Genomic DNA, 527,525 nt, shown 5'->3' with positions numbered 1-527,525 from the left:
ACCCTGAGTTTCTTATAAGAAGGTATATTTGTGTTGTTTTATCCTACTTCATCAGTGGGGCCAGATGAGGTACTAAGAGGAATTCAAAATCCTGCCAGCTGTTAAGAGCACAACAACAGTATCCTGATCCCAGGGTGAGAAGGCTTTCCATTAAATTCATTTGTTCGACAAATGTTGGTTGGGCACCTATGACGTGCCAGGGACTGAGCTAGGCTCTGGGCATACAGTAAAATGACATTGTTGCTGTCCCCACACTACTTTCCTCCAGCCAGAGCCACATTCAGAGGATAGAACTGGGGATTCAGAGGGGCTTTCTAAAAGGTCTAGCTAACTGTAGGGATTGCTATACCAGAAAGCTAGCTCTCTGCATTCATTCATATATTTATTTCACAAGCATTCAGTGAGAACCTCCTGTGTAACAAGCAGTGGGCCCCACCCCATGAGGAATACGACAAGGTCCCTCCAATGAGTGGCTCAAGTCCTCTTTCCCCAAGATGCTGTGTTGGAAGAAATATGAGGCTAAAGGATACAGAGGACAGGTGGGTAGTGAACCGACTCAACATGACCTGCTCCAAAACAACAAGATCTCCCCAGGGGGCCAGGAGTCCAGACTGTCTGAGCCAAGCGCCCCAGCCCAGGACATGAACTGTTCTGCGCTGAACCAGTCACAGATGGGCGCGTGCAGAACGGCGCCCCCGCTCTCAGGCTCAGGGCTCCCATCCCCCCCCTTCCTGCTAATGCCCCTTCTCTGAGGTCCAGGGGGCCCAAACTCTGCCTCCCCCTTCTAAACACAGACAATTCAGTTCTTTTTTTTTATTATTTTAATAGGGTGACATTGATAAATCAGGGTACATATGTTCAGAGAAAACATCTCCAGGTTATTTTGACATTTGATTATGTTGCATACCCATCATCCAAAAGACAATTCAGTTCTTTATTTGTCCCCCTACCTCCACTCCAGACATCTTTATTGGCCCTACGGTGGATTTGACTTTGTAACAGAAATAGCAAATGCCTTCAGGACTGACCAATAACAGAATTGCCTGGGAGGGATTATGCAAATACAGGAGCTGGCCCCATCTGAAGAGGGCAGCGTGACTCTCTTCAGCAGAGCAGGAAGATGGGCCAGCATTGCCAGACCTCCCTTTTTTTTTTTTTTTAAGAAAAGCCAAATAATAAAAATAATACCATTTCTATTCTGCCCAGCATCAGGCTGGGTACTGTGGCCATGCAGATTCGCACTGAATTCGGGCAGACGGTAAAGGAACAGCGGAGCCAAAGAATGGTGGGCCATTTCGTTTATTAGAGTCTTGCAACAGCAGACAAGCAAGCAGGCAGGGCAAACTGCTTTTCTCTCTCTCAAGACTCACAAGCAAATTGGGGGGGGGGGGCTTCTCCTGCAAATAATGCAAAAAACGGCCCCTGGCAATGGCAGCAGGCAATCCACAATTGACAACCTGCCGCCCTGAGGGCAGGCACCTGCAGCCTCAGTAGACTATACCCGCGTGGTGCTGCCCTGGGCTCGCGCACCAATCAGGCAAAGGGCTAGCGAGCAAGCCTAACACACTTGTTTGCTGGAATGTACCTGGCAAAGTGACAGTAATAAATAGCTTACATGTTGTGAGCTCAGAGTGTCTGTCAGACCTAAACTCTTTACAAGAATCAATTCGTTTAATCTTTGCAACCATCCCAACAGGCAAGTGCTGTAACTGCCCCAGTTTTATAGAGAAACAGAATGGTCTGCATGGAGTCCCACAGCTGGGACAGACAGGACAGGCCTCGATCAGGGCAGTCTAGCCCCCAGCCTGTGCTCTAACCTCTGCTTCGTCCTTCTCCGTTTGGGTGGCTAGCTGGTCAGGCGAAAGCCACAGTCTCTCAGGCTGTCCAGGGTCAAGCGATGGGCTGGGAAGGAAGGAAAGGAGTCCCTGGAGGCCCTGGGATCTGCGACAGTCTCCTCATGGCCACATCCAAGCTGCAAGAAGAGATAGCAGTGCCTGTATTGAGCTCTGTCACCGGGCCTGCTTGGCTAGCCTTCGTGGACACAGACCCGTGAATCACCCCCAGATGGCCTCTTCGACCGTCGACTCAGTTCCAGCCCTGCTTTGGGGAGGTGCCATTCTGAGGGCCAGGAGTTTGATTATGTGTCACTCTGGCTGCTATGGCCCCCTCCCAGGGTCTGGGCATCACAGCCTACCAGCACCGCTGGACTGCAGCCAAGCAGGAACTTCATTCCAGCCTCTGAACAGGGCTGCCAGTCACCTCTCAGGAGCATCATGGAGACTGGAGGATGAACACTTAACTTTCTCAGGGAGCCAGCTGGGTTTTCCCAGCAGATTCCAGAATGATACCTCCAACCACACTCAGCCCAGGAGGCAAACCTCCCCGGGGACAGCCATTGTGTGCTTTGGTGTGGGCCAGACCCCAGCCACATCCTGTCAGGGGCTGATGTTACGTCTCCTTAGCAACAGATACATACTGGAAAGAGGATGGGAGGGGGCGGGGCAAGGAAGCATAGGCTGGTTAGCTCTACAGATAATGCCTGCCCCTCTTGCAGGGCTTATCCTCTTAGCGAACTGCTATTGAACAGCAAAGTGGTCGAAAGAGTAGGCCGTCAGAGAAAAGTGAGAAGCAAGAAGAGAAAAAACAACCCTCGTGAAGGAGAGGAGCTAACACATATGGAACACCTACCATATGCCAAGAACTTTACATATGCATCTTCATTAATCCTCACACTCATCCCAGCAGAGAAATGTTGTTAGTCTATTTTATTACCAAAGAAACTGAGGCTCACAAAGAAAGAGCTGCTAAGGCCCTGGCCGGTTGGCTCAGTGGTAGAGGGTCAGCCTGGCGTGCAGAAGTCCCGGGTTCGATTCCCGGCCAGGGCACACAGGAGAGGCGCCCATCTGCTTCTCCACCCCCTCCCCATCTCCTTCCTCTCTGTCTCTCTCTTCCCCTCCCACAGCCAAGGCTCCATTGGAGCAAAGATGGCCCGGGCGCTGGGGATGGCTCCTTGGCCTCTGCCCCAGGCGCTGGAGTGGCTCTGGTCGCAACAGAGCAATGCCCCGGAGGGGCAGAGCATCGCCCCCTTGTGGGCGTGCCGGGTGGATCCCGGTTGGGCGCATGTGGAAGTCTGACTGTCTCTCCCCGTTTCCAGCTTCAGAAAAATACAAAAAAAAAAAAAAGAAAAGAAAAAAAGAAAGAGCTGCTAAGGTCACAGGACTAGCTAAGTGGCAAAAAACTGTGACTCAAACCCACAATTATCTGGTTCCAAAGTCTGTGTTCTTAAGCCTTACATAACTTCAGGCCATCTTCAGGTAACTGATGCCTTGGCAAATTGTTTAACCAGTTGTCACGTGGCACCCACAAACTGGACACCTACTAAGTGCTGACATAATTCTAGTGGCTTAGGATATATGAATGGATGTCTGTGAGCAGCATGGACAAAGACTCCGAAATGCTCTGGTCACACAGGAGGCACACACAACATAATAGTATGCAGTGTATTAGAGGGTGGTAAGTGCCCATTCAGGTCCCTGGGCTCAAGATTACAGGCCTTGAAGGCAGAGACAGAGAGGAAAGAGAGGAGGAAACAGAGAGGCCTCAAAGCCCCACCCCGATGCGGAAGGTGTCTCTGTGCCCAAATGCCACATTCTTAGAGAGGTGATCAAAAACCAACCCTAATGCCCTCCATCCCTCCCTCCCTCCCGCCTTCCTTCCTTCCTTCTATCCTTTTTTTATTATTATTATTATTATTTTACAGAGACAGAGAGAGGGATAGATAGGGACAGACAGACAGGAACGGAGAGAGATGAGAAGCATCATTAGTTTTTCATTGTGACACCTTAGTTGTTCATTGATTGCTTTCTCATATGTGCCTTGACCAGGGGTCCCCAAACTACGGCCCGCGGGCCGCATGCGGCCCCCTGAGGCCATTTATCCGGCCCCTGCCGCACTTCCGGAAGGGGCACCTCTTTCATTGGTGGTCAGTGAAAGGAGCATAGTTCCCATTGAAATACTGGTCAGTTTGTCGATTTAAATTTACTTGTTCTTTATTTTAAATATTGTATTTGTTCCCATTTTGTTTTTTTTTTTACTTTAAAATAAGATATGTACAGTGTGCATAGGGATTTGTTCATAGGTTTTTTTATAGTCCGGCCCTCCAACGGTCTGAGGGACAGTGAACTGGCCCCCTGTGTAAAAAGTTTGGGGACCCCTGGCCTTGACCATGGGCCTTCAGCAAACCGAGTAACCCCTTGCTCAAGCCAGCGACCTTGGGTCCAAGCTGGTGAGCTTTGCTCAAACCAGATGAGCCCACGCTCAAGCTGGCAACCTCAGGGTCTCGAACCTGGGTCCTCCACCTCCCAGTCTGATGCTCTATCCACTGCACCACCGCCTGGTCAGGCCTTCCATCTATCCTTAAAATTATCTCTTCCCCCGAGACTCTGGGATCAGATGAACTCGGACTTGAGGCCCAGACACAGCACCCACACACCCTGTAAGTGCTTTACATAAGCTGCCTCCCCTTTCTGAGCCTCCGTTTCTCTGTCCACAAAAGAGAGCCGTACCAACCTCACAGAGCTGTTGTGAGCTTCATGGCTACGAAGCATGTCAGGTGCTCAGTCAAGTGCCTGGACTGATAAAATGGAGATAATAGGATAAAATCTGTTCCAGGCCCTTTATCCTCCTGGTTCCGTGTCTAGCAGTTCCTGAGTTTACAGCACTCCGGAAGTCATTAACGGCGGTGATGTTAGACCTATAAGACTCCTTCCCAACAAGACACATTTATCACTTAGAGTTACAAATGCGGGGTTCATTTGGGGGCTGGATTACATAGTATCTTCCCTGTGAAAAGCTCCAGCCCTATGTTTAGATCTGTCCTGGGGAGCACAGGGCCACTCAGCACCTGTCCATTCCTCTGCCTCTCCAGGGTCTGCAAGCATCCATCTCAAGACCTGGTAGCCCTCTTGATCACCTCTGATCCATCGGTCATCTCCCTGTACCCATCTTCTCTGTATTCATCCATCCATCCATCTGTCCGTCTGTCCATCTCTAGGACTCCAGGCCCAGACTTTCCAAGCAAAGCACTCAGCCCCACCAGGATAAGCCCATCTCAAAGTAATGGCACCAGGGAGCACCAGGCGTGGGCTGAGTGGGATGGGATACCCACTTCCTCCCTCCTTTCTCAGGACGGGTGGAGGTCATGAGCAGAGACACCAGATCACATACACAGCAACATCACTGAAAGCAGCTGCCCGGCACAGGGGCTGGCCTGAGGTCACTGACTCTTCCCTTTGAGTTATTTCAGTGACCACTTGCCATTGAATTGTATCATCCACAGACCACTCACCTGTCTGCATCTGCCGATGTTACTCAGTGGCACATTGTCCCGGCGGCCTAAGGATTACACATCTGTACATCCTTATCTCCTCCTGCCAGCCTGTGGCGGGCTGCATTTCCCATTCCCCTGCCAAGGCTGAGGCATGGTGACAGGCACTCACAGCAGGGGCGAGGGCAGTGATGGAAATGAGTGAGACAAGCTCCCCATCCCCCTAGAGCTACCGGGGAACTGGGGACAGAGGGAAGAAGGCCATCACCATGCATGCCATCTTGTAAGCTGTATGGACCGTCTCCCCATTCCGGGGCCTCACTCAGCAGGCTCTCAGGTGGCAGCTGGGCCCCAGACACTTTTCCATTACAGAAATCAATGACTTGAATTACTCCAAAATAACTGGCCCTTCATAGCCCCGCAGAGCTAATTTTTCTGTGTCTGCACGTGCCCAGGCTCTTCTCTTCAGATCTGAAACCTGTCTTCAGCAGTCAATGCAGGTGCTCAGCGAAGTGCCTGGGCAGCGTGAGAGCAGGACTTGGGTCGGACACGTAGGCCCAAGTCTTTGCTCATAGGTGTGGGCACTTGTCAAGCTACCTAACCACATGGACTGTCAGTTTCCTCATCTATAAGGATTCCACTATACCCACCATCAGAGTATTACAGAACTAAGTGGAATGCTAATGGACACAAATGTTCCTGGCATATATAAGGGAATCAGTGAGCCCTTGGATAAATGTCTGTTTATTCTGTGTAAGGATCTGAAATCTGACCATAAATCTATATCATGAGGCCACCGTATAATGAGTTCCCAGTGTAACTTCAGCAATAACAATATCTTACATTGGAGAAACAGGCTACCATTTATAAAGATGCATTGACATAATGCTTTCATTTTACAAATGACTAAGCTGAGACTCAGGATAGTTAAGTGAATTACTGAAGGTCCGCGAATCGGTGCAGCTCCCTGCTTGCCTTCCTGCTCTCGCCTCCTCCATCATCCCTGATTCAAAAGCACAAATCCCAGGGCGGCTCCAGGACGCTACATGCCAAGTGCAGCCATCCAGCAGATGCTGAAAAGGCAGGCCCTTAAAACAACCTCTGAGGGCAAGAGCTGTGAGCTCAGCCGTCTGCCCTGGGCACTGCCGAGGGAGTAAATCCTCCCACAGTCGCCTGAGAAGGGCCATGTGGGAGTCTGGGAAGGCTGGACACTGAAAAGAAGGAAAGAAACTGACATACTGAACACTTATTTCATGCCAGACACATGCTCAGCACGGATTCCTCAAACCCAGTTGTTCTCAACTTTTTGCAGGAAGGGGCGAGAGTCACAGAGCCCTTTGAGAATCTCCCGAAAGCTGTGGATTCTGTACTCCAGATAAGATTACATCACTTTGCATACAAGTGCAGCAGGGCAAGGCTAAGAGCTCCTGGTGTAAACCCGGGCAGTTGGAAGATTTTCTTAGACACTAAGGACCTTCTCTTTTGAACATCTCACCTCTCATCATATCAGATACCTTCCTATATATATCCACAGCTCACATTAAATTATACTCACACAAACACACACAAATACACGAGTCGAATTGAATTGCAGTTGACTGACACAATGCTATATTTTGTAGCTATATAATAAAACATTTTCAATCTTGTTCTTTCTTTTCCTATTTTGGAGCCAATAAACTTTTAAAATTTTATTGAAATGTACCATAGGTTCAGAAAAATCCACAAATCTTAAATGTAAAGCTCAGTGAATTCTCAGGAAGGGAGCACACCGGTTGGACTGGCGCTCTGCTGAGAAACAGAGCACCCTGCCGCCGGAAGCCCACCAGCCCCGCGCCCCGCGCCCCGCGCCCTCCCGCGCCCCGCGCCCTGCCTCCGCCCCCGGGCGGCCACGATCCTGACGCCTAACGCCATAGATTAGTTTCACCTGTATTCAAATTTTTTATAACTAGAATTGTAGAGTTCACACTCATTTTGTGTCTGGCTGCTTTCATGGGACCCATAAACATTTTATGCAGGTGTCAGACATTTTCAGAGGCCTGTGTAAAGCTCGTAGGCTCCAGGTACTGCTCAAACCAGGGGCTCTCGACCTTGCCTTAATTTTTTTTTAAATAATTTTTTATTTTTCAATTTCAGTTGACATACATTAGTTTCAGGTGGATAAAGGGATTGGCCATTATATAACTTACTAATTACCCATCTGACACCATACTTCTCAGTCTTGCCTTTGAAAAACCCGGGTGCCCAGGCTGCACCCCAGAACGATGGGGTCTGGGGACAGAACCAGGCTTCGGCAGTTTGTCTTGCTCCCCAGGTGACGTCAGTTGCAGGCAAGCATAAGAAGCGCTAGGCAAGGCGGTTTTGTAAAGCATTAATTAGTATCCCGGTTTTGCTCCTGGCAAAACCGTGGCTCCCGGAGCCTCCGCCTCGTGCTCCGGTCCTGAGGCCAGCGCCCAATTCAGATCTGATTTGGGGTCGCAGTAGCACTGCCTTCATCCTGGGTGAACAGTAAAGCCCACAGCAGCTGGGGGTGCGCCCTGCAGAGACCGTCATCACTGTAGGGACTGCTGGAGCTAGGCAGGGAGGTGGGGTTTTCCAGGTTGCCGACCACCGCCCCTACACTCACAGACACACCATGCACCACACCTCCAGGAGAAAGGCAGCAAGCATACCAGGGGCTGGCTGTAGGGACAGTCACCAACTGGAATCGGCCTTTGCCTCGCGCCTCTGGAAGCCACGGTAAAGTCCTTGCAGGCGGGAGAAGCTGCTGATTTGGGGGACACTGGGAAGTTCCCCACAGCTGAGGAGCTCTGGCCCCACCACTGATTCCTGGGTGCAGTACATGATTCCGCCACTTGGGGGCACCACAAGCTCCTGTAAACTGTTGTTTTCAACCCCTACCCCACCCCCCACTCTGCCTATGACCAAAGGAAGCTAGAAAGTGGGAGTCCCAGAGGCAATGAGGGGTGGGAGAGGGGAGAAAAAGTCCAGAGCTGCTGGGGTTCCTCTGCTTCCTGGGGCCTGCTGAGGCCTGTCTCTGGCTGGCAGGGAGGACCTAGGACAGAGGTCGCTTCCCCTATCCCTGAGCCAGCAGAGGGAAAGCCGGGCTGAAAGAAGCACACCAGGTGCGGCTTCTCTGCCACTGCCCTTCACCAGGCTGCCCCTGTGGGAGGCCCGTGAGGAGTGCAGTCCACCCACACTCCCTTGATGCCCTGGTCTGGGAGAGACCAGCCCTGCCTCAGAGCCCAGGCACAGCCCCACGCCCTTCCCTGGGAACCTGCCAAATCCTAACCGTAGGACGGCTGAGGACCTCGAGCTGCTGAGGGGTCTCTGGATCTGTCGTCTTCCCCATAGCCTGGAACCGGACTGTCTAGATTCAATGTCAAGTTCTGCCACTTCCTAGCTGTGTAAACTTGGGCGAGTTACTTAACTTCTGTGAACCTCAATCCCCTCATCTGTAAGGTGGGAGTAATAGCCCACAACATAGAGGGTTGTTGTCAGGATTGACTGATGAATTATGTAGCGTCTTAGCCTCGTCCCTAGCACACAATAAGTGCTAAGTAAATGTTAGCTACTACATTATTATTTGTACTGCTGGTGGCCAAGGCCAGGCAGGTCCACATTGGATTTGGGCAGATGGTAGAGAAACTGTGGAGCCAGAAAGCATTGGGCCATTCTGTTTAATAAAGTCTCACAAGGGCAGACAAGCACACAGGCAGGGAAAACCTCTCCAACGGCACACAGACGGCAAAAATGGCGCCTCACAGTGGCCGGCAGGCAACCCACCCACCGCAACTCCCAACCTCTGAGCGCACGCACCCATTGCCTTGTATAGGCCATACACACATGGCGCAGAAACGCATTCATGCTCCAATCAGGCAAAGGGCTTGCAGCTGGTAAACCAGTGAGCAAGCCTAACACAGCTGCCCCACGTTATCACTAATGTAACATGAAGTAATTAGGTGCAAACAGGATAGACGGAATGAACCTACAGGAACAGCATCCACATGACAATCCCCGCACTCCCCAGGTTTGAGCAGCAGCAGCCAGTCCAGCTTGCCCATGGCTCAGGCGAAGGCCCAGCGGCCCTTAGAGCAGTAAGTATAAGCTGGAGAGCTACCCCACCTCTCATTCACTGCCCAGAGGGAACTCCTCCCCATACCTCCGCCCATTCCGTCTAGAGTTGTTCCCAAACTCTGGTGAGTTCCTCTCTTGGCCCAAAGCTTGAGTGTGTGACCCCTGCCTCCCGGCATTCTCAGGTACTTCTGCCTGGGGCCATACCCCCTGGTGTAAGTGTGAGCACTGCATGAGGAGACCTGGGTTCTAAACTTGGCACTATCAGCACCAACTAGCTATGTGACCTGGAGCCAGTCACTCACCCTCTCTGAGCCTTGTTTGGATGATCCTGAAATCCCCTCCCAGCTCTAGCGTATGGTTCTAGCAAAGTGTGTGGCACACAGTCAGTGTTCAATGTTATTTTCTAAGATCCAAGACACAACTCTGCTAGGTTCCAACACCCACATACTTTTCTAGTCTTTAGAACTGAGTAAAAACTGTGATCTAACACCTAACAACCCAACCCAGGGTAAGAGCTCAAGGAATGGGTATTTATTGAATTATTTCTTTACTTACTCTAGACCTGGCTTTCAGTCTAACTTGTTCCCCCCACCCAAGGCCACAGTGCCTAGTGTAAGCTACAGATCAGTGGATCTGGCATGTTGGCCTCCCCATTAGTCTACAAGATCCAAGAAGACATGGTCCATCCTGCAGTGTCAGACCCACAGCCTCTTCAAGAACACACTCAGGGCCCTGGCTGGTTGGCTCAGCGGTAGAGCGTCGGCCTGGCGTGTGGGGGACCTGGGTTCGATTTCCGGCCAAGGCACACAGGAGAGGTGCCCATTTGCTTCTCCACCCCTCCCCCTCTCCTTCCTCTCTGTCTCTCTCTTCCCCTCCCGCAGCCAAGGCTCCATTGGAGCAAAGATGGCCCAGGCGCTGGGGATGGCTCCTTGGCCTCTGCCCCAGGCGCTAGAGTGGCTCTGGTCACGGCAGAGCGACGCCCCGGAGGGGCAGAGAATCGCCCCCTGGTGGGCATGCCGGGTGGATCCCGGTTGGGCGCATGCGGGAGTCTGTCTGACTGTCTCTCCCCGTTTCCAGCTTCAGAAAAATACAAAAAAAAAAAAAAAAAAAAAAAAAGACACACTCAGCCCCACCTCCTCGGCGTGAGGCAGATGGACAGCCTCCCCTTCCCTCCCTGTGATCCCAGGGCATAGACCTGGTCCGCCATCGCCATAGCTATGGAGAGAAACAGCACAGAGCCTCAAGATGAGCAAATCCTTTTATTGGAAAAAGAAATACTAAAAGGCCACCGCATCACCTGTGCCCAGCCATCCCCCTGGAGAGGCACAGGTCAGACACAAGGCCCAGTCACACAGTGGGCCAGGGTGGGCACAGGCCAGGTGTCAGGGGGCTGTGGTGGAGTCCACTGGACTGCAGCACTGGGGTGATTCTTGGGTCAGAACCCACTTGGGCTCAGGGACTGGGACGCCCTCTCCAACTCTGCATGGGCACCTCCTTCCCACGCACTGATCCTGGGTCTTAGCAAAGCAGGTCCCTCTTTGGTTTCAAAAAGCTGCCTGCAGTGGCTGGTCTCTCCCATCCACCTCTAGCACCTCCCGCCGCCTGAGGCCGGCAGCCTCCTCTGTCCGTCCTCAGGGCCCCAGGCCAGGGCAGCTTCCTTCTCACCTGTTCAGGCCTTGGCAGCCAGGGACTCGGGCCGGATGCCCTCTTGCCTTTCGAGGAAGGGGCTTGCCTTTTCCCCTGCAGGCTGCCAGTGCCTTGGAGTGTCCACGAAGCCTCACTGACACAGCCTTAGAGCCCTGGAGCCTGGCGGCCCGAATATGCAGCCTCGGTGGCCCTATTGCCTTGTCGTGGGGGGCTGGGACGGGGGCGTGGAAGGCCCCGGAGGCTGGCTCTGCTCTCCAGAACCCCAGCTTCTCTCCTGATAGAATGTCCACAGTAGAGTCAGGAGGTGGGGAGAACCTTGCAGGTAAGGAAAAGGCCTGGAAGAGCCAAGCTAGCAGCCCTGGGGCACAGGGCACGGGGCATTAGGACATCGAGTTACAGGGAGACAAGCCGGGCCCAGGCGGAGACGCAGACGCAGACCATCACGCAGGAAGATCAGACAGGATGCAGAGAGGGACAGTCATCGGCCCAGCAGCCAGCGGGACCATACACGTGTGCTCTCACACACACATGCACCCACACGCGTGTATACATACACTCGCACAGGTGCGCTCAGTCACACACCCCTACACACATACACGTGCATTCCTGCGCATAGTGCACTCGCCTTTGCGCCTGTGTGTGCGCCGCCCACTCACTCACGCGCAGATTCCAACCTCAGGAAGTTGGCTTCAGTTCTGGAGGCTCAAGCCCCAAGGTTACATCTCTCCACGAAGCACGTCTCCAGACCCCTGTACAACCTCCCGGAGCCCCAGGCTGTGTGTCCCAGGACTAGCGCCTGGTGGCCCACGAAGTCTCAGGAGTTGGATGCTTGGCAAGGCCAAGGTGGCCTCAGGCTTTGGGTGGAGGGCAGGGAAGCCACAGATCCAGAAGAAGTCAGGAGGGGAGGGGACTGAACAGCTAGCTCTCCACCACGGCGCCCATGGTCTGACCAGTCCCGTCTCCCCAGACCTCAAATTAAGCGGAGGCAGGATCATAGACAGAGGCCCGGCGGTGGTATTAGGAGGCACAGACACCGGGAGCCACGCGGAGCAGGGACCCGAGGGGAGAGCGTCCTGGGGAGCATGGGACTGCGGAGAGGAATCATGCAGGATGGGGATTCTCTGTGTGACACCCCTGGGCCCTCTCCAGGGTATTGGGAGACTTGCTGCAGAAGAAAGGAGCATCCAAATTGTGTTGTCCCCACCCCAGCCCCCGTGTGACCCAGGCCAGCCCTAGCGGAAGAGCCAGGTCTGGAAGTGGACCAGTCTTCCTGGGGGTGATGGTAGGGGGCTCGGCCGATGGCCTGCAGGAGACACTGACCAGCCAGCCACCCTCCCTCCGCCCAAGCAGCACGTGGGCCACAGAATGACTCAGAAGCGGGTGCTCTGATAGCGCAGTCGCCGCAGGTCTGCAAGGCCCTCGGTCCTGCCGTACACCTCCCTGCTGGGACTCTCGGCCAGTCACCGGGCCCCCGCCCCGCCCCCACCGCCCCCTCCGCTGCTGCTGCCGCTGCCGCTGCTGCTGCCGCTGCTGGAGCTGCCGCTGCTGCACCGGTCCTCGTAGATGGAGATCTCGATCTGGGGCGGCGTTAAGGAAACTGTCCTGTTCAGCAGGGCAGACGGGAACCTTTGATGGAGCCCCGCTGGGGAGCAGGAGGCAGAGCTGGTCCTGCTTCCCAGACAGTAAGAACCTGGAGGCCTGGGGGAGCTAGACCCCAGCCCCGTCGGGCACACGCAGCTCGGTCACAGGGCCTCGTAGGGCCAGGCACTGTGCCGGTGCACAGCCAGGGTCAGGAGCTCCCATTGTGGCGTCTACCGTATTTCCCCATGAATAAAACACACCTTTTTCCAAAAACTTTGGGGTCTAAAAACTGGGTGCATCGTACACAGTGGTTGTGGCATTTGAAATGCCATAGATGGAACTGAGGACGAGGCAATATATGAAGACAGTGACTCTCATCAAACACAGATGAGGACAAGCTAATGGACGGGAGTTTTGATAGTGATGAGGAGTTGTATGAATGTTATGATGAATAAAACTTGAATTTAATAACTTTATGTAACAGTTTTTTTTTCAAATTTTGGGCCCCAAAATTAAGGTGCATCTTATACATGAGAGTGTCTTATACATGGAGAAATAGGGTAATTACTGAATCCCAGGACATGATGTGTCCAGGATATGGTGTTACTGTACAGGACATGCGAGAACTCTGGTGTCCTCAGTTCAAATTCTACCTCACTCACTCTAGATCTATGTGACCTTAGACCAGGCACTTTGCTGTTACCTGTCAGTGATCACATCAGTAAAATAGGGATAAACAATAGATAGAATCTTTGGATTGTTGTAAGGCTCAAATGAAATAACACATGCCACTATGCAGCACGTCATACCAGCTCAGTTACAAGCGCCTCTCACTGGGCTTTGTGAACGTGAGATTCTGGTATTTGTGGGTTTTTCACTCTTTCCTCTCAATTTTCTAGTAAAAGTTAAATTTATTTATTTATTTTTTGACAGAGAGTCAGAGAGAGGGAAAGATAGGGACAAACAGACAGGAAGGGAGAGAGATGAGAAGCATCAGTTTTTTGTTGCAGCACCTAGTTGTTCATTGATTGCTTTCCCATATGTGCCTTGACCCGGGGGCTACAGCAGAGCAAGTGACCCCTTGCTCAAGCCAGCGACCTCTGGGCTCAAGCCAGTGACCATGGGGGCATGTCACGCTCAAGCCAGTGACCACGCACTCAAGCTGATGAGCCCGCGCTCAAGCTGGCGACCTCGGGGTTTCAAACCTTGGTCCTCCACATCCCAGTCCGATGCTCTGTCCATTGTGCCACCACTTGGTCAGGCTAAAGGTTAGTTTTTAACCACTCTATTCTTGCTGCTGCTAACTGAGAGGGGAACACACACCTGGACCAGGTGGAGTAAGCAGACCTATAACCTACCCCTCGGCCAGCCTCCTACCTCATTTTTCTCATCTGTGGAAGTGGGGCTGGGGGTCCTACTACCTGGGATTCAGTGAGGTTTACATGAGACTGTGGACATGTGAATGTATGTAGACATTCACATATTCCTTGCGGGCAGTACAGCCTCATAGGTAAGAGTGTGCCTAGGCTCAAATCCTTGAGCCAGGGACCTCATTTCAGTGTGCTCATCTATAAAGGAAACATTAACAGTTACCCACATGATAGGGATGCTACAAAAGTTACATGGATCCATAGTTTCAAAGCACTTCACATGAAACCTGGCATGTATTGAGCACTGAACAAATACAGCTCAATAAATAAAAGCAAACCCTGAAATTCACAAACAGCAGCAATAACTTACAGTGGGCGAGGAGGGCTGGTGACCAGACATGGGGAATCTTGGGAAAACCCTGAGCAGAGGCCCCTCGAGGGGTCCCATTTCCTGGCAGCCTCACCACAGACCCCACTGGTTGTCGGCTCTGTGCCCCCCAGAACAGACAGGAAGGATACAACCCTCATCCCACGCTCCACGGGGTCTGTGAGCAGGAGGCCTCGAGGGGCAAAGATCTTCTCATTCTGCTCTTGGATGTAGCGGGAGATCTTCCTCAGCACCTGCAAGGAGAGGGGCCGTCTGAGGAGGCGGGTGCGGCCGGAGCCCCCGGGAGGGCTGTGGGGCCGTCAGGGAGGGCACACCTTCTCGTAGTGGGTCTCCATGCAGAGGAAGATGAAGTAGGCGGTGGCACAGGCCAGGCAGCCTTCCAGGTAGGAGCTGCCTCCGATCTTCTCGGCCTCTGCGTAGAAGCTGTTGAGGGTCTTCACGGTCTCCTCAAAGAGCTGCCGCTCGATCTGCAGGGCAAGAGGGGTGGGGCCAGGCCGGGCCAGCCTCCTTAGAGGGTGAACAGTCGCCAGTTGGGGCAGATGGAGGGAACGGGAGGATGGCACCGGGGGTTGGGGGCAGCACATGGGCAAGACCAGAGAGGCTGCAGATGCCCATAGAGACCTGGGGTTTAGACCTAGCCATCAACTGGCTATATGACTTGGGCTAATGACTTTACTACTCTAGCCACACTTATGAAATGGAAGTTAAGAGTGGCTACCTGACTACCCTTAGAAGCAGGAAACTCCAAGAATATCCTCGATATGAATGCTTTCTGCAGGGGATCAGGCAAGAACCCCAGGGGCTTCGTCACCACCTCCACCTCTGTCTTGATGGCTGTGACAGAGCCTAGGACCTAATTGGCAGGAGCTTTCCAGGTTTGGGTGGGGCTTCAATTGCATGAAATTGATTGGGTGAGACCTCAGAAGTGTCTTTCCAGGAGAGGGCACTTCCTTCTAGACAGGAGTTCACGCAGAACACAGCAGCCCAGTGTGTAACAACTGGGAAGCTATCCTGACTGCATCCACAATCAAAATAGCTAACATTTATTCAGCACTACCTATGTGCCAGGCGTTTTTCATTCTTTCATTGAAGCCTCATAACAATCCCATCAGAGCAGTACAACTATAGTCCCCTTTCACAAAGTGGGGACTGATGGATGCTCTGCTCTATGGTCCAGGCGGCCTTCATCTCTGGTCTCTCAGCTGGCCTCCCTGCCCTGTGCGCGCACACGTGTGCACACGCGTGCACACACACACACACCGCCCAGACACGGGAGCCTGTTAAAGTCGGATCATGTTACAGCTCTGATCAAGAGCTTCCCAAGCCTTCCCATGTATCTCCAAGAGAGACCCAGGAAGGCTTTTCAATGCCTGGCCCTGTGTCCCCACTGAGCCAGCTCCTCCTCTCCTCACTTGGACCCCACTCTAGCCACACTGACCACCCACTGCTGTTTCCTGAAACTGTCACAGGTCCTTTGTGCCTGTGGCCCTCGACTGCAACCCGCTTCCCCCAGACACCCCACTGCCCCCTGCCCCCTGTGCCCTTACTTCCCTCAGGTCTCACCTTATCCAACAGGCCACCCCTGACCATTCCCTATCCCCAGCTCTCTCGGGCCACCTTGACCTCCCCCCTTGTTTTTCTAGTATTTGTCCCCACCTGAGCTACTATATATTTATTTGTTTGGTTTTCTAAAAATTTTTGAACCCTCTAATAAAAAATAAGCTCCATGAGTTTGTTCCTGTGTCCCCAGTGCCTGTTACCTAGTAGCTGCTCCATAACACTTGCTGAATGCTGGGTGGACATGTCCGAGGCTACGCAGCTCTGAGCTGGGCCTGGGCTCTTCCCTACGCTCTTCCCCACGTGGCCCTGAGCCGGGCCTGGGCTCTTCCCCATGCGGCCCTGGGCCAGGCCTGGGCTCTTCCCCACGCAGCTCTGAGCCGGGCCTGGGCTCTTCCCTATGCAGCTCTGAGCCGGGCCTGGGCTCTTCCCCACGCGGCCCTGGGCCGGGCCTGGGCTCTTCCCCACACGGCCCTGAGCCGGGCCTGGGCTCTTCCCCACGCGGCTCTGGGCCGGGCCTGGGCTCTTCCCTACGCAGCCTTACACTGGACAACTTGGATTGAAGGTCATACTCCAAACCCAGCAGATATCAAAGTGACTGTCACTCCATTTTTTATATTCTTCAGAGCACCCTGTGCTCCATTCGCCTCCACAGGACCAGAACTGTCCACCACACAGGTTCGGGACCTCCCATGCCTGCATAGGGCAAAACCTTTCCCCACGAGTAGTCAGAAGCTTTGGGGTTCCCAGCCACTGTCCCCACACAGACCTGGCGTGAACACAGAAAAATCTGCCCATCTGGCTCCTGACCTAAGCCTTGTTGCTTTATCCCAGGGGTCACCCCACTTCAAAGGCACATTAAGATAAGGAGACCCACATGGCTCCCCAAAAGCTGCTTAGGGGGTCAGATCAGCAAAAGCCAGGCCTGTTCCACCTTCCCAAACCATTTAGATCTGCCTGGGCTGCTGAATGAATCTGCAGGGCCTGCCCTCTGCCCTCCCCCAGAACCAGGAGCAAAACTCAGTGGGAAAAACGGATGCCTTGCAAGGGGCCGCGGTCCACGCGGCACTCGACGCTGAGCCTGGAGGGAGGGGTTGTGGGGGAAGCCCTCGGATGACGGCCTGGGCATCAGGGTTTAAGGCTCCCCAGAAAACACTAACATGTGGTTGAAGACTGCTGCTGAGAAGTAGAGATTCCTGAACCCCGCCCAAAAACTGAGCCCGCATCTCTGAGGACACCTGATATCACCCAACAGGACTCAGCAACGCGTGTTTGTTTAACAAGTTCTGGGCTGTGCCACTGAAATCTGAGAGCTGCTGACCAGAAAAAGGTCTGAGCTTTCTTTAATTCTAACTTTCAGTGAGGTGACAGCAGGACCATGTTAAGGATGCTTTTTTATTCTTCCATGTGACATGGCTGAAAAGTCATGAGACATCTATTACTTTATTTCTGGGGGAAAAAGTACATTTGAATAAGCCCCTCAGTTCTATCATGACCTGCGTTCCAAGTTTAGAGAAAGACATCCTTACCCGACTGTCCAGCTCTGGGGGGAATTTGGTCTGGAACTGACAGATGGTCCCATCGCTGTAGTCTCTCTGGATGAAGACCTTGGTGGCCAGGGATGCACTTCGCCGCAGCTCCTGCAGATTGTGCACCTGAGGAGACAGGGAGATGACACGCGATCAGGTGACCATCCTTCCAGGTTTGTCCGAGGCTAGGAGGCTTGGGGGGAGTGTGGGTCTTTCAACGTGAAACTCAGGGAAGTTTCTGGCAAACTGGGATGAGTTGGCCACCCTACATAGGCTCCAGAAAGGTCATAGGGAAGCAGGACTGTAGAGTTTACCCCAGACGATGCCTTGAGCAAACCCGGAAAAATCTCGGAAAAACCTGAAGCAAGGCCAAAACCGAGCCAAAATGAAAGGTTCTGGAACCATCAACAGAGACAGAGACAACTTTTCACTAGAGGAAGTCTTCCTGGTGGCTGGCCCAATCCTTCTCTCTCTCTGTCTCTCTGTCTTCCTATCATGTGCACATGCATGCACGCACATACACACAGATAGGGCCTTCCGTACTTTCATTCACTCAGCAAGTAGCCAATGCTCACACCTTGTCAGGCCTTGGTTTAGGGAACCCAGCCCGGAACAAGACTGAAGCCTCAAGCCCTGAGTGGAGCCTACCGCAGGGCTGGGAGAGGGGACCGTGTGGGACAGACGGACCTGACGCCCCTGCTCGGAGGGACACTCGGGCTCAGGCCAACGTATGGCCCAGCTGGGGGAGCACCGCGAATGAGTATCGCGTCCAGCGTTTCTCACCACAGGAAACAAGAGACCCACAAATACCCAAGGCCCCAAACAAGATTTTGGATAAAGTGGGCTGAAGCCAAAAAATAGAAGAAATTCCCTGTCTTGGTAGGAAGGAATGGGGTGACTTCTGTCTCCTGTCCACATCTGCAGGCTCGACATGGACACAGACCCTAGCATTTGAGGGGAGTGGGCTCAATTCCACAGAAGAACAGCACCTCTTTCTTCCACTTCCAGCCTCACTCATCCACATTCCAGACAAGCAACCCACTGGGTGAAATATGCCAGACATTAGAACCATGTGGAGACCAAGCCCCAAAGGCAGAGTGAACACACAGCCAGTTCATCCTGTGTAATTAAGGGGAATCTATTCAGACACTCAGCTTTCATTTATTGAGTCCCGGCTATTGCCAGGCCCTAGGGATGCTGAGCAGAAGACAGTCTGTGAGCTCCAGGGAGGAAGAGACGTAAATATATAATGAATTCGACTGTGATAAATGCTACAGAGAAGTAACATCTTACCCAGAGCCACTGACTCAGAAAGGCTTCCTGAGGTCTCTGATGAGTCATAAAGGAAGGCCAGGAGTTACAAGTGGCAGGTGGAAGGAGGGAGGTGTGGAAAGTTGGAAATAAGAAGACGAGGCAACCCAGATGGAGGAGGCTTGTGCAAAGCAATGAAGATGGCAGAGAAGGCAGTCTACTCCTATGGCTGGAGGCTGATTTCAGCAAGAGCGGAGTTGGTTTGCAAATTACGTAAGAACCCTGGGAATAGTACAGAGGAGAATTCGATAAATACTGGAGGGGAGGATTTAAGATGGAAAAAAAGTTGCTTAAATGCTGGGGAAAGAATAAGTAATGAGAGAAAGTTGTCAATATGGTAGTAGAAGCAGATATTTGGTAGATCAAGGTTCTGGAAAGGTACGAGTCAGAGACTGACCACTATACAGACTTTACTAAATCCTGGTGAACCTTGCTCTACCTAAGAGACGCAATCTCAAAGTGGTTTTGATTGGATTAAATAATGCAGTAATTTTCAACCTTTTCATCTCATGGCACACAAAAACTAATTACTAGAATTCGGCAGCACCGTCAAAACTATATTTTTTGCTGATCTGACAAAAAAAAATAGGTATAATTTTTATTGATTCATACCAGACCACTATTGTTGTTGGATGTTGACATTTTTTTTATTTGGCAATATAACAGAAAAGAGGTCAGTGCCCCTGACTAAATATTCAGGTATTACATGTTTTAGAAATTCTTGGCCCTGGCCTATTGGCCCAGTGGTAGAGTGTTGACCCAGCATATGGAAGACCCAGGTTCTAGTCTCAGTCAGGGCACATAGGAAAAGCGACCAACTGCTTCTCCTCCCCTCCCCTCTCCCCTCTCCCCTCTCCCCCTCCTCCTTCTCTCTCTCTCTCTCTCTCTCTCTTTCCCTCCTGCAGCCAGCAGGCACTGAGGATGACTCTGAGGAGCCTCTGCCTCAGACACTAAAAATTGCTCGGGTGTGAAGATCAGCCCCAGATGGGGGTCGTTGGGTAGATCTTGGTTGGGACACATGTGGGAATCTGTCTCCATATCTACCTTCCTCTCACTTAAATTAAAAAATAAAAAATAAAAAATCTTGCCTGACCAGGCAGTGGTGCAGTGGATAGAGTGTTGGACTGGGATGCAGAGGACCCAGGTTCAAGACCCCAAGGTTGCCAGCTTGAGCACGGGCTCATCTGGTTTGAGCAAGGCTCACCAGCTTGAGCCCAACGTCGCTGGCTTAAGCAAGGGGTCACTTGGTCTGCTGTAGCCCCCCCCCCCCCGTCAAGGTACATATGAGAAGTCAATCAATGAACAACTAAGGAGCCGCAATGAAGAATTGATGTTTCTCATCTCTCTCCCTTCCTGTCTGTTTGTCCCTATCTGTCCCACTCTCTGACAAAAAAAGAAATCTTGTGGTACACCAATTGAAAATCGCTGAAATAAAGTACAAGTGCTCCTCTAGTCTTTTTTTTTTTTTTTCTTTTACAGAGACAGAGAGAGAATCAGAGAAAGGGATAGACAGGGACAGACAGACAGGAACGGAGAGAGATGAGAAGCATCAATCATTAGTTTTTCATTGCGCATTGCGACACCTTAGTTGTTCATTGATTGCTTTCTCATATGTGCCTTGACCGCGGGGCTTCAGCAGACCAAGTAAAGCTGGTGAGTTTTTGCTCTAACCATATGAGCCTGCACTCAAGCTGGTGACCTCGGGGTCTTGAACCTGGGTCCTCCGCAGTCCGATGCTCCATCCACTGCGTCACCACCTGGTCAGGCCTTAATAGTCTTGATTCCCCTAATCAAGGTTTCAATTGAGAAAGCTCCCTTGACATCTACTAAGATCCTATGATAACATTGAAAAATAAAGAATGCTTTGCTTATGTAAATAAGTTATTCATCATTGTGTCTGCTCTGTCTAGGTCAGGTTTCATACTGTTTTATTTTCAAAAGAAAAGGAGTTGTGGCCTCCTTCTTCTACCTTCTAAAACAACTGACATGAACCAGTCGGTCTTAAGGATGAATTCCCCTTACCCCAGACGGATCATTCTGGCAATTTTGTGAGTGGTGCATGAGAAGTGGGCATGACTAGGGTAGGGGACCAGTTGGAAGAATGACATCCAGGAGAAAACTAAAGTGGGTCTAATTTCAGAAAAATGATGGTGAGGGTGGAAAGAAAAGGAAATAACAGTGCTTTAGCCATTCTGACAGACTCAGCTTCCTCCCCTCCATCCTCTTCCTTGGTCTGAATTCACACATATGCACTGTGAAGGTATGTGTCTCCAATGACTGGCTAGCCGTTGACCACAGCCACCTCTTCTTTGTCCTAGGTACACAGCTAGGTCAATTCCCAGCCTCCCTTGCAGTTAGGTGTGGCCATCCGACAGAATGAAATGTGAGTGGAAGTGATAAATATCATTTATAGGCTTGGCTCATAAAGACCAACCACTTCTCTGTGATCTTTCCCCTCCCACAGAAACAGGAAGACACATGGTGAAGATGGTGGAACCAGAGTCGAAAAGAGCCTGGGTCTCTGAATCACAGCCTGGAGGGGATTCACCCACTCACTGATCAGGAACACCTATCTGCAACTTTACCGAGTGGGAAATAAACTTCTATTATAGTATGCCATTAAGATTTTAGGGTGCTACCAGTCCTATTTACTTTTACCCACGGGTTCTCAAAGTAGCCACAGTGGGAAGGGTCGACACCCCTTCCAACCCTAACAATAGCCTGAGCCTTAAGACACTATCCTGGACATTCTTACATTCTTTCCTCCCTGGAGAGTGTTTGTGGGTTCTTGAGGAGTTGCATCAGATACACTTTATGTGCCAGGGCCTTAGTTCCCAGACCTGCTTTGAGCACACACATCACAGCTCATCTGTAGTTAGTGAAGCGTGGGGTTTAAGGCAAGGCAGGGTCTCCGGCTCTCTCCATCCATGGTGGCTCAGTCATGAGGTACCAAAAAGCTCTGATGGAAAGACCTAGAAGCAGGAAACCTGGTGTGGTGCTAGCCTTGGCAACATGGCCCTACGTCTTCCCTCCTCTGGGCTTCCATTTCTTCAAGGAGAAACTGAAAAGGTTGGAACTATGTCATCACTAAAACCCCTTCCAGCCCTGACATTCTGGAGGCCTCGTCAAGAATTATGAAGCTCTTGGTTCCTGGGATGATTAGCATGAGAGAGCAGAGGGAGCAGAGCAGAGAGCGGAAAGAGGCCATGTGGCCGGGAGAAGCAGCCAAGATGGTGGAGTGCTGAGTGAGATGCCAGTTTGTGTAGAGTTTGTGTAGAGAGAAGGAAGGAGATGGGGAACTGAGGAGAATAAGGCTGGTGAGCTAGAAACCTTTGATTCTAGGAAACTCGGATAAGTCAGTGGCTTTGTGAGCACTGAATGTGAGTGGGTTTTGGAGCCCATGTATATTTTTACTTGCCCGCCGGGTGCAAGCTAGGATTAAAGAAAATGGCCTATCAAAAAAAAAAAAAAAAAAAAAAAAGAACTATGAATGCAAATGCTTACAGGGACTAAGCATGTAAGTGGGCCGGGTGGGGACTGTGGCTAGTTAGAGAACTTATACCCTGTCTCAAGAAAACACCTGATCATTGCCATGTGAGCATGTGTGCAGGGATATGATTCTGATTTTTAAAGAAAAGGCGTAAATCCAGGTTTTCTTAATATTAAATATTCTGAATTTTAAATGTTTCCAGTACATTTTTTACATTTATAAACACTAAGCTGGACAAATAAGGCACACCTGGGAACCAGATTCATTCCTAGAGCTACCAGTTTAGGACCTCTGAAGAAGGAATTCCACGGGAGGGGGCCCTGGGACCAAAGCTAGAGCCAGGTGCCCAGCCACTTGCCAGCTACGTGGCTTTCAGGAAGCTGGCCTTATGCTCTGAAACCCCACATGCGGGTCCTAGAACATGCACACACCTCTCCCGGTGGTCACAGCTTCTGTGTCTCCCCTGGGTGGTCCCTCTACCTGGGGCACTGACCCAGACACCTGAGTTTCTCTTCCACTTCTCACCATCTTCAACCCTCCCATCCCTATCCCCCAGCCTGCTGGCAGCAAAGTAAGAACAGGACCAAGAGGCATTTCATGAGGAAGAAAGAGAAAATCAATGGTGAGATCTGTTGGTCCCTACTTGCAAACTGCAGTGTGACAGAGAGGGAGGGGGAGGTTGCCTGGAGAATGAGTTCCCAGGGCAAACACTGAGAGCTTCTACACCCAACGGAGTCAACCTGGTGGAGGTGGGAGGAGCAAGCACTGGCGTGCATGCAGATGAGGACTCCCAGGCCTGTCTGCCCTAGACACACAGTATAGGCCCCTCTGGCCCACCTCTCCATCCTCATTAAAAACCACTAATTCCAGCCTGACCTGTGGTGGCGCGGTGGATAAAGCATCAACCTGGAATGCTGAGGCCGCCGGTTCGAAACCCTGGGCTTACCTGGTCAAGGCACATATAGGAGTTGATGCTTCCAGCTCCTCCCCCCTTCTCTCTCTCTGTCTCTCTCTCCTCTCTCTCCCTCTCTCTCTGTCTCTCTCTCCTCTCTAAAAAAAAAAAATGAATTAAAAAAATAAAAATTAAAAAAAAACCACTAATTCCAAAGGATGCTTTGGAGACTCAGGAATCAGGAAATGCAGCTGGTGAGCCAACACCATGCTCCATGGCCAAGCTGTGGAGGAGGAGTGAGGACCATGAATCACAGGCAGGCAACTCAGGACTCAAGATGGAAACCCAGGCACAGGGCCTCCCTGTTTCTCAGTGACAACAGAGCCCAAGCCCAACCCATTGTCTGCTGGTTGTTAATTCCGTGCCTCAGAGATCAAACCTCCATTTGGATAGTACTACTTGGATGCATTTTAAAATCTCCTAGGGGCCAAACTCCACCTCCTGGAGAAGCCCCTTCCGGCCAGGCATTTCCTAGCTGTCCTTGGCCATCTGGGAAGAACCTGCTTTCAGTGACACACATTCACAGAGGTTTGTCACTCAGGAAATGGGCTCATTATAGTTTTCCAAATGAGGTCAGCACATCACTCAGGAGGCTTCTCCCTTCTCTGAGTTCCTTACACACAGCCCTCCCCTAACGCTGACTCCTAAACAGAAATTGGGGAGCAGAAAGGATCCAGTTTCCATGCCTTCTACCCAGTAATCCAGGGAATTCCACTCTCTTAATTCTCTGTCTCACTCTCCCTCACTCTCCTCTCCCTGCCTCTCTCTTTTTCTCTCTCCCTTACTCCCCTTTCTTTCCCCTCTCCTCCCCTTGAAGCACCTTCTGCTGGAGCTAAGGACATCGCATTCAGAATCCTAAGGGGACGGCCATAGGAGCTTGGCAATGAGGTTTCCCTTCTCCCAGCAGGTTTTTCCTGGTAATCTGGTAATCATTCCAAACATTAAAAACAGCCTAGGGAGAATGACTCACTCTGCAGCCCAGAATATGCGCTCGTCCTGTGCCTTGGCAGAGCGATGGCTTCCTCCCTCAGCACTGCCATCAGAGCCCACCCAAGGCAAAAGTGGGAAATGGGCCATGTCAGCCATTCCTGAACTCCGCTGTACCCCTCCCCATCAAGGCTTCATGTCAAGACCCCTAGTGTTCTCCTCTCTGTTGGGCACCATGGCTGGCTGATACACCTGGATACAACCAAAATACCACTGGCCAGTGAGGCAGAAGATTTAAGTTCGAGTCCTGGCCCTGCTAATTTTTAGCTATATTTTCTTGGATAAGTCTCAGCACTTCAGTTGCATCATCTGTAAAGTGAGTTAATGATGCCTTCCTTGGCTTTTTCACAGGAATCGGGCAAGCTTCTAAGCCTCGGTGTCTCATCTCTTAATTGGGATAATAACACCATCCTTGCCCACTTCACAGGGTTGCTCTAAGATCTAAAGGAAATCACACACGTGATAGTGCTTTAAACACAGGAAAGTCTAGATTCACAGAACAGTGATGAGCTGAGCCTCTTCCTGGGTAGAGTCATACATGCCTAACAGCAGACTCTCAAAAACACTGCCTCGACCCAGAGATGCTGGTTGGAACTTGGGAACCTTAGGAGACCTGACAGGAAGGCATGCTGAGACAGGTGGGCCTCTTGGAATCTGTCAGATTACATCACAAATGTAGCTGTCTTTTTTTTTTTTTTGGTCACACCACAGGCCCAAATGTGCCCATGTGGCTGAAGTTTCCTTCCTGCCTAATACCAGCAGCTCTGCTGCAGTCTGGCAGCCCTATCTGGAAAGTGACCAGCTCCTTGGCTATTTCTCCTTTGTTCTTCCTGCTCTTCCCAGTGTCTTTGGCACTTTCTGAGCAAACTGCATCTCTCCACCCTAGAAACCAAGCTCCATGGGTCTGCTCAGGGCCTCCCCATCACACAGTCCTTGGGGCAAGCTCTCCTAGCTAACACTGCGCCTTGTCAGCAAGCCAAGGGATGCCAAGCAACTGCACCTTGTCCTGTGGTGGCGACAACAGCAGAATAACAACAATAACGCTTAGTATTGATGTCATGCTATTCACCAGGATGCCCAGAGGCACTGCACAAAATCATTCAAAAGTCTCTGCTGTCCCCATGGCTGTGTTCCAGCTGTGTTGAAAGTGAAGAAACAGCACAAAAGAAGCCAACATCAGAACTTGGGAGACACTAGTGTTCTGGGTCCTACTCCAAAAATTCAAAGGAAGAAACTTTCAGCAACTTGGCTGATGTGCTATGTGAATATCAAGTAGACCTCCCCTGCTTCATGTGTTAGCTTTTACCACTTATTAAGTGGTAACATAAAGAGCTCTATTTCTCTCATGAAATGAGAGGTTAGAGGAGGTAATTCCTGATCTCTTAAGCATTGCTCATAGATTCTGCCCTCAGCCAACAAGTCCTTTGGTTTGGCTTTCAAGTCCCTTGAAGGTGACACACCTATAGGCGCACCTTGCAGAAGGCGGCTCCTCCCATCAGACACAGGAGAAATGCAGACACATGGTACAGGAAACTGGAGTCAGGTGAAAAAGCAAGTAAGGGTGCAAAAGCAGGGCTTGGTGCAGGCAGCTCATTAAAACCAACCATTTGGGGGTTGGTCTGAGGATCCCTCGTCTTCCCCCTGGTCCCCAAAGGGAAGTGCTGATGTGCAGGTAAGTCTATGGTCCCTTAGCCAGGTTTGTGGGCTCAGAACTGGAGAGCTGCACCGCATAGCAACAGCAGCCAGCTGCGTTCCCTCTCCTAGGCTCATTTCCAACCCTCTAGGGAAGCAGCCTCAGAACCTGAAGTCTAGAGGAAGGGGAAACCCCAGCTGAAGCCCTGGAGCAACCCTGGCACTAGTGCCAACAAGTGGCACGGACAGCTTCGGGGCTCAGATGGGGAAGATTGACACACCAGGAGTGAGATGAGCTCTCAAAGAGGAGCCTCTCTCTTCCACCTTGCCACTGCACCACCCACCCCTTCACTCTGGACCTGGCCGGGAACCCACCCCACCCCACCTCACTCCCCACACCCCCACACCCCGTCATCCTTCCCCGCCCAGTCCGCCCCTAGCGGGGATCTGTTCCCGCAGCAGTCTGGCACTGCCTGAGGGCCGAGTGCTCGCCCCCTACCTCGGTGGCCATGTTCCGGGGCGCTGAGAGCTCTGAGCCAGCGGCGGGGCTGGTCACGGGGGGCTGACCGCGGTGCTGACTCGCGGAGCAGGTGGGCTGGCGGCGGCGAAACCTGCGCGCTGTCCGTGGTGCTGATGCTGACGCCGCGGGCCCCGACGCCGGCGGCCGGGTGGCCGGGCGGCCCGGCGGGCTCCTGGGTCCCGGGTACGGCCGCTGTGCTGTCCGCGGTGCTGATGCGGGAGAGGCGAGGCCGCGCCCGAGGCTGTGCACCGCCTGGCTGCCGGCTGCCGCTGCTCCTGCAGGCAACGGCCGGGGTTATGGTTGACAACGGCGACGCGGTGGGGGCGGCGGGGGAGGAGGGGCCAGGCGCCTCCGCGGACCGGGAGGGGAAGCGGCGGCCCCCGGACTCCGGCGCCCGCCCGCCCGAGAGGAGCCCCGCCCGCGGCCCACGACCCGCGGCTCCGCGCCGCCCTCCGAGGCCCCGCCTCTCCCGCCTGCCCTGCCCTTCCCCCCGGTGGGAGCGCCGGGAGCTCTGCGCCCGCTGCCGCGCGTCCAGGGACAGGCAGGCAGGACAGGTCTGGGGCAAGATACTCCAACCTGCGGAGGCTGAGGGTCCTCGACTCGTTCGTCCTGAACTTACGTGTCACCCCTCCCCCTGTAGCCCCTCCCCCACCGTGGCCCAGGCTGCATCTTCAGTATTTATTTCCTTCCTTTCCTGTTTCTTCTCCGTGCCCCCAACCCCAGGCATCCATGGACGTTCCCTCTTCTCCCTTTCACTGCCTTGAACCCTATTAGCTAGAGGAGGATGCTGCAGACCGCAGAGAGAGAATCATTTCTTTTCTTTAAATATGTCTCCGCGTTTCATACCCTGGTCTCCTGGGGTCCTTATTTTTATTTTTTATTTTTTTACAGAGACAGAGAGAGAGTCAGAGAGAGGGATGGATAGGGACCGACAGACAGGAACGGAGAGAGATGAGAAGCATCAATCATCAGTTTTTCATTGCGACACCTTAGTTGTTCATTGATTGCTTTCTCATACGTACCTTGACTGGGGGGCTACAGCCGACCGAGTAACCCCTTGCTCGAGCCAGCAATCTTAGGTCCAAGCTAGTGAGCCTTTTTTTTTTTTTTTTTCCCTCAAGCCGGATGAGCCCGCCCTCAAGCTGGCGACCTCGGGGTCTCGAACCTGGGTCCTCTGCATCCCAGTCCGACGTTCTATCCACTGCGCCACCGCCTGGTCAGGCCTGGGGCCCCTTTTTCTAGGGAGCTCCAGAATTGCAGCCGCTCTTCCTGACCCCCGTCCGCCCCTCTCTCCTCTCTCCTCTGAATTCCCAGAGTTTACACACACACCACAGCCACTCAAAAACCACAAGCTAATGGTGCCAAACTGGTATGCCCACTCTCTAAGGACGATAGGTCTGGCTCTGGTGTTGCCTTCATATTTTCGACATCACACCCTCCAACCAGATGACCTATTTGCTTAATAAATTAAAAAAAAACACCAACACAGGTGTCTTTTTACACACCCATAATAGCCTTTGGTCTCCTTGAGGGAAAGCTGAGCGCGCTCCCCAGCCACTCACGGCTGCCTGAGGGTCTACAGCAGCAGCCCACACAGTGGGAGAGGTGAGCAACCAGGAGAACCAGTCTGACTCTGGCTTCCCAGCTGTATGACCTGAGGCAAATGCTTCACATCTGAGCCTTCTTTCTGTAAAACATGTTGGACTTAACTAGACTATTTCTAGAGTTCTTTTTTTTTTTAATTCTCCTTCAACCTTGTATTTTGAATTTTTTAAACATACCAAAAAGTTGAAAGAATAATACAATAAACTATCCTGTCCACCTAGCTTCAACAACTAATCTTTCACCATATTTGCTTGATAGAGACAGGAACATAGAGAAATATATGAATAGATTGTTAGAAAGTGACAGATATTGTGAGGCTTTGTTCTTCAGGACCGCACCATGCATCTCCAAAGAATAAAGGCACTCTCCTACCTATGTGGTAATAATCATAATAAATATTATTATGATTATTACCACACCTTTAAAGATTTCATCTCATCTCATATTCTAGGATATATTGTTGCCCCTAAGACACATTAATAGCAATGACCCCTCAAAACCTCCCCCAGGCCTGACCTGTGGTGGCACAGTGGATAAACTGTCAACCTGGAAACACTGAGGTTGCCGGTTCAAAACCCTGGGCTTGCCTGGTCAAGGCACATATGGGAGTTGATGCTTTCTGCTCCTCCCCCCTTCTCTCTCTCTCTCTCTCTCCCCTCTCTATAATGAATAAATAAAATCTCTATAAAAAATAAAAAAAAAACCTCCCCCAGAACATTTCATTTTTGATAGCTAACATGTATTGAGCACTTCCTATGTGCCAGGCAGTATGCTATGTATTTTACATGTATTATTATATATAATTCTCACAGTTATTCTTTGAATTAAATACATTATTGAGCCCTGGCCGGTTGGCTCAGCGGTAGAGCGTCGGCCTAGCATGCGGAGGACCCCGGTTCGATTCCCGACCAGGGCACATAGGAGAAGCGCCCATTTGCTTCTCCACCCCTCCGCCGCGCCTTCCTCTCTGTCTCTCTCTTCCCCTCCCGCAGCCAAGGCTCCATTGGAGCAAGGATGGCCCGGGCGCTGGGGATGGCTCCTTGGCCTCTGCCCCAGGCGCTAGAGTGGCTCTGGTCGCAACATGGCGACACCCAGGAGGGTCGCAACATGGCGACGCCCAGGATGGGCAGAGCATCGCCCCCTGGTGGGCAGAGCGTCGCCCCTGGTGGGCATGCCGGGTGGATCCCGGTCGGGCGCATGCGGGAGTCTGTCTGACTGTCTCTCCCTGTTTCCAGCTTCAGAAAAATGCAAAAAAAAAAAAAAAAATACATTATTGAATTATTAATTATTCAATAACTCATTAAATGAGTCATTATTCTTTTATTATTCCCACTTTACAAAGAAGGAAACTGAGTAAAATTTCCTAAGGTCGTGTGGCTTGTAAAGGATGGGGGAGAGATTCAAACACAGGCAGTCAAGCTCCAGGGCCCGTGTGGTTGATCCTCTTGATGGTACTGACACCCTCCAGCATCTCACAGACCAGAAACTAGTAGAACCACATCTCCAACTGCCTGTTTCACAGATGAACCCACTGAGTCCCTGAGGATAAGTGACATGCTAAAGTAGTCAAAGGCAGCTGTGTGTTCTACCTTAGAATTTGACAAGTGATTTAGCATCAAGAAGCAACCTGAAAATAACTAAATCCCATGGTGGTCACTGGTAATAAATAAATGCATAATCTGGCCCTGGCCGGTTGGCTCAGCGGTAGAGCGTCGGCCTGGCGTGCGGGGGACCCGGGTTCGATTCCTGGCCAGGGCACATAGGAGAAGCGCCCATTTGCTTCTCCACCCCCACCCCCTCCTTCCTCTCTGCCTCTCTCTTCCCCTCCCGCAGCCAAGGCTCCATTGGAGCAAAGATGGCCTGGGCGCTGGGGATGGCTCCTTGGCCTCTGCTCCAGGCGCTAGAGTGGCTCTGGTCGCAACAGAGCGACGCCCCGGAGGGGCAGAGCATTGACCCCTGGTGGGCAGAGCGTTGCCCCTGGTGGGCGTGCCGGGTGGATCCCGGTCGGGCGCATGCGGGAGTCTGTCTGACTGTCTCTCCCCGTTTCCAGCTTCAGAAAAATACAAAAAAATAAAAATAAATAAATGCATAATCTGATGATCTTTATGTATAACGCTCCCAGTGTCTCACACCTGATTTTGATCATATTAATTAGACAACCATCTGGTAACCACCCTCTTCACCTGATGACAAGAGTCCTCCGTGAGTTTATTCAACATACCCATTCATTCAGCATATATTTTTTTGAATGCTTACTATGTATCAGGCACTCTTCTGGGAGCTTGGGATACAGCAATGAGTAAATGACTAAATGCACAAAGACTTTGTTCTTATTGAATTTACCTATTAAGGGGGTTAACAATCAATAACAGATTAGCAAATAGTATAAAATATGTCCAGGTATGCTCATTGCTAGGAAGAAAAATAAAGCACAGTAATGAGGAGGGTTTATTTCAGAAAGAATAGTCATAGCTTTTTCGATAAGGTGAAATTTGGACAGAGGCCTGAAGAAAGTGAGAGAATTTAACCTCCAGATACTAAAGGGAAGAGTGATAAGGATTAGAGAGCAGAGTACAAGGGCCCTGAGGCAGGAGGGGGTTTAGCATCTTCAAAGAATAGCAGGGAAAGCAGTAGCTAGACTGGTGTGGGCAAGAGGAAGAGAGATGGGAGCTGAGATCACAGAGGTCGCAAAAGCCAAGTCTTATAGGGCTTGTTGATAAGGACTTATGATTTCATTCAGCAAGTAAGATAGCAAGCCTTAAAAGACTTACAGAACAGGCCTGGCATGACTTAATTGCAGTTTTTTAAAAAGATTACTCTGTATGCTAGTGTTGGGGAAGGCAAGGATAAAAGCAGTGAGACCAATTAGGAGGCTGATAGAATCATCCAGGCAAGATATGGCGGTGGCTTAGACTAGGGTGGAGGTGGTGAAAAGCAACCATACTCTAGATATAATTTGAAGGAAATGCTGACAAGATCTGTAGATAGTTTGGGGGTGTTGTATAAAAGAGAATCAGAGATGATTCCAAGTTTTGAATTCTGAGCCACTGAAAGAAGGAGTTGCTGTTTACTGAGCAGAGAAGACTAAGGGCTGAGTAGAGATGGAGAGTACAGGGTGTTGGATGTGTTAAGGGTAGTCAACCTTTTTATACCTACCGCCCACTTTTGTATCTCTGTTAGTAGTAAAATTTTCTAACCGCCCACCGGTTCCACAGTAATGGTGATTTATAAAGTAAGGAAGTCACTTTACTTTATAAAATTTATAAAGCAGAGTTACAGCAAGTTAAAGCATATAATAATAATTACTTACCAAGTACTTTATGTCGGATTTTTGCTAAGTTTGGCAGAATAAATCTTTATAAAACAACTTACTATATAGTTAAATCTATCTTTTTATTTATACTTTGGTTGCTCCACTACCGCCCACCATGAAAGCTGGAACGCCCACTCGTGGGCGGTAGGGACCAGGTTGACTACCACTGTGTTAAGTTGATTTAGGTTTGAAGTTTGATATGCATGTTATCCATCTAAGTAGAGTCGGCAGTTGAGGTTAAGGGGAGAGAAAGAGGGTTGGAAATATAAATAACTTCAGGAAATATAACCAGTATGTGAGTGATATTTAAAACTATGGGACTCAACAAGGTCCTCTAGTGGGTATAACTTTAAAAAATTGTCCAAGAACTGATTCTGGGCAATTTGTTACTTACTTACAGATTGGGAAGACTAAAGGAGGCTGCGAGGAGTGGCCAGTGAAGTAGGAGGAGACCCAAGAGAGAGCAGTGTCCTGGAGCCAGGCGAGAAACCTGGCGACAGAGCCTTAGCAGCGTGCTGAGTGCTGCTCACGTGTAGAATAAGATTAGGACTGAGAAGTGCCACTGAACTGGGCAGTATCGGCCAAAGAACACCCAGCCTAAGAAAGTCTTATAAGAGTTTATTTGATGGCAATTACAGAGACGCAAAATCTCAACCGACCGAAAACGATGCTCCAGAGAACGGCAGTTTTGCAGCTTATTTTATACATTAGAATCAAGGGAGAAAACCTAAGAGGGATTACATGAAATTCCCTGGCGGCAGACTAAGGAGGCAGGAGAAAGCAAAGTGGAGAAGTCTCGGAGATTGGATGAAAAGCAAAGCGGAGAGACACATGCTTCCTTCACGTTGGGTGCAGGATAATCTACTCGGCACACGGAATGGTAGGTGGGCAACAGAACAACCACGCAGCCTCCTGCTCTGGCACTAGCGGCTGTGCCTTCGAGGCGTCTGAAAAAGATCATTCTGACGTTTCAAAGGTATGTTATCTTAGATGCACAAAGACAACAGACAATTTCGAAAGTGAAGATTGACCTTTGTCAAGGAAGCTACAGGCCTCGGCTGTGACTCCCGCCACGACCCACGTTTAGTTAGGGAGTTTTATGTTCAGACCACCACCCTATGTGGTTCTGTTCTGTCTCTGTGTTTGTGAGCTTGTCAGGTTTAGTGTGCGGCCCCTTTTCTGTTCACAGCAGCAACAGGGTCACTGGTGACCTTAATAAGATCTGGTTTAATGGAGAGTGGGGATGAAATCTTGATTACAGTGGGTTTGAGAGTTAGAATGGAGGAGAGAAAGCAGAGATACTGAGAGTGTAGACAACTCTTTAGACGCATTTTGCTGTAAAAGGAGCAAAGAGTAGCATGGTGACTTGAAGGAGAAGTAGGAGCAGGCAGGCTCTTTTTTTTTTTTTTTTTTTTTTTTTTTGTATTTTTTCCAAAGGGAGAAGTGGTGGAGGGGGAAGACAGACAGACACTCCCACATACACCCAACTGGGATCCACCCGGCATGCCCACCAGGGGGCGATGTTCAGCCCATCTGGGGGTGTTGCTCCGCTTCAACCAGAGCCATTCTAGTGCCTGAGGTGGAGGCCATGGAGTCATCCTTAGTGCAGGGGCCAACTTTGCTCCAAGGAGCCTTAGCTGCGGGAGTGGAAGAGAGAGAGAGAGAGGAAGGGGAAAGGGAAGGGTGGAGAAGCAGATGGGCACTTCTCCTGTGTGCCCTGACCAGGAATCGAACGCAGGACTTCCACACGCTGGGCTGATGCTCTACTGCTGAGCCAACTGGCCAGGACCTAGGCAGATTCTTTTAAGATGGGAGACATCAGAGCTTGTTTGTACCCTGAATAAGCAAGTGTACAGGGAAACCTTGATGGTTCAGAAAAGAGAGGAGCCCTGGCCGGTTGGCTCAGTGGTAGAGCGTCAGTCTGGCATGCAGAAGTCCCGGGTTCGATTCCCAGCCAGGGCACACAGGGGAAGTGCCCATCTGCTTCTCCACCCCTCCCCCTCTCCTTCCTCTCTGTCTCTCTCTTCCCCTCCTGCAGCCGAGGCTCCATTGGAGCAAAGATGGCCCGGGCGCTGGGGATGGCTCCTTGGCCTCTGCCCCAGGTGCTAGAGTGGCTCTGGTTGTGACAGAGCGATGCCCCAGAGGGGCAGAGCATCGCCCCCTGGTGGGCAGAGCGTCGCCCCCTGGTGGGCGTGCCGGGTGGATCCCGGTCGGGCGCATGCGGGAGTCTGACTGTCTATCCCCGTTTCCAGCTTCAGAAAAATACAGAAAAGAGAGGATTCATTGCATAAGCAAGGTCTTAATAGGTCAGCAGAGGATGGGACTCAGGGAAAACATGGAAGGGATGGCTTTGTATACCATGCACACCATAGAAGAAGCAGAATAAACAGCCAGAGATGTGAGTTAGGAAGTTCTGTAGTATAAGTAAAGACCTGAGCTCTACTCTCTACTCCACTTCCACTAGCCAGACTTCATACATCATGACCTTCTTTGACAAGCAAGTTCAACATTATGTATGGAAAACTTGCTATGTGCCAAGCATGGTGCTGGCACTTCCCTATGTAGTCTAAAGAGAGTTCTCCTGCTTGTAATTGATTTAAAAGACTAAGACTCTAGAGAGAACACTGAGATCATCCACACAAGGGTGAATGATCTCTCTCAATATTCAGCTCCTCTGACTGAAAAGAGACTTTAACAGCCTTAGCTTTTATTACCACATTGCCTCCAGGGCTGTTATAACAATCTCAGCAGACCTCAAGGCCTGGAGGCATTAAAGTGGAGGTCAGGCAAAAAGGTCCAAATTTGGGGGTCGGGATAGTTTCATACTGAGCTGACTCAGGCTGTGATGGGATGTGACAGAACGGAATGTTCCCACACTCCCGTCATTGGGACTTTAACTTTTTAAGCAGGAGGAGATGTTGAGATTTAATCTGACTAATCATTATTACCCAGCTGCCTTGAGACCAACCAGTTCTATGCAAGAGCCTAGCTCTTTGATGTTTTTGTCATAAATTGATGAGTTTGCCCACAAAATAACATCAAAGGAGATTCACTAATGAATTCACTGTTATCATTCTCTAATCTATGGCTCCAAGCTATTGGAAAGTCTTCCCTCCCCCCCCCCCCCAAAAAAAGGACCATAGCCAGAGAAAGAAACCACCTGAAAGATTTGGAAAGCATGATACCTGGAAAGAGATGAGAGAAAAACGAACTCCTGTAAACTGCAGCAGAGCCAGGGAAAGAGCTAGCAAATCTCAGGGAAGCGGAGAAAACGCAGGGGAGCCAGGGACATTCTCAGCACCTGGGTCAAGGAGGAAAACAATTGCTTGAATTTTTTTTATTTTTTTTTTGTATTTTTCTGAAGCTGGAAACGGGGAGAGACAGTCAGACAGACTCCCGCATGCGCCCGACCGGGATCCACCCGGCACGCCCACCAGGGGCGATGCTCTGCCCACCAGGGGGCGATGCTCTGCCCATCCGGGGCGTCGCTCTGCCACGACCATAGCCACTCTAGCACCTGGGGCAGAGGCCAAGGAGCCATCCCCAGCGCCCGGGCCATCTTTGCTCCAATGGAGCCTTGGCTGCGGGAGGGGAAGAGAGAGACAGAGAGGAAGGAGGGGGGGTGGAGAAGCAAATGGGCACTTCTCCTATGTGCCCTGGCCGGGAATCGAACCCGGGTTCCCCGCACGCCAGGCTGACGCTCTACCGCTGAGCCAACCGGCCAGGGCCAATTGCTTGAATGTTTGAGGGGGAGATTGTGGTCTGGAAAGTTAAATGGTGCCATCTCAGAGCACGCTGCAGAGACTCGGAGGAAGTGCGTGGTAGGAAACAGGGTCCCTGGAGTCAGACAACAGGGTTTCAACCACTTGCTCTGCTATTTACTGTGTGAATACAAGTCTCAATCCCTCTGAGCCTCAGTTTCTCTGATCTGTACAATGGTGGTAATAATTTTCCCTCCCCAGATAGGATCCCTCCAAGCATGCAGAGCTTTCTCTGGATGTTACCTGACTTTTTCAAATCTGGTCTTTCAAGAGGAAAACAGGAAAAGATTTGTGGAGAAGCCTTGCTGGAGATCTTCTCACAGTGAGGTTTCTTTCAGGCTCAGCAAGATTTCCTAAAGCACAGAAAAGATTAACAAACACGCTTCATTTAGCTAAGTGAGCAGTTATTGAACACCTACTGTATGCCATACAGAAAGATGACCATGGGATGTTTCCACCCCTCCCCCTAAAGGATACCAAAATACAATCAAGCAATGACCAGGCTCTGTGATAAGTGCTAAGGTGGAAATAGTTGCCTCAGAGTCGGGATCCAGAAAAGGTTTTACAACTGCATGACATTTGAGTTTGGGCTTCAAGGACTAGTGTCATATGCCCAGACAAATAAAGAGACAGGCACGCCAAGCCAAGAAGGCCTGAAAGTTGCCTGGAAATGCAGAATCTCTGGAACCTCAAACCCATGAAAGCAGCTGCTGGGCAACAATAGGGATGATGGCAAAGGCCCTAGAAACATGAATGGAGGGGACCCACCCTAGCAATAGTATCAAACACATATCTGGAGGTAGAGTCACTAGGAAATGAATAAGCTTGTGGGGGACTGCCTCCCTTTCTTAGTTTCATTCATAGTCAGTTTTCATATCTATCTACCTATCTATCTATCTATCTATCTATCTATCTATCTATCTTCTAGAGCAGAGGCCCCCAAACTTTTTACACAGGGGGCCAGTTCACTGTCCCTCAGACCGTTGGAGGGCCGGACTATTAAAAAAACTATGAACAAATCCCTATGCACACTGCACATATCTTATTTTAAAGTAAAAAAAAAAAAAAAAAAAAGGAACAAATACAATATTTAAAATAAAGAACAGGTAAATTTAAATCAACAAACTGACCAGTATTTCAATGGGAACTATGGGCCTGCTTTTGGCTAATAAGATGGTCAATGTCCGGCTCCATATTTGTCACTGCTAGCCGTAACAAGTGATATGACGCGCTTCTGGAGCCGTGATGCATGCGTCCTGCGTCACTGGAAGTAGTAATGTACGTGAGCGATGCCGCCACATACAGGACTCCAGGAGCAGAGGATGCAGATGACCACTAGTGAAAGAGGTGTCCCTTCCGGTAGTGCAGCAGGGGCCGGATAAATGGCCTCAGGGGGCCGCATGCGGCCCGCGGGCCATAGTTTGGGGACCCCTGTTCTAGAGGAAGAGAGATGTGAGGCAAGTTTCCATCAGGATTCACAGCTACCCCAGGAGAAACTGGGATGACATTGGGGGACACTCAGCTAAAGTGCTACCTGTCATTACAAGAGTCACTGTGCTGGAGGGCAGGGATACTACCCAAAGATATATGCCCCTGTTCTTACAGTGGCTCCAGAGACACAGGAATAACAATCATCAAATGATTGACCACAAGTCTCACTTCCATACCAAACAAACTGCACAAACACACCAGTCACTTCAAACCATACCCAGCTGGGGAAGTCTGCAAGGCTGCTAGTTCAATGATGAAAATTCTTTGAGGAAGTATATAGGCAGGGGCATAACGGGTAATAGGTGCTTATAAAGCATCATTAATTATGAGAGTCAAAAGGGTTCATGGAGTTCAAACCGATTTCACCTACGGAGCCTTTTTGTTCAGACAAAATCTTGCACAAAAGCAGATATATAAAACAAATAAAAGACAGCGGACTTGGATAAAGGAAGGCAGAACTTACCTGCTCTACCACCCCTCACACCCTACAAAAGTCCCCAAGACACTGCCATGACCTGCCCAAGAGCTTAGCAGAATGTGTTTTTTTAGTCATCAAAGTAACACATGCTTATGATTTTGAAAAATCCCAACATACTAAAAGGCTTATAATAACGGCAAGAGTGCCCTGCCTGCTCTACCCTATGCCTTCCTACCTTTAGCCGTTCTCCCCCACCCCGAGAAGGAATACCTTTTCACTCTTTTGGCTCTTTCCGCTTTAAATTCTTCTGATAGTTTTTTATTTTTTTACATTACTAAATGATATGCCTTCTATTTCTTGATTTATTAACTTTAGAAACCTCGTCCTGTTTTCTGCACTGACAGAAGAGAGAGCTCAGCTCACCCTGCCACCTTCACCTCCCAATAGAGTTACAGCACTGTTTGAATTTAATTGTTATCAAAGTAATACATGAAATTAGTTTTTAAAATTCCAACCAGGAACAAGGGCTTATAAAGAAAAACAGCAGGGTTTCCTCTCTCTTCCTTCCCTCGCAAGCTCTCCACCCTCATTCCCACGAGGGTAGGCTGGCTCGTGGGAATAGAGAACTTCTCTATTTACTTCACCTTCTTGTTCTTTTTCTGTAGCAATCATCCCATTGTCTGGCCAACAATATCACCTACTATGTCTTCTGCTTGTCTTGCCTCTAAATTGTAAGCTTGGTCAGGGATCTTTGTTATGTTCACTGATGTATCCCAAATGCCTAGAATAATATCTGGCTCAATAAATATTTGTTGAATTAAAGCCAAATCTCTGGAACAGAGAGAGAAAGCGGAATTCCTTTGAGACAGTGTTTGAACCAACCATTTTATATCTGATTTGTTCTAGGGGAAGGAATGAATATAAATGAAAATTTTATTTTGTAAATGATAGAAAATTCTTCTGGGCGGCCGGGGTGGGGTGTGGGTGCTATAGTAGATAAAGACCTCAGTTCAGGCTCACTTATTGGCTTTGCATGTTTGGACAAGTTTGTCCAATGGCCTTGAAAAGAAAGTCGCTATTTGCTTAGGTTGGTGCAGGCTGGGTAGGAAATGAATGTTGAGGAAGTGGCCTTCGTTAACCCTACTCTCCCAAGGACAGCTCCTGCTGTGGAGGGAGAGGCAGAGATGTCTCCTCCCAAAGTGACAGCCACCATGAGAGCCAGAGCCAGAGGCTACTAGCCAGGAGCTGGGTACTGGGCGCTGATGGGAAGGAGGAAATGCTGTCCTGAGCCCTTGAGCACTATGAGTCCCATCTTCCAGGCCTCGGGACCTTTTCGGAACCATCCCGCTCCGGACACTAGGTTTTATAGGCACCTTGTTCCTGGCTTTTCTCTTACCGTGCTTTGTGGGTGGCCAACTCCTTGCAGTGCTTCTGGAACTCCCGCCCACCAGCAAGGTCATAAGGCGGGTTCCAGTGATTGGAACGTTTCCATAGTGCCAGAGTTCTATGAGCTACTTTACCACTCCCTGCCTCCGTGTCATCTACTCCTGCTTCTGGGCCCCCTGAGCATGCCCTGTGTCTACAGCTTCCTCAGCGAAAAATCACCCTCTGTCCACCGAGCCCACAACACCCTGGGCTCCTACCATTCCTGGACCCAGCCCGTCTGGCTCTGCCTATCACTCCCAAGCCCTCTCCCCCCTCTCTCCCTCTTCCCCTCCACGCCAGCCACGGCCACGTGCACTTGGGTTCCAGTCCCTCGAATGCACCAGGCTCTGTACCTCTCTTCAGCCTTCCTTCATCTGTGCTCTGCCTGGAGTGTTCTTTCCTTCCTCTTTGCCGGGATACATCCCCTCAGGTCCCTATCTAAAGCTGACTTCCCTGGGGAAGTACAGTTTCCCCCATCCTACATTTTGTTTATTCTAATTTATTAAGATGTTATTTTTTGCTGAAACTAACAGTAGAAATTGAAACTTTTAAAACATAAAATAGAGGCCCTGGCCGGTTGGCTCAGCGGTACAGCGTCGGCCTGGTGTGCGGGGGACCCGGGTTCGATTCCCGGCCAGGGCACATAGGAGAAGTACCCATTTGCTTCTCCACCCCTCCCCCTCTTCTTCCTCTCTGTCTCTCTCTTCCCCTCCCACAGCCAAGGCTCCATTGGAGCAAAGATGGCCCCGGGCACTGGGGATGGCTCCTTGGCCTCTGCCCCAGGCGCTAGAGTGGCTCTGGTCGAGGCAGAGCATCGCCCCCTGGTGGGCAGAGCGTCGCCCCCTGGTGGGCGTGCCGGGTGGATCCCGGTTGGGCACATGCGGGAGTCTGTCTGACTGTCTCTCCCCGTTTCCAGCTTCAGAAAAATACAAAAAAATAAAAAATAAAACATAAAATAGAAAATAAAATGTACTTCCTTGCGGAAGCCTTCCCTGGCATGCTAGCTGTGGTTAGGCGCCCCTATGACAAGCATCCTATACTTCCCCTACAAAATAATCATACCTTCTAAAATTTATTTGTCGGTCTTCCCTTATTAAACCATTAGCCCCTTGATGGCAAGAACTCTGTCTCCTTGGCTGCATCCCAGTGCTCGGAATAGTTCCTGGAGCATAGTAGGTGCTCAGTTAGTATCTGTATAGGAAGGTGGGGTGACTTATAGGAAAGGGAATGACCATTCAGTTCTCCAACCTTGAGCCTCAGGCAGGGAGAGGCATGGTCCCAATCCTAAATGACTTTACAGTCTTGTTTGGGAAAGCCAAGTTAGACACCATGACACGATGAACAACTGACAGGTGCCCCAGTGACCCACTGGGAGATAATGAGAGTTGTGGGAAAGCTGAGGAGGGAGAGGCCCCCGTGGTCTGGTGACTGGAGTCTTCCCCTGGCTCGAGGGCCCAGAGGATGTTTCTGAATGATGAGGTGTTTGGTACTTAGAGGAGGACAGGCAGGGCTGGACCAATGAGCAGCTGCAAGTTAAGGAAGGGGAAGATCCATCTGAAACAGCAGACCCTGCTGGCTGATTTGAACTACTCCATAGAGAAGCCAGGCCGGAACCAGATAATGAAAAGTCATTGAAGTAAGGCAATGAGGGCCTGCGAGGGAGCCGAAACAGTGAGGGCAAAGGGAAAGCAATGTGCTGGAACAGGTCACCTGGGAGCACCTCAGGGATGGAGTAGAGGGAGGGGGTGAAGCAGGAAGAACAGGAAGAAAGCTATTGTGCTAAAAACCAGGTGGTGGGGGTGGGAGGCACACAGGTCACTGCCTAGGAATGAGGGCGAAGGGACAGAATCAAGAAACATTTTAAATGGAGTTGCCACAGGCTGCTGCTTTCAACTGAGCACATGAGATGAAGAAGGGAGGGGTAGACAAAAAGGATGCAGGATTATCCATCCATCTCCTTGGCTGGGAGAGGCCATGGACAGAAATCACAAGGGCAGACTAGGTAACTCTGTATTTGCTAGGTGTAAAGAAAAGGAGGAGCTTCAGTGATTTCTTTTTTAGGACTAAGGGGACAGTGTAAGACTATAAGTTAAGACTTGGGAGGTCTCTCTAGATAAGTAATAGTTGCTACCATAAGAAATAAGAATGGGTCACTTGACCTTAGGAACCCTCTCTCAAGAGAGCTATGAGAGTGGCCCTGGCCGGTTGGCTCAGTGGTAGAGCATCGGCCTGGTGTGCAGGAGTCCCGGGTTCAATTCCCAGCCAGGGCACACAGGAGAAGCGCCCATCTGCTTCTCCACCCCTCCCTCTCTCCTTCCTCTCTGTCTCTCTCTTCCCCTCCCACATCCAAGGCTCCATTGGAGCAAAGTTGGCCCGGGTGCTGAGGATGGCTCTGTGGCCTCTGCCTCAGGCGCTAGAATGGCTCTGGTTGCAACAGAGTGACGCCCCAATGGGCAGAGCATCGCCCCCTGGTGGGCGTGCCGGGTGGATCCCGGTCAGGTGCATGCAGGAGTCTGTCTGACTGCCTCCCCGTTTCCATCTTCAGAAAAATACAAAAAAAAAAAAAAAAGAGAGAGAGAGAGAGAGAGCTATGAGAGCCCTGGCCAGTTAGCTCAACATTAGAGCATCAGCCCCGGGTTTGATTCGTGGTCAGGGCACATAGGAGAAGCAACCATCTGCTTCACCATCCCTCCCCTGCCCCCCCCATATATTCCTCTCCCACAGCCATGGCTCGAATAGTTTGAGCAAGTTGGGCCCAGGCGCTGAGGATGGCTCCATGGCCTCGTCTCAGGTACTAAAAATAGCCTGGTTGCCAAGCAACAGAGCAGCAACCCTAGATGGAGAGAGCATCACCTGGTAGGAGGCTTGCCAGATGTATCCTGGTCAGTGTACATGTGGGAGTCTGTCTCTCTCTCTCTCCCATTCACTTAATAAAAATAAAGAGAAAGCTATGAGAAAGGGACCAACACTACCTAGACTTGGGCAAAATGATGCAATTGAAGCCAAAGATACATACCTCAGATCAAATCCCAGCCGTGTCACTTACTAACCAAAGACCCTTGGGCAAGTTAATTAACCTTGTAGAGCCTACATTCTGCATCTGTAAAGTAGGGATAATAATACCTAAATTGAAGGATTTTTTTTATAAGGAGTAAATAAAATGACCTTTGGAAACATTCAAGTTCAACTCCTACTCTGTAGCAGGCGTTCAGCAAGGGCAGCTCATGGTGCGAAGAAGTCAGTGCAAGAACAAGAGAAGATGGCATTCATCACAAAAACCCAAGGAGGCCAAGTCCTCAGGAAGGAGGGATGAACAGTGTCAAGTATTAAGAAAATTGGGGAGCAACTGGAGTGGCAGGGATTACATGACCAAATCTTTACAGAGTGCAATTTGGAGGAGTACAAAAGGAGCTAGAGAACAGAATACCAGAAAAAAGCAAGAGAGAAGGATCCACACAACACGCCTATCAGTAAGGATGTTAGGTTGTAAAAAGATTATCCTAACAGAGTTTGAGCAGTAAAGGCATTTAATGAACATAACAAGAAGGAACAGCTCAGTGGCTCAGAAATGTCCTCAAGAACCCAGGCTTTTCCATGCTTTCTCTACAACATCCTAAGTACATTGTTTTCTCATCTGCAGATTTATTGCCTTATAGTTGCAAGATGGCTGCTGCAGCTCCAAACATCCATGTCAGGACAGGACGAAAAGGGGAGAGCCTCGTTCCTTTACTCAGGAGATAAAACTTCAAGAAAATTTCCCAGAAGCCTCCTGGCAGACTTCCTCTTATATCTCTCAAACCAGGTCCTTTTCTCTCTCCTTTATGATTCAAACTCCTTCCCTGCCTTCTTATTATCTTCAGCGTCGCTCTGATTATGATTACCAGATTTCAGAAATCAGTTGGTCACATACCCACTCTCTGGCTGTTTTCAACCTCTTATTCTTTGCCTCCCTCTGCCTATAGAGTCTGAAAATGTTATATGCTTTCCTGGCTTCCCTTGCAGCTAGAAGAGGCAGTGTGACCCAGTTCTAGGCAATGAGCAATGAGCTCTGCCTCTTTGGGGGGATAGGTCCTCCCTGAACCTCCAGCATGGTGGCTCATGCCATCCTCCCCAGAAATTCAAGGCATTGCAACCATCCTGCAGCTGACCTCACAAGCATCCTGCGAGCTCAAGACCAGGGGCCAATGCTTCTTCACCTGCATTTCTTAACAATCAGTTTTGCAGCCAGGTAGGCCTCAGGTTCAAATTCTTCAGACACTATATTGGGTTATCCTAGGGTAGTTTAAACATCTCCAGTGCAATTTTATTCTAAATCACATTACTTTCAAACATTTCACTTATGTGCATATACCGCTGACCTGGGATAGATATTGTATTTCCCCATCTATAAGATGCACCACAATTTTGGGGCCCGAAGTTTAAAAAAAAGTATTACATAAAGTTATTAAACTCAAGTTTTATTCATCATAAAACTCATACAACTCCTCATCACTGTCAAACTCCCATCCATTAGCTTGTCCTCATCTGTGTCTGATGATAAATCGCTGTCTTCAACAATGAGCGCAAGAACAAGCGTGAAAAAGCAAGAAATGCAAGTAAAAAGTCTACAACCACTATATAAGACACACCCAGTTTTTAGACCCCAAATTTTTGGGGAAAAGGTGCATCTTATACTTGGGGAAATACAGTATATGCAAAATCTTGGGCTGATATCACATTAGCGGAAGGGGAGGTGCACTTTAGAATCAGCCAGACTCAAGCTCAAATCCTACTCTGCCTCTCCCCAGCTGTGAGGCTGTGAGCACATTATTTCACCTGGGCATTGCTATGGTCATCTATAACCCAGGGCAAAGGACCTCTGTTTCTTCAGTGGCCTCCAAGGACACTATGTGGTGGCTGCCAAATCAACAGATTAAGCTTCATATTCCTGGTCTGCTGGGGTGGTTTGAGCTGTTGTTACCTTATCAGTAGTTGCCAAGTGCCTGAAGGCTCCCTGGGGTTGCACATTTAGGGGAGGGGAAACTGGGCTAGCTCTGCCCCAGCCCTCTGATGTCAGCACCACAGAAGTACAGAACTGAGGCCAACATGGGGCCATGGCGCCCAGACTCGTAGCCCACCCCTGGAGGGTCCCACTCAGTAGCTTGGGGAAACTTAGGGATCTGTATTATTGCCAAACTCCTTCAGGGATTCTGAAGCCCCGCCCCATTGGGAACTGCTGAACTATAGCCCCTCACCCAGTGGGGATCCCCTTCCTCCTCACCTTATAGAACAGCTTTCATTCAGGGACAGGGAGCTCAATACCTCACAAGTTACACATGCCCTAGCCATAAGGGCACAGGACAGGCCAAGCTGAAATCAGCTTCCCAGGTCCCAGTAGGCTTCCGTGGTAACATGGTCAAATGTCTCTGCTCTCTCGGGACAACAATCAGACCCTCTCCAAGCATCACCCTTTAGACATCTGGCCCTGACCAATGAGAGATTCTCTAGCACACGGGGCTCCAGATGTGACTCATTGTTCCTCCTCCTGTTCCCCAACACACACGCATATGGTGATCTGGGAATGTCTAGGCACTCAGCTACACTTACAGTGTGCCATGTCAGAAATGGGACTATAGAACAGGCCCTCAGCACTTACTCATTTTACCCAGTGGGGAAGGATCTCATCCTGGGTCACCCAGCAACTTTAGCTCAGACTGGCTCGATGCACCCCCACAGGCAGCGATGCAGACAACGTTGTAGCCATAGCTGTATTGGAGAGGAGGCCCCCTCCCGGCTCCAGAATCGCTGCAATACCAGTTACCAGAAGTTGGTGACCCTCCCAGCATCCCTGGCTCTGGCTCCCAACCAGAGTGAGCTAGTTCTCTCCGCCACAGCGTCCAGGAAGCCCTGGGGCCTTTAGTGCCTGCCACCTGCTCACAGCGCGTGGGGGATCCAGGGTGGGACAGCCAATGTCCCTCCTCCAGGTTATTTATAGTGTTTTGGGATGAGTCAGGTGCAGAGCTGCCCAGTACCAGAAGAGAGAGAGAGTGTGTGTGTTCCCTCGAAAATGCTATAAATGATCCCAGGCTCTGGAATCCCACCCCAGCCCTCAACAGCTCCTGGTGTAAAGATGAGGCAGGGAGCTGGGCCCAGCAGGAGTCTGCGGGGCTGTCCTGATGCCCCGACTAAGGGTCTGAGCCCAGCCAGGATCTTGAGCCCAGGCAGCGAGTCTTGTGAGGGGACAGGTGAGAGAACCCCAGGCCAGGAAAGGAGGACCTGGCCAGGTACCTTCTGGACCACATGCCCCTTGCCAGGCAGTGCTACTACTCCCCTGCACCTTCCCAAACCAGACTGACAGACAGACAAGCCCAAGAGGATGGCTCCCACCCCCGCACCCAGGCACTGGCTGCTCCCACCTCTATTCCTGTGTGTGCTGCTCCGCCTCCGCCAACAGACCGGCTATTTATAGCTCTCTGGAAAGGGAGCCCGTGCCTCCAAGCCTCTCCCTGCTTCCTGCTCCTGGCGGCACTCTAATTACTTCCTCAGCTGGGTGCCGCCTGCCACAGGCACCCTGGCTGGGGCCACAGAAATAGCTGCCCCTGCGCTCACACCCAGCTTCCCACGGAGGCGGAGGCGGAGGCGGAGGCGGAGGCTGTGGCAGGCCCAGATGCCCCGCGGGGAGCGTGACCAGCCAGGGGGCGAGCTCCCCCAACCCCCAACACAGAGAAGATGCACATCAGCGGTGAACCTGAACTGAGGGCGCGTGGGGGTCTTTGGAACCCACCCTGTTCTCTGCAGCCCCAGCCGGAGGAGCCACCTGTGTACCTGGCACACAATAGGCAGGAGTAGGGAGGGCCACGGAAGAGGAAGCCGCTGTCTGCCCTCTAGGGAAACAAACACATAAACAACTCATTATGCAACCAGGAGAGTGAAGTAAGTGCTAAATTAAGATACAAGCTGTGGGCTGGGCCTTCTGGACCTCAATTCTTCTTCCTCATTTTATTTCTCTTATTATAAAAGCAATTCAGATTCATTTTATAAGAAAATAGAAATGCAGATAACAGAAGAAAAACTACAATACATTTATTTATCCAGCCACCCACGGGCGGCTTGTCCACATCTGAAGCCCAGATTTTTTTCAAACAGTGCAAAGTCCAGCCTCAGATCTGAGGGTCCTGAGGCTCTTAGTGACCGCTCCAGGACAGTCACTGGAACAATCTAAAGTGGCAAGAAAATGGATAGAAAGATTACAAAGCAAAATAATACGGATAGTATGACATGTATATATAAAAGAAAATTCAAAAACTATATAAATGCATAGAAAAATGTTTGAAAGGATATAGACCAAAGAATTAACACTGGTCGGTCACAGGAAAAGGAGTAGGATGAAACAGATAAAAGACTTTTTTCTTCTAGAAATCTCTTTAGTTGAATTGTGACAATAAACATATATATGATTTTATAATATTAAAAATTACTTTAGGCCCTGGCCGGTTGGCTCAGCGGTAGAGCATCGGCCTGGCGTGCGGGGGACCCGGGTTCAATTCCCGGCCAGGGCACATAGGAGAAGCGCCCATTTGCTTCTCCACCCCCACCACCCTCCTTCCTCTCTGTCTCTCTCTTCCCCTCCCACAGCCAAGGCTCCATTGGAGCAAAGATGGCCCGGGTGCTGGGGATGGCTCCTTGGCCTCTGCCCCAGGCGCTAGAGTGGCTCTGGTCGCAGCAAAGCAACGCCCGGGAGGGGCAGAGCATCGCCCCCTGGTGGGCAGAGCGTTGCCCCTGGTGGGTGAGCCGGGTGGATCCCGGCCGGGTGCATGCGGGAGTCTGTCTGACTGTCTCTCCCCATCTCCAGCTTCAGAAAAAAAAAAAATTACTTTAAAACAAAAATGCTCAATAAATCATCTTTGCACTTAGAATAAAGTCATCTTAAAACTAAAGGGAGGGATAGCGGCTGTAGAAACAGTTTGGCAGTTTCTCCGAAGTTAAACATAAAATTACCATATGACCCAGCAATTAATTCCACTCCTAGGTGTATGCCCGAAAGAATTGGAAACAGGTGCTCAAGCAGACGCTTGTTCGCCAACGGTCACAACAGTACTATCCACAACTACCTGAAAGGTGTAAACAACCCACCTGTCCTTCAATGAATGAATGGATAAACAAAATGCAGTATGTTCATACAATAAAACATTACTCAGCCACTAAAATGAATTAAGTACTGGTTCATGCTACAACTTGGATAAACCTCAAAAAACATGTTAAATGAAAGCAGCCAGTCACAAAAGTCCTATATTGTATGATCCCTCCTGTATGAAATGACTAGAATAGGCAAATGTAGGGAGAGAGAGAGAAAGCAGATCAGCGGTTGCCAGGGGGCGGGGCGGGGAGGAGAGGAAAGTGATGACTCAATAGATACAGGTGTTCTTCTGGGGTGATGAAAAAGTTTTGAAACTAGAGAAGGGTGGTGTGACACAACATTGTGAATGCAGTAAATGCTACTGAATTGTATGTTTTCAAATGGTCGACTGTGTTATGTGAATTTCACCTAGATTAAATAAATACAGGGGGTCCTCTGGACAGTCTCGACATACAATGTTTTGAGTTTGCGACATTGACTCCCAGAAAGAAACTTTTTAAAAAATTGAGATGTGAGCCTGACCTGTGGTGGCGCAGTGGATAAAGCATCGACCTGGAAATGCTGAGGTCGCCGGTTCGAAACCCTGGGCTTGCCTGGTCAAGGCACATATGGGAGTTGATGCTTCCAGCTCCTCCCCCTTCTCTCTCTCTGTCTCCCCTCTCTCTCTCTCTCTCTCCTCTCTAAAATGAATAAATAAAAAAAAAAAACAAACAAAAAAACAACAACAAAAAAACAAACAAAAAAAAACAAAATAAAAAAAAAAATTGAGATGTGAGTGTTTCAGCTTATGCCATTAACGTCGTACTTCGGAACTATGTGGGCGAACTAGTTTGGCTGAGCCCGGCAGAGAAGAAGGCGCAGTAACACGGCCTAGAGCGAGAGGACTGGCGCCCCCACTGCTCTCACCTACGCCATTTTGGACTGTTAAAGCGCAAGTGTTCCGTTTGTGTTGCGTTTTTTGGTGACTTTTTGGCCCTTATCATGGCTCCTCAAAGAAAGAGTCTTCAGATGGTAGTGCTTCGAAGAAGAGAAAAGCCATGAGCTACTGGCATCCCATGGAGAGGAGCTGTCTGCTGAGCACCTCATTCAGCTGAAGAAGCAGCTGATTGAAGAGGAAGAGACGGAAACCCCAGAACCCAAGAGATTTACTACCAGGGGTTTGGCAGAAGGTTTTTCTATGGTGAGGATGGCTTGGCAAAGTTTCAGGCTGAGGACCCCAGCGATGACAGATTCAATAAGGTCTACAGAGCTCTTATGGATGCCTTGCAATGCTATAGGCAGATTTTGGAAGAGAAGAAGTCATCAACCTTCCAGACTAGCCTGGAACAATTCTTTAAGAAGGTGGAGAGGCCTGCAACAGATCCTGTACCCTCTACATCAGCTGCTTCTCAAGCTGAAACACCTGTAGTACAGGTAGAATCGTCTTCAGTGTCTCCTGTATGTTCCTTAGGCAATCCTGATTCACCTGACCCAGTGTCTCCAGCTCCTTCTGCAGGTCCTCCTGCCTCTCCAGCTTCCTCCTCCCAGTAGGTCACTCTCTCCCACCTTGCAACGCCCCTTCCGGTGTGGGAGCCAACCACAGGAATAAAGGCAAGGAATTTTTTTATACTCATTTTTTGTCACTTTTCTGTTACTATAGTACAGTATACAGGACAGTATATTTATGTTCTTTTTCTGTGGCTTAGTTGTGTTTTTATGTTTTAGATTATGATTTTACAACTGTTAGGATAGGTAAGTGACAGGCTTGGTGTATTTCGACTTCCACCAAAATTCCGGTTACGTCACTATCGAAGAAACAGAACTGTGTTGTAACCTGAGAACCCCCGTATAACAAGCCAGTGAAACACTAACAAACTCAGGCTCATGGGGCGCTCATGCTTTCTCCACCCGGTCCTTCCTCTTGTCACCAGCACCACCTTTGAGGGTCATGAAAAAAAATCCTTCCATCTGCCCCATGGCAGGGCAGAGCCTGGGTTCCAAGGGCCATGAGGAGCAGAGGAGGGTCTGAAGGGAGAAAAGAGATCACTGAGAGGGGACAGCATGGTCAGGCAAGGGAAGGGGAGAGAGAAGAGACAGGAGCAACTCCATGTCACGTGTCAGCATTTTATTAAAACTCTCACAGAACCTCGGGACAACCACCAGAGGCCATTACTATTATCCCATTCTTCAGACAAGAAAACTGAGGTTCTATGTGACTGGGAGGCACAGCCCCCGAGGGGCTCATCTGCTGGCCCCTGCTAGGTAAGGACCATGGGGCTGGGGAAGGAGGTGGATGGGGGTGGTACAGGATGTCCCGCCTGTAGTGGAAGGTGGAGAGGCTTGTCCTACCCCACATCCCACCGCTTCCCTCCTATGGAATTCAGCGTAACCCCTGCTGGCTGAGACCTTCCCTGCACCTCACCTCTCCATGAGGGTCGTGTTTAAGGCTTGGGCTCTGCTCTAGTCTTCATAGGTCTAACCTCTGACTTGTTGGGTTAATGGCTGTGTCATGTGGGGCTTCCATTTCCTTCAATGTTAAGTAGAGATGATGACATGAGTCCTGACCAGGTAAGACTGATATATGAGAAGAACATCAAAAAGGGGTTAGCACTGTCACTGTTGTCCTGTTCTTTTCAGCCAAGCAGCTGCTGGGATTCCAGAGCTCCTGCAGCTGAGGAGAGCCCACGTGCCCACAGATCCCAGCACACGTGCCAGGCTGAGTGCCGGTCCAGGCACACGTGCAGGGGCCCCAGCTGCTCTGGCCAGCCCCTGGGTGGTGGGTCCTTTTCCTCTTGAGAATCAAATAGTTCAAACCCAGCTGCCTGGCTCTTTATACGGACTCGGATAGTCCAATTTCTAATAATTAAAGCCTAATGACACCTGGTTCCGGTTTTACAGTCTATAAAGCACTTTTCCAGATATTATCTCACTTGGTTCTTACCAAACTCCAATGAGGCAAAGATCACTGCTTCCTAAATTATAGCTAGAGATTAGATATAGATATATCGATAGAGATCACCCAGGTAATGTGCTTTGTTCTGAAATCTACTTTGTCCAATATTAAGGCAGCCATGCCGGCTTTGAGTGGTGTTAGCGTGGTATATCTTTTTTCATCCTTTTACTTTTTACGTCTTTGCATCTTTATATATAAAGTGTGTTTCTTGGAAACAACAAAATGGAAAGACAACCTATGGAAGGAGAGAAAATATTTATATTTACAAACCAGGTATCTGATAAGAGGTTAATATCCAAAAATACATGACAATCTCTAAATGATGTTTAGGCCACTTATGTTTTTTGGGGGGGTTTTTTGGGGGTTTTGTTTTTTTTATTTTTGGTATTTTTCTGAAGCTGGAAACAGGGAGAGACAGTCAGACAGACTCCCGCATGTGCCCGACTGGGATCCACCCGGCACGCCCACCAGGGGCGATGCTCTGCCCACCAGGGGGCGATGCTCTGCCCCTCCGGGGCGTCGCTCTGTTGCGACCAGAGCCACTCCAGCACCTGGGGCAGAGGCCAAGGAGCCATCCCCAGCGCCCGGGCCATCTTTGCTGCAATGGAGCCTTGGCTGCGGGAGGGGAAGAGAGAGACAGAGAGGAAGGGGGGGGGGTGGAGAAGCAAATGGGCGCTTCTCCTATGTGCCCTGGCCGGGAATCGAACCCGGGTCCCCCGCACGCCAGGCCGACGCTCTACCGCTGAGCCAACCAGCCAGGGCCTAGACCACTTATGTTTAATGTGATTATTGATATGATGAGGCTTGAGTCTCTCATCTTCCTATTTGTTTTTTATTTGTTCCCATCTGGTTTTTGTTCCCTTTTCTCGCCTAGTTTTGGATTGAGTGTTTATGCTGATTCCATTTTATCTCCTTCATTGGCTCTAACCCGTTACTATTTGAGTGGTTGCTTTAGCATTTATAACATACACCCTGAACTTAACACTGTCTACCTTCAAGTGATATCGTACCACTTCACATCAAACATGAGAACCTTACAATCGTATACTTCCATTTCTCCCCTCTGACCTTAGTCCTCTCTCCCTGGGCCATGACCCAGAAACTCTCACGAGGCAATAAGCAGAGATAATTAATGATCTGGGGTCGCTCAACCTTGTGGCCTGATGACCCGTGTTTTGAAAACAATTCTTTCATGTATTTGGTCTGTTTGTTTGTTCATTATTTCAGGTGGAAGAGTAAACCCAGTCCCTGTTACTCCATTCCGAGTGGAAGCTGAAGTCCCCAGTGTTTATGAGCACACCAGGACAAAGGGGCTAAGCCCCCTGCCCAAGGCGAGGAAGCCTGTGAGTGGCCAAACAGGACTCCAGGCAGGCAGCTCTCCCCACACTGGACCTGCGTTCCCTCCCTACCCGCTGCTCCTGCATGAACCGCCCTAAGAAAGCAGAAGGAGCTGGTGGCAGGATGCAGGGAACTTTTCCACCCCTGCAAAAAGCTGCTCACAGCATTGTCACTGGTTTGGGAAGCCAGTGTGATCGTTCTTTTGCATAAAGTTGCCTATTAAATAGCAACTCTCAGCATCTTCTAAGCCTCACCTCGAATGCTTCCTCCATTATCTTCAGAAGCTTTTGTGGCTAAATACCTGGGGTGTTTTCAGGAGGCTGGGACCGGCTCCCCACACAATTACTCAGTAACCCGAAGTATGATGTTACTGACTGAACAGTCTCCTATTTACCCCTCCATGAGTATATTCTGATTGAATCCAATGACCTAATTGGCAGAATTGCTGCAACTCTGGTATGCACACGTGCGCATGAGCGCGCGCGCGTGTGTGTATGTGTGTGTGTGTGTTGTTTTAGAAGTGAGGGGTCCCCTTGTTTTATCACACTATTCAACTTGCTTTAGGTCCAGGGACCTCTGTAGTTTAAAGGAGAGGGACAGAAAGTGGCACTTTCTTTAAAATCACTTGGGAGGGCCCTGGCCGGTTGGCTCAGCGGTAGAGCGTCAGCCTAGCGTGCGGAGGACCCAGGTTCGATTCCCGGCCAGGGCACACAGGAGAAGCGCCCATTTGCTTCTCCACCCCTCCGCCGCGCCTTCCTCTCTGTCTCTCTCTTCCCCTCCCGCAGCCAAGGCTCCATTGGAGCAAAGATGGCCCGGGCGCTGGGGATGGCTCCTTGGCCTCTGCCCCAGGCGCTAGAGTGGCTCTGGTAGCAACATGGCGACGCCCAGGATGGGCAGAGCATCGCCCCTGGTGGGCGTGCCAGGTGGATCCCGGTCGGGCGCATGCAGGAGTCTGTCTGACTGTCTATCCCTGTTTCCAGCTTCAGAAAAAAAAAAAAATCACTTGGGGCCACTGGTTCAGACCGGATTCCAACCGGAATCTGATGGGAGAGGAGAAACTAGAACAGCCTTTCCTCCTACCCTCCTCTGTCCTGAGCCCGAAGACGAGCTGGGGGCTTGACTCTTTGCAGAACCCTGTCCTCCACCAGCTGACCCCAGAAAGGCTCTGTTTGAAAATCTAGCCTGTAAACAACAGTGCTGACTCAATCCTGCCTCCACTCGTCACATGTCAATTCATCTATGGCTCTGCCACCCCCAGCTGCTCCACCTGGACGACACGGTCAGCGTGGCCGAGATTCACGCTCCTCACCTGCACCCCGAGTCTGGGAACACCCACTTCCCGGGCTTGGCTATTAAATAACAAGACCAGATGCATCTGGCGCAGCCTGGGGACTGGATTGTAGACTTGTCCCCACTCTCCTGCGCCGTCCACTGCGGGCTATGTGTTGGTATTGCCTGTGCAAGTCTGTGTTGTGCTTGGTGGTCTGAAAACCAACGAAAGGAAAACCGGTCGACGCACCTGCCCTGCGCAGTCTAGAGCACAGGTTCTCCCACTTTGCTGCTCGCTAGAATCCCCCGGGGAGGGCCTGACCTGTGGTGGCGCAGTGGAAAAAGCGTCGACCTGGAAATGCTGAGGTCGCCGGTTCGAAACCCTGGGCTTGCCTGGTCAAGGCACATATGGGAGTTGATGCTTCCTGCTCCTCCCTCCTTCTCTCTCTCTGTCTCTCTCTCTCTCTCCCTCTCTCTCTCCTCTCTAAAAATGAATAAATAAAATAATTAAAAAAAAAAAAAAGAATCCCCCAGGGAGCTTTGAAAAAGCCCATGGCAGGCTGCACCCCACCAACTACATCAGAGCCTCTGGGGCTGGGGCCCAGACGGCAGGACTCGGTAAAGCTTCCAGGGGCTTCCAATGTACAGCCAAGGCTAGAAGCAGTGGTCTTGTCCCAGAGCCAAGAATGCTCTCGACTGCCCGCCTCCCTCCTCTGCCTGCAATCCTGCATGTCTCACAGACTCCCTGAGGCACAGTGACCGGGTGCAGCACAGGGACTAGGAGAAGGAAGTGAGATGACATTTAAGGAGGCCTTTATTTATCTTAGGTTCTTGCCGGCGCACACGAGGTCTCACGTTGCTCCCTGGCACCCCCCTCAGCAGGCGCTCGTGCCCCGGGTCACTCCCCTTTGCTTGCAGGGCCCCAAGAACGAGTGCCTCCCGACCCGCTCCGCAGCCCCTGCTACCCTGGCCGGCCCAGCACACCCCACACGGTGCTGGAAGGCTCCAAAGGGAAAAGCGTGCAGCAGCCTTGCCAGGCCCCATCCCCGGAACAGCTGTCCCCATCCTCCTCCTTCCCTGCACGGGGCCCTGGTTCCGGCCCCCTGGCCAGAGCCCAGAAACTGTCAGGTCACCTGGCTGAGAAGATGGCCCGTACCTGCCTGCCAGCCGGCCAGCCACTGCCCCACGCCCTGGAGCTGGCCCCCTGCCCAGAGGACAGTTCAAAGATTCGGGGAAATGACAAGGCTTGGCAAAGGCAAGCATGACCTTTCCTCCAGGTGCAGGGGCGAGGCGGGGAGGGTGGAGAAGATGTGTCCCGTGCCCTACGTGCTGTGAGGGCCTCAGCTGGGCCCAGAAGGGGGCGTTCACACGTCTCCATAGGCACGCTACAAGATGGAGTGGGGTCCCCAGCCTGGCCCCAGAACCATGGCGTGTGTCTGCCCTCACTGCCCTTTAAACCAGCCTCTTCTTCGTGGTCCTCACGTTTGAGTGACCCCAGCAGTTATTAGTTCCCCCCGAGCCCACTGCCTGGTCTGCTCTGTGAGCCAGCACCCCCGGGTGGTTCCGATCCCGTGGCCCATGCTTTGAGAACCACTTCCATGGGCCCCGGCGGGCGTGTCAGCTCGGCATCTCCTCTCCCACCCCGCCCCCACCCCCAGCCCCCCCAGCACGCACCGTACACCCTCTCAGGAAAGGGCCTGAGGGACTTCTCCGCCTGAGGAGGGGGAAACTGAGAAGACTTGGAGGGGAACACGCTGTCACAGGAGATCAAGGCCAGTGCCCTCGTCCATGAAGCCTGCATCCTTCCTCCCGTCCAAACTAGCTTCAATGTCTAAGAGGGCCAGGCGGAGATGCACTGAGCAGAAGAACGGGAAGCGGTGGGGGCCACAGCGAGCTGGGTCGGCTGTGCCCACGGGGGAGGACAGAGAAGGGAGCGGCGACATTTCGGTCCTACCAGCTGCCGCTGATCTATCAAGAGAAGCCAGAAATCCAAATTTTTATGGTCAGTTTCCAACTTTTAAACTGGGGGTGGGGGGAGTGCAAATCAAGCACCTCTGAGGGCCAAATCTGGGTACAAGTGGGCCATCCGTGTGCAGCCTGCTCTAGACAGTGAGTCCCTTGCGTTCAGAGACCTTGTGTTCATGTTGACACCCTTGGTGCCACACAGTGCCTGGCACACCCAGGGGGTTTCCAGTAAGTGTTATGTGAGCGAATAAGTGAAGACAATGGAACGGCGGGCAAGCGGCAGGGGACTTCCTCCCCTACCACACCTCGGTTCGAATAAGTGAAGACATGGAACGGCAGGCAAGCGACAGGGGACTTCCTCCCCTACCACTCCTCGGTTCAGCCTTGTCAGTCGGCAGTTGTCGGGCGCTGAGGCCCCAACCCCCTCACCCGCTCCGAGGAGGCCCGAGCTCATGATTCACTCACCCACACCTAGTAACGGCTGCTTCCAGCAGCCCCGGACGTTCTGTGAGCATCCCTAACAGTGCACACCTGCCTTGGGTCTCCAGCTTTACCTCTTCCCCTCTAAATCCTCTCCGCCTGTCTCCCACCGAGACCCGGACCCAGCCCCCCAGGCCCTATTTCATAGAGCCCCTCAGCTTCCCTCACTTTAGGCCACTTTTCAGAAATCTTTGCTCAGGGCACCCAGGCCCAGGCCCAGGTGGTTGGAGCTGCAGGGGCAAAAGCCACCAAAGCCCTGCAGCCGCCTGGGGAGCAGGAAGAGGGAGGAATTGCCCATCCGGGGGCCATGGGAGGAGTACCCATCTGTCCCGGGCACCCCCTGCTAAAGGAGGCATATCTGACGCTTCTGCCCAGCTCAAGGGACAAAAGCAGACAGTCATAAGCAATGTACCAGAAGGAGGAAGCTCTGCCCATCAGAAGGAGTGACTGATAGGCTGTCTAAAATTGTTTGGAAGAAGAAAATAGAAGTGAAAGTGTTGAGGGTGTACTGCCGGTGGCCGAGGCCAGGCAGGTCCACGTTGGATTCGGGCAGACGGTAGAGGAACTGCGGAGCCAGAAAGCTTTGGGCCATTTTTTTAATAGAGTCTTTCAACGGTGGACAAGCAAACAGGTAGGGGAAACCTCTTCTCACTCAGCAGGCGAAGGAACAGCACACCGGCCCCTCACAGTGGAGGGCAAGCAATCTGCCCAAAGCTACCCTGAGGACAAGCACCCATAGCCGTATGCAGGCTACGCACACGTGGCTCTGCAGCGTGCTCAAGCCCTGATCATGCAAAGCGCAAGCGAGCAAGCCTAACACAGCTGTTTTCCCGACAAAGGGGACAATGTGAGGTTCAGGGTATATAATACCACTTCATATAAAGTTCAAGGACAGTTTTTGAGTGATATGAGGACAAGCTGGGTCATTGGGGTGGGGACAGGCAGAAGGACTGAGGGGGTAGAGGGGATGAATAAGCCTCTGGAGTGATGGAAAGGTTTCATATCTTAATCTGGATGGTACTTACCCAGGTGTGTACATATGGGAAAATATATATACTACACAGTACATATAAAAATCTGTGGACTTAAAAACATAAATAAGTAAAAATTTGTGAACTTCGCTGTATATAAATTTTACCTCAACAATAAAATTTTAAAAATAGTAATGGAAGAAAAGAGGGGGGAGGCCTCTCACAGACACCCACAAATCAAGAAGCTGGACACCTATTACCAGCTCTTTGGAAAAAAGCTTAGAAAGAGGCAAAAGGCCAATGAGGTATACTCCCAAATGAGCCATGGAACTGCTCTCTAACAAAGTTGGTCAGCAGGTGGCCAAGTTCAAAGGCAAATGCAGAATTGGAAATGTGCTCATGAAAGAAGCGTTGCAGGCAGGGAGTAGCTGCGGCAGCTGTGGAGACCTCACACTGCCTGCTCTCAAGTCCTTTGGCCTCCTCACCCCGGTTCACCCTCACAGCAACCCCAGGGGGTGGCTGGTATGTCTCCGATTTAGAAGGGATAAGCAGAGACCCAGAGAAGTTCAAGGACATACCTGAGGTCACACTGGCCATGCCGGGACTCAAATCTCAGCGTCCATCTACAGAAGAAACCACACCCCTCCTAGGAGAGCAATGCCAGCATGTGGAATTCTTTGTCTATAACAAACAGCCAATTTTAGGGACAGTTGTTTTACCCAAATTTGACTTGGGGAATAATTTGGTATGGGAACTAATGGTCAGTCTTTTTTTTCCTGAAAAATCAAGAGTTGGCATTCTTTTCAGATGTGTCGAGGTGAGAGCTGTCTCTATCTCATCTGTACCCCTCAGACCAGGCAGGATCTGATAGAGTGCAACTCTATGAGACTTGTTGAAAGAGGACATCTCTTCCACTTGACAGATTTTATAACAAAACTCAAAAAGGACATTAACAGCTACAAAAGAGGATATGGCCTTGTGGGTGTCCCACCCCTTTGCCAGAACCTCAGGCCTCCTCTAACAGGCATGGAGTGGACCTTGTTGACATTTTTGAGCTGTTCATTACCTCTGGATCAGACCTCTTACTGAGATGATTCAGTATCATTATGGTTTAAGCCACCTGTCTATTGGAGTTTTCTGTTATGTATATCCCATCTGACACAAAGGACAGAGGCAGATAGACACAGGTTGCAGGATTAAAGTCACATGAATGAGCCTAGATGAGAAGCAGGAACAGGCTAGTCAAAGTTCTGGAGGGCTGTAGGAGGCATCATCTGGCTAAGGGATGATTTCTTGGCATTTCCTAGGCTCTCTGACCTACCCACAGAAGCCAGAACCTTCTACACCCACCACTTTGATACTATTCCAGGTGTCTTTCATTGATGATTATCCAAAGCTGGCTCAAAAAGAACTGTTGTCCTTTACAGCCACAAGTTAGGGAATCTGAGAATCTGACATATTGTAAACTTCGACAGAGGAGAGACGCTAACCCACTGGGCAATGAGATCCCCTTTTCTATTCAGCCCAAGACAAAAAAATAGCTAGACTCATTGCAAATGTAACTCACACCTGAATCAATAGGGCACCTATGGAAGTTCTTTGTATTCTTTCTTGATGGTAAGTTAGCATAAACTTTTCATATTATGATTACCTGTTAAAGTCCGGAAGTCAGCCCTGCCAGAAAGCTCGGTTGGTTAGAGTGTCATCTGGAAGCACAGACGCTGCCAGTTCAGTCCCTGGTCGGGACACATACAAGAGCAGATCTATGTTCCTGTCTCCATATCTCTCTCTCTCTCTCTCTCTCTCTCTCTCTCTCTCTCTTTCTCTCTCTCGCTAAATCAATAAATAAACTTTTTTTTCATCAAAAAGGTTTCACTAAATCTAAAAAACTGTGGTTACTTCCCAGTTCTTGGCCAATACTGACAAAAAATCTATGGCAACCAATTTCAAGCCACCCGAATAAGGATGTCCCCAAAGACATCCTACAATGGATCTTCTCACTTTCCCAAACTGCATTTTCCTCCCCAGAATTGCACTATGAAACAGACCCACACCACAGGTACAACACAAAAAACCTACACGAAAATTTAGGACTCAAAATTTAAAAGGTTGGAAACATTTTTGCCTCAACAGCCTTTATTTTCTCCAATTATTTTCCTAAATGTAACTGAGTCCATCAGAGCACTATTTGCTTCTCCTCAGAACAGCATGATAGCCAACAATTATATATTTACTTCAAGGCAAAAGGACATGTATTTAATAAAATTAGAAAAATTTCTTCAGAACTAAATATAAAGAGCCTAGTGAGGATCTCTAAAATGCCCGTTTCGCCTGACCTGTGTTGGCGCAGTGGATAAAGCGTTGACCTGGAAATGCTGAGGTCGCCGGTTCAAAACCCTGGGCTTGTACGGTCAAGGCACATATGGGAGTTGAAGCTTCCTGCTCCTCCCCCCCTTCTGTCTGTCTGTCTCTCTCTCTCTCAATCTCTCTCTCTCTCCTCTAAAATGAATAAATAAATAATAAAAAAAAAATGTAAAATGCCCGTTTCACCCTCAATTCCAGACTTGACTAATCCTTTGACTAAATGATAAGTGGCTTCACAATAACAATTTAAAAAAAGCAACATGCGCCTGACCTGTGGTTGCGCAGTGGATGAGGCATTGACCTGGGACGCTGAGGTGCCCAGTTCGGAACCCTGGGCTTGCCTGGTTAAGGCACATATGGGAGTTGTTTCTTCCTGCTCCTTCTCACCTTCTCTCTCTCTCTCTCTCTCCTCTCTGAAAAAAAAAAGAATAAAAAAATGTTTAAAAAAGTAACATGCCTGACCAGGCGGTGGCGCAGTGGATAGAGCGTCAGACTGGGATGCATCGGACCAGGTTCGAGACCCCGAGGTCACCGGTTTGAGCACGGGCTCATCTGGTTTGAGCAAAGTTCACCAGCTTGAATCCAAGGTCGTTGGCTTGAACAAGGGGTCACTCGGTCTGCTGTAGTCCCCGGTCAAGGTACATATGAGAAAGCAATCAATGAACAACTAAGGTGTCGCAACGAAAAACTGATGATTAATGCTTCTCATCTCTCTCCCTTCCTGTCTGTCTGTCCCTATCTATCCCTCTCTCTAACTCTCTCTGTCTCTGTAAAAAAAATAAATTAAATAAATAAATAATTTTTTTCTTTTTTTTTTTCTTTTTTGTATTTTTCTGAAGCTGGAAACGGGGAAGCAGTCAGACAGACTCCTGCATGCACCCGACCGGGATCCAACCGGCACGCCCACCAGGGGGCGATGCTCTGCCCACCAGGGGGCGATGTTCTGCCCATCCGGGGCGTTGCTCTGTCGCGACCAGAGCCAGTCTAACGCCTGGGGCAGAGGCCAAGGAGCCATCCCCAGCGCCTGGGCCATCTTTTGCTCCAATGGAGCCTTGGCTGCGGGAGGGGAAGAGAGAGACAGAGAGGAAGGAGAGGGGGAGGGGTGGAGAGGCAGATGGACGCTTCTCCTGTGTGCCCTGGCCGGGAATCGAACCCGGGACTTCCGCACGCCAGGCCGACGCTCTACCACTGAGCCAACCGGCCAGGGCCAAAAAAAATTTTTTAAGCAACATAATAATAGGCCATCCAAATGAGCCAGTACTGCCGCCAACTGAAACTTAAAGGGGAAAGGGTTTCTTTATAATGGTTAAAATTTAGAGCTTGGAGGGATAAGAACCAAAACATTTTAGCAGCATCGGTAAGAGGCCATCAGAGAGCAAACATCATTATTTATTTAGGAGACTCCTAGAAACGGACACCACAGCCAACAAAGATACGGCAGCACAGAATCCGGAAAAGTGAGAGGAAATGGAGTCGGAGCAACTGGATGAAATACGCAGACAGCAATGTCCTTTCTGGGGCAGCAATTTCGGGCTCAAGCCAGGCCAACAGTGACAGAAAATCATCATTACTGAAGAGCCAGTTCTTTAGCTGTGTCTGTTTATAGAGATGTAAGAAAGGTACTCAGGGCTTAGACTGGTTAGATCATGTTTTTATCCCAGTTATCAGATGCTAATTGGTTAACCAGAACCGCCAGGACCAGCTTCGCTCCTTCTCACTTCAATTACCTACTAGACTGACGGTTGGAAAACAAACCAGAATAAACCATCTTAAACATTTTTTTTTAAGTCAGATACAAAATCCACATAAATTAAAGACCTGACAGGAGGCTTCGGGTGCATTCTCACTGCGGCGGTCTCCCAACATTCACACTCCTAAAGGAAGCTCAGCGCAGCCTTGAGCACATTTATCAACAGGGAAGTTTTACCCTCAGAGCATCCACCGGGGCAGGTCAGGATGGGTACCTCCAGATCTGTAAGACAAGGGAATCCAAATTCATGGCCAGAAACAAGCCAGGCAACTGGGGACTAGTTCAGGATCTATATAAAGGGGGAGAGCTGAGCCTTGAGATCCAGAACCTCGTAGAACAAGGCCACAGCACAAGCAAGAAGAAACAGAAGCATCCCGGGGAAAAGATCTGCTTTTCCAGTGAATGTCTTCATCACACCTGCAGCAGCTGAGCGCGACCCTGCGGAGAGAGAAAACGCGCTAGCTGGCTCAGGACAGGCGGCCGGAATGTGGCTATAGCCAGGGTTCTCGGAGACTTGTGCCTTGGGAATAACCATCCCAAAGGCTTTTTTTTTGTTTTTGTTTTTGTTTTGTTTCTTTGTATTTTTCTGAAGCTGGAAATGGGGAGAGACAGTCAGACAGACTCCCGCATGCGCCCGACCGGGATCCACCCGGCACGCCCACCAGGGGTGAAGCTCTGCCCACCAGGGGGCGATGCTCTGCCCCTCCGGCGTCGCTCTGCCGCAACCAGAGCCACTCTAGCGCCTGGGGCAGAGGCCAAGGAGCCATCCCCAGCGCCCGGGCCATCTTTGCTCCAATGGAGCCTTGGCTGCGGGAGGGGAAGAGAGAGACAGAGAGGAAGGAGGGGGGTGGGGGTGGAGAAGCAAATGGGCGCTTCTCCTATGTGCCCTGGCCGGGAATCGAACCCGGGTCCCCCGCACGCCAGGCCAATGCTCTACCACTGAGCCAACCGGCCAGGGCAAGGCTTTTTCTTAAAGCTTGCCATGTGCTACACACCATGCTAAATGTCTGTTGAAATTTTAACAAAGCCCCATGATGTAGGCCTTACTATTATCCCCACTTAACAGATAAGAAACTGAGGTTAAGTCAGTTTCCCCAAGTCTCAGTGCTAGCAAGTGGTCAAGGCAAGTTCTAAAGCTGAAGCTCTGAGTCACTTCTGTAATTCAAGTCTGCCCACCCACTCTTCGCCTCCCCTCCTTCTCCACGAATTCTTCCCGCACTCAGCAGCTCCCTCTGAGTCAAGCCTGCTCTCCCAGCTCGTGGAGCCTCTAACAGTGGGGTTGGTGCTGAGTTATTAACTGGGGCCATGTGGTGACTTAATGAGACCTGATGTGTTCCTTGTCACCCGAGCAGCACTGTGAGCTCTTTAGGGACCATAATCAGGAATGCTATTAGCTTCAAGTAACAAAGTCCCAACTCAAAGCAGCTTCAGTAATAAGGACACATTACAGTCATGCACTGCATAATGACGTTTCGATCAACAATGGACCTCATATATAAGAGTGTTACGAGATTATAATGGAGCTGAAAAATTGCTATCACCTAGTAGTGATGTAGCTGTCATAGTCACCATGTCGTTAGTGCAACGCATTACTCACCTATTTGTGATGATGTTGGCCTTGCTGTCTCCTACCTTCATGTAATCTTCCTTACATTGCCCCCGCAATTCCTAATGTATAAAGGAAACTGTTAAACTATCATTCTTGGGAGAATTTGAGATCTTGCTTTCCTGGCAATGCCATCAGTTTGCCTCTGATAAACTTATAAATATCCTCTACAGGTTTGGACATTTCTTACATGGACATTTTTATCATTATTTTAGAGTATACTCTTTCTACGTATTAAAAAGAAAAGGCTGGCCCTGGCCGGTTGGCTCAGCGGTAGAGCGTCGGCCTGGCGTGCAGGGGACCCGGGTTCGATTCCTAGCCAGGGCACATAGGAGAAGCGCCCATTTGCTTCTCCACCCCCCTCTCCTTCCTCTCTGTCTCTTTCTTCCCCTCCCGCAGCCGAGGCTCCATTGGAGCAAAGATGGCCCAGGCGCTGGGGATGGCTCCTTGGCCTCTGCCCCAGGCGCTAGAGTGGCTCTGGTCGCGGCAGAGCGACAACCCGGAGGGGCAGAGCATCGCCCCCTGGTGGGCAGAGCGTCGCCCCTGGTGGGCATGCCGGGTGGATCCTGGTTGGGCACATGCGGGAGTCTGTCTGACTGTCTCTCCCCGTTTCCAGCTTCGGAAAAATACAAAAAAAAAAAAAAAAAAAAAAAAGAAAGAAAAGGCTGCTGTCAAACAGTAAGCCATGATACCCAGGCAGCAGCTTCATACGGTTAACGGTACCAGATATTAGACCTTGGTGCTTGATTTTGGCTAGGAAATAATTCAGAGCCAAAACTCAAATACAAGCAAAAATGTATTTGGAAAGTTACAGGGGTAGAAGAAGTGAGCCAGCTGAGCTGTACGGGCTCAGGAAGCAAGTACAGAGCCAAAAGAAGGATCCTTGGAGCGTAGGAGAAAGGAAGGAGAACACACCTGGGAGGAGGTGAGGCGGAAAGGCACGGGTGTGCTCCAGAGAGGGAGGACCCACGCACACTGGGTCCTTCATCTTTTGTTTTGTTTTGTTTCCTGAAGCTGGAAACGGGGAGAGACAGTCAGACAGACTCCCGCATGCGCCCGACCGGGATCCACCCGGCACGCCCACCAGGGGCGATGCTCTGCCCCTCCGGGGGGTCGCTCTGCCGCGACCAGAGCCACTCTAGCGCCTGGGGCAGAGGCCAAGGAGCCATCCCAGCGCCCGGGCCATCTTTGCTCCAATGGAGCCTCGGCTGCAGGAGGGGAAGAGAGAGACAGAGAGGAAGGAGAGGGGGGGTGGAGAAGCAAATGGGCGCTTCTCCTATGTGCCCTGGCCGGGAATCGAACCCGGGTCCCCCGCACGCCAGGCCGACGCTCTACCGCTGAGCCAACCGGCCAGGGCCTGGGTCCTTCATCTTAAGGGGTTTTATCTGTTCTGTAAAGGTGGGGATTTTAGGGGAGGTCTCAGGAGAAGATCTCAATAGACTACTCATAGCTTTCCAGATGTGTTCTTTCAGGGTCATGGTCTCCACTGATTGGTCAGCACCAGGGCAGGAAGTCATTAGTCATCACAGCTGGTCCTGATGTCATCCATAGCACTGTCCTGCCTGGCCTTACTGGTTTTCTGGGCCGGGAGCTGAAACACAACTGAGGCCTAGATGTCATCTCTAGTTTGACCTCAACTGTGTTCCTAAGATTATTTGATGTGGGTCAGAACCTCATTGTCCAGAGGGCTTAATTGTTAAGGGGGTGGTCATGCAAGGGCTTGTATGGGAGTTCTAGTAGGCTATTCTCCGGCCCCCTGGTTTCTCTCCAGGGGTCTACCACATGACTGCCATACGCCGGGGGAGGAAAGGTCACCCTGGGGGAGAGGTCCCACCCTACAGTACTTGTGTTCTTGTAGCTAGGCACCCGGGGCTTTCCACCCTGGTGACTGATAGATACGTGAATTCCAAACTGCCCTCTTGATGTTCCGCTTATCTGTCAGACCTCACCCTTACTGGACTATTGACCCGAGACAGAGGAATTCCAAAAAGCTGAGAAGCCACCCCAAGGAGGGGCTCCAGACATACCAGGATTTTTTATTCAACACCCACATGCTCGAAGTCCCCCAAGGAGGAGCATTCCGGACATATCAGGACTTTTGCCTCAGTATCCCCTCAGGTTCTCCTAAACACTATATAACTCTCCCCTAGTCTGTAACCGGCACTCTTCTCCCCCTGAGAAGTGCCTGGCAGGGTTCCTTTCTTTCTTTCAATAAAGCCTGTTACTCTGGTCTTTCGGACTCCCATGGATTCTAACAGTGACATCCTGCACCTGGCCTATCTTTCCTGCCCCGCTCATGTCTGTCTATCAATACATGCCGTGTTTACCGAGTCTCTCGATGGCATCACTTTCTCTTTTGCTTGATTTACACTCATGTTTTGTTCATCACTGCCCCTAAGCATTTTCACAACTCCGAAATCACCTAACAATGCATTTATCAGAATGTATCTCCATTAAATATCTCAGAGGACAAGAAGCCTAGAGGCAGAGGCCTTCCAGATTATGTTAATTTAATGGCTCAAAAAGTCAGGGGATTGAGTTAGCTTCCTTTAGCATCCTTTTGGCTTTACCAGTGTAGTCACTGGAGGCCTAGAACAGAGACAGACAGACAGTCCAGGCTCGACAATAACATCCAAAGACAGGCTCAGAGCTATTGAAACCTTCCCAGGTTCCCCTGTGATATTGTGATGTAGAGTAAGAAATATATATTTGGTCTTTGTCTCTACTCCTGGCAGAGAGCGGATAAAACCCTTGGAATTTCCTAAGTGATAAGAGCCATAAAGGTAAAAGGAGACTCTTTTGTTGATTATAACAAGATCCTTTCAACCACACCTGAATTTATGTTCATAAGGTGGTTTTGGAAATCCCCGAGACAACCAGCCACAAAATGGGAGCTTGTTGCCAGAGGAAGCAACCAGGTGACACTCAACCCCACCACTCAACCTCCTGGGAAGAGAGAGGGGCTGGAAATGGAGTTGAATCACCAATGCCCAATGATTCCATCAACTATGCCTGTTATATGAAGCCTCCATTTAAAAACAAAAACAAGAAAGCCCTAACGGAAGGGATCCAGAGAGCGTCCAGGCTGGTAAGTGTGCAGAGATGACAGGTATGCGGCACGCCCCCGGGGCCCTTCCCCCTCCCTCGCCCTCTGCGTCTCCTCCACCTGGCCTTTCCTGAGTTGTATCCTTTCATAACAAACTGGTAACCTAGTCAATAGACTTTTCCTGAGTTCTATGAGCCATTCTATCAAATTCATCGAGCTCACTGAGGTTGTGAGAACCTCCACTCTAGAGCCAGTAGGTTAGAAGCACAGATAACAACTTGAACTTGCAATTCGTGTTTAAAGTAGGGTGAGGGACAGTTTCATAGGACTTAGCCCTTTACCTGTGGAATCTGATGCTGACTCCAGGTAGACAGCGCCAGAGCTGAATTGAGTTGTAATAACGTTGGAGGGGGTGTGAGAATTATATGCATTAAAGTCAAAGTTAAATCAGGGGCCTGCTATGTGCTGCCTGACACGGAACTCGGCTGACCAGAGGTGCAAACAGACCAGGATGAGCCTCCGGACAAAGAAAATCCCTGTGAAGATTCATAGCTACTCACCCAAACCTTGTCGTTCACCCCATAGCATAAAGGGAAAACAGACCACAACATAGACTTTATGAAGGTTAAAGCTAATCCCAATGTTTGTTTTCCACTCTCTCTTTCCCTATACCAGCAATTTCCATAGAAACTACAAACAGATACAAGCTCAGCCTCTAGAGATGGTTGGGGGGTCTCTCTTCCTTCTCTTGTGAGGCGAGTCCGTCAGGCTGTCTGTGGAGTGACTTTTTATGCTTATCCTCTGCTCAATACACTTGCTTCTGCTTTAACCTCTTGTCTGGCTCACGTCTTGAATTCTTTCCAGCAGGAAGCCAAGAACCCTCTTGGCTCCAGGTCTGAGTTTCTCAAGGACTTGCCCCTCAGGCACTAATCGGACAGAATCGCTTGGTGAGGGAAAAACCACCACAAGAAGTGTTGGGAGTGAAGCACTTAGAAGAGAGTAGAAACCAAAGCTTTCCTTTACATCCCTCTGTACACACTTTTCTGGTGTCTTATTGGCCAGCGTTGCATCACACGCCAGACATAAGGCTAGTGAGCAAGAGGGATGGAATTATCATAATTAGCTTAGACCTGCCCTGAGTGCACATTAGAATCACCTGCTGGCCCTGGCCAGTGGCTCAGTGGATAGAGCGTCAGCCTGGCATATGGATGACCTGGATTCGATTCCCAATTACCAGTCAGGGCACACAGGAGAAGCGACCATCTGCTTCTCTCCCTTCCTTCTCCCCTTCTCTCCCTCTTCTCCTCCCACAGCCAGTGGCTTGATTGTTTTGAGTGTGACCCCAGGCACTGAGGATAGCTCGGTTGGTTTGAGCATCAGCTCCAGACGGGGTTGCCAGGTAGATACTGGTCAGGATGCATGCAGGAGTCTGCCTCACTATCTCCCCTCCTCTCACCTTAAAAAAAAACAACCTGCTTCCCCCCTACACACACACCTTCAGAGTGTCTGATTTCATTGGCCTGCCGCACCTCTCCTCATGTCCTAGTTTGAAAACCTTCCTGCGGGATGCTAATGTGCAATCAGGGGTGAGAGGTTTAGGATCATTAACATTTAGCCTTTGTTAATGGGGTAGGGGTCATGAAGCACATGGCCGCCCAATACCCAAACAAAATTTGAGCCAGTGTGTAAGCAAGGGGTTTGGCTATGAGTGGCCAGCCATTGCCTCTGACACAGGGACCCTCTTCTTCTGAGTATGTGCTAAGTTTTCAGTAAGCACTGGTGGTGTTGAATGGCACTAGCCATTCCCAAGGATGGTTTGAAACCTCCTCCCCTCCCCCCAACAACAGCAATTTCAGTGATCTTACAGTATTTCAAGTTTGCAAATGCATTCCCTTTGATATAATATGTGTATATTTGTCCATAATATATATGTATCTATCTATCTATCTATCTATATATATATATATATATATATATATTTTTTTTTTTTTTTTTTTTTTTTTTTTTCTGAAGCTGGAAACAGGGAGAGACAGACTCCCGCATGCACCCGACCGGGATCCACCCGGCACACCCACCAGGGGGCGACGCTCTGCCCACCAGGGGGTGATGCTCTGCCCCTCTGTGGCGTTGCTCTGCCATGACCAGAGCCACTCTAGCGCCTGGGGCAGGGGCCAAGGAGCCATCCCCAGTGCCCGGGCCATCTTTGCTCCAATGGAGCCTTGGCTGCGGGAGGGGAAGAGAGAGACAGAGAGGAAGGAGGGGGAGGGGTGAAGAGGCAGATGGGCGCCTCTCCTGTGTGCCCTGGCTGGGAATCGAACCCAGGACCTCTGCACAGCAGGCCGACGCTCTATCACTGAGCCAACCGGCCAGGGCCTGTGTCTATATATTTTTTATATTAGATAGGAACAGTGTCAAGTTCTAGAATAATATCAATAATAATATTGGCCAATGTTTCTCTGGCTGCTATGTGCCTGCCAGTCCCTGTGTTAAGCAGCAGAGTTCTGATACAGGCCTGATTATTACATGAGAAAGCAGTACTTGGCATAATGATTAAGAATACAGGTCCTGCCTGACCAGGTGGTGGCGCAGTGAATAGAGCATCGGACTGGGATGCCGAGGACCCAGGTTCGAGACCCCGAGGTCGCCAGCTTGAGCGCGGGCTCATCTGGTTTGAGCAAAGCTCACCAACTTGTACCCAAGGTCGCTCACTCGAGCAAGGGGTTAGTTACTCGGTCTGCTGAAGGCCCACGGTCAAGGCACATATGAGAAAGCAATCAACGAACAACTAAGATGTTGCAATGCGCAATGAAAAACTAATGATTGATGCTTCTCATCTCTGCATTCCTGTCTGTCTGTCCCTGTCTATCCCTCTCTCTGACTCTGTCTCTGTAAAAAAAAAAAAAAAATTAAAGAATACAGGCCCTGAGGTTATATCCCAGCTCTCCCGCTTGATGCTGTGTGATTTAAGTAGGCCCTTAACTTCTCTAAGCCTCAGTTTCTCCATCTGTAAAATGAGGATAATAACACAGTTCTGGCTTTGGTGTTCTAGCTAAACTTGATTTCAAATCCAAGCTCTGGCACAAAGTAGTTGTAACATTAGGAAAGTCTCTTTACCTCTTTGGACCTGTATTTTCTCATCTGTGAAATGGAGATGATAAAGGCAGCCTTATCAGAACAGTGGGAGGATTCAGGGAAAGTTAACACATAGAAAGTTCATAGCACAGAGTCGGCATTCAGAAGAGCACACAGGACAGAAAAGTGAATGGAAATCATAACAGATAAAGACTAGTCAAAAAAATTTAAGGATCTTGATATGACAGCAGCCTTCAGATGCCTGAAGGACTGCCCAGGTTGAGGAGAGTCATTGGGCTTGCTCCGTGTGACTCCAGAAGGCAGAACCAGAGCCATGGGGTGTAAATCCCAGGCAAGAAGATGTAGCTTTGGCCCTGACCGGTTGGCTCAGCGGTAGAGCGTCGGCCTGGCGTGTGGGGGACCCGGGTTCGATTCCCAGCCAGGGCACATAGGAGAAGCGCCCATTTGCTTCTCCACCCCCACCCCCCTCCTTCCTCTCTGTCTCTCTCTTCCCCTCCCGCAGCCAAGGCTCCATTGCAGCAAAGATGGCCCGGGCGCTGGGGATGGCTCCTTGGCCTCTGCCCCAGGCGCTAGAGTGGCTCTGGTCGCGGCAGAGCAATGCCCCGGAGGGGCAGAGCATCGCCCCCTGGTGGGCAGAGCATCGCCCCTGGTGGGCGTGCCAGGTGGATCCCGGTCAGGCGCATGTGGGAGTCTGTCTGACTGTCTCTCTCCGTTTCCAGCTTCAGGAAATTAAAAAAAAAAAATGTAGCTTTAAGTTAGACAGTTTCACCCTTTCTACATGGAACAACAACCTCCTGATGGTGACTCTGGAGGCTGAGACACCAGCAGGCAGAGGCCAGAGCCAAGGTTCTATCATATCTGGGTGCTAAATGCATAAAATCTAATCAAGGAAAGCTCCCCTCAGCTCCCCCAAAATGTTAAGAGCTTGTCTTTTACAGAGTCGTACTCAAACTTGCAAATGTATAAGGACTACTGGGGAGGGGGCATATCCTAAAAGCTGGCTCCGTGCCCCACTCTTGAAGATTCAAATTCAGCAGATCTGAGGTGGGGTCTGCATTTATTTTCAACAGGGTGATGCAAGCTCACATGGTCCAAGGACCAACCTTGAAGGGAACCTGGTCAGAGTCCCACCTGCTGCTGTTTCAGAGCCCCCAGGGTTGGGACTGAGCCCACAGTTAGAAACACTGTATACAGAGAACCACTTAGAGCTGAAAAGACCAGCCAGAGGAAATCGTCCTGGCCCTTGAAGATGCCCAGAGGGAGAAAGGGTGCTAATGAATTCTGGTCCTAAATCAGTAGGTGCTGCACGCAGGCACCCAGGAAGGGGAGAAGTTATTCAGTGAGATCACTAGAAAGGTTGGGGATGAGACAGCACATCAGGGCACCCTCCATTAGGCACCCACATAGCCAGCCCTTGAACGGAGACTTTGGCTGGACCATAAACCAATGGAAGAGAGGCAGGGAACAGCTGGAGAGGGCGCCACTCACCGTGAAACCTTTGTAAATGTCTCCCCCTACCCTGCTCACTACTGGGGTCCCTGAAAGCGAGGCCATAAATGAAGTCCAAACTTCTTTGCACAGCATTCAAATCCCTCAGTGGCCCGAGCCTACTCACAGATGCCTTTTTCCCTGAGTGACCCCTCCTGGAGCTGATTTATTTGTAAGAAACCAGGGCATCTGTTCCCCTACCCTGCCCCGGTGTGCCTTGGCAAATTCTACTCAGCATTCAAAACCCCAGCAAATCTCCTCGTGTGAAGCCTTTCCCAGTGCCCTGGACACCCACATGCACAGCACCTGGTCCTTCTACCTCTGGGCCTCCCAGCAGTGTGCTGTATTCCAGAGCAGAACTTAACATGCTCCCATGAAGCTTCATGAGGGCAGGGGTTCTTTGTTGCTTTGCTCAGTGGTATGTCCCAAGTGCCTAGGACAGTGCCCAGTGCATGAGATGCTGTATAAGCATCTGATGAGTGAATAAATGAACTTTGCAAAACAGAAGCTGCTGGCCACTTCCACCAGGTGAACCAACAAATCATGTGAGTCCAGTGTTCTCAGTGGGGGAGAAGAGGAAGACTCCCACGAACCCCTCTTGGTTATGCAAAGGTGAGGCAAGTAGACATCCATTGCCCAGGACTTCCTATGCCTCAGAAAGCCCATCACTCCTGATCTACCTTGGTATGCAGAAGGGATTACAGATATTGATCGACTTACGACCTATGCAACTTACGACCATTCAACTTTACGACCACAATCGCTAGCCACGACTGCTCTGCGCCTGGCAGTGCAAGCATTGCCCAGCTGAGCGTTCAACAGTGAGGACCAGCTTCCGGCAGCACTACCATCTCTGCGTGCACCATTTCAACTGTTATTCCAGGCTCAGTACAACAATTTGTGTTTTGTGTCTTGGATATTTTTCATCAAACCCCTCCCAAGGTGTCTACCAAGAGGAAATTGTCTTTATCTACGCCTCAGCCTGCCAAGAAAGAAAGAAAGGCCATTGATCTCGACACAAAAATGAGCGCAGGCTCATCCGACTTGAGCACAGGCTCATCAGCTTGAGTGCAGGGTCACTGGCTTGAGCATGGGGTCATAGACATGACCCCATGGTCGCTGGTTTGAGCCCAAAGTCACTGGCTTGAGCAAGGGGCCACTTGCTCTGCTGTAACCCCCTGGTCAAGGCGCATATGAGACAGCAATCAACAAACAAGTACAAAGGAGGAAAGAAAGTGAATGCGATCGCACATGTTTATGAAAAAAACAACTCCAGTAACCCCAACTGCTGCCTCAGATGACACGACATCAACGATCCGCAGCCAAGCACCAGCGGCCAATAAAATGTTTCATACATGTTTATATATTTTGATATGTTTTGCAATTGGGAAAATGTTTCCTATGGTATTTTTTACACCTGTATTTTGTAATTTTGTTTTTTTTTTTTTTTTTTTTTTTTTTTAATTTTTATTTATTTATTTATTTATTTATTTTTACAGAGGCAGAGATAGACAGGGACAGACAGACAGGAACGGAGAGAGATGAGAAGCATCAATCATCAGTTTCTCGTTGCGCGTTGCGACTTCTTAGTTGTTCATTGATTGCTTTCTCACATGTGCCTTGACCGCGGGCCTTCAGCAGACCGAGTAACCCCCTGCTGGAGCCAGGGACCTTGGGTCCAAGCTGGTGAGCTCTTTGCTCAAGCCATATGAGCCCGCGCTCAAGCTGGCCACCTCGGGGTCTCGAACCTGGGTCCTTCCGCATCCCAGTCCGACGCTCTATCCACTGCGCCACCACCTGGTCAGGCTGTATTTTGTAATTTTGTATGTTTTGCAAATATTAAACCAGTTGTGCTGATAATGTAGTGTTTTACTTAAACCTGCTGAATGTAAAAATAAGAAACAAAATGGTATAGAGATGATACAAATGGCATAAAATGAACAAAGAAAATTATGATATATAACAATAATAAAAGAAAACTATGATAAAATATGACTTAAAGATTTTTATAACTTCATTTCACAGTACTGTACATATAGCCTACTCAACTTACGACCAAATCGTGTTACCACCAGTCTGTTGGAACCAGTCGTGGTCGTAAGTCAAGCACTAGCTGTACTGAGGAGCAGGGGGGTAAATCTGCAAAGGATCCAAAGAGTCTCCTGCGCAAGCCCTGCACCCTCCAAGGGGGGTGTGGAGAGTTCTCCGGGGAAGACGTTTGATACTGGCCAGGATCAGCTTGCTATAGAAATCATACCACATGCACCAAAAACAGTGGACAGGTGCAAGCCTCCAGTCTACTCCGAAAGCCAGGGCCACTGAGTGGACGGGCCACCGAGTGGACAAGCCACCCTCTCCAGACACCTTCCCACTCAGTACTTCAAAGCGCGACCAAGCCTGTTGGACCGAATCAGTGCCATGGATTCTTGGATAATTGAGGAGTAGAGAAGAAGCCTCACTAGGGAGATTCTAGCAAATGAATTTTTTTTTCTGCCTGATTAATTGGAAAAATAAGAGCCGTGATTGCACTTTGGCAAGCTGATAATTTGGCACCCATTCAAATCATTGCTTTAAACTATTTATCAAACACATATTTAGGTAAGTTGAGGAGAAACTGATTTTCCCTTGTAAAATTTGGATACCTTTCCTTAGGTTCAAAATAATAGATTTATTGCATGCATTTATTATGGGCAATTTTCTTAACCAAACAGCTTCCCGGGAAGCATAGATACCATTTAAAATTTAGATGCTGAAATAAATCACTTGATCCTGGTAAACAGCACCACATTGGCATTAATTAGAGTCACGGTCTGAACTACCTGGGGCCGTAACCTCAGTGACCTGCAGAGGGCTCAGCTGGGTGGGATGGTTGCTGTATGGTATAACCAGCACATACTCCTGGCGGGGGGGGGGGACATAGAAGTCCATCAGCCGTGGTGAGGAAGGAGGGTTTTAGTTTTTGTTTTATTTTGTTTATTTCCACTTGAGCACACTTCTTCAGTTTGAGCCAAACCAATTAATTTAGGCCGGGGGTCAGCAAACCTTTTCTGTAAAGGGCTAGATAGTAAATATTTTAGGTTTTGCCGGCCAAGAGGAAAAGTTGAACAACTGTTCTAGCTAAAGGGCTACATGGTCTTTTTTTTCACATTTACATTTAAAACTGTGAAAACTGTTCTCAAGCTCTCGGGCTGTACAAGAGCAGGTGGTGGGCTGGATTTGGACTTGGGCCACCGTCTGCCAACTTCTGATTTAAATCAGGCAGTTCCTGGAGGAATGCAGAAACCTGTATTCCCAGGCCCCAGACGTATGAGTTCTGGAAGTGATGTGTTGGTCCCTTTATTAGGGTAATTTCATAGCTGATAACTCCTTAAAACAATTCTGAATAAAATAATGATATTACCCGCTGTTTGCTGAGCATTTTACAACTTCTTTCCCATCTTAATAAATGCCGACGCCACCAAGCAAAGAAACCCCGGAGTCATTCTCAATTCTAGTCCTGCCTCTCCTTCCTATTCCTGCAAGTTCGGCTGGCCCAGAACACCGCACAGCAACCGCTGGACTCAAACAGACACTTGCACACCCATGTGCATAGCAACATTTGTCACAATAGCCACAAGGGGGAAACAACGCAAATGTCCATGGGCAGAGGAATGAATGCACAGATGTGGTCCTGCCACAAGAGGAAATATTATTCGGCCTTAAAAAGGAATGAAGTTCTGGCTCTGGCCGGTTGGCTCAGCGGTAGAGCGTCGGCCTGGCGCGCGGGGGACCCGGGTTCGATTCCCGGCCAGGGTACATAGGAGAAGCGCTCATTTGCTTCTCCACCCCTACCCCCTCCTTCCTCTCTGTCTCTCTCTTCCCCTCCCGCAGCCAAGGCTCCATTGGAGCAAAGATGGCCCGGGCGCTGGGGATGGCTCCTTGGCCTCTGCCCCAGGCGCTGGAGTGGCTCTGGTCGTGGCAGAGCGACGCCCCGGAGGGGCAGAGCATCGCCCCCTGGTGGGCAGAGCGTCGCCCCTGGTGGGCGTGCCGGGTGGATCCTGGTCGGGCGCATGCGGGAGTCTGTCTGACTGTCTCTCCCCGTTTCCAGCTTCAGAAAAATACAAAAAAAAAAAAAAAAAAAAACCCACCACCTGAACCCGAGCGGCCATGATATCTGAGCTCTTAACTAGCTCCCCAGTGTCCCTTCTAGTACCCTGCACTGCATTCATTCATCACAAAACCATAGAAATTAGGTAACTACATTTTTTTTCTTTTATTGATTTTTAGAGAGAGAGAAACATTGATCCATTGCTCCACTTATCCACGCATTCAGTGGCTGATTCTTGTACATGCCCTGACTGAGGATTCAACCCCAGCCTTGGAATATAAGGACGGCGTGCTAACAGTTAACCAAGTGAACTACCTGGGCAGGGCCAGTAACTACTTTCTTACTTAAAACTCCCCAGTGATGTCTACCTGTGTTCCTCAAACGGTGGGCAACAGAGCATCCACATCAGTCAGCATCTCCGGATAGCTTGTCTGAGATGCAGTCTCAGGCCCCACCCGGAAGATCCCAAGCCTGTGAGCGGCTGACAAGCACTGGTGCTGCACACACTGGCTGGGCACCCACACCCCGCCTCCAGCCCGGCTCTCCTTCCTGCTTCCCCTCTTGGGGCCAGAGAAGAATATTCTTTTTTTCTTTTCTTTTTTTTTTTTTTTTTTTTAGCGAGAGAGAGAGAGAGAGAGAAAGACAGGGACAGACAGACAGGCAGGGAGAGAGATAAGAAGCATCACCTCATAGTTGCAGTACCTTAGTTGTTTATTGGTTGCTTTGTCATACGTGCTTTGACTGGGGGGCTCCAGCCGAGCCAGTGACCCCTTGCTCAAGCCAGCAACCTTGGGCTCAAGCCAGTGACCTCTGTGCTTAAGCCAGTAACCATGGGATCATGTCTATGATTCCACGCTCAAGCTGGCGACCTCAGTGTTTCGAACCTGGGTCCTCAGCATCCCAGGCCAATGCACGATCTACTGCACCACCACCTGGTCAAGCCAAAGAAGAATATTCTTAGAATTGACTTCATTTTCCAGCCTCCTTTACAGCTAAGAGCAGTTCTGATTACTGAGAAGTGAGCAGAATCTGCCTCGTACATAGATGTGACACCGGGAGCAACCACAGCCACTTACAACAAGCCAGGACAGGAGAGTGGTAGGATGTCAATCCTAACATTGTCAGCCATTGAACTGGTATCAACAGCCGTCTGGCTGCAGGCTTCTTTATAACTAAGAAACACAGATTTCTATTTGTTTAAGCCATTGTTGGTCTAGTTTTCCACAACACATGTGTTTCTAAATGATGCAATTAGATTCTCACTGCCCTGAGAATAAAATCCAGACCGCCTACCAGTATCCACAGACTCTCAAGGCCAGCTCTGCCTGACTCTGTCTCCCTCTCGCACTGTGGTCCCCTCCACTCTGTCCCCAGCCACAGGCCAGCCCTTCCCTGCTCTCCCTTTACGGCTAACATTCTTTGCATGGCTGACTCTGAGTCAGTGGGCTCCAACTCCAAGTGACGCCTACTACAAGATGGCCCTTCTTCCCAACCCAGAAGTAGGGTGAGTCCTGCCACTTGTCCTAGTTTATACAGAGGACTGAGCACCATCAGAAATCAACACCCTTGTTCATTCACTGACTAGTGTGTTGTATGTCTCCCTATCCCACCCCCATGAGGGGGAACCAAGGCAGCACCTCGCCTGCTTTGTTCACTGTTGTATCTCTGGTCCCTAGAAAAGCAACCAGCAAAAGATAGGGGGTTGAAAAATCATCATTGACCGAATAATGGATGAATTTACAAATACTTGTCTGAACTTACAAATACTTGTCACATCCCTATTCAATTAGTTTTAACCACTACCCTGTAATACAATCAGAGTAAAAGTTTTTTAAATCATTTTGCCACTGCCCTGGCCGGTTGGCTCAGCGGTAGAGCGTCGGCCTGGCGTGTGGGGGACCCAGGTTCGATTCCCGGCCAGGGCACATAGGAGAAGCGCCCATTTGCTTCTCCACCCCCCCCCTTCCTTTCTGTCTCTCTCTTCCCCTCCCGCAGCCAAAGCTCCATTGGAGCAAAGATGGCCCGGGCGCTGGGGATGGCTCCTTGGCCTCTGCCCCAGGCGCTAGAGTGGCTCTGGTCACAGCAGAGTGACGCCCCTGAGGGGCAGAGCATCGCCCCCTGGTGGGCAGAGCGTCGTCCCTGGTGGGCATGCCAGGTGGATCCCGGTTGGGCGCATGTGGGAGTCTGTCTGACTGTCTCTCCCCGTTTCCAGCTTCGGAAAAATACAAAATAAAATAAAATAAAAAATAAAATAAAATCATTTTGCCACTGAGCAAAAGGAAGCACAGGAAGGCAAAGTGGTTCACATCTCATAAGTGGTATGGATGTCCAGCCTGTGGCCCGCAGAGCGGACGCAGAGGAATTAGTCCCAGCCTCTCCCCTTTACCTGCTGTGTGACCTGGAACAAGCCAGTAAGCCCTCACAGCGCCGTTTCCTCTTTGAAAACAGGACTGGCGGTACTTTCCTCATAAGACTAGAAGAATTAAAGGAGGGAGTTCATAGATAGCACTTGGCGTAATGCCCAGCACATAGTAAGCACTAAGAATAGATAGTTATTCTCATTGTTAGTTCATATTCATTATTCATTGACATCTGTAATGATAGTGCCATAATTATTGTTAGTTTAAATGTCACACTCAATGATAATGAATCCAAGAACCGGGACTGGTGCTCAGGTCTCTGACCTCAGACCCAAAGCGTCTGCCACAGACCCTGCTGCTGCCCCCAGCCTCTGCCCATACCATGCTCTCCCTCTCTACACCCAGCAACAGTGAGCCAAGGGCAGGCAGAAGCAGGTGCCATGAAGGCAACTGAGAGATGCCCCAATCGAGAGCCTCCACACTGTGAGCATCCTTCCCCCGACAACATCTGAGTCGGGTCTGAGCTGCCGGCTAACTCAAGAGAGCTCGTTCATGGGCCCCTTGGGATCTCCCTGCCTATGGCTTGGCAGCTCCAATAGCCTTTTACTGGGCTCCTGGCAGCTGCAGGTAACACTGTAATGCTGCTGTGAGCCCCCTGTGTCTGTCTGCACAGGAGTACGTGGCATAGGGGGGCACTAATTCCCTGACCTACGAAGGGCATGGCTGAGGGCAGCTGGGTGCTCAGGTGCCCACTTTGAGCAGTGCCCAGATTGGCTCTGCTTGCTAAGTGGCCTCCACTGGTCCCCTCCCTACTCCCTCCCAGAACACCTCCCTCCGGCAAGGAGTGGTGGAGAGTACAAGCTTCGGTGAACTGTGGAACTTTCAGGCAATGGCTTAAACTCTGGAAGCCACACAATAGGCATGAGAGTCACGTGACCAGGAACAGAGAGAGGTGGCACTCCACCCAGAAGGACAAGGACTGCCGCTTCCTGAGTGCCCACTGCCTGCCAGGCACTATTCCCGTGCTCTGCTCACGCTGAACAACTGTGTAAGATGTGTACTATTGTTGTCCCCATTGTGCAGACAAGGGAACAAACCAGAAAGGCCTTGTCCAACGTCACATGATCAAATAAGTGTGGGAACTGGGTTTGAATCCAGGCAGCCTGACTCTCGAGCCCCACACGTCCTCCCCCTGCCTCCCTCCTCACCCACTGCAGTAAGCGCACTGTGACCCACCTGCCACCCCGGCAGGGACTAGGGGCAGGAAGGGACTGAGCCCTGGGGTCTTTCATCAGCCCTGCCAGATGTAGCATCTGCTGCCCCAAAGGTCAGACAGGCCCCACTTATGAGGTCCTGCCAATGGACATGGGAGCCGCTAATGAGGCCATCATGACAGATGAAGGCTAGCATGCCAAGTTCTCGAAGATGGCTCTCCCTCCATCTCTAATGACAGAGCAAGGGCAGAGGGCTTTGAGAAGGGCCAGAGGGACCCTATGGGGACTAGATATTCTGGGTTTCTGCCTACCTTACCTCTCCTTTCTTGGAAAGTTCTGTCCTGGCTCCTTCCTTCTGTCTGTCATTTCTCCTTTTCTGACCACCCGGAGGCCAATGACCTTGACTGTAACTGCATAATGATTCCTTTCTCCCCACAAAGCTAGGAAAGACTAAAGATGGAGACATTTGCATTCCTGTCTTCTCCCCTCTGCTTCCCATTCGACAGATGGAGTTACTGAGACCCAAGCATTATAGAATCACAGGTTCTCAAAGAACGCCATTCTTAGAAGGACTTCAGATTCATCCCATCTAGGGATTCTCAACAGGGAGTCAGCCGTATTGTCCCTGGAGCAGTTAGAAAAGAGTGGGGCTGCTCTGGTGGTCCCTATGCCTAGGGCACTACTGAGAGCAAACAGACACGACCCATGGATGTTTAATGCCCCACATTGCATCCGAGAAGTTCTGTGCGGGAAATAACTGTACCACCCAAGATGCCAATAGTGCCACCACTGCCACCATCAATTTCTATAGAAGAGGAAACGAAAGTTCAATAAGGAAAAGTGCTCCAGTCCAAGTCACTGAAGTCACTGTGGCAAGAAACTGTCAGTTGCCTATCCACCCCCCTCTTCCTTGTCCTCCTTAGAGAAAGAACCCTACAAATAGCCGGGTGCCACCAGGCTCGGAGATCCTGCTTCCCCACTCTCCCTGTAGCTCTAGTGTGAGCCATACGGAAGCTCTGGTCCACGACGTTAACAGGTGTATCGTGCAGGACTGCCAAGGGGTCTCCTGGAATGGGAGGGGTGCCCCTCTCCTGCTTTTCCTCCTCCTGCTGCCTGAAACACAGTGGAAGCCTGAGCAGCCTCTTAGGCCAAGAGGCAAAGCACGAAAGAGGGAGGAACTGCAATATGGAAAGCACCCAAGGCCCTGACGAATGTGGAGTCGCTGCCCTAGCCTTGGACCGCCTGCCTCCAGACGTCTGTACACGAGAGAGAGAGAGATACTCTTTTTAAAAACTATTGTTATTTGGGAGATATTTCTAGTTTATGAAACTAAATTGATATAGTCATGTACCTGGTTTAGATTAATAGTCATCAAACATTTTTGAGCATCTAAATGTGGCAAGCAGCATGTTGAGTATTTTGACAGGCATTATCTCTGCTTTTTTTTTTTTTTTTACAGGGACAGAGAGAGTCAGATAGAGGTATAGATAGGGACAGACAGACAGGAACAGAGAGAGATGAGAAGCATCAATCATCAGTTTTTCCTTGAGACACTGTAGTTGTTCATTGATTGCTTTCTCACATGTGCCATGACCGCGGGCCTTCAGCAGACCGAGTAACCCCTTGCTCGAGCCAGTGGCCTTGGGTCCAAGCTGGTGAGCTTTTTGCTCAAGCCAGATGAGCCCACGCTCAAGCTGGCAACCCCAGGGTCTCGAACCTGGGTCCTTCCGCATCCCAGTCCGACACTCTATTCACTGCGCCACCGCCTGGTCAGGCCTATCTCTGCTTTTTAAGCTTATGTTGCAGAGATACTATTTAAAAAGCAAAGGGGAAGTGACTTCCTTACCCATGATAGGGAATGAGCTGGTGCCAAAGCCAGGACGGAAATCTCCTGGCCTCTTGACTATTGCTGCTTATGCTTGTGGCAAGAGAAAAATTGGGGCCAAGAGAGTAGCTATGTGAGGCTGGCACTGCTCATCCTGCATGACTAAGACAGATGTGTTCTTGGCCGATGTCGGTCTCTTTGTGATTAAATAAGCTGAGGAAGGCAGCAAAGCCTCTTCTAGAGAACAAGGCCAGGGTTGCTGTTTTTCAAGTACTAAGGTCACAGTTACTCATTCATCGTGTGAACTCCTGGTCACAGTAAACAAGGTAATTCAGAGACCAGATCACCACAGAGGACAATGAAAGGAAATTGGGCCAAAAATTAGAAAAACATCTTCTTGAAAATATCAACATTACAGACTCCTGAAGAATTACTTGGCTAAAACCTGGGAGAAGACAAAAATTCAGTGCTATAAGCCCAGCCTACAAAGCTGCTCTTGTCTGAGAACATTTTCTTGTGCAGAAGAAACAGGTACTAAAAGCAGGAGTTGGGCTTTGAGTATTCTCAGGGCTGGAAGGAAAGAAGTGAAAATTCATAGCTTGTCATTTGTGGAGTCCAGAAGTGGAATTATATACTTTGGATGGGGTACAGAGGTGGCAGGGAATGAACTTGGTATAAACCAGTCCTTGCTTGTACCCTGGTATCTTACCAGGAAATAGCAAGTCTTGAAATTGAATTGTGGTGGTCCCAGAATTGTAACATCCCCAAGCATTTGGCTGAAGCAAAAAAAATATATTTTTTCTGGATTTTCAATCCAAGGCTTCAAGATATTATTCCAATATTCACAAGAAGAACCAAGGAAGCAGCAGACAATAAAAATAGAACCAAAAGTAGATAAAGTATTGGTATTATCAGTGTAAACTAAAAATAACTGTGCTGACCATATTCAAAGTAATAAAAGGCCAACCATGAAAAATCTGTCAGGAAACAAGAAACAATAAAAAGTGATGTAACAAGCCCTGGCCGGTTGGCTCAGTGGTAGAGTGTCGGCCTGGCGTGCAGAAGTCCCAGGTTCAATTCCCGGCCAGGGCACACAGGAGAAGCTCCCATCTGCTTCTCCACCCCCCCCCTTCCTCTCTGTCTCTCTCTTCCCCTCCCTCAGCAGAGGCTCCACTGGAGCAAAGATGGCCCGGGTGCTGGGGATGGCTCCTTGGCCTCTGCCCCAGGCGCTAGAGTGGCTCTGGTCGCAACAGAGCGACGCCCCGGAGGGGCAGAGCATCGCCCCCTGGTGGGCAGAGCGTTGCCCCCTGGTGAGCGTGCCAAGTGGATCCCGGTCGGGCGCATGCGGGAGTCTGTCTGTCTCTCCCCGTTTCCGGCTTCAGAAAAATACAGAAAAAAAAAAAAGTGATGTAACAAATTTGAAAAGAGCCAAATAGAAATTCTAGCTCTAGAAAGAAAAATGAAATTGGGATTTCAAAGGATGGGATTAACAGCTGATTAGACACAAATGTAAAGAGAATTAGTGAACTAGAAGTTAGGTCTAAAGAACCTATCCAGAATGCAGCAGAGAGAGATTAAAGATGGAAAAAACAGAAGCAAGAGAAAGAGACACAAAAGATAGAGTAAGAAGGCCTATCACATTTTTAATAGAAGTTCCAAAAGGAAAGGATAAAAAGCATGTAGCAAAGCATTCCTCATGTGAATCTACCCTGTGGGTTTGTGGAGTTTTGCTTTGTTTTCTGTACAGCAATAAGATGTGTTGCCCTTAAGTAAGCAACTGTTCACAGCCCTGGTAGAGAAAGTCTAAACATTTCCTCCTCGTCAAAGCCCTCCCTTAATTTTCAACCAGCAAATATCTGGGCAGAGGAAGATCCCATTAACATCTGGCTGAACCCGAAAAGGGCAGAGTTTGGCAAGAAACTAGAAAGGGTATATAGGTTTGGGACTCTGGTGCCTGGAGAGGTGGGGAAATGTATCCACAGAAAGAAGGTGGAGACCCCAGAGAGGGAGGAGCCTGACAAAGCTGGAAAGCAGGGTTAAGAGCTGAGAAAAGTCCAGAACCCCTCTGAAGACCTAGACAGCACTTAACGACCTCTCTCCCCTAAGCACCTGTTTCCAGTAGCCCAGCCATACTGATCGTGGGTTGGGGTCCCATCACCCACGGCTGTCCTCTCCAGCCAAATCTAAAGCAGCTCTAGGCCACCTCTCCCTCCTCACACACCATCCTCTACGGGTCCACAGGGAACATGCACACATCTATCTGTAAAATGGAACTGGCTCCCAAAGGAGGTTTGGGTTTTGTTTTGGGTTTTTGTTTTTTTAAAATTCTTACCCTTTTGCCTTCTCAAGTTTAAAGCCACAGCCCCCTACCTTTAGACTCCTTGGATTTATATCAGACATGCTTCCTTGGCCCCCCAAACTCCAGGAGATACATACCAGGTTCTCCAGTGGGTCTCCTTGAAGCTCATCCTACCAGGCTTGAGATGAGGGAAACTCCTCTCTTTGGGTTGGGGACCTCAGCTGCCCAAGGGGTTGGGAATTCAAAGCACAACTTTCTACAGACATCCTCTCAAAATTCCCCCAAAACTCCCGTTCTTTGTCCTCTTTTGCCCTCGATACAGATGAGCCCACCTCACTGGTTCTCAACCGTAATGTCTGCCCGGCAACTCCGTCCACATGTGGTGACTCTGTCTTCATGCCTCAGACACAACTGGAAAAGGAAGTCCCAAATTACTGTCTCGTTACGTGTGTCACTACCACTAACAAGAAAATTCTGGAAGGAAATACCATACAATGCTAACAGTAGTAATCACCTGAAGTTGGGATGGTGGTTGAATTTTGTTTTATTTTATTTTATTTTTATGCAAATTTGCTAAAGTGAATTGTTTTATAGAGAAATATCTCATTTGTTTAAAAAAAGATGCGGCCCCTGGAGCAGCACGGTTGGTCACCCACACAGCAGTCATTTCACCACTCCAACCTCATTCAATGACTCTTCAGGAATTTGTCCTGTATTAGGCAGCTTGAGCTGCAGAGAAGGCTGGACTCTCCCCTGCCCCAGGACTGACACCTGTCAGTCCCTTAGTCACATGTGGGAATCCCTTTCCCCTTGCCTGTGACTGGCTTAGGAAGGGACATGTGAGATGAGAGAATGAATACGCTGTGGCATATCCATGCAATGGAATACTATTGAGCAAGAAAAAGTGAGACTTCAAGCCATGAAGAGACATAGAAAAAACTTAAATGCATATTACTATGTAAAAGAAACCAATCTGAAAAGGCTATGTACTGTATGATTCCAACTACATGGCATTCTGGGAAAGCAAAATTATGGAGACAATAAAAAGAACAATGGTTGTCAGGGGTTATGGAGGAGGGAGGGATGAATAGTCAGAGCACAGGTCTGAGGGGCAGTGAAACTATTCTGCATAATACTGTAATGTATTATGCTAATGTATAATGTATTATAAACTTTTTGGACAAAATTATACATTTGTCCAAACCCATAGAATGTACAACACCAAGAGTGAACCCTAATGCAAACTATGGACTCTGGATAATAATGATGTGCTAATGTAGATTCACTGATTGTAATAAATGCACTGCTATGGTGCAGAATGTCAATGGGGAGGGGGGAGGAAGGCTGTGCATGAGTAGGGAGAGGGGGTATTTGAGAACTCTATGTATTTTCTGCTCAGTTTTGCTGTGAACCTAAGAATGCACTTAAAAAAATAGTCTATTGAAAACAAAAAGTTTTGGCCCTGGCTGGTGGCTCAGTGGATAGAGTGCCAGCCCAGCATATGGATGTCCCGGGTTTGATTCCCAGTGAGGGCACACAGGAGGAGCAACTATCTGTTTCTTTCCCTCTTCCCCTTCCACAGCCAGCTCAATTGGTTCAAGCATGACCCCAGGCTCTGAAGATAGCTCGATTCCAAGCGAGTCAGTCACAGGTGCTAAAAATAGCTTGGTATTTGAGCATTGGCCCCATATGGGGCACATGCAGGAGCCCACCTCACTATCTCCCCTCCTCTCACCTAAAATAATAAAAAGAAAAAGAAAAAAGAAAACAAGGTCCTGGATGATTGGTTCAGTGGTAAAGCATCAGCCCAGCATGTGGAAGTCCTGGGTTTGATTCCCAGCCAGGGCACACAAGAGAAGTGCCCATCTGCTTCTCCACCCTTCCCCCTCTCCTTTTTCTCTATCTCTCTCTTCCCCTCCTGCAGCCAAGGCACTATTGTAGCAAAGTGGCCCGCGTGCTGAAGATGGTTCCATGACCTCCGCCTCAGGTGCTAGAATGGCTCTGGTTGCAAAGGAGCAATGCCCTGGATGGGCAGAGCATCACCCCCTGATGGGCATGCCAGGTGGATCCCAGTTGGATGCATGCGTGAGTCTGTCTTTCTGCCTCCCCGCTTCTTGCTTCAGAAACATACAAAAAAAGAAAAAAAAATTTATTAAAGGACATGGGAAAAGAATAGTTCCTTTTCTTTTCTGCCTGTTAATAGGCCATGTGACATGTTCCTGAATAGGGACATGCTGTTGGAAAATGGAGAATGGATGCTTCTCATCAACCCCAGGCTTGTTGGCTGTGGTAAACTAAGCGCAGGCAGTGCAGGGTCCACCTCTGTGCAGCCTATACAGGGGTGTAATTTCAGATAGTTTCAAATCATTAGTAAAATAAACCAAAAGTTGGTCTCCATTTAATTATCACCACGCAGCAATTTTCTTTTTACCAAGCAGTAACTTTTTAAAATTTTTATTGATTGATTTTGAGAGAGAGTGAGGAAGGGAGAGAAAGAGAAACATTAATTTGTTCCTGTATGTGCCCCAACCGGGATGGAACCCACAGCCTTTGCATAACAGGATGATGCTCCAACCAACTGAGCTACCCGGACAGCGCGCAGCAACTTTAAACTCTATCATTTTAAACTATATCAGATAAAATACCCTTTCTCTAAAAAAAGAATCTTTTGCTGATCTAAGTTCTAAACAAAAACAACGGTTACTGTTGCTCTTTAATGTGTGTTAACTTCCAATTAGCAAATTTTTGTTACTTATCCTTTAATACGGGTCACATTGTGCGTGACTGTAATTCGAAAAGCTCCGGGTTATTTGGGCAGCCTGTGACACACAGACGTAGTTACACATGTGGGTTCCTTTTTTATTTTAGCTAACAGACTATTTTTTGGAGCGGTTTTAGGTTTACAGAAAAATTTTGTGCACACAGTTTCCACTATTATTAACATCTTCCATTAGTGTGGTACATTTGCTACAATTGATGAACCAATATTGATACATTATTATTAACTTTACATAAGAGTTCACTTTTTGTATTAGATGTTCTATGAATTTTACAAATATACAATGTTCCCACCATTCTCCTATCATATAATAGTTTCACTGCCTTGCAATAAGTTCTACCTATTCATCCCTCCCTGAGCCCCTGGCAACCACTAATTTTTTTACTGTCTCAACATTTCTTTTTTTGTGTGACAGAGACAGAGAGAGGGGCAGATAGGGACAGACAGACAGGAAGGGAGAGAGATGAGAAGCATCAATTCATTACAGCACCTTAGTTGTTCATTGATTGCTTTCTTATATGTACCCTGACTTGGGGAGGAGGGGGATTACAGCAGAGCAAGTAACCACTTGTTCAAGCCAGTGACCTTGGGCTTCAAGCCAGCGACCATGGGGTCATGTCTATGATACCATACTCAAGCCAACGACTCCACACTCAAGCTAGTAAGCCTCCACTCAAGCCAGATGAGCCTGCGCTCAAGTTGGCAACCTTGGAGTTTCAAACCTGGTCCTCTGAGTCCCAGTCTGATGCTCTGTCCACTGTGCCACCGCCTGGTCATGTTGTCTCAACATTTTTTACTTTTTCAGAACGTCATCTAGTTGGAATCCTACGGTTTTCAGATTGGCTTCTTCCCTTTAGCAATATGCATTGAAGGTGCCTCCATCTTTTCATGGCTTGATAGCTGATTTCTTCTTCTTGTGAAATAATATTCCATTGTCTAGATGTACCACTGTCCTTTCACCTGCAGAAGGACATCTTGCTCACTTCCCACCTGTGTGTTTCTAGAATAAGTTCCTAACAGTTCCAAATCATTCAAGCTCACTTCATGAGCAGCTTGTGTCCCCAAACCCTATGGTATTGCACATTTCTGCACTTAAATAGTAAATTTAAATTTAAAAATTAGAGCTTACTGAGTGTGAAAACAAACAAACAAACAAAAACTAGGACTTGAGTTCCTTCAATTCTGTCATTCTCTAGGGCCATATGGAGATTTGTCTTGTGCTTAAAATCGAAAACCATGATGTAGACTGTGAGCAAAGAACTGGAACATTTTTGTTTGGTAAGCACAATTTGGTGAAATATTTAACTGAATTTGAACAATATCTTTAAATTTTACATTTTTTCTGTGTTTATTTTTCAAGACTAAAGAACAAATTAAAATAATTATTACTGATTTTTACATGATTATTACTTTAAAATATTTTTGTCATGTTGATAATTCTAAGATGGCCTCCAATATTCCTGCCCCTTGGTGTACATGGTGTGAATAAATGCCCTCCCTTTGTGAGGGGGTGGTACCAGCAAATATAATAGAATATTTCATCAGTTGACTTTGAGTTAACCTAAAGGGAAATTATCGTGGGTGGGCCAGGCCTAATCAGCTGAACCCTTTTCAAGAAGGTGGCATCGCAGAGAGATCTCTCCTTCTGGCTTTGAAGATGCAGCCTCCGTGAGTTCCATAGCTGCCCAAAGTCCCAGAGTTTGGAAGAGGGCCACAGCCTCAATGACCCTAACTTCCAGCTGATACCTTGATTGCAGCTTTGGTCCCCTGAGCAAAGGACTCAGCTAACTTGTGCCTGGACTCCTGACCCACAGAGCTGTCACATAATCAGTGTGTCTTGTTTTAAGCTGCTAAGTTTGTGGAAATGTGTTATAGCAACAATAGAAAACTAATATGCATGCCTGAGGCCTCACAGCTGGCCAGAGGAAGAGCTGGGATGAACATACCCCAGAGCTCATGCTATGTAGGAATTCTTACCACTGCTTTGCAGGCGCCGAAACAGAGACATTAGGTACCTTAGGCAAGGTAGAAAAGCTGGTAAGTGACCAAGCCAAACTAGACACCAGGCCTGTCTGACTCCAGGCCTCAGGGGGTTTGCTCCGTAGATGACCCTGCAGGAGGCTAGTGGACAACACGCCCTCCCTGCTGCCGTTGCCAGGTCCTTAGGGCGACTTGTGGTCATTTCTGGTGGTGTTAGGAGCCCACGACTCAGAAGGGCATTGCGGAGGAGGCAGTTCCAATTCAGACTCACAGACTGGCTCCACCCCAACCCCACCTGGTCATCTAGGTAAGTGAGGGGAGGCATAGACTAAAGTCACCGCCTGTCCCAGTCCTGTCTTTATTTCCTGATGTCATATTTGCAATCCCTCCATTTGTACATCTTGGTTTGTCCCAGCCCCTTCCCCCAAATGTCAGCCCTTTGAGAGTCCACATCTGACACGAGCGCCCAGTGCCTACCAGGATCCAGGCACATGACAGGTACTTGATGACATTTGCTGAACAGATTACAGAGTGAAAAACAATGGCTTCAGTTCTTCCCCTGGATCCCAAGGGAGGCAGGGCTGAGATCTGACATCTCAGGCCCAGGAAACACCATCCTTTCTTCTTCCTTTTCCACGGCCCCATCTCCGGGCTTTAGGGCTCCACAAAGAGTACTCTCTTTGCAGGGGCAAAGCCCCCAATCTAGCCAGCTTTGCTCCAAATCAGCCCGCTAGACCTCAGCCAGGAGCCCCCCCCCCCCCCCCCCAGGCCTCCTGGAGCTTCCTAGGTTCCCAGACACAGCACTTCCTCCCTCTGCTGGTAGAAGTGGGCAAGTGCATGGAGAACCCTCCAGGCTGGGGACCCTGGAAACGCGAGGAAGGCAGGAGGGAGAGGTTCAGAGGAGCTCGCAGCCAGAATCCCTGGCCTGTCTTCCGCAGCGAGGGGTCCCCTGCCCTGAGGCTTGCACACCCTGGCCTCAGCCCCTACTCACGGGGCTGGCACAGCAACAACATGCCTCAGATACTGTCTTTGCCAAGCAAGGCCTGATAAAGACTCCAGACCAGGAAAGAGGGTGTTGCTTCTACCCGGAGAGCACAGCACTCAGAGGGAAGGCAGCCCTTTAGCAACTGGGCCCTGAGAGCTACCTGGTCCCGTCCCATGATAATAACAGTTAGCACCGCACACCTGGTATGTACATACCTCTTCCATCCTTGCAGCGGTCATGAGGATGGAAACAATCTCTTCCACCACACAGATGAGGAAACTGAGGCATGAAGTGGTGTAGTTGGAATTCAAACGCAGGTTAGTGTGGCTCTAAAAATCCCTGCCTTTTGTGCTCGCTTCGGCAGCACATATACTAAAAATCCCTGCCTTTCCCATACCCTGCAACTATGTGCCTCATAAATTACTTCTAAAGAGGCTTCATTTCCCTAGATCAGGGGTCTCAAACTTGCGGCCCACGGGCCGCATGCGGCCCGCCGAACAATTTTGTGCGGCCGCAGACTAATCCACGAAGTTCAAAATATTTTGGATAAAATTAAGTAAGCCTAGGGGCCTACTTGTATTTTTCATTTCTCTAGCATCCTAGCTAGATATTAGCTTAGTTAACAGCAGTTGTGATGCAAACTACAGTTTCTGGTCGTTTTGTGACACTGAGTAAACTGCATGTACGATTGTGCTTGTTGTACTGATTTTTGTTTTCAACTGCAGTGAGAAAAGTGTTGCGTAACAGTTGCCTTTTGTAGACCTAGTGCGGCCCGCCGAACGGCTGTGATCTTGCTCTGCGGCCCACATGCTGAGTTGAGTTTGAGACCCCTGCTCTAGATGGTCACATGTGGTTTCCAAGTCAAGGCTAGCTTGTGTGTGGCCGAAGCCAGTGGTGCCTGACATGGGGAAGGAACTGGCCTCAGGAGCAGACAGCTCTATGGGCACCTCCTGGATGGGTGTTTTTGGGCAAATCACTTTATCAAGATGAACCACTCTATTTTCAACCATAAAAGAAACATAATTCCTGTCTGACCTGTGGTTGTGCAGTAGATAGAGCATCAACCTGGAACACTGAAGTCACCAGTTCGAAACCCTGGGTTTGTCAGGTCAAGGTACATACAAGAAACAATAAGCAACTCAAGTGAAGGAACTCTGAGTTGATGTGTGTGTGTGTGTGGAGATATATATATATATATATCCATCTCTCTCTAAAAATCAATAAATAAAATATTTTAAAAGATAAAAATATTGGCCCTGGCTGGTTGGATCAGCAGTAGAGTGTCGACCCAGTGTGTGGAAGTCCCAGGTTTGATTCCCAATCGGGGCACACAGGAGAGGCGACTGTCTGCTTCTCTCCCCTCCCCCTGCTTGCTCTCTCGCTCTCTCTCTCTTTCTCTCTTCCCCTCCCACAGCCATGGCTTGATTGGTTCGAGCATGTAGGCCTTGGGCGCTGAGTATGGCTCCCTTGAGCCTCTACCTCAGGCACTAAAAATAGCTCAGTTGTGAGCATGGCCCCAGATGGGCAGAGCATCGGCCCCAGATAGGGGTTGTTAGATGGATCCCGGTCAGGAGCACATGCAGGAGTCTGTCTCTGTATCTCCCCTACTCTCACTTTTAAAATAAAAAAAAGTTAAAATAAAAACATTAAAATATGATCACAAAATAAGAGCTTTAAAAAAATTTCTTTTCCACAGAATTTAGGTAGTTTCTTGTGACAATAGAAGTAGTTTTAGAAAGTAGTTGTGGGGATCTAAAAAGTAGCTGTGGGAATTAGCCATCATGTGGTCAAGTTCCCAGCACAGAGCACCTAGGCGCAGAATAGCTATTATTGTTTGTGGTCATTGCCATGTTACTGCATGTGTCTGTCTCTGACATTCCTCCCGTCCCTTGAGTGTGGGCTGGCCTCAGCAACCTCCTTCCAATGACTAGAATAAAGTGGAAGTGATGGTGTATGACTTCAGAGAACAGGCAATGAAAAGTGCTGCACCTTCCATTGCCTTCCTCCGGGGCCACTCCTAAATCACTCACTCTGGGGAAGCCGGCTATCATGTCATCAGGACACTCAAGGTGCCCACGTGACCTCCGGCCAGCAGCCACATGAGTGACCTGGGAGCAAGTCCTCCAGCCCCAGACAAGCCTTCTGATAACAGCAGCCCCCGTCAACAGGCCACAGGCCAACATCTCCACTACAGCCTCCTGAAAGACCCGGAGTCAGAATTACCCATCCAAGCCACACCTGAATTCCTGACCCACAGAAACTGTGGACATAATAAATGTTTGAGGCCGGGTAGTAAAAAGCTAGGAAAGTTCCTTGACAAGTGGAATGGGGAAACTGAGACAGATAGCTGAACAAACTGACTGAGCAATGTACAGATGCACCAGATGTACAATGACCAGATGCAGAGGGTCACCTCCCTAGAGATAACATCCAGGCTTCGGTTGTATTTCAGCTCCAGGCCCAGAACAGCAGCAAAACCAGGCAGGTGAAACCAGGACCAGCTGTGATGCCTAATCACCCCCGGCCCTGGCACCTGTACAATCAGTGGAGCCCACAACCCTGAAAGGACACACCTGGAAAAGCTGATGTATACAGTATTCTATTGAGATCTTCCCCTAAGACCTCCCCCAAACTCCCAGCCTTTAAAACCCTCAAAACAAAGGCCCCAGCAAGCGTTTTCCCTCCCTGGAGCATGTCTGCTCCTTCCCTTCCCCCCCTTTTTTTTCCCCACAGGTGTGTATCTCCCAAACTCTCAGGGACCCCAGGAGACTTGTAAACAGAGGAGCAATGGGTAGCAGCAGATCGTCCCGGGCTAACCGCCTGCACCTGTCTGCAAGGCCCCCCTTTCTCTGATCAAGTCAAAGCCGCCCCGCCGAGGCTCTCCTGTTGCCACTTCTATCCTAAGCCCTTCGTTTCACTGTCCTCACTCAACCTTAATAAACAAGCTCTCAGAATTACCTGGACTCATGTTGTGAAATCTTTCCTGCAAGAAGTCAAGAGCACACACACTACCAGCCGGCCTGGTTCCGGTAACAAGTTTGGTGTTTTAAATTTGTGGTTTATTAGTTGTAAAAATACCTTTATTGTCAGCATCCTTAGACCAGCAATTCCTTTGGGGTCCAGCTGCCCCAACTGCCTCCATATCTGTTGTCACAGAGACTCTGCATTGAAGGGGCCCAGTCCTGGTTGCTACCTGTGTAATAAAGGAATAATGGCTAACAGTTGCTGAGCACCTGACATTTATTTCCCTAACAAAATCCCAAGAGGGAAATACTATAATCCTCACTGTACAGATAGGGAAACTGAGGTGCCAAAAGGTTGAGTAATTCAGCCTGACCAGGCAGTGGCACAGTGGATAGAGCGTCGGACTGGGACGTGGAGGACCCAGGTTCGAAACTCTGAGGTTGCCAGCTTGAGCACAGGGGCTCAGCAGCTTGAGCGCGGGGTCGCTGACTTGAGCGTGGGATCATAGACATGACCCCTGGCTTGAGCAAGGGGTCAATCGCTCTGCTGCAGCCCCCAGTCAGGGTATATATGAGAAAGCAATCACTGAACAACTAAGGAGCTGCAACGAAGAATTGATGCTTCTCATCTCTCTCCCTTCCTGTCTGTCCCTATCTGTCTCTCTAACTCTCTCTCTGTCTCTGTCACACACACAGAAAATAAATAAATAAAAGGTTGAGAAACCCACCTATGATTACACAGGGTGATAGCAGACCAGACCTGGGATTTGACTCGTTCTCCACAATTACAGCACCCCAGTGCTTAACCAGTGTACTGCATGGCCCCCTGCCGGACACAGTGGCTCAACAGGTCCATTCCTCCCTCCTGTCTCACCCTAGCGCCCACCACGACCTCCGCCCACTTGCTCTCCTGTGAGGGTGTCTAACAGGTTCTGGGACAAACCCACCCAGCCTGTCGTCCTTAGAGAAGACAGTGCCTCTGCTCTCTCCCTGCTGTCAAGTGATCCCGCCCTCACCTGCCCCAGTGACTGGTCACTCAGCATGGACACGGCAGAAGGGTCCTCCAGGTCCCCTAGCCCAGGCGCCCCTCCCACTCGTTCAGACATGCCCAGGAGGTACAGGGGCTCATCCCAGGGCACAGACGCAGCGGAGGGAGCACCGAAGCCCAGGAGGCACAGGGGCTCATCCCAGGACACAGACGCAGCGGAGGGAGCACCGAGGCCCAGGGGGCACAGGGGCTCATCCCAGGACACAGACGCAGCGGAGGGAGCGCCGAGGCCCAGGGGGCACAGGGGCTCATCCCAGGACACAGACGCAGCGGAGGGAGCACCGAGGCCCAGGAGGCACAGGGGATCATCCCAGGACACAGACGCAGCGGAGGGAGCGCCGAGGCCCAGGAGGCACAGGGGCTCATCCCAGGACACAGACGCAGCGGAGGGAGCGCCGAGGCCCAGGCGGTACAGGGGCTCATCCCAGGACACAGACGCAGCGGAGGGAGCGCCGAGGCCCAGGGGGCACAGGGGCTCATCTCAGGGCACAGACGCAGCGGAGGGAGCACCGAGGCCCAGGCGGTACAGGGGCTCATCCCAGGACACAGACGCAGCGGAGGGAGCGCCGAGGCCCAGGCGGTACAGGGGCTCATCCCAGGACACAGACGCAGCGGAGGGAGCGCCGAGGCCCAGGGGGCACAGGGGCTCATCCCAGGACACAGACGCAGCGGAGGGAGCACCGAGGCCCAGGGGGCACAGGGGCTCATCCCAGGACACAGACGCAGCGGAGGGAGCACTGCGGCTGGAGCCCAGCTTTCCCGGCTCCTCTGTCTGGCCTCACACAGGGGCTGCCCTTCCCAGCGTTGCTGCCCCAGTGTCCACTGGAGGCTCCACTGCCCCACACACACCACCACCCCAGATACTTGGGATTGGAACCTGAAGACAAACTTCCCAGCATCCTTCACTGCCCAGCCTCAAGGGATCCAGGAGGAGGGACTTATCTCCACCTGGGAGGTGGTGTTGTCTCACCCCACCCCCAGCCTCCCGGCCAGGCAGCCTTGATTAATGGGCTGGTGCTATCTTATCTCCCAGCTGCAGCGGTTAGGGATTAATGGGTGGTGGCAGGGCCCTGGGAGGACACATGCTGCCCCCCAGACCAACCTGAGAGCGCCACAGGAGGGTGGGAGCAGGCGGAGAGGGGACCGAAAGGGTCTGTTCTCCAGCTGCCATCTTGGTCTCCCATGTGAACCGAACTGACTCAGTCACCATAGAATGTGTACAGCACCAGGACGGTGCCTGGCACTGAATAGGGCTCAACAGATGGCTGCCCTTGTGAAGTTCTGCTGTTGTTAGCACTTGGAGTCCGGGCCTGTGCCTGTCTTGGGGCTGAGCTGCCCCCCTTTGCTGACCAGTCTCCACCACCAGAATGCCCATGGGCTAACTAGAATGTCCTCTCCCCACTCCAGCCTCCGGTGCTCCGTCTGTAAAACGGACACAGGTTTGGGGTTTGGAAACAGGGTTACAGGTCTGACGTTACTTAAGGGATGTGTGAATGGCTCTAGGAACTTAATTATCCAGCTGTAAGGATTCAGTCAACAGCCTCAATTTCTGCATCCGTAAAAAGGGTACGACAGTCTGTGCTTTGCCCTCCACACAGCATTGCTAGGATGAAACAACTTCTGGAAAGCTCCACTAGGTCTCTCCCGTGTCATGCTGGGCTGTGGACTTTGGGATCCCAGAGGGGGTCAGACCTCAAACTCCAACCAACGCGTTCGTGTTGATGGGTGTTGCTGCTCCCAGAACCAACCCCAAATGCAGGCTCAGCTCTGGGAGAGAGGCTGCCTCAGATACAGGGTCACAGGCTAGGCTGAGGAAGGGGTACCAGATGTTCTGTCCTCCCGCAGGGACAGAGAAAACCCACCTGATTTTGAGCACGTGTGGCCAGCAGGTCTGAAGTCAGGCAAGGACTCCGCCAGGGCCCAGATCAGAACCCATGGAGGGCTCCGCCCATCTCAGAGGACTCCCACCAATCCCTTCCCTAGCTTTCTCAAGAAACACACTGTCACTATATCGGAAGAAAAGATATCAAGATGAGTGAGGCCTGACCTGTGGTGGCGCAGTGGATAAAAGCGTCGACCTGGAATACTAAGGTCGCCAGTTCAAAACCCTGGGCTTGCCCAGTCAAGGCACATATGGGAGTTGAAGCTTCCTGCTCCTCCCCCCTACTCTCTCTTTCTCTCTCTCTTTCTCTCTCCTCTAAAATGAATAAACAAATAAAAATAATTTAAAAAAAAAAGATGAGTGAGGGATTGAGAAGGAGAGAGGCAAGGAGGTGGGGTGGACTTCTTCCATATGAGTAGATAGAACAAGGGAAGAATGGATGCATGAAATTGAGAGAGGAGTAAAGAAAAACAGGTGGATATAGGGAGGAGTGGAGGAATGGAAGAAAGGTAGGATGCTAAAAGGGAGGGGGGAAGAGACAGATGGACAGGAGAGAGATGAAGAGAGGTGAATGTCAGTCTCGCTGGCCCCCATCCCTGTGGCAGAGCACAGCAAGCAGGGAGCCCAGCCGAGGAGTCCATTTCTAGGACACACAGACTGACTCTTTGGGGTCCCAGTAAGCCAGTCCTCCCTCCCCCACTCTGAGGACATTCCTAGGACCACTCCTTCCCTCTGCCTTTCCCACTGCTCCTTCCCGAAGGGCAAAGGGCAGCCCCGCCAAGGAACGCTATCTGCTATCAGCCCATTTATCCCAGCCTGTTTACTCTGGGTCTGCAATTAACTGAGCTCCTTCCCAGATCAATTAATAGTGGGGGCCCAGAGAGGGCCCCGGGAGCCCCGACAGGCCAGGTTACTCATTAATAAACGATGGGGAATTGATGGAGGCTAGCTACTCCCTAATCCTGTTCCAAGGTGTCTCATCAACCACCCTTTCCTGACTCCCAAAGAGGCACCCAGGTTCCAGCTGGTTCTTAGCTCAGAAAGGCTGACACAGGGCGGCACCAGAACCCCTGCCATATAGGGTGCTGGTCTGAGTGGGTGCAGCTGGGGCCTGGATGTGCCTTCATCTTGGCAGGTCCTGGGTGAGTCTAAAAAGACTGTGTAACCTAGTGGTGAAGCTATCAAGAAAAGGGCAAGACCCACGTTCATAGATCCATCCCTTCCCATTTACCAGCTGTGTGACCTTGAGCGAGTGACTTGACCACTCTGAGCCTTAGTCTTCCCCTCTGGAAAATAGGGAGGATGGTAGGACAGACCTACATTAGGGCTGCTGCAAGGATGGATGGAGTTGGCATACGTAACACAGTAGCGTGGCAGTCACTGGCCACAGCTGCAGGCTTCCTCTCAGCCTTCTCACCCTCCAGCCCTCTTCTCTCCCATCGGGCAGGCACCCTCAGCTACCAGCAGGCCCTCGCAGCTTCTTCTGTTTCCTCCCTTGCCTGTTGCTTGTCCGGGACACTAGCCACCAGGCAGGTGAGGCTACTTAAATTTAAATTAAGTCGTGCTCACTTCAGCAGCACATATACTAAATCTAAAGTCACTAAAATGAATAATACTCAGCCATTGGAAAGGAATACAGTACTGATCCACACTATAAAATGGGTGGACCTCGAAAGCATTCTGTTAAGTGAAAGAAGCCAGACACAAAAGATTACATACCATGTGATTGCATTCATATGAAATGTCCAGAAGAGGAAAATCCAGAGACAGAAAGTAGCTTGGTGGTTTCCAGGGACTGGGGGAATGGGAGAAACTGGGAAGAGCTTCCTATGGGGTGCAGGACAAAAATGTTTTGTAACCAGATAGAAGTGATGGTTGCATAACATTGTGAATGCACTAAATGACACTGAATTGCTCACTTTAAAATGGTTAAATTATGTTATGTGAATTTCAGCTCACAAAAGAACAACCTAAGTTAGATTAAAAAATCAGTTCCAGCCCAGGCCAGATAGCTTGGTTGATTAAAGCATTGTCCCGAAGCTCATAGATTATTGGCTCAATCCCCGGTCAAGGCACATACAGGAACAGTTCGATGTTCCTGTTCCTCTCTCTCTCTCTCCCTTCCTCTTTTGCTAAAATCAATACATTTTTTAAAAATATTTTTTTTTTGTATTTTTCTGAAGCTGGAAACGGGGAGAGACAGTCAGACAGACTCCCGCATGCGCCCGACCGGGATCCACCCGGCACGCCCACCAGGGGTGACGCTCTGCCCACCAGGGGGCGATGCTCTGCCCCTCCAGGGCATCGCTCTGCCACGACCAGAGCCACTCTAGCGCCTGGGGCAGAGGCCAAGGAGCCATCCCCAGCGCCCAGGCCATCTTTGCTCCAATGGAGCCTTGGCTGCGGGAGGGGAAGAGAGAGACAGAGAGGAAGGAGGGAAGGGGGGGTGGAGAAGCACATGGGCGCTTCTCCTATGTGCCCTGGCCAGGAATCGAACCTGGGTCCCCCGCACGCCAGGCCGACACTCTACCGCTGAGCCAACTGGCCAGGGCCTAAAAAAAAATTTTTTAAGAAAAAAAGAAACACACAGCTTTCACATAAAACAAAAAGTTTGGTTCCTTGTAGCACTAGCCACATTTCAAGTGCTCCATAGCCACATGTGGCTAGCGACTACTGAATTGGAGAGCAGAGATATAGAAAATTTCCATCATTGCAGAGATTTATTAAACAAATTTGACCTTAAGGTCATCCAATAGTAATAGTGATAAAACCTCTTCGCATACGTGATCTGATCTGACCCTCTGTAAAGCCAGAAGCCACGGCCAGGGCCACTATCACAGCAGCCGCCTGGCCCATGCAGGTTCGCATTGGATTCGGACAGTCGGTAAAGAAACCATGGAGCCAAAAACTGGTGGGCCATAGCCTTTAATCCTAGCTTGCACCCGGTGGGCAAGTAAAAATACACACTGGGCTCCAGAACCCAGTCACACTCAGTGCTCACAAAGCCACTGACTTATCCGAGTTTCCTAGAATCAAAGGTTTCTAGCTCACCAGCCTTACTCTCCTCAGTTCCCCATCTCCTTCCTTATCCCAGATACAAACTCTACACAAACTGGCATCTCACTCAGCACTACGCCATCTTGGCTGCTTCTCCTGGCCTCCTCCACATGGCCTTTCTCTGCTCTCCTCTGCTCTCTCTTCTAATGATAATCTCAGGAACCAAGAGCGCAAACTCCGGTTTTGCCCCCACTTTATACTGTAGCTTCACAACCTCTAATCCAATATACAAAGTAGGGAAGTCTCTAATACAAAGTCACCTCTGAGGCATGATTGGATTGTACCACCCTACATCAAAAAAGGGTGGGAAAGGCTTAATCCCAAAACCAAGCCCCAGGCTACAATTCTCAACACACATTAATATCACCTGGACAACGGCCTCTTTAACAAAGTGAGCATAATACATTTTATCTGCCCAACACCCTCTCAACAGGACGGCAGCTAAGAGATGGGGAAATTGGGACCCAGAGAAGTTAAGTGCACCCACGGCTGCACGGGCAGTGGCAGCCGGGCTCCTTAGGCATCAAGCCTGGGGTCCTTTCTGCCTCCCCCAGAGATGAGCTTGGGCCCAGGAAGGAACAACCACAGTCTGTCTGGATGTCCTGCCCACATATCTCCTAAGGGGCCCTGGCATCAGTTTAAAGTGGGAAAAGGTGTGAAAATGTGCAATCTGGAAGCCAAAGGGTGCTTCATTCCTGTTTATTTGCAAAAGCTGTGGGGAGAGGACTTATTGCCAAGTGATTTGGAATTTTAACAAAAACTCCAGGAAGCCAGAGGCTGGGTAATGTGAGCGGAGAGAGAAGAATGCACCTTTTCCTAACCTGGAGTTGCACGGCCACATAACTAGGTCAAGAGGGCAGGGGCCTCTTTGTCTCTAGCTGACCCTGAGCTGCCTGCAGAGCCTCCAGGGTGGGCTGGGAGGGACACGCCTCAGGCTGAAAAGACCTACCTCTTTTCCTGACCTTGGCACAATCCAGACTCATGAGGCAGTGGAAAAGCGTGGAATCTGGGGAGAGTCAGAGCCTGTTCATTCCAACTCCATCCCTTACTGCCTGGGTGACCTTGAGTTGCTACTTACTTAACCTTGCTGAGCCTCAGTTTCCTCATCTGTAAAGCGGGGACTCATGCACGCCTCCCTCAGTTGCTGTAGGATGAAACAAAGGAACACACATGACTCCCAACACCTTCTAAAGGTGAATTGTTCCCATCAGGACCCCAGCAGTTCTCAGTTACGTGAGGCTCTCTTCTTAAGCACGAGCCCCTGGGAAGTCTCTTTTTTTTTTTTTTTTTTTTTTCATTTTTCTGAAGCTGGAAACAGGGAGAGACAGTCAGACAGACTCCCGCATGCGCCCGACCGGGATCCACCCGGCACGCCCACCATGGGGCGACGCTCTGCCCACCAGGGGGCGATGCTCTGCCCCTCCGGGGCGTCGCCATGTTGGCGACCAGAGCCACTCTAGCGCCTGAGGCAGAGGCCACAGAGCCATCCCCAGCGCCCGGGCCATCTTTGCTCCAGTGGAGCCTTGGCTGCAGGAGGGGAAGAGAGAGACAGAGAGGAAAGCGCGGCGGAGGGGTGGAGAAGCAAATGGGCGCTTCTCCTGTGTGCCCTGGCCGGGAATCGAACCCGGGTCCTCCGCACGCTAGGCCGACGCTCTACCGCTGAGCCAACCGGCCAGGGCGCCCCTGGGAAGTCTTAAGATTCAAGTCCTCATTAATAATACCACTAATAATAGCATCGTGTCAGACTGACTGAGCAGTGGTGATGAAACCCCAGATGGAGAAACGGGCTGGCTGCTCGGCCTGCATTCTGAATGTGTGCAGTGGAGTCAACTCTGTCTGGAAGAGTCCGTTATGTGACCTTGGGCCAGTTCCTCGGTCACCTCTGATGCTTCATCTGTAAAGGATGACTATGACGTCCAACTCTCAGCACTGTGCAGAGGTTTAAATGAGATAATAAAGCACTTAGCACAGTGTTTAGACATGCAAATGTCTTCCAACATCACTATTAGATTAGATTAAATGTCTTCCAACATCACTTTTCCAGCTCAGAGTCCTGAGCTGGGTGCCAGGCAAAGTAAGATGGACAGGAACCCGCCTGACTAACCGCATCCCCGGGCCGAGGGGACAGGCTGTGAGGGGCTTCCAGAGGGGAGGGAGTTCCCGTTTCCGCCTCAAGGAGGCCCCTGAGCCCTGGAGAGGGGCTGCGACCCCAGGGGAGGGAAGCAGGCACCGCGCCCTCGGAAGCCAGCGTTCCTCACCCCGGTCCCCAGATCACTGCAGCAGAACCACCTGCGAGTGACAGGTGCTGAACTGGAGTCTGCAGGGGGCCCAGCAATCTGAATGTGTCTTGTAACTGGCTTCTAAGGTGATTGCTTCACATTGCAGGTTCGGGAACCTCTCTCCTCGCTTGGTGATGGGTGTGCCCTGTGATGCCCATGTCAGCCAGCCTACTCCAGGTAGGCCCAGGAGGCCAGGGACAATTCACAGCCACAAACTTCATCTGCCCATCATACCTCTAACAATTAAAGAAAAACAAAAAACCACGGGGTGTAATGCAGAGGTGAAGAGTAACTACTGGCCCAGCATAGCCACTCACCAGTATCAGACACTGTCAACCAATCAGAACACCCGGAACAGCCAAACAGGGCCCAGTCAGCTGCAGGAGGCCCTGGAGAGAGTTTGTGCTGTTCAGGGTCCACTAGAGCAGTGGTCCCCAAACCCCGGGCCGCGGACCAGTACCGGTCCATGGGCCATTTGGTACTGGTCCACAGTGAAAGAATAAACAACTTACATTATTTCCGTTTTATTTATATTTAAGTCTGAACGATGTTTTATTTTTTAAAAATGACCAGATTCCCTCTGTTACATCCGTCTAAGACTCACTCTTGACGCTTGTCTCGGTCACGTGATACATTTATCCGTCCCACCCTAAAGGCCTGTCTGAAAATATTTTCTGACATTAAACCAGTCCGTGGCCCAAAAAAGATTAGGAACCACTGCACTAGAGGGTATAAGAATGCTTGAGGGTAGGGCTCTAGGCCCTGGGCCCTGCTCCAGCCTAACCACACTCACTCTCCTCTCCTCTCATCTGTTTTACCAGCTGAGTTCCCACAAGCCACATCATTTAAAAACAGTATCATCTTACTGTAAAAACACCAGTAGTGAAAAGCATTGACCTATGAGCGCTTCTCAACAGGGGCTCTATCAGCTATTAGGGCCCCACAGCTCTTCCCCTGCAGGGTGGGCGGGCTCTGCAGGAAGTTAGCATCCCTGGCTCCTGATGACAAAACCCAGCTGGGAAGCACTTCTAGCTCAACTCTCCTTACTCTATGGGTGGAGCAGTTGAGATCCAAGAAGCCAAGCAACTGGCCCCAGGCCACAGAACAGAGGATCAGACAGCCAACAGGAGTGAGCTCAGCTCTGGTCTCAGACCGACCGAACCAGGGTCTCGGTTTCCCAGACGTGGGCAGAAGGCAAGTAGGGGCCTCTTTTCAGAGGGACTCTTGTGGGCACCCACACCCTAAACCGCCAGTTGGAAAAGCTAGGAACAGGTAGCCCCTACTGTGGCCTGGATCACAGAAGAGTCATTCTGGGATGAAGCAAAGAGGCCGAGACCACCGCGGTGTCCCTCAGGGCAAGAGCCCAGCAGTTCCCAGGCCAATGCCTCAGCTCTCTCCCAACAGAGGACAATCGGTCTATTGGCTCGGGGGAGGGAGAGGAGTTTGGCGGCTGCAGTTTCGCCCGGCCCCTCCCCACCCGCACCCACTCCTTAATGAGGCCATTGTTTCCCTGGGGTTCTCCCCACAACGGGCCCCCACCGCTCCCACAACTGCCCTGGGTTTCCCCTCCAGAGTCCTGCCCTTGGGAACCTCCTGGGGGCTTCCTGACTTCCTCCCCTGGGGCCTCTGACCTACCCTTCCCCTCGCTAAGCCACTCACTTTCCTCTCCCAGCCTCTGTTTTTAAATTAATCAAAGATACACGGACTGCCAATTGACTTCTTGTTCAGCATGAGAGAAGGAGAGCATGTAATTTCAGCCGAAAGCAAAGAAATCTGCTGTTTTATTTACGGGCAAATGAACCATTCTGTGTTGGTTCAAGGAAACATGGAGAATAGTTTATGAACCTTTAGTAGTGCCTTTACAGACCCTGGGTGGTCGAGAACCACCAGAGCAGAGGATAGTTTTCAGCTGAAGTATTTGATAAATCTGGGGTCTCCAGGGGCCCAACCACAGCCAGGCTGAGCATGGGGGCCAAGCGTGGGGGCCGTCCGCTGGCTGCCTCCTGTGATTACACACACCTGTTGGAACACTTACTCTACTGCAGGTTTGAGCATCTTCAGGTACTTCTCATTCAATCTTACCCACAAATCTGCAAAAGAAAGTCCCTGTTTGCCTGACCTATGGTGGCGCAGTGGGTAAAGTGTTGACCTGGAACGCTGAGGTGGCCGGTTCAAAACCCAGGGCTTGCCTGGTCAAGGCACATATGGGAGTTGATGTTTCCTGCTCCTCCTCCCTTCTCTCTGTCTCTCTCTCTCTCCCCTTTCTATAATGAATAAAGAAAATCTTTATAAAATAAAAAAAAGCCAACTCCCACCTGACCAGGTGGTGGTGCAGTGGATAGAGCATCAGACTGGGATGCCGAGGACCCAGGTTCGAGACCCCAAGGTTGCCAGCTTGAGCACAGGCTCATCTGGTTTGAGCAAAAGATCACCAGCTTGGACCCAAGGTCGCTGGCTCGAGCAAGGGGTTACTCGGTCTGCTGAAGGCCTGCAGTCAGGGCACATATGAGAAAGCAATCAATGAACAACTAAAGTGTCACAATGTGCAACGAAAAACTAATGATTGATGCTTCTCATCTCTCCGTTCCTGTCTGTCCGTCCCTCTCTCTGACTCTCTCTCTGTCTCTGTAAAAAAGAGAAAAGAAAAAAAAAAAAGCCAACTCCCCTCTGACTCAGGGAACCCACTTTCCCTTTTCCACTTAAAAATGAAGACTGTGGGCCTGACCAGGCGGTGGTGCAGTGGATAGTGTCGGACTGGGATGCAGAGGACCCAGGTTCAAGACCCCGAGGTAGCCAGCTTGAGCATGAGCTCATCTGGTTTGAGCAAAAGCTCACCAGCTTGGACCCAAGGTCGCTGGCTCGAGCAAGGGGTTAATTGGTGCTGAAGGCCCGCGGTCAAGGCACATATGAGAAAGCATTTTTTTTTTTTTCTGAAGCTGGAAACGGGGAGAGACAGTCAGACAGACTCCCGCATACGCCCGACCAGGATCCACCAGGCATGCCCACCGGGGGCGAAGCTCTGCCCACCAGGGGGCGATGCTCTGCCCCTCCGGGGGGTCGCTCTGCCACGACCAGAGCCACTCTAGCACCTGGGGCAGAGGCCAAGGAGCCATCCCCAGCGCCCGGGCCATCTTTGCTCCAATGGAGCCACGGCTGCGGGAGGGGAAGAGAGAGACAGAGAGGAAGGAGGGGGGGGGAGTGGAGAAGCAAATGGGCGCTTCTCCTATGTGCCCTGGCCGGGAATCGAACCCAGGTCCCCCGCATGCCAGGCCGACGCTCTACCGCTGAGCCAACCGGCCAGGGCCTGAGAAAGCAATCAATGAACAACTAAGGTCTCACAACGAAAAACTGATGATTGATGCTTCTCATCTCTCTCCATTCCTGTCTGTCTGTCCCTATCTATCCCTCTCTCTGACTCTCTCTCTGTCCCTGTAAAAAAAAAAAAAAAAAAGACTGTGGCCTCACCAGGCAGTGGTGCAGTGAGTAGAGTGTCAGCCTGGGATGCAGAGGACCCAGGATTCGAAATCCCAAGGTCACCAGTTTGAAAGCATGGGCTCACCAGCTTGAACGCGAGGTTGCTGGCTTGAGTGTGAGATTATAGATATGACCCCATGGTCACTGGCTTGAGCAAGTGATCACTAACTCAGCTGGAGCCCCCCAGTCAAGGCACATATGAGAAAGCAATCAATGAACAACTAGGTTGCCACAATGAAGACTTGATGCTTCTTATCTCTCTCCTTTCTTATCTATCTGTTCCTGTCTGTCCCTCTCTTTCTCGCTAAAATAGAAAGAAATAGAGAAAGAAAGAAAGAAAGAAAGAAAGAAAGAAAGAAAGAAAGAAAGAAAGAAAGAAAGAAAGAAAGAAAGAAAGAAAGAAAGAAAGAAAGAAAGGAGTCTGACCTGTGGTGGTGCAGTGGATAAAGCATCGACCTGGAAATGCTGAGGTTGCCGGTTCGAAACCCTGGGCTTGCCTGGTCAAGGCACATATGGGAGTTGATGCTTCCAGCTCCTCCCCACCTTCTCTGTCTCTCTCTCCCTCTCTGTCTCTCTCTCTCTCCCTTTCTCTCTCCTCTCTAAAATGAATAAATTAAATAAATAAATAAGAAAGAAAGAAAGGAAAGGAAAGAAGAGAGAGAGAGAAAGAAAGAAAGAAAGAAAGAAAGAAAGAAAGAAAGAAAGAAAGAAAGAAAGAAAGAAAGAAAGAGAAAGAAAGAAAGAGAAAGAAAGAAAAAAGAAAGAAGACTCTCACTGCCTGATGTCTAGCCAGCACAGAGTGAGCAGACTGGCCCAGCACAAAGCAGAGCGGGGCGGAGCGGAGCGGAGCACACCTCCAAGAAGCAGAGCAGAGCTGTCTAGCCAGAGAGGAGCTTGTCCCCAAGGCCACTTGGCCCCAGAGCTGTTTTGCAGCTGGGTTGTATCACAATTGAGCTGTTTTGCACTGAAAAAAGTTTCCTTCTTCACTATACCCCAAATTGGAGATTCTTGTTGGCATTGAATTGGCATCAATGACCATCAGTTGATACAACCTTCCTGGGAGGTAGGCAAGCCTTTGCTGGCAGGACCCCCTCACAGCAGGGGACAGAAAAGAGGTCCCAACCTCAGGCCATGGACAAAGTCAACCTCATCATCATCTCAACCCCCTTCCTTTTCCTTTATCACATTTGATTTTCAAAATAATCTCAGGAAGAATGAAGAATGTAAGTCAGAGGTGGTTTTACAGATGAGGAAACTGAGACTTAGGGTGTTCGTGGGGGGGATTTGTTATTGAGTTGAAAATGCAACTCAGATCTTCTGAATCCAAGCTTGGTACACTCCCCACTGCCACACACAGCCTCTCCTGGGTGCTCTGGAAGGAGGCACACACAGGGCAGATGTCCTGGATCCTGGCTCTTGTTGGAGCACTGACCACAGACACCAGGCACTCTGCCAGGTGTTTCTCTCACCCTTTACTCAGTAAGTTTTCACTACCACCCAGTCAGTAAGTGTTATTAACCCCATTTTACAGATGAAGAAAGTAACGTTTAGAGTCCAACAAACATATGCTCAAGGACACACCAATAGGAAGTGGTCAGAATTCAGCACCAGTCAGTCTGACTCAAAGCCCAGACTATTCCTGCTACACTATTCTGCCTTTGTGTGTTCATGTTCTCCACATGACCGAAGACTGGGACTCTTTCACGTGTATGCCTGGCCCACAGCAGGCTCTAATGTTGGTTTGTAAGAATTATTATTCCCAAGTCTAAAACCTTAAACAGAACAAAGGAAGCTACTTCATACAGATAAAAATTACAATCCAACCAGAACATATAATAATCATGAAACTTCACGCTCCTAACAACATACCATCAAAGTATATAAAACATTATAGTAAAAAAAATAAAATCCAGACATGCCAAAAAAAAAAGTATATAAAACAAAAATGATTCAAAGGGAAAAATTAACAAACCCACAATCAAAGTATATTTAATACACCTCTATCAGAAATGAACAAAATAAGTAAATCAGTGATTCTTAAACTTTTTGGTCTCAAGACCCCTTTATATTCTTTAAAATTATTATGGTTTTGCCTGACCAGGTGGTGGCGCAGTGGATAGAGCGTCGGACTGGGATGCAGAGGACCCGGGTTCGAGACCCCGAGGTCGCCAGCTTGAGTGCAGGCTCATCTGGTTTGAGGAAAGCCCACCAGCTTGAACCCAAGGTCGCTGGCTCCAGCAAGGGGTTACTCGGTCTGCTGAAGGCCCGCGGTCAAGGTACATATGAGAAAGCAATCAATGAACAACTAAGGTGTTGCAACGCACAACAAAAAACTAATGATTGATGTTTCTCATCTCTCTCCGTTCCTGTCTGTCTGTCCCTGTCTATCCCTCTCTCTGACTCACTCTCTGTCTCTGTAAAAAATAAATAAATAAATAAAAATTAAAAAAAAATTATTATGGTTTTTAGATTACACAACTTCTGTTTACATGGCTTTGCATCTATCAGTATTTACCATGTTTAAAATTAACACTAAGAAAAAATTTAATTAATTTATTTAAAATAATAATAAACCCATTGTATGTTAACATAAATTTTGTGAAAATTATTATTTTTTATAAAACAAAAAAAATTAGCGAGAAGAGTGGTATTGTTTTACATTTTTACAAATCTCATTCATGTGTGGCTTACAAGAAAATAGGTTCTCATATCTCCTTCTGCATTCAATATGTTGTTACATCTTGTTTTGGTCAAAGTAGATGAAGAAAATTTGACCTCAAACAAAAATGTAGTTGGAAAAGAGAATATTTTAATAGCCTTTTCAGCATTGTGGATATTCTTTTTGGGTTGGTTTTTTGTGTGTGTGTGTGTGTTTTGGGGTTTTTTTGTATTTTTCTTAAGTGAGAAGTAGGGAGGCAGAGAGACAGACTCCCACATGGCCCTACCGGGATCCACCCAGCAAGTCTACCAGGGGGCGATGCTCTGCCCATCTGCAGTGTTGCACCGTTGCAACCGGAGCCCTTCTAGTGCTTGAGATGGAGGCCATGGAGCCATCCTCAGCTCCTGGGCCAACTTTGCTTCAATAGAACCTTGATTGTGGGAAGGGAAGAGAGAGATAGAGAGAAAGGAGAGGGGGAAAGGTGGAGAAGCAGATGGGTGCTTTTCCTGTGTGCCCTGGCCGGGAATCGAACCCAAGACTTCCATACACTGGGCCGACGCTCTACTGCTGAGCTAGCCAGCCAGGGCCTGTGGATATTCTTCTTTAATACTATCAGAAATTGACATGTGGCAGTTCCTTCAATGATAGTTGTAGTGTAAAATCTGAATCCATATTAATAAACTTTTCTTATCTATTACCTTAAAATTTATTGGTCTATCTTGTACTCTGAGTGGATCTTGGAATTATGTACCAGTTTGACCTTGTAGTGTCCCAATCCTGATCATACATAATCACTGAAGTAGGCAATAAATAAGTAGAAAACTGTAGGATTTGATAACATAATCAACAAGTTTGATCAACGGAGTATCTATACAGGATTTTGCTCACAACAAACCATGAATAAATAAACATTCCTTTAAACAAACGGTCCCCTCTCTCTGCTGGGGGAATGTGTGCCTGGACAGACTGCAGACACTCCATGATGGACAGATGCCCAGCACGCCAGGTGTCCCACCAGCTGCCTGGGCTCTGGAACAGCTGCATCAGAAAGGAGCATCCTATTGGAGAGCAGCCTCCTCCATTCTCAGGCTGCAGAGCCAGGAGAACCAAACGGCCTGGCCTCAGAGGGAGAGCTTCCCTGAATAACTGCCCCAGGGTGCAACCACCACCTGGGCACCATTCTTGTGAAGAGCTTCCCTCCTTGATCTCATCATGGGTTCCATGTGAGGGAGCCTAAAGGATTCCCCAGGCAGAACTGGGTCAAGACTGCCCATCTTCCTCTTCCAAAGGGTCCAAGCCTGAGCCCTCTGCCCCTCAGAGCCCCTGAAGCTGCCAGGCACAGATCCACCGTTCTTGGACCATCTGCAGTTCTTACATAACCAGCAGCAGGAACAGGGCCTGCCTCTGTCCAGGCCAGTCGCTGGAACTCCAAGAACAGCGCAGGTGAACGGCTGCCCAAGGAGTCAGCACCTCGTACAACCACCTGGGGAGCTTCAACGTCCCTCTCCACCCAGTGCCCAAGGCCAGACCTCCCCTGGACAGCAAAAGCCCGGCCAAACCAGGAGGGAGGCTGAGGGATGAGCTGGCACGCAGTCTAGTCCCAAACCAGAGCCAGGGCTCAGGTGTCCCAGGGAAGCTTTTGGAGCTCACACCGTATTTTTACCCTGTAATCACACATCCCTCGGAGAGCTAACAGTCCTAGGTGCCGATTATGTGCTGGCACTGTGGGAGGGGCTTTCTTTCCATACATCATTTTGTTTGCCCCTCACAATAACTGCTGAGGAGTTTCCAGCTTACAAACAAGGAAATCGGGAGTCAGAAAGGCTAAGTACGATACTTGCCCGAGGTCATTCAGTGAGTATGCACTTGGATTCGAACCTGACTCTTTCTGTCGCAGAGTCCAGACTCTTTCACCATCACTACACTATGCTGTCTGACCCTGTGGGAACTATTCCTTCACCTCCTGAGTAGTCATCCACAGAACCTCATTGTGCTGGGGATTGGGAGAGGCGAGAGGGGAGAGGGGGAGGAAATACCCTCAGCTTGTTCTACCTGGACCCAACTGGGTCATCTGCAATCAAAAGATATTCTGGCCTGACCAGGCGGTGGTGCAGTGGATAGAGCGTCAGACTGGGATGCAGAGGACCCAGGCTCAAGACCCCGAGCTCGCCAGCTTGAGCGTGGGCTCATCTAGTTTGAGCAAAAAGCTCACCAGCTTGGACCCAAGATCTCTGGCTAGAGCAAGGGGTTACTTGGTCCACTGTAGCCCCACAGTCAAGGCACATATGAGAAAGCAATCAAAGAATAACTAAGGTACCTGACCAGGCAGTGGCGCAGTGGATAGAGCATCGGACTGGGATGCAGAGGACCCAGGTTCAAGACCCCAAGGTTACCAGCTTGAGCGCAGGCTCATCTGGTTTGAGCAAAAGTTCACCAGCTTGGACCCAAGGTTGCTGGCTCGAACAAGGGGTTACTCAGTCTGCTGAAGGCCCACAGTCAAGGCACATATGAGAAAGCAATCAATGAACAACTAAGGTGTTGCAACGTGCAACAAAAAAAACTAATGATTGATGCTTCTCATCTCTCTCCGTTCCTGTCTGTCTGTCCCTGTCTATCCCTCTCTCTATCCCTCTCTCTGGCTGAATTTTCTTCTGCCTCCTTTGCCTTCTGACTTTTCACAACTAGATCAGATGAAGCTGAGCCTATGTCTTTTGCATTTCTGTAACCCCTTCTGTGTGTGTGGTTGCTCCATGCATGGTGAGTATTAAGAGCAGCCCTTCACCCTGGCTGGATAGCTCAGTTGGCTAAAGCATCTTCTCAAAGTGCAAAGGTTGCTGGTTCGATCCCCGGTCAGTGCACATACAGGAACAAACAGCTCAATGTTCCTGCCTACAGCTCAATGTTCCTGTCTCTCTCTTTCTCTCTCCCCTATCTCACTAAAATCAATAAATAAAATTTTAAAAAAAGAGAGTGCCTCTCTCCACTACCACTACAAGGACAGATCCAGGACAGAACCATGGGAAGCCAGGAGCCTTGGAAAAGTTCAGGAGGATGGGGTGGGGGTGGGGATGAGGGGAAAGGGCAGGTGTGGAGGGGGACAGGTGCCCCGGCACTCTGGCCTCCCAGCAGAGCCAGCCGCAGAGCACCCCAAGTCCTCCTACAAGACACCTCCCCAGGGAACCCTGTTCCAGCAAAAGGCTGGGAGGCCAAGTTGGAGCCACCGCACCCACAAGCCTCTTGTCCAAAGCTCCTCCCACAGGGAAGCCAGTGGAAGGCAGGACCCAGACAGAAGGGAAAGACCTCAAACAGTGGCTCCTGAGTTTGCTTCCTCTTTTTTTTTTTTTTTTTTTTTTTTTTTTTTTTTCTGAAGCTGGAAACAGGGAGAGACAGTCAGACTCCCGCATGCGCCCGACCAGGATCCACCCAGCACGCCCACCAGGGGCGACGCTCTGCCCACCAGGGGGCGATGCTCTGCCCCTCCGGGGTGTCGCTCTGCCGCGACCAGAGCCACTCTAGCGCCTGGGGCAGAGGCCAAGGAGCCATCCCCAGCGCCGGGGCCATCTTTGCTCCAATGGAGCCTCGGCTACGGGAGGGGAAGAGAGAGACAGAGAGGAAGAAGGGGGGGTGGAGAAGCAAATGGGCGCTTCTCCTATGTGCCCTGGCCGGGAATCGAACCCGGGTCCCCCGCACGCCAGGCCGACGCTCTACCGCTGAGCCAACCGGCCAGGGCCTGCTTCCTCTCTTATGCCTCCCTGGATATGTCCTTCCTCCTCCTGGCTCCCAGAGGAGGTATGCTCTCCAAACTCCATTTCCTGCCCTGGCCCTGGCCTTTGGAGCCCAACACCTGGATTCAAATCCTTGCTCCTTCACCTATTAGCTATGTGACCAAGGTCCACTTACTTGACCTCTCTGAGCCCCCCACCCCACCCCACCTATAGCCATTAAGCCTGCAGGCTCTAAATCCAGACCTCTCCTCTCTGACACTAGAACCAGACTACCTGGGTTCAAGTCCCCGCACCAGTGCTTACTTAACCTTTCTTAACCCCTTTCAGTACCTGTCTCTGGAAAGTGGGGTTATTAATAGTACCCATCCACCTTATAGCATTACTGTGTGAATTCAGTGAGGTAGTTTATGCAGTGTGCTTGGAACGGACATGGCACACACTAAGCGCCCAGTAAGTATTAGCTATCATTAGAAATAGTAGTTGATAAGGTTGTAAAATGCTGTGCAGTGTCTCTGGCACTTAAGTAGAACTCACTAAATAGCGGTTATGGTTATCTTCGCTCCCACTAGGTCATGTTCCTGGAGGTGGGTTTTGGGTTACATCCATCTCTGACTCCCCAGAAGACAGCACCATACTCAGCCCCAAGCAGGAGCTCAAAAAATGCTTGAGGGCTGAGGGGTAAAGAACTGCCTGGCTGAACCAGGCGAGTGTGGGCCGTCAGGAGCCTCCCGCTGGGAGACGGGAGAACCGAGGTGTCAGGGAAGAGAAAACAGAGTGGAAGGGGAAAGGCCCAGACGGAGAGATAAGCAGGCGAAGTGAGTGGGAAAAGGAACAGGAGAGGCCGTGGCGAAGAGAGATAAGGAAGAAGGATGGAGAAGGCGAGGGACGGGGATCATGTCGAGAAAGGTGAGGGAGCCTCGAGGAGAGGCGTGAGACGAGACCCGGGCTGCGGCAGGGGTGCGGACGACTCTGGCGGGGAGCAGGAGCCGGCGCTGGCACCGGCGCGGGAGCCGGGTGGGAGGGGCCGCCGGCAAGGCACCCTGCCTCCCCGCAGCCTGGGGCGGGGGCCGGGCGGGGGCCGGGCGGGCGGAGATTGGCTGGGCGCGCGTCAAGGCCGGGGCTGGAGCCCCGAGGTGGGAGGCGCCAGGATCACTTGGTGCGCCCCAAAGGGGAGCAAAGTCGGCCACCCACTTGGACGACTTGGGTTGCGGCGCGTAGAGAGGAGTGTCGTGGCAGCGGGAGCACGCGGGGCAACTGGGGGCTCCGCGCACGGAGCGGCGGGGACTGCGCAGCCATGCGGGGGGCTGCGCTGGCGCTGCTGCTGGGGGTGCTGCACTGGGCGCCGGCGCGCGGCCAGGAGTACGACTACTACGGCTGGCAGACCGAGCCGCTGCATGGGCGCTCGTACTCCAAGCCCCCGAAGTGCCTCGACATTCCCGCCGACCTGCCGCTCTGCCACACCGTGGGCTACAAGCGCATGCGGCTGCCCAACCTGCTGGAGCACGAGAGCCTGGCGGAGGTGAAGCAGCAGGCGAGCAGCTGGCTGCCGCTGCTGGCCAAGCGCTGCCACTCGGACACGCAGGTATTCCTCTGCTCGCTCTTCGCGCCGGTCTGCCTCGACCAGCCCATCTACCCGTGCCGCTCGCTGTGCGAGGCGGTGCGCGCCGGCTGCGCGCCGCTCATGGAGGCCTATGGCTTCCCCTGGCCCGAGATGCTGCACTGCCACAAGTTTCCCCTGGACAACGACCTCTGCATCGCTGTGCAGTTCGGGCACCTGCCCGCCACCGCGCCTCCAGGTAGCGCCACCACCGCCCCGAGCGCTCCGATGGCCCTGGGTGCCCGCGAGCTGGGCCCTGGACGGATGCCGCTCCCCCAACCCCTTAGCACAGCTCTGCAAGCCCCCATAGGTGTCAAGCCCTGCACGCGCGCACACACACACACACACACACACACACCCTAATTATTGGCCCTAAGCACCCCTGGGATTGTCTCTCACAGCCTTCCAGCCTTCCCACCTCCCCGCGGACTGCCAAAGTAGTGCCTCCCTGCGGTTCTGGATTCCCACTGGCTCTCCCCATTCCAACTCCGTGCCCGAAAACCCTCCTGGTTTCTCTCGCAGCACCCACCTTCCCAAGCCGCTGGAATCCATGGGGTGGCAGTAATACTGTCCCCTCATTGCCTCGCTCAGCCCAAGAATGCTGGAGGTCACTAAACAATGCCTCTCACCTCCCCCATAACTCTGGACTCTTAAGACACCAAAGCAAGGATTCCCACCTGGTTTGGGGACCTTGAGAGGGGAGGAGGGCTGAGGGAAGGAATATAGTGAAAGACCCGGGTCTAAGTGCACACCTGGGCTATGATTCCCATCTCCCTGTTTTCAGTTCCTGGGAACCGTAAACTTCCTCACTCTTCTCCCCCAGCCTCCCATACTGGGAGGCCTTGGGCAAGGCTCAGTCCAGAAGAAAGAGTCAATTGCCAGGCTCTGCCCCTTTGGGGAGTTGCTTAACTTTTAGCATAGGTTTCCCCATCTGTAAGAATGAAAATGACCCCAGGTTCCTGAAACCTATGACATCCTAAATGCCCACCTCCAAGTCCCATTACCCCTAATTCCTCCCTGTCCCATTACCCCTCATTCCTCCCTGTCCCAGCCTCCCTTGACTGTGCGTCCCCTTCAGCGGTGGTCTGCCCAACTCCTTCCAAGACAGAGTAACCCCAGCTGGCACCAGACAGGAGGATAAACCGCAATACTGAGCAAGAACGCTTTGCCTACATGGCTAATATAAGAATCTAAGGAGCTCCCCATACTAGGACTTTCCCAAAGGGCAGCAGGGACCCCAGCACGCCCCACCCCCCATCCTCAGAGCTAACCTCACCCACACAGTGCCCAGTGCTACACATCATGCCCCTTCCTGAAAGTCAAGGCTGGGTAGGGGTCCTGTGACTGAGGAGTGTTGAGAAAAGGGAAACCATCCCCCCACCCCATCCTCAGGGTAGAAACAGGACAGGAAAGCAGGGGAGAAAAAGCCAACTCTAGCAGAGACAGCTGTGGTGCCCAGCAGGAATCTCAACTGGCTCCTTGTCTGGTTTTCTTAGAGCCCAACCATTAGCAGTCAGTCTGGAAGGCAGGAGAGTCCCAGGCTCCGAATCCCTCCTGGCCCTTACCCTTCTTGGAGCCCCCTCGTTCCCATTGTTGGCTAGCCCACCTGGAGACAGACACAGGAGAACAGAGGTCAGGTGCTGTGCGGTGGCCTCAGGACCAGAAGCAGCCTGGGTGTGTGGCCAACAGACAAAACTCAGATTATTTCATATAAAAATTAAGAGTTTGGGGTTCCTTTGAAAAATCCGTTCTTGTAGTGCTAAGGCTGGGTGTTCCCACTTTAGAGGGCTGGTGTTCTTCTGCTACAGTCCTTGCCCTGCAAGCATCCCTTGTCTACCCACAGCTTGCACCCTGTGTTCCGTGAGAGACCCCACAAACACCCCCACCCCGTCACTAGCCTGGGAGTTACAGATTCTGAGTTCTAAGCTCAGTCCTTACAGCTTTGCAGACTTGCATAGCCACTCTGGGCCTCAGTTTCCTTTTTCTCTTTTTCTTTAACTTATTGATTTTAGAGAGAGAGAGAGAACAAGGGAGAGGGAGAAACATTAATTTGTTGTTCTACTTTATGCATTCACTGGTTGATTCTTGTGTGTGCTCTGATGGGGGACTAGACCCGCAACCTTGATTTATTGGGACAGCACTCTACCAACTGAGCTACCTGGCCAAGGCTCCTTTTCTTTAAAATAAATACCTACTTCATAGGCTGAGGATTAAATGAGACAAAATTTAGAAGACAGTGCATGTCATGGCCGCAGCTGCCAGGGTCTTGGGCGACCATGCCCACCTGGGCAGTTTCATCCTGCATAACTCTCACAACTACTCAGTGAGCAGGCGGTGTTATCCCTACCATCATCCCATTCCCTGCTGAGGAGGCAGAGGCTGGGCAGGGGGAGGTGGCTCCTCAGTGGACTAGCCTGCACCCTAAGTGGCTCTTTGGACTCCGGTCCGCACACCAGCCTCCCTCGACTCCACCCTTGCTTCTCTCTTCAGTGACCAAGATCTGCGCCCAGTGTGAGATGGAACACAGCGCCGACGGCCTCATGGAGCAGATGTGCTCCAGTGACTTTGGTGAGTGTGGAGCCCACGCAGCCAGCCCCAAACTTCCTCCTTGACACGCACACAGATGAGCATGTATGCCCGCACCCATCACTGTGAGCCCTAACAGTTTTTGTCTTATTGATCCCTTTAGACTCTGCTGACAACCATGAACCCTCTCCCCAGAGAACTGTCCTTTTTTTTTTTAATATCATCTCGGGGGCTTGGGGTCATGGTCCACAGGCCTAAGAAACCATCGCTGGCCAGGGCTCCTGTAGCCCTCCCTTGCCAATGTTCACAGAAGGGACTCCAGGGCTGGGTTCTCTTTGGGGGGGGGCAAGCTTAGCCCCAAGATGGATGGGCACAGCAGCTGGGGGAGATGGGCTCCAGGATAGAATTGCTGCCCCCTTGCCCTTGGGCACCCGGCCAAGTACCTGCGGCGCTCTGGCCAGGGCAGCTGCAGTCACCTCCTAACAGCTTCGTCCTGGAGCCTCCCCACTCCTGGGGCAGCTGAGCAAGTCCAGTCGGGCCCTGGCTCCTGCATGGACCACACAGCCCAGCTGCGATCTCTGCCGGGTCAGCTCTCATTGTGTGTCTTGGCCTCCCTGTCTGTGAGAGAGAGAGCGCGACAAAACCTTCACTTCCGCAGCTCTTTCCTGCCACTAGTCTGTTTGGGAGGAGAGTGCCACATAGCAAGGTGGGTGTGCATCCAAGACGGAAGATGAGAGGAGTGAAGCAGTGAGGGAGAAAGAGCAGGGAAGGGATTTTATAACAATTTCCTTTCCTGGGTGGAAGAGTTATTCTCTGGCTCCTCCCTGGAGGCTCCAAGATGGGGTCCAGAGGCCTGAAGAAGGGAGAGATTAGCTCAGGACTCCTTATTCTCAACTGCATTGGGCTCCCTGTGGTCACCTTAGAGCAGGGGTCTCAAACTCGCAGCCCGCGGGCCGCATGCGGCCTGCCGAACAATTTTGTGCGGCCCGCAGACTGTTTTCAACTGCAGTGAGAAAAGTATTGCGTAACAGTTGCCTTTTGTAGACCTAGTGCGGCCCGCCCAACGGCTGTGATCTTGCTCTGCGGCCCACATGCTGAGTTGAGTTTGAGACCCCAGCCTTAGAGTGCCCTGGGCAGTCACTCTCGGACCACTCTCAGTCTTGAACCATATCTCCCCATTACCCTCACACACTCACACCCCCACACACACCACAGACCTACTCTCCTACACAAACACAGCACCACGCATGCGCACTCTCACTCACACTTCACAGCCTCACACAGATCGATGGTATGTTTGCGCCAGCAAGACTTCCCAACCTTCCGCTCAGTGACATGGTGGGTCACAGTGGGGTTTTCACCCCATGGAAACCAGCACATGCTACAGAGCAGGCCCCCTCTCCACAGCCAGCTGTCAAACATTTACCAGCCCACATTTACACCATGTATGTACACACACATACACACACATAGACTCCACCCATATATACCCCACAAGCATACACACAGTCAGAAATACCATTCAGAAATACCCCCAGAGATCATGAAGTCCAGCATCCCTCCCTCTCTACCAAACCCTCTAGTTGGTGACCACACTTCCAATATTTCCCTCCTTTGAAAGCACAACACCACGCTCCCTATGGAGAACTCTCCACCCTGCTCTTCATGTCGGGGAAAGGCACAGGCTCTGGAGTGGACTCTGGAGTGGGCCAGACCTCCCTTCAATCCAGGTTCCAGAATTTAGGCAGCTGACAACCTCTCCAAATCTCATTTCCCCCCACCACCTGCATACCTCCAGGATAAAACGTGGTCATGTCCATGCAAGTCCAACACATGATAGGAGCTTCATAAATATTAAAATGTGTGTGTATAAGCTCCACCTCTCCAAGCACAAGTACTGTGGGGCCACCAGCATCCTGAGCAAACTTTTGTGACTGGTCTCATGCTGTCCTCTGTCCACACCCCCACACACAGTGGTCAAAATGCGCATCAAGGAGATCAAGATAGAGAATGGGGACCGGAAGCTGATTGGGGCTCAAAAAAAGAAGAAGCTGCTCAAGCCGGGCCCCCTGAAGCGCAAGGACACCAAGAGGCTGCTGCTGCACATGAAGAACGGCGCGGGCTGCCCCTGCCCACAGCTGGACGCTCTGGCCGGCAGCTTCCTGGTCATGGGCCGCAAGGTGGACGGACAGCTGTTGCTCATGGCCATCTACCGCTGGGACAAGAAGAATAAGGAGATGAAGTTCGCCGTCAAATTCATGTTCTCCTACCCCTGCTCCCTCTACTACCCCTTCTTCTATGGGGCCGCTGAACCCCACTGAAGGATGCTCCCCCCTGCCCCACCAGCCAGCTGTGCCTTGCCCTCTGTCCTTGTGCCCGGGGCACACTGTCACCTCCTTCCCCCTGGTCTGGCCCCGAGTCCCAGCACAGACCCTAAGGGATGGGCGTGGAGCCTGGGCTGTCCTTGTCTGAGGGGTTTGAGGTGTCTGGTGGCTTCCACTCTTAGAAGTAAGGCTTTCTCTTCTGGGGGGAGACCCCCAGGGTCTCAGTGGGCAGAGGGAAAAGTGGAGGGAAAGGTGAAGGGACTGTGAGCAGCCCATGGAGAGGACCATGGTGTCGGCTCCCCTCTGCTGGGGGTGGGGCCTCGCCTTCCAGAGAGAAGTCTTGACACTAGGCTGAGCCACTAGGCCAGTTCTCCAACCCCACTGTCCCTTCACGTGTCCTCTCATAGCCCCAGAGGAAAGGCATTAGGGTCACAGTGTCCCCCAGCCACATCGCCCTACTGTCCCCATCTCTGACAGTTCCCTCACCCTGGACTGGAGAGAATCCCAGCCTGGACCCCCTCCCAGAGGCTTGCTTCTTGGGGTTCGTTCCTCAGCCCTCGCATGCCCCTTTTATCTCGACAACGAGTAAATTATTGCTACTGCTATGAGGCCACAGGTACCAGACTGAAGCAGGTAGGATTTGGTTCTTAATTTTTTTTTTAAAGTTTTTAATTAAATCAAAGAAAACAGTTGGTCTTGACCAGGTGATTTCTTTGTCCGGCGGTTCCCCAGAGGTAGGAGAGAGAGGTTCAAAAGGGACTTTTAGAAAGGGGCCCTTGTCATAACCCACAGCCTGTCCACATAGACGTACTCAGAATGCCTAAGGAGAGCCATGTCCGTGTTTGTGTGGGATCCCCCAAGAGCACACAAGGGTCACCCTTGTCATCCCCACCACTAATGGGGCACGGAAATGGTCACCTCTTGTCCCTGAGGAGGGTCAGAAACATCAAGTTCCCCAGCCTACTCCCACAGTCCCAAAGGGTCTCCCCCACTCGGGCAATGCCTGCCCTGAGGAGCCCAAGAAGACTGCAGCAGGAACTACTCAGAAGAGCCAGAAGCCTGAGCGTGTCCCTGCAGTGGTCCTGGCCCCGAGGAGGTGAGGGTGCATGCTCGCTGGGCCGGAGCATCAGCACGGCATACAAGCTCAGGCCCCCCTCGTGCCTGCAGTCTCCCAGTCCACAGTTTAACACATAACCTTCTCATCATCAAAGGAGCTTCTATGAAGCTGGACCTTGAAAACAATTAAATCCGAATCTCAGGAGGGTGTGCAGAAAGAAATTGACATTTCTAGATGCTCCCGGGGTGGTTTGCAGCCGGGCTGAGAACCTCCATCTAGGTAATCTAGATAAGCCCACAGCTGACGCAGGACAAGAGGCTGCGGTTTCTCAGGCTGGAAGGGCGTCCGTCCTGCGTGTGGAGAGAGAGGCGACCGCTATAAGGCCTGAGGGGGCTTCTGCAGGGAGCTCAGAGCAGATGGAGGCTGCTTCCTTGAGCCGAGTGGGACAGGGAGGGGACAAGCCTTGAAGCGGAGGCCACAGGCTGCTGCCAGACAGATGTCAGCATTTGGAAGAGGCAGTGCCCAGAAAGAGTCCCTGGGGCGGGGGCGGGGGCGGGGGGGGCATCAGCAGATACTGAGGAACAGGACGGATCTGCCCAGAGCAGGGAGCTGGGGACGCCCCCGAGGGGCTTTCCTCACCAGTGAGGGCACAGCTGGGATGCCAAGTCCAGTCAAGGCCTGCGGCTCCTCCCAGACAATGGGCCGCGTCTCCAGAGGTGAGAAGCCCTGGCTCCCGTGGCTCCCAGGGGAGCTCACCGCCTCAGACGGAGACGGAGGGCCGGATTCCGCGGTGGGGCCTGTCGGCTAACAGGTGGTCCGCCGGCCTGCCCATAAATCAGCCCCCGCGCAGTCAGGTGGCCTCGCCACAGGTCAGGAGCAGCAGAGGCCCGCTTGTTTCTCCTCACCTCGGAGGAAGCCACTGCCACCCACCCTCGCCCGAAGCCTGCCCAGCCCACCTGGCTCCCTGAATCCGCCTCTTGTCTCCCAGCCTCCTGCCCTGACCAAATGTTTACGGACACTTCTATGGTCAACCAGGAGCAGGGATTCTTTTTCCCCTGAACATACAGGACGGGGCCTCATCTGGCGGCAGCACAATACTGACCTCTGTCAGGTGCTGGCAGCTGGAGGGAGCAGCAGGGAGAGGCTCCGGAGCCCAGCCCAGAAGAGTGCCCCCCCCCCCAGGGGTCAGGCCTGCTCTGCTACCAGTCTGTCCCCGGGATCTGCTGTCCAACCCCCAGCAGGCTCCAGCCTGGGACCAAGAAAAATCCTCCCAGAGCCCAGGGAGGCTCTGGAGCCCACCCTTCATTTCCTTCAGTCACAGAAAGCTCGCTCCAGCTGGTCGGGAGTGGCAGCGGTGCCAGCGAGCTCTGGGCTGTGCATCGCGAATGACTGCATTTGACTGCGCGCAACATAAACTCCAAGAAACTGGGGCCGCTCCACACCACGAGTCTGCAGATGGGCAGGGGCGAGGGCCACGTCCCGCACGCAGTCTGCCTTCCTGCTCCACCCGGGGATGGCTTTTGTGTTCATGGTCACAAGATGGTGCCTTCTCCTCCCAACTCAGCCACACTCGAGCAGCAAGGCGGGAAGGGCTAACAGCAAAAACAGCGTGTCAGCTGCCTCTGGCCCTTTTGATCGGGAAAACAGTAATTTCCCGACAAGTCCCACCTGGTAGATTTCCACTTCTTGCTCACCAGCCAGAACTAAGTCACGTGGCTACCCCAGTTGCAAGGGAACAGAGGAGGTCCAGTGCTTCACAGGGTACAAAATCAAGAGTTCTGATAAAGAACGGGAAGGATTTGGGGTCAGCTGCTCAATGATCAGGTGAGAAGAGGCAGTAAAGCCCAGTTCTGGGTTCCAATCCTGTGATTTGGTGACTATGCGACACCAGTAACATGGTCCAGCTGTAAAATGGAGTAACAGTGGCTACTTCACAAAGTAACTGAGTGTTAAGTGGGAAAATGTATAAAAATACCTGGAAACAAAGACCAGCATTTAGATGATGTTCATTAAACCATAATTAGTATTTTTTATATATATATATTTTTCTGAAGCTGGAAACGGGGAGAGACAGTCAGACAGACTCCCGCATGTGCCCAACCAGGATTCACCCGGCACGCCCACCAGGGGGCAATGCTCTGCCCACCAGAGGATGATGCTCTGTCCCTCCGGGGCGTCATTCTGTCACGACCAGAGCCACTCTAGCGCCTGGGGCAGAGGCCAAGGAGCCATCCCCAGCGCCCGGGCCATCTTTGCTCCAATGGAGCCTCAGCTGCGGGAGGGGAAGAGAGAGACAGAGAGGAAGGAGAGGGGGAGGGGTGGAGAAGCAGATGGGCGCTTCTCCTGTGTGCCCTGGCCGGGAATCGAACCCGGGACTTCTGCACACCAGGCCGACGCTCTACCACTGAGCCAACCGACCAGGGCCCATAATTAGTATTTTTATCAACCAAAGGCCTGGACCTAGCATAGTACCTGCACATGATATGTGTTCAGTAAATCACTGACTTGCTAACCCACTAAGAAACCACTACTGAGAAGAAGGCTCCAATCCCACTCCAAGAACCCTGACAACAGCAGAGCGGCCAGCCCCAGACTGTGGCTTTTCTCTCGGCTCCCAGGGCAGCCCACCCTCACCCTCACTCCCCTCTCAGCCCTGTTGGCATTCAGCCTCTTGGGTCCCACAAAGGAAGCTCACATCCCACAACTGTTTAGTCGGCTGTAATCCTGGGTAAAGTTCACTCCTTGGGAAATACAACGTGGGGGGTGGTTACTGCTGGAATGTGTGTGGCTGGGACCCAGTGTCCCAACCCAGACAGCAGGCTCTACTGGGGCAGTGAAGAGAGCAGGCGGCCAGGGGAATCCGGAGTCCCCAGCCCCCAGCTGTGCCAGAGAATGGAATGTGCTGCTCTGGGTGTTAAAACAGACCCAGCCAAGGAAGGGGGGTGTTTCTGGGAGCTGGCAGAGTAGCTCCTGCCACAAGGCTGCCTCTGTTCCCCCGGAGGCTGAGCCCACTGCATTAGGGCTGGGGGTGGGCAGGCCCCTACTGTGAGCTGAGTGGCTCAGAAGCTCCTGGAGCTAGTTGGGGCAAGGTAGACCTATTGGGGGGGGGTGTAACAGTCAGCATTGCTATATTCTCCCAAAGCTTCTCTTACGAGGCATCTATAGATGCCTGTGGCACAATTCACATCCTGGCCCGCTGGCTTACTAGCTATGTGATCTGGGGCAGGTTTCTTAACCTCCCCAGGGCTTCCATTTACCCATCAGTTAAATGGAATAAATAATAGAACCTAGTTTTGGGAACTTTCCTTAAGACTTAAATGACAATGTGTTCGGCATGTTGCCTGGCACAAGTGCTAAATAAACACCGGAATTATCTAGGTATTATGGTTGTCTTAGGGCCACCAGTGATAGGATAGATGCTGGAGCCAGGGCCCCTCAAAAGGGTTGCCCCGAATATTCCATGGAGACAAGAGGATGAAAATGAAGCTTTGTTTGGCTTCAGCATCAGAGATCAGGACCACAAAGATCCTAGAAAGCACAGCCAGTTCCAGGCCTACCAGGCCCACTAGAGGCTGCTCCCACCACTACCAAACCACAGAAAGACGGGCAGAACCCTCAACCAAGCCAGGCAGGGGGAGCCGATGGCCCGTCCCAGGTCTGTCCCTGCAGGCACCAGGGCTGTAGCTCCAGTCCCCTCCTCCTGGGTGCTTGAGAACTGGAGGGATCTTTTGTTGTTGTTGTTGTTGTTGTGACAGAGACAGAGGGACAGATAGGGACAGACAGACAGGAAGGGAGCTGAGAAACATCCAAATCTTTGTTGCAGCTCCTTAGTTGTTCATTGATTGCTTTCTCATATGTGCCTTGACCAGGGGGCTGCAGCAGACCGAGTGACCCCTTGCTCAAGCCAGTGACCTTGGGTCAAACCAGATGAGCCCGCGCTAAAGCTGGCGACCTCGGGGTCTCGAACCTGGGTCCTCCACATCCCAGTCCAATGCTCTATCCACTGTGCCACCGCCTGGTCAGGCCCCTATAAGGAGTCTTTTAAACAGGCATCCAACTCTGCAATGAAGTCTGTCTTCTGGGTCACCCCACGTTCAGCCTTCTCCACGCTGCTGACCCCGGCCAGCCAACTGTAAGGCACAACCCAGCCTGATCAATCCCTCGGTGGTTTCGTCTTCCTGGTGGTACCTACCGTGCAGCTGTCCATCCTCACCTGCCGTCTGAGGCCCTCACAAACACCACGTGGGATGAGGTGGCCCCCAGCTGCCCTCCTGTTTCTCGCACCCTGCATCCCGTGCTCCTCAAGCTACTTGCTATGGTCTGCATTTTACCACTAGGCACTGTTTTCATTTTCCCAAAATAAATGATATTGACTCTGCTTTTTCCAGCTACACTCTGGCCTTTCTCTGAGATTCTTTCCTGAATAACAATCTAAGATTATTCTCTGGGGTAAAAATAAATAAATAAATTAGGGCCCCGATTCTCAGCCCTCCAAGACAGTTGCTTGCTTTCTCTGCAGGTTGCCCAGATGAAGGCAATGAGCTAATGCTCACTGAACGCTTACCATGGACCAGGCACTGTGCTCCGACTTCACATGGACTATCTCATTTTTAATCCCCACGGCAGCCCTACGAGATCAGTGTCATTATCATGCCCATTTTACAGTTGAGTAAAACAGCACACAAAGGCACGGGAGCTACACCCCTATGACAGCTCATGTAGCGTCACTACAGCTGATGGTGCAGCAGGGCCAAGGGTGGGGCCAGCCCACAGCCAGCACCCATCCCATCACCATTAGGACACTCCTGGCTAATGCAGGCTCTAAGTCCCCTGTTCCACCTAACACCATGGGGAACACACATCCTCTAATAGACACGGTGTCACCTCTGCAGGGAGAGGCCGGACTGGATGATCTCTGAGCAACCTTCCAACTGACCTACCGTGACACGCCCTCCATGCGAAGCCCCTGCCGCCTCTTCCCTAAGCCTGTGCTATCACTCCTGTCCCCTTGGCTCAAAGGTCTTACTTTTCTTTCCACACTTCCACAAGGTCCTGGCTGCCTCCCTGCCTCTCAGGGCCCCTCTGGGGTTGCTGGGACTCCTGCACACTAGGGGCAGTTCCTGACCTTTGCAGAATCCCACCTAGCCCAGACCAAGGCACCGCATGCTGCAAGGACACCGGGCACCTCGGTCTGAGCTGTGCATGCACGAGCTGCCACCTAACTTCAACTGCCTAAGGCAGGGTCTCGCCCTCCCTTCTTCACTGCCCAGGCCTACAGTCCGGAAGACTCAGCTCACATCCAGCCCTGGTCTATAAAGGGCCAAGCTGAGCCTTCCACAGACACTCCTTAACTTCCCTGGACCTCAATTTCCTCACCTATAAAATGGGGAGAAGTACAGCACCTGGCTCACAGGGCCACTGTGAGGACTAAATGAAATACTGTGTGTAATGCACTTACCACAGTGCGTGGCAGCCAGCTAACACCCCGCACGCTCAACTTTCAGAGAGCTGCCCTTGCCTCTCAGCCATCCCTCTTCCAGCTGACCCTTCGCTTTCTCAGGGGGATTAGCTAAAATCTTCCCAGTCTAAAGCCTGCATTGCTTCGAGTTTACCAAATTCTGGTCCCAACCTATCCCAGCCCCCATAATTCGGTCACAAGACAGAGAGAGCTTCAAGTCGATCCAACAAACACGTGCTGAGCCAACCCTGTGGAAGGCACAGCTCCCCTCCCCCTGCCCCGGCTCACAACCCGACTGCTGAGTCCACGCCCTGTCCAGCCTGTGTGTGGGCACAGCCCAGGCCTGCAGACTCGGCCAGCACCTGGGACCCAGCTCTCCAGACCCGGGGAGAGGGTGAGCACAAGGACCAGGTCAAAAACAAGAAACTTGAGGCCTTGACCTGTGGTGGCGCAGTGGATAAAGCGTCGACCTGGAATGCTGAGGTCGCCGGTTCAAAACCCTGGGCTTGCCTGGTCAAGGCACATATGGGAGTTGAAGCTTCCTGCTTCTCTCTCTGTCTCTCTCTCTCTCTCCTCTAAAATGAATAAATAAATAAAGAAACTTGAGGCCTTTTTATTGATAATTCTCCATATACACAGAAGTCCTTTAGTTCCTCTCCAGTGTAAAGAAAGCACAGGGTACTTAAGTCTTATCTCTGAACAGAACCAGGGGCCTGAGGAAGGGGGTACACGAGGCCTGCCGGTTCCCCAGGGACTCGCACCTCACTGCCCCTTGTCTTCCCAGCCCCAGCCAGACGGGTTGGCCTGGTGAGAAAGTTGGCTTAGGATGGTCCTTGTCTCCCCAGCCTGCCTCCTGGGCCCCTGCTTAGGGTATAGAAACATCTCCACCTCCTGTGGGCCCTGAGTCCCAGGCAGCCCTGGACTCCAGGGAAGCATCTCAGGGCAGAAGTGCCCATCCTCCTCCGCCCACCTGTGCACATGTTCCCAGGTACCATGCAATAAATAAATAAATACTTCAGAAAGGCAGGGCAACTCCAGTGGAAGAAGGGGTGCCTGAGCCTGCTCACGGCTTAGAGACACAGAGCCCCGGAGAGTACAGAAGTGAGTATGAAATTGTTGGAGAGAAGATGGGGACCCCAAGTAGCCTCATCCCACAACTGGGACTGTCCTGCTGGAGAACGGCCGTGGAATCTAGGACCAGCTCAGCAAGGTCATACACTTCCCAGGCCCCCAAGGGCCAAGGTTTCAGGACCTCTGCTCTGCTCGCCCGGTCTCACACTCTGTGGGATGAGGAGCCGGGGAGAACTATAGCTCTGAGCCAGAGGAGGGTGCCCAAGGCTCTGGCAGGGGCAGCGGAAGCGATCTGAGTGCCTGGCATCCCATCCAACAGGGCTGAGGACACCGGGGCCAGGGCGGCATATGGGCTGGGATTCTGCCAGGCAACGTTCCTGCAGGTTGGGGCTGAGGTCCTCTAGCTGCTGGGCTCCCCACGTTTTACTCCAGTTAATACTATGGACTCTTCCAGGCCCTCTCAGACACGGCCTCCTCTGGGGAACTTAGGAACCTCCACCCTGTTTCTAGAAATAGGTTTGGTCCTGCGAGCCCAGGCCACACCCTCTGGTGGGGAAACAATGCGATCCTGGCGCCTGGAGGGACATTCGAACAACAGAGCTGGGGCCTGGCACTCCCAAGCTCTCTGTACTTTCAGAGGCAGAGGGCTTGACCCAACACCCTGTGAGGAAGAATGTTTTACCAGTTCTTTCTCTCTCTCTCTCTTTTCCAGTTTCTGATCTCCAGTCTCAAGAGTATTCCCAGCCTGGGAAAGACGCCCTGATCCTCAGAGATTCCAACAGGGCACAGCTCTCTGCTGCCCTCTAGCGTATGTTCCCTGTCCAGCCCCGAGTCTACCAATAGCCCAAGACAGATCAAGGCCAACATGCCAGACCCTGCAGGGGCTCCTGTCCCCTCTGGGGTTTGACAGCAGCCATAGCTGGCCATCTGCAGGAGTGGGGAACAGCTCCAGAACCCAGCTGGAGGCAGCAAGGGCAGAAGGGGGAAGCCTACCTAGCACTTGGGCCACAACTACCCAGCACACACCACAGGGGGCAAGGGGCAGGGCGAGTGGGGTCTGCTGGCCCAGGGGCTGTGCCTGCTTGGACCCTGTCTCCTCTTCTCACTTGCTCAAGGTCTGGTTACAGGAGGCACACACAAACACAGTCTCTCTCTGGGCTTCAGGGGCTGAAAAGGAGGAGGAAGAACTTGGTAAGATGCTTGCTCATGCCCTTTAGCTCATGGCCCCAGCCACTAGCATCACCTCCCCAGCCCCCAAATCCAGCCCACCCACTGCCCAGCCCACACCCTCACTGACCCAGCTCCCTAGCCTGACCTCGGGGACTTCTCTTTTCATGGGAACCAGGGACTTTAGGGGTGACCATGTCAACAGCAGGCCTCTCCCAGGTGTTCTATGCATTAGAAATTATTTTGCCACCAACTCAACACCTTTAAAAATGTTTTTAAAATAAAGTACCAGAAGAAAAATTTCAAAACTGTTTTAGCGGTGGTTATCTACGGGTAGTAAGATGACAGGATTATTTTTCTCTTCCTACTTCTTAGTAATCTCCAAAACTTCTAGTGTACGCATATGCTACTTACATGACCAAAAGGAGAAAACCCTTGACTTCTCATTGTAACATATAAGGAACTACACAAACACACTCCCTTTTTAGAGCACGCATATGTATTTATCCTATGTGCACGTTGGCATGCCTCCTCTTGCTTATCTATGGTTTGTTTGTTACAACGAGTATGTACAACTTTTATAGAAGGAAAAGACATTCTTGTCTATTTTGTTAAAAGTGTTCCACGGTAATGAGAAAAATAATGAAATTCAGCACGGTGGCCCCCTCTGGGCAGGCGGCGTGGCGCTGTGGAGCCTGTGGTGTGCTAACTCTGCTCTGTTTTTTAACTGCAGCGAAGCAGTCAGCAGCATTCATTATCATGCTTCATAATTCAGGTATCTTATATACATTCTTCTGCAAGGATCCAAGTTCCCATGACCTCCCCCTGACCCCTCACTCCTATCCCATGAGGCAGCACCTCCGGGGGGGGGGGGGGACAACCACTCCCACAGCCCTGACCCCTGACCCCTGCCGCCTGCACCACTCACCTGTGGCCCCCATGGAAGACTTGGGCACCTTGAAGGAACAGCACCGAGAACAGAAGCTGTTTCCACAGTTACTGCAGCTCCGCTACAGACACGAGCCAAGGTCAGTATCAGATGTACCCGCCAGCCCCAGGCCCCTGCAGCCCCCAGCACCCCTCTCCTGTCCACCCACTGATCCCACCAAGGAACCTGGGACTACTGTGGGAATGGGTAGGTGCCCGGGTGGGGCAGAACTGAGACCCAGTGGGACACCCACAAGGAGACTTACCCTCTTCTTCAGCACTGAGAAGGTGGCTGAGCAGCCCGTACAGCTCCCTGAGAAAGAGGCAGCAGCTCAGCCTTGACCCAGCCTGGGCCTCTCAACTCTCACCTGCTCCTAAGTCTTCTAAATGGGGACCCTCAGGCCACCAGCCCACCCCAGCCCAGCCCAGCCTCCTTTGCTGGGAGCAGTGAGCAAGGGAGCCAAGTCCAGACTCAGAGACAGAAGGAAAGAACCGACGTCTCCAGACGTACAGGGCGCCACTCCCGGAATGCTTCCGGGGCTCCGAGGCCCACTTGCAGGTCCGGCTGAAGCAGAAGAGCGTCCAGAAGCATCTATCTGCCCCTGGAAACCACGCCAAGCTGGTGGGGACCTGACTACAGGCATCCCTCAGAGGAGGCTACTCCAACAACCGGAAGTGAAACCTGCCTGACGCAACCCCTTCCAAAGCGTTCCCTTACAAACACTCCACCCACAGAGAAAGAAGGAAATGCCTTCTAAACCCCAGACCCTGCTTTCTGTCATAAAGATTACAGGAGAGGCTCTCAAAACCAGGCACCTTTCAAGAAGACGTGCAGGGTAAGGGCTGCAGGCGCTGTGAGTGACGGGCCGGAGAGGGTGAGACAGAGCTGGGAGATGACAAGATGACAAAGTTTCAGACAAGGAAGGAGAAGTCGATGGCAGCTTAGAAGACAGCTGGGAGGAGGCAAGGCGGGTCTAAGAAGAGATGAAGGATGGGCTGGGAGGAGACCAATCATTCTATTTCAAGGCAAGCAGGCCTCCTAGACGCTGTGCTTACCTCCCACCGAGGCTCCAGGAAAACGAAAGTTAGAAAGGCAAGCTGCAACAGGGACACAGTCTAATAAAGGGTACATGAAGGTGGACGAAGAGAACCAAAGGGTGGAGGCACACTGAGACCGGAGGAGGGGAGGAAAGGCCACCTGGGCCCTGCAACTTCAACAAGCTCCAGAAGCAAAAGCAAACTGGCCAGAACCCAGAGGGCCCCGGGGGATGCCCCACAGCACTGACTGCGGTGTAGGGCAGGTATCTCTGGGCAGGCAGGGGGACTGAGCAGGGGCCACAGGGGATGCCCCACAGCACTGACTGCGGTGTAGGGCAGGTATCTCTGGGCAGGCAGGGGGACTGAGCAGGGGCCACAGGGGATGCCCCACAGCACTGACTGCGGTGTAGGGCAGGTATCTCTGGGCAGGCAGGGGGACTGAGCAGGGGCCACAGGGGATGCCCCACAGCACTGACTGCGGTGTAGGGCAGGTATCTCTGGGCAGGCAGGGGGACTGAGCAGGGGCCACAGGAGGCACGAGGGTGACCCCAAGAGAGGACCAGAGAGCCCTGTGGGCCCAGAAGGAAGCTGACTTGGGCCCTGGAAAAGCCCGAGGGGGGTAAGGCTACTGGAGGAGAACTTGGGGCCCAAAAGCCTCCTGTGACCTGGCCAGACCAATCATCAGCTTCAGGGAGCACTGTGGTACCTCTGGGGCCACCTGTCTGGCTAGGTACCAGAGCACCAGGCCTCACCTCCACACAAAAGCCCAAAGCTACACTGGCACCTACGTGTGGCCCCTTCCTCTGTCCAGAACCCCCTGCCGCTCTTGTTGAGGGATACCCCTCTGTTCAAGGAGAGGACCCTAACTAGAGCAAGGAGGAACCAAAAGCCAAAGTGCTCAAGGCAAATGTGTTGCCATCAGTCAGGCTGTGGCCCCAGCAGAGGAAAGGAGAGAGGAGAGCACAGCAGGCACTGCTGGCTGGTGGTGCCAAACCAGGGAACAGGCCCCCAACACTGAGAATGTGGGCAGGCAGCCTGCCTCTGCTTCTCCACTGCAAGGGGGGCAGGGCTATGGGACTGAGAAAGGAGCTGTCCAAACACTGACAGTCTGGCCCATGTCTGGGGATTCCTCTATACCGGACAGAGTGCCAGGGCCAAGATCCCAAGTCAGCCATGTGGTCTAGTAAAACAAACATGTACCCAGACACAGGCCTGAGGCCAGGGAGGGTTCTGGGTGCACACAGCAGTTAGGACAGGGATACAAAGGAGGAGAGCACCCCTTTTCCCTTCCAACGTCTACCAACTCTTCCAGCCCTATTCTTAGCAAAGGTCCTGACTCATCAAGTGACGATGCAGTGGGGGCAATCCGGCAGGGAGGAGCCTGATGACATGGGGCTGCCAGGGGCGACAAGGACGGGCCTTCTCCACCAGGGCTCTCCCACTTGGAGGTCACAGAGACGCTCCTGGGAGCCCGTCCTCATTCCTCCCATGCGCCCGCGCTTCAGCCACTGGCAGCCGGGGTGCCATAGCCCCCAAAACACTCCCCTCACCTTGGTCAGTGGATCCAGACCCAGGAGCAGAGTTTGTACACCTGTCCTCACAGCAAAGAGCTTGAATACATCTCAGGAAAGGGACAGTGAGAGGTTGAGGAAAATGGGGAACTAAGAAGGAGTAGGAAGAGAAGCATTTTCTGTCCCTGCAATCTTCACAGGAACCTGAAAGTCCTTTGCCTATCCTGGCAGGGATTATCTGAACCAAAACCAAATACAAAAATGAGACAGGAATAAAACCAGGGGAGTGATGAGCTAGAAAGAACACGGAGCCATATCACATGTCCTGGATTTGAGTGACAGCTTGACCATTAACTGGCTAAAGACTGAGCAAATCACTCTTCTCACCTCAGGTTACACACCTATAATATGGGAACACCATACGGACCTTTACTTAAACCCACAGATATAATTATCATTTGCCAGAGCTAAAGTACTAATTCTCAAGTAGTGTCACTTAGGACTTCTGGAACCTTCTAAGCCCATAAGGACTGCCTGCTCCTGTCACATCTGCAGTCAGGTCTAGGTGCAACAGAGCAGTGAACAGAGTGCTCCAGAGAAGCCAGCAACCGCCACAGATAAAAGAACAGGATCTCAAATGACAGGGGCATTCACATGGTAGAAGCAGCAGCATGTCGAGGACCTCTGATCCTAAAAACACCTGCCCTGATTGCTGCGGGGACAGGAAAGCAGCCCCGGATGCCCTGAGCCAAATTCCTCAAGATAGCCTGACCTGTGGTGGCACAGTGGGTAAAGTGTCAACCTGGAACGCTGAGGTCGCTGGTTGAAAACCCTGGGCTTGCCTGGTCAAGGCACAGATGAGAAGCAACTACAAGTTGATGCTTCCTGCTCCTCCCCCCTAAAATCAAAAAATAAAAACTTTTAAAAAAAAATTCCTCAAGCCTGACCGGGCGGTGGCACAGTGGATAGAGCGTCAGACTGGGATGCCGAGGACCCAGGTTCGAGACCCCAAGGTTGCCAGCTTGAGCGCGGGCTCATCTGGTTTGAGCAAAGCTCACCAGCTTGGACCCAAGGTCGCTGGCTCGAGCAAAGGGTTACTCGGTCTGCTGAAGGCCCACAGTCAAGGCACATATGAGAAAGCAATCAATGAACAACTAAGGTGTCGCAATGCGCAACAAAAAAACTAATGATTGATGCTTCTCATCTCTCCGTTCCTGTCTGTCTGTCCCTGTCTATCCCTCTCTCTGACTCTCTTTCTGTCTCTGTAAAAAAAAAAAAAAAAATTCCTCAAGATAAGCCCCAGGGGCTCCTCCCAGGTCACATACCCTAGAAGTCACTCCCACCCAACACAGAGTACAGCCACCCATCCTCCTGACAGCTGACACCAGGCAGGAGCAAGGCGCTTCTTCAGGACCAGGGTCACCCCTGAGCCACCTGCTCTCCAGGCTAGGCTCCAGCCATAACTCCCCCAGCTTAGTTCCCGACCACCCAATCTGAGCCAGGCTTCCAGGCTTCCAGCAGTGCCACCATCACGGCTGTCCTCCTCCAAAGCTGCCTTCCTCGACCTAGCCCCAGCTCCCAGTAAAACAAGGACTGGCCACTCTGTGAACTGGGTGAGCAGAAGGGACCTCGGGCTCTATCATGCCCAGAGGAAGACACTATTTGCTTTAACTTGCTTCCACCTGGATAGGAAAGATCCAGACAGGCTCCTAGGCACCTGCAGGATGAACCAGGGCCTCTCGTATCAGCAGTGCCCCTTAGTAAGCACTTACTATGAACCAGCCACACGCTACTAGCACTTACTAAGAATTATCTCATTTGAGTCCCAAAACAACTTTGTAAAGTAAGAACTATTATTATCCTTTTACAGAAGGGGAAACTGAGGCACAGAAGTGAAATAAGGACACCCTGCGGACTGGAAGTTGCCCCAGGCAGTCAGAACCCACACTCACTGCTCTCACCATTATGCTGCACTGCCTTCTGAGTCCTGCCTGTCTCAGGACACCTCTCCTGCAGTCCAGGGTGGCATTTCCGGAACCGAGTTCTTTACCTTCCCACAAGCTAATGCTCAATAAGGACAGAGGGACAAGAAGGAACCCACACTCACTCTCTCAACAATCGCAATACACATTTAATACCTTCCCAGGGTCCCAGAGACACCACTACTCCTCGCTGTTGTCACAAACCAGTACCCACAATTCCACGCCTTGGGCCCCGCGGCCCTGGAGCCGCCCCGGCCCCTGCCCCCGCCCCTGGCCCTGGCCATACCGAAGTTGTTGGTGGGGTACCGCTTGCGGAGCCGCTCTGTGAGCCGTGACACCTTGCTGCGCAGCACTTCATTCTTGCTCAGGAAGCCGTTGTCCTGCAGGGCCAGCTCATCCTCTGCTGGACACGGGGCACCCTCATCATCCTCCTGTGGGGACAGCTCCTTCCAGTCCTGCCCACCTGTGGCGGGGCTCCAGGACTGCATGCAGATGCACCCCAGCACGGCAGACCCCCCAAAGTGTGGTGACAGCTGGCCCTGCCCACCTCATGAAGGCTCCTACTTACCAGTACCACCAAGTGGGTCTCCTGCCTCCCAAGGTGCAGAGAAGAAGGAAAGAAAACAGAGAGAGATAGCAAGGGAAGGAAGCTGCTAGGAGGGGGAGCCCAAGCCAAAGGAAACGCTGCCGTGCTCCTCTGACCTCTGTCTAAGCGCGTCCCAAAGGGTGACATTAACAGAGGCCCCCATAGAAGGGTCCCAACATTGACTGAGCTTGGGAGAAGCCCTATACTGTTTCTCAAACTGGATGAAATTAAGTAGGTTGTTATTTTAATAGAACAGAACAGGAAAAAAATATCCCTTACAATGTATTTTTAGGGAACTTGTTTCAATTACACTTTACATACATTATAGACATTAGTGTGAACGGGGCCAAGATGCACATCTGCTCCTTACTGTGAATTAGGAACAAAAATGCCAAAGACCCCTGCTATGTATACGCCCTACCACCACCACCAAGATTCAGAGTGTATAATTGTATACTAAAGTCTCAGAGAGATCTTTCATCAGTTGAAAACCAGCCCACACGCCCCAGGCTGATGTAAAAGTGAATGTGTTAGGCGTAAATCAAAGGCCCGGTGAAAACTCCCAAGACCCCATTTCTTAATCTCTCAATTTCCCACTTTATAAAGAGACACACTGCAGGTGGTGCAGTGGATAAAGCATCGACCTGGAAATGCTGAGGTCGCCGGTTCGAAACCCTGGGCTTGCCTGGTCAAGGCACATATGGGAGTTGATGCTTCCAGCTCCTCCCCCTCTCTTCTCTCTCTGTCTCTCCTCTGTCTCTCTCTCTCTCTCTCCCTCTCCTCTCAAAAATGAATAAAAAATAAAATTTGAAGAAAAAAAAAAAGAGACACAAAGAGAAATGAGTTTGGCCCTGGCCAGGTGGCTCGCTGGACAAAGCACTGTCCCAGCATGTCAAGGTTGTGGGTTCAATCCCTGGTCAGTGCACTTACTAGCAGCAACCAATGAGTACACAACTAAATGGAACAACTAAGTGAAACAACAAATTGATGTTTCTCTCTTCCTCTCTCTCCCTTCCTTTCTCTCTCAAATCAATGGGAAAAAAAATTATTTCCTACTGTAAGAAAGCAATAGTGCAGCCCTGGCCAGTTGGCTCAGCGGTAGAGCGTCGGCCTGGTGTGCGGGGGAACGGGGTTCGATTCCCGGCCAGGGCACATAGGAGAAGCGCCCATTTGCTTCTCCACCCCCTCCTCCTTCCTCTCTGTCTCTCTCTTCCCCTCCCGCAGCCAAGGCTCCATTGGAGCAAAGATGGCCCGGGCGCTGGGGATGGCTCCTTGGCCTTTGCCCCAGGCACTAGAGTGGCTCTGGTGGCAGCAGAGCGACGCCCCAGAGGGGCAGAGCATCGCCCCCTGGTGGGCAGAGCGTCGCCCCTGGTGGGAGTGCCGGGTGGATCCCGGGTGGATCCAGGTCGGGCGCATGCGGGAGTCTATCTGACTGTCTCTCCCCGTTTCCAGCTTCAGAAAAAAAAAAGAAAGAAAGAAAAGAAAGCAATAGTGCAAATGTAATGAAATGACAACTGCCACTAGGACTCAGTGACCAGGCAACACGGAGAGTGGTGGGAACTACTGGTTTTTCTAAGACTCAAGGCACCCAGACCTTCTGACTTTTTCAGAAAAATAAAAATCCAGGGTTTTCACTGAAGTCTCCATGTTTTTAAATATTGGCTGAAAAAAATTTTTTAAGGTTTGTATGCCAAATAAAACACTGAAAACTATCAATCTGAACCACTGTCTAACAATCAGAAAGACTGTTTAACTTTCTCTGACCTAGCACTTGGCCATGTAACCACTTTCTACAACCTCTCCTTCCAGCCCCCCCTAAAGGGGCATCTTTCAGACCTCATTTTGCATAATAGCAGTTGGGAGATCCACGGCAGTGCCTTCCCCCAAATCTGCCAAGTCCACAATTTGAAGCCATGGTGGTAAAGGACCAACCTCCCCCTGCAGGGCTCTCCGCACCCGGGCAGCATGACAGATCACTAGATCGGCAACAGGACAGGCAGAAGTTCAGTGGCCCCCTTTCATCCAGTGAGTTCTAGCTCAGAGCAAGTTTCAGCTTTCCACGTGGATGTAAAGAATTTTAAAAACCCAGATTCAGGATGTGAGAAATGTGAGAAGCCACACAGCTCCAGACCACCCAACTTCCAGCCTGGTCCGTAGATGGTGCTAGGGATGGGCCACTCACCTCAATCGCGTCTTTAAACTCCTCATCAGGCTCGGCCTCCTCGGCCTCCTCCACGCTGCCCGGCGTGAGGTCCTGGGAAGACAGACTCCATTACAGAGGGAGAGGGACAGCAGGCCCGACCCCAAGGCAGAGGCCACCTTCCCTAAGCCCGCATCCAGGGTTCCCAAACTTCTGGTCCTGCCCCAGCGGAAATCACACAGCTGCAATAAAGAAGGAAGACACGGGATAAGGTACTCTCTGACCTAGTAGGGACAGGGAGATGGGCCCAAGATCATGATGGACCCACAGTGGCTGTGCAGTACAGTGGTGAGAGCACAGGTTCCAAAACCACAGGGTGGGTCTGCATCTGGGACACCACCCTCCAGCAATGACTGTGTGCCTCAGCCATCTCCTCCACAAAGAACAATCTCATCCTCAGAAATAACCTACACCTCACAGGATTAATATCTATAAAGTACTAGAACAGCAGAATAACTACTCAATAAAGCACAGAGTGGCTATTATTATTGTAATTATTAGCACTTTAGAGGGGATGCAGCCTGGAAAGAAACAGGAGCTAGAGGCCAGCCCAGGGGTTCATACTACATACCATCATATGTGGTATGAACAAGCTGGGAACAGGAAGGCACCAGAACTGCCCACAGCAGGCTCTGTCCTGATGGCGGGGAGCACTCACCTCTGTGGGCGTGGCTGCAGGTGTGCAGTCTGGCAGAACGCCCTTCCCCCCAGTATCTGGTGGCAGCGAGCTCTGGAAGGCGCCCTCCTCCTGGCTGGGCTGCATCCGCCGCTGCAGAGATGCCCTGCACTCAGACACCACTACCCAAGGCCAGGGGAGGGGGTGGGAGGCAGAAACAGGACGCAATGAGTGGTGCTTTGGGAGTATCTGCTTCTGCAGCTGGCTGCCTCTTCTTCTCTTCTTCCAGCACCCCACTCTCTCCCTTAGCAGAGAGTCACCCTCCTAATTCTGAACAAGTCACCTCATACACAAAACAGAGGTTCCACAACCCACCCTATGAGATTGCTATAGTGATTAAATGTAGTAAGTGCTTGATAAATTAAGGATTCTACAATTAATTACCCAACCACAGCAAGGAAAACAAATATAGCAACCAGCCAAACATATGTATAGGCCCAAGTGTTTGTAACTGAGCGTCTCTCCAGACTGCCTCACTACTTCAGAAGTCAGACAGCAGACAGGGACTCTGGGACCACACAGAGATGTGGCAGCTACTCCAGGGGGCTACATCCTGGGAGTCAGTGGCAGCACTGGGAAAACACCCCTCCCTCATGTCCCAAAAGCCACCATATCATGTAAGCAGTGATTTACCTGCCTCAGAAAGGCAGAGGGACACCTGTGGTAACAGCCTCCCATGTCCCACCTAACATCTCAGGGAGGCAGAGACCACGAGAGCCCTCCTAGCATGGTGGTGCCCCCTTATGAAGGGCAAAACAGATAATCAGCTGCAGAGACATAAACAAGGGGCCCATACATCAGGCTCTCTGGGGCTTACCTCGGAAGAACTCCACATTCCCTAGAAAGAGTGTGCTGTTTAAAAGGGCAAGGACCCAGCACAGCGGCAGCAGATACAGCATGCAAACCGTGCCCAGAAGAGCCCCATAGAACCTGGATTGACAGAACCGCAGGATCAGAAAATCGTAAGATCTGAAGGAAACAATCTGGAGCACACCCACATAGGGGTCAGGCAAGAAATAACCCTGGGCAGTTAATAACCTGGCAAGATATGCTAATCAAACCAGTGGATACAAATAAAGCAAGAAGGAAGGCTTTATAACTACTAACAAGTCACTGGCTGTTAACAACAGACTGGTAAGGCCACCACAGTGGCTGAGGCTAGGGCCATTTAAACTGGTTCAATGCTCACCATCACTACTCAGACTCTAGACTCTGAAGTCTAGAATAAGACAAACTTGGTTTTGAATCCAGCTTTACCATTTCTCTCTGTGTGCCCTTGTCTCTCACAGGCAAAATGAGGATTAAAATAGTGCCTACTTCCTAGAGTTATTATGAAGAGTGAGCCAATACACAGAAAGTGTTGAGCACAGAGGCACAAGGGGAAAACTAAATAAATATTAGTTGTCATTATCATTATATAAAAAGGGCCCAAAGAACATTTCTTCCATTTGATACAGTAATTCTATTCTTTAATTTATTCTAAAAAAATTTTCAAAAGATTAAAGCTCAAGCCATAAAAAATGTTTACTACAGGGTTAGTAATAAAAGTAAAAACCTACTAAATGTGTAAGAATGGTTCCCTATATATCATAATATATTCACCATCAATATTAACCTGGTATTACAATAAATCCAAAAGCCAGGTAGCAACAAAGAAAACTATTTATGATATATAATAGTAAGAAACAGAAAAAAGGTGAGAACCTCATATACACTATGATGCTATAGAATATGCATATGACGAACTCTAGAAGTCAATCTAAACATGAGATCAGCTGCTAAAGCAAGGTGGCAGATTACATGGTGAGTTCTTTTTCCATTATTAAAATACACTGCTCACAAAAATTACGGGATATTTCAAAATGAATATGAAGCGATAAAAAAAGAAGTATTTGGTTTATTTTTATTAAACAAGAACATCAGAAAAACAAACAAGTCAAAGAAAGTTGTTTGAGTATGCAAATGAGATGCAAAACCAACTTTTATTTCATTGGTGAAAATGCACTACACAAAAGGCTGAAAATGCTGGAGTATCTGCACGTTCTCTAAAAACTCTAACTGGCCTGACCTGTAGTGGCGCAGTGGATAAAGCGTCGACCTGGAAATGCTGAGGTCGCCGGTTCGAAACCCTGGGCTTGCCTGGTCAAGGCACATATGGGAGTTAATGCTTCCAGCTCTTCCCCCCTATCTCTCTCTCCTCTCTGTCTCTCTCTGTCTCTCTCCTCTCTAAAATGAATAAATAAATAAAGAATAAAAAAATAAAAAAAAATAAAAACCCTAACTTTTGTGACCAGTATATTTTAATCATATCTAAAAGGTCTCTACACAAAAGCAGTGCATTCTCACCTAAAAGCCTATGTGCAGGCCTGCCCACAAGAGCCTCAGGAGCTCTGCTCCCCTGAGCTAGGGGCACAGGGGCCTTCAAGACAGCTGGCTTTGCCTGGGGTTCAAGCTGTAAATTCCTGCAGGGCAGAGGTGGCGGGGGCCGAGGGGCACTCACTGTGAGGACACGGTGGGGTTCTCCCAGTGCAGCACGCGGTAGGCAGCCTCACAGGTGCAGCACAGGCGGCTCAGGAAGGCCTCCAGCTGGATCAAGCTGCAGACACAAGGGGCGCTATGAGCTGCACACCCTGCCCCACTCACCCCAGGGGCTGACAGAGCTCTGGGCAGCAGAGCCTAGGGCTTCACAGGCACGGCTGGCAGGATGGCCAGTCTCTTCAAATCCTCTGGAGGCACCAGAGTTCAGGAGAAAATTCCTGCATTTCAGTCCTCTTTTTGGAACTCCCGCTGAGGTGGAAAAAGGACAAAGTTTTGGCACAGTGGATAAGGCCTCGACCTGGAATGCGGAGGTTGCCGGTTCGAAACCCTGAGCTTGCCTGGTCAAGGCACATATGGGAGTTGAAGCTTCCTGCTCCTCCCTCCCTTCTCTCTCTCTCTCTGTCTCTCCTCTAAAATGAATAAATAAATAAAAATTAAAAATATTTAAAAAAAAAAAAGAAAAATGACAAAGTGTCCTGCTTTGGTCTCTTTCCAGCTATTGCTATGAAGCCAGTTACTTACCTTTACTTAACTGGGCTGCCGTCTTCCTCTATATAATGAGGAGCGGGGCACCCACCTCTCAGATACACTACAGCTGTGAGGATAAATGGCAGGAGGTAACAGGTCAATGTGTCAACGTGATGTGTAAGGCAGGCTCACTTGGAGAGGTTTTTTTTTTAAGATTTTATTTATTGGCCTGACCTGTGGTGGCGCAGTAGATAAAGCGTCGACCTGGAAATGCTGAGGTCGCCGGTTCGAAACCCTGGGCTTGCCTGGTCAAGGCACATATGGGAGTTGATGCTTCCAACTCCTCCCCACCTTCTCTCTCTGTCTCTCTCTCCTCTCTCTCTCCCTCTCTGTCTCTCTCTCTCCCTTTCTCTCTCCTCTCTAAAATGCATTTTTAAAAATTTAAAAAAAAAAATTTTATTTATTGATTTTAGAGAGAGTACAGAGAAAGAAAGACGGGGGTGTGGGGGAGAAGCAGAAAGACTCAACTCATAGCTAGTTGCTTCTCACATGTGCCTTGACCGGGCAAGCCCAGGGTACCGAACAAACCACCTCAGCATTCCAGGTTGATGCTCCATCCACTGCACCACCAGAGGCCAGGTTTTTTCTTTTTTATTTGAAGAGTTGTTTTTTTTTTAATGGATGCACCCCAGAAGCAATAAGCACCCAAATCTTGGTTTGTGAAGGGCTTCTTGGAGAAATGGCTGATTCCAGAGATAGGGTAGGGAAAGCATGAGATGAATTTGAATATCCTATTGTACCAGAAAGTAAAGAAGTACTCAAAAACAATGGGGCATATTGGAAGAATAACAGAAGCCAGCTCAAGAGACCCCACCAGCCAAATCTTGGACAATCTGAGATCAAAATAAATAGCAACAGTAATAGATTATAACCCATTAAATTTTTTTTAATATTTTTTTGAGAGGGGAGAGGGGAGAGGGAAGAGGGAAGAGGGGAGAGGGAGAGGGAGAGGAAAGAGAGGGAGAAGGAGACAGACAGAAACATCAAGCTGCACCTGTATGTGCCCTGACTAGAGAATCGAACTGGCAACCTTCATGTTCCAGGACAATGCTCCAACCAACCAAATTATCTGGCCAGGGTTTGAATTAAATAAAAAATGTTGAGTTCATATTGATAATAAGAACTACAGTAGAATGCCAGCTAATAATGACAATTTGAAAATCACCTTTACAAACATCACAGGAATAAATCGGTAAAGACAAGACCCATCAATAGATTCAAAAGTAGTGAGTAAATGCCTGATGAGGAACAAAGTACAATATTTACTTGTGTATCCCCCTCTGATTACTAACTCTAAAGGGTAATAGGGTCATCTTACAGTGGAGAAACCTTAACCAAGGGATCAAAGGTTAGTGTCTCCCATAATGAGACAGACTGACAGCATAGACCTCCTGACATGATGCACTGACAAGGACACACGTCACTTGTCATTTCCTGTCAACAATGCGTAACCTGAATTTAATCGTGAAGAACCAGACAACCCCAAACTGAAGGAAAGTCTACAAAATAATCAGCTTGTTTATTTAAAAATGTCAAGGTCATGCGAAATAAAAGCTGAGGAACTGCTCCAGGTTACAGGAAACTAAAGAGACATAAAAACTAAATGCAGCCTGACCAGGCGGTGGCGCAGTGGATAGAGCATCGGACTGGGATGCAGAGGACCCAGGTTTGAGACTCCGAGGTCACCAGCTTGAGCAAAGGCTCATCTAGTTTGAGCAAAAAGCTCACCAGCTTGAGCCTAAGGTCGCTGGTTCAAGCAAGGGGTCATTCAATCCGCTGAAGGCCCGCGGTCAAGGCACATATGAGAAAGCAATCAATGAACAACTAAGGTGTTGCAACGCACAACGAAAAATTGATGATTGATGCTTCTCATCTCTCCATTCCTGTCTGTCTGTCCCTGTCTATCCCTCTCTCTGACTCTCTCTCTCTGTAAAAAAAACAAACAAAAAAAAAAACCTAAATGTAATGTGTAATTCTGGACTGGACACTGAACCAGAGGAAATTTAGGTAAAAGACCTTATTAATACAATTGGTAAAATTTGATTATGAACTGTATATTAGATAATACTAATATTAATGTTATCAGTGTAAATTTTTCTAATTTTGATTATGGGACTGTGGCTATATAAGAGAATGTCCTTGTTCTTTCAAAATGCATGCTAAAGTATCTCAACTCAGGTAAAAGACATGATGTTCATAACTTATTTTCAAATAATTCAGGAAGAAAAAAATCATATGAATGTGGAGAGAGAGAGATGCAGCCAATGTGGCAAAATGTTAGTAACTGTTCTGAGTAACAGGTATATGAGAGTGCTTCGTATGCTCACAACTCTTCTCTAAGTTTTCTTTTGTGTTTTTACTTTCACAACCTCACTTTAGTAAGTCTTAGACAGGCTTACTAAGTATTACACCATCTATACCCCAATAAAGATTGAAACTATACATTCTGCCTGACCTGTGGTGGTGCAGTGGATAAAGTGTCAACCTGGAACGCTGAGGTCAGTGGTTCAAAACCTGGGCTTGCCCTGTCAAGACACATGAGTTGATGCTTTCTGCTCCTTCCCTTCTCTTTCCTTTCTCTCCCTCTCTCCTCTCTAAAATAAATAAATTTTTTAAATGTTAAAAAGAAGAAATTATACATTCCATTTGACTTTAGCTCAAATCATTCCAAAGTAAAAAAAAAAATTTTAAACCCCAGATACCCAGGTCACACTCCGGATAACTGACTGCGATTTTCAGGGGAACTGGCCTCTGTTTATGACTTCTTTTTGGAAGCTCCTCAGATGCCTCTGCTGCCCAGGGAGAAATGGAACCCCGCTGTATATCAAGAGAGCCCGGTTTGGGGAGGGCTCACTAAATGACAGCTGCTACTGAAGTTATGCTAATAGTATTCAACAGTCTTAAGGTGCTTCCTCAGAAGTACCAGCTCTGTCACATTTAAGAAGTTTCTCCAAGCCCTGTCCAGTTGGGTCAGCAGCAGAGTGTCAGCCTAGTGTGTGGATGTCCTGGGTTCAATTCCCAATCAGGGCACACAGGAGAGGTGACCATCTGCTTCTCCCCTCCTTTTCTCTCTCTCTCGTCTCTTCCTGTAGCCATGCCTCAATTGATTCGAGCACATGGGCCCCAGGCACTGAAGATGGCTCTGTCGAGCCTCCACCTCAGGCTCTACAAATAGCTTGGTTGCAAGTGGCCCAGATGGGCAGAGCATCGACCCTAGATGGGAGCTGCCGGCTAAATCCCAATCAGGGCACATGCATGTCTCTTTGCCTCTCCTATCTCACTTAAAATAAAAAAATTAAAATTGAAAAATAAAAAAAAAAGTTTCTTCAGCCTGGTCAGGTGGTGGCACTGCATACAGAGCATCGGCTAAAATGCTGAGGACCAAGGTTTAAAACTCCGAGGTCACCAGTTTAAGCATGAGCTCATCCAGCATGAGTGTGGGATCACAGACATGACCCCATGGTCTCTGGGCTTGTGCCCAAAGGTCACTAGCTTGAAGCCCAAGGTCACTGGCTTAGATCACTGGCTCAGCTGGAGCCCCCAATCAAGGCACATATGAAAAAGCAGTCAATGAACAACTAAGGTGCCGCAACTATAAATTGATGCTTCTCATCTCTCTCTCTTCCTATCTGTCTGTCCCGGTCTGTCCCTCTAAAAAAAAAAAAAAAAAGTTTTTCCATAGTGCAATGACAATGACTAATATTTACTAAACACTTCCTGCATACTACACAATCGTTTCACCTTCACAACCACCTATGAGGTAAGCCTACTATTACCTCATTGAACAACCCGAGGCAGAGGAAAGCTGAGCAACTTGCCCAGTGTCACACAGCAAGAAATGTAAGAGCTAGGATTTGAACCCAGGAACTGGCTCATGCATGCACCTTCTAAGGCAAGATCCTAAACTGTCTCCCTAGTAGAAAGAACACAAGCTGTGAAACCAGCTGGATCCGGATTCTCATCCCAGCTCAGTCAATTTCTTGCTGTGTCAGCCCTTTTCCTCATCCAAACATCAAGGATAATAACAGCAGCTACCTCTCAAAACTGTTAAAAAGATGAAAGGAAATAATATATGTCATTTGCCTAGTACAATGCCTGGTGCACTCAGCATGATGGGAGGTGTTACTGTGACTGTCCCTCACCTCCCAGGCCCCTTCCATACTCACAAGCTCTTCACCTCAGCCACAGCCTCCGGGCGAGAAAGGCGAACTCGCTGCAGGTCCTCCTGCCTCACACTATGGTACTTCCTCCGCATCAGCTCAGACTCAGGTAGTCGTGCCCGGCAAACCTCCTGCAGGTAGCCCAGAAGGGCAGGCACTGAAATCACCAGGGCACCCACCGAGTACCAGGCACCTGTGGGATCAACACTGCTGTAGGTGAACAGGTAGCAAGGATCAGAAGCCTCCCCCACCCAGATGTCCACACGCTGGCTCCCTCGCCTCCTCCAGGGCTCTGGCCGAGAGGCCTTCCCTGCTCACTCCTAGGAAACTGGGTCTCCCCCTCGCTCTCCAGCCCTTTACCCCAGCTTTATCTCACCTCACAGAACTCAAATGGCAGAGTACAGGTATAGCTGTAGACCAGTGGTTCTCAACCTGTGGGTCACGACCCTGGCAGGGGTCGAACAACCAAAACACAGGGGTCGCCTAAAGCCATCGGAAAATACATATTTATTATACAATACATTTTTAAATAAAATATGTATTTTCTGATGGCTTTATGGCTTTGGCGACCCCTGTGTTTTGGTCGTTCGACCCCCGCCAGGGTCGCGACCCACAGGTTGAGAACCACTGCTGTAGACTCTTGAGGGCTGGGACTAGGTCTATTTGGTCACTGTCTTAGCACCAGATCCATGTTTTTCATATTAAAAAACCTATGCTTGCTTATAGTAGGTGGCTCGTGCCTGGAGTCTGGCCACAAGGGCTCCCAGTGACTGACACTCTGACCTTTGGGCCACTGGGACAGATTGCAAACCTCTCCCTTTGCTTTCAGGATACCCCAGACCACTGTGGACTGAAAAACGATGAGGTTGAGAGGAAATGCAAAGGAACATTGGTATCCCCGAGGCAGGCTAACAGAGCACTGGGCACAGAGTAAATGCTCAGTAAATAACCGTCACATGAACTGGTTACTCTGGAAATATGTTCAAAAAACCTAACAGCCTGGGAATGATATCTGTGTTATTAGGCAAATAAAGAGCCCTACTGAGACACAATAGGAGGACTTATGTGAAATGGGTATATTTTCAACCCACTGTGTCCCCATCTCCATAGAAAACAAAGGGGACGCTTGAGAAATGTGGGTTCAGTGGGAGAATGAATACATGACCAAGGCCCCAGTTTCTCAGAACACTCTGTCCCAGGTGCTTCACTCATTTTCCAGAAGGGCTCGGCTCCTTCTGCAGCCATCTCCCAGTTGCAATAAGAGCAAAGGCTGGATTACGGCATACCTTCTTATACAAGGTCCCCAGAAGACATCATTACCCAGGACCCATAAGCTACGCATCTGTCCACACATCTACCTCAAAAACTTCACACGGGACCACCTCACTGGCGGTGACTGCCCAGCAACCCCTGCTGGGCCCACTGCTAAGCCAGAGAAAATGGAAAGATACGCCAAAAATCCTCCTCAGGCCTGACCTGTAGTGGCACAGTGGATAAAGCGGTGACCTGGAACAGTGAGGTCGCCGGTTCAAGGCCCTGGGCTTGCCTGGTCAAGGCACATGGGAGAAACACCTACTCTCCCTTCTCTCTCTCTCTCCTCTCTCTAAAAATTAATAAATAAAAACTTAAAAAAAATAAGAAAAAAATAAAATAAGATAAACTTTCCTTTAAAAAAAAAAAAATCCTCCTCAGCTCTCCTTCCTGGTCCCTCTACCCCATGTCATGCCCCAAATGACCCCAAAATCAGCTTGGAAACCAAACTGGAAAAAGCATTCAGTCAAGAATAAAATAGCCCTGGCCAGTTGGCTCAGAGGTAGACCATCAGCCCGGCATGTGAATGTCCCAGGTTCTATTCCTGGTCAGGGCACACAGGAGAAGCCACCACCTGCTTCTCCTCTCTCTTTCCCTTCTCTCTCTCTCTATCTCTTTCTTCCCCTCCCACAGCCATGGCTCAACTGGTTCAAGTGCGTCAGGCCCAGGCACTGAGGATGGCTCCCTTGAGACCCCACCTCAGGTGCTAAAAATAGCTCAGTTGCAAGCACAGCCCCAGATGGAAGTTGCTGGGTGGATGCCAGTCGGGGCACGAGTGAGACTCTGTCTCTCTATCTCCCCTCCTCTCATTTGGAAAAGATGAAAGAAAAAAAAAGAAGGAAACAATAAAAATAATAGCTATAAAGAAGAACCCCTCACCTGCAGGGGATATGATCCAAGTCCCCCAGTGGATGCCTGAAATCATGGATAACACTGAACCCTACATATACTATGTTTTTCTTATAGATACATACCTATGATAAAGTTTAATTTAGAGCCTGACCCGTGGTGGCACAGTGGATAGAGAAATGACCGGGATGCTGAGGTCGCCAGTTTGAAACCCTAGGCTTGCCTGGTCAAGGCACATATGGAAGTTAATGCTTCCTGCTCCTCCCCCTTCTCTCTTTCTCTCTCTTTCTCCTTCTCTCTCTCTCTCTCTCTCTCTCTCTCGATCTGCTCTAAAAATAAATAAAATCTAAAAAAAAATTGTAAATGTTTAAAAAAAGTTTAATTCAGAAAGTTCTTAAGTTGAGAACCTTGACCTTTTCACTTACAGGAAGCACTTTACAGCTTCTCTGTGGCATATCCAAATTGCCAGCATCACTACTCTTGCACTTTGAGGCCATTGCTTAGTAAAACTAAGGGTAACTTGAACACAAGCACTGCAATCCCACAATGGTCAATCTGATAAACAAGAAGTTTACTAAGTGAGAGGTAGCATATACCAGGTGGACACACTGGACAAAGGGGTGACTCCCATCCCAGGAGGGACAGGGCAGGATGGTGAGAGAGTCTTCTATCAGGCTTCTCAGATTGGCACTCAATTTAAAACTTATGAATTGCTTATTTCTGGAATTTTCCACCACTTAATATTTAAAAAATAATTATATGTCGTTCCCCCTGCTCAAAATAAAGTTGTTTCTTTTTTTTTTTTTAATTTATTTATTTTATTTTTTTTTTTTTTTTTTACAGAGACAGTGAGTGAATCAGAGAGAGGGATAGACAGGGACAGACAGACAGGAACGGAGAGAGATGAGAAGCATCAATCATTAGTTTTTCATTGCGCGTTGCAACACCTTAGTTGTTCATTGATTGCTTTCTCATATGTGCCTTGACCGCGGGCCTTCAGCAGACCGAGTAACCCCTTGCTTGAGCTAGCGACCTTGGGTCCAAGCTGGTGAGCTTTGCTCAAACCAGATGAGTCTGTGCTCAAGCTGGCGACCTCGGGGTCTCGAACCTGGGTCCTTCCACATCCCAGTCCGACGCTCTATCCACTGCACCACCTCCTGGTCAGGCAAAATAAAGTTGTTTCTTAACTATACCTGTCTGCTATACTCTTTAGCAGCCATGTACGCTTGGTCTCATACATGTGAAAAATAAATAAATAAATAAATAATAATAAATAAATAAATAAATATATATATATATATATTTTTTTTTTTTTTTAATTAACTGAGAGGCTGGGAGGCAGAAACAGACTCCCACATGTGCTCTGACCAGGATCTGGATTCCAGCAAGCCCCCTACCAGGCCATGCTCTGCCCGTCTGGGCTGCTGTTCTGTTGCTGAGCAACCAAACTACTTAAGCACCTAAGGCGAGGCCATGGCACCCTTCTCAGCACCTGGGGCCAACTTTGCTCGAACCATTCGAGCCATGGCTGTGGGAGGGGGAGAGAGAAAGCGAGATGGTAGCTTCTCTTATGTGCCTTGACCAGGAACTGAACACAGGACATCGACACGCCAGACCAATGTTCCACTACTGAGCCAACCGGTTAGAGCTGAAAATCATTTTAAAACACATGATAGCACACAGTAGGTTGACATAGGACAACTGAAACCATGAAAAGCAAAACCTTGGATAAGGGGGACCACTGTAATGTACTAGTTGTTTCCTCTGTGTCAGGCACAAGCTAAGTGTCATACATAGGTCATCTCCTTCCCTACAACCACCCTCTGAGGAAAGCACTGTTATTATCCTCCCTCCAGAGGTGAGGGAACTAGGCATCAGGTCATACCACCAGCCCGGCCAGGATGCTAGCCCAGAGCACATCTCTCCAGAACCTGCGTTCTGACATCATGCAGACACAGAGGGAGGCCAACTCCGGAGCAAGACCAGTGGCTCCTTCACACAGGGTTGCTTCTCAGAATTCCACCCCACATTCATGCACAAAAAACCCTGGCTGCTGGAAGGAGTCCTTACCCTCATTCAAAGTGAGGAACAAGACGTTGAGGCCCAGGCAGGTCAGCAAGGAACACAAAGGCGTCTGCCACCTACAACACAGAGAGTTCTGGTCACTAAAGATGAGCCAGCTGCACCTGACCAGGCGGTGGCGCAGTGGATAGAGCGTCAGACTGGGATGCCAAGGACCCAGGTTCGAGACCCCGAGGTCGCCAGCTTGAGCGCGAGCTCATCTGGTTTGAGCAAAAAAGCCCAACAGCTTGAACCCAAGGTCATGGCTCCAGCAAGGGGTTACTTGGTCTGCTGAAGGCCCGCGGTCAAGGCACATATAAGAAAGCAATCAATGAACAACTAAGGTGTTCCAACGCACAATGAAAAACTAATGATTGATGCTTCTCATCTCTCTCCATTCCTGTCTGTCTGTCCCTGTCTATCCCTCTCTCTGACTCACTCTGTCTCTGTAAAAAATAAAATAAAATAAAATAAAAACAGGAAAAAAAATAATAGCACCTGCCTCGTGGAGGTATTTTTTTAAAAAAAAAAGATGAGCCAGCTGCTTATCTATGTGGGAAGGGGAGGTGGATGGGCCAGCACGGGTGAGTCATTAAAACCAAGAGCAAGCCTGACCAGGCGGTGGAGCAGTGGATAGAGCGTCGGACTGGGATGCAGAGGACCCGGGTTCGAGACCCTGAGGTCACCAGCTTGAGCGCGGGATCATCTGGTTTGAGCAAAAAGCCCACCAGCTTGAACCCAAGGTCGCTGGCTCCAGCAAGGAGTTACTCGGCCTGCTGAAGGCCCGCAGTCAAGGCACATATGAGAGAGCAATCAATGAACAACTAAGGTGTTGCAACGCGCAATGAAAAACTAATGATTGATGCTTCTCATCTCTCTCCATTCCTGTCTGTCTGTCCCTGTCTATCCCTCTCTCTGACTCACTCTCTGTCTCTGTAAAAAATAATTTAAAAAAAACAAACCAGGAGCAAGAGCAGGGGGCCTGGAGCTCAGGTAGTCAAGGAGAAATGGAAAGTGGGTCTCTCACTTGGACAGGTGACTGGGAAAGGAGTTAAAGTCACATATTGTCTCTGGGGTGAGAAAAGGTACCCTCTAAGACAGGGGTTGGGAACCTATGGCTCGTGAGCCAGATGTGGCTCTTTTGATGGCTGCATCTGGCTCGCAGACAAATCTTTAATAAAAAAGTAATAATAAATGTTTAAATACTAATGATTTAATAAATGTTAAAAATATAAAACATTCTCATGTATTACAATTCATTCATTTCCTACCGCTCATGTTCATGGTTGTGGGTGGCTGGAGCCAATCACAGCTGTCCTCCGGGACAACACTAAATTCTTATTGGATAATGCATAATGTACACAGGTCGTTGTATGGCTCTCACGGAATTACATTTTAAAATATGTGGCGTTCGTGGCTCTCTCAGCCAAAAAGGTTCCCGACCCCTGGGCTAAGAACTGGAAGACCTGTAGAACCTCCTATATTAAGGAGAAAAAATTCATAACATTATCTATTAAGAAACCTACTTAGGCTCTTCTCCCCCGGAGAAGTGCCCGGCAGGGTTCCTTTCTTTCTCTCAATAAAGCCTGTTACTCTAGTCTTTTCGGACTCCCATGGATTCTAACATTTGGTGCCGAAACCCGGGACAGGGTTGATTGGCCAGCAATCTGTCCCTGTCTGAAAACCTGCCAGACCACAGATAGTTCCTACAGGCTCAAGTGAGAGAAATCTCCAGGATTACCTAAAATCAAATGCTTTTACACCCTTACTCCAACTACCCCAGGGGGGAGGTTCACGAAGGAGGCCCCCAAGAGGGATAACAGCAGGAAGTGGCTCCAGAAGATGGCGGGTCGGAGACAAACCTCCTTCCTGAACCCCATACCCTTTTCTTCCCCTCACCTCTTTTCCTTTTTATCATACCACAGGGTTGAGAAATGATAGATATATGAATTTACCAGAACTTCCAACTGCCCTTTTGTTGTCCCACCTGGCTGCCTGACCTCACCCTTTACTTACTGGACAATTGCCCCTGAGGCAGAAAAGTTCCAAAAAGCTGATTAACCGCCCAAGGAGGAGAATTCCAGAAAGCTGAAATCCTAAAACCATAAAAGGGAACATACCAGGACTTTTGCCTCAGTACCCCTCAGGCTCTCCCAAACACTATATAACTCGCCCCTAGTCTGTAACCGGTGCCCTTCTCCCAGAGAAGTGCCCGGCAGGGTTCCTTCCTTCCTTTCAATAAAGCCTGTTTGTTACTTTGGTCAAAAAAAAAAGAGAAAGAAACTTACTTAATACAGTTTAACCTATTTTGTAAGATTCTGGTCTTTTTAAAAGGTGACAATAACATTCTTCTTTAAAATTGTCCTTTTGTTGTTGTTGTTGTTGACATCTAATTTACATATATAACATTCTTTACAATTTCATAAGAATGTATATTCACTGCACAAGATTCATCTAACACAGAAACCAAGAGAACAAAATGGAAAGGATTTCTCTGACCCCAACTGTCACTTTCTCTTATTTCTGAAATTTTTAGTTTGTTTTAAACATATATTAATTCAAAAGAAGAAAAACATTTTATTTTAATAATTTTTTTTTTCTGTATTTTTCTGAAGCCAGAAACAGGGAGAGACAGACAGACTCCCGCATGTGCCCAACCGGGATCCACCCAGCACGCCCACCAGGGGGCGACGCTCTGCCCACCAGAGGGCGACCCTCTGTTGCGACCAGAGCCACTCTAGCGCCTGGGGCAGAGGCCGAGGAGCCATCCCCAGCGCCCGGGCCATCTTTGCTCCAATGGAGCCTCGGCTGCGGGAGAGGAAGAGAGAGACAGAGAGAGGAAGGAGAGGGGGAGGGGTGGAGAAGCAGATGGGCGCTTCTCCTGTGTGCCCTGGTCGGGAATCGAACCCGGGACTTCTGCACGCCAGGCGGACGCTCTACCACTGAGCCAACCGGCCAGGGCCTATTTTAATAAATTAAAAATTGAAGACAAGACCAGGTACAGCATTCCCTCAGCACACATGCCCTCAGTAAACAAGAACAGACAGAAGCAAACACAGACCCAGCTCCCACCAGCTAAGGCCAAAGCAGAGCTCCCAAAGAGGGAGAAAGACAAGAGACTCCAGCTACTGAGGACAAGCAAACACTGTTGGCTTAGTCCCTGATAAAAGGCATTGAAATGGGAAAAAAGAGCACAGATATAATAATGAAGCCACTGACACCTACAGTCTAAAGAGCAGTGCCAGTATTTAAGGTCAGCCATTAGAGGAGAAAAACATATAGGAAAATAAACAGGTAAGTTGCTGGTAAGCAACGTATTCAGAACTTAAATGTATATTTTCTTTTGCTGTGAATGGGGTATTTCAGAGTTACTAAATGAGGTTAACTAACTTATATGCTATTTTTATTTCTTAGCAGTTATAGCAAGGCCTGACCAGGCAGTGGTGTAGTGGATAGAGCATCGGCCAGGGACACTGGGGACCCAGGTTTGAAACCCCAAGGTCACGGGCTTGAGCATGGGCTCATCGGGCTTGGGTGTGGGCTCACCAGCTTGAGCTCAGGGTCACTGGCTTGAGTGTGGGATCATAGACATGACCCCATGGTCACTGGCTTGAGCCCAAAGGTCGCTGGCTTGAAGCCCAAAGTCACTGGCTTGAGCAAGGGGTCACTCGCTCTGCTATAGCCCCCCAGTTAAGGCACATATGAGAAAGCAATCAATGAACTGAGGTGCCACAATGAAAAACTGATGCTTCTCATCTCTCACCCTTCCTGTCTATCTGTTCCTATGTCTCTCTGTCTCTGTCATCAAAAAAAAAAAAAAATTATGCCCTGGCCGGTTGGCTCAGCGGTAGAGCGTCGGCCTAGCGTGCGGAGGACCCGGGTTCGATTCTCGGCCAGGGCACACAGGAGAAGCGCCCATTTGCTTCTCCACCCCTCCGCCGCGCTTTCCTCTCTGTCTCTCTCTTCCCCTACCGCAGCCAAGGCTCCATTGGAGCAAAGATGGCCCGGGCGCTGGGGATGGCTCTGTGGCCTCTGCCTCAGGCGCTAGAGTGGCTCTGGTCGCAACATGGCGATGCCAGGATGGGCAGAGCTTCACCCCCTGGTGGGCAGAGCGTCGCCCCATGGTGGGCGTGCCGGGTGGATCCCGGTCGGGCGCATGCGGGAGTCTGTCTGACTGTCTCTCCCTGTTTCCAGCTTCAGAAAAATGAAAAAAAAAAAAAAAATTATAACAAGGAAATAAAATGACCTCTCTCTGCTTGTCTTTTAAAATTCAACAAACACACTCCAACTGTACCATACTAATTAGGCCTCCAAACCATTGAGTGGCAGCTATCAGGGTAAAAGCAAATTAAAAGTCAGGTCTAAAGCCAATCTCATTTCAGAAATAAAAGCATCAGACAGCCACTGAAGTCACTTTCATTTTAAATCATCTCTCATTCTATCTCCGCTGACACTTTGGACATGGAGACCACCTACTAGAGTAGCTGATCCCAGAAGAGATGAGTCTTTTAAAAATCTGCCGCTCCAGGCTTCAGACCTAACAGCCACAGCTCAAGATTAGGTCCCTCTTCAAAGTCAAATCCTCTTTACTAAGAAAAGAACAATCAAACACACAAACTAATCTGACAGCCACTTTCACAGACCAGTTCTCTGTCTCCCACTGGTACAGAGGCCACATCCTCCTGACGGCCTTTTAGGCCCAATGCTTCTCCTCCCTCCAGCTTTAATCAATCCCACCACATCCTCAGATTTCTAATTTCATAAGGAAGAAAAAACCTAACACAGTAGTACCAAGAAGCATTAACAAACCAGAGGTGGAAAAGGAAAAGGAAGGATATATTTAACTTTTTTGTGTGTTTTTGCAAAAAATAAGCAAAACACATGTATAGATTATATACATACATATGTACATACATATATACAAACATCTGCATTCATACATGAGTACTTGCACACATAGCAGAACACACCAGAGCACAGCCCCGTGCTCTTCAGAGCCCACCCCTACCCGTAGGGAAGACTGAAGTTCATTTCAGACAGTTGGCCATGGCGGGATTATAAAATGAGCCCCTCTCCTTCAACTATCTTACTATCCCTGGCACCACGAGTACAATAGTCTAACAGTAGGGGACCTGCTCTGGAACACTGACTAGCTCATCTCCAGAGACAATGCCATAAATTAAAGGGCTTCTGGGAAGAATAAGAAAAATTAGGGCCGCCTGACCAGGCAGTGGCACAGTGGATAGGGCGACAGACTGGGACATGGAGGACCCAGGTTCAAAACCCTAAGGTCCCGGCTTGAGCGCAGGCTCATACAGGTTGAGCACGGACTCATCACCTTGAGTGCAGGGTCACTGGCTTGAGCATGGGATCATAGACATGACCCCATGGTTGCTGGCTTGAGCCCAAAGATTGCTGGCTTGAAGACCAAGGTTGCTGGCTTGAGCAAGGGGTCACTCACTCTGCTGTAGACCCCAGGGTCAAGGCATATATGAGAAAGCAATCAAGGAACAACGAAGGTGGCACAACAAAGAACTGATGCTTCTCATCACTCTCCCTTCCTGTCTGTCTCTATATGTCCCTCTCTGTGACTCTATCTCTGTCAAAAAAAAAGAAAGAAAAATTAGGGCCTTTGGTCAGAAAGTTAAAAATAAATCTCCCAATGCCTGACCTGTGGTGGCGCAGTAGATAAAGTGTCAACCTAGAACGCTGAGGTCGCTGGTTTGAAACCCCAGGCTTGCCCTGTCAAGGCTCATATGGGAAGCAACTACTACGAGTTGATGCTTCCCACTCCTCCCCCACCTTTCTCTCTCTTTCTCTCCCCTCTAAAATCAATAAAAATATTTTTAAAAATAAAATAAAAAATAAACCTCCCACTATTTCCACACTGAGGTAAGAATGATTACTCAATCGCACCCTTAGAAGTTAAATCCCGCCTAACCTGTGGTGGTGCAGTGGATCAAGCATTGACCTGGAATGCTGAGGTCACCAGTTCAAAACCCTGGGCTTGCCCGGACAAGGTACATATGGGAGTTGATATTTCCTGCTCCCCCCCCCTTCTTTCTCTCTCTCTCTGTCTCTCTTATCTAAAAAAATGAATAAATTAAAAAAATAATTAAAAAAAAAAAAGTTAAATCCAACTTCACCCACTCTGCCTCCTGTCTCTCTTGAGCGTTATAAGAGAATTAAAGGTCCTTTATAAGAATCTGATAAAATTTGAAGCCTCTCCCTAGAAATATTAACGTGTGCCCACATACAATTTTTTATACAGTTTCCAGAGCTCCATATACCTGTAAAGCCCATTTCATAGGCTCCACGGTAAGAATGCCTGCTCTTTAAGACAATCAGGTTTTATGTTCTTCCACTGAGATGCAATATTAAGAACACATGACTTTTGGCCCTGGCCAGTTGGCTCAGCGGTAGAGCATCGGCCTGGTGTGCAGGAGTCCCAGGTTCGATTCCCAGCCAGGGCACACAGGAGAAGTGCCCATCTGCTTCTCCACCCCTCCCCCTCTCCTTCCTCTCTGTCTCTCTTTTCCCCTCCAGCAGCCAAGGCTCCATTGGAGCAAAGTTGGCCCAGGCGCTGAGGATGGCTCCATGGCCTCTGCCTCAGGAACTAGAATGGCTCTGGTTGCTACAGAGCAACGCCCCAGATGGGCAGAGCATTGCCCCCTGGTGGGCGTACTGAGTGGATCCTGGTCGGGCACATGCGGGAGTCTGTCTGCCTCCCCGTTTCCAACTTCAGAAAAATACAAAAAAAAAAGAACACATGACTTTTGTAAAACAAATTTTAATATCAATTAAACTAATATTGGAAGGGAGAGAAAAAGCCTGCTCTAGATATAGAAGGCTCAATGTTCAAGTTTAGCTTGCAGTCCTGAGGGATGAGATTATTCAACTACAAAGAAGAAACCCTGGTTAAAGGCCAGGTGGTCCCCAGTGTCTGCTTCCCAGGGGCTGGGCCTGAGACACAGGGTGGGCCTGGAATAAGCCCAGAGGTCCAACAGACTTCCCAGAACCTCTCGTCTCCAGGGCAGCCCCTGACTAAATAGCCAAGGCAACTACGAAGCAGGAAGGCAGGAGGCCCAGCAGATCAAAGCAACTCTACAAAGTATGTACCTGAGCAAGTACCGGACACCGTCACCTGCGTCTTTCAGGGGTTCCAGGTAGATCTCCAGCCTCTTGTAGGACAGAACCAAGTTGAAAAGATCAAACCCCAGGGACTTGGCAGGGGCAGGTGGAGACTCCAGGGGAACCTCAGGCATCACGTTGGGACTGGCTTCGAGCCCACACCCCTCACGCTCCGATGACTGCATCCTGTAACCATAATTCCTGACATTTGTATCACATCTCCAATGCACAGCACACCCCTACTTGCATTATTTCATGTGGTGTTCCCAATCAACCTGTGAGGTAGGCGGGGCTGCAGGTGGAACGTCTATTTCCCCGAGGAGGAAAGGAACATTCAGCAAGGTGAAATAAATTTCCCAGATAGTAAATCCTGCTCCTCTGACTCTCCATCTAATGTTCTTTTTCTCACAGACCCATCAAGAAGATAAAATGTAAAGATCAAGCATCCCTTGTTGCTGAAAGGAGGCAGCCTGGGATCTCAAGAGAATTGATATCCTGAAATATTTTTCTCCCACTCGTTAAGTGGTTAATTCCTACTCTCCCTTCGGGTATTTGGCCTAAATATCACTCCCTTGGTCTGAAAAGTCTTTGCCAACACCTCAACTCCAGAATAGGAAACCCTCCCCAATGCTCCCAAAGGATCAGTACTCACCCTAACAGAATTTATCACACTCAAGTAACACTCCCGCGCTCTTCCCAGGCTGCCCGGCTTAACTTTGAGCTCCACCAGATCAAGGCTGTGTCTTCCGTTCACCACTGCTTCTGCACACAGTGGGCTCATGAGTCAATGAACTGCCACCCTCCAGGACCCCAGTGCTTTCACCTGCACGGCCCCATTCTCTAATCCAGGGGTCCCCAAACTTTTTACACAGGGGGCCAGTTCACTGTCCCTCAGACCATTGGAGGGCCGGACTATAAAAAAAACTATGAACACTGCACATATCTTATTTTAAAGTAAAAAAACAAAACGGGAACAAATATAACATTTAAAATAAAGAACAAGTAAATTTAAATCAACAAACTGACCAGTATTTCAATGGGAACTATGCTCCTCTCACTGACCACCAATGAAAGAGGTGCCCCTTCCGGAAGTGCGGTCGGGGTCGGATAAATGGCCTCAGGGGGCCACATGCGGCCCGCGGGCCGTAGTTTGGGGACCCCTGCTCTAATCCTTCCCTCTCCTTTCTGTTCCAACAACTTTCTGGACCATCCTTGCCCATTACCCCCCTTTTTCCCCCCCTTGAGCCTCACGGACCAGTCATCCCCTTCCGCAACGCCCCATCTTCCTTCCTTCTCTGATGACGAGAGCCACAGGAAAACTCTCACCTCTTTTCTCATTTCGAAGTCCTATCCAAACACCAAGCAGAAAGCAAGGGGGCGGCACCTCGGGGCACAGCAACACAACCCAGTCCCGGGCAATGGGCTGCAATCTGACGGCGAGGGCGGGGTGGGCTTGTGACAAAGGAGTCAGCGGTCGCCCGAGATCTTAGCAGGCCGAGATAGGACGCAAGGACCCAGGGCGGGCGCCAGGTAGGAGTCCAGGAACGGGTGAAGCCGGTCAGCTCCGGTAGGGGCCTGGGGCATGACGTCTGCAGCCCTAGAAGCCAGACGGGGCCCTGCGGCCCAGACCAAGGAAGCCATGCCCAAGGTCGCTAGACAAGCAGGTGGCGGCCCCCAACTCCGCACATTTGGCGGAAACTCGGGAATTGGAAGGGGGTGGCACCTCACTTACCCGGTTGCTGGGTTGGTTGAGGGAGGGGCGGAGACAACCAAGGGGCACTGATAGGGCCGCTAGGCTCCGGAGCGTTTCCGCAGGCCCGCCCCACCCCGACGGCGCGCCTCTCGCCAGGGCCACTCTGAAGTCACAGGTCCGAGGACCTCCTCCGCCTCCCTCACCGCCGCGCCGTAGTGGCCTCCGTTTCCTCCAAGAGCTCAGCGGCGGCGTACTCGTGACATCATCGCGCTCGCCCCGCCCCCCATCGCGCTCTCGGGCTTAGTTCCGTCCGCCTCAGCACAGGTAAACTTCTCATCAGCACTGCGCCTGCGCGTTCCCCCAGCCCCGCCCCCCGGACGCACTCCCGCCCCAGCCCGGTGGTGACTCAATTCTGTCTCCGCCCAACCGCAATTCGTAAAATTCTGCCCGGTCCTAGGAGCAAGCGCTTAAGAACCCTGACTCTTGCTGCCTCCGCCTCGCTTTAAAAGATTCCAGCCGGGAACAAGTTGGAAAGAGGCTAAAATGAAGAATTTACGTCTGCATCCTTCTCTCCCATCTTGAATCCGCGAAAGTCAGAGAAACTTGTATGCCTCCTAGACCTAGGAGAGAGTACAATTCTGCTCAGTGTTTCCTGAGCAGCTGCTGTGTCAAAGAGCTTGTGCAAACCTTTCACAACTGAGTCCACTTCTCACCATGTTGCTCAGTTCATCGCTCTTAAAGCACACACCGATGGCTTTGCCTTAATAATAACGTTAGTACTCAGTTACTAAGGGTTTACCAGCCGCCAGGCAATGGACTAAGCCAGTGGTTCTCAAACTTTTTGAAGTCGGGTGCATTTAAAATCCTACAAATAATTGTAAGCGCACTATATACAAATTTTTGAGAAATATGTTATAATAACTAAGTAAAATATTAAGGAAAAAATATAAAGTCCAGGCGTACTTTTATGGTAATTAAACAAAATAAATATGACAAAATTAAATTTATTCTGACATTAAAAAAGTTTTATGAGGCCCTGGTCGGTTGGCTCAGTGGTAGAGCATCAGCCTGGCATGCAGGAGTCCCGGGTTCAATTCCCGGCCAGGGCACTCTGGAGAAGCGCCCATCTGCTTCTTCACCCCTCCCCCCTCCTTCCTCTCTGTCTCTCTCTTCCCCTCCCACAGCCAAGGCTCCATTGGAGCAAAGTTGGCCTGGGCGCTGAGGATGGCTCTGTGGCCTCTGCCTCAGGTGCTAGAGTGGCTCTGGCTGCAACAGAGCAACGCCCCAGATGGGCAGAGCATCGCCCCCTGGTGGGCATGCCGGGTGGATCCCAGCCCGGCGCATGCTGGAGTCTGTCTTACTGCCTCCCCGTTTCCAACTTCAGAAAAAAAAAAAATACAAAAAAAACCAAACAAACCAGTTTTATGTTACATTTTTTTGAGTGCTGCTTTTTAGAATTTGTGCCTGACCAGGCAGTGGCACAGTGGATAGAGCGTCAGACTGGGATGCAGAGGACCCAGGTTCGAGACCCCAAGGTCACCAGCTTGAGCGCGGGCTCAACTGATTTGAGCAAAAAGCTTACTAGCTTGGACCCAAGGTCACTGGCTCGAGCAAGGGGTTACTCGGTCTGCTGAAGGCCCGCAGTGAAGGCACAGATGAGAAAGCAGTTAATGAACAACTAAGGTGTCACAATGCGCAACAGAAAACTAATGATTGGGCCCTGGCCGGTTGGCTCAGTGGTAGAGCATCAGCCTGGCGTGCAGGAGTCCCAGGTTCGACTCCCAGCCAGGGCACACAGGAGAAGCGCCCATCTGCTTCTCCACTCCTCCCCCTCTCCTTCCTCTCTGTCTCTCTCTTCCCCTCCCACAGCCAAGGCTCCATTGGAGCAAAGTTGGCCCCGGCACTGAGGATAGCTCTATGGCCTCTGCCTCAGGCGCTAGAATGGCTCTGGTTGCAGCAGAGCCACGCCCCAGATGGGCAGAGCATCGCCCCCTGGTGGGCATGCCGGGTGGATCCCGGCCAGGCACCTGCGGGAGTCTGTCTGACTGCCTCCCTGTTTCCAACTTCAGAAAAATACCAAAAAAAACCCCCTAATGATTGATGCTTCTCATCTCTCCGTTCCTGTCTGTCTATCCCTGTCTCTGACTCTGTCTCTGTAAAAAAAAAAAAAAAAAAAGAAAAAGAAAACACGACAAAAATGTTATCTTTTTATATATATAGATACATTCTTAGTAAGATTTAATAAATTCGGCAGGTCCCGGCACGAATGCGTTGTTTTTTCATTCTGTGTTTATGAGAAACATGAGCCTGATGTGTCCTAGCAATTTCTTCAATGTTTGCACATATATTTGAAAGGCAAACTCTCATTTCCTCATCAATACATTGAAGAATTCCTCTCTTTTTACTCTTAATTGTGTTGAGGGTAGAAAATCCTAATTCACATAAATAGGATGTTGAAAATTGTAGTAAAATGTTCAAAGCTTTTTTAGATATTGCCACATATTCACATATTCTTTTTTTATAGGAATACAAAAAGGCCAAGGGTAGCGGCCAAGTCCGTGAAGCTGCCCCACGAGCTGGAGCAGAAAAATAAAAAAATTTTAAAAAGAAATCCAAAAGGCTTCAAGAGACAATTCCTTATGTTTAATCATCAATGCCAAACCCCACCATACATATCATCTTAACTTTGGGGGGTGTGGTTTGTGTAAACAATCCAGCACCACAGTTTAACAGCCTTTTGCAACCTAATCAGGCAAGTGAGGTGGGGGGTTGGGCAGACTGTCAGCTTACAGCCAATTCCCCACACGTCTGTCCCCCAAAAATCTAAATTCCAAAAACCCTGTTGGTTGTTTGGTCCCCAACAGGCACATATTTCTCTGGAATACTATAGGGCACACCTGGAAATCTAGGGCGCACACTTTGAGAACCACTGGACCAAGCTCTCTATAGGCAATATCTTAGCTAGTTCTCCTCCAACAACCCTTAATAGGTTATTCCTGTGATACAGGTGAGAAATCAGAGACATATTAAGGAATTTCATCAGTGTCAGCCAACATGCAACTGAAAGCTTGATTTGAATGAAACCTCAGGTGTCAGCTGACTCCAGTGTACCCAGTCATAACGACACCCATGTTAGTCTTCCTTTACTGGCCTCATCCTGCAACTCCCTTTCAAGAGTCTCTTAACTTTAGCCAACTGAACTCCTCCATTGCTTGGGCATTGCTTTGCTCATGAGCTTGGGAAGGAATGCTGTTTCCCCACTCCTGCTTTGATCCAAATCCAATCCATTCATATAAGCAGGAGTCAAATGTCTACAACACTTCCCTGACTGCCCCAGCTGGAAGCAATCATTTCCCCCTCCAAACAGCCAGCATGTAGGCAGATAGAATCTCATATAAGTAATCAATCCTTATAGGGTGGTAGGGGGGAGGAAATAAGTTCTAAGACCTCTAGAGCAGTGGTCCCTAACCCCTGGGCCGCAGACCGGTACCGGTTTGTGGGCCATTTGGTACCGGTCAGCAGAGAAAGAATAAATAACTTACATTATTTCCATTTTATTTATATTTAAGTCTGAACGATGTTTTATTTTTAAAAAATGACCAGATTCCCTCTGTTACATCCGTCTAAGACTCACTCTTGACGCTTATCTCAGTCACGTGATACATTTATCCGTCCCACCCTAAAGGCCGGTCCGTGAAAATATTTCTGACATTAAACTGGTCCGTGGCCCAAAAAAGGTTGGGGACCACTGCTCTAGAGTATGCCTGAAACCCCAGCAAATAGTACCAAACCCTATATATACTATATTTTTTCCTATACATACCTACCTATGATAAAATTTAATTTATAACTTAGGCACAGTATGAGATTAACAATAGTAACTGATAATAAAAGAATAATTATAATATACTGTAATAAAAGTTATGTTAATATGGTCTCTCTGTCTCTCTCTCTCTCTGAATGTCTTATTGTACTTGTACTTACCTTTTCATAAAGGAAGCACTTTACAGCTTCTCTTTGACATATCTGAATCACCAGTATTGCTACTCTTGTGCTTTGGACCATTATTAGGTAAAATAGGGGTTGTTTTTGCCTGGTCTGTCATGTGCAGTGGATAGAGTGTTGACCTAAGAAGCTGAGGACCCAGGATCGAAACGCTGAGGTCGCCAGCTTAAGCGCGGGCTCACCAAATGGAACGCGTGGTCACTGGCTTAAACGCAGGATCATAGATATGAACCCATGGTCGCTGGCTTGAGCCCAAAGGCCACTGGCTGGAAGCCCAAGGTCACTGGCTTGAACCCAAGGTCACTGGCTTGAGCAAGGGGTCACTGGCTAGGCTGGAACCCCCCCCCCATCAAGACACATATGAAAAAGCAATCAATGAACAATTAAAGTGCCACAACTATGAGTTGATGATTCTCATCTCTCCCTTCCTGTCTATCTGTCCCTGTCTGTCCCTCTCTCTCACTAAAAAAAAGAAGAAGAAAAAAGAATGTTGAGGTCACAGATTCAAAATCTCAGGCTTGCCTGGTCAAGGCACATATGAGAAGCAACCACTGGAGTTGATGCTTCCTGCTCTTCCCTTTTTGTTTTCTTTCTCTCCTGTCTAAAATCAATAAATAAAATAATTTAAAAGCACTGCGATACCACAACAGTTGATCTGCTAACCAAGACAGCTAAGTGACTAATGGGCTGATAGCATATGCCATGTGGATACACTGGACAAAGGTATGAGTCACATGCCTGTCAGGACAGAGCAAAACAGCACAAGATTTCATCATACTGCTTTGAACAACTCACAATTTAAAACTGATGAATTGTTTATTTCTGTAATTTTCCATTTTATGTTTTTGGACCATGGTTAATTGAGGGTAAGTGAAACAGTGGAAAGTAAAGCGTAAGATAAGGGGTGTGGTGGTGGGGCTATTGTGTTCTCTAACTATATTCAGAAATACCTCAACTTGTTAAAGGAATGAACTTGGTTTTGTGGCTGACCCAGGCTAGTCTGCTAAACTCTGCCTCGGTCTAGAGCAGTGGTAGTCAACCTGGTCCCTACCGCCCACTAGTGGGCATTCCAGCTTTCATGGTGGGCAGTAGCGGAGCAACCAAAGTATAAATACAAAGATAGATTTAACTATAGTAAGTTGTTTTATAAAGATTTATTCTGCCAAACTTAGCGAAAATCCGACATAAAGTACTTGGTAAGTAATTATTATTATATGCTTTAACTTGCTGTAACTCTGCTTTATATTTTATAAAATAAAGTTACTTCCCTACTTTATAAATCACTATTATGGCCTGACCTGTGGTGGTGCAGTGGATAAAGCGTCGACCTGGAAATGCTGAGGTCGCCGGATCGAAACCCTGGGCTTGCCTGGTCAAGGCACATATGGGAGTTGATGCTTCCTGCTCCTACCCCCTTCTCTCTCTCTCTCTCCTTTCTAAAATGAATAAAAAATTTAAAAAAAAAAAACAAAAAAAAATAAATCGCCATTACTGTGGAACCGGTGGGCGATTAGAAAATTTTACTACTAACAGAGATACAAAAGTGGGCAGTAGGTATAAAAAGGTTGACTACCCCTGATCTAGAGGATGTATAAAAAAGGAATTTTTTGCCTGACCAGGTGGTGGCACAGTGGATAGAGCGTCGAACTGGGATGCGGAAGCACCCAGGTTCGAGACCCCGAGGTCGCCAGCTTGAGCGCGGGCTCATCTGGCTTGAGCAAAGAGCTCACCAGCTTGGACCCAAGGTCGCTGGCTCCAGCAGGGGGTTACTCGGTCTGCTGAAGGCCCACAGTCAAGGCACATGTGAGAAAGCAATCAATGAACAACTAAGAAGTCGCAACACGCAACAAGAAACTGATGATTGATGCTTCTCATCTCTCTCTCTGTTCCTGTCTGTCTGTCCCTGTCTATCTCTGCCTCTGTAAAAAAAAAAAAAAAAAAAAAGATTTAAAAAAAAAGGAATTTTTTTTTCAGTATCTAAACTACCTGAAATCCCACTGTCAGCAATTTACTCCAAAGGTAAATTTCAGTTTCTCCTCCTTGGGTCTGCCTGGGCCACTGGCCTCAGGTTAGCTAGTAGTAGTATTGGTTCTCTCTTCTTACAACTATAGGATTAAGGAATTTATTCAAGAACATTAGACTTTATTTGGGGGAGATCATTGGAAGATACAAGAAGCCTCTAAAGACCAGAAAGGGACAAGAATCATGGCCAGTATCAATGAACAAAGGCTTTCCCTGGTAATTGGAGTTTGGTCAGCTGTAGTCCGCTCTCTGAGGTCTGATTCTGATTTTGTATAATCAGGTTATCTTACTTTCCTCTTTCCATCCTCCAGCATTCTGAGTCTATTCTTTGCCTCAAATACTGGTGCCACTGATGTTTTCCCCTGGATAGCAGATAGGTGGAAAAAACTACGGGAGAAAATAAAATAGTGAAAGAGAGTAACTAATTACCTTAAACTGACATTTTTCAGAGGTTAGTCTTTGCATCTATAAGTGATAGTGTGTACGGTCCACATAATTGATTCATAAACCTCACTGTGGCAATTGGAGAAATTTTAGAGGGAAATGCTGGGTAGAACAAGCTAGAAAAATAGGAGTGTTAAGGGAAGGGAATGTCTAAGCATATACCTTCTTCCACCAGATGGCGCCCTCGCCCACTCTTACACAGACCTTGAGGTTTCGAAAGCATCTGTGAACGCGGAGTTCCTGGCTGTGATCTCTCCTGCCACCATTTCACCGTACAAGCATACCACTGCACTCGCTTTGTTGAGTTTTACAGATGCTGCTTTTTTTTTACAAATTGAAAGCTACTAATTGCTGTCAGCTTAGAATACCTTTCCCCTCCACTTAACCTCCTCCCACTAACCCTTTAATATCCGGCTTCAATGTCAGGGCTTTTGTCAAGCCTACCCCAAATAATTCTTCACTTCCTCTTCTGTGTTTACGTAGAACTATATTCCATTCCTATCAAGCACCTATCACCTTGTATTGTAACCTATCTCTTGAATGTGGTTGTTTCCTCCATGTGCTCTGAGTTTCTGAGAGCAGAGACATTGAGACTTAACATCTGGGCGGCCCCGGTTTCTGCCAAGAACAGAGCTTTGGCATGTACTTGGCATTCATACTCGATGAATACTTGTTTTAAAATAAATGAATAAAACATAAAATAACAAGTGTAGATGAGGAAGAGGAGAAATTGGAACACTTGTGCACGATTGGTGGGATTGTAAATGATGCAGTCTTTGTGGAAACAATATGGCAGTTCCTCAAAAAATTAAACATTAATTAAAAATAAACATTACCATATGATCCAGCAATGCCACTTCTGGGTTTATACGTTAAAGAATTGAAAAGAAGGTCTCGAAGAAATATTTGTACACCCGTGTTTATGGCAATATTATTCACAAAAGCTAAAAGGAGGAAGCAACCCAAGTTTCCATTAATACAATGGTCCCCAACCATTTTTCGGGCCACGGACCGTTTTAATGTCAGAAAATATTTTCACGGACCGCCTTTAGGGTGGGACGGATAAATGTATCACGTGACCGAGACAAGCGTCAAGAGTGAGTCTTAGACGGATATAACAGAGGGAATCTGGTCATTTTTTAAAACTAAAACGTTCAGCCTGACCAGGCGGTGGCGCAGTGGGTAAAGCGTCGGACTGGGATGCGGAAGACCCAGGTTCGAGACCCCGAGGTCGCTGGCTTGAGCGCGGGCTCATCTGGTTTGAGCAAAAAGCTCACCAGCTTGAGCCCAAGGTTGCTGGCTCAAGCAAGGGGTTACTTGATCTGCTGAAGGCCCGCGGTCAAGGCACATATGAGAAAGCAATCAATGAACAACTAAGGTGTTGCAACGTGCAATGAAAAACTAATGATTGATGCTTCTCATCTCTCCGTTCCTGCCTGTCTATCCCTCTCTCTGACTCTCTCTCTCTCTGTCGCTATAAAAGAAAAAAATAAAATAAAAATAAAAAACTAAAACGTTCAGACTTAAATATAAATAAAATGGAAATAATGTAAGTTATTTATTCTTTCTCTGTGGACCAGTACCAAATGGCCCATGGATCGGACCGGTACCGGTCTGCGGCCCGGGGTTGGGGACCACTGCATTAATAGATGGATGGATAGACAAAGTGTGCTATGTACATAGATACAATGGACTCTTATTCAAACTTAAGAAGTATGAAAAATTCTGCCTGACCAGGCAGTGGTGCAGTGGATAGAGCATCAGACTGGGACGCAGAGCCCCCACCCCACCCCACCCCCGGTCAAGGCACATATGAGAAAGCAATCAATGAACAACTAAGGAGCCACAACGAAGAACTGATACTTCTCATCTCTCTCCTTCCTGCCTGTCTGTCCCTATCTGTCCCTCTCTCTGTCTCTCTCTCTCTGTTCTTGTCTCTCTCACTAGAAAAAAAAAAGAAGTACAACAATTTTGACACATGCTACAACATAAATGAAACTTGAGGACATTAATGGTAAGTGAAATAAGCCAGTCACAAAAAGACAAATAGTATATGACTTCATTTTTATGAGGTACCTATAGTAGTCAAATATACAGAGACATCGTGGTGCATGCAGGAATCTGTCTCTCTATCTCCCCTCCTCTCACTTGGAAAAGAAGGGGGGGAAATGTATAGAGACAGAAAGTTAAATAGTAGTTGCCAGAGACCAGAGAAAGGAGGAATGGAGATTTATTTAGTGTTTAATGGGAACAGAGTTTCGATTTTGCAAGATGAGAAAAATTCTGGAAGTGGACGGTGGTGATGGTTGCACAACAATATAAACATACTTGATACCACTGAACTGTATGCTTAAAAAGTGGTTGCTTTACGATGGTAAATTTTGCCACAATTTTTTTAAACAAAAGAATGACAGATAAACAGCATTATATATCTATTTAATGGAATATTATTCACCATAAAAAGGAATGAAGTATTGATACATGCCACAAAATGGATAAGCTTTGAAAACATTATGCTATGTGAAAGAAACCATACACATAAGGCCATAAATTGTGTGATCCCATTTATAAGAAATATCCAGAATAGACAAGTCCATAGAGACAGAAGAAAGTAGAGTAGTGGTTGGAAGGGACTGGGGGAAGAAAGAATTGGGAGTGACTGTATCAGATACAGGGATTCTTTGTGGGTTGATGGAAATGTTCTGGAATTGGATAGTTGTGGTAGTTGTACAACTTTGTGAATATACTAAAACCATTAAATTGTACACTTTTTTATTATACACTTTACAACTGAGAATTTTTGCCTGACCTGTGGTGGTGCAGTGGATAAAGCATTTGACCTGGAGACTGAGGTTACAGGTTCAAACCCTGAGCTTGCCCAGACAAGGCACATACGAAAAGCACCTACCATGAGTTAATGCTACCTGCTCCTCCCCACCCCATTTTGTCTCTCTCTCTCTCTCTCTAAAAATCAGCAAATAAAATCTTTAAAAAAAAACAAACAGCTCGGTGGTAGAGCGTCGGCCTGGCGTGCGGAAGTACTGGGTTCGATTCCCGGCCAGGGCACACAGGAGAGGCTCTTATCTGCTTCTCCACCCCTCCCCCTCTCCTTCCTCTCTGTCTCTCTCTTCCCTTCCCGCAGCCAAGGCTCCATTGGACCAAAGGATGGCCGGGGCTCTGGGGATGGCTCCTTGGCCTCTGCCCCAGGCGCTAGAGTGGCTCTGGTTGCAACGGAGAGATGCCCCGGATGGGCGGAGCATCGCCCCCTGGTGGGCGTACCGGGTGGATCCCGGTAGGGTGCATGCGGGAGTCTGTCTGACTGCCTCACCAGTTCCAGCTTCAGAAAAATACAAAAAAAACCCAAAAACCAAATTTTATGGTATGTTCTGTAAAATTGTGTTACATAAACTATGTTCAAATTTTTTAAATTAATGATTGATGAAAGAAATATTTGACTGGTATGTGTTTTTTGATTCTCTTTAATATTTGGATTTTCTCTAGTGTTTAAACTTAATGTTTGAATGTGTTTTGGGATTAATAGCTCACTGCCTTTGCTCTGAAAAGTGTTCAGCAAATACATCTCTATGTTCTTGTACCTGGGAAAGAAGTACTCATGAGTAATGAGTTTTCCAGCTGTGAAACACTGGGTCCTCTGACAAACACAGCAAGGAAATGAATGCCTGCAGTTACATTCTTACTCAACAGCTCTTGGCAACCATGAAACAACCATTCATCAAACATGGGCACAAAAACAGCCTTGCAGAGCAGGGCAATGAAATTTTCAGCATTAAAACCTTGTGGCCTCCCATGGAGGAAAGTTAACTACCCACCAAAAAATCCTGTTTCCCCTTCCATAGTTTAAAGTTGTAGCTGGGCAGCAGATACCCAGCCACGGACTACTTTTCCCGGCACCCTTGAATATAGATTGGGTCACGTGACTCCCCCGAGGAAATGAGTGGAAGTGATGTCTCTTCTAGAACAAGATATTAAAAATTAGAAATCTACTCCTCCCTCTCTTCTTCCAAATGGCAGCTCAATGCAGAGAGGATGGCTGGGCTACAAAGTGGCAGGAGCCTAGTCCCTGAGACATCGCATAGGAATATCCATTGTGGACAATTATGTGAGAAAAAAGTAGATTTATATATGAACAAAAAATAGATTTTTCTTATACTAAGCTACTGAAATGTTGAGGCGTATCTGTTACAGCAGCTAAACATTAATATTCATCCATTCCACTGAATGACTATTTATCATATGCCTTTCATAGAAATATAGAGATGAATTCTGAAATTCTTTCCAAAAAAAGGTTCTAATTCTAAATTGGAGCACTAGATGGAAGAATTAATAGAAGAGAAACTTGAATAAATATGCCACCAATGGAAGGACAGTAGGTAACCTACAAAGAAAAAAATACAAAGCCCCGAATAGACCAATCACCATTAAAGAAATGAAAAGAATTAACAAACAACTTTTTTTTTTTTTTTTTACAGAGGCAGAGATAGACAGGGACAGACAGACAGGAACAGAGAGAGATGAGAAGCATCAATCATCAGTTTCTCGTTGCGCGTTGCGACTTCTTAGTTGTTCATTGATTGCTTTCTCACATGTGCCTTGACCGTGGGCCTTCAGCAGACCGAGTAACCCCTTGCTGGAGCCAGCGACCTTGGGTCCAAGCTGGCGAGCTCTTTGCTCAAGCCAGATGAGCCCGCGCGCGACCTTGGAGTCTTGAACCTGGGTACTTCCGCATCCCAGTCCGACGCTCTATCCACTGCGCCACCGCCTGGTCAGGCCAAACAACTTTCTAAAAAACATTAGGCCCAGCCTGACCAGGCAGTGGCGCACTGGATAGAGCGTCGGACTGGGATGCCGAGGACCCAGGTTCAAGACCCCGAGCTCACCAGCTTGAGCGTGGGCTTATCTGGTTTGAGCAAAAGCTCACCAGCTTGGACCCAACCAAGGTCACTGGCTCGAGCAAGGGGGTTACTCGGTCTGCTGAAGGCCCGCGGTCAAGGCACATATGAGAAAACAATCAATGAACAACTGAAGTGTCACAATGCACAACGAAAAACTAATGATTGATGCTTCTCATCTCTCCGTTCCTGTCTGTCTGTCCCTGTCTCTGACTCTGTCTCTGTAAAAATAAATAAATAAAATAAAATAAAAAAATAAAAAGCGGCCCTGGCCGGTTGGCTCAGTGGTAGAGCGTCGGCCTGGCGTGCAGGAGTCCCAGGTTCGATTCCCGGCCAGGGCACACAGGAGAGGCGCCCATCTGCTTCTCCACCCCTCCCCCTCTCCTTCCTCTCTGTCTCTCTCTTCCCCTCCCGCAGTGAGGCTCCATTGGAGCAAAGATGGCCCAGGCACTGGGGATGGCTCCTTGGCCTCTGCCCCAGGCGCTAGAGTGGCTCTGGTCGTGACAGAGCGACATCCTGGAGGGGCAGAGCATCACCCCCTGGTGGGCAGAGCATCGCCCCTGGTGGGCGTGCCAGGTAGATCCCGGTCGGGCGCATGCGGGAGTCTGTCTGACTGTCTCTCCCCGTTTCCAGCTTCGGAAAAATATAAATAAATAAATAAATAAATAAATATAAAAAGCATTAGGCCCAGATTATTTTGAGAACAAATTTTATCAAACCCATCAATAAGATTATATACTTAACCTATTCTAAAGAATAAAACAAGATTGAAAGCTTCCCAATTAATTCTATGAGTCCAGAATTACCATCTCTGGTACAAATGCCAGGCAAGCATACACACACACACACACACACACACACACACACACACAAGAAATTTCATCTGTAATATATATAGTCAACTTAAAAACAATAAAAAGAATGCTCTGGATGGTTGTTGGCTCAGTGGATAGAGTGTCAGCCTGGCATGCAGACATCCAGGGATCGATCCCTGGTCAGAGCACACATAAGAAGTGATCATCTGCTTTTCTCCTCCTCCCTCTCCCCCTTTTCTCTCTCTTCCTCTCTCACAGCCAGTGGCTTGGTTGGTACAAGCGTTGGCCTCAGGCACTCGGTTGATTCGAGCACTGGCCCCAGAGGAGAGTTGCTGGGTGGATCCCAGTTGAGGCACATGTGGGAGTCTGTCTCTATCTCCCCTCCTCTCGCTTAAAAAAAAAAAAAAAGAAAGAAAGAAAAAGAAAAGAATAAAAAGAATACATCTACCACACAACTGAGTCATTTCACTGCTAGGTATTTAACTAAGAATGAAAGCATATGTCCACACAAAAATCTGTATGTAAATGTTTATAGCAGCTTTATATGCAAAACAAACAAACAAAAAAAACCCCAAGAACTTAAATCAACATAAATGTCCACCAGTTGATAAACAAATTGTAGTATACCCATACAATGGAATGATACTCAATAATAAAAATGAATGAACTATTATTGTTGCTACGATATCATGAGTAGATCTCAAAATAATTGAGTAAAAGGAAGGGTAGATACCACCCCTTCCAGTGGTGGGATTCAGCAGGTTCGCGCCGGTTTGGCAGAACTGATACTTAATTTTCTTTTTTTAAGTATCTATTTTTATTTTTATTTATTTATTTATTTTTTACAGAGACAGAGAGTGAGTCAGAGAGAGGGATAGACAGGGACAGACAGGAACGGAGAGATGAGAAGCATCAATCATTAGTTTTTCATTGCGCGTTGCGACACCTTAGTTGTTCATTGATTGCTTTCTCACATGTGCCTTGACCGTGGGCCTTCAGCAGACCGAGTAACCCGTTGCTGTAGCCAGCGACCTTGGGTTCAAGCTGGTGGGCTTTTCCTCAAACCAGATGAGCCTGCACTCAAGCTGGTGACCTCAGGGTCTTGAACCCGGGTCCTCTGCATCCCCGTCTGACGCTCTATCCACTGCGCCACCGCCTGGTCAGGTTGATACTTAATTTTTTGTTGAGTTCAGCGAACCGGTTGTTAAAATAGCACCTGTAATCAGGGTTCTCTCTAAGGTGAGAGCCTGGGCAGCCACCCAATGTGGAAATAACCAATTTACATTCCTTACTCTTTTTCAACATTCATCTGTGCAACAGCGTATTCTAAGCACCTTTGGTAATATTCATTCCATCCATAGATGAAAAAAAATTGCAAGGGAAGACGCATCAAAGTGTACATTTATGTACTACGAGCAGTTTAACATATATCAAGTGTACCTTAGTAACTGGTTTTTTAAAAGACTATTTAACTACTTCACCTTTCCAAAACTCATTTACAAAATGCAATTATTATCTACACTATCTGTTCATATAAGGATGATATGAAATAATGAATATAAAAATATCTTTGCAAACTGTGAATACAAGAGGTAGGGACATTGTGTAATCTTTATTACTATTAATGCTATTATCAACAATAGTTTTATCATTATTATCAACACTATCACAGTCACTACAAAAAGACGCCACCACCTTGGTCTTCCAGCACCCTACCTTAAGATCACCGAGGTAGTTCATCAATTTAACTTAAAAGAACAACCAGGGGGCCTGACCTGTGGTGGCGCAGTGGGTAAAGCGTCGACCTGGAATGCTGAGGTCGCCGGTTCGAAACCTGGGGCTTGCCTGGTTAAGGCACATATGGGAATTGATGCTTCCTGCTCCTCTCTCTCTCTCTCTGTCTCCTCTCACTGAAATGAATAAATTAAAAAATCTAAAAAAAAAAACAAACCAACAAACAAAAAAAGAACAACCAAACCTAGCAAGTTTACTAGTTCTTAGAGACAGCTGGGAAGAGAGGGTGACCAGCTGACAAGTACAACCCAGTTCACCAGGGAAGTGAGGAAAGAAAGACATGCTGTGAGATGCCCAGATACAACAGCTAGGATACACAACTGTTCCTATAATGCCCCCTGGGCCTGGATAAATTTTTATTTGAATGCAATCATGGAAGATCCTACAAATGTATAATGAGGGGAGTCTGCGAACATCCAATACTGACACCTGAGAACTTGTGGTCAGTCCTTCTTTCCAGATGGACCGGAACCCCAGGAAACAGGGTGAGAACAGTGAGTCCTCCCAGGCTGAAAGGAGGCAGAGCCGCCTGGAGTACCAAGGCACAGACTGGGGACTGCGAAAGGGTGTCAAAAGGGGGCTGAAGGACCTTGGATTCTATGGAGAAGAAGGTTTGACCTTCAGGTAGGTAACAATTTTTAACACCTCTGTGCCATCTTTTCAAGAAAGCTCAAATCCAGACACAAGAGGCCCTGGCCGGTTGGCTCAGTGGTAGAGCGTCGGCCTGGCGTGCGGGGGACCCGGGTTCGATTCCCGGCCAGGGCACATAGGAGAAGCACCCATTTGCTTCTCCACCCCCCCCCCTTCCTCTCTGTCTCTCTCTTCCCCTCCCGCAGCCAAGGCTCCATTGGAGCAAAGATGGCCCGGGCACTGGAGATGGCTCCTTGGCCTCTGCCCCAGGCGCTAGAGTGGCTCTGGTCGCGGCAGAGCCACCCCGGAGGGGCAGAGCATCGCCCCCTGGTGGGCAGAGCGTTGCCCCTGGTGGGCGTGCCGGATGGATCCCGGCCAGGCGCATGCGGGAGTCTGACAGTCTCTCCCAGTCTCTCCCCGTTTCCAGCTTCAGGAAAAAAAAAAAAAAAATCCAGACACAAGAAAAAACAGTAGAGGGCTCAATCCATGGTGAAACTGTCACTCCTCAGATGGGGGCAGAGCCAGGGTTGAGTGGGGGAGAAAGGCATGAACGATTATGCGCGTTTACTATGGCTCCGGCTTGGCATTTTACAAACATTATTTTACACAGCACTCCCAGCAGCATTGTGCTGCTGAGAGCTGAACCACACTGGTCGAATGCCAGGCACTCTGCACTAGGTGCAGGACCCCACTGAGCCCTTTCAGCAGCCCAGTGAGATAGGTACTTGTATTATCCCCACTTAGTAAGTGATGAAGCTGAGACACAAAGAGCTTCAGTAAATTGCCTAAGGCCAGACAACTAGTAAGAGATTAGGCTCATCTCTGACGTCACAGGCTGAGCTCACCAACAATTTGAGCCAGTCATGCTAACTGCCTAGGGGACACAGAAGGAGACGGCAAAGTACTGGACAAGATTGCAACAGGCTGAGAAGTTTGGTATCCAAAAGTTTGCGGTCAGGTCAGGTGGCCACACCTATGGCACCAGGCCTTGACAGGGAGGAGCGTCGGGTGGAGGGGGTGGTCTGACGTGTCCTTCTAACATCTGGCAGACAAAGGGGTACTGTCTCCAGGGACCAAGAAAGTGACCTCAGCCCAGTAAGCTGATTAAACATAAAGGTAACTATCCAATTTCATTGTAAACTGGAAGAAAAGCTGACGTAATACAAATCTGTAATAATTTTCTCCAGTCTTCCCTTCCTGCCTTAGCTGAAGATATAACTATTACAGGCCTGACCTGTGGTGGCGCAGTAGATAAAGCGTCGACCTGGAAATGCTGAGGTCGCTGGTTCGAAACCCTGGGCTTGCCTGGTCAAGGCACATATGGGAGTTGATGCTTCCAGCTCCTCCCCACCTTCTCTCTGTGTCTCTCTCTCTCCATTTCTCTCTCTTCTCTAAAATGAATAAGTAAAATAAAATAAAATAAAAAGATATAACTATTACAAAGTCCAGCGTAGGTCTGGGTGGAATCTTTGGATGGTTGGGAAAAATCCTCAGAAACAACATGGCATGGAAGCACGAAACTGAGTTTGAATCTTATTTGAATCAAATGCCTCAGCCTGTCTCCACATCTGTTAAATGGGAGTATTTAATCCTTCAGGGGCTTGTGTGGATGACCAGAGATGTTACATAACGTATTCATCATGTTCTTGGCTGACTGCAGACGCTTCATGAAGTTAGTTCCCTTTTCCCCATACCAATTCCCAACCTAGATTCAGAACTGCTTTATGACGGGGGTCAGAGCGCCCCCTTCAGGACTCCTGAAGATAGCAGCAGTAAGGAGAACCAGCAATCCTCTGGAGCAGGGGTCCGGAACCTGTGGCTCGTGAGCCAGATGTGGCTCTTTTGACGGCTGCATCTGGCTCGCAGACAAATCTTTAATAAAAATAATAATAACGTTAAAAATATAAAACATTCTCATGTATTACAATCCATTCATTTCCTACCGCTCATGTTCATGGTTGTGGGTGGCTGGAGCCAATCACAGCTGTCCTCCAGGACAACACCAAATTTTTATTCGATAATATGTAATGTACACGGGTCGTTGTATGGCTCTCACGGAATTACATTTTAAAATAGGTGACGTTCATGGCTCTCTCAGCCAAAAAGATTCCCGACCCCTGCCCTGGAGGGAGAGGCGGGTATGAAGCTGGAGAGACTGCCTCTGGGAGCTTGTTTCACCTCAGTGCTGGGGAAGGAACCTCACAGCCTTGATGCCTGCAAGATCCCAAATACCACCCAGTTCAAAGGAAAGATCATGGAACAGGAAGGACAAAGGGGCTTTCAGATTGGAAACCAGACTGATGAAGATCGTGCGGTGGTTCACACCCTCCTACTGGCTGTACCCAGGTGCTCTCCTAGAATTCTGGCTGCCTCCACAGCATACCTTTCTTTTGCCCCATAAAGGTCCTGAGAGTCTCTGACTGTCCTCCCCTCTTTCCAGTGCCCCCACCAACCCTAGACCGCGGTGTTCCTCTACTGGAGACTGGCAATGACGTGGATACAGCCCTCCAGTGCTCGCTCCCTCCCTCCCTCGCTACCTTTGTCTCTGTGGGGGTAGAAAGAGCACAGACCAGGACCAGCTACTTTACCTCCTGTCTCTACTGCCTCTCTGTAGAAAAAAAAGGATTCCCCCCCTCCTTTAAAAGTTTTACTATAATTTCTATAGGAAGCAGCCAAGGAAGTAACAAAGTTAACTAATGTGAGAAAGTTAGAATGGTTCCAGAAAGGACACAAAATTCTTGCAGTCCCTGACTATTTATAGATATATATTTTTTAATTTTATTTATTCATATTTAGAGAGGAGAGAGAGAGGGAGAGAAACAGAGAGAGAAGGGGGGAGGAGCTGGAAGCATCAACTCCCATATGTGCCTTGACCAGGCAAGCCCAGGGTTTCGAACCGGCGACCTCAGCATTTCCAGGTTGACGCTTTATCCACTGCACCACCACAGGTCAGGCCAGTCCCTGACTATTTATATGGACATTTAGGAAAGGGAGAGTATATTATCATATTTATCGAACACATAGAAAGGGTTAGAACTATACTATTGTTAATAACAAAGAGCAAGTTGTGGAAGAGTCCGGACGTGCATGCGTAAATGTGTGTGCGCATCCATGTACATTTGATTCGTTATAAAAATTAAGAAAGGAGAGTTAATAGTTAACGATGGTTTATTTCTAGGGCATGAGATTAGGGTGATCAAGTGTCTCTTCTTACTTTGTATGCTTCTGAATGGTTTTTTTTTTTTAATTTTTATTTTTTTTTAAGATTTTATTTATTCATTATAGAGAGGGGAGAGAGAGAGAGAGAGAAGGGGGGAGGAGCAAGGAGCATCAACTCCCATATGTGCCTTGACCACGCAAGCCCAGGGTTTTGAACCGGCAACCTCAGCATTTCCAGGTTGACTCTTTATCCACTGCGCCACCACAGGTCAGGCTGAATGGTTTAATTTTTTAAATGGGTATATATTGCTATTATATTTTAATGGATCTATACTGGTATTTATTTTACACATAACTCCTGTAACAAATAAAATGACTAAAACATAGTGTTAACCTGACCTTTCCCTCTTATATCCCTTCTCTTTCCTTTTACCCCTGAAAACATGGGTGTTTTAGCTCTCCTCTCACCATGGACCACGCCACACCACCCCTAGAAGAGAAGGAAAGAGAATTGACATAAATGAGCAAATCTCTTGGGTTCCCCAGACTCAAACGGGCTCAATGATGTCCCTGAGGAGTAGTATCTTATTTCAACGAGTCCCCAGCATTAAACAAGAAATGTTAGATCAGACCATTCCTGAACACCTGCTCTCCAGGTGGAAAAACCAAACTCACCTAGACTTCAGAGACTGACAGAGGACCACAAGGGTTTAGCAACCAGCAGCCGAGGGTAGCGAGAGAACATCTACCTTCCAGTCCCAGTCCTGCCACTGTGTGACCATGGTGTGTGACCATGGATAAGGCCCTTCTCCTCTCTGGGGCTCCCCATACAGTGCTCCTCTCATTGACCACTAATGAAAGAGGTGCCTCTTCCGGAAGTGTGGCGGGGGCGGATAAATGGTCTCAGGGGCCCACATGCGGCCCACGGGCCGGGCCGTAGTTTGGGGATGCCTGCCTAAGACAAACCACTAGGACTGTTGACAAGATCATGTAAGGTAATGCTAGTAGAAGCACATTTTCTTCTACAGAGACAGAGAGAGGAATAGATAGTGACAGACAGACAGGAAGGGAGATGAGAAGCATCAATTCATTGTGGCGCCTTAGTTGTTCATTGATTGCTTTCTCATATGTGCCTTGATGGGGGGGGGTGCTACAGTAGACTGAGTGACCCCTTGCTCAAGCCAGTGACCTTGGGCTTAAGCTGGTGAGCTGTGCTCAAGCCAGATGAGCCTGCACTCAAGCCAGCGACCTTGGGGTTTTGAACCTGGGTCCTCCACATCCCAGTCCGACGCTCTATCCACTGCGCCACCGCCTGGTCAGGCAGAAGCACATTTTTAATTGCAAAATAGTTCACTAAATTACAGTACAACAGGGGACTAACCAGCCTTTGCATAAAGGAAAGCTACTTTTCATTTTGAGTAAAATTCATAATTTTTTTTTCCTTTTTTTATTATTATTATTTTTTTGTATTTTTCTGAAGTTGGAAACGGGGAGGCAGTCAGACAGACTCCCGCATGCGCCCGACCGGGATCCACCCGGCACACCCACCAGGGGGCGATGCTCTGCCCATCTGGGGCGTTGCTCTGTTGTATCCAGAGTCATTCTAAGCGCCTGAGGCAGAGGCCACAGAGCCATCCCCAGCGCCCGTCAATTTTGCTCCAATGGAGTCTTGGCTGCGGGAGGGGGAGAGACAGAGAGGAAGGAGTGGAGAAGCAGATGGGCGCTTCTCCTGTGTGCCCTGGCCGGGAATCGAACCCAGGACTCCTGCACGCCAGGCCGACGCTCTACCACTGAGCCAACCGGCCAGGGCCTAAAATTCATGATTAGATGCAGAGAGAAAAAGGGAATAAGGGAGGTTTCTTGGGAGCTGGTGGCATTTTTGTCCACCCTGGAAATCCAAACCATGAGGAGGAGGGTGTGTGTTTTGCACATTGGGGAGGGTGCTTTGTGAGAGTGGGTGTGAAGTACATACAGCATCAAATCCCTGCCTGGAGCTGTTTAAATCCTGTGTCCTGGTGGCAGACTTCAGGCCCAGGGCAGCAGGGAAGAGCCAGCAAGGAAGCCTGTTAACTGCACTCCCACCGACCTTTTTTTTTTATTGGTTTAGGGATAGAGAGAGAAAAAGTGGGGGGAGAAGCAGGAAGCATCAACTCATAGTTGCTTCCTGTACGTGCCTTGACTGGGCAAGCGCAGGATTTTGAATCGGTGACCTAAACATTCCAGGTTGACGCTTTATCCACTGCGCCACCACCACAGGTCAGGCCCACCCTTTCAAGAGCACCTGAGTCAACAAGCTGTGGCTAGAAGCAAGGGGGGTGGGTTGGGAGGGGAACCAGGTGAGGTGTGCCCAGGAGCTAACACCAGAGCAGGCACAGTTCTCCGCAGAAAAGAACCAAGACCCCATCCCGTCCCTACTCAGCTATGTGACATTAGGCAAGTTGCCGTCCACCCTGGGATTCATCTCCCCTTTTGTAAAATGAGGGTGTTGAGCAACAGGACCCTTCTCGCTCCAGGACCACGGTCATTCTGCATCTGCCCATCAGGCAATGGAGCTTCCCAAACAGAGGGCCCATTGAGAGCTGGGAAAGGAGTCCCTGGAATTCCTGTTGGCCTCAGTCAAGGACACACACGGGCAGTTTATTACCCTCTAGTTCAGGGGTCTCAAACTCAACTCAGCATGTGGGCCGCAGAGCAAGTTCACAGCCGTTCGGCGGGCCGCACTAGGTCTACAAAAGGCAACTGTTATGCAACACTTTTCAGTGTCACAAAACGACCAGAAACTGTAGTTCACATCACAACTGCTGTTAACTAAGCTAATATCTAGTTAGGATGCTAGAGAAATGAAAAATACAAGTAGGCCCCTAGGCTTACTTAATTTTATCCAAAATATTTTGAACTTCGTGGATTAGTCTGCGGGCCGCACAAAATTGTTCGGCGGGCCGCAAGTTTGAGACCCCTGCTCTAGTTCTTGTGTCCAGCCCTAAATGCACTGGAAATTTGTGAATTCCTTTTTTTTTTCCCTTCCAAAAGCAAAGAGGGCGCCGGGGCCGCTGACAACAGGGCCGTGTGGCATAATGAGAAGATGGAGGCAGGCTGGGGGACCTGGCACAGAGGGTTACTGCAGGGGGCCAGGAGAGAAGACATACATACACCAAGATCAGACAAATTAAACTTTATTCAGAAAAGCCTATTAGTAATCACCACTGAACTCTTAATGAGGCACATTGGTCCCTTCTCCCTACTGGCCCTGACCCCTCCCACTCCCACCCTTTCTTCTGTCCTTTGTAGAACACTGGAAAAATTCTCTCCTGGGTCTGCAAATGGTCCCTAGACTCTAGGCTGGAAGCAGCCCAGTCATCTTGGGCTAGATTGAGTCCTGGATTCCAGAGAGAGAAGCCAATGAGACTGCCTCCAGTATCCAACAGCTCCGGGCCAGGTCAGGCAGCCATTCCTATGGCACAGGGCCTCAGGGGGGAGGAAGGGATGGGTGTGGGGCCATCTTACACATCCTTCTCACATCTGGAGAAGCAGCTGGAGGCCAAGCAGAAGGCACATCTAGAAGAGCCAGTGAACACTGGAATGTTTCAGGCACATCTGGAGGAATAAGGTACCGTGAAGGCCAAGGAGAAATCTGCGCCTGAGTAAGGTCACCTGACCACACACAGAGCACCATGGGCTGGGTGTGCTAAGAAGACATCCTCAGGGGCCTGGATCTGAGCTGAGGTTGCAGCTTAGATGGTGGTCTAAGAAAGGAGAAAAGGAACAAAAGCTGGAGCCAAAACCCAATGTTTAGGGTCCACAGACACAGAACTCAGTTCCAGGTGTTTGGAATCAAGTCACAGCAGAAAAAGAACCAGGATTTCTCTTATGTTGAGGCAAAATGAATCTTCGCCCATCTCGGGTCTTCCATTGGATGGTGTTGATGGGAAGCCGCTGGGCAGAGGTCGTCCCCTCTTCCCACTGTGAAACCCTGTGCTGAGACAGGCTGGAATGGGATCTTCCGTCCAAGGAAGCAGGTCCTGGGATCTCCATGGCCCCTGCAGCGTGGGAACCTGCAACAACAAAAAAACAAAATTACTGGGTTTCAGAAGCATTCCCAAGTATCCCAGAAAAGCCCGCCCCCAGGCTCTGGCTGGCACCAGCAGTCGGAGCTGAGGGACCAGTACCCCTGCCAGCAGCACGCCAGCCCGGCTGAGACAGCGAAGGGCTCAGTGTCCTGGGATTTCCCAGAGGAGAAAAAAACAAAGATAACCACAATTTTTAAAATTATTATTATTATTTATTTTTATTATTTTTTTACAGAGACAGAGAGAGAGTCAGAGAGAGGGATAGATAGGGACAGACAGACAAGAACGGAGAGAGATGAAAGGCATCAATCATCAGTTTTTCGTTGCGACACCTTAGTTGTTCATTGATTGCTCTCTCATATGTGCCTTGACTGTGGGCCTTCAGCAGACCGAGTAACTGCTTGCTCATGCCAGCGACCGTGGGTCCAAGCTGGTGAGCTTTTTGCTCAAGCCAGATGAGCCCACGCTCAAGCTGACGACCTCGGGGTCTCGAACCTGGGTCCTCTGCATCCCAGTTTGATGCTCTATCCACTGCGCCACCGCCTGGTCAGGCGATAACCACAATTTTAATAGGTACAAGGCTTAGTTTCGCTAAATGAAAAGTCCTGGATATGGATGGTTATGATGGTTGCACAACAATACGAACGTACTTAATGTCACTGAACTGTACACTCAGAAATGGCTAATAAATGGCTAATATTGTTATGTATGTTTCACAGCATAAATGATTTTTTCAACAACCATGTTAATAGTATCTCACATGTATTGACCCCTACTATGTATAGTATAGCCTGGTCCTGAAGAGGCCAAACTGCCAGCGTTTGTTTGTTTTTTCCCCAATTCATTTTAGAGAGAGGTGAGAGAGAGAGAGAAGGGGGGAGGAACAGAAAGCATCAACTCCCATATGCCCGGAACTGGCGACCTCAGCGTTCCAGGTTGATGCTTTATCCATTGTGCTACCACAGGTCAGGCCAAACTGGTAAGAGTTCAAATCCTAGTTCTATCCTTCACCAGCTGGGAGCCTCTGGGCAAGTTACTCAACCTCTCTGTGACTCATTTTCCTCATATGGAATAAAGAAATAATAATAGAAGCGCCCCATACGGTTGTTGAGAGGAGCAGTACCAGGCACACAGAGAGCTAGAGAAATGATATGGTGACTGTGTAAAACTTACATAAGTGCGCCCCCCCCCCGCAGATCTCCACAACTACAACAGAAAAATCTAATACCTCTCTCTCCACCAAAGCCTTTAAAACATGCTGACCAAGATACTTTCTGGACTACCCTATTCTAGTTTCCAATCTAGAAAGCAGGGAATATTCTCAAAGAGCAGACCTTTGAAGGATTTAGCAAAAAGGTTGAATTGTGGTTATTAATGTCACCTCTCCAACTTGGTCTCGGAAGAAAAACCCTCTAACTTTTAGAAAAGGAGGAACTCTACATTTTTATTCAAAGGCCTATGCCCCCCCCCACAAAAAAAAAAAAACAACCAATTAGGCCCTGGCCGGTTGGCTCAGCGGTAGAGCGTCGGCCTGGCGTGCGGGGAACCAGGGTTCGATTCCCGGCCAGGGCACATAGGAGAAGCGCCCATTTGTTTCTCCACCCCCAACACCTCCTTCCTCTCTGTCTCTCTCTTCCCCTCCCACAGCCAAGGCTCCATTGGAGCAAAGATGGCCCGGGCGCTGGGGATGGCTCCTTGGCCTCTGCCCCAGGCGCTGGAGTGGCTCTGGTCGCGGCAGAGCGACGCCCCGGAGGGGCAGAGCATCGCCCCCTGGTGGGCAGAGCGTGGCCCCTGGTGGGCGTGCCGGGTGGATCCCGGTGGGGCACATGCGGGAGTCTGTCTGACTGTCTCTCCCTGTTTCCAGCTTCAGAAAAATAAAAAAAACAATTAGTGTCATACCTTACAAAGGCTGGGCCAGCAGTTCACCCCAGCTCCAGACAGCTTTCTCCTCTTGTTGGTGAGTGACCACTGTCACGGTCAATGCCAGGATCTCTTACAGGTGTTATTCCTCTGACAGGAAAACCATCAGGATGCCTCTGGCTTCATTTCCCAAACAGTGTAAAGGACAGTTCAAATCCACCAGTTCCCAGGCCTCTCGCTGGCCCGTCAGGAGCAACTCTTTTCCCTCATGGGCTAGGTTCTCCCTCTACTAAAGTCCCTGGGAAAGAGGGAGAACCTCTAATCTTCAGACAGACCAATGAGTCGATCTTCGACCATAGCCGATGAGTTGGGCCCCCTATGTAGAAATGAGGTGTGGGGGGAAATATGGGGGATCGAAAATGGAAACTTAAGGTGGCAAAATCTGATCCAGGCCCAGAAGTGGTCAACACTACTGTCTTGTTTCACAGCAGGACTTCCCAAAGCCTTTGATATGCTAGTGACTCTTCCCAGAAGGGTGGATAGCACCTTTGACAAAACCACTTGGCCTGGTGAGCCAGGATCCCAGGGAACACCAATGTTTTAATGTAAACAGCGCTAGACTGGGAGTTGGTAGACAGGGTTCTAAAGTTATTCTGGCTTTTTTTTATGAGAAAACTTTAGGGCTCCTTCTGTAAAATTGAATGGGGCTCCGCCTAACATTCCCTGGTGGTCGTGTGGGGATCCCGAATGCAAAAAGATACTGGAAGGTGAGAGTGGAGAAGCCTGTGAGAGGAAGGCTGGGAAGCTAGAGTGCGTTTGGGCCTCCATGAACCGCGAGGACAAAGGCGAGCAGGCAGGGGCAAGAATACAGCCCACAGGCCCTTACCATCCATCCTCACCCCAAGACAGCAAAGCACCGAGGGATGGGCCAGGAAGGACTGCGCAGGGCGTCCACAAAAATCCCAAACTAAAACCAAACTCGTCGCTCATCCCAGGACCAGTGGAGGCCTGTCCGTGACTTCATGCCTGCCTTTTACAACGCTCAAGGCTGAAAGAGGGGCCAGAGAAAGGGAGTGTTCTTCCCACCGCGGGGCGGCAGGAAGGGAGCAGGGGCGCAGCCAGAAGACTTCTATCAATTTGGGAGCCTCTCCCGAATCTACGCGGCGCATGTGTACGTCTCGCTCTCAGCAGGGAACGAGAAGAGGAACCACGAAGTCTCGCCAGCGGAGGGCCAGTCTGAGGGTGCGCGTCCGCCCTGCGGATGTAGCCCTGCAGTCCCTGGAGACGGCGCATCCCGCGCAGTGGTCCGGCCTCTGGGCTGGGGCGCTGCCGTCGGGCGGGGACTGCGGGTTAGGGTGCCTGGGCGAGGCGGCGGCGGCGGGAACGCAGAGCAAGGGAAGGTGCCAGGGCGCACAGGCGCGGGGCGGCAGAACGGGCTGGGGCGGTGGTCTCCTTAGGGTCCCCCGCCCCGCAGCGGGGCGTCCTCACGCCACCTCCTGCTCGCCCTGGTAGCGGCGGCAGCAGCCGTAGAGAGCCGAGAGCAGGTAGAGGCCCAGGCAGAGGCCGCCGCAGACGGCGGCCGCCAGGAAGGCGTGGTAGGCGCAGGGCATCTGGTAATTCTTGAGGTTGCAGTAGCTGTGCTTCTGCGTCTGGTCGATCATGATGGCTGTCGCGGCGCCATACAGCGCAGCCGCCAGCAGGTCGTGCGCCACGTTGACCACGAGCCAGCGCGAGCCCAACACGGGCACCAGCTCGTGCTTGCCCAGGAGCGTGAGAAAATAGAGAGCCAGGGTCAGCAGCCAGAAGAGCACGGACACGAAGAGCGCGAAGTGCACGGGACCCTGGTACCTGCTGGTGGCGATAGTGATCCAGAAGGAGGCGCCGGCCAGCAGCTGCAGCAGCCGCAGCACGCCCAGTGGGCCGCGCAGGAAGGCCCGCTGCAGGCGCACCGCACCGCGGGCCGCGCGCGCCTGGGGCGGCGGCTGGCGCGGGGGTGGCGGGAGCATGGCCCGCGGGCGCGGTGGCGGCGGCGGCGGCGCCCCTAGTAGCGGAATGGCGACGCCTTGCTCGGGGGGGCGGCCCAGCCGACGTGCCCGCTGCTCCCGCCGCGGCCTCCTCTCTCCCTCCTAATCCTCGGCTCTTTCTCCTGCTCCCACCCTTCCTCCCCTCTCTCCTCCCCCAAGCCCTCCTCTCTTTCTCTCTCCACCCCTGCTACCCGCCCTTTCCCTTTCTCTCCTCGGTCTCCACCCCCACTCACTCCTCGCGGCTTCCTGCCATCTTTCGTTTGGCCTCGCTCACCACCCTGGAGCCACCCTTTCCCGTCGGCGGCAGACTCTCTGCTCCGGTCCCTTACTTCTCAGGTCAGGACGGAAGGCATCCGCACCCCCCAGCCAACCGCGGGCCTTCCGCTATATCCAGCTTGGGCGAAGTTTGCCACATCTGGGGCCGCCCTGCCTCCCTTGCTCGGGTCCACCCTTGGAAGGGAAACCTGTCTTCTGGAGCGTTCCTCCAGTATCTGGCTGAGCCCCGTTCGTTCTCCTTCCTCCTATTTTAGCGCCCATCAAGGCCTCCGGACCTTCTTTGGCGCAGGAAGAGAGCAGTGATGGTCTCGAATTGACAGCTGTTCTCACCTGGTCGTCTGGAGTATCCAGCCAGTGCCCACCTCAAACTTAGCCTTTTCAAAGCTGAGCTCAGACTTTGTCTCAGTTCTCCAAGTTCTCCATGTCACAGAAAGACACCATCACCCACCAGAGAGACCCCACTGACCCTATCGTTTGCCACAAAGCGAAGTCCCATTACTTTTTTGCAACCCTTCTTGCTATGAAGTCTTTCCTAGATTAAAAATATGCTACCCAGTAAATACAACCAGAACACACACCCAGGTCCAAGAGACAGCAGAGTCCATGTGCTTAACGACTAGGCAAAAAGGCCTGTAATGGGGTCTACTGGTGCCTTATATTATTATTACTATGCTTTACATATATTCTTTTTTTGTTTAAAGATTTTATTTATTGATTTTAGAGAGAGAGAGAGGGGAGTGGAGTGAGGGGGAGAGGGAGGAATGGGAAACATCAGCTCCTAGTTGCTTCCCATATGTGTTTTGACCAGGCAAGCCTAGGGTTTTGAACCAGTGACCACAGTATTCCAGGTCTATGCTTTATCCACTGAGCCACCACAGGTCAGGCTGCTTTAAATATATCCTTATTTGAGCCTCAAAACAAATTAGGTAAAAACAAAGACAAAAAAACCACAACAACCACCATCACCCAGGTGATATATATGATTGGTTTGCCTGTTTACTCAGGAGGAAAACGAAGCCTAGGGGGTTTAAAACCACAAAAGTGGCCCCTTCTGCAGGTCTTTTTCTCTTTCCTTTGATCCAAACTTTGTGTGCTGTGGCATCTTTCTAAAACACAGACCTGGTTGTTTATTGCACCGCTTCCTCCACAAACCACAGGATAAGGTCCTATCTCTTCCATGGGCATATTTCACAATCTGGCCCCAACCGACTTCCAATTTTCTGATTTTCCACTTCCTTTTTTTGCCTATGATCCCACCTGGCATGTTAACCCTATCAAATGTTTAAAGTTTCCCAAAAAAGCTCCACCTGGTCAAGGCACATATGGGAGTTGATGCTTCCAGCTCCTCCCCCCCCTTCTCTCTCTCTGTCTCTCCTCTCTAAAAAATGAATAAATAAATAAAAAAAGCTCCAAATGCCCTTATTCCCAGACCACCTTGGCTGAAACACTCCTACTTATCCTTCAGTGCCCAGTTTAAATGCTCCTCCTTTTGGTCCAGCCTCTCAGACTGTTGATTGCTGGATCTTCTGAGCGCCCACTTGGAAGTATTATCCTTGACAGTAGCTTTGAACTGGCTACACTGCAACCACTGGTTATCACTCTTTTCCATCCTTCCCTGTGGCTAGCACATAGGAGACTCAGTAAAAGGTCAGTGGAGTGGATGACTGAATGGCTGCAGATAAAGCAATAGGCTTGAGAAGGCCCTCTCACCCTGGGGACTGCATGTATCAAAGCCACAGCTAGCCTGACCAGGCGGTGGCGCAGTGGATAGAGCATCGGACTGGGATGCAGAGGACCCGGGTTCGAGACTCTGAGGTCGCCAGCTTGAGCGCGGACTCATCTGGTTTGAGCAAAGCTCACCAGCTTGGACCCAAGGTCGCTGGCTTGAGCAAGGGGTTACTCAGTCTGCTGTAGCCCCACGGTCAAGGCACATATGAGAAAGCAATCAATGAACAACTAAGGTGTCACAACGAAAAACTAATGATTGATGATTCTCATCTCTCTCCCTTCCTGTCTGTCTGTCCTTATTTGTCCCTCTCTCTGACTCTCTCTCTGTCCCTGTAAAAAATAAAAAAGATTAAAAATTAAAAAAAATTAAAAAAAAAAAAGCCACAGCTAATCCTATGCTGCAGGACTAGGCCCTCATCTCTTGGTCAAGGGATGAGTCTGTGACCTCTGGCCTGGCTGAATAGGTCTGTCCCTCTGAATAGTCTGTGACCTCTTCCAGCAGCCTGGCTCCCCTTAGGGGAGAAAAATTATGTGGCTTCTCAGGGAACAAATGTCTGTCACTGCCAAAACAGCCCCACCTACAGGTACTGAGCAAGCCCTGAATGCATATTTTAAATAAACATGGTGATGTATATAGCACTCATATCTACATGTAAGGCATCATGAGGCTCTGGGTGTAGGCCCTGGAGGCAGACTGCTTTATTACTCCCTAGTGCTGGGACTTCTTTGCGCCTCAGTTTTCTCATCTGTGAAATGATTTCTGTAAATAGATATTAAGTATGTGTTCAGTTCTGGGCGCCATTTTAGGAGCTAAGGATACATAATATATGTATATGTGATCATTATGAATTGAATGCTTACTGTACACGGGGCACTATGATGAGCCCTTTATATTCATTGTTCTACCTAATTCTGTAGCAGCTCTATAAAAGTACTGTTGTTAGCTCTGATTTACTGATGGGGAAACCAGGGCTTGGAGGGTCAAAGATGTTGACCATGTTTACAGAGCTGATGGGAGACAATTTAAACAGGAGCCCGGGTATGGCTGAATCCAGGTCCATATCCAGCGTTCTATATACTTTCCTATATTTTGTTATCAATTGCTCTTACAGGAACCCAGAAATATTAAGTGATTTGCCAAAATAACACTACCAGTAAGTGTCAGTGTGGGGACTCAAACCTGGGTGGATTGACCTCAATTTCAAGGTTCTTCCCTTAGCATCCCTTAGCAGCCCCTGCTGGGACATCCTCGGTGCCCTCAGGGTGCCAGTCCTTTTTTTTTTTTTTTTTTTTTTTGGATTTTTCTGAAGTTGGAAACAGGGAGGCAGTCAGACAAATTCCCGCATGTGCCCGACTGGGATCCACCCGGCATGCCCACCAGGGGGCAATGCTCTGCCCATCTGGGGCGTCACTCGGTTGCAACCAGAGCCATTCTAGCTCCTGAGGCAGAGGCCACAGAGCCATCCTCAGCTCCCGGGCCAACTTTGCTCCAATGGAGCCTTGGCTGCAGGAGGGGAAGAGAGAGACAGAGAGGAAGGAGAGGGGGAGGGGTGGAGAAGCAGATGGGCGCTTCCCCTGTGTGCCCTGGCCGGGAATCGAACCCGGGACTCCTGCACGCCAGGCCGACGCTCTACCACTGAGCCAACCGGCCAGGGCTACCAGTCTTAAGAAGGGCTGGGGACTGAATCTGGGTGCTGGACTGATGACAAACTCTCTTTGTGAGCGGGGAATTTAACCGAACATTTACAGAAGAGAGCCCTTGTCTCTTCTAAAAAAGGCATCTGAAAAGTTGAGGTGGGGCGCCTCCTCGTGGGCATAGACCTTCAGCTTCACCAGCCAAGTCCTACTCCTTACAAGGAAGTCAATGCAGTGGCTTTGGGGAGATATTTTTAGCCTCTGGAATCCTGAAGACATTCCAAGGGGCGGTCCAACAAACTCTCTGCAAAAGCATAACCATGCACAAAGATCTTGGTTCCTCCAACTCAACAAATATGGTCTAAACACCTGCTGGATGTGAAAACTCTGGCCGTAGAATGCAGGCAGGGGACCAACTGCCCTTGAAGTGTTTGCACTTTGCTGGTAGGGGAGGGGCAGTTATGGACACAACAGAGAGGGGTAGGTGAGAACTATAAGGAAAATACAAAAGGGAAGGAGAAAATGTAAATGTGTGTGATAGGAGGGCTGGAGAAAGCCGCAAGAATGAAGTGTCATTTGAGAATGGATAGAATTTTGACAAGCAGAGATGAGGGATGGGTGTGACTGGGTGAGGCAGTCCACCACGGCCTCTGAGCATCCCTGGATATTCTCCCTGGGTATGCCAAGAATGCAGGGCCATGACTGCTCTTTCCCCAGCCATTTCTCAGTGTAGTGTTTGCAGCCAAGAACTTTGAGCGACAGGAAACATCTCCCAGACAAAGAGCAGGCTTCCTTGCTGCTTACCATGAGTAGTTTTGGTAGAGGGGACAGTGGTCATTTTCCCGAGGCTGGTACTCCTCAGCTACGATGCAGACACCCTGCATGTCTAACATCACCTGGCCCCTCTGTAGTTCTCCCCTGAAACTTGGGAACAAGGGGAAGAGATGCGACAATGATGTGATGCTCATGCTGCTTGCTGTGGGAAGAGTGGGAAGGAAGTCCTTTCTCTCTGGCTCAGCAAGCCTGTGTCTTCATCCAGCATTTAAAAAACAATAGCAGTCTAGCTTCTTATCGTGTAAGTAGTGTAAAGTTCAGCCCCTCGTGAGTGTTCTAAGGAGAGGGAACAGTGTGAGCAAAAGTAGGGCTTAGTAGGTTACTGAGGGAACAAGGAGCAGTGATGCTTGATGGATACTCAAAGCTCCAATGCCCAGAGGGGATGGCAGCTTGTAACAAGGAGGAACATTTGCCAACCCTAAGATCCCATGATCAGCTCTGGCTGTGCAGTCAATTCCCTCTGTCTTCAGTCTCTGGGCAACTAGATGTACTGCATATATGGACTTAACTCACAATGGTTTAACACCTGTTATGTGCCAGGCCCTGAGCTGGCACTCGACACAAATCAATTAATAGCAGAGGCAAAATGCATAGTGAGAAAGATGGGTGCCCTAACCCACAGAATCTTGCCTTGAATCTTATTGTTAAATTATTAAGTATTTCTTGAATCCCTACTACATGCCTATAATTATGTGCCTGACCTGGAAGAGTCCTTAAAGATCATTTTTCTTGGCCCTGGCCGGTTGGCTCAGCGGTGGAGCGTCAGCCTGGCATGCGGGGGACCCGGGTTCGATTCCCGGCCAGGGCACATAGGAGGGGCGCCCATCTGCTTCTCCACACACACCCCCTCCTTCCTCTCTGTCTCTCTCTTCCCCTCCTGTAGCCAAGGCTCCATTGGAGCAAAGATGGCCCGGGCGCTGGGGATGGCTCCTTGGCCTCTGCCTCAGGCGCTAGAGTGGCTCTGGTCGCGGCAGAGCGACGCCCGGGAAGGGCAGAGCATCGCCCCTGGTGGGCGTGCCGGGTGGATCCCGGTCGGGCACATGCGGGAGTCTGTCTGACTGTCTCTCCCCATTTCCAGCTTCAGAGGAATGCAAAAAAAAAAAAAAAGATCACTTGTCTCAGGTTTCTCATTTTAGGGAGGGGTTAACTGAGGCCAGAGAAGGTAAGTGACTTGTTTCAAGTCACACAGCTGGTTAATGATGTGAGTGCCAAGTTTGCAACTGAGGTCTCCTGACTCAACCCAGTGTTCACTCTGGGACACCACACTGGGACAGCACCCAGACAGGAAGTTCCCTGCAGCTACAGGGCATGGGGCTCTGGGCAGGAGCTCTGTGAGTCAAACCAGCACGCAAACTCTTATCTGTGGGCCGAGTGGCTCATGCCAGTAGGCCTGTTCCCAAGGTGGCTCCCACAGGCTGTGGGAACAGAGGCCGCTGGGGTGGGATTTTGAATGGCTCTTGAGCTTGTTAATCCAGCCCCCAAGGAATACCTGGCCTTTCCAGGGCCATAAAGCACTTCTGGACAAAGGCAAAGGCCATGCAATGGGCCTGGACAAGTGGTGAAGGCATGTTACTATAGAAGAGCTCAACCCTCAGGCCCCAGGAGAAGTTGGTCCGGACAGACTGGGAGCCACAGGCACCTCCTGAGGCTTATGTGGATCTTGTGCAAAGCCACCCAGCATGCTGGCAAGCAAAGCTAGGCCCCTAAGATTAAGTAACTAACGATGGGTGACCAAGATAGGTGCCCCTGAGACCATGTCATTAAGTGGCTGCCCAAGAGGTGCTCAAGGTTATCTCTGGAGGGAACCTGTGATGGGTATGTTCATACCCCAGCCGACCACAGTGCTGAGGGAAAGGAGGGGCCTCACCAATGAGTATGGACAACCTGGGCCAGGGTGGATTGAGTCCATCACAGCACTCCGCCAGTTAGCCTTGGATAAAGGTGGCAGTGGCTCAGTAGTAATAACTAACATTGCAGAGCGCTCACCATGCCGGGCGCCATGCTAGGTACTTTCCACACTTGTTTCACTTACTTTTCACAATAGCCTTATGAGATAGGTGCTATTAAAGCCATCTCCTCTTTAAAATGAGGAAACTGAGAAACAGAGAGGTTATGCGACTTATCTAACATCACATTTCTGATGGAGAATAAAATTCAAATATTTGACTTCTGAATCCAGGCTTTTAATCACTGTGTATTTTTGGGATGTCAGCCTTAGTCTGAGAGGCAAGACATAAGAGGACTGTACCTTAGTGGCAACAAAGAAAATGGTCCCAATTTTGTGGAGACGGTTAGCAGGTAGGGGGCCAGGCAAGAGGCCCCGAGAGTGGGTGTGGCTGTTACAGGCCTCAAGCTCTGCTTGTAGTGAGCTTGACTGTGTATGCTGTTTCCATTTCTCCTTCTGCTATTTAAGGTGCCCTGGAAAAGGGGACCTGTTCCCCTTAACTTGGCACCACACCCACAGCTGGAGCTTTAAAGCAGAAGGTGTGGACTCCAAGGGCTGGGCTGGAGCCCAGAACCTCCATCAAATGATGTTCTGTGTTGGGTGTTTAACCTGCCTCACCTTCTTAGCCTTTGCAACAAGTTTATGAGATAAGTAGTTCATTATCTCCACTTGACAGCTGAGGAAAAGGAAATTTAGACAGATTAAGTTAGGAACTAAATTTAGATTTCCAGACTACTCGACAGCTGCTTTAGAGTCCCTGAGTCAGCTTTAACAGCGAACTTTCCCCAAAAGTCCAGTCTCACAATAGACTCTTTACAAGACATTGTCCACTCAACTCACACAGCAAAAGCAAATGTGGTCTCCCTTCCACTACTGCTTGGTTTTCCAACCTCCCATTACCACTGGAGCCTCTTAAAGATGTGGTGAATCATGGAGATTTTCCCAACTCTAGTTTTTCCTCCACTGCCAAGAAATGCCCCCCTCCCCAACCTAGACGGGTAGAATAGGACACTGCCACAGTTCAAAGTGATCAAAGGTTCACAGAAGCCACTGGAAACTTAAGATAACCTTGCCCTGACCCATCAGGAAGATGCCAAAATAGCCAGCATCATGGCATTCAGGAATCAAGAGAGGCAACGAGAACCTTCAGTGGAGTTGAAATGCTTTGGGAAGCCTGCCTCTCCCATGGCAGACTTCTCCCATCCACAATTCCTATGGGAGTGGAGGCTCTAGATACAGATGGTATATTTATAATATAAGGCCCCTACCCCTTCTCCACTGCTGACCCAAGCTGGGCCTATCAGATTCCTTCTTCTAGAATTTGACTGAATGGAGCTAGTGCCGGGTAACCAAAGCCAGGGCACTAGGCAAATTTGTGGGGAGTAGAAATTCAGGGTAGGCAGAGGAAGCTGGTCTGAGGAGAAAAGAAGAAGGCCAACTAGAAGTAGGAGAATAAAAGTAATCAGTCAGAAGAAGCTAGTTTGCAGAAGAATGGGTTCTCCAGAGGAACAGAATTGTGATAGATAGATGATAGATAGATAGATAGATAGATAGATAGATAGATAGATAGATAGATGATAGATAGATGATAAATAGAATAGATGATAGATAGAATAGATTTATATAAGAAATTGGCTCATGTATTTATTGAGGCTGACAAGTCTCAAGATCTCCAGTCAGCAAGCTGGAGTCCCAGGAGACCCAGTGGTGTAGTTTAGTTCTCAAGGCAGCAGGCTCAAGACCTATGAAAAGTTGATGTTTTAGTTTGAATCTGAAGGCAAGAAAAAAAACCAATGTCCAAGTTCATAAATCAGGAAGGAGAACTTCCCTCTTACTCATGGGAGGAGCAGCATTTTTGTTCTATTTAGGTCTTCAACTGATTGGATGAGGCCCACCCACATTAGGGAGGGCAATCTGCTTTACTTGGTCTACCAATTCAGATGTTAATATCATCCAAAAACACTCTCATAGGCACACCCAGAATAATGTTTAACCACATATCTGGGAGCCCCATAGCCCAGTCAAGTTAACACCTAAAATTAACCATCACAACCAATTATGCAGAAACAAGAGATGATGAAAGCTGCCTATAACTTGCTCCATGTTATTCAGCAGGACTTCATTTCTGTGAACTTGAAAGGGGCTAGGAAAGGTAAGGGGTTAACCTTAAACAATGTATCTTATATAATTTGCTTTTGCCTTTTTTCTAAGAATACTTGACTAAGAAATTGTTTTGTAGAATTAGATGATGTGATCCATCACTCATAAGATCTGGGAGTAGCCCAGATGTCCTGATATCAATCAAGAGACCTCTGGGACAGAACAACCTGAGTGGACAATCTGAAGGGACATATGTCAAAGTCTTTGAAGACAATCCTGAGAAAAGTTTACCACCTCCATTCTTGCTTGGTTAATCATATATGTTTATGATTTTAACTGTTACTAACCACCCTAAAATCACTATAAAAGGCCCAGCTTGGAAAGAGATGTTAGGGCAGATTTTGGATCTGAAGCCCTCTGCCTTCTCAGCTTGCTGGCCATCTGATTAAAAGCACATTATCATGATTCAATCCTTATCTCTGCATATTGGTTTGTTGTGACAGGCAACCTGAGAACCAGTGTTTTCTTGTTACAAACTCACTGTTGATTTATACTAACCTTCTCTCCATTTTTTTGAGAGGAGACTGTGAGACAGACTCCCACATATGCCCTGACTGGGATCCACCTGGCAACCTCTGTCTGGGGCCAATGCTCGAGTACTGAGCTATTTTTACCACCTGAGGCTGACACCTTCAGATCAACCAAACTATCCTCAATGTCTAGGGCCATGATAGAACCAATCAAGTCACTGACTACAGGACGGGAAGAGGAGGGGAGAGAGAAGCAGATGGTCACTTCTCCTGTGTGCCTTGACCAGTAATCAAATCTGAGACGTCCATACACCAGGCCAATCCTCTATCCACTGAGCCACCAGCCAGGGCCCCCTCTCCACTTCTTTACTTGAGCTAACTCCAACACAATTCTCGTTCTTATAACGGCATTGTAATGAAGCAAGTAGGGTTTGGAGCCTAACTACTGGGGGCTGAATCCTAGTTTCATTCTGTGGTATTTTTTTGTTTGTTTTGTTTTGTTTTTTAATGGCTACAAATTCTTTGACTCCCCTTCTATCAAGAAGTCGGGTCTATGGCCTCTTCCCTTGAATCTGGGCAGGTAGTGAGTTGATTGTAACTAACGAAATGGAAGAAACAACACTGTATAACTTCTAAGTTCTGACAAAAAGGGCAATACAGCTTCTTCCCTGTTCACTAGAGTTCATAATTGTAGCCCTGAGCTGCCATGGAGGAAGTAGGGCTACTCTGAGGTCACCATCTCCAGGTCACACTGAGAAGCCACTGAGACACTCCAGTCAGCAGTTCTAGCCTTCAGATTTTCCTAGACTAGGCACCAGGCATATCAAAATTCATCTTTCAAATGATTCCAGCCTCCAGCTGTCTAGTCAACCTCAGCATTCAAGACTTCCAGCTGAAGGGCCCTGGCCAGTTGGCTCAGCGGTAGAGCGTCGGCCTGACGTGCGGGGGACCCGGGTTCGATTCCCGGCCAGGGCACACAGGAGAAGCGCCCATTTGCTTCTCCACTCCACCACCTCCTTCCTCTCTGTCTCTCTCTTCCCCTCCCGCAGCCGATGCTCTACTGGAGCAAAGATGTCCTGGCCGCTGGGGATGGCTCCTCGGCCTCTGCCCCAGGCGCTAGAGTGGCTCTGGTCACGACAGAGCAACGCCCCGGAGGGGCAGAGCATCGCCCCCTGGTGGGCAGAGCGTCGCCCCCTGTTGGACGTGCTGGGTGGATCCCAGTTGGGCGCATGCGGGAGTCTGTCTATCTCTCCCCATTTCTGGCTTCAGAAAAATACAGAAAAAAAATAATAATAAAAATAAAAAAAAATTCATCTTTCAAATGATTCCAGCCCCCAGCTGTCTAGTCAACCTCAGCATTCAAGACTTCCAGCTGAAATGCTGGCATTGTGGAGCAGAGACAAGCCACTCCCATGTGCTCTGAGTTTCTGTGAATCAATCATGTTTTTTTAATTTTCTGTATTTTATGATGTTTTATAATATATTGGGACCTTGCAGATCCAGGGAGGGACTGTCCCTTCTAGGGTTAGGTAATTCCTGGAGCTAGCAAATAACTTGCAGGCAAACACACCTTTGACATGTATACCAACCAAGCCTGAGCACAAACTCTAAACCACTTCCTTTACACTCCAATGGCTCTTACCCTTCAGGCGACAATATTCCTCTGCCCTGATCATTCCAGGGCCAGGTATCAGACAACTAGACACAATTTCTATGCCCCAGAACAGGCGTCCCCAAACTACAGCCCGCGGGCAGCATGCAGCCCCCTGAGCCATTTATCCGGCCCCCCACCGCACTTCCAGAAGGGCCACCTCTTTCATTGGTGGTCAGTGAGAGGAGCACTGTATGTGGCGGCCCTCCAACGGTCTGAGGGACAGTGAACTGGCCTTCTGTGTAAAAAGTTTGGGGACCCCTGCCCCAGAACCTACTGGAATTATTCAAACTAGCCAATCTTAAACCTGTCTAGCCTACTTACTTTGCCTGGGCTGTTTCTTTTCACAAAAACTAGTTAAAATCAGGCCCATGTTTTCTCTGTTCCTATTGCCTCCTTACTGACCCTGGTGCTTTCTCAAGTGACCCTGTGTGGCATGGCAAGGTCCTTTCCTCTTGGGAACTGTAACAAATGATCTTTTCAATGGCAGTCGGATGTGAGGGCGATCTGGCTGCGACATCTGTCACCCCATTGATCGCCAGGGTTGATTCAATGGCATTCATCTCCTGATATGTTGGCCTTACTCTTCCCGAATAAAACCAAAATTCTGAGTACATTTTGAAACATCCTGAGCCACAGAATCTGTGAGCATAATACAATGGTCTTATGCTGCTCAATTTGGGGCTGATTTGTTATGCAGCCGTTGTAACTGAACACCTATGATATCCTTCCAATCTCTTAACCTCAGTTTCATCATTGGTATAATGAGATTAATAGCAATGGCACTGTCTCAGAAGGCTGTTGCAGTATTAAATGTGATATAAAGTGCTTAGAGTTCAATACATGTCAGCTTTATGATCAATATTGTTTTCTAGAAGAGTTTGACACCCAGCTCACTGGGTCTCAATGCATCCCTGATTGCAAGATAGAACGCTGCTCTCATTTGAAGTTCCTCATCCTTCTTCACCATCCTGCCAATCTTACCATTTTCCACTGTATCAGTCAGAGTCCAAACAGGAGACAAAAGCCACTCATGAATTAGAACAGGGACACTTCAATATAAGGAATTATTTACTATAATGGGTGATTAGAGTGCCAAGGGATTAGGTAATAAGAAGTTAAAGAACAGAACTCTAAAGAATACAAGAAATGAATATATAAGGAGTAGCCACTACCCCTAGAGCTGAGACAGACCCCTAAAGAAGAGCTCTTTAACCCTCACCCCTTACTAGGGCCAGGATTCAGACCTCATTTTAGAGAGGGCACGGCTGTGGCTCCCTGGATGACAAAGAAGTCACTATAGTGTTGTGCTGATAGATCTTGCTGGAAATCAGCTATCTGGAATGTTGCGAGAAACCATTCATAAGATGCTACTGCGTGTACCTCAAAGGTTACTGCAAGGTCACTCAAGGGGTCAAGGGGGCAGCAAGGGAAGCTGCTAGCCACTGTGTGTTGCTGGCTGCCATGTGCTATAGGACCCAGGTGCTGAAGAAGCTGCCCACACTGCAGAAGCCTGGAACCTGGGAAGCCACGTGTGCTCCCAGGAGTGGGCACTGGAGAAGCAAGCTGCAGGAGCCTGGTGAGAGGAGCACAGCAGAAACAAAGGAAGAAACTCTTTTCTCCCACTGTGTTTTAGCAGCTCCCTCTACTGACAAAGCTGAGCATTGTGCCAGATAGAAAAGGTGAAATATTTATAGACTTGCTCCAGTATCAAAGAGATAATGAGCCTTATCTGTGGTGGCGCAGTGGATTAAGCATCAACCTGGAATGCCGAAGTCGCTGGTTCAAAACCCTGGGCTTACCTGGTCAAGGCACATATGGGAGTTGATGCTTCCTGCTCCTCCTCCCTTCTCTCTCTCTAAAAATAAATGAATAAAATCTAAGAGAGAGAGAGATAATGGCACAGTCCACCCTTTTGGAGACTCAACTTCTATATATAACCTTCTATATACATTTAGACTTCCATACAACAATGAAACAGCTCCATATTTCCACCTAATGAGATACAGCTATCTTTCTCACAAGTGAAGTTCTCACCCTCTCTCCAAAATGAGGAGATAGATACACAGTTCCAACAGTCTATATTAAATACTTCCCAGATTTGTCATAGTCCCACAGACTATATACTGTTACCTAAGACTAAATTGTAACATTAACTTCCAACAACTTACATAAATGGTACATAAATGGGAAATAGGAAATGAAAATGGGAAGAGAAAAAGAAAAAGTTAGTATGTACAAAAATACCATGTATATATGACAAATAGAAAAAAATATGCAAAACTACCACAGTTCTTGTTTCTATAATGGCCACAAAGCTGATTTAGTAATCACTAATGGTTTTCTGACTGCCTCATTTCTTCTACATTTATTAGTTTGCATTTTCTTATCTCCTCTGTTTACTTATTTATTTATTTATATTACCATGGGCTTCTGTATTCTTATTTTACTCACTGGGTTATAATATGTTATTGTCATGTTTTATGTCGATGCTCTGCAGTTGACTAATGGGAGCCCTTATAAACTGACGCTTAGTCATTCTGACACATCTCCATCATTCTTTGAGTAGTTCCTTACATTCTAGCACAAGATATTCTAGGATCATTTTGAACTTCTTCAAACCCAGTGGTAATGTTGATTATTTCTCCAAGTAGCTGGGGTTCCTTAGGAGGAAAATGGTATTAATAAATCAATATCTGGGTACTAAATATGCTCATTCCTTTTGGATTGTCACTGCTTTTAGGCCCTCTCAACAGACACAGCCGGGGAATGTGTGTGTTTGTGCGTGTTCCTGTGTATACATACACATGTACACATTTACACATACAAACACACATACATTTATAGCTAGATTTATTTTATATCTACTTGTCTATATATTAAAAGCCATGAGTTCATACCTGCTATGAATTGAATTGTGTTCCCCCAAAATTTGTACGTTGAAGCTCTAACTTCCAATGTGACTATATGTGAAAGTAAGGTTACATGAGAGTGTCCATAGAATGGAGCGCTGATCCAATAGGATTCATATCCTTACAAGAAGAGATACCAGAGAGCTCTTTCTCCACCATGTGAGGACACGGTGAGCATGGGCAGTCTGTAAGCCAGGAAAAGAACTTGCACCAGAAACCAAATGGGTTGGTACCTTCATCTTGCGCTTCCCAGCCTCCAGAACTGTGAGTAAATAAATTTCTGTTGCTAAGCCATTCAGTCTGTGGTATCTTCTTATAGCAGCCCAAACTGACTCTACAAGACTGACCTTTAATTCTAATGTACATGAATAATATTTTGGTTTGTTTGCTTGTTTATTTTGTGTTTCAGTAATGTACACTTTGCCTTTAGGAAATTTGCTATTCTGGGCCTGTTCAGTTTCTAAGTTCAGAGAAGAGGGCTCTATTAAAGTTGCCATGCATTTCCTGACCTGTGGTGGTGCAGTGAATAAAGTGTGGACCTGGAATGCTGAGGTTGTCAGTTTGAAACCCTGGGCTTGCCTGGTCAAGGCACATATAGGAGTTGATGCTTCCTGCTCCTCCCCCTCTTCTCTATCTCTCTTCTCTATGATGAATAGATAAAATCTTTTTGTGTGTGTGTGTGTGGCAGAGACAGAGAGAGTCAGAGAGACAGAAAGGGAGGAGAGAGATGAGAAACATCAATTCTTTGTTGTGGTTCCTTAGTTGTTCATTGATTGACTCCTCATACATGCCTTGACCGGGGGCTACAGCAGACCGAGTGACCCCTTACTTGACCCAGCGACCTTGGGCTCAAGCTGGTGAGCCTTGCTCAAACCCGATGAGCTGGAGGTCAAGCTGGCGACCTCCGTGTCTCAAACCCAGGTCCTCCATGTCCCGGTCCAATGCTCTATCCACTGCACCACCACCTGGTCAGGTTAAATAAAATCTTTTTTTTTTTTTTTCTGAAGTTGGAAATAGGGAGGCAGTCGGACAGACTCCCGCATGCGCCCCACCGGGATCCACCCAGCACACCCACCAGGGGGCGATGCTCTGCCCTTCCGGGGTGTCGCTGTGTTGCGACCAGAGCCATTCTAGCGCCTGAGGCAGAGGCCACGGAGCTATCCCCAGTGCCCGGGCCATCCTTGCTCCAGTGGAGCCTTGGCTGTGGGAGGGGAAGAGAGAGACAGAGAGGGAGGAGAGGGGAGGGGTGGAGAAGCAGATGGGCGCTTCTCCTGTGTGCCCTGGCCGGGAATCGAACCCGGGACTCCTGCACGCCAGGCCGACGCTGTACCACTGAGTCAACCGGCCAGGGCAAATAAAATCTTTTAAAAAATAAATAAATAGGCCCTGGCCAGTTGGCTCAGGCCCTGGCTAGTTGGCTCAGTGGTACAGCGTTGGCCTGGCGTGCAGGAGTCCCGGGTTCGATTCCCGGCCAGGGCACACAGGAGAAGCGCCCATCTGCTTCTCCACCCCTCCCCTCTCCTCCCTCTCTGTCTCTCTCTTCCCCTCCCACAGCCAAGGCTCCACTGGAGCAAGGATGGCCCGGGCGCTGGGGATGGCTCCGTGGCCTCTGCCTCAGGCGCTAGAGTGGCTCTGGTCACAACAGAAGCGACGCCCCGGATGGGCAGAGCATCGCCCCCTGGTGGGCGTGCCAGATGGATCCCTGTCAGGCGCATACAGGAGTCTGTCTGACTGCCTCCCCGTTTCCAACTTCAGAAAAATACAAATAATAATAATAATAATAATAATAATAAATAAATAAAGTTGCCATGTATAGTGTCCATGTAAGGAGAAGGTCACTTTTAATTTTTTTTATTTTTTAAAGATTGTATTGTATTTATTGATTTTAGAGAGAGGAGAGAGAAAGGTAGGGGGAGGGAGGAATGGGAAGCACCAACTCACAGTTACTTTTTAATGTGCCTTGACCAAGCAATGCCAGGGTCTTGAACAAGCAACCTCAGCATTCCAGGTCGACACCTTATCCGCTGTGCCATCACAGGTCAGGCAGAAGCGCACTTAAAAAAATTTTTTTTTAGAATGACCAGGATCATTTATCAAGAAAAAACAGAGCTGACTCAAAGTCACACTGTTGTTTTTTAGCTTAGTATGAAAGTTCCCCCTGCTGTCCCTAGAAAAGAACAGATAACAACAAAACAACAAACACAAGGAAACAAGTCTCAGCCCCACTGGGGGGTCATTTGTAACTGTCCAGCTACTGGAACAACTCCTGCAGGACAGAGCAGGAAGGAACAGAATGCTGGCTTAGCATCTGTAGCAAGGTGTATGTATGAAACGCAGTGCCTCTAGCACCCCACTTATCCTCACAGCAACACTGAGAGGTGGGTATGATCATTCCCATTTTGTAGAGAAAATAGTGGCAAAGTTTAAGTCATTTGCTTAAGAGTGAACAGCCGTGACCCCTTTCCTAGACTCGACTCCCCTAAAAACTAGTATCTTGCTTAGCTATATTGGAGCTTGGAGCAAAAGGAAAAATGTGAGCCCCGATATGTACTGACCAAAATATCCTTCATCTAAGTCCACTCTACAGTACTTTGACCTATGGCAGTAATTTCTATACAGTCATTAGAACAGTGCTTGGCACATAGTAATGGTTGATAACTTTTAGTGATAATTATTAAATGTATATTTTAGAAGATAAAAGCTCTAAATTAAAAAAAACATGACCAGCCCTGGCCAGATAGCTTGGTTGGTCAGATCATTGTCCCAAAGCACAGAGGTTGCTGGTTTAATCCTCAGTCAGGGCACATACAGGAACAGATCTATGTTTCTCTCTCTCTCTCTCTCTCTCTCTCTTTCTCTTCCTCCCTCTTTCTCTAAAATCAATAAATTTAAAAAAAATTTTTTTAATGGCCATACATAAAGCTTTGTGTTGCCCAATATGTTCTACACTATTGTCAACCCTTATATAGCCAAATGGCAAGAGCCTCAACGGTGACCTGCCTGGGACCTGTGGGCTGATTAGAAATGGCTGCTCCGGTTGCGCCTCTGGAGGACACTCCAACCAACTTAGCCATCTGCTCAGGGTCAGCCTGTCTTTATCTTTTATTTATTTATTTTTTTTTTTATGTTTTATTTTATTTTTTAATTTTTTTTTGTATTTTTCTGAAGCTGGAAACAGGGAGAGACAGTCAGACAGACTCCCGCATGCGCCCGACCGGGATCCACCCGGCACGCCCACCAGGGGCGACGCTCTGCCCACTAGGGGGTGATGCTCTGCCCCTCCGGGGTGTCGCTTTGCCGTGACCAGAGCCACTCTAGCGCCTGGGGCAGAGGCCAAGGAGCCATCCCCAGCGCCCGGGCCATCTTTGCTCCAATGGAGCCTTGGCTGTGGGAGGGGAAGAGAGAGACAGAGAGGAAGGAAGGGGGGGGGTGGAGAAGCAAATGGGCGCTTCTCCTATGTGCCCTGGCCAGGAATCAAACCTGGGTCCCCCGCACGCCAGGCCAACGCTCTACCGCTGAGCCAACTGGCCAGGGCCTATTTATTTAATTTTTTAAAATTCATTTTAGAGAGGAAATGATAGATAGATAGATAGATAGATAGATAGATAGATAGATAGAAAGAAAGAAGTGGGGGAGGAGCAGGAAGCTTCAACTTCCATAAGTGCCTTGACCAGGCAAGCCCAAGGTTTCAAACCAGTAACTTCAGCGTTCCAGGTTGACACTTTTTATCCACTGGACCACCACAGGTCAGGAGGGTCTGTCTTTATCTTAAATGTTGATATGTTGTTCACTGCGGACATTTTGCATTACTTTTGATTTTTAAAAATATTACATTAAAATATTTATCTTGATTATTGAGTTTTTCAGTGCCTTGTTAAATATTGTCTCTAAGGACTATTTCTCATTCATCTCACCTTACTTAACCTGACTCCTGGTGAAACCAAGTCTTTGCTTGAATTGCTTCAGGGCTGTAGCCCCAGAGTTGACCTTCATTAAACAGGGCCCTGTTAGGGGGTAGATCCCAGATCCCCTCTCCTGCATGGCCTACACACCCGTGGTAGTGTACCGTCTTCTCAACAAAAACACTGAATTATAAAGCTGCAACCACAGAAATAATTCCATTGTATGCTAAGTACACGGTCACATGCCTGTAAAAATAGTTGGAGACACCAGATATTCTCCACCTAGCCTTAGTCACTAAGGACCCAGAAGCACAAGTTCTTGATCCCTACGCTGGTATGGTCATCTGAACTGTCAGCATCAGAATTCCAGCACTACTTTCTATTGGAGAACAATACTGATTTCTTTGCTCTTTTCTTGTTCTTCTTTAAAAAATTTATTTATTGATTGTAGAGAGAGAGGAAGGGAGAGAGAGAAACATGGATTTGTTGTTCCACTTATTTATGCATTTACTGGTTGATTATTCTATTTTATTTTTTAAATTTTATTCAGTTTTTTTAGAGAGAGAAGGGGAGGAGCAAAAAGCATCATCTCCCATATGTGCCTTGACCAGGCAAATCCAGGGTTTTGAACCGGTGACCTTAGCGTTCCCAGGTCAACACTTTATCCACTGTGCCACAACAGGTCAGGCTGGTTGATTCTTATATGTGCCCTGACCAGGGTGGAATGCTGTAATTAACTGAGCTATCTGGCTAGGGCTCTTTTTTTTTTTTTTTTTTTTACAGAGACAGAGAGTCAGAGAGAGGGATAGACAGGGACAGACAGATGGGAACGGAGAGATGAGAAGCATCAATCATTAGTTTTTCATTGCCCGTTGCAACACCTTAGTTGTTGATTGCTTTCTCATATGTGCCTTGACCGCGGGCCTTCAGCAGACCGAGTAACCCCTTGCTTGAGCCAGTGACCTTGGGCTCAAGCTGGTGAGCCTTTGCTCAAACCAGATGAGTCCGCACTCAATCTCGCGACCTCGGGGTCTCGAACCTGGGCCTTCCGCATCCCAGTCCAACGCTCTATCTACTGGCTCAAGCTGGTGAGCCTTTGCTCAAACCAGATGAGCCCGCACTCAATCTCGCGACCTCGGGGTCTCGAACCTGGGCCTTCCGCATCCCAGTCCAACGCTCTATCTACTGCGCCACCACCTGGTCAAGCTCTTTGCTCTTTTTAATATTTCCCCAGGACTTCAGGAAAAGCAAGTGTTTAAACAGTGTTTCTGTTCAAACACTTAACTACAGCAAAGCACTTGGCTGATGTTTTTGTGCAGGACAGAAAGAGGAACTGGAGACCAAGGGATGAGGAAGAACAGCTTCCACCTTGCAAAGAGGGATCCACAGATCCTGGTGTGGTGGCTACTCTTTCCCTCTTGGAACTTTTATAGAAGAGAAATCAAATGACTATAAAGGTCAGCTCTGTAGTGAAAAAGATGTCAGGGAGACCTAGCTGCCTATTCTCGAGCACCTTTGCTGACCTTTTTTTTTTTTTTTTTTTTAATTTATTCATTTTAGAGAGGAGAGGGAGAGAGGGGGGGGAGACAGAGAGAGAAGGGGAGCAGGAGCTGGAAGCATCAACTCCCATATGTGCCTTGACCAGGCAAGCCCAGGGTTTTGAACCAGCAACCTCAGCATTTCCAGGTCGATGCTTTATCCACTGCGCCACCACAGGTCAGGCCTGCTGACCATTTTTGAACCAGTGTACAAACAACCCCTCTTCTTCCAACGAAGTAAACAAGCACTTTTCAAGAGCTGTCCTAGATATCCTGCATCTACTCCTGCTCCCTCCAATCCAAGTTCCAAGCTCTAGCCAAAGTGACCATCTAAAAACACAAATCTGTCATGAGGATGAAATGAGCTAATATTTGTAAAGTGCTGATTGACATTACTTCTAGAGTAAGTGCTGTTAAATATCTATGAAATAAATACATATAATACTATTCCCCACAGAGGATCTTCAGAAGAAAAAATGGAACCGTCTTCACTGCCAGCCTCTTCTGATTTTTCACTACTCTCTCCCTTGCCAGCCTTGCTCCAGGCCTCATTTCAAGTCTCCTATAATCAAGCTGCCTGCTGGCCTTAGCACATTCTATTCTCTCTTCCTTAAACATTCTTCATGTGACCAACTTCATATCCCAGTTTAAATGTTACTTCTTCCTTCCAGAACCTCCTAGGGAGAGCTTAGTTTCCTCCATTTTACCCTCTTATAAGCAAGATGTTTATCACAATTGTAATCACAACTAAATGTTTTGCGCGCTTTTTAATGTCTGCCTCCCTTACTAGGCTGTAAATTCCCCCAAGGGAAGGGCTTACTCTTCACTACCTATCAAGAAACTCGCACAGAGTGGATCCCTAGTGGACCATTGCCGAATGAATGAATCAAGCCTTTTTGAGAGAGTCAGAGACAAGGACAGACAGATAGGAATGGAGAGATGAGAAGAGTCAATCATCAGTTTTTCGTTGTGCCTTGCGGAGCCCGCACTCAAGCTGGCGACCTCGGAGTCTCAAACCTGGGTCCTCCGCATCCCAGTCCGACATTCTATCCACTGCGCCACCGCCTGGTCAGGCGAATCAAGCCTTTTTAATACTATCTCATTTAGGTAACTGGCCCAAGATTGCACAGCTGATCCAAAATTTGTATCGAGATATTCTGACTTTGCAGCCCAAGTTCTGACCACCGCACTGATCATTCCTTCCTCTCCAACAAAGCTGGTGCTAGAACATAAGAGGTCTGGTGAGCTCAAGGAGCTGCAGATCTATTCGTGAGGGCCGCAGGCCTCAAAGAACCAGCGCGGTGCGCACAGGCCTCAGGCCCAGGGGAGGGGGCACCTATCACGTGTACGCAGCAGGGCCAGTGGCTGCCGCACCCCAGGGCAGGAATGCGGCCCCGCCCGGGTCCCGCGCCAGCTAAACCGCGTTCTCCCTAGTGACTGACGTCAATGAAGGCGGCGCACCTCCCGGAGAGACGCAGGGGCGGCCGGGGGCAAAGGGAAGGAACCCGTGCGGACACGCCCCTCGCCGCTGCTACGCTGCTGATTGGACCCGGGAATCTTCGCACTCGGGTTTCGGGGCCCGCGGAGGGAAGGGGGAGGAGCTAGAACACGCCCCTCTCCCCTCTGTGGTTGCTGATTGGCCCACGGAGTCCCTGCGTTCGATTTTGGAAGGCTTGCTTTGGAGCTCACGCTAAGGCTCGGCTGAGGATTGGTTGTTCCCGGCTGGGGGTGCTTTCTCCGGGGAGCCGCGGATTGTGACCGAGGTGGCCGGCCTGGGTTAGCCTGGTACGTAGGTCCACGACCTGGTTTGTGCTGTGCTAGGAGCGGGTGGGAGGGCGAGCCGTCAGAGCCGGGGTGCCGCCCGGACCCGAACCCCCATATCCACGTAGGGCCCGTTGTTGTGCGAAGCGCCACGTCTGATCCCCGGGAGCCGACCTGTGCTGGTGATATCGCTCTGTGATCTCGGCCAAGATACCTTCTCCCAAGCATTCGTCCTGTCGGTGAACGCCGCCTGACCCTTGTGAACACCTTCACGGCAGAAGCCCAGAGCTGCGCCCGCTCTTTCGAAAGGCCAGGCAGGGGTTGGGATAGGCGCATCTTAGCTTGCCCCATCCTGATTTGAGGTCCGTCGGCGCTGCCCTTCAGCTTGGTGAGTAATCCTTCTGATTCCCCGTGGAGCCATGAAATGTGGATGGCACAGAGGCTGGCAGGGAGCCCTGACTTTCAATCCCTGCGCCTTCCAAAACCCGCAGAAGCAGATAGCAGGCTCCGTGAGGTTTCAGAGCCTCTTGCGTCGTTCCTCTGAAGATTTTGGCACCCATCTGGCGGGAACAAAAATAACAGTGGTTGAGAGCGTGGGCACTGGGGTCAGACTACTTGGTTTCATATCCTAGCCTTATCACACACTACCTATATGACTTTGGTCAAGTTACTTAACCTTCCTGAGTTTAGCGTTTTCATCTGTAAAATGGGTGCAGCGATAGTATCTCCTTATAGAGGTGTCATGAGGATTAAAGAGATTACCCGTCTGATAGGGCTGTTCTGCATTTGACTTGCATGTCAAATGAAAAACAGCACGTTCTGTACTGAGCAAGGTTCCTCGATAGCAGTGATGATTTAAAAGTCCATAGGGAAAAGAATGAAAGAAAAAAAAAACAAAACAGAAGTCCGCAGATGACTCCATTTCCCTTCACTGTCTCCCAAGAGTTAAGGCCGTTTTTGAGGGAGTTTCATGGAAGTGGTGATGATGAAAATGGGTGGTTAAACAGCCTTTCCCTTACACCATTCATTCATAAAGCAATGTACTGGAATGGATGCTTTCAGAGTACTTTATTTCCCTTATCCCTGTAAGGGTTATTCTCACCATTTTGACAATAAGCAAATTGAGGTAGGAGAAAACTGCTAAGATCACCCAGTTATCAGTGGCACAGCCAGAATTCAGGGTTCTTGAACTCTTGAAAAAAGTTATTCCTAGATCTAGTAGTTGTTTTTTTTTCCAGGTCATATGGGAGAATTGTTCTGGGGGAAGGGCCCAGTTCCTTTCTTTTTTTTTTTCTTTGTATTTTTGCGAAGCTGGAAACGGGGAGAGACAGTCAGACAGACTCCCGCGTGCACCCGACCGGGATCCACCCGGCTAGCCCACCAGGGGCAATGCTCTGCCCACCAGGGGGTGATGCTCTGCCCCTCCGGGGGCTTCGCTCTGCCGCGACCAGAGCCACTCTAGTGCCTGGGGCAGAGGCCAAGGAGCCATCCCCAGCGACCGGGCCATCCCTGCTCCAATGGAGCCCTGGCTGCAGGAGGGGAAGAGAGACAGAGAGGAAGGAGGGAGGGGGTGGAGAAGCAAATGGGCGCCTCCCCTATGTGCCCTGGCCGGGAATCGAACCCGGGTCCCCCACGCGCCAGGCCAACGCTCCACCGCTGAGCCAACCGGCCAGGGCCTCAGTTCCTGTCTTCACATCATGAAACACAGATATGGAGGCCAACGTTATGTCCAGTTCTCTGGGGCATGCGTGGTTGAGGCTGGGCCCTTCGGGGTGGGGGACCCATGCAACCATTTGGATTGGGTCTCCCACTTGAGGAGCCACAGATTCTGGCTGCTGTACGGTGGCATATCTGTGCAGGGAAGCGGGCCAGAGCCACAAGTGTTGATTTGGGCCTTGAGCCAGAGCCTCCAGTTCTTTGTCCAAGAGGCCCTTGGCCTCTGATTACAGATTATTACCACCAACAGGGTTATCTGAAGGGGGTGAGCCAGTGAGGAGCCAGTTGCTGCCTAGCTTACACAAGTGTGTTCTGCCTCTAGTGGTTACACACACCTCCCTGAGACCACAATAAACACAGATAGGTGTCTAAGCTGAGCTTCATACATTACAAAGAATACTCAGTTGTGTACCATATTTATAAATTACAAATTAATTGCATGGTCAGTTACTTTTTAAATATATTTCTTTGTTAGAACTCTATGGTTCCCTTATTGCCTGCTTCAAAACAAATTGAACTTTGTCACTTTCAACATTGGGTATTTACTAACCTAGTTTGTGTCAAATTAAAGTATTTTGCAATTAGTCTTCACTCATTTGCTCATCTGCTCACAGACCGCTGCTTATCTTTCTTTTGTCAGCTCTGAAATGAAAGATTCATTTGTAATCTTTTAGCAGGCCTGTGGTTTCATTTTCCAGTTTAAAAAGTACCATTGTTCAAGTACATACTGACTTCCCTGGATTCAGGTCTTGTCCCGGAAATGAGGGGGAAGGTAACTAATGAATACATGGAATGAGACAGGAAAAGTTTTGATAATGTGTTCTGGTTCAGTTTTCCCCAAGTTTACAATCTAATCCTACCTGATATCCTACTGATTCTTATTCTCGGCCTCAGTCTTCTGTCTGAATCTTAGGGTGGGAGGCAGAGCCAAGAGTGAGGGGGCCTCAAAATCTGGAGATGCTAGCGTCCTGCCCTAAGGGTCATAGAGGGTATGGTGAGGCTGGAAGCTCAGACTCTCCCAAGTGGTTTCCTGTTGGTGCATTTGTACTCACTGTAACTGGGTGACTGGAGGTAGGGGCTATAGGGCCTGTGCAGCCCTCACAGAGGCGACTGAGACTATCCAGGAAGTCAGGGTCCACGCCATTTCCTCCCTGGGGCAGCTGCTATTTGATCCTGTTGCCATCCTCTTAAGGGGAGGATGAGATTGCCTGAGTTTGAGAGAGGGGACATCAGCCCTTCTCCCCCCACACAGACCCCCCCTAGGGGTCTGCCCTAGGCTTGGTCATAGCCTGCCTAGGTCACTAGAGTGCTTTAGAGCAGTGAGTTGTCTTCTTCCAGACCCTAACCCCCCAGCCTACAGCAGCAAAACAGTGTCTAGCCTCCAGGGAGGATTGAGAAGAGGAGCTATTGGTTGGGGAGTCTTCTGACACCTAATTAGCCAGATCTGTCCACACCGGTTGCTCTTCGACCCTGGGAGGCAAGAAAACCATCTCTTCTTTGTGCAGACCTACCTAGCCTTGTCATGAAATTGTTGACCCTCAATACTTAGAGAGGTTCTCAGAGACAATAAACCAGTTCTTACAGATGCAACAGCGAAGCAAGCCCACGGAGGCCCGTGAAGTGCCTGAGGCCTCTCAGCCACCGAGTGGCAGAACTGGGGCTCAAACCGGGTCCTCTGACTCATAAGCCAGTGCTCTGTGCCCTGGGTTGGGCTGTAATTCTAGATTTCTTTTGTGGAACCTGAGGATCTTCCTCTTCAGAGTGCCACGAGTTCAAAGCTGGGGCAGCCCATCACCCAGGGAACAGCCCTGACGTTAGTGAAAAGATTAAAATAAATTCCACACCCCAGCCCTGCGTCAGATGTGGGCTATATAGTGTTCTTTCCCAGCTGCTGGTGGTTTTCCCTGTTGTGAATTAGCACTCCTCACAGAAATGATGGGAAGAAATGTGCTTGGCTGTGAAGACAACTTGTTTGTTTAAAAGCCTGGGCTGCAGTTAGCCTAGGTTCTGGCCTTGGCTGAGCCCCTGGTACTTTGATCTCTGTCTCTGCTTCCCTGTGCTCCTCTGTGAACTGGGGTGAGGATAACAGCCTGGTTCCTAGAATTGTTTTGATGAAACAATGTCATGCATATTGCCTGATAAGAATAACTGCTCCATAGTTAGCTTTGATTTCTCTTTATCAGCCTGAAAGTGTTACTTGGTGACTTGTTTTCTGGTCTCAGTGTATTTATATCATCCAGCTCCAGGAGGAGGGGGGGGTTAATTACCACACGTTAGGTTTTAACTGGATTCCCATACTAGTGCCTAAGGAGAGGCAGCTTTTTAAATTCCCATTTTTCGGATAAAAAGTATAATTTTTATGAACTTAATTTACCTGAAAGTCTTCTACAGGTTTATTTTAGTTATTAAATCTTTTGAAAAAAAGAGAGTGGGTTCTTATGATAGTAGATCTAGAAACTGGGACAGGGGAGTGTAGAAATTACTGGAATCAGCAGGGTGGCTATTGAGGTGAGTGGAAAGGCCAGAAGAAGGGAGGGACGGTCATTATATGGGAAGACTAAATGGGAGAGAGATGGCTCACACGCTAGAGCAGTGTTTTTCTACCACTGGTCCTCAAAAGAGTAAACCACCCTGATGATGTGTGAAGATTCTAGACTCAATAATTGGTCAAATTTGCTTATGCTCAGCATGATTTCTGCTTTAGTAGTCTCTGAGATAATTCTCCTGTTTTCACGGTCCCGAGTGTAAAAAGGTTGAAAAACACTGTGAGAATACCTTTTCTCTATCTTCTTTTTTTTTAATTTTATTTTTTATTTATTCATTTTAGAAAGGAGAGAGAGATAGAGAGAGAAGTGGGGGAGGAGCAGGAAGCATCAACTCCCATATGTGCCTTGACCAGGCAAGCCTAGGGTTTCAAACCAGCAACCTCAGCATTTCCAGGTCGATGCTTTATCCACTGCACCACCACAGGTCAGGCCCTCTCTACCCTCTTTTCAAGCTGGTCGATGGCCGACAGCTATCTCTAGCTAGCTGTGAAACGAGGTCTGGCTTAGCAACCTGGCCTTCCCCATTAGGCCCAGGGCTGTGAGGGACCACGGGAGCAAGGCAGACCCTGGGCTGGCTCAGGCAAGATTGCTGGGAGTAAAAAAGGCACATCACACCTCTGACCAAAGAACAAAAGTCAAGGAAGCCAAAAAGAGGGGCATTTGCATTTATTTAGTTCTTATTGGGTACCCGGTACCATACTAGACTCATTTAATCCTTACACCAACTCTGAGAAGTGGCTATTAGCTCCATTTGACAGTTAAGCAAACAGGCTCAGAGCGGTTGACTAATTTGCCTAAGGTAACAGCTAGGCAAGTGGCAGAGCTGGGATTCAAACCCAGCCCTGCATAATGCCCAAGTCCTTGGTCTTCCTAATCTCCAGTCTGTTTTCCAATCCAGTGGCTTTTTCAGGCTGTACCAGACAAGAACAAGATAGGTGAGCCTCTTAGGCCTTTGTCATTCGATGTGAACTCTCTAGAATTGAAGGAAGTAATTTTCATTTCCTAGGTATGATAGGGGAACATTGACACGAGCCTAACCTTTATTAAATTTTCTTATAAGTTTCAGCCTCTGCCCTGACAGAGTTTTCTAACTCTTTTTGCCCCTTTCTCTCTGTGGTCTTTTGGACTATAGGTAGATCTGATTGTTCTATTTAATACCAAATATTTATTAAATTATACAGGATGGGGCAAAAGTAGGGCTACAGTTGTGAGTATATGAAGGTTTATTCTTGTATTATTTAATTACTGTATTATTTTCCATACAGACTGTAAACATACCTTTGCCCCACCCTGTATGGACTTGGTTTGTCCCCTTGGTCTTGAAGATTGGAGGTCAGGTAACTCTTGCCAATTTTACGTACGCAAAGCAGAATGGAACATTGAGCACCGTTACTGCTTTGTGTCTTCACTCAGTCCTCACAGCAACCCATGAAGTAGGTACTAGCACAGCTGGTCCGTTTACACAGGAAGCAGCTGCGTGCAGGTCATCAGCCAGTGAGTGGTGGAGGCAGCCACAGGTGCGGTTCCAACCTGGGTAGCCCAACTCCACAACCCCTCTCTTCCTTCTGTGCTCGAGTCTGGGCCTTTGCATCAGAAATCTGGATTCCATTTTTCAGCTTCTTCATCTGTGCAGTACTTACTTCCTAGGGCTGCTGTGCTCACGTGAATGATGTTAGGCGAATACAGCTCTTAGAGCAATGCCTGACACGTGCTCAGTGCTCACCACATTCCTGCTGCTGCTGCTGCTGCTGCTGCTGCTGCTGCTGCTGCTGCTGCTGCTGCTGCTGCTGCTGCTGTTCTCATTAGGGCCTGGGTATCCTGGGCTCTGCCTGGACTTTAGAACCAGGCAGACCTGGTTCTCCTTCTGGGTCTGCACTTACAAAAGGGCTTTGTGACTGTGGAATAGTCATTAAACCTCTGAGTCACACTCCTTCATCTGTAGAGCGGGGGTGAACAAGTCTTACCTCACAGGTTTCTGTGAGTCTTAAGTAAACACCTGTGTTGGACACTTAAGCACTCTATAATAAAGTTTGGCTGTCATTATTATTTCCCCAAGGTGCCCTAAGAAATTAGAGTAATTTTAAAACTTACTCCAGTTGGGCTCCTGAAGAACTGAAACAGAAGTTTGCATTAATCAGGACCCCAGGTTTGGGAAGGGCCTGCTGAGCTGCTCATGTCCCTCCACGCTTTCCTTCCCCAGCACACCCAGGATGGGCACCCCAGCCTCCGTGGTGAGCGAGCCACTCCCGTGGCAGGCCCCGACGGAGGCCCGGGGCCGCAAGCAGGCCGCGGCCAACATCTTCCAGGACGCCGAGCTGCTGCAGATCCAGGGCCTGTTTCAGCGCAGCGGGGACCAGCTGGCTGAGGAACGGGCCCAGATCATCTGGGAGTATGCAGGGGACCACCGTGTGGCGGAGGCCTTGAGGAGGCTGCGCAGGAAGAGGCCCCCAAGGCAGAAGCCGCTGGGCCACTCGCTACACCACTGCAGCCGGCTCAGGTGAGTTCCTGGGACTGGAGGGCTGAGGGAGAGAGCAGTAAGGATGCCCGTCTCCCACCGTTTCCTGGCCCTGGGACCTGGAACTACTGACCTAGCCTCGCTGTAAAGGGCCTATCATTGGGCTTGTTGTAAGATCTACACAGTGCCTACTATTGATACATGGTTGGCACTTAAAAGGTTACTGTTACTACTGGAGTCATATATGACCCTGTGTATGTACATCCCCATGGGAAGGGGTACCAGTGCCACCTCATTTCACAGTGATTCATAACCAGCTGGGAGGATTAGTGTTTGGAAGAAAAAAAATCCTATTTACCTATTAAAGAATAGTTAACATTCAAAGCCTGATGAAAATCTTGGCTGTGGAATTACAGAGAATATAGCACAGGCAAGTACTGTAGAGGCATCAAAGGTTAAAACTTGAGAAGGTTTACCCTAAACTTTCCGTAGTCATCCACCTCTTTGTCTGGTCACCGCCAGCCCAGAGCAGGGAGCGCCCAGAGATCCAGCTGAACCAGATGGCCTAACAAGCCACTACAGGACACTCTGGGCCCCATTCCTCCACTGCCTTGTCTGGGGCCCACAGTCAGAACATGAGACCTGACCAGGGCCCTGAGATCATTAGGTCCATATTAACTCCAGTTGATGAGTAATCCCTACTTAACAAACCTTGGTAAGGATACTTGGTTTCTCCAGTCTCCTCTGACTGATAAATGATGTCTGCTGTGGGTAGGATGAGGAAGTTGGAGAAATATTGAGTATTGGACACCCTGATCTAGTCCCACTCTCTGTATAGAAACTGAAAGCTTAGCCTCCTCATGTAGGTCTCAGGGGCGTTTTTAATAGTTCTCATGACCAAAAATCTCTTTAGTCCCCATTCTGTCTTTTTGTATTGATGCTGGCCTATCACACACTTGTTCCCTACAGAATCCCAGAGCCCCGTGATCCACTGGCAGACCCACAGAGCAGTGCCACAGAGATGGCTTCCAGCGATCAGTATGTGAACACCAGGAGGACAAGTGCCAGGATCCGCCGAAACTGGAGGAAGCCAGGCCCCATAAGATACCTCCATCAGATCAGACACTGACCCAGGGAAGGGCCTGGGAATGGAGGTATCTTCCCCAGGAATCATGGGGACTTTTGCCAAAGGGCCCGGGAAGGTGAAGGAGGAAGAGAGACTTGAGGCAGACAGCCCCACATGCTGCTGCTGGCCTGCTCAATTCAGAACAGGACTGGAGGTGTCCGTTGAGTTCTACATCGTGTGGGACCCATTCCTCACCAGGAGGAGGAACAGCGACTGTTCTTGCCTTGGCCCTTCCCCATCTAACACTATACTTGGGATGCATGACATTCCCCTGGAGTCAAGTGACAGGCACTCACCTAAGCATCTTACCACTCTTGCTACTAACCCTCCTATTGTGACCCATGGTCTGGCAGCCTGTCCTACACCCCTTCCCGTCAGGCCACAAAAGGAAACTGGTTTAAGTGACAAAATAAAAATGTTTGCATCAAGACTGTGTGAGTCTATAACAGGAGAAGATTCCAAAATGGATCTTCTGGAGCAGGGGTAGTCAACCTTTTTATACCTACCGCCCACTTTTGTATTTCTGTTAGTAGTAAAATTTTCTAACCGCCCACCGGTTCCACAGTAATGGTGATTTATAAAGTAGGGAAGTAACTTTACTTTATAAAATTTATAAATCAGAGTTACAGCAAGTTAAAGTAATAATTACTTACTAAGTACTTTATGTCAGATTTTTGCTGTTTGGCAGAATAAATCTTTATAAAACAACTTACTATAGTTATATCTTTTTTATACTTTGGTTGCTCCGCTACCGCCCACCATGAAAGCTGGAACGCCCACTAGTGGGCGCTAGGGACCAGGTTGACTACCACTGCTAGTCTGGAGCAAGGGGTGAAAGGTTGTGCTCATTGCAGAGAATGGTGTGTTCCCAGGAAGATGAGGATGGCCTCCTTTACTTTCTCACTGCCATCCTATAGAACCCTGTGCTGAAGCCTCCTTATCCAGAGGCTGTCAGATGGCAAGAGGAAGCCTCTCTGCAGGCAGCCCTGATCCACAGAAGAGAGGGTTCTTGGCCCCTGGCTAGCTCAAGAGGGGAGGTTATTACGGTCAGCTCTGGAGCGTGGGCAGTGAGCCTGCAGTTACAGTAACGGGCTCCAGCTCCTCAGTTGGCTTCCTCAATCCAATGATCCTGAGGGTCAACAGCGGAAGCAATCGTTCTTGAGCCTCCTGCATGATCAGGTTTCCACAGCCTGAAAACCCTTGAGGTAAGCCTCAACAGAAGCGTGCCACATGCTCACTCACCTTCAGCTCCCCTCCCACCCTCCTGTCCACTTGATTACCCGTCACTTAATTATTATTATTTTTTTGGACAGAGAGAGAGAGGGACAGATAGGAAGACAGGAGGAGAGAAGCATTAATTCTTTGTTTCGGCTCCTTAGTTGTTCAATGATCGCTTTCTCATATGTGCCTTGACCGGGGGATTCCAGCAGAATGAGTGACTCCTTTTTTAAGCCAGCAACCTCAGGCTTCAAGCCAGTGACCTTTGGGCTCAAGTCAGGGACCATGGGGTCATGTCTATGATCCCATGCTCAAGCCAGCAACCTCAGGGCTTCAAACCTGGGTCCTGTGCATCCCAGTCTGACGCTCTATCCACTGTGCCACTGCCTGGTCAGGCTATTATTTTTTGATTATCCATCACTTTAAAGGAGTCATGGTTCAAAGTGCTTCAAGTGCACATAGTGCAGGGCTGCCCTCCTATGACAAGAAGGAGAAGTGGGTCCATATTCCTTATTCCAAACCCTTTGGGCTAATTTTGGAGTTCAGAATTCTTTCAGCTTTTCGGAAGTAGTGCAAATATTGTATAATACCTAGTGGGGGTACATCTCATAACAAAATGTTAGTATTTCTGCAACAAATATTCACACGAAGGGATATATGATGGTTACAAATAGCTTCAGGTCAGTTCTGGTTTTAGAAAAGTTATGAAAATATTTTTGATGTTCAGGGCATTGAGACTTTGAAAATGGGGATCTGTATTTCCCCTACTAAAGGAAAACAGACTCAGGAGCCATATCTCAGCAACTCATGGAAACAGGGTTCTTCGTCCTTAAAATTGCATTCTATCTTGTCTTTCTTCCACCAAAGAAAACTAGACAAAACCTGGAAATGCTGAGGTCGCCGGTTCGAAACCCTGGGCTTGCCTGGTCAAGGCACATATGGGGAGTTGATGCTTCTAGCTCCTCCCCCCTTCTCTCTCTCTCTGTCTCTCCTCTCTCTCTCTGCCTCTCCCTCTCCTCTCCAAAATAAATAAATAATAAAAAAATTTAAAAAAAAAAAAAAAGAAAACTAGACAAAAAAGGTCAGAATTGGGCTTGTTATTCATACATTTGCATTGATTTAAATACATTACATACAGTTTCTACAGTGCATTAGAAGAACAATAGAGGCAGCAGGATTCTCACAGCCCAGCCTCTACTCCCTGACACGGAGGGACAGGGCCTATGGCTGACAGAGGGCTGGGCTGTTCCGTGAGTGCCACCCAGAAGCCTGCCCTGGCACTCTGGGCTGCTGGCTCTCCCAAAGTCCACATTCAAGGCAACCTGAGTACAGACTTCAGAGAACAGGGACAGGCCAGGGAAGGATGCCCCCACCACAACTCTTGCGTGCTAGGACTGGGACCAGCCCTCTGTGACGCTGGACCCAGCTTCCTTCTCACAGCGCTGATCTGAACGAGGGCCATGTGCAGATCTGCTTGGGTGGGAGAGCAACCGGGCTCCTCTTTTGCTCCTCGGGCTCTCCTGACCGCAGTTGCAGAGTTTTACCATGTATTTGTATTAAGATGTCTCCAGAAAGCTAAATATACCTGGCTCCCCTTCTGCTCCTGCGGTCAAAAGGCAGGCATTCTCACAAACATGGTCCCCAAGGCTAGTGTCCAGGTTGGTGGACTGGCATTGTTGGGGCTGGGGTCAGTGGGGGAGCTGTCCTTGGTCCACAGGCATGTGCATCCAGCTCCCGGGGACTTCCTGTCAGTTGAATGGAAGCCCAAGACCAGCTGGCTCCTGGGAGCTGGAACGGAGGGGCAGGCTGGCCCAGCTGACAAGGCTCTGCTCTGCCTCCTGGGTGGTGGGAGCTGGGCAAGCAGAGGGCTCCCTTTCTTTGGTTGTTTTTCAAACCTTCAAGATAACTTTCCAGGGCTGATTGACCAATCGCAGGGTTCCAGAAACCCAAAGTGTCCAGCCACACAGGGCTGCCTGAGCCACAGATGGCGCCCTCTTCACTCCTTCGAGAGGCCCCTCTTTGCTTTGGTGTAGAAAGGGCTTGGACACCTGGTGAGGGAATAGCTGAGGGGAAGAGACATGGAAGCAGGAAGCACACTGATCTGGACAGGCACTAGGGAATCATCTGAAGGCCTCTCCTCTGGGTCCCCCTTTCTCAAGAAGCCATGGAAAAATTGGCCTGGAACAAGCAGTCAGGGAGCAAAGGGCAGCTACCAATTAGGAGGCAGAATACAAGTCCTGTTACCCCACTAAGCAGCAATAGTAGCATAAAAAGAAGTCCAAGAACCTAATATCCTGTACTCTAATGAGCTGAGATCCACTCCAGAACCCAAATTGAACCCCTAAGTCAAAGAGTTGAGGAAAATAACAGGAAGAAAGCAGAGGACTGGGAGAGTTTATCACCTGTGGCCAGGGCCAAGGACTCACGAAGCTAGGCTGGGGTAAATTTGCCCATAGACCAATTCCCACTCCCAGCATATACTCAGGCTACATGGGTTACTTGTACGTGCTGGGGAGTCCCTGTTCTCCCTCTTGCCTTTGCCCAAGTGACAGGCAAGCTGCAGGTCTGAACTAGAGAAGCTGGGTCTCTATCAGGGCAGAAAGCAGAGCTGATCTATAGGATCATACACAGAACTTCTCGGAGGTCTAGAGCAAAAGTACCTCTGCCAGGAGAGTTACATTTGTGGGCTTTTAGTCAGCCTATAGCACTGGTGGGAAGAGAAGACTTGGCAAAATCTCAAGGAAACGGAGTGGCTTCTGCTGCCCCAACACGGCAGGTCACCAGCTGCCTGGGTCCGCGGGAGTGAGGAAATTCCAGGCACCTGAATGTCTAGGTCCATGCAAACCTAGGTCTAGATTCCAGGTTTTTGACATGAAAGGATCTGGGATTCTGCCTGGGTTTTGCTAATAATTTAACTTTGTTTTTGTTATTTGTTTCTGATGCAGAATATAATGAAGAATTGCTACAGAGCATGGTGTCAGGGAGGAAGGGGAATTCCCCAGCCTGCCTCAGGAGATGCTGGAAGGCAGATGCTCCTTCCTGGGCATCTGGACTTCTTGCACAGAGCTCCAGGTCTCCTCAGCACTGAGGAGGGCCCACCAGCACTCACTGTCCCTGTCTGTGCTGCTCCCTGTGCTTGGGAAGGCCCTGAGGGGGTGGGTCAGCAGAGAGGGAGGGCTCTCAGGGCACTGCTCCCCACCACCTCTGTCTTTTCCTGCAGCCCGCTCCCCAGCCTTCACCCAGCCCGAGTTTCAGACAGTGCGCCCTTGTCTGCCTCTCGGGCTACCACCACGAAAAGAAGGGCTTCCGACTCTGAAAGCTCTGTGTGTAGGACTCGCTAGCAGGCCGCTGATGGGAACGGGCTGTCTCAACAATCACGGGTGGCATCTGGACCAGGTGCAGGGGACTCTTGTTGTCCTTCAAGGCCTGAGTCAAATTTAGGATCTGCAGTGGGAAAAATAGGATACATTTAAGGAAGACCTTAGGCATCCAAATCTGCCTCTGAGGAGACTGGCAGATAGGATGCTCCTATAAATCAATAAAAAAAATAGACAACATGCTAACAGAAAATTGTGCAAATAAGCTACTTATAAGAGTAAGAATATAAGTGGGCAATATATAGAAAATGAAAACGTCTCTAGTCATTTTAAAAATACAAATGATAAGAAATATCTCCGATATGTTGCCCTTCCTATTAGTAAAGATACAAAAGAAAACGGGGACTCAGAGTTGGGGGGAGTTCAGAGACATGGCTATAGGGCTGGAGGGCAGGACAGTCTCTCAGAGAGGCTAGTGGGTGGACAGTCAAGGCTTAATCACGAACAGGCCCTCTGACTTGGCACGTCCACTTTTTAGGATGATAGAAACAATTGTGGACATGCACAGAGCATGTTTTAACTAATATAATGCAATTCATAAAGTGAAAATGATATAAATGCCTAAGAGTATAAGATCAATTAATAACTTTAGGGATAAGAAAATATTAAAAAAGATATTTGAGGCCTGGCCTGTGGTAGCACAGTGGATCAAGTGTCGACCTGGAACGTGGAGGTTGCTGATTCAAAACCCTGGTCTTGCCTGATCAAGACACATATGGGAGTTGATGCTTCCTGCTTCCCTCCTCCTCCTTCTCTCTCTCTCTCATATCTCTCCAATGATTAAATTTAAAAATCTTAAAAAATAGTAAAAAAAGGCCCTGGCCAGTTGGTTCAGCGGTAGAGCATCAGCCCAGTGTGTGCAAGTCCCAGGTTCAATTCCCGGCCAGGGCACACAGGAGAAGCGCCCATCTGCTTCTCCACCCTCCCCCCTCTCCTTTCTCTCTGGCTCTCTCTTCCCCTCCCCGCAGCCAAGGCTCCATTGGAGCAAAATGGGCCTGGGCACTGAGGATGGCCTCTGCCTCAGGCGCTAGAATGGCTCTGGTTACAACAGAGCAACGCCCCAGAGGGGCTGAGCACCGCCTCTTGGTGAGCATGCTGGGTGGATCCCGGTCAGTGCATGCAGGAGTCTGTCTGCCTCTGCCACCCCCCCTCCCCCCGCGCCTGCCCCGGCTTTTCACTTTGGAAAAATATTAAAGAAATTAAAAAAAATATATTTTATTGGCATGGAAAACTGATCACAGGATTAGTCAAAAAGAAAGGAGATAAGGAACCAGTATAATATGACTTTACCTTTATTTTCTAAAATTCTATCTTCCTTTTTACCTATCTTCAAAGAAAAAAGTCTAGAAGTTGGCAAAAATATATATATATACTTGTACACTGCTCACAAAAATCAGGGGATATTTTATAGCTTCATATTCATTTTGAAATACCTCTTATTTTTTATGAGCAGTATATAATGATATATAAATATGTACATATATATGGAGAAATAGATATAGCTAATATTCAGATAGATAATATATTAATATATACAGATATAAGATAAAGCAAATGTGGCTAACTAAATGTCACAAGTGGTGACTCTAGAAGATCACACTCAAGATTTGAAATTTTTCAAATTAAAAAGTTGAAATTTAGGCCCTGGCCGGTTGGCTCAGCGGTAGAGCGTCGGCCTAGCGTGCGGAGGACCCGGGTTCGATTCCCGGCCAGGGCACACAGGAGAAGCGCCCATTTGCTTCTCCACCCCTCCGCCGCGCCTTCCTCTCTGTCTCTCTCTTCCCCTCCCGCAGCCAAGGCTCCACTGGAGCAAAGATGGCCTGGGCGCTGGGGATGGCTCCTTTGCCTCTGCCCCAGGCGCTAGAGTGGCTCTGGCCGCAACATGGCGACGCCCAGGATGGGCAGAGCATCGCCCCCTGGTGGGCAGAGCATGGCCCCTGGTGGGCGTGCCGGGTGGATCCCGGTCGGGCGCATGCGGGAGTCTGTCTGACTGTCTCTCCCTGTTTCCAGCTTCAGAAAATGCAAAAAAAAAAAAAAAAAAAAAGTTGAAATTTATCAGGCCCTAGCCCAGTAGCTCAGTTGGTTAGAGCGTCATCCCCATATGCCAAGGCGTGGGTTCCATCCCTGGTCAGGACACATACAAGAATCAACCAATGATGGCATGAATAAGTGGAACAACAAATTGATATTTCTCTTTCTCTCTGTCTCTTTCTTTTCCTCTCCTCTCTAAAAATCAATAAATAAAAATCAATAAATAAACTTTTTAAAGTTGAGAAATGTGTAACAGGCATATAATGCTAGAGAATGTTATTTGAAAATGTTATTTAAAAAGGCTTTCCCTCAGATCCTGCTTTTTTCCTTTTTAATTTGATTTGAAAGAGAAAGGAAGGGCGAGAGAGAGAGAGAGAAACATCGATGTATTTCTGTATGTGTTCTGACTGAGGACTGAACTAGCAACCTTTACATATTGGGACAACTCTCTAACCAACCAAGATATCTAGCCAGGGCAGATCCTGCATTCTTTTTTTTTTTTTTTTTAATTTTTATTCAGTGAGAGGAAGGGAGGCAGAGACAGACTCCCACATGCACCCTGACTGGATCTACCTGGCAAGCCCATAGGGCAGGGGTTGGGAACCTATGGCTCACGAGCCAGATGTGGCTCTTTTGATGGCTGCATCTGGCTCGCAGACAAATCTTAAAAAAAAAAAAAATGTTAAAAATATAAAACAGGCCCTGGCCGGTTGGCTCAGCGGTAGAGCGTCGGCCTGGCGTGCGGGGGACCCGGGTTCGATTCCCAGCCAGGGCACATAGGAGAAGCGCCCATTTGCTTCTCCACCCCCCCCTCCTTCCTCTCTGTCTCTCTCTTCCCCTCCCACAGCCAAGGCTCCATTGGAGCAAAGCTGGCCCGGGCGCTGGGGATGGCTCCTTGGCCTCTGCCCCAGGCACTAGAGTGGCTCTGGTCGCGGTAGAGCGACACCCCAGAGGGGCAGAGCATCGCCCCCTGGTGGGCAGAGCGTCGCCCCTGGTGGGCGTGCCGGGTGGATCCCGGTCGGGAGCATGCGGGAGTCTGTCTGACTGTCTCTCCCCGTTTCCAGCTTCAGAAAAATACAAAAAAAAAAACAACCATATATATATAACATATATATATAAAAAACATATATATATATAAAACATTCTCATGTATTACAATCCATTTCCTACCGCTCATGTTCATGGTTGCAGGTGGCTGGAGCCAATCATGCTGTCCTCCGGGACAACACCAAATTTTTATTGGATAATGCATAATGAGCACGGGTCGTTGTATGGCTCTCACAGAATTACATTTTTTTTTCTTTTTTTTTTTCTGAAGCTAGAAACGGGGAGAGACAGTCAGACCAACTCCCGTATGCGCCCGACCAGGATCCACCTGGCACGTCCACCAGGGGGCGACCGCTCTGCCCACCAGGGGGCGATGCTCTGCCTCTCTGGGGCGTCGCTCTGTTGTGACCAGAGCCACTCTAGCGCCTGGGGCAGAGGCCAAGGAGCCATCCCCAGCACCCAGGCCATCTTTGCTCCAATGGAGCCTCGGCTGCGGGAGGGGAAGAGAGAGATAGAGAGGAAGGAGAGGGGGAGGGGTGGAGAAGCAGATGGGCGCTTCTCCTGTGTGCCCTGGCCAGGAATCGAACCCGGGACTTCTGCACGCCAGGCCGATGCTCTACCACTGAGCCAACCGGCCAGGGCTCTCACAGAATTACATTTTAAAATATGTGGCGTTTATGGCTCTCTCAGCCAAAAAGGTTCCCGACCCCTGCCATAGGGGATGATGCTCTGCCCTTCTGGGGCGTTGCTCTATTGCTCAACAACTGAGCTCTTCTTAGTGCCTGAGATGGAGGCTATGCAGCCATCCTCAGTGCCCATGACCAACTTGCTCCAACTGAGCCATGGCTGCAAGAGGAGGAAGAGAGAGGGAGGGAGGGAAGGAGAGAAGGGAAGGAAGAAGAGAGGGAGGAAGGGAGGGAAGGAGGAAAGGACAGAGGGAGGGAAGGAGGATAGGAGAAAGGGAAGGAGGGAGGGAAGTGAGAGGGGGAGGGGTGAAGAAGCAGATGGGTGCTTCTCCTGTGTGCCCTGACTGGGAATCAAACCCGGGACATCCATACACCAGGCCAATGTTCTATCACTGAGCTAACTGGCTAGGGCCAGCTCCTGCATTCTTTATATAACTCCTGGTTAGAAGCCTTTATGGTAACAACTACCACTCGAGTCTCTCTCTGAGGGTTCTTCACTTTTCTCCTTTATCTCAGGGCCCTTATATAGCCCACTGTGTGATTACAGGTGAGGTAGGTAGAGAGTTGTAACCTCCTTTCCTTGCAGTATGTCATATTTCTGTAAGGCAGAGGTTCATTTAGCTTTGATATGTGACTGGTAAGCAAGTGAAGATGTGACTAATATACTGGCCACCTACAAGCTGGGAGGAGCCAGATGCGCACGGAACTTTATGATGTTCAAAATAGCTAACATGTCGAGTATTTCAGTATTGCCAGACTACTCTGTTTTAAATCATTTCTCTCATACTAACCTATTGAGGTAGATGTTGTTATTAATCCCGTATTACAAAGGAAGGCAGTAAAAAAAGAAATGAAGTAACTTGTCCAAGACCTCATAGCTAGTAAATGACAGAGCCAGGATTTAGGGCCAGGATTTAAACCCAGGCACTCTGACCAGTTTGTGCCCTTAACCACCAGGCCATCCCAGCTCTCTTTAAGACTTCAATGTGAATGTCAGTGTCCTACAGAGGCTTTTTTTTTGTTTTTTGGGTTTTTTTTAAGATTTTATTTATTCATTATAGAGAGGGGGGAGAGAGAGAGAGAGAGAGAGAAGGGGGGAAGAGCAGGAAGCATCAACTCCCATATGTGCCTTGACCAGGCAAGCCCAGGGTTTTGAACCGGCAACCTCAGCGTTTCCAGGATGACGCTTTATCCACTGTGCCACCACAGGTCAGGCTCCTACAGAGTTTTAAAAGAAGTTTCCAAGCATATTCTTTAATGTGCTTTGGAAGATCAATAACGCCCTGGGAGTTGCCTTAGCTCTCTTTGAAGGTGAAGTGGAAAAAGAATTAATATGACTTATAACTATAACAAAATAAATTATAACCATAGTCAATATTTGAGTGTTTATTATGTGCCAGGCATTGTTTTTACTAAATACTTGAAGGCTTACTGTATTAAATTTTTAAAATTAATTTTCAGAGAAAGAGGAAGGGAGAAAGAAACATTGATTTGTTTTTCCACTCAATTATGAATTCATTGGTTGATTCTCCCCCCCCCCATTGGTTGAATCTTATATGTATCCTGCCTAGAGATCAAACCCACAACCTTGTTATATCCAGATGATGCTCTAACCAACTGAGCTACCCAGCCAGGGTTTAAACACTTGCTATGCATTATCTCATGTAATACTCTGGCCAACTCTGCAAAACACTTTACTGTCCCATTTTATAAACAAGGAAGCAGAGTCTCTTGCCCAAGGCCACAGAGCATATTAGCAGTAAAGCAGTCTGATTTCAGCGCCTAGCTCTTAACCACCAAGGCATATGGTCTGCCTTGAGCAACTTGAGGACAAGGGACTGCTGGGTACATTTACCAATGAACTGTCCAGCAAATAACAGGAGAAGTAAGCACAGAGTAAGTGCATCACCAACTACTAGATACCCTGGAAGGGGTGGGAGACTAGGGAAAGCTGCCTTTCCTCTCATGTGTTACTACAGTCACAATGACTTATGACATAGACTAATAAAATACAATCTTTACACATTTACTCAAAATGAGCATATAACCCTCCCAGAGGGATTCCAGGGATGACACCAGATGTCCTTGGCTTACCTGTCCCCGCATGACAGCAATCTGCTTATGGAACTGACCCCTGTCGAAACCAGGATCTTTCTGCAAAGGCAAGGAAGGCAGTAGGAGATGGAACCTGCATGAATCCCTCCGAAGAACCCATTTTCCTAACCCAATTAGAAACTTGCTAATAAACAAAACCTACACAAGGCTTATGAGGCTTAGTGAAGTTAACTACAACCCCCAAACTCCCTGATTCACAGTTTGGGGAAACAGAGAACAAGTAAAGACCTTGTCCTGAGTCTCATTACTAACTCTAAAGAACTCCTGGATCCACTATTCCATTTGAAATAAGAGCTCTGCAGATATACTGCAGTCACATGACACACAGGATAAACACCAGTGTGATTCATCACAGCTGCCAGTGTTTTTCAAACCAATCCAAACTAGATGTTGTGGTCCACATGTGGGAATCTTGTTCTTCAAGGGCTAATAGAAGTCAGAAGGGTGTTAGCCTTGCTCTCTTGAGCTTGTAGTAAGATCAATTAGAAAAACCTTTCAGAATTCCTTCTTCTATATGGTTATAAGGCTGACGTTTCCAGGGCTAACCTTGAAGAGTTCATATAGGTCCTCTTCCAAGTCCCTCACGAAGTTAGGGTCCGAGATCTTTGGAAGAATCAGATCTTTGATCTCCTGAGAGAATGGGACTTTTGCCTGGGGCAACCAGGCCCAGTAAAAAGGATCTGAAAAGAGCAAAGGTGGTATTGAAAGAAAGCCTGCCCATCTCTTCCTCGATATACAACAGAAAAGTTACAAGAGCTGTGAACCCTAAAGGTTACACAGTAAGTGGAGGAACTAGTGTTCAAACCCAGGTCGGCCTAGTCTCAGAGCTTGTACTTTCCCAGATATTACATGACCTTCCAAGACACAAGGCTATCTAGAAATCAATGACCCTGAGACACTGAGATACTCACTCTGAAAAGACAAACTAGTGCTGCAAAGGGTTTAGTGACCCCCCACCTGTATCTCTACCTCTTTTTAAAAGTTTCTCAGGCCTGACCAGGTGGTGGCGCAGTGGATAGAGTGTCAGACTGGGATGAAGAGAGCCCAGGTTCGAGACCCCAAGGTCGCCAGCTTGAGCGTGGGCTCATCTGGTTTGAGCAAAGCTCACCAGTTTGGACCCAAAGTCGCTGGCTCCAGCAAGGGGTTACTCAGCCTGCTGAAGGCCCGCAGTCAAGACACATATGAGAAAGCAATCAATGAACAACTAAGGTGTTGCAATGAAAAACTGATGACTGATGCTTCTCATCTCTCTCCGTTCCTGTCTGTCTGTCCCTATCTATCCCTCTCTCTGTAGAAAAAAAAAAAAAAAAGTTTCTCAGTTATAATAGGGCAAGAGCTGGTTTCCAGGATGTTAGCAAGTAAGACAGAACACGGAAAACAGCTTGTATTTAAACAGAAATAGAATTTTAAAAAAAGACAGTCCTCAGAAGGAATAAGAAAAATGCAAAGCAGAGATGAGAAAACTCAACTCTCTGCTTCTAATGGGAATAATATGGGGTAAAAATTACAATACTAGCTTAATTATGGAGTTGTTGCTATGTGCCAGTCGTGCTAAAGTGCATGGGCTGCATTATTTCATTACTTCTTCATTTCATTCCTACTTCGTAGGAACAATCCTATGATACAGGTATTATTACCTACCTTGCACAGATAAGCAAACTGAGACCTAGTAAGAAAAGAGACACAGTGGTCTTGAGACTTACATGCCCTCCAGGAGTCAGGATGCTTCAGGGGGAAAGCCAGTCCATTGTCAATGGCAGCCACCTTGATAACAGGCTCCTTCACCACCACCCAGTCTGTGTCCTGAAAAGCAAGAAAAAACTAAATATTTAGGGGCCCATGTGCCTCAGGCCCTTAAAAGTAGTAGCAAAACACCCCATCTCATCCTCCTCAAGCACCAATCCTTATTCAACCTCTGAACTGGTTTCCACATTGTTACTCAGCACATTTATGGCACCTCTGACTTGGCTTGTTCAAGCCCCTTTCTGGTCTTAGAAAAGGTGCACTTGACCTGTGGTGGCGCAGTGGATACAGCACTGACCTGGAATGCTGAGGTCACTGGCTTGAACCCCGAGCTTACCTGGTCAAGGCACATACTGAGAAGCAACTACTAACAGCTGATGCTTCCTATTCCTCCTCTTCCTTTCTCTCTTTCTCTCTCTAAAATCAATAAATAAAATCTTAAAAAAAAAAAAAAAAGGCGTACTGCCCTAGGAGTTGCCATAGTCCTTGGTAAGAAGGGAACTGACAATAACAAAAGATACCTAGAAGCCATTCCTCCCAGGGAAAGGCAACGCGATTCCTGAGGCTATGAAAAAAAGAACTACAAATCAACGTCCGTTGGTCAAAGTCCTTCTGTGTGGACCCTGACTCAGACGCCACCTCACTGGTGGTGACCATATCTTTCCAGTGAGATATCAGGACCATGGAAGATAACAGGTGGCTGCTCCTGCACACAGGAGTCTGTTCCCTGCTTCAGTGATATAGAAAAAGGACAAGGACAAGAGCTGAATGCAAAAAGAGTGGGGCAGGCTACCTGGGACAGCCCATGACTGTCTACTTGGCTCCATGCTTCAGGTTCACTGGTGCCATCAGAGGAACAGGCAATATAGGTCCAGGACGCCTGCATCAAAACCCCCTGGGATACCTTATTCAAAGTACGAAATCCTGAGTTTTATCCAACATAATGGGGGAAAGCCTTGAAGAATCTGTACTACTTTCAATAAGCTCTTCAGGTAATTCTGAGGTCTAAATTTAAGAACGACTATTAAAAAAGGAAGTAAAAATATTATGAGGATGTGAGAACTAACCTTATTATGGTAAACATTTCACAATATATACATGAATCACATTGTCCTTGGCCGGGTACTTCAGTTGGTTAGGGTGATGTCCCAAAACACCAAAGTTGTAGGTTTGATCTCTCGCCAGGACACACACAGAATCAACCAATGAATGCATGAATAAGTGGAACAAGAAAGCGATGATTCTTTCTTCCCCTTCCTGTCTCTCTCTCAAATCAGTAATTTTTAAAAATCATAATATCGTACACCTTAAACTTATATAATGCTATCTGTAATTATATATCAATAAAGCTGGAAGGAAAAGAAAACATTATGAGGAATAAAAACCAATCTCACTTTCTCCTTCTCCAGGTAGCCTCCTCATTAATTTTTATTTATTTACTTATGTATTTATTTATTTATTTATTTTGGTGAGAGGAGGGAGACAGTGAGGCAAACTTCCTCATGTGCCCTGACCAGGATCCACCTGGAGGCCATGGGCCAATGCCCAAGTACTGAGCAATTTTTAGCACCTGAGGCTGTCATGCTCCCCCAGAGCTATCCTCAGTGCCCAGGGCCACACTCGAACTAATTGAGCCACTGACTGTGGGAAGGGAAGAGAGAGAGAAGGTAGGGTAGGGGAGAAGCAGATGGTTGCTTCTCCTGTGTGCCCTGACCGGGAATCGAACCTGGACATCCATACACCAGGCTAAGGGTCTATCCACTGCGCCGCCGGCCAGGGCCCCCATTAATATTTTTAAATGTTCAGATTGAACATGGTTAGAGAAGTGTAGTGAAGTACAGAAAGAATGAGAGTAAAGAAAGTTGCAGGAAGCAACTTTCTCTAAACTGATGTTCTTTGGAATTATGGTCCGTTGCGAAAAAAGTGTTCCACAGTCAAAAAAGTATAGAAATCACCAGTGCAATCAAAATTAAACAGGTTCATTTAATGTACAACTTCTCAGACCTTTACTATGCTACTGTGCAATGTGGATCGCTAAGGCATAAAGCATGTCCCAAATTAATCTGAATTTTTCTTCATTCTATTTCCATTAACATCATTTAGTAATATATTCCTTAAAAAACAGAGAGAAACTCTACTAAACATTAATCTATAAATTTAAATTTTTTGAGACAGTAGGAAGGAGAAGAAGAGAGAAGGAAGGAGAGGGAGAGAGGAAGAGGAAAAGGGGAAAGAGGGAGAGGGGGAAAGAGGAAGAAAGGGGGAGAGGAGGGAGGGAAGGAAGAGAGAGAGAAGCATCAATTTTTTGTTCCACTTATGCATTCATTGGTTGAGTCATTTTATTAGTTTTTAAGATTTCATTTATTGATTTTAGAGAGAAAACAGAGAGAGAGAAAGGCAGCAGAGGGCAGGGGGAGTTGGAGTGGGAAGCATCAACTTATAGTTGCTTCTCATATGTGCCTTGACAGGGCAAGCCCAGGGTTTTGAACCAGCAACCTCAGCATTCCACGTCAACACTTTATTCACTGAGCCTCCATAGGTCAGGATCATTGGTTGCTTCTTATCGGTGTCCTGACCAGGGATCGAACCCGCAACCTTGGCATATTGGGATGATGCTCTAACCAACTGAGCTACTGGGCCAGGGCTTAATCTAGCAATCTTAAATATGTTACTCTAATTCTTCTGAATGCTTATAATCTACCTCATCCTATTCTTCAAGATATAAATGAACCTCTTACCCGAGAGCCAGAACTATCCATTGGATAGTCATATTTAATCAGCCAGTTGTCATTGCCACGATCTGTGTAAACAGAAAACATAAAGTTACCAAAAAAAAAAAACAAAAAAAAAAACAGGTAGGGGGCAACTTTCATTTTCATGGTAGACTAGGTGTATTTTGAACACTTGGACTAATTATTCTACTTAAAACAACTGCAAAATATAAAGTTTTAAAATGTCTCTTGAAGACTTTGGAGATTTTAACAAGATCATTAAGAGTTAAAGTATCAACAGCGGTAGAGCGTCGGCCTGGCGTGCGGGGGACCCGGGTTCGATTCTCGGCCAGGGCACATAGGAGAAGCGCCCATTTGCTTCTCTACTCCCACCCCCTCCTTCCTCTCTGTCTCTCTCTTCCCCTCCCGCAGCCAAGACTCCATTGGAGCAAAGATGGCCCGGGCGCTGGGATGGCTCCTTGGCCTCTGCCCCAGGCACTAGAGTGGCTCTGGTCATGGCAGAGCGACGCCCCGGAGGGGCAGAGCATCGCCCCCTGGTGGGCAGAGCATCGTGCCAGGTGGATCCCGGTCGGGCGCATGCGGGAGTCTGTCTGACTGTCTCTCCCCGTTTCCAGCTTCAGAAAAATACAAAAAAAAAAAAAAGAGTTAAAGTATCAAGATCTGGAAGAGAAAGGAAATCCAGAGGGAGTCCAGCATCTGTGGCTTCTTTTCCTACAGAGCACCTGATGAGTTGGGAAGAGGCTAAGAGGTAGAATGACTGGTTCATTATTCTGCTTATTTGTGTATGTTCAAAAGTCTCCATAATTGTCATTAGTGACACAGTATGTCTTACAGTTTTATATGTGTTTGTATATGCATACATACATACATATACATATATAATTTATTTCTTTTCTTTTTTTTTTTTTTTTGCATTTCTTTGAAGCTGGAAACAGGGAGAGACAGTCAGACAGACTCCCGCATGCGCCCGACCGGGATCCACCCGGCACGCCCACCATGGGGCGACGCTCTGCCCACCAGGGGGCGATGCTCTGCCCATCCTGGGTGTCGCCATGTTGCGACCAGAGCCACTCTAGCGCCTGAGGCAGAGGCCAAGGAGCCATCCCCAGCGCCCGGGCCATCTTTGCTCCAATGGAGCCTCGGCTGCGGGAGGGGAAGAGAGAGACAGAGAGGAAGGCGCGGCGGAGGGGTGGAGAAGCAAATGGGCTCTTCTCCTGTGTGCCCTGGCCAGGAATCGAACCCGGGTCCTCCGCACGCTAGGCCGACACTCTACCGCTGAGCCAACCGGCCAGGGCTACATATATAATTTAAACACATAACAATAACAGTTTAAAAGTCTGTAGGTAAATGGAGCTAAGGGGTTCTAAGATCTTTGCATTGTCCAAGAAAATACTAAAGGTACCAATTAGTATTAGATTTGGAGAAGAAAGGATTCAGATTGTAACCTTTAAGGTAACCACCAAAAGAAAAGACAAGGCATATACATACTACTTCTATGCTAAAAGAGGAAGGATATCAAATGATTATAAAATAATAAAAGAAAATAAGGAAGAAAGAAAGATCACAGTGAGAAAGGGTGAAGAGAAGAAAACAGGCAGAGGCACTCTCCCCGCAGGAAGCACAGCTATGTCTTTCCCTTCTCCCTCACCCCCTCTTCTTCTCCTCAGGCTGTTTTCCTTGCCTTGCTCTTCTTTTTTTTTCCAAGCTCTAAGAGACCCCACTAGACTTGCAACCAGGTTAGCAATGGGCAGCAGCAGCTCATCCTGGCCCAAGCCCCTGCACCAGTCTCCTAAGACCCCCTTTTCTCTGATTTTCCTACTGCATGAACAATAAATCTTGCTTTACTGGCTGAAAAAAAAAACAGGCAGAAAACAAATAATAAGATGGTAGATGAAAAGCCAAACATACCTATATAGACATTATAAAAAAAAATTAAACTAAATGTTCTAACATTAAAATATAACAGTTGTCTCATTGGATAAATAAAATTGACAAACTTTTAGCTATAAAGACTAAGAAGAAGCCTGACCAGGCGGTGGCGCAGTAGATAGAGCGTCGGACTGGGATGCGGAAGGATCCAGGTTCGAGACCCCAAGGTCGCCAGCTTGAGCACGGGCTCATCTGGTTTGAGCAAAAAGCTCACCGGCTTGGACCAAAGGTCGCTGGCTCCAGCAAGGGGTTACTCGGTCTGCTGAAGGCCCATGGTCAAGGCGCATATGAGAAAGCAATCAATGAACAACTAAGGTATCACAATGAAAAATGATGATTGATGCTTCTCATCTCTCTCCATTCCTGTCTGTCTGTCCCTATCTATCCCTCTCTCTGACTCTCTATCTCTAAAAAAAAAAAAAAAAAAAAAAGACTAAGAAGAAAAAAAGAGAACATTCAAATTATTAAAATCAGAAACTGCCCTGGCCGGTTGGCTCAGCGGTAGAGCGTTGGCCTAGCGTGCGGAGGACCTGGGTTCGATTCCAGGCCAGGGCACACAGGAGAAGCACCCATTTGCTTCTCCACCCCTCCGCCGCGCTTTCCTCTCTGTCTCTCTCTTCCGCTCCCGCAGCCAAGGCTCCATTGGAGCAAAGATGGCCCGGGCGCTGGGGATGGCTCTGTGGCCTCTGCCTCAGGCGCTAGAGTGGCTCTGGTCGCAACATGGCGACGCCCAGGATGGGCAGAGCATCGCCTCCTGGTGGGCAGAGCGTCGCCCCATGGTGGGCGTGCCGGGTGGATCCCAGTCGGGCGCATGCGGGAGTCTGTCTGACTGTCTCTCCCTGTTTCCAGCTTCAGAAAAATGAAAAAAAAAAAAAAATCAGAAACTAAAGTGAGGACATTACTACTGAGTCTACAGAATGATAAGAGGGTATTGTGAGTACTTCATGCCAACAAACTGAATAACCTAAATAAAATGAACAAATTCCTAGAAACACAAAACCTACTAAAACTAAACAGACACAGAAAATCTGAGTGGACCTATAACTAGTCAGGAAATTGAATCAGTTATCAAAACTCTAAACAAATAATAACCCTTGACCTGATGACTTCATTGGTGAATTCTACCAAACATTTAAAGAACTAATACCAACCGTCCTCAAACCTCTCCAAAAAATTAAAGAGGAGGGAATACTCCCTAACTCATTCTATAAGGTCAGCATTATTATTTTTTTTTACAGAGACAGAGAGAGTCAGAGAGAGGGATAGATAGGGACAGACAGGAACAGAGAGAGATGAGAAGCATCAATCATCAGTTTTTCGTTGCGACACCTTAGTTGTTCATTGATTGCTTTCTCATATGTGCCTTGACCATGGGGCTACAGCAGACTGAGTAACCCCTTGCTCGAGCCAGCGACCTTGGGTCCAAGTTGCTGAGCTTTGCTCAAACCAGGTGAGCCTGCGCTCAAGCTGATGACCTCGGGGTCTCGAACCTGGGTCCTCCACATCCCAGTCCAAGGCTCTATCCCAGGGGTCCCCAAACTACGGCCCGCGGGCCGCATGCGGCCCCCTGAGGCCATTTATCCGGCCCCTGCCACACTTTTGGAAGGGGCACCTCTTTCATTGGTGGTCAGTGAGAGGAGCACATTGACCATCTCATTAGCCAAAAGCAGGCCCATAGTTCCCATTGAAATACTGGTCAGTTTGTTGATTTAAATTTAGTTGTCTTTATTTATTTATTTATTTATTCTTTATTTTAAATATTGTATTTTTTCCCATTTTTTTTTTTGTTTTTTTTTTTTTTACTTTAAAATAAGATATGTGCAGTGTGCATAGGGATTTGTTCATAGTTTTTTTTATAGTCCGGCCCTCCAATGGTCTGAGGGACAGTGAACTGGCCCCCTGTGTAAAAAGTTTGGGGACCCCTGCTCTATCCACTGCACCACTGCCTGGTCAAGCAAGGCCAGCATTATTTGATGCCAAAGCCAGATAAAGAACAAAAGAAAACTAGAGACCAATATCCCTTATGAATATTGATACAAAAATCCTCAACAAAATACAGCAAACTGAATTCAGCAGCATATTACAAGGATCATATACCATGACCAATATCTACTACTGGAATGTAAGGATGGTTCAACACATGAAAATGGACTGATGTGCCCTGGCTGGTTGGTTCAGTGGATAGAGCATTGGCTCAGCATGAGGAAGTCCTGGGTTGGATCCCAGGTCAGGGCACACATGAGAAGTGACCATCTGCTTTTCTTCCCCTCCCTCTCCCCCTTCTCTCTTTCTTCCCCTCTCATAGTCAGTGGCTTGATTGGTTCAAGCATCAGAACTAAGAATAGCTAGGTTGACTCAAGCATGGTCCCAGGTGGGGGCTGCCAGGTCGATCCCAGTTGGAGTAGATGTGGGCATCTGTCTATTTCCCCTCCTCTCACTTAAAAAAAAAGAAAAAAAATGGATCAATGTAAAACATCACATTAACAAACTAATGATCTCAATTGATATAGAAAAAGCATCAGAAAAAACTCAACATACATTCATGATAAAAACACTTGATGAGCTAGTATTAGAAGGAAATCCTGCCTGACCTGTGGTGGCGCAGTGGATAAAGCATCAACCTGGAACGCTGAGGTTGCTGGTTTGAAACCCTGGGATTACCCGGTCAAGGCACATATGGGAGTTGATGCTTCCTGCTCCTCCCCCCTTTCTCTCTCTCTCTCTCTCTCTCACTCTCTCTCTCTCTCTCTACTCCTTCTCTCCTCTCTAAAATGAATAAAGTCTTTAAAAATAAAAAATAAAAAGAAGGAAACCCCTTCCACATAATAAAAGTCATATGTGAAAAACCCATTCTCAATGGTGAAAAAACCAAAAATTTTCCCTCTAAGATTTAGAACAAGACACAGATGCCCACTTACACGACTTCCATTTTATATACTACTGGAAGACCAGAGCAATTATACAAGAAAAAGAAATAACAATCATCCAAAGTCAGAAAGAAATAGGTAAAATTATCTCTCTTGGCAGATAATGTAACTGTATATGTAGAAACCCTAAAAATTCCACAAAACACTGTTAGAACTAATTGATAAATTCAGCAAAGCATCAGGATACAAAGTCAACACACAACAACCAGTTGCATTTCTATGCAGTAACAATGAACAATCCAAAAAGAAAATTAAGAAAACAACTGTTTACAATAGCATCAAGAAGAATAAAATAGTTAGAAATTAACTAAGGAGGTTAAAGACCTATATAGTGAAAATGACAAAACATTGCTGAAAGAAATTAAAAAAGACACAAATAAGTGGAAAGATATCCCATATTCATAGACTGGAAGACAATATTGTTAAGATGTCAACAACAGCCTGACCAGGTGGTGGCGCAGTGGCTAGAGCATCGAACTGGGAGGCAGAAGACCCAGGTTCGAAACCCCTAGGTTGCAGGCTTGAGCACAGGCTCATCTAGCTTGAGCGCTCACCAGGTTTAGTGTGGGGCCGCTGGCTTGAGCATGGGTTCATACATATGACCCCATGGTCGCTGGCTTGAGCACACAGGTCACTGGCTTGAAGCCTAAGGCAGGTGTAGTCAACCTTTTTGTAGTATACCTACCGCACACTTTTGTTTCTCTGTTAGTAGTAAAATTTTCTAACCACCCACTGGTTCCACAGCAATGGTGATTTATAAAGTAGGGAAGTAACTTTACTTTATAAAATTTATAAAGCAGAGTTACAGCAAGTTAAAGCATATAATAATAATTACTTACCAAGTACTTTATGTCAGATTTTCACTAAGTTTGGCAGAATAAATCTTTATAAAACAACTTACTATAGTTAAATCTATCTTTTTATTTTGGTTGCTCCACTACCGCCCACCATGAAAGTTGGAACGCCCACTAGTGGGCGGTAGGGACCAGGTTGACTACCACTGGCCTAAGGTCACTGGCCTGAGCAAGGGGTTACTCTCTCTGCTGTAGCCCTCCCTCCCTCCCCATCAAGGCATATATGAGAAAGCAATCAATGAACAACTAAGATGCTACAACGAATTAATACTTCTCATTTTTCTCCCTTCCTGTCTGTCCCTGTCTGTTCCTCTCTCTGTCTCTGTCAAAAAAAAAGTCAACAATAGCTGAAGCAATCAACAGATTGAATGAAATTCCTATCATAACCACAACAATTGAAGAAACAGAAAAGACCATCCTAAAATTCATATGGAATAAACAGAGACCTTGAATAGCAAAATAATCTAGAAAAAGAACAACAAAGCTAGAGGACTCATACTTCCTGATTTCAAGTTACTACAAAACAGTATGGTATTGAAACACTGTAAAAATAAACAGCCCAATAGAATAGAATAAGAGTCTAGAAATAAATATTTGCATATGTATGATCAAATGATCTTTGACAAGGGTGGCAAGACCATTCAATGGGGAAAAGACAGTCATTTAAACAAAGGTGTTAGGAAAACTCAATAGCCATATGCAAAAGAACGAGGTCAGGCTCTGGCCAGATAGCTTGGTTGGTTAGAGCATCATCCAGAAGAGCAGAGGTTAACAGTTCTATCCTGGTCAGGGCACATACAGGAACAGAGTGATGTTTCTGTCTCTCTCTCTTCCTCTCTCTCTAAAATCAATAAAATAAACATTGAAAAAAAGAAGAGGCTCTGGCCAGTTTGCTCAGTGGTAGAGCATCAGGCCAGTGTGTGGATGTCCTGGGTTCGATTCCTGGTCAGGGCACACAGGAGAAGCACCCATATGCTTCTCCACCTTTCCCCCTCTTGCTTCTTTCTCTCTCCCTCCTTCCCTCCTCCCACTCTTACCTCCTTCCCTCCTGCAACCAAGACTCAACTAGAACAAGCTGGCCCCAGGCACTGAGGATGGCTCCATGACCTCCGCCTCAGGCACTAGAATGACTCTAGTTGCAACGGAGCAAGGGCCCCAGATGGGCAGAGCATCTCCCCCTGGTGAGTTTGCCGGGTGCATCCCGGTCTGGGTGCATCTGGGAGTCTCTCTCTGCCTCCTCTCCTCTAAGATTAAAAAAAAAAAAAAAGAATGAGGTTGGACCCTTCCTAACACCGTTTATAAAAATTAACTCAAAATGGATCCATGACCTAAATCTAAATCTTAAAACTATAAGATTCTTAAGAGAAAAACAGGGGCCCTAGCCAGGTGGCTCACTGGATAAAGCGTCACCCTGGTGCACTGAGGCCCTGGTCAGGGCATGTACGAGAAACAATCAATAAATACACAATAAATGATACAACAATATGGAACAAAGCGTTGATTTCTTTCTCTCTCTCCCCCCTCTTCTTCCTTCTTCTCACACATTAATGGAAAAAATAAAAAATAAAAGGATAAAAACTTCACAATATTGGATTTGGCAATTATTTCTTAGATATAATACCAAAGACACAGAGAACAAAAGAAAAAACAAATTGAATGTTCTGAAAATTTTAAAATTAATGACATCAAAAGACTATCAACAGAGCCTGACCTGTGGTGGCGCAGTGGGATAAAGCATTGACCTGGAAGTGCTGAGGTCGCCGGTTCAAAACCCTGAGCTTGCCTGGTCAAGGCACATATGGGAGTTGATGCTTCCAGCTCCTCCCTCCCTTCTCTCTCTCTGTCTCTCCCTCTCCTCTCTAAAATGAATAAATAAAAAAAACAAACAAACAAAAAAAAAACAACCAAACTTAAAAAAAGACTATCAACAGAGTATAAAAGCAACCTACAGAACAGAAGGGATTGTTTGTAGTTAATTAATTAACATCTAGAATATATAAAGAACTACAACACAACAATAAAACAACCCAATTTGAAGATGGGCAGAGAATTTGAATAGAAAGTTATGTGCAACATAAGTAATCATTTGGGAAATACAAACCAAAACTACAAGGAGATACCACCTCACAAACATTAGGATGACTACTATAAAAAAAACTCTAGATAATAACAAGTGGTGACAAGGATGTGGAGAAACTGAAACTCTTCTGCAATGTCGATGGACATGTAAATGGTACAACTCACTGGACTATTAGTCATAACATGAATGAAACTTGAGGACATTATACTAAATGAAATCAGCCAATCACAAAATGACAAATATTGTGAGAATCCACTTATACGAGGTACTTAAAGACAAAACCGTTCTCTAATAGACCTTGCTGCTACAAGAAGGACTAGGGACAAAGGTTAAGAGTACTTTTATACTCTTCACGTTGCTTCGGAAGGCCAAGCTTGGTGTCCTCTGTCTGGGACCAGGAAAGAAACTAAGATAAAACTTAAATACTGGAAAAAAAAAAAGTAACTACTGGCTCCAGGCCTTCCCACCTCTGATAACAGCACATAATGTGCCTGGGCAAAGCTTGTCTTGGAAAAGTATGCTCTAAGACCTTCCCCAAATGTGCATAACTCTTTGGACTTAGAAAAAACTCATCCTGATAAGGCACTCTGATACCAAGCCCTACAAGGCCCAGGCCTCCCCTGTGCTTCAGCAGCCTGGCACAGGGCAGAGACCACCCACAGGGCTCACCAGTATTGCGGATGATGTAATCCAGCACCACCAACCGCTCAAACTGCAGCTGCAGTTGCCGGTTAGTGTTCTCAGGGAGAGGTTCTGCTTCAAAACGCCTTAGCCAGTAATCTGCGTCTTTGTAACCTTCGACAAAGAGCTGAAATGAACCAACCTGCAACCAAGAAAGAGGAAGAAAGTTATTTCCCTATAGCCCAAGTTCAAAGATCCCAAGAGTAAGCCAGGGTCCCACTAAGGCCCTGTGGATTTTATATCAGAAGAGGAAGATGTTTTCAAGATGTTTATGTCTTCATCTCCTTGCAAATACAGGAGAAAAGGGCTGTGATAGAGATTGCCCAGACAAATTCAAGAAGCCCATCCAAATGGTCCAGAGTAAAGTGAGAAAATTAGCATCTTAGGCCCTTGACAGAAATGAGGAAGACAGGAGCCTCAGGACAGGCTATTCACACGCCCATCTGCAAGTCTGTAGGTACTCTGCTTCACCACTTGAATGGCTATGCCACTATAAATTATCACCTTTAATAAGTCGCATAAGTAAAGTCTATACCTTTGGCGGTAGCCCAATGCGGTTAAACCGCTGTCCAACTTTTGGCACTTTCTCAAGCGCAAGCCGCTTGCCCCTGGATTTCACTCGGTCAATGGCACTATAGTTGAAGGTCTCACTGGCCAGGTGTACTACCTACAGTGGAAAGAGAACAGATACCTAGGTTAGAATCAAATTTGGCCCTGGACGGTGGCTCAGTGGATAGAGCGTCAGCCTGGAGTATGTATGCCCCGGATTCAATTCCTGGTCAAGGCACATAGGAGAAGCAACCATCTGCTTCTCTCCCCTGACCTCCCCCATCTCTCCTTTCCCTCCCACAGCCAGCAGCTTGATTTATTCAAGCATGGCCTTGGGAGCTGAGGATAGCTATGTAGGTCGAATGTGTCAGCCTCAGGTGCTAAAAATAACTCGGCTGATTCAGGCATCAGCACCAGACGGGGTTGCCAGGTGGATCCTGGTCAGGGTACATGAGGGAGTCTGCCTCACTTTCTCCCCTCCTCTCACCTTAAAAAAAAAAAAAAAAGGAATCAAATTTAAGGAATTATCCCACTATAACAGAGAATAGCTTGAGGCTCACCAACACTGTTCCTCTTCCAGGACACACAGTAAGAATATATTTCTCAGCCTTCTTAGCAGCTAAGATAGAGTATATGGCTAGTTTGGACCAATGGAATATTGACAAAGGGATGTATGTACATCACTTCCAGGCATGGCCTCTGATACCTCCTATGATCAGTATCATATTCCCCAATCTCTGGAGCCCTTCATTATAAAGGCTCTTAGATGGCAGAGCCACATCATAGTAGGACTCTAGACCCCATGCCACTACATGGAATGACATGGGATCTAAGAGAGCTGCCTAACTGGCATGGATCTATGAAGTGAGCTAGGAATAAACTATTCCGTTAAACTATTGTGATTCAGGGGTTGTCACTGCAGCTGACGTGAATTATACTGACTAATACAGCTACTTCCTGAGTTAGGAGAAGCCAGCCCAATGCTGGTTTTCTCTCCAAATAAAAACAAATTACAATTTACTCTATTCCCTTTTATTTCCTTTTGAATTTTGTACAATGTGCAATTATTCACATTCAAAAATTTAATATGAAAGTCAGTTTTAATTTTTAAGGATTTGTAATTTATATGCACATTTATGCAGACTATATCTGAAATATTACACAAGAAACTAGTAATGGTAATTGCCTCTGAGGAAGGAAACTGAGTGGCTGGAAGACCATTGTGCCTTCTGATTTTAGAACTAGATGCATGCACTGCCTATTTAAAAAAATTTTAATGGGCATTAATATTTACTTGATTGTCAAATTGTGATGACATCACTGTAATCCATAATCCATATGAACACCTATTATCGCACTGATCACATTGTCTTGTGATCATCCATATGTATATCTAACTTCTCTTTTTTTTTAAACACTAACTTTTCTTTTTTTTTTCTTGTAGGAGAGACAGAGAGAGTCAGAGAGAGGGACAGACAGGAAGGGAGAGAGATGAGAAACATGAATTCTTTGTTGCAGTTCCTTAGTTGTTCATTGACTGATCTCTCATACGTGCCCTGACCGGGAGGCTACAGCAGACCGAGTGATCCCTTGCTTGAGCCAGCGACCTTGGGCTCAAGCTGGTGAGCCTTGCTCAAACCAATTGAGCTCGCACTCAGGCTGGCGACCTCGGGGTATTGAACCTGGGTCCTCCACATCCCAGTCCAATGCTCTATCCACTGCGCCACTGCCTGGTCAGGCTAACTTCTCCCTTAGGACTAATGAAATTAGGGAGGAAGAGAATTCCCAATACCTAACACAGCACCTGGCACATGCTCAAAAATGTTTATTAAGTGAATGAATAAATAAGTCTCAAGCTTCTTTCAGAGACAGCAACAAGTGGATTTTCACATATGTGAAATCAAATTTGTAAGAAAATTCTTTACCTAAGCCTGAAAAATTCATTTGAAATAACCAGTTATTTTGCCACGAATGAGAGAGACAGAAAGGGTAAAATCCAGTGTTAAAGAAATACCTAAATGTATGTGTAGATACTGTAGGATGACATTTTGCCTATGACTCAGGAAGCTCAGGCACAGGCATATAGGCTTTCCTGGCCCTGGCTGGTTAGCTCAGTTGGTTAGAGCATCATCCCGAAATGGAAAGGATGCAGGTTGGATCCCTGGTCAGGGCACACATAGGAAGCAACAAATGAATGCACAACCAAGTGGAACAACAAATGAATGCTTCCCTTCACCTTCTCCTCTCTCTCCCTTTCTCTGTCTCTCTAAAAATCAACCAATCAATAAAAAAATTAAGCCCTGGCCAGTAGCTTGGTTTGTTGGAACTGTCTGTCTCTCCCTGCCTCTCTCTTAAAAAAAGGGGGGGGGAGGCTTTCCTAAGACTACCTTACTAGTTTCCATGGGGAAATCTCAGCTCTTTCAGGCCATAACCACCTTTTCCCACATTAGATTTATTTGTGCAGACTCTTTGTAACAACCCCTTTTTCCCCTATGACTAATGAATCTATCATAACCTGAACCCTTACAGGAAGAGAGAGCAGAATTGCTACTGAGTGAGAATTACAGCCTTAACTATTTGAGGCTCCATTGCAACATGAATCCAATATTAGTGGCAGATGCTCTGATCAACTGGAAAGAGTCCTGTCACAGGGTGAGGAGGCAGGGAGCGAAAGGCCTCCTCTTACAAGTCTCCAGCAGCTGTACGTTAAACTTGCAAAGTTCTAAGTTCTGTCTCATCTGTCTTATACAAGACAAGTATTTTTGTTGTTCCTGACTTTTTTTGTATGTGTGTGTGACAGAGACAGAGAGAGGAACAAATAGGGACAGAGAGACAGGAAGGGAGAGAGACAGGTAATTCTTCATTGTGGCTCCTTAGTTGTTCATTGGTTGCTTTTTCATATGTGCCTTGACCAGGGAGCTACAGCAGAGTGAGTGACCCCTTGCTCAAGCCAGCGACCTTGAGCTTTAAGCCAGAACCCCTGGGCTCAAGTCAGTGACCATGGGGTCATGTCTATGACCCCACGCTCAAGCCAGCAACCCCCACACTCAAGCCAGTGAGCCCGAGCTCAAGCTGGCAATCTGGAGGTTTTGAACCTGGGTCCTCTGCGTCCCCGTCCAAAGTTCTATTCACTGCACCACCGTCTAGTCAGGCATAATTAAGTTTTTTCTTTTTTTAGATTTTATTTATTCATTTTTAGTGAGAGAGGAGAGAGAGAAGGGAGGGAGGAACAGGAAGTATCAACCCCCATATATGCCTTGACCAAGCAAGCACAGTGTTTTGAACCAGTGACCTCAGCATTCCAGGTCGACGCTTTATCCACTGCACCGCCACAGGTCAGGCTGTTCCTGACTTTTTGATTCAAAAGTTTCCCAGGCCTCATTAAGGTTCTCTAATAGGAAAAAAAGAAGACCAGAGATGGGGAAGAAAGAGATTGTGGGGGGGTTGACATTAATGATTAGAACAGCCATAAAAATACCACAGGCTAATAGGTATGGAGCATTTACATTGTACCAGGCACTAAACTATGTGTTTTACATGGATTATTTTGTGTAATCTTAATAGCCACACTATAAAGTACGGACTATTAATATCTCTATTTTAACAGTGAGTAAATTGAGTGTGGTTGGGGGAGGGGGCTCTTAAGTGCCTTGCCCAAAGGTCACCCACTAAAAAGCTGTAGAGTCAGAATTCAAACTTAAACCCTGGTTTTAGGCATTGCACTCCTGAAGAACAGGCAGGAACAGGGCCAGGGCGCTCTGCTACTTACCTAATGAAGAAAGGAAATTACAGGGTGACAAGCAAGGAGGGTTTAAATGTTTCTAGAGTTTGAGAGGGGCCTAGTAGAAGAATTTCCAGTTAGGCAGGAGATCACAGGAGCATTAATTATTATACAAGACGGTCAGAGTGTGCTGTTTAACTATATGCACACAGAGAGGACTGAAGCACGAAGGGTAGGAATGAGCTGTGCGAGGCCAGGCAGAGAATTAGATGTTGAATAGGAGCTATAAACCTACAACTGTGATCAGTCCCTCCCAGACCTGAAGATGGGGGATCTCTGGTATTGCTTCTCATGGTTTGGTATTCATTCACTGATTCAGCCGGTCCTTACAGAATGTTTACTAAAGTACAGGACTTTGCTAGGTGCTGAGAATGGGAGAAGGATATTTCAAGAAACGGTTCTTGACTTCTACAGACTTACAAACTCACTGGCTTATTGTTTGTAGTTTGGTGGCAAAGGAGTATCCACAACAAGCACATTTTCTTCTAAAATACCCTGGGAAAACAGAGTGAAGGGAAGCTCCTTTCTCCTGATCAGTTTCTTTGCCCAGAGTCACCTAACTAAACCTGTGAAGAAAACTTCAAGTAGGGGTTTTTAATTTAGAAGCAAGGTTCCAACAGGGTCAATGGATGGACTTCAACTGGTCTGTGAACCATTTACTGCAATCATATGGAGAACAATAATTTGGGAGAACAAAATCAATAGCTTTCCTCAGATTCTCCAAGATAATTAAGACTCAGAGCTACAAAGACACTTCTAAAGCCTTAGGGCATCATACCAAGAGTTCCACCTTAAGTTACTAAACCTCAGACAGCTTCAGACTCAATGGCTGATGACATATCCTTTAATATTTATATGCTGATTCCTTCCCCTCATGATCCCTAGAAAGTTTCATGGAACCCCTGTAGTACAGGGGTTCTTAACCTGGCCTCAGTAAATTTCCTATATTGTATGCAATTAATTCTGTATTTAAGCATTTGGGGGGAGTAAGAGGGGTACGATCCAGACCATTCCTTAGAACTTCATCTAAGTCTATACCACATAACGTGTACACAAATCCATTCTAAGGGTGCATTTGCCTCCCGGGACACCAATTTTATGCTTAGACAAGTACCAGAATTCCATAGCATAGAGATGAGTGAGGAGAATTCCATGTCAGTTCCCTGTAGGGGTTCAGGCCAGATCTTTACTCTAGCTCTTGGCCCATTCTAGTCCTTCTTAGCAGACCACAGAAGTGCTTAGCTGACATCAGCTAGTCCATTCTAGACTGTATCTAGATCCTGGGATGGCTTGGAAATCTGAGAGTGAACCACAAAAATAGCTAGGTTTCTAACCAGCTTGAGACTATATGGGATACAGCCCTGGCCAGATGGCTCAGTTGGTTATAGCATCATACTGAAGTGCAGAGGTCACTGGTTTGATACCGAGTTAGGGCACATACAGGAACAGATTGATGTTCCTGTCCCTCTCATTCTATCTCCTTATCTTGCTAAAATCAAATCAAATAAAAATTTTAAACAACCAAAACAACAACCACAAAAATAACCAAGAGGCAGGGGAGCCCATAAACGTGTACCAGAATGTCGGCAACTTCCTGAAATTGATGTAAAAACTGTATGTAGGCCCTTCTCAGGACAGCTGTCAGCAGATGATCAAATCATGGGCTACACCCACCTCTCCGCACTTACCCACCACACACAAAAAAGGGCTGAGAACCCTAAACTCGGGGCATAAAGAGCCCTCACTGGACCAGGCAGTAAAGCCCCTGGAGACAGGTCACTGACCTTTGTGCGGGGTACAATGTTGAGTTCCAGTTTCTGGTCCACCAGGCTGGCCCCCGCCTCTGAGAGATAGCCCTGGTTGAGGACAAGGCAATCACGGCCAAAGCAGCAGGGACAGCACAGCTTCTGCAGCCACTTGGTCCACTTAGGATTAAGGTGCCCATATGGCTCTTCATTCTTGGGTTTGAAGACAGCAATGATCTTCTACACAGACAAAAGAAAACAAAGGACGTTAAAAACAAATTGATTCAAGTAGCTCACATACCAGGTCAGCAAGGATATAGAAAGAAACGAGAGGGCTTAGGAAGACAACCTCTACTTACAGTCAGACACTAGATTCTCCCAGCTTACAAGGGGAAGACACCAGGTCATCTATGCAGCTAAGAGACCCACCCACTGACAGAAAGGCTGTGGCCAAAGGTGCCAAGTCTGATATATGTGATACAAAACATTTTAACACCATCAAACCCCAACTTCCAAGATATATGCATATACACTATTGCTTTGCATCAATTATGTAAAGACTCACAATATTATCAACTAAAAGGAAAGTAGTAAAGTATTATGGAATGAGGTTAAGAAAATTCCCTCCTAGGTGGTTAATTTCCTCTATCAGCCTTACTCTCCCACCCCCTGGTGTTAATACCTTACAATAAAAAGATCAAGCCTGACCAGGCGGTGGCGCAGTGGATAGAGTGTCGAACTAGGATGTGGAGGACCCAGTTTTGAGACCCCGAGGTCGCCAGTTTGAGCGTGGGCTCATCTGATTTGAGCAAAGCTCACCAGCTTGGACCCAAGGTCGCTGGCTCGAGCAAGGGGTTACTCAGTCTGCTGAAGGCCCACAGTCAAGGCACATATGAGAAAGCAATCAACGAACAACGTTCACAACGAAAAACTGATGATTGATGCTTCTCATCTCTCTCCGTTCCTGTCTGTCTGTCCCTATCTGTCCTTCTCTCTGACTCTCTGTCTCTGTAAAAATTTAAAAAAATCAGGAATGACAAAATAAGGAAGCAACAGAAAAGAAAAATCACAGCAGATAAAAGAATCTGTTATCTGATTAGAATGGGGTTCTCTTAAGTCATTCAGATAGGCAAGAGACCAGGACATGAGAGGCCACAAAGATTAAACCCATCTTCTCTAGAAGACAGTAACTTAATCCTCAAAGGTCCTTGGAAATATGTGATGCTGCTGCAACCTGGAAACTGTGGTCCTCCCTCCCAAAGGTTTCTTCCCCAGGCCAGTCAGCTTTCTGAGGCTGTTTTCCATTTTTCTTATTCCCTACAGTCCCCAAACTGGTCATTTCAAAGGAACAGAAGTAAATATGCTATCCAAGTAATTCATCTTTATATCATATGACTCTCCCTCTCTCCTAATCCCACAGCCAACTCAAACTAGTCTGGGTCATAAGACATTTTCCTGTGGGTGTCACTTCCTGAATGGCAGGTCACAGCAGAAAACATACACCCATCTGCCCGCATTATGAGTTGGCTAGGCACATGTCTTCAACAGAATTTGGTCAATTGTGAGACCAGTTCCTCCCTTGTAAGGATTTGAGAGGGCTAGAAAAATGTAGAACTCTCTTCCTCCCTCCAAAAGAATCAACTTATTCTTAAAGATAAACTTATCCACTGGAAAAAGTCAAATGCATATAAGTCATATCACAAGTCGGAATTACTTTCTTATTCAAAGTGGCTAGCAAGACTCTTTCTATCTTTGCTTCCCTGGAACCCTGGGCTCTGAATTACACAGCAGCTTGACACTCCGATGACGACTGATGAGTCCACTGTCGCTCTCTGGGATCTGGGCAGTGAGCCACAGGACAACAGTGAGGCATATCCCAGAACCTAACCGTCAGTTCAACTGAGGCACAATGTGGCGTTCAGCAAGTTGGTCCCCAAAAGGGAGAACAAGACATTCCTGCTACTAGCAAGGCTGAAAAATGTCAGGGCTGAGCTTAAATACTTCCCCTTAAAGAAAGCAGAACTTGAAGGCCAAGAGTGCAGCCAAACATCATTTATAGACTAACCTTTCAAACTTCTCAGTTTCCTTCCACCATAAGGAGAATCAGAAAGCATTCCATCAATTCTAAAAGCATTAGTAATTGTGGTTATCTCAGTACAGCAGGGGCTTCCCTAAAAATAATGTCTAGACTGGAAAAATGAGGCAATGGTAGGATGGGAAGGATGGAGGAACAGAAGTACATTCAGGACCCACAACCAATTAGTGGAGCCAGGAACCCAAAGGGCTTCCTGCATCTATCCACCAACCACAAGGAAGAGGGTACTATGCTATGCTAAAGGGGCTTTTCCCTCTGGAACCTAAAATCTAAGATAGTTCAAGCACATCACTCATTTTATGCACTAAAATATACAGAAATAACTTTTAATAATTTTTAAGTTTGGTAAACATGACCAAACATTTTGGTCTCAAGATCCCTTCACACTCTTAAAACTTATTAAGGAACCCTAAAAGCTTTTGTTTATATGGGTAAACTCTATATTTCCTCTAGTAGAAATTAAAATTGAAATGTTAAAACTACTTATGAATTCATTCAATAAAAAGAACCCCACTACATGTTAACGTAAGTGACATGTTTTATAAAAAATAACTATTTTCAAAACAATTTTTACTGATAAGATTGGCTTTGTTTTATAAGTCTGGCTTATAAAGGACAACTGGATTCTCACATCTTCCTTAATATTAAGTGTGTTTCAATACCATATATCATGTAACCTCTGGAAATCTCCACTGTAAATGAATAAGGAAATTAAGAACAAAAAAAGGCAAAGTAGTCTTAGAACTCTTATGAACCTCTTGAACCCAAGGTCGCTGGCTCCAGCAAGGGGTTACTCGGTCTGCTGAAGGCCCACAGTCAAGGCACATATGAGAAAGCAATCAATGAACTAAGGTGTTGCAACACGCAACTAAAAACTAATGATTGATGCTTCTCATCTCTCTGTTCCTGTCTGTCTGTCCCTGTCTATCCCTCTCTGACTCACTGTCTCTGTAAAAAATAAATAAATAAATAAAATTAAAAAAAAAAAGTTTTAACCTGCCTTGGCCAACTGGCTCAGTGGTAGAGCATCGCCCGGTGTTTAAAGGTCCTGGTTCAATTTCTGGTTAGGGCACACAGGAGAGGTGCCATCTGCTTCTCCACCCCTCCCCTCTCGCTTCTCTTTCTCTTTCTCTCTCTTTCTCTCTCTCTCTCTCTCTCTCTCTCTCTCGGCACAGAGGAGAGGTGCCTATCTGCTTCTCCACCCCTACCCCTCTCACCCCTCTCTCTCTTTCTCTCCCCCCCTCCTGCAGCCACAGCTCGATTGGAGCAAGTTGGCCACAGGCTCTGAGGATGGTTCAATGAAGAGCTCCATTGTTGAGCAACAGAGTAGTACTCCAGATGGGCAGAGCATCTCCCCCTAGTGGGCTTGCTGTGTGGGTCGTGGTCGGGGTGCATGCAGGAATCTGTCTCTCTGCCTCCCCTCCTTTCACTGAAAAAAAAAGTTTTGACCTGTGGACCCCAATAGGGACTCCCCGGGTCCCTGGGCCACACTCTGAGAAGTGCTGTAGCCATGGTCAGTGGCTCAGTGGATAGAGCGTCGGCCCTGGTATAGATGTCCTGGGTTCGATTTCCAGTCAGGGCACACAGGAGAATCGACCATCTGCTTCTCTCCTTCTCCCTCTACCCCTTCTCTCCCTCTTCTGCTCCCGCAGCCAGTGGCTTGATTGGTTCCAGTGTGGCCCCAGGTGCTGAGGATAGTTCAGTTGGTTCAGGCAAGTCAGTCTCAGGTGCTAAAAATAACTCGAACATCAGCCCCAGACAGGGTTGCTGGGTGGATCCCAGTCGGGGTGCATGCAGGAGTCTACCTTGCTATCTCCCCTCCTCTCACCTAAAAAAAAGAGAGAGAGAAAACCACTGTATTTTGTATTAAAGGATGAAAAAAACAGTACTCTGCCTGACCTGTGGTGGTGCAGTGGATAAAGCATCGCTCTGGAACACTGAGGTCGCTGGTTCAAAACCCTAGGATTGCCTGGTCAAGGCATATATGGGAGTTGATGGTTCCTCCCCCCTTCCGTGTGTCTGTCTATCTGTCTCTCTCTCTCTCTTTCTGAAAATTGAATAAATAAAGTCTTTAAAAAGAAAAGTACTCCCTGACTCAGCTCCTTAGGCAGAGAAATCTTATTTACATGCTGACTCTTACAAAAGAGAGGGCGGGGTTACTCCAAATATAGGAGAACCTGAAAGAAGATGGGATCCAAAGAGAATATAATGAAGAGCTTTAGCTTGTGTTTATTTATTTTCCTACCCACTGCCTTCGACCCCACCTGCCTCTTCCATTACAACTTGTGACCTGGGACAGCTGCCTATAAGAGAGGGTAGATGTTACTGAAAACCTCAAGAACTACACTTATATATGATAACCAAAGTTGACTACCTCGTAACATTTTAGTAAAAAAATTGATTCTATTTGAGATCTTCCTTCTTTATTTGGCTGTCAGTGTGGTTCTCAACCAAATGAAAAGACATCAATTTCTTGGAAGGCACAGGTAGCTAGCAGATGTACATTCAATATTATAACATACTTTTGTATGATTTTGAGCAATATGAACATCTAGTATTACTAGCCTCACAAAACAGAAAATGCTCAAAAAATACTTCTGTAGGTGATTGAACATGAGCCCTGAAGTGCAAGGGTGTAACTGAGGAGGGTAATAGGAGTACTGTACTCTCTACTATGACTTCTGATCTAGCATTTTCCATCTTGCTATTCCAGGTCCCCACTCACTCACCCTGAAGGAGAAAGCTTCCTAAATTGAGAAACGGAGTCAGGGCTTTAATCTTCAAATAACTTTTGGACTGTCTGCTTCCAAATGTAACTGTCACAGAAACTAATGTTCCCCCAATCTCTGTTCCCCCTTCTTTTTTAGACCCCTGACTTTTAGCTAGGCAAAATAAAGATAGTTCACAGACACTAACACAGTTAAGTTCTGAACGGATATACGGAGAAAGGTCTGGGGCGACTTCTAGGAAATGCCTTAAAGGGCGGGGGCATACACTCCCTTTCCTTTTTCTTCTTCCAACTGGCTGAAAAGCAGGTAAGATGTCTGCAGTCTGAGTAGCCATCTTGGATCATGAGATGGAAGCCATCTGCTAAGGATGGCTGGTCAGCCGATGGAAGGAGTCGGCATTCCTGATACAGAGAAATGCCATGCCAGCCCTGGGTGGGGTAGCCTATAGACTTCTTTTATGAGAGTTAAATGTACCTTTTTTTTTTTTTTTTAGACAGAGAGATAAAAAAGAAAAAAAATTTTTAAAGAAAGATAGGAAGGGTGAGAGAGGGTAGAGAGAGAGGGAGGGAGAAGAGTGAGAAGCATCAACTTGTAGTTACTTCACTTTAGTTGTGCACTGATGTTGACTGGGAGGCTCCAAGCCAGCAACCTTTGGGCTCAGCCCGCAACCTTGGGATCATGTTGATCCCATGCACACTCGTGTGGCAAGCCCATGCTTAAGCCAGTGACCTCAGAATTTTGAACAAGTGACCTCAGAGTTCTGGGTTGCTGCTCTATCCACTGTGACACCACTGGTCAGATGAGAGTTAAATGTACTTTTATTCAAGTCATTATTATTTAAAATTTTCTGTCACACAAATTCATTTTTTTAAATGTACTAATTTTGATCCTGGCCAGTTTGCTCAGCGGGTAGAGCATCAGCCCAGTGTATGGATGTCCTGGTTTCGATTCCCAGTCAGGGCACACAAGAGAAGCGGCCATCTGCTTCTCTGCCTTCCCTCTGCCCCTTCTCTCCTTCTTCCCCTCCCACAGCCAGTGACTCAATTAGTTCAAGCATCAAACCAGGAGCTGACAATGGCTCAGTTGGTCTGAACAGGTCAGCCTCAGGCACTAAAAATAGCTCAGCTGATTTGAGCATCAGCTCTACCCGGGGGTTGCCAGGTGGATCCCAGTGGGGGTGCATGCAGGAGTCTATCTCCCCTCCTCTCATTTAAAAAAATATAAATTGACTTTGAAGAGACAGAGGAAGGAGGAGAAAACATCTTGCATGTATCCTGACCAGAGATCAAACCCACAACCTTGGTGGATAGGGATAATGCTCCAACCAAATGACCTACCTGGCCAGGGCTCACACAGTCAGATTTAATCCTAACCAAAATGGTAGCTGAAAAGAGAAAGCAGAAATTCAGAGGACACTAACTGAGGCAGCAGAGCATAGTATTTAGGAGTATGAACTCTGGAGCCGGTTCACCTGGGTCTCTAGCCCACCTCCCACTTACTAGCTGTGAAACCCTGGGCCTATTACTTATACTGTGTGCCTTGGTATCTGTCATCTGTGGGGATAATAATAGCACCTACCTCAGAGGGTGTTATGAGAATTGAGTGAGCTATTACTTGTAAAGCATTTAAAACAATACCTGGCATATAGTAAGTGCAATCTAAGTATTTGTTAAGTAAAATAAACACAATTGGAGCAGGGCCAAAGATGACAAGACTAAGTACAATGAGTCTGTGGGCCAGTATGACACACCACAGCATTTAGGAAGTGGTCCTCTGCTCTAAACCACATTTTCCACAGTGGGAACATGATGGTTACATTAATAAGTTTTGTGAGGTTATATATGTTTCGACAGTCCCTCTTTTTTAAAGATTTTATTTATTGATTTTTTTTTTTAAAGATTCTATTTACTGATTTTACAGAGAGAGGGGAAAGAGAGAAGGGGGAGGAACGAGAAGCATCAATTCATGGTTGCTTCACTTTAGTGGTTCATTGATTGCTTGTCATATGTGCCTTGACCAGGCAAGCTCAGGGTTTCAAACCCGCGACCTCAGTGTTCCAGGTCGATGCTTTATCCATTGCGCCACCACAGATCAGGCTATTTATTGATTTTTTAAAGAGAGGGAAAAGAGAAAGAGAGAGAATTCAGTCTATGAGAGACAGAGAGAGAAAGGGGAAGGGAGTGAGAAGCATCAACCATAGTACTTGCTTCTTGTATGTGCTTGACCAGGAAAGTCAGGGATTTCAAACCGGCAACCTCAGCATTCTAGGTAGAGGCTTTATTCACTGTGTGACCACAGGTCAGACTCAAAAGTCCCTCTAAGAAAGGACAGTAGCCAGGAAATTACAGAAACTAGGATCCTACAAATCACCAAGAAACTACCCACAGTTTGTCATGCTCTGTGGCCTATATACTGAAGTAGTAGTACTTTACCTCCCAGGTAGAATTGAGAGATCATATTACTCCCACCTGTTAGAGCACCTGATCACTTCTGGGCTGATCTGACACACTTCCAACAGAGCTGTAACAGTATCATGAAAGAAAAACAAAAACCTTCCTCTGGCTCCTGTACCTAGCAAAAATAATCAGTCAACAAGCTAAAATAAAAACCACTCAGACCTTAAGTGTCATTCTGATTCACCAAAAAAAAGATGAAAACATCTTGCTAACACTCAGGACACTCAGCTTTCTTTTCTTCTAGAAGTGATGGTTCCCCTTTGAGCTTTCCATTTAACTCACTGCTCCCTTATTTGAGGGACTCGGAAAGACCTATTACTCTCAAAGCTTTCCCCAACCCAGTCTATGTTAATTCAGTTGATGGTAGAATTGCTCTCTGGTTCTTGTTGACAATTTAGGGACGATAACATCTGGGAAAATAATTGGATCATTTGATGAACCTAACCAAGAGCTATAAGTCACAGTCCATCCTGGCCACTTAGCACTCCTATCAAAATAGCATATCACCCATTTAAAGAGTTGACTAGTAGTAGCACAGTGGAAAAAGCGTTGACCTGGGATACTAAGAATCCAGGTTCTAAACCCCAAGGTCTCCGGCTTAAGTATAGGATCATCTGACTTGAGTGCAGGCTTACTAGCTTGAGCATGGGATCATCAAAATGATCCTATGGTTGCTGGCTTGTGCCCAAAGGTAGCTGGCTTGAAGTCCAATGTCACTGGCTAGAGCAAGGGGTCACTGGATCGGCTGGAGCCCCCAAACCCCCACCCGCAAGGTGCATATGAGAAGCAATCAATGAACAACTAAAGTGCTGCAACTACCAGCTGATGCTTCTCATTTCTCTCCCTTCTAGTCTGTCTCCACCACCACACGCACACCTTGCTAAAAAAAAGAAAGAAAGAAAGAAAAAAGAGTTCACACAGGAGAGATGCAGGGAAAATTTAAGGGAGCGTTGACACCCATCATTCTAAGAACTATAACATATTTTTCCAATAAACCATTCTGGCCCATCTGAAAACTCTAGCAGAGAAGACTTGATATTTTTGACTCACTGATATTTCAATGATACCTCTGCAGTTCTCAAAATAATAAAGGTAAGTCACCCTGAAAGATTTCAAGACGTTTAAACTGCAAACCAGAAAAATCTATCAGTTTGTCATTGCCTGCCCTCACTTCAGCTGCTTCAAGCTGGACATCTGGAAATCTCAGCCTCAGCTAGCTGCCTTCAGAACTATGAAACTGGGATTATAATCTGTTCCAATCATCAAACTTTGTTTTTCTTTTGTTTCCACAGAACTGCCTCTTATTAAATAACTGAGTAATAATAGGGCTAACTTTGACAGCCCGCCTGCATCACTGCCTCCTAAAATGAGACAATTGTTTTAAGTAAACTGGTGTATTCTCAAGACTAAGAACTGGTTCAATAAAATGGCACAATCTCCCAACTCAACCTTTAGCTAGACTTCTTGGGGACGTTTCAAAGGCAGGACTATCGGACAGCAGATCATACTACCCTAAATGTGCTACTTGTGCGTATAGACTGTTTTGAGCTGAAGGCAATCAAGACCTAGCAGACTCATCTCCCTTAACTCCCTAAAAGAACTTAGATAGGGGGGCCTGACCCAGAAAGAGAGCTTCTACCAGAGAGACCTGACAGATTTACCTGCTCTTCTTCCCTGTGTACTGCCTTCCACCTCTAACCTCAACTCCTATCCCTTAGCTGCGAAATGAGGCATAACCTCAATTGCCTGACTGCCTTTGGATCTCAGCTGTTTATGAGGCTCCCATAACGAGGAAATCAAATTTGTTTCTCCCGTGTTTAAAAAAAAAAAAAGAACAAAGGTCACCTTTCAACTGCCCTGGTCAGTCCATGCCCCATCCCATCCCCCTTTATACAAAGGGAAGGGACAAAATACAGGTCAGCAAACACTCTCCCTTAACTGAATGGCTAATTATGATAGTTCTGGGAGAGAAATGAAAGCAAAAAAGGCAGCTGACAGTCCCATGACTCTAAAACTCCACCTTAAGCTTGAGGAACCATGAAAAGGGATTTGAACAATTTCCCAAAAGTGAGCAATAACCAAGATAGAAGAAAACTGGTGATTCCACCCACTCTATCACCACTGCCTGGCCGGGGCAGCTGGCAGGAGACATCTATCTCCACAGCACAAGAAGGCTGAAACTGAAACCTCAAGAACGTCTGATGGGTTACACGTCCTCTTCAATTAACAGCGACAACACTGGTTTGGTCCAAAAAGAGAGAAAAACGGGCCCAAAGCAAAACTCTGTGCATCTGGAGGTTAATGGTCGAATAGCAGTCTCTGTAGTTTAAAGCTAGGGGACCTACTAGAAAGCAGCATCTCCCCACGCGCCTCAGTCCAGAAGTAGATTGCCCCACCATACCGCCGGGCCCCTGGCCTGTATCTGGTCAATTTCCTCTTTTCATTTTTCGCTCACTCCTCCCCCACTAAATAGGTTCTGATTTATTTCTTCATTCCGCAGAGCTTCCCCTTCTCCAGTGTCCATGACATTCCAAAATCCTAACAGGGGGCTCGCACTGCCAAGTGTCTTTCTTTTTGCAGCCTTTCTTTCAGCCCCCCTTCTCCCTCTGGCCGGGCGAAGTCCCAAACTCCCCAGAACAGGCCCACCCTCCCCGCAGCCGGTGGCCGCGGTTCCCACCCCGCTCTCACCCCCAAAGGGTCCTTGACGAAGTAGCTTCCGCTGGAGCCTTGGTAGATGCGCTCGGGGAAGATGCCGCGCTCGATGGCCAACTCCGCCTGTCGCACCACAGCCTCGAACTCCGGATCCTCTGGAAACTCGTTCCGTTCATGGTGGGCCTGGGCGGCGTGAGCAGCTGCCGCGGCCTGGGCGGCCAGCGCTTGGGCCTGAGCTGCCACGGTTTGGGTCTGCCCCTGGGCCGCCGAACCCCGGGCCCGATCCAGCAGTGGCTGCCGCTCCCGGTCGTGGCCTGGCGAGCCCGGCGGAGAGGGGGCCGGGCCGGCCGCAGCCGCCACTCGGACCGCGCCCCCCGGCACCTGCGGAAAGTGAGCGCCTGACCCGGACGGAAAGGTGTAGTCTGGAGGCTGGGCCCGCTCCGGGGACACTAGTGGGCTAGTCTCGTCCATCCCTTAGGCCGCCGGTTCCCGAGACCGGCGCGTTCCACACAGCCGAACTCCCGGCCGGGACCAATCCGTAACACCCCTAACGCCCGCCTGGCCAACCAGGTCGTGAGGCCTCTTTGGCCCCGCCCCCATCTTCCTGTTTACTTGGCGACGCGTAGGCACGACCCCTCGCGGGCTAACAGTAGCCAATCAGAATCAGCGCCTACGCAATCGCGACCTCCGCATTTTCTTGCTCGTCACCTTCTGTGAGGACAGCGCATGCTCCAGAAGCGAAGCTCGGGTCAGACACGCCCTCAGCTCTTTACCTTTCAATTGCTGACCCACCTCTGGAAGATTTCAATGAAGTAGCCTACTTAATCAGTCACTAATTATTGAGTGCCTACTGTGAGACAGAGAAATCTAATCTTTGTATCTGCATTTATTCAATCATACACTCAGTCACTAAATATATATTAGGATCCTACAATGTTCTAGGTGGAGAAACAGCAGTGAAGCAAAGAAACAAAAATACCTGCTCTACCTAAATAAAAAAGTTTTTCAAAATCGCAGCTCTCATGCAGCTTACACAGTTCTTGGCATAAAATTCAGTATTTGTTAATTGAGGGAAAATGTCCCATTAGACTAAAAAATTTCGAGGTCAGAGTCCATGACTGTTTTATTTAAATCACTGTAAAACCTCAGTGCCTAGTCACAGTAGGTGCTCAGTACATTTTTATTAGTGGTCGAGTGAAGAATGGTATAGTTTCTGCCCTCAATTGAAGATATACAGCTCTCTGAGGCAGTAGGAAAAAAAGAGCCAGCAATCAGGGCTGAAAATTATAATAGAAGTTCAGTGACTTGAGAGTAGGCTGAGAGTCAGCAAAGGCCAGGTGGTGCATGTACTATGAGCTAAGTCTTAAAGGAAGAATGTAATTAAATCAAGGGGGAGGGGAGAAGGGAGGAAAGAGACAATCAGAGACATTTTAGTTTTGAGTTTAAACCCTGGCTTCATACTCATCACTTATTCGGTATGAGTTAACTCTCTAAACTTCACTTTCCTCACCTATAAAATGGGAATAATCATCTCTTCAATTGATTAAATAATCATAATAGCCTGATGAGGTGGTGGTGCAGTGGATAGAGCAGGGGTCAGGAAGCTTTTTCGCTGAGAGAGCCATGAACGCCACATATTTTAAAATGTAACTCCGTGAGAGCCATATAACAACCCGTACACGTTAGGCATTATCCAATAAAAATTTGGTGTTGTCCCGGAGGACAGCTGTGATTGGCTCCAGCCACCTGCAACCATGAACATGAGCAGTAGGAAATGAATGGATTGTAATGCATGAGAATGTTTTATATTTTTAACATTATTTTTTTTTTATTAAAGATTTGTCTGTGAGTCAGGTGCAGCCATCAAAAGAGCCACTTCTGGTTCACAAGCCATAGGTTCCCAACCTCTGGGATAGAGCGTCAAACTGGGACACGGAGGACCCAAGTTTGAAACCCCAAGGTCGCCGGTTTGAGCATGGGCTCATCAGGCTTGAGCACAGGCTCACCAGCTTGAGCGAGGGGTTGCCGGCTTGAGTGTAGTATCATAGACATGACCCCATGGTCTCTGGCTTGAGCCCAAGGTTGCTGGCTTGAGCAAGGAGTCACTTGCTCTGCTGTAGCCTTCCCCCGCCCCATCAAGGCACATATGAGAAAGCAATCACTGAACAACTAAAGAGCTGCAACAAAGAACTGATGCTTCTTATCTCCCTTCCTGTCTGTCTGTCTCCATCTGTCCCTCTCTCTGACTCTCTCTCTGTCTCTGTCAAAAAAAAAACAAACCCAAAAAAAGAATCACAATAAGTATGTAAAGAACTTTGCATAGTGCTTAGTACATAAAAAGCAGTCAACAAATGGTAGATTTTTATCACTGCTGAGGTTATTATTGATGTTGTTTTGGTTTTTGTGCTTAAAGTAACCAGCAGCAAGGGGTGTAGGTTTTCACAAAAAGTTACCAGCTACATAGTAACCAATATTTCAAAATCATTCTGAAGAATAGAATGGAGAAATTAAATGGAGTCACTATGGTCAAACTGCTAAATTACTAAAATCAAGTCGGTTGAGGCATAAGGAAAGAAGATTGTATTCTTGTCTTAACTAGTCTAGAAACTTAAACTTTTGAACTTTCCAGTCCTGTGTCAATGCCTGGATATACTTCAATTCATTGTGTGTTAGTACTTGGACATACACCAGATCTCCATACAACGTCTGGAGGACTCACATATCCAGGCTACATGACATAGACCTGACAGCTATCAGGCCATGGAAGTGACCACAAATCCTGGCACCCACCTTCCAGACCACCTGGCATCCATTGTCCAGATCTCCTGACATCTGACTAATAACTTCCCTGGACCAATCCTAGGGTTAAGAATGTAGAACTGATTATTCTGAAGAATGCACTTTTCACTATAAGAACGCTCAACTTTTCTTTCTCCTTGGAAACACTTCCGGGTTTTGCATAGTTTGCAAACCCTAAGTCCCTTGAATAAGTCTTTATCATTTATTTCTAGCCAAAGTCCCCAGACTCTTTATAAGTTAATTTGACAATATTTTCTTTTTTTTATTTAAAAAAAATTTTTTTTAATTTTATTTATTCATTTTAGAGAGGAGAGACAGAGAGGAGAGAGAGACAGAGAGAGAGAGAAGGGGGGAAGGGGGGGAGGAGCTGGAAGCATCAACTCCCATATGTGCCTTGACCAGGCAAGCCCAGGGTTTCGAACCGGCGACCTCAGCATTTCCAGGTCAATGCTTTATCCTCTGCACCACCACAGGTCAGGTGACAATATTTTCTTGAATCAAATTATTGCCACAGCTAACTAGAAGTACTGAATTGTTTAATTACATGTATGAGGATATCTTAAACTTTTATTCTGCCAAATAAACCATTCTAGCAACAGCCCATACAGATGCTTTAGTGACCTTTTTCAGTTACAAGACATGTGTTTCCCTTTCTTACCCAAACATCAAATAATTAAATAATACTTACCTTTTGTGTCCTCAGGACCATAGACTCAGAGATGATCTGCTGTATTATTTATCTTATTTAGCTCCTCAGCTTCAAGTGATGGTCAAGAAAAGCTGCAAGATTTAGAGTTCTCCCTTGAATTCTGTTTTCTGTATGGAGAACCCTCAGAATTTGTTTCTGTATCTACCTCCTAGAACTTGACTCTCCTTTTACTGAAAGGAGTGTCAATACATTCCCTTTATTTATAAGAGCTAGCACTTACCAAATGCTAATGGATCAAGTCATGTAACCAGCATTATAGCCCCTATGATGTTGGAAACTGAGTCAAGTAACTTGCCTATGATCATGAAGCTGGTAAGTGGCAAAGCTGGATCCATATCCAGGCTGGCTAGCTCCATGCTGTTAACACTATATTGCTACTTTTTATTAAATACCTCTATGAAATGTTTCTTATATTTCCCCTCTTTCTTTCCATCTTCACTGATGCCACATTTCAGAACATCTTTGCTACATTATTACACTGGCTTCTGAGTTTATTTTTTGCTTCCAATTTCTCTCTGATCATCTCTGGATATCACTGCCAGATTAATTTTATTAAAATGCCAGTTTCATTGTATCACTGTTCAAATCAAAAACTGCCTTATTTTTTTATTTATTTTTTATTTTTTATTTTTATTTTTGTATTTTTCTGAAGCTGGAAACGGGGAGAGACAGTCAGACAGACTCCCGCATGCGCCCCACCGGGATCCACCCGGCACGCCCACCAGGGGCGACGCTCTGCCCACCAGGGGGCGATGCTCTGCCCCTCCGGGGCGTCGCTCTGTCGCGACCAGAGCCACTCTAGCGTCTGGGGCAGAGGCCAAGGAGCCATCCCCAGCGCCCGGGCCATCTTTGCTCCAATGGAGCCTTGGCTGTGGGAAGGGAAGAGAGAGACAGAGAGGAAGGAGGGGGGGGGTGGAGAAGCAAATGGGCGCTTCTCCTATGTGCCCTGGCCGGGAATCGAACCCGGGTTCCCCGCACGCCAGGCCGATGCTCTACCACTGAGCCAATCGGCCAGGGCCTGCCTTCTTTTTTTAGAGGATAGAAATGAAAAGCATCAACTTGTAGTTGTGGTACTTAGTTATTCATTGATTGCTTCTTATACATGCCTTGACCAGGGTCTCCAACCGAACCAATGATCCCTTGGTTAAGCCAGCAACCTTGGGCTCAAGCCAGCGACCATGGAATTATGTTGGTGATTCTGCACATTCAAGCCAGTGACGCTGCGCACTCAAGCTGGTGAGCCAATACTCAAGCCAAGTGAGCCCATGCTCAAGCCAGTGACCGTGGGATTTGGAACCTGGGACCTCAGCATCCTGAGTCGACACACTATCTAGTGCACCACCACCGGTTGGTGAAACTGCATTTTTTTTATTGTGGTAAAATATACATAATATTTACCATTTTAATAATTCACAAGTGTACAATTAAGTGACGTTAAATACATTTACAGTGCTGTGTAACTATCACTACTATCTCTACACAGAACTTTTTCATCATTTCAACAAAAACTCTGTACTCATTAACCAATAACTCCTTTTTCTAGCTCCTGGTAACATCTATTCTACCGTGTCTCTAAATTTGCCTAGGCAAGCCTGATCAGGTGGTGGCGCAATGAATAGAGCGTCAGACTGGGACGCGGAGGACCCAGTCAAGGACCCAGATTTGAAACCCCAAGGTCTCCAGCTTGAGTGCAGGCTCATCTGGTTTGAGCAAGGCTCACTAGCTTGAGCCCAAGGTCGCTGGCTTGAGCAAGAAGTCACTCTCTCTGCTGTAGCCCCCCAGTCAAGGCACATGTGAGAAAGCAATCAATGAACAACTAAAACGTGCCGCAACAAAGAATTGATGCTTCTCATCTCTCTCCCTTTCTGTCTGTCTGTCCCTATCTGTCCCTCTCTCTGTCACAAAAAAATAAATAAATAAAATAAATTTGCCTATTCAAGAAACTATACTTTGCCAACCATATCTTCTCTTTTATAGCTATACTGCTCACAAAAAATTAGGGGGTATTTTATAGCTTCAAATTCATTTTGAAATATCTCCTAATTTTTGTGAGCAGTATATTTAACCTTATATCTTTGTTTTCTAACATATATTCTCCAATCTAATAAGATCTACTTTCTTGACACTCCATTCTCTCCACTACTTTAATTATATCTATAATCATTACCACACAATTTAGCATGTTTAACATTGAGTGTTATAGCTGGATTGAATTTCATATGTCTGCTGGTCCAATCTCATTTTACAGGCTAGAGTGCTTGAAGCCACACACAGTTGGTGGCAGAGATCAGATCTAAACACAGAATCCAAGTCTTTCATATTTTTTTCCCCAGAGCCAGAGCCTTTCTTTACTCCCTTTTTTCTTTTCCTTTCTTTTTTCTTTTTCCTTCCTTCCTTTCCTTCCTTCCTTCCTCTAATTGATTGACTTTAGAGAGACAGAGAGAGGAAGGGAGAGAGAGAAAGAGAGAGAGAAGGATTTATTTGTTGTACTGAGTATTTGACATTGTATTCTCAAACAAGTCCTGGGAAACCTTTATCATCATCATTATTATAATTTTCTAGCCTACAGATAAGAAAAAATCCCAAATCAGAGAGACAATTTATTGTCTTCATGCATTTGCCTTCTCTTAATACTTAAATATAGTCTTGGATTTTCCCACGTGCATGAATCTTTTCTTTTTCCCTTTTAGGCAATAAGTCCCATGAAAGCAGTGATCATGTCTTTTCTAGCCTGGCAGAACCCTAGCATCGTGCTGCATTCCCATTGTTCAGTAAATAAACATTTGGATAAAGGGATTGCTGTGCGTGGTATTTGGGAGAATTTGCTCAATTTTGACACATTTTAAACACAAAGGATCTGGGTAATGACTACGAAAACAGAAAGCCCACAATGAATGAAAAAGTGTCTTGATATCACAGTACTTGCAGAGTGTTGACACTAATTAAACGACAGATGTCCGCTCCAGCGCCTTACAATTTACAGAGATGCACTTCAAAAGCCGTGTTTAGGGTGTGTCCTTAAACTCCGCGTTGGGGCCATTACAACTATGGAGATCGGAGCCGCTTGATTTGGTGGCCCCTGCTGCGTCAGACGCAGATTTTGTTTGATTTGGGGTTGATATTTCGGCTAGGCTGCCTCCGGGTAGACGAGACCCGAGTTCTCTTTTATCAGGGTTGCCAAGGTGGAACCGGGGACTCAGCCCCATCTCTCTTTCGGATATTTGGCCCGGGCACTTGAGACCCTAGCCCCGCACAAAGATGGCGCCGAGCCTGAGCTGAGCCAATGGGGAGTGGCGTTGCTCCCGGTTGCCTAGGTAACAGCCAATGGGCAACGGGAATTATACCCAGTGCGTCTGCCGGGGATGGCGGCGTCAAGTGGGACAGAAGCTGGTGGAAGTGGCAGAGGGGCAGGTGGCAAAGGAAAGCCCCACAGAGTGGAGGTACCGGCCGCTGGAACCCCGCGCCGGGGCGGACAGCCACCCCAAAAGGCGGAGCCCAGGTTGGCTTGCAGCGCGGGTGGGAGGGGGCCGGGAGAGTGTGACGGGTGAGGGAGGGACAGAGGAGCCCAGCTCGAGATGACGGGGGCTTGGGAGCGTGGCTCTGTCCCCGACCCGCTGACCACAGGGAGGCTGTCCCAGGGTCCCAAACTCGGGCCTCCCGTCCCCACCGCTGGGGGCCCAGGCCTGAGGGAGCCCACGGCACCCGGGTTAGCGAGCGGGGTCGATGGGGATGGCAGACCTGTGCGAGCAGAAAGTCCGGCCGGGTCGGGAGAGCAGACCTGGAGTGGAGGGATGGAGCATTTCTGGAAGGCAAGAGTGGGTGATTAAAGGAAAGGGGAAGTCGATAGGCAAGTGTTGCCTTTTGCCACCTAGGGCTTTGTTTGCTCTGGGCCTGCCTCGCTCACACTGTGATGGAGAGACGTCCCGTCCATCAAGGTTTAGGGAAATGGGATGCCTCACTAAGTTAATGGTAGTAGCATCCTTGTAGTCTAGCATCCCAACTGCTTGGGTATCCGCAGGAGTAACTCAGCTATGTTGGAACCGGACCAAGCATTTTCCTTATCCATGAGATAAAATAGTATCCTGGCAGTCCTCATCACCCCTAAGTCATCTTTTTATTTTTTATTTTTTACCTTCTTTCTGGTGTCAGGATTTTCTTCCCAGGTTCTTCAATGTAATCATTCCAGAGTCTTCTTCAAAAAAGATCTTGACCTAGTAGTGATATATTTGTTTACTTTTCAAGTGGAAAAGGAGCCTTAACAGAAAAAGAGATGACATAATAAAAAGTTGTTTCAAGCTCATTTAAATCACTTTAAAAAGAACGTTTGACTTTTTGTTCAAGGTTTCTTCTTTGTTCATTAAAGCCTTCACTTTCTTCTCTTTAAGATTCTAGGTTCTAAAAGCCTAAGACCCTTTTTTTTAATTTATTTTTTATTGATTTTAGAAAGAGGGCGGGGGGGGGGGGGAGAAAGAGGAAGACAGGGGAGAGAGAGAGAGAGAGAGAGGAACATCAATCTGTTCCTGTATGTGCCCTGACCAGAATGAACCAACAACCTCTGTGCTTCTGGAGGATGCTCAGACCAACCGAGCTATTGGGCCAGGGCAGAACTGCTTTCTTTATAATAGAAGGAACTTGGACAAGACTGTCCTACTCTGGGAAGGGAAGCTTGGGAGGGGGACAGTGTTGAAGTATATATGAGTAGTTAAGCTTGCTACCTCCAAACAATATTCTTAAATGGAAAATCTATTCCTCGTGTGCACGCGCGCGCGCGTGTGTGTGTGTGTGTGTGTTTTAATCCTCTCAAATTGGACACAGGTTACTATACAAAAATATTTTTAACAAGTTTGATTTCTAAAAAGTTAAAGAAAAAGACAAACAATGGAAACAGGTTATTTCTGTTTCCTACTTCTATTTAGAAGTAGGTTCAGGAGAAAAGAAAGATAGCAGGGATATAGTCTTTTGTGCAGACAAATAGTGTATTATTAGTTTACAGGGACAAAATAGTCCTTTCCTTTTAGATAATGCTTGGATTGATTCTTTGCACCCCATCCAACAAGAGAGCAGAAAGGGTGGCTATCTGTTTAGAAGAAGCATGAATTATCTTGATTTTGTGACTAGACTCCAAGTGTATAGCTGAAGCCTAAACTTATAGGCCATCTTTCTCTTTAAAAAGATTTTTTGTATAACTGATACAAATACTGATTTACAATCTTATTAAAGTATTGGATTTTCAGTCTTCATTAGCACTATTTTTTTTAAAGGAAAGTTTATTTTATTTTTAAATTTTTTTAATAAAGATTTTATTTATTCATTATACAGAGGGGGGAGAGAGAGAGAGAGAGAGAGAGAGAGAGAAGGGGGGAGGAGCAGAAAGCATCAACTCCCATATGTGCCTTGACCAGGCAAGCCCAGGGTTTTGAACCGGCAACCTCAGCGTTTCTAGGTTGACACTTTATCCACTATGCCACCACAGGTCAGGCAGCACTGACTATATTTTATTAAACTCGATTTGTATCAATGACCATCGTAACTGATGCAGTTTTTTCTGGGTCAGTGGCTATGCAGATGAGTGTTACTTAACATGGCTAATTACAGAAGTCATAAATGAAAATCCTGCCACTACCCCCTGGCAATCATAATATCAATTATTTGGACATAAGTAGAAGTTTCTAGTCAAATGTGTTTAACCATGGCCTTAGTCCCAAGGTTAAGGTATTCCCTTTAATTAGCACTTCTGCTTGTGTTTTTGGGAATGAACTTTATTTTGATAAGCAACTATTGAAGGGAGTTTGCTATATCTCCCTAGATCAAAAAGAAATGGAAATTTGCAGCACAATACTTTTAATAACAAATAGGAGAGGATGGTTGCAGGGTTAGGTTGAGAGATGATGCTCCCTTTCTTTCAGGGACCTTCTACTGGTCCCCTGAAACAAGGTGGGATGCCGCTATTTGGGAGTTTCATGGGGCCTTGAGAGAAAGTGAACAAGAGACTGCGCCCCCTGAGTCCCTGTGTTGTCAACCCGACTCCTCAAACTGTCCAGCAGTAACTCCTTCTAAAGTTTCAAGTGAAGACAAACCACTGCCTAACATGTAAAAGAAATGCCCTATTTTATCATCTTTTGTATAAGTAATGATTTTGTTTTTATATTTTGGAACAATTGTTTAGTCATAAGATTTATTTTTATTTATTTATTTTTTTTCTGAAGCTGGAAACGGGGAGAGACAGTCAGACAGACTCCCGCATGCGCCCGACCGGGATCCACCCGGGACACCCACCAGAGGGCGACGCTCTGCCGCAACTAGAGCCACTCTAGGGCCTGGGGGAGAGGCCAGGGAGCCATCCCCAGCGCCCGGGCCATCTTTGCTCCAATGGAGCCTTGGCTGCGGGAGGGGAAGAGAGAGACAGAGAGGAAGGAGAGGGGGAGGGGTGGAGAGGCAGATGGGCGCCTCTCCTGTGTGCCCTGGCCGGGAATCGAACCCGGGACCTCTGCACGCCAGGCCAACGCTCTACCACTGAGCCAACCGGCCAGGGCAGTCATAAGATTTAATAGAAGATACAGACTTTGAGATTCTGACTTGGTTTGAAGGAATGAGATGCTTCAGATTTGTACAATACCATAAGCTGACTTTTAGTCTCTGACTTAATTTGTTCTGGGAAGAGCTGAAGATGGCCTCTAGCTATCACAATGCCTGTCTGGACTGAAAAGCGTTTTCCCTTGCTGTTTTCATGGAAAATTGTTTCTCTGCCTCTTATTACTGTTGTATTTACAGTGGAGTCATGTTGACCTCTACCCCAGGCATACTCTGATGCTGGGCTGACAATAAGAGGCTATCTGCCTAAAATTGTATGCTGACCTTGTGAACATTGATGGGACAGAGATGGCATCAACTCTCTGAGAGAATAGCCCCAGGCGTTTTGAGGGGCTTTGAGACAAGAGAAAATAATCATTTTCTTGGGCTATCTTCTATTATGTGAAAGACCCTGGACATGGAATTTCGGAGTAACTAGAAAAATAAGAAAGTCTCTGATGGACCTATGGGATTGATTGACATCCAAGCTGTAGAAGCACTTCCACAAAAATTGACCTTCTTTATGGGGGTAGAAGTGAATGTTTCTCTGTATTTGGGTAAGATCACAGGGGATCTTGGAACTCATCTGTACTCATATCTGGGATGAAACTAGAGCTTTGAGACAGAGACAGAGCCTAGAAGGTGTGGCGGCCCCACCCTGTTCAGGCCAGGCTGATTTCATCTCAGATTATTTCTGGGCATACAGCATCTGTATCAAAAATTATTATGACATAGGCCAAAATGAAAACAGCCCATAGGGTTTTGTGTGTGTGTGTGTGTTTTTTTTCAGAGACAAGAGAGAGGGATAGACAGGGACAGACAGACAGGAACGGAGAGATGAGAAGCATCAATCATTAGTTTTACATTGCAACACCTTAGTTGTTCATTGATTGCTTTCTCATATGTGCCTTGACCGAGGGCCTTCAGCAGACCGAGTAACCCCTTGCTCGAGCCAGAGACCTTGGGTCCAAGCTGGTGAGCTTTTGCTCAAACCAAATGAGCCCACGCTCAAGCTGGCAACCTCGGGGTCTTGAACCTGGGTCCTCTGCATCCCAGTCTGACGCTCTATCCCCTGCGCCACCGCCTGGTCAGGCTCCCACAGGGTTTTGTTAAAGCACAGATAGGTGGCAACTGTAGTTTGCATTTCCTCTACTCAGTATTTACCTCATTAGTCAAAATCACTTTTTTCCCCCCAAAATGCTATTCAAAGTATGTTGGTAGCATTTTTATACTGAGACTTTAGAGAAATATTCATCATAGTAAGTATGAGAGTTTAGATGTCTCTTTGATGGAGGAAAAGAACAACATGTAAAGGACAGGGCTAGAGTGTAAGTATTTTAGGTACTTTTATGTATATTATTTCATTTAATCCACACACTGACTCTGTGAGGTAGGTATATTACCTCCACTTTATAGAACAGTAGGCTGAGGTTTAAAGACACTTAAATAAGTTGCCCAGGATTACACAGTGAGGCCAGGACTTTGTGCTACCAGGGTCCACAACACCAATATATTATACTGGGAGGCAGGATAGGATGGAGTTGAAGAATGTGGACCGTAGGCCCTGGCTGGTAGTTCAGTGGATAGAGCGTCGGCCCTGCATATGGATGTCCCGGGTTGAGTTCCCAGTCCAGGCACAAAGGGGAAGTGACCCATCTGCTTTTCTCCCCTACCCTCTCTCTCTTCTCTCCCACTTCCCCTCCTGCAGCCAGTAGCTCGATTGGTTCAAGCAATAGCCCTGGGTGGCACTGAGGATAGCTTGGTTGATCTGAGTGTGTTGGCCTCAAGCACTAAAAATAGCTCCATAGTTAAGCATCAGCCCCCAGATATGTGGGATTGCCAGGTGGATCCTGGTCGAGCACATATGGGAGTCTGCCTCACTATCTCCCTTCTGTTCACTTAAAAAAAAAAAAGTGGACCTGAGAGCCAACGGCCAGGGTTCAGATTCTAACTTCCATGTGTTAGTGGGGTGACCTTAGTTAACTAACCCTCTCTGTTCCTCAGTTTCCTCATCTGTAGAGTGGAAGTAATAATAATGCCCACCTCATAAAGTTGTGAGATAAAATTAGATAATGTGTTTTGAAAACAATTACAGCATATGCTAAAGTAGTCAATAAATGTTAGTTACTATTATGAAGGTATTTCAAATAATTTCTCTAGGGCTAGCTCAGTTGAGTGTAGATGGCTGTGTTGGCTGACCTGGAGTATAACTTAGCACTGTCCACCACCAGCATTTGGAGAAAACAATGTACATCTTGTTTTAATTGAACACTTAAAGCATCATTTTTTGTTGTATTATGGAACCTACTCTTTGTATCCCCATCTTTATTTTCCACAGTGGGGGCATCAATCAACACAACCCTTAATGTTGTGTGTGATTGGGGCTTCTCTGGGACTTGACGCAAAAGGAAACTAGCTGTTGGCACCAGGCCTACAGGGATTTTTAAAAAATTGTCCTCCAGGTCTGGCCTCAGTGTTCTGAATAAGAGGTGTACTTGTCCTGTTGGGACTCAGTCAGGTGCCTGAGGTCAGACTCTAGGTTAATTATTAATAACAGGGGATCTTTCACTGGTGATTTATATAGGTCAGAGAGTTCTTCACACACAGTATTTTCATTTATTGGAGTAATAGTTCGCTAGCTTTTAAGTATGTAAGAATCTAATGATGTGCTTGTTAACACTGCACATCCCAGGCTCTAACTGTACGGAACCTGATTCAGTAGACCTGGGTGTGGGCCTCAGACTCTGCATTGTCACAATTACTTGAGAAAACAGTATAGTATTCTGATCTGGAAAAGGGAGATTAAAAAAGACCTAGGGAATTTTAAAAGGGAAATAGGGATCGCATTTTTTAAATATGCCAAATGATTCTATTTATCTCTATTTATAACTAATGTTATTTGGGGTATCTTAAGTCCCTTTCTATACTGTATTCTTGAATATAAACATTGTTTTACCACTCGTGTGCAGTCATACCTAGCCAGTCTTCAAATGTTATGGGATGATGGTGGTGGTTGTTTTTTTCTATGATGTATCTGTCATAGTCATTTCTTCTGCTCCCATTACTCTGATAGCCGCCTTGCTCAGGCCTTATGATCTTATATCTGGGTGTGTTTGCTGGGTAATATACCACCCCAAAACAACAACCGTTTCTTTTTTCTTGATAATTTTATTTTTTTAATGGGGTGACATCAATAAATCAGGATACATATATTCAAAGAAAACATGTCCAGGTTATCTTGTTGTTCAGTTATGTTGCATACCCATCACCCAAAGTCAGATTGTCCTCTGTCACCTTCTATCTAGTTTTCTTTGTGCCCCTCCCCCTCCCCCTTCCCCTCTCCCTCTCCCCCCTCCCCCCGTAACCACCACACTCTTATCAATGTCTCTTAGTCTCACTTTTATGTCCCACCTACGTATGGAATAATGCAGTTCCTGGTTTTTTCAGATTTACTTATTTCACTCGGTATAATGTTATCAAGATCCCACCATTTTGCTGTAAATGATCCGATGTCATCATTTCTTATGGCTGAGTAGTATTCCATAGTGTATATGTGCCACATCTTCTTTATCCAGTCGTCTATTGACGGGCTTTTTGGTTGTTTCCATGTCCTGGCCATTGTGAACAATGCTGCAATGAACATGGGGTTGCATGTGTCTTTACGTATGAATGTTTCTGAGTTTTGGGGTATATACCCAGTAGAGGGATTGCTGGGTCATAAGGTAGTTCTATTTTCAGTTTTTTGAGGAACCACCATACTTTCTTCCATAATGGTTATTACTACTTTACATTCCCACTAACAGTGAATGAGGGTTCCTTTTTCTCCACAGCCTCTCCAACATTTGCTATTACCTGTCTTGTTAATAATAGCTAATCTAACAGGTATGAGGTGGTATCTCATTGCAGTTTTGATTTGCATTTCTCTAATAACTAAAGAAGATGAGCATCTTTTCATATATCTGTTGGCCATTTGTATTTCTTCCTGGGAGAAGTGTCTGTTCATGTCCTCTTCCCATTTTTTTATTGGATTGTTTGTTTGTTTGTTGTTGAGTTTTATGAGTTCTTTATATATTTTGGATATTAGGCCCTTATCTGAGCAGTTGTTTGAAAATATCATTTCCCATTTAGTTGGCTGTCTGTTTATTTTGTTATCAGTTTCTCTTGCTGAGCAAAAACTTCTTAGTCTGATGTAGTCCCATTCATTAATTTTTGCCTTCACTTCTCTTGCCTTTGGAGTCAAATTCATAAAATGCTCTTTAAAACCCAGGTCCATGAGTTGAGTACCTATGTCTTCTTCTATGTACTTTATTGTTTTAGGTCTTATGTTTAGATCTTTGATCCATTTTGAGTTAATTTTAGTACAGGGGGACAAACTGTAGTCCAGTTTCATTCTTTTGCATGTGGCTTTCCAGTTTTCCCAGCACCATTTGTTGAAGAGGCTTTCTTTTCCCCATTGTGTGTTGTTGGCCCCTTTATCAAAAATTATTTGACTATATATATATATATGTGGTTTTACTTCTTGGTTTTCTATTCTGTTCCATTGGTCTGAGTGTCTATTTTTCTGCCAATACCATGCTGTTTTGATTGTCGTGGCCCTATAATATAGTTTGAAGTCAGGTATTGTAATGCCCCCAGCTTCATTCTTTTTCTTTAGGATTGCTTTGGCTATTCGTTTTGGTTTTTTTTTTTTTTTTTTTTTTTATTATTCTGAAGCTAGAAACGGGGAGAGACAGTCAGACAGACTCCCGCATGCGCCCGACCGGGATCCACCTGGCAAGCCCACCAGGGGCGACGCTCTGCCCACCAGGGGGCGATGCTCTGCCCCTCCGGGGCATCGCTCTGCCGTGACCAGAGCCACTCTAGCGCCTGGGGCAGAGGCCAAGGAGCCATCCCCAGCGCCCGGGCCATCTTTGCTCCAATGGAGCCTTGGCTGCGGGAGGGGAAGAGAGAGACAGAGAGGAAGGAGGGGGTGGGGGTGGAGAAGCAAATGGGCGCTTCTCCTGTGTGCCCTGGCTGGGAATCGAACCCGGGTCCCCCGCATGCCAGGCCAACGCTCTACCGCTGAGCCAACCAGCCAGGGCTTATTCGGGGTTTTTTATAGTTCCATATAAATCTGATGATTTTTTGCTCCATTTCTTTAAAAAATGTCATTGGAATTTTGATGGGAATTGCATTAAATTTGTATATTGCTTTGGGTAATGTGGCCATCTTGATTATATTTATTCTTCCTAACCAAGAACAAGGTATATTCTTCCATCTCATTATATCTTTTTCGATTTCCCTTAACAATGGTTTATAGTTTTCATTATATAAGTCCTTTACATTCTTTGTTATGTTTATTCCTAGGTATTTTTGTTGTTGTTGTTGCAATCGTGAAGGGGATTATTCTTTTGAGTTCGTTCTCAAATGTTTCATTGTTGGCATATAGAAAGGCTGTGGACTTCTGTATGTTAATTTTGTATCCTGCGACCTTAGTGTATTGGCTTATTGTTTCTAGTAGTCTTTTTGTGGATTCTTTGGGGTTTTCGATGTATAGGATCATATCATCTGCAAAAAGTGATAGCTTTACTTCTTCTTTTCCGATATGGATGCCTTTTATTTCTTTGTCTTGTCTGATTGCTCTGGCTAGAACCTCTAGTACCACATTAAATAAGAGTGGAGAGAGTGGACAACCCTGTCTTGTTCCTGATTTAAGGGGGAAAGGCTTCAGTTTTGTGCCATTTAATATGATGTTAGCTGATGGTTTATCATATATGGCCTTTATCATGTTGAGATATTTTCCTTCTATACACATTTTGTTGAGAGTCTTAAACATAAAATTGTGTTATATTTTATCGAAAGCCTTTTCTGCATCTATTAATAAGATCATGTGGTTTTTGTTCTTTGTTTTGTTGATATGGTGTATTATGTTAACCGTTTTACGTATGTTGAACCATCCTTGAGTTTCTGGGATGAATCCCACTTGATCATGATGTATTATTTTTTTAATATGTTGTTGTATTTGATTTGCTAGTATTTTGTTTAGTATTTTAGCATCTGTATTCATTAGAGATATTGGTCTGTAGTTTTCTTTTTTTGTGCCATCCTTGCCTGGTTTTGGTATGAGGGTTATGTTGGCCTCATAAAATGTGTTTGGAAGTATTGCTTCTTCTTCAATTTTTTGGAAGACTTTCAGTAGAATAGGAACCAAGTCTTCTTTGAATGTTTGATAAAATTTGCTGGTATAGCCGTCTGGACCTGGACTTTTATTTTTGGGGAGGTTTTTAATGGTTTTTTCTATTTCTTCTCTACTAATAGGTCTGTTTAGGCTTTCTGCTTCTTCTTGACTCAGTCTAGGAAGGTTGTATTGTTCTAGGAATTTATCCATTTCTTCAAGATTGTTGAATTTAGTGGCATAAAGTTTTTCATAGTATTCTACAATGATTCTTTGTATAACTACAATGTCCGTGGTGATTTCTCCTCTTTCATTTTGGATTTTGTTTATATGAGTTCTTTCTCTTTTTTCCTTGGTAAGTCTTGCCAAGGGTTTGTCAATTTTGTTGATCTTTTCAAAGAGCCAGCTCCTTGTTCTATTAATTTTTTTTAAAAATATTTTATTTATTGATTTTTTTTAGAGAGAGAGGAGTGAGAGAGAGAGACAGAGAGAGAGAGAGAAGGGGGAGGAGCAGGAAGCATCAACTCCCATATGTGCCTTGACCAGGCAAGCCCAAGGTTTCGAACCGGCGACCTCAGTGTTCCAGGTCGACGCTTTATCCCACTGCGCCACCACAGGTCAGGCCTCTATTAATTTTTTTCTATAGTTTTTCTGTTCTCTATTTCATTTATTTCTGCTCTGATTTTTATTATCTCCTTTCTTCTGCTGGTTTTGGGTTGTCTTTGTTCTTCTTTTTCTAGTTTCTTAAGGTGTGAAGTTAAGTGGTTCACTTGGGCTCTCTCTTGTTTGTTCATATATGCCTGAAGTGATATGAACTTCACTGCTTTTGCTGCATCCCATAGATTCTGATATGTCGTATTATCATTTTCATTTGTCTGTATATATCTTTTGATCTCTGCACTTATTTCTTCTTTGACCCATTCATTTTTTAAAAGTATGTTGTTTAGTTTCCACATTCTTGTGGGATTTTTTTCCCTCTTTTTTGCAGTGAATTCTAGTTTCAAGGTTTTATGATCAGAAAATATGCTTTTTCTGAATTTTGATTTTTCTGAATTTGCTGATGTTGTTTTTGTGGCCTAACATATGGTCAATTCTTGAGAATGATCCATGTACACTGGAGAAAAATGTATACTCAGTCACTTTGGGATGAAATGTCTTGTAGATGTCTGTCATATCCAGGTGCTCTAGTGTTTTGTTTAAGGCCACTATATCTTTGTTGATTCTCTGTTTGGATGACCGATCTAGAGCCGTCAGCAGTGTATTGAGGTCTCCAAGTATGATTGTATTTTTGTCAGTTTTTGTTTTAAGGACAATAAGTAGCTGTCTTATATATTTTGGTGCTCCTTGGTTTGGTGCATATATATTAAGAATTATGTCTTCTTGATTCAGTGTCCCCTTAGCAAGGCATTATGAAATGGCCATTTTTGTCTCTGAGTACTTTTGCTGTCAGCATTATCAGATATGAGTATTGCTATGCCTGCTTTTTTTTGGATGTTATTTGCTTGGAGTATTGTTTTCCAGCCTTTCACTTTGAATTTGTTTTTATCCTTGTTGCTTAGATGAGTTTCTTGTAGGCAGCATACAGTTGGATTTTCTTTTTTAATCCATTCTGCTACTCTGTGCCTTTTTATTGGTGAGTTTAATCCGTTTACATTTAGTGTAATTATTGACACTTGTGAGTTCCCTATTGCCATTTTATAGACTGCTTTCTGTTAGTTTTGTGTCTTGTTTGATCCTTCTCTTTCGTTTTTCTATCTTTTGTTTTTATTTGGTTGTATTCCATACATCTTTCCTCTGTTGCTATCTTTTTTATCTCATGTGCTTCTGTGGTGGTTTTTTCAATGGTGGTTACCATTAAGTAATGAAAAGGGTTCCTACCCTGTTCATTGTAGTGCACTATTTTATGAGTACTTTTGCACTCCATTGTCCTTTGCTACTTTTAATCTCCATCCTCTCCCCCGCTTTCTTTTTGTTGTTGTCACAGTTTAAATTTGGTTTTGTTGTGTTCTTCTTGAAGCTTTTACTTGTGGCTTTGTTTTTTTTTTGTTCTTTGTATCTGATTGGAGAACCCTCTTTAGTAATTCCTGGAGTGGGGGTTTTCTGATGATAAATTCCCTCATCTTTTCTGTATCTGTGAATGTTTTTATTTCTCCTTCATAATTGAAGGATAGCTTTGATGGGTATAGTATTCGTGGCTGAAAGTTTCTCTCTTTCAGGACTTTAAATATTGGGGTCCACTCTCTTCTAGCTTGTAGAGTTTCTGTTGAGAAATCTGATGATAATCTAATGGGCCTTCCTTTATATGTTGTATTCTTCTTTTCCCTGGCTGCCTTGAGAATTTTTTCTTTGCCGTTGGTTTGTGCCAATTTCATTATGATGTGCCTTGGAGTAGGTTTGTTGGGGTTAAGAAAACTTGGAGTTCTGTTTGCTTCTTGAATTTGAGGCTTTAGTTCTTTCCACAGGCTTGGAAAGTTCTCATCTATTATTTGTTTGAGTATGTTCTCCATTCCATTTTCTCTCTCTTCTCCCTCTGATATACCTATTATTCTTATGTTATTCTTTTTGATGGAGTCCGATAATTCTTGTAGGGCTATCTCATTTTTTTTTAATTTTTGAGTCTCTTTCTTCTTCTCTCTGTTGTGCCTCAAGTTGCTTGTCTTCTATTTCACTAATCCTACCTTCTCTCTGGCCTGTTCTATTAGCTAAGCTTGTTACCTCGTTTTTCAGCTTGTGAATTGAGTTTTTCATCTCTGTTTGATTTGAACAACTGTTTCTTAATACGTGATTCTGTGGGCTAGTAATTTGGGGCTGGGCTCAGAAGGGCAGCTCTTCTGGTCTTGCCTGAGCTCACGGACACATCTGTGCTCAGCTGAGACCGCTGCTGCATGTGGCCTTTCATCATCCAGCAGATTAGCCGAGGCTTGTTCACATGGGGATGAACAGTTCCAAGTGCAGCAGATAGCAAGCCCAATGCACAAGTGCTTTTCAGACCTCTGCTGTATCACCTCTGCTGACGTTCCATTAGTTATAAACCCACCCAGATCCAGTGGGTGGGGGAATAAATAAACTGCCTCTTTTTTTTTTTTTTTTAAACTGCCTCTTAATGAACAATCTGCCATGACATGTGGCAAGGGCATGAATGAAGGGACAATCATTTGAGCTCATTTCCACAATCTACTGAATTATCACATCTCCTGCCTTGTAAGCTTCTCTGGCTGTAGGTTTTGCTGCTCCAGCTCATCTGTGTCCTGCTGCCAGTTTCATTTTCCTTAAACTTTGCTTTCATCACATTACATCCCTGTCCAACACCCCCCCATCCCTGAATCTTTTCCTTTACATCCACCTTATCCGCTATAAACTCTTCTACCTAGCTGCCAAAGGCCTCCTTCCGTTCGCCTGACCCTGAAAGCAGAGCCCATAGTACAAAGAAAAAGAACTGGCAGAGTCAGGGGAGGCCTGGCCACTAGTTCCCCCTTGGTCACTGACTAGCTTTGAACTCTCCGGGCTTCTGTTTCTCTATCTAGAAAATGAGGGAGCTTGGATTAAATCTTAGAGGTTCTTCATCGATATAAGATTTTGACTGAACGTATCTAGAGAAATCTATTTCCGTTTACTCCCTAAATGTGCCTTCAGCTCCAGGAAGAACCGGCTGCGTGGTTTCCTGCTGAACGTGTGCTTCTGTTGCTCCGTGGGTTTTTGTCCCCACATCTTCTCGGTCTGGAACTGCGCCTTGTGTTCTGCTCTGCTTGTTTTACATCCCACCCCCCCCTTGTCTTTGTTCTTCTCTGCCATTCATTCAGTCTGGCACTTAATTATATTCTTTCTCATATTATTAAGTGTTTTGATTGTTAGTCTTATCAACTAGATTATAAACTCATTGAGGAAAGAGACTGTATTTTACACATTGACTAATTATATAGTCGGTATCAAATAAATATTTGCAGATTTATCCTAAATTTCCATCTCAGGTCATAGAAAGTTAGAACTGGCTGAAAACTTAAAAGACAAGTAGGAGGATAAGACTGCTTGGGCAGGGGCAGTGACGGTGATGGTTGGAGAGGTGGGTGGTCTTGTCAAGGTGGTACACGCTTAATGGAGCTGGGAGCCTTCAGAACGTAGCTACAGAGTTGCTTTGTGGGCCGTGCGTCCAGTCATCCTGTGACACTGGTTCTCTCTGCTTGTCCTGCAGTTTTCATCCTTCTGTAAGCTGTCACCATGACCCTGACCAAAGGTTCCTTCACCTATTCCAGTGGGGAGGAATACCGTGGCGAGTGGAAGGAGGGTGAGAGGACCCCTGGGTATCCAGTGGTGAACATTTGGCTGAAGGGCAAATATACCGCTCACAAAAATTAGGGGATATTTAAAAATGAATATGAAACGATAAAAAAAAGCAGCATTTGATTTTTTTTTTATTAAACAAGGACATCAGAAAAGCAAATGACAAGTCAAAGAAAGTTGTTTGATTTTGCAAATGAGATGCAAAACCAACTATTATTTCATTGGTGAAAATACACTATTCAAAAGGCTGAAAGTACTGGACTATCTGCATGTTCCCAGATCCCCTAATTTTTGTGAGCAGTATACTTCAGGATAAATAAGCCAACTTTATGCATTTTTGGGTCTAATTCCAAGATTTAATCTGATAGTGCTGTTCCTTTATTGAATGTTAGGATTATAAATAAAAGAATTAAAAAATAACTGTTGGTAAATCCAATCTCCAAAATTAAGTTATATCTTTCCACTTCTAAATTGTGTTTTAACCCTTTTATCTTTTAGTGATATTATTTGGGAATTGTTTTTCTAAATGCTAATGCACTCAGCAGAGTAAAATAAATTATTTTTAGCACCAATAATTCAGAAAATACAAAACTTATTGCAATGACTTGATTCCAGTGAATCTTAAGAATTTAAGGATACCTGACCAGGCAGTCACACAGTGGATAGTGCGTCAGACTGGGATGTGGAGGACCCAGGTTCGAGACCCCAAGGTCGCCAGCTTGAGCGCGGACTCATCTGGTTTGAGCAAAAGCTCACCAGCTTGGACCCAAGGTCGCTGGCTTGAGCAAGGGGTTTCTTGGTCTGCTGTAGCCCCATGGTCAAGGCACATATGAGAGAGCAATCAATGACCAACTAAGGTGTCGCAACGAAAAACTGATGATTGATGCTTCTCATCTCTCTCCGTTCCTGTCTGTCTGTCCCTATCTATCCCTCTCTCTGACTCTCTCTCTGTCTCTGTAAAAAAAAAAAAAAAAAAAAAAAAAAAGAATTTAAGGATATTAAGTCAGCCACTCAAGAGCAGTGACATTATTTGCCTTGAATTTCCTGTGACAGTTCATTACCTTTGTGGCCTGTGGTGGCGCAGTGGATAAAGCGTCAACCCTGGAATGCTGAGGGCGCTGGTTCGAAACCCTGGGCTTGCCTGGTCATGGCATATATGGGAGTTGATGCTTCCTGCTCCTACCTCCACACCCCTCCTCTCTCTTTTTCCTTTCTAAAATGAATAAATAAATTAATTTAAAAGGAAGTATCTATTCACAGGAATGGTAAAATTTTTCGGAGCCTGAGACTATATAGGAATTAGTTTGATGGTGTTCAGTTTGGAAACAGTCTGGCCACTTAGAAGTCCCATGGGCTCTGTCCTAGCAAGCGAGGAACTGCCCCAGGGCGACTCAACTCTTCACAGTTGTGTCAACAAAAAACAGTTCACGCCGTTTCCAGACATGTGCCTTATTCTTTTCATGGTAGATCCTATAGCTGATCAATTCTTGAGCCTTGGGAGGAGAAATTGTGCAGATGGGATGTGACCTTGCCTCTGTACATCTCCAGCCTTTTCTCCTGCCTCCCAGACACTTGCTGACCCCTTTAATAGGACCTTTACTTATTTATTTTTTTGCATGAGAGACAGAGAGAGAGAAAGAGACAGGAATGGAGGGAGATGAGAAGCATCAACTCATAGTTGCAGCACTTTAGTTGTTCATTGATTGTTTCTCCTACATACCTTGACCGGTGGGCTCCAGCTGAGCCAGTGACCCCTTGCTCAAGCCAGTGACCTTGGGCTCAAGATAGCGACCATGGGGTCATATCGACGATCCCACACTCAAGCTAGTGACTCCACGCTCAAGCTGGTGAGCCTGCACTCAAGCCGGCGACCTTGGGGTTACAAACCGAGGACCTCAGCAACTCAGGTCAACACTCTGTCCACTGTGCCACCACCAGTCAGGCAATATGACCTTTGGAGGAGAGTCTTCCTGAGGCTCTGCTGGGGAGCCTCTGTTCACCAAAAGAACTGCCTCTACTTTGTTTGAAAAGCATTAGTGCTCCTCCTGCGTCTTGCTCTGTTTTCTGGTCAGTTCAGTGAGTAAGCTCAGCCGTGCTGATGTAACAGAGCTCCAGTCCGCATTGCCAGTCAGGCTGTGAGGTCTGCACAGCAGCTTCCTGGTGCTGAGCGGCGTGCCTTTCTTTTCCTCAGCGTAGCAATGTAGTGAGTGTCAGGGCTGTCGGGTCAGGCTGCCTGCTGTGTTTGCACTCTTGCTCTACCACTTAATTGCTCTGGGATCTTGAGTAAGTTATTTAGCTTTTTTTGCCTTGGTTCCCACCTCTGTTAAATGGTAATAATAATAGTACTGTGCCCACCTCATAAGGCTGTCAGGAGGATTGAATAAGACAACAAATACAAAGTGCTTAGGAGAGTGCCTGCCACATTAATATATGTACTGTGTGCTATTTTAAGTGCTCCTTTATCTTTCATGCTTAGAGGGACCGGCTCCGAATCTGATGCTTGGGACAAGATGGGAAGGTCGCAGGAGCCAGGTTATTACCCTGGGTGGTAGTCCTCTGCCCTGATAATGTCACTGCTTCTCTTCTTTCCTTTGTGGGTGGGATAATGGAAGGCAGTGGATGTTAGACAGTGAGAGGGGACCCTGAAGCTCCCCAGCCCAACCTGACACCTGTCCTTCTCTTTGCTCAGGCCGCAGACATGGTTTTGGTCAACTGATGTTTGCAGATGGTGGCACCTACCTGGGTCATTTTGAGAATGGGCTCTTCAATGGCTTTGGGGTACTGACCTTCTCAGATGGCTCAAGGTAGGTACTGGGTCATTCTTTTCTCAGCCTTAAGCTAGGGAGACTCTGATCTAAAAATGATAGTGATAAACACCTGGTCAAACCAGAGCTTGTCCCAGGCCCTCTGAAAACAGGCAACGTATAAGCATTAGTTTCTTATTGGTTATTTTACAAATACATCTGAGATTTGAAGTGGCAAGAGGTGTGTGACCTTCCACCCCACTGCTGCTCTGTTATTTCCTTGAGATGAGGGCCTCACATCATACATGCTCTCTGACCCTTCTCTGCTGGTTGGGAGCGGGGTGGGCGGAGCTCTGAGGTAAGTGCAATCCGCTTTGCTCCTTGGCATTAATAAATGACACATATTGGTAGCTGCTTGACCCAGTTAACCTGGACAGCGCACTATCCCCCGAAAGGCTAACATCTTGTGTTTCTGCAGGTATGAGGGGGAGTTTGCCCAGGGCAAGTTTAATGGCGTCGGGGTCTTCATTCGACATGACAACATGACCTTTGAGGGGGAATTTAAAAATGGCCGAGTAGATGGTTTTGGTAAGTTGCAGCCCAGCAGGACGGGAGACTTAGGCGAGTACAATGTGGGGGAAGTATACCTTGTTAGCTTTACTCCTATGGGTGTCCAGCAATCCACTGTGATGGTCCCTAATGCCAGCCTGATCATGAGCTCACCAATAGAGTCCCCCTGAGAAGGGCTGCGAGGTTTCCTCTCCTCACCTCTGATCTCTGAGTCATTAATGCCATTGTTACTCTCTTATGTCCTCTGTCCTCCTCAAAGGCCTGCTGACTTTCCCCGATGGGTCCCATGGAATACCCCGCAACGAAGGTCTGTTTGAGAACAACAAGCTGCTGCGGCGTGAGAAGTGTCCCGCGGTCGTGCAGCGGGCGCAGAGCGCCTCCAAGTCGGCCCGGAGCCTCACCGCCTGAGGGGCAGCGCGCCAGCTGAGCCGGACTGCGGAAGGCAGGTGCCCGCTATTCACTCAAGGCGAACAAACGAGCCAGATGTGAGGGCAGAGGAGACGACCTGGGCAGAAGCCTTGGGCTGTGCCCCATCACCTGCCAGTCGGCTGCGGCCACAGGGAAGTTCTGAGGACTCTGGCCCTGGGCCCTGCGGCAGTGGATACCAGTTCCATCTTTCCCTTGTCTCACTTGTTGGCTCTCTCTGTCCCTCACACCCTGGTTACCCAGTGCAGGCCTGCCGCTGACTTCGACTTCCTTTTCTGCCAGGTGATACAGAATCTCTTCATTCTGCTTCTATTTGGGGCAGATGATCCTAGCCCTAAACGAGGGCCAGTACTTTGTGCTACCCTGGAGTAAAAAGGAAAAATATAAGGATGGCTTGGATAGTGCAGCCATCCTGTGAAAGTCCAGGCCAGAGCTTTTCTGGATGTTACCTCTCCACTCGCTGCTGATAGCTTCATGGCTCTAGGCTGCGCTCGGTCTGACCAGATGGGTGTCCGTGTCTGCTTATTCCCCCACGAAGGATTAGGTAAAAGTGCTATTTCCCTTTCCCTGACTTGACAGGCTGACTTCCTTACCTGAGTTCTAGCAGGTACTCCCCACTGTGCCTCTCTCCTTCATTAGATGTGGGACAGGATCCCTTTATGGGATAGTCAGGAAAGACACTGATAAACAGTCACCTTATAACTTGTATTTATTACTTATTCTAGAGCAGAGGGCAGGGAAAATGGCCTAGTACTTACTTACTGCATTTCGAGCCCCACCATGGAGTGAACTGAATCCTTCGGGCTGACATAGCTCCTTCCCAGTGGACCAGTAGTTTAGGTAGAACTGGACCCATCCTAGAACCATGGTGAACTGGACAAGCGTTTGGCTCCTTGCATTTGGTTCACTGTAACTCTTCCACCATGAACCTTGGCCATCAGGCCTGGTTGTCAAATACGGTCCCTGCACAGATCATGATGGAGGCCTCCAGTTGCCCTGTGACCCAGACACACCACACCCCAGCCCCATTTCCTTATCCTCACACTGAACCAGCCGCAGCCTGTGGTGGAAATTCTAGCCGTGTGCCTCTATTTATTCTCTGAATTGTACTGTAGAAACAAGTGTTTATGAGGAATAAACAAATCACCAGAACTGCCTATACTTAATTTCCTTGACTTTCTTGCTCTTCATCCTCATGAATGTTAACCCATTTGCTGTTTCTAAAAATTAATCACAGACGGGGGCTTGGAAACGACACTGCAAACTTGACTACATAGTGTCATCTGATTCTCAAGAGCTCTGCAGACTAGGAGAATTAAAAGAAAAAATCAGACAGGTTTAACCAATGTCAGCCCAATAAATTCAGTTTGAATCAATCAGACAGGCTCAGTTTGCCCAAGCGAGTGGCAGAGCCGGGTGGGGTTTATGTCCTGGTCTTTCTGGTTCCCAAGCACTTAGCCCCGTACTCCCCTCGCCCGGAGCATCAGAGTGCCCGAGTCCCGAGACCAGTTACTGTCATAGCTGCTGGCTTCCCACAGGCGAGTCACTCCTGCCTGGGTCTCCCTCTGCGTGTTCCCCTGCCACAAGAGCCCTTTTACAGGACTGTGCTCAGACAGTCGTGGGAGAGGGGTGCTATTACTAGCCCCGTGTTATAGGTGAGGCTCATGGAAGTTAAGTCGTCTCTCAAGGTCCTGTAGACACTAAGGGGCAGATCCAAGAACTTCATCCCAGGCCCGTGTAAAGCCAGGTCTGAGCACTTCACCAGTACACTAGCCTGCCTCCCTCGCTCTGACTTTTTGGCCCATCCCTGAACCCCATTATCCTCTGAGCTCAGATCATCTAGAAGTTGCCTGTGAGGAGAGTCCAGAACTAAGCACTAAGCTTCAGTCCCAGTCGCAGGTGAAGATGGATGCTTTTTTATTCTCTACTAGCCTGTGCCCTAAACAGGAAATCTGTTTACCTTTCTTTTAACCAGAGTTAATTAAAAAAGTCATCTCAGGATTTCTGCCACTTGTCAGATATCACTGAGTAAGGTTAAACATTTTAGAGAAAACAGCCTTTTTGATTAATGTGCTAAGTGTTTCTCAATATGTCAGTTGAACCTTTTTACCTCTCTCATTTAAAAGTTCAATAAGCTGCCCTGGCCAGTTGGCTCAGTGGTAGAGTGTCAGCCTGGCGTGCAAGGGGTCCCGGGTTCGATTCCCGGCCAGGGCACACAGGAGAAGCGCCCATCTGCTTCTCCACCCCTACCCCTCTCCTTCCTCTCTGTCTCTCTCTTCCCCTCCTGCAGCGAGGCTCCATTGGAGCAAAGATGGCCCGGGCGCTGGGGATGGCTCCTTGGCCTCTGCCCCAGGCGCTAGAGTGGCTCTGGTTGCGACAGAGCGAAGCCCCAGAGGGGCAGAGCATCGCCCCCTGGTGGGCAGAGCGTCGCCCCCTGGTGGGCGTGCCGGGTGGATCCCGGTCGGGCGCATGCAGGAGTCTGTCTATCTCTCCCCGTTTCCAGATTCAGAAAAATACAAAAAAAAAATTAAATTTAATTTAATTTAAAAAAATAAAAGTTCAATAAGCCTTGGCCTAGGCTCTAGATTGTCACTAATTTAATGCCTATGTTTGCTCAATATTGTGAAGGCCATTCTTAGAGCTTGGAAGAAGCAAACCTTGTGAGTTAGATTGCTCCGAGGCAGGTCTTGATGTCTGGACAGGAAGCCTAAGAACTGCATAGCAGTGGAGCATCAATCTCTACACAGCCACAGTAGTTCAGCTTTTTAAGCTTTATTGCAATAACAAAGTAATTGTTTTTAACTATTTTATTTTTAATGATTTTAATTATTAAATAATTATAATTAAACCAGAGTGCCTATGGGCAAGAAGGATGGTTCTGTCTCAGGCCAGGCCCCCTTCCCTAATGGTTCAGACCTGGATTGACAGTAGTCCTCCTACAATGTAACATTTATCCACTAGGTGTCACTATTTACCAATTCGGGATTGCCTCTCGGCACTTGAGGATCAAGATAAAAGCTAGACAGGAATACAGAATGAATCAAAATGGATTTAGGAAAGGCTGGAATGCATCTTGGGGAGCCCTTCAAAGACAAGTGACGATCCCTGGAAAGAGTCAGAACTTGGGTTCTTAGACTAGCCCTGGCTTCCCACTGCATTGTGCTAGAATCCGGTATCGCCAAAGTCGAAGGAGTCCTCCCTTCAAACACATCGCCCTGTGCCCAGCCGCCCCTGCCCTTCCCCTCTGGCTCCCAGCTCGCAGGTCTTTAGGCACAGGAACCACAGTAAAGAGACAGGTAAGCAATTTCTCTTGCCCAGACTGGAGGTCTCTAGAGACCCAGAGTTGAAGATACAAATTTAGGAAGTCATGGGGCTGTGAGAATAGGAAACGAGCATGCATGGCACCTGCTAAGAGACACCTGGAGGACTAAAGTAGGAAAAGGGACCTCGAACCCTTGTGTCTCATGTTCCTCTTCGGGTTGTAGGTGCAAGTCAGGAGCTGAGACGGGCTCCTGCCTGTCTCCTCCTTGCTCTCAGAGCCAGCCATTGTTGGTGAAATCCATACGTAGCGCCTCCTCCTCATCAGGGCTCAGTTCCAGCAAGGGGGCCCGGCATGGGCCTCCGTAGTAGCCAAACCAGTCCATGGTTTTCTTCAGCCCCGGGATCCCGAAGCGCCGGGTCACCTGAAAGCAAGGCCTGTTAGAAGAGACTGAGAAATCCCTGTACAGACATACCCAGGACCCTGATATCTGTCACTCTTAGAAAGCTGGGGTTTCTACTCTTCTCGCCTATTAAACTAGCTCCACCCAATCTGTAATACCCATAGTAGACGGGGGGTCCAGATTGAGAGGCCAGAAAGCAGGCCAGCAGTAGAGAACACAATGCCAAAACCTCAAATTAACGGAAGATGCCTCCTTTGGTTTTAGGAGAAAAATCCACCCCACGGAGAGGAGAGAAAGCAGCGCTGAGGGTCTGCATGCTGGAATATGACCAGACTGCAGCCCAGTTCCCTGGAATCCAATCCGGGGCACAGCAGGCCTGTGGAAGTCAAACACAGCCAAGACCTCTACTGGCCCTGCGGCAGGGTCCTCCCTGACCCAACTCTAAAGTCTTTTCTCTAAAAGGACAAAATCTCTAAAGTCTTTTCCATTGTCGTGAGGGACCATAGGCTATTGTCAATTTAAAATCATGAATCACCTGACCAGGTGGTGGCACAGTGGATAGAGCAGGGGTTCCCAAACTACAGCCCGCGGGCCGCATGCGGCCCCCTGAGGCCATTTATCCGGCCCCCACCGCACTTCTGGAAGAGGCACCTCTTTCATTGGTGGTCAGTGAGAGGAGCATAGTTCCCATTGAAATACTGGTCAGTTTGTTGATTTAAATTTACTTATTCTTTATTTTCAATATTGTATTTGTTCCCATTTTGTTTTTTTACTTTAAAATAAGGTATGTGCAGTGTGCATAGGGATTTGTTCATAGTTTTCTTTATAGTCCGGCCCTCCAACGGTCTGAGGGACAGTGAACTGGCCCCCTATGTAAAAAGTTTGGGGACCCCTGGGATAGAGCATCAGCCTGGGATGCTGAGGGCCCAGGTTCAAAACCCCAAGGTTGCTGGCTTGAGTCTGAGCATGGAGTCGCCGGCTTGAGCATGGGATCATAGACATGACCCCATAGTCACTGGCTCTGAGCCCAAAGGTTGCTGGCTTGCCCACGCTCGCTGGCTTGAACCCAAGGTTGCTGGCTTGAGCAAGAGGTCACTAGCTCAGCTAGAACCCCATGGTCAAGGCACATATATATGAGAAAGCAATCAATGAACAACTAAGGTGCTGCAACTATGAGTTGATGCTTCTCATCTCTCTCCCTTCCTGTCTGTCTGCCCCCGCGCCTGCTAAAATAAATAAATAAATGAAACAAAATCATGCATGGAGTTTTACAGAAAATGATACATCAAGTTTCTGTGCTTTTAGCATAGCAACTGATTATTTTATGCTGATCAGAAGTGTTAGATGAATCTTTGATTCTCTAAAAAACTAGGAAAGTAATCATTACTTATACTTTTATTTGGAGGGAAGGTAAAATGTTAGAAGTATGGGCTTTATGAAGGGTAAAAAGTTTGGTGTAAAAGGTTGGCAGCCTGATGAAAGATTGACTAATAACTTCACCACTAGAGGGCAGAAGGTGTTAGCGAGCCTCTTCTCAGGTTTGGCTTCCGCCAGCCATGATGTTCTAATAACTCAGGCATTTCACCCAAAACCTGAGTAGGTAGGAAAGACCTAAGGGAGAGTGTAAATACAGGAAAAACCTAGAGAAAAGCTTTCTCCCAGTATAGGTGCCTGAAGATCTCTGACTTGCCCCTCTTCAGACCCTGGAAAAGGATTGAGTGTTCTGGTGGTAAAGACCATGGAAAGTCCTAAATATAGCCAAGGCAGGAGGCTGGCTGGGTGGGAAGGCTAGGAAGGACATTGTGTTCAAGCAGGGCAGGGAAATAAGGTGACATCAAGCTGCTCCTGGGGTGGCTGAGCCTACAGCCCAGGCAGCAAAAAGGTGTTCCAGGAATTCCCGAGTGTGTGCCCAGAGCTGGCAGAGGAGGGGCACAGAGCGAAGGGTAAGGCGGGATGGCATGCAGAGCATTAGATGGCAGCAAGCATCCTCTCTTCCCAAGGGGCAGCCCAAGCTGCTTCATCTATAAAATGACGTGATCACAACACCTATCCCATGTCACAAGAATGGAATGAGACTATCAAATCCCTGGAAACTCCCCTGTCCTAGTGGAGGGGACAAGGAGAGCCGAGCTCCCATGTGGAATGCCTAGTGTGTACTGTGCAGCCTGGGCCCTGATGGGGTTCAGCTGAAAGGCCCATTTCCCGCAGCACTTTCTCCCCCACCTACCCCCCAAGAGGTAGGAGAGAGAGCAAGGAGAAAAAGAGAGAAGCGTCAGCTCATTGTTCTGCATAGTTGCGCATACTGATTTCCTCATACGTGCCCGGACCACGGCTAGAACTATCAATAACTGGCAACCTCAGGTGACGCTCAGGGACGATGCTCTTTCCACTTTGCCACCAGCCAGGGCTCATTTCTGCAGTTCTTACTTCCTGTTTAGAGAGCATCCCATCCAACAGAACCTTCACATCCAGGGAGACTCATGCTTGCCTCCTCAGCTGTCTTTTCTCTAAATCTGCGTTAATTTGCCCCGTTGAGGTAAAGATATAAACTGTGGGATGATCTCGAGCCCATCACTTTACCCAGACAAAAAACATTGCCTCGCTAGCTCAGTCTAGGACTATCATCTCGTATGTAAAACCTAAGGAGGCACCAAAAAGCTCAGTTTTCAAGGCAATTTTTACTTAAAATATCAAAATCAATGCAAAATATCCATAATGAACAAAGTGTCCAAGATTTTTTTTTTAAAACAGCAAAACGAAGGGCTCTTCTTGAAGAATATCAAGTGGCCCTTTTAAAGGCTGCAGGTGCCGGCGCCTGACCAACAAGGGCCTGGGGGCCTTGGCCCGAGGAGGACAAGCAAGTGGCTCTGGCCTGGGCTCCAGACAAAGTGTCCAAGTTTTAAATAAAGATAGGCTCCAACAGAACTATGCCCTGTCATAGTGTAGCCTGAGGCAGAGTAAACACGTAAGTAAGCAGGAAGGCCCCTATATACATGTTTCGTGTTTGTCTTTTTACAGGGACAGAGAGAGAGAGTCAGAGAGAGGGATAGATAGGGACAGACAGACAGGAACAAAGAGAGATGAGAAGCATCAATCATCAGTTTTTCCTTGCGACACCTTAGTTGTTCATTGGTTGCTTTCTCATATGTGCCTTGACCGTGGGGCTATAGCAGAGCGTGTGACCCCTTGCTCAAGCCAGCGAGCTTGGGTCCAAGCTGGTGAGCTTTGCTCAAACCAGATGAGCCGCGCTCAAGCTGGTGACCTCGGGGTCTTGAACCTGGGTCCTCCGCATCCCAGTCTGACGCTCTATCCACTGCGCCACCACCTGGTCAGGCTGTTTTGTGTAAATTTTTTTTTTTTTTTTTTTTTTTTTTGTATTTTTCTGAAGCTGGAAACAGGGAGGCAGTCAGACAGACTCCCGCATGCGCCCGACCGAGATCCACCCGGCACGCCCACCAGAGGGGGATGCTCTACCCATCTTGGGGCGTAGCTCTGCCACAATCAGAGCCATTCTAGCACCTGAGGCAGAGGCCACAGAGCCATCCTCAGCGCCTGGGCAAACTTTGCTCCAGTGGAGCCTTGGCTGTGAGAGGGGAAGAGAGAGACAGAGAGGAAGGAGAGGGGGTGGGGTGGAGAAGCAGATGGGCGCTTCTCCTGTGTGCCCTGGCCGGGAATCAAACCCAGGACTCCTGCACGCCAGGTCGACGCTCTACCACTGAGCCAACCGGCCAGGGCCTTGTGTAAATTTTTTAATGGCTAATCTTTTTCTAGAAGTAGATTTGGGGGGAAGTTATTTTGATAAGTTTGCTTCCATTCAAGCCAGGGAAGTAAAATTATAACAAATTATGGTTTTGGTATAGATAAAAATATTTAAAACTAGAAGAATGCTGTGAGTTTTAATATACTTACTTTTAAGTTTTTCAATATTTTTATTGTTCTGGGGGGTGAAAAAAAATCACCATTTAGATAACTAGTCAGAGCTTTTACTTCCCAAGAGATGGAATAGATGTACTTTTCCCTATTCTTCCCAATAAGTGCAACTAAAAATCCCTGGACATTATATAAAAACAAACATAAACGGAGTCTGTAACATAGAGAGAAGGAAGATGGATTAGGGACGTCAGGACCAAAGAACAACACAGTGTTGGGTTAACTGGCCCAGACTTGGAGCTGAAGAAGCCAGCAGCCCTGAAATGCCAATGGGCACAGACAACAGGAGCCCCAACAAAAGGCCATTCTCTCTAGCCAAGGACTAGGGCAGGAGCAGACTAGCAAGATGGAAAACTTTTAAACAATAACCACTCTACTCCAGTCAACCCACCCACACACACATACACATGCAGCAAGGAAAGAAGAAAGGGAAGGACGGAGGGAGAGAGGGAGGAAACAGTGGCCCCACCCTCACTCAGGCCAGCAAGGCTGTGTGAAGAGCCAGATCTTCTGCCCCCAACTCAGCAGGAAAGAGTCCCCTCCCCATCCACAAGGGATGGTCTCAGGAGAGGCTTAGTGAGGAGTCACAACTTTCACCACTGTCCACCCTTAAGAAGTCCATCTCCCACAGACCTCCTTTCCCAGTGCAGGGGCATCTGTGGAGGCCTAGTAGAAACCCTGGTGTAGAGTTGAAAAGAATTTTAACCTTCCCCAAGAGCAATCTTCAGGCCTAGATGGTTTCACTAGAGAATTTTAAAAAACTATGTAAAAAAAAGATCTGATATCAATTCTACAGCATCTCTTCCAGAAAAAAAGAAGAGGAGGGAATACTTCCCAACTGATTTATGAAGCTATTTTTATCCTGATACCAAAATCAGACAAAGGCAGTACAAAAAGAGAGAGAGAGAGAGAGAGAGAGAGGAAACTACAGCTTGACCAGGAGGTGGCGCAGTGGATAGAACATTGGACTGGGACACAGATCACACAGGTTTGAAACCCCGAGGTCACCAGCTTGAGTGTGGGGTCACTAGCTTGAGTGTGGGATCATAGACATAACCCCATCGTCACTGGCTTGAGCCCATAGGTCGCGGGCTTGAAGCCCAAGGTCACTGGCTTAAACTCAGTGTCGCTGGCTTAAGCAAGGGATCACTCGCTCTGCTGTAGCCCCCCAGTCAAGGCACATATGAGAAAACAATCAATGAACTAAGGTGCCGCAACAAAGAATTGATGCTTCTCATCTCTCTCCCTTTCTGCCTCTGTGTCCCTGTCAGTCCCTCTCTCTGTCTCTCTCACTAAAAAAAGCCCAAACAACTATATACCAATATCTCTCGTGAATACAGACAGAAAAATCCTTAATAAAATATTAGCAAATGCAATTCAGCAGTATATAAAAAGAGTTATACACCATGACTAAGTGGGATCTATTCCAGAGATGCAGGTCTGGCTCAGTATTTAAAAATTATTGGCCCTGGCCGGTTGGCTCAGCGGTAGAGCATCGGCCTGGCGTGCGGGGGGACCCGGGTTCGATTCCCGGCCAGGGCACATAGGAGAAGCGCCCATTTGCTTCTCCACCCCTCCCCCCCTCCTTCCTCTCTGTCTCTCTCTTCCTCTCCCGCAGCCAAGGCTCCATTGGAGCAAAGATGGTCCGGGCACTGGGGATGACTCCTTGGCCTCTGCCCCAGGCACTAGAGTGGCTCTGGTCGCGGCAGAGCGATGCCCCGGAGGGGCAGAGCATCGCCCCCTGGTGGGCAGAGCTTCGCCCCTGGTGGGCGTACCGGGTGGATCCCGGTCGAGCGCATGCGGGAGTCTGTCTGACTGTCTCTCCCCGTTTCCAGCTTCAGAAAAATACAAAAAAAAAAATTATTAATGTCATACACCATATTAACAGGCTAAAAAGGGAGGAAAGTCACATAATTATATAAATCAATGCAGAAAAACATTTGACAATATTCAACACCAAAAATATATATATATATTCAACACCTACTAACCATTTTAAAAACTATGAAAACTAGAACAGGGGAACTTTGAGAAAAAGCATCTATAGAAACCTACAGCTAACATTATACTTGACGGAGAAAGACTGAACATTTTCCCTTAAGACCAGGAATTAGGCGAGGATGTCCACTGTCACCACTCTTATTCAACATTTTGCAGGAAGTTCTTGCCAGTGCAGTAAGGTAAGAAAGGATCTAAAAGACATACTGATCAGAAAGGAAGAAATAAAACTTCCCCTTTTTGTAGATGATACAATTGTGTATGTAGGAAATCCCAAGTCATCTATCAAAAAACTCCTGGAGGCCCTGGCCGGTTGGCTCAGTGGTAGAGCGTCGGCCTGGCGTGCAGGGGACCCGGGTTCAATTCCCGGCCAGGGCACAAAGGAGAAGCGCCCATTTGCTTCTCCACCCCCACCCCCTCCTTCCTCTCTGTCTCTCTCTTCCCCTCCCGCAGCGAGGCTCCATTGGAGCAAAGATGGCCCGGGCGCTGGGGATGGCTCCTTGGCCTCTGCCCCAGGCGCTAGAGTGGCTCTGATCGCAACAGAGCGACGCCCCGGAGGGGCAGAGCATCGCCCCCTGGTGGGCGTGCCGGGTGGATCCTGGTCGGGCGCATGCGGGAGTTTGTCTGACTGTCTCTCCCCGTTTCCAGCTTCTAGAAAAAATAAAAATAAAAAATAAAAAAATAAAAAAAATAAAAACTCCTGGAACTAATAAGTGAGTTTAGCAAAGTCATAGGATACAAAATAAACATGCAAAAATCAATTGTGTTTCTACTAAGAATAAATACATGAATAGTGAAATTAAAAACACAATACCATTTATAATCATTCAAAAAATATGAGGCATATTTTTGATATACTACAATAATCAAAGTATAAATCTCTCAAAATTTGTATGGGATTTGTTTGCCAAAAACTACAAAATGCTGATGAAATAAATCAAAAGAAGTCTATACAGATGGAGAGATATAACATATTCAAGGGATTTGAAGTCAACATAGTAAAAATGTCAACTGTCCCCAAATTGGTATACTGGTTTAACAAAATTTCTATCAAAATATCAGCAAGAGCCTGGCCTGTGGTGGCACAGTGGATAGAGCATTGACCTGGAACACTGAGGTCACTGGTTTGAAACCCTGAGCTTGCCCAGTCAAGGCACATATGATAAGCAAGCAATGAACAACTAAAGTGAAGCAACTGTGAGTTGATACTTTTGGCTCCCCGTCCCTCTCTCTCCTCTCTCTGTAAAATCAATAATTAAAATCTTAAAAAAAAAAAAAATCCCAGCAAGAGTATTTGTAGATATAGACAAGATTATTCTAAAATTTATATGGAAAAGCAAAGGAATTCAACTACCTAAAACAATATTGAAAAAAAAACAAAGTAGGAAGAATTGGTCTACCTGATTTTAAGATTTATGATATACTACATTAATCAAGTATGTGTGGTATTGCAGAAGGATGGGTCAATGGAAAGAATAGAGAATCCAGAAATAGACCCACACAAATAAGCCCAACTGATTTCTGACAAAGGTGCAAAGGTAACTCGATAGAAGAAAGATCACCTCTTCAACAAATGCTGTTGGAGCCAGTGGATATCTGTGGCCAAAAAAAAAAGAACCTCAATCTAAGTTTCACACTTTACATAAGAATTAACTCAAGGCCCTGGCCGGTTGGCTCAGCGGTGGAGCGTCGGCCTGGCGTGCAGGGGACCTGGGTTCGATTCCCGGCCAGGGCACATAGGAGGGGCGCCCATTTGCTTCTCCACCCCCCCTCCTTCCTCTCTGTCTCTCTCTTCCCCTCCCGCAGCCGGGGCTCCATTGGAGCGGGGATGGCCCGGGCACTGGGGATGGCTCCTTGACCTCTGCCCCAGGCACTGGAGTGGCTCTGGTCGCAGCGGAGCGACGCCCCGGAGGGGCAGAGCATCGCCCCTTGGTGGGCAGAGCGTCGCACCTGGTGGGCATGCCGGGTGGATCCCGGTCGGGCACATGCGGGAGTCTGTCTGACTGTATCTCCCCGTTTCCAGCTTCAGAAAAATACAAAAAAATAAAATAAAATAATTTAAAAAAAGAATTAACTCAAAATGGGTCACAAAGTTGTAAAATATAAACTACACAACTTAAAAAAAAACTATACTTAGAAAAAAAATAGAAGAAAGGCATAACAATTTGATGGTAGGCAAACAGTTCTTAGACTTGATATCAAAAGCTTAAACATAAAAGAAAATACTGATCAATTGGACATTATAAAATCAAAAACTTTTGCTCTTCAAAAGACATTTTAAGAGAATGACAAGACAAGCTACATGTGGGAAGAAAATATTTAACAAAGGACCACCATCTAGGAGGTATAATGAACTTCCAAAACTCAACAATAAAGAACCAAATAATCCAATTAGAAAATGGGCAAGCAATATAAAAAGACATTGTATTCCAGAGCATATACAGATGGCAAATATAGACATGAAAATATGCTCAATAGCATTAGCCATAAGAGACATGCAAATTAAAACCACAGTGAAGTATCACTACATACCTATCAGAATGGCTAAAATAAAAGATAGTCACAAAATCAAATGCTGGCGAGGAGCGGAGAAATTGGATCACTCAAACCTGTACACTGATGTAAATGTAAAATGGTCTAGTCACTCTGGAAAAGCAGTGTGGCAGGTTCTTAAAAAAACTAAGCATGTAACCATCATAAGACTCAGCATTTGTGTACTTATCTCAGAAAAAGAAAGACTTATGGTCACACAAAAACATGTGCATGAGCCCTGGCCAGTTGGCTCAGCGGTAGAGTGTCGGCCTAGCGTGCAGAGGACCCAGGTTCGATTCCTGGCCAGGGCACACAGGAGAAGCGGCCATTTGCTTCTCTACCCCTCCACCGCGCTTTCCTCTCTGTCTCTCTCTTCCCCTCCCGCAGCCAAGGTTCCATTGGAGCAAAGATGGCCCGGGCGCTGGGGATGGCTCTGTGGCCTCTGCCCCAGGCGCTAGAGTGGCTCTGGTTGCAACATGGCGACGCCCAGGATGGGCAGAGCATCACCCCGTGGTGGGCAGAGCGTCGCCCCTGGTGGGCGTGCCGGGTGGATCCCGGTCGGGCGCATGCGGGAGTCTGTCTGACTGTCTCTCCCTGTTTCCAGCTTCAGAAAAATGAAGAAGAAAAACAAAAACAAAAACATGTGCATGCATGTTTGCAGCAGCTTTGAATAGCCCGAACTGGAAACAACCTTCAATAGGTGAATGGTTAAACAAGTTGTTATATGGCCATATCATGAAATACTACTCATCAATAAAAGGGACCCACCTATTGATACAAGCAACACCTGTATGAATCTCCCAAAAATTATACTGAATGAAAAAAAAAAAGCCAACCTCAAAAGGTCATAGACTATATCATTTCATTTATATAACAGTCTTGAACTGACAAAATTAAAAAATTGGCGGACACATTTGTGGTTGCCATAGTTTAAAGAGGGGGTGGGTTGGGGCAGGAGGTGAGTTTGTGTGGCTATGGAAGATTAACAGGAGGGATCTTTGTGGTGATAGAAATGTTCTGCACCTTGACTACATCTATGTCAAAATCCTGGTTGTGATATCGTTACCACTGGGGGAAACCGGGCAGTGGGGACATGGGACCTCCCTGTAATCATAAATTTAATTTAACATATACACAAAAACATGTCTACAGGGACACACATGTTTCTCTTTTGCCTCAGACTCCCACATGGCTCTGCACAGCGTTGCCTGGCACTTGACAGGTTTTCTTTTTTTTTTTCTTTTTTTTTTTTCCCTGAAGCTGGAAACGGGGAGAGACAGTCAGACAGACTCCCGCATGCGCCCGACCGGGATCCACCCGGCACGCCCACAAGGGGGCGACGCTCTGCCCACCAGGGGGCGATGCTCTGCCCCTCCAGGGCGTCGCTCTATTGCGACCAGAGCCACTCTAGTGCCTGGGGCAGAGGCCAAGGAGCCATCCCCAGCGCCCGGGCCATCTTTGCTCCAAAGGAGCCTGGGCTGCGGGAGGGGAAGAGAGAGACAGAGAGGAAGGAGAGGGGGAGGGGTGGAGAAGCAGATGGGCACTTCTCCTGTGTGCCCTGGCCAGGAATCGAACCGGGACTTCCGCACGCCAGGCCGACGCTCTACCACTGAGCCAGCCGGCCAGGGCCACTTGACAGGTTTTCTACTTGGCTCTTCTTGACTTGCCCAACACAGAATTGGGGTAGATGGTCTGGCTGCAGAACAGACTCTTTGAAGACAGAACTCTCCTGGGTAACCTGCACACTAAATATCTCCAGTGTTCCCGCTTCTCCTTTACTACTCTTGGTCATTCTGCTTGTTAGGATGCTTGTTATGCCCCTTATAAAGTTGGCATAAAGCCCTTGGCCCCTTTCTCTTGGTAGTGCATCTCTAAGCCAGGTCCCAGGATGACTTACACCATAATTACTCAGGATGCTTGTCTCAGTGCATACTCCTGGGCCTAGACCAGTGATTCTCAACCTGTGGGTCGCGACCCCGGCGGGGGTTGAACGACCAAAACACAGGGGTCGCCTAAAGCCATCAGAAAATACATATTTATTATATAATACATTTTTAAATAAAATACGCCAATGGCTTTAGGCGTTTAAATAATATATGCCGATGGCTTTAGGCGACCCCTGTGTTTTGGTCGTTCGACCCCCGCCAGGGTCGCGACCCACAGGTTGAGAACCGCAGGCCTAGATGATTTACAGTTTTAACTAGATCCCCCTAAATGAATTCTAATGCACACTTTAGTTAGGGCTCAACTTCGTCCGAAGTCCAGTTTTCCTAGGGAGGCACAAGGAGATCCCACACTGGGATGTTCTCTAAAAGAACTTTCCGAAAGGGAAGAGACTGAGTGGGGCCCTGTGTGCCAGTCTCCTGGTCCAGTGAGGACACAGAGTCCTCTCCCACCGCCACCCCCTCCCCCTTGCTGCCACTGGCCCGGAGCTCACCGCAGTATTTGGCTCAATGAGGCGGTGCTGTAGCATCTGGGCATCTTCCCATTGTCCTGTGAGGCAGAGTCGCTCCAGCTGGCACACCTGAGCGCCCAGGACATTGGCCAGGGCACACACGCCCCCCACAGCTCCTGCTCCAGAGCGAGAAGCAGAACATCAGTCAGTGCCCCTTCTCACAGAGAAGCCCACAGCCTGGTCCCCAGCAACTCTTTGTCTTGGGGAGCTAGGAGGTACATTTCTATGCCACTGGTTGGCCATGGCAAAGACATGCTCTGTGAGCCCGCAGAGCACAAGAGCAAAGCTGCCAGCACGTTCCAAGTGGAACCCCACAGAGTGAGAGTCAGGGAGCAGAGCCTGGGCTGACTCAACGACAGTTTCTTTTTCTTTTTTTCCTTGTATTCTTTCTGAAGCTGGAAACGGGGAGAGACAGTCAGACAGACCCCCGCATGCGCCCCGACCGGGATCTGCCCGGCACGCCCACCAGGGGCGAAGCTCTGCCCATCAGGGGGCGATGCTCCACCCCTCGGGGCGTTGCTCTGGCGCGACCAGAGCCACTCTAGCGCCTGGGGCAGAGGCCAAGGAGCCATCCCAGCGCCAGGGCCATCTTTGCTCCAATGGAGCCCCGGCTGTGGGAGGGGAAGAGAGAGACAGAGAGGAAGGAGGGGGTGGGGGTGGAGAAGCAAATGGGCGCTTCTCCTATGTGCCCTGGCCGGGAATCGAACCCGGGTCCCCCGCACTCCAGGCCGACGCTCTACCGCTGAGCCAACCGGCCAGGGCCACGACAGTTTCTTTCCTGCACTCCCCTCCTCCCAAAAAATGTAAAGTCGCTCCTGCCAGTTGACATCTCCATGCTCCTCTGCAGCGCCCCCCACCCTCACCAGTCCTGGAAGAGGGTGAAGTGGATAGGAAGCCTGACCCCACAGTGAATGTGGCTGAGAACAGGGGTGGAGGGGGGGTCAGGCGGGGGAGTGGAAAGCGCTCTAGACACAGCCAGGACACTGGGCAGTTCCTCCCATTGGCTGCATGAGCTTGGACCAGCCATAGACCCTCTGGTCCTCTTTGTTCTCATCTGGACAATGAAGATAGGCTGGCTGGGATCACAGAGAGCTCTGCCGCTGCTGCTGGCTTGTGAGTGTGATGCTAAGGCTAGCAAGTAGTGTCCCTAAGCAGAGGGGCTTCAAAACTGGAGACAGAGTAGGCAATTGGGAATAAGCTAACAATATAGCCGTCATTTCTTGAATCCCTATTGTGTGCCAAGCACTGTGGCGGACACAGGGCCAGTGCTCTCTAACCCTCACACCTCCCTGCTGTAAGAGTAGAAGCTCAGGCCCGGAGAGCTTGAGTACTTCGCCCGCTGATACCCTGTGAACAAACGGCAGAACTGAGAGTCCAGCTCAGATCCTCAGCCCTCAGAACCTCTGCTTTTCCTATCTGCCCCACTCTCCGGAATAAGGCATTACTGAGTCCTCCCTCCTCACCCTGTCCTTCAGAGACAGGGATATGCAGAGGATGTGCAAGGGCCTAGACAACAAGCCAATGTCTGCACAGACCAGAGAGAATAGGACCTGCAGCTTTGGACAATGAACTTAAATCTGTGTCAGCTGAAGGAGCAGATGTTTCGCCCCCAAACCCCTGCTTCAGCTCAAATCCAACCTGAACCCAAGGACGTTGACCTCAAACTAACAAGAACAGTCGGTCTAATGGTGACATGCCTAGGATCCTGGACTGGGACAGAATCTGATCAGGCGACTGAAGATCCCTAGCCCAGCTCTGCAGGTCTGACCATTCATTCTAGCCTGGAACCAGAGAGAGGAAAATTGACTCTGGACGATAGGGGAGGGCTCCAACTCCTTTGTGAGATTAGAGGAACTAAATTTGTCACCTAAGTAGAGAGCTTGGGGCTTAAAGCAAAGTGCAGGCATCCCTATGACAGGACGGGGTTTGTACATGGCCACCCCCCTGGGCACAACAAGGTCACTCACTCACAAGCACCCAGTGTCCAGACAAGCAAGCGGTGTGCCAGACTTCAGAGGTTTTGGAGCAGGCAAGCTGGCAAGACCCTCTGCGACCCAGCCCCTGCCCTTGTGGTCCCTTCCAGCAGGCCTTGCCTGCCTGGGTGTATCTGGGTCACCCTTCAAGGGCGAGAGCAGCGGGAGGCCTACCCACGGCATAGCTGGCCAGCAGGAAACCAGCCGATCCAGCCAACACCTGGAAATCCTGCCTCCTGGTCTTGTGAATCATCAGCCCAATTCTGGTCACCTGCGACAGCAAACCTGGTGTGAGCGGGGCAGCGGCAAAGCCCGGGTGGGGGCTGGGCCAGTGCGAGTGACTGAGAGCCCAGGCCTTAGAGAGGGAGCCCAAAGTTCAGACAAAGCTCCCCCGCGGAGAGTCCAGGCCACAGAGAACCCAAACTGAAGCGGATCTGAGCTGCCCTGAAGTTGGCAGCAAAGAGAAGCGGAAGGAGCCCCAGTCAGGAGCCGCTGCCACTCACATCACCACCGCTGTCCTTAATGCCAATGATATTTGGGTGCTGGGAAAGTGTGACCACCGCGTCCACAGGCAGGTCCAGCCCCGTGTTGGCTGGGACACTGTACAGTACCACAGGAATTGGAGAGAGGTCAGCAACCTGAGGGATGCGGAGAAGAGGGGAGAGGACAGCTGTCCAGGTTCGACAGGTCCCGGCCAGGGCTCCCTGGACAGGCCCACCCCTGGTTCAGAAGTCACAGAGCTACATGCCCTGCTTGTAAGCAGTAACAGTGGATACTAATTAGTGAATACTTTCCATGTGCCAAGCACAGTCCCAAGATCTTTGTTTTGATAGAATTAAGCCTCTACCTTTATTCTTCCCATTTGAGATGGGAGGAAACAGTGACAGCATGGTTAGAGCAGTCACCCAATGCCACACAGCTGGTACACGGTGGTATTTCTCCCGTTCCCAGAACTGCCGTTCATGGGAAGTTCCCAGCTTCTCGGTCTCCTCTTCTCAGGCAGAGTCTCCCCTCACTCAGCCTCCCTTCGGTCCCAGACTTCAAGCCCATGCCCACCCCTCACACCCACCTTGGTGTAGTGGTGAATGAGGGCGGCACTGCTCATGCGGCCACGATAGTAGCACGGAGTCACCACAATGGCAACGTCAGCCCCCACCTGGGCCATGCTCACTGTCATCTCCACCGTGGCTTGAGTAGCTGCAGGAGGAAAGAGAAGTCTTCCCTACAGGCCACGGAGGGCAGGTGAGAGCAGGAGGAAGGGCTGTGCTAGGACCCTGGGGCAAGCAAGCGGTGCAGAAGAGACAGCAAGTAGACTAAACCCAGCTGCTGGGCCAAGGAGCCAGGCCCCCACCCCAGCCACCCTCCCCCCCCCCCCCCCAGGGCCCAGGGTATCGGCCTCACACTCGCAGCCAGAGCCAGCTAGCAGGAGCTTGTCCTTGGGCATGACCTGCCGCACGCGGCTCACCACCTCCAGGCGCTCACTGCTGGTCAGGAGAGGGAATTCGCCGTTGGAGCCCTGGACCACAAAGCCTGCAAGAGAGATGGATCACATTCATAGATACCTTCCCACCCTCTTATGAAAAACAGGGACGTTAGTGTTACACTCACCCGGGTTCCTACTCCCCAAACCCGTAGTTTTTTACGCACATTTCCTTCTCATCTTTGCCTTGAGGCAGCCAGAATGTTTTACCCAGTTGCAATAAACAGTATTCACCCCACGTGTCTTTGTTTCAATGATCTCTTTCAGCCGTACCTCGAAGAATAGGTGACAGCACAATCTACATGTGTGTACCCAGCAGCCATGGCAATCCTCCCCGCAATCCTCCCCGGTCGCCTCCCTCTTCCTTCTCCTGCTGTCCAGACTACTGTTCCCATTCATGTGTTTACACCCTTAAGACATACATTTGGATCCATAAACAAGACATAATTACAGGTTTTGCCACTTTAAACTTTATAGAAATGGGTCCTGGCCGGTTGGCTCAGTGGTAGAGCATCAGCCTGGCACGTGGAAGTCCTGGGTTCAAGTCCTGATCAGGGCACACAGGAGAAGTGACCATCTGCTGCTTCTCCACCCCTTCCTCTCCCCCACCTCTCTCTCTTCCCCCCTCGCAGCCATGGCTTGATTGGTTTGAGTGCATCAGCACACAGTGCTGAGGAGGGATCCACGGAGCCTTTGCCTCAGGCTCTAAAAATATCTCGGTTGTGAGTATGGCCTCAGATGAGGGTTGCCTGGTGGATCCCGACTGGGGCGCATGCGGGAGTCTGTCTATCTCCCTTCCTCTCACTCAGAAAAAGAATGAAAAAAAAACTTCACAGAAATGAAATCAGACATATGTATATCTTCTGCAGTTTGCCATTTTTGCCCAACATTGTGTTTCCAGTTCTGTCTGTAGCAAGACATGGAGCTCTGACTCATTTATTTTCCATTTCTATATAATATTCTATTGTGAGCTTAGGCCACAATTTACTTTGTTCCCCCTTTTTTTTTCTTTTTTTTTTTCCTTTTATTATTTTTTTTTTGTATTTTTCCGAAGCTGGAAACAGGGAGGCAGTCAGACAGACTCTCGCATGTGCCAGACCGGGATCCACCCGGCATGCCCACCAGGGGGCGATGCTCTGCCCATTTTGGGGTGTCGCTCTGCCGCAATCAGAGCCATTCTAGTGCCTGAGGCAGAGGCCACAGAGCCATCCTCAGCGCCCAGGCAAATTTTGCTCCAGTGGAGCCTTGCCTGCAGGAGGGGAAGAGAGAGACAGAGAGGAAGGAGAGGGGGAGGGGTGGAGAAGCAGATGGGCGCTTCTCCTGTGTGCCCTGGCCGGGAATCGAACCTGGAACTCCTGCACACCAGGCCGACGCTCTACCACTGAGCCAACCAGCCAGGGCCTTTTGTTCCCCTTTTGAAGACATTTAGAATGTCTCCCTCTTTTGCTAGCGATGCTGTAAAGTCTTCTATGCCCAAATCTAGGAGTTTCCCTACAGTTTACTTAGGTGTGTCATTGTCAAGCCACCTGTTTGTGCATCTGTTTGCACGTGCCGTATGTCTAATTAGCCAGTTCACACCCCATCAGCACAAAGAATTCATCCATGTCAGTGTTCATCCATGCCAACATTGGGCATTGTCAGCACTAGTTTTTGTCAGTTTTCTTTTTTTTAATTATTATTATTATTATTATTATTATTATTATTATTTTGAGAGTGAGAGACAGAGAGAAAGACAGGAAGAGAGTGAGATGGGGAGGAGAGAGAGAGATGAGAAGCATCAACTCGTAGTTGAGTCGCTTTAGTCGTTCATTGATTGCTTCTCAAACATGCCTTGTCCAGGGGTCTCCAGCTGAGCCAGTGACCCTTTGCTCAACCCAGCAACCTTGGGATCATGTTGATGATCCTGCACTCAAGCCTGCAAGCCTGCACTCAAGCTGGTGACCTTGAGGTTTTGAACCTGGGACCTCAGTGTTCCAGGTTGATGCTCTATGACTGATGTGCCACCATCAGTCAGGCTAATTTTTGTTAATTTTTGAGGTGAAAAATGACATCTCATTCTTTTATTTTTCACTTTCCTGTTTTATCAGTCATTGAAATGGCTTCTAACATTACCAGTTAAAGGTGTCAACCTTTTTATACCCACCAGAGACCAGCAGAATTGCTGCTATTCAGCTAAATCTGGAAGGAATGTTAGTAAAATCATTTTACTCCCTTTTTTCTTTTTCTTTTTTTCCTGAAGCTGGAAACGGGGAGAAACAGTCAGACAGACTCCCGCATGCGCCAGACTGGGATCCACCCGGCACGCCCACCAGGGGGCGATGCTCTGCCCACCAGGGGGCGACGCTCTGCCCACCAGGGGGCCATGCTCTGCCCCTTGGGGCGTCACTGTCGCCTGGGGCAGAGGCCAAGGAGCCATCCCCAGCGCCCCGGCCATCCTTGCTCCAATGGAGCCTCGGCTGCAGGAGGGGAAGAGAGAGACAGAGAGGAAGGAGAGGGGAAGGGATAGAGAAGCAGATGGGCGCTTCTCCTGTGTACCCTGGCCGGGAATCGAACCCAGGACTTCTGCACACCAGGCCGACGCTCTACCACTGAGCTAGCCAGCCAGGGCCTACTCCCATTTTTTTAAACTTTCTCTCCCCCCCCCCTTTCTCCTGTCTCCCCCATTCCATTCCCAAAATATTTTTCTTCAATAGCTGACCAATACAGCATAAAATACAAGATGATTAATACATAGAAGTGTGTGTGGGGGGGGAAATAAAGTTGGGCACAATACTGATTTCAAAACCCGTCATACAGCCGTGAGCACCATGAATTTGGTTCGGAGCTTCCTGACAGTCACTAAAAGGGAAATGTGGTCAGTTGACAGATATGTAGAACTCAAGATAAAAGCAAGGCAGCTGTCCCGGAGAAACAAAGTTTCCTGGCACTGGGACCAAGAGAGAGTGTTCCCGTGAGTCACCCTTCAGGGGACACAGTGTGATATAGAGTCAGGTGTTATACCACAGACCTTTTCCATGCCGTTCTTTCACCATTAGATTGCACTGAGTGGATTGCCAGGATAGCTCACTGGATACTTGGCATGTGTTTTCTGTTTCAGCTTTTTTGCCTTGCTAACATTACAGGGAACATCTTGAGGCAAAGAGCTTTCGGGTTCTGTTGGTTCTGTTGGATTGACTCCTTAGGAGCAAGCCTCCGTGTTGGGCTGGGAGCCGATGGTAAGATTCCCCTCCTGTCTTGTTCCATGAGGCCCCAGAGCCTTCCCAGTGGGTCATCCCCGTTGGTAGCACTGCCAACCCTGGAGAGGGCTGCAGGCCAGCCATGACTGGATCAGCACCCTCTGATTTAGAGACCAAACACTTAGAGATCAAGCTTTTGCTACTCCCTCTATTCAAATGGAAGACCATCTATCTCCCTTCCAACAGTGCCTGCCACCACAGCTCGAAAGGGGCTGAGATGGGCTCTTGCTCAGCCACTTCTTCAGACATAGCTCTCATTCCCAATTCCTCCTTTATCTCATGGTCAGTTCCCCAGGCCCCTGGGCCCAACTGGTGGATGCACTCGGGGTGGGGGCGGCAGGTGAAGGAGGCTCCTGTGTTCAAGCCTCCTAGTAGCCTCTCCCATATGTCATTTAAGGGGGCGTCTGACTCAGTCCCAACTCCCAAGAGGGAAGAAATGCCAGGCTGGGGAGAGGAGTGTGGAAGAGTCAGGGACACACAGGCTCCAAGTCACCTCTGGCTGTTGATCCAGCCACATCATGCCTCTGAGTCACTCACCTCCTTTCCTGTGGGATGACAATAAAATCATTTCAATCCTACCTTATAGGGCTGTTCTAGAGCACAAGGAAGAAAAGGTATGAGAAAGCCCTTTGAAGTCTGTGACTGCTGCCCCAGGGCTCCCTCTTTTTTGGCTAGATGTCAAGTGTCAGGCCTGAGATGTCTCTGCTGCTTTAGAGAGGGGATGAGAAAAGGTCCCAGATGGGAGTGAGGAAGGTGGGGTGGAGGGGAGGGGTAGTAGAGCTGTCAGATGCGCAGGCTCTGAACCCTGAGGGGCCGGCTTTCCCTGGCAGTGTGGCCCTTCACTAACTATGAGATCTTGGGCAAATGGCTTAACTAAACCTCAGCCTCATCAAATGAAAAGTAAGGATAATATAAATAACCTTTTCAAAGAGTTGTGGTGAAGCTTAAATGAGATGCTATTTGTAAAGTGCTTAGAACAGAACCTGGCACTCAGGGTTAGCTGTGATTACAGTCAGGAGGAAGTGCTCAAGCCTTAAATCAGGAGGGTAGCAGCTTTCGGTTTGAGGCCGAGGATGACTGGTGCGGGAGGGGAGGCTGCCCTCCCTCGCGCCTCTCAGGCCCCCTCCGGCTATCGGACAAACACGCTCAATTTCAAAGCTACTGCTGGGATTCAACCGGTTTGCACTGTTTTGGCAGAACCCATACCAAATTTTTTGTTGAGTTCGGCAAACCAGTTGTTAAAATGGCACTTGTAATCAGGATTCTCCCTAAGGTGGGCTCCTGGGCAGCCACCCAATGTGGAAATCACAAACTTCCATTCCTTACTCTTTTAACATTCATCTGTGCAACAGCGTACTCTAAGCGCTCGTAGTAATGTTTATTCTGTCCATAGGTGAAAAATATTGCAAGTGAGGACACCAATCAAGAAGCAATATGGAAATATCTTAAATAACAGTTTTATTGTTTAGTCAGGTATTATTTAATATTTTTTCATTAATATTTTAAAACTCTTATAACATAATCTAGTTTTGTATAGCTCTTTTATTGTTCTTATTTAAGTATTAAGTGCATGACATAATAAGCTACCTTTCGGTGTATCTTTTTTTGTTTGTTTTTTTTGTTTTTTGTTTGGTTTTTTTTTTTTAGAGAGGAGAGAGAGAGGGAGAGACAGAGAGAGAGGAGAGAAAGACCGAGAGAGAGAGAAGAGGGGAGGAGCAGGAAGCATCAACTCCCATATGTGCCTTGACCAGGCAAGCCCAGGGTTTTGAACCGGCAACCTCAGCATTTCCAGGTCGACGCTTTATCCACTGCGCCACCACAGGTCAGGCCTCGGTGTATCTTTTTTTATACTTAAAACAGTCATTAGGGCAGAGGACCAGTTGGTTGTTAAATTATTTGAATCCCACCACTCCCCTTGCCCTACGGTTACGCTGGCTGTGGGGGTAGTTTGGGGGGCTGGGTGTTTGGGGCTGGAGATGTACAAGCAACCTGGTGACTTACTGTGGCCAAGTCACAGGCTCTCCTAACTGTTATGCCTGTTGGCTCATCATCACTGCCACCTCCTCTGAGAAGTCTTTCTGGGATCTCACCCACCACTGGGTATCTCACCTCTAAACTTTTATTACCTGTTCCTTGTCCTTCCCTGTCGCTTACTCAAAAATTCAGAGAGCCCTGGCCGGTTGGCTCAGCGGTAGAGCGTCGGCCTAGCGTGCGGAGGACCCGGGTTCGATTCCTGGCCAGGGCACACAGGAGAAGCGCCCATTTGCTTCTCCACCCCTCTGCCGCGCTTTCCTCTCTGTCTCTCTCTTCCCCTCCCGCAGCCAAGGCTCCATTGGAGCAAAGATGGCCCGGGCGCTGGGGATGGCTCTGTGGCCTCTGCCTCAGGCGCTAGAGTGGCTCTGGTCGCAACATGGCGACGCCCAGGATGGGCAGAGCATCGCCCCCTGGTGGGCAGAGCGTCGCCCCTGGTGGGCGTGCCGGGTGGATCCCGGTCGGGCGCATGCGGGAGTCTGTCTGACTGTCTCTCCCTGTTTCCAGCTTCAGAAAAATGAAAAAAAAATAATAATAAATAAATAAATTAATTAAAAAAAAAAAATTCAGAGAAGTCCTCAGAACCCTTAAATCTTCCCCGCCCAGCTATAGGATTAGGCAAATTTCTCAAAAGAGGAAATTGCATTAAATCAGGGGTCCCCAAACTTTTTACACAGGGGGCCAGTTCACTGTCCCTCAGACCGTTGGAGGGCTGGACTTTAAAAAAAACTATGAACAAATCCCTATGCACACTGCACATACCTTATTTTAAAGTAAAAAAACAAAACAGAAACAAATACAATATTTAAAATAAAGAACAAGTAAATTTAAATCAACAACTGACCAGTATTTCCATGAGAACTATGCTCTTCTCACTGACCACCAATGAAAGAGGTGCCCCTTCCAGAAGTGTGGCAGGGCTGGATAAATGGCCTCAGGGGACTGCAAGTGGCCCGCAGGCCGTAGTTTGGGGACCCCTGCATTAAATGGTCTTCTTAGTGCACCTGAGATCTAGGATTTGCAGTCCCTTTTCTGGCTTCTTCTCCTATCTTTTGTTTATCTCTAAGTGTTGCCCTTCAGCCAAACTGACTGTCAAGTTCCCCCAGGCACACTGCCACCTTCCTGCCTCCATGCCTTCGCTCCTGCTGTTCCCTTCTGCCTGGAACACCTCCCTGACCGCCGCTCCTCAAGTGCTGTGAGGCCCACGAGCCTTTCCTGGGCTTCCCTCCCTTCGCTCTGCACAGCAGTGTGTTCTTGCGCAGCACTTGTCTGACTTTGCCTAGAAGCTGCCGTCAGCGGTCGTGTCCCCTCATTTTGGCCTCCTCCATGACACTTCAGTATGCTGCCCAAGCAGTGCTTGAGGTGTTTGTCGACAATGTATGTATAAAAGAAAAACTGTCCCAAATCTGGTCTGAAGTAGAGCCTTTTTTTGGCGATGTAATTCATAATCTCCCACAGAGAAGAAATGAACATTCTTGACAAAATGCTTAAGCAATTTCCTGAGGACTTTTTTTTTTTTTTGTATTTTTCTGAAGCTGGAAATGGGGAGAGACAGTCAGACAGACTCCCACATGCGCCTGACCGGGATCCACCCTGCACGCCCACCAGGGGCGATGCTCTGCCCACCAGGGGGCGATGCTCTGCCCCTCCGGGGTGTCGCTCTGCCGCGACCAGAGCCACTCTAGCGCCTGGGGCAGAGGCCAAGGAGCTATCCCCAGCGCCCGGGCCATCTTTGCTCCAATGGAGCCTTGGCTGCAGAAGGGGAAGAAAGAGACAGAGAGGAAGGAGGGGGGGGTGGAGAAGCAAATGGGCGCTTCTCCTATGTGCCCTGGCTAGGAATTGAACCCGGGTCCCCCGCACGCCAGGCCGACGCTCTACCGCTGAGCCAACCGGCCAGGGCCTCCTGAGGACTTTTAATAGAATTGTGCCCTGATCTGGGAAACCAGCCACTGCCTCCCCAGCTGACACTCGGACAAGAGTCTAGCAGCTGTTAAATAGTCATCTTTGTATCTAGTCTAGCGAAGATTTAACCATTCTCTCTTCTTACCAAAATATTCTTACTGGGAGTATATACTTGAGATGGCTACTTAGAAGCCATTTTTGTTTCAGCACAACTGTAGTAAAACTTTTGTAAGAATAGACTATGAAAATATGCAGAGTTAGGGTAAATAGTTAGAGGCAAAGAGGCACCTCAGGGTGAAGGGCCTGAACAGATGAGAGTCCAGGGTCTCTCTGACCTGTACTGGAGATAGTACACGCTGGAAACAGCAAAACAGCAGGATAAGAGTCAGTAACAGAAAATGTTTAGGCTCTCAGAACACAGATTAGAAGTCAGCATGTTCCTTGTCCTCTTACTTCACTCCCTGAAAACTTCTGCTGTCTGCTTCCTTGAGTTATTTGTACTTGCTAATAAATGTCTGTGGAAGGCTTGGAATGGGGCTTCCCTGCATTCTGCTGACCAAGGCTGTTGCCTCCCCTCGGCACCTCCAAGCATTTCATCTGGTCTCTAACTAGTTCATTGTTGCCATGACAAACCTTAACATGCACTCATAGCTAAGTTGTCTGCCAATGATACTGTGTTCCCTAACTGTAGTACAATTATCAGAAAATTAACCTTAGTATAATACTAACTACATATTTTATTCAGATTTTGCCAGTTTAAAATTATTATTATTATTAACCTATTGATTGTAAAGAGAGGAGAGAGAAAGAGAGAAAGGGGGCGAGGAGTGGGAAGCATCAACTCACAGTAGTTGCTTCTCGTATGTGCCTTGACTGGGCAAACCCAAGGTTTCAAACCAACAACTTCAGCATTCCAGGTTACGCTTTATCCACTGCGACACCATAGGTCAGGTTCCAGTTTGAAACTTTTTTTTTTTTTTACAGAGAGAGAGAGTCAGAGAGAGGGATAGATGGGGACAGACAGGAACGGAGGGAGATGAGAAGAATCAATCATCAGTTTTTGTTGCGACGCCTTAGTTGTTCATCGATTGCTTTCTCATATGTGCCTTGCTCAAGCCAGAGACCTTGGGGCTAAGCTGGTGAGCTTTTGCTCAAGCCAGATGAGCCCGCGCTCAAGCTGGTGACCTCAGGGTCTCGAACCTGGGTCCTCCACATCCCAGTCCGATGCTCTATCCACTGTGCCACTGCCTGGTCAGGCCAGTTTGAAACTTTTTAACGTGAAGATTTTGAAGTCATAATTAGCTAATCTTAAATTTTATGTAATAAGCCGTTATACTTGATCTTAGTCAAAGACTAAGAAATAAGCTTTTTTTTTTTTTTTTTAATAGCGAGAGAGATAGCAGAGAGAAAGACAGAAAAGGACAAATAGGGCCAGACAGACAGGAAGGGAGAGAGATGAGAAGCATCAAGTCTTTGTTGCGGCACCTTAGTTGTTCACTGATTGCTTTCTTTTTATTTATTTATTTATTTATTTATTCATTTTTTTAGAGAGGAGAGGGAGAGAGAGAGAGAGAGGAGAGACAGAGAGAGAGAAGGGGGGGAGGAGCTGGAAGCATCAACTCCCATATGTGCCTTGATTTCGAACCAGCGACCTCAGCATTTCCAGGTCGACGCTTTATCCACTGCACCACCACAGGTCAGGCAATGACTGCTTTCTTATATGTGCTTTGATGGGGGAGGGCTACCGCCTGAGCCAGTGGCGCCTTGCTCAAGTCAGCGACCTTGGGCTCAAGCCCATGGGGTCATATGTATAATCCCAGGCTCAAGCCAACAACCCTATGCTCAAGCCAGTGACCTCAGGGTTTCGAATTTTAGTTCTCTTGTGTCCCAGTCTGACGCTTTATCCACTGCGCCACCTCCTGGTCAGGCACAACAAGCTTTTAATAAGGAATGTAGATCTTTCAGATAAATGCATACTACATTTTATTCATTTTCACTATCACTTTTAGTGATAGTGAAACCTCACCACTCTTGCTTTTTGTCTAATTAAGCAGCCTCCAACATTTTCCAGTGTGATTGACCTCATTTTTTCCAATTAAGATTTTTATTACAAAGTATTTTAAATATACAAATATATGACAGCACTTTTTATAAATTTTTTTTATTGAGGTATATTGAGGTCTCCAAGTATGATTGTATTTTTGTTGGTTTTTGTTTTTAGGTCAATACACCACTGACAGCTCTAGATTGTTCATCCAAACAGAAAATCAATAAAGAAATATTTGCCTTGTCTGACCAGGCGGTGGCGCAGTGGATAGAGCGTTGGACTGGGATGCAGAGGACTCAGGTTTGAGACCCCGAGGTCTCCAGCTTGAGTGCAGGCTCATCGGGCTTGAGGAAAAAAACAAACAAAAAAAGCTCACCAGCTTGGACCCAAGGTCTCTGGCTCGAGCAAGGGGTTACTCAGTCTGCTGAAGGCCCGCGGTCAAGGCACATATGAGAAAGCAATCAATGAACAACTAAGGTGTCGCAACAAAAAACTGATGACTGATGCTTCTCATCTCTCTCTGTTCCTGTCTGTCTGTCCCTATCTATCCCTCTCTCTAACTCTTTCTCTGTCCCTGTAAAAAAATATATATATTAGTCTTAAATGAAACACTAGAACAATTGGATATGATAGACATCTACAGGACAATTGGATATGATAGACATATACAGGACATTTCATCCCAAAGTGCCAGAGTATACATTTTTCTCTAGCATACATGGAACATTCTCAAGAATTGACCACATGTAGGGCCACAAAAATAACATCAACAAATTCAGAAAGCCTGAAATTATACCAAGCATATTCTCTGATTATAAAGCCTTGAAACTGAATTCAACTGCAAAAAAGAGGTAAACAAACCCATAAAAATGTGGAAACTAAATAACATACTTTTAAAAAATGAGTGGATCAAAGAAGAAATAAAAATAGAGATCAAAAGATACATTCAGACAAATGAAAATAATAATACGACATTGGAATCTCTGGGATGCAGCAAAAGCAGTAATAAGAGGGAAGTTCATATCACTACAGGCCTATATGAACAAACAAGAGATAGCCCAAGTAAACCACTTAACTTCACATCTTAGAGAACTAGAAAAAGAAGAACAAAGGCAACCCAAAACCAGCAGAAGAAAGGAGATAATAAAAATCAGAGCAGAAGCCCTGGCCGGTTGGCTCAGCGGTAGAGCGTCGGCCTAGCGTGCAGAGGACCCGGGTTCGATTCCCGGCCAGGGCACACAGGAGAAGCGCCCATTTGCTTCTCCACCCCTCCGCCGCGCTTTCCTCTCTGTCTCTCTCTTCCCCTCCCGCAGCCAAGGCTCCATTGGAGCAAAGATGGCCCGGGCGCTGGGGATGGCTCTGTGGCCTCTACCTCAGGCGCTAGAGTGGCTCTGGTCGCAACATGGCGACACCCAGGATGGGCAGAGCATCGCCCCCTGGTGGGCAGAGCGTCGCCCCTGGTGGGCGTGCCGGGTGGATCCCGGTCGGGCGCATGCGGGAGTCTGTCTGACTGTCTCTCCCCGTTTCCAGCTTCAGAAAAATGAAAAAAAAAAAAAAATCAGAGCAGAAATAAATGAAATAGAGAACAGAAAACTATTGAAAAAATTAATAAAACAAGGAGCTGGTTCTTTGAAAAGATCAACAAAATTGACAAACCCTTGGCAAGACTCACCAAGGAAAAAAGAGAAAGGACTCATATAAACAAAATCCAAAATGAAAGAGGAGAAATCACCACAGATATCATAGATAATACAAAGAATTATTGTAGAATACTATGAAAAACCATATGCCACCAAATTTAACAATCTAGAAGAAATGGATAAATTCCTAGAACCATACAATCTTTCTAGACTGAATCATGATGAAGCAGAAAGCCTAAACAGACCCATAAGCAGGGAGGAAATAGAAACAACTATCAAAAACCTCCCCAAAAATAAAAGTCCAGGGCCAGATGGCTATATTAGTGAATTCTATCAAACATTCCGACTTGGTTCTTATTCTACTGAAAGTCTTCCAAAAAATTGAAGAAGCAATACTTCTAAACACATTTTATGAGGCCAAGATAACCCTCATACCAAAACCAGGCAAGGATGGCACAAAAAAAGAAAACTACAGACCAATATCTCTAATTAATACAGATACTAAAATCATAAACAAAATACTAGCAAATCAAATACAACAACACATTAAAAAAATAATTCATCATGATCAAGTGGTATTCATCCCAGAATCACAAGGATGGTTCAACATACGTAAAACGGTTAACGTAATACACCATATAAACAAAACAAAGAACAAAAAACATATGATCTTATCAATAGATGCAATAGATGCAGAAAAGGCATTCGATAAAATATAACACTATTTTATGTTTAAAATACTCAACAAAATGGGTATAGAAGGAAAATATCTCAACATTATAAAGGTCATTTGTGATAAACCATCAGCTAACATCATATCAAATGTCATAAAACTGAGGACTTTTCCCCTAAAATCAGGAACAAGACAAGGTTGTCCACTCTCTCCATTATTATTCAACATAGTGTTGGAAGTTCTAGCCAGAGCAATCAGACAAGACAAAGAAATAAAAGGCATCCATATCGGAAAAGAAGAAGTAAAGGTATCACTTTTTGCAGATGATATGATCCTATACATCGAAAACTCCAAACACTCCACAAAAAGACTACTAGAAACAATAAACCAATACAGTAATGTCGCAGGATACAAAATCAATATACAAAAGTCCATTGCCTTCCTATTTGCCAACAACAAAACATCAGAAAACGAACTAAAAAAAAAATAATCCCCTTCATGGTTGCAGCAAAAAAATAAAATATCTACGAATAAACATAACAAAGAATGTAAAGGAACTATATAATGAAAACTACAAAGCATTGTTAAGGAAAATCAAAAAAGATACAATGAAATGGAAAAATATTCCTTGTTCTTGGATAGGAAGAATAAATATAGTCAAAATGACCATATTACCCAAAGCGATATATAAATTTAATGCAATTCCCATCAAAATTCCAATGACATTTTTTAAAAAAATGGAACAAAAAATCATCAGGTTTATATGGAACTATAAAAACCCCGAATAGCCAAAACAATCCTAAGGAAAAAGAACGAAGCTGGGGGCATTAAAATACCTGACTTCAAATTATATTATAGAGCCATGATAATCAAAACAGCATGGTATTGGCAGAAAAAGACACTCAGACCAATGGAACAGAATAGAAAGCCTAAAAATAAAACCACATATATATGGTCAAATAATTTTTGATAAAGGGGCCAACAACACACAATGGAGAAAAGAAAGCCTCTTCAACAAATGGTGCTGGGAAAACTGGAAAGCCACATGCAAAAGAATGAAACTCGACTACAGTTTGTCCCCTTGTACTAAAATTAATTCAAAATGGATCAAAGACCTAAATATAAGACCTGAAACAATAAATTTCATAGAAGAAAACATAGGTACTAAACTCATGGACCTTGGTTATAAAGAGCGCTTTATGAATTGGACTCCAAAGGCAAGGGAAGTGAAGGCAAAAATAAATGAATGGGACTACATCAGACTAAGAAGCTTTTCACAGCAAGAGAAACTGACAACAAAACAGACAGCCAACTAAATGGGAGATGATATTTTCTTTTTTTTTTCTTTTTCTTTTTTTAATTTTAATTTTATTTATTCATTTTTTTAGAGAGGAGAGAGAGAGGGAGAGAGAGAGACAGAGAGAGAGAGAGAAGGGGGGAGGAGCTGGAAGCATCAACTCCCATATGTGCCTTGACCAGACAAGCCCAGGGTTTTGAACCGGCGACCTCAGCATTTCTAGGTCGACGCTTTATCCACTGCGCCACCACAGGTCAGGCAAGATGATATTTTCAAACAACAGCACAGATAAGGACCTAATATCCAAAATATACAAAGATCTCATAAAACTCAACAACAAACAAATAATCCAATAAAAGAATGGGAAGAGGACATGAACAGATACTTCTCCCAGGAAGAAATACAAATGGCCAACAGATATATGAAAAGATGCTCGCCCTGGCTGGTTGGCTCAGTGATAGAGTGTCGGCCTGGCGTGTGGAAGTCCCGGGTTCAATTCCCGGCCAGGGCACACAGGAGAAGCGTACATCTGCTTCTCCACCCCTCCCCCTCTCCTTCCTCTCTGTCTCTCTCTTCCCCTCCCGCAGCAAGGCTCCATTGGAGCAAAGATGGCCCGGGCGCTGGGGATGGCTCCTTGGCCTCTGCCCCAGGCGCTGGAGTGGCTCTGGTCGCAACAGAGCGACTCCCCCCCCGAGGGGCAGAGCATCGCTCCCTGGTGGGCAGAGCATCGCCCCCTGGTGGGCGTGCCGGGTGGATCCCAGTCAGGCGCATGCGGGAGTCTGTCTGACTGTCTCTCCCCGTTTCCAGCTTCAGAAAAATACAAAAAAAAAAAAGAAAAAGAAAAAGAAAAGATGCTCATCTTTATTAGCTATTAGAGAAATGCAAATCAAAACTACAATGAGATACCACCTCACATCTGTTAGATTAGCTTGTATCAACAAGACAGGTAATATCAAGTGTTGGAGAGGCTGTGGAGAAAAAGAAATCTTCATTCACTGTTGGTGGGAATGTAAAGTAGTACAACCACTATGGAAGAAAATATGGTGGTTCCTCAAAAAATTAAAAATAAAACTACCATGTGGCCCAACAATCCCTCTACTGAGTATATACCCCCAAAACTCAAAAACATTGGTACGTAAAGACACATTCACCCCCATGTTCATTGCAGCATTGTTCACAGTAGCCAAGACATGGAAACAACCAAAAAGCCCTTCAATAGAGGATTGGATAAAGAAGATGTGGTACATATATACACTATGGAATACTACTGAGCCATAAGAAATGATGACATCAGATCATTTACAACAACATGGATGGACCTTGATAACATTATAATGAGTGAAATAAGTAAATAAAAAAAACCTAAGATCTATATGATTCCATACATAGGTGGGACATAAAAATGAGACTCAGGGACATGGAGAAGAGTGTGGTGGTTACCGGGGGGTGGGGGAGAAGGTAAGGGAGGGGATGGAGGAGGGGAGGGGCACAAAGAAAACCAGATAGAAGGTGACGGAAGACAATTTGACTTTGGGTGATGGGTATGCAACATAATCAAATGTCAAAATAACCTGGAGATGTTTTCTCTGAACCTATGTACCCTGATTGTTCTATGTCACCCCATTAAAAATAATAAAAGAAATAAAAACAAAATGTATCAATCTAAAAATATATATATTTTAACTAAAAGTTATTGGAGTGACATTAATTAATAGGATAATATATGTTTCAAGTGTAATGTAAGCATTTACATAAAGGTACTTATTAGTAATGTCAAAAATATTCAAATACTCCCAATTCTGTATCAGAAAATTAATAGACAATATTCAGGATGTTTGTAGTAGATTTTTCCATTCTTTGCAATGATTCTGGGCACTGTCTCCCTGGCATTTGAGGCCCACAGGTAGAGAGCCACTGGAAAACCCATAATGAATGAAAGTGGTAAGAAATTTCTATGTAAAGGGGTCAGACAGTATGGTGTATAGCTGACCTTTTCTTAAGTTCCCCAGGGGACACAGCTGCCTTCCTTTAACTGACTAAGTGGGGGTCACTCCTTGCCCCAGAAATGGCTTCTTAGGACCCCAGAAGATGAAGCAGAAGAGTCCCAGGCTTGCCAGCGAGCACAGAAAATGTCAGGACATGTGGGAAGAGGACAAGGACGAGCATGAGAGAGGTGGACCTATCTGAGGACAGTGGGCATGGGACTGAGGTCAGAACAGGGCAGGGGGTCTGGGTTTAGGCTTCACAGGCAGCCAAAGCAGGGCTCTAACCCCTGTGACATAACTTACAGTCTAAGCTGTCTCCTCTCTGAACCACTGGTTCCTTGTATGCAAAATGGAGAGAATGTAATACCTTCCTCTGTGCCATCACACTGAACATAGAAAAGGGCAGACACTAAAAACTAAACAAAACAAAAACAAAACACACCTAAAACCAAACCCTCAGAAAAAGACAGCTGCTGGAAGTAGCTGCAGTATTAGCGGCGCAACAACCCCAGCCCCGGCCATGCTAATACAAGCAGAAAGAGGGAATACGCAGCACGGTAGTCTGGACAAGGGGCGGGGGGTGCCACACAGACCCTGGGGCACCCAGGGAGCAAGCAGGCAGAGAGGAAGCACTGCAGTGTGGATGCCACGTGAATGGAGAAGCCAGAGACCCAGTAAAAATGGCACCAAGAGGACAGGGGCGAATAGCCCACCATGCTTAATTGCTTCTAGAAGTCTGTCTTACCGCCTCTGCCTTAATTCCTGACTGCTTCTTCCTTCCCTGATAACGGCAGTTTGGTGGGTGTGAAGCCCCTGGAAATATCCCATCCCTAGAACCTGAGACAGAGAAGCCATTTTACAGTGGTTCAAATCAGGCCAGTGAAAAGGCCCCAGGTCAAGGCCCACACCAAGAGGACTATGGGAGAAGGAGCCCCTTCCCCTCTTCCTGCCCAGCCCTGAGACGGGCCACAGAGCCCCCAGACTCAGGGTGCGGGTGTACAAGGCTTTATTGGCTCAGCTCCAGGCATGTGGCATCAACGTGTGTTCTCAGCTGTTGCTGGGATCTGCCTCGTGTGTTTTCTCTCAGTGGGTCACAGCTGCCTGTGACTCTGTTTCCGCTGCTTTGCTTCCTCTCAGCTCTCCCTCCATAGGGGCCATCCTCTGTGGCAGATCCCATTCATGAAGTCAAAGGGGCCGCTCCTTGTAGGGGCCCGAGGAGGCAGGACTGGGGTGGCAGCGTCTCACTCTGGGCCACACAGGTTGTCCCCCAAGAAAGAAAACAAGCCTGTGATTGTGTGCCAGCCTTGTTGGGGGAAGGGGTATCTCCATCTGTGGTCAGCTGTTTTCAAAGGGGTGATAGTTCTGGTGGCTGCGGTTGGGCAGGCTGTGGCTCTGGTGGCTTGCGTGGCTTGGATAATCTTGGTGGCCATGGTGACTATGGCCATGGAAGGTGTGTGTATGGTTCATACCAGCTACAGTGGTTTCCCGTTGCGTGAGGAAATTGCTCTTCAGCTTCATCTCCACCTCCTCCAGGGCCTTCAGCTCCTCCTGGTTGATGTCCTTGGACTCTATGTGGCCTGAGTTCTGGTACACTATGGCACGCTGCAGCATGGAGTTAGCCAGTTGCCGTCCCTTGGTGTCAATCTCCTTAGCACTAGCAGCCACAGCGGCCCACGTGGCCTCATCTGTGGACAAGGACCCCTTGTGGTTTTCTTTGACTACTGAGGGCGCAGACATCTGCTTGTTGGTAAGGGGCTCCCAGGGAAGAGCTGCGCCTGCCTCTCCTTGCCTCGAGGTGGAGGTCTCCGCGTGCATCGTGGTGCTGACCCTTCTGTGGCCACTCTGAGGCTGAGGAGTGGCGGAATGGCTGCTGACCGTGGCGGTGGTGCTGCAGGCGGCCAGCTTCTCTTCAGAAAGGCGGCTAAAGTGAGATTTGATCCAGTTTTCATTCTGTGCTTTGTGGTGGTCTTGTGGCTTGAGCTCATCTTGTGCAGAGTCAAAGGATATCTTCCTTTTCCTCCTCTTCTGAAGCCACAGCATGAGGCCTCCACCCCCGAGTAAGAAGACAGTCCCCAGCACCACCCTGCATGATGGTTGCTGGATGAGCTCCCAGATGGTCTCCAGGACCTACGCCAGGCAGACAGAGAGCTAAGGGCACACTGGAAGTGGGGGAGCCTGGGTGGTATGTCTCATACTTGAAAGGGCAAGCTCCCTGAAGGTGTCTGGCAGGTAGACCCCCCCCCACTGCAAACTTGCTAGGATGCCCCGCCCACCTCAGCAATGAGTCCCATTATGAGGTTCATTGGTCGGGGGTTGGGTGGGGGGGGGAGAGGCCACAGCATCACTCATGTCTCGCCTAGCAAAGGCCTGGGTTCTGTCTCCCACCCTGACAGCTGTCCCCAAGAGCAGTGGAAGGGCAGCTTCCCCAACTCTAAGTCTCTTCTGTCTTATGCTTGTGACACATTTTGCAGCCCAGTCCTTCTAATCTTCCAGCCTTTGGTTTCTCTCCCTCACCATCCAATGGCCACCAGCAGGCAGAATCTAACTGGCCATGGCTGAAGGACACCCTTGGCTGGGCTGGCATCCATTCTTGGCCACCTGAGGCTGGTGTCCTCCTCCGTCCAGGACCCACATCTGCTGCCAATTCAGAGCATTCCGTCCCCCCTTGCAGCCCCAGCCCCATTATAAAGCAGGGTCCAGAAGGAAAAGGGGCCCAGCAAGGAGCTCATTCTGGAATAACATGAGGTCACAAATGGGGGCGGGGAGTCAGCAGGGCTGAGAAGGCAGAGCAGAGACTTCACCAGGTCCCAGATCCCTGGGGCCATTCCAGGATGGGGCTGCTACCTCTTGCCTTAGTGATGTAACTGCAAACCCAGAATTTTTCATCCCCCCATAAATGGGCACAGTACAGGTGGTGAACAGGTGGCCCCTAGCCAGGCTCATAGGTATAGACAACTGACTGCCCGCCCACAATCCGAGGTCCTCTGGGGGTGGAAATGGGCCTGGGCCACTCTATTTTTTCACCCAGCAGCATCTAGCATATTTTTTAATTTTCTTATTTTTATTTATTCATTTTTTTTAGAGAGGAGAGAGACAGAGAGGGAGAAAGAGGAGAGAGAGACAGAGAGAGAGAAGGGGAAGGAGCTGGAAGCATCAACTCCCATATGTGCCTTGACCAGGCAAGCCCAGGGTTTTGAACCGGCGACCTCAGCATTTCCAGGTCAACGCTTTATCCACTGCGCCACCACAGCATCTAGCATATTTTTTAAAATGAAGAAGTACCAAAAGAGGGCTGTAAAAATTATGATATTTTAGTTTTTTATTTTTTGTATTTTTTCCAAAGTTAGAGGCGGGAGGCAGTCAGACAGACTCCACATGCCCCTGACTGGGATCCACCCAACATGCCCACCAGGGGGTGATGCTCTGTCCATTTGGGGCGTTGCTCCACTGCAACCAGAGCCATTCTAGCGCCTGAGACGAGGGCCACAGAGCCATCCTCTGCTCCCGGGCCAACTTTGCTCCAATGGAGCTTTGGCTACAGGAGGGGAAGAGAGAGATAGAGAGGAAGGAGGGGGGAAGGGTGGAGAAGCTGGTGGGCACTTCTCCTGTGTGCCCTGGCCAGGAATCGAACCCAGGACTTCCACATGCCGGGCTGATACTCTAAGGCTGAGCCAACCAGCCAGGGCAAAATTGTGATTATTTTAAACAAAATGTTATTTAACACAGTAATGGCTTTATTTTTTTTGTTGTTTGTTTGGGGTTTTTTTGTATTTTTCTGAAGCTGGAAAAGGGGAGAGACAGTCAGACAGACTCTCGCATGCGCCCGGGATCCACCCGGCACGCCCACCAGGGGGCGATGCTCTGCCCTTACGGGGCGTCGCTCTGCCACGACAAGAGCCACTCTAGCACCTGGGGCAGAGGCCAAGGAGCCATCCCCAGCGCAACAGAGCGACCAGAGCCACTCTAGCGCCTGAGGCAGAGGCCACGGAGCCATCCCCAGCGCCCGGGCCATCTTTGCTCCAATGGAGCCTTGGCTGCGGGAGGGGAAGAGAGAGACAGAGAGGAAGGAGGGGGGTGGAGAAGCAAATGGGCGCTTCTCCTATGTGCCCTGGCCGGGAATCGAGCCCAGGTCCCCCGCACGCCAGGCCGACACTCTACCGCTGAGCCAACCGGCCAGGGCCAGTAATGGCTTTAATACACACAAAAATATACTATCTTATTGCAAGAAACCATGGTCTAGTCCAGTGGTTTTCAACCTTTTTACACTTGGGGACCTTTTTACACCTTGAGGACCACTAAGGCAGAAATCACCCTGAGCAAAAGTGAATTCTACTCCATTGGGTCTATAATCTTCTTGCAACATCAGGGTGGTTAACCCTTTTACAGACCAGCATGAAATTTCTGACAGACCTGCCTGCAGACTGGTGGTTGAAAAACACTGGTCTAGTCCACATACTAAGGGGATAAGACACAAGATTCAAGTTCTGTGGGAACATCAACTCCTCGGTCTGGCCGGAGCAGCTCCATGGTCGTCCAATGACCTCATCTGGAAGTGACAATTCAAAGTTCATCTCAGAGGTTGTTTATGGTAGTGAATTCAGGACCAAATGGCTCCTCAGCAACAACTCTACTTATAACTTTTATTTTAAAATAATACTCTTGGCCCTGGCCAGTTGCCTCAGTGGTAGAGCATCGGCCTGGCGTGCTGAAGTCCCGGGTTCGATTCCCAGCCAGTGCACACAGGAGAAGCGCCCATCTGCTTCTCCACCCCTCCCCCTCTCCTTCCTCTCTGTCTCTCTCTTCCCCTCCCGCAGCCAAGGCTCCATTGGAGCAAAGATGGCCCGGGCGCTGGGGATGGCTCGTTGGCCTCTGCCCCAGGGGCTAGAGTGGCTCTGGTAGTGACAGAGCGACGCCCCAGAGGGGCAGAGCACCGCCCCCTGGTGGGCAGAGCGTCGCCCCCTGGTGGGCGTGCCGGGTGGATCCTGGTCGGGCGCATGCGGGAGTCTGTCTGACTGTCTCTCCCCATTTCCAGCTTCAGAAAAATACAAAACAAAACAAAAAAAAATAATAATACTCTTTATTCAAATAATTAGTACAAATTAACAACAAGAAAATAAAAAGAGCTATAATAGCCAAAAATATTGTAATGATTACATATGGTGTCAGATGTGTACTAGATTTATTGGGGTGATCACTTTGTAAGTTATATAAATGTCTAATCATTGGGTTGTACACCTGCAACTAATATAATACTGTATGTCAACTGTAATTGAAAACTAAAAAATTATTAAAAAGAAAGAAAGAAAGCTACAGAGTTTCAAGCAATACCTTCCACACAATGTCTAGCTGTTCACTGATTCATCAAGGGCAGGTTCCCGTCTTTGGAGAACCTTCAACTTGTTGCAGGAGGCCCTGGCAATCTGAAATGTGATGTTTCTCTACTCTGCTCCTGAGTGTTGAGCTGCAAAGTGGAGCCAGGATCGGGCAAGAGAAACAGATTTTACAGCCAAAGTGTCTCACTACTACCTTTCTGGGCATCTGGCTGTGTCCTGGGAGCAGTGACAGGACCCTTGGTTCTATGTTTTTGTACCAGAGCCTCATGTTTGAGCTCCTTGGGAGAAATGCATTGAACCCATTCTAAAATGTTCCCATTCTATTTATTTATTTTTATTACAGAGACAGAGAGAGAGTCAGAGAGAGGGATAGATAGGGACAGACAGACAGGAACGGAGAGAGATGAGAAGCATCAATCATTAGTTTTTCACTGTGACACCTTAGTTGTTCATTGATTGCTTTCTCATATGTGCCTTGACCGTGGGCCTTCAGCAGACCAAGTAACCCCTTGCTCGAGCCAGCAACCTTGGGTCCAAGCTGGTGAACTTTGCTCAAGCCAGATGAGCCCATGCTCAAGCTGGCGACCTCAGAGTCTCGAACCTGAGTCCTCCATATCCTGATTCAATGCTCTATCCACTGCACCACCGCCTGGTCAGGCTAAAATGTTCCCATTCTAAAATGAGGAAATTGATTAGAGAGGTTCAGTGATATCTCCAAGGTCGCTGTAACTGGTGGGACCAGGATTCTTAACCAGTTTTCTAACTCCAGCCGCTCCCTCCTTGTGTTAGCATAAGAGAGAGATGAGGTGGAAACAGGCGCCTGGGTGGGTTGCATGGGAGATGGGCTAGTGGCCTGACAGGCCCACTGCCGTCTGTGTTCCTGGGCACTGCCATGTGCTCTGCAGGAGTTGGGGGTCAGGGTGGGGAGGGTCCAAAGACCCTGAGTGTCTCTGTGGATTCTTTGGGTGGCAGGCAGACATCAGATGCGAAGTCCATCCTCTCCATCCCCTGCACTAAGGTGTCCTGGAAGGTGAAACAGAATCTTCTTTCCTCAGAGATTCAAGGAGCTTCTCACTTTGCTCCAGGAGAACAGGCATCAGCTCAGACTTTCAGGCCCCAATGACCTGAGCACCAGAAGTAACTTAAGAGTTTGCGTCACAGCTCAATGTGGGTATGCACAGGACATTCATTGCCCTCTAAGGAAGGACTGCATCACCTCAGCAATGAGCTATGAACAGGGTCTCAGTCAGGCCAGTGGTCACTGTCCCAAAGTGGCTTTGCCCACAGTGCCAATAGTACTGTCATTTTAATAATTGTTATCATTGGAATCAGCACCTTCCAATGTATCGCTCTACAACCTACAGCATGCTTTCACTTGCATGCTCTCAGATTTTTCTCCCAACCATCCTCTGAGATGGGCACAAGTGCTCCCTTGTGTCAGATGGGGGACTGAGGTATAGAGAGCCTAGCTCACAGCTAAGTCAGTGGCAGAGCTGTGATTTGAATCTAGAATCCATGTTTTAACTGCTCCACTCACCGCCACAGTTGGAGCCACTCTCTTCCCAAAGTTGGTGCCAACCAGACTTTGTTGAAATCATCTGGTCTAGCAACTCAGCAGTCAGTGCAGAGAGTGAAAGTCATGGCTGTGCACTCAGACCTGGGTTCAAATCCCAGCTCAACCAGATACAAGTGACTTTGGGCAAGTGAATGTATCACTCTGAGCCCCATCTTCCCATCTGAAAAATGGGACTATTGAGAGTACTGTCTCAGGGAACTTTCATGAGTAACGAATGCGAGTGGGCAGGGCAGGAGGGGAGGACTTTTCCACTTCTTCTACCATCGTTATGCTTCTGGCTGTGTTGTATGTTGAGTGTCACAAGTATGATCTGGTCCCTGGCCTAGAGAGGGGAGACCCACGTGTATAGGGAAAATGAGTCAGAGTGTCCAGAACAGGAATTAGTTCGGCCAAGGGAGGCTTTGCTCAGGAGAGAGAGTGCAGGAAAGGTTCTGAGAGAGACGAGTCTGCTGGCAGGGCTGCCACTTGACCCCGGCTCCCTCACACCTGCACAGAGCGCCTGGCTGACCAGGACTTTCACACCCATTATCTAGGTTGATCCCCACAATCATGATGAGAGCTAAGATGGTGCTTTAGCAGTTTATAAGTCGGGGGAACTGAGGCAGAAAAGATTTAGTCAAGGTTACAAGCTAGCAGAGCACTTCCCACCTGTCTCCTGACTCTAGACCAGGGACCTCTGTTCCTCTCCCATAATAAAATGACCCTGGGGTATTCCACTGTTCCCAGGCAGCTTGACAGAGCCTGTGTACCTTCCTCCAGTCTCCGGCTGAAGAGACCAGGGACACGAGCATCTCCCCCGAGCCCCACAGTGGGCAGGCCCACTTACCTCTGAAAGGGAAGGTACCCAGTTTGTTCAGATTCTCTTCCAGTTTTCCATAGTCCACCTCCGCGGTGGCAGTGAAGGGGGTGGTCAGAGGCGGGTAGATGCCTGCGATGTCTACCTTCCTCCCCTCCCTTGAGGCCCGGCCTCCCACATTTCCAGACAAGCCCCTGCTCAGCCCCTGCCTCACAGAGGACCAGACTCGTGGGCCAAGCATATCCACAAGAAGCCTGAGGCCTAGCTAGTTTCTGCCCCAGGGAAACTGAGTTTGGACTCCTTCCTACCTGCTGTTAATGATCAATGTGTCTAGTTAAAAATTTCCTGCCCCCTATGTTTTAGCCCTGAGGCAGGCTGGGCTGGGTGTCCCCGGGGTCAAAGGTTAGGCCTATAGGTCCCTGGGGTGGGGGGTCCTCTTTGCTCTGGGGAGCAGCTGGAGAAATGCCACAACCCAATATCCCTCTGCCAGACGGAAGGTTGGATCCTGGGGCCCCAACACTAAAGGGTGTCTTGAGTTCGGCTAGGGCCCTCCTCCCACAATTCCCAGCCCCAAAGTCCGGAGCCCTGCCAGCTTCTGCTTGGTAGTTCCCTGGCTGCCTGGAGGAGCTGATTGGCTAAGCCCTGGAGGAGGCGTGTCTGGTCTGGATGACAGGCTCCTCCTGTCGAGGCTGCCATGGGACAGGCCCGCGCTAGCTACACACAGCCCCACAGGACAGCAGTCACAAGGTGTATGTGTGTGGGTGTGGGTGGGGTCCAGGACGCTTGCACGGTGAAACTGATCCATGCTGGGACTTGTGAACAGGGGTGACAAGGTAAAGCAAGGAGGAGAAGAAATGCACCAGGGCTGCTCAAGGGGCCAAAGGGCTCCAAGTCCCCCTCTTCCTGCAGCTCATTCTTGCATTCCTAAATATTACAGACATAAATAGAAACAAACATCACGCATAGCAAAATGACGTCTTTATTGCAGTAGTTTGTGAGTGTTCCTGGGTTTTCCACAGAGAAATGGCTCAGGTCTGGGGGCCCCTCAGGCATTTACTGGGTTGGCACAGGCTGGGGGAGGGGTGTCTCCCGCCCACTCTCATCAGCCCCCTCCAGCCCGTTCTGCTCTGAGCCCGGCTCAGGGTGTTCCAGCGCATTCCGGGTGTCAGCTTGCCACAGCTGCACCAGGTCCGTGGGAGTCTTTCCTGCCTGGGGGAAGGAAGAGGAGATCTGGTCACTATTCGGAAGTCTGTACCAGGAGGTGCCCTTCTTTATACCAGTGGCTCCCAATAGCAAGCAATTAGCAATATTTGGAGACCTTTTAGTTATCACAGGAGGTAGATGGAGAGTGGTGGGCAGGTACTACTGGCATCTTTAGAGGCCAGGTATGTTTTGTAAATATCCTACAATGCACAAGACAGCCCCCACAACAAAGAACTGTCCAGCCCAAAATGTCAACACCAAGTTTTAGCAGTCCTCATCTACATCCTCCCTATATCTTCCTGACTTTCCTATATTCTCTTAGCTTTTCTTGAATTAGGGGGACCCCCATTCTCCTCCCTTTTGTGATTGCTCTGGATCCCAAAGAAGAGCTTGGACGTGCGATCCTAAGAAAAGTGAAGGACCACACGGAACCAACATGGCGTGCTAGGAATGGTCACGCCAACCAAGTGCTTAGGTTCCTTCCAGCTCTGTCCCACCATGATTTTGGCCTCCGTGGGGCTGGACACTAGGACCACTTTTGTCTATTTGGGAGCCTTTGGGAAGTCCCCTACCTGCCCCTCCAGGCTGTTTCTCTGCATTTGCCTTCTGGACATAGACAAACAGAGAGAGAATTGGGAAACTGGGTGGGCTGGAAAAACCCCACAGTCCCAAGGAGACTCTACACTGTGAAAGTGTTCCAAGGACAGGCAGGCTGAGTCTTTCCCAGTTCTATATTTCCTCTGAGCGCCCAGCACAGGGTTTGGGTGTGCAGTGTGCACTGATTCCTGAATCAGGAAAGGAATGAACTTACCAGGTTCTTGGTCATCATGTCAGCCCCATGCAGGAGTAGCAGTTTGATGATTTTGTAGCGGTTGAGCCTCACGGCATCATGCAGGGCACTGTCCCCCTCCTAGAGCCAGTGTGACACTCAGCATGGCCCGCATGGGCACAGGGGAGCCCTCAGGCTGCCTGTACCCCTATAATGGGGCTAGGCAGGAGAGAACCCAGACACTCACTCTGTCTTTGGCATTGATGTCCAGGCCCAGGGACAGAAAGTGCTCCACAATCTCCACGTGCCCCGTTCGAACTGCCACATGCAGGGGCGTGCTCAGCAGCTGTGTAGGGACGAAACAGAAACTGCTAGCTGAAAGGACTTGGACTGTGTGCTTTGGGGAGGAAGGCTGTCTTACCTCCAGCCTTATTTCTCTCCTCAAGTCTAGTACCAAGGCCTGAGCCCTGGAGGGCCGGGGAATGCTGCAATTCTCACCATCTTATCCAAGGGCCTAACTCTGAAGCATTAGATGCTACCTCCTCTAGGAAGCCTTCCATGAGTCCTCTCTCACCCAGCTACGAGCAAGTGCTCGCTCCTCTGCCCGTCTTTAAATAATTGTGAGATGATTATGTGATGGGATGGCAAGCGTTTACAAAACATTAGCTTTTTATGTTGAATAAATAATTTACATACATGTTCCACCTAATTTGCACAAGAATTCTGTAAGACATTTTACAGATGAGCAACAGAGACTCAGAGGCTGTCACTTGCTCAAGGTCATATACAAAGAAATAAACAATAAAAGATGGTGGCTGAATAAGTGAATGGATGGATAGATGGATGATGGATAGACAGATAGAGAGAAGGATGATGAAGGATTGCATGAATGAACAAATCCTACATCTTTTTGGTGGTTCCAAAGCCCCCATGAGAGTGGGTCTCTTCTCCTCCCCTCTCCTCTGCTCTGCTCTTCTGCTCCCATCCCCAGATGGTGGTTTCCAAAGGCCTGCAATTGATGGAAATGACCCATCCCTGGTCTCTGCAGCCGCTCCAGAAACTGGGCTCATTCACTACCTTCTCTCTTCCCTGGCTTCTCTGTCTTTGGCCTCTAACTCCCTGCCCACAGCCACCCCAATATCTTTTCTTTTCTTTTTTTTATTATTCATTTTAGAGAGGAGAGAGAGGGAGACAGAGAGAGAGAAAAAGAGAGAGAGAGAGAGAGAGAGAGAGAGGAGAGAGACAGGGGGGAGGAGCTGGAAGCATCAACTCCCATATGTGCCTTGACCAGGCAAGCCCAGGGTTTCGAACCGGCGACCTCAGCATTTCCAGGTCGACGCTTTATCCACTGCGCCACCACAGGTCAGGCTACCCCAATATCTGTGAGCATTATTGCCGCACCTTATCCCTTATAGTCGTGTCTGCTCCTCGGCTTTGCAGAATCTTCACCACCTCCAAGTGGCCCCCGCGGCAGGCCCAATGCATGGCTGTGCAGTCCAGCTAGAAGGGAAGGGTGGGACCTAATTGCAGAGCCTCAGGAAAAAAAGTGCCCTGGGGGAAAGAACCCCAGCCAGAAGGGCAGGAAGATGTCCAGGAGTAGGGTGTAGGGAAGGGATGGGCACTCCAGTGTCTAGGCAATGGGTCAAGCAAAACAGAAGATAAGTACTTGTGGAACTAACTAGTCCAAGCCAGATTTACAAAGGAGGAGATGGGGCTTAGCAAGGTCCTAGAACCCACTACAGGTGAGGCCTCGCCCCTGAGGCAGCCTGTCTGTGACCCACCTCCAGCCTCCTACCCGATACCTGCCCCCTTGCTCACCCGATCCTGAAAGTCCACAGTGGCCCCGCTCTCCAGAAGCTTCTCCAGGATCTCCACGTGGCCCTCCAGGGAAGCTCGGTGCAGTGCTGTCCTGCGGAACTGTCCCCACAGAGACTGTCAGGCCCCAGGCCTGAGCCCAGCTCCCACACAAGCTGAGACTGAGGCCCTACCCCACCTCGATTCTGACCCCCTGTGCTGGGTCCCCATATCTTCCATGTTCTGCCAGCTCCTCATGTTCTATTCAGACCAGCCTTGGATGCCTCCTATGTCCTGGAGACTCCAACCTCTCATTGCCCCCGAGCACATCGAGCCAGGCCTTTGCACAAGCTATTTCCTGTGCCAGAATGCCCATTTTGTCCTCACTCCCTTGGGTGCTTGATGAATTCTTGCTACTTCTTCAAGATGCAATTCAAACCTGACCAGGTGGTGGCGCGCAGTGGATAGAGCCTTTGCCTGGGAAGCAGAGAACTCGGGTTCGAAACCCCGAGGTCGCCAGCTTGAGCTCGGGCTCATCTGGTTTGAGCACAGCTCACCAGCTTGAACCCAAGGTCGCTGGCTGGAGCAAAGGGGTTACTCGGTCTGCTGAAGGCCTGCAGTCAAGGTGCATATGAGAAATCAATCAATGAACAACTAAGGTGCTGCAACGAAGAATTGATGCTTCTCATCTCTCTCCCTTCCTGTCTGTCTGTCCCTATTTGCCCCCTCTCTCTGTCTCTGTCTCTATCACACACACACACACACACACACACACACACACACACACACACGATGCAACTCAAGTACTACTGTCTTCTTGAGAGCTCCATTCTTGAGAGTTCCAGGCCACAGCTGTCCTGGAGCACATACCACCCTCGGGTGAGAGAGCATTTGAGGGCAGCCTGGGTCTTACTTGACTCTACTTCTCCTGAGTGCCTAACCCAGGGCCACGATGGGCGGGTGCTCCCTGATTGCTGATTCAAGGACAGATTGAACTTCCTCTCTCCACAATGCAGTTTGCTTTCTGCTTTGGTCTCTTGAAACATCAGTCTTCCAGCTACTTTCCACCCTTGTCTTTTTCTTTTTTTTTGTATTCCCAGTACCTGGCACAGTGCTCAGAGGGAGGAGATGTTTAGATAGAACAAGAGGATTAAGACTCTGAAGTCTGAAAAATAGAAGGGACATGTAGTCTAAGCCTACAATAAATGCAGGCTGAAGGGGGTGCTCATTAATGTGCTTAATCCCAGGACATGAGCGCGGGAGAGCACCCCACCAAGTGAGAAAAGAGGCCTTTTCAGGAAACCGAAAGACAGTATGATGGGTGATGGGAACATTTTGAAAATAGTGCTGGTGGTTGTACAACATTATCGCTGTAATCACTGCTGCTGAATTGTACACTTAAAATGGCTGAAATGGCATAGTCCAAGTTATAGACACATTTTAGCACAATAAAATTAAAAAATTTTAAAGAAAGTATGATATTCAATACAACACAAAAATATCATATCCTAGCATGTGTTTTATAGTTTTTTAATTCATTTAATAAATACTTACCAAAGCACTATTATTCCATTTGATCCCCACAAATCCCCCGAGGGGAGCAGAGGAGTACACTGAGGCCTGGAGAGGTGATGGGCCTAACTACAGGTCCTACTGTAGGTCGGGAACCTTTTTGGCTGAGAGAGCCATGAATGCCACATATTTTAAAATGTAATTTCGTGAGAGCCATACAACGACCCGTGTACGTTAGGCATTATCCAATAAAAATTTGGTGTTGTCCCGAAGGACAGCTGTGATTGGCTCTAGCCACCCGCAACCATGAACATGAGCGGTAGGAAATGAATGGATTGTAATACATGAGAATGTTTTTTGTTTTTTTTTGTATTTTTCTGAAGCTGGAAACGGGGAGAGACAGTCAGACAGACTCCCGCATGCGCCCGACTGGGATCCACCCAGCACGCCCACCAGGGGCGACTCTCTGCCCACCAGGGGGCGATGCTCTGCCCCTCCGGGGGGTCGCTCTGCCGCGACCAGAGCCACTCTAGCGCCTGGGGCAGAGGCCAAGGAGCCATCCCCAGCGCCCGGGCCATCTTTGCTCCAATGGAGCCTTGGCTGCGGGAGGGGAAGAGAGAGACAGAGAGGAAGGAGGGGGGGGTGGAGAAGCAAATGGGCGCTTCTCCTATGTGCCCTGGCCGGGAATCGAACCCGGGTCCCCCGCACGCCAGGCCGACGCTCTACCACTGAGCCAACCGGCCAGGGCTGTTTTATATTTTTAACGTTATTTTTTTTTTTTATTAAAGATTTGTCTGTGAGCCGATACAGCCATCAAAAAAGCCACATCTGGCTTGCGAGCCATAGGTTCCCGACCCCTGTCCTAGAGCTAGGGAGTGGTGGAGATGGGACTCCAGCCCCAAACTCCTGGTCTTGGACTCTTTTTATTTGATTCCATTCCTCTTTATTCCCTAAAATACCATGTGGCATTTGGTATTTTGGATGAGGGTCACGTTGAAAAAGGGTCTAAGGATTTAGATAAATTCCTCTGTAGGGGGAAGGGGTAATCCCAAATCTTCTGAGGACTGCCCTCCTAAATGACACCCAATGGCCTGCTCTCAAACAGGCCCGCAAGTGGGCAGGGTTGGGGGCAGCAACTCTGAAAGGGAGGCAGGTACCGATGAGGGGTGGGGGATAACCTCACCTGATCGCAGGTGTTCGGGGAACCCCCATCGGCCAGAAACTTCTCAATGACCTTCATTTTTCCTTCCACCGCAGCTTTCAGGAATGTCTCTTCCTCCACAGGGCCAGTCTGGAACCGTAAATGCCATCATGGGGGCCATCCCACAGCCACCCAGGCCCTCCCAGTCCCCCCGCCCCTGCCACACAGGTGTCCTTCCAGGATGCTTACGATCTCCTCCGGCTTTGGAGGCGGCTCCTGGGCGGCCAGGGCTGCCCGCTTCTTCTGCTTCCGTTTTTTCCGCAGCTCAATGAGGTTCTGGATCCCACCCACGTCGATGATCTCCCGCCGCAGGTCTAGGGATGTCTTGCGTACACGCTCTTGGCCCTGTGTAGGAATGGTCCTCAACCCCTGAGCTAAGCTGGGGAGGGTGCGTGGGGAGAGCTTTCAAGACAGAGAGAATCCAAGTCTAGCTCTCCTTCCCACAACTGGAAGAAGCAGATGAGACCCAGACAGGGTGGCTCAGATCATGGGGCAAGAGAGGCTTAAGGGAGCTGCCTCCTAGGCTTCACATAGGGTGGGGCGTTGAAAAGGGAATCTCAGAGGCAGTTCTTAGCCCAGGCCTTCAGAACGGGGTCAGAATCCTCAGCTCTTCCTGCAAGTCCACTTGTATGTGTATGACCACAGAAGCAATACATTACTATTAATAATAAGAACAATACAGAAACATAAAAGTCTTTATGAGAAAGCCCTTCTGTCCCAGAGGTAATGTCTATCATGGCTCAGTTAATGCTCTTTCAGACAAGCCTCTGATGGGATCATCCTCCAAACAGTGGTCTGGAAGCTCTGGTTTTCTCTTGTCGGCATGGAGATCTCTGCTGTCAGCACATAGCCTCCCTGCTCCCAGAATACCTGCGGGGTGCCTCGTCATACAGCTCTCCTGTCACCGGAGCCCACCCTGGGATCTGCACATAGGCAGATTTTGACTCAGCAGGTCTGGGGAGGGAGGAGGTAGACATACATGCTGCATTGTTAATAGGCTTCCAGGGGATGCTGAGCTGCTGGTTCAAGGACCATACTAGGAGGAACAAGGCCATAACTGCCTGGTCTGACCCCTGTGCGCAGGCACTCCGGCTTCTCCTCCCACTTACCTTAATCTTTTGTAAGGCCGGACTGGAAGCCCCATGGTGCTTCTCATCCTCCAGCATCAGCATGTCCATGTGCAGCTTCTGGTGGGCAGTTCCTCGGAGTTTCTGAGAAGCCAAGGGAATGACATGCTTTAGGGCAGGGGTCTCAAACTCAACTCAGCATGTGGGCCGCAGAGCAAGATCACAGCCGTTCGGCGGGCCGCACTAGGTCTACAAAAGGCAACTGTTATGCAACACTTTTCTCACTGCAGTTGAAAACAAAAAAAAATCAGTACAACAAGCACAATCGTACATGCAGTTTACTCAGTGTCACAAAACGACCAGAAACTGTAGTTCGCATCACAACTGCTGTTAACTAAGCTAATATCTAGCTAGGATGCTAGAGAAATGAAAAATACAAGTAGGCCCCTAGGCTTACTTAATTTTATCCAAAATATTTTGAACTTCGTGGATTAGTCTGCGGGCCGCACAAAATTGTTCGACGGGCCACATGCGGCCCGCGAGTTTGAGACCCCTGCTTTAGGGTCTGTCTGCAGAGCCTGGGAAGGCAAGGGGCCCCGCCCCAACACTCCAAGAACACACTCCAAGGACCTTCTCCTGTGCGGCCTCAGAACCCGTCCTCTGCCCCGTTGCTGTTCCCGGAGGGTCCCTGGCCAGAGCTGGGCTCTTGGAGACACTCCTCTAGAGGAGGGCAAGTTTCAGTTTCCCACCTCAACCCTAAGCCCAACTCCAGCTCAAATACCTGTCTGCTGATGGCCCTGAGTTTCCAGCCAAACAAAATTAAAAGCTATTGGGATGAATTTTCATGATATTAAATATATTTACTTTTTCAAGCACTGATACTATTTTTTAAAACTCTTTTGGCCTTAAAATTTTACTTTGATGAAATAATTGTGATGAGATGAGGTTTTTATTTTTATTTACTGATTTTAGAGAGAAAGGAAGGGAGAGTGGGAGAGAGAAACATCAAGTTTTTGTCCACTTATTTATATATTCATTGGTTGATTCTTATGTGTGCCTTGAGTGAAGATTGAACCTGCAACCTTCATTTATCAACACAATGCTCTACCAACTGAGCTACCCAGCCAGGGCTAACAGTTATATTTTAAAATGGCTTATTTGGGCCCGACCTGTAGTGGTGCAGTGGATAAAGTATCAACCTGAGATGCTGAGGTCACCAGTCTGAAACCCTGGGCTTGCCTGGTCAAGGCACATATGGGAGTTAATACTTCCTGCTTCTTTCCCTTTCTCTCTCTTTCTCTTCTCTCTAAAATGAATAAATAAAATCTTTAAAAATAAAATAAAATAAAATGGCTTATTTGGCAATATAAAAATTTGCAAATCGCCTGACCTGTGGTGGCACAGTGGATAAAGCGTCGACCTGGAAATGCTGAGGTTGCCGGTTCGAAACCCTGGGCTTGCCTGGTCAAGGCACATATGGGAGTTGATGCTTCCTGCTCCTCCCCCCCATTTCTCTCTCTCTCTTTCTCTCTCTCTCTCTCTCTCTCTCTCCCTCTCTCTCTCCTCTCTAAAATGAATAAATAAAATTTAAAAAAATTAAAAAAAAATTGCAAATCTATATCGGATGCCAACTTTTCTCCTTCAGATTTTATTGATTAGTGAAATCCTAAAGTGTAGAAACTTGCTCTCAGGAAACCTGAGGAATGGGAGCCAAAGTCGCAAGCTTGCAGCGTGAGGTGGACTCCGTTAACCTTATTCTCATTGCAGAAATACAGGAGAAATGCCGTCCAAGTCTCCTCTGTGTGTGTAGTTCTGGCTTGCCTGGACTGCTCCCCCCTTCTCTCTTCTAAAGGAAACCACTCTGTATAGAGCTGGTGCCCTCGTCTCTGAAGTTCCAGTGCACCAGGGAAAAACTGCCCAGTGGGAGGGTGCTGATCAAGATGGCAGCAGGGGAGGAATGGCCACCCTAACGAGCTCTCAGCTGACTTTTTAGCATTTCCCACTGAGTTCCGGTGTTACACGCTTCAAGGGTTGTTTCGAGGACTGATTTCCCAGGTCTCTATTTTGGGGGCCTGTTGTCCACTGGCTTCTCCTCCCCATGTCAGACTTACATGGTTTGAAGCCTCCCCAGTGCCAGCCTCTCCTGAGACATTATCTCCCCCAGAGACAGGGGAGGACCTAGGGCTGTAGCCACTCCTGCATGTGGCACCCTGGCTGGGCTCCTCACGGAGCAGCCAGAGGGTGGGCTTGGATCTTAATCATCTTGTATCCCCAGCACCTGTGACAGGGCCTAACAGATGGTGGGTGCTCAGTGAGTATTTGGAGAATAAGTGAATGAATGAGTGAATGGGTGATTTCAAGTGGGCTCATCACCTCTGCCCATTCCTAAGCCCTCAGTGATGACCTGTCTCGGGAAGTGCCCACAACAGAGCCTCATTTCCTGGGCTGGTCTCCAGGATTCTCTTTCTCCTCCCACCCCAAGAAGGGGGCACAGGCTGGACAGAAGCTCTCCTCTGAGGGCCCTGCTGGGCAAAATTGAGGATTCTGATGCCCATCCATGTCTTACCCTGACTCTATGGCACCTAGCTTCAGATTTGTCTCTGTGGGCTGGCATACAGTAGGTGCTCAATAAATACTTTCTGTATTGGATGCTAGTTGGTGAAACACAACAAAACTTCCACTTTATTTCAGAGATGGTTGTACGGATTAAATGGGAGAATGCCTGTATAATACTTAGCATAGTGCCTGGCACTGGGAGGTGCTCGATGGGAAAGCTGGCTCTGTGGGCACCCAGTGTCCTGAGAGCCCAGCTGCTATATTTGCTGTATGAATGAATTGCTGAGGACTGCTTCATGTCCCCTTACTGAAGGTCTCTGTGTCCAGCACTCCAAAAATGGCATAGTGGCATGATTCACCTGCCTGGCACTGATGCACATGCCTCTGGGGAAGTGAGAAGTGGCACTCCTGGACATCCGAGGATGCCAGGCCAAGACTCGCAGGCTTGGCCCAAGCTCTTCCCCTACAAGGCTGCCTTCCCTTCCCTGGTCCTCATCTCTTCTTCCGCTGGAGTCCCAATCCTTCCCCCTTCCTCACCCCATTCAGTTGCTCTTCTTTTTTTTTAATGGAGTCCAGCTCTAAGCTGATCTATTCTTCTCTCTCTGATTCCTGGTAGGGCAACTCTCCCCCTCCAACAAGTCCTTCTCAGGACTATTAAAGTTGCCATCCTGCAATAGGTCAGATGGGACCACCTTCCCTCACTCAACCACATTTAGTGACTCCCCACTGCCCACAGAATAAATATCTTTCACAAGGTCCTTTCTGGTTTTCTGTCCTGCCTCCCTTCCCAGCCTTAGCCCCTGCTACTAGACTTTCTCTCTTTTTTTTATTTTTCTAAAGTGAGTAGCGGGGAAGCAGAGAGACAGACTCCCACATACGCCCAACTGGGATCCACCTGGCATGCCCACTAGGGGATGATGCTCTGCCCATCTGGGGCATTGCTCCTTTGCAACCAGAGCCATTTTAGCACCTGAGGCAGAGGCCATGGAGCCATCTTCAGTGCCTGGGCCAACTTTGGTCCAATGGAGCCTTGGCTGCAGGAGGGGAAGAGAGAGATAGAAAGGAGAGGGGGAAGGGTGGAGAAGCAAATGGGCGCTTCTTGCCTGACCAGGTGGTGGTGCAGTGGATAGAGCGTCGGACTGGGCTGTGGAGGACCCAGGTTTGAGACCCCGAGGTTGCCAGCTTGAGTGCGAGCTCATCTGGTTTGAGCAAAGCTCACCAGCTTGGACTCAAGGTTGCTGGCTCGAGCAAGGGGTTACTCGGTCTGCTGAAGGCCCGCGGTCAAGGCACATATGAGAAAGCAATCAATAAACAACTAAGGTGTCGCAACGAAAAACTGATGATTGATGCTTCTCATCTCTCTCTGTTCCTGTCTATCTGTCCCTATCTATCCCTCTCTCTACTCTCCCTCTGTCTCTGTAAACAACAAAAACAACAAAAAACCCAAATGGGCGCTTCTCCTGTGTGCCCAGGCTGGGAATGGAACCCGGGACTCACTCGCTGGGCCGACGCTCTACCACTGAGCCAATCAGCCAGGACCCAGACTTTCTCTTAACAGTCATGTTTTCACTCACCCAAACTTTGGTGCTTATCTTTTTCTCTCTCATGTCCACTCACCATTCTTGAAGGCCCAGCTCAAACGCCATCCTGTCCACAGAGAGGTCCTTGAGGGCCCTCAGTTGGAATGATTTCCCTGCCCTTTGTGCTCCTTCTCTTCTGATTTAACACCTCTACTTCATTTCCTCACTGTTTTGTTTTCTCGTTGACTATGCACCTGACAGATGTTGGCTAAGATGAATGCAGGTGGTAAAAAGGAGGTAGGGGCTAGCCTTACTGGTTTTCTCATTCTCATAGCACTGGGCACTTGGCAGAGAAGACTCTAGATAAAATATTAGTTCACATAAAATGAAGAGCCCTGGCCAGTTTGCTCAGTGAACAGAATGTCGACCCAGTGTATGGACGTCCCAGGTTCAGTCCCCGTCAGGGCACACAGGAGAAATGACCATCTGCTTCTCTCCCTCTCCCTCCCTCTTCCCCTCCTGAAGCCAGTGGCTTGATTGGTTCGAGTGAGCGCTGGCTCCGTGGTGCTGAGGATAGCTTGGTTGATTCGAACATTGGCCCCAGATGGGGGTTGCTGGGTCGATCCTGGTCGGGTTGCAAGCTGGAGTCTATCTCCCTTCCTCTCACTTAAAAAATAAGTAAATAAAATAAAATGAAGAGCAGAAGCTCACACACTCCTCTCCCCATTTCTTCATTCCACAGAAAATGTAATTGTCCAAAGCTCCATGCTCCAAAGGCCTCCCCATATGTGGCTGTCGGTCCTGAGAACACCCAGGCTTCCTTTCCCAGTGCCGCTTCCTCCCTCTGCTCCTAGTCTTTATTCCTCAGTGTTGCAGTTTTCCACTCAGAAACTGGGGGATTTCAGGGGTCCATGATCCCACACCCTCAGGCAGCTCCCTAGCCATCTTACTCTTTGCAGCCTGGCTTATCTCAAGGCCCAGGTAGGTGGGCAGGGTCTCAGAGAGCCCAGCGTGGCTCACTCGCCATACTGCCCCTCAGTTATTGAGGCTGACTTCTCAGTCTCCTGCTGCCAGCAACCCTCTCCACCAGGAGCACCCTGTGGCTGGAATGGTGCCCTGGAGACACCTTCCTTCCTACCACAGGTGTGGTAGCCAGCCTCTCCGTTCCTTTGACAGCACAGCTGGATCACCTCAGAACCCCCTCAGGTACCCACACCCCTGCCCATACCTCATTCTCCTCTTCCTGCGCCAGCCGCTGCTCGATGAGCGCTGTGGCCTTCTGCACTGCCTCGGAGCCTGCCATGGTGCCGTCCATCGCCCGCTTCTGCAGGCCGAAGAGCCCCGGGGGCTTTATAGACCAGGGCACCTACCCCCACCTCGCTGGGCGCCTTTGCCATGAGCTCACCGCCTCAATTCTCCACCTGCCTCTCCCCCCCTCCCCGCCCCTTGTCACCTTCACCCAGGCCAGCCCCAGCAAACAGGGGGAGGCAAGGACAGTTGCCCTCCACAACCCCTGGCCTACTGGAGCCAGAGTGCACAGGACCCCGAGCACAGGGGCTAGAGGAAGGTGCCTACCCACAGAGCAGGGGCTAGAGGAAGGTGCCTGGCCAGCCTCTGTCATAACTGCTTAGGCTTAGCTGGTCCTTAGCCAGGGCAGCTGGGCTGCACGAAGGACTGACTCACTGGCTGCCCCTAGCCCTGATGACAGTGCCACCTGCTGGACGCCTGGAAACGGTGCTCAGCCAGTTCTAGCCAGGGGGCCTGTAAAGCCAAAAGTAGGGACCCAAAACATTTCTTTGTCTCCAGGCTGTGCAGTGAATAGGTTCTGCTGGCTCCAGAAAGGGGCAGACGACTTCATCGGGCTGGAGTGCCAGGGTGGCTAGTGGGGTAAGGGCAGCTGCCTCCCTCTGCCCACAGCTCGCGCAGGCCTTTGCCTTTCTGGGGTCCCACAGTGCCCCTAACAAAGCATCCCTGCATTTGGCTGTATGTCTATTAGTCCCTGACAACCCTAATCATTCTTTTCTCCAGTTTCTTTGTCAGACCGCCTGACTGGAAACCAGGCATGTTCACTGAGAAAGAAAAATACTCCCAAATGGAGAAAAAGCAGAGCTGAACTTGCTCAGTCCCACAGATGGAACTGTGGGAGCCAGCCCTGGGTCACCATGACCCAGGTTTAACCTGCCAGTGAACCACAGATGCCACAGCTCTGTGGGTAACACTCACGTGGCCTGCCCTTAGTTCATCCATCTTTATCTAAGATTCTTCACTCTGCTTGTACGCACACTCTTCCCTACACAGAAACAGCTCTGTTTCTTTCTCTGGTTCCCTTGCTGGCAGGCCAAAACATACTCGAAATTTGTCGGAGATTTTGCTTTAACATCACCAAGTGTCTCCAGGATTTGTGCACACACCTTAGTCCTGAGAGCCTGGCTCAGGCACTGGAGCTGGAAGCCAACACCTTCTTGCTGCAGGAACAGACCAGCAGGTAACTAACACCACCGTCCTGAGATGCTGCCTTCTTTACACCTGTTAGCCCATTTAATCCTCCCAGCAACTGAGGGAGGAGGCAGGGCAGGTGGTATCACATCTACTTTCAGAATAAGCAAAGTGGGTTCAGATGTTAATTGGCTTTTCCTGAGGACTCATGAGAACACAGGGCCCAGACACTAGCAGTTCAAGCCTGCTCCACTGTGCTCTCTGCTGTACCCAGAGCAGTGGGGAAGGCCGGGGACCCACCTGCTCCTGCACCAGAACCGGCTCCTGGGCTCCACAGACTTGCAGGGGGACCCAGTCGAAGCCACGCAAGAGAGAAGGAAGGAGCAAAAGGCTTTATTGATAAATATGCAGATGTGTCTGTACACAGGGACCTGCTGTGGGGCCATGGCTGGCTGTAGACCCCCCACCGCTCGGACTATAACCAGGAGATGGCCCTGTGCAGACTCCTGCCACAGCAGCCCAGCTGGCCAGCCACCTGCCTCATCTCTGCCGGTTGTGCTGGGGGCAGGGAGAGGCAAAGGCTGGCCTCAGGGTCCCTGCCCCTGCGGCTCACAAGTGGTCCCTCCCCTCCAGGGCACTGGCACAGTGCCCAGGACAGAGTCGGGGGGCAGGGGTGGGAGACAGCAGCTGCTTCAGACCCTGAGCAGAACACCGGAGTGAGCACAGCTGGCAGCACCAGAGGACAGGTCTGGGCTTCAGGGGCCTCTGTGCTGGCCCTCGTGGCTCGAGCCCGCCATGGGAGAGAGGCAGGGTGGAGGGCCCTAGTTTTCCTTTTCTCTAACAAGGTTGGCAAGGCGTGTGTGGCAGCACTGCTTCCTTGGTGTGGGGCACTGGTGGCCCACGATGTCCCCGGGAGGCAGGGTCCCTTCATGCCTACCCCAGTGGGGAGGCGCCCCTAAAGAAAATATCATGACACAAAGGCAGCAGCAAGGTGGGGGGCGGTGCTCCGGCCCAGGGCCTCTCAGCCCGCAGGGGCCCTCCCTGGCCTCTCCTCCCAGAATTCCATGGGCTCATCAGTCCTGGGGTGGCGGGGGCTGGTTGATGATGACCTGGATGACAAAATCTTTCTGGATCTTGGTTTCCTGGAGCCGTGTGCGGTCTGTGAGCAGCTTCCCAGAGAAGAACCATCGCTGCCAGGATGGCTCGATGCCCTCCTGGGCATGCAGCTGCCTCTTGAGCTGCCCCACCGTGTCAGGCAGGCTGGCGCTGAGCCGCACGTCCTTGCCCGTGGAGAGGCGCACCTTCAGCGGGAACTCCCGGCGCACGCTGGGTGTGGGCTCCGGGGGCTCCACGCTCTCCTCCTCCGTGTGCTCCAGCAGCAGGTTCACGGGCGGCGACAGGCAGTAGATGGGCAGCTGGTAGTGATTGCCCAGCTCATCGTAGCATTCACAGAGGGTGCCTGTGGGAAAGACGGCTGTCAAGGTCTGTTTGGAGGGCGGAGTCAGTCACTGTCTTTGGAGACAGGTGCCTATGTGAGAGTAATTAAATTAAACGAGATTATTTGGGTGGGGCCCTGATCTGACAGAATTAATGTCCCCGTAAGAAGAGACACCAGAGTGCTCACTCTCTCTTCACCATGTAAGGACACAGCACACAGGCGGCGTCTTCAAGCTGGGAAGAGAACTCTTGCCAAAAATGAACTTCTGTTGTTTAGTAAGCCTCCCTGTCTGTCTGTGCTACTTGTTATAGCAGCCCAAGCAGACTAATACACCTACGGCCAACCCAGTCCCAAACCCACCTTGTAGTCATGTCCCTGGGTGAGCTGGGAGGAGCTCACGGTAGAGTCAAGAAGACCTGGGCTGGCATTCTGCCTCCACCAGGTTCTGGCTTGTACAACCCTAATAAATTATTTACCTTTGCATTTGTTCATTCCACAACTCTTTCCTGAGCGTCTGTGCTGGGTGCTGGAGTTATAAGGATGAATGCAATAGCACCGGCCCTGGTCTTCATGTTTACATAGGGGTATATATACCTAGTGGGCCTCAATTTACTTATTTTCACAATGTACTGCATGTAGAAATATATTTACTGGGCCTTGAGTACCTACTAAGTTCTAGGACTAGACTAAATGATGTTATGGTATTTCACTGAACCCTAACAACCAGCCTGTGAGGGAGTTATCCCACTTACAGGAAATCACTGAGGCTTTGACTATAGCAGCCCTGTGTTTTGGTCGTTCGACCCCCACCGGGGTCGTGACCCACAGGTTGAGAACCGCTGAACTATAAAAAGCTCCCAGTTCAAGGTCACAAAGCAGGGAAACAGAGATACTCATGTTAATGTTAAACCTAGATCTAAGATTCTACAGAGATCTACTGTTTCCCCCTCTTTACACAGCCCCACAGGCTGTTAGGAATGTAAATAAGATAACGCAGAACCTTCTAGTTCTGTGCCCAGCACACAAGCCCCCAACAGAAGACTGGTACCTCATATGTTCTGAGATCCCCAAGTGCCCCAAGGAACCCTTAGTCTGCTCTCATCACACCGCGGTGAGGTTTGCTGTGGCCTTTCCATTCCCTCACTAGGCAAACAGGGACTGCGTCTCATTTTCTTTGTGTTCTCACTCCTGGTCTATGTTCATAAGGACTGCTGAATGAACAAGCGAATAGCCACACCTGCCACCCAACAGCTTGGACAGCACCTCCTGGTGTGGCTGGCTACCGGCTCTCCTCCACCCTAAACGGTACTGATGGCCCCACGGCTCCAGTGGGGAGCAAGCCCTTACCCTGCCCACTCACCATGTGGCAGGGTGATGCTGGCCCCATCCAGGATAGCCTGAGCCAGCTCGTGGTCATTGGCCTCCGCCGCGTAGGCAGCGGCCTTGAGGGCGTCCCAGATCTCCTTGCGGCCCTCAAAGGCGGGCGCCGTGTCCCAGAACTCATCCCGCTTGCTCCGCAGCTGTCCATCCGTCATGGGGTAGTCGCTCTTCCACTTTAGCCTCTCCTTCTTCAGGGGCTCATTACGTCCTGGGCAGGACAGAGGGACAGGCTCAGCTTCTCTACAGTCAGGGCTATGGCTTGCCCTCTTTCCAGCCCCTCCCTCTCCAGGCCAGGACCAGGACCAGGACCAGGACCAGGACCAGGACCCACTGCCCGGCCCACCCTGCCCTCCAATGCAGTGGCTCCTAAGTATTTAGGTCTCTGGGCCCATCGTGGAGTCAGGGAAGAGTCTGAAAACTGCACACACCCAACTGGGGGACATAAAATACTTCTGTCAGCAAAGCATATACTGCCTTTGTTGTTGTCACTGTTGTTTAAGTTTTAACTGATTATAAAGTAGTACATGTTCAGTATTTTTAAAATCTAGAAAGAATATAGATGTGTAAATATAATAACTGCCAGCATTTATTTAATTAATTAATTAATTTATTTATTGACATACAGAGAGAGAGTCAGAGAGAGGGATAGATAGGGACAGACAGACAAGAAGAGAGATGAGAAGCATCAATTCTTTGTTGTGGCACCTTAGTTGTTCACTGATTGCTTTCTCATATGTGCCTTGACTGTGGGGCTACAGCAGACTGAGTAACCCCTTGCTCAAGCCAGTGACCTTGGGTCCAAGCTGGTGAGCTTTTGCTCAAACCAGATGAGCCAGCACTCAAGCTGGCGACCTCGGGGTCTTGAACCTGGGTCCTCCGCATCCCAGTCCGATGCTCTATCCACTGCGCCACCACCTGGTCAGGCTATTTTATTTTTTATTTTTCTGAACTGAGAAGCAGGGAGGCAGAGAGACAGACTCTCGCATGCATCCAACCGGGATCCACCCGGCATGCCCACCAAGGGGCGATGCTCTGCCCATTCGGGGCATCACTCTGCCATAATCAGAGCCATTCTAGTGCCTGAGGCAGAGGCCACAGAGCCATCCTCAGCGCCCAGGCAAACTTTGCTCCAGTGGAGCCTTGGCTGTGGGAGGGGAAGAGAGAGACAGAGAGGAAGGAAAAGGGCAGAGGTGGAGAAGCAGATGGGTGCTTCTCCTGTGTGCCCTGGCTGGGAATCGAACCCGGGACTCCCGCACGCCAGGCCGATGCCCTACCACTGAGCCAACCGGCCAGGGCATATTATTATTTTATATTCCTTGTTATACACAGGATTTAAAATGTTTTCATGCCAATATACAACTTTCTGTTTATTTCACATTTATATTATTGTCAATATATACTCCCATGATTAAAATTATAAACAACTTTAATGTTTTGTTATTCATGTTCCACCATATAGTTACAAAAAAATATTTTTTTAGGAAACCATAACCAATGAACTAAAAAATACTGCAGCATCTGAAGAAGAAAGCAATTCTGTATAATGTCCTTTCTCTTGTTACACAGCCCCAAGCGGCCTCCTAGAAGACAACTGCAGACCACAGTCAAGGCCAGAGCAGGAGCACTGCAAAGGCTTTAGGAGGCTCAGTCATCTCAAAGCTGAGGCAGAAAAAGCACAGGACCAGGTCCAAAGCACTTGCCTCCCGCTCTGACCTAGATCCTACAGGAGAGAGACTGGACCGATGCTGGAGGTCACCACGAGGCCACTCCGCTGGCTGGGGCAGGAAAGAAGGGCTTCAGGAGGAGAGAATGACATTCACTGCTTACTGAGTGAAAGGACCCCGTGTAAGCACTTTATTTATATACATTAGCCCATGGCAGGTGTTAATGCTATTTCACAGATGATGGGACAGGCAGAGAGATTAAGTAAGTGACAGAGTGAGGGTTCCACCTCAAGTCAGACTGATTCCACAGACAGCCCTCCTGTGGAATCTGCCGGTACCTGTGCAGGCCAGAAACTCTTGGGCCAGACATTTCAAGTATCCCTGGGTTAGCAGAAAGAAATGCAAATCCTCCTTGTAGGAAAACAACTTCAAATCAGGCCTCAAAGAATTCCCAAGATAAAGTTCCAAGGAAAATAAATAATAAGGTCATAGTTTTAAACCAAAATCACAACATACAAGGAAACAAGGCATCATGAGCCAGTGCCAGTAAAAACAGCAGACAAGAGGAATCAGACTCACAAACATTTCCGATATGGAATTTATCAGACACAGATTATGAAATACTGAGTTTAAGAAATAAGAGAGCCTTGAAAATATAAACAGGGAAAAAAATTATAAAGAACGAACAAGCAGAAACTTAAATAACCATTAAAAAATAACAATAGATACTTCTTTTTAAAAAAAATAATTTAAGACTTTATTCATTTTAGAGAGAGAGAGAAGGAGGGAGGAGCAGGAAGTATCAACTCCCATATATGCCTTGACCGGGCAAGGCCAGGGTTTTGAACCGTCAACCTCGGCATTCCAGATCGACGCTTTATCCATTGTGCCAAAATAGGTCAGGCCCATAGAGACTTTTAGACATGAAAACTATAACAACTGAAATTCAGATGGTCTGACATTTTAAATCAAAATTTCCAGGAGGGTACAATAGGAAGAACAAGAAAGAAGCAAAATTCAAAATGGGAGCAAAGATGCTCCCATTTTCCTCCAAATTGATTTAGACATTTAATGAAATTCCAATAATAAAATTCCTAACTGGGAGGGTTTTATTTCCCCCAAGAAATTTGGCAAGCTGACTGTAAAGTTTATACTGAAAGACAATGATACAGCTAGAGAAGAACAAGGTGGGAAAACTTGTCCTGCAATTATTGACACTAATTATAAAGCTACAGTGAGTGTTGTACTGGAACAGGAACAGAAAAATGGGCTAGTGGGATGGAACGAAAGGCCCAGAAATAGACCTGGGTATATGCAGAAATGTGCTTCAAGTAAGAAGGAACATTGCAGATAGGGTGTGTGTGTTTGTGTGTAAGACGTATGTGAAATAATATTATAAATATTATATATTGGCTCTGCCGCCAGTTCCTGTCAGTATTTAGTCTTTGACCTGGTTCCTGACACTGAGCTCCTAAAACCCTTGTGATTTCCTGAGTGATAGGAGTGTCTGATACAGAGTTCCTAAATTGCTTGGAATTTCCTGGGTGATGCAAGTGTCTTTTGTTTTAATAAGGAGAATCTCGGTGGAATCCTGGGTTGAGGGCTGGTCACCAGAAAGATCAAGCCTGATAAGCCTGGAATTTTCAGCTGTGCCTCCCATTCTCTGGAGCGAGGAGGGGCTATACATTGAGTTAATAATTGATCATGCCTACATGAGTGAAGCCTCCACAAAAATCCCCAAAGTATGGGGTCTGGAGAGCTTCCCTGCTGGTGACCACATCCACATGTCGGGAGGGTGTTGCGCCCCAAATCCAGGGACCAGAAGCTCCTGTGCTCGAGACTCGTCCAACCCTCACCTTCTCTACCTCTTCATCTGGCTGTTTACTTGTAGCCTTTATAATATCCTTTCTAATAAGTTGGCAAATAGTAAGTTAACTGTTTTCCTGGATTCTGAGAGGCACTCTAGCAAATTATCAAAGCTAAGGAGGGGGGTCATGGACCTCCAATTTGTAGCCAAGTTGAACAGAAGTTGTAGGTAAACTAAAATGGGGGGCAGTCTTGTGGGACTGAGCCCTTGACCTGTGGGATCTGTGCTAATTCTGGATAGTATGAGAACTGAATAGGATTGTAGGACATGAGTTGGTGTCCAGAGAATTGGAGAATTGCTTGTTGTGGGAAAAATAGCCACACAACTAGCATCAGTATTCTGTGTGAGGAGCAGTGGAAAAACATGGAAAATTTTTCTTAAAATGGACAACTGGTGAATGGTATTGGGACTAAGGGTCACCATATAGGAACACATTAAACAAGATCCCTACCTCACACCAGCCACAAAAATCAAAAGCAGATCAAATCAAAGTCTTACGAGTGAAAGACAAAGGAAGCACTAGAGAAGCAGAATTAGTTTTGTCCACGTATTTTTTTGTGCAAGTCTGGCCCATATGTGTTTTGGCCTGGATCCTGCTTCTTGATTTCTGGCTCTTTCCCCCTTTGGTCCTTTGATCCAGCAGTCAGTCTTTGTGCAGTGACACCTTTAGGGACCTCTGGGGTGTGGTATATCTGTTCCTCCATTTAATGACCACAACTCTGGGGGCTTTTAAACTTCTTGAGCCTATTTGTATAGCTTTCCTCCCTCCGTGCCAGAGGTCACCTCTTACTGGTCTCCATCTATGTCTGTCTGCTGCTCCTATGGATAGAGGTTAGGTCCCGCTAATGAGCCACTCCTAACCTGCTGAGGGTTTAGAAATCTTGTCAGCACTGTGAAATCAAGAGCATCCAGTTCTAAGGAAGAGGCTTCCTGAAGAAGGAAGAAACTAGGCTTCGGGATATCTGTTGTTCCTGCTCAGATCCTGCCCCCCTTTTTTTTTCATTTTTTTTTCTTTTTTTTTCTTTTTTTTTTTTTTTTCTGAAGCTGGAAACAGGGAGAGACAGTCAGACAGACTCCCGCATGCGCCCGACCAGGATCCACCCGGCACGCCCACCAGGGGCGACGCTCTGCCCACCAAGGGGCGATGCTCTGCCCCTCCGGGGCGTCGCCATGTTGCGACCAGAGCCACTCTAGCGCCTGAGGCAGAGGCCACAGAGCCATCCCCAGCGCCCGGGCCATCTTTGCTCCAATGGAGCCTTGGCTGCGGGAGGGGAAGAGAGAGACAGAGAGGAAAGCGCGGCGGAGGGGTGGAGAAGCAAATGGGCGCCTCTCCTGTGTGCCCTGGCCGGGAATCGAACCCGGGACTTCTGCACACCAGGCCGATGCTCTACCACTGAGCCAACCGGCCAGGGCCTTCTTTTTTTTTAATGGATTGATTTTAGAGAGACAGAAATAGGGAGAGGTGGGGAAGGAGGTGGTGGGGGGAGACAGAGACAGGAAGAAAGGGAGGGAGGGAAGGAGGGAGAAGGAAAGAGGGGGTGGAAGGGAGAGAGAGAGAGAGAGAGGGAGAGAGGGAGGGAGGGAAGGAGGGAGAAGGAAAGAGGGGGTGGGAGGGAGGGAGAGAGAGAGAGAGAGAGAGAGAGAGGGAGGGAAGCATTTATTTGTTGTTCTACTTAGTTGTACCTTCACTGGTCTCTTCCCGTATGTGCCTTGACTGGGGATGGAACCCACAACCTTGGTGTTTTGAGATGATGCTCTAACCGACTGAGCTAATGGCCAGGACCCCCGCCCCCTTTAATGGTCACGGTTTGGTTCTGTTCCTTACAGTTTAGGTTGTAGGACTGATGACCCCAGGACACCTGAAGTGTAACTATATATGCATGCATCTTGCTCTCTCTTTAAAATAAACACAGTCCCATGGTGTCACCTTTCAAAGTCATTGACTCAGGAAGCCATGGGTACCTGAGCATGCTTTGCTCCAATACCTCGCCTTCAGAGTCCCCTCCTCTCCACATAAACAGCAGCACTGTCTCCTCTCCAGACACACCTCTCAACCACAGATGGACACAGTGCCAGTAAATCTCTCCAAGTATTAACAGCATCTGCTGCTACCCGGGATACAACAATTTAAAAATTCCTCATCCTGCACTCTGGTCTTTTCAGGCTGAAAATACTAGAAAATATTAGAATGGGGTGGTGATAGTGGGAAGGGGGAGGGGTTGATGTTAAGAAAAGAGCAGCAGGTGTCCAGGCATGCCTTCTCAGCTGGCACTGCACATTGCAGCCAGCAGGGGGCAGCGACAGCACCTCTGGGCCAGGTGCTGACTCCCTTCATTCGGGAGTCAAATACAGAACAAAAATATCCAGCCCCAAGCAAGCATGTATAGGATACGTGCCAAAATGTCTGAATCCCTACACAATGATGCTGACAATGTTAGGCACGATATAAAGAAAAGGAAGCTTTTTATCCAAACATAAAAGCAAATTGATGAGCATTTTAAACTTCATTTACTTAAAAAAATGATGTTTTATAGTGAGCTGAGTCAAAAAACATGGGCATTTGGAAAGGGTGTCAACACTGTTATATGCTGAGCAATTGGGACAAACTTCCTGGAGGGCATTTGGTATGTACCCAAAACTTAAAAAAATACACATCCCTTTAGTTCAGCTATTTGGTTTCTAAGAATGTATTCTAAGAAAATAATCACAATTGGCCTGACCAGGCGGTGGCGCAGTGGATAGAGCATCAGACTGGGATGCGGAGGACACAGGTTTGAAACCCTGAGGTCACTAGTTTGAGTGTGGGCTCATCTGGTTTGAGCAAGGCTCACCAGCTTGAGCGCAAGGTCACTGGCTTGAGAAAGGGGTCACTCAGTCTGCTGTAGCCCCCTGGTCAAGACACATATGAGAAAGTAATCAATGAAGAACTAAGGAACCGCAACGAAGAATTGATGTTTCTCATCTCTCTCCCTTCCTGTCTGTCTGTCCTTATCTATCCCTCTCTCTGTCTCTGTCACATAAAAATCATCATCATCATTATCATCATCATCACAATTGTGTGGCAAAAGTTCACCTACAAAGCTGTTTAACTCAGCACAGTTTTAAACATAAGAAAGCAAGAAAGCAACGAGCTGCACATGCAGGAGGAAGGCTAAGTAAACCTGCGCAGCGGCAGGCGTTCTGCGGTGGGCGGGGCGGGGCTGAGGAACTTGGGGAGAGGTCCAGAACACTGTGAGAAAAAGTTACGGGGTGCCAAGTGCTTTGTGCTCCAGCTTTTGTTTCCACAACAAGAATATAAAATCATATATTAAAAAGACTGGAGGGTTTACATAAAAATGTTAACTGGTTATATCTGACTAGCAGTTACAAGTTTTAGGTGGTTTTTGTTTTGTTTTTTGGCTTATATTTTCCAAGTTTTCTATAGCAAGCATTTGTTACTGATAAGTTGTTACTAATAAGAATAATACAATGAAAGTTGCTAACACAGAAAAAGAGAATATAAAGTTCCGTGAACAGTCACAGAAAAGCAGGACGTTTGGAGAAGGAAGTGAGGGGGGTTGAGGGTGGTGATGATCAAGAAAGCTCAAGGTCAACAGCCTCTAAGATGTCAGTTGCTGGCAGCACTTTGTGACTCGCGCAGGCCAGGACAGGCTCTGCTGGTTTCAGCAGCAGGACCATCTAGTGGCTTCTCTACTTGTGTCTTCACCTGTCCTACATAAGTTCCGGGTCAAAGACAGAGTAACAGAAATAGCCCTTAGCCCTAATAAAGTTAACAGAAGAGAAATTTAAAAACCAAAAAATCATTCTGTAGTCAAGGTACAAAACACCCACAAAAATTATGGGTTTCTGTGATTGTGATGGGCAGGGGAACATCAAAGATACTTGTGACTAAGCAGAGAATGTATATTTCTAAGTACAGAGGCAGTAGCTGCAGTTTTGAAGCGTTGTCCAAAATGCACCCTGCATTAGAGTCTCCTGGAATGCAGACTGAAAAGGCAGATTCGTGGGCCCACCTCAGACTCACTAAACTAGAGAGGCTGTATGTATAGATTCTGACTGAAACAAAAAGCCCCTTGTACACACAGAAAAACAGAAGTGGAAATGGTAGGCTCATCTACACGTTGGCATAAGTTTGTTCAACAGATAAGCTCAAAAGTTGCTGCTGAGAGCAGATTTGGACAGCAGAAGGCACACTGTCTGGGTCGGGGGAGGATAATCGTTTGATGGTGGAGGCTGTGGTTTGGCCTCAATAATGAACGGTGTCTGGCCATACCACCCCAAAGGAAGGGCACTGAAAGAAGAGCGGGAGGGAGAACACTAAACATCTTTTCCAACTTGCCTGGAGCTGGTGTGCATCTCTGAGCGTGCGTGCTTGCGTGTGTGCAGGCGTGTACATGTACTCCCACCCGATTCACCCTGCTGAATTCAGAATGACTACACAAAAGAGGGGATCCTCAAGAACCCACGGAAGGATGACAGGCCCTGGCTGCTTCCCTTCGCATATGCCGGGGCCTCCCAGCACGCTGGCCCGGTGTAGGTTTTCAGCAAGTTTTCTGCTAAGCTGAAAATGGAACTGACAAAGGCACAATGAATGGGGTGGAGAGCATGGTGGAGAAACGACAACTGAGAGCAGAAGTGGGCAGGCAGGGGAAGCAAGGGGAAAGTCTGCAGGAGGGAGAAGGGGGCAGTCCCTTCAATTCTTGATCTTGAACCCAAGAGATTCTTATTGTAGCTTCATGGACTGGCACGACTGAGCCACTGGGATGTGACACTAATTCTGAGACCAGCCAAGGGAACCAGAGATTTCCCAGGACAACAGTCCACCCAAGCCAGGAGACAGCCCTACTTATACATGCGATGATCCCTGAGCTCTGTTTCTATACTCAGTTGCCAAGCTCCATCACCAGGCCCCTACTCCAGGGACAGGGCTAACTGTGTCCTCCCCAGTAGTACTGGTTATGTGACAAGTCCGGGCTTGCTCTGGCTGGTGTGAGAGATGAGGCTCCAGGAAAGAGAAGGCAGGGACAAGGGCCTGCCCACCCCAACAGCCTGGGCTGCATGGGCCTGTTGGCCAGATGCAGACTTGATTCATTCCTCTTCCTGTCCCACCCTGGTAGTCTTAGCTAGGATGCAGAAGGCTGCAGAGGTATGCCTGATGGACGGCACCTAGCAGAGGGGATGAGAGCTCAGGATGAACAGCAAGCCGAGAAGGAGGATCAGCCCAGCTGGGGAGAGTACAGCCAGGGTAAGTGAAGCCCAGGTAATCCCTTCAGGAAGTACGGTATTTATAGTTAGACTTAGCCCAAGATGAGGCTCAGAGCCTGGTAACCTTTGAAGGGAAAAGTGCTGGCCCAGCTCTGCTCAGCTGGAGCCTCCCCACGTGGCCTCTTTACAATGTGTGGGCCCTTCTTACCCATTCATTCCCTCTGGCCCAGCTCCAGAGCTCAGGGAGGGAAGGAGGCGGAGCCAGTTGCTAAGTGACTGCATCCCCTGATTGGGCATGCTGGTCCCAGGTGGTCCGGGGCAAGCTGAAGGCCTCCACTCCAGGCTCCTCTGGGAGCTCTGTACTTGGCTCTGTGATAACACCCGGCCCAGGGCAACTGTAGCTGTGTGTGTGGATCTTGTTTGTTCCCCTGAGGCGGGTACCACCCCAGTTCATTTCTGGGATCCTGGAGACAGGCTCAGGGTCCCGCATGCAGCAGGAATCCGGAACCATTTGCCGAATAAATGAGTGAAAAAACTGAGCAGGCAGTTTAGGAAAAGTGGGAATTGCTGGAGAGGGGACAAGCAAGACAGGAGGTGGGGGAGACAAGATGGGGCTGCCGGGAAGAAACCCCTGTAAGGAAGAGAGGGAAGAAGAAAGAGAGTGGCAGGGTGGGTGTCCAGGAGGGACAAAAGCAGTGCCTGTGCTGCACAGCGAAGAAACCTGTGGAGGATGAGGGCTGGGTGTCAGCAGCCACACCCAGCGAGGGCCGGGAACCCTCGGGAACGGAGAGGTGGAAGCACAGCCAAGAAAAAGAAAACTCAGCAGAGGCCCCCTGCCCAGGCGGCCGTGGGTGTGGACAAGGGGCACAGAGAACCCCGGAGACAGTGTGCACTTTCTCTGCACTTACACACACGCACACATTTACTGGGGGAGCGGGGACTTCATCTGCTCTCTGCCTGGTGCCTCCTGCCCAAAGCCCCAGCTGTGTGCGGCTGGGCAGGGTGAGGTGCCCAGCACGCCAGGCTAGACACTAACTCACTCTTCCCCTGACTTGAGCTGACTTCCCCAAGGCACCGCTTGTCCTATCCTATGCTTGAAAACTAGCCTGTTTGACCTCAACTACCAGCAGAACCCCCAAATCCTCAGGGTCGGTGCTGGGATCTAACCTGCCACACGACTCACAGTCCCTTTTTGAGGCTGGCTGGGAAAGGACACTGTGCTTCACAGGTACATTAAAACAGCAGGTGTTCGAGAAATTCCTGTGTGTTTCATTATTTTAAGTTTATATGAATTAAAAACAGCTTGATCAGGCGGTGGCGCAGTGGAGAGTGTCGAACTGGGATGCAGAGGACCCAGGTTCGAAACCCCGGGGTCATCAGCTTGAGTAATAGCTCCTCCGACTTGAGTGCAGAGTCGCTGGCTTGAGCAAGGGGTCACTGGCTCAGCTGGAGCCCTCCGGTCAAGGCACATATGATATGAGAAAGCAATCAACGAACAACTAAGTGCCACAGCGAAGAACTGATGCTTCTCATCTCTCTCCCTTCCTGTCTGTCCCTATCTGTCCCTCTCTGTGACTCTTTGTCTCTGTCAAAAAAACAAAACAAAACAAAACAGCATGTTCCTTTCTTGTAATGAATATATTCCCATCTTCACCATGCACTGATGTGTTTGCTCCTAGGTGCAAGAAAGTCCTGGCTTGAAGGTGAACAGGTCCAGGATTACCAGCTCTACAGGGAACCTTATAGAGCTAGTATGTAGTTTCACAGATAATTATGAGTTAAGAGACACATTAGCACGGCCTCTCTCTCCAGTCTGGCTACTCATTTATACATGGGCTTCAGAAATGAATGGGGGGGGGGTGCTTCACCACCTGCGTGAGCGTGGACAGATATAGGCATGCAGGCTGGTGACCTAACTAGCCATTCTAAGCCTTGGTATTCCCATCTGTAAAGAGGACATTAAACCTCACCTCATGGATCGCTGTAAGGATTACAGAGACCACTCTGCTCAATGCTTAAAAGATAGTAGCTATTGTAATTAACAATCAAGCCATTGATAATGCTTACTATTGTGCAACTGAAAAAATGAAAGGTTATCTTTTTTTTTTCTTTCCATAAAGTTGCTGCGATTTTGGAAACTTTGAAAACTCCTCTTCTAGAGAACACTTCATCTTTACCTCATCAGGCCTGAGGATGCGGGGGGTTAAGTGAGGTTAAGTCTGACAGGGACAAGCGGCTTGATGGATGCTCACTTCCCGGTGCCAGTGCCAGTGCCTCTGCACAGCGCAGGGTCAGCACTCTTCCTGGGCAGCAGAGGGAAGATGGCGGCTCATAAATAAAACAGGAACTCCCCAGAGGTTGCTAGAAAGGTCTCTGCTATCTGGCCAGCTCCCCTTGCTACCTCAGAACTCCAGGGAGGAGAGACAGGTCATCACTGCCACTGTTCTTTCCACAGGACTGCTGTCAAGGAGGCTCCAGGGGGAAGGGGGGCAGCTAGCCAGCCTGGCAACCAGGTGCCTGGAGACCGAACGGCACAGCCTGACTTCGGACACCCAGGACTTTGTCCCACTGGGTGTCAACTGCCACAGCGCTTCACTCAGACACAGGCCACACCATCAGGGCAGGTGCCCTAGTATGGCAGAATCGTAAAGCCAGGAGTGACATTAGAGTCATTTATCCTAGCCCCTTCAGTTTATAGATGAGAAAACTAAGGCTCTGAGAGGGAACATGCCCTGTCCCAAACCCACAGCTCTGGCTGTGTGTGTGTGTGTGTGCTGGGGGTGGGAGGTAGATTCTGTCAAACCACTCCCCTGCCAGTGAAAGCTGCATTATAACTAGAATATTGAAATGTTAGGAGTTTGATACAGAGATGGCAACTATGCCAATGGGAAAACTAGCAAGCAGAACACACATCATGATCAAGAACAGAGGAGTGATGCGTCTACCTGGCCTTCTAGCTCCTACTCGGGAAGAATAGGCCCCGAGAACCCGGCCCTCCCAAAACACTTGGGCCCAGCTGTGTGCCCAGGTCTCCTATGGGCTTGACAGCAACACAGATATGGGCCACTAGCCCATTACTTTAATTCCACGTAGCTGATCTGGGGCTCAGTGATGGAGAGCAACCTCCCACCCCATACCACACTCCTGCAGAAGCACTTCAGCTTCTGGGGGCTCTTCTGGGGACGAGGCACTTGCTATGCCATGAGGAAGCCGATTTCATTATTAGATGGATCAAGTGGTTAGAGAGGTAATGGTCTTACAGTCACCCTTCACTGAGCACTAAGTAGCAGGCAACAGAAGAGAGAAACAGATTTGGGAGGCAGAAAGACCTGGGTTTGGACATCAGCCTTATCATAAACCAGCTAAGTGACCCTGGGTAAATGCCTTAAGCCTTTTAGCCTCCTCTCCTGGGAAGTAGCGAGTAGTAACAGCCCACTTCTTGGTCTTAGGGAGGTTGGGAGGAAGATTGAAGATATCTACATATACACTAAATTAACTAAAATAATCAAGATTATATATAATAAATCAAGTATCCTAACGCCCCAGGTGTGATCTCCCCAGCACCAAGCCTTGCCTGGCTCTCGCTTCCTCAATCTGAAGACACACACCATCATCATACTTGCTACGGATGAGGCACATATTACTATCATTGAGATTGCTTTTGCCACTATTATTACTAACATTACGACTTTGACTTGGAATCCACTGGACCTGCTGTCTGCAATAACACAGGGACAAGTCACAGCTGCTTTCACAGGGTTGACATTTTGCTCTTCTCCAGACTGAAGATCCCTATTCCCTCCTATTGTTTTCATTTCATTCACCCTCCTCCCAACTAACCTAGCTCACCTCACAGCCCGGTGAGGTCTTCCCAGCACCAAGTCCACTGGGCTCTCACTTCCTCCATCTGAGCACCAACCCTTTACCTCCACAGGAAGCATGGCAGCAAGTTTGTCCAGACTGTTGCGGCTGGAGTGAGAAAAGACCCCATCACCCTTGCCCTGCTGGGGCCCTCACTCTCTGTCCTAGTGTTCATGCATAGTCCACAGCCCGGCAGCTGGCCCTCAGTTACTGTCATTCAGTTCTATGCCTTTTTTTTTTTTTTAGCGAGAGAGACAGAGACAGAGACAGAGAAAGAGAGGGGGACAGAGACAGGCAGGAAGGGAGAGATGAGAAGCATCAATTCTTTGTTGCAATACCTTAGTTGTTCATTAATTGCTTTCTCATATGTGCCTTGACTGGGGAGCTCCAACAGAGCGGGTGACCCCTTGCTCAAGCCAGCGACCTTGGGCTCAAGCTTGTGAGATCGTGCTCAAGCTGGATGAGCCTGCACTCAAGCCGGTGACCTTGGGGTTTTGAACCTGGGTCCTCTGCGTCCCAGTCTGATGCTCTATTCACTGTGCCACCGCCTGGTCAGGCAGGTCTGTGTCTTGAGTTGGGTGAACCTGGGAGTCAGAAGATATGGGTCCAGTTTCACTGTGACTCCTGCTGTGTGACCCAGGGCATGGCACTTAACCTCTCCAAGCACATCTGCCAAATGCAAACGCCACACTTCTTTGCCCTTACAGAGACACTGGGATGCTCCTGGCGTTTCTGTGAGAAGTGCCTTGGTCAAGTGCAAAGCGCACACAGATGCCTGACCTGCCTGAGATTGGAGCCCCATCTTTTCAAGGCTCCTCACTTCTTCATGGCACCTCTCAGGACCCACATATTTGGTCTGTGGATCAACAGAAAACTCCTCGTTTGAGCACGTTCATTAGCCTCCAAAGCCAGGCCTGGCCTCGCAGGCAGCTGTGCCTGACTCATTCCTTCCCCTTCCTTCTTACAGCCTGTGACTCACGGCCCTGTCAGACCAACGGGCTCACTTATTTCCTTCCCAAACACTGCCTGGTCCCCACTTCCATCCGTCAGGATGCAGGATGCAGCCCTCTCCCCACTGGGGCCCACATACACGCCCAGAGGGGCGTGAGCATCCCACACCACCCTGAGTTACATTTGCATGTTCCCTTCGGATTGCGCTGTCCTTGCAACTTAACATCAAGTCCTGGAGGGCAGGCTCTCAAGAGGCCATACCGTGTGGTATATCAAAATACACAGTTGCCTGGCACCCATCCCCGGGATTCTGACTTAACTGCCCTGGGGTATTGCCTGAGTATCAGAGGGGTGTAAAAGCTTTCTGGATGATTCTAACATATGGCCAAAGCTAAGATGTAGTGATCTGGCACTAGGCTGCCCAGCCGAGCTGGCTGCTTCAGCTGTGTTTCATCAGGCCTCTGAGAGGGCCTGGTGGGGGCTGCTCGGGGAGAGCCCCAGGCCCGCCCAAGGCTGACCATCTGGACGGTCCTTTCAAGGCTCTCAGCCAGACCGGTCAGAAGGCAGAAAGCGGATAGCTCAGGGGGCTGTGCCTGGGAAAGCTGGCCGCACTGTCCAGAGGATGCGGGGTTAAGCAACTCTCTGCAGGAAGGGGAAAAGGAACCAAGCCAAGAGGCTGAGAGCAGGGGCTTTCGAGTCCTACAGCTCTGGACTCGACTTACTAACAGGAAGGGTCCTTCCCTCCTGACGCTGCTCAGCCTGAGCCTGATCTCTCGGCCAGTGCGGCCAGCACCCAGACACCCCTTTCTGTTAGGACGCAAAGGACTCTTCCTCCAGGGCTGAGGCGCAGGCTTATGGATAGAAGATGTGCAGCTCCAAGGCAAGGGGTAGGAGAGAGGAGTGAGGGAGGTCTTGTTTCCTAAGAAAACCCCCACCCCTTCCCCAGCTGCTCTGGGCAAGAAGAAGGGAAAAACCTGACTCATCACAGTGCTGTGTGACTCACAGGCAGACAAAGCTCACTTGCCAGCCTGGCAAGGAAAAACCCCTGCTGCTCGCACCACAACCAGGGGCCTCGGGCAGGTAGAGCCCACTCCTCCATCCCTGCCTCCACCAGCAGCCAGGCTTGGCTGGGTGGCCGGGCAGGAGTGCCTCACTCAGCTTGGCCCCTTGACAGCCACACCCTCCCGAGGCTGGTCTGGAAGCTGACCAGTGAGGGGGGAGCTGGGAGGAGACAGGGCTTAGAAGGTTTGGAACACTGAGAGCTGGCTTTGGAATCACAGAGGATCTAGGCCTGACATTCCACTCCACCCCTCACAGGTGTGACACCAGGCCGCTGAGCCTCTGGACTTGTTTCCACATCCATAAAAAGGGAGCAATAATACCATCTGGAAGGACTACTGTGATGATTATACAAGATACACTACTATATGCAATAGTCTAGTAATGTGTGAGGCACATAGTAACTCAAAAATGGTAGTGGTGCCTGACCAGGCAGTGGTGCAGTGGATAGAGTGTTGGACTGGGATGCGGAGGACCCAGGTTCGAGACCCCAAGGTCACCAACTTGAATGCGGACTCATCTGGTTTGAGCAAAAGCCCACCAGCTTGAACCCAAGGTCGCTGGCTCCAGCAAGGGGTTATTCAGTCTATTGAAGGCCCGCAGTCAAGGCACGTATGAGAAAGCAATCAATGAACAACTAAGGTGTTGCAACGCGCAATGAAAAACTAATGATTGATGCTTCTCATCTCTCTCTGTCCCTGTCTATCCCTCTTTCTGACTCACTCTCTGTCTCTGTAAAAAATAAATAAAAATTTTTTAAAAAAGGTAGTGGTTATTACTAGTCATATAAGGACAATTATTAGTATTAAAAAGAAAGGTTTTTTTGAACATAATTTCAGTTCATCCTTACAACAACCCTGCATGGCAAGTACCATTTCCTATTATTCCCACTTTATAGATGAGGTTCAGGGACTTGGAGGCAGTGGCAGAAGTCCAGTGAGTAGTTTTAGATTCTTTCACTCCCAGGCCAGTGCGTGTCCCAGCTCTTGTCCTGCATGCCACCTCCCCAGGGCAGTGAAAAGAACCCACTGGCTGGGGCTGGGAAAGTGGGAGAAGGACGAGGTGACCACCTCCCACACACACACTGCTGACAGGCACAAAACCAGTTCTGCCTTCAGCCCAGGGCAGGCCCAGCAGGCAGCACCGCTGACCAGCCCTGGGTGCAGCATGGCACTGTCGCCAGTCCTGCCTCGCCTCCCACCCAGCCTGGCGTGGCTCTAACCCACATGGTGCCTCTGGAAATTCACTCCCTGACGCAATGAGTATGTGTGGGCCTCCACGCCAGGCTGTAGCTCTTTAAGGCAGCATCTGGTCTCATTAGCGTTAGCATCAAAATACCTGGCCCCAGCATGGAGCAAGATAAGCAGTACAGCCTGACCTGGCCGTTGCGCAGTGGATAGAGCATCAGACTGGGATGCGGAAGACCCAGGTTCGAGACCCCGAGGTCACCAGCTTGAGTGCGAGCTCATCTGGTTTGAGCAAAAGCTCACCAGCTTGAGCCCAAGGTCGCTGGCTCGAGCAAGGGGTTACTCAGTCTGCTGAAGGCCCGTGGTCAAGGCACATATGAGAAAGCAATCAATGAACAACTAAGGTGTCTCAACGAAAAACTGATGATTGATGCTTCTCATCTCTCCGTTCCTTTCTGTCTGTCCCTGTCTATCCCTCTTTCTGACTCTCTCTCTGTAAAAAAAAAAGATAAGCAGTACAGTCCAGCTGCCCAAAGCCCAGATTCCAGACCTGAGATGGAACCCTGGGTCCACCACGTGCATGACTTGGGCATGTTATTTAACCTCTGAGAACCTGTTTCATCTGGAGACTAGGGATAATAACAGTCACTACCTTACACAGTTACAATGAAAACTATGATATTAACAATCACAGCTAACATTTTTAAAGTTCTTATCATATGCCACACAATGTTCTAAGCCCTTTGTTTGTGTTTGTATAATGTGAAGGTCACATGGCTAGGCGGCAGCCTGGCTCTAGAAATCCCACGAGATACCACCTCTCCTGCGTGACGACGGGTCAGTGGGCTGTAGTCTCGGTACATGGGAGCCAGTCTGGCAGATGCTCAGGAAGCAGTTCTAAGATGAATCAATGAATGAGCCTCTCTGGGTCTAATTTCACTTCTATCCACAAGCATTTATTACTGAGTCCTATTCTGTGTAGAGTCTAGCTGAGTTATTTGAAGTTCTTGTGAAATATACAGTAAAAAACAAAAACAAATTTTAAAAAGTGAGGCCTCCACACCCTTCCACAGGAGGTTAACAGGATCCAGATTGCTGGGGCAAGAGGGGGCAAGTGATCCCAATCCTGTAAGTTCCTTGCCCCTCCCCCTCCCACAGAGAAGGTTCCGCATGTAAGGCATCAGTCACTCAGAGGAAGGAGCAGAAATGACCCAAGGTACTGGCTGTGCATGGCCTCCCAGGGTTGAGTGGCAGGCCTCAGGCTGCTCGGGTATCTCTTCCAGAGCTGTTTATTTTGGCTACACCTGCGGTGGAGGTGGAGGTGGTGGTGGTGGTGGTGGTGGTGAATGTGGAAATGGAGGTGGAGGTGGAGGTGGAAGTGGAGGTGGACGTGGAAGTAGACGTGGAGGTGGAACTGGAAGTGGAGGTGACAGTGGACGTGGAGGTAGAAGTGGACGTGAAGGTGGAAATGGAAGTGGATGGGAGATGGAAGTGGAGTTGGAGGTGGAAGTGGAGGTGGAGGTGGAAATGGAGGTGGAGGTGGAAATGGAGGTGGAGGTGGAAATGGACGTGGAGGTAGAATGGACGTGGAGGCAGAGGTGGAGGTGGAAATGGACATGGACGTGGAGGTGGAAATGGAGGTGGAGTTGGAGGTGGAAGTGGAGGTGGAAATGGAGGTGGAGTTGGAGGTGGAAGTGGAGGTGGAGGTGGAGGTGGAGTTGGAGATGGAAGTGGAGTTGGAGGTGGAAGTGGAGGTGGAGGTGGAAATGGAGGTGGAGGTAGAATGGACGTGGAGGCAGAGGTGGAGGTGGAAATGGAGGTGGAGGTGGAGGTGGAGGTGGAGTTGGAGGTGGAAATGGAGGTGGAGGTAGAATGGACGTGGAGGCAGAGGTGGAGGTGGAAATGGAGGTGGAGGTGGAGGTGGAGTTGGAGGTGGAAGTGGAGGTGGAGGTGGAAATGGAAGTGGATGTAGAGGTGGAGGTGGAGGTGGAGGTAGAGGTGGAAATGAATGTGGAGGTGGAGGTGGAGGTGGAGGTGGAAATGGAGGTGGAGGTGGAGGTGGAGGTGGAAATGGAAGTGGATGTAGAGGTGGAGGTGGAGGTGGAAATGAATGTGGAGGTGGAGGTGGACGTGGAGGTGGAAATGGAGGTGGAGGTGGACGTGGAGGTGGAAATGGACGTGGAGGTGGAGGTGGATGTGGAGGTGGAAATGGACGTGGAGGTGGAGGTGGACGATGAGGTGGAAATGGACGTGGAGGTGGAGGTGGACGTGGAGGTGGAAATGGATGTGGAGGTGGAGGTGCACGTGGAGGTGGAAATGGACGTGGAGGTGGAGGTGGAAATGGACGTGGAGGTGGAAATGGAAGTGGATGTAGAGGTGGAGGTGGAGGTGGAAGTGGAGGTGGAAATGGATGTGGAGGTGGAGGTGGAAATGGAAGTGGATGTAGAGGTGGAGGTGGAGGTGGAAATGGAAGTGGAGGTGGAGGTGGACATGGAGGTGGAGGTGGAGGTGGAGGTGGAAATGGAAGTGGATGTAGAGGTGGAGGTGGACATGGACGTGGAGGTGGAGGTGGAAATGGAAGTGGATGTAGAGGTGGAGGTGGAGGTGGAAATGGAAGTGGAGGTGGAGGTGGACATGGAGGTGGACATGGAGGTGGACATGGAGGTGGAGGTGGAGGTGGAAATGGAAGTGGATGTAGAGGTGGAGGTGGAGGTGGAGGTGGACATGGAGGTGGAAGTGGAGGTGGACGTGGAGGTGGAAGTGGAGGTGGACGTGGAGGTGGAAGTGGAGGTGGACGTGGAGGTGGAAGTGGACATGGAGGTGGAGGTGGAGCTGGAGGATGAGGTGGAGGTGAAGGTGGATGTGGAGGTGGGGGTGGGGGTGGCCGTGGACAGGGAGGGCTGGGAACTCATAGGGCCTGACCAGACTCTTGGAGTTGCCCTGCCATCTGTACGGAGGGCAGAAAGGCAGGGCTCCCTACTCGTCCCACACAGCACAGCCCCACCCTCCAGCCAGGCCACAAGCATCGGCCTCCAAACTAAATAAGGAAAGGGTCTCCAGTACCAGGGGGGTTCTTTTTTAAGCAGCAAACCCATGTTTGAAGGAAAAGAGTGAATGGGTTTTAAAAAACCCCACTTACCATGTGAAAAAGGAAAGTGGATCTGGTAGGGGTGGAGACAGGTCACATCCACATGACTACCCTGCTGACAGCTTCCTGACAGCCCCAACAGACCCCAGTTTCTAAAGATGCAAGTGAGCTTCACAGGCCACCAATGTGCCCACCTGGTCCTCTCAGGGATGGGCGCCCTTCACCTCCAGGTCAGCTCTCAACTCAGATATGAAGGTCAGACATCTCAGCCCAGGACTAGCTGCTGCAGTCCCTATGACATGCCACAGGTCATTACCCTGAGTCCCCTCATCTGGGCCCCCATCTGTAAAATGAGGAGGTTAAACTAATGGATTCAGGGCCCCTTCTAGCTCTAAGACTCAATTCAAACCCATCATGGAAAGGCCTGTGCGAAGCTTGTCAGGGACATAAAAACAGCTGAGGCAAGGCTCCTGGCCCTCCAGAAGCTCACAGTCGTGCACCAGTGCCAGGCTCTGTGGACACCCCTAAGAGCAAAATAAGTCCCTACCAGATGAGCTCCTATCATGGTCTGAGCCAGGGATGAATCACACAAAAGACATGGAATTCTTTCTGGTTTTGATATATGTCCATACTATTTTGAAAATACTTGAATGCATAATTTAGGAAACCCTTGTAATGTGTTACTCTTTGGCACATTTTTTAAAAGAAATAAACACAGCCTGACCTATGGTAGTGCAGTGGATAAAGCAGTGACCTGGAATGGTGAGGTTGCTGGTTCAAGCCTGGGCTTCCCTGGTCAAGACACGTACAAGAAGCAACTACTACAAGTTGATGCTTTCTGCCCCCTCCTCCGCCCTGCCCCCTCTCCTCTTTCCTTTTTTATTTTTATTTATTTATTTTTTAAATTTAAGTGAGAGGAGGGGAGATAGAGACACAGAGTCCCACATGCACCCTGACCGGGATCTACCCAGCAACCCCCATATGGGGCCTATGTTCTGCCTATCTGGGGCTGATGCTCACAACTGAGCTATTTTTAGCACCTGAAGTGGAGGATCCACGGAGCCATCCTCAGCACCCTTGGCCAACATGCTTGAATCAATTGAACCATGGCTGCAGGAGGGAAAGAGAGTGCAAAAGAGAGAGAGAAGGGGGAGGGGAAGAGAGGCAGATGGTCGCTTCTCCTGTGTGCCCTGACTGGGAATTGAACCCGGGACTTCCACACGCTGTGTCAATGCTCTATCACTGAGCCAACCAGCCAGGACCTCTCTTCTTTCTAAAATCAATAAATAAAATCTTTTTTTTCTTCTTGTGACAGAGATAGAAAGAGAAAGACAGAGAAAGGAACAGATAGGGACAAACAGGAAGGGAGAGATGAGAAGCATCAATTCTTTATTGCAGCACCTTAGTTGTTCATTGTTTACTTCCTCATATGTGCCTTGACCAGGGGGCTTATAGCCAAGCCAATGACCCCTTGCTCAAACCAGTGACCTTGGGCTCAAGCCAGCGACCATGGGGTCATGTCTATAGTCCCACACTCAAGCCTGCAACCCCTTGATCAGGCTGGTGAACTCACGCTCAAGCTGGTGAGCCCATGCTCAAGCCAAATGAGCCCACGCTCAAGCCAGCAACCTTGGGATTTCGAACTTGGGTCCTCTGCATCCCAGTCTGATGCTCTATCTACTGCGCCACTGCCTGGTCAGGCAATAAATAAAATCTTAAAAAAAAGAAAAATAAACAATAATAAATGATACATACAAATTCTGTTCAAAGAAGACCCCCACACACACTGTTTAAAGATACCTCCAGCCCCTGCCTCCCCGACACACAAGCAGGCAAACTGATGCACATTAGAGCAGAGGTATGTGGAAAGGTATATCTTAAAGATATTGTGGTTCAGTTCCAAACCACTGCAGTAAGACAATTAACTGTGATAAAGCAAGTCACAGAAACTTTTTTGGTTTCCTAGTACATATAAAAGTATCCTGGCCAGGTGGTGGCGTAGTGGATAGAGCATTGGCCTGGGATGCTGAGGACCCAGGTTTGAAACCCTGAGGTCACTGGCTTGAGCATGGACTCACCAGTTTGAGCGTGGGGTCGCTGGCTTGAGCATGGGATCATAGACATGACCCCATGGTTGCTGGCTTGAGCTCAAAGGTCACTGGCTTGAGCTAGGGGTCATTGGTTCAATTGTAGCCCCTGGTCAAGGCACATATGAGAAAGCAATCAATGAACAACTAAGATACTACAAGGAAAAATTGATGTTTCTCATTTCTCCCTACCTGTCCATCTGTCCCTATCTGTCCCTTTCTCTCTCTCTCTCTCTCTCTGAATAAAAAAAAAAAAGATTATCTTTATACTATAGTGTAATCCAGGGGTCCCCAAACTACAGCCTGTGGGCCACATGTGGCCCCCTGAGGCCATTTATCCGGCCCCCGCCGCACTTCCGGAAGGGGTACCTCTTTCATTGGTGGTCAGTGAGAGACGCAAAGCATGGCATCGCTCACATACAGTACTACTTCCAGTGACATGGGATGCACGCCTCACAGCTCTGGAAGCACGTCACATCACTTGTTACATCTAGCAGTGACAAATATGGAACCAGACATTGACCATCTCATTAGCCAAAAGCAGGCCTGTAGTTCCCATTGAAATACTGGTCAGTTTATTGATTTAAATTTACTTGTTCTTTACTTTAAATATTGTATTTGTTCCTGTTTTGTTTTTTTACTTTAAAATAAGATATGTGCAGTGTGCATAGGGATTTGTTCAGAGTTTTTTTTATAGTCTGGCCCTCCAATGGTCTGAGGGACAGTGAACTGGCCCCCTGTGTAAAAAGTTTGGGGACCCCTGGTATAATCTATTAAGTACGCAATAGCACAATGTCCAAAGAATTGTACATACCTTAATTTAAAAACTTTATTGCTGAGAAATGTTAACCATCATTTGAGCCTGTTGGGAAAATGGTACCGATAGACTTGCCTTCAATTTGTAAAAAAGCAGTATCTGAGAAGCGCAATATAACAAAGCGAGCCTGTATTGGGAGCTCACACCCTGACTGACCAGGCCTTGTCTATGCATCTGCTCCAGGGGTGGGCGGAAGCTAGGCCACATTATCTCTACAGCTGCCGCTTCCAGCTCTGTCCCTGTGTGACAAGGACTCTGGAAATAAGCGGACTCCAGCAGGCTAGGAAAGCAAGTTGGGGCAAGCCCCTATACTCATCGCTGCATAGTGACCTGCCCTACCTCGGCCTCGGCTGCTGCTAGGAAAAGAGCACCAAGCCATCGGCCTCAGATTCTCTCGGGGACAATGGGAGGAACAACATCCCTGATGGAGAATCCAGATACAGGCGGATCAGGCACACGCGGAGCCTAGGCTGTCTAGCTGGCCTACACCCACGTTCACAGGACCCTGGCACCCCACCCCCAAGGTAACCCAATTCTTCCCGGTCAAATGATGGCTGAAGGTGGGGCTAGGGAGCTCTAAGGTGGGAGAGGGTGATGATTACTGGCTCCCAAGGTGCTGAGGCCCAGACAAAGGGGTCATGGCCCAGATTCATGTCAACATAATTCCTGAGCACCTACTGTGTTCAAGTTCCTGCCAGGAACTCCAGGGGCCTGAGAAAATGAGGATGACAATTAATTACCTTAAGTGTGCCTCCAGGCTTAAGGAGTACTCCTCAGAAGACTTCCTTGCCAACCTATCGAAAGTGGGCTCCCGTATTTCCCACCCCAGCCCCTATCCTATCCCAATTCTGCTATCATCCTTTGGGCTCATTTTTCCCTGTCTCCCCATTAAAATGTCAGTTGCTCAAAAGAAGAACTCTGGTCTCTCCTTCACAGTGGCACCGGCTCCTTACGCAGAGTAGGTCTTCAGTATTTTTCAAATTTTTCATTTATTGATTTGAGAGCGGCAGAGAAAGGGCTGGGGGTGGGGAGATTGAGAGAGACAGAAACATCATATTGTTGTTCCACTTATTTATGCATTCATTGGTTGATTCTTGTATGTGCTCTGACCCAGGATTGAACCCACAACCTTGGTATACTGAGATGATGTTCTAACCGACTGAGCTACCTGGCCAGGGCTAGTCTTCAGTATTAACTGAATGAATGGATAAATGAATGGCTATAACACCAAACAAAGCAGGAAGTGGCATAAAAGAGATTCAGAAGGCCGTAGGAAAGCAAAGGAGGGAATAAGTACATCTGAGAGGCCTCATGGAGGAGGCAAGCTGAGCTGGGCCTTGAAGGACAGTGAGGGAGGCGGAACTCTGGGTGGAGGGTACAGAAACAGCCAAGGCCTGAAATCAGGCTGGGACAGCGAATGCAGGCCAGCAAGATGGCTGAGGCCTGAGGGGTACACCTGGTCCCCGAGAGGCCTGATGGGTACCCATCACCATGGCCTGCTGGCTTCCTACTAGCACTGGTCTTCACCCTTTGTTGACAAAGTCAAGACTATATAAATATTTGAACACAAGTCTGAAATGTCGTGAGCAGAACTCATTTCTAAAACAAACCGTGGCCCCCAAAGGATGCCCCACTTTCTTCTTTTCTAGTTTTCTCTACCCTGGCTGACTGGCTCTCGTTCTAAACATCTATGCCACCTCTGGGGGACTGTCAGGCAACTTCCAACCTTGTCATGATAGAAACCTTTTACTACCTTCTTCCTTCCCCCATGTCTCAAAAGAACTTCTCTCCAACTGTATTTAGATTATAATTCTTAAAATGGAAATGCTAAAACATATCTGTCAATAAAAGCTTCTGATCAGCATATGGAACCTAGTGATTCACACTGAGGTGACAGAATGCCAGACCCAAAACGTTTTGGTCAACCTGGAAGGTTTGGCTGTCTCTGTGACTCCACTGCCAGAGGCCAGGAGATGGGACAGGAACAGGAGCTAAGAGATAGGGCCAGAGGGAGGAAGAATGGGGAGAAAACCTTAGAGGCCCCTGTCTCTACACCTAGGTGAGATCTCACTGCCCACACAGTCCTCTCCTACAAGAGAAAGGAGCCTGGGGCACGAGGGTGGAGCGTGGTGGGAGGCAGCTGAAAAATCCTGGCCAATCAAAAGCTTTCAGCACAGGGCTTTAGATGCTAACTTGGCAACCTGGGGGTTGGGAGAAAACAAGGAGGACTGTGAACTTGACACCATTTCTGTTCTGGGCAGAGGTCTATGGCTGGAGTAGCTGTCAGAGGTCAGGTAGTGGCCCTGGGAGGCTATGTGCTTCCCAAGAAAACAGGCAGGTCCATATGAACCCAAATTTAAAGCATCAGCAAGTAAAAAATCTGGAGGAATGCACACAGGTCTTTCCACTGGAGGGGTGTGGTGATGGGCCTTTCACTTTCTAGAATATGTATTTGTATATGCATTGGGTTTTATTTCTTTTGTAAATAAAGACTCTGTGTGTGTGTTCCTTAAGCTTTTGTTTAAATGTGGTTTCGTGGAACACTTTATGAGCCTTACCAGAGAAGGCAATAAAAAGATCCTTTCATGATGAGGCTGGAACAGTTCAGCTGGGACTTTGGATATCGCCCATCCAAAAGGCATCTCTGAGTGTCCTGGATCCAATAAAGCTCCCATCTGAGCTACTGTGTATGAGCTACAATAAGGGCAGGGCTGGGCCTTACCCATCTCAGGAGCCCCAGGGCTCAGGCCAGTCACTGACTGGCACACAGTAGGTGCTCAGTAAAGGTTAAGAGAAGGAACCAAGAGAAGGATCACATGGGAAGTGGTGAGAATTCAGGTCTCAGGAAGAGGTGAGGGCAAGAAAGGGAAAGGGGGCAATAAGCAGGTAGGAGCTGACCTAGTGGAGCTGTCTTAGGTCTTGGCCTCAGGGAAAGGCAGACAGCTGAGTGGCCAGGAAAGGCTGTCCAGAGCAGAAGGCTGCAGGGCCTACCGTCTGGGGCAGCTGGGCCATGGCCCACATCACCTGCCTTCCCCGAAACCAGTCTGACAAGGGCTTAAGATCTGTGTCAAGCAGAGCTGAGTCAGACCTGGGGGAGGAGGCTGTAAGGGGGCAGGGCAGACGGGTCAGGTCTCATTCTCTCAGGTGTTAGCCACCAGCCGCCAGCCCAGCCAGAGGCCAAGCGGGAGCAGCCTCCTCAGCCTCCCCCACCCTCCCACCCCTAACCCCTAGAGCAGTGGTCCCCAACCTTTTTTGGGCCACGGACCGGTTTAATGTCAGAATATATTTTCACGGACCGGCCTTTAGGGTGGGACGGATAAATGTATCACGTGACTGAGAAGAGCATCAAGAGTGAGTCTTAGACGGATGTAACAGAGGGAATCTGGTCATTTTTTAAAAATAAAACATCGTTCAGACTTAAATATAAATAAAACGGAAATAATGTAAGTTATTTATTCTTTCTCTGCGGACCGGTACCAAATGGCCCATGGACCGGTACCGGTTCGCGGCCTGGTGGTTGGGGACCACTGCCCTAGAGCACAAGAGAAAGGCAGGCTCCCTGGTACTGAAACCCAGGACAAAGTAAGGCCTTGGAAGGCTCCCTTGCAGACAGGATGCAGCTGGTAGCTGTGTGCTAGGAGGAGCCCACCTGTTTTGCCACAAGCCTCCTCCTCACCATGAATCCACACAGACAGGCTCTGGCAGTAGAGTGGGGGGAGGAGAAGGCGGTAAACCAGGGGCAGCAGAAGGTATCTGTTTTCAGCACAGCCACCAAGGGGACAGGGAGGGTGCCCTGTGGGCTCAGCTCCCAGCTGCTGGAAAAGGCATCCTCTCAGTTCAACTCAGCTGGAGGTCAAGAACTGCTGAAGCTGGCAGCCCTGTGCCAGGATGAAACCTGCTTGTGAGTGAGCATCTCGTTGCTGTGGCGACCCAGAAAAGCACCAGGCAGGAGCCAGCCACAAGGCCAGGAGCAGAGCCTACTCTGCTCTAGCACTGGCCTTGACCTGTCCAGATAGGAAAGCGGATGCGGAGCACTCTGCCGCCTTCCCCGGACCTAACCATGGTCCACGTAGATTGGGTAGATGCAAGACAACCCGTTCTGCTGCGGGAGGGCCCAAGACATGTCTGGGAACAAGAGCACAAAATCGGGAAGTGATGAAGGCCATACAAGTCATAAACAAGAACCAGTGGGGGTTTAAAGGAGAGAAAGAGCTCACCACTTTGATAGAAAATGTAAAGGGAGAAAGACTCATAAAGGCTTTCTGGGGAGGAGATAGCATTAACAACAAACAAGCAAACACCTATATCCCCCCCCCCCATACACACACGCACACGCACACACAACCCACTCTAGCTGTTTTGTTAACTCCAGAGCCAAGAGATGACAAACTGAGCTTGGTTCGGATGCTCCCTCCAGCTGGCTGCTTTCACCTTAGTAGGTCCCCTGCCACCTGCTTCCCACCTGTCCACCTTTCTAGCCCTCAGTGTCCCACGTGGCTGCCTCTACCCACCTCATGCCTGCCAGTTGGCTGGCCACCCAGCCCTCGGTGTCAGAACGCCCCTCCGGCCTTGGCCCTCAGGTGTGTGGCCCCACCCCCAACCCACCCAGCTCAGCTTTTCTGTTCCAGACCCATTGGGAGACTACCTTGTAGTGGCAAATTCTTAACAAAATCGCATCACATTCCTCACCTGGGGGCTTGGAAGCCACAAAGCAGCCTACTGGGCGCTTGGGAATAATCTACAGCATTCTGCAAGGTGCCAGTCACTGGGCAGTTTCTCAGATCACCAGGATGCCAGTGCTCAGAAAAGGGCTAAAGGGTCAATCTCTGGACTCAATGCCGCAATCAGCCTCAGGAGCCAGCTGAAGGCAGAACTCCCTTGTCCAGCTGCCCTTCTTTTCGTTTTTTACATTGTTTAAAAGTTGACATACACTAGATGGAGAAAAACTATATATTTCAAACATAAAAAGAAAAAATGTTAAGTCACCCAAATTTATGATCTGTTGAGGGATTTTTCTTTCTGTTTTCAACGCACACATATACTGCTGGGATACACGGTATGGACAATCCAAGCTGCCATCATTAGTATGTCTGTGATCCTGGTTTTATTTTAATCTGATGCCAAATGCTAGACCAGTGAGTTGAGACCCTTGCTGCTCATCAGATTCATCTATGGAAGCGCCACAAAAATGCAGAGGCCCAGGTTCCACCCCTACAGATCAACTCAGGGAACAATCTTGGATCAGGACTCAATCAGTGCTGGCACGGTACACGGTGCATTTCTCTGTAACAAAAAACTGTTCACTCTCCAATCATTCATTCAAGAAACATGCATTGAGGTTCTATGCACCAGGCCCTGTGCTGGGGAACAGGGACACAAAATCAGTAAGATAGGCCCTCAAGGTCAGAGCTAGTAAGGAAGACTGACATGTAAGGAGATAACAGAAATCACTGTACAAATGTAAAAACTGCGATTTATACAGACTCACAGGAACATACGAGGTGGGGTCTCACTCAGCCTCTGGAAGGTCCTGAAGTCTGCTCGGAGTCTAAAGAGATGAGCAGGGGTTAGCCGGGTAGAAGAAACAGTGAAACTAGGGCTCCGAGGTGAGCAGACTTTGGGGAACCATAGCAGTGCTGCCAGTGTGGCTTGCAAGACAGGACGTGACCAGAAATGGAGCCAAAGAGGCGGCGGGAAGAGGTCATGAAGGGCTGTTAGGCCCTGAAATGGTATGGATACTACTTCCTAAGAGATGGGAGGTAAGCAAAACAGAACGTGCATTTTTGATAGCTCACTCTGGAATCCATATATAGGACAGGGTGGGTTAAGGGGCCTAGATGGAGGCAGGAAGATCAGTTAGGAGACTGCGGTGTCAGCACAGGAGAGAAAGTGAGGGCCCGGATGCAGATTTATTAACTGTCTATTACACGGCAGGCAGAGTTGTAGTGGGGATTTGAGAGGTACTTGTGTAATAACTTAGATTATTTCTAGTTTCTCAAACTGGGGTGAAAGCCTTCATACCTAAAGCTCTGCACACACTTTACTTCATTTCCCTATGATAAAGTCCTGGTTGTGGAATTTCTAGGTCAAACGTAGGGATATATTTAAGGTTCTTGGTACCTTTGCCAAATTGCTTTCCAGAAAAACTGTACGGATTTTCACTTCCATCAGCAGTGCCCAGGAGTGCTCGTCAGACCCTCTTTGGCCCCCAAAAGAAAGACAGAGGTCAGCTCACAGCCACCCCATTGCCAGGGACAAAGGCTCGCAGAGACTGAATTCTCTGCTTGGCCCCAAACCAAATGCCTGCACCAAGAAACCGGTTTAAAGACTGCACAAGAGGGTGTCAGACTGAAGGCTACACTGCTCTGGAGCTGGGCTAAGGCCAAGGAAAGGGCCCACTTGCTCTGCTCCAACTCATCTTCCTGCTGCTGCCAGTAACCTTAACTGATTACCGTTGGTTTTTTTTTTGCTCCATAAGACATATCTGATCATAAGACACACCTAGGGTTTTATGGAGAAAAATAGGAAAAAAATATTCTGAACCAAATAGTGTGTTAAAATATTTAATAAAATACCATATATTTCACTCCATAAGACACATGGACATTTTCCCCTCCACTTTTTGGGGGAAAAAGTGCATCTTATGGAGTGAAAAATACAGTATGTCACCCCCCCCCCTCAAAAACTTTCCATGGCTTTCCAATGCTTACAAAATAAAATCCAAACTCCTTAGCATAAAAATCAAAGTTTTCATAAATATAATCTTTAATAGATAACCACTCAACAAGCATTTGAGTACCTGCTATTTGCCAGGTACTTACAAAGCCAAGTCCTTGCTCTCATGAAGCTTACACTCTAGTGGAAGAGACAGATGATGCACAATCAATATAGATGTGATTGGTTATGTGTTATGCTAAAAATAAAGCAGAAAAATAAAGTGATGGGGGGGCACAGCTTTAGAAAGTATGGCCAGGGAAGCAGGTGCAAGGAGACAGGACAGGTGCAGAGGCTAGAAGAGAGCAAGGAGTGAGCCATGCAGACATCTCTTTCACTTTCCCCCACTATGCTAACAGCTCACCCGAGCCACCAATCCACCACAGACTTCCAAGTCTCCATGCCTCTGCAGTTGGTCCTCCTCCTCCACCTGCTGAAAGTGAACCCTTCTGTACCCAGCTTGAACACCTCTTCTGTGTAGCCGTCCTAATTCCCCAAGCCAGCCCTGTTCCCAGCACTTCACTTCCATCTCCCAGTCCATACAACTGCAAGCATATCGAGGGCATGGGTGGTCTTTTAGCTATCTGCAGTGCCTCTCACACAAGAACAAAAGACTCTGCGCTGGACCAAGCACTGTCTCTGTGCTTGCCCTCTCCAGACTACACTGAGTTGCTACAAGGCAGGAATTGCCCTGCTCCACTTCTGGTTCACCCAATTTGTGCAGCACTGAGTCTGGCACACTGATGTTTGCCAAAGAGGGAGGCATGTATGCAAGTTACCAAAGACAAGGGGCATATTATTGGCTAGAACACATTCTCTGTCTCTTAGTACACACAAATGAAAATACCACCTTTTGTGATGCGACTGTTAGTTGTCTATCCAAATTCATTCTCCATTCCTTCTTGGCAAAGAGCAGCCCAGCTGGACTACATTTCCCAGTCTGCCTTGCAATCAGGGTGGCCATGTGATTATGTTCTTGCCAATGGTATGTAAGCTGCAGGGACATGAGTCACAGAGGTCCTGGGCCTATGGACTATAGGAATGCCTCCTCTACGTTCTCTTGTCCCTTCCACTGTAGGAACCCATACATGGTGGCAACCTAGCTTCAACCATGTGGACAACAATGTTCTTTAATGGAGCAATGACTCCAAAGGAACTGGATCCCAGAGAGACCACAGGCAGCAGAGCTGATCCTCTTGCCCAGTCTGTTCACATCAGGGGCATCAGGGGCCATTACAGGAAACAAAAAAATCAACTTTTCATTCTTTTTTTTTTTTTGTATTTTTCTAAAGCTGGAAACGGGGAGAGACAGTCAGACAGACCCCGCATGCACCCGACCAGGATCCACCCGGCAGCCCACCAGGGGGCGATGCTCTGCCCCTCCGGGGCGTCACTCTGTTGCGACCAGAGCCACTCTAGCGCCTGGGACAGAGGCCAAGAAGCCATCCCCAGTGCCCGGGCCATCTTTGCTCCAACGGAGCCTCAGCTGCGGGAGGGGAAGAGAGAGACAGAGAGGAAGGAGAGGGGGAGGGGTGGAGAAGCACATGGGCGCTTCTCCTGTGTGCCCTGGCCGGGAATCGAACCCAGGACCTCTGCACGCCAGGCTGACGCTCTACCACTGAGTCAACCGGCCAGGGCCTCTTTTTTTTTTTTTTTTTAATTTTTCTTTTTATTCATTTTAAAGAGGAGAGAAAGAGAGAAAGGGGGAGGAGCAGGAAGCATCAACTCCCATATGTGCGTTGACCAGACAAGTGCAGGGTTTTGAACCAGCGACCTCCGCATTCCAGGTTGATGCTTTATCCACTGCGCCACCCCAGGTCAGGCCAAACTTTCCATTCTTTAAGCCAGTGGATCATTATGCACCTCTATCAGTGCAGCTTTACATGAATGAATGCACGTGCCTTTACAGGATGAGCCAAGCTCCAGTGGGACCTGCATCTTCATGGTCCTCAAATATCTTTCTCAGTGTCAACCTGGGACTCATTAAGATTTCAGAGTGTCAGGAAAGGTGGCAGGATGAAGGGGTCGCACAAATCAAGGCACATGCTCTGTTAGAAACTCCCAAGGAGGCTTGAATGGGATGGAAAAGCACCATAGCAACAGTGGGAAAAGACAGCTCAGCTGATGGGAAGGGACCAGAAAGATAAATCTGGTCCCCAGAGGTTTAGAAGCCTGAACCCTGCTGGTTAGAATGGATTTTGGGATGCAAAGCCACGTGCACACAAACATTTACTCTAGCCCCTCAATGGTCTCCTCACACTCAGCCAGCTGGCTCATGTGGGCAGAAGGGGAGAACAAGAGAAATGAGGGAGGAGTTGATCTGGGAGGTGGTGGGCCCATCTCAGTGACGCCACTTCCCCTGGAGGAATGAGGAACCACAGACACTGTGTCTCATCAGCCTGGGAGCCCACAGGGGGAACAGTCCTGGCACAGCCCTGGGTCTGCCGCTCCCTGGACTGCCTTGCTGTCACTCCACTTCTGGATCGCTCAGCTCTGAGCCTGGGTGCCCACCAAGTCATCCCCAAACAGGGTCCAATCCCTGGACTGCCTTGCTGTCACTCCACTTCTGGATCGCTCAGCTCTGAGCCTGGGTGCCCACCAAGTCATCCCCAAACAAGGTCCAAGGACAGAGGACGGCCACTGCCTTGCCTAGCTGCCAGGTGCCTGAGTCACCTGACCAACCACCCAGCTCTACTCTGGTACTGTCTGATAGTTCTACCCCACCTTCCATAACTGTCCCGTGTCACCAGCTGGGCCTGGTGCTAATGAGGTAGCAGTGGGAAAGCCAGATACCCTGCAGGGAGGCCACACAGACCAGGGCAAGGAGTGTGTGCTCTGCAGCCAAACAGAAGACTCACATTCTGGCTCATTAATTGGCCTTGTGACCCCCAGCAAGCTTGAGTTCTCAAATCTGTAAAACAGATAATGGGGCCCCTCACAGGGCCACCATAAGGAGAAACTATAGTATGCTCCGGGCACATGGCAGCTACTCCACAAAGCCTCATTTCTTTCTATTGCCACCAAACGTCCTCCTTGTTGGTCTGTCACAATACATAAAATTCCTACCACAGGACCTGTCCTTTAGGAGTAAGGCACTGTCGCGAAACGCCCCGTGGAGTAAGATGTCACCTCCTGCAAGAGCCAATTAAATGTTCTGAGCAGGCTGGCAGGCAGGCGTCCAGAATGCCTGGGTGAAGTGCTGATGTTTAAAGCTCCTGGTGCAGACAGGAGTCGCTCTGAAGTAGCTGCCGTGGCTGCAGAGCCCTGAGGAGATGTTACAAAAACTATGACGTGTCAAGGATGCTAAATCTAAGATCTGGGAATCTCCAGGAGGGCAGAGAAGATGCTTAGAGCTGGAAGGCAGAACAGCTCAGGGGAGCCTCACAAGTAGAGAAAGAGGAAAAGGAGAGGCGGCAGGGAGGTGAAAGGCCTCGAAAGGAGAAACAGGAGGGAGTCACCAGGATGGTCCCAGCCCCCAGCAATGGTGGCCCTTCTCCAAGGTCCTCAGCCATCACACGCTGGCCCTCCTCCAGAACCCTCCTCCCAGCTGCTCTCCTGTTCCTGGACCATATGGCTCCTCAGTGTCCATGCCCACCCTCACTCCACTAGCCAGGTACAGTCTAAAGAGGAAGGAAGCCGAAAGCTTTGACTTTGTTGTTCAGAAGGGACTTTCAGAATCTTGCCATAAAACATGCTGGAGGTCACTGGGAGGCAGAATACACCTGAGCAGTAAAGGAGAAGACTGAGCATCTCTGGGGTGGTCTTTCCTCTCTGGCCACACATTTGGGATGACCTGGGCAAGGCCATGCCCTCTCTTTACCCTCACCACACTGTAAGGTCACAAGTGCTCACCCTGGCTCAACTGCCCAGAGTGGGAAAAGCGAAGTTCACCAAAGGGAAACAGACCTGCTCGTGCAGAACCAGTGAGTGGGAGACACTAAGAGGGCCTGGCCAGAGTCATCCAAGCTCACTGAGTGTAGATGCCCTCACTGCCGCTAGGGCACAGTGGGGGCAATGAGAGAGCATACAGGAACACACTCTATACAAGGCCAGGCCAACGCAAGAAAGGGCTTTCTCCTTATCAGAGCTATTAAAAGCGAGACTTGCTCAAGGAGAGCTGGCTGACCTGACTCAGCAAGGGTGCCAAGTGGAGCAGCACCACACTGGGTGAGCAGCTAGACATCACGGTTCGGGCATTTGCACTCTCGTGTCCTGCCGTTACCTTCAGGGTTGACAAAGTGATCTTATCTCTGTCTTCAGGGCTCAATTCCAATCAGTCGTCACCTGCTCCTGCAGCCCTCTGTGGTTTACAAAAGGGCTCCCACCCACATCAACTCCCTTGGTGTTATAGCAGGGGCTCTAGAACCACACCACACCCTCTGCATCCTGGAGCCAGCCACATGACCACAGGAAGTCAGAGAGGCAAAGCGAATGTCAAAAGACAATCAATGCAATCAGCAAACATGTGTAGTCCATGGAGCCCAGAAGAGGTATGCCCATCCCAGCTGCCCTCCCCTGAAGCCCAGCTGAGGTCCAGAGACTTGGCCAGGTGGTCCATGGCACATTCCAAAGTGGGCCAGGCACACACTGCTGTCCAGCTCTCGTTGGAGGAAAGCTGGGCCCAGCCCTACAGTTGGGGATTCCGAAAGAACCAGAGAACAGAATGCAGAGATCTGGGCTGGGATGGTGCAGGAAGTTGAGATACTGTTGCTTGTGGCCTGCACAGCTCAATTCAAAGAAAACCCCCACCAGAGTGGGGCAGGAGAACTCCACTTTTGCTGAACCAGGTCCCATTGGAGCCAGGAGGCCCTGCAGTGGAAGCTGGGCTCTCCTTCAGGAAGAGAAACCGCCCTTATGGGGAACAGAAAACTACTTTCCTGGAACTTCTGCCCACAAGTGCCAGCTCTGTTTTCTGGAACAACATGACAAAATTTCCAGGCAGCTTGTGTGGAGTTAAAATCTCTTAGCAATTATGAACTTGGGTGCACTGAGACCTGTTCCAAATCCCACATGGGTGATCCTGGGTGGATCATCTAATTTAAGCCCCAGCTCCCTCCCTGATTAAACGGAGATGATAATATGCCCCTCTCTGGATTATTGTGAGGATTAAGTGCGGTTGTATATGTGAAGCCCCGAGCTCAGTGGCTGGCACATAGGAAGGGCTCAATAAACAGCAATAAGAACCTGACAGCAGTTCTTTCAGGATAAAAGACCGCCTTTCTGATCTCCCTGCACCTTTGTGTTTCCCTGCTAAGCAGTCCCAGTTCCTCAGGACATGATTTCAAGTTCCCTAAACATCCTTTGGTTGCTTTATCACTAGGCAGCTGTGGCACAAAGGCAAGCATTGAGCAAGGAGACTGAAAACCTGGGTTAAAACTCAGACAGCCTTCCTGAACAGATGCTGGAGGGGACTATTCAATCCCCAAATTGTACTGAGCACCTCCAATAAGGGCATCATGCAAAGCACTGCAGACTCATCGGTCAACAAAATATGACCTCCTCTCTCCAAGAGTTTAGACTTCAGTCTACTACATAAATTAACGGCCCATGTGTATCAAAACACCTAGAACTGAGCTCAGAATGCCATGCCCTCAAGTATGCCCTACTACCTTCCCCAAGGGGAATAGAGCTCTCCACCCAGCAGTATGCTTCCTGTACCAGCCATCATTTGCATGTGAGGCCATTGTCCCTACTTGTGGGATGAAAGTATGTTCCAGATGAGAAGATAAAGTTAAAGGCCCATGACACGCCAAATTAACAAGATTAGCACAGAATTCAGCACAAAGTAAGCACGTGTCCTGGGAGGCTGAATGAAGCTGGCAGGTGCTGGGCCTTGGTCTCTGGCCCAGCTTCCCCAGAACTCCCTCCTAATGGTCCTTCTCTTAGGACACTGCGGAAGGGACATGTGCTATGGTAAGAAGGTCAGAGCAGAGGTTCACCAAGTACAGCCCCATAGCAGGCAGACTCCGAGTGTTGCTGGCCAGCCTAGCAGCTCTAGACCTCCAGTGCTCCAGACTTGGTCCCTCTCTCCTTTCTCCTTGAAAGGGAAACACCTCCTTAGAAAGGACAGAAAAGATGAGGTGGCCACTGCTTCTTCCAGTGACTTCTTAGAAAGCATAATGCTCTCTGCTGACCAATGGCCTTCATTCATGCAATTCCTTCCACCCAGCTTGGACAAGGCCCCCTATCCCAGGGTTGTGCCCAGCACATGGCCGCCAAGCCAGTGCAGGCTGAAGTGTATGTAGCTCATGCTCCTCCAGCAGCAGTAGGCCTTGGCAGGGCTCCCTTTGCACAGAGTAGACTTTTTCTATTTCTTTTTTTTTTTTTTTTTTTTTGTATTTTTCTGAAGTTGGAAACGGGGAGGCAGTCAGACAGACTCCCGCATGCACCCGACCGGGGGCGATCTCTACCGGCACGCCCACCAGGGGGCGATGCTCTGCCCATCTGGGGCATTGCTCTGTTACAACCAGAGCCATTCTAGCGCCTGAGGCAGAGGCCACAGAGCCATCCTCAGCACCCAGGCCAACTTTGCTCCAATGGAGCCTTGGCTGCGGGAGGCGAAGAGAGAGACAGAGAGGAAGGAGAGGGGGAGGGGTGGAGAAGCAGATGGGCGCTTTTCCTGTGTGCCTGGCCCGGAAATCGAACCCGGGACTCCTGCACTCCAGGCTGACGCTCTACCACTGAGCCAACCGGCCAGGGCTTCTTTTTCTATTTCATATAAAGGTGTCTCACGGGCCAGCAAGTAGTCCTGGCCAGGGGTGGGGCCACATGAGACAAACATGGCTACCTCCATCTCAGCCTTCAGGTGCCAGCTTAGATGTCTTTTTCAGAAAAGTCTTCTTGACCCTCTATCCCAAAATAGTCCATTCCTCCTATCCCATAATTCTCTCCCAATATCCCCCCTCTCCTTGTGGCATGTATCACATTTAATTACTTGAGCATAAATTTGTTTTCCCACTATTCTGTGGGTAACATGAGGGCCAACCACGGAGCGTGGCATGTAGAAATGCAATACACGTCTGAGCTTTTATGAAGGTATATGCTTAAGATTAGCCTTGAACTCTCCAGAACAGGGCGTCTACACTAGGTATTGCCTTCATCCAGTACACAGAAGGAAGTGGCAAAGTCATTGGGTAGGCTAGCCAGAGCCCGAAGAGGGTTTGCTCTAACTGAGACAGAGCAGGCAGATGTCCTCACACAGTGTGCACCCTCCTCACACACTCCAGTCAGTGCCTGAGCGCTACAGGGCACAGAATGACAGGACACTGGTCTCCTATTGAAAGACCGTGTCTGTCCCTTTTAAAATTTTTTTGTATTTATTCATTTTTAGAGAGGAGAGAGAGACAGAGAGAGAGAAGGGGGGAGGAGCTAGAAGCATCAACTCCCATATGTGTCTTGACCAGGCAAGCCCAGGGTTTCGAACCGGCAACCTCAGCATTTCCAGGTCGACGCTTTATCCACTGCGCCACCACAGGTCAGGCTGTGTCTGTCTCTTTTAAAGCACTCCCCCCACCTCCGGCTGGATAGCTTAGTTGGTTAGAGCATCAGTCCAGAGCACAGAAGTTGCTGGTTTGATCCCTGGTCAGGGCACATACAGGAACAGACTGATGTTCTTGTCTCTCTCCCTCTCTCTTCCTTCTTCACCCTCTAAAATTAATAAAATAAACATTTTTTTTAAAAGCACACATCCCAGTTTGATAAACACAGACTTCACATACACATCCCCACGCAAAACTGTGCTAGGCCCGACTTGAGAAATACTGTAACACCAGGCAAAATTTTTGTTAAACTCCACTTTCAATGGTTTACATTTAAAAAAATAAACTTTTCCAAACCTAAAATGTGATTCGAATACTAAATATATATATATTTAGATTTTATTTATTGATTTAGAGGAGAGAGACAGAGAGAGAGAGAGAGAGAGAGAAAAGCAGGGAAAAGGAGGAACGGAAAGCACCAACTCGCAGTTGCTTCTCGTATGTGCCTTGACCGAGCAAGCCAGGAGTCTCGAACTGGCAACCTCAGCACTCTAGGTCGACAGCTTATCCACTGCGCCACCACACATAAGGCCTAAATATACTTTTTCAAACTTTAAAGATGTCCAATCCCCAGAGATTTTGGTATTTTCTCTCTCTTTCCCTTTGACAATCACTATTCACAGACAAGAACAGAACACCAAGGGCCTACTGCAAAGAGTAGCAATGTTCTAAGTCAATACAGAACGTGCAGAAGAGGCACACTGGGCATATTTTTAGCACTCAGAATAGAATGGCAACATGATCTATCTAAGTGGAAGACCATCAGATGGAGAGTCAAGAGATCAGGCTATTATTTCTAGTTATAAAGCTCTTCTTCTTTTATTAAAAAAGTGAGACATACAAACAGGGACAGACTGACAGGAAGGGAGAGAGATGAGAAGCATCAACTCGTAGTTGTGGCACTTTAGTTGTTTGTTGATTGCTTTCTCATATGGACCTTGACCAGGGGGCTCCAGTGGAGCTAGTGACCCCATGCTCAAACCAGAAACCCCGTCATGCTCAAGCTGGATGAGCCTGAGCTCAAGTCAGTGACCTACCTCAGGGTTTCAAACTTGCATCCTCAGCATCCCAGGTCAATGTTCTACCCACTGTGTAACTGCCTAGTTAGGCTAGTTACGAAGGTCTTTTGTCAGGATAATGTCCAGTTAAGTTCTTAAGACTAGGAGGACACTATTCCCAGCTGCAAAACGGGACAGGGTATGGAGGAGTCCACAGAAAGAGAAATACCATGACCTCTAGCACCCAAAGCTCTTCTCATTGTTTGGGGTATAGAGAAAACAGAGGCCCTGGCTGGTTGCTCAGTGGTCAGGGCACACAGGAGAAGAGACTCTCTGCTTCTCCCCACTCCCCTTTCTTTCCACCTCGCCCTCCCAAAGCCAGTTGCCTGATGGGTTCAAACGGGATCCTGGGCACTGAGGATAGCTCTGTTGAAGCGCATTAGCCTCAGGTGCTAAAAAAATAGCTCGGCACTCAAGCATTGGCCCCAGATGGGGGTGCTCGGTGTATCCCGGTTGGGGTGCATGCAGGAATCCATCTTCCCTCCTCTTACGGGGGTGGGGGGAAGAAGAGAAAAAGAGAAACAAAGCACAGTTCTGATAACGACACAGCAAAGGTTCCTTATCTGGGCTAGTTACTAGTTGCAACAGGCAGCTGGCAAAGAAAAAGTTGCAGTTTATGTGGGATGTGGGATGCTGGGCCACAACTCTCCTCCTCCAGTGGAGACAGATACATTGCCACGGTTAAGAGATGGGCACGGGAGTCAGACCCACATGGATTCTAGTCTTGTTCTGCTACTTACTTGCTGGTGATGTCAGATATATTACATCATCTCTGAGCCTCAGTCTCCCTCACTGGGTTGTTATTAAGATTAATGTAGACTGTTTAGCATGGCACCTTGAAAACGACAAGTGAACATATAAAGTATTTCTAAGTGTTAGCTTTATTATTTTTATTATTATTAAGGTTCCCTAGCAGGAATGCAGGCAGCTGGATGGGCATCCTAGAGGCACCTGGCAACCCTCTCATTCTCATTTCCTATTTACTGTCACAAATGACACGACCTCTGTGGCTGAGGACAAGAACAGCTGGGCAGGCCAGTGAAATGCACAGCTGCTGTGTTTCAGGAAAAGTAATACTCCAAGGGGCCCGAGTTTGGAAACAAACTGGCAGGAGAAGACAAAGTCTTGTTTGGGACGGGGAGGCCAAAGGGGCTGTAGGGGAAGGAAGAGGGAGCATGGGAGGAGAGAACCAAGTCAAAGACTGTGAGGGCACAGGAAGCTGGCCAGCAGGAGAGAGGCCGCTGCAGGTGTGCGACAAGGAAGCCAGGGAGAGCAGGATGTGGGCCGCAGGGGAGAGCTGGGCCACGCCCTGAAGAAGGGGCAGCTGGGGAGAAAGAAGCAAGCTGCCAGGCGCTACTATATAGTTGCAGAGAGGTCGGAACAGAAGGAGAAGGAGATCATAGGCTCTCCTGCTGGTTGACCTCGGGTCCCCTCATCAAATCCTCTCTGTCCCCTGAACTCATAAGCCCCAGGATTTTGCCAGTATTCCCAACACTGCCACCATCTACTACCCCATCTGAGTCCTCTTCCAGGCTGGCGGCCAAACAGGATACAGGTTTCATCATTTCCCTTCCTCCTGGGAACTTTGGAAAAAGCGCTCCATGGCTTTCTCCATGGGGAACAGGCCAAGGAGGCCCATGTAGAGGAGAACTCACCCTCCTGTTTCGCTCTGAAATGTACCTGGGTTAAGCTGCCCACAGCTGTGCCCTTCCCCAAATGTTCTCTTCTCTCTTAGAAGAGAACTCGGCCTCAGCCTTGCCTACTGGGTTCTATCCACACACAGCACCCATCACGGGAATGCTGGAAGTCAGTGGCAGGGGTGAACTAATCCTAGACCTAATCAGTCATTCAGGCGCCCCTAGATTCAAGTTCCAGACAGGTCCTGTTATCGACATAACCCCAGGTAACACAGAGTCAGCAGCAATGTCATCCACCCAGGAGGCTGGGCTGGCTGCAGGGAGCCAGTGTCGGGTCACATCATGGCAGGTCTAGGGAGAAAGGCTCCCTGACCCCACAGAGGAGTCACCATGCAGGCTGTCACACAGACAGCTTCAGTGACAAGGCTGCCTGCATCTGCATGAGCCTTTCTGGTGCGCAAAGCACTGTTGTGTATATAGTCTTTGACCTTTCCCACATCTCTAGAAGGAGACTGGGCACTGTTTCCATTTTGAAGATGAGGAAGCTGAGGCGACTTGGGCCAGGTCAGAGTTCCTGAGAAGCAGGCTCGAGAGCCCATGACCCATTTTTTGGCAGTCTCCTCTTTACCCCCGAACTTCCCTTTCTGCTCTGAGTGCACACAGCTCTCCCAGCTGAGAACGAGGACAAGCGCTCTAGCAGCCTCACTGCTCAGGAGCCTGACTATCTCTCCTTCGAAGAGCTTCCCTCCCCCAAGCCCGCAGTTTTGTCAGTCCCTCCCCAGTGCTGCTAGCCCTGCTGCCACATCTCTGGCCCTCCCTCTGCTCTGACCAACCTGGCACCCAATCTTGTGGACTCTTTCTTCAAAGGGGCTCCCACACCTCTTGCACTTCCACTCCAGACATGTCAACACAGACCGGTTCCCTGCTGTCTGAATACTACCGGCCTCCTAGTTGGCCTCCCTGTCTTCTCTCCTGCCTTGCCCCTTCTCTAGTCATTCTATTCATCCTTGAGTCTAGCCATACTCTCTCAAGTCCCCGGTCACATGTTCCCAGGGGCTCCCCGCCATCTCCACACCTCTGCCCCACAACTCAGCTCTCAAGGTGCGTTTCAGGCCTTGCTGCCCCCTCCTTGAAGCACATACCTCCCGGCCTGGCCCTGCACCCCTGCTTCAGCTCAGGCTGGTCCACTTCCTGAGCACCCTCCTCTAGCCCATCCTCAAGGCTCTGTTCTCCTGTGTCCACAGCATCCCCTGACTGTAGAAAATATTAGACTACTTCTTAATGCCTGTCCCGCCCCAGGCTCTGAGAGGTACAGCCTCATATCTCACATGATCAGGCCCTCCCACTAGCTGCCTGTACCTGAGTGGTCCCATGACCTAGAGAAGCCAATCCACTGGCTGCCAGCACTTGGCACTGCTGTGCTCAGCTGTGGGACAAACCAGTGAGTAAGTGGAGAAGGCTGAGTCTAGAGAGAGGGACCAAAAGAGATGCTCAGATTAAAGCAGAGAGACCACCAGCCCCCAAAAGACAGAGCTGCCTCCATTCCTGACTGCTCCCCAGCCCCAGCTCCCAAGAGGCTAGCTACCTCACCATAACCCTGCCAACAAACCCTCTTTCCCTGAGCCAACCTGGAGGGGCTTCTGTTCTCTACAGGGAATGCCGCTGACACCAGCTTGGGGAGTCCATGCCCACCGTCTGACAGCCCCAAATGGAAAGGCCGTTTACTTGGCAACAAGCAGGCCCTGCCAAGGGTCACTTCTTTTTCTGTCTCCCTTATATGGCTAGTAAGTGTTCCAGATACACCTTGTTTCCTTCCTGGGACTAGAGCCCCGCCCTTAGGGCTGGAGGAGCGGACAGCGTGGGGGCGTCTGACTCACAGGTTCTCTTCTAAGCTGCCCCTAATCCGCACAAGGTCAGGAGCGGCCCCTGCCAGGCATGCTTTGTTGCGTGTGACCCCATCCTGACCGGGCAGCATGGACCAAGGAGAGAGACATGACCTAAGCTCGGCTAGTGGAACTTGCTCCCCTGGGAATCTAGGCTTTGACAAGGAGATCTGAGTCCCTCTGAATATGACTTGGAACTATATCAGAAACACTTGGGGATGTGTGGGCTGAGGAAGGAGGAAGCCAGGCTGCAGAGACAAGAGACAAAGGGTTTTTCCAACCCCTGCTTAAAGCTACGCAGCAATCCTGCCATGGGGTGCTGAAAGCCTCTAACAAATCACCTTTTTCACTTAAGCTAGGTTTGGTTGGTTTCTGTTACTTGCAATCAAGAGGTCTTAACTCAGCTGGGATCTCCCCTTATGCTCCTCCAGGAATACAAAGCAGGGGCTTGACAAACAAACTTGCTGAATGAAGGAAAACTGGCCCCAGATTTCGGCTTTCTGATTTCTGCCAAAGGCACCGCTGTGCTCTACAAATACTCCACATACAAAATGTGTAACTCAGCCCCGGGAAACTTATATTAAATGTACTTTTCTTGCCTAAAATGCATTACATCCTCATTTTCATCTCTTCTTTGGGAAAAACCAGCACTAAAAGGAAAAGAAGGTGACAGCAGGCCAGAAAAAACAGCCCATGAGAGTGCAGGCTAGCAAGTCAAATTGGATCTGCAAACTGCCACCTCCTGACTACTCCCAATACAAAATACTGCCCCAAGATCTCTGTCCTACACCACAGCCTCCATCTACCCAAGATGACCATCAAAATTTTCAAGAAGTCACAAAGTTTGTAACCCTGCCGATGAGTCATTTATGCCAGAGCCCAACACAAGACCAGACCCATGAACCCCAAAGCTGGAAGAAACCTCAGACGGTCGTCTTCCCTCGTGGTTTTCTTTTTTTCTTTTTTTTTTTTTTTTTAATTTTATTTTTTAATTTTTATTTTTATTTATTTTTAGAGAGGATAGAGAGACAGAGAGAAGGGGGAGGAGCTGGAAGCATCAACTCCCATATGTGCCTTGACCAGGCAAGCCCAGAGCTTTGAACCGGCAACCTCAGCGTTTCCAGGTTGACGCTTTACCCACTGTGCCACCAGAGGTCAGGCCCCCTCGTGGTTTTCAATCGGGTGCTCGGCAAGACCCCAAGACTTCAGTGGAACCTCCTGTGACCCTAGTCTCCCTGGCATCAACCAGTGCAGCACCCATTTGGTTGTAGATATCAAGCTACGTTGTAAGCTTGCATCTGAAGGGGTACTAGGGCTTAAACAAATAGTAGCTGCTTCCTGTATGTGGCTTGACCAGGCAAGCCCAGGGTTTGAACCAGCGACCTCAGCGTTCCAGGTCGACACTTTATCCACTGCGCCACCACAGGTCAGGCAGCTTAAACAAATACTACAAAATTCCTGTTCCAGACCAACACTTATCATTCAGATGAGGAACCAGAGAGCCACGGGGTAAGGCCACACACACAGGTGTCGAGTGGTGGAGCTGGAAGAGAACCCTGGCTGCCTGATGCACCCCACTGCCTCTTTCCTGAGGTTGTTCCTTTAAAGGCTCACTTGGGCCTTGATGGGGCCAGAACCCCGGTCCTATGTGGGTATCCGCTGGCTGGGAAACACAGAGAGGAGAACACTGAAGACACAATGCAGCACCTACCATCAGTCTGAGGTGACCCTGGCTGTACAGGCGGAAGGGCAATGCTAACCAGCTCGAACAATATGGAGCTGTCCTGATGCTAGTCCTCCGCTATATATAGTTTCTCCCCTGAAATAACCTCACACAGCAGCAAAGCTTGTGGTGTGGCAGAACTGGCTATGTGTCCCCAACTCCAGAGAAGGAGAACTCTCCTGAAGGATCTAGGCAGCAAATGGGGAAGAAAGGAGCCTGCAAGATGGGGTAAGGGGAGCAAACTTCTGAGCCAACTCAGGAGAAATTCTTTCCCTTGACCCCTGGGCAGCAGCAGAGAGACCTGGGCAGTGGGTGATGAAATACGAATCCCAAGTCTAGGGTGCTTTCACACAGGCTCTGGTTCGCGCTGCTCACAGATGTTGGGTGTTTCTCTGCAAACATGTTCATCTGCACCCATTTGCAGGAACCAGCAGAGGCTCTCTTTAACCTAAACACCCCCATTAACTATCAAGACCTTTTCTTTGCCTTGGTGTATATGGCCAATCTGGTTCTAATGCCTAAAAGAGAAAAAAAAATATGGCTAGAAGATAAATACCAAATGGGGAATGGGGACTCTCTCTGGGTGGTGGGAGTACAAAGATTTTTTTTCTTTGCTACTGCTGGTATTGTTCACATTTTTTACATGAATACATATTGCTTTTACAATAAAGAAAATCATATTACTTGCTTCTCTTCAACCTTACCCTCCAAACTCCCCTCACTTATCCCCAATACCTGCCCTATCCCAACTCAACTCTTTTTAAAGTGTCTATAGACTGCCTTTGTCTCTACCTGTCTGCACACTGTCTTGCTTGAAATGGTATCACACTTTTGTCTTTGCTTCCTCCTCTAGATGGATGGAAAACCATCATGGATGATGAGACATATGTGTACAATATGTGCACACATGTTTGCAGGAACAAGGTACAATGTAGTAGAAAAGGCAGAGGAAATGGAGCCAGACTTCCTGGGTTAAACACCAGCTCTACCACTGACTTTGCAGGGCCAACTAATAGCTTGACCATAGAGCTTGACCTATCTGAACCAGTTGTTCCAGTTGAATCTCTTATAATTACCAATTCCCTTCCCCTAAAAGATAAGGACAAGTTCTGAGCAAGCCTGCAACCTCACAGCTTTTGAAGAAGGGATTATTTTACCTCTAAAACTGAGGCCAAATCGAGCCTACAAAAGGAGTCTCCATCCACCCATACCCGAACTAGCTCCAGGTGTTGGGCTGCTCAGGAAAGACAGGGTCCACGGGCCAGAGTCTCCACTTGGATGTGTCCTCTGGCCCAGGCCCCTGGCATAGACAAATGCCCAAGGAGTAGTGCTCTCAGGAACAGCACCCTGAGCATCTCCGTCCAGGGCTGCAGGGAAAATGTTTGACAACCAACAATGCGCCAGACATCCAGGCCCCGGATCTTCCATGGGACACGAGTCACAAAGGACAGGGCAAGTCTCAGCTTCAAACAGGAGGGTTCAGCTGCAGATGAAAGGATCTGATGAAGACTTCTCCTCCTGCCTATTGACTCCAAACACTAGCTCATCTGCTTCCCAGGGAGAGGGCCCAAATAAAAGTGCATACAATATGCAGAGATTTTAAAATTTCAGTTGGGGGCCTTATAAAAAACCCTAGTAACAAGTTCCCCGCCAAATAAGGCTCCCCTTCTTCTCAGCAGCCTGTCCTGGACCAGGCCATAAATAAGAATATCCCACTGGGCCAGACTGGGATGAGCTCTGTGTTCTGTGAACCTGATATGAGAGCAGAGAGGGAAGAAAGACAAGACCAACCAAAGAAGTCAGCCTAGGGCATAAACACAGCCTTCAGAGCATCACCAGCTGCCCAGGACTGCCTCCTCAACTCACCGGGACCCTCAGCACTGTTGTGGCTCTCCCCATCAGGGGTGCCGAGGTGGAAATCGATTTGGAAAAAATAAAAATAAAATTGCCTGACCTATGCCTGACCAGGCGCTGGCGCAATGAATAGAGTGTCGGAATGGGAAGTGGAGGGCCCAAGTTAAAAACTCTGAGGTCGCTGGCTTGAGCGCAAGCTTATCACCTTGAGCATAAGGTTGCTGGCTTAAGTACAGGATCATAGACATGACCCTATGGTCACTGGCTTGAGCCCAAAGGTCGCTGGCTTGAAGGCCATGGTCACTGGCTTGAGCCCAAGGTCGCTGGCTTGAAGCCCAAGGTCGCTGGCTTGAACCCAAGGTTGCTGGCTTAACCAAGGGGTCACTCGCTCTGCTGTAGCCCCCTGGTCAAGGCATGTATGAGAAAGCAATCATGGGCCCTGGCCAGTTGGCTCAGTGGTAAAGCGTCGGCCTGGTGTGTGGAAGTCCCGGGTTTGATTCCCGGCCAGGGCACACAGGAGAAGCGCCCATCTGCTTCTCCACCCCTCCCCCTCTCCTTCCTCTCTGTCTCTCTCTTCCCCTCCCGCAGCCAAGGCTCCATTGGAGCAAAGATGGCCCGGGCGCTGGGGATGGCTCCTTGTCCTCTGCCTCAGGCGCTAGAGTGGCTCTGGTCGCGACAGAGCGACGCCTCAGATGGGTAGACAGTCGCCCCTGGTGGGTGTGCCAGATGGATCCCGGTCGGGCGCATGTGGGAGTCTGTCTGACTGTCTGACTGCCTCCCCGTTTCCAGTTTCGGAAAAATACAAAAAAAAAAAAAAAAAAAAAAAAGAAAGCAATCAATGAACAACTAAGGAGACTAGGGAGCCGCAAAGAAAAATGGATGTTTCTCATCTCTCTCCCTTCCTGTCTGTCTGTCTGTATCTGTCCCTCTCTCTGTCTCTGTCACAAAAAGGAAAAAAAAACACAACAAATTGCCTGACCTATGGTTACACAGTGGAGAGAGCGTTAACCTGGAATGCTGAGGTCGCCCGTTTGAAACCCTGGGCTTGCCCGGTCGAGGCACATTCTATGAGCTGATGCTCTCTCTCTCCTTTCTCTAAAAATCAATAAACAAAATCTGTTTTTAATAAAATAAAAAAAAATCGCAGAAGCTCCAGTATTATTCAGTCCATCACACTGTGGGGTCCTTGAGGAGAGGAATGGATTCTTCATGATGTGCCCCAAGCACAGCATGGAGCCGGGATAAGAACACAGTGGACATTTAGAGGCAGGCCTCGGGATACAACTACCAGGATTCAAACAGCTGTTCCTCTGCTTTTATGCGCAAGCATCTTAAGCTCCCTAAGCCTTGGCTTCCTCATCTGTAAAGCGGAGGTAATGATGCCTACTGTACAGAGCTGATGTGAAAATTGAAAACAGTGAAATCGCCCTGGCCGGTTGGCTCAGCGGTGGGGCGTCGGCCTGGCGTGCGGGGGACCCGGGTTCAATTCCCGGCCAGGGCACAGGGGAGAAGTGCCCATTTGCTTCTCCACGCCACCCCCTTCCTCTCTGTCTCTCTCTTCCCCTCCTGCAGCCAAGGCTCCATTGGAGCAAAGATGGCCCAGGCGCTGGGGATGGCTCCTTGGCCTCTGTCCCAGGCGCTAGAGTGGCTCTGGTCGCAGCAGAGTGACGCCCCGGAGGGGCGAAGCGTCGCCCCCTGGTGGGCGTGCCGGGTGGACCCCGGTCGGGCGCATGCGGGAGTCTGTCTGACTGTCTCTCCCCGTTTCCAGCTTCAGAAGAAAAAAAAAAAGAAAACAATGAAGTCAAATACCTAGTAGAGTGTCTAACATGTACGTGGCAAAAAATGAATAAATGGTATTGATTTCAGTGATGGCGATTCCTGGAGCTGCTGTTGATTGCTTGGTAATTAAATGCTCAGGTCACGCAACTGTCTATTTTGGGGAAAGAGAATGCATTCTCTAAGAAAATAACCAATATCATGTGCAATATCCCATATTACAGAGGACAGTGTGGTCTGTTTCCCAGACACAGCATGGAAGCTGGGAAAGGCGGAGAAGGGACAAATCATGAAGGCTGTCACAAGATGCACTTGCTGGCACATTCAGGATGTGTAGTGCGAGAACTGGCAGAAGCGGACTATTTGCCAGTCATGGGTGGCAATGACGTCAATAAACCAGCTATACCTGTTTAGAGTGCAATGAGCCCTGACAGCGAGGCAGGTAGTGCATGGAAGGAACCCAGCACTGAGAATCAAATACAGTGGTCTGGAATCCAAAACCTTTCATTTCTCAAGGAGTTATCCTGTGCCTAATAGTTAATATCACTGAGCCTTTCCCCTTAAATGAGGGCAATTTCACCATCACTAAATTATCAAGAGGACCAGATGAGATGTGTATGAAGTACTGGTACTTACTGCACATCGTGCCACACAGTCCCGGCTCAATAAAGAGCAGTATAGTATAATTATAAAACCAAAATTTTTTTTTTACTTGCAGGAGACTGTGTATCAAGTGTGGTGAAGTGGCTCTGCTGTGGCTGTTTATGGCCAATTTCTTGGAAGTTCATGGAGGAGGTGTTTGCAGTTGACTAGCATATCAGAGAAAGGTAGGGGGCTCTAGGAAGGAAACCCCAGCCGATCCAGAGATGTCTGCCAGGCTGAAGACGGGCCACAGCAAACAGGGCACTCCAGAGCCTTGACCTACCAGGCGAGTACTGTTTGCATCTGCAAGGAGAGAGCCCGGAAAAGTAGCTGCTGGCTGTTGCTAGAATCAGTAAGAGTGTGGGGGTGTTGCAAGAGATTTGTTACTAACAGGGTTGAAGTTCTCAAGTTTTTGTGAATGATTCACATTTTTAAAAATGAAGCTGGAGTCATAGCTGTCTCTATAATAACATCATTCTTGGGCAGCTTGCTTCTGATTTGTTTTCCTGAATGAATGATTGTAATGACAAGAGCGACAGATAACCAGTCAGTATATACAACTTCATTGGCCATGTTGCCCAACTTGGGGGGAAGAGGAAGACAGCTTAAATATAGTGACAAGCATGGTAACAATAGTAAAAAATAATAATAACTACCATTTATTGGGCATTTTAATATGTCCCAGGCGCCATTCTAAGGACTTGATGTGCATTAACTCAATTCTCATGACAACCCTATGGAGTAGATACTGTTCTCTCCACTTGACAGATAAAATCTAAAACAACTGGCCCAAAGCTAATGAGCTGGAGGAGCTGGGATAATAAAATGCAAATGGACACTACATTAATAAAATACTTGTCATAACTGTCATAATGACCTGCTACCAAAAGAAAACTGTATCTCATAAACAACCTCTTTGAAAGAGCTCAGATTTTGTGACTCAAAAGAAATGTATACCCAGGCTTTCTATAACTCTGACTCCAGGGGTAGTGCCAGAGGGTGGCCAAAATCAGATTTCCTGGGGTATGGAGGCTATATATACTCTGCTCCTCCCAACACTCTAGACCAGGGGTCTCAAACTCAAGGCCCGCGGGCCGCATGCAGCCCGCCGAACAATTTTGTGCGGCCCGCAGACTAATCTGCGAAGTTCAAAATATTTTGGATAAAATTAAGTAAGCCTAGGGACCTACTTGTATTTTTCATTTCTCTAGCATCCTAGCTAGATATTAGCTTAGTTAACAGCAGTTGTGATGCGAACTACAGTTTCTGGTCGTTTTGTGACACTGAGTAAACTGCATGTACGATTGTGCTTGTTGTACTGATTTTTTTTTGTTTTCAACTGCAGTGAGAAAAGTGTTGCGTAACAGTTGCCTTTTGTAGACCTAGTGCTGCCCGCTGAACAGCTGTGATCTTGCTCTGCGGCCCACATGCTGAGTTGAGTTTGAGACCCCTGCTCTAGACTTAACAAAAGTTAGCAGAATTCAAGTTTAAAGGAACTCGAAATTTGCCCTTGGTTATTGCCATTAACAGACTATTGCCATCGTTTCCTAAGCATCTGCTGTGTGGGGATATCTTGCTGATCACTTCATAGACACATCCCATATAATCCTTGACTATACTTCCCTTGCCCCCATTTTACAGGTGTGGAAACTGAGGCTCTGACCTGAGGCTTTCTCACCAGTGGAGCCTTCTATGGCTTCTGCTTCTCTGTCACTTATTTGTCAATAATCTTGGGCAGCTTGACATTCAAAATCTCAGTATCCTCATCCATAAACCAGGAAAAATGATTCCTGCCCTGCCTACCTAACAGGATAGCTGTGGCAGATCAAATGATATATTATACTTGAGAAAGCACTTTGAAAACTGTAAAATGCTGAGCAGAGCAAAGGATCGTTAGTCTTATTAATTACAAAGAGTGACACCTGATCCTGCAAGCACTCTGCTACTGTGACTCTGTTGCCTCTTTTCCCTTGGGAATTCGGGAATCATTCAAAGTCTGCACAGCCAGGGAACTCTTTTCAAGTCCCTGGCATCAGGGAGCTGGAAAGTTGGAGGTTCATTCCGGGAGAAGAAGGAAGAAACACCGATGTCTGCATTCTACTTGTGTTTCTCTTCAGGAACACAATCTTGGCTGAGGTTCCCTGCACCTAGCCGACTCAGCCTTCAGATAACAGTCAATGCGCATTTACTGAGTACCAGTGTGCCAGGCACACGCGGCTCCTAGGTGTGCAGGCTTGATTCTAGGGCTTGGGAAACTAAAGGAGGGGGTGACAGCAATAGGAAGGAAGCAAAGTGGTTACTGTCCCCAAAGCTCTGCAGACCTCCCAGAACTCTTTTCATGGGGTTGGAGGAGGAAGCTCATAGCACAATGGAATGAGCACCGGAGTTGAATCTAAGTACTTTGGCTGAGTTCCAGCTCTGTCTCTACTCAGCATCATGACCGCCAGCATCAATTTACCTTCCTGACCATCAGCTTTCCCAAATGTAAAATGTGTAAAAATGTTCCCATAGGCAAAATGGTAGTGTAGTCAAAGGACATCAAATAAGAGGATTGTCTGAATGGAGCTAGCATTTTGCCTGAAGGTACTCAATAACAAACTCTTATTTAAAAAACATTTAAATTCCAACAAAAATAAACTAGAGTGGCCAAAACCTCGGGCTCTGAAATCATACCACTTGGGTTCCAGTCCTGGCTCTCATTTACAGCTGTGTGACCTTAGGCAGGAGATATTACCTTTCTAAGGTTTGATTTCTGCATCTGTAAAAAGATGATAATAGTATCCACCCGTAGGGTGATTGTGAGGGTTGAGGAAATACTGCATATCACATGATGTTCCTGGCACATTATAAACACCCAGCAAAGGTGAGCTGTTGCTATTGTATCTCTTTATACCCTAAAACCAATAAAACTCCAAGTCCACGGGCTTGACTCTAGGATGCAGTCTGCTTGGGGACTGGCTGGCTGCCAGCAGAGACAGGTACGAATGAGGCCATTCCTGTCCCACACTCTCCGCACACCTGAAGAAAGTAGGGTGCTCCAGCCCTTTTCCTGACAGGTTCCTCTTTCCAAGGGGATGCACATTATGCTAGGTCCCCCTATTGGGAAGGTTCAGAAAAACAGATCTTGTCCCCAATAGCTCAGAGATAAGTACATGGCCTCAAGCAGCAGACAAGTGCCATGTCGCCATGTCACTGTAACACTATACCTTTCACTCATCCCTGTAGTCTCCATTTGAACCACAGTCCTGCATCTCTCACATGCAAAAGGAGACTAAAAAAGAGTGGCACTCTGTCAGAGTAAGGCAGCATTAACATTTGTTGGGGGATAGACAAATGCTAACACCGAAGTGCTTTGCTTAACTGGAGACAGCCATCCATCCATCCATCTCAATCACCGACCAAATTCTGACAACCAGAAAAATGTCACTGACTCTCCCCACCCAAGCTCCAGTATTTGCCTTTCTGGGAGATGCCTAAGGCTTAACTTTGAGCCTATGTACTGTTTCTCTAGGCATAAGTCTAACAAGCTCAAGAAATTAGAAGGGCTGCATTTTGAGCCCAGCAGATGGGTTCCCAAGAAGTGACTACTTCAATGAGATACCACTTCACACCCATTAGGACGGGTACTATAAAAAACAACAGAAACCCCACAGAAAATAACAAGTACTAGCAAGGATGTGAAGAAATTGGAACCGCTGTGCATTACTGGTGGGAATGTAAAATGGTGCAGCCACAGAAGAAAACGATATGCTGTTTACTTCAGAAATTAAATGGTCCAGCATTCCACTTCTAGGTATACACACAAAAGAACTGAAAGCAGCATCTCAAATAGATTTTGTACATTCATGTTCATGGCAACATTATTCACAATAGCCAAAAGGAGACAGCAACCCAAATTTCCTATGATAAATGATGGATGAGCAAAATATAGTGTACACACATACACACACACACACAGGACTATTATTCAGCCCTGAAAAGAAAGGCAATTCTAACACATGCTACAACTTGCGTGAAACTTGAAGACATTATGCAGAATGAAATAAGCCAGACACAGAAAGACAAATACCATATAATTCCAGTTATTCAAGGTATCTAACACTGTCAAACTCACAGAGACAGAAAGTTGAATGCTGGTTGCCAGGGGCTGAGAAAGGGTAGACTGGGGAGTTTGTGTTTAATGGGTACAAAGGTTCATTTTGGGAAGATGAAACAAGTTTTGGAGATGGATGGTGGTGATGGTTGCACAACAGTGTGAATGCACTTAATATTACAGAATTATGGCCCTGGCCGGTTGGCTCAGTGGTAGAGTGTCAGCCTGGCGTGCAGAAGTCCCGGGTTCGATTCCTGGCCAGGGCACACAGGAGAAGCACCCATCTGCTTCTCCACCCCTCCCCCTCTCCTTCCTCTCTGTCTCTCTCTTCCCCTCCCGCAGCTGAGGCTCCATTGGAGCAAAGATGGCCTGGGCGCTGGGGATGGCTCCTTGGCCTCTGCCCCAGGCTCTAGAGTGGCTCTGGTCGCAACAGCGCGAGGCCCCGGAGGGGCAGAGCATCGCCCCCTGGTGGGCATGCCGGGTGGATCCCGGTCAGGCGCATGCGGGAGTCTGTCTGACTGTCTCTCCCCGTTTCCAGCTTCAGAAAAATACAAAAAAATATATATATACATTACAGAATTGTATAATTAAAAGTTATTAAAATGGTAAATTTTGTTATGTACTTTTAACCTCAATTTTTTTTTTTTACAGAGACAGAGAGTCAGACAGGGACAGACAGACAGAAACGGAGAGATGAGAAGCATCAATCATTAGTTTTTCGTTGTGCATTGCGACACCTTAGTTGTTCATTGATTGCTTTCTCATATGTGCCTTGACCGTGGGGCTACCGAGTGACCCCTTGCTCAAGCCAGCGACCTTGGATCCAAGCTGTTGAGCTTTTGCTCAAACCAGATGAGCCTGTGCTCAGGCTGATGACCTCGGGGTCTCGAACCTGAGTCCTCAGCATCCCAGTCCGACGTTCTATCCACTGCGCCACCACCTGGTCAGGCTTAGTCTCAATTTTTAATGGGGAGAGGAAGTGACCTCTGACTACCAAGGAGAAAACAGAGCAACATTTACAGGTGGAAATGTAAACCCCAAAAGCACAGCAGCAGGGAACCATTCAGTTTGGAGCCCAGTGCCCTAGAGTCTCGGAAGCCCAGAGGCCTCATGGTATCATAAGCACAATAAATGATCAGGAAGGACCCACTCATCATTCAGAGCCTGAACAGAGTTCAAAAACCTTGTCATGCCAATGTTGCTGTCAGGACCTGGAGGTAGGTCTAGCGAACAGGCTCTACCTCGGCAATTTCCTTCTGTCTGCTGCTAGTTACTTCACCGCCCTTCTTCTTTCAGAGATAAAGACTATTGAAAGAAGCTTCTGTGGTCCCCACCTCCACCAAGCAAGTCCTCAGCACTGCCAAGTTGCAAAGAGAGGTTATTCATGCTCAGCATATTTTACTTGGAAACATATCATTCATTTCAGAAAGATTCCCATCCAAAAATACTTTTTAAACATTTCTTTTATAGTTTTGCTCTTTAAAGAAAGAGTTAGCTTCAATGATATGGTGGGGGGTGGAGAATCACTAGCTATGGGTTTGTGTGTACAAATCCTGTAGCTTTGAGTAATCGGAACTTATAAGTTCACAAAGTCTCTTTTCATTCAAGATCTCACTTGATTCTTACAACCTCTCTAGGAAGTCGGCAGGGTAACAGCCATTCCATTGGACAAATGGGGAAACTGAATTCAGAGAGACTAAGAGGCTTGTCCAAAGTAACACACAATTAGGTAGGAGCAGAAAACCAAGGCCTTACTTCCATCAGTACCAGATGAGGCTCTGGGTTGGGACCTTATATTTGAGAAGACCATGGAGCCATGAAAGTAACTTTAAAAACAGTGTCAGCTTATTTTATCCCCATAACATCTCTCTGAAGTCTACTGGAGATATTATCTTTTCATTTATTAAGCAGAGGATCAACTGAGCACAAACAAATGACTGGCCCAAGATCACTACTCAAAAAAGTAGCAAACAGACCAGACCTCCTTCCTTCCCAAAACATTTGACCTTGACCACTTCCCTACAATGTCTTGGCCTTAGCACACTCAAAGCTTAAAGTAGCGCAGGCAGCTTTATACAGGTTGTACCATATTTCTGTGAACTCAGCAGGGAGTAGATATATCTTTATTCTCTCTTTTTAATAGCTAGAAAAGAGGTTAAAGAAATCTTTAAGTTCCTTTTCAGCTCTAAAATTCTATGATTCTAAAAATTCCCCAACAAGTCAATGGGTTAGAAAGGCCTGGAATACACATCACCCCTCCCTGCCTCGGTTTGTCAGACCACCCCATCCTTTCCCCTTGAGCTTATGACTAGAGATACCACGTGGACCTCAGAGAGGTGTCCACTCTTATACAGATGCACACATAAAACGACTAGAAAGTGCTACTCCCTGGCTAGGACCCTGGGAGAGGGCTTCACTCTGCTCTCCTGCTTAAGTGCTAGTATCTTCTGGCAAGAAGCTCCTAAACCACAGGGAATTTGAGACCTTCCCCGGGCTTTGGGCAAGAGAGAGAAGCCAGTCGCAGAAACAGAACACCACTCTGAGGTTGCAGCTTAAGTCCCTTCATCAGATACCTGCCCCCTGCCCTAACACCCATCTAAGATGGGAACACAATCAGGCCTCCTCATTCCTGCTTTTCTATAAACCTCACCAAGTCTGTTAGACACACTAATTTCATCCAACTGTATCAGGTACCGACTATGATGGGAACACAATCAGGCCTCCTCATTCCTGCTTTTCTATAAACCTCACCAAGTCTGTTAGACACACTAATTTCATCCAACTGTATCAGGTACCGACTATGATGGGAACACAATCAGGCCTCCTCATTCCTGCTTTTCTATAAACCTCACCAAGTCTGTTAGACACACTAATTTTCATCCAACTGTATCTGGTACCGACTATATGCCCGACTCTGCTCTAGGTCCTAGGGAGTTAACAAATAAAAATATCTGGCCACACACAGTAGTGGAGACAGACAGTGTCAGATGATGGTAAGTGTCATAAAGACAACTAAGATAGGGAAGGGTGGTAGAAAATGCTGAGAACAGGTTTCAGAGAGGGAGTGAGAGACCCATTCAGATTTCAGGGACTGGAACAGATGAAGAGCAAGAAATGGCTTGAGAAAATTAAGCTGGTGAAAATCATAACATGTTTTGTAGGCCAACACAAGGACTTTAAATGAGATGGGAAGCAAAGGGGTAACAAAATCTGACTTACAGTTTACAGCATCACTCTCGCTGCTGTGCTGAAAATAGTCTGTCGGGAGACAAGGGAGGAAGTAGGAAGGTCAGTTAAGAGGCCGATGGTAGCTTAGACCAGGGTGAAAGTGGTGAAGATGATGAGAGTCAGGTTCTGGATATATTTAAGGCAAAGCCAACAAAGTCTATTGATTAAGTGGATGTGGGATATGAAAGAAAGGGAGAAGTCAGGGATGACTCTAGAATTTTAGGGGCCATCTGGAAGGATGAAATCACCGTTAACTGAGATGGGACAGTCTGGAAGGAGCAGGGTGGGGATGGAAGCTCAGTCTGTTTGGGGCATGTTAAACTGAGTAGCCTTTTAGACATCAGATGTATTGAGTAAGCAGTAGAATACAAAGGGCTGGAGAGGATGGGCAGAAATGATAAATATGGGAGTCTCCAACATATATGATAATACATATAATTATATGTATAATCATACAGTACTTCCCTGTATGGTCACAGGTAATTTGTATGACTATATGTTTATTACCTGCCCCCCTAAACTGTAAGCTCCATGTGGCCCGGGACCAGGTCTGTTCACAGCCAGTAAGGTGCCTGGAACTCAGTAAATATTTACTGAGCAAATGGAGAAGTTGCCCAATTATTCTCTCAAGAATAGCCACGGCAGCCCACACAACGAGAAGCTGACTTGTTGCCAACCGCAACCAGCCCAAAACAGGGCCCCGGGTCTGTCCACTCCGAGCTTGAGATTCCAGAACGTAATGGATATGCCAGGCACACCAGAGAGCCAGATATTTGGGTTTCAGCCCTGCCACATTCTCAAAGGGTGGAGACTGGCCTGTTTTACCACCTCTATTTCATCTAGGGGAGGGGCTGTCTCACCCACTCACTTCTTGGGCAGAGATACTGATCTACCCAGGTATATGTATGGGGTAGCACGAGTCCTCTAAAGGAGTAAATCCTCAATTACTCTCTGAAGCATGCAAGGGCCACCCAGCACCTAAAGGGGAGTACATACACCTACTGGATTTGCATTAAGAGTAACAGCTTTAAAAAAATGACAATCACAAAACTTAATGAGATGAGAGGACCACCTAATTCTTCTAGCTAATGCAGAGGTCCCCAAACTTTTTACACAGGGCGCCAGTTCACTGTCCCTCAGACTGTTGGAGGGCCGGAGTATAAAAAAAACTATGAACGAATCCCTATGCACACTGCACATATCTTATTTTAAAGTAAAAAAACAAACAAAACTGGAACAAATACAATATTTAAAATAAAGAACAAGTAAATTTAAATCAACAAACTGACCAGTATGTCAATGGGAACTACGCTCCTCTCACTGACCACCAATGAAAGAGGTACCCCTTCTGGAAGTGCGGCAGGGGCTGGATAAATGGCCTCAGGGGGCCACATGCGACCCGCAGGCCGAAGTTTGGGGACCCCTGAGCTAATGCAACACTGCCTGACCAGTGGGTGTCACCTCTCTGCTTCACCCATCAAATGACCAGGAAGACAGAACTAAGGCCAAAGGGTGACAAGGCTTAAGATTTCAACACGTTAACTTTCCAGGTTTGAATAGTTGCCTTTGTGAAGATGATTACAATGGTTCTGACAATGTGTTATAACCCCCCTACCTTTCTTAGATACTGAAAGTGTGACCCAGAGAGGTTTGATAACTTGTCTAGTGTCACACAACTACAGGCCCAGGACCAGAGCTCTACACTAGCTCTCTGTGAGGTTTTCTTCCATTATAGTAGTGACCAATGAAAGGTAAGAGTTACAGTGGGAACTAGGAGAGTTTTAGGCATAAGTGCTACCACACAAAACTGTGTCCTTGTCAAAGGATAAGCTGCAGGTATCACAGGAATGCCAGGTGCACACTGAGAGTAATAAGGCTTTCTTCCCTTATACCAAATTTGTCATCTTACAGTCTCCCCTTGGCTTGGATTGGATATTATTAATAAAGCTATTCATAGTGGGATCCACAGAATTGCAAAAAATGATACATGAGGAGGTAAAATGCAGATATATATTGCAATAAAATGTTTATGTGAAAAATTCAGATAAGATGAAGTCAGGTCAGCTCCTTTTTTTTTAAGTGAAAGGAGGGGAGATAGAGAGGCAGACCCCCACAAGCGCCCCAACGGGGATCTACCCGGCAATCCCCATCTGGGCCGATGCTCAAATTAACCAAGCTATCCTCAGTGCCTGAGGCCCATACTTGGACCAACTGAGCTATCCTCAGTGTCCGAGGCCGACGCTCAAACCAATCGAACCACTGGCTGCAAGAGGGGAAGAGAAAGAGAAAGGGGAGAGAGAGGGGAAGAGAAGCAGATGGTTGCTTCTCATGTGTGCACTGACTGGGGATTGAACCCAGGGCATCCACCCGCCGGGCTGATGCTCTATCCTTTGAACAACCGGCCAGGGTGAGGTCAGCTTCCTAAAATCAACAAATATTGAGTGCTTTCTCTGTACAAGTCACTGTGCTAGGCGCTGAGTATGTGTGTGTATGCTTATATGAGTGAGTGAGAAAGACAGTCAGCCAGATACACACACACACACACACACACACACACACACTCACACACACGGATAAGACAGAACCCAGCTCTTCAAGGTTTACAATGTAGTTGCCGATATAAGACTGTAAACATCAAAGAAATGACTAATAATATGAAGTAGATAATTGTTAAGTAAGTGGTATAATGTGTCTGCAGGAGTTCTCAGAAGAAGCAATCAGGTCTACTGGGGAAGGGGTAAAACTGTCAGGCAAGGTGCTACTAGAAAAATATTGTATTTAAAGTGGACCTTGAAGGCCTTGACAAGTAGAGGGAAATGACGTGAGCAAACACTGGTGGCCTCATTGTTAGGAAAAAGAAATCACGCCTTAAAAGGAAGGACTGGACCAGACTTGAACAGCTTGAAGAGTTAAGTTCTTGTAGACATGGTGAGGTACAAAATTTTTTTCTGAACATAGAACTACATGGGGTGGAGCAGGTTTGATTTAACAAATGTCTTCTGGGGGACACGTGCTGGAACTGAATGAATGACTGAGATGAACTTGCCTTTGGTAGAGAACTAACCTCAGCCTGGGAGATGAGTTGCACCCGAGGTGCAGGGGCCTGAAGTAGACCTGCTGAAGGAAGAAACAGCAGGTCCACCCACCAGACTGCTGGCTGGGAGGCAGAGGGAAAGTAGCAGAGAAAGTCAGCAGAGAGAGATCTTCAAAGCATAAAGTTAGGCAGTTGCAAGAACGGAAGAGCAAAGGGAAGCTAGATGAGGGGGAGAGATGCAGAGCTTGGTTTTTGAAGCACTGAATTTGGGTTTGGGGATAACTACATCAGAGTGTCCAGTGGGCACTTAGAGTTAAGTCTAATGTTTGAGAGGAAATAGTTGAAGATACAACATAGGGGTCTTCCCAATAGACAAAAAGTTGTGGGATTGAATAAGATTTCTCTGGAAGGGAGTTTAATGAGAGAAAAAATGGAATGTAAAACTGACCTGTAGGTGTGTCCACACCTAGGAAAAAAACAACAAGATCATCTAATGCCAAGAAGGGAAAGGGGAAGAGTTTCAAGTAGATCAGGGCTGTCAACAGTCATAAACGTGACAAAATCAATTATGTGCACAAGCAGAGGCGGTGGATTTAACAGTGGCACACCGGGCGTACACCGTGGGCCCCTGACTTCTGAAGGGCCCCGCAAAACCCCAACTTTACACTTTTTCTAATGACACCAAGTTTGGTTTCATATGTGCAACTTTAACATTAATAGTACATAATATTTTTTATTCATTTAAAAATATGGTTAACATGTATTTTTATTTTCTTTGTCTCTCTTTTTTTTAAGGGGCCCAATATTTTCTTCCGCACTCGGGGCCTCAACCGGCCTTAATCTGCCTCTGGCACTGAGCACAGCAATAATAAATATTTGTTAAATGAATGAATGAATGGAAGAAAGCCCTTGGGTTTGAGAATCAACTTTTCTCAGTCAGAATGGCCAGGGTTGCCAAGAGGATTTCAATGTTAAATTTACACACACCCCCTAATAAAAACACATTTCTTCTTCCACAAGTCATCCTGTCCACCACACAGACATCCTTCCCTGCTTCCCCAAGGTTTCCCCTCATCCTTCTTTCCAGTTTCCGCAACCCAACCAACACACCTTTGGTGTCAAAGGAGACAGGAAAACTCCAACTCGAGTTTCCACTTTACTAATACTCTGCCTTTGCCTCCTCTTACATAAAGGGATATGTGGCAATTGGGTGGAAGAGGAGACTGTGTTCTAGCCCCAGTTGTACTACTAATTAGCTGTGTGGGTTTGGGCAAGTTGCTCAACCTCTCTGGATCTAGACTTTTTCATAGACAGGAGGAGGTAGGGTCTATTTGGACTCTAGACAAGTTTCGAAGGTGACTTTCAGCTCTAAAGTCCACGGTTTTATCATTCTCAGAAGGTCCTTGCAACACTCTCAGAGAAGGAAGGAAGTAGGAGACCTGGGTTAACGACCGACGGTCAGACCTCTTCCCGGGGCGAAGCTCCAGGATAGGAGTGTACCAAGAAAGTGAGAAGGCGCTGCCCGGCCCTCACGGGATCATCAGTGAGCAGATCCCATTCCCACGGCTGGGAAGGATCCCAACAAACCCGAAGGCGACTCCCACCCCGCACCCCACCTTTCTGAGGCTCCCAGACGCCCGGAAAGCTCTAAAAAGCCCTGCGGGAAAAATAAAGATTTCTTTCCCAGAGTCCTGCGGTCCTTTCGCAAGTCGGATTCCAGCAGACACGATCTGCAGCCGGATAATGACACAGACAGCCTTTGGAAGCAGCGACTGTTCTCGCCTTGCTCGCTCTGAGTTCTGGGGACGCCTGGACGCCCGCGCTGTGCCCCAATGGGCCGGCGTCCGACCCCGGCCCGGCTGCCAGGCCAACGGCGCCCCCACCCCCGGCCCTCCTCCCCTCGGCCGGCCCCACTGCGGTCTGCAAACATTTCCTGCCCCCGCCCCAACCCCCACCCGGAGCTTCCCAGTTGGAACGAGTTGAGCTCGAAGCCGGGTCAGCGCTCCCAGTTGCCCCAACTTGGCTCCCCCGGCCACTAGGACCGGGGAGGGGGCCCCCTTCGTCTGGCTCCAGAGCAGCCTTCAGGGAAACCCAGGCGCCAGGAGTCGTGGGAGGTCGCTCGGGAAGCTCAAGGCTCGGGCAAGGAGGGGGACAACTGGCGGGGCGCCCGTATCCCTGCTCCCTTACCCGTCGTTACCTGCTCGCTTGCGGGGGTGTCCCGGGGCGGCCGGCCTCTCCCGGCGCTGTCTCCCCACGCAGTTACCCATGCTGGCTCCTCAGCCGGGCCCCATGCACCGGAGGCGGCGGGCTGGTCAACTGCTCCGCGCTCCTGCCCCGGACGGCGGCGTCCGGGGTCAACGGCTCCTGCTGCCCGTCATCAGACGCTCCCCGATTTCCCTCCGGGGCTCGCTCTCCCCTAGCGCCGGCTTCGCCACAAACTTTGCGGGCGAGGGGAGAGAGGGAGGCAGCCGACTCCCGAGCACAGTCCCAGGTGGCCGGGCCAGGGGGGCCCGCGACCGTGCCCGGCCAGAGAACAGCTCCACTGGAGGGGCGGAGAGAGGGGGCGGGCACCGCAGCAGCTACACCCGGCTCGCTCAGGACTCCCAGCTGGGGCCGGCCCCCCGGAGCCTGTCACTCACCTGCCTAACCCCGCCCATCCCGACCCCGCTCCTAGCCGGGGGCTCGCTGTGCCCGCGCCGCCTCTGCCACCACCCGCCGCAGGTGTGCATGTGACCAATGGCACCGCCCCCTCGTGCTGGGCCTGATTTTTTCATTGGTTTCCCCCAGGGTGTGTACCGCCCCTTGGCCCCACCCAGCCAGGTGCCCACCCCGCCGCCCGTCTCCTGGGTAGCAGGGCCAGGAATTACTCGCCCTCAATGGTCCCGGGCTGCGTGCCCAGCAGCCACCTCCCCTCCCAGCGCTACCACCCAGATTCCAGGCCCCGCCCCTCGGGGAGGGACCGCCCCATCTCTCCCTGGAACTGCCTGGCCTGGAGCCGGCAGGCACGTGATCCAGGGGCGCCCCGCCCCCTCAGGCTTCGCCAAGCGATTGGCTCAGGAGGCGCGTGCGCCGAGTGGCCAGTCCTACTCCCAAAGCTCGTTTCCCCTCCCACGGTCCCTAGTTAGCGTCATGGCGGCTGCCGCCGATATGGAGGCGGTGGTGCCCACGGGCGCCCTGTGGGGCCTCGTGCACGACTTCGTCATGGGTCAGCAGGACGGCCCGGCTGACCAAGTGGCTGCAGGTACGGCAGACGTCGTCGCGCGGCTTCCGCATAGGGGCCGACCGGGGGGAGCGGCCTCAGCACTGGCTCTGGGCGGGAAGGGAGTGAAGGACAGCTGTGACTTGGAGAGATTGGCCTGGGGCAGGTTGTGAACGTCGTGTACTTAGGAACCGTAACAAACTGAGGGTAGCTTGCATCTTCCCTAAAGCGCCTTAACGCCCCTTATCTTCGTTTATAGCCACCCTGTGCGCCGGCCCGGGTTAGGAGAATCATTACTATTTCACATTTGAGGACACAGGCCCAGCAAGAGCAAGAGATTCTCAGATCGGGCAGCTGGGGAACCGGGACTCCGACCCAGATGCACCAGTTTAGACTCTGGTGCTCACGCCGCGAAAGCACGTTGCTTCTGGGAGCTTGATGTGAAAGGCAGCATATTCAGCGGCTTGAGCTCCAGTCGCGTGGCATGTTGGGAGTGGCCGGGCGGCCAGGTCTCTGACTGACTGTAATTGGGGAGAGGAGGAGAGGAGGGAGTTGGAGAAGTTCTGCCTACCTTCTTTGAGACTTTCCCTCCGTTTCTTGGTAAAGTTCTTGATTAATTTGCCCCATGACTTTTTTATGTTGTGTTTATTTTTATCTTTTCCCCAGATCTCAGTTTCCTGCTTTTGACCAGGTCAGGGATCTCTTAAGTTCTGACAGCTTATCAGACATTTGAATAAAACAAATTCCATCGCTTCTCGGCCTTTTGGCTAAGATCAAGTGTAAAACAAATTCCAGATTGCCTTGGAATTCTGAGACTTCACTCTTTAAGAAGAAAAAAAAAATCTTAAAAGTTACCGAATGTTAGGAAACCTTCAGACCTCGTGTTAAGTAATAGAATACAAAAGAATCTCGAGTACTGATGAGTTTTACCTACTTTTGGAAATTTTTCATTTGGGGAAAAGGAAACGGTGCATTTGTCTTGAAAATTGAACGTATTAACTTAGAATATGTAACAAGTGAATATAGTGAATCTGCAGGGAGTACTTTGGGCCTTAGCAATTCTACTTTTACTCAGTCATTCTATCATTGAACATATATTACTCTCCAAAGAGATGCAGAGCATTAGGAATATAAGTACAAATTAGACTGTATATGTATGTGCCCATCACTACACCACGAAAAGGGCTGTAAGAGGTCTTTGCAAGATGGCACGAGAGCATCAAGGAGCAGATTGCCTGATGCTGTCATTCTTCTAAGTTCAACTGCTTACAGATTTATAAAATGTAGTGTATTACCAGTGCTTACAGTTAACAAGTACAGTGTGTTATCAATGTCATTTTCCTTAGTGGTTTATGAAAATTTTCAAACTTACAACAGAGTCTAAAGAATTTCCTAAGAAACACACATACATAAACCATATAGATTCTGCCATTAACATATTCATGTAACTTGCTGTATCACAAACCTCTCCATTCATTTAAATTGTGGATGTCAGTACACTTTTCCCTACATACTTTGGTGGGCATATTAACTAGAGTTTGTTTACAGTTTATTTTGGTATAAATTTTACATCTAATGAAGTATGCAGATTTTAAGTGTATGTTTACTAATTTTGAAAAGTGCATACACCTACTCCCTACCAAGTTGAAGAATATTGCTGTAACTATTCTTTCACATTTATATATTATGAACACAATTTTGAATTTTTCAAATTCAAATTACATGAGAACACACGAATAAGGAAGGCCAAGTTCTCATAAATATCTTTGTAAAATTTATTTTTCTGTCTGAAATAAATGGCCTAAACTATTACCTAGTTTAAATTTAACTTGGCTCAGCTAAGACTGTAACACCAGCCGTATTATAATTTAACCCTCCTGACTAAGAGGGTAGTAACAGGTAGTAACATAGATTGAAAAGGTTTGGTGAGGTTGGATTATGCATAGCCTTGGATTCCAGGCAGAGGGATGAGAATGACCTACTGTAAGTAAAGGAGTCGAACAAGGGAGTCACATAATGAATTTGAGAAGGATTAAATTGATATTCTTAATCTTAGATCACAGTCCTAGTTTGGGCTGTTAAAGGCTGAACAAGAGTTTTGAAGTGTCCCTAGATGTTTTTTTGTTTGTTTGTTTTTGTGACAGAGATAGAGAGAGGGACAGATAGACAGGAAGGGAGAGAGATGAGAAGCATCAATTCTTCGTTGCAGCTCCTTTGTCTTCTTAGTTCATTGATTGCTTTCTCATATATGCCTTGACCTTGGGGCTACAACAGAGCGAATGACCTTGGGCTCAAGCCAGCAACCTTGAGCATCATGTCTGTGACCAGGGAGTCATGTCTATGATCCCACGCAAGCCCGCAACCCTGCGCTCAAGCTGGCGACCTTGGGGTTTCCAACCTGGGTCCTCCGCATCCCAGTCCAATGCTCTATCCACTGCGCCACCGCCTGGTCAGGCAGATGTGTTTTCTAATCCTCCATCCTAAATCAAGCTTTGTTAGTGCTGAAGGGACCAGCTCATCTTTTCAGCCATTTGTAGCAGCAGTCTCTCCTACAAGTTGTTTTTTAACCTGAGTTACTGATGAAAGTAGGTGTCAAATGTAAAGGTGTAAGTAAAGTAAGATAAATGATCTGGGTTAAAGGCTTCTCAAGCCAGGCATTCAAAGGCTTTCACTACCTGGTGCTGGCCCTTACTCTGGCCACTCCTCTACTGAACATTTAGTAGCAGGCAGCCACCTTGATTTGCTATTCCCTTAGTGCTTTCCTTCCCAGTTCCCACCGCTAGCTCTGTCTAATCAAAGTTAGACCTTAGAGTTCAAGGTCCATTTTGAATACTCACTGCCTGTCCCCAAAGTGTTTTCCTGACTACTCCAACCAGACATCATTTCTCACTTCATAATCTTTGTGGTACTTATTTCTCAACCACTCATATACCTGTTATCAGACTTGCTTAGTAGCTATTTCTGTACGCTTCTCCACATCCTACCCTCCCCTTCCTACCCCCAGAGTCTCCTGGAGACTAATATAAGTAAATGTGCTGTAGAAACTATATAAGTGAATGGAAATAAGAGAAGGAAAAATCTGTGGAATTTGAGGCCTAACTAGTTATAGGGCTTGAAGGAGAGGGAAGACACTTAGGATGACCCCAAACTTTTGAGCCTAAGGATGAGCAAAAGAGAAGTGCTTTATTCAAAAGTGAAGTTGGAGGCCCTGGCCGTTGGCTCAGCGGTAGAGTGTCGGCCTGGCGTGCGGGGGACCCGGGTTCAATTCCCGGCCAGGGCACATAGGAGAAGCGCCCATTTGCTTCTCCACCCCCCACCCCCTCCTTCCTCTCTGTCTCTCTCTTCCCCTCCCGCAGCCAAGGCTCCATTGGAGCAAGGATGGCCCGGGCGCTGGGGATGGCTCCTTGGGCTCTGCCCCAGGCGCTAGAGTGGCTCTGGTCGCGGCAAAGCGACGCCCCGGAGGGGCAGAGCGTCGCCCCTGGTGGGCATGCCGGGTGGATCCCGGTTGGGCGCATGCGGGAGTCTGTCTGTCTCTCCCCGTTTCCAGCTTCAGAAAAATACAAAAAAAAAAAAAAAAGTGAAGTTGGAAATGGAGCTGGTTTTAAAGAATGTGATTTTTGGCCATGTTGAATTTACAGGTAATAGATACATTTTCTTCCTCTTAGTTATTTGTATTTTCCTTCATTTTGGTCTTTAATATCTTTTGTCTCACATTGTGATTTCCTGAAGAGACCACTATTCCTGAATCCAAAGATTGTTGGATTATTAAAGGACAGTAAAATATACTGTAGTTTTGAGAAACGTTTGTGGCATCCTCAGCAGAAAGGACATTTGGAGAGCTTGATGGGAACTGAGTCCTGATTGGGATTTTTCTTCTTTTCGTTCTCCTTCTTCTTCACATCCCCTCCCTTCACCCTCTGTGGCTGCTACTCCAGATTCTCAAGAGGCTGCAATTTCATCAGACAGAGGTCTATTTGTGCATTCTATGTCCGTCTCATATAAATACTCCTTTGACAACACTCAGTGCCCCACACAAACTGGTGCCCTGCTGAGGAAAGTGTGGGTAGTTAGGAGGTGCTAATAGGTCCATTTTTAGAGTGCAAATCTTGGGACACACTGGAAAAACTTAGGCCTGCCTGTATAGGGAAAGAAACTGACTTATTTTTCCTTAATGCCAGCAAGGCTACCCTTAGATAAATTAACTGTTTATTAGCATTTTTCATCCCAGGAGTAGTCCAAGTATGTAATTAACAGTATTCCAGATGGATGGATGTACGTCTCTTTCTTTCTTTCTTTCTTTCTTTCTTTCTTTCTTTCTTTCTTTCTCTCTCTCTCTCTCTCTCTCTCTCTCTCTCTCTATATATATATATATATCTTTTTCTTTCTTTCTCTCTCTTTCTCTTTCTCTCTCTCTCTTTCTTTCTCTCCCTTCCTCCCTCCCTCCCTCCCTTCCTTTCATTTTAATTTTTCACGGTTTATTTATTGATTTTACAGAGAAAGGAGGCGGAGGGGAGCAAGAAGTATAGTTGCTTCACTTTAGTTGTTCATTGCTTGCTTACTACTTGTCCTATGTGCCTTGACTGGGCAAGTCCAGCTTTTCCAACCTGCAACCTCAGCATTCCAGGTCAACACTCTATCCACTGCGCCACCACAGACCAGGCCCAGATATTTTTCATCTGGGAGAATTTTTAGGGTTAAGAGAATGACTCAGTTAAAGTTAATGATAAATATACTCCTTTTTTATGTTAACCCAGTCTGTTTATATCACTGTGGTAATACTGAACTTGTTACACTATGATTGTTTTAGATGTCTTTCAGCTCCAACAGACTGGAGGCTCTTTATTAAAAGCTCCCTGTCTATATTTCTATTTCTGGCCCCTAACACAGTACCTGATTTATAATAGATGTGCAAAAACTGTTTTATAAATAAATGAAAACAAACACACATGACAATTTTTTTTAAAAGAATTATGGAGGAGCCTAAATAGGCAGTGGTATAGGGGGTAGAGCGTCAGCCTGGGATGCTCAGAACCCAAGTCCAAAACCCCAAGGTTGCCAGCTTGAGTGTGGGATCATACACATGATCCCGTGATTGCTAGCTTGAAGCCCATGGTCACTGGTTTGAGGCTCAGGGTCGCTGGCTTGAGCCAAGGTTGCTGGCTTGAGCAAGGGGTCGCTGGCTCAGCTAGAGCCCCCTGGTCAAGGCACATTTGAGAACAATCAGTGAACAACTAAGGTGCTGCAACTACGAGTTGATGCTTCTGATTTCTCTCCATTCCTGTCTGTCTGTTTGTCTGTCTCTCTCTCGCTAAACAAAAAAGAATTATGGAGGAGACACAGGAGAAAGTAATTCTGTTTTGGGAATCAAGGAAGGTTTCACAAAAGAGTTGACATTTGAGCCAGGTCTTGAAGAGTTGAAGTTCTTTAGATTGACAAGGGCAGAAAAGAGGCATTCCAAACCCAGGGAATGTTTACAGGATTAAGGATATGGAAGAACTTGACATGTTTCGATTTCATGTGACTGCACTGGGAGTCATGATGAAAGGTGAGCCTCGAGAGGATTTGAGGGGTAAATTGTGAAGGACTTCAAGTCCCAAAGAGTTAAATCTTAGGCAATAGGAGTGAAATAATTGTGCATTTTAGGGATAGGGAGGTAATTCTAGATAGAATATGGATGGATTAGAACAGTGGCCCCCAACCTTTTTTGGGCCACAGACCGGTTTAATGTCAGAAAGTATTTTCACAGACCGGCCTTTAGGGTGGGACGGATAAATGTATCACGTGACCGAGACAAGCATCAAGATGAGTCTTAGATGGATGTAACAGGGAATCTGGTCATTTTTAAAAAATAAAACATCGTTCAGACTTAAATATAAATAAAACGGAAATAATGTAAGTTATTTATTCTTTCTCTGCGGACCAGTACCAAATGGCCCACGGACCGGTAACGGTCCGTAGCCCAGGGGTTGGGGACCACTAGATTAGAAGACTTTATTTTAATTGAGGTAAAATTCACCTCTTGAATCATTTTAAGTGTACAGTTAGCTTTTAGTGTATTCACAGTGTTTCACAACCATCACCACTATCTAAAAATTCCATAACATTTTCATCACACAAAAAATGTGGAGAAGCCCTGGCCAGTTGGCTCAGTGGTAGAGCGTCGGCCTGGCGTGCAGAAGTCCCGGGTTCGATTCCCGGCCAGGGCACACAGGAGAAGCGCCCATCTGCTTCTCCAACCCTCTCCCTCTCCTTCCTCTCTGTCTCTCTCTTCCCCTCCCACAGCCGAGGCTCCATTGGAGCAAAGATGGCCCGGGCCCTGAGGATGGCTCCCTGGCCTCTGCCCCAGGCGCTAGAGTGGCTCTGGTCGTGGCAGAGCGACGCCCCAGAGGGGCAGAGCATCGCCCCCTGGTGGGCAGAGCGTCGCCCCCTGGTGGGCGTGCCAGGTGGATCCCGGTAGGGCGCATGCGGGAGTCTGTCGGTCTCTCCCCGTTTCCAGCTTCAGAAAAATAAAAAATAAAAAAAAATGTGGAGAGCTATTTTGAAATCTGGCACTATATAGTGTGGTCATAAGGATGAAAAGGAAGAATCATATTTGAAAAACATTTCTTTCCTTTTTAATTGAATTTATTGGGATGACATTGTTTCACAGAACCATACAGACTTCAAGTATACTGCTCAATAAAACATCGGCACACTGCGTCACGTGCCCTCCGTGAAAGACATTTCTGAGGTAGACTCAGCAGAATTAGAATGTCACCTTTGTTCAAAACACCATCAAAATACTGTTCCAGTTTTTTTTTTTTTTTTTTTTTTTTTTTTTTCATTTTTCTGAAGCTGGAAACAGGGAGAGACAGTCAGACAGACTCCCGCATGCGCCCAACCGGGATCCACCCGGCACGCCCACCAGGGGCGACGCTCTGCCCATCCTGGGCATCGCCATGTTGCTACCAGAGCCACTCTAGCGCCTGGGGCAGAGGCCACAGAGCCATCCCCAGCGCCCGGGCCATCTTTGCTCCAATGGAGCCTTGGCTGCGGGAGGGGAAGAGAGAGACAGAGAGGAAAGCGCGGCGGAGGGGTGGAGAAGCAAATGGGCGCTTCTCCTGTGTGCCCTGGCCGGGAATCGAACCCGGGTCCTCCGCACGCTAGGCCGACACTACCGCTGAGCCAACTGGCCAGGGCCTGTTCCAGTTTTTTGCCACCTTACTCTTATTTACTATTGTGTGAGCTGTAAAACTAATATAAATAATATCTTTGTTTTTTCCTAATTTTGTATTACTTTTGTACTTTACTTTTCATGCTTGTGCTACATTAATTCAAGATGGGATCCTTGCAAAAGGTATGAAGACTAAAGGGCTCTGCCAGGAGAGTTCACTCATATATTGGGATTCTAGGAATCACTGCAAATGGCATTTCTTTGTAATGATAAAGTAACCAGCTTCTTTTTTTTCTTCCTTCTCCTCACTGCCTTTGATTGGCTTTTTATTCAAAATCAGCTGTCCAAAGTGATTTGACCTTTATGGAATAAACAAATTTAAGTTTATGCTGCAGGCTTCTTCTGTGATGGGTTACTTTTTCTAGGCTTCTGATTAGCTGCTGGTTTCTTGGTAAATGCGGCTCCCCACCACCACCACCACCACCACAAAAGGCTTCTGCTTTGTAATGTCAACAGCCTTTCACAGGCTTTAGCCTGGAACCTCCTTCTCATCTGATTTGGTTCCTAGTGCTGCTGCTTTTTTATTCACTCCAGAGCTTGGGGTTCATGGTTCTTGGTTCTTGGTTCTTGGCCTGGGGAAGAAGGGTGTTTCGGCACATGGTCTTTGCATTTGGTTATAGCTTTTCAGGTTTTTCAGGGAATTATTTAGGAGTCTGTGATAAATCTTCTTGTGTGGTGTTGGAGGGCTCTTTGGATCTCTAGGCTTTTCAGGATTATGCTCAGCTCTGTATTGATCATCTTGAGCATGGGAAGGTCATAGTTATTCTTGAAGGAGGCAGCTTTATGCCAAGTGCCATACAGATCTAACTTGGGGAAAGCACTTCCAGTTCAAATATGAAACAGCCCACATGCCAACAAGGAGCAAGCTTCAAAATGTTCAGTTTGGCCTGTCCTTCGGTGGTGCAGTGGATAGAGATCGGACTGGGACACGGAGGACACGAAACTCCAAGGTCACCATCTTGAGCCCAGGGACACTGGCTTGAGCAAGGGCTCACTCAGTCTGCTGTAGCCCCCCAGTCAAGACACATATGAGAAAGCAATCAGTGAACAACTAAAGTGCCGCAATGAAGAATTGATGTTTCTCATTTCCTTCCCTTCCTGTCTGTCTGTCTGTCTGTCTCTATCTGTCCCTCTCTCTGTCTCTGTCACACACACACACAAAAAAAAAGTTCTGTTTGCATTGCACAGAGAAACTCCAGGGCTGTTCCTAAGGCTTTGTTGTTGTCGTTGTTGTTTTTTTTTGTATTTTTCTGAAGCTGGAAACGGGGAGAGACAGTCAGACAGACTCCCGCATGCGCCCGACTGGGATCCACCCGGCACGCCCACCAGAGGCGACGCTCTGCCCCTCGGGGCGTCGCTCTGCCGTGACCAGAGCCACTCTAGCGCCTGGGGCAGAGGCCAAGGAGCCATCCCCAGCGCCCGGCCGTCTTTGCTCCAATGGAGCCTTGGCTGCGGGAGAGGAAGAGAGAGACAGAGAGGAAGGAAGGGGTGGGGTGGAGAAGCAAATGGGCACTTCTCCTATGTGCCCTGGCTGGGAATCGAACCCGGGTCCCCCGCACGCCAGGCCGACACTCCACCGCTGAGCCAACCAGCCAGGGCCTGACCTTGGGTTTTAAGCCAGCGACCATGGGCTTCAAGCCAGTGACCTTTGGGCTCAAGCCAGCGATCATTTTTTATCATAATACACATAATATAGCATACATATTTATATCATAATATCTGTATATTTTAATTATAAATTATACCTGAATTAATGTGGGTTTTTTTTATTGATTTGAGAGAGAGAGAGAGATTGGTTTGTTGTTATACTTACTCATGCATTCATTGGTTAATTCTTGTGTGTGCCCTGACCAGGGATTGAACCTGAAACCTTGGTGTATCAGGTAGATACTTGAACCAACTGAGCTATCTGGCCACAGCTACCTGAAAAAAAATTTATTTATTATTATTATTATTTTTGTATTTTTCTGAAGCTGGAAACAGGGAGGCAGTCAGACAGACTCCCGCATGCGCCCGACCGGGATCCACCTGGCACGCCCACCAGGGGGCGATGCTCTGCCCATCCAGGGCGTCGCTCTGTTGCGACCAGAGCCATTCTAGTGCTTGGGGCGAAGGCCATGGAGCCATCCCCAGCACCCCGGCCATCTTTTGCTCCAGTGGAGCCTCGGCTGCTGGAGGGGAAGAGAGAGACAGAGAGGAAGGAGAGGGGGAGGGGTGGAGAAGCAGATGGGCGCTTCTCCTGTGTGCCCTGGCCGGGAATCGAACCCGGGACTTCTGCACGCCAGGCCGACGCTCTACCACTGAGCCAACTGGCCAGGGCCGAAAAAAAATTTTTTTTAATGAAAATATTAGGAGCAATTGAGTGGGCCCTATTGGGCAAATCTTTGTCTTACAGCACTTGAGTTATTTCCAAAGATAGACCTTAGCCCAGCATCCATAGAAGACTTTGATGGTGTTGCTGTAGAATAATTCATTTCAGTGATATACTTTGCTAGTGACAGTTACCAGCTTTATATGTATAACTGCTAACTCCTTCTGTAGCTGCTACTAATACTAGTTTTTAGATAGGTTTCTCAGCAGTTTCCTAAGCTCTAGCCAGGAGGTTCCAAAAAAGTACCCTTTTCCACCCTTCCAAATGGTGCGATAATCTTACAGTTTGTAATCTAGAAACGGGTGACTCTCTTTACTTAAGTGTTACTCTTAAGGAATGGGGTAGAGAATCTAAATATCAACTCCTTGGTTTATCCTGTCAGTTTGGCTGCTGCCCCTTCTCCTACCCTGGAGCTTGTACATTTCCCTCTTCCTCAGGAGTAAGGGCATCAGCTGGGCCTTCACATCCTGGCATGAGTAAGGCTAAGAGTGCCTGATGTCTAAATTGGTGTCAGTCACAAATTATGAATCCCAATTAGAGCGCTTCTTTCCTCTGATTGGACTTCTCCTCAGTCTAGTACCAGAGTGGGCCTTTGGGCAGCTCAGCTCACAGCTGTTGCTCTGAGACCACAGACTTGTAGCCAAAGGCCAGTGTTGGTGAGAGCTAACTAATTAGGTCCTGTATTTAGAGGTAAGTAGGTCGAGAACCCAGAACAGGCTGCTAAATGTAATTCCCTGGTTCCATACCATATTGATCTAGAACTCTTCTATGTTAATCATGCCCTAAGAAGATTACTAACCTTTTACTCTGTTTCTCCTTTGAAAATATATCTTAAGATGCTTCTCTCAGATCTAAGTGAATTCCTATTGTGCTGTTAAAATTTCATTTTTAAAAAAATAATATATTCACATGGTACAACATTCAGATGGTGCAAAAGAATACAGAGACGTTTCCCTTCCATCCCAGGATATAATACTGACTGACAGTGAGTCTACTGTATTACTAGTGGAATACATTAAAAGAGATAGGGGGAAAAGCTAATCTAAGTGACTTTGGAAAACAATATTTTGTCTGGAAACTATAAGGCTAAAGACAAAACTGTGCATAAACACTGCACTCTATAAATGTATTTCCCGCAGAAGTTGATAATCCTGAAAGTAATTTCTAGTTTTATTTGCGTTGAAAAAATAAATGTTAGATAATGGGAACCGGCTTCTCACTGTCAGGGAAATGAACTCTGTGGTACTTGAATACGATCTTATGTTTAATGTATATGGATAGATATAGAAATAATGATAGATATGTGTGTACATGTGGATTAGAATGCGTGCATATTATTTCCCAGCTCTCTCTGCTAAGGAGAACCTAGAAACAATGACCAGTACAACAATGAGCATAGCCACGCCCAGATCTTGGTTTTTAGTACCATTCTTAAGGAACCAGGGCTTCTTGGAGAAAAGGCTGCTTCTAGGGATGGAGAAGGGAAATTACAAGATGATCCTGTGGTACAAGTCCTCTAATGTCATCGATAGGTTCTGTGACTTCAAGCAAAAGGACTTATAAAGAAACCAGTTTTGCATAGACTAACAGATATAAACCAGGATTAAGTTCCCATGTATTTCATGAACATTATAATGAAACAACGCTAAATGAAATTGCATTATTTGAGGGCTGGTATTTTTTGTAATGCCAAAAAGTAAGAAAGTGCTTAAAAAAAAAATAAAAGGATAGGTCATGTCAAAGGGACATGAGAGCCAACCTAAACAAGCTCCCAGTGGCTAAAGATAGAATAATTTGAGCAAGAACATAACCTAATATTGGGTTATGAGTCTATGCTGATATAAAATAAGTGACTGAATAAATAAAGGGGGAAGGAGAGATGAATCTTCCTTGCCGAATAATTTAAAAATAACGTAGGTATATAGATACTCCTCATTCTAGGAAAATGGAGCTTAATCTTCCCCTCCCCCTCCCCCTCCACTTTGAGGATGGGTTGGACATAGCTACTCTCAAAGAAAAGAGTACAGGAAAGGGAGAAATAGTAATTGTATAGGGCGGAGACCTGGCTGACACTACCTTAATCACGTGATCAAAGTTAAAATCACCAGTGAGAAGACATGTTGATATCTTATACCCTTACTATGAAATTGAGAAAGGTACTTCACCTCTGTGCTGTTCTTTCCCAAATCCATAAGCCTCGTTTAAGCGTGAGGAAGACATCAAACAAACCCAAATTGAGGGACATTCTATAAAATACTTCTTTAAAATGTCAAAGTCATGGAAAATAAGGTAGACTGAAAATTTTACAGAACAGAGGAAACTAAGGCTTTATGGTGGCTAATTGCAATGTGGTATCCTTAATTAGGTTCTGGAACAGAAAAATGGCATTAGTGCAAAAACATATACTACAGGCAGTCCCCGGGTTACGAATGAGATAGGTTCAGTAGGTTTGTTCCTATGTTGACTTTGTATATAAGTTGGAACGGGTACATTTACCTATGTATTAAATGCAACTCAGACAGATTTTTGTCTGAATGTAGTATTTATTTTTACCTCTCTCTGCATATAAATAAACATTTTCAAACCTACAGAACCTATCTTGGTTGTAACTGGGACTGCCTGTATTTATGTACATTGTTCAGCTTTTAGATCTTGTCCTATTAGAGAGAGAGAGAGAGAGAGTGAATGTGTGTGTGAAGGTTCTTAATTTCTTAATATTTTCTACCCAGCCACCCTAACAAATTATTTGTAGTTTTTTTCCCCATTTTTCTCTTGGATTTTCTAGATATACAATCATGTACATATGCAATGTACAAATGATATATTTACGGCCCTGGCCGGTTGGCTCAGTGGTAGAGTGTCGGCCTGATGTGCAGAAGTCCCGGGTTCGATTCCCGGCCAGGGCACACAGGAGAAGCGCCCATCTGCTTCTCCACCCCTCCCCCTCTCCTTCCTCTCTGTCTCTCTCTTCCCCTCCCACAGCCGAGGCTCCATTGGAGCAAAGATGGCCCGGGCGCTGGGGATGGCTCCTTGGCCTCTGCCCCAGGCGCTAGAGTGGCTCTGGTCGTAGCAAAGATGGCCCGGGGGCTGGGGATGGCTCCTTGGCCTCTGCCCCAGGCGCTAGAGTGGCTCTGGTTCCAACAGAGTGACGCCCCGGAGGGGCAGAGCATCGCCCCCTGGTGGGTGTGCCGGGTGGATCCTGGTCGGGCGCATGCAGGAGTCTGTCTGACTGTCTCTCCCCGTTTCCAGCTTCAGAAAGATACAAAAAAAAACAAAAAAAAACAAAAAAACCCCACAAATGATGTATTTACATTTCAATTTTTATACTTGAAGTTGCATATTCAGTGTTAAAGTAATGCTTCTCATGTGGGGGTGCTCTGGACAAGCATAGTAGGCCCCATAGGTGCAAGCCCTGGAGTAGGCAGGAAACATTGCATGCTATCAGAGCCGTTGAACCCTGGGATGGGTTTTGTTTTTGTTTTTTTCAATTTCTTTCTTTTGTTTCCTCTAGATGTGAAATCTGGAAGCTATACAGTGTTACAAGTGGTGGAAGCCCTTGGGTAAGAAAGAACCTCTGCTCTAGAATGCCCTTTTCTAGCTGGGACTAAAAACGTTATTTTGTATACTGGTGCTTTCCTAGAACTAATTGGCCCAGTCTCCCTCTCCCCTCTTATGAGTACTAGGGCTAAACCCATGTTCTTCCTGGAAAGAATTTCTTCCTAAGGAAGAATCAGAAGCACACAGCCTAGCCTACAGATTTGGGATGAGGTGGGCGATTGAAGCCCATCAACATTTAATAGAGTTGGGGTTCCTCCTGTGCTTCTTTAGACCCACGTGCTCCCGTGGGATTCTAGTCATCCTGGATCTGACTCAGACCCGCCTTGCGTCCTGCCTGGGGAGTTGCCAGGAAGCTGACCTTGCACCAGATTCCCACTATAGGAAAAGGTTTGGGGAAACATCTGCAAGATCAGTGTTATAACCAGATGTTCAAAGCACCAGAGGAAGTATGTGCTTATAGTCTAATGCCAGCTTTCCTCGTATTTCATACTTGGTGTAGACCATTTAATTAACAAGTCTTAGCAAAGGTTAACAGTCATGGCCATGTCTAAACAGAGAGAAGTAGAAAATTGGTAGTGGTGGAGCATCACTGTTATGCATTTCTCCCACATAGGCAACCATTTGACCTTGCTACTCGTGTTATTCTGGCATTGGTTCATTTTTTTCTTAAATAACACCTTTATCGAGATGTAATTCTCTTATAACATTTACCTTTTTTTTTTCTTTTTGTGAAAGAGAGAGGGACAGATAGGGACAGACAAAACAGGAAAGGAAAGAGATGAGAAGCATCAATTCTTCGTTGCAGCACCTTAATTGTTCACTGATTGCTTTCTCATATGTGCTTGACTGGGGGGCTACAACAGACCGAGTGCCCCCTTGCTCAAGCCAGCAACCTTGGGTTCAAGCTGGTGAGCTATGTTCAAACCAGATGAGCCCATGCTCAAGCCAGCGACCTCGGGGTTTCGAATCTGGGTCCTCTGCATCCCAGTCCGACATTCTGTCCACTGCACCACTGCTTAGTCAGGCAACATTCACCTTTTTAGAATGTATATTCACAGATTTGTGTAACCCTTACTACAATTAATTTTAGAACGCCTTCATTACCACACAAAGAAACCCCATGCCCATGAGTAGTCATTCCTCATTCTCTTCCCAGCCCCGCAGCCACTAATCTATTTTCTGTCTCTAGGGATTTGTCTATTCTGGATATTTCATATAAATAGAATCACACCACATGCAGCCTTTTGTGTCTGGTTTATTTCACATAACATAATGCTTTCAGAGTTCACCCATGTTGTAGCATGTATCAGTGTTTCATTTCTTGCTGAATAATATTCTGTTGTGTGGATATACCCTATTTTGTTTAACCAATTATTAGATGGATATTTGCGTTTCCACATTTGGGCTATTCTGAATAATGCTGCTATGAGCATTTGTGTGCCTTGGTCTATTCTTAAATGCTCAGTTTTCTACTTCTGAGCAGGCACCTTTCTACAAGTCTCTATCCTAGAGATCCTGTCAAGAGCGATCTTATTTTTTCCCTTTACTCCTAGGTCCAGCTGCCCTTATCCTTGAGGTGTCACTGCAATGTCCTGGCCAGCTCTCCTTCAGAAATCTACTTCCTGCATTTGCTGGCTAGATTCCTTCCTCCTAGTGTGTTTAATGTAATCTCTATAGAGCTGTCTTCAAGATAAATCACCTCCTTGTTACTTCAGTCTAGGTCCTTCAATGTCAGTAATCCTAAAGAATTAGAGCCTTTATTTTGAGCATTACTTTGTAACTTCTATTTACAAAGTATTTCCTCCTAAGATGATGGATGCTTTCAGCTTTTTTTCTTTAGCAGTAATATCTTTATTCTCCTCCTGTTTTGGTAGAAGCTGCAGTTGCCAGTCATCTCTTGAGCCCTGTGGGTAGCCGCTAAGCTGTGTTTCTGAGGAATGTCACAATTGTACCACTGGGGAGAAAGAGTAAGCCCAATGCCCAGTCATTGCCTGGAAATGGGCACTTCTGGTGGCTGTGGTGTCACATGTCCGCGTAACGATGCCAGATAATTGTGGGGATTGGCTATTTAGGCTCTGGCCTTATTGTTACTCGTAATACTCAGCACCTCCAGAACACTTTCCTCTGCTGGCTTCCATGCCCACGGTGTGAGTGTAACTAATTGCAAAATATTTACTTCTTTAAAAATTTGAACTGGGTAATGTCAGGCTCTCTCTATCCGGCTTCCTCCCAGGTCTTCTCTAGAGAATCCAGAACCGCGAACTCGGGCCCGAGGAATCCAACTTTTGTCGCAGGTGCTACTCCAGTGTCACTCCTTGCTACTGGAGAAGGAAGGTACTGCATTACTAGTAGGAGTGTCTCCCTGGATTGCTGAGCCAAGCAAGGACTTCCTTGTCTGTTCAGACCAACCTTACAGGGAGGGAAGGAGGGAGGGAGGAAACACATGAGGTAATTGTGAACTACTAATCCAAGGTCTTCATTCCTCTCTGTATATGTCACAGAAATGATAAGAATAAAGATAGAAGACAAGACAGTCTTGGATGTGGGGCAGTTTTTTTTTTATTTTCAGTGTGTTCTCACCTCTCTATAAGATGGACAAAGGTAGTGTCCCATAGATGAAGTGAAAAAGTAATTAAATCTCAAAGTGCTTTGAAGTCCTAAGGGAAAAAAGCCAGTAATTTATTTTCTATAGCAGGGGTTGGCAAACTACAACCTGTTTTTATAAAGTTTTATTAGCATATAATCTCACCCACTTATTTACCTATTATTTGCTGCATTTATGTTACAGTGGCCAAGGTGAGCAGAGTTAAGTAGTTGTGACAGATACTATGTCCTTCAAGCCTAAAATATTTACTGTCTGGCCCTTTGAGAAAGTTTGCCAGCCCTGGCTCTATGGAATGGCATTTCTGGGGTTGAGAAGGGTTCGGCAGTGGACCTATGTGAGAATGGATAATAAATGATGTTTACCATCACCTATTTTCCTGACTGATCAGGCATCCTCAGTGGGAGGGTATGGGACACACCTCTTGCTGAAGGAGAAAATTTGTAGTGAAGCCCAAGCAGCAACAGCCCTTGGAAAACTCTGGGAAGGAGCACGCCTGTGAGCCCTCATCCAGCCTGTGTGAACTTACGGCTGACTTTCTGGTTTGTGCAGTGGTCCACCTGATCCTATTCTATGAGAACCGGCTCAAGGACCATCATCTTGTGATCCCGTCTGTCTTGCTGGGTTTGAGGGCACTTGTGAGTCCTTTTTCTTTATTACACACTGCTGCAGGAGCCCTTTCCCAATGAATTCCCTCTTTGCCCTGTGTGGGTGAGACTTTGAGTGCTGAGGAGCAGATGCCCCAATGTGGAACTATGCTAGTGTCAGCCAGTTTCACTTCTGGTTTAAGTATGTTTTACTTTAGAAAGTAAAAGTGTCCTTTGGGGACTGGAGTTCAGAGCCAGCTTGGAAGGTACTGAAAAGAACTAATCATCTTAGAGGACCACGTTTCTCACTTCTTGCTGAACCTGGACGTTGTGGTTTGCACTGTAGCTAATTAGGCCTGTTTTAGAGTTGTGTCTTGAAGGCTGTGCTGGAATTCCCCGATGCTCACATATATCCTGTTCTCCCCCAGAGCCTGTGTGTGGCTCTGCCCCCAGGGCTGGCTGTCTCTGTGCTTAAAGCCATCTTCCAGGAGGTCCATGTACAGGTGAGTGATAACAGTTACTTTGGTATTCTCAATCTCTCACCCTTCACATAACTAGAATTAGGTGGCAAAAAAAAAAATGCCTTCAAAGCTCTCAACTCTTTGGGGTCTTTGACCATGTTTACATGCCAGTGCTTGCTACTGTATGTCAGAAGAGGGAGGCGTGCCATTATGTCTAATCTGTGTCCTCTTACACCTGAAGTAAGACGTACAGCAGACAGGTGTTGGTTATTGGCCCCACTGCTGTTGTGCTGGGCGAATAGCCATGCATTTCCCTGAGGTTCATCTTCTGGTATAAAGATCACTGTCCGCTAGAGGTTATGAGGCAGGAAGTAGTTTTGCCAGCAGAGTTATTCTTTGAGCACTTTATTTTTTTTCTCTCGCACCCCCAAGTCCCTGCCACAGATGGACCGACACACAGTCTACAGTATTATCACCAACTTTATGCGAACCCGGGAAGAAGGTAAGAGGCAAGGCTCTCTGGGAAATTTGAAAAGCAAGCACATGCTATCCCCCACCCCCCAAGACCAGGACTCATTTTAGCCTGGGGGGTTATATAGAAAAGCCAGTACTCAAAGAGAATGATAAAGAGAAATAGGGGGTCTGCTCACTCCCCCCTAAAGTAAAGGATGGTAGAATTGGGGCTGTTTGACATTCTTAGGTCTGTAACAGATATAGAGCGTTATACTTTTCTTCTTCACTGAGTACTCTCTTGGAATAGGAAAAAGCCAAAGGGAAGCCCAGCTTTCTATTCTGTAGGACACTAGTGACCTTGTCCTCTCTTCTCCAGAGCTGAAGGGCCTAGGAGCTGACTTCACCTTTGGCTTCATCCAGGTGATGGATGGGGAAAAGGATCCCCGTAATCTCCTGGTGGCCTTCCGCATCGTGCATGACCTCATCTCCAGGGACTATAGCCTGGGTATATCCTTGTAGCTTTGAATTACTATAGCTGGTTGAAGCTTGCCAGGTGAGTGAAGCTTGTAAAGTCAACTTCATTCTTTTCCTCTTGCTTTAGGGCCCTTTGTGGAGGAGTTGTTTGAAGTGACATCCTGTTACTTTCCTGTTGATTTTACCCCTGTAAGTAGCACCTTTCATTCATTCATTCCTTTATTCATTTAAATATTTGTTGAGTGCCTGCTGTCTGACAGTCCCAGTTCTAGGCATTGAAAGGATAGCAGTGAACAAGAAAGACAGTCCCTGTCTTTAGGAACTTCCATCTCAGTAAACTGGGAAGTGGAGAAGCATTTGCCATCACAGGAAGGATTCAGCTCAACAGGCATTTAGGAATATTCTTAAATTTCTTACCAATATACTTAGTGTGGAGGGCTACAGGATTGTAAAATATGGTTCCTTGTCCTTGAAGGTTGAAACATTTAAGTAATAATATGAAATTGTGTACCAAAATGAGTGGTGTTAAGTTTTTCAGAGAAGACTGAGCTCAGTGTGAACTAGGGTAGGCAGGAACTGATCTCACAGGTAAGATAGATAAGATTTCAGTTGATTTCTGAGAGATGCCGAGGATATGATCCTGGAGTCCAGGAGGCATCTCAGGCAATAGAAACAAACTGACAGAACAGAGAAGACACATTTGAACAGTTTGTCTAGGAGGTGTTTGCTCTGACCCCCTTGGACCTTCCTCTTGACTTCCCTTCTGTTTCCAGATAGGTATGCAGGGTCTTATCACTGTAAGCATTAGTGATCTGGAAGAAATGAAAGGAGTTATATAACAGCATACCAAACATCTGCGTGCTGACTGCCACTGCCTTGAAAGTTACACAGCCATCTTTGCCATAGGGAGCTTCTTACCAGCTTGTTCCAGTTGATATCATTTGCTTGGGACCACCTCTCCTGAAATTCTTTTCATCTCTTATATTCAGTATCTCTCTTTCTAACTCAGAACTTAGATCTTTGATATCATAAAAGCTCTTGATTAGACTACCAGCCAGGTTTCTCTGGTTTTGTTTTTTTTGGTTTTGTTTTTGTGACAGAGAGGGACAGATAGGGACAGACAGACAGGAAGGGAGAGAGATGAGAAGCATCAGTTCTTTGTTGCAGCACCTTAGTAGTTCATTGATTGCTTTCTCATGTGCCTTGACCTGAGGGGGGCTACAGCAGACCGAGTGACCCCTTGCTCAAGCCAGCAACCTTGGGCTCAAGCTAGGGAGCCTTGCTCAAATCAGGTGAGCCTGTGCTCAAGCCAGCAACCTTGCGTTTTGAACCTGGGTCCTCTGCATCCTGGTTCAACGCTCTATCCGCTGCACCACCACCTGGTCATGCTCTCTGGTTTTGTTTTGTTTTATTTTGTGTTTGTTTACATGATAACATTCACGTGATTCAAAATCCAAAAGGTGAAAAAAATATATACCTGTCATCAGGTTTCATTCTTCGTAACCACTTTTATCAATTATGTCTGTACGAAGCTTTTTTCATTCATATATAAATAAATCCTTTAATCCCCTCCCCCCTCAAAATAGCATATATATATATTTACACACACACACACACTTTTCCTATACTTTGCCTTCTTCACTTAACAGTATATCTTGGAAAGTGTTCTATATTCACATATAAATTAGCTCTTTATTCACTATAGAGAGGGGAGAGAGAGAGACAGAGAGACAGAGAGAGAGAGAGAAAAGGGGGAGAAGCAAGAAGCATCAACTCCCATATGTGCCTTGACCAGGCAAGCCCAGGGTTTCGAACCGGCAACCTCAGCGTTTCCAGGTAAATTAGCTCTTTATTCTATATACCTATATAATATTCCTTTGCACGGGAATACCTAATTAATTTCACTAGTCCTCTAGGATTATGGTTGGTTACTAATCTTTTGCTGTTATCAGCAATACTGCAATTTACATACCCTGTACATTATTCTCTCAGATATATGGGTATAACAGTAGGATAAATTCCTAAAAGTGGAATTGTTGAATTATATGCATGTATAATTTGGCAACAGGAAGAAGTATGTTAATTTTTTTGAGAGGTAATACAGATGAGTATGATTCAGCTTTTTTTTTTTTTTTTTTAACAGAGAGACAGAGAGAAGGATAGATGGGGACAGACAGACAGGAACAGAGATGAAAAGTATCATTAGTTTTTCGTTGCGCATTGCGACACCTTAGTTGTTCATTGATTGTTCTCTCACATGTGCCCTGACTGTGGGCCTTCAGCAGACCGAGCAACACCCCCCCCCCCCCCCCCCCCCGCTCAAGCTGGCAACCTCGGGGTCTCGAACCTGGGTTCTCCGCATCCCAGTCCAATGCTCCATCCCCTGCGCCACCGCCTGGTCAGGCTGATTCAGCATTTTTTTAAAGACTTTATTTATTCAATTTTTTTTCTGAGAGGAGGGGGGGAGGGAGGGAGGGAGGGAGAGAGAGAGAGAGAGAGAAGGGGGAGGAGCAAGAAGCATCAACTCCCATATGTGTCTTGACCAGGCAAGCCCAGGGTTTCAAACCAGTGACCTCAGTGTTCCAGGTTGACGCTTTATCCCACTGCGCCACCACAGGTCGGGCTGATTCAGCATTTAAAGGATAATTAAGCTTCTTTTTACCCTTTTACAGCCACCACACTTTCACTGCTCTCAACAGCTTATATATGTATTTCTCAGAGACCTAGGCAAAACAAGACTATAGATAATGATAGGAGAATTACTCTTCTTCAAGCAGCTTTTTGTATGTTCTCACTATAGTCAATGGAAAGCAGAAAGCTCTTTCCAATTGAAATAGAGTCACCTGGCTTTTAGTGGAACTATTTGTGTTGGAAACATTCTTTATGGTCTTATCAGTCCATTTTGGCCGTTTGCCATCGTCATAGTGGTTCACCTCAGTGTAAGTGATGGTTCCTTTGACTTTCTGTATACCTTACCTGTATGCTCACTCTAGAGCCGGGGTTGGCCAACATTTTCTGTAAAAGACCACATAATGTCTATTTTAGACTTTGTGCACCATCTGGTCTATGTTGCAATTCAACTCTGCTATTCTAGCACAAAAACAGCTGTAGACAGTAGAATATAGTACAGTGGCCATATTGCAATAAAACTTAATTTATGGAGTCAATAATACTGTGATAACTATGTATAAATACCAGGTGGGTACTGGAGATATTGGGAGAACACTTTGTAAGGTACATGATTGTCTAATCACTGTGCTATTCACCTGAAACCAATACGAAATAATATTGAAAGTAAACTGTAATAGAAAATTTTTTTTAATTTAAACTTAATTTATGTGGGGTGGAGGGAGGTTGGATAGGATAAAGGGGAGATAAATGGTGATGGAAGGAAACTTGGGGTGGTGAACACAGTACAATGTACAGGTGATGTATTACAGAATTATACTCCTGCAACCTATAGAATTTTATTAACAAATGTCACCTCAAAAATCAGTTAAAAATATAAAAAACAATTTATGGACTTAGAAATTTAAATTTTATATAATTTCACATGTCACAGATATTCTTTTGATTTTTTTCAACCATTTAATAATGTAGAAATATTCTTTTTATTTTTGTATTTTTCTGAAGTTGGAAACGGGGAAGCAGTCAGACTCCCGCATGCGTCCGACTGGGATCCACCCGGCATGCCCACCAGGGGGCGATGCTCTAGCCATCTGGGGTGTCACTCTGCCGCAATCAGAGCCATTCTAGCGCCTGAGGCAGAGGCCATAGAGCCATCCTCAGCGCCCGGGCCAACTTTGCTCCAATGGAGCCTTGGCTGCGGGAGGGGAAGAGAGAGACAGAGAGGAGGGAGAGGGGGAGGGGTGGAGAAGCAGATGGGTGCTTCTCCTGTGTGCCCTGGCTGGGAATCGAACCTGGAACTCCCGCATGCCAGGCCGACGTTCTACCACTGAGCCAAACGGCCAGGGCTCTCTTTTTTTTTTTTTTTTTTTTTTTTTTTTTTTTTTTTTTTTTTAATGAGAGGAGGGGAGACAATGAGACAGACTCCTGCATGCGCCCCAGGCAGGATCCACCTGGCAGTCCTGTCTGGGGCTGATGCTCACTCAACCAAGCTATTTTTAGCACCTAAGGCTGATGCACTAGGACCAATCAAGCTATCCTCAGCACCTGGGGCCACACTCAAACCAGTTAAGCCACTGGCTGCAAGAGGAAGGGGGAGAGAAGCAGATGGTTGCTTCTCATGTGCCCTGACCAGGAATCAAACCAGGATATCCATGTGCTGGGCCGACACTCTATCCACCAAGTCTATCGGCCAGGGCCTCTCCCAAGATTTTGAAAGCATTTCTGCACTTACGTCTAGTTTTCATTCAGTTCCTTGGAGAAGTCTGAATTCTTTCTGATTTGTAAACCTCTGAATTTACTTTTCCCCATCCTTTTTGGAAGCTTTTTAAGCTTGATTTTGCCTCCTGTGTTTAGTGCCTTTCTATGGGTCTGTTTTCATGCATTATATTGGGTACTTGGTGTAGGCCCTACCAATCTGGAAATTCGTGTCCTTTAGTCCCAGGAAATTTTCTTGCATTTCTTCTATGTTTTCTCTATTTCTTCTCTTTTGGAACTATTAATCTTTTGTTAGACCTCTCAATCTCTTACCATTTCTTTCATATTTTCTATCTCTATTTTTTTTATATTTTATGAGAGAATTTCACAATTTAATCTTTTCTATCAGTCATAATATCAATCAAGCCATGAAAACAAAACCACTTCGGTATTTAAAACAAATAATTTAATGCAGGAAATTTATATGAGTGGTGGGAGAGCTGAGAAGCCAAACGGGATAATGAGGCAACCCAGAGGTTATTAACAGCAGGAAGACATTACCATATCTCAGTTGGAGGGACAGAGGGAAGAGCTGATGCTCTGGACCCCAGGGGCTGAGAGTATTTGACAAAAATTGGAAGCACAATGGGCCTATCAGTGAGAGATGGAAGCCATGCAGAAGATACTGTCAGTGCTGAAAGCACCAGCTGAGTCAGAGAGATGGGAAGAAATGCCCTGCCTTCTCCCTTCTCCCTTCTGCCCTGCATTCTTCTCCAAGTGCCTCACATTGGGGAACCCAAGCCCACATGGAAGCCTGGGAAATGCAGGCTGCCCCAGGAATGGGCCTGAGGACAGAAATGCCTGGGATCAGCACATCTCCCTATAACCCCTTCTGTTGGCTTTTTTTTCTTTCTTATTTCTGCACTTTTGCTTTGAATGTCCAAGATCCTTTTGTTGATGATCTCTGAATGTTTTGTGGAGGTAGTGGTAGGGGGTTATAGTGTGATATTTGATTTGTAGATTATTTTATCTTTTTTGAAAACATTGATATATTTTTTAATACTTCTTCTCCCCACATATGTGATCTGTTTCCTCCAATTTTTTTTCCCAATTTATTTGGTCTTTATTTCTAGGTTAGAAGCTTTCCTCAGATAACTGGTACTCTTTGGGAGTTTGCACATGTTTTAAAGTAAAGATTATAAAAAGATCAAAGTGGGAACTCTGAGCACATGGAACAGACTTGAACAGACTTGTCAAGTATGAGCTTCACTGTAGAGGACTCACTTGGACAGTTTGGGGAACTCCCAGTGTATTCTCCTTTTTGGGCTAGTCAGTTCTTCAAAAAAGACCTTACCTGGAAGAAAGGTCTGCCTACAAGCAGATGAGGCCATAAAGGCTAGAAATTTTCAGCACTCAGTACATACTGCTTACTTGGGCCTTTTCTTTTGGGACAGCCCCCAGGCCCTCCACTACATGTACAGCTCTAAGACTAGAGAGCTGTCTGTCCTGTCCAGAGGATCTCAGCTTTTCACGCAGTAGTTAGGGAGGGGTTGGGAGGCAGGAGGTCCGTTTGCTTCCTTAACCCAGCTCCCAGTTCCAGAGGTACCTGGTACTGCCAGTTGCTAAGCATCCCAAGGACCGTATTGGGTGGTTATTCAGCTCCCCCCAAGCCTACTGAGGATTCTGGTTTTCTGGCTCTTAGTCATTTTCTTCTTACCCATCTGCTTTGTAGCTTCTAATATTTTGTTGCTAACATCTTTTATTCTGTTCTCTTCAACCTTTAACTTAATGTCTTTTTTAAAAATGTAAAAACTTTTATATATTTCATGGGGTTTCTAAAGAGGAGAAGTAAAACCTGGTATATGTTTTCAGTCTGCCATCTTCATGCAGAAATCATCAATGCTTTTTATATTGCCAGAATTACAGCTCTTGTATAAGGATAAAAAAAATAGAAGTGTGCATCATAGGGGGATTTTTAAAATAAATTGTGACTCAACCACACAGTGGAATAGTATCAGCCACTAAAACTAATATTATGAAAGATTAATACCATGGAAAAATGTTCATGTGTTAAGTGAAAAAATAAATTATAAATGGTATGTATAAAACAATCACATTTTCTAAAATACATATTTGAGCCCTGGTCAGGTGGCTCAGTGAATAAAGTGTTATCCCAGCGTAACGAGGTTTGATCCCTCGTTAGGGCACGTACAAGAAGCACTTAGTGAGTGCACGGTTAAATGGGACAACTAAGTGGAACAATGAATTGATTCTCCTTCTCTCCCTCTCTCTCCCTCTCCTCCTCTCCTTTCCCTTTCTCCCTCTCTTTCTCCCCTACTCACCTTCCCCGCCTTTTCTCAAATTAATGGGAAAAAAGTTTTAAATAAAATAAAAGTATACATTTTAAGGGGAAACAATGTCTACTGACACATAGTCATAATACACATACAGAGAAGAAAGAATGCACCAGAAAGTTAATGGTCCTGGCCGGTTGGCTCAGCGGTAGAGCGTCGGCCTAGCGTGCGGAGGACCCGGGTTCGATTCCCGGCCAGGGCACATGGGAGAAGCGCCCATTTGCTTCTCCACCCCTCCGCCGCGCCTTCCTCTCTGTCTCTCTCTTCCCCTCCCGCAGCCAAGGCTCCATTGGAGCAAAGATGGCCCGGGCGCTGGGGATGGCTCTGTGGCCTCTGCCCCAGGCGCTAGAGTGGCTCTGGTCGCAACATGGCGACACCCAGGAGGGTCGCAACATGGCGACGCCCAGGATGGGCAGAGCATCGCCCCCTGGTGGGCAGAGCGTCGCCCCTGGTGGGCATGCCGGGTGGATCCCGGTCGGGCGCATGCGGGAGTCTGTCTGACTGTCTCTCCCTGTTTCCAGCTTCAGAAAAATGCAAAAAAAAAAAAAAAAAAAAAGAAAGTTAATGGTGTGATCAGATAGAAAATAAATACCCCAAAGACAAACATTCCCAAGGAACACATAAGAATGAGCATGTCTTCCTGCTGGAGTCTTGATTTCGTACCGTTCTACCAGATAGGGTGTAAATATCAACCTGTTCTTTGGGTTGTCAGGTTCAAGCCTGTGTTCAAAGAGTTATACAAACCCATGACCCTGCTCCCTTTTCCAGCCACCTAATGATCCCTATGGTATCCAGCGAGAAGATCTGATCCTGAGCCTCCGAGCTGTGCTGGCCTCCACACCACGATTTGCTGAGGTAGGTCTAGCCACAGGCATAGAAGGTATAAAAGCATGGGGGAAAAGAAAGGTCCAGTATACATTTTAAGAATGACATCCTATAAGTGTCTTCGGGCTTGTGTGGCAATTATCTTCAGACCTTTGTTGTAGAAAATTTTTCAGTCTCTTCTTTAAAATAGTAATCAATCCCTATCTAGTGCTCTCTTCTAAAGTCCTGTAGATTTGCCAACCATTTTTCAGCTAACTGGGGGTCTGGCCTCATCTTGGCAGGAAGATTGACTTGAAGTCACAACTCCTGACTCAAGAATAGCTCCTTGGGCACTGTCCCTGGAGCACTGGTGGCAGTAAGGACATAGTTGACCTTGGTGTGGCTGCAACACTGCCTCTGACTTCGGTTCTTCTCTCTCTCCCATAGTTCCTGCTGCCTTTGCTGATTGAGAAGGTGGATTCTGAGATTCTGAGTGCCAAGCTGGATTCTCTGCAGACTCTGGTAAGTAACTTTTCTTTTTCCAGACAAATTTGGGAAGGATGCTAAAGGATTGTAGATTATTGGAGAGCCAGGGAATAGTGAGCTTCAAAAGGGGGGGGGGATACCAGGATCTGGGTCTACATGTTGACCTAAAGGCCCCAGCTGCATATTTTCTTGTCCTGTGGTAACTAGTGGCAACCAAGGGAAGGCTAACCAGGGCTCCCTCTGGATGCTTGTTTTTCATCAATGAGTGTGGGTGCCTGTTTTTCTTACCTGGGTATTACTATTATGAAATCTCGCTGGTTTTTCTGCTGAGAGCTAGGCTCCTTCAGATGCCATTATGCTGAGGTACCTGCATATCTTAGGAAGTTTGAGTGTGTAGATAGCTGATACCTCTGCTTGTTTTGGCAGAATGCTTGCTGTGCTGTGTACGGACAGAAGGAACTGAAGGACTTCCTCCCCAGTCTTTGGGCTTCTATCCGCAGAGAGGTGAGTGTTACTTAGATAAACTCACAACTCTTAACTCCCAGTTGTCAGGCATTAGGGGTAATAATACACCCTGTGCTTTTCCCTATGTCTCTGTGCCTGGTTATTCAACAGGAAGCAGTGGGGCATACTTCTAGTTGAATGACAAGGGAAAGAGTTCTTAGTGAGGGTCAGCCGCTTGGTGATGGCAGTTGATCACTTTGCACAGTGGCATTTCCTATCCTTCCGTGGTAAGGAGAATAATGGTGCCTATGGCACCGTGCTGAGTAGAGGGTAAGAGGAAGAGACCTAAGATAAGGGACCCCAATAGTGGCTCCAAGTTGGCATTCTGTTTCTCAAATTGTATGTGTATGAATCCCAACGGAGCTAAGGACTTGGTGAAATTACAGCAATTAAGAAGAAATTCATTTGAGGGGGTTAATTTCCATTGGTGTGCCCTAAAGGTTCTTAAACACCCCCCACACCTAAGGAACTAGGCAGTGGGTGGGTGGGGTCTCACCCGGTGCAGGCTCACCTCAGTAGCCATGGGATCCCTCCCTGACAGGTGTTCCAGACGGCAAGTGAGCGGGTGGAGGCTGAGGGCCTGGCGGCCCTCCACTCCCTGACTGCATGTTTGTCTCGTTCTGTGCTGAGGGCTGATGCTGAGGACCTTCTTGACATCTTCCTTAGCAACATTCTACAGGGTAATGGGGCCATGGAAGCCAGAAAGGGGAGTGAGCATAATAGAAATTCCTTCAGGGCCAATGACCTTTCATGTGTAGACCACGTTCAGTGATTTGGGGGATAGAATCCGGCTTTGAATTTTAAAAATTCAGTGATAACTGCTAGCAACTGTTCCAAGCGTCAGTCTCCAAATTTTATAGACTGCGGGGGAAGCCGTGAGTGTGGGGCCTACTCCCAGGTATGTGATGCACTGCCTCTCTAGACTGCAGGCACCATCTGTGTGAACCGGACATGAAGCTGGTGTGGCCTAGTGCCAAGCTGCTGCAGGCAGCTGCAGGTGCGTCTGCCCGGGCCTGTGACCACATCACCAGCAACGTCCTGCCTTTGCTTCTAGAACAGTTCCACAAGCACAGCCAGGTAAGGGCACACAGTCTTTGCGGAAATGATGAAAGTCCTTGCTAGCATCCCTTTCTCAGTGTTAAGTGTTGAGCTTGAGCTCAGTAGTAGATTTGGGGTTTTGCTCCTATTAGCTGCGACTGGTTCCCTTGTTGACTTTTCCTAACACAAAAAATAATTTACCCCACATCCAAAGTAGCAGGACTGAAATGTTTTAAAATATAGGGTGGGGCAAAAGGAGGTTTATAGTTGTTCATGTGGAAAATAATATAATAGTTAGTAAATAATAATACAAGAATAAACTGTTTTCACGTGCTCACAACCATAAACCTACTTTTGCCCCTCCCTTTGTTCTTTGACTCTAATATTCCTTAAAACATTACAGAGCAACCAGCGGCGGACCATCCTTGAAATGATCCTGGGGTTCTTGAAGCTGCAACAGAAGTGGAGCTCTGAAGACAATGGTGAGGTCACCTTCCGGAGCAAGCAGAGTGCCGTGGATCAGTAGTCTAGAACGGTGGTCCTGGCGTTCTGAGGTTGTAGCATAAAAAATACAATGTATGAGACCTGTTTATTTCTATCCCAGGGTACTTCCTGTATACTCAACAGATTAAGCTCTTTATATCTGCCCCAGATTGTCTGCATCACCGCCGAGTCAGGCTTCCCTCTAACCGGGACTGTCTCTCTCCAGGTGAAAGGCCTCTGAGCGGCTTCAAGGATCAGCTGTGCTCACTGGTGTTCACAGCTCTGACAGACCCTAACACCCAGCTTCAGCTTGTTGGCATCCGTACTCTCACTGTTGTGGGTGCCCAGCCAGGTACACATAAGAGAAAAGATAGGAGTATTGTTCCCTTTTTTGTGACTTTCTGTCTTAAGTGGAAAGAAGTCTTAATTCCCTGGTTCTCACTACAACCCCTGTTGACTTGGTATTTCTAATGGGACTTTGGGAAGGACTGTGGTGGCTGCACGGGGAGAAAGATGTGGTTCATGTTCCCTTCTAACATAGATCTCCTGTCTTCTGGGGACTTGGAGCTGGCAGTGGGTCACCTGTACAGACTAAGCTTCCTGGAGGAGGATTCCCAGAGTTGGTGAGAATCTAAAGAGCAAGAAAGAGCAAGCTGTTCTAGGGCTCTGTGCCTCCAGCTCTTGGCTCTCTCTAGGGGAGGTGGGCCTTGGGCTTGGCTCTGGCTGCCAAGTGGTTGGACATGTGGGACTGCCCTCTTTTCTTGGGCTTAAGAAGCCATGTCCAACTAGGTACTAGAGTCCTGCTCTTCAGCAAGGTGGTCTCAGAAGACCACACTCCTGCATCTGCCTAATGGCAGGTCTGGGCAAGAGAACGGGGGGCGAGGCCCAGCTAATGCTCATCTGCCATGTGCTCCTAGCAGGGTGGCAGCACTGGAAGCATCAGGAACCCTGGCCACCCTTTACCCTGTGGCCTTCAACAGCCACCTGGTGCCCAAGCTTGCCGAGGAGCTGTGTGTGGGTATGTGTCTCTGCTCTTCTGCGGCCCGCCCTTTGCCAGGGAGGCTTGGGGCCTTTGTGCTTGTCATCGCACAGTGAAACCTTGTCTCCTGGGCTGATTGCAGGGGAGTCAGACTTGGCTAGAAGGGATGTGCCTACCAAATGCTCCCAGCATCTGCGCTCTCTGCAAGCCTTGTCAGCTGTATCAACACATCCCAGCATTGTCAAGGAGACACTGCCTCTGCTGCTGCAGCATCTCAGCCAGATAAACAAAGGTAACTACCAGAAATGACCATCCGGGAGTCAGGCTGAGTGGGGACCCGTAGTTAAGTTTGGAGCTGATACTTCTAAGGCACTGGTTCCAGTGTGGCTGTATGGAAGAGTCACATGAGGACTTTTAAAATGAAATACCAATGCCTGGGCCTCAACAGGCCAACTAAGTCTCTCTGTGAGGAAGGGTAGGACTCAGACAACAATAATTATTGAGTGCTCAGGTGATTATAACGTGCAGCCAGGATTGAAAAGTACCACTCAGAGGCCATGCTACTCAAAATATGGTCTATCAGCCAGCAGCACGGGCATCTGGGAGCTTGTTAGATATCCAGAATCTGAGGCCCCGCTGATCAGAATCTGCATTTTAACAGCATCTGTTGGTAACTCGTACACACTCTCTAGTTTGAGAGTATTACATGATCCAGGGCTCAAGTGACAGCAGGAAATGGTACTACAAATCTACATGCTCACATGGGCCCTCACTAGTTCCTAAGCTCCTTTCTTTGCAATGCCCAGCCCCGTGGCTGGGTCCCGTCAGCAGTAGATGGTCTACTGTTACACAGTAGAAGGAACACGACTCAGAGTGTGGCTTGGGTTAGACTCCTTGTGGTGCACTTACTGTGACTTTGGAAAAGACCGTGGGTAGTTTCATTGAGCCCCTACATCCTCCTCTATAAAACGGGGGCAATAGCCCTGGCCGGTTGGCTCAGCGGTAGAGCGTCGGCCTAGCGTGCGGAGGACCCGGGTTCGATTCCCAGCCAGGGCACACAGGAGAAGCGCCCATTTGCTTCTCCACCCCTCCGCCACGCCTTCCTCTCTGTCTCTCTCTTCCCCTCCCGCAGCCAAGGCTCCATTGGAGCAAAGATGGCCCGGGCGCTGGGGATGGCTCTGTGGCCTCTGCCCCAGACGCTAGAGTGGCTCTGGTCGCAACATGGCGACGCCCAGGATGGGCAGAGCATCGCCCCCTGGTGGGCAGAGCGCCCCCCCATGGTGAGCGTGCCGGGTGGATCCCGGTCGGGCGCATGCGGGAGTCTGTCTGACTGTCTCTCCCTGTTTCCAGCTTCAGAAAAATGCAAAAAAAAAATAATAAATAAATAAATAAATAAATAAATAAATAAATAAATAAAACAGGGGCAATAATGCATCTAGGGTGATGAGAAATGAGAAAATGTGTGAGTGCTTCTGTTGCAGAGTCCAGCACAGAGCAGGACCCAGCTCTGAAATCCAAGTAGATGAAAAAGAACCTCCAAAAGAATAAAAGGACTTGGTTCTTTTTAACACGACACTCTTGGTCACTCACCTTTATCTGAAATACCTAGGAGTGCTTTTAGGAAAACCTCACAGAATCCTTTCTCACCACACAGGGAATGGGGTTGCAGGACCAAGTGAAGTTATTGCTGTCTGTCAGAGCCTCCAGCGGGTGGCAGAAAAATGCCAGCTGGACCCCGAGAGCTGCTGGTATTTTCATCAGACAGCTATACCTCGCCTGCTTGCCTTGGCTGTGCAGGCTTCCATGCCAGGTAATTTTCTCTGCCTCACCTCTTCTCCCTCCTTTAGACTCTGGCCTTCCTCTAGTGTTGAGCAGCACTGCCACCCTTGGGGTTTCACTGGTACTGCATTTGTTACCAGCAAAGGCTTATTTTAAGATTCTACTTCAAGCCAAGGGTGCTAACCCAACCAATGACAGGAGTCAAAATCCCTTAGTGTTAGCAGTGCTCAAAAGGATGCACACCTTTTTCCTGTTCAGTTGCTATGTAATTAGATTATTTAGAATTCAGCTCTGGGCTGTGGCTGGTTGGCTCAGTGATAGAGCATCAGCCCAGCATGTAGATGTCCCAGGTTCAATTCCTGTCAGGGCACACAGGAGAAGCTCCCATCTGCTTCTCTACCCCTCCCCCTCTCGCTTCTCTTTCTCTCTCTTGCTTCCCCTCCTGCAGCCAAGGCTTGGTTGAAGCAAGTTGGCCCCGGGCACTGAGGATGGCTCCTTGGCCTCTGCCTCAGGCCTCTCTCTGCTGAGCAACAGAGCAACACCCCAGATGGGCAGAGCATCGCCCCCTAGTGGGCTTTCCGGGTGGATCCCGGTCAGGGCATATGCAGGAGTCTGTCTCTGCCTCCCCTTTTCTCACTGAATTTAAAAAAACAAACAAAAAAAAACAGGCCTTGGCCGGTTGGTTCAGTGGTAGAGCGTCGGCTTGGTGTGCAGAAGTCCCGGGTTCGATTCCTGGCCAGGGCACACAGGAGAGGCGCCCATCTGCTTCTCCACCCCTCCCCGTCTCCTTCCTCTCTGTCTCTCTCTTCCCCTCCCACAGCCGAAGCTCCATTGGAGCAAAAAGATGGCCCAGGCGCTGGGGATGGCTCCTTGGCCTCTGCCCCAGGCACTAGAGTGGCTCTGGTTGTGACAGAGCGACGCCCCCGATGGGCAGAGCATTGCCCCCTGGTGGGCGTGCCAGGTGGATCCCAGTCGGGTGCATGCGGGAGTCTGTCTGACTGCCTTCCCGTTTCCAGCTTCAGAAAAATACAAAAAAAAAAAACAAAACCAGCTTTGGAGTTTATTAGACCTTGTTGGGTTTCATCTTAAACTTCACTCATTAACTTAGGTGAGGATATTTAGCCTTTCTAAGCCTCTGTTTCCTTACTTGTAAGGGGAAGATAAAGAGAAATATTTATATCACAGGGCAGTTGCTAAGGATTAAACAATATAATGCATAGTAGCTGGTAACACCAGATTATGTAGGTATTATAGCTTGTCGTATGGTAACTGCTATGATAATGAACACCTGTGAAGATAAACCCATGTTCTCTTTTAGGTTTTTGAAAAGGCTAATATAATTATTTATTTTTTTTAAGCCAGAGAGACAGGAAGAGAGAGATGAGAAGCATCAATCGTAGTTGCAGCACCTTAGTTGTTCTTTGATTGCTTTCTTGTATGTGCCTTGACCTGGGCAGGGGGGCTCCAGCCAAACCAGTGACCCCTTGCTCAAGCCAGCAACCTTGGGCTTCAAGCCAGTCACCTTTGGGCTCAAGCCTGCAACCATGGGGTCATGTCTATGATCCCATGCTCAAGCCAGTGACCCTGCACTCAAGCTGGTGAGCCCATGCTCAAGCCAGGTGAGCCCGCACTCAAGCCAACGACCTCGGGATTTCAAACCTGGGTCCTCTGTATCCCAAGCCAACGCTCTGTGCCACTGCCTGGTCAGGCAACATAATCATTCTAATGTGAAGAACATGCATGTGAGCTGGCCTTATTTTCCACTGTTGCCTAGTCTGAGGACTGCGCAGAGTTCTGAGAGCTCTCTGAGGCCCGCGTTAGACTGCTCCTCCTCTGGCGCCTTGCTGGCTCTCTGGTCTACAGCACTATTACAGGCCAGGTTAGAAATCACTGCTCTTGTGACTAGAGTTGAGCCCCAGTCATGAAGACAGGACCTAATTATCTAAACTATAGTCATGGCCTTGTGATTCTCAGTGTGTTTTGATTTTACAGAGAAGGAGTCCTCAGTTATGAGAAAAGTGCTGTTGGAGGATGAGGTCTTGGATTCCATGGTGTCTGTCATTGGCACTGCCACCACCCACCTAAGCCCTGAGTGAGTCTAGTCGTGGATGTGGCTTCATTCCAGGGAGAGGGATAGCAATCTTGGGAAGAAGCAGCAGATAGCTGTCTGAGCTGTCCTTGTACCCAGAATGAAGTGTGAAAGCAGCTATTGGCCTTGTAAGTTTTGCTGGCGAAGTAAAAGGAGGGGCTCTTAGTACTGTGGACTGTGGGGTGGGTGAGCCATGGACTGATGGTTCTTAGCAGCGGGTGTGCATAAGAATCACCTGTGGGGCATTTTTAAAATATTCAGAGTTCACTCACTAGATTGTGAGCTCCAGAACGGATTTATTTGATCTGACCTGCTGTTTTATCGTCAGAGCCCAAATGGCAGTGGTTCTGGCATATAGGATGTGCTGAATTAGTCATTGTTGACTGTGTGAATGATCATGCTGTGACCCATTGACTCAGTGACTGATGGGAACACTAAGGCTTTACAACCCTGGCTCCTTGGTGAAACCTAGCACTCTGCTCCTAGCTTAGCTGCCTGGAGTGTCGCCCGTATTGTGCCCCTCTTCTTGGATGGCAACGTCTCTTTTCTGCCCGAAAACAGCTTCCCTTGCAGATTCCAGCCATTCCAGGTGAGAGTCTGATGGATTGGAAGGGGTAGAATCCTGGGATTTCTGTCCTTCCAAGTTTCTAGGGCTAATCTGGGATGAGTGTCAAAACAAATAAGCCAGTTGCCGGCACAACAGGCTTAACACCCTTCTTCCTCTACAGGATGGCTCCTCAGGACAGAGGAGGCTGGTGGCACTGCTCATGGCCTTTGTCTGCTCCCTGCCTCGAGATGTAAGTGAACACGTTTGGGGAGTACTGTAGTTTAACCCTGGCAAAGGGAGATGGATCCCGGGTGACTTCTGGGCTGATATTTGTCACAGACTAAGCTGATCTACTTTTCCCACTGGTTCTCATCCGTCCTGGCCGCTGCTGCTACTTTCTACTGGGTACCTCTGAGTTTAGGTGTTCTCCGGGCCCATTACATGACCAGGTTTTCTGTAGGTGGAAATCCCTCAGCTGGACCAACTCATGCGGGAGCTTTTAGAGCTGAGCTGCTGCCACAGCTGCCCCTTCTCCTCCACTGCCGCTGCTAAGTGCTTTGCAGGCCTCCTCAACAAGCACCCTGCAGGTACTAGAAGCTCCCTGGTGAAATCCTGAAGTTCAGTCCTTTCTTTAAAAAGGAACTTGCTAATAATACATTAATAGGGTCTCCCAGGGGATAGCCCTTGGGACAAGAGTTTAGACCAGAGTTGAGCAAAGCATTCCAGGACATAAGAAGATAAGGGGGTGCATGCAGAGTGCTGTGCCATCCGCTTCCCTACAGGGAGCTGTTAGGGATCACTCTTCATTAGGAGACGACTCTTTTTCAAATGCCAGCACCCCTGCGCTCTGAGGATCCCTGGCTCTCACTGAATGGGCAAAGCCCGTAGTCAGATGATCTGTTCTTTTCTAAAGGCTTCTCAGGGAGCTCTGTGTGAAAATGATTTACATCCTTCATTGTTAAGAGAGAAATATGTAGCCTTTGCACCAGCATTCCTTCCCTCCTTTTTAGGGCAACAGCTGGATGAATTCCTACAGCTGGCTGTGGACAGAGTGGAGGCTGGGCTGGGCTCTGGGCCCTGTCGGCGTCAGGCTTTCACACTGCTGCTCTGGGTGAGGAGTCAGAGTGGGTTCTGGTTAAACGGGGACAGTTAGGTCTGGTTAAGTAAAATTTCTCCATTTGACCTGGAACCATAAGCATGCTTCTCAGGGTTCTGGGGTTTGAGTGCCATGCCCTGATCATCCTCTTCTCTGATTACAGGTGACAAAGGCCCTAGTGCTCAGGTATCATCCTCTCAGCTCCTGCCTCACAGACCGGGTAAGTCCTTTCCACTCTGGAGACAGGGAATCTAGGACCTAAACAGAAGCTTCCTGTTGATCCTATCCGTCCCAGAAATGACTGCCATCCTCCTCTTGGGTACTTAAGATTCTTCCCCTGATGTACCTGAAAGGCTCTCTTTTTCTTAAGCTTATGGGCCTCCTGAGTGATCCAGAACTGGGCGCAATGGTAGCTGATGGCTTTTCTCTGCTCATGTCTGACTGCACTGATGTACTGACGCGGGCTGGCCATGCTGAAGTGCGGATCATGTTCCGCCAGCGTTTCTTCACTGATAATGTGCCTGCCTTGGTCCAGGGCTTCCATGCTGCTCCCCAAGGTGAGGAGTCTAAAAGAAGCACCCCAAATTCAGTCCTCTCCTTTGCTCAGGCCTCATTCTGTAATGTAATGTGGACCCTCAGTGCTTCTTCGGAGCTGTAGTGTGGTCTGTACTTAAAGCGCTAAAGTTCTAGATTCTTGTGCTACTCTTCCTTTGGTGGCTATGTCTTGCTTATTCCGAGCTTATTCTGTGTAGGCTGATGTGCCAGCTTCATAAGAGTTGAGTTCTCAAGTTCTGTGTCTGAGCCCAGTTTCTCCCCTTAAGCTTTTTGTTTTTTACAGATGTGAAGCCAAATTACCTGAAAGGCCTGTCTCATGTCCTTAACAGGCTGCCTAAGCCTGTGCTCTTGCCAGAGCTGCCTATGGTAAGCCTTGCCATCAGAGCCTCTAAGCAGGGACCAAGCCCTTGTCCCCCAGCTGGGCTAGAGGGGAGGAGAGGCAGGCCCGTCGCGGATGTGTTTACCCCACCTTTCCTACGCCCCTTAGCTGCTCTCCTTGCTGCTGGAGGCCCTGTCCTGCCCCGACTGTGTGGTACAGCTCTCCACGCTCAGCTGCCTGCAGCCTCTTCTACTAGAAGCACCTCAAGTCATGAGTCTTCATGTTGACACCCTCATCACCAAGTTCCTGAACCTCAGCTCCAGCCCTTCTATGGTATGTTGAGCCCCAGCAGCTTTTTGGCATCTACAGCTCTCCTTGGTCTCCCTCACCTCCTTACGGTTGTGTTCCAGGCTGTCCGCATTGCTGCACTGCAGTGTATGCACGCGCTCACTCACCTGCCCACCCCTGTGGTGAGTACTCAGATGTCCCTCTGTGGCCTGGAAATTTCTAAGACCCAGAGAAGTACCTTTCTGCCTTAGCATGACTGGCCACCCTGCTATGTGGCTGAGGTAACGGCAAGGTACAGATAGGCAAGGATTTGCCCAAATACCCTACGACAGAACGGCCATCCTGCCCCCTAGCGTCCTCTGGAATCACTCAAGAATAGAAAGGTTATTAGTTGTCGAGTCAGAGAAGCGGCTCTTTTGTTGCCTTGGTTGAATGAGGCTAAGGTGAACTCCTCTTACTCCACAGCTGTTGCCATACAAACCACAGGTGATCCGGGCCTTAGCCAAACCTCTGGATGACAAGAAGAGGCTGGTGCGCAAGGAAGCAGTGTCAGCCAGGGGGGAGTGGTGAGTTTCCTGGTTGTGGGGAGAGCTGGGATTGAATGAGCCTCACCACTAATGCTGCCAGTATCCTTTTTGCCTACAGGTTTCTGCTGGGAAGCCCTGGCAGCTGAGCCCTCCGTCCTGGCCCAGACTATTCTGACAATCTCACCTGGAATCGCTAACTATTGAGCCATTTTGCCAAGGCAGGGACACCACTGGCCTCTGATTGCCATTCCCACAGACAGCATAAATGCTGGGCCTCTATCACGTGGCTGTACTAAGGAACATAGGCATCCTGATTTCTAATGGATTTGTGAAGCAACTGAATGTGAGGCTACTTGTGTTTGAAGAAGGATTCAAGGCTCTTCATATTTGTATGTCAGAGAAAGAGATACGCTGCTGAGGGGTGAATGCAGATGAGTGTGGCCCTGAGAACCAGGGATGGTGCATGTGTGTGTAACTGCTGGAGAATAAAGATTTCTTTTGATAATGGGGCTGTCAGATATTCTCTCCCCCACCCCACCCCATTTATACTGCAGCACATAACCAGAGCATCATTTATGAGCTAGAATAACTAATTAGACAGGGATTACCAAGAATTCTTCAAAGCATTCAGCCTCTCCAAGTAAGGCAGAGGTGGCCTGACCAGAACACCTAGGCCTTGGCCCTGACTTTCCCTGTCCCTGCCCTAAAGTAGTGGCAAAGAGTGAGATCCTTACAAATCAAATACCTTTATTTTTGCTCCTTTCAGCAAGTGAGAAGTGGCAGTGACCTCAGCAGTAGGCCTGCTATCTTTGCCCTGTTGAGAAGCCAGGATCTCAGCTCGACCATCAGGTGTTTTCTCAGACAGCGAGTGGAAGAGGTGGTGGCCAACTCCAGTGCTGTGACCTGGAGGCTGGGGTCAGCACCCAGCGTGGCTGCTAGCTGCCTGATCTCCAGTCGGGCTGGAGCTTCTATTTGCCTGAGTAAAGGAACATCCGTCCCAGGGTTTCCCACATGCTGCCTTGCGTCTGCAGCGACCAGGAGATAGGTCCTTGAGTTGTCCCTGCATGGTACCTAAGGCAGGCCTACTGGCTCTTTTTCTTCAAGGAGTCCATGAAGCTTCCCTTAGAGGCTCTTGAGACCACGCAGGAGGCAGGGTGATGCTCAGGTGGTGGCTGACAGACTCCAGCTCAGACTGCCATCACAGAAGCTGACTGGGCGGTCACCCAGGGAGGGGGGTCCCAGTTCATTCCGTTCCCATGGGGCAGGTGGCTGGAGGGCAACAGCACCCGAGTAAGCCAGTGTCTACAAAACAAGAAATGTCTCTGAGTCCTAAGAGTCCTGGGCTTCCTGAACCTCGCAGTAAAGCTACATCAGAGCACCCTGAAGCTACCTCGCATTAATCACAAAGGAGCAAAAGTCCTACTTTTGTGCAATAAATGTGTCCCTTGGTGCCTTGAAGGCCTTTAGAGGTTTTGAGCTAAGGGGCCATTGCAAGCACAGTGATAGCCAGGAATAGAATGGGGATGGGAAAGGGAGGCAGGCAGGCACTTATGGTCACCTAATTACTGCCTCAGTTTTTGCTATTTGAAAAATGATTTTCAGTCCTGCCGGTTGTCTCAGTGGTAGAGCATCAGCCCAGCCTGTGGAAGTCCCGGGTTTGATTCTTGGTCAGGAGAAGCGACCACCTGCTTTTCCACCCCTTCCCTTCCCGCTTCTCTCTCCTCCTGCAGCCATGGCTCATTTGGTTCAGCACACCGGCCCCAGACACTGAGGATGGCTCTGGAGCCTCCACCTCAGGCACTAAAAATAGCTCAGTTGTGAGCAAGGCCCCAGATGAGCAGAGCATAGGCCCCGAACAAGGATTGCCGGGTGGATCCCAGTTGGGGCGCATGCAGGAGTCTATCTCCACTCCTCTCACTTGGAAAAAAGTAAAAATAATAAAATGAGCCTGACCAGGCGGTGGCACAATGGATAGAGCGTTGGACTGGGATGTAGAGGACCCGGGTTCGAGACCCCGAGTTCGCCAGCTTGAGCACGGGCTCATCTGGTTTGAGCAAAGCTCACCAGCTTGGACCCAAGGTCGCTGGCTTGAGCAAGGGGTTACTCGGTCTGCTGACGGCCCGCGGTCAAGGCACATATGAGAAAGCAATGAACAACTAAGGTGTTGCAACAACAAAAAACCTAGTGATTGATGCTTCTCATCTCTCTCCGTTCCTGTCTGTCCCTATCTATCCCTCTCTCTCTGACATTCTCTCTGTAAAAAAAAAAAAAAAAAAAAAAAAAGTCTAAAAATAAATAAAATGAGCCTGACCAGGTGGTGGCACAGTGGATAGAGCGTCAGACTGGGATGTGGAGGACCCAGGTTCAAGACCTCGAGGTCGCCAGCTTGAGCACGGGCTCATCTGGTTTGAGCAAGGCTCACCAGCTTGAGCCCAAGGTTGCTGGCTCGAGCAAGGGGTCACTCGGTCTGCTGTAGCCCATCCGGTCAAGGCACGTATGAGAAATCAATCAATGAACAACTAAGGAACCACAACGAAGAACTGATGTTTCATCTCTCTCCCTTCCTGTCTGTCCCTATACCTCTCTATGCCTCTCTCTGTCTCTGTCACAAAATAAAATGATTTTCCCAAGTCTCGTGGGCAGAAGGAGTTAACTTCATTTACTGTCTTAGGACTTCTGTCACAAATAGATTACTTCAGTCCCAGAAATGACTGACTGGAACTCCAGGCACTGCAATACAAATGAGGTGATAAGTAGCCATCTTCCCCACCTAGAAGTCTCTTCTTAAAAACAGCTTTCTTAGGATTTGTTGTGTCATCTATAAGCCTCATCTGCAACATAAACCAGTGTTGGCCTTGAGCTCTGCTGGCTCAAATAAGCAATGCTCTCTGCTCCTAGAATCTAGATCTGTGCTGCCCAACATGGTAGCACAAGCAACATGCCTTTCCGAATTACTGAAAATAAAAACTCAGTCCAGTAGCCACATTTCCTGTGCTCAGCCACAGGTGGCTGGCCAGTGGCTAATGTCTCAGTCTAGGTACAGAACGCCTCTCATCACTTCTACTAGACAGCACTGGTCTAGGTATTTTACTTTACCTTCCTGTGTCCACACCCAGGAATAACTTCCAGTTGTCCAAACAGCCATAGTTGTAATGATTCCTGAAAACCTAGGGCCAAGAAAAACAAATTTCTACAAAACCCTTTTACTTAATCCCCTTCTATTTTTTGACCCTAAGCTGGCTGAGCCAAAGTTCAGCGGGGCAAGTTCTAGCCTTTTATGATGCCTGACCTAGTTGGCCCCGACCATGCAGGTGTACAGAAAGGCGGGTCCAGTCACCCACCCAGAGGTCCGCCCCCACTCCTCAGCCCTACTCACTCTGCCCTTGGCCTGCAGCCGACGTCTCTCCTTCTTGTTGATATGCCTTTCAATACTAGTCTCACCCCGACTGATGAGGACAGCATGCCATACAGTTAGGGCACCCAGGGCAAGTGCCACAGAACTGAGAAAAGGGGCAAAGATTGGTGAGTAGCTCAGAGAGGGTTAGAGGCTATGTCTGAAATTAAGCTGAATGAGGACTGGCTGGGGACCTCTACCTGTCTTCCTTATCTCCCAGCCTACACGTCCCAGATGAACTTTTACTTCACTACATCTGTGAAAAGCATCAATGAAAATGCCTCAACATGGGCTAAGAATAAGTTATGTGGAAAGGAAGAGGAGTAAGTCTGTATTTTATATTTCTCGAGAGCCTGGAAGGTAGGTAGTAAAAGCACAATGGGATGGCAAATTCTGATTCTAGCTCTACCACTCATTCCTGGCTGTTTGTGGAACAAATCACTTCACCCTCTAATTGCCAGTTTCCCTCATCTATAAAATGTAGTCACCTACTGTTTAGGTAGGAGTTTAACTTACCTTGGCACATAAACACTCAATGCTAGTATCCTTAATGTTTCCTGCACCAAAGTGCTGAAGAAAATTAAATGCTCTTTGCCAACCTAAATTAGTCTCAGAGCAGCAATTCACACTGGGATGGGTCCCTATGGGCACCTAAAAAGGTTTTTCTGAAGCTGCCCCTCCCTTAAGCTGTCAAAAAAGAGTTAGATACCTGCACAGGAACCAGAGGTAGACAAGACTCTTGTGAGTCATCCTTTCTCGAAAGGAGAAGGTGGGTGGTGGGGTCTGGTGGTAAGTCTAGAAAAAGAACACAGCAAAATCTGCCTCATTTACTGCGCTGGTCCCCACCAGAGTACCCAGCACCTGCAGGCTGGGAAGTGATCCAAGCCCAGGATGAAAAAATAAGGGGTTAAGCCACAGAGGAGTCAAGGTAGCAGCCAGATGGGTGGACCAAGCCCGGTGGCATCATGTGGACAAACACTGGGCACAGCAGGTCTGGACAGGATGGCAAAGCACAGGAGGAGCGGACCCTGGGTCTTTAGATCTGACAACACAAATGGGACTCCAGGGGAAGCCACTCCACTCCCCAGCTAGCACTCCTTCACCCTGTGGCTGCAGTCCCCAAGAGAGGGACCAGACCCACACCCAGAACAGAATGACTGTACGGGGAAGAACTGTGAGCTCCACTAAGAACCAAAAGGGTAACAGGTACGATCATTAGCCCAAGATCTGCTCAGAATAAAGAGTCCTATAAAGCCTGGGGAGAAGGAACAATCCAGATGTGGACGCAGACAGACCAGGAGCGAGGATGATCAGACTGGCCCAGCCTGACCTCTGTCCCCTGGAGCCCCGGTACACAGACTAACACAGACTCCTTGCTGCTCAGGCCGTCACCAAGGCAGAGCCCTTGCTCAGCCCAAAGAAGGTGATAATGGGATAGAGAGCTGAAAACTGTCACATACCAGGGACTTCCAGCTTGCCTGCAAGACCATTTAGTCAGCCCCTGGTAGACAGCCTCCTAGCATGCCCCTGATCCAGCCTCCAGCGGCCCCTCAACCAGTCTCTACAACTCTACCAGGTGGGCCCCAGTTGCCTCAGCAACTCTATACCCCTGGCCTGAGCAGCAGGAGGCAGTGGGGTGCGGACGGCCCACCTGATTGGCAACCGCCTGTAGTTTGTTCTTGTCGAGCTGTTTCATTTTCTAAGGGGATGGAAAACAGTGCTGGTTATACTCTCAGGCCGCTAGCACAGAGGTCCTTAGGGACCGATTCAACGCCCCACAGTGCTCTCTCCAGAGCTACCCTACTTCTAACTCTGGGCTCACCTCAATGGCAGCATAAGCCTCCCGGAAAAGGTCCCAACTTCCATAGCTGCAATAGACACAGCCCAGAGTCATGAAAAAGCAGAAAGAGAAGAAGTACCGATGGTTGTAGTGGCCCACACAGTTGTTTAGCCAGGCTGGTGGGGGAAGGATTAAGGACAAGATCAAACAATTTCAGGATGTGTCTGGCCCTCTCTGGTTCATCCTTGCTTCATGCTGACATCATCCAAGCCCAGGGCTTCCAGTGACCAAGAACTATTTTCCAAAGGCAGGAAAATATGGGACTTTCCAAAAGTTGAGGTGAAAGTGTTAAAGCTTTTTAAAGCCCTCACAAGTCCTACCAGAAAAGCTTGAAAATGGAAAGCCTTCATGAAAATGAATCTGCCAATATGTCAGCCTAGCAGGGTTTAACCAGACACCTGTGTGGGACAGCAGAAGGGGACCAGTGGTTCTACCTGGATACCCAGTGGGCAACCACTGAAGCCCGAATTTCTCTTTCCATCCAATAGATGTTAGCATGACAGTCTATACAAGAGAGAGCTGTGGAGCAGATGCCTTGCTCCATGGGGGTCCGTCCCAGAAAGCCTGTACACTTCCTGCTTCTCCAGGAGATCAGGAGATGCTCAGCCCCCCACAACTCCTCTCCCACTAACTTTTCCTGAGCCCAGTGTTCTGTGCAGGGTGAAGCAGAAGCCTCAGGTGTGTGGCCCTTAACCCTGTGCAGCACTCTGACGCTAAAGAAGGAGGCCTCAGGCAGAAAAAGGTAATAAAAGGATACGACAATGATGATCCATCTTCAGCACACACCTGTGAGGGAGGGACACAGGCTCTGTTACGGTGGCCAAGGGTCTTGAGATGGCAGTGCCGATCCTTCCCTACAAGGACCAGCATCCTGCTGAGGTGGAGAGGGCACAGACTTTGAAGACAGCCAGGCCTTGCTTCAAACCTTGCTTTACTGGCTACAAAATACTGAACAAGGTAACTCATCTTTCTGAACCTGTTTCTACCAGTGGTTATAGTGCCAAACTCACAGGGCCAACCTGAGGACCAGGTGTTAGGATACAGAGGACACATTGTCTGGCACGTGACAGTGCTGCATAAACATCTTCTCAAACTCCAGGTCTAGGTTTTGCCCTAAGACTAAAGCTAGGATTCAGACAGCAGAGCCAAGACCCACCTATTGCAGACGCTGCAGTGGTGTGTTCGGGCTGGCTTGGGGTAGATGCACTTCTTACAGATGGAGACTGTTGCAATGTCATTCCTGCCCTGTGCAAAGAGAGAAAAACATCGTAACTGAGGCAGCACCAGCTTTATAGCTCCAAAGATACCAAGGCACTCTCTCCCCACTCCTGGGATGGCCTCCCCAGCCCCCTGGGGAGACCCACCTGGGGAGGATATCCAGGGGGAGTGGTGATGGCCTGGTAGTAATGGAAGACGATGAGGATCAGATTCCAGTGGCTATAGAAGAAATGCCAGCAGAGTCGTGGCACTGAGTAGGTTCGGAGGATGAGGGGGAGGATACACAGGTAGGCGATTGCCACGATGGAGCTGGTCAGCACAATCACCAGCACCACGAACACCTGCCAACACCAGGGAGGTCAGGGAGATGCAGGGAGAGAGCTTGCCGATGCCAAATAACTCAAGAATATCCCTGGGGTGGGGTTGGGTGGGTCCATCAGACACATGTCCCTCCGCTACCCCCAAAACACCCCTCTTCCTGCTCCCTGGGCATCACTCACCACCCCACACCAGCGGATCACGTTGTCCACCAGCCAGTAGATGGGCTCAAAGGCAGCATCGACAGCGGCGTCGGTGCCCCCGAAGGAGTTGTAGAGCAGGGAGCGTGCGCAGACTTTGCCATAGCGCCAACGCTGTACCAGGCCCCGGAGCAGGGGGGGGCAGCGGCGCCTGGAGCCCAGGAGCAGAAGCAGGCGCAGGCAGAGGCGGGCAGGGCCCAGCAGGAGGCTCCACTGGCCCCGCATGGCTCCTAGGAGAGCACACCCTGGTGAGGTGCCAGCCTGGATTCTCTGCCCCCCCTAGCCCACCAGTGGGGAGGCCCTAATCACCAACTCAGAAGTAGACCTAAGACTAAGGCCAGTTACCAGCTGTGGGCAGTAGGAAAGTCACTTCAATTCTCTAGAGAACTGGCAGTGCCCATGTCCCAATCAGACTATAGGGCAGGGGTCCCCAAACTTTTTACACAGGGGGCCAGTTCACTGTCCCTCAGACCGTTGGAGGGCCGGACTATAAAAAAAACTATGAACAAATTCCTATGCACACTGCACATATCTTATTTTAAAGTAAAAAAACAAAATGGGAACGAATACAATATTTAAAATAAAGGACAAGTAAATTTAAATCAACAAACTGACCAGTATTTCAATGGGAACTATGCTCCTCTCACTGACCACCAATGAAAGAGGTGCCCCTAAGTGCGGCGGGGGCCGGATAGATGGCCTCAGGGGGCCGCATGTGGCCCGTGGGCCGTAGTTTGGGGACCCCTGCTATAGGGGGTAGGGTCTGGAGGTTCTAATTGGGCAGAGATCATATTACACCAGCTGATTACACAGCAAATCCAAGATGATGTACACCTAGAGGGTGAGAGTATAGGGGTGAGGGAGAGGCAGGCAGCTCCAAGTCAAAGCAGGGCCTCTGGAGCTGTCTGTGTACACATATCACTGGGTGGAGCAAGGCCAACATGCACAAAGCCGCCCACTGTGTCTCTGTGAGCAGGGCCACCGTAGCAGAGGACTCCCCAAGTCCTTGCCTGCCCTGGCCTGTTGACCTACCTCCTAACAACTGCTCTTCAACAAGGACAGCCAGTGCTGGGGTGAGGACACAGTATGTCAGCCCTGCACCTGGATCTTCCCTGGTGTTACCCGAGTCTTGGCAAAAGATACCCATCCTTCCTACTTCCTCTGGGGTGATGTTACAAGCCACCGGACCCAACACGGTAGCATGACAGTCCCTGTCTTCTGTCAGGACAGCTCAGCTACCCCTCACAAGACACAAGATTCTTTGTCTCCAAATCCAGTCCCAGCCCCACCCCAAGGATACAAAAGCCAAGACAACTTCAGGTATTCAGAGAATAACACCTCAGGCAGGAAGACACTGGCAGTGGAGGAGAGCCTTCATGCTGGTGGCTCATGAAGACACGGGGCCTCCTCTCTCTGCAGTCTCCCCTGCCTGTTTTAGTTGAACACTCAAGAGCCTTCTCTGGCCTGACCTGTAGTGGCACAGTAGATAAAGCATCAAACTGGAATGCTGAGGTTGCCAGTCGAGGCCCTGGGCTTGCCTGGTCAAGGCACATATGGGAGAGTTGGTGCTTCCTGCTCCTCACACCTGCCTCTCTCTCTCTTTAAAAAAAAAAAAAGAAAAAAAGCCTTCTCTGCACCTGCTGCCCTTGGCCCCAAACTTCCCAACCAGCCTTCCCAGCTCTTTAGCCCTTTGTACAGCTCCTCTCCTCTGCAAGTGCCTTCATCCTCTCTATGTGGTTTCTACCTCACCCAACAGTCATGGAAAGTCAGCCACCCAGACAATGCTCAGAAGACACAGATTCCTTCAATGAAAATCCCATCAATTCTGCAGATTAAAGTCTTTACCAGAAATTGCCTGACCGAGCAGTGGCGCAGAGGATAGAGCGTTGGACTGGGATGTGGAGGACCCAGGTTTGAGACCCCGAGGTCACCAGTTTGAGCGCGGGCTCATCTGGCTTGAGCAAAGCTCACTAGCTTGGACCCAAGGTCGCTGGCTCGAGCAAGGGGTTACTTGGTCTGCTGAAGGCCCACGGTCAAGGCACATATTAGAAAGCAATCAATGAATAACTAAGGTGTCGCAACGAAAAACTAATGATTGATGCTTCTCATCTCTCTCCATTCCTGTCTGTCTATCCCTACCTCTGACTCTCTCTCTGTCAATGTAAAAAAGAAAAAAAAGTCTTTACTAGAAATTACCTGATTTTCCCTTATAGCAGGAGTCGGGAACCTATGGCTCATGAGGCAGATGTGGCTCTTTTGATGGCTGCATCTGGCTTGCAAACAAATCTTTAATAAAAAAAATAATATTAAAAATATAAAACAGAGGCCCTGGCCGGTTGGCTCAGCGGTAGAGCGTCGGCCTAGCGTGCGGAGGACCCGGGTTCGATTCCCGGCCAGGGCACACAGGAGAAGCGCCCATTTGCTTCTCCACCCCTCTGCCGCGCCTTCCTCTCTGTCTCTCTCTTCCCCTCCTGCAGCCAAGGCTCCATTGGAGCAAGGATGGCCCGGGCGCTGGGGATGGCTCTGTGGCCTCTGCCTCAGGTGCTAGAGTGGCTCTGGTCGCGACATGGCGACGCCCAGGATGGGCAGAGCATCGCCCCATGGTGGGCATGCCGGGTGGATCCCGGTTGGGCGCATGCGGGAGTCTGTCTGTCTCTCCCTGTTTCCAGCTTCAGGAAAAAAAAAAAAAAAAAAAAAAAAAAAAAAAAAAATATATATATATATATATATATATATATATATATATATAAAACAGGCCCTGGCCGGTTGGCTCAGTGGTAGAACGTCGGCCTGGCGTGCAGAAGTCCCGGGTTCGATTCCCGGCCAGGGCACACAGGAGAAGCGCCCATCTGCTTCTCCACCCCTCCCCCTCTCCTTCCTCTCTGTCTCTCTCTTCCCCTCCTGCAGCCAAGGCTCCATTGGAGCAAAGATGGCCCGGGCGCTGGGGATGGCTCTGTGCCCTCTGCCTCAGGCGCTAGAATGGCTCCGGTCGCAGCAGAGCAACGCCCCAGATGGGCAGAGCATCGCCCCCTGGTGGGCATGCCGGGTGGATCCCCGTCGGGCGCATGAGGGAGTCTGTCTGACTGCCTCCCGTTCCCAGCTTCAGAAAAATACAAAAAAATATATATATAAAATATTCTTTTTTTTTTTTTTTGTATTTTTCTGAAGCTGGAAACGGGCAGAGACAGACTCCCGCATGCACCCGACCAGGATCCACCCAGCACGCCCACCAGGGGTGACGCTCTGACGCGACCAGAGCCACTCTAGTGCCTGGGGCAGAGGCCAAGGAGCCATCCCCAGCGCCCGGGCCATCTCTGCTCCAATGGAGCCTTGGCTGCGGGAGGGGAAGAGAGAGACAGAGAGGAAGGAGGGGGGAGTGGAGAAGCAAATGGGCGCTTCTCCTATGTGCCCTGGCCGGGAATCGAACCCGGGTCCCCCGCACGCCAGGCCGACGCTCTACCGCTGAGCCAACCAGCCAGGGCAAAACATCCTCATGTATTATAATCCATTCATTTCCTACCGCTCGTGTTCATGGTTGCAGGTGGCTGGAGCCAATCACAGCTGTCCTCCGGGACTATACCAAATTTTTATTAGATAATGCGTAATGTACACAGGTCGTTGTATGGCTCTCACAGAATTACATTTTAAAATATGTGGCATTGGCCCTGGCTGGTTGGCTCAGTGGTAGAGCATCGGCCTGGCGTGCAGGAATCCTGGGTTCGATTCCTGGCCAGGGCACACAGGAGAAGCGCCCATCTGCTTCTCCACCCCTCCCCCTCTCCTTCCTCTCTGTCTCTCTCTTCCCCTCCCGCAGCCAAGGCTCCATTGGAGCAAAGTTGGCCCGGGCGCTGAGGATGGCTCTGTGGCCTCTGCCTCAGGCGCTAGAATGGCTCCGGTAGCAGCAGAGCAACGCCCCAGATGGGCAGAGCATTGCTCCCTGGTGGGCATGCCGGGTGGATCCCGGTCGGGCGCATGCAGGAGTCTGACTGCTTCCCGCTTCCAACTTTGGAAAAATACAAAAAATATATATATATATGTAGCATTCATGGCTCTCTCAGCCAAAAAGGTTCCCGACCCCTGCCTTATAGCAACTCCACTGACTTATTTAACAAACAGCTCAAAACCCAGCAGAGTTTGGCCTATGGTGGCGCAGTGGCTAAAGCATTAACCTGGAACGCTGAGGTCACAGGTTTGAAACCCTGGGCTTGCCCGGTCCAGGCACATACAACAAGCAATCAATGAACAACTAAAGTGAAGCAACCATGAGTGATACTTCTCACTCTCCCCCCTTCTCTCTGTAAAATCAATAAATAAAATCTTTAAAAAAAAAAAACCCAGCAGAAATTGGAGGAGGCTGCTCCACTAAAGGGATGGTTTCCATTCAGTAACTGGAGCAAGGTACTCTCCTTGCAACCTGGCTCATCGCACAAGAAGCCTTTCAGAGAGAACACTTAATTACCTCTTTCCACAAGCCCTATAATGACCCAAGGGAAAGAAATCCAGCAGACAAGGGCAGCAGAGAAAGAGAAGAAAGACAATTCAGTAGGGACCTACTCTCTGCACCAGGATAAAGAAATGGCTATTTTCATATCACCTTCTAGGAGCTAGAGTATTAAGAGGCAGTGTAGAAGAGAGAAAATAGAAAAGCTCCAACTTCTGACATCCTTCCAGCTGGATTCCCATTCTTTGAAACTATAATTTGGCTTAAAGCAATATTTTCAAAATAGTATATACAGTCAACACAATCACACGTAAAAGTAGGACAAAACATTTTACCCAACAAATCCAAGTGACTTAGGTTGTCCCTACCACTGTTTATTCCCTTACTATGATTAACGGAGTTTCCTATTTGCTAAAATACAATAGCAATAATTTGCAAATAGGACACATTTCTCATCTTCATGAATATGAATTTTATGCCATCACTCCTGTCTACAAAAAACTTCCTTCTTGCCCTGGCCAGGTAGCTCAGGTGGTTGGAGCATTGTCCTGATACACTGAGTTGTGGGTTTGATCCTGGGTCAAAGCACATAAAAGAAACAACCAATGAATGCATAAATAAGTGGAACAACAAAATTGATGTTTCTCCCTCGCTCTCCTTTTCTGTCTACAATCAATGAATAAATAAAAATTTTTTTTAATTTTATTTATTTTTTATTTTATTTATTCATTTTTAGAGAGGAGAGAGAGAGAGAGAAAGAGAGAGACAGAGAGAAAGAAGGGGGAGGAGCTGGAAGCATCAACTCCCATATGTGCCTTGACCAGGCAAGCCCAGGGTTTTGAACCGGCGACCTCAGCATTTCCAGGTCGACGCTTTATCCACTGCGCCACTACAGGTCAGACTAAATAAAATTTTTTAATAAACAAAAAACTTCCTTCTCAGATTCTCCACTTCTTGGATTATTCTCAGCCACATCCAGAATTCCTGCTTAGTGCCACAGGAAATGCCTGCTTCAAGGACTAAACTTACCAACTCTTACCTCCCCCATATTTTGAGTGCTCAGGTTTTATTTCTGCCCTTAAGTGGTGACCTCGGGAAAAATCACTGTATCCTGCCTGAACTCAATTTCCTTGTGTTCCCATTCAACAAGGAAGGAGACAGGAATAAATGCTTAGGTCCCTTCTAGCTCTAACTCTTTATGATTCCTTATATCCACTTGGTAAGGTATAAATGAAACGTTTATAAAGTTCTTAACACAATACCTGGCTCATGGAAGAGCTCAATAAATACTTAACTGAATGACCTGAGATGCACAAATGGAGAGCTGGCCAGATGTGCAGCCTACAAATAACAGCAAGGGCATTCCTGCCAACATACTGCTATCATTCCTTGTTAGAATCATAGCACGTAAGAGTTAGGAGGCATTTTAGAAGACAAATTCAACCAAAAATCAACCCAAACACATAAACAGAAAGCTTGTAGCTGCAGAGAGCAACAGATCAGATTTAAGTGAACAAAGTCTGAAGCTGAGCTTCTACTCATTTTATCAAATGAGGTTTGCAGGCTATGGGGAAGTCAGAGAAGGGCAGCTAAGATACAGTATTCATCTCAGGAAATTGAGGTAAAACAGAACTCAAAAAATTGTGTGTGGAGGTCCAGGGAGGGGGGAGGTACAGGGGAGATCAGAGTGAACAAGGGAGGAAACAGAGTAAAGCACAACTTCACTATCACCCCAAGCACAAGCCCTGAACACTGCGATCCCTCAGTAGTAGCCACAGGCCATGACATCTGCCACCAGATTAGAGGGGATTGCAGGCCATGGCACTCTCCTCTTCCCAAGGCTCTAAGTCCCCATCTGTTTCCCAAGGAGAAAACAGGAAAAGTTGGATTTCAAAGCCACCAGAAGGCAGAGGAAACTTCGACTCAAGTCTTGGCAAATCTCATCCGGACAACGATGCTGCTCTCGGGAAGTTGTCAATCTCAAGCAGCAAGTGTCAATCATCAGTAAGAGTAGAATATTATTCATGTGCAGACTTCTCTTCTGGACTAACATGATAGGAAGAGAAAAAGTTAAGGATAGGCCCACACGACTCTTAAGAGGATCCCACTGTGAGATTAGAAACTACGGTTACAAAAAATGGGAAAGATTTATTTCTTAGGGAGGGTGGGTGGCATGGCCAAAGTGCGATGGGCTGGAAGTCAAAAACCTGAGTTCCGATCTGGGCTCTACCTTAAACTATCTGCGAGACATTGAATAATTCAAATCTTATCTCTGGATCTGAGTTTGCAAATCTGTGAAATGGGCGAGATGAATTGGCTGGCCTCCTTCCAGCTCCGCGCGTTACCGCTACTCGGAAGGTGCACTCGGTCTGGCTAGAAGAGAGCATGGACGTGCAGGACTCCGCGAGGAGACAGCAGGAAGGCACCAGGCTCACAATAAGGCCCCGGAACGGGGCCCGACCCTAGAAAAAGGGACAGGGCTGAGAAGCAAAGGCCGCAGCTTCGCTCTTACCTGCCTCCTGCGGACTCCCCAATCAGCCAAAAGGAGCCCGCAGCCTCCGCTCACAGCTACCCCCTCCAGATCAGCGCCCCAGGCCCGCAGGGCTCAATCCAACCAACCATGGCCGGAAGCCCACAGATCCAGCTTGCAGACCCGGACCCGCCGCCAGCCCATCCTTAACCACAGGCGCAAGCGCAAGTGTAGGCATTCCGAAGCTCCGCCCCCTGATTCGCCCCGGGGCGACCTGGAACCTGTAGTTTACACGTTCCGTAAGGCGCTGTAGAGGTCACGTGATAAGCGCACCAATTGGAGTGTTTCTTATTGAGAAAAGACGCCTGAATTTTGGCCAATGAGAAGTCGTCTTCGTTTTCCTCCAGGCTTGGGATAGTGGCAGTCATGGCACCACCGGTGAGGTACTGCATCCCAGGTAAGTGACTAGGGCACAGAGAGAGTCCTGGGTAGGGACAAAGGCAGGAAGGCTGGACGGCCAGCAGCTTCTGGGCACCTGTGGCTGATGGAGCGTTTTTTTTCCGCAGGCGAACGTCTGTGTAACTTGGAAGAGGGCAGCCCAGGCAGCGGCACCTACACCCGGCACGGCTACATCTTTTCATCGCTTGCCGGCTGCGTGACGAAGAGCAGCGAGAACGGCGCGGTAAAGTGGGCGGCCTCCCATCTCCCCTGTCTCTGCTTTTCTCTTAGGCTGCCTTTTATTTCGCGGTCCTTAGTCAAGGGCTCTGTGGACGCACGCGTCTTTAGAGCCACACCAGGAAGTTTCTTCCAGCGGTGGTCCCTGCTGCTGGGCATTTAGCCCGCCCAGACCAGTTGTGTTGCTGACACTCAAGGAAGGATGTTGGGGAGGAGCAGAGGCGAGCACGCTCCTGCAGTGGACTGAATTCTGGCCGAACGTCGCCTGCTTCTCTGGCTGCATCCACATTCCCTTCTCATTCTCTGCAATCTGGTCGGACAAACTTCTTTGAGCGTCGCCAGTGCGCTAAGCTCTCTTCTGCCACAGGGACTTTGTACGCACACTAAATGTCTGGAGCATGCTCTACCGCTTTTTAGTCTATTTAATTCCTATCTATCCTTTAGATAGCCTATCCCTTCTTCAGAGAAGCCCTCCTAGACCCACTAGTTGAGGAAAGGATCTTGTCTTTTGTTTATTAAACAAAGAATTAAGTTTCTTTCCTTTTTTTTTTGTATTTTTCTGAAGCTGGAAACGGGGAGAGACAGTCAGACAGACTCCCGCATGCGCCCGACTGGGATCCACCGGGCATGCCCTGGGCGATGCTCTGCCCCTCCGGGGCGTCGCTCTGCCCCTCCTGGGCGTCGCTCTGCCGAGACCAGAGCCACTCTAGCGCCTGGGGCAGAGGCCAAGGAGCCATCCCCAGCGCCTGGGCCATCTTTGCTCCAATGGAGCCTTGGCTGCGGGAGGGGAAGAGAGAGACAGAGAGGAAGGGGGGGTGGAGAAGCAAATGGGCGCTTCTCCTATGTGCCCTGGCCGGGAATCGAACCCGGGTCCCCCCGCACGCCAGGCCGACGCTCTACCGCTGAGCCAACCAGCCAGGGCCAAGTTTCTTTCCTTTTAAGCACTATCTCAGCATATGTAGTAATTAAATACTCAGTTAAATGATCCCCACTGGACTCTTCTCTTACTAGACTCTGAGATTCATGAAAGCTGGCTTTGCCACCATACCTTCAGTGCCTACCTAGCTCAAGGTAAAAGCGCAATAAACATTTGTTGAATGCACGAGTAATACTATCCTCCCTTGTTCCAGAGCCTAACATAGGGTTAAGCGGGATCAGATAAGCAGGCTTTGAAAGAGCAGCTTAGAGGCAGGTAGCATAGTAAAAAGGGGATTCAGAGTTAGAACACTTAGGTGCTGGGTACCTAGACCTTAATTCTGTTTCAGGTAAAAAAACAAACTCGCTGGCTTTCTGTTCTTCCTCATGTATAAATTGAGAGGCTTTTTATTCAGTTTTAGGAATTTCCTTACCATTCGTAAGTTTGTTCATTTTACATGTTGAGCATGTTTGTATTCCAGGTTCCTTGCTGAGCTGTAAGGATATGTTAATGAGCCAGATACACATGGTCTCTGCTATCAAGGGGCATAAACAGTTTGTTTACAATGACTTTAAAAGAATACAAGTTAGTTAGAGCATTGTCCCAATATGCCAAGGTTGCAAGTTTAACCCCCGGTCAGGGCACACACAAAAAAGAATCAACCAATGAATGCATAAATGAGTGAAATAAATTGATATTTCTCTTTCTCTCTCTCTCTCTCTCTCTCTCTGAAAATTAAATTTTAAAAACACTTTTAAAAATAAGTAAAAGAATACGAGGGGGTAGCATGAGAACATGTCATAAATAAAGCCACCCTAGTAAGCAGAAGTGACATGTAACCAATCTAAAAGATAAATAAGGAGAGCTCAGCCTGACCTGTGGTGGTGCAGTGGATAAAGCATCGACCTGGAACGCGGAGGTCACTGGTTTGAAACCCCGGGGCTTGCCTGGTCAAGGCACATATGGGAGATGCTTCCTGCTGCTCCCCCCTTCTCTCTCTCTCCCCCTCTCTCCCCCACCCACTTCTCTAAAATTAAAAATAAATAAAGAGAGCTCAGTCCTAGCAAGCAAGTTGAACAGAGCTCCGGAGATGGGAAGAAATGTAATGAGTTGGTGAACTGAAAGAAGGCCAGGAGAGCTGAAACATAGGGAACATTAATAAAAGATGAGGTTCAAAAATACTCTCTTATACCAATAGGCAATGCCGTGCTCAGAAAAGAAAATTGCAGTATTCCCCTAGACCAGAAATAAACAAGTATGCCTATTATATAATATTTTTGGAAATTCTAGCCTGTAGAGTAAAATGAGAACTAGAAAGAAGCATTATAACTTTGGAGGTTAGAGTCAAATTATCCATAATTATAGACAATAAATTGTATACCCCAAGAAAATCACACCAAAAAGGGGGGGGAAAGCTAGCCAGAACTAATCTGCGATGGTTAGATTATGTCTTCTAGAAGCATTCTTCCTGTGGCCCTCCTGTTTTCTAAAATTTCTAAGGCTTTCTGCTCTGGGCTGCAATCTATAATCCACCAGCTCACATGGCCTCAACTACGGACCAAGGCATTCCTATATTACACTCAAACCATAAATATCTTTACCCAAGGCTCAGCCAGGATACTTATATTTTATTGTTGTCTTTTTAGCTCCCTGTTGTGTCTGTGATGAGAGAAACAGAGTCCCAACTACTGCCAGATGTGGGAGCCATTGTAACTTGTAAGGTAAGTTGGTCCTAACCTTGCTACTTAGGACACCTATATCCAGTGCTGAAATCATGATCATTGTAGAATTGCACTATTCAATATGGTAGCCACTAGCCACATATGTCCATTTAAATTTAAGTAAATTTAAGTTTAAAATTTATTTTTTTTTTTTTGTTTTGTTTTGTTTTTGCATTTTTCTGAAGCTGGAAACAGGGAGAGACAGTCAGACAGACTCCCGCATGCGCCCGACCGGGATCCACCCGGCATGCCCACCATGGGGCGATGCTCTGCCCACCAGGGGGCGATGCTCTGCCCATCCTGGGCGTCGCCATGTTGCGACCAGAGCCACTCTAGCGCCTGAGGCAGAGGCCACAGAGCCATCCCCAGCGCCCGGGCCATCTTTGCTCCAATGGAGCCTTGGCTGTGGGAGGGGAAGAGAGAGACAGAGAGGAAGGTGCGGCAGAGGGGTGGAGAAGCAAATGGGCGCTTCTCCTGTGTGCCCTGGCCGGGAATCGAACCTGGGTCCTCCGCACGCTAGGCCGACGCTCTACCGCTGAGCCAACCGGCCAGGGCTAAAATTTATTTATTAGCTCCACTAGCCACATTTCAAGTGCTTAACAGCCACATGTGGTTAGTGGTTGCCATATTGGTCATTTCTGTCACCACAAAGTTGTACTGGACTGGACTAGTCTAGAGATTCTAGGAAATGAAGGCAGCCAAGTTCAAGTTTGCATAACTCGTTCACAGAACAGGTTCCCTAGGATGTAGTTTTACCTGTGTCTGGGAAACGGGCTCCAAAGGGTGGTAAGAAGACCTCTATCTTTGAATATCTGAAGTGAGACCTTTTTCTACAGAGAAGCAAAAGACTACTGTAGAATTCCTGTTAAATGTCAAGTCTTTCAGGGTGTTTCACAGGAAGTACAAATGAATGCTGTACTGATCAGTAATTATACATTATCCCACCCTCTGCCGGGTTGTATTAACTTGGACAAGCTCTTAGTTTCTCTCTCCATAAGTTGCTCCAGCAGAAAAAAATCTTATGTGTGAGTCTGAAAATAACTGGAGAGGCAGTGATCCAGATACTGTGCAGCAGCTGAAATGTAGACTTAAATTCCATCTACTTATAGTCCTCTTAGTAAGATCTGTTAGAGGTCTAGATTTGCTATAATGCCCTGTGTCTGTTTATGTTAGACATCTGTATATTTTTTTATTTTTAATTTATTGTGTTGACATGGTTTCAAGTGTCCCACTCAATATAACACCTTCTACCCACCACCAGATATCTGTATTTTTCAAAATCTATCCTTTGCTGTTTCATTTGATTCCTACAGTAATTCCATTGGCCAGAGTGGCTCTTATTTCACTCTATATATATCACCTATGCAGGGATAAGTAGGAGTTGATTTGTCTTAAGTTGTATACATATATATAATTTTACTTTATATATATATATATCACCTATGCAGGGATAAGTAGGAGTTAATTTGTCTTAAATTGTATACTTAATAGGGTTGCTTGAACTGAGATCCTGGTAAGTCATAGTTTATTGCTGTCTCCTTGAGCTGACAACTGCTAGTACTCTAATGCTGATTTTTTCTCTATTTCACAGGTTTCTAGCATCAATTCACGCTTTGCCAAAGTACACATCCTGTATGTAGGGTCCACGCCACTTAAGAACTCTTTTCGAGGAACTATTCGGTGAGAAGTATTCTTATTTCACATTTGCCTCAGCACCCAAAATAAGATTGGAATTTTTAGAAACAGTTGCAATTCCTCCTCCTGTCCATTTCTCACCTCTTTGTGCTTTGATTCACCGTAAGTAGTGTCCAAAGAAAATACTATAGTATATGAGTTAGGACAAAAGGCCGGATAGCTTGGTTGGTTAGAGCATAGAGCATCGATTGTCCCAAAGTGCAGAAGTTGCCGGTTCGATCCCCATTCAGGACACATACAGGAACAGATCTATGTTCCTCTCTCTCCCTCCCCTCTCCCCCTTCCCTCTTTCTCTCTCCCTTCTTCTCTTTCTGACATCAATAAAATAAACATTTTCTTTAAAAAGGAAAATACTAATAAGATAGAGCTTAAGAAAAAACAAAAAGAATTGAGCTAAGCTAGAGATTAGCAGTGTGGAATGATTCATATCAAAGTGGAAAGCACTTTAGGAAGTACCTTCCTTTCTTGAATTTAATATAGTTTAAGCCCAAGGATTGTAGGACATTACAAAAGTTAGTGGATAAAATGGTAGATTTTTTTTTTCTTTCTGTGGATTCTCTAAGAAGAAACAAATCATTCTTGTGAGCCAGCTAATTTAACTTTTGAGGCCCTTTCTACCCTCAGGATTCTGTGTAATTCTATATTGCTTCTGTTCAAACTCTCCTAAAGCAGCCAAGTTCCTATCCTTTCTTGCCAAATCTTATCTGCTTTTCTGTAGTCAGAGGTATTGCTGCACTTTGTGATCCAACAATGTGCAATGTGGTTTTCTCCCCTCTCTGAGGCCTGGGGAAGCTTCTCCACCCTGCTCCTGTGGGTGGCAGCTGGGTCCTAACTACAAGATCTCTGCTCTTATAGCTCTTTGTTTGCTAGGCATCTGCAAAATAATTCAGTCTCACAGATAATTAATCTGTTCATTTCTTTTTTGTAGCAAAGAAGATGTCCGAGCTACTGAAAAAGACAAGGTTATTGGGGTTTCTTTTCTTTTTTTTTTCGCTTAAGGAGTCTCAATATTTTTAAATTATTTCAGTGAACTTTAAAGATCTGTGAGAATGTGGAGTCCAAAGGAGTTGCAGGTGTTCCCTACTGGAAAGTATAGAATTCACCTCACTGTCCATTTCCTCTCCATATGAGTATTGTTCACTCTGTTGACCAGAGTGGGGCTGGTTTATTCTACCTTTGAAGCCAGGTATTTATTCATTGTTGTTGTCTCAGACTTACTCTGGACCTTTTCAGAGCCACCTTTTTTGCTCAAGTCAGATTGCTGATCAGGTTACTGGATTCAGAATCTTTGGTTTATATGATGATGCTATAGCAGCAATGAAAGTTGCTGGTTGACTTGAGTCATGATGACTTTATCCTCTGGGATTAGAAAGTAGACAGATCCTACTTGGGGGGGGGGGGGGCGTTTAATAGTTTCTGGTTGACCTAATCTAGAGCTTTCATTTAACACCCCTTTCTTTACAGGTTGAAATTTATAAGAGTTTTCGCCCAGGTGATATTGTCTTGGCCAAAGTGGTATCCTTTATTCCCAGCAGACTTGTTATCCTTTGTCAAAAGAAGACATGGAAGTAGAGAAACAACTCGAATGTCTGTGGGAGGGAAGGACCCTTCATTTTCCTTCACCAAGGTTATGTGACTAGATCTCCCTAGGTGACGCACAGTCCAACTACCTCCTCACCACTGCTGAAAATGAACTAGGGGTGGTGGTGGCCCACAGTGAGTCAGGTGAGTTGGTTCATACTTCATGTGCTTACCTTTTTCTAGAAGCTATGATCTGGGATTAATCCATTGTTTTCCCTGTTCTATAATTATTTAGGAAGCAATATGAATGTACATGCTTATTGCTGAGATTAGAGTGATTTCCTTATATAAATCTGAGGAAAAGGGAATAATTCCTATTTATCCTTCCATAAGTCAGTGGAATAAACAAGGTTTTTTCTGTATTGGGGGGGGGGGTTCACTAGATACCTTGGTGATATTTCAGCCCAGCTGAAAAGAGAGGGATCTCAGGCAAATATTTGGGGTACCAGTTCCAACACCAACTTTTCCTTTGTAGGTGTCCAGATGGTTCCCATCAGCTGGTGTGAGATGCAGTGCCCTAAGACCCACACTAAAGAATTCCGGAAGGTGGCCCGAGTACAGCCTGAATTCTTGCAGACCTAGAAGCCACATTTTACCCCAACGAGGGGGGTAAGCCGTTTCCAAGAGTACATGCATGAAAGTAGCAGTAAGATGCCATTGTCTTTATTCAGATACCTGAGGTCAGCAGCAGCCAGCTCTAGAAAAGTCAGCCAGAAACTATGGGTGGAACATTTTTCTTGTAAACCTTTCAGGGGATTTCATTCTCTTGAGTGATAAATTTCTCTTTTGGAGGCTCCCTAAACAAAATGTATAATGTTGGAAATACCTTATTTCTTCTGACAGTCTTATAAATACTTTTTTTTTTTTTGCTGTGACAAAGAAGACATTTTTATTAAAAGGATTTTGTGGTTTCTGTTCTCTTGAGTAAGGAAAGGAATCTAAATGGTGTTATGACATTTGGAGCAGGGGTTTGCCTGGTGACATCCATTAACTGATGTGTCGATTGCCAGCTTGCTTTGGACGAAGCCTAATCTCTAATCTTGTTTATATATTAAGTACTTCTGCTAATTGAGTACTTACTATGTGCCAGCCACTGGATCAGACACTTTATATACATTCCCACAGAGAGATAGGGTTTAGTGGTGATTCAGGTAGCATGTGAGTAGCTCTGAAAGTTATTTGATAGCTGTGGCCGGTTGGCTCAGCAGTAGAGCGTTGGCCTGGCATGTAGAAGTCCCAGGTTTGATTCCCGGTCAGGGCACACAGGAGAAGTGACCATCTGCTTCTCCACCCCTCCCCCTTCCCTCTCTCTCTCTCTCTTTTCCTCCCAAAGGCTTGCCTCAAATGGATCGAGCAAGTTGGCCCTAGGCACTGAGGATGGCTCCATTGCCTAGCCTCAGGTGCTGAAATAGCTCGGTTGCCAAGCAATGGAGCAGCAGTCCCAGATGGACAGAGCATTGCCCTGTAGGAGGCTTGTCAGGTAGACCCCAGTCAGGGGACATGCAGGAATCTATCTCTCAGCCTCCCTCCTGGCCTCTCACTTAATTAAAAAAAAAGAAAGTTACTTGGTAATCATAGTGTTACTGGTAGAGTGACTACTCCAGGAAATGTTTGTTAAATATGAACTGAAAAGTGGGACACAGCACTGTCATGTGAGGATATCAGGAAAAGATTTGTAACATGAGATAAAAGGAATCAAAGAACTTGGATAAGTGAAGATATTCAAGGCAAAGAGTAACCCAAGCAAAGCACAGAAATAAATGAACACCAAAGTTTGAGGGTGAGGAAGGCATGAGAGTGAAGGAAGCATGGAGAAGTTGCAGAGGGAATGGACAGAACAGTAAATTATGTCACTTCTTGAGGTGTTATTCAAGGATCCCATGTCTTCTGTGTGTAATGACAGTGGTTGAAGGTAAGCTTTGGAATCAAGTCTCTAGTTCTAGCATTGAACAGGTTAAGTGTTTTTTTGTATTTTGGTTTTTTTGTTTGTTTGATTTTTGTTTTCACAGAGTCAGAGAAAGGGACAGATAGGGACAGACAGAAAGGGAGAGAGATGAGAAGCATCAGTTCTTTGTTGCAGCACCTTGGTTGTTCATTGATTGCTTTCTCATATGTGCCTTGACGGGGGTGTTCCCTTGCTCAAGTCAGCAACCTTGGGATCAAGCTGGTGAGCTTTTTGTTCAAACCAGATGAGCCTGTGCTCAAGCTGGCGACCTTGAGGTTTCAAACATGGACCTTCCACGTCCCAGTCCGATGTTCTATCTACTGTGCCACCTGGTCAGGCTGTAGTTTGTTTTTGTTTTGGGGGGGGTTTTCTTTTAGATTTTATTTATTCATTTTTAGAGAGGAGAGAGAGAGAGAGAGAGGAAAGAGAACAGGGGGAGGAGCAGGAAGCATCAACTCCCATATGTGCCTTGAACAGGCAAGCCCAGGGTTTCGAAACAGTGACCTTAGGCTTTATTTTCGTGGGGTTTTTGTTTGTTTGTTTGTTTGTTTGTTTGGACAGAAAGAGTCAGAGATAGATAGGGACAGACAGGAAGGGAGAGAGATGAGAAACATCAATTTTTTGTTGCAACACCTTAGTTGTTCATTGATTGCTTTCTCATCTGTGCCTTGACCAGGGAGCTACAGCAGAGCAAGTGACCCCTTACTCAAGCCAGCGACTTTGGGCTCCAGCTGGCAACCTCGAGGTCTCGAACTTGGGTCCTCCGCATCCCAATCTGATGCTCTATCTATTGCGCCACCGCCTGGTCAGGCTGTATTTTGTTTTTTAATTAAACCTTTTATTCAGATAATGATAGGTCCATATGCAGTTTTAAGAAATAATACAACTCTTGCCAGTTAGCTCAGTCAGTTAAGAGTGTTGTCTCAAAACAAGATTGCGGGTTTGATCCTTGGTCATGGCACACACAGGAACAGCTCGATGTTCCTGTCTCTCTCTCCCTGCCTCTCTGAAAAAAAAAATGGAAAAACAAAGAAAGAAAGAAATAATACAGAGAGGTCCCTTGTACACTTTGCACAGTTTCCCACAATGGTAACATTTTGCAAAATTATGCTGTAACAATCAGGATGTGGCCATTGATACTTGAGCAAGTTATTTTTGTCTGTTTCCTCATCTGAAATATACTGCTCACAAAAATTAGGGGTTATTTTATCACTTCATATTCATTTTGAAATATCCTCTAATTTTTGTGAGCAGTGTAGTATGACTTTACAGGATTAAGAAGAAGAAATGGCCTGACCTGTGATGGCGCAGTGGATAAAGCATCAACCTGGAAACGCTGAGGTTGCCGGTTCAAAACCCTGGGCTTGCCTGGTCAAGGCACATATGGGAGTTGATGCTTCCAGCTCCTCCCCCTCCCTTCTCTATAATAAATAAATAAAATCTTTAAAAAAAAGAAAAGAAAAAGAAAAAAATTTTTTAAAAAAAGAAGAAATGCATAAAAGTGCTCAGCACATGCCAATAGTATTGTTATATATTATTGCTATATATCTGATTGCCTTCTGTGAAGTATCTACTAAATGTCAGACCATATGCTGGCCACTTATATGTAGTTTGTTTAACCAGTCCCCTACTGATAGGTATTTTAAAACTTTATAACCTTTTTTTTACAATGCTGCAGAGAAGACATCTGTATCTTTGTGCATGCCTGATTCTTTTACAAAATGGTTTTCTAGAAGTGGAATGCTGGGTCAACTATGCACATTTTCAGTTTTGGTTAGATTCTCCCTATTGCAACTTGCAGAAAGCTACCAATTGATTCTGTCAACAACAGTGTTGGCTGTTTTACTTATCTCATATTTTCACAGTGACCATGGAAAATAGTAATCATTTCCATTTTATGGAGAAGTAAAACTAAGGCTTAGAAAAATTAACTTGCCCTAAGTCTCACAGACACCAAGTGGCAGAACAGTATTCAAACCCGGGTCCGTCTTACTGTAAAGCCCAGGTTTTCTCCTATACAGCGGTGCTTCCTTTTTCCAAGCATTAACAGAACCTTACGCATGCAATTAGACGTTTCGTTATGGGTGCTCACGTTACATCATGTATTCAGTTAATAAATATATATTGAGCTGCCCACCACTGCACTGCTGCAGCACCTAGGGGGTAAAGCAGTGAACATGATAGAATCCTTTCCCTGTGGAGCTTATATTCCAGTGAAGGAGACAGATAATAAGTAAACAAATAAAGAGATGTCATAATTTCAGATAGTTAAAAAGTGTCCTAAAAAAGAGCATTTGAAATAATTGAATAATAGCCCTCTGATCTAGTGCAGACCGGGTTAGATTTTCTCATCCTTAACAGTGCAGTAGTGTATTATAAATCAGTTATGTGCCTGTCTCCCCTCCCAGTCTGAGCTTTTAGGGCAGGACTCTCTTATCTATCTTTGAATCTCCAGTTTCTGGTACTATGACTAACACATAGCAAATACTCAATAAAAAATGGTGACAGGGGCCCTGGCCGGTTGGCTCAGTGGTAGAGCGTCGTCGGCCTGGCGTGCAAAAATCCCGGGTTCGATTCCCGGCCAGGGCACACAGGAAAAGCGCCCATAAAAAAGAAAAAAGAACATCTTCCTTATTCCTAGAATCAATTTTAGATTAGCAAATATCACCATTGCTAAACATCACTGTTTGGGCACAGATGCTCAGTCAGCTCCGAGTACCTGTCAACATTTTTTTTTTTTTTGTATTTTTCTGAAGCTGGAAACGGGGAGAGACAGTCAGACAGACTCCCGCATGCGCCCGACCGGGATCCACCTGGCACGCCCACCAGGGGCGATGCTCTGCCCCTCCGGGGCGTCGCTCTGCCACGACCAGAGCCACTCTAGCGCCTGGGGCAGAGGCCAAGGAGCCATCCCTAGCGCCCGGGCCATCTTTGCTCCAATGGAGCCTTGGCTGCGGGAGGGGAAGAGAGAGACAGAGAGGAAGGAGGGGGGTGGTGGAGAAGCAAATGGGTGCATCTCCTATGTGCCCTGGCTGGGAATCGAACCCGGGACTTCTGCACGCCAGGCCGACGCTCTACTGCTGAGCCAACCGGCCAGGGCAGATATTCTTTCTGTGCTGTGGAATAGTGGTTTTCAGCCTGGGTTAGGTGAACATCAAAACTGCCTATATCCGCCTGACCAGGCAGTGGTGCAGTGGATAGAGCGTGGGACTGAGATGCCGAGGACCCAGGTTCGAGACCCCAAGGTCACCAGTTTGAGCGCGGGCTCATCTGGTTCAAGCAAAAAGCTCATCAGCTTGGACCCAAGGTCTCTGGCTTGAGCAAGGGGTTACTCGGTCTGCTGAAGGCCCACGGTCAAGGCACATAAGAGAAAGCAATCAATGAACAACTAAGGTGTCTCAACGAAAAACTGATGATTGATGCTTCTCATCTCTCTCTGTTCCTGTCTGTCTCTATCTATCCCTCTCTCTGACACTCTATCTGTAAAAAAAAAAAACCCTGCCTATATCCTGACCAGGCGATGGCGCAGTGGATAGAGCGTCAGACTGGGATGCCAAGGACCTAGGTTCGAGACTCTGAGGTCGTCAGCTTGAGCGTGGGCTCATCTGGCTTGAGCAAAAAGCTCACGAGCTTGAACCCAAGGTTGCTGGCTCGAGCAAGGGGTTACTCGGTCTGCTGAAGGCCCGCGGAAAAGGCACATATGAGAAAGCAATCAATGAACAATTAAGGTATCGAATGAAAAACTGATGATTGATGCTTCTCATCTCTCTCCCTCCTATCTGTCCCTCTGACTCTCTCTCTGTCCCTGTAAAAAAACCCACACAACTGCCTTATAAGCTTTAAAGGGGGTAAGAAAGCCAGGTGCCCTAGCTCTGCTTTCACATTTCATGGTGTGAACCCAAAGCAGGTGGTTAGGGGTTTCTAGGGTTTTGGGTTTTTTTTTTTTCAGCTCCACGGGTAATTCTGATATGCTAACCTGGCTAGGAAGCACTGCCATAGATTGCTTCAGATTCAAGAGATAGATGTCAGGACATACAGGAACATTAATCCAGGATGACCAAGTCTAATTTAGGTGAAGACCATTGATCAAAACTACCAACTTGGTCTAAGATTCAGTACAGGCTAAGTGAACTAATACCCCACCAGGCTGTTGGAGGCTTAATTACCAAAGGTCTTCCTAGTGTTACTCTGTAGATCAAATAAAAAATTAAATCTTGCCTAACTGGTGATGGTGCAGTTAATACAGCAGTGAACTAGGACACTGAGATCTCAGGTTTGAAACCCCAAGATCTGCGGCTTGAGCACAGGATTAACATGACCCCAAAATCACTGGCTTGGCCTCCCGGTCAAGGCATGTTATGGAAAGCAATCAATGAGCACCCAAAGTGAGGCAACTACGAGTTGATGCTTGTCATCTTGTCACTCCACCCCCATGTTTCCCTCTCTCACAAAAAACAAAAAAACAAAAACTAAACCTAAAAAGCAAGATGCTCTAAAGTACTTCACTTTTAGCCCTGGCCATGTTGCTCAGTGGATAGAGCATCACCCCAGTGTGCCAAGGTTGTGGGTATGATCCCTGATCCCGGCACATAGAAGCAACCAATGAATGCACACTAAGTGGAACAAATTGATGCTTCTTGATCTCTCTCAAATCAATGGAAAACTGGAAAAGTACTTGAATTTTAGAATAAGGACCTTAATTTAGTTAATATCCTTCACTTGGACTTCAGTATTTCATAGCATACTTTGTGTCAAGTTTCTAACATCTTTTTCAGCCTGTTTTCAGTAGGAGGTTGTCAGGATTAAGGATTCCAGTTTTTCTGTGCATGTGCCTCATCTAATGGCTAGCACAGAGGAAATTAATTCCAGTTTAACAGATGTAACTTTTTCCTAGTAGAAGAGAAAGGCCTTATGGGCTTTCTCACATTCCAGTGACTTTTCAAAGGCCCAAGAGAGGTGAATGAGCAGTGCCCCTTCCCATTTCTGTGTATAATATTCCCCTGCATCAAGTCATTTTAGGAGGTTGTATGTAATTTTTGAGGATGTTTATTGACTTAACAAGGTTAAAACTTTAAGGGTCAAAAAGAAAGGTGCACATGAAGTCTACAAGTCCGGTCGAGCATTTACTTTACTCCAAAGCAGTCTTTTCCAGCCACCGTTCCATGGACCGGTCTGCCAGAAATTTCATGCCCCAGTCCATAAGTTAACCATTCTGATGTATGAAGATTATAGACCTAGTGATCTTTATTGAATGTGCTTATGGTCAGGGTGATTTCTGCCTTATTTTAGCAGTCCCCAAAACAATTCTATTTTCCTGGTCCCCAACTGTACCAAGGTTGAAGAGCAGAATTTGACTTTTTGGTCAAGGAATATCTGGTAACCAGCACTACTGAGCAGGAGCTATGGAGGAGCGACAGGACTGGAGAGCTCAGCCAGGACCCGCCCACCCCACCCGAGGCTCTCCAGCCTGAGGTGGGAAACCTAGTGACAACACAATTCTGAACCAGGCTGTGTAAAGTGTGACTCATTGTCCTGAAGCTCTTCATCTGTCACATAAGGACATGGATAATGAGACATTTCAAGTTGAATGTTCAAGCTGATTTCCTTATAGGAAAATACTACACATCAAACATAAATATTGCACATCACTCCTTTATTATACTGATCTGGAAAAAAGATTTATAGGTATGCTCAAAATGCGTACTGGGCCCAAGTGGCAGGGCCAAGCAACAATCAGACACAGTGAAAGACACACCTGCACATGATAAAGAGTTCAGTGCCATAAAACAGGAAGGCAGGGGAGGGGTTCTAAAACACACAGCAGGACAAACTCCTACACCTTAGAAATCAAGGAGCTTATCCCACCCTGGTGTGAGGAATGACTTATTTTGTGATGATTACAAGTGGGAATATTTCATCCGCTACTGGAAACCCCAGGAGGGTTTTTGTTTTGTATTATATATAATATACACAATTTCTTTTTTGTAAAAGTAAATGCAACACATAAACATCCAGGATTGATCATAATCTTCTGGAGCCACCTTTTCTGAGGTCAGGAAGGAAATGTTTGTTTGAATCACCATACATTCATCTTTCACTGGAATGACTAGAACCCTGTCAGTCACCTGATTACAGAATAGTACAGAACTGCTCCTAGGAACACAAATGTAGGCTCTCTTGCCTCCCCTCATTGGTCACACCTTAACATGGTTCCTCCTATTCCCCTCGCCCCTACCCCACCCTGTACTCCAGCAGGTCCTTAGTAATAAACAAAACACTAGCAAAAAAAAAACCCAAAACGATTACTACCTCTGGACTCTCTTGTATAAGAGTCCTCCCCTGGTTTGGACTGAGGACCCAGAACCAAGATGTACCATTCTGACTAGATTGCATGAAGGGAGTGGGGGCAAGAGACATAATTGCTAAAACAATATTGGGAGCCGCCAGCCCCCATCTGCAGCTACAACTCGAGATGCCTACAGATGTGGTCAGTGTGACGTGTGGAGGAGAGATGCAGAGGAATGGGATGGGCAGAGGGTGTCCTTGGGAAAGCAGTCTGCCTGCTCGCCTTCACTTCTTGGCCTTGCCCTGGGCAGCCACCGCCTCCATGGCTTTGCGCACGGTCTCTTCATCCCCCAGAAACTGCATGGGTTTGATGGGCTTTAAGTTCTTGTCTAATTCATAGACAATGGGAATACCAGTTGGCAGGTTCAGCTCCATGATAGCCTCTTCAGAGAGACCTGAAAATACCCAACTATGATTAGCCAAGCAAACTAGAACTCCACAAAAAAATAAAATTATAATTATAAAAAGGTATGACTCCACAACACCTCTTAGGTTTACTATTTATCTTCAAAGTCAGTGGTCCCCAACCCCTGGGCCGCACACTGGTACCGGTCCGTGGGCCATTTAGTACCAGTCCGCAGAGAAAGAATAAATAACTTACATTACTTCCGTTTTATTTATATTTAAGTCTGAATGATGTTTTATTTTTTAAAAATGACCAGATTCCCTGTTACATCCGTCTAAGACTCACTCTTGATGCTTGTCTCGTAAGTTTGACAATTATATTTAAAAATACCACAGTTTTTACGCCAGTTGCATAATTTTATTTTGTGCATTTATCCATCCCACCCTAAAGGCTGGTCCATGAAAATATTTTGACATTAAACCAATCCGTGACCCAAAAAAGGTTGGGGACCACTGTTCCAGGTGACAAAGGGCTTTTGTAGGAATTAAAACAAGATGCCCCTTCTGATATTTGAAATAACACTAATGATCTGTATTGTATAGATCACTCATCCAAGGAATACACCCAATACTTATTTCTCAGCTATTTGAAAAGCAGGAAAGGGTATGAAAGGTGTGTACAGTGCAGATCTCTCACCCAAAGTGGGATCCAGAAGCCCTCTGTGGAGCAGGACTTAAATATATCTCAAATGTCCTATGAAGTCTCTCCAGCCTACCAAAAAATCAGTACTTCTGGCCTCTAGGCCCTCAGGTGAAACAACTTAGAAAATGCAAATTGAGATTCATGTGTGAAATTGTACCAGGTTGTGATGAAGGATTTTATCAGCAGCTTTAACTAACAATCCTCTCTAGACGTGGCCATCTCAAACTTCAATGTGTATCTAAATGACTTGGATAATAGATGCAGCTTCTGAATCAGGTCTGAAGTGGGACCTGAGGTTCTGCATGTGTAACAAGCAGCTGGGAGTCCGGTCACCTCTGCTTCTCCAGAAGTGTTTGCTTTGAGAAATGGGTACAAGTTGTTTCCTCTAAAAATCAATCCAGATTGTCTCTAAGGCTGTCAATAGGTCCAGACCTCTCCAGGTTTCCTTCATACTAAGTAATTAAGTCCCTGATTAGTGAGTGACACTGCTTTATCCCCCCCCTTGAAGGGCCCTCTGAAAAAGGTACATACCCTCCAGATGTTTGACAATGCCCCGAAGGCTGTTGCCATGGGCTGCAATCAGTACCCGTTTCCCCTCCTTGATCTGGGGAACTATTTCTTCATTCCAAAAGGGCAGCGCTCTGGCAATAGTGTCCTTCAGACTCTCACAAGAGGGTAGCTGATCTTCAGTAAGGTCTGCATACCTGCGATCCTAAACAACAAAACAACCCAAGCTCACCAGTTACTAGCAATTGCATCTGTTCTGCCTATTCCTCACCCCTTAAGGGGTCAAAGTAATGGGTAAAGGTCTCTCCCCGAGTCACAGAACATAGCTGAGAGCTTGGGAAAGGGGTAATTATTATCCTGCCCCTCTCTCCCCCATCACCCACTATTAGGAAAACTTAACAGTTCACAAGAAACAACTTAAAATTGGCTTAGGAAGCTATACATGAATTTTAAAAAATATGCCAGCGTAGATACAAAAAAAGACAAATTGGCCTGACCAGGCGGTGGCGCACTGGATAGAGCGTCAGACTGGGAGGCGGAAGACCCAGGTTCGAGACCCTGAGGTTGCCAGCTTGAGCACAAGCTCATCTGGGTTGAGCAAAAAAAAAAAAAAAGCTCACCAGCTCGGACCTAAGGCCCCTGAGCAAGGGGTCACTCGGTCTGCTGAAGGCCCACGGTCAAGGCACATATGAGAAAGCAATCAATGAACAACTAAGGTGTCACAATGAGAAACTAGTGATTGATGCTTCTCATCTCTCTCCATTCCTGTCTGTCTGTCCCTATCCATCCCTCTCTCTGACTCTCTCTCTGTCCCTGTAAAAAAAAAAAAAAGACATTGTTTTTACATAAACAACATAAATGATCAACTACATCTTTTAACAAGTGAAGAGCATTCCTTGGAGAAAGGGGACTCCAATGAATTATTTTATGATCAATTATAAATCAATGAGACTAGGCCACACTAGACCTAATTCTAATGCCCTGGTCCTAGGCTGAGTAAGCCAAACCTCAATTTGTACGTACTTTACTAATGTTACTGTAGAAGGGATGGTCGGGCTCCATCGGCGGTGGTGGGATATCATAGGAGCGCCTCCAGATCTTCACCTGCGCCTCGCCATGCTTGGCAGCAGTTTCTGCTTTATTAAGGCCAGTCAGACCCCCATAGTGCCGCTCATTGAGACGCCAAGTCCTCACGACAGGCAGCCACATCTGGTCAATGGCATCTAACACTGTCCAGAGGGTCCGAATTGCTCTCTTCTGCACTGACGTGAAGCAGATGTCAAACTCATAGCCAGCATCTGGAAATTGAAAGTTTGAAGTGATAAGCTAATTCAGGTCCACTCTGGAGTCAGAATTTTCTTACATGTAAAATCTCTTATACAAGTAGTCCAAATGAAAAAGTATTTGGCTAAATACTTTATTTTGTATACTCTAGCAGGAAAAATAATATTCTGCCTTCAAGGAAAAAAAAATTCATTGACTTCTGTTACAGTTGATGATATACCTTCCAGTGGTTCCCCAATACTGCATCTAATCCAATTCCTATCTACGTTGCTTCTCCTAATCCCCAGAATGCTTTAATTAAACAAAATTTAAGAATTTATTTTGGCTTCAGTTCTTTCAAGAAAAGGATCCGCCTGACCAGGCGGTGGCGCGACCCGGGTTCGAGACCCCGAGGTCGCCAGCTTGAGCGCGGGCTCATCTGGTTTGAGGAAAGGCCCACCAGCTTGAACCCAAGGTCGCTGGCTCCAGCAAGGGGTTGCTCGGTCTGCTGAAGGCCCACAGTCAAGGAACATATGGGAGGGCAGTCAGTGAACAACTAAGGTGTTGCAATGCACAATGAAAAACTAATGATTGATGCTTCTCATCTCTCTCCATTCCTGTCAGTCTGTCCCTGTCTATCCCTCTCTCTGACTCACTTTCTGTCTCTGTAAAAATAAATAAAAATTTAAAAAAAGAAAAAAGAAAAGGATCCTAAAACCATGGACTCTTTTTTTAATTACTATTATTATTATTTACTGGTTTTAGTGAGAGGAAGGGAGAGAGAGAGACAGGAACATCAAGCTCTTCCTGTAAGTGCCCAGACTGGGGATCAAACTGGCAACCTCTGCGCTTCGGGACGATGCTCTAGCCAATTGAGCTCCTCCTTGGACAGGGCAAAAACATGGACTCTCTTAATAAGTAATAATATATATTTATAGAGGGTTTACCATCTGTCAGGCACTGGACTTGAACTAATAGTGGTTTGTTTGGTTGGTTTTTTTGGTATTTTTCTGAAGCTGGAAACGGGGAGAGACAGACAGACAGACTCCCGCATGCGCCTGACTGGGATCCACCCGGCACGCCCACCAGGGGCTACGCTCTGCCCCTCCGGGGCATCGCTCTGTTGCGACCAGAGCCACTCTAGCACCTGGGGCAGAGGCCAAGGAGCCATCCCCAGCGCCCGAGCCATCTTTGCTCCAATGGAGCCTCGGCTGCAGGAGGGGAAGAGAGAGACAGAGAGGAAGGAGAGGGGGAGGGGTGGAGAAGCAGATGGGCGCTTCTCCTGTGTGCCCTGGCCGGGAATCGAACCTGGGACTTCTGCATGCCAGGCCGACGCTCTACAACTGAGCCAACCGGCCAGGGCAATACTTAGTGTTTTATTTAGCCTTCATAACAACCTATGAGGTTACAATCTTTACAACTTAATTTACCAGATAAGAAAAATAAAGACTAGAGAAGTTAAGCAAATAAAGCAAAGTCATAGCTATTTTTTATTATTATTAATTTTAATGGGGTGACCTTGATAAATCAGGGTACATATGTTCAGAGAAAACATCTCTGGGTTATTTTGACATTTGACTATGTTGCATATCCATCCCTCAAAGTCAAAGTCATAGCTATTACCTGAGATTAAAACCCAGGCTGTGTGTGACTCCAAAATCCAATTCATAACCACGATCTCTAGTTACCTTCATATAAGGATCCTGATGTTTGTATTTTTTAGTTAGAACTATCACTTCTGACTGATAATTACTAATATATTTTGGTCCTCTCTAACCTCTGGTATAAAATAAGTCTGATTTTGAATTACAACAATCAGGATACCACAAGAGCTCCTAGAGCAGGGGTCGGGAACCTTTTTGGCTGAGAGAGCCATGAACACCACATATTTTAAAATATAATTCCGTGAGAGCCATACAATGACCCGTGTACATTAGGCATTATCCAATAAAAATTTGGTGTTGTCCCAGAGGACAGCTGTGATTGGCTCCAGCCACCTGCAACCATGAACAAGAGCGGTAGGAAATGAATGGATTATAATACATGAGAATGTTTTATATTTTTAACATTTTTTTTATTTTTATTTTTTAAAGATTTGTCTGCAAGCCAGGTGCAGCCATCAAAAGAGCCACATCTGGCTCGCGAGCCATAGGTTCCCGACCCCTGTCCTAGAGGATGCTGATAAAACTTGAGTTTGTTGCATGAAATTGTATTTTCACTCTAGAGTGTGGAAATCACACCACAATCTCCTCATCCACACTTCATCATGTTTCATGGAAAACCCTTCTCCCTCCCACTTTTAGGGGGAATACAGTCCTTTTCTGATGTAGTAGGCAGGGTAGAGTCTTGTTTTCCTCCCTGAGGCTACAAGGCCCTCTTTGAAATTCAGCACACTTTCCTGGGTATTGCCTCATGTGGAGGTTGCCAACAGTCATTAATGAAATGTGAAGTGAATTTTCCTGCCATTCAAAGAATGAGTCTAGTAAGAACTACACTGATGGGGGAAGAGAGGATTAATGACAGAACCACCACCACCCACAAGGGAAAATATGACACAGCTCATCATTGAGCCTCAGGACAAGTACTATTAGACTCAGTTACAACCTCCTCCCGGGGAGAAAAGCACCCCAATACAAGGCTGAGTCACTGGGAAGCCACTACCCATAGTGCAATCCTCAGTTCCCATGCTGAAAAGATACTAGTTATTTCCACTTGCAATGAGACGCACAAATAGTTCCCCAAGGAGAATATATTCTGGCTCTGCTGTAGTCCCGATCAATATATATATATATATAAATCTGTGATGCCTATAATAGCTATTAAGGTTTTAAATGGGGCCCTGGCCGTTTGGCTCAGTGGTAGAGCATCGGCCTGGCGTGCAGGAGTCCCAGGTTCGATTCCCGGCCCAGGCACACAGAAGCGCCCATCTGCTTCTCCACCCTCCCCCTCTCCTTCCTCTCTGTCTCTCTCTTCCCCTCCTGCAGACAAGGCTCCACTGGAGCAAAGTTGGCCCGGGCGCTGGGGATGGCTCCATGGCCTCTGCCTCAGGCACTAGAATGGCTCCGGTTGCAACAGAGCAACGCCCCAGATGGGCAGAGCATCGCCCCCTGGTGGGCATGCCGGGTGGATCTCAGTGGGGCGCATGCGGGAGTCTATCTGACTGCCTCCCCGTTTCCAACTTCAGAAGAAAAAAAAAAAAAGATTCTAAATGAAACTTTTTTTTGACAGAGTCAGAAAGAAGGACAGACAGTAAGGGAGAGAGATGAGAAGCATCGATTCTTTGATTCTTCGTTGCGGCACCTTGGTTGTTCAGTGATTGCTTTTTCATATGTGCCTTGATCGGGACTACAGCAGAGCCAGTGACCTCTTGCTCAAGCCAGCCACCACGGGATCATGTATATGATCCAACGCTCAAGCCAGCGACCCCACACTCAAGCTGGTGAGCCCACACTCAAGCCAGCAACCTCAAGGTTTCGAACCTGGATCCTCTGTGTCAAAGTCCAATGCTCTATCCATTGCTCCACCACCTGACCAGGCGAGACTTTTTTTTGAGAGTACATTTATTAAAGCTGGGACAGTGAAACCAGTAAGGGCGTAGGATAGAAGCAGCAAGAGAGAGCCTAGGCAGGGCGGCTACTGGCTCATTGAAAAGTCAGAGAAAAAGGGCCTTGGAGACAGGTTGGGTTTTGCTGCTGCTGTTCCCCTGGTTGCAAGTCCCATGAGGGCCCCCAAAATTAAAAAAAAAATACGTGGCCCTAGCTAGCTAGCTAGCTCAGTGAGTCAGTCAGTGTCATCCCAAAACACCGAGGTTGCAGGTTTGATTTCTAGTCAAAGCACATATGAGGCCCTGGCCGGTTGGCTCAGCGGTAGAGCGTCGGCCTAGCGTGCGGAGGACCCGGGTTCGATTCCCGGCCAGGGCACACAGGAGAAGCGCCTATTTGCTTCTCCACCCCTCCGCCGCGCTTTCCTCTCTGTCTCTCTCTTCCCCTACCGCAGCCAAGGCTCCATTGGAGCAAAGATGGCCCGGGCGCTGGGGATGGCTCTGTGGCCTCTGCCTCAGGCGCTAGAGTGGCTCTGGTCGCAACATGGCACGCCCAGGATGGGCAGAGCATCGCCCCCTGGTGGGCAGAGCCTCGCCCCATGGTGGGCGTGCCGGGTGGATCCCGGTCCGGCGCATGCGGGAGTCTGTCTGACTGTCTCTCCCTGTTTCCAGCTTCAGAAAAATGCAAAAAAAAAAAAAAAAAAAAAAAACAAAACCCACATATGAGAAGCAACCAATGAATGCACAACTAAGCAGAACAATAAATGAATGCTTCTCTTTTTCTCTCTCTCCCCCCTCCTTCCCTCCCCTCTTCTCTTTCTATCTCTAAAAATAAATTAATAAAAATTTAAAGGTCTGACCTGTGGTGGTGCAGTGGATAAAGCGTTGACCTGTAATGCTAAGGTCACCAGTTCAAAACCTGGTGCTTGCCAGGTCAAGGCACATACAGGAAGCAACCACTATGAGTTGATGCTTCCTGCTCCCCTCCATCTTCTCTCTCTCCTCTCTCTAAAATCAGTAAGTAAAAAGTCTTTAAAATTTTTTTTAATTAAAAAAATGAAAATAAAGCACATGCTTGAAATAAGGGCACAGGCCCACTCCAAGGAGGGTGCCTAAGTGGAACTTTTAAAAACTAAAGCTACCAACTTTTACTTAAAAACTGAAATAGATTCTGTTATTTTCAGAGAGATTACAAATTTAACCTTTTCATCGGTATTAGAGGGCAGCTACAATTCCTTTCTCCTGGACTAATAATCATCAGCAAACTACCCAAGACCCACATTCTTTCTGCCCCAGCAGCAGCAGAGAAAATGGCCTCCTTCACCAGCACTTTCCCTCTCCCCGCCTCTCCTAAACAGTACGAGGTCACACCAGGCCATCCGAAGCATTTCACACACCTGCAACAAGATTACATTTCCCAGGCTTCCCAAACCTTTGCTTTATTTCAAAAGGATCTACAGTGAAGGCAAAAGAGACAGCAACCTGCAGCCAAATATCTATTCCACATCAACCAGGCATCAATGACGCTTTTAAATGACTGCTTCTTTGTCCAGAGGTTAGAAGGGAACAGGGCCAGACCTGGCCAAGCACCTCATCAGTCCAAAGATTATTCCGCTTGCTGGCAGCAGCATACGCCCTTATTAGCATTCCAAAATCACAGACCTGTCTGCCACAGGGGCAACCTGCCTAGGCAAGCTTATCTCACTGCCATTTCCACTTTGCCCAGCGTCCTTGGCCAGCAGCCTACCAGTTCCTTACACCTACCCGTTACTAAACCCCAGGGCTGAGGCTAGGCGCTGGTCTAGGAATAAGAAGATATGACCTTGGACAAGTCATCTTTCCTAATTATAAAATGGCCAGGGAGGAGCATAAAAATCTATGCTTTATAGAGCTGTGGAGAAGATCAACTCAAATCATTCATTCACTTCATTACATTTGCGGGTCAGGATTTGTGGGATGCTGCTACGCAGCAAAGGCTTACACAAGAATACGCGTTTCTTGGTATCTTGATGCCTGCTGGACACCCCCAGGGCCGCGTCACTCCCCCCATAGCGGGAAATAAGCGTGTGGCCTGTCGCTTTTTTAGGGTACGCAGCAGCCTCTTGAAAAGGCTGATTACAGCTGCTGGAAGACACTGGGCATCCAAATTTAACAACCCGTCCCCGAGTTACTAAAAGCACAGACAAGAAATGAGAATTTCGCAAGGGCGCAACTGGCTGCGGAGCGGTCGCCTCGAACCCACTTCCTGGCGCCGCGTCCCCTCACTCTGCTGGGTGACCTTGAGCAAGTCGATCCCCCACCCTGGGCCCATTTTCTCAAGTGCAAAATAGCTACTGGAGAGAGCCCAACGTTTCGGTCCTCTCCAGGAGGGCGCAGGGACGAGCCGGGCGGCCCTGAACGAGCGGTGCCCGCCCGGGTCTACCCATCCCCACCCACAGCCCGGCCCGCCCCGCACCTCTCAGCGCCTGTCCGCCGCGCTTTGCCTCCTCGTGCCCCGCCGGGCTCAGGTCGGCGTCGTACCAGCCGCTGAAGCGGTTCTCCAGGTTCCATGCGCTCTCGCCGTGCCTGATCAGCACCAGCTTGTAGGCAGCCATGGCGGCGGTTCAGAGTGCAGTGCAGACTGGGGCTCGCTGAGATTCCGGAATGGCAGCCCGGCCCCCGGCCCCGCCTGCGCCTGCGCCTGCGCGCTCGCTACCGCTGCCAGGCTCAGGAACACTTGCTCCCGCTGAATCTTTCCACTCGCAGGGAACCGCCGTCCGCCGGCCGGGTGTGCGCATGCGTCTAGTCCCGGCGCTCTGGCCGCGGAGAGGGAAGGGCGTGAACAGTGGGACGCCAAGGCGCATGCGCCTTCCGCCGTTGGCCTCGCGTCCGAGGCGGCAGTCACGGAGCGCACGTAAGCGCCCAAGCCCGCGGGACTTTCGGGTGGTGTTGGGGCGTGTGTGTTGGTCAGTGCTCGAAAGCCACCCTGCTCCTGTAGTATAGCTATTATTCGTAAGTCTTACGTTGTAATGAAACGGCCCTTATCATTTGAGTCTCACTTAGCTCCGTCACACGCAGCATTTGATTCATATACGATTTTTTTATGCTGAAAGGACTATGGGTTCAAACTAGCTGTGGCCCAAATGGGAGTCCTTGAAAGACTTACTTTTAGGAGGTTCTCCCTCTGGTTATTCCTGCTGCTCGGTCGTCGCAACCCAGATGCCCAGGCTCTCGCAAGGAGAACTTAATATTGGCTGTCAGACTACTTTTGTCCCTCTGCCTTAAACCTAGTTCACACTCCCAGTCTGTCTCCTGCCATGTTCCTCTCTCCTCACCCTGCTCTCTGCTTCTATTCGAGATCTATCTCTATGCTTTTGTCTAACCAGGGTCTCGCGTTCCTGCAATGAGTAGAAAGTGTAAGGAGGGGCAAATCTAAGGTCAAATACATCTGTTTCTTCTGGTTAACTGTGGGGGCTAACATGGGTCACTCAATTTCTCCTCAGTTTCCCCACCTGTAAACTTGGACAATAATCATATTTATATCCAGCAAAGCATTGTTGTGATAAATAGATTGTGTGGGAAGCACTTAGCACTATGCCTAGAAAATAGTCATAAATAAGGGTTATTAGCATATTAATAATATTGTTAGCAATATGAGCGAGAAGGCAAAAAAGATTTCATGAAAGACATTTCAAAGTATATGAATCCATCCGTGGACCTCCATTCCAGCAAGATGACTGGCAGGCTTGCCCACGGGGCTGGGGTAATTAGGATACTTTGGGCAGGAAGCCATGGGCATCTGTGCCACCAGCCTCCGGAATCCTACTTTATTCCTTTCACAAAACCCCTCTGCCTCCTGATGGCAATTCACATCTTCTTGGATTTCTGAAAAACTGATAATTTTACAAACTTTACAGGATATCAACCTTGATCATCAGAGTTGCGTGTGTGTATGTGTGTGTTGTGTGTGTTTTAATGTATGCATCAGATCTACTCAACTAGAAACTCCTCGAGGATGGGCACGTGCATTTAGCATGATGCCTTTCCCTTGGCGGACTCCCTTGGTATCCCTGTCTGAACTGGAACAGACCTTGAAAATCCTCAGCTGTGGCCCTGGCCGGTTGGCTCAGCGGTAGAGCGTCGGCCTGGCGTGCAGGGGACCCGGGTTCGATTCCCGGCCAGGGCACATAGGAGAAGCGCCCATTTGCTTCTCCACCCACCCCCCTCCTTCCTCTCTGTCTCTCTCTTCCCCTCCCGCAGCCGAGGCTCCATTGGAGCAAAGATGGCCCGGGCACTGGGGATGGCTCCTTGGCCTCTGCCCCAGGCACTAGAGTGGCTCTGGTCGCGGCAGAGCAACACCCCGGAGGGACAGAGCATCGCCCCCTGGTGGGCAGAGCGTAGCCCCTGGTGGGCGTGCCAGGTGGATCCCGGTCGGGCGCATGCGGGAGTCTGTCTGACTGTCTCTCCCCGTTTCCAGCTTCAGAAAAAAACAAACAAAAAAAAAGAAAGAAAATCCTCAGCTGTAAACTCCCAGCTCCTGGCAACCCCAGTACTCATGTAACAAATGAGGAAAGTGAGGTGAACCATTCAAAAGAACAGGAGATAGAGGACCACATGCGTCCGTGAGAAGTCAGAGATGATCCGCGGAGAAGGGCCCCCAAGTTGGGGCTTGCTGTGTCAGGAAGAGAGAGGCAGGAGCCCAGAGAGATATGGAGAAGGAGCAGTATGGGAAGGACCATTGTAAGGATCGATAAGGCTTTGCAGCTGGAAGCCAGGATTCATAGACAGAGATCAGGTTCACCATCTATCACAGCATCACAAATCTGGGGAAAAGCTTAGAGCCTATCAAGTCAAGGCACTTTCTCAGATGTCAGTAAGGGTAAGGATAAACCAGTGTCTTCTGCCTGCCACTGCTTTTTTCAATTTTTTAATTGTTATCTCTACTGAACACAAGACACACAGACATTTTGTCATGGCTGATTCCTGGGCTGATTCCAGATACATTCACATATTCTGAGAACAAAGCAGGTGCAAGGGGCTCTGATCACCTACTCAGGTTACCGCTTTCTCTCTCTGCCCCTCAGGGAACTGTGACCAGTAAGTCTCCTGCATGGAGAGTAGGCTTGGACATCTGTGCTCCACAGTCTTAGCTGTCATCTCCTGGGCCAAAGGCACTCAGCGGGCCTCCAGCCAGCCTCTAAACCTATAGGGCAGAGAGCTTCCCTTCTGGCTCAGTGCTTTAATTCCTCAGTCCACAGGGAAATTTCCCTGATAGCTAGTTTATTGGATGAGCAGTGACAGAAACTCAGAGTTGGATAATCAGTAGTCACAGCCCTATTACCCTTAAAACAACAAAGACCTCTCTGGCCTGATCAGAAGTGATGCAGTGGATAGAGCATCGACTTGGAACACTGAGGTCTCAGATTCGAAACCCCAAGGTCGCCAGCTTAACAGTGGGTTCATCCGCCTTGATTGCAGGCTCACCAACTTGAGCATGGGCTCATCAGTTTGAGCACGGGGTCACCGGTCTGAGTATGGGATCACAGACCTGACCCCATGGTTCTTAGGTTTCATTTCTTTAACCCTGCCAGGAAGTCTGTTTCAGGGCTTGTGGCAGATGACCAACCGCAAAGGAATGTCTGATGTCACAAGCCGAGAGGTCCTGGATGATTGAAAGCCCAGGACCCTTCCCACTCCTCCTCCCCAAAACCCTTAAAACCCGGTCCCAGGCCATGCCTGGAGCTCGACTCTCCCTTATGAGTCAGCCTGGCAGGGTTCCTTTCTTCCTTTCAATAAAGCCTGTTACACTGGTCTTTTGGGACTCTGATGGATCCTAACATTTGGTGCCAAAACCAGGGACAGGGTACCAGACACCTGGACGATCCCCTTCACCAGCCAAATTTATACTACCAGGGAAGCAGTGGGCAGTGGCAACTCGTCCCGGGCTAACTCCCTGATTCTGTTTGGCTGTGTGAATGTAGGTTGATTGGCCGGCTACCCGAACCTGTCTCAAACCCTTGCTGGACCAGAAGGTAAGGAATTTCTGCTCTTTCCCAATCTCTGGTAGGCTCCTCTCCTTCCCTCACCCTCACTCTACTCTCTGAGGTTCACAGTTTGGGAGGTTTCTACTCCGAGCAGCCTGCTTCTACAGACTTCCTCGAAAGTCTAGGCGACTAGCCAGGTTGCTTTCTACTACTACTCTGGGGCTGAGGTCTCCGGTGACGATCGGTCTCCTCACATCCCACACACTCTACTCTACTCAGAATAATGGAGTTTGAGGACACTCTTCTCTTTTTTTATTCTCAGCCTAACATGGGATCCTCCCAATCTCAGACCTCAGAGACTACTCCTTCGGGACTACTCCTTTGGGATGCCTCTTAAAAAATCTCAGGCCCTGGCCGGTTGGCTCAGTGGTAGAGCGTCGGCCTGGCGTACAGAAGTCCCAGGTTCAATTCCCGGCCAGGGCACGCAGGAGAAGCGCCCATCTGCTTCTCCACCCCTCCCCCCCTCCTTCCTCTCTGTCTCTCTCTTCCCCTCCTGCAGCCAAGGCTCCATTGGAGCGAAGATGGCCCCCGGCGCTGGGGATGGCTCCTTGGCCTCTGCCCCAGGCGCTAGAGTGGCTCTGGTCGCGACAGAGCGACGCCCCTAGGGGCAGAGCATTGCCCCCTGGTGGGCAGAGCATCGCCCCCTGGTGGGCGTGCCGGGTGGATCCCGATCAGGCACATGCGGGAGTCTGTCTGACTGTCTCTCCCCATTTCCAGCTTCAGAAAAATACAAAAAAAAAAAAAAATCTCAATAATTTCTGCCACTGGACTGGGAAGGTCTGAGAGATTTCTTACATGCAGGGTCTCTTCTACCTTTGTTCCCATCCTTAATCTTTGTGCCGCCTGTTCTACACGCAGGCCATTTTTGGCCAAAGAAACCTCACCTAAAACCTCCGCTCCTGATCTCTCCTTCTCTGTGGACTCCCAATTCTCCCCCCCTCCTGCCTGACCCCCAGGGATGCCCCTCTCCCTCTCCCGGCACCCCTCTCTGGCCCCTCTGCAGACCTCTTCCACTGAGTCTCTTCCCTCCAGAAAGCCCCCTCCCTTCACAAGAATCCTGTTTCTCATTCACTTGCAAATACCTCTCTCCTCTTCGTCCCCTCCCCCCTCCTTAGAAGCTGCTGCTCCAGCAGTGGTGCCTGTCTCTCCCTCGCCCCAACCCCCTCCTCACAGGCTCTGCCTATCTCTTCTTCGGCCCCTTCTCCTTCCTTACAGACTGCAACTGTGCCTTCCACTCCCCCTCGTCCCCTCCCTTCTCCTCACAGGCTCTAATCTTTTTTTTTTTTTTTTTTTTTTTAATTTTTTTTTTTAATTTATTTATTCATTTTAGAGGGGAGAGAGAGATAAATAGAGAGAGAGAGAGAGAGAGAAGGAAAGGAGGGAGGAGCAGGAAGCATCAACTCCCATATGTGCCTTTCTTTTTTTTAAATTATTTTTATTTATTTATTCATTTTAGAGAAGAGAGAGAGAGAGAAGGAGAGAGAGATTGAGAAGGGAGGAGCAGGAAGCTTCAACTCCCATATGTGCCTTGACCACGGAAGCCCAGGGTTTCGAACCAGCGGCCTCAGCGTTCCAGGTCGACGCTTTATCCACTGCACCACCACAAGTCAGGCGGGCTCTAATCTTTTTAACTCCTCTGACCACGTGGCACCACCACCAGCACTTCAACCTCCTCCCCCTCCTCCTGCAGATTCTGACCCTCCTTCTTTCTATCCGGCTGTTCACACTGTCCATCCGTCTGCTTTCTCTCTTCCTCCCCTCTATGCTGACAACTCCCTGCCATCTCGAAAAGCTTAAAAAGGCAGAGTTGTCTGTTAAGCTGTGTAAGTAATCTGTTTTGTCTCTTTGTCAGAAAAAAATCTCTAATATAATTTTAATTGAAACAAGTAAAGTGTGTTTATTTAAATATCTTAATTTATAATTTGTATGTAAAATCTTTGTTTAATGTGTAACTGTATCTGTTTCTAAGGCCTTAAACCAATAATTACCTGCCTCTTAATCAAGGCTTACTCATCCCCACAGACTCTCCCTGCAATACCCCCATCCTTCCTGTTCGAAAATCTTCAAGGGCTTATCACCTCGTACAAGACTTATGCCTAATCAATGAGGCTGTAGTTCCCCTCTATCCAGTAGTCCCAAATCTCTACAAGTTACTGTCACACATTCCCTCAAACACCACTCACTTCATGGTCCTAGACCTCAAGAACGCCTTCTTTACCATTCTTCTACACCCTAACTCTTACTTTCTGTTTTCCTTTATTTGGACTGACCCGGACACTAATGCAGCACAGCAATTTACATGGACTATCTTACCCCAGGGGTTCAAAAACAGCCCACAGCTGTTTGGGCAGGCACTAGCTCAGGATTTAGCAGCATGCAATCTCAAAACTAATACTCTTACAATATGTAAATAACCTACTCCTCTGCAGCCCCTCCCTGCCTACCTCAAGGAGACACACCGCCACCTTCTTAACATCCTCACTATGAAATGATATCGTGTCTTCTCTGCTAAGGCTCAACTTCACTCTAGTCCGTAGTCTATCTGGGCATCACCTTGACCCCCACCACCTGAGGTCTCACCCTAGATCAGGGGTCTCAAACTCGCGGCCCGCTGGCCGCATGCGGCCCGCCAAACAATTTTGTGCGGCCCGCAGACTAATCCACGAAGTTCAAAATATTTTGGATAAAATTAAGTAAGCCTAGGGGCCTACTTGTATTTTTCATTTCTCTAGCATCCTAGCTAGATATTAGCTTAACAGCAGTTGTGATGTGAACTACAGTTTCTGGTCGTTTTGTGACACTGAGTAAACTGCATGTACGATTGTGCTTGTTGTACTGATTTTTTTTTGTTTTCAACTGCAGTGAGAAAAGTGTTGCATAACAGTTGCCTTTTGTAGACCTAGTGCGGCCCGCCGAAGGGCTGTGATCTTGCTCTGCGGCCCACATGCTGAGTTGAGTTTGAGACCCCTGCCCTAGATTGAACTCAGACCCTCCGCAGTCTCCAACCACCTGCCACCACAGATCAAATCCTTTCTTTCCTTGGTCTAATAGGCTTCTTTAGACACTAGATTCCCAATTTTGCTCTCTTAGTCAAGCCCTTCAGTAGATCTTTGGAGCATGGCTTTTAAGGTCTATAATGGCCAAGGGAGTAACAGAAAAGACAAATAAGGCCCAAAAGAGGTCAGAAAATACCAGCTTTGGTCTACGCTCTTAAAGGCTCCAGCACCCTAAAGGCTTCATAGGATTCCATCAGGCCCTGCTTCAAGAATGGAAAGAAAGGTCATTGAACTGAAGCCTGCGAGGATTCTCAGCCCCACCAAGGACACATCTTTGCTGTGGAAAGAGGGACACGAGAAGGTAAGCTGCCCCCTTGCTCCATGGAAGGAGGGTTTAGTCTCTTCTAGCCCTGCTCCAGCTACCTATACCCTGACCTTGCCCAACATGCTGGGAATTGCCACTGAAGGCCCAAGGACATTGTTCACGAGCCTAAGGTAGTTCTTCCAAGTAGCAAATAAACTGATCTCATTTATTGTAAACACAAGGGCCATCTACTATGCCTTGCCTGAATATTTGAGTTTTATTTATCCCTCGAAGATCTCTACTGTGGGTATTGACAGTCTGATTTTGTTGCTTTATTCAATGTATAGTGTCTCCTTTATTCCTCTTGTCTCAATGCCCCATGCCTATTGTAGGCTGGGACCTGCTGCTAATTCCAGCTAGAAGCAGTGGTCATTAGGACTTAAACTCTAACTGCAAAGTGTAGAAATGTAACCACCCTTTTACTAAGTACTTGCAGGATTACAGGTTACTCAGCAAACTGTTCAAAGACCATCCAAGGGGCGCTTCCAGCATTTCATCACCCAAGGACTAACTTTCACATGGACAGGTCCACACACCATAATCCTGACAACTCACTCGCACTGCACCTCTCAACTTACCTTACCAAATCAGGGACTTTCTACTCATATGGGACCAACACCTATATGTGTTTCCTTACTAATTGTACAGAAACCTGTACCCTAATCTATCTCACCCCAAATATCAACCTAATCCTACCCCATGAGCCTCTTTTAATTCCCAGTACATTACCCGTCAATCTAAGAACCAAACAAGCTGTACCAGTAATCCCTCTTCTTGTTGCTTTAAAAATCTCTACAAAAATAGGTCTAAGGGCAGAGGGACTGGCCACTTCCCTGTCTTATTCCTACTCTCTCTCTCTCTCTCTCTCTCTCTCTCTCTCTCTATGAAGCCCAGCGAATTTGTATACATGGAATCAGTGGTTTCACACAAACTGGGTGTCTTGACTATAGCCTTTCATTAGTCCACTCACTCTCCTATTTATTTTTCTAACTTTTAGACCCTGCCTCTTACATTGTTCACTAGTTTCTTACAAAACCACATACAGACCTTCGCCAATCAGAAAATTGGAAAAAATCTACCTAACCCTACACATCAACCCTGAAACCTGCCTTCGTGAAACAGAAAAATCTGAAACCCTATATCAGCAAACCTCCTAAATCCTATCTTTCAACCCCTACAGGTCCCCTAACCCTAAAGCTCTTCCGTATCCTTGAAGAACTAGGAGAATGAATAGCATTCACCTCTTAACGCTTCTCAGTCTTTTTACCCTTCACATAGTAAAGGGACAAGATCACTGGGTCTTCTTGGCTGAAGAAGAGCCTACAAACGACAGAAACATTTCTTTTAGCTCAAGCTAACTGCTCTCTCCAGGGCTGCCAGGAAAAAATATCTCTGACTTTACCATGGAAGAAGTTTCACCCTCCACTATACAACCCTCCTTATCCAAACACTTGCCCCCTTCTTTATCAAGTTCCTACTGGCCCAGATGAGAGAAATCTCTAGGATTACCTACAATCAAATGTTCCTACACTCCTATTCCCATATACAGAGAACTTCACGAGGGAAATATCAAATAGGTAGGGATCAGAGCAGGAAGAAGCCACCTCTCAGCCCAAGAAGTTCCCTCCTGAATGTTCTCCAAACCCTCTTCCTTTTAAATCACACATATTCAGTCCTGCTAAAAACTTACACCAACAGGTTCCCTGTCTCTAAAACTTTCCGCATGTTCTCCCATTCAAGAGGAACCAGACCAGCACGTCTCATGAGGCTCATCCAGGAGACCATGTATCACCATGTCACTCTGTCCACTCAGCACTTGCAGCAAGCAACAATTACTACCTCGCAAAATTTTTTTACTTCCTCACTCAGGTTTTTGAGGACATTGCCTGGTTCAGACCTCACAGCACGGAAATTGACCACCTCCTTAACTGGATGGGGAACTTGGCTTGGCAAGGTTCTTTTCTTGAGTTCTCTCCAGAAGAAGCAATAATTTTCCAATTTTTTCTCCTGTTTCTCCTCGACACCCCTCACCATATATTATAAAATTAATAACTGCCTTTCTTTTATATGTAACCACAGAGTTGAGAAATGATAGATATGTGTATTCCAAACTGCCCTCTTGATGTTCCGCTTATCTGTCAGATCTCACCCTTACTGGACTATCACCCCTGAGACAGAGGAATTCCAAAAAGCTGACAAGCTGCCCCAAGGAGGGGCTCCTGACATATCAGGACTTTTGCCTCAGTATCCCCTCAGGCTCTCCCAAACACTATATAACTCACCCCTAGTCTGTAACCAGTGCTCTTTTCCCTGGGAGAAGTGCCCGGCAGGGTTCCTTTCTTCCTTTCAATAAAGCCCATTACTCTGGTCTTTCGAACTCCCATGGATTCCAACAGTAGGGAAGGAAAGTTGAGTGGATGGAAGCATCTCAGGCTGTAGTACGTGTTTGAGGGAGAGTCAGCAGGCTGTTGGGGAATCCTTAAGCCAAAATCACCCTTCACAGGAGTCCCTGGTCTCCCACAACCAGGCCAGCCTTTGTAACCTTAATACAGGGCTAATAAGTCCAGGCCGGACAGCCCCTGGGCATCATGACCTCTGTCTGAATGCCGTGGGGGTTTCAGAGTGATTCAGCTGGGGCCTCAGTCTGTGGTATGAGATCCTGGGGCATATTCTCATGGCTTCCCATGCTATGAGTACATGCTATAAATTTGTCAGAATGTTTTTTAGGTCATCTCCTAGTGACTACTTATTGAGGAAAGCTATTACTGGTACCTGCCAGCCAACAGCAAGGTAACCAGGTTTCCATATTCTGGTTAAGGATTTTGCCAGGGGTAGAGTAGGGATACTGATGGTTTTATCCTTCTGACTGCAATGGAGGAAAGTGCCTGTCTCCCAGAGGTGACAACAGGAGCCGGCTCAGGGTTATCCAGCCTAAGAAACACGGACAAGAATGACCATCAGAAACCCTCATGAGCCTGACCAGGTGGTGGTGCAGTGGATAGAGCGTTGGACTGGGATGCGGAAGGACCCAGGTTCGAGACCCCAAGGTCACCAGCTTGAGCGCGGGCTCATCTGGCTTGAGCAAAGAGCTCACCAGCTTGGACCCAAGGTCGCTGGCTCCAGCAGGGGGTTACTCGGTCAGCTGAAGGCCCACGGTCAAGGCAAATGTGAGAAAGCAATCAATGAACAACTAAGAAGTCGCAACGCGCAATGAGAAACTGATGATTGATGCTTCTCATCTGTCTCCGTTCCTGTCTGTCTGTCCCTGTCTATCTCTGCCTCTGTATATAAAAAAAAAAACCCTCATGAGTTCCTCAAATGGTTAAAAATGGAGTTACTGTATGATCTAGTAACTTCACTCCTAGGTGTATACTCAAGAGAAATGAAGCATACATCCACACAAAAACTTGGATACAAAGGTTTACAGCAGCATTATTCACAATAGACAAAGGTGGAAACAACGCAAATGTTCATCACTGTAAGATTGGTGGATAATGAGGGGTGGTCACGTGGGAAACCCAGGCCCGCCAACTTTGGCTAGGACCACCCACAACCAAGCGTGCCAAAAGAGGCTTCACAGGAACCCTTTGGAAAACAGTGACCGTCTGCCAGCCAGTGAGATTTCTCCACGTCATATTAGCTCGACTTCCCTAGAGGGACCCTTTAAATATCTCCCACGCAGTTTAATCCTTGCGACTTCCCTGGCCTCCATCTCCTCCATCTTTCTTTCTTCGGGGCCAGGGAACCTCGCCGGGCGGGATGCACACTCTGTACTTAATAAAGCCTTTTGTTATTCCACACTTGGTGGCTCTGAGCCCTTTTCCTTCCTTCTTGGCGGGGAAAAATACCTTACATTTTGGTGCTGAAAACCCAGGAGGAGTTGAAGTCTGCAAGGACCGCTCCTCTTCCCCATCCCCTCCGAGAAAGAACCAGGATCTCCAACCTTTCACCTACTTCGGTGCATGGTGCGGTAAGTCCCCTGCCTCCAGCCACCCTTGAGTTCTTTCTTCCGAGACTCCCTGTTCGAAACCGTATGTACGTCAGGGAAGTCTTTTCCGTTCCGAGTAAGTGTGTGCTTGCAGAGACGTCCCAAGCGCATCCACTTTACCTTTTCCGCCCGTGGCCAGACCTTGATATTTAGGACACTAATACTCAAATCTGACCACTCCGAGGACTGAGGGCGGCTGTGGGGGCACAGGAATCTCCCTCCCTAAAGAAGAAGAAGCTGTTTTTCTTCTCCGCTGTGGCCAGGCCACAGAACCCACTGAATTAGCCTCCTGAAGGGACTTTCGGTGTTAACACCCTCACCAATTTAACTATCACCAAAAAAGCTGGGAACTGATTGGAGATCTCTTACATACACGGCTTCTAATTATTCGCGCACCTGTCCTTAATCTCTGTGCCGCCTGTTCCACTGAGCAGGCCTTTTTCTGGCCAGAGAAACCTCACCTAAAACCTCCACTCCTGATCTTTCCTTTTCCGCAGACTCCCAACTCTCTCCCTCCTGTCTGACCCCAGGGACGCCCCTCTCTTGGGACTTCTCTGGTCCCTCTGCGGACCTCTTTTGTGTTCGGGTCTCTTCCCTCTGAAAGCCCCCTCCCCTACCTTCGCAGAAACCTGTTTCTTATTCACCACTACCATCTCTTTCTCCTCCCCTGCTGGCCAGGGGTCCCTCCCTTCACTGTGTTCTTAAACCCCTCCTCCGTCAGGCCATTCTCAGCCTGGCATTGGCTCTTATACCGGTTTTCAGAACGTCCAACCCCAATTTTCTTGCAGGAAGTTCCTGTCCTGTCCTGCCTTTGGCTCCAGCGTTTCCTGCAGGATCTGGGTGCCAGGCTCCACACGAGCCCTCCTCCTCTTATTCCCAATCCCCCCCCCCAAAACCCCTATCCGGAACCTGTGAACACGGCATTTAAAGTTTTTAACAGTCCCAATTAGTAGAAACAGGCCAAGGCTGTTTGCCAGGCCCGCATGCAGCAGAAGGTAATGCTCTAAACCCCGGCTCGTGTGGCAACCCTGAGGCCAGTAGAACAACAGAGGCAAGGCACAGAGGGTGCTCGACCTAAGTCCGAGCCGCCAAGAGGATCCCCACCAGGAGCTTGCTTTAAGTGTGGCAAGCAGGACCACTCATCCCGGCAGTGCCCCTGCCTGCAACTGCCCACTGAGCCCTGCCCTGACTGCAAGCAGCCCAGTCATTGGCAGAGCGATTGCCCCTTTGGGCAACAGGTTTTTCCTCAGCGCCTCTACGTGGAGGACAAACCGCCTGAGTGGGAAGGCCAATCCAGCCAGGTGGGCGCATTGCTCGAACTTCTAGGACACAGCCTGGACATGGAGAACCCAGGGTATGCTGCAACTATCCTCATTTCTTGTGGACATGGGGGCTACCTTCTCTGTTTTGCCATCACACTCTGGACCTCTAGTTCCCTCACAGGTCTCGGTTATGGGAATGGATGGGGCCCCTTCCTTTCCCCTTTTTACGCCTCTCCTGACATGCAGTTTTGCCTCAAGCTTGCCTCCTTACAGAACCACTGGCAGTCAGAACCACTGGACTCCATCCATCTCCAGCTCACCAAAAGGCTGGACCCTGCAAATCCTCCTATTACTCCCCCTTTTATTTAAATCCTTGCAGGACCGCATCGTGAAGTTTCTCAACTCACGGCCACACAGATGTTCCTTCTGACACCCCTCAAAACCACCACCTTCAGATCTCCCCCTCCCATGATGCTCCTAATCAGCAGGAAGTAGCCAGATGAATAAACGGCGCCCCTTTTCTATTTAACACAAAAGGTCAGAATGTAAGGTCGGTGGATAATGGGGGATGGTCACGTGGGGAACCCAGGCCCGCAAACTTTGGCTAGGAGTGCCCACAACCAAGCGCTCCAAAAGAGGCTTCACAGGAACCCTTTGGAAAAAAGCGACCGTCTGCCAGCCAGTGAGATTTTACCACATCATATTAGCTCGACTTCCCTAGAGGGACCCTTTAAATATCTCCCACGCGGTTTAATCCTTGCGACTTCCATGGCCTCCATCTTACCTCGGGGCCAGGGAACCTTGCCAGGTGGGATGCGCACTCTGTACTCAATAAAGCCTTTTGTTATTCCACACTTTGTGGCTCTGAGCCCCATTCCTCCCTTCTCGGTGGGGAAAAATACCTTACAATCACCTGATGAAGAGATAAATAAAATGTGGTGTATCCATACAGCAGGTATGTTACTCAGCCATAAACAAGAATGAAGGACTGGTGCCCTGGCCCCTTAGCTCAGTCAGTTAAGAGCATTGTCCTGAAACAACAAGGTTGCAGGTCTGATGCCCCCTCAAGACACACACAGGAATCAGCCAAAGAATGCATGACTAAGTGGAACAACAAACAAACCCTTCTTCCTCCCCTCTCTCTCCTTCCCTCTATGTCAGTGGTCCCCAATCCCCGGGCCACGGACCAGTATCGGTCCGTGGGCCATTTGGTACCGGTCCACAGAGAAAGAATAAATAACTTACATTATTTCCGTTTTATTTATATTTAAGTCTGAACAATGTTTTATTTTTAAAAAATGACCAGATTCCCTCTGTTACATCCGTCTAAGACTCACTCTTGACGTTTGTCTCGGTCACGTGATACATATATCCGTCCCACCCTAAAGGCCGGTCTGTGAAAGTATTTTCTTCTTCTTTTTTTTTTTTTTTTTTTTTTTTTGTATTTTTATGAAGTTGGAAACGGGGAGGCAGACAGACTCCTGCATGCGCCCAACCGGGATCCACCCAGCATGCCCACCAGGGGGCGATGCTCTACCCATTTGGGGCATTGCTCTGTTGCAACCAGAGCCATAGAGCCATCTTCAGCACCCGGGCAAACTTTGCTCCAATGGAGCCTTGGCTGCGGGAGGGGAAGAGAGAGACAGAGAGGAAGGAGAGGGGGAGGGGTGGAGAAGCAGATGGGTGCTTCTCCTGTGTGCCCTGGCCGGGAATTGAACCCGGGACTCCTGCACGCCAGGCCGACGCTCTAACACTGAGCCAACCGGCCAGGGTGAAAGTATTTTATGACATTAAACCAGTCTGTGGCCCAAAAAAGGTTGGGGACCACTGTATGTGTGTTATATTTCAATAAAGCTTTATTTAAAAGGTTTTTTAATTACTTTTTTTTTTTTTTAGTGAGAGAGACAGGGAGAGATGAGAAGCATCAGCTCATAGTTGAGTCATTTCATTTGTTCATTGGTTGCTTCTCACATGCCTTGATCATCAGTCTCCAGCCGAGCCAGTGACCCCTTGCTTAAGCCAGCGACCTTGGGTTCAAGCCAGTGACCTTGGGATCATGTCAATGATCCCACACTTAAGTCACAACATTGTGCTTAAGCTGGTGAGCCTTCACTCAAACCGGTGACCTCAGGGTTTGGAACCTGGGACCTCAGTGTCCCAGGTTGACACTTTATCCACTGAGCTTCCACAGGTCAGGCATGAGCCTAGCCACCAAAAGCCATTGCTCAGTGGCCGCGGAGTGGGTGTGGCTGGAGAGCTTTGGAGAATCTAAAATGACCGCTGTGCTGCAGCAAAAGAGGTGTGTGCTTTCATTGTGGGTGCTGGTGCAGCTCCGAATCTCCCCAGGTTCCAGGAGTGACCCTCGGGGTGTGGTTAGGCCAGCACGTGTGGTTCCTGCTGAGCTGATGCCGGGGTCCAGCCCCGGGGGGAATCCAGGGGTCCCACAGGAAGAGACGGTGTCGGTGTGAATTGAGTGAGAGAGCCGAATTCTTTTTTTCTCTTTAGCATTTACTGCCAGGCATCTCTGCCAATGGCTGGTCTAGCTTTATTTTTATACACACACACTAAATTACAATCACATGATATTCAGAATATATTGATTAATCATTGTTTTTGTTTCACTATGGTTACATATTTCTAGGCAACAATTAATTCATTTCTATAAGCTATAAATCAGGTGGTAAGTCATACAAAGTACAGTTATATAATAACTTTAACAGCAATAACAATATTGGTACAAACTTCTAAATATTGGTACAGTACTGATTAATAACTCTACCTTACCTAAGGTCCTATTGTGTAGTCAAATTTTATTTATCTACTATATTCATACACTAGTTAAGTTCTAACTTTATTCTTCTCAGAGTGTTCCACCACCTGCAGGTCAGGTATGCAAGAAGAAAGGAAAGTTTCTTTACTCTACCACATGAAAAGGCTAGGGAGGTAAAGTAATGGATTAAGTGAAGGCTGAAAGGTGCTTCTGTGTATAGTTACTGTTTCCTACCTATTCATAAGTTACAATCTATTTTTTCTAACATGATTAATAAGAAGGAATTCTCCTACAAACTTAACCCTTTTCGAGGGATATCATAGCCAGCCTCTTATGTCTATGAGCCCAGGCAAAGGGGCTTACAGGCTTTTCTGTGGAACTCACACCCTCTGTCTCATTTCCAAAGAAATTACTACGAATCTGCAGGGAAAGCACAGTACTATTATCCCTGTGCCATAAATGATAGCACATACCCAGAAAAGGGGGGATATAAGGCCAAATTAATTCAAAAGGTCAAAGGGGGAAGTATCATTGTGCCTTTTCTCTGCTGTGACTTTGTCAACCAGCAGCCATTAATCTTCACTGCTGTGACTTTGTCAACCAGCAGCCGTTGGTCTTCTCTGCTGTGACTTTGTCAATCAGCAGTTGTGGATCTTCTCCTGCTGTGACCTTGTCAGCCAGCAGTTGTGGATCAGCTTCCAACAAGCCGATGAATGGACATGAAGGAGGGATGAAGAAGAGGCCTTGGTGGAGGCAGGGACAAAAATTGACTGTAAAGTCTGGACAAGGCCCCACACTCCATCTGTTGGCACCTAACATCAGGGACATCTCTGATTTGATATGTGACCCTGGGCCAGGACCCTCCCTTGTTATGAAACTAATGTCCCTGATCCTTGTATTGGAAACCCCCACACAAGGATCTTGGTGGGGGATGACAGGAACTGGGCCTCATTGTCACAGCTGGGCCCAGGCAGGTGCCTCACGTCAGACAGCCTCTAAATCCGTCTGGAGATTTATCCCCTTGAGCAAACATGGTCTACTGTTAAAGTAACAGTGGGAGGGTGATTAATTTGAGCTAGTCAACACTTGAGGAAAAAAGAAGTTCTCTACCCAAGGAAAGACTGTCATGTTGCCATGGCAACAAGAAACCCCACGTTTTAAACCATTTAATCAATGACAACTCATCTCCTTTTAACTGAACAAGGACAATTTGCTTCAGTGGGCATGCTTCTGTAAGCCAGCCAATCAACAACAGCCACACTCTAGCTCATCAACCAATACCTGAACAGCACTCCTCCAGCCAGTCGCTGCCCTTCACACCTCCCAGCACCTTATAGAAGATCACTTTCTTGCCCCATTTGAAGAGATTGCACCTAAAAAGCATTGTTCCACCTTTTTTAAGCAATATGCTCAGCTCTTGTTTCAGATATTGACAGGTGCTCTTTTCCTTAGACACACTCGTATTCTGGAACGCTGCCTTCCTGGGAGCAATTTATCCTCACTTCTAGGGCTACTGCCAGTGTCATTGGTGGGTCAGAAAAAGGCCAACCTCTCTTCTAGACAAGGCTCCGGTGAGGACTGGACTTCATCTGAGTGGAGGAGTGCAGGGCTGCAATGCACTAAACTAGCCTTTCCCAGCCCTTTTTGCAGCTAAATTCAGCCAAATGTCTAATTTCTGGCCAGTCAGATGTAAGTGGAACTGGCTAACAGGGAGATGACGTGGCTGGCTGTGAGTCTTTTGGCTCTTTCTATCCTTCTTATTGAGTCTGCACATCATCCTGGATTGTAAATGTGATGAGTGGAGCCCATCTTTGGAGCATGAGGTGACACTGATGAGAGAAGTCACAGTTTGAAGAGTGAAGCAGAAAAGTAGAGGGAGCCCAGGATTCTGAAGATTCTGTGGAGCCACCATGCCAGCCTGCCAGCCTGGACTTCCTGTGTACCTCCTCATTTCTGAATATGAGAGAATTAACTCTGCCTGACCTGTGGTGGTGCAGTGGCTAGATTGCTGACCTGGAACGCTGAGGTTGCTGGTTCAAAACCCCGGCCTAGGCCCTGGCCGGTTGGCTCAGCTGTAGAGCGTCGGCCTGGCGTGCGGGGGACCCGGGTTCGATTCCTGGCCAGGGCACACAGGAGAAGCGCCCATTTGCTTCTCCACCCCCCCTTCCTCTCTGTCTCTCTCTCCCCCTCCCACAGCCAAGGCTCCATTGGAGCAAAGTTGGCCCGGGCGCTGAGGATGGCTCTGTGGTCTCTGCCTCAGGCGCTAGAATGGCTCTGATTGCGGCAGAGCGACACCCCAAGATGGGCAGAGCATCGCCCCCTGGTGGGCATGCCAGGTGGATCCCAGTTGGGCGCATGCGGGAGTCTGTCTGACTGCCTCCCCATTTCCAGCTTCGGAAGAAATACAAAAAAACAAAAAACAAAAAAAAGAACCAAACAAAACCCTGGGCTTGCCCAGTCAAGACACATATGGGAGTTGAAGCTTCCTGCTCCTCCTTTCTCTCTCTCTCTCTCTCTCTCTCTCTCTCTCTCTCTCTCTCTCTCTCCCCCTCTCTCCTCTCTAAAATAAATAAATAAAATCTTAAAAAAAAAAAAAGGTAGGTTTAATTTTGGAGTAAGAATGCATTTTTGGGCATCAGGATGCCAGGTTAGAGTGGTGATTATGCTGTTTCTCTTCACCCAGACTCCCTCTGTCCATCATAGATACCTACTGTCAGGTGGGAACAAGGGTGGACTCCACCTTGGGGAAAGTCTCCGTCTTTGAACAGGAGCACACCCGTCATTCCCAGATTCCAGTCCTTTTCCCACTGGGAGGGAAACATGCTTCCTTTTTAGTGCATCAGGCCAGTTGCTTGTTCCCTCAGACTTACTCTAGAAAGCCAGCTCTTCTGCTAAAAGCTCTTCTTTGGCCAAATGAACAATGAATGCCCCAGAAGCTGAGGGACACTTGGCATTCTGCAGCAGTGATGTGCCATGCTGGTGCAGAGCATTCTGCACGCATTATTTCATTTTAGCCACAGAACAGCAGCCCCATTTTTTTTTTCTGTATTTTTCTGAAGCCGGAAACAGGGAGAGACAGTCAGACAGACTCCCACATGCGCCTGACCGGGATCTACCCGGCACGCCCACCAGGGGACGACGCTCTGCCCACCAGGGGGCGATGCTCTGCCCCTCCGGGGCGTCGCTCTATTGTGACCAGAGCCATTCTAGCGCCTGAGGCAGAGGTCATGGAGCCATCCTCAGCGCCCGGGCCATCTTCGCTCCAATGGAGCCTTGTCTGCGGGAGGGGAAGAGAGAGACAGAGAGGAAGGAGGGGAGGGGTGGAGAAGCAGATGGGCGCTTCTCCTGTGTGCCCTGGCCGGGAATCAAACCCGGGACTTCTGCACGCCAGGCTGACGCTCTACCACTGAGCCAACCGGCCAGGGCCCAGCAGCGCCATTTTTAGATGAGGAAACTGGCTCAAAAAGTTCAGCAACCTGCTCCCTGTCACACATAGGATGTAGCCCTAAAGGCAGGCTTGCTTACTCCAAAGCCTGGGCTTTAACGCAGCTCTAGCAGATAGGGAAACCCTTTGGAGCATCTGCAACTCTTCTGCCTTGGTTATTATGGGCTGCCAGGGTACTACCATATTTCCCTATGTATAAGACACTCCCATATAGAAGACGCTCCCCTGTATAAGATGCACCTTAATTTGGAGGCCTTAAATTTGAAAAAAAAAAAATGTATTACATAAAGTTAATTGAACTCAAGGGTTTTTTTTTTTGTTTTTTGTTTTTTTTTTACAGAGACAGAGAGAGAGTCAGAAAGAGAGATAGAGAGGGACAGACAGACAGGAATGAAGAGAGATGAGAAGCATCAATCATCAGTTTTTCGTTGTGGCACTTTAGTTGTTTATTGATTGCTTTCTCATATGTGCCTTGACGGGGGGGGGGCTACAGCAGACCAAGTAACCCCTTGCTCAAGCCAGCGACCTTGGGTCCAAGCTGATGAGCTTTTTTATTGCTCAAACCAGATGAGCCCGTGCTCAAGCTGGCAACCTCGGGGTCTCGAAACTGGGTCGTCTGCATCCCAGTCTGATGCTCTATCCACTGCGCCACCGCCTGGTCAGCCTGAACTCAAGTTTTATTCAACATAAAATTCATACAACTCCTCATTACTGTCAAAACTCCCATCCATTAGTTCGTCCTCATCTGTGTCTGATGACAAATCACTGTCTTCATATATCTACATACAATCAGTGCAAAAAGCGAGAAATGCAAGTAAAAAACTCTACAACCACTGTGTAAGACGCACCCAGTTTTTAGACCCCAAATGTTTCGATAATTTGTGCGTCTTATACATGGGGAAATACGGTAAATGCCTTCTCCCTACCCCAGAACTTGGGTACCCACACTATCCACTTCCTCTTTGGGGCAAGAGGCTAGGACTCAACTTCCCTTTCCTCCTGCCCAGTGTCATAACAGATTACAGCCCCACTGAACTAAAAACAGCCTTCCTGCTCTCCTTGGGCTCAGTGCTTTGGGTTCAGCACCCCTGCTCCTACCACGAGCCTCATAGATGGTTTTTATTTTATTTTATTTTATTTTTCATTTTTCTGAAGCTGGAAACAGGGAGAGATAGTCAGACAGACTCCCACATGCGCCTGACCAGGATCCACCCGGCACGCCCACCAGGGGCGACACTCTGCCCACCAGGGGGCGATGCTCTGCCCATCCTGGGCGTCACCATGTTGTGACCAGAGCCACTCTAGCGCCTGAGGCAGAGGCCACAGAGCCATCCCCAGCGCCCGGGCCATCTTTGCTCCAATGGAGCCTTGGCTGCGGGAGGGGAAGAGAGAGACAGAGAGGAAAGCGCGGCGGAGGGGTGGAGAAGCAAATAGGCGCTTCTCCTGTGTGCCCTGGCTGGGAATCGAACCCGGGTCCTCCGCACGCTAGGCCAACACTCTACCGCTGAGCCAACCAGCCAGGGCCCATAGATGGTTTTAAGAGCAGTGCTTCAGTGGGTGCTTCTGGGCTAAGAGGTGACTCTCCTGACTTCTTCACATTGACTGACTGTGTGACCTTGGGGGTATCACTGAACCCATGTTTTCCCATCTGTGAAATGAGGACATTTGCTCTGTCCTCCTCACTTAGATAATAAGTGAGAAGGTGCGTTAGATCTCAAGAAGAGTTTTTTGGATAATAATAATTAACTCACATTTGGGGCCTGTTCACTATGTGCCAGGCAGTGTGCTATGCACTTTACATGTATTATCTTATTTAGTACTCGTAAACCTTGTGGATAGGCTTATCTCCATTTTAAAGATAAGGAAAACTGAGGCTCAGAGAGGAAGGTGATTTGTTCCAGGTCAAACAGCAAGTAGTAGTCCTTGGATTCTAACTCAGAGAGTCTAACCACAGGACCCATCCTACAGATGTGAGTGGTCCTCATTAGCCATATGTAGTGTGTGTCTAGTCATGGAGATGGCTAATACTTCCAGGTGGAAGATGTTACTTGAACTCAGGGTTGAGGAGGTGAACCCTGGGGTGCAAGGTTGGGAGAATCTGTGCTCAGGCCTACTGGGTGTCTCTTATTCCCTCACCACATGCCTCCTGGAGGAGGCTCTGAGCAGTTAATTATCTTGGGGTGGAGGGTCAGCAGATGGCTGGTGGCCTCCAATGCCCATTACAGCAGGGGTCCCCAAACTTTTTACACAGGGGGCCAGTTCACTGTCCCTCAGACTGTTGGAGGGCCGGACTATAAAAAAAACTATGAACAAATCCCTATGCATACTGCACATATCTTATTTTAAAGTAAAAAAACAAAACGGGAACAAATACAATATTTAAAATAAAGAACAAGTAAATTTAAATCAACAAACTGACCAGTATTTCAATGGGAACTATGGGCCTGCTTTTGGCTAATGAGATGGTCAATGTCCAGTTCCATATTTGCCACTGCTAGCCGTAACAAGTGATATGACGCGTGCGTCCCGCGTCACCGGAAGCAGTACTGTACGTGAGCGACGCTGGGCTTTGCGGCACCACCACATACAGTACATCTAGCATCCTGTGCTCCTCTCACTGATAAGCAATGAAAGAGGTGGCCCTTCTGGAAGTGCGGCGGGGCCGGATAAATGGCCTCAGGGGGCCGCATGCGGCCCGCGGGCCGTAGTTTGGGGACCCCTGCATTACAGACTGGTGGTTCATACAGGACCTCTATCCAGTTGTGATGTAAACTCATTTGGAGGCCAGAAGATGTCTACTGCTTAGGAAAAGGATGGGAAGGCTGCCATGACCATGGGCCTCTTTTCATCTCCCCATCCTATTTGCAAAACCCCAGCCTCCTTAACTGGTATTACTGACTCTTGTATTGTAGGATTTATAACAAGTTGTTTGTAGAGCTCCCTCTGGTGGCAAATTGTACCACTGCATCCTTCACAAGGTACCACTAATATTTTTGGAGTCGTGCATATTTTGACACACAGACACTTTCATATTGAATCCTCAGAGTAGTCCAGTTGGTTCAGTACCATTATCACCACTTTAAAAAATAGGTAATGGCGACCTGTATAAATTAAACACTTTCTCATTGTATTGTGGTAAAGTAAGTTCAAACTTGAACCCAACACCCCCTCTGCTTTCAGCAACTGTCCCCACATCTAGACCTCTGGTCATGAACACCAGCTTGCTTACAACAGTTTCCAAACTTGGCTTCCTCTTCCTCCACAGGCCACCAGTTCCCCCTTTCAGCCTGACTGCCCAGGTCTCACCCTGTGTCCAGGAGCGGGCCAGCCAGAGGCTGGAGGGGTTGACTCCTGAGGCTGGAGGCGCTGAGCTCTGAGTCTGCGCCAGGCTCTGAGTCAGCGCCAGGCTCCGTTTTCTCTGCAGACACTTTCTCACATTAACCATCTTGATGCTCTTTCCACTCTATGTGAGGACCACTTTTCATTTTCAGTAAGCCAAAAGTGCACAAATAACAAGTGCAAAGCTCAATGTATTATCACACAGTAAATAAGTCTGTGTAAATTCCCTTCTTTTTTTTTTTTTTTTTTTTTTTTTTTTTTTCATTTTTCTGAAGCTGGAAACAGGGAGAGACAGTCAGACAGACTCCCGCATGCGCCCGACCGGGATCCACCCGGCACGCCCACCAGGGGCGATGCTCTGCCCACCAGGGGGCGATGCTCTGCCCATCCTGGGCATCGCCACGTTGCGACCAGAGCCACTCTAGCGCCTGAGGCAGAGGCCACAGAGCCATCCCCAGCGCCCGGGCCATCTTTGCTCCAATGGAGCCTTGGCTGCGGGAGGGGAAGAGAGAGACAGAGAGGAAAGCGCGGCGGAGGGGTGGAGAAGCAAATGGGCGCTTCTCCTGTGTGCCCTGGCCGGGAATCGAACCCGGGTCCTCCGCACGCTAGGCCGACGCTCTACCGCTGAGCCAACAACTCCCTTCTGATAAAAAAGAAAATAGAGTATTACCACACCGCTTTTGCCTACTCTGTTTTACCACCATGGTAACTGCTATCCTGACTTCTAATATTGTAGATTAGTTGCCTGGTTTTAAACTTCATCTCAGTAGAATTGTGTGATATGTACTTTTTTTGTGTCTGGAATTGTTCAACTTCAATCATACTGCTGCGGCACCCGCAGTTTGCTCATGCTCGTGGTTGTATACAGCTGAATACTACAGTGCTCCATTTCAGTCACACGTCCCGATTTATCCATTCTACTGCTGATGGATATTTGGGTCATTTCTAGTATTTGGCTATTCTGAATATCATGTCTTTTTTGCATATAAGTATACATCTCTTGAGTGTATACTCAGGAGTGAACTGCTGGAGTATGGAGTATTATTAGTGTTTTTAGTTTTAATAGATACTACCACATAGTTTTTCAAACTAGTTATATCAGTTGGTACATATGGCCAGTTGTTCCATGTTCTTACCCACACTTAATATTGCTGGTCTTTTTTTGTTTGTTTGTTTGTTTGGTTTTTTATTCATTTTAGAGAGGAGAGGGAGAGACAGAGAGAGAGAGAGAGAGAGAGAGAGGAGAGACAGAGAGAGAGAAGGGGGGAGGAGCTGGAAGCATCAACTCCCATATGTGCCTTGACCAGGCAAGCCCAGGGTTTCGAACCGGCAACCTCAGCATTTCCAGGTTGACGCTTTATCCATTGCGCCACCACAGGTCAGGCTGCTGGTCTTGTTTATTTTAGCCATTCCGGTGGGTGTGTAGTAGCATTTCATTGGGGTTTTAATTTGCATTTCTCTGTTGGTTAACAAGATTGAGTATCTTCTCAAATGTTTATTAGCTATTTGAAAATCCACTTTTGTGAAGTGCCTATTCATGTCTTTTGCCCAATCTTTTTATTGGATCGTCAACCATATCCTTATTGATTTGTAGTTCTTTTATAATCACAGTCTGATGTACTTTGTTAGTTATATGTATTGCAAATATCTTCTCCCACTCTTTGGCTCTTCTTTTAATGTTCTTTGTGGTGTCTTTTCATGAGCAGAATTTTTTCTTCTTTTTTCTTTGTTTTAGCAGAGAGAGAGACAGACAGATAGGAAGGGAGAGAGATGAGAAGCATCAACTCTTAGTTGCATCACTTTAGTTGTTTTTTTTTTTTTTTTAAGCTGGAAACGGGGAGATACAGTCAGACAGACTCCCACATGCACCCGACCAGGATCCACCCGGCACGCCCACCAGGGGCGATGATCTGCCCCTCCGGGGCATCACTCTGCTGTGACCAGAGCCACTCTAGCACCTGGGGCAGAGGACAAGGAGCCATCCCCAGCGCCCGGGCCATCTTTGCTCCAATGGAGCCTTGGCTGCGGGAGGGGAAGAGAGAGACAGAGAGGAAGGAGGGGGTGGGGGTGGAGAAGCAAATGGGCGCTTCTCCTATGTGCCCTGGCCAGGAATCGAACCCGGGTCCCCCGCACGCCAGACTGGGTCCCCCTGAGCCAACCAGCCAGGGCCTTTAGTTGTTTATTGATTGCCTCTCATACTTGCCTTGACACAGGGGCTCAGACCAAGCCAGTGACCCCTTGCTCAAGCCAGCAACTCTTTTTTTTTTTTAAAAAAAAGCCTGCCAACTTTGAGTTTAAGCTGGCAACTGTGTGCTCAAGGCAGATGAGCCCACTCTCAAGCCGGCCACCTTGGGGTTTCAAACCTGGGGCCTCAGCATCCCAGGTCGACACGCTATCCACTGTACCACTGGTCAGGCTCATGAGCAGAATTTTTTACATTTAATGTAATCCAGTTTACCATTCTTTTCCTTTATGGTTAACACTTTCTGTGTCTCAGTGAATAAACTACCCAGCTGTGGGAACTTGTAAAAAATCACTGCACCTTCCTCGACTTGGAAAAATGAACACTTGGTTCAGATAGTCAAATGAATAGTTGGTTTTACAGATATTTTGAGATTTCACACATAAGTAAACTTGTTTTAAAAAACCTGACATGAGCCTGACCTGTGGTGGCGCAGTGGATAAAGAGTCGACCTGGAATGCTGAGGTTGCCGGTTCGAAACCCTGGGCTTGCCCAGTCAAGGCACATATAGGAGTTGATGCTTCCTGCTCCTCCCCCTTCTCTCTCTCTCTCTCTCTTTCTTTCTCCCCCCTTCTCTAAAAAAAATGAATCAATAAAATCTTAAAAAAAAACAACAAAAAAACACCTGACATGAGACCCTGGCCGGTTGGCTCAGTGGTAGAGCGTCAGCCTGGTGTGCAGGAGTCCCGGGTTTGATTCCTGGTCAGGGCACACAGAAGCGCCCATCTGCTTCTCCACCCCTCCTTCCTCTCTATCTCTCTCTTCCCCTCCCGCAGCCAAGGCTCCATTGGAGCAAAGTTGGCCCAGGCACTGAGGATGGCTCTGTGGCCTCTGCCTCAGGTGCTAGAATGGCTCTGGTCGCAATAGAGCGATGCCCCAGATGGGCAGAGCAACGTCCCCTGGTGGGTGTGCCGGGTGGATCCCAGTCGGGCGCATGTGGGAGTCTGTCTGACTGCCTCCCCATTTCTGGCTTTGGAAAAATACAAAAAACAAACAAAGAAAAAAATCTGACATGCCTGACCTGTGGTGGTGCAGTGGATAAAGTGTCAACCTGGAACGTTGAGGTCACTGGTTCAAAACCCTGGGCTTGTCCGATCAAGGCATATATGGGAGTTGATGCTTCCTGCTCCTCCCCTTCTCTCTCTCTGCCTTTATTCTCTAAAATGAATAAATACATTAAAAAAAAAAAAGCCTGACAAACCTACCTGTGGTGGCACAGTGAACACTGACCTGTGGTGGCGCAGTGGATAAAGCATCGACCTGGAACACTGGGGTCGCCAGTTCAACCCTGGGCTTGCCTGGTCAAAGCACATATGGGAGTTGATGCTTCCTGCTCCTCCTGCCATTCTATCTTCCTCTCCTCTCTCTCTAAAAATGAATAAATAAAAAATCTAAAACTAAAAAAAGCCTGATAAAAGGTTGTCAATTTTTTATTTTGGCAAATAATAGTGTTTGGAAGAAAAACAACCGTGCCCTTTATTCTCACTATTGCTTTATAGAGAAAAGGGCATTTGAACACCAGCATTTTTTTCTTTGAGGAGGGAGACAGAGACAGACTCCCCCATGTACCCTGACCAGGATCCACCCGGCAATCCCCCTATGGACCCCTGTCTGGGGTGGATGCTCAAATCAACCGAGCTCAACCAAGCTATCCTCAGGGTCCAGGGCCAACACTTAAACCAATTGAACCACTGGCTGAGGGAGGGGAAGAGGGAAAGGAGAGAGGAATGGAGGAGAAGCAGATGGTCGCTTCACTTTTTTTTTAATGTTTAATTTAATGAGTTGGTTTGTTTTGTTTTGTTTTGTTTTGTTTTTTTGAAAGAGAGAGGGGGAGGAAGGCAGAGAGTGAGAGTGTGAGACAAGAACAGGAACATAGATCTGTTCCTGTATGTGCCCTGAGCAGGGATCAAACCGGCAACCTCTGTGCTTCAGGATGATGCTCTAATTGAGCTATCTGGCCAGGGCCTGAACAGCATTGTTATACTGTATTTATTTTACTGCGGAACAGTGAAAGTATTGGCCAGCATGTCACCTGTGATGACCCCTTATGTGCCTGCTTCCAGCACCAATGATTCTACTTAGATGAAATTCAATATTATAGTTTTGTAAACTTTACTCCTTTACTCACCATTCCCAGCTTCTTGGTTCTTGGACCAAAACTAATTTTTTGGTACCTCTTTAAGTTCCTCAGAAATAGCTTTCAGTTTCTCTAAAGTGAAAGGCTATCTCAGTTTGGCTAAATAAAGACTAATTACAGTCATTGGTATTTATATTTATTCTTGAATTTTTATAACTTGTGCCCTTGTTTTAGTCCTTTTTTTCTCCACAACACACTCATTTATTCATTCAACAGTAATTTGTTGAGTGCCTACCAATGCCAGGCACTTTTCCAGGTGCTGAGAATGAAAGTGACAAAGAAAATTCCTATCCTTGTGGAGTTTGTATTGTGGAGAGGGTGCTAGGAGTCTCTGTTCTTCACAAGCTCCCCAGGGATCAGCTGCAACCAGTTGTGAGAACATTGTTGCAGTATTCTAAAGGAAAAGAGGTCAGTGCCCCTGACTAGTCAAGTATTGCGTGTTTGTTTTTTGTTTGTTTGTTTGTTTGTTTTTGTATTTTTCTGAAGCTGGAAACGGGGAGAGACAGTCAGACTCCTGCATGCACCCAACCGGGATCCACCCTGCACGCCCACCAGGGGGCGACGCTCTGCCCACCAGGGGGCGATGCTCTGCCCCTCCGGGGTGTCGCTCTGTTGCGACTAGAGCCACTATAGCGCCTGGGGCAGAGGCCAACGAGCCATCCCCAGTGCCCGGGCCATCTTTTGCTCCAATAGAGCCTTGGCTGCGGGAGGGGAAGAGAGAGACAGAGAGGAAGGAGAGGGGGAGGGGTGGAGAAGCAGATGGGCGCTTCTCCTGTGTGCCCTGGCCAGGAATCGAACCCGGGACTTCTGCACGCCAGGCCGACGCTCTACCGCTGAGCCAACCGGCCAGGACCTTAATTTTTTTTAATTTTTATTTTATTTATTCATTTTAGAGAGGAGAGGGGGGGGAGAGAGAGAGACAGAGAGAGAGATAGGGGGGAGGAGCTGGAAGCATCAACTCCCATATGTGCCTTGACCAGGCAAGCCCAGGGTTTTGAACCGGCGACCTCAGCATTTCCAGGTCGACGCTTTATCCACTGCGCCACCACAGGTCAGGCCAAGTATTGCCTGTTTTAAAAATCCTTGCAGTCACTCATTCTTCTGTAGCCTGCTGCCCCCCACTAAATCACTGATTTAGAAGATTGACTTTCGAAATGTCTTACTAATGAGAGCTAAAAAGGAAAAATCGTAAAACGAATGTTTAAAGCCTAACCAGTCAAAACACACCAGGATCAAGCTTTAGTGCAGGGGTAGTCAACCTTTTTATACCTACTGCCCACTTTTATATCTCTGTTAGTAGTAAAATTTTCTAACCGCCCACCAGTTCCACAGTAAGGTGATTTATAAAGTAGGGAAGTAACTTTACTTTATAAAATTTATAAAGCAGAGTTGCAGCAAGTTAAAGCATATAATAATAATTACTTACCAAGTACTTTATGTTGGATTTTAGCTAAATTTGGCAGAATAAATCTTTGTAAAACAACTTACTATAGTTAAATCTATCTTTTTTTTTCCTTTTTATTTATACTTTGGTTGCTCCGCTACTGCCCACCATGAAAGCTGGAACACCTACTAGTGGGTGGGAGGGACCAGGTTGACCAGCACTGCAAAAGTGGGTAGTTTTTATAAAAAGGTTCGCCATCACGGCCCTAGATGGACAGAGCATCCCTCCTGGTGGGCATGCCAGATGATCCGGGTTGGGTGCATGCAGGAGTCTGTCTGACTGCCTCCCCGCTTCTAATTTTGGGAAAAAAAATAAATAAATTTAAAAAATGATTATATATGTATAAAAACATAGGTTTGTTTTTTTAACCTGCAATGGAATTCCAGGGTTTTTATTTTTAGAAATTAAATTTAGCCTGACCAGGCGGTGGCGCAGTGGATAGAGCATCGAACTGGGATGTGGAGGACCCAGGTTCGAGACCCCGAGGTTGCCAGCTTGAGCGTGGGCTCATCTGGTTTGAGCAAAAAGCTCACCAGCTTGGACCCAAGGTCGCTGGCTCGAGCAAGGGGTCATTTGGTCTGCTGTAGCCCCCCCCCCCAGCTCACCAGCTTGGACCCAAGGTCGCTGGCTCGAGCAAGGGGTCATTTGGTCTGCTGTAGCCCCCCTCCCTCGTCAAGGCACATACGAGAAAGCAATCAATGAACAACTAAGGTTTTGCAACGAAAAACTGATGATTGATGCTTCTCATCTCTCTCTGTTCCTGTCTGTCCCTATCTATCCCTCTCTTTGACTCTCTCTGTCCCTGTAAAAAAAAAAAAAAAAGAAATTAAATTTAACGGACTGACATTAATTAATAAGAGCACATAGGTTTCAGATAAACATTTCTATAGCATTTGAACTGTTGATTGTGTGATATGCCTATCACCCAAAGTCAAATTATTTTCCGTCACCATATATTTGCCTCTTTATTCCCCTCCCCCTCGTAACCACTTCATTTTTATCTGTTTATGAGTCCGTTTTATTTCCCACCTATGTGTGAAATCATATACAACAGTTCTTAGCTTTTTCTGATTTACTTATTAAATCAGATATAGTATAACATTACCAGGGTTTTAAGGGACAGAAAGAGAGAGAAAAAAGCATTGATTGTTTGTTCCACTTATTGATGCATTCATTGGCTGATTCTTGTACCTGCTCTGACCCGGGATGGAACCCGCTAGCTGGAGTGACGGGGTGATGTTCTAGGAATTCCAGTTTTATATCGCTCACTACTGTGACCAAGAACCTTGGCCCTGGAATATGAACTGAGGCACTCACGAGGAACACAACTTCCCAAGCGACGGATTTCCCCAACTGGCTCAGGAATCTTGCGCCTGGAGGAAACATAAAATAGGATGTTGACTGTTTTTGCCATGGTAACAGACACAAAACCGGAAGTGGCGCCTGAGGAACAGGAAGTGAAGTGAGCTGCAAACCCACGTGGGTTCTGCGCGTGTTTCTGTGTGTCTGGGAGCCGCTTCTTTAAGCTTAATCAACATGGGTCGCTCGGGAAAACTGCCCTCCGGTGTCTCCGCCAAGTTGAAACGCTGGAAGAAAGGCCATAGCAGTGACAGCAACCCCGCCATCTGCCGCCACCGCCAGGCCGCCCGCAGCCGCTTCTTCAGCCGGCCCTCAGGTAGTGGGGTCGAGACCCGGGTACGGCCGGCTACAGGGTTCTGAGCGGGCCAGGGTTTGGGTGGATCTGGGCCTCTTTGGCCCAGGCATTGGACCTTCCATCTCTTAGACTGCCGGATCTGGAGCCTGCTGTAAAGGTTCACCCTCCGCATTAAACATGTGCGGAAACAATCCACAGTAGGGAAATGACTTGTCTGCGACTATCACAGTTGGGACTCATGGCTAAAATTAACCTAGTAGCTTTTTTCAAAGCGCTTTCACCTTCATTTATTTGCCATGCCTTTTGAGTGTAGCTACCAGCTGGTTCCTACCGGTGCTTATGGTATCAGACCGGGAGCAGAAACTTTTACCTGATGGGTTCCCTTTCTGGGTTTTCTAAGTTCTAGGCGTATCGTGGGCTATACCGCTTTCAGAATTCAGCCTTTCGGGTTGGGGACCCGGATTCCACCGGTTCGTTTTGTAGAGGTGATTCTTTTTCTCTTGGCCGAAAGGGTAGAGGTGCGGGGGGGGGGTGTCCTACCTTGTGCCTCTGGATTTCAGCAAAGAGCGACCTGACAGTTGATGCGCTGAAGTTGCATAATGAGCTGCAGTCAGGGTCCCTGCGCCTGGGCAAAAGCGAAGCTCCGGAGGTGACTCTGGAAGAAGATGTGCCGGCTCTCACAGAGAAGTCCTCCGCCACCTTCCTAAGCGGCCTCTCCGACTGCAGTAATGTCACCTTCAGCAAAGTGCAACGCTTCTGGGAGTCCAGCTCGGCTGCCCACAAGGAGGTAGCGGGGAGTGTCGGAAGACATGGGATAGTGAAGAGGGGCGCAACTCATACTTTATATTTTCTTGCTGTTTCGTGACAGCAGCTGGCATTTCTTAGTGACATGTCACCTCTCCTAACTGTTGAGTCCCCTACTTATTTCTTCTCCTAGGACAGGTTTCACTTTCTGCTTTTTCTAACAGCATCTCCCTGCTCAAGTTAAAGTCCTTCATGGTAGAAATATTTTCTAAACATTTTTCTCTTCTACTGTACCAAACACAGGACTTTTTACATAGAATATTTTCAAGAAATATTTGTCGAGTAAAGTCATGACGAGTAAGGGGTTGGAAAGTGTTTTATGTATAAATTAACTTTCTTAGTTTATTTTGTAAATTATATGTACTTATACTTTTTCATTTTTAAATGAAAAATGTCAAAATCACAAATAGTACCAAAGTGATGTGAGGAGAATGAAACATGAAAGTTGTTCTACCAACTTCTTCATGGTAGCTACTGTTAATTGGTCATTATATATCTACCTAGACCTCCATCCAATCGAATGTAATGCAAATTATAAATATTTTAAATCTTCTTGGCCCTGGCCAGTTGGCTCAGGGATAGAACATCAGCCCAGCCCAATTGTGGAATTGTCCCAGGTTCAATTCCCGGTCACGGCACACAGGAGAAGCAATCATCTGCTTCTCCTCCTTCTCTACCCTCTCCTCCTTCTCTCTCTCTCTCTCTCTCTCTCTCTCTCCCTCTCTCTTTCTCTTTCTTCCCCTGCCGCAGCCATGGTTCGATTGGCTGGAGCGAGTTGGCCTCTGGTGCTGAGGATGGTTCCATGGCCTCCGCCTCTGGCGCTAAGAAATGGCTCCGGTTTCAACAGAGCAATGGCTTCAGATGGGCAGAGCATCAGCCCCAGTGAGCTTGCTGGCTGGATCCTGGTGGGGTCACATGCAGGAGTCTCTCTGCCTCCCCTCCTCTCACTGAACTTTAAAAAAATAAAAAAGATCTTCTAGTGGCCATGTTAAAAAAAAAAAGAGTTAAAAGCAGGTGAAATTAATGTGTGTGTGTGTGTGTGTGTGTGTGTGACAGAGACAAAGAGAGGTACAGATAGGAACAGACAGGAAGGGAGAGAGATGAGAAGCATCAATTCTTCCTTGCGATTCCTTAGTTATTCTTTGATTGCTTTCTCATATGTGCCGTGATGGGTGGGGGGCAGCGGGCTACAGCGGAACGAGTGACCCCTTGCTCAGGCCAGTGACCATGGGGTCATGTCTGTGAGCCCATGCTCAAGCTGGCCACCTCGGCGTTTTGAACCTGGGTCCTCTGCATCCCAGTCTGATGCTCTATCCCCTGAGCCACTGCCTGGTCAGGCAAAATTAACCTTAATAATATATTTCATTTTATCTAGTATATAATCAATGTAAAAAATAATAAGATGTTTTACATTCCTTTTATCATACTGAGTTTTCAAAATCTACTGTTATGTATTTACCTTTAACATCTATTTGTATGCTATATCTTTGTTGGAAATACTTGATTTGTATTTATTTTATTTATTTATTTATTTTTTTTTTCATTTTTCTGAAGCTGGAAACAGGGAGAGACAGTCGGACAGACTCCTGCATGCGCCCGACCGGGATCCACCCGGCACGCCCACCATGGGGCGACACTCTGCCCACCAGGGGGGCGATGCTCTTCCCATCCTGGGCTTCGCCATGTTGCGACCAGAGCCACTCTAGCGCCTGAGGCAGAGGCCACAGAGCCATCCCCAGCGCCCGGGCCATCTTTGCTCCAATGGAGCCTTGGCTGCGGGAGGGGAAGAGAGAGACAGAGAGGAAAGCGCAGCGGAGGGGTGGAGAAGCAAATGGGTGCTTCTCCTGTGTGCCCTGGCTGGGAATCGAACCCGGGTCCTCCGCACGCTGGGCCGACGCTCTACCGCTGAGCCAACCGGCCAGGGCTTGATTTGTATTTAGAATTCATAAAACTTACAGTTGCAAAAGTAGATACATATACCGAAGTTGTTCTAAAATTTTTTCTTTCTTTTTTTTTTTACAGAGTCAGAGAGAGAGAGATAGACAGGGACAGACAGACAGGAACTGAGAGAGATGAAAAGGATCAATCATTAGTTTTTTTCGTTGCAACACCTTAGTTGTTTATTGATTGCTTTTCATATGTGCCTTGACTGCAGGCCTTCAGCAGACCGAGTGACCCCTTGCTCGAGCCAGCGACCTTGGGCTCAAGCTGGCGAGCTTGCTCAAACCAGATGAGCCCGTGCTCAAGCGGGCGACCTCGGGGTCTTGAACCCGGGTCCTCCGCATCCCAGTCCAATGCTCCATCCACTGCGCCACTGCCTGGCTAGGCGATCAGTATTTCTGTATTAATGTACATTGCTGTTTGTTATTCTTTCAAATAGTTGCATAATATTTGAGTCTATCATTCTTTATTAAATAATAACAGTATAATATTAATTCCCTAGTGGTGGCTGCCTGGTTGTTCCAGTTTGTTGATGAGATGAACATATTCATACATAAATGCTTGCACATTTGTGCAGATATTTCTGTAAGAGATAGCATCCTGACGGTGGAAGTTTGGCAAACATGTTTTGAGCTTCCTATGTGCTCGCCCTGTGGTGTGTACCCCTGGCTCTGCGTGCTGCTCATTTTTTCGACCTCTGGGCTATCAGAAGACTTATTTGTGAAGGAATGAGGAAAAGAAGCTACTGTTGGGTGGGGTTGGATCTAAAATAAATGTCATCAGTGTCTTCCCTTCCATATGCAGATCTGTGCTGTTCTGGCTGCTGTCACAGAAGTCATTCGCTCCCAAGGAGGGAAGGAGACAGAGACCGAGTACTTTGCAGCACTGGTGAGGGGGTGTGACTTGGGGGTGGGTGTTCAGAGCAGTAGGTCATTCAGGCTAAAGTGAGAAGGCCGGCACCTCTGACTTATAGGGAACAAAGGACAACCTTGAACAAGTGAAAGTATCATACTTCAGTCCTTCTCCAGTGACTTGGTAAGGCTTGCTGCATTATTCATGTAAAACAAAAACCCACTACTTTGGGTTGTATCTCCTTAATCTATGAAGCTGAATAAGGCCTAGGGGGATCCTCAATAAAAAAATGCTTTTCAAAGTGTCGTTTGGGAGTCCCTAACACCCTTTTGGGGAGTTGGCTGAGTCAAAGTTATTTCCATAATACTACTAGAACATCATTGTCTCTTTCACTCGACTCTCTCATGAGTGGACCGTGGGTTTTCCAGAAGTGTATGTGATGTCTGATGACATTGTTTTGACAGCTAATGGAATTGTCCTTGCATATTCTTGTGTTTTAAAAATTCCTCAGTTTTAATTTTATTATGGTAAATATCAGTAGATATAACCTACATAAACAAAACCTCTTTGGGGAATCCTTAATAATTTTTAAGGGTGTAAAAGTTTGAGAATCACTGCTCTAGAATGAGGTTAGCAAACTACTGTCCCAAGGCCAGAAAGTCACAGAAAGGGTGAATTGCTAGCCCAGAGACAAACAGTGGCAATGCTGGGATTTGAACCTTCGACACTTTCTTGGTTATAACCTTTCTGCTGGACACATGGTGCCCCCAGCAGCCAGTCTGCCCGGCACGGCACCTTTCCTGCTCACACCCCATGATCTGGCTCACAGATGACGACGATGGAAGCTGTGGAGTCCTCGGAGTCTCTGGCCGCCGTGGCTTACCTGCTGAACCTTGTCCTGAAGCGGTGAGTCCTGGCTTCTGTCTGAACTCCGGGGCTCTTTGTGGGGAGGAGAAGGGAGTGTGGGCAGGAGGAACAGGATCAGGGAATTGTTAAAAAGGATGAAAAGATACTGGAGTATCAGGGTGGCTTTGAGTGCTGGGGCCTGGGAAGAGGGCAGCCAGGTGCAGTCGGTGGGGCAGGAGGGATGGGGGGGTGTTGGTGGAGGTCTCTGGGGACCTGCAGCCAGGGAGAAGGTGGGGAGAGGATTGGCAGGGATTTATAAGGGCCCATCTTGTGGGTAATACAGAGGATGGGTAGTGGAGAAGGCAAGGGAGGCAGGGAGCTCACGTACCATGGAGAGCTCACTATCTCAGCTGTCGGAAGGGCGAGCTCATTTGCTGAGCAACAAGCAAGCTGTCCAGCTCCCTCCATCAGACCAGGGCAGGGCTGCACCAGCTGCTCCCAGCGGCCCCTCTGGGGTTCTGACTTCCGCAGTTCTCTTCCTGCAGCGTCCCCAGCCCTGTGCTCATTAAGAAGTTCTCCGACACCTCCAAAGCCTTCATGGATATCATGTCCGGCCAGGCCAGCAGCGGCTCCACCTCTGCCCTCCGATGGGTTCGTAGTTGGTTCTCAGTTTCTCCTCTGGGTGTATTCTATAGTCTGCCTGATTTGGCTAAAGCTGGGATTCTCCCTGGGAGGGCTGTGGGCACTCTCTGGACCCTCAGATGGATCCCTTTGGGATTTTCTTGGAATCAATGAGAAACTGGGCTTTCTCCCCACCTGGCTGAAAAGGGTGGAGCTGAGAGACTCCGACTCTTTTCTCTAAGGTCCTCTCATGCCTGGCCACCCTTCTGCGGAAGCAGGACCTGCAGGCCTGGGGCTACCCCGTGACCCTGCAGGTGTACCACGGGCTGCTGAGCTTCACGGTGCATGCCAAGCCCAAGGTGAGGCTGCTGGGCCCAGAATATGGAATGGACCAGCCACTCCAGGAGGCAGGCTGGGGCTGGGCTGGCAGGTTTAAATTGATGCAGAGCTTGCCTGGAGTCCTGGGCTCTTGTCCCCAGGTTCTGTCTCTCGCCTCTGAGTCCCCATCTGTGTGAGGGGCAGCCCTTCTATAGGAGGCATGTTCACTGTCAGGCCCTTCTGAGTCTCTACCGCCTCACTGGCTAGTGACGTATTAGTTACAGTGACAGGAGGGTTGGGAGAGGCCAGAGGGGGCCTTTGGAGTCACACAGACCTGAGTTGGATACTGGACTCACAGCTTGTGCTGCAACTTTGGGTGAGTAACTTAATCTCTGAGCCTCAGTTTCCCAGCTGTACAAGAGGGATAATGATATCAATCACGCTGTGAGGGTGTGGGAGACTCCAGGTACTCACAGGCCTGACACAGTTCCTGCTTATGGCAGGTGCTTGGTTAGTGGGAGTTGGCCATAATTTCCTCCTGAAATTTAGGGCAGGGAGTATGTAATAGTAATGACAGTCCTGGTAACTGCTCACTGCGCTGAGCACTGTTGTCCCAGGTGGCTCGTGCCTGTTTCCCTGGGTATTCCCATGGTCTTTCCCTCACTTGCTTTGCAGTGACACTTTTCTGACTGTTGGGTGAAAAGCAGCAGCCCTGCTTTATTGTTTGGGATGTACTTTTACATTCTGGTGTATAGTGTTTGTTTTTCTGCCTCCCAAGTCAGACATGGGTCGTTTACTCTGTTCATGGCCACACTGCCAGCACTAGGAACCGTGCCAAGCCCTGGCAGGGTAGCTCATCAGGTTAGCGCGTTGTCCCCATACACCAAGAACAGTGCTGGCTTGGTTGACGCTCAGCGTTGCTGATGATTGAATGAGTGTTGTGAAGATGAGGGCGCGGAAGCTCAGAGATTAAATCGTTTGGCTTGCTTAGGGCTGTTTGGTGAGTTAGGCAGACAGTAGGAATTAGAGCCAGGGTTTGTCTCACTTCACAGCTTGGGCATCTACACTTGAAGCTCAAGGTGTACCATCTGCCATGTGGGGGATACATCATCATGACTTGTTGGAAGACGGTTGTGCCGATCACCCAAGCTGCTGGTGGAATGCTGACCCAGCCCTGACTCCTGTCTTTACCCCTCAGATCCGGAAGGCTGCCCAGCATGGAGTGTGCTCCGTCATCAAGGGCAGTGAATTTATGTTTGGCGAGAAGGCTCCTGCCCATCACCCTGCTGCTGTTTCCACCGCCAAGTTCTGCATCCAGGAGATTGAGAAGTGTGGAGGTGGGAGACGTGCTGAGGGCGGGGTGGGCTGGGCTGGTGGGGGAGGATGGGGAGAAGTGTGGAGGTGGGAGACGTGCTGAGGGCGGGGTGGGCTGGGCTGGTGGGGGAGGACAGGGAGAAGTGTGGAGGTGGGAGACGTACTGAGGGCGGGGTGGGCCGGGGCTGGTGGGGGAAGACAGGGAAAAGTGTGGAGGTGGGAGACGTACTGAGGGCGGGGTCGGCCGGGGCTGGTGGGGGAGGACGGGGAGAAGTGTGGAGGTGGGAGACGTGCTGAGGGCGGGGCGGGCCGGGGCTGGTGGGGGAGGACGGGGAGAAGTGTGGAGGTGGGAGACGTACTGAGGGCGGGGCGGGCCGGGGCTGGTGGGGGAGGACGGGGAGAAGTGTGGAGGTGGGAGACGTACTGAGGGCGGGGTGGGCTGGGCTGGTGGGGGAGGACGGGGAGAAGTGTGGAGGTGGGAGACGTACTGAGGGCGGGGCGGGCTGGGGCTGGTGGGGGAGGACAGGGCTGCTGCGGGGAGTGGGCTAGAGCCTCGGCTCCCCGTTGTTGGCCAGGCTCCAAGGAGGCCACCACCACGCTGCACATGCTGACACTGCTGAAGGACCTGCTGCCCTGCTTCCCGGAAGGCCTGGTGAAGAGCTGCAGTGAGACTCTCCTCAGGGTCATGACCTTGAGCCATGTGGTGAGCTCAGGCTGAGAGCCAGCAGGCAGGGCACACCGAGGGCGGTGGGGGCATAGCTGTAGACCCCAGTCCCGTGGAACTCCCTGGTCAGGCCAGAAGCCGCGCCTGAATGTCTCCCTGTCTGATCCTGCTCTTAGCTACAACTGAGGGCGCCATTTCATCCCTGGTCGGACAGGCTGGGCCGTCTTCTGGTCTTCTGCATCCTGGTCCAGCTGGGAGCTGGCCTCCAAGGAGGGCAGAGAGAGGGTGGCGCCCTGTGGGGCTGGTAACACCAGTCCCCTCCCTGTCTCAGCTCTCCTCTAGCCAGTCAGTTATTTCTCTTCTTCTAACTCACCGACATTTTTAGGGTGACTTGAAAGATACATGATGCCTAACCTGTGGTAACGCAGTAGATCAAGCATCGACCTGGAACACTGAGGTCACTGGTTCAAAACCCTGGGCTTACCCGGTCAGGGCACATATGGGAGTTGATGCTTCCTGCTCCTCCCCCTCTTCTCTCTCTCTCTTTCTATAAAATGAATAAATAAATAAATTTTTAAAAGAAAGAAAGAAAGATACATGTTAACAATCCCCTACATTTCCACCATCGTAGCACAATTCTGTTCATCTTTATGTATTCTCTTGTAGTGTTTGTTCAGACAGATTTTGTTTGTTTGTTTTGTTTTCTAGAAAGAGAGAGAGAGAGAGGAACATTGATCTGCTCCTGTATGTGCCTTGACTAGATTGAACTGGCAACCTCTGTGCTTCCAGATGATGCTCTAACCAACCGAGCTAACCAGCCAAGGCAGACACATTTTTTTTTAAAGATTTATTGAATTTAGAGAGATGAGAGAGAGAGAAAGGTGGGAGGAGGTACGGAAAGCGTCAGGTCGTAGCAGTAGTTGCTTCTCAAGCCTGCAGTTTCGAGCGGTGACCTCAGCATCCCAGGTTGAGGTTTTAGCCACTGCGCCACCACAGGTCAGACTCTTCAGACATATTTTAAAGTATTTATTATTAAAATAGCATGGTCATTATTTATAAAAGAAGAACCATTCAGAAGTGTATAAGGTAAAGCCTGACCAGGTTGTGGCGCAGTGGATAGAACGTTGGACTGGGATGCGGAAGGACCCAGGTTCGAAACCCCGAGGTCGCCAGCTTGAGCGCGGGCTCATCTGGCTTGAGCAAAGAGCCCACCAGCTTGGACCCAAGGTCGCTGGCTCCAGCAGGGGGTTACTCAGTCTGCTGAAGGCCCACAGTCAAGGCACATGTGAGAAAGCAATCAATGAACAACTAAGAAGTCGCAACGCGCAACGAGAAACTGATGATTGATGCTTCTCATCTCTCTCCGTTCCTGTCTGTCTGTCCCTGTCTATCTCTGCCTCTGTAAAAAACAAACAAACAAAAAAACAAAACAAAACCAAGACTAGAAGTGTATAAGGTAAAAATACAAGGCTTTGTTTCCCTCTAAACGTCATTTCCTAAGATAAACAGTACCAGCAACTTGCTATGCATCCTTTCAGATATTTTCTCTTTGTATAAACTAACACACACAAAAGCATGAAGCACAGCTATAATTATAGTATGCAAACTATTTATAGCCTGCTCTTTTCTCTTTTAGCCCTTAATGTTAAAAATATTTTGTTCATATTTCTCTATTATTTTTGTTTAAATCATTTAAGATTTTTTACTGGCTGCCAAGATTTGCTAAAGTGACAGTGCTCTGAGTATCCGGCTGTGGGGGGCATGTGTGAGGTTCAGGGGCCTGGGTCTCCCACCCAGCTCACTGGCTAGGGTAGGAGGTTGAGGAGCCCAGGGCTTTGCAGGTTGCCCACTAAGCCTGTGTCCTCTCCAGCTGGTGACAGCCTGTGCCATGCAGGCCTTTCACAGCCTCTTCCATGCCAAACCTGGTCCCGGTACCCTGCCTGCAGAGCTCAATGCCCAGATCATCACGGTGAGGCCCAACTGCAGAGGGGCGTGGCTATCTTGGGGTGGGGGGGGTGGTCCTGTTACTTGGCCTGCAGGGTGGGGCTGCCCCATTGCAGGAGGCTGGTAGACAGACAGCCGGGAGACTGGCCACCAACTTAGTCGTAGTTAACTTAATAAACGATTTCAGCATGGTCTCCGGGTATTTCGAGCAGGGGTTCTCAGTCTTAGGGATCTAAGATGATGGATTTAGGGAAGGGTACAGAAACTCCCCAAAATTGTTTGTCAAATGTGCGTTCACGTGCATTTTTCCAGAGAAGGACTCTGGCTTTTGTCAGGTTCGCCATGGGCTGTGTGACCTGCTATGCTCACCTGCTCCTAGGGCTTTTTCTGCTAGAGCAGAACTAGAAGGGCATCGTGGAGCTGGGAATGCCACGGGGGTTGTCAGTTTGGGGCTGCGTGTGCAGGCTTGTCCCTGGAACATGCTGGTACCTAGGGATGGAAGGGGTCATTGTCATTGGGCTGCTGCTGAACACACCTGCTGAGACACCTGCTTATGTCTTACCTCATCTCTAGGCCTTGTATGACTACGTGCCCAGTGAGAACGACCTGCAGCCCCTGCTGGCCTGGCTGAAGGTCATGGAGAAAGCCCACATCAACCTGGTCAGGTAAGGTGAGGTGGAGGGGCATCCCAGAGCCTCCGGCCAGATACCTGCCCTGCGTGCAGGCGGGAAGGATGTGAGCCGGCAGCTGGAGGGGGTGCAGCTGCCGGGGTGGTGGCAGGTCCGCGTAAAGTGTGCAGCAGACCATCTTTTTTTTTTTTTCTTTTTTTGTTTTTTTTTTTCTGAAGCTGGAAACAGGGAGAGACAGTCAGACAGACTCCCGCATGCACCCGACCGGGATCCACCCGGCACGCCCACCAGGGGCGATGCTCTGCCCACCAGGGAGTGATGCTCTGCCCCTCCGGGGCGTCGCTCTGCCACGACCAGAGCCACTCTAGCGCCTGGGGCAGAGGCCAAGGAGCCATCCCCAGCGCCCGGGCCATCTTTGCTCCAATGGAGCCTTGGCTGCGGGAGGGGAAAAGAGAGACAGAGAGGAAGGAGGGGGGGCGGGTGGAGAAGCAAATGGGCGCTTCTCCTGTGTGCCCTGGCCGGGAATCGAACCCGGGTCCCCCGCACTCCAGGCCGACGCTCTACCGCTGAGCCAACCGGCCAGGGCCGACCATCTCCTTTTTTAGGAGGTACAGGGCTGGACAGCATAGCCTGTGTTTGCTGGGGTTGATGCCCTTCCTGGAGCATTGACCAGCTAGTTGCAAGGACAGGCCAAGAGTACTGCCCTTGGATGGGGACCAAATGCTATCCTGGTGTTGTCACCCCTGGCTGTCATCCTGTGCATGTGGTTTCCTTCTCAGAGGATATCATCCACTTTCTGCAACTCTGCTCACCCCCCTGAGGTAATGGTCCCCTTCTCTGGGGTGCCCTGTGAGCACTGTTTCTCCTTTGTGTGTCTGTCATAACACTCACCATTGAGCTTGACCATTAATAGCAGTACCCTCTTGATAATTCCATTTCTCCTGGGTGAGGCTGAGAAGAAAGTGGGTGTGTCAATTGGTGATATGCATTTCTACCTGGAGGGGAGGGTGTCTTAAGTCCACGGAGGCTCCACGCTGGTGTGTCTGTCCCTGTCCTCCACGGAAGGGTTCCCATTGGCCTGCTGCCCCCCGGGCACCATGCTGGGTGCTGTGCATCCAGGTTTCACTGCGCCGATCACAGCCACTGCATGAGGAAGGTCTTAGCCCACCCCATAAACCAGAAACTGAAACACTGCGAGCCAGCTGGTCAGGCTGCGGCGGGGCACGGCCTGGCCTACCAGGCTCACGTCCTTCCTGCACCAAACCATCTCTTACCTGGAGGTGCTGGAAAATGGTAGAATAGCATCATTCCCTGCTTCTCAGCATGTCTCCTACAGAAGGAGTCTCACAGTTGGGTCAGGACATGTGTCCCAGGTGTTTGTTGTAGCACCATAGGTAATGGCAAAAAATCGAGTGACGGCCCTGGCCAGTTGGCTCAGTGGTAGAGCGTCGGCCTGGCGTGCAGAAGTTCCGGGTTCGATACCCGGCCAGGGCACACAGGAGAAGTGCCCATCTGCTTCTCCAACCCTCCCCCTCTCCTTCCTCTCTGTCTCTCTCTTCCCCTCCTGCAGCCGAGGCTCCATTGGAGCAAAAGTTGGCCTGGGTGCTGAGGATGACTCTGTGGCCTCTGCCTCAGGCACTAGAATGGCTCTGGTTGCAACAGAGTGACGCCCCGATGAGCAGAGCATGGCCTCCGGGTGGGCGTGCCGGGTGGATCCCGGTCGGGCGCATGCGGGAGTCTGTCTGACTGCCTCCCCATTCCCAACTTCAGAAAAATACAAAAAAAAAAAAAAATCTAGTGACAACCTAACCGTGCCCCAGGAGGGGACTGGTTAAACACAAAGAGGGAAGTACTAGGCGGCCATGAGAAATAACACACAGCAGACAGACCTCTGAGATCTATTGAAAAAAAGCAAGGTGCACAACAGCGTGGATGGTATGATTATTTGTACACTCTGGAACCAAACTACCAGGGTATATGAATGCTGACCCCTCCCTCCACTAGCTGGTTGGCCTTAGGCAAGTCACTTGACTTCTCTGTTCCTCAATTTCTTCATCTATAAAATGGGAATGAATTAATGCATGTTACATCAGTACTTGACATGTGCTAAATGTTATATAAATGTTAGCAATTGATTAATAACTGGGGCTTGGTTGGTATTAGTACCTGGAAGAATACTTGAGGAGCTTAACCTTGATTTTTTTTTCCCCCTGGAAGTGCATGTGAGGGTTGGTCAGGAGAAAGGTGTAAGGGAGACATTTATTTTATACCCTGAGGACCTGTTTGAGTTTTTTTACCACCTGTAGCTATTACTTGAATGACAGCACTTTTTAAAATTGCCCACAGGAGGGGCCTGTAGAGCTCCCCAGATCAGTGACTGTCTTGGACCTGGGCCAACTAGGTCCCCCAGGCCCAGGGCCCAGCAGGCCTCAAAGTAGTATTTTGTCTTGACAGGCTGCAGCGGAACCTGGGGCTGGGCCACCTCCCTCGCTTTTTTGGAACGGCGACAACCTGCCTCCTCTCACCCCACTCACAGGTGGTGACAGCTGCCACCCACAGCCTCCAGGTACCGCAGCGCCCCCAGACCCAGCTTTAATGGGAGACTCAGAGCGCGGGAGGTTCTGTGAGCTGCCTGTCTCCTGGGGCTTGCCCCAGGCCTGCCCTGCATCCCGGGGAGGCGGTTCTCGGGGTGGAACAGGCTTCCTAAAAGCTTCAGGAAGCGAGCACCGAGGAGGGCTGAGTGGCGGGGGCTTCCTTGGGCCCAGACAGCGTGGCCTTTTTTTGCAGGAGATCCTGAAGGATTGTGTCGCTCCCCACATGGCTGACATCGGCTCTGTGACCTCCTCAGCCTCAGGCCCTGCCCAGTGTGTCGCCAAGATGTTCAGGTGGGAACATAGCATCTGAGATTAGAAGGAATACGGTGTACCTTGTAGGAAGTTCCTTATTATGAGAAGTTGCCCATCACTTACGCTGGGCCATGTGCACAGCGTCAGAGCAGCTGCTGTTGATTTGGGCACTGGCCACGTTCCAGGTGCTATAGTGTGGTGCTCATGAGTGTGGACTCTGCCAGTCATCTGAGGCCAGTCCCTCCGCTTCTCTATCCCTCAGGGTCATCATCAGTTAAAGGGGATGAACAAAGGTGAGGATTTTTTTTTTTAAGAGACAGTGAGAGAGTCAGAGAGAGGGATAGATAGGGACAGACAGACAGGAACGGAGAGAGATGAGAAGCATCAATCATTAGTTTTTCGTTGTGACACCTTAGTTGTTCATTGATTGCTTTCCTATATGTGCCTTGACCGTGGGGCTACAGCAAACCGAGTAACCTTCCTTGCTCAAGCCAGCAACCTTGGGTCCAAGCTGTTGAGCTTTTGCTCAAACCAGATGAGCCCGCGCTCAAGCTGGTGACCTTGGGGTCTCGAACCTGAGTCCTCCGCATCCCAGTCTGATGCTTTATTCACTGCGCCACCTCCTGGTCAGGCATAGGTGAGGATTAAGTGAGGTAATACGTGTGAAGTTCTCAGAATAGCACCTGGCACATACGTAGTTAGGCGCTCAATAAATAGGAACTACTAGTGGTTTTGGTTCTGGGAGATAGGTACTGCCCCCATTTTACAGATACGCAGGCTGAGGTCCCCCAGCTAGTAAGTGACAGCCTGACTGCAGATTCCATTCTTAATCATGTGTCGTCCTGCTCGCCATGCCTCCGAGGGGCACCATTCACTAACACCCCCACCCTCCCAGCACGCATGACAGCCTTGGAGCAGCAAGCACACCGAGTGGTTCCAAGAGAGGGGCTAGGATCCTTGGTGTCTCCTCTGGGCCTCTGTGCTCAGCTCCAAGGTGTGGTGCTTTGGGTACTACTCCTCGTGAGGAAATAGGCCCATTTCTTGTGGACACATTTGGAATGAAGTTTCAGGAAAACAGGAATAGAGATGCCCCCACCCTAGCCTGACCCTTTTCCCACATTGACCTGTGTTGGCTGTTTATGCTGAAAACCTCCATTGGAGCTAGATTTTGGGAGATGGAGCCGACCACGGTGTGCGCGTGCTGGAAGGGCTGGTGGCCGGGCGGCCCTCCCCACGCAGCTTCCCCTTTCCGCCTAGATTGCCTGTTCTTACCCTGCCATCCCATGTCGGGTCGGGCCAAGAAAGCATGGGATATTGACAGAGGGTGAGCTTTTGAGGCCCAGTGTGGCCACAAGCATAGTGACCCTGGCAAGTTTTTTCATCTCTCTGAGCCTCATTTTCACCATCTGAAGATTGAACAGATAACCTACCTCATGTGTTTTTCTTTTTTTTTTCTTTTTCTTTTCTTTTTTTTTTTTTACAGATAGAGAATCAGAGAGAGGGATAGATAGGGACAGACAGACAGGAACAGAGAGAGATGAGAAGCATCAATCATCAGTTTTTCGTTGCAACACCTTAGTTGTTCATTGATTGCTCTCCCACATGTGCCCTGACCGTGGGCCTTCAGCAGACGGAGTAACCCCTTGCTTGAGCCAGAGACCCTGGGTCCAAGCTGATGAGCTTTTGCTTGAACCAGATGAGCCCGCGCTCAAACCAGCGACCCTGGGGTCTCGAACCTGGGTCCTCGGCATCCCAGTCCGACGCTCTATCCACTGCGCCACCGCTTGGCCAGGCTCATGTGTTTTTCTTTAAGTACAAGGGTTACATAAATTAAACTCTTAGCCTAGAAAGTAGTGTGGACGCTTCATAAATGCTAGTTCTCCCCTTGGCATTGGCCTTCCCTGGGCCCTGACTGCCTGCTGCCTTGGCAGGGCAGTGGAGGAGGGCCTGACCTACAAATTCCACGCGGCCTGGAGCTCCGTGCTGCAGCTGCTGTGTGTCTTCTTCAAGGCATGCGGGAGGCAGGCCCACCCTGTAATGAGGAAGGTGAGCTGGGGGGCTGTGGGGGGCTGTGGGGCCAGGGAGGGAAGTGGCACTTGGGCTTTCCGACTGTGGGCTCCTGGGAGGGGCCTGGGTCTCTGTTATTTCTGCATTTGAATCCGCCCTCCGCGACAGCGCCCATAGCGGCTACCCAGTACTGTGTCCCCAGTAAGCGGACTTGGGCCATCGTGGGAGGAGCAGGAGGAGGGGCGGGAGCCCCCCACCTGCTCAACAGGGTGTCTCTCTCACCTCTACCTGTTAGCTTTTCATTTTTAATTTTCTAAGTTTTCTGTAATGAGTGAGTGTAATCTTTCAAGCAGCCTTAGTCTCAGGGAGGTGACTGCAGCCCGGAGTAAACCATCTAAGGATCAGGGGCAAGCTCGAGAGGGGGCGGGGCCTGAGGGCAGGTGCCACCACCTGTCCAGGAGGAGCAGGCCCGACCTCTTGGCACCTTCCTCACTGCCCGCCCTTCAGCTGGAGTGCAGGCTGCCTCTGGGGGCCCGGCCTGGGCTCCAGCAGATGAGGTTGGCAGACTCGGACTCTTCCGGGAGGTCCGTGAGGACTGAGGCTGGTCGGGCCTGGGGCCTGTGGTGAGCCAGAGGGTCTACTCCCTCTCAAGGGGCAGCCACAGCTCGGTGCCTGCTCACTGCTAGATGTCACACACAGGTTTGCCTTGGCCAGACCTTTCCGTTTTTCAAGATATCCTGGAAATCTACATTTGCATGTAAAATATCTTGATTTTTACAGGTTACTAATAAATACAGATTTTTAAAAAATTTTTTTTTAATCCTGAGGCATAGGAGAGGGGTCAGGCACATCAGTGTGACACATCTGGTTATTGGTTTGTGAACTCTGACTCAGAGCTTAACCTGGGCTCACGCTGCAGACCTCATCGCATTGGAGGCTGTGGCTCAGACTCAGCCGTGGGTGCTTGCTCTGCGAGCATGTCGTGACGTGTAATCTCTCGTCTCTCTGCTCCAGTGTCTCCAGTCCCTGTGCGACCTGCGCCTCTCGCCTCACTTCCCCCACACGGCAGCCCTGGACCAGGCCGTGGGGGCTGCAGTGGCCAGCATGGGGCCTGAGGTGGTTTTACAGGCTGTTCCTCTGGAGATCGATGGCTCTGAGTAAGTGTGAGCCTGGCTGGCTTCCGTAGGAGCCCCAGAAGGGTCAGGCGGCTAGCTCTCCCCCAGGAGGGTGTCTGCTCCTTCAGGTGAAGCCTCCGGGTGCCACGTGGGGGTCAGTGGAGAGGCCAGAGCAGGGCTCGCCGTGCTCCTCAGGTCAGCAGGGGGTACACTGTTGGCTGAGCCGCCTCTGAGGCTCTCTCCTCTTCCTCACTGGGTCTTTCCTGCCTCCTTCCAGAGAGACTCTGGATTTCCCGCGGAGCTGGCTGCTGCCCGTCATCCGGGACCATGTCCAGGAAACGCGACTTGGTTTCTTCACCACCTATTTCTTGCCCCTGGCTACCACCCTGAAGAGCAAAGGTATGGGGCTCCCCGCAGCCCTGGAGCTCAGCTACAAGCAGTTGGGAAGGACTCTGGGCCAGCACCCCCACCCCAGGTCATTCGGCAGTCTCCCTCTGCCAAACGGGGGGCCAGCCAGCGGTGGAGTGCCTGACCCAGTGGGGCTGACCTCCTCTCTGCCCTGAGGCCTGGCCCCGCCTTGTCCCATTTCTGGACCCTGTCCTGTGGCAGGTAGACAGTGGCCTCCTCCCCCACTAAGGAAATAATTACACAAGCACACAGCAGTTTATATGTATGCAGAGATGTTCTTAGCAAAAGACTCTTTAACACCGCCTACACATCCGTCAATGGGGTTCCAGTGAATTTAGCTATGGTAAAGCCCACTGTGGGACACAACGTGATCATTACAAAGACCTTACATGGGCATGTGTAAGCAGATGGTGAGTTGAACAGATTAGATTCAAATCTCAGCTGAGCCACACTAGTTTATTAACTTTGGGCAAGTTTATTCAATTTCTCTGGGTGTTCTTCCTCTGTAAAATGAGGATGATGATCGCTACATGAGGATTAAGTGAAATAATCATGTAAGTGCTCATTACACAGCCTATCACAGAAATTGCTCCATAAATATTACCAACTTAATTTTCTTTTTAACGAGAGAGATAGAGGGACAGACAGACAGAAGCATCAATTCTTTGTTGCGACACCTTATTTGTTCATTGATTGCTTTCTCATATGTGCCTTGACCGGGGGGGGGGGGGAGCTCCAGTCAAGCCAGTGACCCCTTGTCAAGTCAGCAATCTTGAGCTTCAAGCCAGTGATCTTTGGGCTCAAGCCAGCGACCATGGGATCATGTCTGTGATCCCGCGCTCAAGCCTGCGACCCCATGCTCAAGCTGGTGAGCCCGTGCTCAAGCTGGATGAGACCACGCTCAGGCCGCTGACCCCGCGCTCAAGCTGGTGACCTCAGGGTTTCAAACAGGTCCTCTGCGTCCTAGGCCAACGCTCTATCCACTGTGCCACTGCATGGTCAGGCACCAACTTAAATTTAATTGTCAAGTAAAACAAGGTTTCAGAACAATATATGTATAGTACAATCCTGTTTGGGTTTTTTTCTTTTTTTTTCTTTTTTCCTTTTCCAAGTAAGGAGGGTAGATAGATAGACCCCTGCGTGTGCCCCAACTGGAATCCACTTGGCAATCCCTGTCTGGGGCCATGCTGGCAACTAAGTTATTTTTTGTGCCTAAGGCGGAAGGTCCACGGAGCCATCCTTAGCACCTGGGGCCAATGTGCTCAAACCAATCAAGTCATGGCTGTGGGAGGGGAGGAGAGAGAGAAGGAGGTTGGGGATGGGTGGAGAAGCAGATGGTTGCTTTTCCTCTATGCCCTGACTGGGGATCGAACCCAGGACATCCACATGCCAGGCTGACGCTTTGCCATTGAGCTAACCTGCCAGGGCTCAATCCTGTTTGTTTTTACAAGTGCATGTGTGTTTATTTATTTATTTATTTTTATTTTTTTTCATTTTTCTGAAGCTGGAAACAGGGAGAGACAGTCAGACAGACTCCCGCATGCGCCCGACCGGGATCCACCCGGCACGCCCACCATGGGGCGACGCTCTGCCCACCAGGGGGCGATGCTCTGCCCATCCTGGGCATCGCCATGTTGCGACCAGAGCCACTCTAGTCCAATGGAGCCCTGGCTGCGGGAGGGGAAGAGAGAGACAGAGAGGAAAGCGCGGCGGAGGGGTGGAGAAGCAAATGGGCGCTTCTCCTATGTGCCCTGGCCGGGAATCGAACCCGGGTCCTCCGCACGCTAGGCCGACGCTCCACCGCTGAGCCAACCGGTCAGGGCACAAGTGCATGTGTGTTTAAAGAAATATAAGCAAGTCAGAAGAGATAGCGGCATTCCCTGAGGGAGTAAGATTATGGTGAGATAACGCTTTCTGTTTTTTTCTTTTAATTAAAAAAAATTTGTCTGACCAGGCGGTGGCTCAGTGGATAGAGCATCGGACTGGGATGTGGAGGACCCCAGGTTCGAGATCCCAACATTGCCAGCTTAAGCTCAGGCTCATCTGGTTTGAGCAAAGCTCACCAGCTTGGACCCAAGGTCGCTGGCTTGAGCAAGGGGTCACTCGGTCTGCTGTAGTACCACGGTCAAGGCACATATGAGAAAGCAATCAATGAACAACTAAGGTGTCGCAACAAAAAACTGATGATTGATGCTTTTCACCACTCTCTCCGTTCCTGTCTATCCCTCTCTCTGACTCTCTCTCTGTCTCTGAAAAAACAAATATTCCATTAATTTGAGAGAGAGATAAGAAAGCAAGAGAGAGAGAGTGAAACAACTCATTCCATTTAGTTGTGCACTCATTGGTTGCTTCTTGTATATGCCTTGACTGGGATCAAACCCACAACGCCGGTGCACCAGGATGACACTGTCCACTGGGCGACCTGGCCAGCTCTATCACTTTCTGTTTTATACAGGTAATTTTAGATTTTCAGAAAGAACAGTTTCAGTCTATGGTTAGGAGGGAATCACCAATATTGTCCTCATCACTAAGCTTTTGGTTTTGGTGAAAATGAGGCCTGGAAGCTAGGAGGGTGCCCAGGGTCACACTGTGTCCTTTGTCACACTCCAGCAATGGACCTGGCCCAGGTGGGCAGCACAGTGGAGTCCAAGATCTATGACACACTGCAGTGGCAGGTAAGGGGTCAGCTGGGGGACGTGGGGTGGGCAGTGCAGGGGCATGGGTTGGTAGATGGCATTCTTCTTTACCATCCCCGCCCCAGATCTGGACCCTCCTGCCCGGGTTCTGCACAAGGCCCACAGATGTGGCTGCCTCCTTTAAAGGCCTGGCACGGACACTGGGCACAGCCATCAGCGAGCGCCCAGACCTGAGGGTGACGGTGTGCCAGGCCCTGCGCACGCTCATCACCAAGGGCTGTGAGGCAGGTACGTGTGGGCTCTGGAGTTGGCGGCTGGCGGCTGGCGGGATGATGACTGTGATGGCACGAGTTCCCCCATCTCCTCTGGGCTTTCTGCGACTCATTGAACTGAGCCGTATAGTTCATCCGTTGCAAGGACCAGGAGCTTCTGCTAGGGACACAGGGGTGCCGAAACCACGCCTTTCCCTCTTTACTTCCGGTGTGCTGACAGCTGGGGAGTTTCCCAGGCAGCGTTGAAGGGTTTCACTGGCCCCCGAGGCAGGAGCCATGGAGGAGCATAGACTGTTGTGGCACCTCGTTCTCTTTGCCTGGCCTCAGCCTCTCCTGTCCCATAGAAGCCCCATACCCATGGTCCTGTCACAGGTCCTCCAAAAGGCTGCCTCTGGGCTGCAGCCTGCGGGGTCATGTCCTGTCCCTTTTATGCAAACTTTGGTCCTCCTGCCAGAGGCCGACCGTGCCGAAGTGAGCCGTTTTGCCAAGAACTTTCTGCCAATCCTCTTCAACCTGTATGGGCAGCCTCTTGCAGCCGGGGATACCCCGGCGCCTCGCCGGGCTGTGCTGGAAACCGTCAAAACTTACCTCACCATTACTGAGCCTCAGGTGACCTGGTGGACAGGGGAGGAATGCTTTTAGGGATGAGTATTGGGTCAGGTGTATCGGAAAGGCCAAGAACCTGTGCGCCAGGGTTCACGTGGGCCTGGGCCCCTGGAGAGCAGGAGACCAGGTCCCAGCAGTGGTCTTGGGTTGAGGCTTCTAAACGGGGGGGGAGGTATAGTTCTGTGACCTGCTGCTACTCTGTATTTCTCGTCCCTTTGGGCTGCCAGCTGGTGAATGGTTTCCTGGAAAAAGCCAGTGAGAAGGTGCTCGACCCTGCCAGCTCTGACTTCACCAGGTAAAATGCCCCCCTTGAGCTGGGGCAGCCCAGGAAGCTAAGAGGTGTATCTAGCAGAAGGCTGGGGATTCTCTCTGGAATAATTTAGGAAAGGCTTGATATCGAAGGTTCCAGCTTTACTGCAAGGCCTGGCTGACTTCTTTTTGGAACAGCAATGTAGCCTGCTAGGGAAGGATAAGGACCCTGGAGACTCACTGTCCAGGTTCAGATCCCAGCTCTACCACCGAGGGGCTGTGTGACCTTGGCCAAGCTACTTCCCCACGTTTGTCTCTATGTCCTCCTCTGTGCAGTGGATAGGCTAACAGTACCTATAGCATGGCTGTGAGGCTAGAAGGGGTTAACACCTGGATGGAACAGTGCCTGGTGCCTGATGAACGCTTGATTAGGTGCAAGCTCTGTCATTCACAAGCTTCTTCGAGGCCCCTTGTCCTCCTCATCCTGACTTCTCCCACCGGCCTCGCACCCAGTAGACATAAGAACACTGGTAGTCTGCCCTTTTCCAGCCCTTGCTAAGCCCCTCCTTGGTCTCCTGCCCTGAGCAGATTGTCGGTCCTGGACCTGGTCGTGGCCTTGGCTCCCCACGCTGATGAAGCCGCCATCAGCAAACTGTACTCCACCATCCGGCCCTACCTAGAGGTGAGCCCTGGGCTGGGAGCCCCACACAGCCACCCTTGGGGTAGGGGCTCCTTGGAAAGGTGGGACCTGTTTTCATCTCTTTCTGCTGCCCAGGATTAGGTCGTCATCTGCTTTCTCGTGGTGTAGCTGCCCTTTGTATCCTGTCTAACCCATCTGTCACATAGAGGCCAAAGTGATTAAAATGCTCAGCTGTACTCAGGCCTCACTGCCGAGGTGTGTCTGGTAGAAACGAGGGCGTACTCCTCTGCCTGGCTTGCTCCCTGGCCCAGCCAGGCCCAGCCCAGCCTGCTCCTCACTCTGATCACTCTCCTCTCCCCTTGACCCCTTCTTCCCCCTGCCACCACTCCAACCTCATTAAACTGTTTCAAGAGTTCTAGATATAATGGGCCCCTTCTGTGCCTTTGCACACGCTAGGTTCTCTGTCTGACTTGGTGTGGCTAGCCATCAGGCAAAATTCCAACCCGCAGTGACCTGACACTGTCACCACTGCAACAGTTTAGTAAGCAGTTACCGAACAATGTGACAAGTGCTCTGGAGTAGAAGGTGCAGACCCAGAAGTCCAAGGCAGGGCCACCTGACCTCAGGAGAGGTGTCCCAGGGGAGTGACAGAGTGCCTGCCTTTGAAACAGTAAGGGGTTAGGCCAGGGGTCCCCAAACTTTTTACACAGGGGGCCAGTTCACTGTCCCTCAGACCTTTGGAGGGCCGGACTATTAATAAAAACTATGAACAAATCCCTACGCACACTGCATATATCTTATTTTAAAGTAAAAAAAAAAAGGGAACAAATACAATATTTAAAATAAAGAACAAGTAAATTTAAATCAACAAACTGACCAGTATTTCAATGGGAACTATGGGCCTGCTTTTGGCTAATGAGATGGTCAATGTCCAGTTCCATATTTGTCACTGCTAGCCGTAACAGGTGATATGACGCACTTCCGGAGCCGTGATGCGTGCATCCCGCGTCACTGGAAGTAGTACTGTATGTGAGTCATGCTGCGCTTTGTGGCGCCGCCACATACAGTACTCCAGGAGCACAGGATGAGGATGGATCCTGTGCTCCTCTCACTGACCACCAATGAAAGAGGTGCCCCTATCAGAGGTGCAGCGGGGGCTGGATAAATGGCCTCAGGTGGCTGCATGTGGCCCGCGGGCCGTAGTTTGGGGACCCCTGGGTTAGGCCAAGAAAGAGGCGCTAGAAAGGGAGCAAGCACAACAGGCACTGGGCGTTCGTGCTGCTGGTGTGAACGCAGCTTAGCGGTGGTGGGAGGGGCTGGAAGGCTGGGTTGGCTTCTCTCCCTGCGGCATCTCCACCTGGCACAGTTAGCCTCTTGCCGCCCATGCTCTGCTGGCCCTTTTGTCAGACCTCATAAAGTCCAGAGGGCAAGGGCAGCTTTTCTGAATTTCCTCCAGTGCCGACCTGAGTTAATGGTGACTGCTCTGTTAGTGTCATCAGGTGGGTGGTGGACCCCCAGGACCCCTCTTCACCCAGCCCTGTGTGCCATGTGCCCTTCCAGAGCAAGGCCCATGGGGTGCAGAAGAAGGCCTACCGCGTGCTGGAGGAGGTGTGCGCCAGCCCCCAGGGCCCTGGGGCGCGCTTCGTGCAGAGCCACCTGGATGAGCTGAAGAAGACCCTGCTGGACTCACTGCGGACCACTTCCTCTCCTGCCAAGAGGGTGAGGGCTCCAGGGGCGGCCTTGCTCTGCTGAGGGAGGACCACCGTGGAGATGCTTAGTGGGCTTCAGAGACTGGGGTGGCGCTGAGGGTCCCTCACTGTCGCCTGCCTGCAGCCCCGTTTGAAGTGCCTCATACATATTGTGAAGAAGCTCACAGCCGAGCATGAGGAGTTCATCGCTGCCCTTGTCCCAGAGGTGAGGACTGCAGAAGAGGGCTATGTGCATGTTTTGGGGGTTCCTTGGGTTGTGGCTCCTAAAGGCCTATCAGGGTCAGGGGAGAGCAGCAGTGGGGGTGGGAGTGGGATTAATTCACTGCCCGGAATGTGGGTGCCCTTCCCTGCCCACTCTGCCTCAGGCCACCAGCCCTGGGTGGCCAGCTCAGAGCACGTGCTGTGGGGCTGTCCGGCAGGTAATCCTGTGTACGAAGGAGGTGTCGGTGGGTGCCCGGAAGAACGCTTTCGCCCTGCTGGTGGAGATGGGCCACGCTTTCCTCCGGTTTGGCCCAAGCCAGGAAGGTGAGGCCTGGGTAATGCAGGGCTGGGGTGGACGCTTTGCCTCCAAACCTAGGGAACACCCCTCAGAAGCACTGGTCAAAGAGAAAAAGGTAGGGAGCCCTGTCTGGCTCTGGACCTGGGCAGGCTGCTCCTCTCTGGCTGACTTCCCCCTCCCCAGTGGGCCTGGGATGCAGCGTCCGGGCTGGGCTCTGCCCTGGTATAACTCGTCCTGCCCTCTGCCCTTCCAGAGGCCCTGCAGCGCTACCTCGTCCTGATCTACCCTGGCCTCCTGGGCGCCGTCACCATGGTCAGCTGCAGCATCCTGGCTCTGACCCACCTCCTTTTCGAGTTTAAAGGTAAATGCTACTTCTTGAAGGACTGGGTGGCTGCCGATGGGGGACAGGTCAGGGGAGGGTGGGGAAAATGTTGGAGCCACGCCCAGCCGCCTCCCATCTCCTCTGCTGCCCCGCTCGGCCCCCCACCTCCTCACAGCTGCCTCACATCCCGTTCTCAGTGGGTGGGAGGGTGTGGGTCCCATGCCCGATTTCATTCCTGGGTCGACCTCATCCCAGCGTTGGCAGTCCTCTTGGAATCTAACTCTTACCTCCAGAAGGGGGAGGAAGACAGCACCTCCTCCTAGGCGGCTGAAGGACCAGAGATACTCCGTGGAAAATGACCGGAAATGTCCCAGGCTCACAGAAGTCCCCCAAACAGCTCTCACTCCTGCGACCTGGCAGGTTGAGGTGGGGTTCTGGGGGTCTGACGATGGCCCTCCGTCCGTGCCCCCACAGGGCTGATGGGAACCAGCACAGTGGAGCAGCTGCTGGAGAACGTGTGCCTGCTCCTGGCCTCCCGCACCCGCGACGTGGTCAAGTCAGCGCTGGGCTTCATCAAGGTGGCAGTGGTTGTCATGGATGTGGCACACCTGGCCAAGCACGTGCAGCTGGTGGTAAGTGTCCCCTTTCCCTTCTGGGTGGCAACATGGCCTCCAGGCTGCCATATGGAACCAGTGAGTCCCAAGGCCAGCAAGTTTCAAATGTAGTTTAGCTACACGCTGGCTTATGCGACAGAAGGTCATGCGGCAGCCTCAGAAGGGACAGGTCGGGGAATGGCAGCTGGTGGAGGAAAGGGCACAGTGCCTAGGCTGCCTTTTTTCCACCACCACCCTTGGCTCCTCCACAGGAGCAAGGCTCTACAGGGCCATTCCTCATTTCACAGATGGGGAAACTGAGGCCAGACTGCCCCAAGTTACAGTGCCTAATGAGAGCAGCCCTGGGGACAGAACCCAGGAGGGCCCTCATTTCTCATTTTTTTCACCTCCTGTATTCTGATCTGGGTTTGCGGAGCCTCCTCCAGACACCCCTGCTGGGCTACAGAAGGGCTGGAGAGCTCTCTGACCAGGCATACCGCAGGCAGCAAGCTGGGACTGACTCTCAGACCCTCTCGCTGCTGCGCCCGCTGCCTCAGCTCCCCTCTTCATGTGGGGTTGAGTTGCATCAGACCTCCAGGGTGATCCTGATTGATATCTTCAAATCTGACAGTGGGTCAAGGCGAGAAGGAACAGTGAGAGTCAGGATAGCTGCCCCCACCTTCCAAAGCCTTCAGCTTAACTGGAGACCAAAGGTGGGAGAAGGGCCAGAGCAGGGTCCGTTCTGGAGTCACTGGAAATGATAAAAGCCCCAGAGGATTGGTGGGGACTTGTCCCCCGGCCCCATGGAGAGACACTGTGGGTAACATTTGCCACTCACATGTCTCCGAAACCAGGCCGCATGAAGGCTTGAGAGCAGTCCAGGCAGAAATTAACTTCAGGGAATAGAAGGGACATGTGTAACCAAGAGAAACCTGGTGATGTTGGGGCAAAGTGTGGGCCATGGAGTTAGATAGATCTGGACCAGCGCCTTCCTGTGGCCACTTAGCTGCCACTCGGCTCTCTGTGCTCCATCTGTGCGTGAGGGATAATGATGATACCTGCCTCACTGGGTTGTTCTAAGGGTTCAGTGAGATAATGCGTGTAAGGTGCCAAACACCGTTCAAGACTCTAAGCCAGGGGTCCCCAAACTACGGCCCGCGGGCCGCATGTGGCCCCCTGAGGCCATTTATCCGGCCCCCGCTGCACTTCCGGAAGGGGCACCTCTTTCATTGGTGGTCAGTGAGAGGAGCATAGTTCTCATTGAAATACTGGTCAGTTTGTTGATTTAAATTTACTTGTTCTTTATTTTAAATATTGGATTTGTTCCTGTTTTGTTTTTTTACTTTAAAATAAGATATGTGCAGTGTGCATAGGTATTTGTTCATAGTTTTTTTTATAGTCCTGTCCTCCAACGGTCTGAGGGACAGTGAACTGGCCCCCTGTGTAAAAGGTTTGGGGACCCCTGCTCTAAGCCGTAACCTTGGCAGTTTAGGGGAAAGATGGGTCCTGCCCCGATGGTGGAGCCTGTTTGGACCAATGGCTGAGCCAGGAACAGGACCACTCTTGCGTTCACCTCCTAGCCGGGCCCGGTCCTCCCTTGTCCCAGTCTGGACAGCAGTGCAGGGGCAGGCAGGGGGGAGGCGCCCTCCTGCTGAACCCTGCTGCATGCCCTGCAGATGGACGCCATCGGGAAGCTCTCAGACGACATGCGACGGCACTTCCGCATGAAGCTTCGCAACCTGTTCACCAAGTTCATCCGCAAGTTTGGGTCTGTGTCCTGAGTAGAGGGAACAGGGGAGGTGTCGAGGGGTTTTCATCCCACCAGGGATCCTGCAGAGAAGGGGCCGGGTCAGGGGCCCAGTCTCTGCCCCGCGTCTGGAAGGGCGCTGGCTGCTGGGCGCATACGCAGCCTGTGCACCTCACCTGCCCTTTGCTGCACTCAGGTTTGAGCTGGTGAAGGGGCTGCTGCCTGTGGAGTACCACAGAGTCCTGGTCAACATCCGGAAAGCCGAGGCCCGGGCCAAGAGGCACCGTGCTCTGAACCAGGCTGCTGAGGAAGAGGAGGAGGAGGAAGAGGAGGAGGAGCCTGCCCAGGGCAAAGGCGATAGGTGAGACCCCGATGGATTCCTGATGGGCTGGGCTTCCCCACCGCGGCGCCTGCCCAGGCATGCCCAGCTGCCCGGCCTCTCCTGGGAGCCCCCTGACCCGGGGCCTCTGTGTCTTTAGCATCGAGGAGATTCTGGCCGACTCCGAGGACGAGGACAATGAGGAGGAAGAAAGCAGCAGGAGCAGGGAGCAGCGGAGGCTGGCTCGGCAGCGGAGCCGGGCGTGGCTGAAGGAGGGCGGTGGGGACGAGCCCCTCAACTTCCTGGACCCCAAGGTGGCCCAGCGAGTCCTAGGTAAGCAAGAAGCAGCTGGCCCATGAGCTCAGAAAACAGGCTTGTCTTGGTGCCGGTTTGGGGTAGGGGTGACTCCCATTGAGGCCAGTGGGCACCACTCACCCTCACACATGCGTATCATTGTGCTGTGGGCACCCGTTCAGGGCACAGACCTGGTCTTGTTGGTTATGAGTATAGTGTAAGTGGGTTAGGACTGGGCTTTCACCTCCTCACTGCCCATCTATGCCATGCCAGCCACACAGCCTGGGACCAGCCGGGGCAAGAAGAAGGACCATGGCTTCAAGGTGAGCGCCGATGGCCGGCTCATCATCCGGGAGGAGGAGGAGGAGGAGGAGGAGGATGCCACCACCAAGATGGAGGAAGAGGAAGGCACTAAAGGTGGGGCCACCTGCCCACTCTGGGAATGCGGCTGCTCTGGCCAGGGCCAGTGCGACACTCTGTTGTTCATTCATTCACTCATTTCTTCAGACCATTTGTCATGGGAGCAACAGCTGGTACATAAGGCAACTTGCTCAAACTTTTTGAGTTTCTCAAACTTTTTTTTGACCACATTAAGAAATCTTTGGCCTGACCCAGCCCTGGCTTAGTGGAGAGAGCATCAGCCTGGGATGCTGAGGACTGAGGTTCAAAACCCCAAGGTTTCTGGCTTAAGTGTGGCCTCACTGGCTTGAGCCCAGGGGCACCCACTTGAGTGTGGGATCATAGCCATGACCCTATAGTCTCTGACTTGAAGCCCAAGGTCACTGCTTGAGCCCAAGGTCGCTGGCTTAAGCAGGAGGTCATTGGCTCAGCTGGAGCCCCCAATCAAGGCACATATGACAAAGCAATCAATGAACAGCTAAAGTGCCACAACTATGAGTTGATGCTTCTCATCTCTCTTCCTTCCTGTCTCTCGCTCTCTCTCTCTCTCTCACACACATGCGCGCTAAAAAAAGGGAGGGAAAAAGAACCTTGTATGTTGTAATGCAGCCATTTATACAATTCCATAATTCAAACAAAACTGAAAATGCAGTACTTTCCCTTACTAACAGTATAGCACTGTTAGTCTCTAATCTGTCCTGTTCTGTTTCTTTCTTTCTCTTTTTTCCCCCAAAGTGGGAACCTAGCCGAGGCCCAGAACCTCACTGAGAGGTAGGGAGAGCTGGACTCCTGCTCCCAGGTGTCTGACTCCATTGTCCCCTGTTGTCCAGGAGCCACTCGGATGGAACGTCTCCGAGTGCTGTTTTGTCTTTCCTGCTGCCGCACTGCACATAGCATCCTTTAGGTCACAAAGGCCTAGGTCTTCTACAATAAATCTGCCTTCCTTGTTTTCTGTTCCCACTGCCATGATCCCTGGGCCGGACTCGCTGAAGCCTCCTAATCAGTGCTCTCCCACTGCCCCTGCCCCTAACTTACTAGCTGTGTGACTATGCACAATTACTTAACCTCTCTGTGCCCACATGGGTACAATACCAATACCTACTTCAGAGAGTTCCTAGGAAGATGAAACGGGTAACCTGAATGGCACATGTGCATGGAGGGGATAAATGTGATGACACTATTTTCTGATCTGGTCTTATCATGGCTCCTGTCTCACCCTTGATAATTCCATCTCCTCCCTTCTTGTGCACACGTCTTCATGCTGAAAGCACCCTCCCTCTCCTGCCTTCCTAAACGCTCCCCGCTCTTTAGGGTCCAGCCTAAGTACTTCTGTGGGTCTTTCCATGGCTCTTGAGCCTTCAGGCCTTGCTCCCAGGCACTGCCCAGCCTTCAGTACTTGCTCACATGCTCTCTTGTGATGTCATGTGATTGTTGATTGACTTTATTTGAGATTGTCTTCCCTCCAACTGGTCAATATTATACCTTTTTCTTTTAATATACTGTTAGGTTTTTTAAAATCATGGTAAAATACACATGACCTAAAATTTACCATCTTAACCATTTTTATTTATTTATTTATTTAATTCATTTTTAGAGAGGAGAGAGACAGAGAGAGGAGAGACAGAGAGAAGGGGGGGAGGAGCTGGAAGCATCAACTCCCATATGTGCCTTGACCAGGCAAGCCCAGGGTTTCAAACTGGTGACCTTAGCATTTCCAGGTCGACGCTTTATCCACTGCGCCACCACAGGTCAGGCTATGTTTTTTTAGATTTTATTTATTGATTTTTGGAGGGGAGGAGAGAGGGAAAGAGAGGGAGAGTAAGAAAGATGGGGGAGAAGTAGGAAACATCATCTCATAGTAGTTGCTTCCTGTATGCGCCTTGACCGGGACAAGCCCAGGGATTTGAACTGGCAACCTCAGCATTCCAGGCTGATGCTTTATCCACCACAGGTCAGGCCATCTTAACCATTTTTTTTTTTCTTTATAGGACAGAAGAGTGGTTGAATTTTTTTTTTTTAATTCATTTTAGAGAGGAGAGGGAGAGACACAGAGAGAGAGAGAGAGAGAAGGGGGGGAGGAGCTGGAAGCATCAAGCCCAGGGTTTCAAACCGGCGACCTCAGTATTTTGAGGTCGACACTTTATCCACTGCGCCACCACAGGTCAGGCCATCTTAACCATTTTTAAGTGTACAATTCACTAGTGTTAAATACATTCACGTTGATGTACAACTAATCTCTAATCTACAGAACTCTTTTCGTCTTGCAAAACCGAAACTCTGTACACATTCCGCAATTCCCCATCACCCCTCCCTCCACTTCTAACAACCACCATTCTATAGGAATTTGATTTTGAATAGGAATCAAGGTACCTTACATAAGTGGGAATCATTCAGTGTTTGTCCTTTTGTGACTAGCTTATTTCACTTAATATAACGTCCTCATGGTTCAGCCATGTTGTAGCATTTGTCAGAATGTCCTTTTCAGTGTGCATGGTTTTTTGTTTTTTGGGGTTTTTTTTTTTTAATTGATTTTTAGAGAAAGAGGAAAGGAGAGAGAAAGAGAGAGAGATTGATTTGTTATTCCACTTATTTATGCATTCATTGGTTGATTCTTGTATGTGCCTTGATCGGGGCTATTTTCCGGGGGGGGGGGTACTTTTTTTCTTTTTTTATAGTAACCATGGTTGTGATGTGGTATCTTATGGTGGTCGTGGGTTGTTTTTATTTTTTTTTTAAAGACTTTATTCAATTTTCAGACAGGAGAGAGGGAGAAAAAGAGAAGGAAATAGAGAGAAGGGAGAGGAGCAGGAAGCATCAACTCCCATATGTGCCATGACCAGGCAAGCCCAGGGTTTTGAACCGGTGACCTCAGTGTTCCAGGTAGATGCTTTATCCCACTGCACTACCACAGGTCAGGCCTTATGGTGTTTTTTGTTTTTTTTAGATTTTATTTATTGATTTTACAGAGAGAAGGGGGGGAGAGTGAGAAGTATCACTCATAGTTGCTCCACTTTAGTTGTTCATTGATTGCTTGTTGTATGTGCCTTGACCGGGCAAGCCCAGGGTTTCAAACCTGTGACCTCAGCATTCCAGATTAGCGCTTTAGCCTCTGCGCCACCACAGGCCAGGCCTTATGGTGGTTTTGATTTGCGTTTCCTTAATGATTAATTGGTGACAAGCATCTTTTTATGTTTGTTTTGCATTTGTATGTCTTTTTGGAGAAATGTCTACTCCAGTACTTTTGCCCACTTTTTTTTTTTTTTTTTTTTTCATTTTTCTGAAGCTGGAAACGGGGAGAGACAGTCAGACAGACTCCCGCATGCGCCCAACCGGGATCCACCCGGCACGCCCACCAGGGGCGATGCTCTGCCCACCAGGGGGCGATGCTCTGCCCATCCTGGGCGTCGCCATATTGCGACCAGAGCCACTCTAGCGCCTGAGGCAGAGGCCACAGAGCCACCCCCAGCGCCCGGGCCATCTTTGCTCCAATGGAGCCTTGGCTGCGGGAGGGGAAGAGAGAGACAGAGAGGAAAGCGCGGCAGAGGGGTGGAGAAGCAAATGGGCGCCTCTCCTGTGTGCCCTGGCCGGGAATCGAACCCGGGTCCTCCGCACGCTAGGCCAACGCTCTACCGCTGAGCCAACCGGCCAGGGCCTTGCCCACTTTTTAATTGCGCTGTTTTCTGCTGTTGAGTTGTAAGGGTTCTTTATTATTTTTTAAATGTTTATTTTATTGATTTTAGAGAGAGGAAGGGAGGGGGGAGACAGGAGCATCTGTTCCTGTATGTGCCCTGATCGAGTGCCCTCTGCGCTTCAGGATGATGCTCCAACTCAGTGGTCCCCAACCCGCGGGCCACGGACTGGTACCGGTCCGTGGGCCGTTTGGTACCGGTCCACAGAGAAAGAATAAATAACTTACATTATTTCCGTTTTATTTATTTTTAAGTCTGAACGATGTTTTATTTTTTAAAAATGACCAGATTCCCTCTGTTACATCCGTCTAAGACTCACTCTTGACGTTTGTCTCGGTCATGGGATACATTTATCCGTCCCACCCTAAAGGCCAGTCCGTGACAATATTTTCTGACATTAAACCGGTCCGTGGCCCAAAAAAGTTTGGGGACCACTGCTCTAACTAACCAACTTATCCAGCCAGGGCTGTAGGGGGTCTTTATATATTCAGCATATCAACCCTTTATCAGATATATAATTTGCAAAGTTTTCTCCCATCCATAGGTTGCCTTTCAGTCTTGATATGTCCTTTGACACAAAGAAGCTTTTAAATTTTAATGTATATAGTCCAATTTCTTAATGTAGAGCCAATTTATTGGTTCATACTTCCTTATATCCCCACACAAGACCCAGCTGTCCAGGGCAAAATGAATGTTCTCAAGTAGGAGAATAAAGCGGTCGCCCAGCCGAGTGGAGTGAGTGGGGCTGCAGGAGTGCCTGGCCCCCCGGGGAACCTGCATTCGTGTTGAGTTGCAGAAAAACACTGTATTGACCTCAGAAGTGGAATCACTGCTTCCTTAAAGGGCAACTGTCCCTGGGACCTAGGAAGGGGAGACTAAAGGGTCAGTGTTCAGGGGTCTCATCTCCTACCGAAGGACACAGGATTTCTGGGGTGCCAAAAGGAGGCAGGGGAGTTCGGGTGGGCTCTGGGAAAACAGCCTCCCTGCGTGCTCACCGGCTGCTCTTCCTTTTGGCCCCAGGGGAGGATAAAGAGATGGATGACCTGATGGGAGACTTGAGCATCAGAAATGTGAGTAATTCCTGCTGATGGGGGGCTAGGGCCTCAGGCCTGACAGCGGCTTCCTGACTGCTGAGGAGCGCTTGGGGATGTACACAGCAGGAAGTCCAGGGTGTGGTGTGCCTGTGCCCGGAGCAGCGCATGGCTGACCGCTGCGGAAGGGGCTGGGCTCTCTCCTATGTACCTGGGCTTCCTCCATTGTTGCCTGGATTGTCCAGTTAAAGGAGGATAGAAATAAAGCCATGTCTCTCCATGAGGACAAATGCTGTGCAGCTGCAAGGGCGACAGCTGGCCTGCTCCTGGGGCGAGCTCCCACGTGGGGTGGGGGCATCCGTCATCCAGAAGTGCTGAGGACCGCACAGGTCACCTCACAGGAGATGGGGGCCATTTATCCCCATTTCCAGAGGGGCCCACAAAAGGTAAGTAGCCTGCCCAAGGTCATAGGGGTCATTAAATGTCTATGTCTTCGGGCCCAGACTGCCTGAACCCAGATCCTGGTTGAAGTGTGTGGCATCTAGTGATACTAAATAAGTGATGGCTGTTACTGTTGCATTTTCCCTGGAGATCTTGATCTGGCTAGAGCCTCCCTGGTCGCTCCAGCGCCTCTTTACCCGTGGCTCTGCAGCCCTCCCATGTCCGCTCTTCCTCCTGACCACAGCCCTGAGGGAGCACTCCCATTCAGCACTGCAGGACTGGGGCTCCTTGTCTCACGTACCGAGAAGGACCGAGGGTGGCCACGCTCTGCAGTTGGCTCATGGCAGATCATCGCCTGCCATCGGGACCCCCAGGGGCTCTTTTGCATGGCAGTTGCTCAGTCCCACTCCTCTGCCTGCAGTAATGGCTGCAGTCTCGGTGGCACAGCTATTGCCAGGTTCCAGCTGAACCAAGAGCAAGCTGAGCTGTCACCCTTTGTGCTGTAGCCAAAGTTCCGTCTGTTTCCAGCCACTTTCTGTTTCTCTACTAGGAGTCCACTCTGCTGGGCCTCAGTCAGTGGAACTGGTGCCCACAGCCTCCCACACACCCTGTGTGTGCTCCCTGCTGCTCCCTTAACTGCACACTGTCCACTGTTGTCGCGACCCGCGCGACAAGTATATTCCAGGGTCTCAAGCGGGAATGGTACGAAATTAAATGAAAATAGACAAAGAACTGAAGACATATATAAGATGGGTTTCAGGAGGAAGCCACAGCTCCTGCCAGCAATAAAATTACCGCCCTGGCCTAGCCGCAAAACATGGCCGCCGCCCTAGCCGCATCCTTCTTTATTATCTGGGCAGGGTATAAAGTAGCAATTCAGTGACATTTCCAAGACAGTCCAAGAACTCCACCATGTGTAGAAAACCCTCCACCAATACTTAACATACACAAAGAAGTAACTTCCTTCCAGTCCTTCTGGGGAGCATGGGAGGCAGGACGAGCATCACAGCCTTTTGCAACTTAATCAGGCAGGTGAGGTGGGGGGTTGGGCAGACTCTCAGCTTACAGTCAGCTCTATCCCCAAAATCCAAACTGTAAAATACCCTGTTGATTTTTCTGTCCCCAACACACTGTCCCTGGCCCTTAAGCCAGTGAATGCTCCTCAGAATAGGGTCCTGAAGCCCCCTTGCCTGGGGATCCCTGGGTAGCTTGAACCCCAGGAATCTATAGTTTTAAGAGGCTTCCTAGGCAGTGGCATAGACCATAGCATGGTACAACATTCTTCTCTGCCTTGCCTGGTTGTCTGCTTTCTGGAGTCAGATCTCCCAGTGGGCTGGGTTGCTGTCAGACCCACCTCTCCCGCTTGGAGCCCCTAACATGGTGCTGGCGTGTAGTAAGTGCTGAGTCACTTTCTGTTGGATATTATTGGGTGAACTCTCCTGTTGCCACATTGCTCACAGCTCCTGGGACGGTAGCATGTTGAGGGACTGTGATGCCTGGCATGAGCAGGGGTCTCCCACCTGCCTGAGAGCCCCTGGACCACAGCAAGGTGGTCCTGTGTCCTGTGTCCCCAGGACCTTGCACTTAGCAGGGGATCAGTGACTGTTTGACTCCTGCGTAGGGCAGAGTGGAGGTCATGTAAGGCAAAGACCTGGTAAAACTGTTCAAAGAGGCTGAGAACCTCGTTTACCCTGCTAGGAAGACTGGGGCTAAGCTGAGGGCAAGGTGCCCAGATAGGCACTTGCGACCCTGTGGGAGTTCAGTGGAGTGCAGAGACAAGCTCAGCAGGAGGACTGGAGATGGGACCTTGCCTCTGCACCGCCTAGCTGTGGGATGCTGGACAGTTACTTGCCCTCTCTGAGCCTTAGTGTCCTTACCTGTAAGTAGGGGTCAGGTGCTTGGCAGAGGGCCTTTCCTGCTAATGCATTAGTGAGGATGACCGCATCCCCTTGTTCACGGACTTTGCTTACCCCTTTGTAGAAAAAACACCAGAAGCGCAAGCATCAGAAAGAGGCTGACGAGGAGGAGCTAGAGATGCCCCCTCGGTACCAAGGTGAGGCTTCCATTCTTTCTTGGATCTGTGTTTTCTGTCATGTAGATTAGGCAGGGTTTGTTGCAGGCAGAGCCACGAGGTGGCACAGCCTGGTTGTACTCAGTCAGCACAAGCGAAGACGGGCTGATACATCCTCCCAAACCAGCACTGCAGGAGTCCATCCACGACGGTGGTGAAGTGCGGGCCGTGAAGGACACTGATTTGGAAGCGTCCTGATCTCTCTTAGCTGCAGCTCCCACGTCTGTGCAGGGGACTCGGAGCTGCTGTTCTCTCTCAGTGGCGATGTGGAGCCGGAAAGAGAGAGCCTGTGTGCCTCATGTGACAGATGAGGTTAAGAGCTCCAGAAAGTTAAAAGAGCTGTGAGTTGAACCTCGGTCTGTCTGACTTCAAAGCCTGTGTTCTTTTTCCTAGAACAAATGGAGCAGATTTAGCCTTGGAGGGTTTAGGGTGTTTTATGTTAGTAGAGAATATATGCCCCCAGAGGAGCCCAGTGGTCTGTCAAGACAGCGCACAGTCCTGAGGAAGGCCTTTGTTCTTGGTTGTTAGGGGACAGAGCCAGGCTCCTGGCCATGACCCAGCTCCCCAGAGAGAAGGTGCCCATTGCCTCCTCCCACGGGAGGCTGCCCTGGCTTCGTCTGACTTATGGTCTCTGTGTTCCCCCTTCAGCTGGAGGCTCTGGCATCCACCGTCCTGTGCCCAAGAAAGCTACACCCGGGGCTGAGTACAAGGCCAAGGTATGGGGTATGGGCTGCTGGTGGGACGAGGGATCTTCTGGCAGAGCGTCTGGGAAGGGGCAGGACCGCTGTGCCCCTTCCTGTCCTGGGAAGGCACCTTTGTGGAGCCAGACCAGGGGCACATTGAGGAGCTTCTAAAGTCCAGGCCTTTGTTGCTTGGCCTTCTAGAACAATGGAAAGTCTTTGGTGCCACCAAAGGCAGAGAATGAAGGGAAGGGAGGATACAGGGGAGGGGGCAGAAGGGGAACCCCGCATTCCTAGCTGGCTCTGTTTCTCTCCCTGAGCAGAAAGCAAAGGGTGACCTGAAGAAGAAGGGTCGGCTCGACCCCTATGCCTACATCCCCCTCAACAGAACTAAGCTCAACCGCAGGTACAGTGCCTGCAGGGTGGGGGGTGCAGGGTGGGGGCGGGGCCTGCTCTGTGGAGGGCCTGACGCTCATCAAACTCAACTCAGCTCATCAAGTCTCTTCCAGGTTTTTATTTTTCCCTTTTAACTTGCACCTTCATGTTGTTCATACCTACATGTATTGTTAGCTTGAACTTCCCTTTGAGACGTGATGGGCAGCTGGTGTGGGGCAGCCATCTTTTGACATCGTGGGAAGGCAGGCCACCTGTTCTCAGTGAGATGTGACCCTTCTGTTCCTTGTCACTACAGGAAGAAAGTGAAGCTGCAGGGACAATTCAAAGGCCTGGTGAAGGATACCCAGAGGGGTGCCCAGGTGGGACATAAACTCCGCAGAAAGGATCGTCGACCCTAAACCGCAGGGCCCCCAGGGCTGCGCTATGGCCCAGTCTGTGGCATAGCCTGGACTCGGAATGACTTGTTGGAACCAGGACTTGGTTACTAGGAGGTACCCAGGGTTTTGGAAATTTCAAATGGCAATTGAGTTCTGGAGACGTCCTCGGGACCTGGCGAGGGAGTTCTGGCCTCAGTGCCTCCGAGTAGGCTGGTGAGGCATCTGCGCGTTCTGCTCGGTGCGGCGTGTGCAGCGGAGGGGACGGTCTGCATTTCCTCCAGCTGCTTCTAGCCACGTGCGCTCTCAGCATGGCTGTCCTCGAGGTGTGTGAGATTTGCTGTGACCAGACATAGAATAAACGTGCGCCACCATGCATTGTTCCTGGAAACATTGTGTTTTATCACCTACCCCCTTCAGGGACAAGAACAATGTCTGGGCCCTGGCCGGTTGGCTCAGTGGTAGAGTGTTGGCATGGTGTGCAGGAGTCCCAGGTTCGATTCCCAGCCAGGGCACACAGGAGAAGCGCCCATCTGCTTCTCCACTCCCCTCCCCCTCCTTCCTCTCTGTCTCTCTCTTCCCCTCCCGCAGCCAAGGCTCCATTGGAGCAAAGTTGGCCTGGGTGCTGGGGATGGCTCTGTGGCCTCTGCCTCAGGTGCTAGAATGGCTCTGGTCGCAACAGAGCAACACCCCAGCGGGGTAGAGCGTCGCCCCCTGGTGGCCATGCGGGTGGATCCCAGTCGGGCGCATGCGGGAGTCTGTCTGACTGCCTCCCCGTTTCCAACTTAGAAAAATACAAAAAAAAAATAATAATGACAATGTCTGGTCATTGGCAGCAGTGTCTGGACCCCTTCCTCTCAGCCCCGGCATCCAGTCTGGGGCTCAGTATGTTAGCCCTAAGTCAGGCCTTGCATCTTGCTCGGGGACAGGAGGTCTCCCCAACTTTATTTTACGTCCCAGTCAAGGTGACATTTGGGGAATCAGGAGAGGCAGCAGTTGCTCCAGAGCTGGCCTGTGGAGCTGTGGTGGAGCACCGAGGACTGAGACCAGAAAGGGGGCTACAGCATGGGCTGCCGCTGGGCTCAGGTTCCTCCCAGCCACTTTGTTCATTGATTCAAGTGTTTATGAGCCCCTCCGTCTGCCAGGCACTGCCTGATCACCCACCTGTCTCACCCTCACATTCTCTTTTTCCAGACAAGTGGATCAAGTTGTGTACAGAGAGTCGTGTGATTTCCACTGTCCTGGCTTTGTTGGTCTAGAGCAGATGAAGGAGCGGTGCAGACCTTTCTTGCTCCTCAGATCACTTGTCCATCATCCCAGGGTCCCCCTTGTGTGTGCTTTCCCAGCAGGTATCAAGAAGCAGACACCCAGGGCTATTCCCCATCCCCAAATGGGAGGAATTATGCTTTATGGTTTAATGCCCTTGGCTCTGATAATGCTCCCAGGAGGCCCTGTGCACTGTTTCATTCATCCTCTGAAAGTGCTCAAGTCTTAACTTGATCCACTGTCCCCAAATTAGGACATTTCCTCCTGCTGATTTTGAGCTAGGAAGTTTAAGGAAACCACACTTCACCCAAAGGTGGCGCTGTTTACATGCCTTGTTCACAGAAAGTCTGGAATTGGATCACAAGCAAGAAAGGTGGTCAAAAAAAAAGAGATTTGCAAAGGTGGTCTAACCGTCCTCATCATCACACTTCTGGACACTGGGATAGGCTTATCCACTATCTAGCCAGTTACTATTTCTTTTCTCAGGAAATATAACCACAAGCAGTAGGAGCTTCATGTAAGTAGGTGTGGGTATGAGCCAATTGCCCAGTATTAATGTCTTAAAAAAAAGTTTGAAGCCAACTTATTTATAGCATATTTTCTAAGGAGCTTTGTTTTCTTTCAAAGATGAGAAGGGCAGGTAACTGAGGAAGGTTGGTGTTAGTGATGTGCTGAACTCAATATTCTTTCTTTCTAGATTTTATTTATTGACTTTATAGAGAGAGGCCAGAGGGACCAGGGAATGAGAAGTATAGTTGCTTCGTTGTAGTTTTGTTTTTGTTTTTGTTTTTTTTTTTATAGAGACAGAGAGGGATAGACAGGGACAGACAGACAGGAATGGAGAGAGATGAGAAGCA

The 527,525-nt window shown here is 48.6% G+C and overlaps 16 protein-coding genes and 3 non-coding genes across 43 annotated transcripts; 8 read left to right on the top strand and 11 right to left on the bottom strand.

Annotated features, from left to right (window-relative positions):
- Nucleotides 1-12,510: 12,510 nt before the first annotated feature.
- GOLGA7B (golgin A7 family member B) lies at nucleotides 12,511-44,822 on the bottom strand. 2 transcript variants are annotated; one of them, XM_066238329.1, is made up of 7 exons: nucleotides 44,776-44,822; nucleotides 35,290-35,399; nucleotides 26,347-26,642; nucleotides 17,476-17,601; nucleotides 14,704-14,856; nucleotides 14,521-14,622; nucleotides 12,511-12,627 (listed from the first exon to the last, which is right to left on the bottom strand). In XM_066238329.1, the coding sequence occupies exons 3-7, from the start codon at nucleotides 26,356-26,358 to the stop codon at nucleotides 12,511-12,513; spliced, it is 510 nt and encodes a 169-aa protein (XP_066094426.1). In that variant the 5' UTR covers nucleotides 26,359-26,642; nucleotides 35,290-35,399; nucleotides 44,776-44,822. The 2 variants fall into 2 exon arrangements, with proteins under 2 accessions (XP_066094426.1, XP_066094425.1); XM_066238328.1 differs by lacking the exons at nucleotides 35,290-35,399; nucleotides 44,776-44,822 and having other exon boundaries at nucleotides 26,347-26,741.
- Nucleotides 44,823-66,514: 21,692 nt separating this feature from the next.
- TRNAS-GCU (transfer RNA serine (anticodon GCU)) lies at nucleotides 66,515-66,590 on the bottom strand. The gene has a single exon. It is a non-coding gene; the product is annotated as a tRNA-Ser (tRNA).
- A 41,976-nt stretch (nucleotides 66,591-108,566) lies between these two features.
- SFRP5 (secreted frizzled related protein 5) lies at nucleotides 108,567-114,928 on the top strand. The gene is made up of 3 exons (XM_066239994.1): nucleotides 108,567-109,210; nucleotides 111,502-111,579; nucleotides 113,512-114,928. Exons 1-3 carry the CDS (start codon nucleotides 108,709-108,711, stop codon nucleotides 113,856-113,858), a joined length of 927 nt encoding a protein of 308 aa, XP_066096091.1. The 5' UTR covers nucleotides 108,567-108,708; the 3' UTR covers nucleotides 113,859-114,928.
- Nucleotides 114,929-120,973: 6,045 nt separating this feature from the next.
- ZFYVE27 (zinc finger FYVE-type containing 27) lies at nucleotides 120,974-152,086 on the bottom strand. Of its 9 annotated transcripts, none has more exons than XM_066238706.1 (15): nucleotides 151,845-152,085; nucleotides 151,439-151,728; nucleotides 150,765-150,874; nucleotides 150,101-150,298; nucleotides 142,991-143,061; nucleotides 138,767-138,953; nucleotides 134,035-134,130; nucleotides 132,352-132,464; nucleotides 131,517-131,656; nucleotides 130,841-130,912; nucleotides 128,641-128,661; nucleotides 128,359-128,503; nucleotides 123,808-123,854; nucleotides 123,543-123,624; nucleotides 120,974-122,614 (listed from the first exon to the last, which is right to left on the bottom strand). In XM_066238706.1, the coding sequence occupies exons 4-15, from the start codon at nucleotides 150,295-150,297 to the stop codon at nucleotides 122,550-122,552; spliced, it is 1,236 nt and encodes a 411-aa protein (XP_066094803.1). In that variant the 5' UTR covers nucleotide 150,298; nucleotides 150,765-150,874; nucleotides 151,439-151,728; nucleotides 151,845-152,085; the 3' UTR covers nucleotides 120,974-122,549. The 9 variants fall into 9 exon arrangements, with proteins under 9 accessions (XP_066094803.1, XP_066094804.1, XP_066094806.1 ...); XM_066238707.1 differs by having other exon boundaries at nucleotides 151,439-151,709; XM_066238709.1 differs by having other exon boundaries at nucleotides 151,439-151,542.
- Nucleotides 152,087-172,804: 20,718 nt separating this feature from the next.
- Nucleotides 172,805-177,672, bottom strand: MARVELD1 (MARVEL domain containing 1). Its single transcript, XM_066239780.1, has 2 exons — nucleotides 175,551-177,672; nucleotides 172,805-173,636 (listed from the first exon to the last, which is right to left on the bottom strand). Exon 1 carries the CDS (start codon nucleotides 177,515-177,517, stop codon nucleotides 176,996-176,998), a length of 522 nt encoding a protein of 173 aa, XP_066095877.1. The 5' UTR covers nucleotides 177,518-177,672; the 3' UTR covers nucleotides 172,805-173,636; nucleotides 175,551-176,995.
- A 9,810-nt stretch (nucleotides 177,673-187,482) lies between these two features.
- TRNAV-GAC (transfer RNA valine (anticodon GAC)) lies at nucleotides 187,483-187,558 on the top strand. Its single transcript has one exon. It is a non-coding gene; the product is annotated as a tRNA-Val (tRNA).
- A 10,653-nt stretch (nucleotides 187,559-198,211) lies between these two features.
- On the top strand, nucleotides 198,212-206,618 carry AVPI1 (arginine vasopressin induced 1). Of its 3 annotated transcripts, XM_066238331.1 has the most exons (4): nucleotides 198,222-198,371; nucleotides 198,476-198,735; nucleotides 204,810-205,106; nucleotides 206,034-206,618. In XM_066238331.1, exons 3-4 carry the CDS (start codon nucleotides 204,820-204,822, stop codon nucleotides 206,191-206,193), a joined length of 447 nt encoding a protein of 148 aa, XP_066094428.1. In that variant the 5' UTR covers nucleotides 198,222-198,371; nucleotides 198,476-198,735; nucleotides 204,810-204,819; the 3' UTR covers nucleotides 206,194-206,618. The 3 variants fall into 3 exon arrangements, with proteins under 3 accessions (XP_066094429.1, XP_066094427.1, XP_066094428.1); XM_066238332.1 differs by lacking the exon at nucleotides 198,476-198,735 and having other exon boundaries at nucleotides 198,212-198,371; XM_066238330.1 differs by having other exon boundaries at nucleotides 198,218-198,735.
- Nucleotides 206,619-208,489: 1,871 nt separating this feature from the next.
- Nucleotides 208,490-246,177, bottom strand: PI4K2A (phosphatidylinositol 4-kinase type 2 alpha). The gene is made up of 9 exons (XM_066239090.1): nucleotides 245,654-246,177; nucleotides 235,725-235,925; nucleotides 230,146-230,277; nucleotides 229,599-229,752; nucleotides 221,146-221,207; nucleotides 218,368-218,467; nucleotides 217,211-217,344; nucleotides 216,644-216,703; nucleotides 208,490-210,852 (listed from the first exon to the last, which is right to left on the bottom strand). Exons 1-9 carry the CDS (start codon nucleotides 246,086-246,088, stop codon nucleotides 210,691-210,693), a joined length of 1,440 nt encoding a protein of 479 aa, XP_066095187.1. The 5' UTR covers nucleotides 246,089-246,177; the 3' UTR covers nucleotides 208,490-210,690.
- A 6,306-nt stretch (nucleotides 246,178-252,483) lies between these two features.
- On the top strand, nucleotides 252,484-271,024 carry MORN4 (MORN repeat containing 4). 3 transcript variants are annotated; one of them, XM_066239969.1, is made up of 6 exons: nucleotides 252,487-252,624; nucleotides 266,039-266,131; nucleotides 268,604-268,659; nucleotides 268,817-268,931; nucleotides 269,350-269,459; nucleotides 269,701-271,024. In XM_066239969.1, the coding sequence occupies exons 1-6, from the start codon at nucleotides 252,488-252,490 to the stop codon at nucleotides 269,847-269,849; spliced, it is 660 nt and encodes a 219-aa protein (XP_066096066.1). In that variant the 5' UTR covers nucleotide 252,487; the 3' UTR covers nucleotides 269,850-271,024. The 3 variants fall into 3 exon arrangements, with proteins under 3 accessions (XP_066096069.1, XP_066096067.1, XP_066096066.1); XM_066239972.1 differs by lacking the exon at nucleotides 268,604-268,659 and having other exon boundaries at nucleotides 252,484-252,565; XM_066239970.1 differs by lacking the exon at nucleotides 268,604-268,659 and having other exon boundaries at nucleotides 252,486-252,624.
- Nucleotides 271,025-272,630: 1,606 nt separating this feature from the next.
- Nucleotides 272,631-310,976, bottom strand: HOGA1 (4-hydroxy-2-oxoglutarate aldolase 1). Its single transcript, XM_066240053.1, has 7 exons — nucleotides 310,444-310,976; nucleotides 287,819-287,947; nucleotides 287,487-287,614; nucleotides 286,921-287,055; nucleotides 286,592-286,688; nucleotides 284,427-284,560; nucleotides 272,631-273,550 (listed from the first exon to the last, which is right to left on the bottom strand). The coding sequence occupies exons 1-7, from the start codon at nucleotides 310,652-310,654 to the stop codon at nucleotides 273,401-273,403; spliced, it is 984 nt and encodes a 327-aa protein (XP_066096150.1). The 5' UTR covers nucleotides 310,655-310,976; the 3' UTR covers nucleotides 272,631-273,400.
- Nucleotides 304,010-304,748, bottom strand: C7H10orf62 (chromosome 7 C10orf62 homolog). The gene has a single exon (XM_066240226.1). It carries the CDS (start codon nucleotides 304,746-304,748, stop codon nucleotides 304,044-304,046), a length of 705 nt encoding a protein of 234 aa, XP_066096323.1. The 3' UTR covers nucleotides 304,010-304,043.
- Nucleotides 310,977-311,369: 393 nt separating the features above from the next.
- On the bottom strand, nucleotides 311,370-323,359 carry ANKRD2 (ankyrin repeat domain 2). The gene is made up of 9 exons (XM_066238831.1): nucleotides 323,264-323,359; nucleotides 318,002-318,103; nucleotides 317,082-317,237; nucleotides 316,875-316,982; nucleotides 314,204-314,302; nucleotides 313,787-313,885; nucleotides 312,633-312,731; nucleotides 312,428-312,526; nucleotides 311,370-311,622 (listed from the first exon to the last, which is right to left on the bottom strand). Exons 1-9 carry the CDS (start codon nucleotides 323,348-323,350, stop codon nucleotides 311,467-311,469), a joined length of 1,005 nt encoding a protein of 334 aa, XP_066094928.1. The 5' UTR covers nucleotides 323,351-323,359; the 3' UTR covers nucleotides 311,370-311,466.
- A 1,489-nt stretch (nucleotides 323,360-324,848) lies between these two features.
- UBTD1 (ubiquitin domain containing 1) lies at nucleotides 324,849-386,932 on the bottom strand. 2 transcript variants are annotated; one of them, XM_066239877.1, is made up of 4 exons: nucleotides 386,453-386,932; nucleotides 381,213-381,251; nucleotides 327,270-327,497; nucleotides 324,849-325,930 (listed from the first exon to the last, which is right to left on the bottom strand). In XM_066239877.1, the coding sequence occupies exons 3-4, from the start codon at nucleotides 327,442-327,444 to the stop codon at nucleotides 325,545-325,547; spliced, it is 561 nt and encodes a 186-aa protein (XP_066095974.1). In that variant the 5' UTR covers nucleotides 327,445-327,497; nucleotides 381,213-381,251; nucleotides 386,453-386,932; the 3' UTR covers nucleotides 324,849-325,544. The 2 variants fall into 2 exon arrangements, with proteins under 2 accessions (XP_066095974.1, XP_066095973.1); XM_066239876.1 differs by lacking the exon at nucleotides 381,213-381,251 and having other exon boundaries at nucleotides 386,453-386,928.
- Nucleotides 386,933-387,351: 419 nt separating this feature from the next.
- Nucleotides 387,352-423,849, top strand: MMS19 (MMS19 homolog, cytosolic iron-sulfur assembly component). Of its 2 annotated transcripts, none has more exons than XM_066238976.1 (31): nucleotides 387,352-387,496; nucleotides 400,550-400,598; nucleotides 402,830-402,930; nucleotides 403,751-403,836; nucleotides 404,214-404,288; nucleotides 404,679-404,748; nucleotides 405,076-405,204; nucleotides 405,301-405,362; nucleotides 412,619-412,705; nucleotides 413,102-413,176; nucleotides 413,567-413,644; nucleotides 414,186-414,324; nucleotides 414,567-414,721; nucleotides 415,086-415,164; nucleotides 415,392-415,517; nucleotides 415,707-415,788; nucleotides 416,086-416,183; nucleotides 416,287-416,436; nucleotides 417,799-417,954; nucleotides 419,916-420,015; nucleotides 420,499-420,601; nucleotides 420,741-420,809; nucleotides 421,020-421,146; nucleotides 421,570-421,670; nucleotides 421,819-421,875; nucleotides 422,026-422,212; nucleotides 422,494-422,576; nucleotides 422,698-422,862; nucleotides 422,940-422,999; nucleotides 423,283-423,383; nucleotides 423,463-423,849. In XM_066238976.1, exons 1-31 carry the CDS (start codon nucleotides 387,385-387,387, stop codon nucleotides 423,488-423,490), a joined length of 3,090 nt encoding a protein of 1,029 aa, XP_066095073.1. In that variant the 5' UTR covers nucleotides 387,352-387,384; the 3' UTR covers nucleotides 423,491-423,849. The 2 variants fall into 2 exon arrangements, with proteins under 2 accessions (XP_066095073.1, XP_066095072.1); XM_066238975.1 differs by having other exon boundaries at nucleotides 416,083-416,183.
- Nucleotides 399,869-399,944, top strand: TRNAI-GAU (transfer RNA isoleucine (anticodon GAU)). The gene has a single exon. It is a non-coding gene; the product is annotated as a tRNA-Ile (tRNA).
- A 222-nt stretch (nucleotides 423,850-424,071) lies between the features above and the next one.
- On the bottom strand, nucleotides 424,072-437,475 carry ZDHHC16 (zinc finger DHHC-type palmitoyltransferase 16). Of its 8 annotated transcripts, XM_066239704.1 has the most exons (13): nucleotides 437,375-437,475; nucleotides 436,986-437,217; nucleotides 432,511-432,600; nucleotides 430,297-430,544; nucleotides 429,943-430,137; nucleotides 429,735-429,823; nucleotides 429,336-429,364; nucleotides 428,561-428,694; nucleotides 428,390-428,437; nucleotides 427,448-427,533; nucleotides 426,721-426,844; nucleotides 426,441-426,511; nucleotides 424,072-424,646 (listed from the first exon to the last, which is right to left on the bottom strand). In XM_066239704.1, the coding sequence occupies exons 4-13, from the start codon at nucleotides 430,537-430,539 to the stop codon at nucleotides 424,532-424,534; spliced, it is 1,134 nt and encodes a 377-aa protein (XP_066095801.1). In that variant the 5' UTR covers nucleotides 430,540-430,544; nucleotides 432,511-432,600; nucleotides 436,986-437,217; nucleotides 437,375-437,475; the 3' UTR covers nucleotides 424,072-424,531. The 8 variants fall into 8 exon arrangements, with proteins under 8 accessions (XP_066095801.1, XP_066095802.1, XP_066095803.1 ...); XM_066239705.1 differs by lacking the exon at nucleotides 432,511-432,600; XM_066239706.1 differs by lacking the exon at nucleotides 432,511-432,600 and having other exon boundaries at nucleotides 437,101-437,217.
- Nucleotides 437,476-437,614: 139 nt separating this feature from the next.
- Nucleotides 437,615-447,908, top strand: EXOSC1 (exosome component 1). 3 transcript variants are annotated; one of them, XM_066238606.1, is made up of 9 exons: nucleotides 437,615-437,682; nucleotides 437,792-437,907; nucleotides 440,463-440,537; nucleotides 442,129-442,217; nucleotides 443,161-443,194; nucleotides 443,697-443,747; nucleotides 443,873-443,957; nucleotides 444,289-444,422; nucleotides 447,031-447,908. In XM_066238606.1, the coding sequence occupies exons 1-8, from the start codon at nucleotides 437,652-437,654 to the stop codon at nucleotides 444,393-444,395; spliced, it is 588 nt and encodes a 195-aa protein (XP_066094703.1). In that variant the 5' UTR covers nucleotides 437,615-437,651; the 3' UTR covers nucleotides 444,396-444,422; nucleotides 447,031-447,908. The 3 variants fall into 3 exon arrangements, with proteins under 3 accessions (XP_066094703.1, XP_066094704.1, XP_066094702.1); XM_066238607.1 differs by lacking the exon at nucleotides 447,031-447,908 and adding an exon at nucleotides 445,147-446,077; XM_066238605.1 differs by lacking the exon at nucleotides 447,031-447,908 and having other exon boundaries at nucleotides 444,289-444,643.
- Nucleotides 447,909-451,394: 3,486 nt separating this feature from the next.
- Nucleotides 451,395-461,179, bottom strand: PGAM1 (phosphoglycerate mutase 1). Its single transcript, XM_066238604.1, has 4 exons — nucleotides 460,918-461,179; nucleotides 454,682-454,956; nucleotides 453,683-453,863; nucleotides 451,395-452,498 (listed from the first exon to the last, which is right to left on the bottom strand). The coding sequence occupies exons 1-4, from the start codon at nucleotides 461,054-461,056 to the stop codon at nucleotides 452,329-452,331; spliced, it is 765 nt and encodes a 254-aa protein (XP_066094701.1). The 5' UTR covers nucleotides 461,057-461,179; the 3' UTR covers nucleotides 451,395-452,328.
- A 28,761-nt stretch (nucleotides 461,180-489,940) lies between these two features.
- RRP12 (ribosomal RNA processing 12 homolog) lies at nucleotides 489,941-525,780 on the top strand. The gene is made up of 34 exons (XM_066240547.1): nucleotides 489,941-490,147; nucleotides 490,687-490,913; nucleotides 493,676-493,759; nucleotides 494,553-494,629; nucleotides 495,115-495,220; nucleotides 495,433-495,549; nucleotides 496,707-496,845; nucleotides 497,398-497,525; nucleotides 499,357-499,455; nucleotides 500,004-500,095; nucleotides 502,514-502,625; nucleotides 502,847-502,944; nucleotides 504,837-504,951; nucleotides 505,927-506,069; nucleotides 506,305-506,426; nucleotides 509,046-509,110; nucleotides 509,197-509,359; nucleotides 509,798-509,952; nucleotides 510,177-510,244; nucleotides 510,787-510,880; nucleotides 512,399-512,557; nucleotides 512,672-512,752; nucleotides 512,967-513,072; nucleotides 513,300-513,407; nucleotides 513,843-514,000; nucleotides 515,638-515,729; nucleotides 515,905-516,069; nucleotides 516,188-516,360; nucleotides 516,595-516,738; nucleotides 521,430-521,479; nucleotides 523,862-523,934; nucleotides 524,601-524,668; nucleotides 524,956-525,038; nucleotides 525,324-525,780. Exons 1-34 carry the CDS (start codon nucleotides 490,009-490,011, stop codon nucleotides 525,424-525,426), a joined length of 3,906 nt encoding a protein of 1,301 aa, XP_066096644.1. The 5' UTR covers nucleotides 489,941-490,008; the 3' UTR covers nucleotides 525,427-525,780.
- The last annotated feature ends 1,745 nt before the right edge of the window (nucleotides 525,781-527,525 follow it).

This window comes from Saccopteryx bilineata, chromosome 7 (assembly GCF_036850765.1).
Source record: "Saccopteryx bilineata isolate mSacBil1 chromosome 7, mSacBil1_pri_phased_curated, whole genome shotgun sequence".
Taxonomy (NCBI): domain Eukaryota; kingdom Metazoa; phylum Chordata; class Mammalia; order Chiroptera; family Emballonuridae; genus Saccopteryx; species Saccopteryx bilineata.
Note: the sequence above shows the minus strand (reverse complement) of the source record. Positions and strands in the feature narration are given on the sequence as shown.

Excerpts from the sequence above, each read along its gene's own strand:
- PGAM1 (XM_066238604.1), bottom strand. The coding sequence starts at position 461,056 with ATGGCTGCCTACAAGCTGGTGCTGATCAGGCACGGCGAGAGCGCATGG. Across the intron at positions 454,957-460,917 it reads CGGCGGACAGGCGCTGAGAG|ATGCTGGCTATGAGTTTGAC; the intron begins GTGCGGGGCGGG and ends TTCAATTTCCAG. Across the intron at positions 453,864-454,681 it reads TCTACAGTAACATTAGTAAA|GATCGCAGGTATGCAGACCT; the intron begins GTACGTACAAAT and ends TTTGTTGTTTAG.
- HOGA1 (XM_066240053.1), bottom strand. The coding sequence starts at position 310,654 with ATGCTTGGCCCACGAGTCTGGTCCTCTGTGAGGCAGGGGCTGAGCAGG. Across the intron at positions 287,948-310,443 it reads GGGTACCTTCCCTTTCAGAG|GCTTTGTGGTCCAGGGCTCC; the intron begins GTAAGTGGGCCT and ends TCTCTCTTGCAG. Across the intron at positions 286,689-286,920 it reads TTAAGGACAGCGGTGGTGAT|GTGACCAGAATTGGGCTGAT; the intron begins GTGAGTGGCAGC and ends TTGCTGTCGCAG.
- ANKRD2 (XM_066238831.1), bottom strand. The coding sequence starts at position 323,350 with ATGGACGGCACCATGGCAGGCTCCGAGGCAGTGCAGAAGGCCACAGCG. Across the intron at positions 313,886-314,203 it reads CTGTGGACTTTCAGGATCGG|CTGGACTGCACAGCCATGCA; the intron begins GTGAGCAAGGGG and ends CTTCCCTTCTAG. Across the intron at positions 311,623-312,427 it reads ACATGATGACCAAGAACCTG|GCAGGAAAGACTCCCACGGA; the intron begins GTAAGTTCATTC and ends TCCTTCCCCCAG.
- PI4K2A (XM_066239090.1), bottom strand. The coding sequence starts at position 246,088 with ATGGACGAGACTAGCCCACTAGTGTCCCCGGAGCGGGCCCAGCCTCCA. Across the intron at positions 221,208-229,598 it reads TTACATCATCCGCAATACTG|ATCGTGGCAATGACAACTGG; the intron begins GTGAGCCCTGTG and ends CTGTTTACACAG. Across the intron at positions 218,468-221,145 it reads TGGATAGTTCTGGCTCTCGG|GACACAGACTGGGTGGTGGT; the intron begins GTAAGAGGTTCA and ends CTTGCTTTTCAG.
- C7H10orf62 (XM_066240226.1), bottom strand. The coding sequence starts at position 304,748 with ATGCTGTGGCTTCAGAAGAGGAGGAAAAGGAAGATATCCTTTGACTCT.
- MORN4 (XM_066239969.1), top strand. The coding sequence starts at position 252,488 with ATGGCGGCGTCAAGTGGGACAGAAGCTGGTGGAAGTGGCAGAGGGGCA. Across the intron at positions 252,625-266,038 it reads CCCCAAAAGGCGGAGCCCAG|TTTTCATCCTTCTGTAAGCT; the intron begins GTTGGCTTGCAG and ends CTTGTCCTGCAG. Across the intron at positions 268,932-269,349 it reads ACCTTCTCAGATGGCTCAAG|GTATGAGGGGGAGTTTGCCC; the intron begins GTAGGTACTGGG and ends GTGTTTCTGCAG.
- MARVELD1 (XM_066239780.1), bottom strand. The coding sequence starts at position 177,517 with ATGCTCCCGCCACCCCCGCGCCAGCCGCCGCCCCAGGCGCGCGCGGCC.
- AVPI1 (XM_066238332.1), top strand. The coding sequence starts at position 204,820 with ATGGGCACCCCAGCCTCCGTGGTGAGCGAGCCACTCCCGTGGCAGGCC. Across the intron at positions 205,107-206,033 it reads CACCACTGCAGCCGGCTCAG|AATCCCAGAGCCCCGTGATC; the intron begins GTGAGTTCCTGG and ends TGTTCCCTACAG.
- ZDHHC16 (XM_066239704.1), bottom strand. The coding sequence starts at position 430,539 with ATGCGGGGCCAGTGGAGCCTCCTGCTGGGCCCTGCCCGCCTCTGCCTG. Across the intron at positions 427,534-428,389 it reads TACAGGCGGTTGCCAATCAG|ACTTACCACCAGACCCCACC; the intron begins GTGGGCCGTCCG and ends TTCTTTTTCTAG. Across the intron at positions 426,845-427,447 it reads TACCTCTGGTTCCTGTGCAG|TTCTGTGGCACTTGCCCTGG; the intron begins GTATCTAACTCT and ends CCCTTTTCTCAG.
- ZFYVE27 (XM_066238714.1), bottom strand. The coding sequence starts at position 150,297 with ATGCAGTCATCGGAGCGTGAGGGGTGTGGGCTCGAAGCCAGTCCCAAC. Across the intron at positions 128,662-130,840 it reads AGTTTAAAGACGCGATTGAG|GAGACCCACTTGGTGGTACT; the intron begins GTGAGTGGCCCA and ends CTTGGGAGGCAG. Across the intron at positions 123,855-128,358 it reads GTACCCCACCAACAACTTCG|GGAGCTGTACGGGCTGCTCA; the intron begins GTATGGCCAGGG and ends CCTCTTTCTCAG.
- EXOSC1 (XM_066238606.1), top strand. The coding sequence starts at position 437,652 with ATGGCACCACCGGTGAGGTACTGCATCCCAG. Across the intron at positions 442,218-443,160 it reads TCTTTTCGAGGAACTATTCG|CAAAGAAGATGTCCGAGCTA; the intron begins GTGAGAAGTATT and ends TCTTTTTTGTAG. Across the intron at positions 443,195-443,696 it reads GAGCTACTGAAAAAGACAAG|GTTGAAATTTATAAGAGTTT; the intron begins GTTATTGGGGTT and ends CTTTCTTTACAG.
- SFRP5 (XM_066239994.1), top strand. The coding sequence starts at position 108,709 with ATGCGGGGGGCTGCGCTGGCGCTGCTGCTGGGGGTGCTGCACTGGGCG. Across the intron at positions 109,211-111,501 it reads GCCCGCCACCGCGCCTCCAG|TGACCAAGATCTGCGCCCAG; the intron begins GTAGCGCCACCA and ends TTCTCTCTTCAG. Across the intron at positions 111,580-113,511 it reads GATGTGCTCCAGTGACTTTG|TGGTCAAAATGCGCATCAAG; the intron begins GTGAGTGTGGAG and ends CCCCACACACAG.
- MMS19 (XM_066238975.1), top strand. The coding sequence starts at position 387,385 with ATGGCGGCTGCCGCCGATATGGAGGCGGTGGTGCCCACGGGCGCCCTG. Across the intron at positions 413,645-414,185 it reads GGGCTTCTATCCGCAGAGAG|GTGTTCCAGACGGCAAGTGA; the intron begins GTGAGTGTTACT and ends CCTCCCTGACAG. Across the intron at positions 415,165-415,391 it reads GTGGAGCTCTGAAGACAATG|GTGAAAGGCCTCTGAGCGGC; the intron begins GTGAGGTCACCT and ends GTCTCTCTCCAG.
- GOLGA7B (XM_066238329.1), bottom strand. Across the intron at positions 14,857-17,475 it reads CCCCAGAGCTGGACAGTCGG|ATCGAGCGGCAGCTCTTTGA; the intron begins GTAAGGATGTCT and ends CTTGCCCTGCAG. Across the intron at positions 12,628-14,520 it reads TGGAGCGTGGGATGAGGGTT|ATCGAGATCTCCATCTACGA; the intron begins GTATCCTTCCTG and ends ACGCCGCCCCAG.
- RRP12 (XM_066240547.1), top strand. The coding sequence starts at position 490,009 with ATGGGTCGCTCGGGAAAACTGCCCTCCGGTGTCTCCGCCAAGTTGAAA. Across the intron at positions 499,456-500,003 it reads TCAATGCCCAGATCATCACG|GCCTTGTATGACTACGTGCC; the intron begins GTGAGGCCCAAC and ends CCTCATCTCTAG. Across the intron at positions 515,730-515,904 it reads AAGTTCATCCGCAAGTTTGG|GTTTGAGCTGGTGAAGGGGC; the intron begins GTCTGTGTCCTG and ends TGCTGCACTCAG.
- UBTD1 (XM_066239876.1), bottom strand. The coding sequence starts at position 386,522 with ATGGGTAACTGCGTGGGGAGACAGCGCCGGGAGAGGCCGGCCGCCCCG. Across the intron at positions 327,498-386,452 it reads ACACCCCCGCAAGCGAGCAG|GACGTAATGAGCCCCTGAAG; the intron begins GTAACGACGGGT and ends TGTCCTGCCCAG. Across the intron at positions 325,931-327,269 it reads CAGCATCACCCTGCCACATG|GCACCCTCTGTGAATGCTAC; the intron begins GTGAGTGGGCAG and ends TCTTTCCCACAG.